At 46.8% G+C, this 576,716-nt stretch overlaps 1 protein-coding gene and 2 long non-coding RNA genes across 5 annotated transcripts; 1 reads left to right on the top strand and 2 right to left on the bottom strand.

The window, feature by feature from the left end:
• Positions 1 to 120,237: 120,237 nt before the first annotated feature.
• BCL6 (BCL6 transcription repressor) lies at positions 120,238 to 375,349 on the bottom strand. 3 transcript variants are annotated; one of them, XM_069212801.1, is made up of 12 exons: positions 375,192 to 375,349; positions 374,870 to 375,059; positions 191,059 to 191,089; positions 135,284 to 135,322; positions 134,804 to 134,969; positions 133,729 to 133,950; positions 132,330 to 133,304; positions 129,135 to 129,316; positions 125,375 to 125,542; positions 124,198 to 124,328; positions 123,014 to 123,151; positions 120,238 to 122,116 (listed from the first exon to the last, which is right to left on the bottom strand). In XM_069212801.1, exons 5-12 carry the CDS (start codon positions 134,965 to 134,967, stop codon positions 121,973 to 121,975), a joined length of 2,124 nt encoding a protein of 707 aa, XP_069068902.1. In that variant the 5' UTR covers positions 134,968 to 134,969; positions 135,284 to 135,322; positions 191,059 to 191,089; positions 374,870 to 375,059; positions 375,192 to 375,349; the 3' UTR covers positions 120,238 to 121,972. The 3 variants fall into 3 exon arrangements, with proteins under 3 accessions (XP_069068902.1, XP_069068901.1, XP_069068903.1); XM_069212800.1 differs by lacking the exons at positions 191,059 to 191,089; positions 374,870 to 375,059; positions 375,192 to 375,349 and adding an exon at positions 152,095 to 152,141; XM_069212802.1 differs by lacking the exons at positions 125,375 to 125,542; positions 191,059 to 191,089; positions 374,870 to 375,059; positions 375,192 to 375,349 and adding an exon at positions 152,095 to 152,141.
• LOC138265234 (uncharacterized) lies at positions 144,477 to 193,475 on the top strand. The gene is made up of 2 exons (XR_011199318.1): positions 144,477 to 144,574; positions 192,150 to 193,475. It is a non-coding gene; the product is annotated as an uncharacterized lncRNA (long non-coding RNA).
• Positions 375,350 to 479,781: 104,432 nt separating the features above from the next.
• On the bottom strand, positions 479,782 to 492,441 carry LOC138266534 (uncharacterized). The gene is made up of 3 exons (XR_011199534.1): positions 492,024 to 492,441; positions 490,864 to 491,109; positions 479,782 to 480,762 (listed from the first exon to the last, which is right to left on the bottom strand). It is a non-coding gene; the product is annotated as an uncharacterized lncRNA (long non-coding RNA).
• Between the last annotated feature and the right edge of the window lie 84,275 nt (positions 492,442 to 576,716).

The raw sequence follows: 576,716 nt of genomic DNA, 5'->3' as shown, positions 1-576,716 counted from the left end.
CTCATATTCTATTACTATGGCTTTGTGTTAAAACCATTGAGATAATTTGTCTTTTTGCGTTGATTAAACTCAGATATATCCAGCGTTCTAATCAGCCTTTATTGTTTCTCTATATGTATCAGTTGTGTTTGAGAATTATTTTCTTGACCTTAGCATTGTCAATATAGGGAAATAAATTATGAACTTCTTAATAAACTGTTGTGGTTATTGAGGTTGAACTGATTTCCATATGTTATAAGTGATGTTTATGACGTATTTTAAATTACATTTTTCAAAACACATTCGGTTTGGTTAATCAACCTAGTGTGTGAAATCCACTGTTCAAATTTAAACATAGCTAGGATTTTTCCGCGTTAACAGAAGCATACCAACAATCCCAGGACAGGATGGGCCAGATCATTACCATGTTGGGGAAAACCAAAGGCTGCTGAGGGAATACCACCAGGAGGTCATGCAGCAGTGGCAGACTCACAATGCCACCATGGCCTCCATCGCAGGGGGTGATCAGGGACATCAACACAAACCTGAGTGCTTCCTTCACCCACCAGCAGGCCCCTTACACTAGGCACATCACATCTCAGCCTTCCACATCTGCCGCAGCTGGAATGGAGGACCTGCCAGGGGAACCCCAGGCCTCTGGCACCCCTATCTCTGTAGTGAAACTTCACTGATTTCTCGCCCTTGTGTGACACTGAGACACCTGTTGACTGTTCAATGTCATGACTCCATTTCCCCATGGCCCTTGGACACTGGACCTGTGCTACCTACAGCTGTGCCACCTACTCTGATGATTCCAACTACCACGACCCCACTGATCACCTGTTTGTCACTGTATGCACCATATATTTTATTTTCAAATTTCCCCTGTATGCCCAATAAACACTATTGATCACAGCAACAACATATGTGTCTTTATTTGAACAAATTCAAATGTTTTGTATGGAAAATGTTATGTGGGTATGGCCCCCCTAAACCAACAGGCAGTGTAATGGACAGCAGAGACAGGCATCCACTGCAGGAGACACAGTACAATAGATATTTCCCAGGGCAGATGTAAGAGAGACACTGGTCCAGGCACACACTAGAGTAAAGTCACTCATCCAACGTGCAAAAGAGACCATGACAGAGAGTTACATCAGGACATAAGGCATGGTGCCACACAAAACACATATGCAGTACATAGTTGTCCAGCTCAGTGTAGATTGCCACCAACGCAGGGCACAACAGATAACATTTTCACATCCCCAGTCACAGGAAATACATCGAAATACAGTGTAGCTGCCATCTATCACGTGCAAACCTCTATTCTGTAAACAGTTACCAAAGGCTAATGAGCATGAATGCCTCAAGCCATAGGCAGCAGAGGCATTGATATACATAACACAGTTAGTAGGTGGAATAACATGAGGACAGGAGAATGCAGGACTCTTAGCTCAACATAGGTCTGTCCATAGGAGATGTGAATCTAGCGACCTGAAGTGAGTACACATGTAAGACAACATACATGTAAACTCTGTACCTCACAGTCAAGCACTCACCTCGCCAACACACACATAGGGAAAGGAATACATTACAACACCACGGATGAAACTAATCACTAGGACCATTGTCACCAATCAATGTAGACATACATGACTTGCAAATACAGTCAGCATACCTGTATGTTATAAGAAGTACTGATTCATGAGCTCAGTCTTAGAGTCAACTGCACCATCCTCATCTGCCTCCTGAACACTCTCTATGTCTGCCTCACCAGCCACTGGTCCAGCTGCCTCCTCATCATCAGCAAGCAATGGTATCTGACGTCTCAGGGCACGATTGTGGAGCATGCAGCAGGGACTATGATCTGGCATACCATTTGGGGCGGGTAGAGGAGGGCACCTCCAGAGATGTTCAGGCACCTGTACCAGGCTTTCAGAAGGCTGAGTGTCCTAATATTATACGCCTCGTGCTGCCGTGGGCCTCATTGAAATGGAGTTCCCCTTCTGTGGCAGGGTACCTTACTTGTGTCAACAGCCAGGGAAGGTTAGGATAGCCAGAGGCGCCTGTGTGCATAAAGGTAGGAACTCTTACAATACAGGTGCAGCCACAGGAAAGAATGTGAAAGCAGGGGCCATGACAGAGACACACATCCAAATACATACATACCAATGAGCCAAGCCCTCTCAGTGTGAAGCTGTGCCATCATGGGTGGGACATTGCTGTTCCTCAGAATGTTGAGTCATGCACAGATCCAGGAAATGTGACTGTCACCTGTACAATGTACTGGTCTGCAAGGCACACCATCAGAACATTGATCGAGTAGTAGTTCCTCCTGTTTCTATACATCTGCTCATTGGCACTGGGAGGGACCAAGACTATATGGGCGCCATCTATGGCCCCTATCACATGAGGGATGTGTCCCATATCATAGAAGTCTGCCTTCAGATAGGCCAAATCTGCACATTGGGGTAACCTGATGTAGCTGTCCAGGTCTTTCAATAAAGCACACAGTACATCTTTCAACACAAGACTGAACATGGGCTGTGACATCCTTGCTGGTAAACCCACTGTAGTGTGAAAGGGCCCAGTGGCAAGTAAGTGTAGTATTGACAGGACTTGTAGTGTGGGAGGGATGGCATAGGGATTATGTATGGCAGGCAATAGATCAGACTCCAGCTGGGCACATAGATCCATAACGATCTGATGATTCAGATGATAGGTCTGGATGACATGCCTGTCCTCCATGGTTGCAAGGTAAACTAGTGATCAGTACACTGGTGCATGTCTCAATCTCCTCATGGCAGGATATCTAGGATAGAGAGTAGAAAATGTACTAAGTGATAAGTACTTCACATATGTAAGCAGAACATGTCACCATCACACACACCTAATACTGTACACATGCGTTGCACTGCTAACACATACCATTATGGGCATGCAGAAGTGTCACTGTTACATGCATGTCACACGTATTAGCTAAACTATGATAACACAACGTAGACCTACTCTGCAGTTTGGACATAAATGTATATGACGCACTTATTTAGGGACAGCAAGGCATGATATGTGTATAAAATGTCAGTTGCCTGGCCTGCTGCACAGGACAGTTGGAAGTGGACTAAGTCCGCTGGAGTATGTCGTCATGGCAGTAGGCGGTCGCAAGTGCTGTGCAACTTCTCATTGGTTAACATTGCTGTCTATGGGGGATTGGCACCAATGGCGATCACCACCAGCATTGACGGTGCTGTTCATGGCAGCTGTGACCACCATTTTCTGCAGTCTTGCTCACTTGACTTCTGACACTCTTGCAATCAAGACCTCTATGATGTGAGCTTCTGCGAACTGTCTCTAGGAGCCATCATGAAACGTCCTGCAGGTGATAGGGCCCCAGCCTTCACACCAGAAGAGCTGGTGAAGCTTGTGGACTGGGTCCTACCACTGTATGGACAGCTGTATGGGGCACCAGAGGAACAGGTTAGCCCAATGCCATAGTCATGTGTGATAGGGGTATGTGTGATTGTGTAAGGGGAAAGTGTACAGGGAAGGGGGTGCATGCATGCACTGAGAATGGAGTTGGAGCATGTGAGCTGTGAGGAAGGGCATGTGTGGGCACTTGGTGAGTCAGATGTGTATTGTCCAATGTTGTTGGAATGCGGCATGTGCACCTGACTTTCTCCTTGTGCCTGTGTCATTCATACAGGTGAACCCGATCAGAAGAAAGGGATCTGGCATGCCATCACCAAGCTAGTGCGGACCCTGGGGGTCCACAGCCACAGCGCACCAATAGGAGAAAGAGGTGGGAGGACCTGAGACACTGGGCCTAGAAGACCGCGGAGGTCCAGCTAGGGATGTTCTCCCAATGAGGGAGAGGTACCCGTCAGACCCTGACCCCTCCAATGGTCTGCATTTTGGCAGTGGCCTACCATGAGGTGGATGGGCATTTGAGGGCAGCACAGCAGCCACAAGGTGGTGAGTACTGACTGTATCCTGGCACTTGGCTGGGCTTAACAGGGATTAGGTGCCTCACTGCAGGCACAGTGGCATTGTTGTAATGACATCCTGTGTTTCCTCTATTAGAAATGTCTATTATGCACCCTGGCTGAGTATAAATAGTAGATGTGTTAGCATGATTTACTGTCAGTGGATGTACAGCTCCCATTCCTAGGCCTCTCCATGTCTGGAATGTGGAGATGGTCAAATGACATAGCCATATGTGTGAGACCATCCTGCCTATGCAATGGATGTGAGTATTAGTATCACACTAAGCATTGAGTATGACCAGCTCCATCCATCTGCATGTGTGGCTCTGAGGTGTCAGTCCACTCCCATCTGTGTAGCATACCTGTATATGCTACAGTGTGACTTCGTTTTATAACAGGGACTAAATACATCATGTACTGGTAATGGGACAGACTAAATGTGGGCCTGTCATTACAGTTCTACAACAGATATGGCCTTCATGGGACTGGTTTATGGATTTGATAGCTGTATTGCCAAATATAGGTGATCTGCTGACTGTAGGGTATGAGAAGTTTGGCAAACAGGGATACTGATAAATGTACAATTGATGATGTCTGGCTGCAGACATCATGCATTCCTAGGTGCAATACTTGTGGGGATGTAACCGTTAAACCAATGAGATGGTACTAGAGGTGGTAAGTGCCTTAGCCAGATCATGTATATGTCACCATGTAATGTATATAGGATGTATGACAATGCCCTAGCTATTGATACGCTACATGAAATGTTAATGCCTGCATCATGTCCTAATGGTAAGTTGGGGGCACATCTGATGGGCTGGGGCTTTTCTGCTTGCCTTGGCCAAGCTGAAGTGGCAGATTAGGAGAGATTGGCCTATTGCATGACACATGGCATGGAGATGTGATTTTAATATTGCATTTAGTCTCCCCTGGCTGGCTCATGTAGCAGTGGGATGTGTAAGTGGTGTACAGGAAGTGGTGTTGGTCCTTGTGTGCCTAGTGCATCATGATATTTACTGTCTGAGGTGTGTTTTGTCTGGTCTCTGTGACAGGTATTGTCATTTCTGGAATGATGTGTGATGGTGGAGTTGCCATGTTGTGCAGTCTAACAGGTGTAACTGCATGTGTTGTGGCATTGTAAGTGGACCATGATGTAATATGTGTGTTCCTGAAGTACATCTGGTGTGACACTGCACTTAGTGATTGAGTATGGAAGTGTTATATGTGATATATGGACCTTTGTAGATGCAACTAGCAGTATGATCAGTTGTGATGTATGTGCTTAGTGTCTGCTGATCTTGCTCTATGGTGGGCCAGACTTTTCAAATAGCTACACCACATACTCCAATTTTACACATCTGATATCAAATGTTTGGGTGTCAGACTTGTAGTGGTCAAATCAGTGTTGACTTCTATATTGGCATCACTGTACAGAGTGTTTGGTCTGGCATGTAATGTGACAGGCATGTGCTGTGTGGTCTGTGAGTAGAGTTGTCTTCAATGTAATGGATATGTTACAAAGGGCACGGTCTGATCAGGTGCTGTAACTGTAGTGGCCAGAAGTGTTTTGTTCAATCAGCTGGACATCCAATGGGTGAAAGGGGTATGGAGAGGTATGATGTGTATTCAGGCATACAAATTATACTGCATCCAGGGCATTCTGTGCCAGTAGAAATGTCTTTGTTAGTCATCATGTGGATGATTCCATTTGTGCTGTCCAACTTAGATATTGATGTAGGTGTGAGGGTTGGCATACAGGTGTAGTGTGGGAAGTAGGGACATGTTGTGACATGATGTAGCTAATGTGTATTGGCACCTGCGATGGCCTAGCCAGGATAAGTATTGTAACAGATGTGCTTGTTAACCAGTGTGTATGAGAGCTATATGTTAACCCATTTTTGTCCTATCGCTTTCTCTCTCTTGTGCTCTCTCTCTCTCTTGCCCTGACTCTATTTGTGTGCATCAGCATCGTAAGGAGAAGGGGCACAAGCGAGTGCGGAAGCAGCAGCCCACGGGTCCCAGGAAGCTGCAACCACTGAGAGCGAGGGACCCAGTGGGATGGAGGGCAAGGGGAGTGCCACGGGGGAGACCAGATCTACCACCTCCTCTTCAGAATCCTCCTCCAGTGGACACTCCCTGGTGGTGGCAGCCCTACCTGGGACCACCCCAGTACCATCATTGTCTGCCACCCCCCTTACTAGAACCGCCCTCCTTGGAGCTCCCCACCCAATTGTCCGTGCCTGCTCACCCAGGAGGGTGGGCATCTCCTTCGCCTCAGGCACCTCTGCCCCAGTCAGCCCTGCTGCCCTCAGTCGGAAGGCTATTGACCTGAGGTCCATCTCTGTGGGTAAATGAGCCATTGTGAATGCCATCCAGGGACTTGCAGGTCAAGGCCAACAGAGCAATGCATTCCAACAGGGCATTCACAGTGTTCTGGCTGTCCTCTAGGCATTCTTTCAGTCTCTGGGCTCCACACTGATGGCATCCAGTCTCCCTTTGTCTACTGTCCTCCCTCCACCTACCTCTTCCCAATCCCAAACCCCTCTCCCCAAACCCAGCCAAAGCACACAAACACACAGGCATGCATCCACCTCAACAGACAAGGGTACCACAGACAAACACAAGCACCACAAGACCCACCACCGACATGCACACAAACAACACCCACCTGCAGACACCCCAGCATCCACTACCTACACTGACTCCCCCACCACCCTCTCCTTCACAGACACTACACCAGACACACCTGCAGCCACCACACCATCATTCATGGATCCAGCCACAACACCTGACATACCCACAGTCACCACAATATCAGACCCACTGACATCCACCCCAGTCATCACATCTGCACCCACTATGACCACCAACACCTCCACCTGCAGCACATCGACCATACCTGCAGACACCACCCCAACAGACAGTCACCCATCGCGCATGGTATCTCCCTGCACCTCCTCCCAAGACACCTAAACACCTGCACTCACCCACCCAACAAACACCCAGCACCCACAAGCATTCCACGCACTCACTTGCACCCAAGACATCCACACCAACACATCTTACAACCACTCCCCTCCCTCCACTCCCAAACCTTTTTGCCATGACCGCTCCCGTGTGTCTAAGAAACATTTCCTCTCAGAATTATCCTTGTTCCCTACTCCTCTTCCACCCCCTGATACCCTCAAGCGTTCTTCGTCCCTCCACAAGTCCAGCCCTTCCACCTCCAAGTCCTCCACTGCCCCCCGCTAGTGCCCATGCCACTCCCCTTGCCAAGAAGTTTACATCAGATTTTTCAATTTTACACCACAAATGATGCGGTCAAAGAGGAATTCTCTTCCCCCTCCATGATATTCACAAGCTAACTTGATTTTCAGCCAATGGCAGATGCAGAAATGAGAATGACAATCCGATGGTAAGCCGCACCTGGATCACCATTTGTTGACCGCTCTTACGGTCAGAAAAACAGAATGCAAAAAATCAGGACCCCAGCTCTTCGATATGGCAAAATTACAGGACTCCAAGACCGAGGAGTCGGTCACCTTACAAATCAAAAACAGGTTCCAACTCTTGGCAGACACAGAAGATCAGTCTGAGCCAGATGCAGACACAGTCAACAAGAAATGGGAACTGATCTCTTCAAAATATGTGAATAGAGGTGAACAGAGTCTCTGCCATTGTTACACCTCTCCGACAGCCGGACAGAGTAACGGCCTTCGGAGGTTGATTTCTATATCTACCAACAGAATATAGATGGCTATAATTACAGGTCAGTCTTAACTGATCTGCACAACCAGGAAACCTGTGGCGGTAAGGGCCAGTGAAAACTGCAAAATGTCCCCCTCTCCACGAGAAACAACTCCCATGATGAGCGGAGCATTGTTGTTTTATTTTTTTAAACAAACATTCATGTTTGACAGAGCCGTAAGGTAAAGTAACAATACATTAGAAGGAGCGGCCTTAACGGTATTTCCTGTCAATGCTTGAAAGGTCCGCCAGCACAATGAACATTTAAACATGTGTCGTTGGGATCCCCTCCAGGGCGATGGAGTAATTTACTCTGTCACCCTGGTGGAGGCCAGGCCGACCGCCAGATTTTAAATCAGGCCTAACACATTAGAACAGGTGCTACACTGAAAAAGCAAACAAAACCACTAATTTCTGTAAACAATACAATTTGGGTAAAGAAGTTGATAATCAATGATCCGATGTACTTTGCCATGTAAATAGTACCTAATGCATTGCAATGCAAGCACACCACAGAAGGTGCGATGATACCCCAAAAAGCCAATAGAATGAGGTGAGGAAATATACTCCACTGAGCAGATCCAAAGCCCACTCTTTGCATATTTTAATGTAGTGGTAACAATAAGTCTGCACACAGCTATGTTTTTAAGTCAGGCCTAAATTTGGTCTCACAGCAGACAATGTTAAATAAATTACCATTGTAGGCAACTTTTGTTATTACATGTTTACACTGCCCGCACATGTGGGAGCAGGAGATGCTGAAAAGACAAGGCTTTCCCTGCAGGCAGTGGGGCTGGCTGGAGGGACCATCACTGGCAGGGGGCCCTCAAGCTCCAGCGAGGCCCTTGGCACAGTACCCGGGCCTGAGAGCTCCTGAATAAATCCAGAGTGGGCCCCTCCATGTACTTTGCAGGGGGAGGAGGGCTCAAGTTTTATTACACCACTGGGGGCCATCACAATGTCCCTGCTTTATTTCTTTGTTCCCATGAAAGAAAAGATTTCCAGGTATCTCTAGTAACCACACATCATCCAGTGACTGGTCTGAGAACATGTGGTGTGACAACTTCAGGAGTGGAGAAGGTGAAAGGGTCGTGAAGGGGGCTCAACTGCTTCACCTGGCAGGTCACTCTAATGTTGGTCATCTGAAGTCTCCCTGCCAGGCACCCAACACTCTACATCCACACAGTCATGGCTTTTCTGATAGCACAAAGTGCCTGCATAGATGTAGAAATAAGAGCAACATCCTAGATCCTGGGCAAAGCCCCTTCACGTGAGGAGAGGGATGATTGTTGAGCTTTTGTGTTTTTGCTTTTTCAGTGTTTTCCAATGTTCTCAGAAAGTGCAACAAATTGATTTAGAGTAAAAAAAATGTTGCTCCATTCAAACTCCTGGTGATGGTGTTTCTCCTGTGCTTAGCAAAAAATTTGCTTTATTACCTTCCTTCCCTTTTCATTGATATTGTCAATTATTCCTCCTCCTTTCTTGCCCTTTCACTCCCTTTTTTTAACCTTTCATTAAATTGCTCTTTCAAGTCACTTTCTTCATTTCACCTCACTGCCTCTTTGATTTTTCACTACTGCGGAAATCCTTCTTTTCATGCAAACCTATTTCAAACATGTGCACGGATGGAGATATGTCTCCACCTCATTAAGATTTGATTTTAGACAAATAGCAAAGATTGGCTGAAAGAAGATTTTGTACTGAGAGCATGAATTGTTGAATTGTATACTCTTGAGTATTCAGTGCTCTCTCTTGATGCACACCAGCATAATACTGCACTCTTCTTTGTCTTGAGACCAGTTGTGGCTCACCATGCAGTAAAGGGGCGGGGGTGCGGTGCGTGGCGGGACACACAAAACAAATGGGCCAACATTAATTTTATTTTTATTTTTTTAAACTGACCTTACTGCGAGCCGCAGAGATGCTCTGCTGCCTCCACTTGCAGGCACAGGCTCCCAGCCTTCCCTGCAGCCAATCATAACGCTGCTCTCATGCTGCAGGCAGCTGGAAGCAGCGTTAAGATTGGCTGGAGTGCCCTGGCTTGGCATTCTGAGGCAGACCAGAGCCTCTGCCCTCTGTCTCCAACCGAGCAACAGAGAGCTGGGTTGAAGAGTGCCTCAGTGTCCATGTGTGTTTGGCCGGCACGAGACGGCCGGCCTAACACACATGTGCACTGAGGGGAGTGCTGTGCACTCCCCCTCCATCCCTGTCACTCCCCATGGCCCCGCCCCTTTAACAATAAAACAATAATAAACATTGTTTATTATCATTTTATTGTTAAAGGTTTGTAGCTGCAGCTGCTCCTACTGGGGGGGCGGGGGGGGGCATGCTCCCACGCCATAGCGGAGGAGCCACTTCTGCTTGAGGCACCATTAAGAACTGGACTAACAAATGTATTGCAACTTTCTGCTCTCCCTAGCCATAGTGGAGATGCCTCCTCAGGAATTATTATGAATAAGCAACTGAGATAATTAAGAAACATCATAACTTGCAGGATGCTTTGATTTAGTTGCCTGTGCAGTTCTTACTGTGGATGAAGTTTATATTCCCATGTTGAGCTGTGTCTGTGGAATTTTGCATTTACTTGAAGTTTATTTGAAATCCAGTACAGGAACATCTTAGCATTCATTTTCATCAATCGTGGGCATTGTTTATTTGAAGGCAGTGTCGAAGTGTGTTCCTGTTGAGAGATGCGCAAGACACTTTGCCCTAGACTTACGACAAAGTGGCGCAGCGTGGTGCTGCGCCAAAAATTGCAGCGCCACGCTGCACTACTTTTGAACCACAGGGATGCGCCGTATTTACAGAGCCAGCACTGAATTAAGATGCCTGAGCCAACGCAGGTATCCTTGCACCATAATGCAAGGGTGCCTGCATTGAGGGGATAGATTGTTTATGCGTAGGAAGGTATCCCTTCCTGCGCATAAACAATCTACAATGTCGATTTGGCACTTCTACGTGCACTGCAAAATGCAGCACACATAGAAGTACCAAAGGGTCATTTTGGATTGATTGTTTATGTGCAGGAAGGGACACCTTCCTGCACATAAACAACCATTCATGGTCTTTTGCTCTGTCTATGGTGGTGCAGAATGCAGCACACATAGAAAGAGCAAAAGGTTAGGAGGAATACAAGTATTTCTCCCCATTGTGTCATGCTAACGCCACCCATAGGGTAGCGTTAGTTTTTTTACGCTGCCTCAGATTTATGCCTTCTTGTTAATCTGGGGCAGCGTCAAAAGCAATGGGTGTTGCGGTGGAACACCTATAGCAACACCCATTGCACACCCCTCTAGCACATAAAACTGTGTCAGCGAGGCCATATATGCAAGGTGGCGTAACGCCACAAAAAGTAGCTTAACGCCTCCTTGTAAATATGGTGCAGTGAAAAGTGCCACCGGAGCATCGCTGAAAGTGACGCTCGGGTGTGCTAGGGTCTTGTAAAACTGGCCCTGTACGTTTGTGTTCTATGCAGCATGCACTGTTCTATTTCATTTTCCATGCTCAGGGAAATAACAAGGACCAATCAATGTTTCCATTAAGTGCAGCCACAGGTGAGTACAAATGATGTTGCTAAGTGTTAAACCTCGTTTCAGCGCACACGTTTCAAGTTTTGTTTTGACATGGAGGAAGCAGGAATTAAAGGTGAACTTGTTGATCCTGTAGCTGTGTTGTGAAAGAGTCCTACTTTATTGCTCAGGCTCAGAACTAGTCTGGATGCCTGTTCATCTTGAAATTGCACAGTCTGAAGCAAATGCTAGGTAAAACAGAGCAGCAATTGCCTCGTCACGTTACTGAACTGTACTGTTTACAGCTCGTACTCTCATAGGATATTGGAGTTAAAGTATGTACTAAAAGCAGCAAAGTCAAAACATGAACCTGTTGCACATAAATAAATAAATCCAAGATTTGGAAAGCACAGCAAATCACCCATGAGGGTCTCAAGGCACTGGATTGTAAGCACAGGGAGATTAAGTGATTTGCCCAGAATCACAAGATGTTGAGCCAAGGCCAAGGCTCAAACCTGGTTCCCACCAACTCCGAAGACAGGTGTTCAGGCCGTTAGGCCACATCCTCCACCCACATTGGCAGTGAAGATGTGATGCTCCTGTATGAGGGGATGTGGCTCATTATAGGCAGGCTTTTCAGACCACCATGAAGTAAATCTAGAGTGTCGGGTGCACTGTTTTATGGCATAATATTGATCCTGGAGGCAACCTATGCACAGTGATTTTATTGTTGCAGTCTTTGGTACCAGAGCTTTGAGAATGCAAAAACCTGTGGCACTCTTAGTAAAAAGACATGATGCCATTTGAGTTGACACCACATGGGGTGAGACAGACTCCCAAAATAATAAGTATGTCCTAGGGGTCCAGAGACCTTGAGAATGGCACATGGGCACATCAAATGGCTTACATTAGCTTGAGCGGGTCATAACGGGAAAAGAGAAACGAGCTTAGAGATAGTGGCTGCACTTACACTGTTCGACACATGAAGGAGCCAAACTGGTAAAGGTGTAGCAAAATCTGGTGTTTTCTAGTTTCTACTGAAAAGCAAATATTCCCTTTGGTGTCGTTTTATTGACTATTCTCGGTTTTAAATGAAAACCCGAAGTCCCATGCATGATCTTCGGATAGCAACCCATGCCTTGGTGGTCATGTGCTGAGGATGGCTCCAAGCCGTCCTCGCGATCACCAAAGCTGGAAGCTCTGGCACTCCCCACACACTGTCCCCTGCAACATGCCACTACCAGGGATGGCAGAGGGAGTTCTTTGGCTGCCAGCCCTGACCCATCCCCAGGCGATCTGATGAGATCAGCTCACACAGCACATGTAAACATCATCAAAACATACCAGGGCAGTGCAGTGCCTTGCGTAGGTATGAACTTCTAGCTGTGACATTTTCAGACAGGAGAGACGACCACATGCTCACAACCATTCATGAAGAAAGTACTTCACCTGTGACTGTTTGGGGTCATGTTGGGGAAGTGCACAAACCTGTGTGCATTTTAGACTACAGTAAGCACATGGGTGGTGTAGATGGAGTAGATTAGAGGTTAGAGCCTTATGCTGCTGTTATTAGTCAGACATTTGTTATGAGAAGTTGGCGGTCCATTTGTCTTATTTAGCAAACTTCAATGCTTTTGTTTTATTTAAGGATTGATTAAAAGATAACTTTCGTTCAGTTCCAGCAATCTGTAATAGGCAGCCTTGTTGTAGTTGAGCAGGTAAGTGTTCCCTGAGTTGGGGTGGTGGAGGATGTGCCTAGATTGAAAGATCACCACTTTCCTGATTACATTCCTCCCACACCCCAAAAAAAACTTTATCTGTCGGAGATGAAGAGTCTGTGTCTGAAGAGCTGTGCAGAATCGTATGTACTGCCCCGACTGTCCTTCTGTCCCTGGGCTATGTGTGGCACATGTTTTAAATTGTACCACAAGCAGCTGAAATATTTGGAGCAACTGTGTGTGCAAAAGTAAATTGACTGGTCTGTATTGTTTTATATGTTTTTGTTCAGTTTCACAGCTAGAAGTAGTTATTATATTTAGTTTGACATGTTTTGTTTGTAGTCATGGGTGTTTTTTCATTTTCTTCAAATTGGCTTCTGTTTTGTTTTGTAAAAAAAAAATTATGGTGGTGTGTGTGGACTGGCACTTGGCTGGCAGTGTGCATGAACAGGCACTTGGCTGGTGGTGTGCGAGGACTGGTGTTTTGGTGGCATTGTGAGTGGACTGGTGCTTGGCTGGCGGTGTGCGAGGACTGGTGCTTGGCTGGCGGTGTGCGAGGACTGGTGCTTGGCTGGGTGGTGTGTGTGGACTGGCGCTTGGCTGGCAGTGTGCATGAACAGGCACTTGGCTGGCGGTGTGCAAGGACTGGTGCTTGGCTGGCGTTGTGCGTGGACTGGTGCTTGGCTGGCGGTGTGCGAGGACTGGTGCTTGGCTGGGTGGCGTGCGTGGACTGGTGCTTGGCTGGCAGTGTGCATGAACAGGCACTTGGCTAGCAGTGTGCAAGGACTGGTGCTTGGCTGGCGTTGTGCGTGGACTGGTGCTTGGCTTATAGTGTGTGTGAGCAGGCATTTGGCTGGCGATGTGTGTGCAGTGACTAGCAGCTGGTCACTATATACATATTTCTGGCCAAACACCAGCTCACACACTCTGCCAGCAGAAAGGCGGTGTGATGGCTGTGTCAGTGCTGTGGGCATATGAAAGTGATGTGTCCTTGAATGGCACTGTTTGTTGATGTGAGTGTTGTGATGTGATGGGACTCCAGAAGGCGGCATGAAAGATTTCTTGTGTGCTACACATGAAAGGTGTGTGAATGGCCTGTAAAGTAGTTGGTGCCTTGTCGTGGATTTACAGCTCACGAGCTGTAAGTCAATGGTTCAGTTTTTTAAACTTTATCTGCTTATTTCATTTTTCTGAAATTTCTTGGTAATAAAATTTACATTTTGAACCTTTCACTCACCCCATGCCAAAAACAACCAGTATGTGAGTGTACTTGAGGAATAGATGGCTGTGCATTAATATTTGTCTTTTCTATCTTTCTCTGAAAGGGTGTACATTGTCTCTAGGGAAAATCGACCACCTCTGGATATTTTCATAAACTAGGCACCAGGGGACTGAAGGGTGGCTCGTGTGGATGTCTCAAAGTATTGGAAACTGTGAGGTTCCACAAACTTCCTTCCACTGAGCATTCCCCTAAGTCTTCTGATAAAAATGGTACCTCATCCATGTGGGTTGGCCTAGTACCCGCAAAAGAGCTGGGTCCGAGACGCAATGTGGCAACATCAACAAAAGAGGAAGCTGCAGGTTTTGGGCCTGGGTTGGTGGCCACCCAGGAAAACCTAACAAACCAAAGCATTTCTGAAAACTAAACACTCCAGGGAGTATAGGGCGGTGTGCCTCTTGTAGATCTCATAATGTTTTCTTACCCACAATGCCCAGAAAACCTCAAAATTTAACTAAATTCATTCATTTTCCTTCATTTCCATGCCATATTCTTCCAGAATCAGTAGGAATCTATGAAATTCCTACCACCCAGCATTGCTCTATTTGTTTGGATAAAAATGCTGTGCCACTTGTGTGGCTGGGCCTAGTGCCTGTGACAGGAACAAATCCAACCGAGGATAATAGGAGTCCCCAAGCAAGGGCTCCCATTGTCCTTGGTTTGATCTGTTCCTGTAACAGGCCTTAGGCCCAGCAACACAAGTGGCACAGCATTTGTATCGACACAAGTGTGGAAATGCTGGTGAGTAAGAATGGTCTGGATTCCTGGGGATTCTGGAAATTTCCATCACAGAAATGGAAGAGAAATATGCAATTTCAGGGAAAGTGTGAGGTTTACAGCACATTGTGGGTAAAATAAAAACCTCATGGCATCCACGCGTCCATCCTGGATTCCCCTATGAGTCTAGTTTTCACAAGTGCACAGATTTGCTAGGTTTCCCAGGGTGCTGGCTGAGCTAGGGCCCAAAACCTAGGCCTCGGAGGAGTTTGTGGAGTGACGCTATGCAGAACTTCGTAGAGCACTTATAAAACTCTGTCACACTATGTGTATTCAGCACGCAGGAGGAGTATCCCCATCATGCCTGTTCACATGGAGTTTTATGTCAAACCCAACGCAAAGTACATACTTGCGTTCATATTCGCGCATGAATGGCACCAGGTTTGCATGAGTGCGGCCATCTTGTTTTCTTACTCTGTTCATGGTGCTGGACCTGTTTTTTAAAAATAAAATTGAATCCCTTTCTCATCTTTTCAATCTTCTGCCCTCCTAATTAATATATCCCTCATTTTTATTTATTTACTCAGTGTGTGTTTTTGTGTCTGTGTATTTTTATGTTTTTTGTGTGTTTTATGTGACTTTTCGTATTTTTGTTTATTTTCCACTTTACTTCCTTATTCTTCCTTTCTTCCTTCTCCTGTTTCGTTTCTTCACCCCACCCAGAGACAGGCAGAGCAGGGTGGCAAACAGGGGAGAGGTGATGCCAGAGCCCCCCGAACGGCCATCTGCAGCCGCCTACCCTGTGGACGGCAGTGCCACCAAGGTGTGCAGCTCTGGGCTATTTTTTGTGAGGTGTAGGAGGCAGCGCTGTTTTTTTTACACGCAGCACCACCTCCCATTCATGCTGCCAGCAGGTGGCAGGCCTGGCAGCGGGTACCTCCTGTTCGCAGGTGTGTGCAGAGCACCAGGCAGGTCCAGCACACCACCCAGCAGCTGACGCATTGCTGGGTGGATGACCTTGACCGGGAGCAAGACCTGCTCGACCTGCTAGGCGTCGAGAATCTGGGGCTCGGTGAGTATTACCTATATTATCTCTTCAACTTTGTGTTCTACAATGCTAACGTTTTTCCAAATAGCATAATGCTTACCATCAGAGGTAAGTGGTGTTTAGTTTACATTAAGAATATCATGATCCAGTTTGAGATAGGCAGGTGGTAGGCACTACCTCATTGTACTTGCTGACGCTCTCTGTAGCTGATTATTTAAGAAACTATTACAATGCACACTCCTCTGTCCTGTCGCCATAGAGAATTGGTGATATCAGTGAGTTAGCATTCTTTGTGACTTTCTTTATGTAGCTTGTACAGTCCCAAGCAATTTCCCACTATGTAGTGCTATTATGCATCTATGCATTACAAAAAAGGGAGGCTGAGTTGGTCCATCAAAGGGGTTGAGAAATGACAAAAGAATCAAAGATCACTCATTGCAATGTATTATTTCCAAATGTAGTTTTGGTTAAAGAAATTTTAAATAGGGATTTCTAGAGTATAGCCAACTCAACAATAGTCGATACTTGTACCATAGGTGATCTGATTTAGATAAGTACAATGTAACTGCATTTGTCAGTTATAATAATTTTGTGGAGATTAACTCTACCACTAATCTATTTTTGTATCTTCTTTATTTCTTACATCAGCGCCCAGGGCAAGAAGAAGGGCAGAGGCGGGTCCAGCAGGAGCTGAGGAGGTGCCGACCAGCAGTGCCAATTCTGAGGGCTCTGCGTGTCCTAGTAAGTCCTAAAATGCATTATTATTATTTCCCTAACTTTTACCTCTGGCCACTATAATACTATTTTAATTGTGCCTTGTTTATCTTTTTATACTGTCTCCTTTATTTCCAACTACTCTATCCAAATGTTTTTAATTCATGTTAGCCTTACATTTTTTGTTTTCCTTATTTAAAGTTTTTTTTATTTTGGTAGCTGACTTTTTCCGGTCTGCACTAGCCTACATATTTCTACTTCTTTGTTGTTAATCTTTCCTCCTCCCCTATATCTCCTCTGGTACTGTAAGACTAAGAACAGATTTTTGGTACTCTCCTGTCCACTGTGATGTTTGCTGCCCAAGTAAGCTAGTATCATTAATAATATTCACCATGTTTGTTGAGACGCTTTCTTTACTTGCTCCGCCAAGACATGGAACACTCTACCCATCCACCTGCAACAGACCTACTTACCTTCAGGAGACATCTCAAGACATGGCTGTTCGAGCAGTAGCAGCCGCCTCACATCAGCGTCTTAAGACCCTCACGGGTGAGTAGTGCGCTTTATAAATTCTCTGATTGATTGATATAATGTTTTTATGTTTTTTTCTGGTCACACGGACCACCAGTGCCGCTGGCTCAAGTGCCACCGCAGGAGGAATGTTAGTTGGAGGGGGAGATGGGGCGACATGAGCGGGTGGTGGTAAGCCACATTGCTTGCTTATTGACAATTACTATTATACTCACTAGTTACAAGGACGTCGTCATGACTCGTGATCTCAAAATCCCCACTTCACCAGCTACAGTGGGGGTTGGGTTATGGTCTCTTCTATCTGCAACTCAGCCAAAGCTCACATAATGTACACTAAAAATGATGGCTTTATGGAAACGGGGAAGAGCAGAAGGTTAAAAGAAAGGATGGGTGAAATGAGTGAAAGGAAAGGATCTGTGGAGGAGTAAAGTGATGAATAGGTGAGTGTTGGTTAAACAAATGGATGGGTGAAAGGATGATTGAAAGAGAGGGTAGATACTGAATGGATGGATAATGGATTGGAAATTTTGGTGAAAGACTGGATGAGAGAAAGTAAAGCTTAAATCATGGTGGCTATAGGTGAATATACTTAGGAAGAATGAAAGAATGATTGAATAATTGCTGAGATGACTAAACAAGGGAGCTCTTCTGGAGAGGGGCATGCTGCTCACCTACTTTGCTTACTTTGTTTTATGGTTATCAAAGCTATGGTTCAAAGTGGGGGGTATTTTAATTTGTGTTCTAATCCCTTGACCCACTGTATTTGTTAAGCGAGGCAGATCTGTATCCCACCCATCATCATTCATCAACCCCCTCCCTGCCCATGGCATATCACCACCTATGACCAAAGAAGTTCATTATGGTTCAAGTTGTGACTGCAGAGTTGGCTGTGCAATGAGCGTCTGCTTCAGTCAATGTAAACGTTTTCAATGCAATGCAAACTGAACACACAAGGTATGTTACCCATCGCCCACTCAGTCCCCTCTTACTACTTCTCACTTTTATTCTTTCCTACATTCTTCTGTCACAGCCTAAAAAATCAAATTGAAAAATCCCTTCTTGCATGTGTCACTTTTTTATGGCCATGTGAAGTGATTCGAAAATATATTTGATGGTTTCTGATAACAGATTTATTTTATGCCTGTTCAGATTTTTACCTTTAGGCTTTCATCTGTTACAGAGACTGAATAAGCCAAAGCGTAGGCACATGATGAATTGGTGATCAGTAACAGCCTTCTATTCTATACCAAAAGCTCTATCTACCCACATAATCTCTCTACCTAACCCTGCAGTAGAGTAAATTAAGTGTCCTTTCCTAACTGCCCAGTGAATACATTTCTTGGAAATAATTTGTGGTGGTAGATGAGGCCAGTGAGTAAAGTGGGACTAAGTGCCTGATTTGATTTCAAGTTTGGCGTAAGTGATACTCCATGACGAAAGTGCCAAATACGATCTATATGCCCTGTAGTGCAGTGCGTTATTTCCCCACCTTCTACCTACGGCAGACAGGATAATAATATCCACATTTTATACGTGATGTGGGTGACGTAGTATCTTATTCGTTATTCCTCTGCCCCTTTGGAGTCAGGGTAGAAAGTGAAAGGCATTTGGAGAACAGCAGGGCTATTGGAATTAAAGATAGATAATTGTCAACTACAGCTGCCCCTACTGCACACAGTGGCAAAATACCAGAAGCTTTCTCCAGCATGCCTCCATTAATTTAGCAGCACAACTTGTACTCCATAGTGCATAATGCCTTACTCATAAATGAGAGAAATATTGTTTTTTCTACTCAAAGTGTCTGTTTAGTTAAGAAATGCCTTTAAAATCTTTTTTTTAAAATCAAATCACAGATTTAATTCTTTGCTGCCAGACAATCAGTACTTTTTATGTGAGGCATGTATAGGTAAAAAATCAAATTGATCCTGTGACTCTCCTAATCATAACCACAAATTCCAATGGCTCTAGGTGGCCAGCAATGTACTACTAGTGTGCCACCTAGTACTTAATTTTAAACAAGTGTTTGCACAGAGCATTGTTTACAATTTGTCTTTTTTTCTTTTTGTTTTTCTCAATATAGCGACTCCTGCTGGTCCACCAGCACCACCCAACAGGCAGGAGTTAGCTGCCCGTCCCTGGTGGCATAGGCAGGAGACCATCCAGGCAGAATACCAGTGGCTGGTGGTCCTGGCGGATAAAGAGGCTGAAATACAAGCTGCCTCAGACCCAGGCCCTTGTTCAGCAAGCTGGACCCAGCCTCCCGGCTGTTCCATCACTGATGCCGCTGCTAGCTGACAGGAACTGCTACCACCCACTCCCGAGCTGACACACAGAGGACATTGCTGCAGCCTACCCTGCTGGACCGCCTGGAGACGTGGGTGGAGAGCCGGCCGGAGAGGATCGAGTGGAGCCTGGACCAGATCCAGACAGAAATCAAAAGACTTTTGTTGTGGACTTTTGACTGTTTGGGATGGGGACATTTGTTTGGGGAGGGTCTGGGCCTGTTATGAGTGGAAAAGGTGGGTGTTCTATTTGTAAAAATAAAAGGGGATGATTTATTTTACTTGATTTATGCCTCAAGCATTTATTTCGGTGTTTTAGTTTGCACTGCTGTCCTTTAGTGTAGCCTGTTTTTTAAATCAGCTAAATGTGTATGTAGGTTACTTATGATATTGCTCTACTGCCCTCTGCAACTATAATGACCACTTGGGGATGATTTTGATTGCCTAGTTTGCCTACAAAAACCTAGATACACTTAAATATCATCTTCTTCTGTATAAGTTAATTACTAACTAAACAGTTCCCTTAAATCCATAGTTCTTCTCTTACCTGAACAGGCGAAGCGAGGGCCAACAATACCTCATTCTGCTTACTGTAGGGTTTTCCCCAAGGTGGCATCTTATCTTAAGGTGGTAGTAGTAGTAGCAGGCTAGGCACAAGGGGCCTCTCCCACCAATGCGAACAACAGCTGCAGGATTAATCAAAGGGCTATCCATCACTGTCAAACAGATTGAAAGAAAACAGAGAGTTAGTGGGTCGTATATTATATCATAGCTTTAGGAAGTCTGAGACCAGACTACCACAATGACAGAATTTGATGCACAACAAAGAAGACCTGATATGATAATAAAAACTAGCAATACCAACTTCTTCTGAGCAATGGGAAGCTAGTATTTAAAAAATAAACTTAAGGAAATAAATCCTCGAGTCAGGAGAAGTGGGCTCAGAGTCAGGAGTGGTTGGACCAGGTCAAGAGTTCACACAACCCAAGGCCTTAATGATGATGTTGATGGTGCCAGTGTGGAATATTGTTCAGGTCATAGAAGGTCATGCAGTGAGGTGGTGTCACTATCACATCCACCCCAGCAAGTGTGTGATCCATTTAGGGTGTAAAATGAAGTCACACCTCAATAACCCATACAGCCCAGGGGAAGAGGGTTAGTGGCTCAATGAATGGAGGGAACAGGTATTTTGGAAAAGGTGTGACAAAGACAAACACTACACAAAAGAAACCACAACAATAATAACAATCAGGGCGCTGAGCAGCACACCATCATCAATCTACTGTGGAAGGAAACGAAAAGGGATAACTATGACAGAGTTCACTTAAATGCATTGCAAACAGTCCTTCTGCCCCAGACAGACCCAAGATAATGTATCTCTAAATGTCATGTCTTATAGGTTTGCAAATTTCCAATTATGGAGGATTGAAGTTAACCCACCTGGTTCTAAAAATTATGATTGTTAAAAGGACAATGATCCTGTATTTCCAAATTGAGGGGCGCATCTCCATTCTTCTTGGAATGTCCGTAACTCTTGGGTGCCTGGCTGAACCTGTCTGGTAGGTAAGCTGGAGTGTTGAGCTATCACCAAATGTTGTTTGTGCATGAGAGGGCTGGGAGAAGGCCAGCGTATTGAAAAACAGAAACTGTATTATTGAGTAAACGGGACAGCAAATGGAAGCGAGGTACTATTCATGAGGAGGCAGGAGTTTACCAAGAAGACTCAGAGGCAGAGCAAGAGCATAATGAGGATTTTTACATTTGAGCCAGCAATGCAGCAAACACACACTGAGGAGCATTTCCCACATCAATGCCCTCTCTCCAGTCTACAGAGCTGAGTGAGTACTATGCCTCAGAGTCTTCTCCATCAGCATAGTTTCTCTTTGAAGTCAATAACTTTCTCCTTCTATCTGTTAAGGTAGCCCATCCCTGAGTCCTTCCATCCTCCTCCTCCTTCTCCCTATTCAGAGTAACTCCGTCCCAGTCCCAAACTGAGCGAGGTAGACCTGAGTAGTGCACTGCTGTTGAAGAACAACAGAATAGGAGTATTTTGTGTTGATTTTTGTTCAGTAACTAAAGTGAATGGTCTGTGAGGAACCAGAAAAAAGGAGTAGACCCTGCAAGTAAATTAAGTTTGAAAGATTAGTCACTTCCAGGAAGAAAAATGATCACCCATCGACGACCAAACTTTGCAAAAGATCCAAATCAATGTAACAAATTTTTTGACCTCCCTCCTTCACTGTCAGCCACCACATACATCATCAATCATCACTCACAATCACTCAATATATCACCACTCATTGGTGCAATAGTTATTTGTTACATCCTCCAATCCGAGCATGGTGGTTGATACAAAATATAATTTCCTGTTTCATGGTATCAACACATTGTGATTTGGTATTGCTACTGGCAGTCTTTTAATCAAAGATCTTCTGGGGCAACCCAGCTGGATGATCTGAAAATAAAAAAAAAGGATAGGCAATGGCATGTGAGGGAGTCAGGAATTGTCTCAAATGTCCTGAAGGGAATGTGAGGGATTTTTCACTACATGCAAGTCCAACTCCAATCCGGCCATATATGTGATTAATATAAATAGTGGGGCAGCATAAATTTGATGCAACAATGTTCCACTAGCTATTTTTTTCAAAGAAATAAAGAAAGAACAATTTTCAAACAGAAATCATTAAAAGGATCCACAGTGGTACTGGCATACTCAGTCCGAGAAGTAGAGTTCATCCTCAAACTCAGGTGGCTCACCCAGAAGCTGGTCAGCAAACACACTTGATTCTGACCAGTCATCCTCTTCCTCCTCCTCTGGTGTTTCGGAAACAATGTAATCAGATGGCATAAAATGCTGGTTACATTTTATCATGGTTAATCTTTCCACATTTTGAGGTGAGAGACAGGTCCTTCTCACTGTAAAAATTGTGCCAGCTGAACTGAACACATGTTCAGTAGACACACTAGCTACAGGACAAGCCACATACTTTTTTGCCAGCCTGCTGAGCTCTGGCCTTAGGCGCATCTTCCCATACCAATACACCAATGGGTTTTGATCCACGTAAACATCTTTCAGGTCATCCAGATATTCCTGGAACACCCTCTGAAGTGTCATTGGTGCTGCCACTTGCTCAACCTTTTTTGCCTTCACGTCTGTACTGGACTGAAGACCTGCCACTTGAAACCAAGCCAATGCAGAGGTTGGGTCTGATTCTTCTGATGCTGTTGTTGTCAGTGTTATTGTTGCTGGTGTTGGCTGCTGTGAGACAGCACTACCCTCTCTGGAAGTTGAAGGCAGCACCCCAGAACTGCGGAGTGGGACTCTAAGTATACCCATTCTTCTTCCAGTTCTCCGGCATGCTCAACTATCAACCTCCTGTATTTTGAAATATCCCCTTCAGAAAAAGGAATGAAAATGGGAGGAAATATTTTTGTAGCGTGGATCAAGTAGGGTGGAACAGATGTACTCTTTGGACTTGATAATGTTATTTTTCAGGCATTTGCAACATATAATAGGTTGAGCTCCAACGTGTTGGCATCTCTTGTATCAGGGCTTTAACTGGTGCTCTGTTAGCAAGCTAAATAATCCACAACTGCTTCCGGGCTTTAAAAGATTGGCTGAAATGAGTGCAGATTCATCTGCAGGTGGTCAGTATGTTGCTGACTATGTCTTCTTTTTTTAGAAAGTCTTGCGCAACCAGTTTGATGTAGTGTGCCAAACACAGGACCCTGAAATAGCCACCTTCTGCTAGCTATGGCCTTGACAATGTTACTGCCATTGTCATTGGCAACAAATCCAATTCGGAGACCTCTGGGATGCAGCCATTCAGATACCATGCTATTAAATGTGTCCAAGATGTTTGTAGCTGTATGTGATTTCTCCAGACGAGCATGGCTACTGTTGCATGTCACCGAATGCATTCAAAAATTTCTTCAGGGCCAAGACCTGTAGATAGCTGTTGCTTTACACCAACATAAGAGATCCAATGTGCCGTGATGCACATGTAATCAGTTGCCTGACAACTGGTCCACATATCTGTCATCAGGTGGACAGTATGGACAACACTTTGCTGCAAAGTTTGTCCAACCAGTTGCAGTAGCTGCAGCACTGGAACAGCAACTGTGGAAAAATAGGTCTGACTTGAAACCTTCGGGCAGATGGCTGCCACAAACTCTATGAATCACACTTCTTTTACAAAAGAAAAAGGGAGGAGGTCCATTGCTAACATTTTTGCCAGCTTCCCATTGTACAAATGCGCATTTGAGTGTTTACGGTCCTAGGGCCCCTCCTGCCTAAACATGCCTGTAATTGTAGCCTGGATTTTCTTCTTTTCTGTGGCCACTGACACAGGCGACTTCTGAGAAATAGGTAATGGTAGACTCAATGTGCATTGTGGTGCAGTCACTGTATGCTGTGGCGTCTCCATCTGACTGTGAGTCTTCCTGTGCCATTGTGAGGTTGCTGAGGCAGGTGATTCTGGCACACTGCTGGGGACAGGGCTGCCTTGTGTGAGGATGTCACCCTCTTCTTCCTCACCTTCCACCACGATTTGACCTGTTGTAGCTGACGTGTCCCGGCTCTCCTCGCCTTCACCACCGCAACCACATTCGGCAATTTTTTTATTTGCTCCTCCCACTGGATTATGTGATGTTTTTTCACATGTGTCGTCTGGTCTCTAGTACCATAATGTGAACCAGGCTTACCTCGACAAACACTCACGTGGCAAATGGAGCATATTGCAATGTTCTCCTCCTGTTTGCTAACTCTAAAGAAATCCCAAACTGGGGAGAAACTTTTCTTACTGAGCCACTGACAATGCCTGAAGAAGAACTGGAGGTAACTGGGTGTGTTGATTGCTTCTCTGCAGTGCATACTTCTAATGCGGTAGGGGTTGGTGCAGGTCTCTGCTGGGATCTTACAAATATGGGAGCTGGCGGTGCTGGCTGTGCCACATAACTCGGAGCAGGCTGGATAGTAATGTCGGACTCCTCTGTGCCAGATTCCACAATGACTGGCTCTTCATCATCATCCTCCTCACCATCATCCCCTTCCATGATTCTAAGGCTTTCTGGAACTTTTATTTTCCCTTGAAGATCCTGGCGTCCCCCGGACTCAGCGTCCACTCCTAGTCTCTATCATGAACCTCAGAAGTGGTGACTGGAGAATATGGTGGAGTAGTACCCTTGCTTTTCCTTGGTGGAGATCAGGGAGGCACTGATTCTAAAAGAGGTGGTCCTTGCTCTGCAGGAAACTTGATTTCCTGTTCTGCTCCAACTTCAGAAAGATCTACTATTGCTGGTTATGGCTGCTGTTCAGTTTGCTCTGTTTCCTGAAATGATCAGGTACTACTTTGCAAAAGGGACAAACTCAATTTAACGTTACTGCTTGTTGGCGTCACCATGATTGCAGTAGCAGCCTCACTGAAAGACATGCTCTTAGGCTTCGGTTGAGTTGGTACTGTTGATGCTGCAGTGCTGCTCCCAGGTTCCTCCCTGAAGGCCAGTGTAGCAGGCACACGTCTTCTAAAAAGGTTGCATTCGGCACACCATTGGTGGAAACTTGCTTCTTCTCACTGACCACTTTCCTGGGAGCAACTTTCTTTGTGGCCATCTTAAAGCTCTCAGTTGGCAATGGCACTATGATGCACAAGCGTCAGAGTTTGAAGGACTGAAGTATGTGTAAGGCCGCCTTCTGTTTGGCAGTGCTATGGGTGATGTGATATCTCTTCTCTTATGCACCTAAAAGCAACCAAGCAAGAAAAACATGTAGTTAGTGAAACGTGGCATTATTGCAGGTTGAAATAGTAGAGACAAATGCAATATTAATGTAGTTGGTTACTTATGTAATAAATATCAATTTAATCAAACATTGTAAAGGCAAACCACACCAACACACCACACAATTTAATTTCAAATCAGGCAGCACAACATGCAGATATAGCTCTTTGCTTTATCTCCATCTGTTTTAAAGGAGACACCTGTGGTAGTCAGAGAGAGATGCATGGGTAAGTGGAATAATCCTTTAAAAAATCTATGGCGGCAAGGAAGTCCAGTGGAAATGGAATAATCGTTACAAAATGAATTATGCTGCTGATTTGTCTGCAGTGCACCACAGCCAGGGTGTCCAAGAGGAAACTGAATTATTATACACCTAAAGAATCTGAATGCTGTAGCATGTGTGGGCCTTTGGTGGATGGAAGGATGGATGGATGGAGGACTGGATGTGGCTGGCTGAATGGATGGATGGATGGATCAAGGCAAAATGGAGAATTAAATAAAATGAAATAAAATGTTTCAAAAAATTTAAAAAATTAAATAAAGACAAAAAATGTAACACATTTTAAAAAAAAAAGTAAAATGTAAAATAAAAAACTGAAATAAAAATAATAAAATAGGAAATTGAAATATAAAATTAAAATATAAATTTAAAATAAACAAATGATCGATAATTAACAATGTTTATATGCAACCCTATGGCAACGGCACACTGGCTGCATGCACAAAATGGCTACCACCCACATGGTATAACAACAACAAGGAGCAAGGGCACACAGCAAACAGAGAACACATGCATGCCTATGGCAAAGACACTCTGGCTGGATGCAGAAAATAGCTGCAAGTGTCAGCCACATGGTAAAACAACAATGAGGAGCAAGGAGGCATGGCAAACAAAGAACACATGCAAGCCTATAGCTAAGGCACACTGGCTGGATGCACAAAAAGGCTGTAAATTCCAAACATTGTGGTAAAACACCAGCCACATGGTCAAACGACAACAACAAGGAACAAGGAGGAATGGGGAACAAAGAAGAACCCTTGCAAGCCTATAGCAAAGACTCACTGGCTGGATGCACAAAATAGCTGCTAGTGCCAGTCACATTGTAAAACAACAGCAAGGAGGCATGGCAAAAAAAACACATGCAAACCAATGCAAAGGAACTCTAGCTGGATGGACCAAATGGCCACCAGCCACATGGTCAAACAACAACGACAAGGAGCAAGAAGATATGGGGAACAAAGAAGAACCCATGCACGCCTATGGCAAAGGCACACTGGCTGGGTGCACAAATGGCTGCAAGTGCCGGCCATATGGTAAGGAAACAACAAGGAGCAAGGAGGAATGGGGAACAAAGAAAGAACACATGCAAGACTATGGCAAAGGGACACATTGGCTGGATGCACAAAATGGTGTCAACCACATGGTCAAACAACAACAACAAGGAGCAAGGAGGCATGTGGAACAAAGAAGAACCCATGCAAGCCTATGGAAAAGACACACTGGCTGGATGCACAAAATGGCTGCAAGTTCCAGCCATATGGTAAAACAACAACAAGGAGCAAGGAGGCATGGGGAACAAAGAAAGAATACATGCAAGCCTATGGCAAGGAGACACTGGCTGGATGGACAAAATGGCCACCATCCACATTGTCAAACAACAAGCAGCAAGGAGGTATGGCAAACAAAGAACACATGCAAGCCTAAATACTGGCTGGATGCACAAAATGGCTGCAAGTGCCAGCCACATGGTCAAACAATAACAAGGAGCTAAGAAGCATGGCAAACAAAGAACACATGCAAGTCTATGGCAAGGGGACACTGGCGGCTGGATGCACAAAATGGCAGCCAACAACATGGTAATACAACAACAAGGAGCATGGGGGCATGGCAAACAAAGAACACATTCAAGTCTGTGGCAAAGGGACATTAGGTGGATGCAAAAAATGGCCGCCAACCACATGGTCAAACAATAACTGCAAACAAGGAGGCATGAAGAACAAAGACTCGCAAGCCTCTGGATATAGACTACACAAAATGGCCCCTGGCCACACGGCATGGAGAACAAAGACAAATGGTAGACAATTACAAACTCACACACACATATACACTGGCCATATAGAGGTTTAGTGGTAACACTGAAGAAAACACTAACATTAATTCAGGAATGCAAAACACGAAAATTAACTGAGCTATAAAGATTTCACAACAAAAAGTACACATCCTCCTATGCCATCAAATATTACCCCACAACATATAAACTTCTTGCAAAATGAATGAAATGCAAACAATAGCCAACATTTGTAATTTATTCCAATGCCATCCCTGCTCTAAATTAAGTTAATAAAACATATACCACTAAAACGTTTATTTGATACACTGATGACTACTAGTACTGGGCCTACTGGCTAGATGGCCTTTGGAAATCTAGTCACATAGAAAAATAATGAGCAAATGTTATACACATGTTGAAAATGTACTGAGCTGGGTAACAATTTTCCTTCTCAAAAGGTGAAAAATCAATGAAATGCAAAATAACTAACTAACCCATACTTAAACTTCAGGACACCCTCCACTATAAATTTTTGTAATCAAATTAAAGTACAAAGAATTCCTGAGCATGCCCAAGCAAACAAACAACACCCTTATTTAATAGTTTTGAAATTTAGTTGTGTGATTTCACAAAAACAAAGTCCTTAAAGCTATATGCAGGAGGAAAAGAGAGTGATCTTTCTCCTTAAAAGTGGAACATGACCAGGAGGTTGACAAAGCATTGGGAGGAGCCTGCTGGACAGGAACAGGAAGTTGGAGTCTCTGGGGCACTTCCTTGCTGTTTGAAAAAAAAGAAACAAAGGCTTCTCACACAAAAAAAACAACTTGAAGGGTCCATTGAAGAAGGAAATCCACTCAAAACCCTCTTTTTGACTAGATTTAGATGTATCAGAAGTAGAAATCTACTCCTGGTACAATAGCGCTCACAAGCGGGACTGTGTTGGCAGCCGGAAGCAGCTCGGTAAACCCAAAGTCTTGAGCACACAGCCAGAAGCAGCGCAAGTGAACGCAAAGTCTTTTATTCCATTGACTTTTGTTTTTAAAAGTATTTACTACTTTTGGTATGATTTTCACATTTAAAAAAATATTATTTTCATAATACATTTTGAAATGCTATTTATGATGGTTGAATCCATTAGACATATTGTGTTATATATGTTTAAAATCAAATAATATTTATATACTGTGCTTATTTCTGTATCATATATTACTATCATGTGTTTAATTAAAAAGATTATTTTTATCTGTTTAATAAATGAATTGTAATTTATACTTTAATATTGAGTTGCACAATTTATTCACTGATAATCTTTTAAAGTTGTATTCATTTACAAAACAATATCCTAACATAATATATATTTCTTTATATATGTTAATACTGCCATTTTTCAAGACAGCATAATTTTTATTTTAAATTATAATATTGTCAATTACAATATTTAAATATACTTACCATTATTATGTTGATATTTGAGACTTCAATATTTTGGTAGTCATTTCTTTTTACTTTACCTACATATGTATTCAATTTTGATATTTTTGTGGTCAATATTTTGGCCACAATATATTTATTACAATATTTTTGTAGTCAATATTTTGTCATGCAAATAACCTGACATTGACCTACAAAAAGTTGTGACAGGCTTGGGCCATAGTTAGAAGCAGCAGAGGACTTATTTAACTGATTGTTGCTAACAGTGTAAAATAAGTTTGATGCATCCCAGGTAACAATTAGGATAAGCCCTGGAGTAGGAACAAACGCATGCTGCAACAAGATGGGCAATGAAAGACACTGCATAAGAAGCGAGCAATGGACAACAGGTTGTTTGCAATCCAAGGCTGGACTTGCCCTCCCTGGTATTAGGTGTTTTCCCGGGAGGCTGGAAGGGTGAGGAGCTTCTTTTGTTATTGGGGCAGTTTTGTAGCAGTGCAGCGGTTTTAAAAGCACTGCAGAGTTCCTTGTATATCCAACAGTTTTCAGGCAACAATAAAAGTGCCAAAATAGTTCTGGTGATTAATGTAACTTCTGGAGAGAGATTGGAGTTTTGTCTAGTAGCAGTTTTGACTCATCTAAGGTAACATAGAGGGTTAATGTGCCAGCTGAAAAGAACATGTTCTATGCAGATCACACAACAGTATTTTATGTGCATAGCTCAGTGAGATACAGCATTTGTCGATGAGCTATGAACTGACATCCTACAGCTACATGTAAACTGCATGGTACAGGTTAGAAAATTATGTTTTTCCCCTAATCTTTGATTATCATAATTGTGCTAAAAAGGGTTTGTTTGGGTAGAAATAAATTGATATTAGTAATGTCTACTGTGTTACGTTCTGAATCCTGGGTTTATACTTCCCCAAACCCAGCACTCTTAAAAAATTCTTATGACAAGTGAATCCTAAACCTTATAGCTCCCTTTGTCTAATGTAGCATTTGCTATACACTGATCTACACACATATGTTTCTATGGGGGAGATTTACAAACATTTTGCATTTTGTTAGAGTCACAAAAGTGATGCTACCCAACACAAAATGTTTTTTTTTTTACTAATTTACTTTCCAGCTTAAAACTTGTTTTGCGCTGCCAAGTACCTTAAAAGTAACACAAAGAACTGCTTTACATTACTTAGCACTGAGCGGGTTTTACATGGGTGGAATTTTGGTGTTCCCATCTAAGCACCCATGCCTTTTGACGCAAAACAATATCTGCAAACCGTAGTAGATAGGGTTTTGTGCTGAAAGTTAACGCCATTTGAAAGCAGGCGTTAATAGGAGAAATGTTTTCATTTCTCCTTTCTTTTCCGTCTTTGCAAGCGTGCTGCAGTGTGCAGCAGACACACAATGTAGGCAAAGTTTCAAAGTGTGCCTAAGCATAGCATTCTGTCCAGGAACGGTACACTCACAGTACAAAACCTATGCTAGACTCACTCACACACCTTTCCACTATGGCGCAAAGGTGTGTGTGTGGCGCACGCAGCTGAATTCAGCGCAAAGGAGAGGGGAGGAGAGCGCTATATCTCTGCAGATGTGGCGCTATCCTGCTCCCTGCCTGTCATGCAACGCAGCGCAGCTCTTTTGCCTGCTGCGTTCCGTGCCTTCTCTGTAATTCTGGATATTGACTCTGTATGTGTGTGTGATGCACAGTGCTCCAACACCTCACGCAGGCAAGAGAGGGGCAATAAAACAAATTAAATGTATGTGAGAAGGGGTGGTGGAGAGTTGAGAGGCACTGCTAGATGGTGATGGTGAGGGAATCATTGAAGTACCCCAATAAAGATGCTATGCCTTGGCGTTCTGTAAGGGCATCCTTTACCGCAGTGGTCCAAACTTGTGGCCCGAGGACCCCTTGGGGTCCACGAAGGCCCCTCAAGGGGTCTGCGACTGCTTAGAAGACTTAATCATTTTAACAGATTAGGTCCCCAGCTTTCAGTAATGACTTAGTGGGGGTCCCCGGATTCCAATAATGATTCCGTGGGGGTCCCCCGGTTCCAGTAATGGTAAAGTGGGGGTCCCCAGAAGTCAAAAGGTTGGGAACCACTGCTTTACTGTGCTTTAAAAACGAATACAATTGAATATATAATGAAAAATGTGTTGTAGAATGCACCGTTTTTGTCATTTTTTCCCAAATTGTCTTGTGGGGAGGGAAACACCCCAAGCCCCATTGCAGTGGTCAGGCTCCCGGCTATGCCCCCTATGGGGGCTGGTCTGGCACAATTTGCCAGGGCTGCCTTGGGTTCCCAGTCCGGCCCTGTTGCAATCAGTTTGTGCTGCCTTGTAGGTGAGACTTAAGACCTCGACTCTTCCAAGGCTGCGGTGATTGTTCCGCGACCGATGAGCGCGGTCGGATGACGCAATCCTGGGCAATCCTGGGCAGAATCCCACAACACATGTAAGAACTTCAGCAGTGAAACCGACCTCTTTTATGCTCCTCTCAACACTTTGACATTGGGAAAAGCATTGTTTACACAGAAACTAGGACTTTACTCTGCTTAGAAAGCGTGACACACACGTGGACATGTCCTACATAAGCAAACAAGAAACCTGGCAATGTCACAACTAAAAAGAATATGCAGCGCTGACTGTCACTTGCAAACTACAAACAAACGAACTGATAAAAGATTTCCACCTGCATTATTATTAAAAAATCATTTAGCATTAGTTTTCATTTCGTAACAAGTTCTGGAATCTGAGCTGGGAAAATTTATGAATGTCGCTTTTGCCTCAGGTTATGAACGCATTCTCCCGCCGGGTGGCGCCATTGCTCCACCAAGATCTCGTCGAAAAATGCTGGTGAATGAGACACTCCTGGGATCCAGCCTGATTCCGTCAGAGCTGCAGCGGTTCCTATTTTAGATGCGGTTTCCATGGCACCCGCGATGTGAAAGTACATAGTACATCTCCTTTCCATCTCATGTTCTCTCCAGTCTGCCACTTGCTGAATTACGCGGTATTGTTTTTGCTTTAGAGGGGGAAGCCCTGCTCAGTCTTTCAATACACCGAAAGCGCAAGCGATACTGATGCATTAATTTAAGAAGTATGCAAGTGAAGCGTCTTCTGTGAATGTTGTGTGTGTGTGTATATATATGTGTATGTGTATGTATATATATATATATATATATATATATATATATATATATATATATACCACCCCGGGACATAGCCGGAACTGGCCCTGGGGGGTGGTGGTCCCCAGGGCCATCAGAGGCTCCTCGAGGGGGGCCACGCAGCCTCCCTCCAATGTAGGCATAGCCCTAGGGGGTGGTGGTCCCCGGGGCTAATGGGAATCTGAAACGGCCCCCTTCACTTTTTTTTCTCTTTGTCCCGAGGGGCAGGGGGGAGGGTTTGTGTTCCCCAAGGTGTGGAGCCATGTATCCATTTAAAAAAAAGTCCTGGTGGGTGGTGGTCCCTAGGGCAGCAGGAAGGGCCGCTGGTCCCCCTGCGCATGATATAATAGAAGCCCCAGGGGGTGGTGGTCCCCGGGGTCATCAGAGGCTCCTTGAAGGGGGCCATAGGGCCCCCCTCCAACTTAGGCATAGCCTCTGGAGGTGGCTCTCCCCAGGGCCAATGGGAATCCGCAACAGACCCCCTTCACTTTTTTTTCACTTTGCCCCAGGAGGTGGTGGTCCCCGGGGAGCAGTGGGGCCACGGGTCCTCCTGCATCCATTTTAAACAAATCTCTGTGAGGGCTGGTCCCTAGGGCGCACACAGCCTTGGTCCCCACATATGTAAAAATTGAAGCCTGGGGAGTTGGCAGTCCTCAGGGCAGCGGGTGGGGTCCATGGGTTCCCCTGCATAAAAAGAAATTTGAAAGGTCTGGGAGGTGGTGGTCCCAGAAGCTGTAGGGGGGGGCAGGGAGCCCCACCCCACACAAACCATTTAATGCCCCTGGGAAATGGCCCACCAACGGGCCTATAAAAACAAGCACAGGAGCGAACTTGCGTCAAAAAAAGTATTTAAAAAATGCTTTTTAGCTATGGGTGGGTCTTTCCCCCCCCCCCCCCCCCCTCACCAGTTTTAAGGGGTCAGGGTATCTCTACCCTCGACCCTTATGTTTTATTTTTACTTTTTTTCTGGGACTTGGCTCAGTCGAGTCCCAGGATGGCTGCCAACACTTCCTGGTTTGAAGTGTTGGCAGCCAATTAGAGCTGTGCACTTCCCTGCACAAGCTTGTCTAAGATCGCGAATACTTCACGGGCAGAGATATTCAAATTTGAATTTCCCTACATTTCTGAAAAACTACTGAATGGATTTACACTAATGAACAAAAAGCACAATCTGCACACCCACTTTCTGCCAAATTTGGTGTAATTCCGTCCAGTTTTCTCAGTCCCTGCTTGATGGATCACCCCAAAACTTTTCATGAGCACCGAGGATCACCAGGACACTTTTTTGGAATTTTTTTGGGAAGATTCGTCAAACGGTGCCAAAGATATAGGCAAGTCAACAAACGCTTTTTCTTTGAAAACAAGGTCCTAACTATAACTACCTACTGGCGACCCAAAGACAAAATAATAAAATAAATTCATTGAATTGAATTGGACTGAGGTGCTGTCTGTGCCGCCGTGTTGCTGATCTGGAGGCGAGGCTGAGAGGAGAGCGGGCTGTTTTGAATAGATAGATAGATAGATAGATAGATAGATAGATAGATAGATAGATAGATAGATAGATAGATAGATAGATAGATAGATAGAAAAATCTAGACATAGATATATAATGATAGATAGATATAGATATCTATATATGTATTTAAAAGACGTGGGATTTAGATTGGACAATCAAGTAGGAAGTGGATTCAAGTTTAAGAGCAAATTCTATCCCCAGCTGGAAATCGTATTGATTTGTTTTAAGAATTAGTGGTTGAACAACTTAATAATCTTAGGAAGGAATGGCACAATGGGGAAGGAAAGAGTAATTTCTCAGACAAGGATTGGAAAGACATTCTCAAATTAAGGAACAATCCCTCCCTCATTATCAAACCCTCAAATAAAGAAGGTAATATTGTGTTGATGGACCTGAGCTCATATCATTTGGAAGCAAGGAGACAGTTGAAGAATATCACACATTATAGTTGTCTTACTAGAAATCCTATGAAGCAAATTGAAGAGGAATATCATACAAAATTAAAATCTTGGTTAGATCATGGATTATCAGATTGGAAGGAGTACCAATATTTAAAAGTAGAACATGTGACTATGTTGACTATCTAATTTCTCCCCAAAATCCACAAGAATAAGAAATTCCATCCTGGAAGACCAGTTGTAAGCTCCATAGGGTCTTTGTTAGAGAACACATTGAGGTATTTAGATCTGTTTTTACATATCTAAAAGATAATCTGTCTTCATATTTAAAAGACTCTACGGTGTACCTGCAAGAATTGGATGGCATACCCTGGAAACACGATTATATCATGGTAACGCTCGATGTGACAATATTGTATACATCTATAGATCACAATCAGGGGATGGGAGCTTGTTAATACTTCTTGAAAATAGACCCGTAGAGCTGTTTGAACACACACAGATGTTAATGGAACGCTTAGATACTGCCTCACACACAATGTATTTCTCTTCGATAAAAAATATTATTTGTAGGAACAGGGAACAGCGATTGCTACCTCCTTCGCCCCCACCTATGCAAACTTGTTTGTGGGGTGGTAGTAGAAGGAGAATCGGGGGCTTGCAATATGGGCACGATTTATAGATGACCTCTTTATACTCTGGGAAGGTGATGAAGTAGAATTGTGTTACTTTATTGAAAAGTTGAATCAAATTAAGAACAACTTGCAATTCACAATCTCATGTAGTAGAACACATTGTGAATTCTTGGACACTGAAATGTTGGTTCTCAACAATCAGTTGGTGACCAAGATATATAGGAAACCAACCGTTACCAATACATTGTTACATGTTAATAGTGGGCAGCCTAGTGCTTTGAAGTGGAATATTCCTTATAGTCAACTGTTGAGAGCTAAGACAGTGTGCTCTACAAGTGATGAATATAACAAACAATCATTAGATATGATAAATAGATTTTTAGAGTGAGGGTACCCTAGGAATGTACTTAATGATGCAAAACGAAGAGTGGATATGAAATCAAGAGAGCAGTTATTATATCCACAGGAAGATAATTCAGGTGAACATAATGGTAAATTGGAAAAAACTGTTCCTTGAGTATGATCTAGGACAGTATAGTGTTAAGAGAATATTGCATAAGAACTGGCATGTGTTGAATAAACATGAGCATCCAAAAACAATAGTGCAAGCTGGACCGCTGATCACTTTTAAGAAGGCTAAATCATTGGGGGATATTTTAACGTCAACCTTCTTTGATACGAATATGAGGGGTAAAAACTGGTTAATCAATAAAACATTTGGTTTTTACAGATGCCTCTCTTGTAAAGCCTGCCAGTATGGCCTAAATTGTAAAAGGTATCATGCTTTTGAGTGACGGAATGTGCTAATTCAGGAGAAAATGACATGCAGTACACATCATGTGATCTAAGCTTTAAAGTGTGGATGTAATAAATTATATGTAGGGAGCTCTACTAAAACGTTAAATACCAGGATTCTCCTATGTATGAGAGCCATTGTGAATGGTGACAAGATCTATCCTTTGGCAGCTCATTTTGTTGCACCTGACTCAGGACACACATAGCACACACTTTTTAGATACGATTGATGTGAATGATGAATATTTTTAATTGAAATACCTTGAGTACATAACATATTGCTCCTTGGAATATTTATATATTGACCCATAATTTTTAGAACATGGAATTGTGATTGAATATCTCGATCAGTTTGAAACATATAAATATTGGATGAGACATATGATATAAATGTTTCCTGATGATATTGATCAGGAAATGTGTTTATCTATTGGATTGAGATACCTTAGAAATGATAGAAGAAAATCTCACGGAGAAGAACTATTTTAACTCATATTCTTTTTAATGATTGTTTCATATGGTGTCAGCAGGTAACTATATGTGGATTTCATTTTTTGCACATTAGCACTTTTTTCCGCTCTTGGCATAACATGATCTTACATACATTGACATATGGATACTGCAGTTTAAATCTCTAAAGATAATATTGTGGATTTGTACTTGGAGTCCCGTACAGTAAAGCATGATGTTTAGGACGTTAGAGTATGGCACATGGACACTTTATTTTGGGTTCTTAGAGACATCAGTGTGGATTCGTATTTGTAGTCCCATATAGTAAAGCATGATGTCAAGGATACCACATTATTGATAGCTCTGAATAAATGATGGACACTAATTGACCCCAAATATAAAGATTTTTTATCTAGGGCCTGCACGGGTAATATTTATAGAGTGATGTATGGTGCTTAGGATATTATATTATTAATTGCTATGAAGAACAGACAAACATGTATAAAGTGAATAAATTAGTCCATCATTCAGTACCTTCATGAATAGTTAGGCACATGAGCACTATAATTTTAATTTTAATACTCATAAATGTGTGGAACATCTTTGTTTATTATTCGCAGATTTACTCTATTTGTAGTTTTTAGATGATTATTGGAATTTGAACTAATGCTCTAAGGCTCTGCACCAAGTGTTAATTGTGATATTTCGTTAAACTATATTAATTAAATGAGTAAAAGGAGAGAAAATAATGAAAAAAAATGAAGAAATGAAATGTTGAATACGTTTGTATCGTCGCTTGGAGTACAAATGGCAGACACGTTGTTACAAAATGCATATCTGAAGTTACAGCTGTAGTGTTTTTGTTCCACTTAAAGGAAGAAAGGACTTTATAAAGCTTTTTGTGAAACCTAGTAGGATGTTTTGTGAGACCCAGTTGAAGGCGTAAGCCAAAACGTGTAGGCCACTTTTTTCTTTAAAATATGTTTTGCACTCTTTTGAAACAATATGGTGACACCCAAAAAAAAATTAAAAAAAATAATTAATCAAATTGAATTGGACTGATGTGCTGTCTGTGCCTAGATACATAGATAGATAGATATAGATATAAGTATATAGATATATGTATATATACATATAGATATATGTATATAGATATATGTGAATATATATATATATATATATGTTAAAAAAAAAATATATATATATATATATATATTCCCTTAAACAACTAAAGGTTACAGTGACATTATAGTTAGGTGTAACGGTGGGCTGTGAGCTCCGTTCCGCTTGTGAAGCTACAAGAGTGTTTGGCACCACTCCTTTCTCCGCTTGGAGCATGATGTTTGTCCAAAAACTCTGCTAGCCCTGCAGTGGAGCGGAGCAGTCCCCGCCAGATGTGTGTGGCCGGAGAGAGTGCCTTAGATCCCATGGATCCCAGTGGCAGGCAAGGCTAGGCACTTTGTGAAAATACCAGGCTGCTGGTGGTGAGCTGGTTTGCTGTTGACTAGTGGTGATCAAGAAAGGGCAGTCTGAGGCTGTGTGTAAGTGCGGAGGAAGTGATTGCAAGGCTGGTGCAAGACACGGGGTGTGCTTGGCCCTCTGTTGCAAGTTTGTCAAAGAGAGCAGCCGGTTCAAGGAAGTGTTACTTGCGTCCAATCCTGTAAGCTCTAAGCAGGGTAGGGCGGCCCGGTCCAGTGATTTCACCTTATAAAGCTGCTTCCTCATCTGTCTCTTCGTCCACTAAAAGAGCTGTGCAGCCATTTCAGAGGAAGAGAAAGTCCTAGGACTTTTGTCAGTAGTGCACCTAGCATCAACCTCTCCCCAAGTTTGTTTTGTCTTACAGGTTCAGGCCTAGGTTCAGAACTTCCATTTAATTCAGCAGTAAATCTATCTAGTGATTATATTTGTTTTTTCTAGAACTCTTCAGTGTCTTCAGAGAATATTCTCTTCTAATCTGCAACTGTTGGAGAAAAATACTGATAGCACCGATCAAGAATGTTGGACATTTTGACAATAATTTTTAAAGAACGTCCAGTGAAATGTGAGGAGGGTGTTGTTTCTGTTGGGATGCAGTCTGGTCCTGTTAAAGTGACTAGTAAGTCTGATGTAGCCCTGCTAGTTGGTTGTCCAACATCAAATGTATCTATCCCTGTGAATGAGATTAAATCTGGGTTGTGGAAGTAGAATTTGTCATTGTTAGAGTTTCTTTTTTATGGATAAAAGCTCTCTCTCAAGTGCCTCTGTAACAGTGACCCCAGCGGCCCATAACCCCTATATACACACACACTAGTACTCCGGAAGCTTTCCAATATTTTGATGAAGGGCAACTGGGAAAGAGGTAACCCATAAACAATTGGAGCCCATCATATTCCCTGGGAGAAATAAAGAAAAGAGCTGGAAAAAGGATACAAACTAATTTGGACAATTTATTAAATGAGGAGTTAGAAAAATCTAATTCCCGGATGTGTTGTCACTGTTAACTGTTCCCGGGGATGGAGGGCAGGGCACCTCGGAGTCAAAGGGTGTACAATTAGTAGCTCTTTCTGGGAAAAAGGGTGATTTTAATATCGCAAAAGGAGTTATTTAAGCTAAGGTTGTGGAGCTTGTGGCAGATAGGGACGTAACTCTGGCTAAGGAGGTAGACATTGAATGTGGGGAGCCTATGGTCCAGGAATTTAATGTTTGTTTACAAAGGGATAAGAAAAAACCTTAGAAGGGAAATAGGGTCTCCTCAAGTGGCTATGAAGCCTTCTTTTTTTAGGTCCAGTGCTCCACAAAATTTTAGATAAGGTGGATAATAGTCATCAAAATTATCAAGTCCCTCAGAATATTAGTAATAACAATATAGAAGAAATTATATCCTTGGGTTTTATTGCTTTGAGGATGACCCTTATTATTTAAATCATTTGTTTCTCTTAACTCTTCGGGCCAAGGTTCATCCACTTAAAATGGTAAGGAGTAGTGATCTAGAGCTGGTGGAGTTGTTAGACTTTGCAATGGAGAAGAAAACAAGGGTTCTTTTTATGTCACCTGCAATTGCAAATTTGATTTTGATGAACGGTGAATTTTTTTGTAGCAAGAAATTGATATAATTCGCTCTCCTCCCCAGATGGAGGGTTTGTTGTGGAGGGAGGAGAATTGTGTATCAGTGCATTGCCCTGTTGAGGATTGTACAGCGTCAAAAGAAGAATGGCTATCAATGCTAAATTGACTGTAATTTCTTGTAAGGCTGGTAGTAGAGTGATCGAAGGCAATAATCAGAAACCAGGCCCATGACCTAATAGTTAACATGTATCACAATGGGCTTGCCTTGCTCGTTGAAAACCCTAGCACCGAAGTTATTAAAGAATGGTGTTTAGTAGTGCAATGTTCAGTAGTAGAATTTACGGTAATGAGGAGGTGCTGCTCAGTGTTGCAAACGGGAAAGTCTTATGGTGTAATAAAAACAAACAACAACTTACTGACAAACTAGGTAAAATCACTGAGAATTTGTCCACCTCAATTGAGTTACTTATTCATGTTTTTGGGGAGGATATGGGGAAATTAGTGAGTAGAGTACTAACCCTGGAAGGTTCCCACAGGAAAGAATGTCTAAAGCAGTCTAATAATTTTAATAAAAGTTTGCCTTCTATAAGCTTCATAATCATTTACAAAGAAAACACATTTTCTGCAGTTCCAATGAAAGAAAGAAATGGATTGCATGTTTAAAAAGAAGAAGAGTGAGATGGTTAAAAATTCAAAAGAGGAGTAGCTATGATAATACTTGGATCAAGCTAACGGAGGCAATAAATAGTAAAAACTCAAAAGTGTTTTGGAAAATTATAGGGGAAAGCACTGGTTCTCTGGTTGAGCCAAAGATAAACACCATCACCACCACGGAATGGCAGGAATATATCACTTCACTTTATGCAATGAATCCCCAGTCCTCAGATATTTGTTTCAAACAGCTTCAAGATGGGGGGTGACCAATGCAATTATTCCCTTTTTGCCCCCCTCACGACAGGAAGTCCTACATTTTCTTAAGGTATCCAGAAACACGGGGGCAAAGGGACCAGATCAATTGTCTATTACTATTATAAAGTTAGACATGGACCTGTGGGCTGCCTATTTGTCTGCTCTTTTTCGGTATTTTTCACCAGGAGGGTCCCAGGTTTTTGGAAGGGTAGTATTATATTGCCTTTACATAAGACGGGCTCTACAAACTCTCTATGTAACTATAGGCAGATTACTCTATTAGATGCCACAGGAAAGATTTTTGCAAGATGTATATTAAACAACCTATTAGAATGGGTGGATTACAAAAATATTATTCCATTTCTACAGGTTGGATTTCGAGCTGGTCACTCGACCCTTTATAATATTATGTTGATTTATATGCTGTTGGAAAAATATGTGAAATGGAGGAAGATGCTTGTCTACGCGGCCTTTATAGATTTGTCTACGGCTTTTGACCGCGTAGACAGGCAAATTCTTTGGAAGAAGTTGGATGCCATGGGTATTCCAGGGGGCTTCTTAAAACATATTATCTCCCTTTATACAGATACTTGGTACCATGTGATATTAGGTGGTAGGCGGGCATGACACTGAACATTTCGACTAGAAACAGGCTTAAGCAGGGCTGCTTTTTTCTCTATATATTGCAGATTACCCCTGTTGTTGAGCAAGTCTGGTGGGGATGCTCCAAAATGAGGTGGCTACTCCTTGGGGACTCTGATATATGCAGATTATATCGTTTTATTAGATCTGACATCTAATAGCCTTCAGAAGCGTCTTGATGGTTTATCTTTTTAGTCTGAAACCCAGTTCTTGAAGGTTAAAATGAATAAGACCAAAGTCATAAGATTTACTGTAAAAGGTTGTCCGAAAGGTAGAGGGCATAGATGGTCCTTTAATAACACTCATTTGGAGTTAGTAAATTCATACCCCTATCTGGGTAGAACTAACGCAAATTTGGGAGATAAGGACCATATCGGCCATATTTCAAATAAGACTTATGCCCATGGAATTGCATTAAAACCACTTTATGGGGCAACTAGCTACAGGTGTTTTAAGCATCTCTTAATGGTATACAAAATGAAGGTCACCCCTATTCTTGTTTATACTGTAGAAACTATTAAAGTTAATTGTTGGCACTTAATGCATTAGGTTGAAGGTAAAATTCTCTGCACTATTTGCACTTTAAATGCTATGGTCTCAGTGGAAGTGCTAAGACTAGACTTAGGCTTGGCGAGTATAAATATAAGAGGCTTAGCCACTATTTTGAGATGATACCATTGTATCTTACATGCTGAAGATAATATCCTGAGTGGTTTCATAGCTGCGGAATCTCTATTTGATAAGCACATACTGGTCCACTTTTATTTAATTGTTCAATATGCACTACAACACTTTTCATTGTCTAAATTATACATCCAGGATACGAGTTATGTTCATCTTCATTCCTTTTTAAAGAGCTACATGAAGAATTCTTTCTTCAATGAAGAATGATATGAATGTATGTAATGTTAAGTCTCACTTTATCAATGTGGTTCATTCCTGTCAACAGGATAGTCCACAGGTACATTTAACCTGTAATTTGGAGCATAGGTTGCGAAGATGTGTATTGCTTTCAAGGATGAAATGTCTGCAGGTAAATATTTTAATTGATGCCTGGCAGGGAGTACCCAGGGATCTAAGAATATGTAATTGGTGTCAAACAGGTGTACAGATGATTGAGCATGTTATTTGTATCCGTCCTGCCTTAAGGCTTTTACAACAGAGATATTTAAAACTGTTATTTAAAAGGTATGGAGTGAGAACCGTAAATGCTGCTATTGAACTGATTAATTGTCCGGTGAATGAATTAATGTGTGGAAAACTTTTGAAATGTTTTAGTTCTTTTTTAAATGTGTATTGAATTGATTTTATATACTGCAGATCTCATAGTGGGATCTATATCTTTAATAAAAACTTGACTAGACTAGTCACACTATAAATCATTAGTAGGTGGTGGTATACACATTTTATGAATTTTTGTGAGTTCTTGGGTGATTTTAACATGTGAAAAATGCTGACCTTCTTGTGGGGTTTAAAGAACCATGTTTGAGAGAAAGCTGTTCGCTCTCGTAATGTTCTCATAGAGGTTATGGAAGGTGCAACAGAAGCTAAAACGAGAGCACGTTTTCAAAATGTCACAATATTTCCTCAGCCATTTGAGAACAAACTCTGATATTCTCACTAAAACATGTACTTCCAACACCGTCATCCTGCCAGTTGATTGTCCCAGTGTTCTGCTTCAAGTTCCTATAGTGTTCTAATTTACAACTAGAGCTGTAATATTCTGTATTTTTGATGATTGCAGTCAATGGAGAGGCAGAGGCTTGTATAGATATTCACCAGATTTTAGCAAAACCTCAAAAGGGAATTGGCCACCTTGCCAGTCCAAATACCGTATCAAAATCAGCACTTCATGTGATCGATTGGATTGGTGTGGTAGATTAATGCCCTGACTAGGACACCCAGAATTAAAAATATTAGACATCAGTCCTTGTCTCTGGAGGGCGTGACCCCATGATTGGCCCAATCTGGGCTTTGGTTAGATTATTGCACTACCTCTGGGTCTATCCTTGTTGAGTTATCTTTTCTTCCAGCATCACATTCCTGTAAAACACAGAAACCACCAAGAGCAGTGTAGGCTAACGATGATCACACCAGTGTAACTCAAATTCCTGTGATATCTGGTTTGATCTTCTAAAGTAACTTTGGACGACCCCAGCCTTCCCTACTCTCTAGGCTGTTTTAGTTTTGGTCTTGTAATGCCCTGATGAGGGGACGGCGCATTTTGGTTTCATACCATACAGTTGACACAGTGTGGAAGGCTCGGCGGTACAAAAGGACTCTGACTCGTCTTATGGATTAGTCCACAAAGGGGTTTTTATTGAATTTGGTATAGTAAACTAAATTGTTCGTATAGTGCACACCTACAAGTGTCCTTTTTATTGGAATTGCTTCCGTAGGGTTTTTCTGTTTTAATGTTCCGTTATGTTTCTTCTTTTCCTAGGTTGTGGTGGTCTCCTGGTCACGTCTCTCTTCTCTCTCTCGCAGGGTCTCGGAAAACAAGAAGACATGAACAGGACAACTGGTAAGTGGCGTTGTGTGGGGTTTTCCCAGTTAGGTTAGTAAGGGAGAGGGAGGGTGAAGGAAAAATATTGGGGCCGGTGTGTTAGGTTGTGCAGGTATAGGGCTGTATCCTTGTGAGGCTTGTGGCAGGGAGATTTAAAGTTAAGTGTTTCACCCAGCTTTTTGGTGCTCAGCCCAACCTGTCCCCTTTTCCTGTTCTGTCCCCGGTGCCTCTTTTCTCTCCCACCCCTCCCTTTGTACCCTTGTTTGTACTATTCTCCGTATCCCGCTGTCCCTTCAACAGGGACCGTACCTTGTAGAGCCACGACTCTCCTGGGTCGTGGCGGGGCTTGTCTCCTTCTCTGTTTTTATTTCTGCCTCAGTTTTCCGTCCGGGTTGCCTCCTCCTCGTCTCCTTCGGTTTTGGCGTTTCCCTCTCGTGGCGTCCGATCTTCGCTCCTTCCTCTTGCGGGCTCAGCCCTCTTCTCCACGGAGTCCGTCCTTTGTTCTTCATCGGCGACCCGGAAATCCGGTGCCAATGCTTCGTCCCGCCTCCACGCGTCTCCATGGAGACGTGTAAAGGGATCGGACGAGGCGCGCGAACTGCGCCATTCCGAAGAGTTCGTAGACGAGGGAGATGACACCCGTCTACACTCCCCATCCCAGGATCGGTACTGGTAGAGGACCGTAGAGTCCCGACAGCTTGAGAGAAAATCAGCGGGCATTGTCGGGTTCCGGGAATGTGGCGGACCTGAAAGGTAAAAGGCTGGAGCTCAAAAAACTAGCGTAAAATTCTGGAATTAGTGTCCTTATGGGAGGCCAACCACGTCAAAGGGGCATGATCAGTGTAGAGGACAAAAGGTCTGCCCAAGAGATAATACTGCAAACATTCAATGGCCCATTTTATGGCCAGGCATTCCTTTTCGATAGTAGGGTAGTGAACTTCTCTCGGGAGGAGTTTGCGACTAATGTACACGATAGGGTGGTCATGACCCATATCGTCGGGCGGGGCTAAGACAGCCCCAAGACCGACGTTGGAAGTGACGGTGTAGAGTTGGAAGGGTTTGGAAAAATCTGGACACCGTAAAACTGGTTCTGTCGTAAGGGAATCTTTGAGTAATTGGAACCCCCGAATTTGAGAGGTTGAAAAAGGAGGAAGGGTGGCGGGGTACTGTTTCTTCAGAAGGTTGGTGAGGGGGGCTGTAATGGTGGAATATTGTGGAATGAATCTACGATAATACCCTACCAACCCTAAAAAAGAACGGAGTTCTTTCTTGGTTCTGGGAATAGGTATCTGTTTGATAGCCTCAACCTTATCTTTTTGTGGACGTAGGACCCCCTTACCAATAATGTATCCGAGATAAGCAATTTGAGTTTGTCCTAGTACACATTTCTTGGGATTGGCCGTAAGGCCGGCCCTCGCTAACGTATAAAACACTTTTTCTAGGTGTTGTAGGTGTTCTGGCCATGAATCGCTAAAGATGACAATGTCGTCGAGGTATGCGGCCGTGAACGCTTGGAACGGTCGTAAGAGCCGGTCCATTAAGCGCTGAAATGTAGCAGGTGCTCCGTGAAGTCCAAAGGGAAGAACAGTTAAATGATACAGACCGAACTGAGTTGCAAAAGCTGTCTTCTCTTTGTCATCCGGGGCCAAGAGGATCTGCCAATAGCCTTTCGTTAGGTCAATGGTAGACATAAAGCGGGCTTCCCCTATTTTTTCTAGTACCTCGTCTACCCGGGGAATAGGATACGTGTCGAATAGAGATATATCGTTTAGCTTCCTGAAGTCAATGCAAAACCGGATGGACCCATCCGGTTTTGGAACAAGAACGACTGGGGAACACCAAGGGCTGGTGGAGGGTTCAATTACTTTTAAAGATAAAATTTTTGTTATTTCTTCTTCGATAATGTGTTTCCTTGCCTCGGGAATCCGGTAGGGTCGTAAGCGTATGGTCTGGCCCTCCGGTGTTCTAATATGGTGTTGAACCAGAGATGTCCGGCCGAGAGTCTCTGAGAAAAACTCGGAGTGCTGTTGTATCAACGCAGTTAATTGTCTTTTTTCTGTCTTGGACAGAGAGTCATTGATACAGGGACTTGTGTTTTGTTCTGTGTTTGTCGTGGGATACAGGTTAAGACCTAACCCAGTGGTTGGGGTCACTAGGCACCCAATAGCCGGGAGGTTAGTGGTATTCTCAGGTTTTTCCCATTTTTAAAAAAGATTAATATGATAGATTTGGGTCTGTTTTGGATGGTCATTGATTTCAATAAGATAGGTGACGGGCGAAACTGCTTTTATTACCCAGTAAGGACCTTGCCATTTAGCCAGTAGTTTATGTTCAGACGTGGGTCGCATTATTAGCACTTGGTCATTGGGTTGGAGAACCCGTAGTTTGGTGCCCTGATCATAATACGTCTTTTGTGTTTCTTGAGCTTTTTCTAAATGTTGTCGCACATCTTCCCAAACTATTTGTAGCTGTGCTTTTAACTTGTGGATATATTCCAGTAGAGGTTTTTATTCGTTATCCTCTTCCTCCCACATTTCTGCTGCCATGTCAAGTAAGTTACGGGGTTGTCTCCCAAATACCAGTTCGAAAGGACTATGTCCAGTGGAGGACTGTTCATGCGTCCGGATAGCATAAAGGACCAGGGGTAGTTTCTGGTCCCAGTCTTTTCCCGAGTCATCTACTATTTTCCGTAGTAGTGTTTTAATGGTGCGGTTATATCGTTCCACTAAACCATCTGTTTGTGGGTGGTATACTGCAGTTTTTATCTGGGAAATCCCTAGTGTTTTGCATATCTGTTTCATAAGACCTGATACAAAGGGAGTGCCTTGATCCGTGAGGATTTCTTGAGGGAAACCTACACGGGAATTTTTTTTTATCATGGCTTGGGCAACTGCTTTTGTGGTGGTGCTGGTAAGAGGGATCACCTCAGGGTATCTGCTAGCGTAGTCTACTAGGACGAGTATATGTGTATGACCCTTAGAAGACTGTAAAAGAGGACCGACCAGATCCATCCCCACGCTTCTAAAGGGAGTGTCTATAATAGGTAGAGGTTGCAAAGGGGCTCTCCTTAATGCTCCTGGTTCAACCAACTGACATCTAGGACATTGTGTACAATACTTTCGGATGTGTCCATAGACTCCGGGCCAATAAAAACGTCTCAATAAGTATTCTTCGGTTTTCTCTTGGCCATAATGACCACCACCTGGTTGGTTATGAGCTAGGAACAAAACCTGAGGCCGGTAGGCCTCTGGTACCACTAGTTGTTTCTTCTCCCTGTTTACCGTCATAGTGACTCTATATAATAGGTTTTTATGGACTACGAAGTGTGGACCTACCTCCCCGGTAGAGTCACTTTTGGCATTCCTCCAAGCATGCACGAGGGTGGGGTCCTCTCGCTGGCTAATTCTAAAAGAGACTAGGTGTAAGGAAATGCCTCCTTGGCATGGTTGCCCCCTGACTTTTTGCCTTTGCTGATGCTATGTTTACAATTGAAAGTGTGCTGAGGCCTGCTAACCAGGCCCCAGCACCAGTGTTCTTTCCCTAACCTGTACTTTTGTATCCACAATTGGCAGACCCTGGCATCCAGATAAGTCCCTTGTAACTGGTACTTCTAGTACCAAGGGCCCTGATGCCAAGGAAGGTCTCTAAGGGTTGCAGCATGTCTTATGCCACCCTGGAGACCTCTCACTCAGCACAGACACCCTGCTTGCCAGCTTGTGTGTGCTAGTGAGGACAAAACGAGTAAGTCGACATGGCACTCCCCTCAGGGTGCCATGCCAGCCTCTCACTGCCTATGCAGTATAGGTAAGACACCCCTCTAGCAGGCCTTACAGCCCTAAGGCAGGGTGCACTATACCATGGGTGAGGGTACCAGTGCATGAGCATGGTACCCCTACAGTGTCTAAACAAAACCTTAGACATTGTAAGTGCAGGGTAGCCATAAGAGTATATGGTCTGGGAGTCTGTCAAACACGAACTCCACAGCACCATAATGGCTACACTGAAAACTGGGAAGTTTGGTATCAAACTTCTCAGCACAATAAATGCACACTGATGCCAGTGTACATGTTATTGAAAAATACACCACAGAGGGCACCTTAGAGGTGCCCCCTGAAACTTAACCGACTATCTGTGTAGGCTGACTAGTTTTAGCAGCCTGCCACAAACCGAGACATGTTGCTGGCCCCATGGGGAGAGTGCCTTTGTCACTCTGAGGCCAGTAACAAAGCCTGCACTGGGTGGAGATGCTAACACCTCTCCCAGGCAGGAATTGTCACACCTGGCGGTGAGCCTCAAAGGCTCACCTCCTTTGTGCCAACCCAGCAGGACACTCCAGCTAGTGGAGTTGCCCGCCCCCTCCGGCCAGGCCCCACTTTTGGCGGCAAGGCCGGAGAAAATAATGAGAAAAACAAGGAGGAGTCACTGGCCAGTCAGGACAGCCCCTAAGGTGTCCTGAGCTGAAGTGACTCTAACTTTTAGAAATCCTCCATCTTGCAGATGGAGGATTCCCCCAATAGGGTTAGGATTGTGACCCCCTCCCCTTGGGAGGAGGCACAAAGAGGGTGTACCCACCCTCAGGGCTAGTAGCCATTGGCTACTAACCCCCCAGACCTAAACACGCCCTTAAATTTAGTATTTAAGGGCTACCCTGAACCCTAGAAAATTAGATTCCTGCAACTACAAGAAGAAGGACGGCCTAGCTGAAAACCCCTGCAGAGGAAGACCAGAAGACGACTACTGCCTTGGCTCCAGAAACTCACCGGCCTGTCTCCTGCCTTCCAAAGATCCTGCTCCAGCGACGCCTTCCAAAGGGACCAGCGACCTCGACATCCTCTGAGGACTGCCCCTGCTTCGAAAAGACAAGAAACTCCCGAGGACAGCGGACCTGCTCCAAGAAAGGCTGCAACTTTGTTTCCAGCAGCTTTAAAGAACCCTGCAAGCTCCCCGCAAAAGGCGTGAGACTTGCAACACTGCACCCGGCGACCCCGACTCGGCTGGTGGCGATCCAACACCTCAGGAGGGACCCCAGGACTACTCTAAGACTGTGAGTACAAAAACCTGTCCCCCCTGAGCCCCCACAGCGCCGCCTGCAGAGGGAATCCCGAGGCTTCCCCTGACCGCGACTCTTTGAATCCTAAGTCCCGACACCTGGGAGAGACCCTGCACCCGCAGCCCCCAGGACCCGAAGGACCGGACTTTCACTGGAGGAGTGACCCCCAGGAGTCCCTCTCCCTTGACCAAGTGGAGGTTTCCCCGAGGAACCCCCCCCTTGCCTGCCTGCAGCGCTGAAGAGATCCCTAGATCTCCCATTGACTTCCATTACAAACCCGACGCTTGTTTCTACACTGCACCCGGCCGCCCCCGCGCTGCTGAGGGTGAAATTCCTCTGTGGGCTTGTGTCCCCCCCGGTGCCCTACAAAACCCCCCTGGTCTGCCCTCCGAAGACGCGGGTACTTACCTGCAAGCAGACCGGAACCGGGGCACCCCCTTCTCTCCATTCTAGCCTATGTGTTTTGGGCACCACTTTGAACTCTGCACCTGACCGGCCCTGAGCTGCTGGTGTGGTGACTTTGGGGTTGCTCTGAACCTCCAACGGTGGGCTACCTTGGACCAAGAACTGAACCCTGTAAGTGTCTTACTTACCTGGTAAAACTAACAAATACTTACCTCCCCTAGGAACTGTGAAAATTGCACTAAGTGTCCACTTTTAAAACAGCTATTTGTGAATAACTTGAAAAGTATACATGCAATTTTTATGATTTGAAGTTCCTAAAGTACTTACCTGCAATACCTTTCGAATGAGCTATTACATGTAGAATTTGAACCTGTGGTTCTTAAAATAAACTAAGAAAATATATTTTTCTATATAAAAACCTATTGGCTGGATTTGTCTCTGAGTGTGTGTACCTCATTTATTGTCTATGTGTATGTACAACAAATGCTTAACACTACTCCTTGGATAAGCCTACTGCTCGACCACACTACCACAAAATAGAGCATTAGTATTATCTATTTTTACCACTATTTTACCTCTAAGGGGAACCCTTGGACTCTGTGCATGCTATTCCTTACTTTGAAATAGCACATACAGAGCCAACTTCCTACACTAGGGCACTGTCAATGCTGGCTACCGTCTTTTCTGGGAACCACTTTGTCTTGTCTATGGCATATTTTCGTTTTTCTTCTCTTTTTTTCTTCCGGGTTAGTTTCCTCCGTTCTGGGGAACCTTCAATGTGAGTGGTAGCAAATGGGGCATCCAACCACCAATCAGTGGTAGGCTTGGACTTTCTCGTTTGATCTAAGAGTTCAGTGAATCTAGAATAATCAGTGCCAATAACGCATTCTTCTATTAAGTTGTCCATTAAGCCTATGGGAAGGAAATCATGGTATTTTCCCCATTCTATTTTTACCAGCTCCAGGGGGTAGTTGGCCCTGTCTCCATGGATACAACATATTGTAACCCACTGACTCGGAGTCGGTCTTACGGTTTTTACTACATCTCTGCGTATCACCGACTGGCTACATCCCGAGTCAATCAAGGCCTCTACTGGGTGTCCATTTATCCTTATGGTTTGTTTGAACGTGTTATCCCCCTTCCCAATACACAACACCCAACCCTGGGTGACTCCTATTTCCATAGGTTCAACCCCGTCATGTTTTTTTGGACATCCTCTTGCGATGTGGCCCCATTCGCCACAACTGAAGCATTGTGGTTGTTGCATGGGGCTATGCTCTCCACTTCGGGAGGGACCAGGTTCCTCGAGGGTTCGTCGGGGTGTATACTTGAGGGGCCCTTATGGGTCTGGGAGCTAGGGTCTTAACATCCACAGACCGGTGGTAGGCACAGGCCAGGTCGACTGCCAGTTCGGTATCTATCTTAGGGTGCTGTCTTATCCAATTTCGGGTACTCCCGGGAAGGGAGTCTAGGTATTGTTCCAAGATAATGGCTTTAATGACGTCTTCGCGGTTGGTCCCTAATGGCCCCAACCACTTCAGACCTAAGTCCTTGACCCGGAAATAAAATGTACGGGGATCTTCGTTCTGTCCCCATTTTACTTTTCAGAACTTCATTCGATAGTACTCAGTGTCGTGACCCACTCTCTCTAGAATACTTTTCTTAATGTCCGTATAGGGGGTAGTGCCCCCGGGGTTCACAGCCTGATAGGCGGTTTGGAGGATACCTGTCAAGAGGGGGGCAATATATTGACCCCATCAGTCTTCAGGCCATTCTGCTGAAGAGGCCACCCTTTCAAAGTTTGTAAAGAACGAGTCAGGGTCTTCACCTTCCTGATATTTTTGTAGCACCGAGCTGGGAACGTTAGGGTGGACCTTGCTGGCTGCAATGGTGTCTGTCAATTTCTGAAGTGCGGTCTCGTGCACCAGCTGGTTATTAGCCATTATGGTAGCTTGGCTTTTCAGAGCTGCTTGGAGGGCCTCTCGATCTTCCTTGGCCTCCCTTTGATGTGCCTACCATACCAATTGTAGGTGGCGTTGGCCCTCGGCCAATTGTTTTATCATATCCTCCAATGTGGGTTTCTCTCTGTAGGAAAGTACCATCTTGCCTGGCATGTTACCCCCATTTTTCACTGTATATATGTTGTTTTAGTTGTATGTGTCACTGGGACCCTGCTAGTCAGGGCCCCAGTGCTCATAAGTGTGCCTGAATGTGTTACCTGTGTTATGACTAACTGTCTCACTGAGACTCTGCTAACCAGAACCTCAGTGGTTATGCTCTCTCATTACTTTCAAATTGTCACTAACAGGCTAGTGACCAATTTTACCAATTTACATTGGCTTACTGGAACACCCTTATAATTCCCTAGTATATGGTACTGAGGTACCCAGGGTATTGGGGTTCAAGGAGATCTCTATGGGCTGCAGCATTTCTTTTGCCACCCATAGGGAGCTCTGACAATTCTTACACAGGCCTGCCACTGCAGCCTGAGTGAAATAACGTCCACGTTATTTCACAGCCATTTTACACTGCACTTAAGTAACTTATAAGTCACCTATATGTCTAACCTTTACCTAGTAAAGGTTGGGTGCTAAGTTACTTAGTGTGAGGGCACCCTGGCACTAGCCAAGGTGCCCTCACATTGTTCAGGTCTTATTCCCCGGAGTTTGTGGGTGCGGGGACACCATTACACGCGTGCACTACATATAGGTCACTACCTATATGTAACTTCACAATGGTAACTCCGAATATGGCCATGTAATATGTCTATGATCATGGAATTGCCCCCTCTATACCATCCTGGCATAGTTGGCACAATCCCATGATCCCAGTGGTCTGTAGCACAGACCCTGGTACTGCCAAACTGCCTTTCCCGGGGTTTCACTGCAGCTGCTGCTGCTGCCAACCCCTCAGACAGGCATCTGCCCTCCTGGGGTCCAGCCAGGCCTGGCCCAGGATGGCAGAACAAAGGACTTCCTCTGAGAGAGGGTGTTACACCCTCTCCCTTTGGAAAATGGTGTGAAGGCAGGGGAGGAGTAGCCTCCCCCAGCCTCTGGAAATGCTTTCATGGGCACATTTGGTGCCCATTTCTGCATAAGCCAGTCTACACTGGTTCAGGGACCCCTTAGCCCTGCTCTGGCGCGAAACTGGACAAAGGAAAGGGGAGTGACCACTCCCCTGACCTGTACCCCCCCTGGGAGGTGCCCAGAGCTCCTCCAGTGTGCTCCAGACCTGTGCCATCTTGGAAACAGAGGTGCTGCTGGCACACTGGACTGCTCTGAGTTACCAGTGCCACCAGGTGACGTCAGAGACTCCTTGTGATAGGCTCCTTCAGGTGTTGCTAGCCTATCCTCTCCCCTAGGTAGCCAAACCCTCTTTTCTGGCTATGTCTCTTGGGATTCCTTAGATAACGAATGCAAGAGCTCATCCGAGTTCCTCTGCATCTCTCTCTTCACCTTCTGCCAAGGAATCGACTGCTGACCGCGCTGGAAGCCTGCAAAACTGCAACATAGTAGCAAAGACGACTACTGCAACTCTGTAACGCTGATCCTGCCGCCTTCTCGACTGTTTTCCTGGTGGTGCATGCTGTGGGGGTAGTCTGCCTCCTCTCTGCACTAGAAGCTCCGAAGAAATCTCCCGTGGGTCGACGGAATCTTCCCCCTGCAACCGCAGGCACCAAAAAGCTGCATTACCGGTCCCTTGGGTCTCCTCTCAGCACGATGAGCGAGGTCCCTCGAATCCAGCAACTCTGTCCAAGTGACTCCCACAGTCCAGTGACTCTTCAGTCCAAGTTTGGTGGAGGTAAGTCCTTGCCTCACCTCGCTAGACTGCATTGCTGGGAACTGCGACTTTTGCAGCTACTCCGGCCCCTGTGCACTTCCGGCGGAAATCCTTTGTGCACAGCCAAGCCTGGGTCCACGGCACTCTAACCTGCATTGCACGACTTTCTAAGTTGGTCTCCGGCGACGTGGGACTCCTTTGTGTAACTTCGGGTGAGCACCGTTTCATGCATCCTCGTAGTGCCTGTTTCTGGCACTTCTCCGGGTGCTACCTGCTGCTAAGAGGGCTCCTTGTCTTGCTCGACGTCCCCTCTACCTTCTGGTCCAATTTGCGACCTCCTGGGCTACAGCAGCATCCAAAAACACTAACCGCACGATTTGCAGCTAGCAAGGCTTGTTGGCGTTTGTTCGGCGGGAAAACACTTCTGCACGACTCTCCACGGCAAGAGGGATCCGTCCACCAAAGGGGAAGTCTCTAGCCCTTTTCGTTCCTGCAGAAACCTCAGCTTCTTCTGTCCAGTAGAAGCTTCTTTGCACCCACAGCTGGCATTTCCTGGGCATATGCCCATCTCCGACTTGCTTGTGACTTTTGGACTTGGTCCCCTTGCTCCACAGGTACCCTAGATTGGAAATCCATCGTTGTTGCATTGTTGGTTTGTGTCTTTCCTGCATTATTCCTCTAACACGACTTCTTTGTCCTTAGGGGAACTGTAGTGCACTTTGCACTCACTTTTCAGGGTTTATTTTTCTAACTCTCACTATTTTCTAATAGTCCCAGTGACCCTCTACAAGGTCACATAGGTTTGGGGTCCATTCGTGGTTCGCATTCCACTTTTGGAGTATATGGTTTGTGTTGCCCCTATCCCTATGTGTCCCCATTGCATCCTATTGTAACTATACATTGTTTGCACAGTTTTCTAAGACTATACTGCATATTTCTGGTATTGTGTATATATATCTTGTGTATATTTCCTATCCTCTCACTGAGGGTACACTCTGAGATACTTTGGCATATTGTCATAAAAATAAAGTACCTTTATTTTTAGTATAACTGTGTAATGTGTTTTCTTATGATATTGTGCATATGACACTAAGTGGTACTGTAGTAGCTTCACACGTCTCCTAGTTCAGCCTAAGCTGCTCTGCTAAGCTACCATTATCTATCAGCCTAAGCTGCTAGACACCCTATACACTAATAAGGGATAACTGGGCCTGGTGCAAGGTGCAAGTACCCCTTGGTACTCACTACAAGCCAGTCCAGCCTCCTACATTGGTTGTGCAGCGGTGGGATAAGTGCTTTGAGACTACTTACCACTCTTGTCATTGTACTTTTCATAAGAGAAAAATATACAAAACAAGTTCAGTGTATATACACACAACCAAAAAGTTTTGCATTTCCTCTTTTCACTCTTTTCTAAGTGCTGAAAAGTACTTCTAACTTTCTAAAAAGTTCTAAAAAGTGTAAAAAGTTTTTTTCTCTGTCTTTCTAAAAGCTCTGACAAACTTTTTTTCTCTTTTTCTATCACTTTAACTCTCTCTAAAAATGTCTGGCACAGGCCAAAATGTTGATCTGTCCAAACTTGCATATGACCACCTTAGCTGGAAAGGAGCAAGGAGTCTCTGTGTAGAGAGAGGTTTGAGTGTAGGGAAGAATCCTTTCTTGGAATTGTTACTTAACATGCTTAGAGAACAGGATAAGGCTAGAAGTGCCCCATCTGTTGAAAAAGTAGCTAATGGTTCCAATCTGATCCAGGGACTCCCCCAGGAAAAGATTCAGGAAAGAAACTTCCTAGCCTGCCCATTACTAGACAGTCTAGCTTAGTTGGTAATGATGAAGAGCCACACCATACAAATAGTGTTGTCTCACATCATAGCAAAAGCATTTATTCTCACCACAGTGGTACTGATGTTTCTGTTAGCCAAGCTGTTAGGGTGCCCTCTGTAAGGGACAGGTCTCCTTCTGTCCATTCTCACCATACTTCTGTTTCAAGGAATGTCCCTCCCACCCACCCTGATGACAGATTGTTAGAAAGGGAGCTCAAGAGATTGAGAGTGGAACAAACCAGACTGAAGCTCAAGAAGCAACAGCTGGACTTGGATAGACAGACTTTAGAAGTAGAGAAGGAGAGACAGAAACTGGGTTTAGAAACCCATGGTGGCACCAGCAGTATTCCCCATAGTCATCCTGCAAAAGAGCATGATTCCAGGAATCTGCACAAGATAGTTCCCCCTTATAAGGAGGGGGATGACATTAACAAGTGGTTTGCTGCACTTGAGAGGGCCTGTGCTGTACAGGATGTCCCTCAAAGGCAGTAGGCTGCTATCCTATGGCTATCATTTAGTGGAAAAGGTAGGGATAGGCTCCTTACTGTAAAGGAAAATGAAGCTAATGATTACAAAGTTCTTAAGAATGCACTCCTGGATGGTTATGGCTTAACCACTGAACAATACAGGATAAAGTTCAGAGAGACCAAAAAGGAGTCTTCACAAGACTGGGTTGATTTCATTGACCATTCAGTGAAGGCCTTGGAGGGGTGGTTACATGGCAGTAAAGTTACTGATTATGACAGCCTGTATAACTTGATCCTGAGAGAGCATATTCTTAATAATTGTGTGTCTGATTTGTTGCACCAGTACTTGGTGGACTCTGATCTGACCTCTCCCCAAGAATTGGGAAAGAAGGCAGACAAATGGGTCAGAACAAGGGTGAACAGAAAAGTTCATACAGGGGGTGACAAAGATGGTAACAAGAAGAAGGATGGTAAGTCTTCTGACAAGGGTGGGGACAAATCTAAAAATGAGTCTTCATCAGGCCCACAAAAACACTCTGGTGGGGGTGGTGGGACCAAATCCTCTTCTAATCAAAACAAGGAAAAGAAACCATGGTGCTATTTATGTAAAATAAAAGGCCATTGGACAACAGATCCCAGTTGTCCAAAGAAAAGCACCAAGCCTCCTACCACTACAACCCCTACTGCTATACCTAGTGTCCCTACTAATAGCAGTGGTGGTGGGAGCAAACCTACTAATAGCCAATCCAAGGGAGTAGCTGGGCTCACTATTGGTAACTTAGTTGGGGTTGGTCTTGTTAGGGAGACCACAGAGGCTATATTAGTCTCTGAGGGGGCTATTGATTTAGCCACCTTAGTTGCTTGTCCCCTTAATATGGATAAGTACAAGCAGCTACCCCTAATAAATGGTGTTGAGGTTCAGGCCTACAGGGACACTGGAGCCAGTGTGACTATGGTCATAGAGAAACTGGTCCACCCTGAACAACACCTACTTGGTCACCAGTACCAAGTAACCGATGCTCACAACAACACACTTAGCCACCCCATGGCTGTTGTAAATCTCAACTGGGGGGGGGTTACTGGTCCAAAGAAAGTTGTGGTAGCTTCAGATTTACCTGTAGACTGTCTATTAGGGAATGATTTGGAGACATCAGCTTGGTCAGATGTGGAGTTGGAGGCCCATGCAGCAATGCTGGGCATCCCAGGGCATATTTTTGCTTTGACAAGGGCTCAGGCCAAAAAGCAAAAAGGACAGGGAAGCTTGGATCCTGGAACAATGGACCAAGTGCTCCCTAAAGCTAGGGCTAGTAGAAGCAAACCACTTCCTACTATCCCTCCCTCTACAGTGGATTCAACTTCTGAGGAAGAAGAATTCCCTCCCTGTGCAGAACCTACATCAGAGGAGCTTCAAGCAGACACTGCTGAACTTTTGGGTGAAGGGGGGCCTGCCAGGGAGGAGCTGAGTGTGGCCCAGCAAACCTGTCCCACATTAGAGGGTCTAAGACAGCAAGCTGTCAAACAGACTAATGGGGATGTCAGTGACTCTCACAGAGTTTACTGGGAGGACAACCTCTTGTACACTGAGGCAAGGGATCCTAAACCTGGAACTGCCAGGAGATTAGTGATTCCTCAGGAGTACAGAAAGTTCCTCCTAACTCTTGCACACGACATTCCCCTAGCTGGACATCTGGGGCAAATGAAAACTTGGGACAGGCTTGTTCCCCTGTTCATTGGCCTAGGATGTCTGAGGACACAAAGGAATTTTGTAAGTCCTGTGAAACCTGTCAAGCCAGTGGCAAGACAGGTGGCACTCCAAAGGCACCCCTTATTCCACTGCCTGTGGTTGGGGTTCCCTTTGAAAGGGTAGGGGTTGACATAGTTGGCCCCCTGGACCCTCCTACTGCTTCAGGCAATAGGTTTATCTTGGTGGTAGTGGACCATGCCACAAGATATCCTGAAGCTATTCCTTTAAGGACCACTACAGCACCTGCAGTGGCAAAGGCCCTCCTGGGAATATTTTCTAGGGTGGGCTTCCCAAAGGAAGTAGTATCAGACAGGGGAAGCAATTTCATGTCTGCATACTTAAAGGCCATGTGGAAGGAGTGTGGTGTAACTTACAAGTTCACTACACCCTATCATCCACAAACAAATGGACTGGTGGAGAGATTTAATAAAACTCACAAAGGCATGATTATGGGTCTCCCTGAAAAACTCCGCAGGAGATGGGATATCCTTTTACCATGCCTCCTTTTTGCCTACAGGGAGGTACCCCAAAAAGGAGTGGGCTTCAGCCCCTTTGAACTTCTTTTTGGACACCCTGTTAGGGGTCCACTAACACTTGTCAAGGAGGGTTGGGAACAACCTTTAAAAGCTCCAAAACAAGATATTGTGGATTATGTACTTGGCCTCAGATCAAGGATGGCTGAGTATATGAAAAAGGCCAGTAAAAACCTTCAGGCCAGCCAAGAGCTCCAGAAGCAATGGCATGTTCAGAAGGCTGTTTTGGTTCAGTACCAACCAGGGCAGAAAGTGTGGGTCTTGGAGTCTGTGGCCCCAAGAGCACTCCAAGATAAATGGAGTGGACCCCACATAATTGTTGAAAAGAAGGGTGAAGTCACCTACTTAGTTGACTTAGGCACTGCCAGGAGTCCCCTTAGGGTGCTCCATGTCAATCGCCTGAAACCCTACTATGACAGGGCTGATCTCACCCTGCTCATGGCAACTGATGAGGGACAGGAAGAAGACAGTGATCCTCTACCTGATCTCTTCTCTTCCACAGAACAAGATGCTCTTGTGGAAGGTGTAGTTTTGGCTGATTGTCTTACTGCTGAGCAGAAAGACCATTGCATAAATCTCCTAGATCAATTCTCTGAACTCTTCTCTACTGTGCCAGGTACCACTTCTTGGTGTGAGCACACTATAGATACTGGAGACAGTTTACCTGTCAAAAGTAAGATCTATAGGCAGCCTGACCATGTCAGGGACTGCATAAAGCAAGAGGTGCAGAAAATGTTAGAACTAGGAGTGGTTGAGCACTCTGAAAGTCCATGGGCTTCTCCTGTGGTACTTGTACCAAAACCACATTCCAAAGATGGAAAGAAAGAAATGCGGTTTTGTGTAGACTATAGAGGTCTCAACCTTGTAACCAAAACTGATGCTCACCCTATACCCAGGGCAGATGAGCTCATAGATACACTGGCATCTGCCAAGTATCTAAGCACTTTTGATTTGACTGCAGGGTATTGGCAGATCAAATTATCAGAAGATGCTAAACCTAAAACTGCATTTTCAACCATTGGAGGACATTACCAGTTCACAATAATGCCTTTTGGATTGAAGAATGCACCTGCCACTTTTCAGAGGTTGGTGAACACAGTCCTGCAAGGGCTGGAAGCTTTCAGTGCAGCATATTTGGACGATATAGCTGTCTTTAGCTCCAGCTGGGATGATCACCTGGTCCACCTATGGAAAGTTTTAGAGGCCCTGCAAAAGGCAGGCCTCACTATCAAGGCTTCAAAGTGCCAGATAGGGCAGGGGAAGGTGGTTTATCTGGGACACCTTGTTGGTGGGGAACAGATTGCACCACTTCAGGGGAAAATCCAAACTATTATAGATTGGGTTCCCCCTACTACTCAGACTCAGGTGAGAGCCTTCCTAGTCCTCACTGGGTATTACAGGAGGTTCATTAAGAACTATGGCTCCATTGCAGCCCCTCTTAATGACCTCACATCCAAAAAGATGCCTAAAAAGGTATTGTGGACAGCTAGCTGTCAGAAAGCTTTTGAGGAGCTGAAGCAGGCCATGTGCTCTGCACCTGTCCTGAAAAGCCCTTGTTACTCTAAAAAATTCTATGTCCAAACTGATGCATCTGAAGTAGGAGTAGGGGCAGTCCTATCACAACTTTATTCTGAGGGCCAGGATCAACCTGTTGCTTTTATTAGTAGGAGGTTGACCCCTAGAGAAAAGCGTTGGTCTGCCATTGAGAGGGAGGCCTTTGCTGTGGTCTGGGCACTGAAGAAGTTGAGGCCATACTTGTTTGGCACTCACTTCATTGTTCAGACAGACCACAAACCTCTACTTTGGCTAAAACAAATAAAAGGTGAAAATCCAAAATTGTTGAGGTGGTCCATATCCCTACAGGGAATGGACTATACAGTGGAACATAGACCTGGGAGTAGCCACTCCAATGCAGATGGACTCTCCAGATATTTCCACTTAGACAATGAAGACTCATCAGGTCATGGCTAGTCTTATTGTCCTTCGTTTGGGGGGGGGGGGGTTGTGTAGGAAAGTACCATCTTGCCTGGCATGTTACCCCCATTTTTCACTGTATATATGTTGTTTTAGTAGTATGTGTCACTGGGACCCTGCTAGTCAGGGCCCCAGTGCTCATAAGTGTGCCTGAATGTGTTATCTGTGTTATGACTAACTGTCTCACTGAGACTCTGCTAACCAGAACCTCAGTGGTTATGCTCTCTCATTACTTTCAAATTGTCACTAACAGGCTAGTGACCAATTTTACCAATTTACATTGGCTTACTGGAACACCCTTATAATTCCCTAGTATATGGTACTGAGGTACCCAGGATATTGGGGTTCAAGGAGATCCCTATGGGCTGCAGCATTTCTTTTGCCACCCATAGGGAGCTCTGACAATTCTTACACAGGCCTGCCACTGCAGCCTGAGTGAAATAACGTCCACGTTATTTCACAGCCATTTTACACTGCACTTACGTAACTTATAAGTCACCTATATGTCTAACCTTTACCTAGTAAAGGTTGGGTGCTAAGTTACTTAGTGTGAGGGCACCCTGGCACTAGCCAAGGTGCCCCCACATTGTTCAGGGCTTATTCCCCGGACTTTGTGAGTGCGGGGACACCATTACACGCGTGCACTACATATAGGTCACTACCTATATGTAACTTCACAATGGTAACTCCGAATATGGCCATGTAATATGTCTATGATCATGGAATTGCCCCCTCTATACCATCCTGGCATAGTTGGCACAATCCCATGATCCCAGTGGTCTGTAGCACAGACCCTGGTACTGCCAAACTGCCTTTCCCAGGGTTTCACTGCAGCTGCTACTGCTGCCAACCCCTCAGACAGGCATCTGCCCTCCTGGGGTCCAGCCAGGCCTGGCCCAGGATGGCAGAACAAAGGACTTCCTCTGAGAGAGGGTGTTACACCCTCTCCCTTTGGAAAATGGTGTGAAGGCAGGGGAGGAGTAGCCTCCCCCAGCCTCTGGAAATGCTTTCATGGGCACATTTGTTGCCCATTTCTGCATAAGCCAGTCTACACCGGTTCAGGGACCCCTTAGCCCTGCTCTGGCGTGAAACTGGACAAAGGAAAGGGGAGTGACCACTCCCCTGACCTGTACCTCCCCTGGGAGGTGCCCAGAGCTCCTCCAGTGTGCTCCAGACCTCTGCCATCTTGGAAACAGAGGTGCTGCTGGCACCCTGGACTGCTCTGAGTGGCCAGTGCCACCAGGTGACGTCAGAGACTCCTTGTGATAGGCTCCTTCAGGTGTTGCTAGCCTATCCTCTCTCCTAGGTAGCCAAACCCTCTTTTCTGGCTATTTAGGGTCTCTGTCTCTTGGGATTCCTTAGATAACGAATGCAAGAGCTCATCCGAGTTCCTCTGCATCTCTCTCTTCACCTTCTGCCAAGGAATCGACTGCTGACCGCGCTGGAAGCCTGCAAAACTGCAACATAGTAGCAAAGACGACTACTGCAACTCTGTAACGCTGATCCTGCCGCCTTCTCGACTGTTTTCCTGGTGGTGCATGCTGTGGAGGTAGTCTGCCTCCTCTCTGCACTAGAAGCTCCGAAGAAATCTCCTGTGGGTCGACGGAATCTTCCCCCTGCAATCGCAGGCACCAAAAAGCTGCATTACCGGTCCCTTGGGTCTCCTCTCAGCACGACGAGCGAGGTCCCTCGAATCCAGCAACTCTGTCCAATTGACTCCCACAGTCCAGTGACTCTTCAGTCCAAGTTTGGTGGAGGTAAGTCCTTGCCTCACCTCGCTAGACTGCATTGCTGGGAACCGTGACTTTTGCAGCTACTCCGGCCCCTGTGCACTTCCGGCGGAAATCCTTTGTGCACAGCCAAGCCTGGGTCCACGGCACTCTAACCTGCATTGCACGTCTTTCTAAGTTGGTCTCCGGCGACGTGGGACTCCTTTGTGTAACTTCGGGTGAGCACCGTTTCACGCATCCTCGTAGTGCCTGTTTCTGGCACTTCTCCGGGTGCTACCTGCTGCTAAGAGGGCTCCTTGTCTTGCTCGACGTCCCTTCTACCTCCTGGTCCAATTTGCGACCTCCTGGTCCCTCCTGGGCCACAGCAGCATCCAAAAACGCTAACCGCACGATTTGCAGCTAGCAAGGCTTGTTGGCGTTCATTCAGCGGGAAAACACTTCTGCACGACTCTCTGCGGCGAGAGGGATCCGTCCACCAAAGGGGAAGTCTCTAGCCCTTTTCGTTCCTGCAGAAACCTCAGCTTCTTCTGTCCAGTAGAAGCTTCTTTGCACCCACAGCTGGCATTTCCTGGGCATATGCCCATCTCCAACTTGCTTGTGACTTTTGGACTTGGTCCCCTTGTTCCACAGGTACCCTAGATTGGAAATCCATCGTTGTTGCATTGTTGGTTTGTGTCTTTCCTGCATTATTCCTCTAACACGACTTCTTTGTCCTTAGGGGAACTGTAGTGCACTTTGCACTCACTTTTCAGGGTCTTGGGGAGGGATATTTTTCTAACTCTCACTATTTTCTAATAGTCCCAGCGACCCTCTACAAGGTCACATAGGTTTGGGGTCCATTCGTGGTTCGCATTCCACTTTTGGAGTATATGGTTTGTGTTGCCCCTATCCCTATGTGTCCCCATTGCATCCTATTGTAACTATACATTGTTTGCACTGTTTTCTAAGACTATACTGCATATTTCTGGTATTGTGTATATATATCTTGTGTATATTTCCTATCCTCTCACTGAGGGTACACTCTGAGATACTTTGGCATATTGTCATAAAAATAAAGTACCTTTATTTTTAGTATAACTGTGTAATGTGTTTTCTTATGATATTGTGCATATGACACTAAGTGGTACTGTAGTAGCTTCACACGTCTCCTAGTTCAGCCTAAGCTGCTCTGCTAAGCTACCATTATCTATCAGCCTAAGCTGCTAGACACCCTATACACTAATAAGGGATAACTGGGCCTGGTGCAAGGTGCAAGTACCCCTTGGTACTCACTACAAGCCAGTCCAGCCTCCTACACTCTCCCATGGTATCGAATCTTCTGTACCGCCTGGGGACCTTAATCCCACTTCTGACACCACTGTGGAAGGCTCGGCGGTACAAAAGGACTCTGACTCGTCCTATGGATTAGTCCACGAAGGGGTTTTTATTGAATTTGGTATAGTAAACTAAATTGTTCGTATAGTGCACACCTACAAGTGTCCTTTTTATTGGAATTGCTTCCATAGGGTTTTTCTGTTTTAATGTTCCGTTATGTTTCTTCTTTTCCTAGGTTGTGGTGGTCTCCTGGTCACGTCTCTCTTCTCTCTCTCGCAGGGTCTCGGAAAACAAGAAGACATGAACAGGACAACTGGTAAGTGGCGTTGTGTGGGGTTTTCCCGTTAGGTTAGTAAGGGAGAGGGAGGGTGAAGGAAAAATATTGGGGCCGGTGTGTTAGGTTGTGCAGGTATAGGGCTGTATCCTTGTGAGGCTTGTGGCAGGGAGATTTAAAGTTAAGTGTTTCACCCAGCTTTTTGGTGCTCAGCCTGACCTGTCCCCTTTTCCTGTTCCGTCCCCGGTGCCTCTTTTCTCTCCCACCCCTCCCTTTGTACCCTTGTTTGTACTATTCTCCGTATCCCGCTGTCCCTTCAACAGGGACCGTACCTTGTAGAGCCACGACCCTCCTGGGTCGTGGCGGGGCTTGTCTCCTTCTCTGTTTTTATTTCTGGCTCCGTTTTCCGTCAGGGTTGCCTCCTCCTCGTCTCCTTCAGTTTCGGTGTTTCCCTCTTGTGGCGTCCGCTCCTCGCTCCTTCCTCTTGCGGGCTCAGCCCTCTTCTCCGCGGAGTCCGTCCTTTGTTCTTCATCGGCGACCCGGAAATCCGGTGCCGATGCTTCGTCCCGCCTCCACGCGTCTCCATGGAGATGTGTAAAGGGATCGGACGAGGCGTGCGAACGGCGCCATTCCGAAGAGTCCGTAGACGAAGGAGATGACACCCGTCTACACAGAGTTAGTTAGATTATTGTCAATATCCTGTAGACTTGACTTCATCTCAATAAGAATGCCCTTAATATCCTGGTCAGGCCCCTCATGTGCTGCTCCAGGGTCATGATCTGGATCTACCATTCACTTTACTTAGTGACCCTTCGTCACCATGTTGAGCTTTAATTTTTTTGGGGTCAGATTAACCTTTGGCGCCATCACAGGGTTCTAGAGGAGTCATCTGGAGGGTCCGTCAAGGTAGAGGAACTGCCAAACGGGGACCAGCCCTCACCTGACCGATCAATCAAGAGGGATCAAGTTTATGCCTTATTGAAGGCATCCACCTTCACGTGCCAACCTAGGACAAGTGTCAGACTTCCTATTACAACACCCAGGTCACAGTTGGAATACAAGGAAAGTTGAGTTGTTGTCTTGCCTGCATAGGGGACTGAGATGACATGTGTGCATAATTAATTCAGGCCTCACCTCTCCTATGGGGCAACAGTTGTCCTTGTCATAATTTAGGATGTAAATATGTTGATTGCACTGCAGCCTGTATCCGCCAGCCATCAGAAGGCACACCAGCACAGGAGAGGGGGCTGCAAGAGTTGTCCATTGTCAGCTCGCTGGGTATACAAGCAGCACCCAGAGCAGGACACATTCGTCAGGAAGGCCATGCGACTCTGCCTTCCAACATTGCAGACAAGCCAGGGGCAGTCAGGTCTCTGAGGAAATGTGCAGAATCTTGATACACCACTTCTCTTTTCATCTACACTTCCACCTCATGAGCGCAGTGTCCATGAGTGCCGGGGTCCAGTCTGTATGGCGCTGAAAGTGTTTTAGAGGAGCACAGAGTGCCTCAGTTATTCCGCCAGCTGCTGATCATACCCCTCCTAAGTAGTGTGGTTTAGTTGTGGGTGGTTAGGATTGTTGTGGTTCTAGCTTGCTTTGATGCCTGTGAAGATTTCAAGTCTTGATGAGGTGGTGATTAACAGATCCAGAAACTACTATTCACATCCTGTGGAGCTAAGAGTGGGAGGTACTCGGTGCTGCTGGCTTCCGAATACCAAGGTGATGTCCCAGGGGTTACTGTCTTCTCTCTGCAAAACTGGAGGTGAGATAAACCTGGAGACAGCTCTGAGCTGATGACCCCTGAGAGCTCAACAGGTGGGTATCTGGGATGATAATCTCTAGAGCCTAGTAGGTGGGTTGTAACCAAGAATGACAACCCCTAAAGCCCAAAAACAGCTAACCTCTCCCCATGGATCCATATGAAGCTTGTAACCAGGACCGATAACCCATAGTGTCCAGTTGGTGGACTGTACCCACATGTAAATTTACCAACGTATGTTTGGAATCTAGGAGAACAACCTTAAATATTTATTTTTCATTTTAAAATATACCACCATTATTCAGCATTTCCAGTATTTGTATTTTTATAATGCAGCCAATTTAACCTAAAACAGTCACACTAAAAGGGAATTTAAACTGAAACAGCAAAGTGTTCCATTGCAAGTCATGCACAGCTTCAACCAGGAGGACACCACGCCTTCCAATTACAGGTTTTACTGGGAGCATGCATGCTCTGGTATAATTTTCTGCACACTTTTCTTCCATCTGAAAGCAGAAGGGAAATGTTTGTGGAAATGGTCATGGAACTGCCAAAAACATGTAAAACTGAACCAGGTAAATCCAGGTGCTATAGGTTTCCCTGAATTTCGAACATAAAACCTCAAAATTACTGGTAAGTGGAGCAGACAAACTAGCTGGAATCATCATCAACGTCATCAGAAAGACTTTGGGCCTGATTTACATATAGGCAGACGGGTTACTCCGCAACAACGGTGAGAGATATAATGGGATTTCTGTCAGGATATCTGTCACTGTTGTGACGGAGTAACTCATCCGCCAATATCTAACTCAGGCCCTTTATTCGGCCAGAGGCCATAAAAGACAAATACATTCATCATTTTATGGAAAAACATTATAAATAAAACATAAGCAAAGATAAAAAAAACAGCTGTAGTCAACATTGTAAAATGACAGGTGCACAGCACAACACTGCCATCAACATATCACGTTCTGTATAAGCCAGGTTAGCTGTACTTACTGCACAGTGTGTATAAATCTCAGTCATTAATAGTATGCATAACAAAACCAGGTTTGGAGTATGGGAGAATATAAAATAGAGAAGTACATCTAGCCATCAAACATGCACATTACTCTGTAGGCTGAGTTTGCTGTGCTTAATTACACATTGTATGTAGCTCACTACAGCCAGGCACACACTCAAAGATGGGAGGGACTTAAAGTAGAACATATATGTCTTATAGTGTCTAACATTAATATCCTTTAAAAGTGGCAATAAAATGGATTTCCTAAAACTAGAGTAAAATTTGCAGAATAGCATTAGAAGCAGAGTGGGTTGTGCAGAACAGGCGTCACAAGGGCACACATCAAGAGGTGTTGGGTGCCTAACTGGGTCTGGAAAGGCCATCATAAGGTGAAAGGTGCTTAATCTCAACCTGGTCACCAGAACCCACTTGTAATTATTGTTTACCCATATAAGGTCCGGTTCCATCACAGGTCGGGAATGTAGAGGACTGTGCAAGCATACTGCACATTTTACCTTCTCAGTCCTGGTCCAGCCCCAGAAGTGATGTTTTAGGGTTTGTCTAAATGGCAACGAGAGGGCCTCTGGGCTAATATAAAAACTCTGAGTGCCCAGACTACTACTCATGTTCTTTATGTACATTCACCAGGGGATACTGGAAGTTTTATCCAACTTCATACAATCCCTGATCACTTTGCGGCTAAAGTCGGGCTCTGGCTTGCTCCAGATAGATAGCCACAGAAGTAGAGGTTGTATTCTAATGAGATTGTAACATAATCAAGGCCAAGTTCTGCATGACATATATGGGTTGCTGTACTCTGAGGGACACCCAGCAATCTGTTCAAACACCCATTTCTAACTCTCAGAATGGCCAAAAAATCTTTAATCCCCCAAACACAAGGGTCATAGGTTGCAACTGTTAGACATTTGGCTCTGTATACTAATACAAACTCCTTAATAGGCTTTGAACCTAAGTTTTCCATAAACTTAAAGTTAATGAAACTGGGCTGCAGTCTCAACACCGAGCTGATTCCATGTACTGCGATCATCAAAGAGTGTGCCCAAATTGGGAGAGGTTGGGACCGGTACAATTTTGGTTGAGTTGATAAAAAAAGACTTTTCCCTATTTGATCTTGGCCTTTAAATCATGATGTGAGTTTTGGAGTGATTCACTGATAGTAGCAATCCTTTCATAAAATTCACAAAATTCTCTAGAAGCTTCTGTAATCAAAGTTTAGTCCTGGAAATTAAAACCGCATCATCCACATAAAGAAGTACAGGAACAGCACAAGAACCTATGCCCCGCGCAACCATGTTAAATTAACCAGATGATGTTCTAAACCATTGATATAGCGAGTAAATAAAAGGCAAACCCCTGCCGGACACCACGAGAAAGCAAAAAACCTTTGGTCGTTCTCCCATAGGGCCATACCTCACACTAGCTGAAACGCCGCTGTAAAGTTCTCTTAGAAAGTTCACAGTATTGGCCTCTACTCCCAAGTCTGTCAGATGCTCCAAAGTTTGATATGATTTACATGATCAAAAGCAAACTTTAGGTCCATGAAGTCTAAATAAACATGTTCTGACTTAGCCATGATGTATTTATCAATTATTAACTGTTGACTTAGACATTGTTCTATGGTGCCTAGTCCCACCCTAAATCCCTATTGAAAGTCGGACACAATGTTGTTTTCCTGGTTCCAGGGCTCTAATCAATCCAAAAGACCTCTACCCATAATCTTTGATGTTGAATTAATCAATAACATTTTGGACTGCTTCTATCTCGTTTCTGAAATGTGGGCACAATGCAGTAACGGCTCAAGGCGCGTGGTGGGGGCGGAGCACAGGGGTGAAGATTTTTTTTTAAAAACTTACCTGAATGCCCGCTGTCGCCGCCTCACGCTCCTCTTGCCTTTGCCACAGGCCACAGGCACGTACTCCCAGCCTGCTCTGCGGCCAATCTGAACGCTGCTGTCATGCTGCCGCCAGCATGACAGCAGTGTTCGGATTGGTCGGAGCGCCCAGCCAGGGCGCTCCTAGGCAGACTGGAAGAGTCTCCCTACTCTCTCCGACCCGGCACTGCATGGCCGGGTTGGACAGAGTTTAGTGCGCATGTATGTTTTGCCGGCCTGAGATGGCCGGCCAAACATACATGTGCAGTGAGGGGGAGTGCTGAGCACTCCCCTTTGAGCTCGTCATGGCCCGTGGCCCTGCCCCTTCTACACTACAACGATAATAAACATAGTTTATTATTGTTGTAGTGTAGACGTTTAGCACCTTCTGGCAGGGAGGAGATGCTTCTCCGCCCAAACAGAGGAGCCGCCCCTGGCACAATGACAGAGTGCAACTAAGACTCTGGTGGGCCAATCTTTTTTTTATTTTTTTTTGCAAATGTGTTTATTTGCATTTTATACATGCAAAACAGGCAATGCAGAAGATCCCACCAAGGCAGAACAACAGTCAACAACAACAGTATGGCAGATGTTGTCAATACACTATCTCACAATTCTGTTTGCAAGTGAGAAAGAGAACCATTAAACCTCCAGCAATCTATGCAGAAAGTAGGGTTGAGGGGGTCGGGCAGAGAAGAGAGCAAGGAACCATCAACAATCTTAGGAATCAAGGCGCTCATAGGGGGGAAGGTGAAATTATCTTTAAATATATCAGCGGATACCCTGTCAGGGCCTGGTGCTTTACCTATAGAACATATATTAATGGCCGCTATAACTTCACTCAGCTCAATCGTCACTCCTGTATCGGAAGCCACTGAGTATCCTCCCATGGAACCACCAAGACAGATTAGTTAGTTACGATATTAATAGACTTCGTTAAAATGCTCAACCCATCTGTCAGGGCTAATGACGGAGGCAATCTCTGCTTTCAGGTGGTCGTTAAAAAAGGGGGCTATTTATCAATTTCCAAACTTGCAGAGAGCCCTTCAGATTGCTGGCAACTATCAGGAAGTCAAGCCTCGGAACTAATCTCACTCTTTCTAGTTTTTAATGCTGACTATAAACCCTACGACACAACCGGACATCTTGTGGGACCATTCTAATAGATTTTAGTAAGGCTGCATATGCTTTAGAGCAGTTAGAATCAACCCAAACAACCGGTTTCTGCAGACGATTCGCAACCTGAAGGGCTAGCATCCCCCAATAGAGGCACACAGAGAATCAAAGCATGCTATAATATCAGAAGGTGCCCCCATCAATATTTAACCATCTAAACATTGCCTCCCTTTTATTCTGCACAAAACTGTTGAAAAGCTTTGATTGATCAATTCTTCAATTTCTTTAAAACACCTTTGTTTCCTGAGCAGCAAAAGGCAAAGGCAGCTCACAGTTGTTCAAAGGCTGTGTATAGCCTGGAAGGGAACCAGCAAGTTAGTTATGATCACTGAACACGTTTTCTTGGACTTCGTACCCTGCAAGAAATCCTAGGGTATCATCCGTGAACAAAATAAAGTCAACAATGCTGTGGCAACCCCCGCCTCTATAAGTTGGCTTTAAAACAGGGAGTAAAGTGCATCAACGCTTAACTGTAGATGTCGCTTGGCCACGCGAGGCCACGTCAGTTCGAAAATACCAGCGAATATTAAAATCACCCAACCATGAAATGGAGAAACATACCAGAGAATGTGTAGAAAAACCCACCACCTCACTACTCATTGTATTAATGTTGGTATAATTATTAGTATCAAAACAATTGGTATAATAATTGATAAACAAAGGCTTCTTTTAGCAGTATTCCACCCATAGAATTGAAAATTACTGAAACTCAGGTTCACCAGTGGCGGCTGGCTCGTATTTACAATGGGGCACGGGGGGGATACAATAAGAATACATTTTTTCAAAAATGCACCTACCTAACGACGATCTTCCCTCCTCTCGCCAACTCTCCCAGCTCGGACGCGTGACGGGCACGTGACCCAGGAAACTGCACAAGCCAATCCTGACGCTGGTTTCATGCTGGAACCAGGATGAAACCACTGTCAGAATTGGTGGGAGCGGCCTCTCTCAGTTCTCACCAGAGCACTGGAGGTCTGTGCTTTCTCTAACTCAGCTGTCTTAAGACAGCTGGGTTAGGGACATTTAAAGTGCACGTCAGGCTGGCCGTTGCAAGACGGCCGGTCAAAGGGACATGCGCACTTTAAACAAGTGCACAGCTCTCTGCTGCCACGCGCCAGCAATTGCCCTGCCCTGTCCTGACACTCGGTGCTGAAAAATAAAATGGTTTGTTACCATTTTATTTTCCTGTTCTGGGGGCATTTGTTTGGCGGGGCTACGCTCCTCCGCCCATCTAACGGGGATGCCCATGAGGTCAACTCCAGTAATGCAGTATCTATCAGGGCTAATAACCCCCCCATGGCCCTGCCAGAAGACCTTGGAATTGCTGGTGTAAAATGGCACAAGTAGACTTGTATATGGCACAGGTTGACTGACCATGTCTCTTGGAGTGCGATCATGTTGTAACTACGAATAACATCTTACCAACGAGGATCACTTGGTTTGGAGCCCAAACCAGACACATTCCATGATGGGATTTTTCCTCTTGACTTTTGTTTAGAGGCCACACTGTTACCTAGAATGGTGCAACTGTATCCAGAAGAGTTTTTCGTGACATATATCCGTGTAAGTACCTGTATGGCTGTTCGCGATGTCACAGAGGCCTATCACAGCAGGGACGGTGCTGTTTATTGCTGGTCAGTGCACAAGATCAAACTGGGCAAATGCAGCATATCTATTATAAAGTGAAAGATGGTCGGTTAAGGTAGCAGCTTGAGCCCTAGAGTCGACCTGTGAAACATAAAAGTATTTTGATCTATAAAAGAACCCCAAAGAAACAGATACTACCCCAGGATGATCCTCCGTCCTGTTAAAAAGTTTGGAAAGAATGGTTCTGACAAGGGCCTCAGACCTAAAATTCACAATGACACAATCACCACTAGCCAATTTAGGGCTATTACAAATCCATGCAACTCTTTCTACCATACTGACATTTCTATGTAGAGTAGAACTGTCATTCAATAGTAATTTAAACCACTGAGTGACCTTGTTAAGTAGTTGGTCATACTTCTCTACTTTGCTGGGGGCCATGATGGGACACCTTTTAAAACAATACAGTAGTGTATGGTGTGGCAGCTAATAGAAGGTCCAGAACTCGGTGTTTTTTCATTTTGGGATTATTCTGTGACGAGAGAGGGCTAGACCCTATTTTGGAAGCACCATTGGTGCAGAGCCCACCCCTTTCTTTTCTTACCTGGGGGAGAAAGACACAGAGGGTTTAAGCTCTTCTTGGTGTCCAGAAAGTCCTCCTCTTCAATTGTAGCTGCATGTCTGAGATACAAGGATTAGCCCTTTTGTTCCACACATCTGATCCAACGCGACATGTTTCAGCCTACAGCAATATACGGGCTGAATTATGGACTATGGCAACACTTCAATTAGAAGCCCCAGATTTCCCTTTATTAGTCCCTGTAATGTTATTTATCTGCACTGTAACGGCATCAAATTCATGTTCAATAGCCCCCATAGCAATGAATAGAAATTTGGCAATCGAATTAGAGGAGGGACCTTCCCTACCGGCAGGTTGCAAAGTCTCCCTTTTCCCATAATTCCTGTGGTGATAAGCACAGTTAGTTACCTGAACAAAAACGGTGGTAAGGACCAAGAGGCATGGCTGAGACCAACCTCTTCCGGACTCTAATGGGTGCAGGCGTGCCCGGTCTTGGGTGGTCTTGGATCCGGCAGACGCCTGGGCGCATCCCATGCATTGGGTAGAAACAAGCTTTTTAAAGGACCCCGACTGGAGCTGGACCGCTCTCCACCTTCTCAGCTTTGGGGCTTCTGGGGCTTGCAGCCCTACCTGCTCCGGTGTCTCCGTCCCCACCCGGGATCTATATTTATATTTATAGCTCAAAGTCTCTTCACCTCCAATTACTGTCTGACTTGCAATGGGGACCAAAGAGGGGAAAATAGCTTGTAATCTAACACTATAGTAAGAATGAAAACCAACACTGGCATTTTAAGAATTCCCTAATCCTCCCTGTGCCCTCATGCCCAACAATGAGTCAGGCTGCTCATTTCTGAGGTAAGGGAGAGAGTGAATGTTCTGGGGAAAGGGGAGGCAGGCAGGAAATTTAAGAATCCACAGAGAATACTCATAGTGAAGAACTAGGATTACAGGTGAGTAATGATCTCTTCTGCATCATTTGATTCTGCCAAAATAAAAAACTTAAACTCAACCTGGGAGGAGGGGAACAAAAAATGTATTGTGATCGCTCTGAAAAAGCAGGTTGCTCAAGGAAGCCTAATCCATCAAGGAATCTGTCAAGTGATTAGAATATAAACAGTAATATTTTGCAAAACGTTGACTGACCTCCAAGTGGCAGTCCTGCAAATGTTTGATTTGAACATTATTCTAAAGAGGAACAGTGGGGGTCTACCATCTGGTGGAATGGGCTTCAAATGTACGTGGCAGTATCCTATTTGCTCTTTGGTAGCGAGTTGTGATACAAGAATATATTCATATAACAATGCTCTGTTTAGAGGAAGCGAGCTGCTCTGTGACTTACAAAACCCAATTTAAATTTACAGAGATCTTTAATTTTATGACAATATTAGGGCCTCCTAACATCTAAAGCAACAACAGATTTTTCTGCTAGGCTTGAAGGATTTAGGAGGAATGTATGTAGTGAAACTGTCTGGGTATTGTGGCTTTCCGAAATTGCCTTAGGTGGTAGAAAAGGAGTATAGTCATAGGGCCCGATTCGCAAAGGTAAACTTACACTTAGGTCTATGTTTACTACTTTTTGGTGTTTACAAAGGTAAATTACTACTTTTAACTTTACTGCTAGCAATTTGACTAGTAGTAACTTTACTAGTAGTAACTTTTCTAATATTAAAGTTACTAGTAGTAGCTTACCTTTGTGAGTACCAAAAAGCAGTAAAGTTAGACTTAAGTAGTAAACTTAGACTAAGTTCTAAGTTTACTACTTTTTGGTATTCACAATGGTAAGTTACTACTATTACCTTTACTAATAGTAACTTTACTACACATAACTTTACTACTGGTAACTTTACTACTAGTATTTTTAGTCACAGTAACTTTACTACTAGTAACTTTACTACTGGCAACTTTAGTAGCAGTAAGGTTCCTAGTAATAACTTACCTTTGTGAATATCGAAAAGTAGCAAACTTGGATTTGTGAATCGGTCATTTAGCCTTTATTGTGGTGGAAGGAAGAGTAAGGGTCAGTGTTGTAGAGTTTAAAGCACACGCCCCCTTTGCAGAACTACTAGTCACTAGGAACATACCTTATGACACTGCAGGTGTCCTCTGTGGATATATTAAAGAAGAGGCCATCAGTTTGGAGAAAGCAGTATGCTACTCCCAGGAAGGGATGGTTTTGAGCAGGGCGCTGGGTACCTGAATGAACAATCTCAGAAACTGGTACATAAGTCAATACCCGTTCCCTAACATGTCTGGAAGATCTCTGTCATTAGGTATTCACTAAGGTATTTCCATCCGTTGCCTGTCAAGCTTCTAGTATTATTTACAATAGCACCTGTAGGGTTTACAATTGCTAGACTTCAAGGAACAGAACTTAAGCATATTATTGATGTTTCCTCGGTCTTAGCTCCAAGACCTAAACAATCTGGCTTAAAAGATAAACTGGTTTGTGTGAGAAATCTGTGGCTTACTCTTAGTAGCATGGCTCAAGCAGCAAGGCTTGCTTAAAAAAAATGCATGTGAAACAGGTGCTACATCAACCGCAAACAAGAATACAGATATGGAAATAATTAGCTTAGTTGAAAAGATAAGGTTTGTAAAAGTAAAATGCCACCAGGCCTAGGTGGAGTTCACTGAGTTATGCTACACGGAACTCCGCGAAATGCTGAAAAAACTCTGCCACGCTATGCGGAGTTCCACGCGTAGTGGAGTTTAGGTAAGTCGCGCTGTTCACACTGATTTTCAGATCCAGGATTTTCTCCAGCGCTGCAAAATCAGAACAAACTGCATCATGCGGAGTGCCAGATGGCGCTAACCTCTTTCTGCTGCTCGAGTAGATTTTCTGCTCGAGCATCAGCTTCCTCAACGCAAGCGGCAGCTTTCTCAATGCGGGGGGGGGCACAACCTGCTATAACCACCCACATTCAGAAACCTTGCTTGCACTCACCAAAATAGCAATTTCTCTCACACTCACTCACCAACTCAACGTTGGAGAGCCACGTGAGAGAAAAAACTCTGCTCTGTGTCACTTTGTGAAGATTTTTTGAATTCTGTGCTCCGGGCAGAGTGCAGAGTGGGCAAAACTTTGCAAACTCCGACAGCGAAGCAGAATTCTTTGCCCACCCCTAAATACCACACAAAATAAGAGAACCTGGTCATTGATTTTTTTTACTAGCGTACTTTTTAACAAGACATTCCTTATAACTTCATTGGGAATGTCCTAGTTAAAAAGGTAAATTGGTAAAAAAAAAATCCTCAAATATTCAGGACTGTTTCTTCATGGATGAGCCTGTGGTTTACAAAGGTAGAGAGCTTCCCACAACTTCATTTCATATCCACAGTAAAATGTCAGGGTCCAAGTGGTCCTCAGGATTTCTCTGCAGCAGCAACTACTTCCATGTCCACAGGACATTTGGAACTCCCTAGCCACAGAAGCAGATTTTCCCAAAAAAAACAAGCAAGAAAATTCTTCAGTTTTACATGGTTCACTAGTTTTCTTTTAGTGAGGCAGCAGCTTCGGCTGCGACAGGATCATGTGTACTTTGCAGCCACAGGAAAGAAGTTGAACAGGTCAAGGAGGCTGCACTAGCAAGAACTATGCCCCTTCACTCATGGGGATCAGCAATAGCTTGGTACTCATGCAGGCCACTGGAACCAAGCCATATAGGAATTATTCTGTACAAAACAGCAGGGAACTCTTTTCTTCATGTGTCGCAGACAGAGGCCGCCTTGGAAAGGCAAGTGGAAGATTATAAAGATTAAGGGCCTGATTTAGAGTTTGGTGGACGGTTTACTCGAGCACAAATGTGACGGATATTCTGTCTGCCGTATGACATATCCCATCGGCTATAATGGAATCGTAATTCAGCAGATGGGATATCTGTCACGTTTGTGATTGAGTAACACCCTCTGCCAAACTCTAAATCGGGCTCTTAGACTTTTCAGCTTTAGGTGAAGCCCCCTCATTAAAGGTGCCGAAAAATCTTTGGCTTGCCTTCCAAAATTTGCAGTAATATGACTAATAAACTCCAAAATAGTGGCAAGTTTGTTCCATTAAACACACAAAAGATGATAGGACGAATGCTTGCAAATAGTCTAATGCCCTGGCATTTGCTCCAACCCATCATTGTTTGCCCACTGTGACACTCTAGACCAGAGTCTGCCTTATGTAAATCACTTCTGACCATGCTCTCATGGGAATGTCCATCTCAAGCTGCCAGATGAGGCCCTCTCTAGAAGTGACCCCAAAACAGAACCAGATCTGTTTCAGCCTTATTAGGCCTTGCAAGGAAAGTGTAGCTTGAACATCGAGAAAGGAATCCACATCTGGGAATACACCTGGCCACATAGGGCATCATAGGTGATGGAAGCAATGCTTGCAAATAGTTTAAACAACTGGCAATGATTCCGAGTAGTATTCCAACACATTGTTTTTCACCCCCTGAGCTATTCTAGACAGAGGTGTGCCTTATACAAATCATGGCCCATTCCACACTGGCAGACAAGGATCTTTTAAGAATAGACCTGGTGAAATGCCAGAAAGGTTTATGAAGTGTTAGGCCTCATCAGAGAGGGATAGGTTAGATCCTGCAGCATAGTGAGAAAGAGACCCAGAACTGGGCATATGCTTGGCCCCACATGTCATTAAATCTAACACAAAAATGGCGAGCCCAGCTTGTATACTGTGGCTGAAGCATAGAATCCAGCCTATACCTCACGGACAAGATCTAACATGGCTGAAAGCAGACAAGAGTTGCTTGTGTTCTCTTCAGACGTGGCCGGGTCATGGCAGGGAGGAGGAGTGGTGGGCACTGTAAAGTGCCCATGTAGGTTTGGCTATCCGTCTTAGGACAGCCAAAGTGACATTCACACTTACATTTCTCTAACACAGGTGTGTTGCACAGGCGGGTGGAGCATGGGCACCGCCTCTCTGTGCCTGTGAGTGTCAGACCAGCCCGCTTAGGCCAACCCTGGCTCTGCTCTCATGTTTGGCATAGCATGAAAGCAGCGTCTGGATACGGAGCCAGTGCTTTGTGCCCCAGTGACTGCCAGTAGGAGAGGAGCACTGAGGCGGCTGGCAGTGGGATCCGGAGAGGCAAGGAAGTTTCTTTTTTGGTTATTATTCCACTAACACCACCCGCGCCCGACCACTTTAGATTGGCGGCAGCCGCCACTGATATTTTTCCTTATGTTACATGGTCATATCAACACTTATCCCACAAAGCATTTCCTGGTTTCTTGCTCAATCATATGAAAAATATAGTATGGTTGTATGAGACTAACAGCAGAATCTGTATTGCAAAATTAAACACACCAAAATGCAATAGTAATATGTTGCAAAAACATATTATAATCAATTTAATCTCAATCAGTTTTTAAAACAAATTCAGAACCAGTTGTACCATGCAGAGAGATTCTTTTTCCAACAAAGAAATATGATCAGAAAATCAAAATCTTGCCATAAATCTCTCACTTCTACTGATCACTGTTTTAGAATAACAGCTCATTAGAAGGAAGAGCCATCTCTTATCTTCGTCATTTAAATTGCCGCTGTAAAAGTGTCCCTTTGCCTGCCTTTCACCATGGCCCGCAGCTTTGCCAGCAGGCTTTGTGAGGTCACAACTCAACTGTAACAATTAGAGTTAGACAGCTACGTCATTTCATTATTGCAGTTGAAGAAAGACATCAATCAATCAATCAGGATTTATAAAGTGCAGCAAATCACCCGTGAAGGTCTCAAGGCACATCAGACCTCAGCTGTAATAATGGAATTAGAGACAGGATTTTATCCTGGGTATCCAGGCTCCCAAGTATTGTTGCGTTGCGTGGTGACTTGCATACATGGCATCACTGGAGCTGCACGCAGCTGTTGCAACCATCGAGAGATCAGGGAAGAGGAATGGCCATCAAAAAAAAAAACGTGTGGTGATTCCACAAATGGAGTCCACCAGAAGGAATCAGCTGGTTCACTGAGCCCGTCCCATCCTTTGGCTCTGACCCAAGGCAAACGGCTATGGCGGTGCAACAATGCACTGGTAGATGCATTTTTGCGTGTCAAGCCCTGATGCAGGAGCACTTTACCTTGTGCACATTTTGGGGCACAATAAGCACTATCTGATGAATTGTAATTTGAAGCTGAGGCTGTTCAACAAATCAATACCTTTAAATAATGTGAAGCATATTAGGATCCATAATGAAGATAGAATATGGTTATACATTTCAAGACATAAAGGTTAACAGTTTACAGAAAGCAAAATCATCAATTTAGTATGAATCAATGTATGAATACATAAATTAGTATAATGTTCAAATCAATTTATGCCATATAAGTGAATGGACGAATTAGCATAGTCACCTCAAAAAGGAAAATTAAGCCTCAGTTCTTCCATAAAGAGAGTACCCTGCTCCTACTCAGCTCTGCCCCAAGCTGCATCAATAAATGGACAAAGAATAATGTATTCCGCACTAGCTTAAACCACACAGTTCTAACATTTGCTGCATCTGCATGCAGTTCTCATGAATAGAACCAATCAGTTTAAAGTGAAATAACACAATTGTCGGCCCATTAGCCTCTCTGGACTTTCCACAGTACTGCTTTTCTCGGCATCCTTCAAGCTTACATTATCTGCAGCAAAATGAGCCCAGCCTGTACTCTTCAAGTGTTTTCCTGACTACAAAACCACTTATAACATTCCATGATTATCACAGTATAAGAAAACATTTCACATGAGAAAGAAAGCAAAAGAGCATTGCATTGGATAATTGGAATTTCAGCTTCTCTACAAATTAAATGACCATGTGCCATCAGACAAGATGGCAGACTCCAGGAACCATTTTTAAAATGCAGGCCTACATTAGCTACAGTCGGTCTAAACAAGAATAAAATAGTTAATTATCCCTGCTTCTTGCCATAATCCTTTGTTGTTGTGTTGTCAGCTTCCACCAGAGTGGAGGTGGAGGACATTTCCAAGAGAAAGAACTTGAATGCCAGATCGACCTAGTAAAATGCCAGAACATTGAAGCGGTGTTTCTGTCACACTTGTGACTATTTCCATAGCCCATAGGTCACCCATGCAGACTCCAAAAGCATCCAGGGATACACTTCTCCCACTGCAATGTCTGGGATTACAGAGCTCACTCAATGAAGATCAGCCCTTTCCAGTCTACTGCCTGATGTTGAAACCACTGGTCCTTCGAGTATTCTTAACAAGGCCACCTGTATCATTTACAATAGGCCTGGGAGGAACTCACATTTTAACTCTGTGGAATTTCACGAGTTACAGAAAAACTGTGAGATTCTGCGGAATTTTACGAATGGAAGGAAATAGGTACACAGGGCTGCTTGCGCTGTGATTTAGCACCGGGAGCTCATTACGCAATAAAAATCAGCATGAATGGCACCACGCAGCACACCAGAGGGCATAGCTTCTCGAGCTGATATTGCTGCGTTTCAGTAAATTTTCCCCTTACACTTCAGCTTTCTGACTGCAAACTGTTGCAAATGCCCGCGTTGGAGAAATCTCGCCGGGTGCCCTACTAGCGACTGAATACCATGCTAGGGGAAGCCAAATCTCTGCTACGCAGCAGTTGGTGGAATTTGGCTGGAATTGTGTGTTACAATTCTTTCATCTCCGTCGTGGGACAGGAATGCATCGCCCACTCCAAGTTTACAACTATGAACCTGCATTAAGCTATAGAGCCCAGGAAGACAAGACTTCTCTGACCTTCGGATGAGAAACTGTTTTCATATGTTGATGCTGGGTGTGAACAAAGACAGTCAATTCTCCTAAGGAAGGACTCTTGTGTATTTCATGTTCTTAACCACTGCATGAATTGAACTTGCTCAATGGTTGATTTGGCTAAACTAATGTGAAAACAATTACAGGTTGTCAGTAAATCTTTTACACCACTTTGATTTTGGAGGTGCCTTGAGATGCGTATCTACTATGTGACCGCAGGTAGGTGTCCATTTAAGAAATGTCTCGACCACTTCTAAGCATTTAGGGATGTGTCAGGTCACCAATTGTAGAATGAATTGGAGGGCTCTGAATTGAAACTGTCCTTTCACCCATTGATCTCAGACGGTAGCGTAGATGAAGGATGATTTGATCAAGAGCAGAATTGTGAACAATTTCATATTAAACCAGTTGGTTGCTGTTTGCTGTTTTGAGATGCAGAACTGATTGAAACTGAAATTTCTATTGAAGACCTTTTTTAATGATAAATTGTTTTAACAAATGCTTTGTACTGTACTTGTGCCATGTCTAATCTCTGGACATACCAAGAGACACTATCAGCTAGTTTGAACATACTCCATTGAGGACTGAGGTACCATTTCAGGAATCTGAACTCACAGCCTACAAATTACCACTAATAGCAGTAGAAAACATTTTATCCATGGAGCCGTTCTGGTAGACTAAGAAATAATATAAATACATGTTTTCCTCTCTTGATTGCCTTGTTCTGTAAAGGAGATTGTAGTTTTACCAGACGATTCAGGAATGAAGGCCTCAGCATCCTAGGTGGTATGTTGTAAAAAGCCATGGAATCTGATCCCCTATCCATTCTATTCAATATGTAGCAGCAGTGTGACTTCTTTCATTTTTACCACATTGGGACATGATAGGTAGCTCCCTACCAATAGGGCTCCGGGTAGCCTCGGTGGCGAATTACTGTTTTAGGGAGGTGCTTTTCCTGCAACAGAATGCAACTGCATTTTGTTCCATTTAAATGAAGTTTGGTCCTGAAAACCTTTTTGTCTGCTGTTCATTGGAGAACTACAATTGTCTTCTCAGTGCAGAGTTTTACCCTGTGTTTGTCCCTCCTATAAACCTTAAAATCAGCCTTAAAATGGGCTTTCACCAAGCTCACTGACTTCAAAACCTCCATTTCAGTTTTCATTCTTTGGATCTCGTCATTTGTATGAATGTTCAAGAAGCCTAAAAGAAGGAAGGGACAAGATTTCATGTTGTACTTAAGTATTCGGAGATGTTGAGTAGCCAAGATGACCTACTCAAATATGGCTGTAATAAAATTAGGAGCGAAATACGTGCAGAAGACCATGTGACCAGCATGAAGGATTTCAGACAGCATCTCTGCACATATTTCCTCCTATTACAAGTTCAAACCTGCAGAATGTGGTTATTACTTTTTGAACTCTGCCCAATTTACTGGGTGCAATTCCCACTTCTGTGGAGTTTAACACAAACATTTACCACCTATTTCAAGCAGCTAATACATGTTTGAGGGGGCCGGAGTAGGCAGTGAATTGGGGAGGGAGATGGAGAAGGTGAGAAAGGGAATGGGAGGATGCTGACCACTGTCATTCTCTTAGTGCTTCACATGAAGATCTTTCCTACCTCTTGGTTGAGCTCAGCAAGGTTAGCTTAATTCTGTGATTTATTCCCACAGATTATGGTAATGACTTGTATAATTTTGTGTCTAGATTATTTTGCAAACATTTGGCAACTCAATATGCTGGTCCCTCCGTGGAATGACCAATTTTCAGTCTGTTTGAGAAGTCTTAAAACATTACACTGGCTTCCTGCTGATAAAAATGCACTATTTAAAGCCAAGTGTACTGCTCATAAATCTCTGTGGGGGGCTTTCTCACACAGCAGGTTGGTTCAGATCATCCCTCAGGTTGACTTCTTGATTCCTTGATGCTTACTTTCAGTATCCCAAATTTGAAAGGCTAATTGTGGTGAATGTACCTTCTCGGATTTGCTTCTTTGGAATTCTCACCCTGTTTCCATCCAAACTTGTGAATCTTTCAGTGCCCTATGAAAAATCTAAAATCATGGCTGTGGAAGCTTTTTAGTAGTCCCTGGGCAATGAGGAGTTATTCTGCTCATTTTTTTATAACAATTAGCGGCCTTTACGGCTTGGAGATGGTCTCACTTACTATTGAACCCAAACTGAGCACCAAGTACACGCCTTTAACAACTGATCCTCAGGACAGCAAAACCAAGAATCCGTGGCTTACATAGTGAGGTGGTGTCAATAAATGTTTGTCCGGCCAACAATTTTTCTTAAAATATAAATATAAATTTACTTTCAATATACAGCTGAATATTGTCAAGGGAGCAATAAATGCACAGTAGAACTGATATTTGCTTTGGCTGATTGCCTTGGTGCGGCGTCATGTGGATTCAGTTAGTGCAGATTTGGATAAGGACAAATTCCTACCTATGGGAATGGTAAATCCTATGCACTCACTGTCAACCCATACTCCAAATTAGAGTATGTCATGGTTGTGGTTACAGCCTAAATTGTTCCAAAGAGAATTAGCTTTACCTCTCCCAGCAAAGTTAGACTCTTGGGGTCAGATTTACAACCCCCTCGTAACTCCTTGCATCACATTAGAGTCATTTTTTATGCTAATGTGGCGTTAAGCAGGCATTTTTGCCGCACCATAGTTGCGTCAGGCATAATGTATGCAAGGTGGGCATTACAGCATTTGGAGGGCTGCAAAAATGGCACAGTGAAATCTACAAGATTTCACTGTGCCATTGTTGGCATCATTTTTAATGCCTGCTCAGTGAAAGCGTTAAAATTATGCACCCATAGTAACCTGTGGGCCTCCCTGCAGTTTGCTGTGCTAGCGTCAACATTTTTTTTACACTAGTGTAGCAAAGCACCACAATAGCGTAAAAAATTCTGACACTATTGGCCTTACGACTGCCATGGTGCGCCGTATTGTAAATACAATGCACCCATAGTGTTGTTAGGTGGGGCTGGGGTGACACAAGAAAACTGGCTTACCAGTGCTGATGCGTCGGTTTCTTGTATATATGCCCCTCGGTCTTTACCTTGGGTAGTCTTTGGAATAGGGACCCACCGCGGCGGGCCATTCCAGAGGTTGCACCATTCCTCAAGGCATGTGGTCATATACAGCACACTAGGAGAGACCACTCTGACTCGTTAAGAAGGCATTTTTGCTGTGCCGTATTTGCGTCAGGCATAATGTATCCAAGGGAGGTTTTCCGACGCACCCGACACACCACAACATTGCCGCCGGCTCGATTACGAGCCGGAGTCAATGTTGTGGTGAGTTTTCCGCTGGGCCAGCGGGCGGAAACTCTGTTTTCGTCTGCTGTCCCAGCTGAAAACTCATAATATGGCAGGCAAAAGACCTCCATTACTGGTGGTCTTTTGCCTGCTGCGGCTTCGGCAGTCTTACGAAAGGACTGCCGAAGTCGTAATGAGGCTCTATGTATCTGGGCCATCTTGGGTGTGGTTCCATACTTAAACTGCCCCCCCCATGGGCAAATGAGTTGGTTTGCCTTGAGGAAAATAACTGTGAGTACTCATCCAGAACTTCCACTCCTGTGATTGATTGATGTCTCAGCATCCAAATTTCTTCAAAGTTACCTGCTTTACCATCCAGCTTTCTTCGCTACGTGATCTCCAAAGAATACAGGAAGAGAAAATATTAGTAATTCACAGCAGCAAAAACAAACAAAAACAGAATGTATTTGATACACCCCTGTTATCATACAGAGAAACTTTCTTAGAACAAAGGTAATTTTCTGAAAACTGCAAGGCAGTGAAATGTTCTGTAGTGACAATTGCAAGATAGAGGTACATATCTGATTTTTGAATATGTAGGTCTAAATGCAGTGAAACACCTGTACTGTCAGGACCTCTGGGCGAGAGCATGTCCTGACAAAAGGGGAAAAAGCTCTCTCCAACCCGCATGTTAGGTAGTCCTGTAAAATAAAACGTTTCGGGGAAGCATAAAAGCATAATGTGTTTAATGAAAAAAATAGCCAGTATGAAAGTAAAACAGTGCACCACAATTGATGTTTAAGTGGACCAGTGAGAGTAGCAGTAACAATCAGACAGTCATAAGCCTCCTCCTCCTTCCCTTGGAAGTAGCCATCAGAGAAGCGGGGTTCAGAGTGGAGCAATAGGCAAGTGACATGAGAAGAGGACAACAATGAAATTTCATATCGAGTCAATGTGGCTGCAAAAAAGTGTTGAGACCTTATGGTACAGAGGAGGCAACAAGAGCATAGTGGAGTATTGCAACACTTAAGGGGGGACTCAATACAATATTTTTGAGGCCTCTGCAAAATTTCTGGCTGCAGCCACAGAGCACAGGCATGGTGGAAGCCCAGCCGCGGATGGGTCCAAAGCTGCAGAATAATAGGCTACCGGCTTTCCCCTGATCCCCATAATTCTGGACAAGAACCCCAGGAGTAAACCTACAGTGGTCATGACAGTACAAGATGAGCAGAATTGGGAACTCCTAAGGCAAGCACAGAAGTCTTCATTCTTGTGATGTTTTCTCTCTTTGACTTTTCTTAGATTCTGTCTCTTCAAACATTTGTCATTCTCTCGCAATTCTACCAATCACGTTCTCCTCCAATCCTATGATGCCTTCCTCTCCTTTCACAAACTCTCCCTCTGTCTTCCATTCAACTTAAAATTAATTCTTTATCCTGCCTGTGTTTTTGGCGCTGCCATGTTTTGCGCTATACTTCCTTCGCACTTCTCCTCAGCACTTCCGCAACAAACGTTCCTAAATATTTTGTTCTCTATCTATTGTTTCAGCTCCTTTGTCAGCTTTCTTCTGGTTAATGTAATTCCCAACTGCTCCTCTGTGCCCTTAGTTAAATCAATATTTATAACGATTTTGTTTTGTTTATTGACAGATCTCACTTTTCAAGTATCTCCTTTCTCAATGTAATGCACAATTACTATTGTATTGTTGCAACGCAAAGTGCCATCATACAAGTTTCCCGTTGCCAGTGCATTATTGGTACAGCTATACTTGATCTCTTCATCCTCGTTCGTCCCCTTATCTTCTCTTTACTATTTGCCCCCGCTGAAGCACCTTCTTGGCAATGTTACTCTGATCTGTTTTTGTATTGTTATAATGTAAATCACTCATCTACTATTCAGTGCTCAACCTTTACATAAAACTGTTGAATAAATAAAAATAAATACATATTAAAAAAGAAGCACAACCCTTTATGCACAAAGAAATAAAGTGCCCCATCTTCTTCAGTTCCTAACATGTGAGCAGGCTGTCTTCTTCACACTGAAGAGAAATTGTTTGTGCCACTGATCTGCACAAACCCACAAATTTCAGGTGACGGTGCCACATTGCTGGACTCTATACAGCGGGAGGTGGCAAATCATGGAACATAACTGTTGTACCAAAATAAAGTAGGCTCTCTTGAACATAAGAGAGCTTTCTTTATTTAACAAGGTAAACATGGTCATGCAGCTCACTTCTACTGCTGGCTGAAACAAAATGCCAGGAATGCAGGGAAGCCAGATTCACTCAGATTCGCTCGGATACCCTGGGCAGGAGCCATATATAAACCTAATCTTTCTAGAAAACAGCGCAAAAAGTCCTGGTCTGAACCTGGAGTTGTTAACTTAAATTATTGGTGGGCCAAAGCCCCACATGCCCTTGTAACCTGGCACCTCTGGAGGAAGGGTGTCTGAGACTGAATCTGCAAATAGCTTCTGAAATCTACCTAGACTGCTTGTGACCAAGGTAAACAAAAACAAGAGCTTACAAAAAAAAAAGCTTGACACTTTTTCCTAAGAGTTTATTAGTATGAAGACTAACCTTCCCTCATCTCCCCAACCAATCTTTTGGAAATAAACACCCTGGACTCGAGGGATACAAATGTGACCATCTGAACCTCTCTTGAAAGAAACCTTTGAATAGGAGACTTTGATCCACAAAGTGTCTGGCAAGAGACATCAAAATGCCATAAAAAGCATCCAAACAAGTGTTTTAAATGCACAGGCGCTGTCAGCTAGTGAGTACCCACCCCTCTTTAATGTGAAAGAGAGAGCACCTCTCAGAACGGGTGCAATACTTTTAATGGAGAGTACCAGCACTTTTCAGTAGCTAACAAGTACTTTGGATTATGAGTTGCTGAATTTGTCCATTTCCATTTAAAACACTGATTCAAACACTATAAATATGAGAATCCCAATAGGATATAATTTATCTGAAAAACAGATAACACTTGCATGCCACTGCCACCTATTATGAAGCATGAGACCCATGTAAGGTGGGAGACTACCGATTTTTAAAGCAAAAATGGCTTTATTTTGTCTATTTCCCATCTGAGATAGCATCTATTTCGTTAGTAGTCAAGGGGTAAGGCAAGCAGGTGTCTCAGATTTGCCAGACCAGTCCAGTTTTTTCACCTGCTGTCCTGACAGATTTCAGCAAATTTGTCTCATGTCCCAGTCTACTGAAAAAAAGGAAGAGGCACTTTTTTATGTGTTCCAAAGCCTTTCCGGTATTATAATTAATTTTAAATAAATTTCCTGATATTCGGGACAAAGGTCAGATCATTAAATGAATGTCCAGGTTTTTGCAACAAAGGTCATATCATCTAGGGTAGCATAAGTTAAAGGTATGCTCTCCTTTAACAGAGGCCTACAAAGTATGAAATAATTAAAGTAATGTATCTGTTACTGTCAGGAAGCACAGTTCCCTGTCTGCTCCCAGCAGAGACATGGAGTGGGGAGCAGAGGGACACAGGATGGGGGTGCAGGGCGGGAGGTAATGCCATAGCTAATTTTATATATGTAGCCTTGTACCTGTGTGTGTGTTTGTGTATATATATATATATATATATATATATATATATATATGTATATATATATATATATATACACACACACACAGGCCCACATTCAGAAAACTACATAAAAAAAACTGGACAGACCAGATATAAAAGTGAGAGTAAAGTCTTTAGTCTTCCTTTTAGGTCTGACCTGTCCCGGTATTTGCTCCTCAAAGTCTGATCACCCCACTGTAAGTGCACTTTTCCAACAAAGAGGCCCCACAAACTCCAGCACCCGCACTGCTCATTTTTGTTCACTAGTAAAACCAGGGTTCAAAACTACACTTTGTTAAATTATTTCGTGACAGTTACTTCAGCAGTTTACTAACTGTGCAGGTGAAAGCGAGAAAGGACGCCTCCTCGGGGGTAGTAAGCGCTATACAAGTGCATTTACAATTGAAGCAGCAAAGTGGCCGTGGCGTTCGAGCCCTCCCGGGGCACGAGACCCGCTCTGCGCGCGCCTCGGAGGTGCGCATGCGCGTTTCCTCGTCTGCGGTGGTGGGTCATAAAGGCCTTGCTCAAACCCGTGGCGGGAGCGGCGCGTGGGTCCTCCCGCGGCGCAGCATTAACGGTTTTCGACCACGTGAACTGAAAAAGAGGCGGGGACGCGGTGTCTATCGAATCTGCGCGCGCTTTTGCGGCGGGCTGCGCATGCGCTGTTGTTGAAGGCTCTCGTTAGAGGCGCGAGGAGGGCACGTGCCCAGCAGTTTCCCGCCTTCGGGTCTCGTCAGCGAGACAAGTAGCCGTCGATTTCAAATAACGGGAACCGGACGTCGCCTCGGAGACCCCTGACTGACTGCGGCGCGGCCCTCGGCCACGCAGCGGCACACCTCTGACGGTATGTAATCTACGGCTCTCTCAGAGCTAGCTCATTGTAACATTATTTCTTCTTTAGTCGCCCTTCGTAGTCACCTAGAAATGCTCAAGAGGGAGGTCTAAAAACACATTTGAAGTATTTGCTTGTGAGCATTTACTCCTAAGTTTACATTTCAGGGTGTAGGTTCCGAATTTTGATATTTCCTTTGGTTTTGCTTCGACGGTTTGACGGCAAAATATTGTCGATGGAGGAAATAGTCACCAGGTTTCAACCCCGCTCTTCAGCCAGTGCCACCATCAAATTTTGTATTCTGATCCTTAAACGCATGGACCTTGATATTGAAAATTGGATGGTGAAAAGCTGTATTGTTACAGCGAGCAGCTGCTGAGGTTATAGCCTCCGTGTTTTCTGTATCCCCAGTTGTGAGATTTTTATGTTACCAGAATGCCTCTTGTGATGTTTTTCGGGGCTGATTTGTGATTATTTGAGGGGCACACTCTTGTAAGCAGAAAAGTCATGCAATGTTAATATCTGCAGAACTATTTTTGGTGTGGTTGCAGGGATATGTGTTTTTGTGCATATAACGAAAATATCAACACTACTGCCACTATGCGTTGACAAATGATTATTCATGTCAGAGATGTGCAACTGTTATTGAAGCTGAACAGACTATCTCAGATTTGAGCATAGTCATATTTCTGGCATTTATCTGAAAGTGTGTCAGCTCCATTTCCCATTTATCTATTGCTATTAATGCTTCCCTTGTTTCAAGTTTGATGATGTTAGCGTACAAAAAAGAGACAGTTTTCCCATTTCTGCACTTTGAGGCCGCATCTGCAGTCTCTCTAGAACTAGATGGTAGAGGTATAGATCATGATCTGCAAGCAGAAAAGTCATGCAATGGTGATATTTGCAGAACTATTTTTGGTTTGGTTGCAGGGAAATGTATTTTTATATAGATAACGAAAATATCAACACTACTACGACTATGCATTGAAAAATGAATATTGATATCAGACCTGTGCTAGTGAACTACTCAATTTGAGATCTTGAACATGTCCTGTGTCGGGCCCCATCCTGCTATTTCCTTCGTTTACCCCCATTGCTGTGGACCAAGGGAAAAGCACATCCTGATTATTTTTTACCACACCTGTAATGCAGAGATCTCACCTTCCTTAAAGATAGGTGTTTAGTAATGTTTTTTAATTTTTATACTGAATATAGCATAAACGCAGCATCAATAGACATCAGAGAACATGTTTTGGATGTCTCCACAAAAAATCTTATGTATTATTACAGAATAGCTTGATCCCTCTCAACCAAGATGTACGTAAACATTCAATTTAGTGCAACATTACATCAATACAGCCAGTTTATACATTGCAGTCTAACATCCAGGTTCACATGTTGTGTCTGCAGCTTGAGACCTATCCTTGATGCTCAGAAAGTAGGCCCAGATGGGATCCCAGAAAGCCAGAAATATCACAGCAGGATGAAATATTGTAGTATACTTTTCAATGGTTTAATTACACCGTATAAAGTTGATTATCTATATCTTACGATATGGAATTACACTTATCCAGTGCATTGTAATATGTCTCATTGCAAGTACCAATGCTATTGAAGAGAACTTAACTTATGGTTCATACAAGCACATCTGTGTACTCCAGTAAGGCTGTTTTGTGAGATATCTCTACTGGACTATTAATAGCATGTAGAACTAGATGATAGTGTAGACCAGGATCTGAGATCCTGTTGTTCTCAAATGGGGTGTAAGAATGTCCCATTTAATATGTGCTTGTTTGCTTTTCTATATCAACTTCAGCAGTTGTCTATGCTGCTTGGAATACTATTGTCGAGTTACTGGTAGATATACATTGTCAAATCATTGGCAGATTATTTAACAGATACTGAAATTTAGCGAGTTTGAGCTTTTTAATTAGTCAGACTCTGCCCCCCCCCCCAGAGAGATGGGCAGTGAAATCCATCTATCTACCAAGTATCTGTCTTGTCCAGTGCAATGCCTGAATTCTACTGGATCATCACTGGTACTTTTCTGAAGATATATATTCCTACGTATTTTATTGTCTCCAATTGTCATCAAAGTGGTTATTGTCATTGAAGTTCCATAGTGTTGTCACCTATTGGAAATACCTCTGATTTATCCCAGTTAATTTGTAAACATGAAAAGCCACAAAGCTACAGTACTTCAAGATCAATGTGGTTTATATTCACTTGAGGCTTATGTACATAAAATATGATATAATCCGCATAGAGTGCTATCAAAAGTGATCTACCCCTCACGAATAATCACTATGGGAATTAAATGCTCATAAAAAACATGCCAACAATTTAATGGCGATAGTGAAAAAGGAGTGAGGGCAAATGCCATCCATGGTGTGTGCCTCTTGTAGTATTGAAGGGGGTGGAAATAGATTTCTTTACTTTTAAAACATGTTATGGGACACGTATACTGAAGACTATTCATGTTAATACAGTATTTGCGCAAGCCACTACATTGGGTCTTTGTGGGATCTCTGCACCCTCTCTCAGCTGCCTGGCTCCCACTCTTCCTTGCCCTGGATTTTCTTTTCCAAGTGTGCCTGCCAGTGGTCCCCAGGGCGAAGGATCGCTTGTAATTGCTTACAGACTAGACACCCAGCTCTGACAGGGCGCCGCAATCCTTAGAGACAGTGCCCACTTCTGATCCAAACTGGGATCCCACTTGCAGCTCCATCAGTGCACCTCAGTTCATACACTCCAAACCCTCAGCTGTGCCAGAACCCCATGCACGCTGACTGCCAGAGCACCTCAGTTCTTACAGTCAGAACACACTGCTGTTCCATTACTGGGACCTCGGATGCAGCTCCATCAGTGCACCTCAGTTCACACGCTCCAAGTTCCTCAGCTGTGTCTGTGCCAGAACCCCACAGTCTGTCTACCAGAAAACCTCAGTTCTTACAGTCAGTGCACTCTGATGTTCCAGTACTGGGAACTCTGGCAGAGCTCGGGACCCCGCTCACATAGAGTTCAGGGGTGTGGAATTTATTCAAATAGCTACTTGTCCATGGGACAGATTGCTTCTTGAATCTACTTGTCCGGGAAAAAAGCTACTTGTCCCTTTGGTGCCATGTAGTGCGGCGACAAATTACGACAGCAATCTCATTACGTAAGAGCTCTTATAATAGCCTCTCTGATTATTTCAGGGCTACTACTATAGTAGGACTTGAATACTTGCAATTTCAATCCCTACTATAACATTTCCCTTATTTTACCACCTTTCTGCAGATCTACATACTAGGGCTGGAGGAAAAAGTAAGCAATAGTTCCAGGGCTGGAATGGCTTTGAGTCTGCAAACCTACTAACTTCCATGTTGTAAGGATTTTCACAAGCTCTTCTCTAATCTCTTCCCATAAGGAGAAAGGTTGAAAATTTACTTCTGGCAAGGGCAGAAGTAGAAGTTCTTCCAAGGTTTGGAAAAAAGTGGTTGGAGGGAAAGTAAACTTGTTAACGCTCAATACATTTTCACACGAGCAAATCTACACATGCATATTTTCTTTTCTGTAAGAATGTGGTCCCTAATTAGGTCTGGCGTTAACAAAGACATTTTCTTTTTTTAAACTGCTATTTCTTTCTCTATCTATTGGCTGGCTTTACTGTGAGTGATCGCATTCTGCTCGTCCATAAGGAGCAGATTGGCACACAAAGTAGTTGTGTTCAGTGCCGGGAACCACTATGGCTATCAGTGGTGTAACAAAACTGGAGGCCACCCCCCTGCAAAGAACATGGAGGGCCCTTCCCTCCAGACTCACTCAGGGCAGGTGCTGTGCTGAGGAGGCCACCTATGAGGGGGGCTGCAGGGCCTTTGTTACGTAACGGGTGGCAATGTGTGCGTTTTGAGACCAAAAACTTTTTTTTTTGCCAGTGTTTGTCATACTGGTGAGGGCCTGGTAGCTCCCACAACAATAAGGTGTTACAAAAGCCATGTCAAAACAAGACACATATTGATGAAACCAAAAGACTCACAAAAAAAATGACAGATCGGTTGGCTTTGCCAGTGCTTGTTTATTTTCATCCTTCCCATAATCTTGTTGAAAATGGTAACACTGATTTTTCATTAGGATTTTCTTTGTAAATACTAGCATACATCAGTACATTTTACTAGATGATGCTTCAAAGAAACAACACCTAAAATTTCATAGAAGAAAAACATTTTTTTTCCTACTTGCATTTGTTTCTGAACATTTTATTTTGAAAGCAAAGAATCATCACTCTTGCTCATAAGCTGCAAACATTTGCATCTAATCATAGAGCATTATGGGAGCATTATCCTTAGCCTCATATTAAACTTTAGAAACATGCATGTACACTTTTTTTTTATTTTTTACTGGAACAACTGTCAGTAGTGCACTGTGATCTTAAAACATGTAGTTACAGCGTTCACCCTAATAGTGAAGGATTTTAATTAATGAACCATAAATAAAAGTTCGAACAGCAGTAACCTATAAACACACATATTAACTTAACTGCAGTCCCTTTTCTGTAGACTAACAACCAAAGGGTTTTTGCTGTAGGGGGTTGGGCTTAATTGTCCCAAGGATACAATAAAAATGAATACTTGTTGCCCTTGACCCCCAAACAATATGTCAGCAGCTCAGTTCTAACATTCAGTCCCACTACCAAGCCAATACTGGACCAAATAGAACAAAACACAGCTCAGCCACTGCATCTCAAGTCTAACATCCAACACCACAGTTGATGGGAACCACCACAGCTCTGTCAGAATCCATCAATTCTAACATGCAGTGCATGTTTCTTCTCAGTACTAAGGCTCACACATATGTACCCTCCCTTCTGTGGTATAGAGGCAAAGCCACTCCCATGCTGTGCTTCACCAGGGCATCTCCAGGCTAACACTGGCATGCTAATAACATAGCTCTATTAACATGCCTCACTTCTGACTTCGTGTGCCTGTTACTATTCCAGTACTGCAGCCCATATACAACTCTGTCAGTGCAGCCCAAACCTACGGTGCACCATTATTCCAATACCAGGAATTACACGGCGCTCCTTTTCTCATTTCTCACCGCTGCCTTTCTGTCATTCCAGGACTGGGCCGGGACACAACTCTGTCTATACCCCCCAATCCTGATCTGAAGCACCCCAATTTCGCTGTATTGGGGTCCAATAATAACACTTGTCAGTGCCCCCTGATGTTCCACACTGACTTTTGTTTGAGGATGTGGGGGAGCCAATTAAGTCTATTCTTAGTGCCATATTTATTTGGGAGGGTCTGTTTCACCTATCTCACTCCGTTCTTTCCTTTACTCTCAATGCTTTCTTTCTCCCGTACTTTTCTCTCTCCAACTCTTAAAATCCACACATTAACAGTTTCACTCTTTCTTTCAACTGTTTATTTCTAGTCATCTCCCTTTTTTTATTTCCCTCTTCCTACCCCATCTTTCAAACTTGCAAAAACGTGATTATTTCTTTCCTTGTTTTGTTCATCTCTTTTTTCTTCATCAGGCGTTTCTTTCACTAATGTTTCTCTTCCCTTTTATTTTATTCGTCTTTTTTATTTGCTCTTTCCTTTGACTCTTTATGCGTCCTTTCACTTTTTTAGCTCTCTCTTCCTTCCTTTCTTTGGTGTTTTTCTTATCTTCATCATTCATTTCACGTTTTACTATAAATCCATATTTTTCCCATCTGTCTGTGGAAGCTATAAGTTACTTGTTGGGACCTAAAATGTCCAAGTGGTTTTCCGATTCTGTGGGAAATGTGTCAGTACATAAATGCCCTGGTTCTTTCACTGCGTGTTTTTATCACCATGTCTCTTTTTTTCCCCAATGTTAATTTTCCTCTTTTTTCACACTTCTGTTGGAAAATGGGCCTTTTTGGAAGGTTATCCCCAAACTTTTCGCCTTCTTCCTCCATTTTTTTCTGATCTGTTTTTTGCTGGCTTATTGTTTCTGTACACTTTACCACTGCTGATCACTGCTGATCACTGCTAAAGTGCATGTGCTCCCTATGTAATTGGTATTGGTGATTGATTTACCCATGATTGGAATATTTGATTTACTCATAAGTCCCTAGTAAAGTGCACTATTTGTGCCCAGGGCCTGTAAATCAAATGCTTCTAGTGGGCCTGCAGCCCTGATTGTGCCACCAACGAGTAGCCCTGTGAAGATGTCTCAGACCTGCCACTGCAGCGTCTGTGTGTGCAATTTTAAACTGCCAATTCAATCTGGCAAGTGTAGCTACTTGCCAGGTCCAAACCATTCCTTTCTGATGGATACAACTACCTGTGGATTCCTCACCTAATGAATACTCCCATTGCGCCAGCATTCAACGGAAATCTTCCTCCTAGCTTCTGCACGTCAACGAGGACGTCACATTTGCCCACACGACGCCGCCTGACGTCATACAGGCAATAAGAGGTCCTCGTCTGCACGTCAGTTCCCTTTTTTCTGTGCCATTCGAAACGGTTATCTTCGAGGGAGCTACTGTTGCTGTTCGACAGTTACAGTGTGTTTTTTGGCTGTGTTTTTTTCTCTGAGGTTACTATGTCTCAGAGGAAGTCAGGTTTTAAGCCCTGTCGTGAGTGTGGGGGCAAAATGTCGGTAACGGACCCACATTCTGACTGTTTGTGGTGTCTAAGTTCCGATCATGATGTTGGCAGGTGTGATTCATGTCAGCATATGAATCCGAAGGCCCTGAAGGAGCGTGAGGCCAAGCTTTTTATGGCGAAGTCGAAGAGAAAGGAGAAGAGACACCATCGAAAATCCTCGTCACCGAAGTCTCATCGGCGTCATCGGGACTCCCGGCGCCAGTCGAGTAAAGAGAGGTCTCAGTCGAGGTCGCCATCGACTCGGCGTCGGAAGACTTGGGAGGTCAGTCCCACAGTCACTCCCCATCCGTCGACGCCGTTGCCTTCTCCAGCCTCACCGACTTCGCCCGGGTCTTCGGGCCAACCGCCTTCAGTATTTGAGGTTTCACAGCCTCAAATGTTCTCTCCGACGTTGCAGACGGCGAGGCCGGCGTCGGTGTCGCCTTCGATCCAGGCACCCCAGTATCCGGCTTTTCCGGCCCCTGGAGCCGATAATACTGCATTTTTAAATGCAATGTTTTCCATCTTTCAGCAGATGGCTCCAGGTGGCGCACCGGCTGGGCCTTCGGGTCCTTTGGCTTTTAACATGGGTGCTCCGGCTCCGCTGCGACCAGCACCGTTTATGCCCTTTCTCCCCCTGGGGAACGTGGGCTCGGCGCCAGTGTCGGCTCCGGTGGCTCCAGAGACTTCGGCTCCGGGAGTTTCGACTCCAGCGGCTTCGGTGTTTCGGCCAGTGACGCCGTCTAGGCCTTCTGCGACTCCGAAGCACTCTTCTCTCCATCCGACTCCTGGTTCGGCGCCGGAGCTGCCTGTGGTGCCTGTTGACCCGACGTCGGACGGATCCGGAGATCGGCGTCGTTCTTCGACATCTGCTGACGCCATGTCGACGCCGAGGATTGAGGAGAGGCTGCACTCGAGGAGACGTGCTCTCCGTCTCCTGGAAGAACAGGAGTATCAGCGGAACCTGGAGGAAGGAGAGATTGAGGACTCTGGTGAGGGTCTTCATGGGCTGGACACAGCTAGTGGCCTTGATACCTCCCCTGAGTGGGACTTGTCATCTCCGGGGGAGTATACGGAAGATGCGGCCACTTTTCATGCTGTTATAAGGAAGGCAGCTAACTTCTTGGAACTGCCTTTGCCGGTGACTGAGGCGAAGCAGAATCTGCTGACAGAGGTGTTGCATCCGGCCTCTACATCAGCAGAACCTCTTTTGCCATTCAAGGAGGTGCTGCTGGAACCTGTGTTGGAGGTCTGGAAGAAGCCGGTGTCTTCTTCGGCTGTCAATAGGTCTGTGGCCAGGAGGTTTCGGGCTGCACCGGCTGACCCTGGCTTTCTTACCAGACACCCAACGGCTGAAAGCTTAGTGGTCCAGGCTTCCTGCTCGGCAAGGTCTGCGCCTGGGTCTTTTCCATCTGTGCAATCGGATAGAGACTCCAAGAAGATGGACATGCAATCCAAAAAGGTGTTCTCGTCATGTAGCATGGCATTAAAGTCCACCAATGCTACGTGTATTTTAGGGAGGTACATTTATGCTCTGATGGACGAAATTACATCTACGCATACAGAGGTTCCTCAAGGGCTGTTGAATCTCGTGTCGGACGCTCAAGCTGCTGCAACCCAGGTTATCCAATCTGGGTTGGACACAACTGACTCTGTGGCTAGAGCGATGGGCACGGCTGTAGTTACGAGAAGGCAGGCTTGGCTTCGTAACTCAGGGTTTTCATCAGATGTACAGTCGACCCTGCTGGACCTCCCCTTTGATGGGGACCAGCTCTTTGGTGCCAAGGCAGATTTGGCCTTGGAGAGGTTTAAGGAGAGCAGGGCCACGGCCAAGTCGTTAGGATTGCAAGCCACTTCTTCTGCCTCCTCCAGATTTTTAAGGAGGTTTCGAGGATTTGGTCGTGGCTCATCCTCCTCCTCCTTTCGGGGGAAATTCCAGCAGCCTACCTCTTCTCTCTCCTATAGATCTTTTAGAGGGAGGGGTAGGGTCTGTACCAGGGGAGCCTCTCAGCAGCACTCTGCCTCTTCCTCTTCCTCTGGGGGGGTGCAGCAGGGGAATGAAGAACCGGGAAAGGCAGGCTCACCTCTCCCAGCGGTGGAGGGGACACCCTAGGCCTTCAGGGTCTCTTACCAGCAAAGAACACAACAGGCGGAGTCACGACTGATGAGGAAGAGAAAAGTTTTATTAGTAAAACAGATAATAGCTCGAGCTGAGCACAGTGTCCCAGGACAGTCTGAATGACTTTCCTACGGAGGCTGGCTGCTTCATTCTGCAGCGTACAATCTTATATAGTTAAGCTGCCCCCCTTCAGCCAGGAAGCCACCCCTCCATATCTGGCGAACACAAAAGCTTCAAACAGTTCTCCTTTTAACCCGAGAGCATCCTGCTGACGTACATACATTTGATTAGTCTTTCCTGCTTGTACTCCCACTGTCTCGGGAGTATCCTGCTAATACACGGCAAAGTGACAGTTCATTTGTCAAATGTCAGTCTTATCACAGTTGGTTTGATAATTTACGAGGATATCCCTTGCAGGAGGCCCCTGGAATGCGGTGGGAAGAGGTACAGTTCTGTTCGTGCACAATGATAAGAAGGATACAGCTGTGGCTCGGTATCCTGAAAGTCAGCTTGGTTAGATAAGTGGAGAGGCCCAGAGAAGGAAATGGTTTTAGACAAAAACTGAGTTCACAGGGAAGTCAACTTACACAGTTTAAATGAAGAGTCAGCTTTGTCGAGCACATGGCAATATTAATGGAATACGCAGAAATAAAGTCTGAGGCAAATACATCTCGGATTATTATTTAACAATCCCTCCTTTTGCCATTGCGAGGCAAATTTCTGTTCAGTTCACTTCTATCTTTAGAAGCTCATCAATTTGTTGTTGAAGCATTAGTCGCTCAGTATGCTCTTTGATATTGGTGGGTTTGGGTGTTAACATCGAAGCACAGACCCCACACAATGCAGGACCACATTGTACGCATAGACAGCATGTGAAGAATGTGGCAGCTATGATAGCCAGGAATATCAAAACCTTCCAACCCCAGGAGACCAACACCTGCCACAGACCTGAAGTCCAAGACCAAGGCGTACCGTTGTCCTCATGTATAACCGATGCTATTTTATGTAATCTTGAAATGGCTGCAAATACTGAGGGTGAATTATCTGGTATGTAAACGCAGCAGCTGGCCCCTATGATGCGACAAGCTCCACCCCTATCTGCTAGTATGACGTCAAGCACCATTCTGTTCTGAAGAGCTACCATCCTGGTAGCTTGGAGTTCTGCGGTGTTATTGGCAAGTGCTCCAGCTGTTTCATTTATCGTAGCCTCCAAGACTCGCGTTAGTCGTCGTATTTGCAGACTGTTCACCGAGGGCCCCCAAAAGGGTAGCAGTCCTTTTGTTATATCCATGAACAGCTGTGCGGAAGTGTCTGTTTGGTCTACAGTATCTCTTCTTTGTCGATGATACGTAGGTGGCTTGTTGAACGTTGGTGGGAGAAGGAAGGCAATATAGCAAATGCCGCTCCAACCAGGTGGCAGCCAGGTATAGGCCTTACTCCCACATACAAAGTATAGTCCTGTAGGTGCATTGAGGTAAGGGGTGGAGGTGTTGTACGTGATGGTCGCATTACAGACACTGACTCCGACAGGTATGCGTCCTTGTCCGCAGATACAGAGTGGGGCCTGCCGAGGTCTGATAGATATTGTTTTTGGTTTCATGGAGACCGGACCAAATGTATATTCCATGAGTGGATAGCGGGGCAAGGTCATGATCCTACGCATTGTTGGAGAATCCGTACAATTGCACGCGATGTGTATCTTGGCTTGAAACTGAAGGATAAAGTCTTCAAAGAGTGTGTTGTTCGTTATGATACCGGGTCGTCTCACAGGCCTAGAACCGGGTAGGGGGGTCTGTATTGAAACATTGGACATTAAGGAACAAGTGTAGGCAGCCGTTACAGGAAAGACTGGAAACTGAAATGCATGAGCAGCCGTGTGAGGAAAATGACCACAAACCCAACAGTCTGTCAAGTTTGTAACAAGTTGATGTTGATGTAGCATCTGGATGAACGTATTATTGTCATATTCTTGTCTCCTGGCATGTATCTCAGGTGGTAGAGATACATGTGCATGCATGGGCGCAGACGTTGGTGTAGGAGGCTGTCTTTTCTCTGTAGCAGTGTGGATGGTCCAGCCAATGCACGCTAATATGACAAGAAGCACTACAATTATCGCCAGACACGTTGTACGTGGACCAAACAATTTTTTAAAATGTTTAATTTTTCTCAGTTTCTGTCTCTGTACGCTCTTCTCGTAATCTGAATACATAGTCCTTTTCCTTTCTCAAGTCTGCTCTTCTCACTGGCAGTGATCAATATCAAATTTAGTTATTCAGTACCTGCGTGCCACCCAGCCTCCCCTAGGTGCTGCCCGTGACTGGTGGTTGCTCCACCGGTGGGTGATTCCAGCAGTCCTATTGACACTCTCTGGTCCGCCACACCGGACAAAATCACGGCCCTGCAGCGAATGTTTGGCTGGATGCAACAGGTAAACGATGAATCATCTATTCAATGTTGGTGACGTTTGCGGAGGTCATATCTCGCAGAACCAGGCTCAGTCTGATCCGGAAACAAGGGAACAACTGGAACACCTTCAGGTGTCGCTCCCCGAAGGACCGAATCACTCTCCTCCTGGGTGGCTGTCCACTCTATCTGCGCGTCACTGAAAGGAACAAAAGTGGGTACTTTCTCGCATTCGTCGTCACCTTGACCCTCTTTCACCCACTGATCGTATGGTAAGGGCAAAGGTACCCTTTTGCAGTGTGAAGCGTGGATCCAATTCTTTGCTCCCTCGACTTTCACAGCAGTCCTGGTAGCAAGGAGTACTTGGCGGGGGCCTTTCCACCGGGGCTCGAGACTCTTTTTGCGCTGGAAATTCTTGGTGAGGACCCAGTCACCAGGCTCGATACAGTGGCCTGGAGTAAGAGGTAATGGTGGCAGAATATCCTTCACCTGCTGATGAATGAGACGTAAAGAGTTAGTGAGTTCATTGAGGTAATCCATCAATACAGGGTATGGTAAATCTGAGTATTTCTTTGGCCTTGGAACTCCCCACACATTAGCCGGTCTCCCCATGACCACTTCATATGGCGAGAGACCTGACTTGGAATGTGGTGTAGCCCGAAGTGACAACAGGGCCAGGGGGAGAGCATCAGGCCACGATATGCCTTTGTCAGCACATATTTTGGACAACTTCAATTTGAGTGAACCATTATATTTCTCAACTAGTCCTGCAGCTTGTGGATGGTTGGCAGCATGGAATTTCTGTCTAATTCCCAATCCTTCACACACCTTTTTCATCACCTGACCTGTAAAATGGCTGCCATTGTCTGACCATGCAATTCGAGGCATTCCAAACCGGGGAAATAACTCTTTCAAGAGTACCTTAGCAGTTGTGAGGGCTGTGTTGTCCCTTGTAGGATAGGCTTCTACCCATTTGCTAAACATGCAGACGACCACCAATACATACTTCAAATTGTTACATCTTTCCATTTCGATGTAATCCATCTGTATAGCTTCAAATGGATAATCAGGGGGCGCGAAATGGCCGGGAGGTACTTTAATGCCCTTGCCAGGATTGTGTTGCATGCAAATCATACAGTGTTTAACCAACTTCTCAGCTGCCTTTGGAATATTTTTGTTGTACCAGACAGGGGCAAGAAGTTTGCATATCCCTGCTGGACTAATGTGTGCTGGACCATGAGCCATTGTCACTACAGGAAGGACATACCCATCAGGAAGCATCCATCTCTGGGCTTCTGACAAGTCTGTCCAACACCCTGTTTCTTCATTAAACCTCGCGTGTGTCTCCTTCCATGATGCCAATTCAACTTCCGTCGCTTCTGCCTGTATGCTTTTCACACTCTCTACCGTGTCCTCAAACATCCCGTTATCTGGGACCCATCTGGCTGGTCCCGCTACATACATCTTGTTTTTCGTCTGACGTGCTGTTTCCTTCGCTACCTGATCTGCAAAGGCGTTCCCTTTCCCTACGTGATCAGTGATCTTTCTGTGTGCGCTGCATTTCACAATGGCCATGGTCCGTGGCAGGGCTAGAACGGAGAGCAGTCTGTGTATTAACCGACCCATGTTGTATGTGGGTGCCGTGTGATGTGAGAAAGCCTCTTTCCGCCCACAATCTGCCAAAATTGTGTGCCACTCCAAACGCGTATTGACTGTCAGTGTAGATATTGACATCTAAATCTGTGCTTATTTCACAGGCTCTAATCAGTGCCACTAACTCAGCCGCTTGTGCTGAATTATGTGGTATCCGACGTGCTTCAACTACTGCCGTTAGTGTTGTGATAGCATATGCAGCTGATGTGGTGCCATCAGGTAATTTGAGACATGAACCATCAATGTACAAGGTGCCTTGGGGGTTACTTAGAGGCGTGTCTTGCAGATCTACCCTTCCTTTCGTTTCCTCCTCTGTCCTGATAATGCAGTCATGTATATCAGTATGTGTATCTTCAGAGCTTTCAGTCAGGGGTAATAACGTTGCGGGATTCAAGGTAGTGCATCTTTTGATGTTGATGTGACTGGCAAGAAGTGTTAACTCATAACTGGTCAGGCGGGCATTTGTAAGGTGTTGTGTCTTAGTTTTGTTAAGTAGGGCATCAACGGCATGTGGGACCAACAATAATAATGAAGTATCCATAACTATTCCAGCTGATTGGCGCACTGCTACTGCGGCTGCAGCTACAGCCCGTAGGCAGCTTGGAAGAGCCCTGGCAACAGGATCCAGAAGGGCTGAAAAATAAGCACATGGTCGCTGTTTGCCACCATGTTCTTGTGTCAGGACTGAGAGAGAGCAACCGTTATGTTCATTTACAAACAATGTAAAGGGCTTATGATAGTCAGGCGTGCCTAACACAGGGGCTGAACAGAGAGCGTCCTTCAAATCTTCAAAGCTGGACTGGCATTCAGTATTCCAGACAACGGTGTCCGGGCAGTCTTTGTGGGTGAGTGCTAAGAAAGGCTTGATAAGGAGAGAAAAATTAGGTATCCATTGGCGGCAAAAAGATGTGATGCCAATGAATCCCCTGACCTCCCTCTGTGTTGTGGGGACAGGTATATTGCGTATGGCTTGTACCCGGGCCGGGGTAAGTGTACGTCCCTCCTTCGACAGCAGGTGACCAAGATAGGTAACCTGCTGTTGACAATACTGTAATTTAGTGAGGGATACTTTGTGATGGTGTTGGGATAGATGAGTGAGAAGTGCAACTGTGTCTTTTTTGCTATTTTCTTGGGAGTCAGAAGCAATAAGGAGATCATCAACATATTGTACCAGGGCGGAACCAGCGGGGAATTGAAAGGAATCCAACTGTCCCTTGAGCACCTGGCTAAAAACACTGGGTGATTCCGTGTACCCCTGAGGTGCGCGACAGAACCGGAAAATGCGACCGCCCAGGGAGAATCCAAAAATGTGTCTGCTGTCCGGGTGAATGGGTATGCTAAAGAATGCATTCTTGAGATCAATTACAGAGAACCAGGTAGCAGTGGAGGGTATCATTGTTAGGAGGGTGGTAATGTCGGGTACAACAGGGAATTGAGGCTCCACTACTTTATTAACTGCTCGAAGGTCAAGCACAAAGCGTAGGCCGGGCTGATGGGAAGAATCAGCGGACTTTTTGAGTACTGGGAGTATGGGGCTGTTACATGTATTACCTCTGGTCTCTTCAACAACCCCTTTATCAATCAGCTGCAATATAATGTCCTTGAGGGCCTGTTCAGTGTGATGTGGTAACTTGTACTGTGGCAGACGGGGAAGTAGTGCATGCTCTTTTAACTTGATGGAGAAAGGGGGGATATCAAGGCAGCCCACATCTTCATTGTTTGAAGCCCAAAGTGTAGCGGGGAGCATCTCTAGCTCAGGCGGGAGTGGTAACGCTATGAACTGGGTGGGTGTCACGTGAGGACCCATGGTGACGTACACGCCATCAGGGGAACAATATATAGTGGCGTGTAATCTTTTCAGTAAATCGAGACCTAGCAAATTTTCACTACAACCAGAGGTAAGTATTAGAGGAGAATCAACAGTGTAGGGACCAATTGTGAGTTCCAGTGGCTTGGATACGGGGTTAATCACTGGGACGCCTGAGAATCCTACAGACACGTTAGTATTGCTGGACAAAGGGACCCCAGGGACCGCATCCTTCATAACAGAACTCTTAGTGGCTCCAGTGTCAATAAAAAAATTCTTAGAAGTACCATCTAGTTGTACTTCTACATGTGGGCCATTCTGTTTAACTGGGATTGGGACGGGTCCTATCCTCCCTTGTCCTAAGCTGTCCTAGCAGGAATAGAAGCCCTGACCTTCTTCCGGATCATAATTATCATTATAATACTGGCGTTGGGCAGAACTATTGTCAAAGTAATTTTCAGCGGCTGCTATATTTTGCTGTTGATGGGCTCTATTAGGTCCCTGCTGTGGGGGACCTCCCCGTCCTCTACCTCGGGGTGCTCCACGGGGCGCTCCTCTACCTCTTGTCTGGGGCGCAAACCCGTTTTTATTTGGGCAATCATTTTTCCAATGACCTTCCTCTTTACAATAGGCACACTGATTGTAGCTCAGGGAATAGCGGGGCTGATAACTGTTGGGACCATTATTTTGGTACTGAGGTCCATGGGGAATTGACCTATTCTGGGGGTACGCCTGCTGTACTAGAATTTTAGTTTTTAACTCTTTTGTTTGTTTGTCTTTTCTGTCCTTCTCTTCATGAACCCTATTCTCGTAATATTGGGCCATATTAAGTATCTCAATGGGAGTGCTTGTCGACCAGGTACTCTCAGTCAACCGAATTTTTGAGGCCACCTCAGGTGATATGCAATTTACAAATTTATCTACAAACAGCCGCATACCACCTTCGGTAGAGGTGTCTTGTCCACTAAAGTCAGTGTATGCCCTTTCAAACCGAGAGAAAAAGTCAGCAATGTGTTCGTCTTTCTTTTGTTTACATGTATCTATTCTATCCCAGTCTACTAATCGCGGGGGCAAGGACTTCTGTATAAGCGTAAGAAGTCTGTCAGGGAGAGCTACTATTAGGGCTCCCGGCTTGTCACCAGGCTTCCTGTCTTTGTCCTCGTGGTCCAGTTGATCCCAGGTACCGCCTAGCTCAACAGGATAGTCTTTCTGTATGATAGTCTTCCAGATATCCTGTGGTACAAGGGTACCAAACAACATTTTAATGTCCATGAGAGTCAATATTTGTGGACTTATTATTTGGGAAAATTCTTTATAGAAGCCGGCAGGATTCTTGCGTGGGTCAGGCAAGTGGGCTTTTAGCGCTAGGACCTCTGTTCTATCCCATTGCTGGTACACAAATTGTTGTTTCCAGTGAGCGGGCACTACCGCGGCACCCTCTCCTGTGGCTGGAACGTAGCTGGGTGGGACTTCCCTTAAGGGGTGCTGTGTTGTGTGAGTGGAAGGAATACGTGAAGGACTGGCTGAACCTGTTTCTTTATCCCTCTTGTGGTGATAGTTCTTCCTATAACTTAACAGCTGCCGGAGGTAGTCCTTAAGGTCCTTTCCCTGATGATAGCCTGTGGCTACCTCCTGTTTTATTCTGAGTACCTGCAAGGGGGGGTTGCTATCTAAATTTTCGTCCCATTTTTCCATTCGTATCTCACACATACGTTGTATCATGTCTGCCTGTTGTACTGCTTGGAACTGAGCAAAATTCTGCCAAATAGTCTCCAGGCTTGGCTGTGTTAAGATATATTTATGCAACATTGTGTTAATTTTCCTTTCTTCTGTCAGTTTATTGCGTCGTGGACGTCCTGGGGGAGGTGATATTGTGAGGCCATCATCGTCTGAGCTCTCGTCTTTTATTTGTAGCAAGGGGGCTGAAGTGCTTGGGGGGTCTGACCTGGGGGTCACTGGAGCTGATGCTGGGGGTCTCTGGTGTTCAGATTGTGGTGGTTGGGCAAATGTTACTGCATTCACTGGTGAACCTAATGGCTGGGGCATCTGAGCAATTGGGGGTAAAGCTGGATATATTGTCGGGGTATAAACAGGGGGGCAGTCTAGGACATCTTGCATGAGAGGATCCTTTTCGGAGTCTCTTTTCTTTTTTTCAGGTGTTTGTTGAACCACATATATCCTGTCTGTATCTAACTGGTGTCTTCTATCTATCTGGGCCCATCCCTGATCTGCATTCTGCCGGTCATATTCTTGGGCTTTCTCAGCATCTGATTTTGCATTATGTCTCTTAGCATCCTTTGCTGCTTTAATTCGTTTTTGTCTACCCTCTTTCTGCCATAACCTGAGTGAATCAAACATACCAGGCCTACTTTTGGTTGCAAATAATCTTTCTTCTAAAAAATCAATTTTCAGTTCATCAAAAGTCCCATGCAGTGGCCACTGTAATTCAGCACTATGCCTAGTCTTTTTACGCCATATGTCAGTCCATATTATACTTCCCACCCCGTGTTTTACATACATTTCATGGCAAGGAGTTCCAATTGGAGGAGCCGGACAAGACTCCTCCAAGCGGGAGTCCGCTTGACAACAAAAACAGCACCATCTCCTTAATTTACTGAATGCCGGCATTATTTTAAACAGACAGTTGTAACTTAGTATCAGTGGATGGAAAACAGAAACAACGGAAGCAAATATGCAATCTATATATTATGACAGTTAATTATTTTACAAAACATCCACTGACTTCGGTCTTTGCAAAGATCGAATAACACCTACCAGACAGACACAGAAAAGACAGGGGTTAACCCTGTCCTTACCTTACTCTTGTCTTCCTCCTCAGTCAGGACTCTGAACTCAGGGCCAGCTATGTCAGGAACTCCAGTCAGGGCAGGGCCGCCGGCGCCCGTTGAGACAAAGAGGGGGGAGCACCGCTGGAGTACCGCAGGTCCACGAGGAAAAAGATACTTCCCAAATCAGTTGTGGGGCGCCCCCTTTGGTAGTCCTGCAGTGAACCTCCTCCTCCTTCCGAGCAGACGGCGGGTGCCACTGATGGAGTCCCTGTTCGGGCGCCAACTGAAGAACCGGGAAAGGCAGGCTCACCTCTCCCAGCGGTGGAGGGGACACCCTAGGCCTTCAGGGTCTCTTACCAGCAAAGAACACAACAGGCGGAGTCACGACTGATGAGGAAGAGAAAAGTTTTATTAGTAAAACAGATAATAGCTCGAGCTGAGCACAGTGTCCCAGGACAGTCTGAATGACTTTCCTACGGAGGCTGGCTGCTTCATTCTGCAGCGTACAATCTTATATAGTTAAGCTGCCCCCCTTCAGCCAGGAAGCCACCCCTCCATATCTGGCGAACACAAAAGCTTCAAACAGTTCTCCTTTTAACCCGAGAGCATCCTGCTGACGTACATACATTTGATTAGTCTTTCCTGCTTGTACTCCCACTGTCTCGGGAGTATCCTGCTAATACACGGCAAAGTGACAGTTCATTTGTCAAATGTCAGTCTTATCACAGTTGGTTTGATAATTTACGAGGATATCCCTTGCAGGAGGCCCCTGGAATGCGGTGGGAAGAGGTACAGTTCTGTTCGTGCACAATGATAAGAAGGATACAGCTGTGGCTCGGTATCCTGAAAGTCAGCTTGGTTAGATAAGTGGAGAGGCCCAGAGAAGGAAATGGTTTTAGACAAAAACTGAGTTCACAGGGAAGTCAACTTACACAGTTTAAATGAAGAGTCAGCTTTGTCGAGCACATGGCAATATTAATGGAATACGCAGAAATAAAGTCTGAGGCAAATACATCTCGGATTATTATTTAACAGGAAGCAGCCTTAGGCTTCCACCAATTCCCACTCACTCCTCTCCTGTAGGGGGAAGGTTACTGTATTTTCTTCACAAGTGGGAGGTCATCACATCAGACGCCTGGGTTACCAGCATTGTGAGAAAAGGCTACACCCTTCCCTTTTGGGAGTTTCTGCCCCCCATCACGCCCCGCCCATCTTATTGTTCAGAAGAACACCTCCTGTTGTTAGAACAGGAGGTTCCAGTCCTCCTTTTAAAGGGCGCGGTGGAGTTGGTTCCAGAGCAGGAAAAGGGTCAAGGTTGTTATTCAAGGTACTTCCTGATTCCCAAGAAGGATGGTCGGTTGAGACCAATCCTGGACCTGAGGATTTTGAATTGGTTCCTCAAACAGGAAAAGTTCAAGATGCTGACCCTAGCTCAGGTGCTTTTGGCGTTGAACAAGGGAGATTGGATGGTGTCTGTCGACTTGCAGGATGCTTATTTTCATATCCCGATACTCAAGTCGCACAGGAAGTATCTCCGGTTTGTGGTAGGGTTGCAGCACTATCAGTTTGCGGTCCTCCCGTTTGGTCTTACTTCAGCACCTTGAGTCTTCACGAAGGTGATGTTGGTGGTTGCGGCAGAGCTCAGGAGGGGGATAGCGGTATTCCCTTACCTGGACGACTGGTTGATCAAAGCCAAGTCCCCGGAGCTTGTGTTGCATCATCTGCAGTCGACCGCCCAGTTGTTGTTCGACTTGGGCTTTTCGGTGAACGTGCCCAAATCTCACCTAGAGCCCTCTCAGCGCCTTCTGTTCATAGGGGCAGTACTGGATACAACATTGAATTAAGCCTTTCCTCCGCCTCAGCGGATGCAAGACATTCAGGCTTTGGTTCCAATGTTTCAAAGTGGAGCGGTCATTCCAGTCCTCAAGGTCCTACGTCTGCTCGGTCTGTTTGCCTCCTGCATACTGTTGGTTACGCATGCTCGCTGGCACATGAGGGCTCTTCAGTGGTGCCTCCGAAGGCAGTGGTCTCAACACAAAGGAGATCTCGAAGGTTCTGTCAAGGTCTCCAGAGATGCTGCCACGGATTTGAAGTGGTGGATTGCGGACGACAATCTTTCCCAGGGAAGGCCGTTCACGCAGCCTCCACCAGTGACCACGGTCTTAACGGATGCTTCCACTCTAGGGTGGGGAGCTCATCTGGGGGATCTGGAGATCAAAGGACTTTGGTCTCCAGAGGAACAGATGTTTCATATCAATCTGTTAGAGTTACGGGCTGTACGTCTGGCTCTCAAGGCCTTCCTCCCTTCCCTTCGTGGTCAGTCGGTACAGGTCTTGACGGACAATACTACCGCGATGTGGTATATAAACAAACAGGGAGGAGTGGGGTTGTACCTTCTCAGCAGAGAAGCTCTTCGACTATGGTCCTGGGCAAAGGACCATCAGATTTGCTTGGTAGCAAATCATCTGGCCGGAGTCTTGAATGTACGTGCGGACAATCTCAGTCGCCATTTCTCGGCCGACCACGAGTGGCGTCTCCATCCAGATCAAGTCCGTTTAATCTTCCAGATGTGGGGGTTTCCTCGGATAGATCTGTTTGCCACCCGGGAGAACTCGCACTGCCCGTTATTCTGCAGCCTCCAGTATCCGGTGCAAGGAGCGTTGGGGGACGTGTTTCAGAGGACCTGGTGCGACCAGTTGCTTTACACGTTTCCCCCCATACCCTTGATTCCTCGAGTGTTGAGGAAAATTCGCCAAGACCGGGCCCAGGTAATCTTAATTGCTCCGGATTGGCCAAGGAGGGTGTGGTATTCCGACCTTCTCCAACTCTCACTGTGCCCTCCGCTCCGTCTCCCTCTCAGGGCAGACCTCCTGTCGCAGGGGCAGGTTTTACACCCCAACCTCCAGAGTCTGCACCTTCATGCCTGGAGATTGAGCAGGGCAACCTGAGTTCCTTTTCTCTCCCGACTGATGTAGTGGATGTTATCTTAGCGGCCAGGCGACACTCCACTAAATCTATCTACGCTAATAGGTGGTCTAAATTTGTGGTATGGTGTGGAGAGAGACAGATTGATCCCTTACGTGCTCATTTGTCAGACGTTTTATCTTTTGCTTTGTCTTCAGCACAGAGGGGTTGTGCAGTGGCTACTGTTAAGGGTTACTTGTCTGCTTTGTCAGCCTTCATTTGTCTTCCAGACCAGCCTTCGTTATTTAAATCTCCTATAGTACTTAGATTCTTGAAGGGCCTTATGAATAAATTTCCTCCAAATCCTTTCGTTATGCCTCAATGGGATTTGTCCTTGGTCCTAACTTTCCTTATGGGGTCCCCTTTTGAGCCTATGCATTCTTGCCCCTTAAGATTGTTAGTTCTTAAAACAGTTTTCCTGGTTGCTATAACTTCTGCAAGGAGAGTGAGTGAGTTGCAGGCTTTATCGGTAAAAACCCCCTTATACAACTTTTTATGGGATAAGGTGGTGTTGAGGACCAAGGCTGCTTTCCTTCCGAAGGTTGTTTCACCCTTTCATTTGTCCCAGACAATTACTCTGTCCACGTTTTATCCTCCGCCTCATCCTTCAAAGGAAGAAGAGAGACTACACCGCTTGGACCCAAAGAGGGTGCTAAGCTTTTACATAGACAGGACAAAGGATTTCAGGCTGGAGGATCAGCTTTTCATCGGTTACGTGGGAAAGAGGAGAGGAAAGGCAGTCCACAAGAGAACACTCTCCAGGTGGGTTGTTCTTTGTATTAAATGTGTTACTCTTTAGCAAAGAAGGATCCTCCTGATGGTATTAGAGCTCATTCCACCAGAGCTAAGTCGGCCACTTCGGCCTTGGCCAGAGGTGTTCCTGTGGTCGACATCTGCAAGGGCCGCAACTTGGTCGTCCCTTCACACTTTTGCGAAACATTACTGTTTGGACCTCTGAGGTCAGAAGGGACGGCCATTTTGCACGGTCAGTACTGCAGGATTTCTTGGTTTGACCTTTCAGGCACCCACCACCGAGTGTGGGACTGCTTTGGGACTCTATTCATTAGGTGAGGAATCCACAGTAGTTGTATCCATCAGAAGAACGAGTTACTTACCTTCGGTAACGACTTTTCTGCTGGATACATTAGCTACCTGTGGATTCCTCACAGTCCCACCCGCCTCCCCGTTGCCTGTTTGATCTAACCAAGTAATTCTTGAGTGTGCTCCTCTTGGTTTTGAGGATTGGTATAGGTTATGTATATATGTGTATATATATATTTTTATTTATAGTTTATATATTTATTTACTTGTTTAAATAAAAAAAAATAGTAGACCGACTTCTCACAATGATGTGTTGTTTGCAATGTCATTAAATATTGCTATTGTTCTTTCATCTCAATTGATTATTATTCTCAGGCACGTAAAAAATGTTGGTACTGACTGTCGGCGAGGACCTCTTATTGCCTGTATGACGTCAGACGGCGTCGCGTGGGGCAAATGTGACGTCCTCGTCGACGTGCAGAAGCTAGGAAGAAGATTTCCGTTGAATGCTGGCGCAATGGGAGTATTCATTAGGTGAGGAATCCACAAGTAGCTAATGTATCCACCAGAAAAGTTGTTACTGAAGGTAAGTAACTCGTTCTTTAGTACATGTAAAGCACCCCTAAGGTAGGCCCTAGGTAGCCCCATGGGCAAGTGCAGTGTATGTTAATGGTAGGACATGTACTGATTGTGTTTTACATGTTCCGGATATTAAAAAAACAAATTTTGCAATATTTCACTATCGCAAGGCCGATCTCTCACTTAAGTTAACATGGGGACTGCGTTTAAATATCTACTAAGTGCAGTTTCCCCATTGGGGGGCGGACAGAGATTTAGAGTTTGGAGTCTCTAAACTCACATTTTAAAAATACACCTTTTGGTAAAATTGTTTTTTAGATTGAGTTTGAAAATGGGTCTTGTAGGAAGTGGTCATTTTCTTGCTTAACCATTCTGTGCCTCTGCCTGCTTGTGTATTCCACATCTGGGTCAGACTGACAGTTGGGCTGTTGGGAATCTCCACTAGACAGTGACACAAAGGGGGCTGGAGTGTAGCCTGCATATCCTGATGGGCCACCTGGGCTAGAGTGGAAGGAAGAGTGGTTACTTATATCTGAAAGGGTGTGCCTGCCCTCACACAATGCAGTTTCCGTCCCACTGGTGTGTGTCTGGGGCAATGCAGGATCTGGTCAACAACAGACTTTCCTTTGAAGTTTGCCTACTTCAAAGGCAGAACTGGTATAAGTAGTGGACCCCAAAACCCCAGACTCCTAGAGCACTTCTGATCAAGAGGAACCTCTTCCAAGGAGGAGGAGTACTGCCCCCTTTGCTGTGTGTGCTTTACTGGGTTGGATTGCAGTTGCTGCTTCTGCCTTAAAGAAGGCAAAGACTGGACTTTGCTGTGTATCTTGCTTGTGAAGTCACTCCAATGTCTTGGAGTAGAGCTTGCCTTCTGTTGGCACTCCCAGTGATAAAGAAGTCAGCTTCATCTGCCTACAGCACTGGGAACTGTGGGTTTTATGCTGCAACAGAAGAAATGCCACAGCGACGCTGTCAACAATGCCGCTGCCTGCACTGTGACCGGATGTCGCCACATGGAGCCGTGCCCCACATCGTATCGCAACCCTGGTCTCACTGACACCATCACCAAGTCTCTGCTTGCACCATGACCTGTAGGCCCCACACTCTGCATCGTCTTGTTCACACCACAGCCTTGGCATCCCAGAGATGCTGCTCCATTCTGACACTGGCACCACTGACTGCACCGTGGCTTGTGGACACCACTCGGGAGATACCCGAAGCACCATCCCATCCTGCACGACAGATGGCATCAACTCCAGTGTCAGACGCCCCTGTCTGCACCACGACCTGTGGAAGCCGCACCAACGCTTTGTGCCTTCCGACGACATTGTTTCATCAATGATGACAGCCTGCACTGTGACCTGGTGACACCACACGTCACATCGTCCCGCTTCGCACTGCAGCCCTGACGCCATCTACACCAGCGCTCCTGACTTAGGACACCAGCCCAGAGCTCGATCTGCAACACGTGCGACTTTAAGGGCCCGAAGACACTCCTCCTCCCTCCTCCCTCCTCCCTCCTCCCTCCTCCCTCCTCCCTCCTCCCTCCTCCCTCCTCCCTCCTCCCTCCTCCCTCCTCCCTCCTCCCTCCTCCCTCCTCCCTCCTCCCTCCTCCCTCCTCCCTCCTCCCTCCTCCCTCCTCCCTCCTCCCTCCTCCCTCCTCCCTCCTCCCTCCTCCCTCCTCCCTCCTCCCTCCTCCCTCCTCTCTCCTCTCTCCTCTCTCCTCTCTCCTCTCTCCTCTCTCCTCTCTCCTCTCTCCTCTCTCCTCTCTCCTCTCTCCTCTCTCCTCTCTCCTCTCTCCTCTCTCCTCTCTCCTCTCTCCTCTCTCCTCTCTCCTCTCTCCTCTCTCCTCTCTCCTCTCTCCTCTCTCCTCCCTCCTCCCTCCTCCCTCCTCTCTCCTCCCTCCTCCCTCCTCCCTCCTCCTCCTCCTCCTCCTCCTCCTCCTCCTCCTCCTCCTCCTCCTCCTCCTCCTCCTCCTCCTCCTCCTCCTCCTCCTCCTCCTCCTCCTCACCCTGGATCTCATCAGGAGGATCACGATGCCCTGCATTTCCACTGTAATCTTTGCCGGTCTTCCCCACACCGTAGCTGGTCAGCGCCGCCACAGCCAGCCTGAACTGTTGGATTTGTTGTTCACAACACCGTGATAGCCCCATAAGGAGCTATTGACTTCAAGGAACTGTATCTTTAAGTTAATACTTGAAAAATTCATATCTTTATTATTGAATTTTGTATTTTTCTCACGTTGGTCTTGTTTTACACAGAGAAATATTGGCTATTTGTTCTATAAAAAAAAATGGCGTGGTGTCCCTTTATAGTGTTTTCACTGTATTACTGTGAGAAATGTGCAAATGCTTTACACATTGCTTCAGATAGAAACCAGACTGCTTGAGCCAAGCTACCAAGGCAGAGAGAGGGGGGGAGGGGGGGGGGAGGGGGGGGGGAGGAGAGGGGGAGAGGGGGGGAGGGGGGGGGGGAAGCAGGGGTTATCTGAGCATCTCCCTTCTCGAGTTAGGATCTCTACTTAGACAGGGTGCAAACCGACTGCCAACTAGTGACCCCATTTTGAACAACTTTTCATTATTTTTTCCTTTTTATCTTTCGTTCGCTAGCTTCCTTCCCTTTGTCTCACACATTTGCTCTATTGCTTCTTTTAGTTGTGTTTCCATTTACTCATTCTTTCCCTTCTTTCATTCCTTTGCGACCCCCTCTCTTTCTTCCTTTTGTCTGTTATATTCCTTTTGCTTCTGTTTTTCCTGCCCCATCTGCTTTCTCTCCGGAGGCATAGTTATCAATGGAGCAACTGGTGCATTGGCACAGAGGCCCAGAGAGCTACGAACCTCACTCAATTAATTACTGCTCTATTTTCTTACTAAAATTCCAGTCAATCATTTTCCTTTCTTACTCCAGGGCCCATGATGCCGTTACTATGCCACTTGGCCTCTCTATCTTTACTCTGGACTCACTCTTTCCTTTCACCTTCCACTCCATCCCAAATGATATTTTTTTGTTATGGTGTTCTGAGCATTACACTAATGCCAGAAGTTTATTTCTGTTAAAGGTTTATATGATAGTTTGTTTTAAGATAGAGGAAGAAGGTAAATGGATGTGCTTTAATTAAATGTTGGGCCTCTTGAAATATATGGCAGGAAAATACAAAATTACAAGGCAGGGTTGACCAATTTGTGGCAAGAAAGTCTAGTTATGAATTTACAATGCCAATAGCTCTAACTTAAGAAAATGCAAGACCTATCGTATTGCAAATGCTTGTTTTTTTCCAGTGTCTTCAGACAACCCGCTGATGGAGGGAAGAAGCAAAGGTATGCTGACTGACATTTACTGTTGCTCACATCACACACGCACACAGGCACCCACTAGCAACATTGTCACTATATCTGCCACCTATGTCAGCTAGTGTTTTAGATGGACATTTTAGCCAGTAGCAGAGATGGCATCTCGTTAGATGACTGCTGCTGAAACTAACTCGGCTTATGGCAGACAGCTCTGAGGCATGATCAGAGACTGAGACAGCAGATACTAAGGCAACATCTGAGGGACAGGACAATGGAGCAGAATCTGAGTGCTTTTTTTCCTTTTTCTTCTCTCCCCCCCCCCCCCTCGGCCGAGTCCCATCAGATGACTTTTCTAGTTTTTCTGAGGGAGATGATTAGGACAGTCGTGTTATCCCTTCACAAGCAGTCTGTGCAGCGGGTTAGCCCAAACCAAAGAGTAGGTGTGTGTGTGTGTGTGTGGCTGCAAGCAGAGAGTGCTGTCTTAGCAGTCCCCCAATTTAGTTCAGCCCCACATTCTACCTTTTACTGGTGACGCTGGATGTAAAGTAGATACAGGCAACGTTTTGCCAATTGACTACAATCGATCTTTTTGGATGTGGACTTCCTTCTGCTAATTGTGCAACAAATGTGTTCTCTGAAAAATTTCTGAGGGAGCATGGAGGCACTCTAGGGACCTGGTCCAGGGCAGGCCAGTGGACTCCCACTTAGCTGGTGGAATTGAAGGTAATTTTACGCCTTTCGCTCAAAATGGGGTTAGTGCAGAAACCCACCTTGAAGTCCTGCTGGACGACTGGCATGGTTTTGGTAACCCCCCTTATTCTGATGGATACAACTACCTGTGGATTCCTCACCTCATGAATACTCCCATGGCGCCAGCATTCGACGGAAATCTTCTTACTAGTCTCTGCACGTCGACGAGGACGTCACTCTAGCCCACGCGACGCCGTCTGACGTCATACAGGCAATAAGAGGTCCTCGACGACGTGCGGACGTCAGTTCCCTTTTTTCCGTGCATTCGAAACGGTTATCTTCGAGGGAGCAACTGTTACTCTTGCGGTTACAGTGTATATCTTGCTGCGTAGTCTTTCGCTGTGGAAATAATGTCGCAGAGAAAGTCTGGATTTAAGCCTTGTCGTGAGTGTGGAGGCAAGATGTCGGTGACGGATCCTCATTCCGATTGCCTTTGGTGTTTGAGCTCCGACCACGACGTCTCGACTTGTGATTCATGTCAGCACATGAATCCAAAGGCCCTCAAGGAACGTGAGGCGAAGCTGTTTATGGCAAGTCAAAGGAGATACATCACAAGAAGTCTTCTTCCCCAAGACATCGGCGTCATCGAGACTCCCGGCGCCGTAGAGAATCTCTGCGTCATTCAAAGGAGACTCGTTCCAGGTCTCCGGATCGGCGCCGAAGGACATGGGAGGTCAGTCCCACGGTTACGCCGCATCCTTCGACGCCGTTGCCCTCTCCGGCGTCTCCAACTTCACCTGGACAGGCGTCGGTGATTGAGGTATTGGAGCCTCAAGTGTTTTCTCCGGCGCAGACGCCGAGGCCGGCGTCGGGGTCGCCTCCGAGACAGGCACCCCAGTATCCGGCTTTTCCCACCCCTGGAGCCGATAGTTCCGCATTCTTGAATGCGATGTATGCCATCTTCCAACAGATGGCTCCAGGGGGTGCTCCGGCTGGGCCTTTGGCCTTTTCTTTGGGTGATCCTGCGCCTCTTCGGCCGGCACCCTTTATGCCCTTTCTCCCGTTTGGGAACGTGGGCTCGGCGCCAGTGGCCGCTCCGGTGGCTTCAGAAGGATTGGCCCCGGGGATTTCCATCCCGTCGACGTCGGGATTTCGGCCTGTGACTCCGGTGGGTCCATCTGCTTCAGCTGCTCTTCCGTCGGCGCCGAAGTTACCTGTGGCGCCGGATGCGGCGTCGGTGGCTTCTGAAGATCGGCGCCGATCTTCGACTTCGGCGGAGGCATTGTCGACTCCGCGTATTGAGCAACGACTTCATTCAAGGAGACGTGCTCTCCGGGTATTAGAAGAGCAGGAGTACCAACGAGCCCTAGAGGAAGGAGAGCTAGAGGACTCGGGTGATGGGCTGCGTGGACTGGAGTCGGCCAGTGGGCTGGACACTTCCCCTGAGTGGGACCTTTCGTCCCCGGGGGAATATACTGAGGAGGCTGCTTCCTTTCATGCAGTGGTACGGAAGGCAGCTAGTTTTTTGGACCTGCCTTTGCCGGTGGTGGAGGCAAAACAAAACCTTTTGACAGAGGTGTTACATCCGGCCTCAGCCGCGGCGGAGCCTCTGTTACCATTTAATGACGCTCTGCTGGATCCGGTGTTAGAGGTGTGGAAGAGGCCGGCATCTTCCCCAGCAATTCACAGAGCCGTGGCCAGGAGGTATCGGACGGCTCCAACTGACCCTGGTTTCCTATCTAGACACCCTACGCCGGAGAGCTTGGTGGTGCAGGCCTCCTGTTCGTCCAAGTCAGCGCCTGGTTCTTTTCCGACGGTGCCTGGGGACAGAGATTCAAAGAAGCTAGAGGCGCAGTCGAAGAAGATTTTTTCGTCCTGCAGTCTGGCGTTAAAAGCCACCAATGCAACCTGTATCCTGGGGAGGTATATTCATGCTCTGATGGATGACATTTCCTCTTCGTTTACAGAGCTTCCCCAGGGTCTTTTGGATCTTGTCTCAAATGCCCAGGCTGCTGCGACCCAAATTATCCAGACGGGACTGGATACCACCGACTCGGTAGCCAGGGCAATGGGCACAACTGTGGTGGCAAGGAGACAGGCCTGGCTCCGTAACTCGGGCTTTTCGGCAGATGTACAGTCCACATTGTTGGATCTCCCGTTTGATGGGGACAAACTGTTTGGAGCTAAGGCTGATTCGGCCTTGGAACGTTTTAAGGAAAGCAGGGTCACGGCTAAGTCGTTAGGGCTCCAAGCTCCTTCTTCCACGGCCTCTTCCAGATTCTTCAGGAGGTTTCGTGGATTTGGGCGTGGCTCTTCCTCCTCTTCCTTTCGGGGGAGATATCAGCAACCTGCTTCTTCCCATCCCTATAGATCTTTCAGGGGGAGAGGTAGGGTCCGCACCAGAGGAGCCTCTCAGCAGCACTCTGCCTCTTCCTCATCCTCTGGCGGGGTGCAGCAGGGGAAGCAGCCTTAGGCTTCCACCATTTCCCACTCACTCCTCTCCTGTAGGGGGAAGATTACAGCATTTTCTCACCAAATGGAAGACTGTTACATCGGACACTTGGGTTCTCAGTGTTTTGGGAAAAGGCTACACCCTTCCCTTTCGGGAGTTCCCGCCCCTCATCCCGCCCGCCCTTCGTATTGTTCAGAAGAACACCTCCTGTTGCTAGAAGAGGAGGTGCACGTCCTCCTTTCAAAGGGCGCGGTGGAGTTGGTCCCGGAGCAGGAAGGGGTCGAGGAGTTTACTCAAGGTATTTCCTGATTCCCAAGAAGGATGGTCGTTTGAGACCAATTCTGGACCTGAGGATCTTGAATTGGTTCCTCAAGCAGGAAAAGTTCAAGATGCTGACCCTAGCACAGGTGCTTTTGGCGTTGAACATGGAAGACTGGATGGTGTCTGTCGACTTGCAGGATGCTTACTTTCATATCCCGATACTCAAGTCACACAGGAAGTATCTCCGGTTTGTGGTGGGATCGCAACACTACCAGTTTGCGGTCCTTCCGTTTGGTCTTACTTCAGCACCTCGAGTCTTCACGAAGGTGATGTCGGTGGTTGCGGCAGAACTCAGAAGGAAGGGGATAGCAGTATTCCCTTACTTGGACGACTGGTTGATCAAAGCCAAGTCCCCGGAGCTTGTGTCGCATCATCTGCAGTCAACCACCCAGTTGTTGTTCGACCTGGGTTTTTCGGTGAACGAGCCCAAATCTCACCTAGAGCCCTCTCAGCGCCTCCTGTTCATAGGGGCAGTACTGGATACAACATTGGGTCGGGCCTTTCCTCCGCCTCAGCGGATTCAAGATATTCAGGATTTGGTTCCAATGTTTCGAAATGGAGCGGTAGTTCCAGTCCTCAAGGTCCTTTGTCTGCTCGGTCTTTTTGCCTCCTGCATTCTGTTGGTCACGCATGCTCGCTGGCACATGAGGGCTCTTCAGTGGTGCCTCCGAAGGCAGTGGTCTCAACACAAAGGAGATCTCGAAGGTTCTGTCAAGGTCTCCAGAGATGCTGCCACGGATTTGAAGTGGTGGATTGCAAGCAACAATCTTTCACAAGGAAAGCCGTTCCAGCAGTCGCCACCAGTGGCCACAGTCATAACGGATGCTTCCACTCTAGGGTGGGGAGCTCATCTGGGGGATCTGGAGATCAAAGGTCTTTGGTCTCCAGAGGAACAGATGTTTCACATCAATCTGTTAGAGTTACGGGCTGTACGTCTGGCTCTCAAGGCCTTCCTCCCTTCCCTTCGTGGTCAGTCGGTACAGGTCCTAACGGACAATACTACCACGATGTGGTACATAAACAAGCAGGGAGGAGTGGGGTCGTACCTTCTCTGCAGAGAAGCTCTTCGACTATGGTCCTGGGCAAAGGACCATCGGATTTGCTTGATAGCAAACCATCTGGCCGGAGTTTTGAACGTGCGTGCGGACAGTCTCAGTCGCCACTTCTCGGCAGACCACGAGTGGCGTCTCCATCCAGATCAAGTCCGTTTAATCTTCCAGAGGTGGGGGTTTCCTCGGGTAGATCTGTTCGCCACTCGAGAGAACGCGCATTGTCCGTTGTTCTGCAGCCTTCAGTATCCGATGCAGGGAGCGTTGGGGGACGCGTTTCAAATAACCTGGTGCGGCCAGTTGCTTTACGCGTTTCCTCCCATACCCTTGATTCCTCGAGTATTGAGGAAGATTCGCCAAGACCGGGCTCTAGTAATCTTAATAGCTCCGGATTGGCCAAGGAGGGTGTGGTACTCCGACCTTCTCCAACTCTCAATGTGCCCGCCGCTCCGTCTCCCTTTCAGGGCAGACCTCCTCTCGCAGTCGCAGGGGCAGGTTCTACACCCCAACCTCCAGAGTCTGCACCTACATGCCTGGAGATTGAACGGGGCAACCTGAGTTCCTTCTCTCTCCCGCCTGAGGTAGTGGATGTTATATTAGCGGCCAGGCGACACTCCACTAAATCTATCTACGCTAATAGGTGGTCTAAATTTGTTGCGTGGTGTGGAGAGAGGCAGATTGATCCTTTGCATGCTCATCTATCGGACGTTTTGTCTTTTGCTCTATCTCTGGCGCAGAAAGGTTGTGCAGTGGCTACCATTAAGGGTTATTTATCGGCCTTGTCAGCCTTCATATGTCTTCCAGACCAACCATCTTTATTTAAATCCCCTATTGTTATCAGATTCTTGAAAGGTCTTCTAAATCCACATCCTCCAAAGCCATTCGTTATGCCGCAATGGGATTTGTCCTTGGTCCTGACTTTCCTTATGGGGTCCCCTTTTGAACCTATGCATTCTTGCCCCTTGAGGTATTTGGTTTTAAAAACAGTCTTCCTGATAGCTATAACATCAGCAAGGAGAGTGAGTGAGTTGCAGGCCTTATCAGTAAAGCCCCCTTATACAACTTTTTATGGGGATAAGGTGGTGTTGAGGACCAAGGCTGCTTTCCTCCCGAAGGTTGTTTCACCCTTCCATTTGGCTCAGGCAATTACTTTGTCCACGTTCTATCCTCCGCCTCATCCTGCCAAAGAGGAAGAAAGACTGCACCGTCTGGATCCAAAGAGAGCGTTGAGCTTCTTTATTGATAGAACAAAGGATTTCAGGCTGGAGGATCAGCTGTTTATTGGATACGTGGGCAAGAGGAGAGGAAAGGCAGTCCACAAGAGAACACTATCCAGGTGGGTTGTTCTTTGCATTAAAATATGTTACTCTTTGGCAAAGAAGGATCCTCCTGAGGGCATTAGAGCTCATTCCACCAGAGCCAAGTCGGCCACTTCGGCCTTGGCCAGGGGTGTTCCTGTGGTCGACATCTGCAAGGCCGCAACTTGGTCGTCCCTTCACACTTTTGCAAAACATTACTGTTTGGATTCTGAGGTTAGAAGGGACGGCCATTTTGCACGGTCAGTGCTGCAGGATTTCTTGGTTTGACCATTTAGGCACCCACCGCCGGGTGTGGTACTGCTTTGGGACTCTATTCATGAGGTGAGGAATCCACAGGTAGTTGTATCCATCAGAAGAACGAGTTACTTACCTTCGGTAGCGACTTTTCTGGTGGATACATTAGCTACCTGTGGATTCCTCACGGTCCCACCCGCCTCCCCGTTGCCTTTCTGGTCTTACCAAGTAATCCTTGAGTGCACTCCTCTTGGTCTTTGAGGGTGCAATAGATGTGTATATAATATATATGTATATATCTTTGTGTATATACTTGGTGTGTGTATATATTTTAAAAGAGAAAGTTTTATATATATTTATATAAAAAGATTTATAGCTATTCATACAATGTTGTGTATTTTTACAATATAATGGGATGTTGCCTTGCTCTTGCATTGCCTGGTTGTTCTCATGCACGTAAAAAATGATTGGTACTGACGTCCGCACGTCGTCGAGGACCTCTTATTGCCTGTATGACGTCAGACGGCGTCGCGTGGGCTAGAGTGACGTCGACGTGCAGAGACTAGTAAGAAGATTTCCGTCGAATGCTGGCGCCATGGGAGTATTCATGAGGTGAGGAATCCACAGGTAGCTAATGTATCCACCAGAAAAGTCGCTACCGAAGGTAAGTAACTCGTTCGTCAGGAGCACAACTGGGTGATCTGGAGATCAAAGTAGTATAGTCTCCAGAGGATCAGTTGTGGCACATCAATATATTGGAACTGCAGGTGATACGTCTGGCTCACAAGGCCTTCCACCCTTCGATTTAGTCAGTGCAGGTCTTGATAGATATTACTACAACAATCTGGTATATCAACAAAAAGGGAGGTGTGGGTCATATCATCTTTGCAAAGGAGATCTACACCTTGTATCCTGGGCTCAGGACCATTGTGTTTGCATTGTTGCTAATCACTTGGCCGGAGTTCTGAACATACGTGCAGACAGTCTGTCAGCATTCTTCAGCTGAGCATGAGGGGCATCTCCATATCTTCTGGCTATGGGAGATCCCTCAGATAGAACTGTGTGCCACTCACAAGAATGCACACTGCCTGTTCTGCAGCCTTCACTATCCACTGCAGGGAGCTTAGGTGGACGCATTTCAATTAGACTAGCGCTCCAATCTGGTTTACACATTTCTCTCCCCTTCCCCTTTCCCTCCATCCCCCCAACATGGAGGATGTTATATTGCTGGCCAGGCAACACTCCACCACGTCAGTGTATACTGGCAGACTGGCTAAATTTGTAAAGTGGTGCGAAGAAAATTCTATTGATCCCTTAAAAACCAGTTTGTCTGATATTTACGTTTTGCACTTTCCCTGGCAGGGCAAGGTTGTGCAGTTGCTATAGTTAAGGGATATTTCTCTGCCCTTTTGGCTTTCCTTTGTTTACCCGACCAGCCTTTACTGTTCAAGTCCCCTATAATGCTAAGGTTTATTAGGGACTTACTAATAAGTATTCTTTCACTCCCTTTGTCATGCCTCAGTGGGATCTTAATTTGGTACTAATTTACCTTATGGCTACTCCATTTGAACCCTAACACAGTTGCCCTTTGAGACTCTTTACATTTAAAACAGTCTTTATGATTGCTATAACATCAGCTAGACAGGTTAGAGAATTGTAGGCATTAAACGTGAAACCCCATTTCAAAATTTTTAATGGGGTTAAGTTGGTGTTGCGAACCAGGGCTGCCTTCTTACCAAAAGTGGTTACTTCCTTCCACTTGGGCTGGTCTGTTATCTTGCCTACTTTCTATCCTCCTCCCCATCCATCTAAAGAGGAAGAACAGATTCATCACTTGGATCCTAAAGGGCTGTGAGCTTTTATATGGACAGGAAACATGATCTCCAGCTGGACGATCACGTGTTTGACTACATAGGCAAAATGAAAGGCTGAACATTAGGACTTTGCCCAGCTGGATCATCCTGTGCATAAAGATCTGCTACGCCATGGCTAACAAGGAGCCACCTGAAGGTATCAGAGCTGGTTCCACTAGAGCCAAGTCTTCTTCTTCCGCTTTGGCTAGAGGTGTTTCAATAGTGAACATTTGTAAGGCTGCAATTTGGCCTCCTTTCACACTTTTGCGAAGCAGATTGCTTAAGGTGGGACAGTCACTTTGCTTCTAACACAAAATCTTGCATGACAGAACAAGCAAACAGGCACCCATCTCAGATGGCAGGACTGGTTGGGTTCTCTATACAAAAAGGTGTGGAATCAACCTGTAGATGTATGCATCAGACGAAAATGTTACTTACCTACAGTAACACTTTCTGGTGGATACACTATCTACCTGTGGATTCCTCACTAACCCACCAGCTTCTCCATTGCTTGTCTCCATATGCCAAAAGAAATGTGTATATAGTTTGCAATTTTCTACTTCATATACATGTGTGTGTATGTGATCTGCAACATATTGTTGTACTGATGTTGTTCACCAGCTTGCCTCAAAGGCATGAAAAAAAGTGGGTGGAAACAGACATCAGCATGCCAACGAGGGCTTCTTATGGCTCCGATTAAGTCAGGTGGAGCAGTGGCATTATGACATCCTCATCGACATGGACAGCTATGAAGAGCTTTCAGTGGAATGCTGGTGCATTCGGGATATTCAGAAGGTGAAGATTCCACCTGTAGATACTGTATCCATCAGAAAAAACGTTACAGAAGGCAACTGACTTGTGATTCCATATCTAGATGGACACGGGTGGGGTACGTTCACAAGGTGATCATCATGTTAGACTACCCACTGAAACAAAATTTCTGAAGGCAGCTTATTCTTCTCAGCCCTTCCAGCGGCTCCTCATCAATAGTCATAAGCACTCACTAGTGCCACCAGCACACAGGGACCCCCAGAGCACTTCTTATAAATATATATCTTTACTTCGAAACATACATAGTACTCAATATAAGTATGTCTGCAGTTGACAGAGGGTGCAAAAAAAAAACACAACTTAATACAATTCTTGCTATTAATGTAAAGCTGACCGTGGGAAGCCTTCCACAAATCTTCATTTAATAGGAAAGGAATGATTTATTGTTAACCAATAGGTTGCATTCAAAGAGTAAGCATAAAACGGGCACCGTACCTTTAAGAACTCACAGTACCCTCTGTATCCCAACATGCCCCACAGGCAGCAAATTAATTTATTATTCCCACTCCTTCTGTTAGGATCCCTCAGTAGTGAGTTCTCCTTTGTAGGCTAATCAGAAACATTTTCCCAATTGTTTTAAACCATGGATTCTTGCCAGTATCTGCTATACGGACAGTCTTATCTGACAAACAATTGCCAATTATCCAGATCCTCTTATATCTGATAAACAGATTGTCTGGATTAGCGTTAAGCGCTATGAAGAGGTATTAAGGCTGGTGGCTCTCTTTCTGGTAAAGAACAGGATACTGAAGTGATATAAAGTGAGGAGATATTAGATATGCTTATCTTCAAATCACACTCACAAGCGTGCGCACACATCCGTCCATCACTCGAGCGGTCTATTCTACCAAGCCACACCAAATCTAAATGTTAAGAATTAAAAAGCAGGTTTGGTTTCCATAATTTTATTCTTGCACAGCTATAGTTTACAATGCATTAATGCAGTTCAGACACAGCCCAAACCCTGTCTCCCGAGAATTCATTACACAAGCAGGACGTAGTAGGTTAAAAAAACACCCAAAAAAAGCTTTCTGAAAGAGCATTTACTTGGTGATGAGTGTATGCCCTTGCTAGGCAGAGCGGGGCTCCTAGTCCGTACATTTCTGAACTTCAACAAAGAAGGCACCGTGAGGACTCATTTTACATATGTACAAACTAGAACAAAATTACACGTTTGCTTCTGCAGTTGTTTGACGTTTTAATACACACTGTAAATTGTAAACCTCCACTTGCAAAAAAATACAAATACATTGATGCCTTTAGACAAAATATTTTCTGACTTACAGATGCAATACTTTAAAATATTTCGTAAGTGCTCTATCACAAATCAAGATTGCATTCTGCCAGCAGATGCAATCTAGCCTTTAATGTACTTTATATATTTATTGTTCATAATATGCATATTTATATATCTATTTATATATCTATATATATATATATATTTACAGCTCTGCCATATATTCCTTTGCTGTACCTTTGGTTAAAAAAAATAAAACCCTCTCATAACAGTTATCTGTGCCTTTCTAAGAGTGCAGTTTGCATACCAATCATACACCCCCCCCATAAAGTGTATATTTTAAGAATAATTGCCTGTTGTGGAGTGCATGGGTGTTTTGTGCTGAGCAAACAATTGCACAGCAAGTTTCCACCCCAAACCTCTCAGTACCATTTCCTACATTGCATGTTAGTAATTGCTAGGGGGTGGGGGGACACAGCAGTAAAGTGCTATTTGCTGTACTCGTACCTATGAGGTTCTGTTGAAATTCACAAAGAACCTTGGGCCAGATGTAGCAAAGGTTTTTACCCATTCTGTGTCTATGGGAAAAAGTGTTCGTACATATGGCCCCTTAAGTGAATAAGTTGGAAAATGCCCCGCATACTCCACAAATTGTTTTTGAACAAACACGAAGCAGATTTAGTTGGCTCTTCTGGAAAGTTTCCAGAGGGCAATCTCTTTGGAAATCCAATGGTGGGCACAATGACAAGTTAAATTAGACTACCAACGTCCTTACTCTCTAAGGAGGCTCAGGAGCTGGCACATTCTCAGGGTTGGCCCAAACTGCAGTTAGCAGAGGGAGGCTGGTTCACTTTCCAATCAATCCAGAACGGAGAAAACAGATCTTAACGAGGTGTCCATGTCCTCTGCCCCATCACCTGCTTTGGGAAAACAGATCAGACATGAAAAAAAATAAAAAATAAATAGTACTCAGCAGGGAAGCTTGAGTTCCTGTATGTTCGTTTGGCAAAAGGAAGCCGTTGTACCTTTAATACCAAGAGGGTCAGATTAGGCAGAGACCATTCTGGACACCTGACCAGTCCTCCAAAATTTCAAGGTTTCCCCTTCTAGAAATAAAATCCAAGGCTGATGTAAATTGATGACAGGACATTTCAGGTTCTTCAAAAATATGAAGAATGTGCAGTTTAGTTCCAAATCGCATGGACACTCCACGTTGACATGTAGAGGAACTTATGTACAACCAATCAACTGACTCAGTTTCACGTCCAGAAGAAGGAAATCCCATCTTTGCTACCAGGTCAGCATGAGGCACTCCATCGTCATCACTATGTGACGAGATTTAAGATGTGCGTTTGTCCTTCTTGGAATGCTGCTCTGCAGCAGCCATTCAGCAGACCCTGGGCAAGTCTGGTGGCTGCTCGCTAGGAGACACTCTGTACTGGACCTTTGTGTTGGTGATGGCACCGTGTTTCTGCCGAAGGTGAAGTCTTAGTTGACTTTTGTGGCGGAAATGCAAATTACACTTTTCACACTGAAAATAAGAAAATAAGACATTGATTTTAGAGTCTACATTATACATGGACTGCTGCAAGAGCACTTTGTACATTTGTCTCAGATTGAACAGCAATAGGTTGCATACAGCACAAAATTCAGAATCTGATCTGCCACTGCTTCCTCATATGATCCCCATCAAGAAAGCAAGGCAACAGTGAATATATCAACGCAATATGGGGATTCATTCCCAGATAAGGATTCACGTAGCTTGAGGTTTCAATCTTAAGGAGGATTGAAAGAGTTTAAAAGTGACTATCGTGCTTAAATAGGTAGCTCTGAGTTTAGGTAGGAAGATATATGTGAAATAGCATTTCAAGTAGAACGAGTTAAGTAAGAAGTGCTATCCAGTGGTTTATTTGCAGTCTCTGAAATATACCTACATTCTGACCCAATGTTCCCCACCTTATAAAATTGCATGGTGCTGGGCCGTTTTTTTTCGATCCAGTAGTTTTAAGTGCAAAAATTGTGAGCACTTGGAACAAGCAGAACACTGGTATTAAGTAATGCAAAGAAAAGAAAGAAAAATATTAGACACATCTGGGAATGCCAAGTCTGATACCCAGATAATTAACTTGGTGCAACCTGTTTCGGGAGGCTTCTGCCTTAAACTTTAATCTATAAAGCGCTCCATTTTTAAAAGCTGGAATCCAGACTTGGGGCCTCATTTAGAGTTTGGCGAAGGGGTTAGTCAGTCACAACAGTGACTGATATCCCATCCACTATAGTATATATCCAGTTATTTCCTAGGGGCTTTATATTATTTCGGCGGACAGGATATCTGTCACCATTTTAACAGAGTAATGGTCTACTGAAATCTAAACCAGGCCATTGATTGGCACTGGCCTACAAAGATAGGGCAGGCTTGAGGACTTACATGATATGGTTTCTCCCCCGTGTGGATCCGCAGGTGACTTTTCAGCGTTTGTAGGTGCCTAAAGCGGGTGCCACAGATTTCGCAAGGATACGGTTTTTCACCGGTGTGGATCAGTACATGCGCCCGGAGATGAGCAACCTGTGAGAAGAATAAGATGATGCACATGAAAAACAATTTAGAAACCTGCACATGCATTTTTTATTTCTATTCAGTTGTACATAGTTAGCCTACTAGATTTAACTTAGCTTGCACAGATTTGAAATAAATAAACAGCTTTAAGAGGTATGGACAATATATGTTGTGTTACGCCTAGATATCCAAGTTTGCCTGTTTTTTGCGCAGCCTTTGTAATTTAACCTATTTGGCAGGATTTGATTATTTAAGATCAAATGCGCACTCCTTTACAGCATAAACAACGCGAGTGCGAGGTGGAGTAATCCGAGGTGGCAAACCGGTCTGTGCACGCTAACTGCTTTGCGTCCTTTGGGTTTGTTTTGCACTGTGACTGACCTACTAGTCAGTTTCAGGGTATAGAGCCCATCTGCAGAGTTGCTTAAAGTCTCCTGCCGCATTAAAATCCCTGAAGCAGGTGTGTTTGTGACTAACGGCAGTTGCTTTCAAAAGAAGCTGTCCCCTCGCCTTGTGCCTGCTCTGAAGGCAGTTGGACACAATTCACCAAACCCTTTTCAGACCCCAGTAACAGATCAATTTGTTTGCAGGCGCAGGTCAGCAAAACACTCCACATGAATCGCCCTTCAGAACCATTTTGCAACTCAGAATGGGTCACAAAATCTACTTTGCAAATCGGAAACATATTTTACATATCAGACTATTTTGTGGTCATAATAGGTTTATGCATTTTGCCTTTGGTATTCTATACATTTGCGGATGGTTCGATTAGGATGGCCAGGCAACATTCTGAATAGGTGTACGTTTCAAGCCAGCCCAACTAAACAAGCTCTTCCGATGCCCTGGCCTTCAGAAACAAATTGCCAGTATTCTTACAAGAAAGTCCACTTTTAACCACGCTTTTAACTAATGAGCTGCCCTGTCAAAGGGCAAAGTAACTAATGTGTAAAAAGGTCAAAAGACTGGAATAAATAACTTTCCCCACCTTGTTTATGTAAGCAGACTAACAATTGTTGCTGGAAAGTAAATTGATCTCATGGAATTTGGCAACAAACCTGCACAAATCGTGCTCCACAGGTTTCGCACTTGTACGGCTTCTCACCAGAATGAATCCTCGTGTGGGTTTTCAGGTTCGCCGGTCGGTTGAACTGGGCTCCACAGATATTGCAACGATAAGGTTTCTCACCTTTGGTAAGAGAATAAAAATAAAAAAAAGTCTTATGATGCAGTAGGCGGGTAGTACTGTTACATTTCAAAAATCACAGACCAGCAAAGAGAAGTCAGTTAATACGAACTCCTACACAAGACCTACGCACTAAAGTCCTATGCGCATCCTGACTGTTGGCAACAGAGAATGCAAGGGCAAGCACAGAGGATACCCTATTGGCACTTCAGTCACAACGTAAAACGCACAAAGTCCAATTTGGTCATTTTAAAGGCGCAAGGAGCCCACCATAAATCAATTAAAATGATCCAAAGACTTGAATTTTCTCCCCTTAACAAGGTAATCTAAATGAGTTTATTTTAGCATTAAAAAAAAAATGGGGATTCATTTTTTTGCCGTTCCCATCAGACACTTCATGATTGTAGGACCAAGGTGATGTACATCAAATGTTTATTTCAGTGTTACAGCAAGGTACTTGAATTGCTTGTCTGAGTCATTATTGATACAAATATTAAGAAAGCAGCTCATGCTACTAACAGCCACAATGAAGGTTTACAAATCCAGTGCTGAGAAAAACAATGGCAGAGTAAACCCAAATGTACATAATGTATTTATTCACACTGCTGACAGAGGGGATGGATTTTCCTACTCCTTCAACGTTACTGGGAAGTGCAAGGGGACTATTTGTTTAAGAATATTATATTCCCATCTGAACTTGTTATTTTACAACATCGCCCTGAAGGAGTATATTCATTTTTCTGGTTGTCTCTCTTTTCCATAAGAAGTTGTATTAGTCAATCTCCCCTGATGAACATTATACCAAAGAAATTGAAATCTGCACACTGGACTTGAGGTACTGGATCTCTGCAAAAATGCATGTTTTGAAGACCTTGATGTTCCTCCTTCACCATTACCCAAGCAGAAGGAGCGGACACCAGCCCAAACTGGAGCCAGGATCCATTCAGGCACAGAGTATGCCACAGGGATACTGCAACGTGCCACTAGCAGTGCATTCTACACACCCGTTCAGATGCAGGGGTCTATGAAAGGAACCCTCAGTAACATACCTGTATGAACCGTTTTGTGGCTGGCTAGGTTTCCCTTGTAGCGGAATGAGGCCTGGCAACGGTCACACTTGTAGGGTTTGTCACTGTGCATCTGCAGGTTATGTCGCTTCAGAGAGCCTTCCTCCGAGAACCTGGAGTCGCATTCATTGCAGAAGAAGGTACCATTCTCTGCAGGGAACAAGTGCGAGAAACAACTCAGCATACCATTTTTACTAATAGATGTTCAGAAAACGAAGCTATTTATAGCATGTGTATCTGCACCACATGAGTATGTCCCCAAGAATGAAATTCAAGGGCAGTAAAATCAGTACCCTATTAGATTCTGAAAGCAGAAATCTGCACAACTAGATTATTAAGGTAATTGACTCCACATCAAGCCAGTGCAAATATAAGGAAATTAAGACTGAATGTAATTTACTGTTTGGCGTAAGACCTACACATGCTTGCTCACCAAGGACTATCAGCCCACGTTACTGCATGTTGCCTACATTGCTGGAGCTCAAATTCGCATTGCTATTAAGGACTAAATATAATGGACTATGTCTGCTAAGTTTAAACCTACTTGACAGTGAATGTCCACTTGTAGCTTTAAGTTCTGTAGATCAGAGGCATTGAGCCAACAAGCCTCAATTTCAGTGACAACCACCCCGGAATTCTGAATGTTTAACTGGAATTCTATTCTGGCCACTTTGACTAGAAAGGAAACTGTCGTACATCAGGCCTGATCTTAAGTGCAAGAAATGTCATTTTGGTACGAGAATCTGCTAGCCCTTATGACAGGGCAGACTTAAGAGTAGTATATGCACATTGGGCATCCTCTCCCTGTCAGTCACATTCAGCACGTCCACAACACTGCCAAAGAGCTTGTTTTGGTTTGGGGAGCCTGACGGACCATTTCAAGAATCCGTAAGGATGTAATAATTGAGGTTTGCATGGACAACCCAAAGTATGAGTTTCCCCTCAGCCTGGATTCAGGGTACTAAACCTGTGTAAGGTATTTGGAACAATGTTTATATTCAGTTCGATCATTCCTCAGCTCATTGTGAAAGGTTGGTATGAATATTGCTGGATGTACAAAAAAAAAAAAAACAACAGTGACTATGACAGAAACTTACCACAACCCTAGTCCCCCATGGTCCAAAATGATAACATTTGGAATGTATGACAGCACTAAAATATCTCCCGTCCCGTCGCAAACAGATGGGAACTAGAAATGAACCTGGTTGTCCTTTAGATCACTGTATTAATTGGCATGGTAGAACATCATGAATAATGTTTTCTTGAAAATATTACCAGACAATCATACGGATGCTAACAATACTTTTTTGGGGGTTGGGGGGTGTATTCTTTTCATTTTGCATATTGTGATTAATAAAATCCAACAGTCTCCGTGAGACTAGCTCAGTCAAAATAACTTTATTCAGCAACTTGCCCCAAAAGTACCCAAAATACATATCACCTTGTTAAAACTATAACAATCATATCTCATCCATTAAAACCCCAAAAGACATATGTTCACTTGTCTGGTTCTGAACTACTACTCATAATGCCAAGGACTTCTGTTTCTTTTAAAATGCAATACAAAATTATGTTTTTTAAAATGCATAAAATGACCTTATTGATAGTTACATAACTGTCATCTGCCGAGACCTACTTAGCAGCAAACTCGGCTGTGAAAGAAATCACAGCTTGTTGGACAAATGATTGGTTCAACAAAACGGGACAAAAAAAAAAAACTTTAAAAAAAAAAACACAACCACAGCCTAGGTGACTTATATAAAGTGAAAAAAAACAAAGTGCAAGCTAGATTGGGGTGTTTGCCCCGGACATGGGGGCAAAGAAAAACCATGTGCCTGTAACAGGAGCTTAACCTTAATCTGATCAAATAAAATCTGTGTTCAGGCTTTGTAATCCATAACAGATCTGGTTCCATCCCTTCACTGGTGCCAATTTAGATGTCACGTGTAACCGTTGGCATGTCCAGAAGTCGAGATTCCGCCCTATGGGAATCATACCTCTGTTTTAATTCTAGTCTCGAGTCAGCAGTAAATCGGTTCTAGGTTGTCAATGGTAACCACACCAAAATGAGAGATTAGCTCTCATTTTTCAAGGCTAAGATTTGAAAAAAGTCACAATTTAGAGGCAACACATCCTTATCACTGGTGTTTCTGGACCAATCAATGCAATCTTTCGAAACAGAAGCAATATGCAGGGCCACTGGAATTATGGGATTCTGTAAAAATGTTGTCTTCCGCATATTTATGTATTTGTTGTACTTGCTGCATAATCCATCAACTGCATATTTCTACAAAAAATGTTTACAGTTCAAACGGATCAAAGGTATTAAGTACTCTGCCATGCCATGAAATACTGCTGCACAATATGCCTTGTTACACTGCATAATTTGCCTTTTGCTGCATAAATTAGTCAGACGTACTAAATAATATCGTCCTCTCCTACCATATAATTAGTGGCCCCAAATATGGACATGATTTAGCTATTGGCGGACATGTTGTTCTGTCAAACGGTGACTGATATCCCATCTGCCAAAATCTAAATCTCATTATTTCCTATGGGATTTAGATTTCAGCATCCGGGTTATCCATCATCATTGTAACGGAGTGACCCCTCTGCCAATATCTGAATCAGCCCCTATGTCATGTAATGACTCGGCAAGTTTCGAAATGTTTGTCTTGCAGGGAACTGCATTAGAAGTCAGAGAACTACTCCCTGCCATACTGATTGTATGGGGGGTGTGGGCCTCAATAAAATAGGGAACGGATAGGACATGGTGTTTACAGCATGCCCTACCTGTTTGCAGTTACCGTGTGGCCCTTTTTCATGCGAAAAAGACCTCGGGTGCAGTAAACGTGCATTGGCAAAGCAAATAGTTCTCCCCTAAGTGAGAGCTATTGGCTTTTTCTATGTGTTTTATCCGTGTTGTACATCGGTGTGGCTCCTGTGCATCATGGTTAAACAAAACTTTTAGAAAAGGCGATATTACGTGGTCAGTGCTGGCAGCATCATATAACTTTGTATATTCGCTTTTAGCTATATACACTGCTGAACAACATCCAAAGAAAATATTGACAAAGCCTGTAGCTCTTGAGTAGGTGACAACTATTTGCTTTACCAATGCTTGTATTCTACTCTTCCTTCGGGTACGGTATTGAAGCCCTTTACTTCATAATAACATTTATAGGCTGTGTTACTATGGTGTCCATCAGTGGCCATTGTAGAAAAGGGTACCAATTTCTTATATATATATATATAATCTTTTTTTGTATATTTTTCTCCGAAAGTCTACCTACTTCGTGTAGAACTACTAACAAACACATGAAATGAGAACAATTCTGGGCTTATTTAATCTCCCATGCCTAAAACAAATATTGTGAAATTGACCGCAACCGGAGTATTTAAAAAAAAAAAAAAAAAAAAAAAAAAAAATACACACAAGGAATTGTGCTGGCATCCGAGACTGGCAGATAAACGTGCAAAGGTGGCATTACTAATACAACATGTGGTGTCCTCAATATGGCACCTCAAAGCTTATACATAAAGCATACTACATGACTTGCATATTGTACACCCGTAAATAAATTCAACTGCTTTTTCTTCACCTATGCCTTCATCCAACTTACTATACCACTGGACAGTCCAGATTCGACAACTATATATAATAAATAAAAAAATAAAAACACCACACACTGCATGGATCCGGCAAGTATTCTTACTCAGAGAATAATAGTCTTGTACGTACCACAACTGGAGTCAGAGTATTCAGACTGTGTTTCGGTCATCTCCTCGCCGAAGGTGGACCCTGGAGTATGGGGGCAGGTCTCAGAGTGTGGCGGAGACTGAGATTCACAGGAGGTGTATTTTGGGGTGTGTACGTATAGAGGTGATCTGCCTTCAGAGCTTTGAGGGGACACAGCTGGGGACCTTGAGAGGACAATTCATTTAAGTGCATTAGTGAAACGTTTGACAGACATTTGACCATTTAAAAACATTTCAAATTGAAAAATGGACGCATTGTTGCATTCGGTTTTAAGAAAACCTCGCAAGAGGAAGATGCTAAATATTGGAGTCTCCTAAACAACTAACAGCGCAGATTTCCATGCAATAATTACATGGTTTCTTCACAAATAAAGACAGAAAACCTTTCTGCGATAATAGACAGAAACCACTCCCATAAGAATGTGTACAAGTACACAGTATGAAACACTAACCCCTCAACATAGTGTTAATTCTTCAGCTGCAAGAAGCACATCTTTGCGCAGCCACTCCCTTACTGCCTATATGCTTTTAGTAAAGATAGATAACAGACAACTTTGGCAGAAAAGCATTTCCAGCAAGCAAGGCTGGGAGTCCCAGTCAATCTCCGGAGCAATGATTAATAGTAGAATTTGGCGAGGACGGCCACGGGGTCTTCTGCAAACAATATCGAGCACTTGGTCACTAAGAATAGGGACTTGTGCTGTCAACGGTCACCACTGTATTTCAGCAAAATGTTCAGAACCTACTGTAGCGAAATAATCAGGTCCATGCACCTCATTAACTTATTAAATCTTAGATCTAACACAAGAATAAGTGTCCATCAAACTGTTGTCGTATTTTCTAGATTAGGATTGGTGGGGTATGTGATAACTAGATAAGTAGTCCCCTTACACCGAGAGGAAAAAAAAAAAGTTACAAAGAAGATTGGAGAAAAGTCTCACCCTTTAAGAGACTCTGTACAGGCCACCTCTAATCGCTTCCTTAGTGAACTGCTATATCCTCTACCCATTTACTGCACCTGTGCCCCAACCAAACAATAAAACATTCATCTTTTCACGTAGTCCAAATATAATGCCTTTACCTGATTATATATGGAAACATTTTTAATCTTTTAACGAGTAATCTTAAGCACGTGTGTACTCCTAAAACAATTTTGTTTTTATATTTATTTATATCACGATTCTGATTTACTTCATATATTATAAAGAGAGTGGGAGCTCTAAGGAGTTGTCTTCAACTCGGTGATGCCTCACTAAATCGGAAACATTTTTTTTGCTTTTTCAATATTGGTCATCCATTTGCATTTGTTACAATGCTGTGGGCTCATTAGGTCCTTACTGCTCGCAGTAAGCGGATTTGGGTCCATGGATTAGGAGTGCCTGGTGGTGACTGCTGAGCTAGATCTTTCTGATTCGCTTTGATGCTGGGTGGTGTTTTTACAGGACACTGTTTCTATGGTTAGATAGTTGAATTACTAGTGTTTGAATGCAGAAACGAAAGCTACCTACAGGGAGTGCAGAATTATTAGGCAAATGAGTATTTTGACCACATCATCCTCTTTATGCATGTTGTCTTACTCCAAGCTGTATAGGCTCGAAAGCCTACTACCAATTAAGCATATTAGGTGATGTGCATCTCTGTAATGAGAAGGGGTGTGGTCTAATGACATCAACACCCTATATCAGGTGTGCATAATTATTAGGCAACTTACTTTCCTTTGGCAAAATGGGTCAAAAGAAGGACTTGACAGGCTCAGAAAAGTAAAAAATAGTGAGATATCTTGCAGAGGAATGCAGCACTCTTAAAATTGCAAAGCTTCTGAAGCGTGATCATCGAACAATCAAGCGTTTCATTCAAAATAGTCAACAGGGTCGCAAGAAGCGTGTGGAAAAACCAAGGCGCAAAATAACTGCCCATGAACTGAGAAAAGTCAAGCGTGCAGCTGCCACGATGCCACTTGCCACCAGTTTGGCCATATTTCAGAGCTGCAACATCACTGGAGTGCCCAAAAGCACAAGGTGTGCAATACTCAGAGACATGGCCAAGGTAAGAAAGGCTGAAAGACGACCACCACTGAACAAGACACACAAGCTGAAACGTCAAGACTGGGCCAAGAAATATCTCAAGACTGATTTTTCTAAGGTTTTATGGACTGATGAAATGAGAGTGAGTCTTGATGGGACAGATGGATGGGCCCGTGGCTGGATTGGTAAAGGGCAGAGAGCTCCAGTCCGACTCAGACGCCAGCAAGGTGGAGGTGGAGTACTGGTTTGGGCTGGTATCATCAAAGATGAGCTTGTGGGGCCTTTTCGGGTTGAGGATGGAGTCAAGCTCAACACCCAGTCCTACTGCCAGTTCCTGGAAGACACCTTCTTCAAGCAGTGGTACAGGAAGAAGTCTGCATCCTTCAAGAAAAACATGATTTTCATGCAGGACAATGCTCCATCACACGCGTCCAAGTACTCCACAGCGTGGCTGGCAAGAAAGGGTATAAAAGAAGGAAATCTAATTGACATGGCCTCCTTGTTCACCTGATCTGAACCCCATTGAGAACCTGTGGTCCATCATCAAATGTGAGATTTACAAGGAGGGAAAACAGTACACCTCTCTGAACAGTGTCTGGGAGGCTGTGGTTGCTGCTGCACGCAATGTTGATGGTGAACAGATCAAAACACTGACAGAATCCATGGATGGCAGGCTTTTGAGTGTCCTTGCAAAGAAAGGTGGCTATATTGGTCACTGATTTGTTTTTGAATGTCAGAAATGTACATTTGTGAATGTTGAGATGTTATATTGGTTTCACAGGTAATAATAAATAATTGAAATGGGTATATATTTGTTTTTTGTTAAGTTGCCTAATAATTATGCACAGTAATAGTCACCTGCACACACAGATATCCCCCTAACATAGCTAAAACTAAAAACAAACTAAAAACTACTTCCAAAAATATTCAGCTTTGATATTAATGAGTTTTTTGGGTTCATTGAGAACATGGTTGTTGTTCAATAATAAAATGAATCCTCAAAAATACAACTTGCCTAATAATTCTGCACTCCCTGTATGCTCTTTCATTCAAACCTTTTCAATAAAGGTGTAGTGCAAAGTTATATAGCAAATCTGGTTGATAATGTTGATATGCTGCAGCATGAAACTCTGCAACTTAATTGTCGTCTTTACCTGTTACTGGTGTTGAACTGGCTGGCTTGAGGTATTGAGTCTTCACCAATATTCATCTTTTCTGATGTTGTGGTATCCAGATGTTCAGGCTCACTGGATGGTTGGCAAGCAGGCGTGGAACTGTACGACTGAGGGGAAAGATTGTCGGCTTCATTCTGGTTGGTGTCTTTGTCTTTTGTACTCTGATTGAGAGAGTTGAGGACAATATACTTATATTTTTTCCAGTTGCATGCTTTAGGATCAGTGGGACTTTTGGACACTGGTGAGTTGGTGCCTTGACCGATGCATGCATTTTTGCTACTGCTAGACTCGGTTGGTGAATTTGGTTGGCAATCGGATTTTTGAGGACTTTGAGGGCTAACCAGGCCCTTGCGATTTGCAGGTAAATTGGATGGTTTAAAATGAAGACTTATTTCATCCTCTGAAGAAGTCCTCTCCTCCTCATTTGCAGCCTTGTTACAAACAAAGTAAGGATTGCTCCTGACTGAAGAAACCGCAGACTTGGGACCTGAAGCCACACTGTAGTGCAAGTCCCTTCTTATGTCTTCTTTTGCAGGTTCCTTTGGTGAGTAGCTGGCGTTCTGGCACATGTTGCCAGAGCCATCTGCGACTGCCCTACTATAATCAGTTACGAGTGTCCGGGAGCTGGTACAAGGCAAAACACTTTCCTTTGGAAAACCTCTGCCTCTAGCAACTTCTGATGAAGCCATTCTCCCATCTCTGACATCGTCTTCCGGAAAGAGGAAACCATGTACTGGGATGTGACTGTACAAAGGGTACGAGGAGGGCGAACCGGGCATACCATTGTACAGGCCTGGGACAAAAGGTCTTCCGTCACAGACACCATTGTTCCGAAGTGCTCCACTGTTTTCAGTCAGATCTCGATTCCTATAGGGCATTACATCTTGCGGCAACATCAATCTTCCAGCCATAGTGTCTTCTCGGAGCGGCTTCACTGAAGGTACCATCTCTTCACTGAAAGATACCAACATTAGACAACAAAATTAAGTGTGATTTATTAGACAATGGCGAAAGTTTCTTGCAGTAAAAGCTACTAAAATGAGTTTTATAAGTGTGCAGTCAACCAAGCCTACTTCATTAGGCCATGCAGACAAGATTGTAAATGCTGCTCTGTTATGTCAGACTGCAAAGAGGTTACCTGGATGCTGACTCGGAGGCATGCCGTTACACTAAATGAGGACTGTGAATAGAGCCACTGTTGGAATGGCTAGGCCTGGTCTTAATTATTTGCCATCATGTGTTCCATGCTAGTGCCATTCAGTTAGCTACACAATGCTTTTATGGTGGATGACTGAAATAAACCTATCAGCCTTTCAGGCATGTTCTCGATTACACCAAGCCTTCATGAGACTTCCACCAACTGCATGCATGATCTTACCTTGACTTAATGAACTTCCGGCAGGTATCCGCCACATGTTCCATCTGCAGGTAGAGTGCAGTGCCCATGACCGCCAAGATGCTACTGTCCCGCAGGTTGAGGCGCGAGGAGTACATGAATTCCAGCAGGACCCGGAACCCCTCTGGACTGATCTCTGGATCCAAGTTGATTATGTTCAGGTTGCATTTAGTCTGGTCGGTAAAGATAGTGTAGAACAGGCCGCTGTAGGAAAAAGAGGGTACACATTACATGTTTAGACTGCATTCTGTCAGATATCCGAAAACACAACTGCCATCAACAGCGGTAATTAATGTAGATCTAAGGAGTTTGGCGTAGCAAACTATTTCGAAAAGGTGTCTCTACTTCTTGCCCCCACTGTCAAAGCCCTGGATCGAACTTGACCTTCACATTGAGGATCAAAGCAGTTTCCAGTGTGCTGCCATGTAGTGAGTATTTCATTGCCCTGGACCCCTTAAAAAAAAAAAAAAAAAAAAAAAAAAAAAAAACCACACACCATAAACAGCGTTTGAAACACTGGAGCTAAAGAAAATCACCATTACGTAAAGTGTTGTTGGACAATGCAAAACAGCTATGGTTTAAATGGTTTGTCTTAAGTGTTGTGCACTCTGCAAATGAGGGTCAGAACGTTTGGTATCTTAATATAGAGCAAAAATAAAAAAATAAAAAGAAACCATTGGTGGCAATTGCGTTACCCTGGAAAGGATTTACAGAACAAGTCTAAACTTTGCTGTTGTAGTCACCAGAAAATGTGGCTTATTTGTACTCTAGCTCTTAACTCCGTTAAGTACACACACACACACACACGTGAGGGTTTTAATAGTAAAGTGAACTTTAATTCTAGTTCCACTACAATGAAGAACGCTATCTAAAACAATGTGAGCAGGCAAAGCTTCATGTGCGCTCTCGACAGGTAGAAGCTGTGGTGCTTACCAAAGACAGAATTGCTTCACTACCTTCCATACAAAGGAACCAAGGAGGAGACCGTGAACTGCCACAGTCCGTTGTTAACAGCAGTCTTTAAGTGACACCACATAGGTTAAACTGGATCACTTACCTGCAGGCCATAAGGACAGTCTTGTGGGCACGAAAATGCTCTCGGTTAACCACAATGATGACATCTGTGAGAATGTCCCTGCTTCGAAGTCGGTTAAGATTCAGAAGGACATCGCTGGCATGGCGAGTAAACTGAATGCAGCTATCCGAAGGTGACGCCATCATTACTGGGAGGGGGAGAAAAAAAATAAAAAAATTAAAAGATTGAGTTTTAAGTCCATGGCATCGGGCGACAACAGCGGGTATGTAAGCATTTAGTTGTTTTCTATTTAGTGGCGGTGAAAAATGTACAAAGTTGTGGGATCACTGATGCTAGCTATCCACAACTGATGCAATAATTCTGTCAGGGTGGTACGCCAAAGGTATATATAGGCATACTTCTAGTTGCAAAGTACCTTAGGTAACAACAAACTTCCAAGAGGAACGATGGGCACACAATCATTTTTAATTTGTCCACATTAAGATTTTGAAATTGACTTACATGGCAGCGCTTTTCACAATCTCCAGATCACTTCAAAACCTGAAATACCCAAGTAAAAGTTTTATTAGCAGGGATAAATAACATACCGCAAGAAAATAATCATACTTTATCAAAATATGTTTCAAGAGTGTGGAATTACGATGGAATGACGCCGAGGATATATTGTTTGGGGTCAGGGACAACAAGTGTTCATGATTATTTTGTCCAATGGAAAAGTATCCCCAACTTCCTCCAGCACAAACATCTGGGCTGCTACAAATGCCATAATATTGACCAGTGAAAGAACTGTAAACAACTGGGGACAAGAGTCCCTCATACCAATATTGAGAAACAAAGTAAGAGCATTCGGACATAAAATGTAAATATGCCAATTATTCCCACACAGTGGAAAGTATGTTTCAAATACCCATTCAAACGTAGCTAGTTAGAATTCTTCAATTAGGATGTTATATAAATGGAGGAATTCTTCCTGCACATCTATAAACTGACAAGGAAACCTGGCTTGTGCCTCACTACGTTGCTAGTCAGCCTGCTTGCTTGCTTGGTGAACACTATCGGTTTTCATTGAATGCGTTCAACACATGAACTCGCCTAGTTCTTGGCTAAATCTTTGTTTTTTTCCCATCCCCCCCCCATTTATAATTTTTCCTTGGAAGACCGAGTTTTCCAGAACGCATATTTGTTAATTCTTGTTCCAGTAGTCAGTGTGGAGCAAGGAATGAATAAAGACTGTACCAAGATAAGGCCTGATACTAAGAGACCACCTCATCTGCATTTTAAACACCTGCTCCTCAGGTGCTCCCTTGCAGTCTGACCTCCACTTCGCTCGTAGAATAGCAAGGGAGCCTTCTATAACATCCTTCTGTTTTATTTCAAACAGAGATCCGATGGCAACAAAGAGTTTAATTATCAAAGGCAGAGTACATTTAGTGTCCTAAACCCTTAGTTTTCAAGGCACTAGTGATAAGTCCTGCTTTTCTTTCTAATGTCAAAGAAAACGCAGTATTACCATGATGTTTACCTTGCTATCTGACCTGCTTGTCAAAGCAAAGAGGTCTTACTTTCATGTGCTAATGTGTGCTGTTCTCATGCATCGGTTGGTGAAAAATCAGACCTATTGGCTTTGCTAATACTTGGGTGAAGTCTCAGTTTTTTGCCCTCTCACTCCTATTGGCTAAAGACTCCATGTATAGTAAGCAACCTTCATGGTAAAACGCCATCTTCCTGTTCCCAAACCACAGCCCCAAATGTCCACTTGAACTGCACGCCCACTGAACATGGTTTCTTCATCCGTTGTGGATCCCCGTAACAAAAAATCTTAAAATTCAGAATGCTTGCGTGTGGTGCCTAAATGGTTGCATTATATATGTCCAGAGTTAGTGGATTCCTTTCTACCCAGTTTATGAATGTTTCATTTTAAAGTCTAAACGCTTCATGCGATTATATTTTTAGTTATAATAATGTAACGAAACTTAGACAGAGACTTGCATGTGTGTACAAGCCAGGAGTGCTGGACGCTGGCCGGTTTCGGGTCCCGACACGAGTGGCTTTGGCAGAACAAGATCAAATGCTATGTTTAACCTGGCGTGGAGTGCCCACTGACCTATTTGAAAAGACCAATAGAGTGAAGAGTGCCGTGTATGGAGCCATGGCACGCCTGCGACAACTTTCTTCCTAGAAGTCATCTTCCGTGGCACCGGAACCTCTGTTAGAAATCTGCTCCAAACACCGGTTACTTTCTGCCTAGGTGAGCACTGCGCCTTTTTTTTTTTTTTTTTTTTTTTTTTTTTTTTTAAACACGCCAGCCTGGCCACGTCTCATCTATTGCTGCATAAGTTGGATAAACAGCAGAACACCTTTGTTAAATCAACCTATCTTTTCCGTGCAATAAGAGAAGGCAGTGTGGAAGAATACATGTTAACCCCAATCCAGCCAGTCAGAGTGGCATTAAGTGTGCCAGGTTAACATGTCCTGGAACTCATGCTGCTGGTGTGTTTAAATCTCCCTGCAACAGAGGAGCAACCAGGAAGCGCAGTGTTGTGAGGAGTCCGAGTTCACTCATTGGACTGGACACCAAGAACCGCAAAAGAAGCTCTCGCGCCCCTCGGGACTTTCTTCTGGAGCCCTAGAAACTCTGTAAGGTAGTTCAGAACATGACATCCTCGACCGTTGCAGCAGTGCCTGCCCAGTCCTTAAACTTCCACCCGGGACCATCAGTGCCCTAAAGGGGCTCCCGGACTGTCCCAAGCACATCCGAGGAGTACCTGGGAAGGCACCGCTGACTGAACATTTTGTAAAGCATTAATGATGATCAGAACATAATATCGCTGCTCCGAGAAGAGAAAATGCTAATGTGAAAGGAAACGAGGTTGATCGGTTCCTCGCAGTGGCGTCTTGTGCCGCTATCCCCCTCCCTTCCCCTGATAAACCAGGCCTAGTTAACAGCATCACACAGACAATGTGCACCTCAAGCTGGTCATGTGGTACTCCCTCCAACGTGTCTTACAGGGGCCCGTGGCCCCCCTTCCTGCTGCCTTCATAAAACATCTCACTGCCTGCATCCTACCGTTCATTATTGGACTTGCAAGGCCACGACCCAGCTTGGATAGCCATATCAGAACTAAACGAGACTGCGCAGGACACGCAGCTAAAGGAACCTAGCGAGCCATTTAAATCTGCCACCCGGCAAGGGTGTTTGTTTCGTTGGCGCTTTTAGCAAGCCTGCCTCATAAGCGTTGTTTGCAAATCGTAATACTTTCTATATTTCAGCGCATGAGAATAGATTTCATGCGATTGAAAGGGTGGCTCCTCCCTCTTACTTCGCTTTATTCTTCCTCGTTACATTATCATCCTTTTCAAAACTCTGTTTATAGCACTTTACGAGCAACATCCAAAGCAATAATCCAGGATTTCGATGCGAAGGGTGAAATACGTGCACACAGGGCTGGGGGGTCATGTAAAGCAAGCAAATAAACGAGTGATAAATATTCTAATAATAAATAAAAGTATTCCTTTGCTTTATTTGTCTGTAACGAGATACTTGAAACACTAAAATACATGCAGATTAAGGTTCAAACGTTCGGAATTTCGTGGAGTCAAATAAATTAAATCAGTGACATGCACAAGTGTTGGGGAATTGTGTCTAGTTGCTCGTGTACATCTACATGTCCTACTGGGGAAAGAGTTAGCAAGGTTGGCCTCAGATGGCAGTAGCAAGTGTGGACGCCCCACTTCCCAACAGTATGTCACCAAGTATTGGGCCTGTACTATTGGCCAGCAGGACAGGGGGAGCACAGTGTTTATAGGATGTTTACAAACCGATAATCAGAAGGCACGAGTGGATGATGCTAGACAAAACCCGACACCCATCAAAACATAACTCTGGGTGTGTCCTCACTGTTAACTGGTTACAAGCTGGCACCGCACATCTGATGATGGAATTCAAAAGAATGGGAGGTCGGTGGTGGGTGAACAGGAGCCTGCGCAGGGCTTCTTTGTCAAAGTTTCCTTATTTCATGTCAGCTTCAAATAAGATTGACCAGAGAAGAGACAGCGGGATGAGCATTAGGAATTGGTGTCAGCAGTGCAAACAAGTTATGCCCATTGGCTGCCAACCTAGTTTAAAACTGCTTCTCCGGGCAGAGAGGGCAAACAGCCACAGAGGCAAGTGGTTTCCCTTTGCTTGAACTGTTTGGCATTTGTCACAATAACATGATTCTGTGATACATGGTGCCCTGCACGCTACTAATTCACCATCTTTTTGAAGAAAGGTCTAGGCTACGGGTCGCATGTCGTCTACTTTCCTCTGCAGCTGACCCTGCTGTCTGCACGGATGAGACAGTATTTATGAATTGCTACAAATACAGGTTAGCTCTGCAATGCTAAGAAGAGACTTCTTGAGCCAAAATGAAGAGCAAGAGAATTTGGAAGGGGGCTAAGGAAGGATGAAGCACCACGTTTCCAAACTTTTCCTGAACTTCTCATGAGTCTGTAGGCGTAGACAAAGCAGGAACAGGTGGGGTGAGAGATGCTGCCCTAGCTCTGCAGGCCTTTAGGAAGACCAGTTCTCATGTTCCCCAAACAGTAGTGGCTAAAAATGAGCGGTACCAGATCAGAGCTCGCTGAAAAACCCCCGTTTACTCCGAAGAGGTATGATAGATATTGGCTAAAGCTGCAGAGAGATCTAAGGGGAGCAGAGCAGCCAATCCACTTTAGTCCAAAATCAATCTGAGATCTTCAGTCATGGCTTAATGCAGATTCTGTACAGTAGTCTGCTCTATAGTCCGACTCAGAGAAGACAACTTATTTAAAAATAAAATTAAAAAAAAAAAAGTGGAGAATTGTCTTAACCACTCCCTCTGATTTTGGCTGCAATTGGGATTCCGCAGTTCCACGGGCTGCTGAGCACCAAGCTGCCCTCCTTGGGGGAATATTTATTACCTAGGGCGTTTACTCTGCAGGGTTTGATGGTCTTTTTTTGCCCTGCTGATGAAGGGTTATGGACTCTTCCTGACTGCCTCTTTCGCACTCAAGATGAGAGAACTTCTGCCGCACCAAAGAGCCTTACTTATTCGACTGCTCAAATGAACTCATATTTCCCTTTAATTATCCCCCACTAATACTTTTTTTGGTTCCACTACTTGGCGAAAAGCACTGCCTTGTCCGAGGTAGTAAGCGCTATATAAATGCATTTAAAATTATAGTTACTTCAGTCATTCTACCCTTCATCTCGGCCAGTGGCTGTCCTCTTTCTAGTATTGTTAGCCCGCTCAAGTCTACAACAGTGATGTCATGTTTTGTTGGCTTCCCTGTTAGCCCAGTCACTGCGGGGCTCAGTTGCCTTCACTTCTTGCTGGGTGTGCCATACCATTCCAGTTCTTGAAAGATCCAGCCATCTGTGTCCCACTTGTGCACTCTTGCCACGTATGAATATAAACCAGCTGTCGTCTTGCCACACATGTCGATTGCCGAAATAAAGAATGTATTTGTGAGGGTGTCGTACTGTCTCACCCCTTGCCCCTTAACCATGCCGTTCCTCACATGTTTTGCATGCATGGGCTCCTGCCAGCCCACTCACTTCCAGGCTTCATTCTGTGAACATACTGTGCAGTGCTGCTCTTGTGACTGCACCAGTGCTGAAGGACTGCGTGGCAAACTGGGCTGCTGTAGAACCTGCTCTCCGCACCACTTTGCACACGACTCCCATAAACAAATTTGAATTGAAATGTGGCATTTTTGTGTGGGAGAGTGAGTATCCCTTTTGTGGTCTGATAGACATGCACGCCCTCAAGGAGGTATACCATAGGCACTGTGCATGCTCAAGCAGTCAAGGTGGGTTAAATTGCCTTTTGCCTCCTGCTCCAACTTAATTGTAGATCCATACTTATCATCCATGTGTGTGTCTGATGCCTCCAGCACAAATACCCCTCAGTTAACTGGGGTCGTTAGCTAAGTCAAAGGCACCCCCCACCCCACCCCCCCACCCAAAAGGATGTTGTGGTAAAAGCCACCTGAATAAGCTATCTTAAAGCTGTATGAAATTTTAATTCGGTGGCTTAGAACATGGCTGTTAACCAGTCAAATTCCACAGTTTGCCTGTTGATCTTTGGTATTTCTAGACCAGGGGTGTGGAATTTATTAAAATATCTACTTGTCCAGGGGACAGGTTGCTTCTCAAATCTACTTGTCCTGTAAAAAGATCTACTTGTCCCTTTGGTGCCATGTAGTGTGGCAACAAATTATGGCAGCAACCTCATTATGTAAGAGCTCTAATAGCCTCTCTGATTATGCCAGGGCTACTACCATAGTAGGGCTTGAATACTTGCAGTTTCAATCCCTACTGTAGCAATTTCCTTATTTTGCCACCTTTCTGCAGATCTGCATACTGAGGCTGGAGGAAGCAGTAAGCAATAGTTCCAGGGCTGGAATGCCTTTGAGTCTGCATGTTTTAAAGATTTTCACCAGCTTCTCTCTAATATTTTCCCATAATAAGAAAGGTTGGACATTTACTCCTGACAATGGCAGAATTAGAACTTCTTCCAGGGTTGGGAAGAAAGTGGCTGGAGGGAAAATGAACTTGCAAATGCTCAATAGATTTTCACATGAGCAAATCTACACATCGTATTTACCCATGCTAAAATACAGTTCACAAATATTTTATAGGGGTACGACATATACCATGGGTGCACTTTTGTGACTTTCTTTAAGAATTCAGGGCCACATGTAGGTAGGTTCAGATTTGCAACCCGCAAATTGCGAGTCAGAGCGACTCGCAATTTGCAAGTCGCAAATCCGAATGTAGGATGTGTCCCTGGCACCATCTGTGATTCACAAGGGCTTCGCAAATGCCCACCTCATGAATAATCATGAGGTGGGTCGCAATTTGCGACCCCTTGCGAATGGCAGCCCTCACAGGGATGGTGGCCTGCTGGAGACAGCAGACCACCATGTCCGACTGCTTTTCAATAAAGCAGTTTTTTTTTGTAATGCAGCCAGTTTTCCTTAAAGGAAAACTAGATGCATTACAAGAACGAAAAATGAAACGTTTTCATTTCTTTTTTTCCGAGCAGGCAGTGGTCTGCAGGACCACTGCCTACTCTGAAAAAATGTTTACAGTGACATTCATAATGGGGAAGGGGTCCCATGGGACCCCTTCCCTTTTGCGAAAGTGTTAGCACCCATTTGAAATGGGTGCAAACTGCGATTGGTTTGCGCCCGCGTTTGGGGTCACAAAACAATCCTAACCAGGTTACCGAATCGCAAAACTGGGTTTGTGCATCGCAATGTGCTTTTTGCACGTCGCAAACAGCAAAATTCTCTGTTTGCGACATGCAAAAAGCTACCTACATGTGGGTCTTGGTCCCTAATTAAGTCTGGTGTTAACAAAGACATTTTGTTTTTATTAAACTTCTAATTCTCTCTTTCGGCTGGCTTTACTGTAAGTGATCGCATTCTGCTCTTCCACAAGGAGCATATTGGCACACAAAGTAGTTTTGTTCAGTGTCAGGAACTACAGTGGCAATCCGTGATGTAACGAAACTGGAGGGTGCCCCTTTCCAAAGAACATGGAGGAGCCCCCTCTCCAGACTCACTCAGGGCAGGTGCTGTGCTGAAGGGGCCCCCTGGAGGGCGGCTGCGGGGCCTTTGTTATGCCACTGGTGGCAACGTGTGCTTTTAGAGTTCAAAAACATTTTGTTTTTTTTGGGCCAGTGTTTATTACAATGTTGAGGGCCTGGTAGCTCCCACAACAATAAAGTGTTACAAAAGCCATGTCAAAACAAGACACGCATTGATGAAACTAAAAGACTTCTAGAAATAGGTCAGATCAGTTGGCTTTGTCAGTGTTTGTTTATTTTCATGCTTCCCATAATCGTGTTGAAAATGGTTACACTGATTTTCAATTAGAAATATTTTTGGGAAATACTAGCATGCGCCAACACATTTTACTAAATGACACTTCATTTGCATCTAATCAGAGAGCATTCTGGGAGCATTATACTTAGCCTCATAGCCTAAACATTTTAAACATGTGTATACACGTTTTTTTTTGTACTGGAACCAACGTCAGTAGTGAAGTGTGGCCTTGAAACGTTTATTTAGAGCACTCACCCTAATAATGAAGGCTTTCAAATAATGAACCATAAATACAAGTTCGAACAGCATTATCTTTTGGAAACACATTACCTCAACTGCAGAGAGTTCCACACCCTATAAACAGGCAGCCAAAGGGTTTGTGCTGCAGAGGGTTGGGCCTACTTGTCCCAAGGACAAAGTAAACATAAAAACTTGTTGCCCTTGACCCCAAACAAGATGTCCCGGGCAATAGGACTTCCACATCCCTGCTAGACGCACCCACCCTTTCATTAATGCCCTCAGGTAGTCATTTTTGGTAGGATCAAATCACAAGCTTGATTTTTGTGAAGTGTACCAGGGCTGTCAGTTTGTACTTGCGCCTATGTCCTTCACATGAGGTGAAGCACTCCATCACTTCCTGCCACCTGTGAACTCCATAACACCAGTTATCCTGCATAGAGGTTGCCAAGTATTTTGAGATATGTATAATTGGAGGGAGGGGGAGTTAAGTGAGTAATATGCCAGCTTGTCCAGATTTGCTCTCATAGGTCCCAGAGTTGTAAGTATTAGAGTAGTTGTCATCTGAGGCCCACAAATTATGCCAGCAGCCTGAACTTACGAGTTACTGGTGCAGATGTGCCAGACTGATTTGTGTCAGACCACAGCTACAGTCGAACCAGACTTATAAAGTGCATTGCCTAGAGGCATAACGTTGTGTCACACTTTATCAAGTGAAACACTGTATAGCTGTCTTCCCATAGAGTTAGTTGTATGTTCCTTAACTTAGAAAAACAGAATTGAAGTGGCAACAGTGCAAGCCAGTTTGAGAAAGGCAGTGCTTAATTTGAACCGGTGGTTTCTAGCACTCAGCACCTTATTGTCAACACCAACACTTCTGTTTGCCACATGATGGCGCAATTTGTCTAATGTAGAGATGAACACAACCACAGTTATTTACTAATGGGATATACATTCAAAATTACTAATACCTCCTGCACAGTCATTCTTATTGCTTTGGGGGCTGGAGTAGTCTGAATGGTCACCTGTGGGATGGTTAGAAGCTGTGTTGGTACCGTCATCGGTAAGGCAAGCTGTAGTGGCTCCTGTAGTGGTTTTTGTGGCTATGCCATTCCAGCTTATGCACATTTACGTGTCTTATTTTCGGGCTGTGTCTTCTATTCCAAGGCACAAGTTCGGAGATTCTTCTACAGCGCCAGTGTATGCAGAATCATAAAGCCGTTGTCAGGGCTGAAGCGCACTGCACATGTACCTGGAAGTATGCGCCTCATTTCAGCACTACGTAAGCCCACGTATTCGATGGTGCCTGCTTGCTTTCTTGTTGTGGGAAGTTAGAAGGGCAAAGCGCTTTCTGAACTCGCTCTTTAAAACAGTCTTATTTAATCGTGTTTTGTAAAGGCAGACCTTTAAAAGCAATTTAAAGTCCTGGGTGGACAGCAACGGAGCAGCACCTTCATGTTATTCCCGCGGAGCGGGATTTGAAAACCCCCATAAAGCTGCATTCAGCTGTCCGTGTATCCCCGGAGGAGGCGGTACATTAGTTCTAACGTGCCACCAAGGGCTTTGCAAGGAGCCTGGCAGGGCGTGCACTCTGCAGTGTGGCAGCAGGGGCGTGGAGCTGGCCTCAGATGCACTCACACTCCCTCTGCCTTTCTTCCGGATTTGCTGCAGGACAGAAGTTTTCCGCTTTGTCACCCCTCGGTGAGTATTCACTCCCACCCCTTTTTCATGTTTTGCTTTCATGGCGAACTAAGTATGCGTCTTATCAGGGGTTTGTATGTTGAGCTGTGAGAAGAGAGAATTATAGAGGTTAATGCCAGTTATAACTAAATCTGTTTGATGAACACCCAGGGGTGTGAGGGAGACGAGGAGAGCGGCGGCCTGCAGAGGGCGCGCCAAGACAGCAGTGCACCAGGGCTGCGCCATTATGCATAGCTCTGGCTGTGCAGTGGGTCGTACACCGGTCCCAGGTGCTCCAGTCCTCGAGTGACCTCTTAGCCTCTTAGTGCCTTGGACTCTCGCTTGGGCACCGGACTTAGTTTAGCAACCCCCACTCCCCAGAAGCTGATGTACCCATTGGCAAATCCGCTGCCGCAGAGAAAAAACAAGTCAAAGCACTTCCGATTTCGAGAACCTCCAAGGGTGAGAGGTCGAGTAATGCCCGGGGGAACCGCACCAGCAAAAAACACTCGATGTTTCGGATCTCAAGTAGGGTACGGAGACGAAAATACTGTTAGTTTGCACGCTTTTGTAGCGTGGAAGTAAGGGTGCTCATTACGGGGTCGTGCGTGTTCGCAGCCTAGATGTCCGCTGAGAGAATGGGGCTCTTCGTCTGAATATGTTTAAAAGGCGCCGCATCCTGGATGTGGGCACGGGGCGTGTATGAAGTGCTGCTCGTTGTACTTAACTGCTGAATGGATAGTCCAGCCCCCGTCCATTAACTGGCGTTCCTGACAAACGTAACATGGACTTTAAACACTGCCATGAGCACAGACAAAAAGTGAGGGAAAAGTAGGTAAAGGGACTCTTCTGCTTGCTTATGGGCCGTCTAACTAAGGGTGTGCTTAGACGTCGAGGGACTGATCAGATGTGGGGCCAGCGGACCTGGATGCTGCATCAAGTTACGCACGTGGCCAAGTGATGTGATCCAGGCTAGGTCACAGTGTCCCGGGTTCTTTTTATCTGCCAGATTTCATAGCGCTTAGAAACAGTCATGCTCGCGCGATTAAAGACTAACCTCAGTTAAACTCAAAGCAGTTCCACCAAAGAACGTAAAATAATGGAGGCAGACGAGAACAGAGCCTGAAGCCTAAGGCGATTAATCCAAAATTGACAGGTCTTTCAATAAGAGAACTATGTCAGTATCACGCAAAGGAGCATCCCTTTTGATATATACCACATATGCATACAGCGTGAGGTGACGCTTAAACCGGTTTGCACATAGACCTTAGTGCGGGAGCGAATGGCAGATTGCCGCGTACAGGTGATCTTGTGAACCCCGAAAGACCCCACCCCTAGGCATGTTCTTTCCCTTAGATTGACATCAAACTATAAACTGACGTTGCACATCCTGTGCTTGGCTTCATTTGGGCTCTCCTGGACAGCCAACTGTGCTGACGTTGTTACAGTATGGGACATCTTTCTTTGCATGAAGGTTCGATTTTAATCGTGCGCTTTAAATTCAGCCTAGCATTTGCCCTTTTAAACTAACTTATCGAAGTGGGTGGGGTTAATCGTGGACTCGACCTCTTAAAACCCAGTGTTCTTCTGCCTCCCCTGTAACTCCAGGGTTGTGCCTCGGGTCATTTGAAACCAGTCACAGGGTTTGGATCTAGAGCGCAGTTATCTAGTGGCCACGTCTGAAGCCTGATTTCGGATTTCAGGCTCTTTCAAACCCCAGTTGCCCGGCCGACCGACTGATTGTAAAAAGGTGTGCTATACTGACAGCCCCCTTTTAACTCTCCCTTCTAGCCTTGCACATTTACACACAACCCTTCAAGCTTGAGACGCTAGGTCCTGCCCCCTGCCCCCTTTGGGAATCCAGGTGCAGGCCTCAGTCCTAGAATACAGCGCGTCGGACACACGACCCTTGTCCAGCGCCAGCCTCCGGGCCAGTTCCATTTTGAAGCACTGTTTATTCACCAGCCATTAGGTTTAACAGATACGCAAGGTAAGTGGTGAAATCCTTCTGGAAATCCCTTCTGTGCAGTCTGAAACGGTGATATGAGATCATGTGGCAGGCGGAACATGTGCAGGGGCCCTAAATCAGCGTGACAGGCGCTGTCACCCGAGGCCGCAGAGTTATTTAAATACCCAGTATGGGGCAGCAGCGCTGCCTTCTACTCTGCAGGGGAATGTCTGACCTCCTTGCTAGTGCGCTAAAGCCGGTATGCTTCAAAACAAGGCAGTTTGCAAGTCTTGATCAGCACTTGGAAGTCCTCGGGGTTTATTTTAGAAGCCTGTAGTTTATGTGCATAATACAACCGTATTTGAACGCGCAAATAAACTACTCTAGCCTGAAACCGGTCTTGTCCATTTGATAAACCACCGACATCTTTCAGTCGAGATCCGCGAGTCAGATGACGGTGTAATCGGATTTTTGCGGGTTCATCATCCTGCCAAGGTTGGTAACACTTGGTGTGGATTTAGGTCGATGTGACTGGTCTTACGGGAGGCCAGGAGGGCTACAGGAGTGGCTGCTCTACTTATGCCTTTCCAAGAACCCACAGGGGTCGGGAGGTGGAGACATGCCGGATCCTGCAGGGCAGAGCCAGTCCTGCAGCAGGAACGGGAAATTGTGAATGGGCCCGAAGGAGACAAGACGAATGTGGCCGCTGGGTGGCGCCCTAGGGCTACGGGAAAAACGCCGTCCGCTTCACTGCACGTTGATGCTGCAGAAAGGTTGTTGTTGCCAATGACAGCCTGCGTGTTTTTTTGTTTTTTTTGTAACATTCACAAAAACAGCCTTGAACGACGTCACTTCCCAGCAAGGCACGATGTTTTGCTGCATTTTTCTGACTGCGGCGGCGCTGAATGCTGCACCAGCAGCGGGAAATTTGTAACAATAGTCGGACACCGTTCCGCCTTTATTGGAAAATGTTTAATATACACTTAATAGGATTTGTAAAACAATTTACTTGCGATTGATTGGCAAAGTCAGTTCAGGATTTCCACCTAGTCTGCCACCTCACTGGGCTCTTTTGGGCGGACTTTACTCAACTCGACATGGTAATTTACGGACTTTGAATTGCCCGACTTTAACCCTGGTTCCATCGCCTCAGAAGGATGAAAGGCGTAGCCAGCTAGGTTTCTAGGGGATGAAGCAGACAACCCCCGTAGTGGGCTCATGTTCCTGTGGACACGTGAAATGCCTGGGTGGTTTTGCGGTAGGCCAGGGGGAGGCCACCCTCAGCAGTGGGTGCCAGTGACGCAGAAGACGTGTGACAGGTCCATTTAGTTAATGAGTAGCAGCTGAGGTTTGTACCGCCGAGGCACTGCGATAGGGGAGCTACAAATCTTCGGGGGTGCGAGCGTGCTTTCTACGGTTTGCAGTATACGGCCTGCTCAGCAGAACCCGGGGGCTTTACAATTTAACAGCGCTACAGGAAACCTGAGCCTTGCAGCACTACAGTTTACACCGAGACAAAAAATAAAGTGCGAGGGTTTAGCCGCATCTAGGGGGCGGCAGTAGGGGCCATGTAAAGAGCGGCCTGGGCATGGCGAGAGAGAAGTGCCCAGGATTCTGCGGGGCTCTGCTCCCCGCACTCCTGGCCCCATCCATCCACTGGCCCGCCCTAGCTTGGCTCACACTCACGGACATTTCTCACATACTTGTGTCTCCCCCCCCACGGCTCTTCTGATACCAGTAGGGGGCGCTGTCGCCCAGCCAGAAACCTCGCATGTTTGTTGTTCCATCTTCTTGGGAAGTACTTGCGCTATCAGCCAACTCTGCGACTGGCAGCGTTTTCCACTCAGGGAGGGGGGGCGCAGAGTAGAGGCGCACCTTGGCCAAGGAGGGACAGCGACCTCAACTTCGATGCGTAAGCGGGACCAGTCTGTTCGGTAACCCGGGATGTGGCCGCATTAGGAAGGCACGCGGACCTCACCTTCAAAGTTTACATGTAAAGAGTTTAAGTTTCTAGTGAATTATTAGACCCGCCGCCCCTTACTTGCAGCCAGACGCAGGAAAACACGTTAACACAAATGTAACATTTGAACATTTCTCCGGTCTGCAGTGACGGGTGAACACCCTCCCTTCGGTGTGGAGATGTGTTATTTAAATGAAACACGTTTCACCCTGTTTCCTTTGGGCATTCCCTCTGAGTCCCCCCCCCGCCTCCCCCAAGAATAGCATGTGGCCGGAGTCCATGGAAGCCGCATCTTACGAGCCCCTGTAACAGGGCCAAGCCTTCGAGCTCGTAAATACCGAGAGGGAGGGGCACTTTGGAGACCACGGAGACCCCCGAAAACCACCCGCATTGATTCTGTACGGGCCCCAGTGGACCGGCTGCTCGGCCGCCCCTTCTCCTGATGGTCAGGTGTCTGATGCTGGGCTAGTGTTCGCGTACTCGGGAATGGTCAACAAACACTCCCCAAAGCCAGACTGCGGGTCCCGCCCCAGCCCTGCACACTACCTCGCCTCATTTATCCCCGTCAGGGACGGTGGTCACAACTGCTTACAGAATATACACGTTTATAGCAGACAGCGATCAAGTACTGGAAGCACTCGAACATCATCCTCATGTATGGGAGAGATTGTGTTTGTATATCCGACCGACATGCCAAGGGTTCGGAGGGAGGAAGAGTACTCCTTAATCTTGGGGCATGTTTCCGAATTAAAGAGTTGTGCCTGGCCCATTGCCGGCAGCCTATAAACACAGCAGAGACTGAGCCCCCTCCCCCCACCTCCTGCGCCATGTCTGTCTGCTGTGAAAGACTTCCGTCTGCTGATTTTACAGGCGCGCTCCCCTCCTGCCAATCAAAGTGACCATGAAACCCCGTACATTTCTGCGGGAAGGTACCCCACCCCCGGAATTTCACTTCTTCGTGTAATTAACGCATGGCTAGGCTTCTTTTCAGTACCCAACTACAATGGTTTTTATTAATCATGCAGATAAAAGGAAGCTTGGTTCAAATGTTAACATGATTACGAAAACACCAATACAAGTTCGAAATAAAAACAGAGACGTAATGTTCACAAACAGGTAACTCACGTCAAACATTTTAGTGCATCAGAAATCACATACTTTGCATTGTATTTACTAGTTATGTTAATTTCCTCGCCAGACGCGAAGAGGCGACATGCCCCCGGCCAAGGGCATTGGAGATGCAGCGGGGAGCAGGGTCGCCAAGGTGGAAACCCAGAGCACACGTACAGACAGGGGGGAGCGGGGATAGAGGTCACAGCCGAATCAGAAGGGTGCCCAGAGGTGGCCACTGCAACCTGGCACAGTCCAGGAAACAACCAATGCCGAGTCTGGTTAGCACAGACAACACGTGAACTGTTCCCCGATGCCCGGGTACCTGCGTTCAATCCGCATCCCAAACGCTAAAAAAACACTGCACTGATCTATCGTTATGCAGAAGAGATAAGCAGGACCTACAGTCTGCCAGGCTGCCCGGGCAGGGTGAGCCCCGCAAAGGGACTCTGGTGGCAGGCTCGCGCTGCGCCTTGCCTTGCTCCTGTCTAGGATCCTGAAAGCAGGGATCTCCCCGCCCTCCCCCCCCCCCGGGCGCTGCTGGACAGAGGCGCAGGCCCCGGTGACAGCTCTGGCCCAAGAGTAGCAAGCAAGCCCCGAGCCGCCCCAACAAAACGTACACACGCCAGTGGGTCTGCTTACAAGAGCCGTGCCAGGCGAGCACAGGCTGGCACTACACACGGGACACCCGAGGCACAGCCCGGCACCACACACGGGACACCCGACGGTCAGGGTCACCGGAGGCACAGATAGGCGCTTCACACGGGCGCCTACTCCACGGAGAACCGCCAGCAACCTCCCCATGTTGTACGAGCAGAGAGCGCCGGATTCAAGCACCCGCAGACCGAAAACACCAGACTGAACACCCCCCCAGCGTGCGGCACCCGACGGCGAGAGCATAGCCTTCACCCGGTGACACCAACCACCCCGGGCATTAACTCCCTGCCTTAGTGCCGGATCAAGGAAAGACCCAGAAGCAACCCCTTGACAGCAGCAGCAAGAGCTCTCCTCCACACAGCAGTAACAGCCTCCCTCCAGCGGTAACCACTGGCAGAGATTCAGGCACCATACACCGACACCAAGACGCCAGACTCCCCAGCAGTAAAGTGCAAAGCGGCGTGAGCCGCAGAAGGAGCAGCAAAGCACGGCTTTGAAACAAGACAGACTGCATCAAGCCCCAGACATCAGTAGGAAAGCACAACTTTCATAGACAGGGAAGAAGTGACCGCCGACAGAGCACAGACAGTAACCGGTAACAAGTGACAGAACCCCGGCGCCGAGTGACAAGCCAACTGCTGTCAGATCACATGCACCGGGCATGGACAAGTCACCCGTGTCACAACACATGCACCGGGCATAGACTCAGCCTTAACCAAGGCAGCAACAAATCCCCATGTCACATATGCATCAGACACAGAGCGAACCCCGGCAGCGACAAATCGGTCATTTCACATCACATGCACCGGGCAGAGACTGAACACTAACCCAGGCAGCAACAAACTCCCCATGTCACACACATGAACCAGACACAGACAGAGCCCGGGCGCCGGCAGCAACAGGTCACCCATGGCAGTCACAGCTCATGCAAACCCACAAGCCAGAGACCGAGCGCAGCAGCCCCATGTCAGATCATACGCTGTCCTGGGAGCAAATACGCCGGCACCGGTAATAAGAAACAGAATTCCCGGCGTGGACTTAGTCCTAAGGCAGCGACAAACCACCTCCTGTCAGATCACATGCACCAGGCACAGACCGATCACTAACGCAGGCAGCGAGAAATCCTCTCCTGTCTGATGACATGCACCAGGCATAGACAGAGCCCTAACGCAGGGAGCGGGAAATCCCCTCCTGCGGGATGACATGCTCTAGGCATAGACAGAGCCCTAACAAGGGCAGCGAGAAATCCCCTCCTTCGGGATGACATGCCCTAGGCATAGGCAGAGCCGTACCACGGGCAGCGACAAACCACCTCCTGTCGGATGACATGCACCAGGCATAGGCCGAGCCGTAACAGGCATCGAGCAATCCCCCCTCCCCCATGTCGGAACACATGCACCGGGCACAGGCAGAGCCCTAACACAGGCAGCCTGTCAGATGGCATATACCGAGCGTGGGTGAGAACCCCCTGTGTGCACGGAGCCCTGACATGGCCCCGCGGCAGCTCGAACGCTTCCAGAATCATGGAAAACATTCAGACACAGGCGGGCAGGAGGACACCTCCCCCGTCCGATGCTCTGGTACACGCAGGCACCAGGCGGGGAGGGCACAGGCAGGAGCAGAGAGGAGCAGGCACTGACCCAGGGTACGGGGTGTTCATCAACCGGGAACCCCCGCTAGAACCCGAGCAGCCACCCCTCTCTGCCCGACTGCCTGACACAGCCCCCGCCCGACCCGGCATGCCAGCCCCAGACAGCCCGGGCCGGCAGCAGGAACAAACCACCGGACTTCGCGCCAAAACATCGCAATCAGGGCCTTTGTTAAAAAAAAAAGCGTGCAGATGGTATAAAAGGCTGGAAGAGTCACCTGCTCGGCTTTCCTAGAATCCCGCATCACCACTTCTAAGAACCCCAGTTCTAAGAATCCCCTCCGACAAATTCTCGGAATTTGAGCTCCGGACCCTACCACCGTGAGCGGGCGGGGGAGGCACGTCTGTCAGCGCCCGGGACCCCGCCGCTTCCCCGGGCCCCGCCGACCCCCTCACACCTACGGCCCCGGTGGGCGCCGACGACCCCTGTATGGCAGTCCGTTAAATACCATCAAACGTTTTTATATTTACTATAAAATCTGGTATTATTGGGGCCATGTTTCGGCAGTCTCCCCCGCGCAGTTGGTACTGCCCGGCTCCGCAGGTCACGTGGGAGGGCGGATTGTGACGTGGGTCCTTCGCTTGGAACGCCAGCCCAGAAATTCTGAGAACTCATTAGTTATGCGGTGACGTTGTCGGCTGCGGGGGACGGGGCGGGGTCTTCTTCGGGCTCTTGACGCACAGGCTGTGCTGACCAATGGGGACGGAAGGAAGAGCTTGCGCAGGAAGAATAGAGCCAGCGCATGGTGGGGGAGCTTTGCCCGCTATGGGGAGACAGCAGCCTGGGAGGGGATGCTTAGCACATGTGGGAATGTGTTTACCTCACGGGCTTCTATTGCAGCAGAGGCAATATCGGGCGAGAGGAACCTAAAATAAAGTTATTTGCTTAAACAATCAACAGTTTCCCACCCGGATCAGAGCTACTGGCATACAGGATAGAACCCGACCTGAAGAGCTGAGTCAGTGCACCAGGACATATGAGGAGCAGAGGCCTCAAATAGATCATTAAAGTGTGACACTAGTGTAACAAAACTTGAGGGGACCCCACTGCAGAATGCAAATGGGGGGCCCATTCTCCGGATCCAGTCAGGCCAAGGGCCTACCATCTGTGCGGAGTGCCAGAAGGGGGCACCGCTGGAGCTCAGCTCCCCCCTTGTACCTCGGGTATTGTGTGGGCTACTGTTACACCACTGAACAGGGCACATATATGGGGTTCAGAGCCCTTCCACATAGGTGCAGGAATTGTGTGTGTGTGTGGGGGGAACTGTGGGGTGGTGTTGCAACACCCCACTAAATAACCACGCTGGAGTTCAGAAAATGGGTGAACACTAATGATGTCTTTACATTTTCTTTCTACCTTGTCATATTTGCAATGGTTCAAAGACAGGGGTCAAACATTACAGTATGTATTCTGACAAATTGCTAGTTATACTTGTAAAAGGGATATTGATGTTTACTTTCCTTTCTCTGGCTGCAAAGTGGGTGGAGTTTGTAAAGTGAGCTATGCAACAATTGTGCTGGGGTGCAGAGGAGTAGAAGGGAAGGCAACAGGGTGCCATTTATCCTAGGTACAACATTTAAATGCCTTTAAACAAACCACAGCTATTTCAAAATGTATCAGCAGCAAGTGAAGTACAAATGAGGCACATTTTTTATTTTGAAGAGTGATGGGAATAAAGATTTCAATACTACCAAAACAAATCGAGACACCTTACTTACTGATGCTGAAATATTTTCTGGAACACATTTTTCTTACATTATCACTAATGCCCTGTATAGTGTGATCAGTAAAATCAAAAGTCTGTGCAAATTTAATGGGTATTTCAATGACAAATGTGCCGTCAATGACAATGGCCAACCACACCATGCTTTAGTAATATTTTTACAGCAGTGCTCTTCAAGATGCACCACTGGGCACATTCTACACCATTACCATTCTACTGATGAATGGGCGTGGCTCATTTGCTACACTTAATCCTTAAGTGAGGCTTTGACGCTTCACTATCACTGTGACTTTGTGAGCTTGATTGCCACACCCTGTCGCATAGGTTCTCATTATCTTAATGTGACTACTGGATTCGGGCTGCAGAATCAGTTGTGTTGCGGGGGGCTTAGTCTGATCCCATACCAGGTGACACCTGTCGGCCTAATCTGGGTTTTGTCCCGGCTAACTAGTAGTGCCTTATCTCTACCCAAGAGCAGGGATGATTGGGCAACAGGGAGCATGACACAAATGACTGCTCAGGGAAATCGTGGTCACTCAGATCTCATCCATTTCTCGCAATTACATTAGTCTCATATATGCAAGGACAATCAAATGCAGAGTATAGTTCAATAAGGTTTATTTAAGTAACTGCGTCCTAGATAATAAAGCATGTATTGCAATAACAAGGATGATGAAGCATGACATGATTACAATTTTGACAAGGAGAGTAAAACACAAATATAACGCTAACATATTGTCACTACAGTTTTTTAGAATAGGTCCTACCTAGACTATGTTAGAGCACAGCATGTTAAGCTCTAATTCTGCCCTCCAGGTTTCTCTGGTAAGACATCATCCCTCATACCTGGGCAAGAGGCCAGTAGTCTACATAAGCAGCTGCAACAAAGCTCTCAGCAATCAGCATACAGTCGTGGTCATCTGGCTGGAATCTCCCTCTAATATACATCGGTCAAAGTAGTGTTTTTATAGTAAAACAGCTGATGTTCCAAGAAAGGATCCCTACATAAGAGAGTGTATGTTTATGTAAACATTAGAGACAAAGTGTACCACTTTGCCGGCAACCTATCTTACTGCAGCCTTGAAAAAAGCACAGAGTGAAAGAAATGCCTTGTGTAAGAACAAAGTGCTGGCCTAGGCGAAGAACAGCTAGCTAGACATGTGGAAGACAGTATTGAATTGGAACGACAAAGCTTGCACATGAAAGACCAGGACACAAGCATGGGGTTCAAAGCCTGGACTTGCGGTACTGAACCTGCTCATATGTTAGACAGAGCATACACATGTGGAACATGATGCATAGTAGCAAACACACAACAAAGGCAGCAGAAGCTGTGGATGGTGACACATGAGGAACAGAGTCCTCAGATGGAACGACAGAGCTTGTACATGCGAAACTAGGACATATGCATGGGGTTCAGAGCCTGAACATGGGCTACAGAACTGCTCAGATGAAGACAGAGCCTGCACATGGGGAATATGATGCATAGGAGCAAAAACAGAACCAAGAGAGCAGAGCCTCTGCATGGTGACACATGAGGAGCAGAGTCCTTAGATGGAAACATAGAGCTCGCACATGAAAGACCAGGACATGTGGATGGGGCTCAGAGCCTGCAAATGGGAACATGATGCATAGGAGCAAAACACACAACCAAGGGAGCAGAAGCTTTGCATGGTGACACATGGGGAGCAGAGTCCTTAGATGGAACTACAGAGCTTGCACATGAGAGTCCAGGACATGTGCATGGGGTTCAGAGCCTGCACATGGGAAACATGATGCATAGGAGCAAAACACACAACCTAGAAAATAGACTCTGTACATTTTGACACATAGGAGAGCAGAGCCCTCAAATTGAAGAACGAGGTGGGAGACAATAGACCAGGCCAAGTGCATGGGGTTCAGATCCCAGACATGAGGTATAGAGTTTGCTCATATGAAAACAGAGCCTGCTCATGTGGAACATGACTTGTGGGAGAAATAGACCCAGTCTAGGGAGCAGAGGTCGTGCAATGTGACAAATGGGTGGAGCAAAGCCCTCAAATGCAACAAAGAGCAGGGACACATGACATCAGGATATGTGAAGGGTGTTAAGAGCCTGGACATGGGGTACATAACAGCTCATACAAACACAGCATCTGCATGCACATAGAAGCAGTATCTGTGAATGATGGCATATGAGGCATAGGGCCTGCGTATGGAAGACCCAAGCTCCACACATGCCTGTACGCGGGGGAGCAGAGCCTACATATGGGATGCATGTGTCACATAGGGAGCAATACAGCCATATTACAATTCCATTTTATCCTATGGAAATCATAATACAGCAGAGTAACCGCTCATTTGTGACCTGTTCGCCAGAATCTAAATCAGGCCTTGAGTCTGCAAATTGTATATCAGAGTCTGCTTCTGGGTGTTCCCGTCTGCTGATAGCGACTAAAGCCCACAAGAAGGTGTGTAGAGATCCGGGCAGTAAAACATGCATACAATGAGAGAAAAATCCATGTAGGTGCCATAGACCATGAATGGGAGAGTAGAGGCAGAACACAGGAGTCACATGTTTCATTTAGGAAGCAGACCCAAGCACCCAGAGAAAAGACCCTGCATGTTGGGAAGCAGAGCCTACACGTTGGGAAGCAGAGCCTACACATTGGGAGCAGAGCCTGCACACAGGGAACGTACACAGAGCCTGCATACGGAGAGCAGAGACGTCACCTACGGAGCACAGCCTCACAGCGGGAATAAAGTCTTCACCTAGGGAACGGAACCTGCACATTTGGAATGCAGCCAGCACCTAAGGAACAGGGCATGCACATTGGGAGCAGAGCCTGCCCAAAGGAGCCTGCACATTGCGATCAGAAGCTTCACCTAAGGAACAGAGCCTGCACATCGGGAGCAGAGTCTGCACCTGGGAACAAAGCCTGCACATCGGGAGCAGAGTCTGCACCTGGGAACAGAGCCTGCACATCGGGAGCAGAGGCTGCACATTGAGAGCAGAGCTTGCACTTAAGGAGCAGAGTCGGCACCTAGGAAACAAAAGCTGCACATTGACAGCAGAACCTGCACCTAGGGAACAAAGGTTGCACATTGACAGCAGAGCCTGCACCTGGGGAACAAAGACTGCACATTAGGAGCAGAGCCTGCACCTGAGGAACAGAGCCTGCACATAGGGGACACAGCCTGCACTCTGGAGCAGAGCCAGCACATGGGCAGTAGAGCCTGTACACGTAGGGAGCAGAGCCAGTAGATGGGAGAGCGCCATTGGGGAGCAGAGGAAGCACATGAGAGAGCACCATTGGGAAGCAGAGGCAGCACATTGGAAGCAGAGCATCTACACCGAGGGAGCAGAGCCTGTTCACATGGGGAGTAGAGCCTGTACATGTAGGGAGCAGAGCCTGCACATAGGGAACATAGGCTGTACACTTGGGGAGTAGAGCGTGCACAGAGGAGGCAGTGCCTGTACTAATAGGGAGCAGAGGCCGCACATGGGGAGCAGAGCCTGTACACGTGGGAAGCAGAGCCTCCACAGTGGGTGCAGAGCTCGCGCAGGGGTGGCAGAGACTGCACTCTGGGTGCAGAACAACCACATGGGAGAGCATCATTGGGGAGCAGAAGCAGAACATGAGGAGCAGAGGCTGGGCACATACGGAACAGAGCCTGCACATTGGGAGCAGGGTCAGAACATGGGACAGCACCACTGGGGAACAGAGGCAGCACATGGAGAGCGGAGCGTGTACATGTGGGGAGCAGAGCCTGTACATGTGGGTGCAGAGCTTGAGCAGGAGTGGCAGAGCCTGCACTCGGGGTGCAGAACCACCACATAGGAGAGCATCATTGGGAAGCAGAAACAGAACATGAGGAGCAGAGGCTGGGCACATATAGAACAGAGCCTGTACATTGGGAGCAAAGTCAGCACATGGGACAGCACCACTGGGGAGCAGAGGCAGCACATGGGGAGCGGAGCCTGTACATGTGGGGAGCAGAGCCTGTACACGTGGGTGCAGAGCTTGAGCAGGAGTGGCAGAGCCTGCACTCGGGGTGCAGAACTACCACATAGGAGAGCATCATTGGGAGCAGAAACAGAACATGAGGAGCAGAGGCTGGGCACATATGGAACAGAGCCTGTACATTGGGAGCAGAGTCAGCACATGGGACAGCACCACTGGGGAGCAGAGGCAGCACATGGGGAGCGGAGCCTGTACACATGGGGAGCAGAGCCTGTACACGTGGGAAGCAAAGCCTGCACAGTGGGTGCAGAGCTCGCTCAGGGGTAGCAGAGACAACTGATAGAGCACAACCTGGCCACCTAATCTCATGTTCATCTGGGAAGGAACTTTTCAAAGAGGTCTTAGAACCTGTAAATAGGAAGCAGTTCATCGAGAAGTGGGAACAAAGATATTAAAAGTGGGGACATTTGCTGCAAATGGAGAACAGAGGCGGCAGGTAAAAAGCAAGTGCACTGCTCTTGGATTGTTGATGCACTGACATTACAAACTGACTGTGTGTCCCGCTCACTACTTGTCTTTCACAACATGTGGTGCCATTTCATCATTGCATCTCTTGTGTACACTGTGTCCATGGAAGCTTCTCTGAAGCCCCGTGGCGCCTTCTCCGCAGGAATGCAAAGCTCACTGAAATAAACTTGTGTGCAGCCAGTTAATGAAGATCAGTTTTATATAGCGCTGTTTGTGAGCGCTGTTTGTAAGGTGGTCGTACTCTACAACTAAATAAACTGAGTGACAGTGTAATATCTCGGGCTAGGAATGGGCAGCACATCCTGAGAGCCGACAGAGGGGGCCTAGCCCGGGCCACTGGAATGATGCGACTGTGCGGCTGCAGCGTTGTTTGCCTAATTATGGATCCGTCGCATTTGTCACAAAATCCATCTTTTGCTCCATATCCGGCAGATTAAAAAAAAATATATTCTTTCTTGCTCAAATAGATCAAAAGATACTAAAAACATCTTGCAATGCGTGGAAGTATCCTGGCAAAAGTTGACTGATCACCTTTCGGTTGCTTATTGCTATGTTTGGCTGTAAAACCGCTGCTAATGAGGTGCAACCAATGCTCAGACGGTGTTTACAAGTGTAAATATAAAACAGAAAAGTAATACCGTCAGAAAATATGCTGCATTACGTAGCATACGTGCCCTTTTCTTGTCGCATAGTATAGTCAAGCCTGCAGCATAATTTGGTCCTCTCCGGCTGCATAATTGCAGCGGCCCCGGGTATACCGGGCCAATTGAAGGGGTAAGGATGATGGCAGACCAAGAGGGTCTGATCCCCACTCCGAGAGCAGAGCGCGAACCTCTCCCACGACACCCCCGTCTACCCAGGGCAGGAGCCGGGAACAGGGAGGCAGGAGCGGACCCCACACAGCCGGCACACTGGCAATCCCTGGCATTATTTTGTATTTTTTGCTCGCCTAAAAGCGACTCCAGAGGCCACTTTTGTCCACTTTGGAAGCACTTGGTGTCCTAGAGGGAGTGCCGGGATGGGGGAGGGGCGATTCCCAGAAGCACTTTCCCTTTGTGTTCACACGCGTCTACCCCGCTCCCTCCTCCCTCCCCTGACTTCCAGGAATCGGCATCCATGTACCGGGGTGCTCCAGTGTTCCCGAGCCTGAATCCATGCGCCCGTGTTTGTGATCGGGGGACCGGAGCGCCACCCGCCTGCCGCTCTGCCCCCGGGAAGGGTACTTCGTGCTCCCCTTTCTACAGGATCGCCCATGGCTTGTTTTCGTTCCTGGAAGGAGTCCTCCCGGCACCCACCATCACCCCCACAGGCGCATCCACACAGGACTGGTGCCCGGATTCCGGCGCTGGCAAACTGGCCAGCCCGTGACTCCTCGCAACTGGAACCCGGCGCTGCCGGGAAAGGACTGAAGGCATGGGACTCTGGCCGGCGTGTCTCGTTTACATTGTATTTCATTTATTTTGTTGAAGGATTAGAGAGGCATGAGCTAAGGCCTTCCCAATGGGTCGTCGGGTCATATAATTTATAATTGAGGGATTACGACTATGAAGGTAATGTTTCAGCGGAATATGTTGTTGTCTGTCTGTCAGGCTATGATAAATGACCGGGCCCAAAAGTGATCCGGGCTCCAATAGTGAGCCCCGAGTCGGACGAGTGGGGCTGAACTCCATGCAGGAGACGCTGATCTAACCAGTTCGTCTCGCAATCGTGACATTCACGCGTGATGAGTGTGTGTGATGCAAAGCGTGGGATTCGGATCTAATGGACGTGCCAGTGCTCCAGTGTGTGAGACTTGGGTCATATGAGTGCCTCACGGTCATGGCTGCAATGTGCATGGCTTGTGTCTTACGAGAGTGTCACTGTCAGTGCTCCATTGCATGAGACGTATATCGTGTGTGGCACTGTCAGTGCTGCGATGAGCGAGACTCGATCCGATATATGTGTCTGTGTTCCAGTGTGTGAGACTCTCAACTGACGAGCGTGTCTGTGCTACAAGGTGTGAGACTCCCATCTGATGAGCGTGTCTGTGTTACAAGGTGTGAGACTCCCATCTGATGAGCGTGTCTGTGCTACAAGGTGTGAGACTCCCATCTGATGAGCGTGTCTGTGCTACAAGGTGTGAGACTCCCATCTGATGAGCGTGTCTGTGTTACAAGAGGTGAGACTCGGAGCTGATGGATGTGCCAGTGCTCTAATGTGTGAGACTCCCATCTGATGAGCGTGTCTGTGTTACAAGGTGTGAGACTCCCATCTGATGAGCGTGTCTGTGTAACAAGGTGTGAGCCTCGCATCTTATGAGAGTGCATCTGTGTTACAAGGCGGGAGCCTGTCTCTGCTCTGGTGTGTGAAAGTCGCAGGTGAAGTGCGAGGCTGCCCTTCAGGTTGTGGGTTTCACACTCAATCTGACGTGACGGTGCCTAGGATAAGACCGTGGTCCCAGGTGTGAGACGCTGCCTGGTGAGAGAGCCTGTGCTTCCTGGTCGAGACTGCCCTAAACTGTCCGAGTAACTTCCAAGTTTCCGGAGTGCAAGCTGTGTGGTCACACACAGCGCAGCGCCTCTTTGTGTACACGGTATAGGTGTACACCCTGTGAGTTCACATCCATTCCTAGTGAGTGTCGGAGCCCCCCTCAGTAAGTGGCCCCTGGGGTGTTGTCTTGCACCCCTCCATGGACGCTCGTGTTGTGTGTTACTACACCAGTGCATTTGTGATGCCTCATCCCTGCGTGCACATTGTCACTTGAATGCCCCGCCGCGGAGGGATACTCATCGCAGGGGGCAAGGGCATGGTCTGTCTGTGGGATATGTCCTAGAAAGCATGGCACACGGTCCCCGTGCTGATATTGTGCCAGGCGCCGTGCCAGTCTAGTGTGCCCCCCATCCTGTCCGTGTTACTGACGCACAAGGGGGCTCGCGAAGGGGTTCATGTTATCAGTGCGTGTGTGACAGTCTCGTGGCTCAGGAACTATGGGCGGGGGTGGGGGGGGGGGGTTAGAAGGATGGCGGTGGTTGGGGGGAAGGGTTGGGGGCGGTGTAGAGAGAACACATCGTCCCCCACAAGACGCATTGCAGCGAAGATGGAGGACGCTGTCCTGAAAGGACCCCTCTGCTCAAGAGAGGGAGGGGCGGGGGTGAGGCAGACAGGCTCTTGTCTCGCTGTCTGGACACTTTGTTAGAGCTGCTGTCAGTGACGGTGTGGGCCAGGCTCATGTTCTTTATGAGAGATAACGAGCCGGTGCCTCCTCGTTTGAGGCTTATGGATATCGTCATAATTGTATTTTTGTATTTATTTCATCTTATTTCAAGAGAGTCTGTTCTTCGTCGGTGCTTTGCTAACCGTACATTTTTAGGATGTTGCAGTTTTCGGTATTATTTGGTGGGATATCTTATGCTTTTGGCCGAAAAAAACATGAACGAAAAGATGATGTGAAACAAAAGTGCAAAGGAGTTGTGTGGTGTGAAGACAGGATATTACAGTGTATAGTGTAAAGTAGTGATGGCACAGTGCAAGTATGCTCTCTAGTGTGAGACTGTTGTGAAGCAAGTACACTCTAGTGCTAAGAAAGTGTGAAGGTGTGAAGGAAGCACACTCTAGTGCTAAGAAAGTGTGAAGCAATCACAGCCTAGTTCTGAAAAACTGTGAAGGTGAGAAGCAAGCACACTTCAGTGATAAGAAAGTTGAAGGTGTGAAACAAGTACACTGGTGGTAAGAAAGCATGAAGGCATGAAGCAAGCACACAATAATGCTAACAAAACGTGAAAGTGTAAAGCAAGCACACACTAGTGGTGAGGAAGTGTGAAGGTAGCACATTCTAGTGCTAATAAAGTGTGAAGGTGTGAAGAAAGCACACTGTTCTGCTAAGAAAGTGTGAAGGAAGCACACTGTTCTGCTATCAAAGTGTGACGGTGTGAAGCAAGCACACTCTAGTGCTAAGAAAGTGTGAAGGTGCGAAGGAAGCACACTGTTCTGCTAACAAAGTGTGAAGGTAGCACACTATAGCACTAAGAAAACGTGAAGTGCGAATCAAGCACACTAGTGCTAAGAAAGTGTGAAGGTGTGAAGCAAGCCCACTATTGCTAACAAAGTGTGAAGGTGTAAAGCACAGATGCTGGTGTGAAATTACAGTATGGAGAAGGGATGAAGTAGTGCAAAGATGCTTTCAACTATGAGAATGGTTTGAAGCAAACACACTCTAGTGCTAAGAAAGTGTGATGGTTTGAAGCAAGTACACTCTAGTGCTAACAAAGTGTGATGGTGTGAAGCAAGGATGCTGGTGTGAGATTACCGTATGAAGTAGTGGTGACACAATGCAAAGATGCTCTCAAGTGAGAGACTGGTTGAAACAAGCACACTATAGTGCTGAGAACATGTGAAGATGTGAAGGAATCACACTATAGTGCTGAGAACATGTGAAGGTGTGAAGGGAGCACACTCTAGTGCTGAGAACGTGTGAAGGTGTGAAGCAAGCACACTCTAGTGCTAGGAAAGTGTGAAAGTGTGAAGCAAGCACAAGCTAGTTTTAAGAAGGTGTGAATGTGTGAAACAAGCACACTCTAGTGCTAAGAAAGTGTGAAGGTGTGAAGCAAGCACACTCTAGTGCTAAGAAGGTGTTTGAAGGTGTGCAGTGAGCACACTTTAGTGATAGGAAAGTGTGAAGGCATGAAGCAAACACACTTTAGTGCTAGGAAGGTGTAAAGGTGTGAAGCAAGCACACTCTAGTACTAGCAAAGTGTGAAGATGTGAAGGAAGCACACTCTAGTGTTAAGAAAACGTGAAGGTGTGAAGTAAGGATGCTGGTGTGGGATTACACTATTAAGAAGTGGTGGCACAGTGCAAAGATACTCTTCAGTGTAAGACTGGTATGAAGGAAGCACACTCTAGTGCTTCAAAAGTGTGAAGGTGTGAAACAATCACACTTTACTGCTAAGAAGGGGTAAAGGTGTGAAGCAAGCACACTCTAGTACTAGGAAAGTATGAAGGTGTGAAGCAAGGACGCTGGTGTGGGTTTACAGTATCAAAAAGAGTTGGCACAGTGCAAAGATAATCTCCAGTGTGAGACAGTGTGAAGCAAGCACACTAGTGCTAAAACAGTGTGAAGCAAGCACACTAGTACTAAGACAGTGTGAAGGTGTGAAGCAAGGGTGCTGGTGTGAGATTACAGTATGAAGTAGTGATGGCACAGTGCAAGGATGATCTCAAGTGGAAGACTGGTGTGAAATAAGCACACTTTAGTGGTATGAACGTGTGAATGTGTGAAGCAAGCACACTCTAGTGTTAAGAAGCTCTGATGGTGTGACGCAGGCACACTCTAGTGCTAAGAAACTGTGATGGTGTGAAGCAAGCACACTCTAGTGCTAAGAAGGTGTGAAGGTGTGAAGCAAGGCTGCTGGTTTGGATTACGGTACCATGAAGTGTCAGTACAGTGCAAAGATACTGTCCCGTGTGAGACTGGTGTGAAGGAAGAAAACTCCAGTGCTAGGAAAGTGTGAAAGTATGAAGCAGGATACTGGTGAGGGGTTGCAGTATCAAGTGACGTCACAGTGCAAAGATGCTCTCAAGTGTACGACTGGTGTGATGCAAGCACACTCCAGTTGTATGAAAGTGTGAAGCAGGATGCTGATGTGAGGTTACAGCATCTAGAAGTGATACCATAGTGCAATGATACTCTCCAGTGTGAGATTGGTGTGAAGCAAGCACACTCTAGTGGTAAAAAGTGTGACTGTGTGAGCGAGGATGCTGGTGTGGGATTGTGGTAGTAAACATTGTCCCACAGTGCAAAAATGGTGTGACGCAAGGTACTGTTGTGCAAGATGGTGTGGTGCAAGTACATTGCAGTACAATAATGGTGCACATCAAGGCTAACACTGTGCAAGAATTATATGGAGCAAGGGTGTGTGGTACGTACATTGTATTTTGCAAAGCTGGAGTGTATGGGTAGTGTAAAGCAAGGGTTGTGCAGTGCAAGGAAGGTATAATGCAACGATGGTGGAGTGTAAGGATGTGCTGAATTAAAGATATTGTAATACGAAGATGGTGTTTTGCAAATACGGTTAAATGCAAGGATTGTGTGAACCAAATGCCATGTATTGTAAGAGTGGTTTCAACCAAAGCTACTTTAGTGCAAGGTAGTTTAATGCCATGATGACTTAGTGCAAGGGTGTTAGGCATGGGCACGGTCGTGCAAGGGTGATGTGAAACCAGGGCCATTTTTAGCCAGTATGGTGTGAAGCCAAGGGTGCTGCAGAGCAGGAATGGCATGAATCAAGGGTAAGGTAATAGAAGGATGGTGTCATAAAAATATGCAGCAGTGCCAGGCTACTATACTGCAAGGATGGCACGAAGGAAAGACATTGTAGGAGAAGGAAATTATGAAATAGTGATACAAGGGTACTGAAAATGCAAGTCATGTACACTGTTAAAAAATATGGTGCATTGCAATTATGGTATCAGGAAAGGTATAATACAAAATAGTGCAGGGAAACCAGCTCACTATAGTGCAGGGATGTGAAAACAAGAGGTTTCTAGAAAGAGATAGCTGAAATCAATCTCAAGCTGATGTGCAGCGGTGATGTGAGGCAAGGTAATGTGCTGAAAGGATAATTAAAAACAAGGGAACTGTTGTGAAAATATTGTGCTTTTCACAGGTATTGTAGTGCAAGGATAATGTGCAGCCAGGATTCTGGAGCGCAGGGGTGTTGTGAAGAACGGATATTGTAGGGCATTGGTGTTATAACGGAAAAATGTGTAGTGCAAAGGAGTGTAATTTAGGGGCACTGCAGTGTAACGATTGTACGAAATTAGGGCACTGGAGTGCAAAAGGGATGCCAAGCATGGAGCAGTAGAACAGAGATTGTGTAAAACTAAGATACTGTAGCACTATGGGGTTGTGACGCAAGTGTACCAGGCAAAGATGGTGCAGTGCAAGGGCACTATAGTACTGTGCAGTGCACAAATGGTGTGAATCAAGGGCACTGTAGTGTAAGCACAGTTCACGCCAAAGACTGTGGACGGTGTGACGCAGTATTACAGTAGTGCAAGGATGGTATAATACATAAATGGTGCAGTGCAAGGGCACTATAGTACTGTGCAGTGCAAGGATGGCGTAACAACAAGTGCACTATAGTTTAAATATTGTCCACTCAAAAGACTGTGGACGGTGTGATGCAGTGTTACAGTAGTGCAAGGATGGTATAATACATAGATGGTGTAGTGCAAGGGCACTATAGCACTGTGCAGTGCAAGGAAAGTGTGAATCAAGGGCACTATAGTGTAAGCACAGTCCACACCAAAGACTGTGAACAGTGTGGTGCAGTGTTACAGTGGTGTAGTGCAAGGATGGTATAATGCATAGACGGTGCAGTGCAAGGGAACTATAGCACTGTGCAGTGCAAGGACAGGGTGAATCAAGGGGACTATAGTGTAAGCACAGTTCACGCCAAAGACTGTGAACAGTGTGACGCAGTGTTACAGTGGTGTAGTGCAAGAATGGTATAATGCATAGACGGTGCAGTGCAACGGCACTATAGCACTGTGCAGTGCAAGGACAGGGTGAATCAAGGGCACTACAGTGTAACCACAGTTCACGCCAAAGACTGTGAACAGTGTGACGCAGTGTTTCAGTGGTGTAGTGCAAGGATGGTATAATGCATAGACGGTGCAGTGCAAGGGCACTATAGCACTGTGCAGTGCAAGGACAGGGTGAATCAAGGGCAGTATAGCGTAAGTATTGCCCAGTCCAAAGCCTGTGAACGGTGTGACGCAGTGTTACAGTAGTGCAAGGATGGTATAATGCATAGATGGTGCAGTGCATGGGCACTATAGCACTGTGCAGTGCAAGAACAGGGTGAATGAAGGGCACTATAGTGTAAGCACAGTTCACGCCAAAGACTGTGGATGGTGTGACGCAGTGTTACAGTAGTGCAAGGATGTCATAATACATAGATGGTGCAGTGCAAGGGCACTATAGTACTGTGCAGTGTAAGGATGGCGTTAAACAAGTGCACTATAGTTTAAATATTGTCCAATCAAAACACTGTGGATGGTGTGATGCAGTGTTACAGTAGTGCAAGGATGGTATAATACATAGATGATGCAGTGAAAGGGCAGTATAGCAGTGTGCAGTGCAAGGATAGTGTGAATCAAGGGCAGTATGGTGTAAGCACAGTTCACGCCAAAGACTGTGGACGGTGTGCCGCAGTGTTACAGTATTGTGGAAGTACAGTATAATACATAGATGGTGCAGTGTAAAGACTCTATAGCACTGTGCAGTGCAATGAAAATGTGAATCAAGGGCACTGTAGTGTAAGTATTGCCCAATCCAAAACCTGTGGACGGTGTGATGCAGTGTTACAGTAGTGCAAGGATGGTATAATACCTAGATGGTGCAGTGCAAGGGCACTACAGCACTGTGCAGTGCAAGGATAGTGTGAATCAAGGGCACTGTAGTGTAAGTATTGCCCAATCCAAAGCCTGTGGACGGTGTGACGCAGTGTTACAGTAGTGCAAGGACGGTATAATACCTAGATGGTGCAGTGCAAGAATGGTGCGAAACAAGGTCCATATAGTGCAAGAATGGTGCGAAACAAGGTCCATATAGTGCAAGAATGGTGTACATTAAAGGTAATATAGTGCAAGGACGGCATAAACAAGTATTTAGTACCGACGCGGTGTAATACAGTGCAACCAACGGTGTAGTTTACGGGCAGTTCAACGCAGGATGGTGCAGCAATAGGGACGCTAACGGTTGTTGCAGTGCATTCCCGATGCAGTGCAGTGATGCTGAGGGGCGTGGCTGGTGCTTGCCTAGGTGGTGCAGTTTGTCGCTGGTGATCGGAACTGATGGTAGAGCTCTCACCCCGGGGTTGGTACAGGGATCACGTACAGTACACGGATGGTACAGTCAGTGGTGTAGCGTGGGTTGTCAGCACCCGGGGCAAGGCAAGTAATTTGCGCCCCCTAACCCGTGGATTTTAGCACTCGCGAGTGCGAGCACACCCCCCCCAGATGTTGCGCACAGTGCGGCCGGCCCCGCCTGCACCCCCACGCTACGCCACTGGGTACAGTGAAGTCGTAGGTGTAGTGCACAGATGTAGCGTAAGCCTGAAGGCAGGCAGACTTGCAAGTGGGTCGGGAACAGGCAAGTTTTGTTCAGTTGACAAAACAGTCGTCATATTTTCTATTTAAAATAAAATAACCCCCACCCCGCAGTCTGAAGGCGAGTTGGGACTCCTTTACCAGGAAAGGAGAGGTAGCTCAGGAAGAAACGCGCCGCCTTTTCTCTTGGATACCTGCTACCGGAAATAAAGGCAGACTCTGTGGGAACCAATGTAGGCTTTAATTAATAGAATCTTTAATTTGTGTTTTTATAGGAAACATAATTTTTTAAGGCACTGTAGACGTTTAAATACAATCTTTTTGCTCGTGTTGTAACAGCCTGCATGCAACCTAATTTATATTGTGTGTAATATATGTTTTAAACTATTCACTTACTGAGGCACCGACCAGGATTCAAATCAGTGACCCTCCGGTACACTCAGATTTAACTCAAGTGATCGACAACCAAACTGTCCTTCCATCACAAGCCACTCCCCCACCTAACTGTAGGCTGCATTGATTTGTCGTCAAGGGGTAACAGTACCTTCCAGACCTGTGTTTGACAGCTTTAAAAAGCTCCTACCACTGCATAGTCTGCTCTCAGCAATAAAATGCGTGAAAATTCGTGTATCTCTACTACAGAAGTGATGTTCAATTATTAACACGTGCGTTCTATATTGCTATGAACTTAGATGCCCAACATTATACTTATCTGACCAGCGACACTGTGCAAACCACAAACCGAGTGATCTTTCGCCACTCTCGTTAGCCAGAGGCACGACCCCCATTTTTGTACAATCGGATTGGAACCTGTCACCAGCTGGTTACATGCAGATCCTTATGAGACCTGCATTAACCCATGGAGATATCGTACTAGACTTTTATCCTATAGGTGACAGGTCTGTTCTGTAGGTACACTAACCCTCTGAGGTGTCTGCTGGTACATGGACCATCTGAGAAGTCTCCCTGACATGGGAACCAGCCGCCTGCAATTTAGAAATAATCTGTATCTGGTATCTTAACTCACTGGTCCCCCTTCATAGATGTGCGCCTGCAGATGAGAGCAAACTGTGCAGTTGGTGTCTTATTCAACAGAGTTACTTTATCAGGCGAGATTAGCTCGCCCTTGGCAGTGCAGACACTTTCGGGAGTTTTCCGTCTCTCTTCTCTCAAAGCTACGGTCATATTTACCACAGATGTATAAATTGCTCGAGATTCCTTGTTTTTGAAAAGTCAGGAATGCTTGGACTTTGTCTACGTAAATAAGATTGTTCAAGGATTGTTTTATGATTACTTTATATAATTCCTTATCATTCATTCTTGTTGCTGCTGTCTGGAATAGCGCCTTCCAGGCTTCTCAGTAATTCCAGCACTCGAATAAAATGTCTATCCACTACATGTGTCATATAAAACGCTTTTCTGTTTTACTGACGCTTACAGGTAGACACAGAGATTTATTCGCAGTCTATAATTATTTTTAAATATTGAACACAGTGTTAAATATGTATTTTTACGTAATCGCAATGCTAGCTGTGCAGGTTGGCATGTGGGGGAGCGAAAGAAGGCAATGTTTTTTTTGTTTTTTTTTTATCTAAAAAGCTTAAAGAGGTTCTGACGTCCACCTGTGTTTGTATGACAATATAAAGGTTGTCTTGAGGACTATTTTAATGATGTTTCGGACAGCTGCTTATAGTGCTATAACCAATCAAATATCCCAGCATGAGACTGCAGGTATTGTTAAATAAATATGGAAAGAAACATGTTTCAGCTTCTTTTTTTCTCCAAAACACAAAGTATAAAAATATCAACACAGATGAAATGAGTAAAACACAGTTTGTTAAATAGAGAAATAAATAGAGAAGGACATCCTGAAAAATAAGGAACAATGTTTATATTGATAGTTTACCGTAGAAGGAAGTTTCCAACACTTTTTATTCTTGTTATATTCGTAGCAGATTGACTTAGTTTTGTTTAGTCAAGTTTGTGTGAATCAGGCTGCTTTTGTTTTAGTAATGATCCGTCTTTTGTTCTGCATGAACAGTTGTGTATGTCTGAATATCACGATATATATATGTGTAGTTAATTAGGGTTAATAGTTCTAACTTCACATGTACAAACCCTCTCCAATCAAGATAGATATATAGATGGATGATAGATAGATAGATAGATAGATAGATAGATAGATAGATAGATAGATAGATAGATAGATAGATAAATAGACAGACATTGGAAATACTTGATTCTCAGCGCGAGGGTTATGTTTTTACTGCTGGGCGATAATAAATCCATTGCATTCTGACTCCCTAAGAGCTTTGACTCCCTCGGGAGACCACAGAGAAGTTTTAGGCTATTGTGTCAGCACAGCACGCAGCCTACCCTTGGGCCTTACTAGGGAGGACTTGTGATCTCGCCATGTAATGATGCCCTGGCATTTAGAGTTTTTTTCCATGTTTTTTAATTATAATGAAATAAAGCTTCACATATATAACGCCCCCCACCCCAAAAAGGAAAAATATCAGGTGAAAAAACAGACATATTCTACATTTCTCAATATCAGTCCCACAAAGTCAAAACACTCCCATACAACTTAACGAAACATATAGAACATATAAATAATATAAAACATAGACCTTGTGATCACTCATAACCGTACATAATATATAACCACGATATGTCAAATATACATACATATGCAAAATGTAGCCTACAGTGTGGGAAGTTGAGAAGTTTTTGTCTGACAGCTTTTACAAATTCTATGGAAACATTAACAAGTTTATCAAGTTTCAAAATATACTCCTCTCCCCTTTGTGTCAAAATTGTTACTTTTACAAACGTTTCTACCACAAAAGGTATATTTGCTTACAAAAAAAACGTTGTATGTGTTTACTATTGTGCACAGAAAACTAGGCAAAAGGTTAACTTGCACTGCGATGTTTTGCATACATGTTCCATACTTGCTGGGTTTGATTAGAGTGAACATTATCTTGGAATTTGATGTAAATATTCGCACGGGGCAATGGCGATCTTAAACCTGCAAACTTTGCAAATTTAGAAAAATCCGATATTTTACAAACATTCATTTACAAATAACTGCACACCCCTACTTAAAAGAGGACGTATCATGACCATAGAACAACAAATATATACTTACTTGCTTCATACATAATAACGTGTAGCATCGCTAAATCATACAACATAGAAAATGCAAAGGGCAGATTTCTGCTATTTTCGAAAATTAGAAACATCTTGTGCTCCCAGATGTAATGGGACAGGTTCCTCTATCCAAAATATCTCGATTTACTGACCTGTGGGAAATTATCATTTTCATTTGTGAAACTGGCTAAAGTGCAAACCTTTCACAATCCACCCCTCTTCATTGACACTTTCCTGCCTTAAAAGGTCTAAAGGGATCAATTTTTCGGAAAATCTATTTTTGCAGAAGAGTTTAAAAAAAAAAAAATACTTTCTTGCCCCACACACGTTATTCGGTAAATAACTACCTGCAATGCTTTTTAACAACCTCTTTTCAAAGTTGATCAAGCTCATTTGTGACAGATTTTTTTTTTTTAAATCCTCATAAAGTTGTCTCAGGCAGAGTTTTACAACTCGCCATACGGTATTAACCCCAGTGAAGAGTGATATCTGCCTGCTGTGATTGTGGGGTTCAGCGGAACCTCCATTAGAAGGGTTTATTTGTCTGGCTGTCTGTGCAGGACAGAAACCTGTGGCCCTGTTCTCCCCAAGGGATGAGCTCAGGAACTGATTAATGTCTTTTTAGAAAGGCCTGTGGGAGCATTGTAATATCTTTTCCTGAGTTCTTTTCATACATGTATATTTCTCTTGCAGAAGCCCTCTTGCACCACTACAAGCTCGGGCTTGCTTGAGAATCACGAGGTCGGAGGTCACGTGGTGCAAAGCGACAGAAAGCGTTTATTTACCTTACATTGAAAAGGCCCACTGGCATGATGCAAACCTTGGTAAATCTAGGTAGGCCTTATTGTCCAGGGGTGTCGCCCTGGTCTGTTTCCTTTTTACAGAGCATTTTCACACATCCTGTCCTGCAGGGAGACCTCCAGGTTAGGGGCAAAAAACAAGAGTTGGAGGACTTTGCACTAGTTTGCTGCATGCCCAGTTTCAATGCAGAAAACCGATACCGATCTAGAGCAGTGGTTCTCAACTTTTTGACTTCTAGGGACTCCCACTTTTTCATAACTGGAACCCAGGGACCCCCACCGAATCATTATTGGACCACCCTCAATGAGTCATTACTGGAAGCTGTGGACTTCGACCTAAACATTGTTGATGATTTGAACTGCAAAACAATACACACACAATACAGAAACAAGCATTCACCTAACACATACAGGAATCATAATATATTATTTCATTTCCAATCTGCATAATGACGCATAATTTACCTATTTCCCACATAATTTATGAACACTGCCACGTAATTTAATGCTTCCCTGTCGAATAATTTCAATGGCCCTGTCTATACCGCGCTACACAGAATGACCACTGTTTAGACACTACCCTGTGCATGTGCAGAGTGACATGACTGCGGTGCTGTTACCAACACAGAGCGATAGACCCACCCTCCGCCCCATCAATGTTTAACTCTGCCGAGGAGCAAAGTCTGCTCGTTGAACCCAATGTGCCGGAAAGCAAATACAACTTTACTTCCATTGGGTTAAAAAAGCAGAGCAGCCTCGGAGTCTCGCCTATGAGTGATTGTTGTAAGCCTCTGGGACGGACAGGCCTGTCTGTTCTCAGTGGGCACGGGTGTACATCATATGTGTGTGTCTGTCCCTAATCTCCATACGTGTTCGTCTTCCCCTTGTGAAGTCCCATGTGCTGAAAGCCCTGTCCCTGACCCCTGTGTCTGTCTGATCTCAGATTCTGTCTGCGCTTCGCCCTCTGTAACTGAGGGGCCTCTCACTGACCCATTGTGTCTCTGCTCTCAGTTTCTGTCTGTGCATCAACCCCTCTGAATGAGGGGCATCTCACTGGCTGAAAGCCCTGTGCCTGACACCTTGTATCTGTCTGCTCCTATCTCTGTGGGTAGCATCAGCCTCACGTGCTGCTGGTTCTATTGCAGCCCCCCTCCTCTCGGAAGCTCTAGGGGTGAGTCCCATGTGGTGAAGGGCGTCCCACGCCTCGTGTGTCTGTCTGCTCTTAATATCTAGCTGTACATCAGCCATGGGCACTGAGGGTCCTGTCCCAGGCTCTTGGTGTCTATCTAATGGGTTTCTGATTTCATGTCAGGTCTTTGTGCTGAGGTCCGGTGCTAATGTATGTCTGCTCTCAGTCTCTGGTTCTGTCCCAGGCTCCATTTGTCAATCTGCTCTCAATTCTATAGGTGTGCATCATCCCCATGCACTGAGGTTCCTGTCAAACGTCCTTGTGTTAGGCTGATGTCAATCTCTACAGGTGTACACCAGCCTCGTATACTGAGGTTTCTGTCCAAGGCCACTAGTCAACCTCCTAGGGTGTACATTACCCATGCAGTGCGGTTTCTGCCCCAGGCCCGTCTCCTCTCAATCTTCATGGATGTGCATCTACCCCATGTACCGGGAGTCTGTTCTCAAGCTCTGGGGTATGTCAACTTTAACCTGCGGCCTGGGCCTGTGCTGTACTATAGGACGTTATGTTGCTGCCTGGTACTTCAGTGCCTCAAGACCAAGGTAGTATCTTCGAGGCTATGGGCACAAGGCAGTAAGGTTAGATGTTTTTTAAGTCTCGCTTGCGACAGTTCATGAGCTGCCGCTTGCGACTAACTCTGGCTTCTTAAAAAAATAAATAATCTAAAAGTGAGCTTTTAGCCCACCCATTACTAACCACCGTTCATCGTCAATCTTATTTTCTTCCTTTCTATTTGTGAGCTTTTGTATGTCAGCTTCACATTGTTTCTGTGTGTTACTTTTCTTCCCTGGATCACGCACCAAGTGCTGATTGATTTTTTGATTGATGTTCTTTTGCGTTGCCTGTTGTCGGATTGTCGTACTTTTGGTTTTACATACAAAGCAACTTGAAACCATCAGAGTTGAAGCTTGCACTTCCCAATGTTTTCAATAGCCGAGCTAGTGATAACAAGGCTTTGTGGCTCTTGACCAATTTTTGACACAAACATTTTGTCCGCCTGCACTTTTATTGACGAATATGCTGTAAACACACTCCCTTCTTTTAAGACTGTTGTCCTACAGAATGTGATTTTCTGAATTAACGTTTGTGCTGTGTCACATTGACTTATTTGTCGGTTACTTAAAAAATAAATATTTTAGAGGACTCTTTATTCATCATCAAACATGCAGAAATTTCCAAAGATTTATGTTTCATCTTTACTTCTACCCACCCCCAAACATTAAAATCATCCTTACTTCTATTTGCTTGTACCCACCCTAAATCACCCTCACTTTCCTTTACCTCTACCAACCCCCAAACCATAAAATCACTTACCTTCCTTTACTTTTACCCACCAAGCCCTAAAATCAGCTTCACCTTTCTCTTACCGCCCCACCCTAAACCCTATAATCAACAACCCTCTAACTCTACCCACCCAAATCTCAAAACCTCCCTTAACCGCCTTTACCTCTACCCTCCTTCAGACCTTCAAATCACCCTTACCTGCTTTTACCTATACCCATCCAGTACTTCAGCACACTTAACTACAGGTATTATCATGTTCCGGTAAGTGACATCGGCGCTTTTCATAAAAAATCTCTGGCAAAGAGCCCCCTCATGGGGCCCGTCAGGCATTGCAGCACCGGCCTGAGGAGGAGCAGGGCCGATGATGAAGCATGTAACCAATTGGTGAGTGAATGCTCTTGCTTTTTAACAATTAAGGGCCTAGGTGACTGGCAGTCCTCCTCTAATTGGGTGTGAGCTAATGTAAAAACTTTGAAACAGTGTACCCTGTAGCTCTGACTTATCATGACTGGAGAAATTGTACACTGGAACTGGCCAACAGGATAAACTTCAGCTTGGAGATAAGATAAACAAGTGAGTATTTTTCTTCAAATGCCCTTTATGTATTTGTGAGTTTTCAGTCTTTACAGCCACGCCATGAACCTCACTGCTTTTGACAGCGTCAGGCACGTTTATTATCAATTATTTTTGTTATTATTGCTTAACTTGTGTTTTGCCCAGCGCCCTCAGCTTTGACTCACTTTTCCTGCCACCATTTAAAAAAAGATTGATGCACAAATGTGTATTTTAATTTCTTATTGTTTACGTTTGCTGGCAAGGTGACATTGTCATTTGTTCCTGGAAATATTTTTTTGTGAAGCCAGAGAATAGTGACACACTAAGAAAATGGGTCACTGCCCCCACTTGGTCAGCGCAGGCTGCATCATAGTGCTTTTATACAACATGGCTAAAAGACAATAGGCCTCGAATGGGCGAGACCTATTGGCTTTGGCAATGCTTGTTTGCATAAGCACAGGCATGACTGAGGGCGAAGGCCGGCGTTGTGATGTTAGTACACAATGCTCTGGGCAGCAGGGCAAGGGGGAACAGCCATGCAAAACTGCAATCAAAGTTTTTATGGCGAGGGTAGCCACATTACTAGTGGTAGTTACAAAGCCTTGTTGCTCTGATGGCCCTTAGGCACTCATGCGGGCACAGTGGGGGCAGGCGATTGCATGACACAGATGGCAGCATTGTCACTGTGCCCACACCATAATAATGCTGGCATGAGATGTTAATGCGTTTCAGTTTCCTATAAACATTTAGTAACCTGCCACTGGTCCCTCTCAGTAGAGTAGCAGAAAGTAATGCTTACTGCACTCAAGTGCACAGAGCAGCACAGCAAAGCCACAAAATGAACAAAGGTGGATAAAACTTATCAGGCACCCAAACCAGTATATGGATAAATGAACACCCTAGCAGGATGACACCAGCAGCAATGGCTTGCGTCACAAACATCCATGCATCGACCTCTAAAGGCAGACCCAAAACTATTGCCCCTCTGAAGTATAATCCATCACTAAACTACACACTGCTGTATTCTGAGCTCACCTGCCCCCATGCAAGGAAACTGTGCAGTGGTGATCTTTTTAGTGGCAGTTACTGGTAGTGTTTGAGAGGACTCTGCTGAAGGTCTGTATAAAGCACTATGGGCCATATGTATGAACACATTTTCCCATAGACACGGAATGGGTAAAACCCTTTGATACATCTGGCCCTATGTTCTTTTTTACACTACTCTTGTTGGTCACCGGAAAGTTCACATGTTGTTTACATGTGGGAGATTCGCTGGGTGGGTTTTCACCAATTTTAGGTCTTGATAACTCAGCTGGTTCATTCCCCGCTGTAGATATTTGTCCACCCTATTGTCAAAGCTTAGCACTTAGGGCTTGCTGGTTTCTCAAACGTTCACCCCTCTGAAGTCCCTAAAGGGATGCCTGGTGACTTGTAGACTGTTGACCTTTGAATTAGATGATGTTGTATGGAATATGGCTCAAGGTGTGTGAAACATTCAGTTGAGCGTAGGTACTTGGTTATCTAGACAGAAATTTTGGCATGTTTCTGAGGGGTAGATAAGTTCCATCCTTATGTATGGGGGAGACAATTTATGATTAAGTCTGATAATAAACCACTAGTGGATATTTGGTCTGGCAACAAAATAAGAAAGACCACTGAAAGATCAGCTTGACTAGCCGCCAAGATCTTGGAATATCATTTCAAGATTAAGGATATTCCGTAGTGATTTGGATAATGACACAGTTGACATTGAAGAGTTTTTCATTGCCAGCTGGGAGGGGAATACTGTCACTTTTGAGAGCATAGATCAATGGAAGTGTGAAATGATCCACAGTGACAACATTCCCAGTGATGAAAGGATGGCCATAAGAAAGGACCCTTGGCCCCTCTCTTCAGTCTTACTGGAAGGTGGTTGATGAACTGTCTGAGGGGGATGGCTTCTTCTTTTGTGGTGAGAAACTGATTCCTCCAACCACATTTAGGCGTAAAATTATAGAGGAAGCTCACAGGTGCTGCCTTGAGTGCACAGAAAAAAAGGAAGAATATTGGTGGCCTGGAATGGATTCTGGTGTATAAAAATGCCATGAAAACTGTGGATCTTGCAAGTGACAAACATTTGAGGACATAGTTGCCTTGGAGTCTCCTGTAGTTGCACCCGGTAGAGCTTGGCAAAAAGTTAGCTAGATTTTTTAGGACCTTTTCATATTTTGCCACCACAGTACAGATATATGCTGGCCCTGATAGACCATTTATCTCATTGGGTTGAAGTTACATTTCATTGACACCACTTGCTGCTGCTGTACAGCGTTTTCTATGTGATCTTTTTGTTAAATAGGGTATGTCTGACAGGTAATGTTGTTAGTTAATCTCACAAGTATTCTGTGATTTTATGGTTCATTCTGGAGTGATACCTAAAAGTAATGGCTTAGTTGAACGTTTTAAAAAGGTATTAGTAAAATGGATCCAAAGTGCTTATTGATGTAAGCAGGATGTGTTTGAAACTGTTAGGTTCATGTTATTGTCCTATCGAACTGCCTCTCAAGTAGGAACAGTGAAGTCACCTTTTTAACATCACTTCATCTCAAGCAGTCTAGACACGGTTTGAATGTTGGAGACTGGGCTGGAAAAAAAGAAACCCCCCCACTTTAGGAAAAGATTCATGAGCATATATGTTTTATGGATATAAGAAGTAACCCTGTCATGGTTTAAGGGGGGCAGCGGTGGCATGTTTGATGATTGACCAAAGGTGAAGATAATGTTTTCTCTGTCAATTTCCCAGATGCTAAGCTGGGTTGGCAGCCCGAAATAATTCTGGCAACTATTTTTTTTAGGGTCTGGTCCTAGAGGGTCACTGCATCGCACCAGAAGGATAAAAAGTGTCCTCGCAAATGGTCTGATAGAGAACTCAAGCTTCCAAAGCATTATGAAGAAACCCTCTAAAATGTGTCTACATCTGTTCTATTGTATGTTGTTAACACTTATGTCATTTTAAAAACGGCTGCTGAGTTTGGCAACATCAGATTGGCTGAAGCACTAAGCGACATTTCCTTCATGTGGAGTACTTCATAAATCCCCATTTCTAATGGTAGTAAATTCAATAATAACATATATTCACTCTTGATTCTAACCTTTTTCCATTGTTCAGCAGAGAAACCTGTAGTTAGAATGGATTATTACAATAAAAGTATCAGGCTCTTGTGATCCTAGTTGAGGGGTTTACTACCCCCCTCCTCTGAGTCTTTTTTTGTAAAGTACATGAAGGACTTGAAGAAACATTGCCCCATCCAAGGGAGAATGTGGAGGAGGTGGAGCTAAGAAAATGAGCCTAAACTTGATCAAAAATTAAAAATTCCTTCACCATCAACTTTCACAACGGCGACATCGCCTTTGATAATGTCCTCTTCTCCGTTGTCATCAACAACCATTGTATCCTGCAGGATTACAACAAGACCTCAGTCGACTAAAGAAAGTAAGATACTACCGTCAACGACCGATACAACTACAGTGACGTCCTTGCCGTCGTTGATACTACCGTCGACGAGGGTTGCCAAAAGATCATCTTCACTGACGACGCTACCAGCGATGACCTCATCGTCCACAAACCCACTGTCAACGACCTCATCGTCGACGAAGCCACCGTCAACGACACTACCGTTGATGACGCCACCATCGACGAATCCTCGTATCTAAACAGGGTCCCTGAGCTAGATACAGAGAGTAACACACAGGGAAGCAATACTATGAGTATAACGTAGTTTACTCTCCATTAATCAATTACTGATTATTGCTCCTCGAGAGATCATCGTGCTGGTCATATGTCCTGGATCCTGCTGATACTGTTAGCAAGTTGTTCCCTACAAGTTTGGTATCCTTGTGGGTTTCCCCTGTGGATTACGTTTTTTAAACCATGTGAACTTGTAGAGTGAGAAAGCATAGCTTCATTTAGCTATATCCATGTGTTAGTCCTTCATTTTGGACTACAAATTTGAAGTTGGAGAGTGTTTAATCCAGCCTGTAAGGGATATCTAAGTTCTTTCATATCTAAGGCAGATTACAAGATGTACGTATGCCAATTATACTGAATCATAAAGTCCTGATGAAGGTGTATTTATATTTTTCTTCACTCGCCGAAACGCGCGTCGGCTTGTAAATTGGCATGTCTTGAACATTGGCATGAAGTGTTTGAAATTGGCAAATTTGAAGCCCTGACCAGGATTGGCTACCATCAAATTATAACCTAGAATTGGCTGTTATTATGTTGAATTTTATACAATCCAAACTACAACGCATAATTGTAGCATCAAAGCAGTAACTTTATTGTGCTGTTTAAATATCCTCTCATGTATGAGGCGGTTGTAAATTTGTATGTATACTATTTCGTGATTTTGTTGGTTCTGTGTTTTTTGTTTATTTTTGCGTATCTACTGGTATGTTATTTATGTTTTCATATATGTATGTTTCATTTAGGTTAGGGGGTTGTATTATATTTTTCTGATGGATACAACTACCTGTGGATTCCTCACCTCATGAATACTCCCATGGCGCCAGCATTCAACGGAAATCTTCTTACTAGTCTCTGCACGTCGACGAGGACGTCACTCTAGCCCACGCGACGCCGTCTGACGTCATACAGGCAATAAGAGGTCCTCGACGACGTGCGGACGTCAGTTCCCTTTTTTCCGTGCATTCGAAACGGTTATCTTCGAGGGAGCAACTGTTACTCTTGCGGTTACAGTGTATATCTTGCTGCGTAGTCTTTCGCTGTGGAAATAATGTCGCAGAGAAAGTCTGGATTTAAGCCTTGTCGTGAGTGTGGAGGCAAGATGTCAGTGACGGATCCTCATTCCGATTGCCTTTGGTGTTTGAGCTCCGACCACGACGTCTCGACTTGTGATTCATGTCAGCACGTGAATCCAAAGGCCCTCAAGGAACGTGAGGCGAAGCTGTTTATGGCAAGTCAAAGGAGATACATCACAAGAAGTCTTCTTCCCCAAGACATCGGCGTCATCGAGACTCCCGGCGCCGTAGAGAATCTCGGCGTCATTCAAAGGAGACTCGTTCCAGGTCTCCGGATCGGCGCCGAAGGACATGGGAGGTCTTTTTGCCTCCTGCATTCTGTTGGTCACGCATGCTCGCTGGCACATGAGGGCTCTTCAGTGGTGCCTCCGAAGGCAGTGGTCTCAACACAGAGGGGATCTAGAGGGTACTGTCAAGATCTCCAGAGATGCTGCTGTGGATTTGAAGTGGTGGATTGCAAGCAACAATCTTTCACAAGGAAAGCCGTTCCAGCAGTCGCCACCAGTGGCCACAGTCATAACGGATGCTTCCACTCTAGGGTGGGGAGCTCATCTGGGGGATCTGGAGATCAAAGGTCTTTGGTCTCCAGAGGAACAGATGTTTCATATCAATCTGTTAGAGTTACGGGCTGTACGTCTGGCTCTCAAGGCCTTCCTCCCTTCCCTTCGTGGTCAGTCGGTACAGGTCCTAACGGACAATACTACCACGATGTGGTACATAAACAAGCAGGGAGGAGTGGGGTCGTACCATCTCTGCAGAGAAGCTCTTCGACTATGGTCCTGGGCAAAGGACCATCGGATTTGCTTGATAGCAAACCATCTGGCCGGAGTTTTGAACGTGCGTGCGGACAGTCTCAGTCGCCACTTCTCGGCAGACCACGAGTGGCGTCTCCATCCAGATCAAGTCCGTTTAATCTTCCAGAGGTGGGGGTTTCCTCGGGTAGATCTGTTCGCCACTCGAGAGAACGCGCATTGTCCGTTGTTCTGCAGCCTTCAGTATCCGATGCAGGGAGCGTTGGGGGACGCGTTTCAAATAACCTGGTGCGGCCAGTTGCTTTACGCGTTTCCTCCCATACCCTTGATTCCTCGAGTATTGAGGAAGATTCGCCAAGACCGGGCTCTAGTAATCTTAATAGCTCCGGATTGGCCAAGGAGGGTGTGGTACTCTGACCTTCTCCAACTCTCAATGTGCCCGCCGCTCCGTCTCCCTTTCAGGGCAGACCTCCTCTCGCAGTCGCAGGGGCAGGTTCTACACCCCAACCTCCAGAGTCTGCACCTACATGCCTGGAGATTGAACGGGGCAACCTGAGTTCCTTCTCTCTCCCGCCTGAGGTAGTGGATGTTATATTAGCGGCCAGGCGACACTCCACTAAATCTATCTACGCTAATAGGTGGTCTAAATTTGTTGCGTGGTGTGGAGAGAGGCAGATTGATCCTTTGCATGCTCATCTATCGGACGTTTTGTCTTTTGCTCTATCTCTGGCGCAGAAAGGTTGTGCAGTGGCTACCATTAAGGGTTATTTATCGGCCTTGTCAGCCTTCATATGTCTTCCAGACCAACCATCTTTATTTAAATCCCCTATTGTTATCAGATTCTTGAAAGGTCTTCTAAATCAATATCCTCCAAAGCCATTCGTTATGCCGCAATGGGATTTGTCCTTGGTCCTGACTTTCCTTATGGGGTCCCCTTTTGAACCTATGCATTCTTGCCCCTTGAGGTATTTGGTTTTAAAAACAGTCTTCCTGATAGCTATAACATCAGCAAGGAGAGTGAGTGAGTTGCAGGCCTTATCAGTAAAGCCCCCTTATACAACTTTTTATGGGGATAAGGTGGTGTTGAGGACCAAGGCTGCTTTCCTCCCGAAGGTTGTTTCACCCTTCCATTTGGCTCAGGCAATTACTTTGTCCACGTTCTATCCTCCGCCTCATCCTTCCAAAGAGGAAGAAAGACTGCACCGTCTGGATCCAAAGAGAGCGTTGAGCTTCTTTATTGATGGAACAAAGGATTTCAGGCTGGAGGATCAGCTGTTTATTGGATACGTGGGCAAGAGGAGAGGAAAGGCAGTCCACAAGAGAACACTATCCAGGTGGGTTGTTCTTTGCATTAAAATATGTTACTCGTTGGCAAAGAAGGATCCTCCTGAGGGCAGTAGAGCTCATTCCACCAGAGCTAAGTCGGCCACTTCGGCCTTGGCTAGGGGTGTTCCTGTGGTCGACATCTGCAAGGCCGCAACTTGGTCGTCCCTTCACACTTTTGCAAAACATTACTGTTTGGATTCTGAGGTTAGAAGGGACGGCCATTTTGCACGGTCAGTGCTGCAGGATTTCTTGGTTTGACCATTTAGGCACCCACCGCCGGGCGTGGTACTGCTTTGGGACTCTATTCATGAGGTGAGGAATCCACAGGTAGTTGTATCCATCAGAAGAACGAGTTACTTACTTTCGGTAACGACTTTTCTGGTGGATACATTAGCTACCTGTGGATTCCTCACGGTCCCACCCGCCTCCCCGTTGCCTTTCTGGTCTTACCAAGTAATCCTTGAGTGCGCTCCTCTTGGTCTTTGAGGGTGCAATAGATGTGTATATAATATATTTATATATATGTATACAGGGAGTGCAGAATTATTAGGCAAGTTGTATTTTTGAGGATTAATTTTATTATTGAACAACAACCATGTTCTCAATGAACCCAAAAAACTCATTAATATCAAAGCTGAAATTTTTGGAAGTAGTTTTTAGTTTGTTTTTAGTTTTAGCTATGTTAGGGGGATATCTGTGTGTGCAGGTGACTATTACTGTGCATAATTATTAGGCAACTTAACAAAAAAATATATATACCCATTTCAATTATTTATTATTACCAGTGAAACCAATATAACATCTCAACATTCACAAATATACATTTCTGACATTCAAAAACAAAACAAAAACAAATCAGTGACCAATATAGCCACCTTTCTTTGCAAGGACACTCAAAAGCCTGCCATCCATGGATTCTGTCAGTGTTTTGATCTGTTCACCATCAACATTGCGTGCAGCAGCAACCACAGCCTCCCAGACACTGTTCAGAGAGGTGTACTGTTTTCCCTCCTTGTAAATCTCACATTTGATGATGGAACACAGGTTCTCAATGGGGTTCAGATCAGGTGAACAAGGAGGCCATGTCATTAGATTTCCTTCTTTTATACCCTTCAGGGGTGTGGAATTTATTAAAATATCTACTTGTCCAGGGGACAGGTTGCTTCTCAAATCTACTTGCCTTGTAAAAAGATCTACTTGTCCCTTTGGTACCATGTAGTGTGGCAACAAATTATGGCAGCAATTAATAGCCTCTCTGATTATGCCAGGGCTACTACCATAGTAGGGCTTGAATACTTGGAGTTTCAATCCCTACTGTAGCAATTTCCTTATTTTGCCACCTTTCTGCAGATCTGCATACTGGGGCTGGAGGAAGCAGTAAGCAATAGTTCCAGGGCTGGAATGCCTTTGAGTCTGCAAACCTACTAACCTGCATGTTATAAAGATTTTTACCAGCTTCTCTCTAATATTTTCCCATAATAAGAAAGGTTGGACATTTACTCCTGACAATGGCAGAATTAGAACTTCTTCCAGGGTTGGGAAGAAAGTGGCTGGAGGGAAAATGAACTTGCAAATGCTCAATAGATTTTCACATGAGCAAATCTACACATCGTATTTACCCACGCTAAAATACAGTTCACAAATATTTTATAGGGGTACGACATATACCATGGGTGCACTTTTGTGACTTTCTTTAAGAATTTGGGGCCACAAGTAGGTAGGTTCAGATTTGTGACCTGCAAATTGCGAGTCGCAAATCCGAATGTAGGATGGTGTCCTTGACACCATCTGTGATTCGCAAGGGCTTCGCAAATGCCCACATCATGAATAATCATGAGGTGGGTCGCAATTTGCGACCCCCTCACGAATGGTGGCCTGCTGGAGACAGCAGACCACCATGTCTGTGACTGCTTTTCAATAAAGCCGTTTTTTTTTGTAATGCAGCCCGTTTTCCTTAAAGGAAAACGAGATGCATAACAAGAACGAAAAATGAAACGTTTTCGTTTCATTTTTTCAGAGAAAGTAGTGGTCCACAGGACCACTGCTTGCTCTGAAAAAATGTTTACAGTGACATTCACAATGGGAAAGGGGTCCCATGGGGATCCCTTCCCTTTTGCGAAAGTGTTAGCACCCATTTGAAATGGGTGCAAACTGCGATTGGTTTGCGCCCGCGTTCGCGGTCACAAAACAATCCTACATTGCACTGCGAGTTGCAATTAGGAAGGGAACACCCCTTACTAATTGCGAGTCGCAAACCCGTTTTGTGATTCGGTAACCAGGTTACTGAATCGCAAAACTGGGTTTGTGCATCGCAGTGTGCTTTTTGCACGTCGCAAACAGCGAAAGTCGCTGTTTGCGACATGCAAAAAGCTACCTACATGTGGGTCTTGGTCCCTAATTAGGTCTGGTGTTAACAAAGACATTTTGTTTTTATTAAACTTCTATTTCTCTCTCTTTCGGCTGGCTTTACTGTGAGTGATCGCATTCTGCTCTTCCACAAGGAGCATATTGCCACACAAAGTAGTTTTGTTCAGTGTCAGGAACTACAGTGGCAATCAGTGACGTAACGAAACTGGAGGGTGCCCCTTTGCAAAGAACATGGAGGAGCCCCCTCTCCAGACTCACTCAGGGCAGGTGCTGTGCTGACGGGCCCCCTGGAGGGCGGCTGCGGGGCCTTTGTTATGCCGCTGGTGGCAACGTGTGCTTTAAGAGTTCAAAAACTTTTTGGGGGGGTTTTGCCAATGTTTGTTACAATGTTGAGGGCCTGGTAGCTCCCACAACAATAAAGTGTTACAAAAGCCATGTCAAAACAAGACACGCATTGATGAAACTAAAAGACTTATAAAAATATGTCAGATTAGTTGGCTTTGTCAGTGTTTGTTTATTTTCATGCTTCCCATAATCGTGTTGAAAATGGTTACACTGATTTTCCATTAGAAATATTTTTGGGAAATACTAGCATGCATCAACACATTTTACTAAATGACACTTCATTTGCATATAATCAGAGAGCATTCTGGGAGCATTATACTTAGCCTCTTAGCCTAAACTTTTCAAACATGTGTGTACACGTTTGTTTTTTTTGTACTGGAACCAACGTCAGTAGTGAAGTGTGACCTTAAAACATTTATTTACAGCACGCACCCTAATAATGAAGACTTTCAAATAATGAACCATAAATACAAGTTCGAACAGCATTATCTTTTGGAAACACATTACCTCAACTGCAGAGAGTTCAACTCTCTGTAAACAGACAGCCAAAGGGTTTGTGCTGCAGGGGGTTGGGCCTACTTGTCCCAAGGACAAAGTAAACATAAAAACTTGTTGCCCTTGACCCCAAACAAGATGTCCCGGGCGTTGGGCGATAGGAATTCCACATCCCTGCCCTTTCTTGCCAGCCACGCTGTGGAGTACTTGGACGCGTGTGATGGAGCATTGTCCTGCATGAAAATCATGTTTTTCTTGAAGGATGCAGACTTCTTCCTGTACCACTGCTTGAAGAAGGTGTCTTCCAGGAACTGGCAGTAGGACTGGGAGTTGAGCTTGACTCCATCCTCAACCCGAAAAGGCCCCACAAGCTCATCTTTGATGATACCAGCCCAAACCAGTACTCCACCTCCACCTTGCTGGCGTCTGAGTCGGACTGGAGCTCTCTGCCCTTTACCAATCCAGCCACGGGCCCATCCATCTGGCCCATCAAGACTCACTCTCATTTCATCAGTCCATAAAACCTTAGAAAAATCAGTCTTGAGATATTTCTTGGCCCAGTCTTGACGTTTCAGCTTGTGTGTCTTGTTCAGTGGTGGTCATCTTTCAGCCTTTCTTACCTTGGCCATGTCTCTGAGTATTGCACACCTTGTGCTTTTGGGCACTCCAGTGATGTTGCAGCTCTGAAATATGGCCAAACTGGTGGCAAGTGGCATCGTGGCAGCTGCACGCTTGACTTTTCTCAGTTCATGGGCAGTTATTTTGCGCCTTGGTTTTTCCACACGCTTCTTGCGACCCTGTTGACTATTTTGAATGAAACGCTTGATTGTTCGATGATCACGCTTCAGAAGCTTTGCAATTTTAAGAGTGCTGCATCCCTCTGCAAGATATCTCACTATTTTTGACTTTTCTGAGCCTGTCCAGTCCTTCTTTTGACCCATTTTGCCAAAGGAAAGGAAGTTGCCTAATAATTATGCACACCTGATATAGGGTGTTGATGTCATTAGACCACACCCCTTCTCATTACAGAGATGCACATCACCTAATATGCTTAATTGGTAGTAGGCTTTCGAGCCTATACAGCTTGGAGTAAGACAACATGCATAAAGAGGATGATGTGGTCAAAATACTCATTTGCCTAATAATTCTGCACTCCCTGTATATGTATATATCTTTGTGTACATACTTGGTGTGTGTATATATTTTAAAAGAGAAAGTTTTATATATATATATATTTATATAAAAAGATTTACAGTTATTCATACAATGTTGTGTATTTTTACAATATAATGGGATGTTGCCTTGCTCTTTCATTGCATTGCCTGGTTGTTCTCATGCACATAAAAAATGATTGGTACTGACGTCCGCACGTCGTCGAGGACCTCTTATTGCCTGTATGACGTCAGACGGCGTCGCGTGGGCTAGAGTGACGTCCTCGTCGACGTGCAGAGACTAGTAAGAAGATTTCCGTTGAATGCTGGCGCCATGGGAGTATTCATGAGGTGAGGAATCCACAGGTAGCTAATGTATCCACCAGAAAAGTCGTTACGAAGGTAAGTAACTCGTTCTTTTGGTTGATTCTATGTTGATTATATTATGTGCGAACTGAATGTTTAATTAGCTATAATAAATATCTAAATTGAAATATATTGTATGTTGTATATTTGAATTTAAGATTTCCATTCCTATGTTTGCTATGTTAATGGAGAGTAAACTACGTTATACTCATAGTATTGCCACCATCGACGAAGCCATCGTCGATGAAGCCACTGTCTACGACACCATCGTTGACTATACTATTGTCATCACCATCAACGATGGTGATGACACCATCCAACTACAACATTGCCTTCAACAACCTTGATGCCTGTAACTGGCCTGTCCCATGCAGACCGACTATTACGTCTGGAGCACACCTCCCCAAGTAAAGTCAAGGCATTTCCACTGCATCATTTATTTGACGATGAGTCAGAGGATTAAGGACCTTTTGTAGTAGAGCACAGCCCATCCGAATTGCAAGTTAAGTACCAGGATGATGACCAATACTAGCTTTCCAATGTTTACGTCGCTGAGAACGTACAACAGACCTACCAGTCTAGCACCCCAATACAGGATCAAACAGTCCAGATGCCACAGGGCTTGATTTTTAACTTGCAAGCAACGCTGCAGGATTACTATAAACGCTTTCCTGAACCTGCACAATCTGCACCGCCATCGCAGCTTCAAACACCGGCAAGATTACCTCTACAAATGCTGCCTACTCACCCTTCTTCACTATCCTTTTCAGGGATTCTGCTGTCTACACTGCCATGGATCCACCGTCAGACAATCAACATACATCACCGGACAAACAGGAAGAAGAAGGAGAAATAAGGGGTCAAGCCTCCACAGCTATAGAATAGGACAACTGCACATTTAGTCACCATCGCCACTACAGCCGCCTCCTGTTGACTCTCCACCAGATGACATTGGTGGTTTTTCATAGTACAATAGAGCGTGCAGCGAAAAGGTTTCAGTTACCTCTAACCTCTAAACAAACAGACTATTTTTGTATGATTTTAAGGAACCCAGAGAGAAGTCAGTGAAAGCAATACCCATAGTAGATTTAATCTGGCAAGAGGGTATTCGTACTATGAAGAATCTAGCCACCCATTTCAGCAGTCATGCCAAGACTGGATAAAAAATATAAAGTTCCAGACAATGCACCAGCTTGTTTATTAGGACACCCAAAGCCAGACTCTGTGATAAGTCAAACTGCCCAGAGGCGCTCCAAAAACCCAGCAGCACCCATTACAACACCACCTTTGAGATGGGCTCCGACTCAATTCTATTGGAAAACGATTCTCGAGTATGGCAGGGCTGACAGTTCGTGCAGCTAATTCTCTTGCGATTCTGGCAAGGTTCGATAGGCAAATGTGGTCGGATATGTCGCAATACATAGATCTCCTTCCAGAGGAGTCTAGAGAAGAAGCCAGAAAAATTATTCTTGATGGTCAGAAGGCGCCTGCAGAAGTCATAGACTGTGATTGACAGCCCGCAACAGGTTTTCGGCAGCTAGTAGGAGCAGCTGTGCTCAGAAGACAAGCCTGGCTAAAGGCCACATTGTTTAGGCCTCAAGTACAGAGTAAAATTTTGGACATGCCTTATGATGGTGAATCACTATTCGGAAAACACACAGACGATGCACTACAGGCTGTTAAGACTGATACTGACACTGCCAGATCAATGGGTGCGTTGCAGTAGAAAAGGCAACCCTTTCGAGGAGCCAGAGGCAGGAGTACTTTTACCTTTCGGGAAGGTTTTCAACCTTATAGACAGCAATATCAACCCTACCAAGGACAGTAACGTTCTCAATACACTCAGCAGTATAGACAACTGCCTACAAGCAGCCAGCTAGGGGAAAACAACCCACCATAGGTCGAGACTCATCAAGGAAGCAATGACCTAATACCAGCACAGGCCACCCTACATTCACAGTTACTACACAAATTAGGAGGTCACGTCTCTCAATTTTTCTACCAATGGGCTACTATAACAACGGACAAATGGGTCCTAGATGTCATAATTTGAGGGCACACCCTTGAATTTATCAACAAACCGCCAAATCGTCCTCCCAAGGGTCTACCTCCTCTATGTCAAAAGCCGCTACTGAAGGAAATTTCCCTCATGATATCAAAAGGAGCAATAGAAAGAGTACCATCTATTCAAAAGGGAATGTGGTTTTATTCCCGTTTCTTTCTCATCAAGAAAAAAACAGGAAATTGACGTCCGATATTAGACCTTCGCAAGCTAAACAAATATCTCAAAAAACAATCCTTTCCGATGGTCACCTTACAGGACATTCTACAACTTCTAAACCACTGTGACTATATGACATCTATAGACTTCAAAGATGTGTATTTCCACATACCCATTCATCCAAATCATCCAAAATACCTACGATTCCAGGTAGCCGGCTCTCATGTTCAGTTTAAAGTGCTCCCCTTCGATTTAAAATCAGCCCCTCGAATATTTACAAAGATGCTAGCCCCAGTAGCAGCACGTCTGAGGCAAAAAGGAGTTCAAGTATAAGGATTGGTTGATCAAAGCTCCTTCACTGCAAACAAACCCAGACCACACAAACATGTGTCTTGAGATGTTTGAAACCTTGGGTCTCACAGCAAATCTTCAGAAGTCCTCTCTCACTCCAAACACAAAAATAGCCTTCCGAGGTGCAGTTATCAACACCAACACAGACAAAGCAAAGGCATCTTTGGACAGACAGATAAGAATACAATTAGCTTGCAATCTAATCAAAAGAAGGTCCATTTCAGTTTGGATATACAAATCGTTCCTAGGAATGCTATCTTCTTGCATTCCTTTAATTCTGAACTGCAGACTTCACATGAGGCCAGTGCGAGAGGAACTAGGCAAGCAGTGGAAACAATCTCAGGGCTTCTACGACGCCACCATACAAATAACCCAGGTAAAGATATCCTCCAGGCAGTGGTAGACGCAGAAAGAGAATTTGGCAGAGGGACTTACTTTTCTGTCCCCAGTAATGGACCAATCTCGACAAGAAAATGCACATCAACTATCTCAAACTCAAAGCCATAGCTATTGTGCTCTGTTTGTTCCTTCTGAGAATTGAAAAATCATCCACGCTCATCAGAATGGACAGCACCACATGCCTGCACTACCTAAACAAGCGGGAAGGGGAACAAGATCAGAAGCCTTGTCGCATCAAACACAGGAAATCTGGAACTGGGTGATACAGAACAAAATATCTCTGAGAGCGGTACATTTTCCAGGAGCATCAAATGTGCTGGCAGACACTCTGAGCAGATCGACTTCAACCTGCTATGAATGGGAATTAGACCAGCAAACATTGCAGAACATATTCATCCGATGGGGCATGCCAAAACTAGACCTCTTCCCCACCAGGAACAACAGGAAATGCCAATTATATGCAAGTTGGCATCACCAAAAAGGATCATGGGGAAATGCATTTTCGATAAGATGATTGAAAATATTTGCCTACGCTTTTCCCCCAATTCCTCTAATCCCATGGATACTTCACAAAATGAAGAGAGAACCATGCAGGATCATCCCCATAGCTCCCAAATGGCCTAGTCAGTTCTGGCACACAGAACTTCTGCTGCTATCCGAAAAGCTGCACGTACAGTTACTGCCCAGTGAGGCAATGCTAACAATGAACAAAGGCCAGATCCTGCATCCAAATCCGAAGCATCTACATTTAGCGGCTTGGCTCCTGAACACCATGAATTTAAAGACCTAGACATTCCACCTGATTGTAGAGAGATTCTAGCCAAGGCTAGAGCAGAGTCTACCAATAAATCATATCAGCTAAAATGGATACGTTTTTGTATTGTAGTAGGGTGAAACCTCACTTTAAGAGAGCTATATCTATTTCAACAGCTCTATTTGCTGGTGTGTCTAGCCAGCAGATCTGCAGAGCAGTGACATGGTCTAACAGACACACCTTCATGCAACATTATTGTTTGGAAGAGGCTGATAACTCGGATGCAGCAGTGGGGCAAGCAGTTTTACGCCATCTATTTCAATGAGGTGAGCCATAATATATTTATCTACCCACTATCCTGCTTTGTGAATGCATATGAATTGAAATTATGGACTGCTGACTGTTCTGATTCAAGCATGTGAATCTATGAAATATTCAGTACTGGAGAAGAAAATGAGTTACTTACCTGTAACTGTAGTTCTCTAGTATTGTAATATTTCATAGATTCACTTACGGCCCACCATCTTCCCCATAGAGGCTCACCTTTTATTATCAGGCCTTCATCACTAACTCACCTTTGTGCGTAAAAATCTGAGGAACTGGAGCCTCTATGGTGAGGGTTCAAGAGGGTGCTGTCGCCTGATTGGTCAATGTATAGCTTTGGTCCTTTTTTTTAGAAAGGACATAGATAGGCTGTTAAATTGAGCTTTGCTTTCCTTTTAAAGCCTATTATTATAATGTACGCTACTTATTATGATACCCGGACTCCCACTTCGCCAGCGGGGAAAGATTCAAGCATGTGAATCTATGGAAGATTACAATATTGGAGAACTATAGTTTTAGGTAAGTAACTAATTTTCTTCATTACCAAACAAAGCTGAACCCAGCTTTCCATCCTTGAAAGCCTTAGAAAATGGAATACTATTACATTATGTAATAGTAACACCGGTAGTTCAGGATTGCTTTATGATGTGCTATCTAAAAACATTATTGTTAATGTAAATATCCCAAACGTCCTTGAACCGGTGCCAGCGCAGAATGATGTGTCTAAGACATATTCACAAAAGCAATCTCTTGGTCACCGCACAATAGATTTATGATCCCAATATTGAGGAGAATTACTGTGTCCAGAAGTGAAACATCAAAGCCAACTAAAACAGTTTACTCTCTTGTTTATGAAACATTAATTAAATCTTTCACATTACGGTGAGTAAAACAAGTCTTTTAAAAAGCCGTACAAATGCAACTGTGAACAGACATAAATAACCCATTATATTAAAGTAATACATGCTGGAAAAGAGAAAGTGAAATTTCACAAATGAAATGCTACAAAAAGAATGGGACGCATACTTTGTATTTTAGTTCAAGATAAAATCAGCAGCATGAGGATGACTGACCAGAAGAAATATCTAACATCCAGTAAATACAATATTCCAAATAAAATTAAATGTGGAACAAAAGCGTAATCTGAACTAGCATACTTGGAATGCTGCACAAAAATGAAATGTGCATAAACTGTACACTATAACAATATTGTATTAGACTCAAACATTTAAAATAAAATAAAAACAATATGAGTGTCACTTACTTGCATAAAAATCGATTTCTAATTCGGTATTCTAAAACAAAATATAAATAAAAAGTGTCAAAACATGGAATGAGATTTTATGCTTTACTAGGATAACATGGATTAAAAATACCCTAAAAACAAATTCCATCTACGATCTACAAAACACTGGCAATTTATAAACATGACTTCTATTTACAGTAATCATGGAAATAAAACAGAATAAGAGATATGAAATATTATTAAAACCATTTGACTTGTAACATATTATGGCTCTATAACGATCTCAAAATAAAATTGAGCCTCTTCAAACATAAAAGGCCTGATTTTCACTAAAGAATGATTTGAGACAAATGGTTGTCATTTCTAAAACTAACTTAGGAAACGGAAGAAACAATTGCATACATTTTTATATAACTAATCAAGTTGAAGTAAAATTAGTGTCACGTAAACTTTAATTTAAATTAAATCGATCTCTGGTAAGTATAATGCCCTACCTATCATAAACATATGGTCATAAAATAAACATTAGCAACGTCTACATGTAAATACAATCTGGTGGCATGATAGTACGAATGGCAGTGTGCAATCCATTTAAACGGTACAGTGGAACAAAACCAAACCTCGGCGTAAAACGAATGGATGTGGAATTTAAAAACACACATTGAATCGCGTGTACAGTCCTGGATTCATAAAGGTTCTACTACATACATTTAAACACGATGCCTACTTTTGGAATAAAAACATTTGCCAAGAAGAAAATCACCATAACTTTTATACAATGAAACGAGAAACCTTGGGACAGTGGGAGAAATTTTAAGTTAAAAAGTGCTTAAGTTTGAATGAAATGGAAATGCCCACTTTATGTTGGGGGAGGGGTGTGAAATCGCTTTAAATAAATTGGAAATTCACAATATTTGAAAATATTTTTTAATAATTTGTGACATATGCAAGGAACCCTCAGGCACATGATATCCATTAGACTAGCAGAGACTCTCACAGGCTCTTCATTTCGTCCTGTTTCTTTCCTTCATCTTTCATACAGATCTTACCGGTTGGCAAAGTTATTTGGGGCGAACTAAAATAAACATTTCCCATTTTATATCTCATAGGAATGATTTCTTTTGACTTCAGTAAGAAATGCCTAAAAGATTTACCCCATATTTGGCATGAAGATGCAGCACTGGTTGGAGCCAAGGCTTACACACTGAGGAAATGTGGCTTGTCAGCCACCCCCAGTGAGTTCTGCAGCCATGACCACTGCCTGTGTCCACACTCCTGCCGTTCAAAAGTGACTTCTTGATTCGGCCATGTCCAGAAAGTACCCTTACAGAACCAAGAATATTCACCGAAAATAGCCTCTTCAAGGAAGATCTGTTATTTCGCCCAGAAGAGAAAAGTCTTTGTCGTTAAAAACATTGAGATTATCATCAGAATGTCTTGTTATTTCTTGTTATGTTTATGACGCAAGCCTGAAGACCAGTTACATTTCCCTGTTAAGATGAGTACTGAACCATGACTCCTTCAGTGCAGTGCTCATAACTTCACACATGAACTCAGATGTTTTAAGAATTACATTGATGACATCACAGATGAGAAGACATGTCAGATCCACACTGACCCCAGATGATGGAACAGTGACCTGCCTTGCTGGAGCCCTGCACCTTGTGGCATGTAATGGAGGTCACAACCCCTTTATTGGTGACCAGCCTGTCCTAGCAGCAGGTGGAGTTTTGTAGGGGGGGCATTTCTAACGTTTTTAATAGCAAGCGTCTCTAATTTTTTTAGTGACTAAAGACACACATCTTAGTAAGACGTACAGGTAAAGAAATAGTTAAGCTGTTAGGATAAACAGACTGAAGGATAGTCAAATATATGGAATATACAGATAGAGATAACGTGTCTGATTAATATTTTTAGGGCGCACATTTGAAGTAAGATAACAGGTCTGAAGAAGGAATTTGTTCACGTTTGTTTGTTGTACTTTCAATATCGTTGGTTTGTGAAGCTCATTTATCTCCTAGGTAGTTATTTCCCTGTATTAGTTGCCTTCACAGAACACACGCCATATGAATGAATTCACATAAACACTGCAGTTCCATTTAGTTGGTTTAGATGATTCTGCTTCTGTTGTGTCTCAAGATCCGAATGACTTGAATATGAACTGTGTTTTGCAAAAGGACATTCACAATGAGTGCTTTCAGTTGCTTTCTCTGGAAAAAGGTTTCCAACTGTACCAACAATGAATTCATTGCATCATACCTGCAGCCAAAGTCCACTCATCTTGTCCAAAGGCCATTGCCCTACCAGTCCTAGTCCTGGAATAGCGCAGTTTCTTCTTTGCTTTCTGTTTTCTTTGTTTCTACTTTTTGTTGTTGCATTATATAAGTGCTACAAATATGAAACTGTAATAAAGCAAAAACAATTGACTAATAAAACCTTGTACTATAAATAGTTTTTTTTCTCACAAACTCCCTTTACTTTGTCAGAGAAACATAAATCCTTACCAGATATGTACACATCCAAATTCATATAAAGGGAGTGGAGCTTGGAATTGCCTCAGTAAAGGTAGCTGGCCCTTGATCAACTCCTTATGTGGCCTTTTTTGAAATCTGTAAACATCTAACTTACGTTGCGTAATCATTTAAGAAAACTGTTTCTGTTAAAGTACATTATAGAGGTAATGCCGGATGTACTAGAGAACCGACTGCCACTTTTCCAGTTCCCACCCAGGCATGATGCAATGATAACGCTGATGTTAGCCGTAGTCCAAGGCATCCCCTACAGACATAAATTGACTCGTGGAGAAGTTGTGGACTGTACTCAACCCCAGGAATGCAGCTGCTCTGACCAGACTTACCAGCGGAGGTGCTACTGCTGACACTTTTGTATACTTGTTTCTAAACAATCTCTGCAGTTATTCTTATAGCAGTACAATCTCACAGTCAAGCACTGCCAATATTGCAGAGCATATGAGCAGCACTTTCCCATTCCCTGAAATTGTTCAATTCCATAAGAAACAGTGACCATAGTGACCCTCCACAAGAAAAGATGCAGTTAAGCAGAGAGATCGAGACAAGTCAAGATTCCCTCTTTAGGTCTAGGAAACTGCAAGTTTGATTCACATATACAGCCCATTTATGTATACTGTTTGTAGGAAGTTGCCTCTGTATATACTATTTCAAAGTAAGAAATGGTGTGCACAGAGTCCAAGGGTTCCCCTTAGAGGTAAGATAGTGGCAAAAGTAGATAATTCTAATGCTCTCTTTTGTGGTAGTGTGGTCGAGCAGTAGGTTTATCAGAGGGTAGTGTTAAGCATTTGTTGTACACACACAGACAATAAACGGGGAACACAAACTCAAAAACTTACTCCAGGCCAATAGGTTTTTATATTGAAAAATATATTTTCTTAGTTTATTTTGAGAACCACAGATTCAAGATTTACAGTTAATACATTAAATGTGAGGTACTTCACTTAGATACTTTAGGAACTTCGAATGAAAACAATATCATGTACAGTCTTTGTAAAAATGGCAATAAGCTATTTTCAAAGTGGACACTGCAAAAATCAACAGTTCCTGGGGGAGGTAAGTAAAGGTTAGGTTAGGAGGTAAGTAAAACACTTACAAGTCTCAGTTCTGGGGCCTAGGCAGCCCACTGTTGGGGGTTCAAGGCAACCCCAAAGTTACCACGCCAGCAGCTCAGGGCCGCTCATGTGCATAGGTCAAAGAGGTGCCCAAAACACTTATGCGCCTATGGAGAACAGGGGTGCTCCGGTTCCAGTCTGCCAGCAGGTAAGTACCTGCGTCCTCGGGGGCAGACCAGGGGGGTTTGTAGAGCACTGAGGGTGACACAAATAGGCATACAAAACACACCCTCAGCAGCACAGGGGCAGCCGGGTGCAGTGTGCCAAGCAGGCGTCGGGTTTAGCATAGGTTTCAATGGAGGGACCCGGGGGTCACTCTAGCGGTGCAGGCATGCACGGGGGGCTTCTCGGGACAGCCACCACCTGAGCAAGGCTGAGGGTCGCCTGGGTGTCACTCCTGCGTCGAAGTTCAGTTCCTTCAGGTCCTGGGGCTGCGGGTGCAGTGTTGGTTCCAGGCGTCGGGTCCCTTGTTACAGGCAGTCGCGATCAGGGGGAGCCTCTGGATTCTGTCTGCAGGCATCGCTGTGGTGGCTCAGGGGGGGGGGGGTCGTCTCTGGTTACTCACGGGCTCGCAATCGCCTGGGAGTCCTCCCTGAGGTGTTGGTTTTCTGCAGGTCGAGCCGGGGGCGTCGGGTGCAAAGTGTAGAGTCTCATGCTTCCAGTGGGAAACGTGAAGTCTTTGGAAGTTGCTTCTTTGATGCAAGAAGTAGCTGGTTTTGAACGGGGCCGCTGTTCACAGGATTTTCTTGGTCCTGTAGTCCAGGGCAGTCCTCTGAGGCTTCAGAGGTCGCCGGTCCCTGTCGGATGTGTCGCTGGAGCAGGTTTTCGAAGTTGGAGACAGGCCGGTATGGCTGGGGCCAAATCAGTTGTCGTCTTCCTCCTTCTTTGCAGGCTTGTAGGTCAGCAGTCCTTCTTCTTTCTTCAGGTTGCAGGAATCTGATTTCCTGGGATCTGGGGAGCCCCTAAATACTGAATTTAGGGGTGTGTTTAGGCCTGGGAGGGCAGTAGCCAATGGCTACTGTCCTTGAGGGTGGCTACACCCTCTTTGTGCCTCCTCCCTGTGGGAAGGGGGGCACATCCCTAATCCTATTGGGGGAATCCTCCAAACTCAAGATGGAGGATTTCTCAAGGCAGGGGTCACCTCAGCTCAGGACACCTTGGGGGCTGTCCTGACTGGTGGGTGACTCCTCCTTGTTTTTCTCATTATCTCCTCCAGCCTTGCCGCCAAAAGTGGGGCCAGTGGCCGGAGGGAAGGGCATCTCCACTAGCTGGGATGCCCTGGGGTGCTGTAACAAAGGGGGTGAGCCTTTGAGGCTCACCGCCAGGTGTTACAGTTCCTGCAGGGGGAGGTGAGAAGCCCCTCCACCCAGTACAGGCTTTGTTCCTGGCCACAGAGTGACAAAGGCACTCTCCCCATGTGGCCAGCAACATGTCTGGTGTGTGGCAGGCTGGCAGAACTGGCCAGCCAACACTAGAAGTCGGGTATGTATTCAGGGGGCATCTCTAAGATGCCCTCTGGGTGTATGTTACAATAAATTGCACACTGGCATCAGTGTGCATTTATTGTGCTGAGAAGTTTGATACCAAACTTCCCAGTTTTCAGTGTAGCCATTATGGAAATGTAGAGTTCATGTTTGACAAATTCCCAGACCATATACTCTTATGGCTACCCTGCACTTACAATGGCTAAGGTTTTGCTTAGACACTGTAGGGGCATAGTGCTCATGCACATATGCCCTCACCTGTGGTATAGTGCATTGTGCCTTAGGGCTTTAAGGCCTGCTAGAGGGGTGACTTACCTATGCCACAGGCAGTGTGAGGATGGCATGGCACTCTGAGGGGAGTGCCATGTCGTCTTAGTCATTTTCTCCCCACCAGCACACACAAGCTGTGAGGCAGTGTGCATGTGCTGAGTGAGGGGTCCCCAGGGTGGCATAAGACATGCTGGAGCCCTTAGAGACCTTCCCTGGCATCAGGGCACTTGGTACCAGAGGTACCAGTTACAAGGGACTTACCTGAGTGCCAGGGTTGTGCCAATTGTGGAGAGAAAGGTACAGTTTAGGGAAAGAACACTGGTGCTGGGGCCTGGTTAGCAGGGTCCCAGCACACTTTCAAATCATAACTTGGCATCAGTAAAGGCAAAATGTTAGGGGGTAACCATGCCAAGGAGGCATTTCCTTACACTGTTCATCTGTTGTACACACAGCTCATGCAATAAGGATATTTAACTTGGGCCCTTCTTCTCAATCAACAGGAGCGGTCCACTTAGTGCTCAAGGCGTTCCTCACTCTTATAAAGTTAGTAGATAGTAGAGGTTTGAGGTGTTTATGCACTTGACCGATCTGTATTTCATTCTGCCTCCGAATCTAAAGGTAAAAAATATATCTACTCCCACTTTAGCAACTGCTCAATGTAGTGTTTTAGGATTATGAGTACTAGGACCCAGCGGCCAGGGACGGACTCAATGAAGGGATTATGCAATAATTCTGGGAGGTGTTAATGTGTGGCATTAACGGTTATGGGATATTAAGAAGTCAGTTGAATGTTGTGCGCTGATGAATAAAGATGTTGACTACAAGCTCTATGTGTGGCATGTCCTTGTGCGTGCTCCAGGGCTGGGGAGGACGCAACACTCACCTGTGGTACTTGTTTACTAGAGTACCATCTGCTTCAACACCGCATTGGTCATCAATATAAGTTTTGGGCCTCACCCAAGTAGTTGAGAGCATGTTTCTTGCACTGTTAAGGTTCAAACAACTAAAGATTCTAATTGTGATCCCTTGATGTTAATGGCCTCATCTGAGACATTCGAAGGAAAAACGTCTTGTTGTATTTAGGGTCTAAAAAACCTCATGTCATCTTAATGCAAGAGGCCCACAGCTCCCTAAAAGAGGCAGATGAGTGCAGACTTGACTAGGTTGGAACAGCAATAGCAGTGCTGGGTCCTTAAATCTCATCAGAATCTCGAGGACTATCAACACTACCATACAAGAAGGAGGAGGAGCCATTCTCCTGAATATATGTATATAAGTTGCCAGAAAAAACTACGGGAAAGCCGGTGTGATCCACAAGGCAACTGTATGTTTGCTAATTTGACCTATAAAGTACATACCTATGAGGTTTACTGTGTGTTTCCTCCAAATATTGACAAAAAGGACTTGGCAGACAAGTTACTTTGTCACAATTGTGACAGATATCCCATCTGCTGAAATATAAATCCCATACTATCTTATGGGATTTATTTAATTGGATGGGATATCCGTCACCTTTATAATGGAATAACTCATCCGGCAAGATCTCAATCAGGCCCTTCATTGTCAAATTAAATTGAGTATTGACATAAATATATGATAAGAAGCCGGTGGTGGTAGGAGATTGGAGTCTCTCAATTTTGGACTGCTCTGGCCACCCGAACACCCAAAATGATGATAATAGAGGCCTTTTAGGTGGCCTGTTATCAGACCATTCTGTAATCAATCTATGGGGGCTCCTACATCTGGACTACACTTTTTTTCATGTGCCCTCTTGGAATTGAGACAAGAATTGATTATCCCAGGATATTCTGGACATTTATGAAATGGGCTATAGGAGTGCAGTGTGCTTTAGACCTCGCCCCAAATTATTTTTTGGTGTAGATCTGCAACTACAGTTCTCAGAAACAGGAATTGAAGCTTGGATACCCTAAGATGCAAGTTCCCAGACACAGGTCTTGAAGGATGGATAGCTCTAGATGCAAATTCCCAGAGACACTGCTTGAAGGATGGATATCCTAAGATGCAAGTTTCCAGAGAAAGGACTTGAAGGACGGATGCCCTACAGCTGCAGATTCCCAGAGATAGGCCTTGAAGGATGGATTCCCTAAGTTGCAAGTTTCCAGAGACAGGACTTGTAGGATGGATACCTAAACTACTTGGTTATTTAAAGTATTGTCTGGAATTGAATAAGAATTAAATGTTTTCCTCCCACGTCTGTGGGGGCTACTGGAAAATCCCACCTTAATGAAAGGGACTCGGCCTTGGCACATAAAACTGCTAAGCAGCAAAAATGAAAACTGGAATTGGATATCAGCAACCTCAATGGGGCATATCAATTTACACCTATAACTGCTGTAAAAGCACTACATCGTAATTGGGAACTTAGTGAAAAAGCCATTCGGCTTCAGGCCTTTCAACTGAAAACAGCAAGCAGCAAGATCAAACATACCAACACTATATGACAGATACAATGCCTTGACCAGCTGCTTCATTTGCATCTTTCAACTCATCACCATATACATCCAACACTCAACTGGATAATACTATTGAACAATAATGTCTGGATAGACTTAAAATTCTTTGCTTAAGCTTGGAATGTTGGGAGGAGTTGGGCAGAGAAATATATAAGGAAGAAGTGGTCAAAGCCATTGAGAAGATGCAACGAGAAAGGCACTGAAGGAAGAGAGATTCCCAGCAGAATTCTACAAACTGACAATGCACTCTTCAGTTCCCCTGCAAGGGAAGATGTTCTGAGAAACCTTGACAACAGAATGGGTACCCGCTGATTTTAACAGAGCCTCCTTTTCATTGCCAGGAATGGATCCATTTCATTGTGGAAACTATAGGTCCATATTGCTGGTTAACAACAATATCAGAATCCTGGATAAGATTCTGGCGGCCAGACCAAACAAGGTTATACCCTCATTAATCCATTAAAAAAAATCATAATCACACTTTAACACACTTTATTCGGCTCACTAGACAAGATGAAGGCAAATAGGGGTCCCTCTCCCTCAGTGCTGTAAAGGCATTTGCTCAAGTGGAGTGTGGCTACTGGTTTTGGATACTTGCTAGGATGGGCATAGGCCACACTTTTCTAACCAGGGCTTAATGGCTGTACCCAATCCTTCATCCATTGTAAATTGTAAGGGCTTCTTGATCTGATATCAATTGAGGGACTAGACAGGGTTACCCCTTGTCTCACGTACTATTTTTGGTGGCCCTGGAATCCTCAACTATCACTATTTATTGCTCGAAAGACATTATAGTGATTGACATCTCTGCGGCCGTCTGAAGCACATGTTATATGCTGACGATATATTTTTGATGCCAGCCTCACTAGGACTTCTGTGACAGCACTTATGAATATTATCCTTCTCAGACTACAAAATTAGCAGGACTTAATGTGAAGCCTTACCCATGACACCCTTCATGAATGGTTATTCACTGCACGGAATGCCAATTTGGTCGATACAACTTAAATGCACTATACGGGTGTCCTGTTGAGTTGCAACCTACAAGCTCAGAAATTGGTTAGAAATAACATGGCGGTTTTAACAAAGCAAATGCAGAAGGAGTTTGTGACTCTGAGAAGACTTCAGCTCTCTATGGAAGTGCATACAAACAACTGAGATGGTGGACACTCCGTGCTTCAACTATGTTCTCAGCGTGTTGCTGTTCCTGGAACCCACTGCAGAATTTTATTACATTGACCATCAGATTAGGGCTTATATTTGGCTAGGAAACACACGGAGGTTGACTGGGTATAAACTGCATGCAGCAACAACAGAAGAAGGTGTTCGCCAAGCTGCCTTTGAATTATTCCATATGGGTAAAGACCTATCACAATTGACCTTCCACTTTGAAGCAGATCTGGAAACTGCTGGAGAGGTTGCCGTAAATCTGGAAATTGCTGAAGGGATTGTCATAGAGAACCATTTACAAGATGTGCTTAAAGGGCCTTCAGTCATTTACTGGAAATACATCTCTGCAAAAGCCAGAGATAACCCCATCCTGTCACTGCCCCTCAAAATGTAGGTGTGCAGACATAAATGTACAGGCACCCCTCTGGAAAAATGATGATGAGATCCAGCTAGCCAATGTGGTACTTATCTGGCCATGATCAGAGCAGAAATACATACTCTGTCTTGGGCATGTCCTTTTGGATGTGGTCTTTAAACCCTTGTCATATTTGTGAATAGAATTCCAACTAGAACCTACTCAATCCTACGCAGTCCTGTCTTCTCTACTACTCAAAAACGGTCTCATTAGTAGATCGGTCATGTCCCTGCTGTAGGTAAAAATATCTTTCATGGCTGTCTGGAAAAATAAGGAGCTTACAAAGAAAATGGTTTTTAGCCTATATGAAATGCTGATAGCATGAAACTTGTACCAACACCACGGGGATGAACATATTTAAACAAATCTACATATTGGCTACTCCTGACAGACCATTATCATTTTTTCCCACGAAGAAGCCCCAATACTTTGAGACAAAACGCATTGACTGTGTCCATATCCTTATAAGAATAGTCGTCTTTAGTATATTTATTCTGGGACATTATTATTTTTGGAAATGTGCATAACTCAGTTTCTGGGCGTCTTGTGGGATATTAGGCTCCTATCTCATACTCTTGAAGAATTCTAATACTAGTATATGAGTGATTTTCCCTCCAGTATACTACTCTAAACTCTCTTTGGAATTTTCTCAACAATAGATGGCAACCACAGCGACAGAAACTCTTCATTGAGACTGAGTGGTGCAGCCTAATACATGACCAGGACAAAGGCCACTGAAAGGAACACTTGAAATTTAGCTACTTCAGTATTCTACGGGACTGGCATTGGTCTCCATATAAACTCTATAGAGCAAAATATGTCCCCCCTCACGGAAAGTGTTGGAGATGTGACCGACCTGGAGGTGATATGGTACACATTATGTGATAGTGCCCATCATTGCACTCATTGCTACCCTATTTGGAGTCACCTGCAAATTGTAAGTGACTTGCGCTTTGAACCGTTGCTGGAACTGGCACTCTTTCACGTTACTCGGACATTGCTAGCATCTTTAACTATAAAAAGATATTGCGTTTTGGCTCTGGCTGTTGGTAAAATATGTGTAATAAAATACTGGAAGATAGCCCGGCCGCAGCTGTGGTGGAGTGGTCAGAAGCCATGACAGAGCTTGTTGCTCATGAGCATGTCCTCTGTAAACTGAATGACCAACTGCAAACGTTTGAAGAGATCTGTACGTTGAATAAACAGTTATTAACTGTATGACTTATATGGGTGATTCCCCAGGTAAGATAATTTCAGGCTGTGAAAGCTGAGGTTCTCAATAACCTGAGATGTGGTACTGCTGCTAACATGAGTTCTTTTGCTGCTAGTGAACGGTTTGTTGAGTTAGGAGTTTTTTGTGAAGGTTCAATTTTTCCTGAATTTAGATTGCATAACCCAGTGAATGTTATCTGTATCACTTTATCGTAGTGCTTCATGGAATGCCGGTCATTAGGGCACTGGTATGCTGAGAGCTCCATTGAAGATTGTAAAGTAGCTCTGGGCTTATAATGGCTGCTATAAGCCCAGAGCTCCAACATTCCAATACTTCTCTTCATGTTTCTCCCTTTTTATTTCAGAACATTCTACCCTTAGTGGCTATAATGTTCTAATAGCCTTACAGCCCTTCTGCTGCGGGCCATACTTTCTGATAAAGGTCCTCTTCCTCTTTGGAGGCTTTCACCTGTGACTCGGGCCTAGAGCTCGGGTTCAGTGCCTCTAGCAACCAGTGTAGCCCTTGGCAGCAGGCTATAAGGCTACAGTACAGAAAATATAATGAACAAATCCTAATAAAATTCATATACGGGAGCACTAAACCTGAGACTAGCATGTTCTCAAACTACCTTAGAAATGCTTACATGCAGAAATGTCAGCGACTAATATGATAGGGTCCACTTGGTCGTTTCATTTTATGTTTAAGGCCCTACCGAGTCTCCACCTCTGATATACTCATACATAAACACTCGCTTGCACCTTACTACCTCTCCCCCAACAGTCTTGCTGCAAGACTGTCCCTCACATTTACCAGTATCCTGAACGAGAAAACACGTGCCACCCCAGAAAGTGTCCTGTGGTTCCTCTGTCTTCGAAAGTGTTCTCCTTTTCTGAATATGTGCCTCGGATATATTTAAATACCTCTTTTCCTCTCTACCATATCTTGCTCCTCTCCCTGCTCTTCTCTGTGCTTCTGAAGCATTTCAAAATCTTTCTGATACTCTTTACTGCCCGGTGAACTGTATTTAAATACCTTAGGCATATAAGTAATTAAGCCCTCTCCCTCTCCTCTTCTGATTCGTGCCCTAAGGCATTTAAACATCTCTCATGCTATCCTCTTCCCAATGGATTCTATTTATATTCCTGGGGTATATGTCTTAGCTCTAGCCCCCTTTCCTTTATTGTGCCTCGGAGGCATTTAAACATCTCTCATGCTATTCTCTTCCCAATGGATTCTATTTATATTCCTGGGGTATATGTCTCCGCTCTAGCTCCCTTTCCTTTATTGTGCCTCGGAGGCATTTAAACATCTCTCATTTTACCCTCTTCCCAATGGATTCTATTTATATACGTAAGGTGTATGTCTCAGCTGTAGCTCCCCCCTCCTTTATTTGTGTACAGAGGCATTTAAGCACTCCTCTAACACACCTCCAACCAGCGTACTATATTTTTGTTCCTGAAATAAATGTCTCAGCCCTATGTCTTCTCTTCCAAACTTGTACTCCTGGTGTATTTATATATCTACCCCATACACCCTAATTTTTTTCTCTATTGTTATGATACCCTTCTGATGTTTAAATGCTTTCTCATGGTTCCCACTTTGTACAGTAGTTATTCAGCGGTATTTAAACTGGTCTAAACGTCTATGATATCTCTGCCCTTCATTGTAATTAAACGCGGAAGGCATTTCAACATTTATTCTATTCCTTTCTGCTTTATATATTTACTCTTGGATATTTAAATGTTTTTCTCATATTTCCTGCTACACCATCTTCTGTATTAATTCTACCCTGGTATTTAAAACCCTTTATAATGTCTCTTTCACTCGTCAGGAGTATGTAGGTGAGCCCAGGATTCCGTTCCTACATCCCCTGATGCTTGTGGCATTTAACTATGTCTATAAAACCTCTTCCTCATCTGTTTTTGTACCTTTGGGATGTTTCACCTTAGGTGTCTCCTTCTTCCTAGTGTACTGTTCTTGTTCCCGCGGGATATGTTCATGCCTCAGCCATGACACCCCCTTTCTGTGTTTATGCTCATGATGTATTTAAATGTCTCTTTCATCACCTTTTTACCTCTTCTATATGTATACCTTCGTGGCATATAAATGTCTCTTTTGCACCTCTCTCTCTGACTCCTGTAGTGTTCATATTGTTATTTTTCTTTCTATAATGTGTTCATACCACATCTACTACCAGAAATACTTTAGTAGGCACATAATATCTCCACTAATCCCTACTGTGTTCATATCCCGCCAATATTTAAATGCCTCTAGGCTCTCATTCCCTCCTCCACTCTATTTATATCGGTTAAGTATTCGGATGTATATTATCTCTTGCCTCTCTTCGGTACTATGTTTATATCACTTAGATATTTAAATAGATCCAGACATCTCAGCTCCCTCATGTACGTTGTACTGTGTATCTATGAGGCTGTGGTGTTTAAATGTTACAATCATATCTCCCCTCGCACCTTTACTGTATTATTATCCTGAGGCATTTAAATGTCTAATATAGCTCCTTTTTCTACTCCACATCTGCCTATGGGTTATTTTGATATTACCCGAATATATGCCCATTTATTCCTGGAGTGTATTTATTCATTTGAGATATTTCAGTGTCAATATTCACTCCCCTCACCCTCCTGTTTTGCATTTATAGAGTTGTGATAATTAGATGTCGCTAAAGTCCCTCCACTCTCATTACTGTACTACATTTTTGAGAGATAATAGTCACTGGAACCCCACACCTATCCCTCCTGCAAAGGTAATAAACTGGAGACATGTATGTCTCACAATAATTCCTTAATCTGTTTTATTATATTTATAGTTTGGGGGAGTGTCACTATATTCCCTATTCTTCATGTAGAGTATAGTTGAAAGATTTTGAAACCCCATCTTAATCTCATACCTATAGTTCATTTATAAATTGCCAATATTTTCAGTATCAGTGCAAGCCCTTTTTTGCCTCCTCTATTGTAGATATGAAGACAAACTAATTAATTGCCACTATAATGCCTTACCTCTCTCTTCTGTTCTCTTTGGCATTTTAATAATATCCCCTCTTCCTCTTGTAGTGTGTTTATAAACTGTAGATACCTAATAATCCTTTAAATCCCTCACCTGCCAACCCGTAATCCATTTGTAAAGTGGAGAGATGCAACTGTTGCTGTATTCCCTCCCCTCCGCAGCTGTCCGGAACATACAATCTGCAGTATATCTTTCCCACCACACATCTTATTACTTACTCTTCTCTCTCAGACAAGAAATTCCCATCATACTTTCCCTCAAAGTCACCTCCACTATGAAGAACACCCTCAGCACTTTACTTACCATCTCTCCTTGCACATGATCCCCGCCATGACCCAGCCTTCCTCTGCTACTCTGTCTGGGTTCTCTTCTGCTCCCCCCTGGAATCTAACCCCGTTCTTAAATTTGGAAACATAATCATAGGATTCTTTCAGTACACAACTCATTGCACCTTTTGCTCTTTTTGCCAAGATGTCCACCCTTTTGATACAATCACTCCCTCTTACCTGGAAGTTGCCTCCTATCTGTTGTACTACCCTTACTGAAAAAACACAGGGGTGACTCTTTTGTGTCGTTCATCCATCCGAAACCACACAAAGGCAGTACATTTGGCAGGAAAATCATATGTAAAGCCTATCGGCCTTTAGGGGGATTAATATTACACCTTGTTAGTGCATGTAGAGAGGTATTTGCTAACATGTAATTTCACAGATTGCTAAAGTAAGCAATGATTTTGGACTTGATCGCTTCCCCTGACAAACACTGGGGGTAGATAATGCTAGACCCTCTTGGGAGACAAGGTGGGAGGTGGCTGACTGGTGTATTTGTCCTCCAGGCCCTTTTAACAATGATTAAATCTAAAACATCTATAAACATTAACATATAGACATACATGGAGGGTCTTTGAGCCTGCCTTCTGCCCGTTTGAGTCAGGTTCACACTCACCATCTAACCATTACAGTATTCTGTATGTGGTAATCTCTGCTAAGTAAGTCAAGCTTCATTGTAAACAGATCAAACCTATGGCATCTGACATAGCTTTTGTTAATGAAGCAGTCAGGCCTATACCCTTTATCATTAGCTTGTCACTATAATTTACTCAGGCCTCATATATTGAGCAAACGCTTTTCTGAAAGGTAGCTAACTAAACTGCATGGGACAATGAGTTCGGCCGTTCTGCCACTGGATCTAATGCCCTGTGAGTAAAAGCATTTTGCTTGATTCCATGTGCACATCAGCCTGAAAATTAGTGCACTTCAGTATCTGGGTTGATAGCTAGTCGTTTAGTTTTCCATCTTTGCCTTTGACTGGTCCCCCTTTATTTTTTTCTTCTCTTTCTTAAGAGCATCCTGCATCTTGCCAGATACTCCTATTGGGCCCATTGCCACTCATGTCATCTTCTGCGTGCTGCATCTGCTACAGGCACTATTTCTAAATTGGTCAGTCATATTTGAACAGCTTTGTCCATAGTGTACCATTGTTGTAGCATTCCAAGATTGGAGTTCAAGAAGCATAATGTTGGGCACCTTGAACTAGGACTAAGTGATACACTATAAACGTTAGCATTTGAAGATGGCTTCCCAGTGTGATGTATACTGAGTAGCAATTTTGGAACGAGATTGTGTTTAGTGTAACTTTGTTTTCCCACTGCAGGGTGGCTATCAGCTTGCTCATAAATATGGCAGGTTTATTGAAAATGTAAAACAACAAAGTACCATAGCAAGATGGGTGCTAAGTTTTATTTTCTTTCAAGCCCATGCATGCTAATTTTAGATGGTGGCATGATTTCATTTTTCTACTTTTATTCTTTTACTATACCTTTTATGTGTTTGTTTAGTTCGTGTGCCTTGCTATTTCAGATTGATAATTGGGTGAATAAACAAATGAGTCAGTGGGAAGATGATTGAGTGCAAGGATAAGTGACAGAGTAACTATATGTTGACTTATTGAGTCCATAAACTGATGAGCAATTCAAGAGGCACTTTCAGTTATAAGCCAGACCTATTGGCATTGCCACTTCTTGGTATTAAATTGCTCCTATGGTTTGGTGTGGCAGCACCTATACATATATGTGTCCATCCTGTTTAAAAGGAGGAGGAGTCCCGCTCTTTTTGAAGGTTCTGCAGGTTATTCAAACAATGCCCCTGGGTATAGCCTCAAACCTCATTTGTACCAATCCAATGATCGCTTTAATGCAAATTGAGAAGTTACAATGCACATGTTGTCCACACAATGTATGCACTGTTATCTGATTGCTGCTGTGTATCGATATCATAACACTAATATGGCAGATGGAATGAATTAGCTGAGTGGCGCAATGTGTCTGCTTTAGAATCAATACAGCATCTCAATTAAAGTGATTATAATTTATTTTAGTCACTATACTAATGCTAATGCCTAACCCTAATCAAGTTTTAATGCCTAATTTTGTCTGGTTTGAATCACCGTGGAACTGACTCAGTTTTTCATCTTTCTGATGTTGCTAAAAGTAGAATTATTCAGCTGAATAACACAACAACCATGCACATTTATGTTAAATTATCTATAATTATCTCTATCAAAGCTAAGTAGAAACAGAATATGCCAGACATATGTATTTTTCTCCTCTTTAATGTTGGGTCTACAACTAGCTTCAAAAACTAAATACTCTATAGAAATCATAGCCTATTTGTTAAAGTTGAATTTCTTTCTCCAAAATCTCAGGTAGTGAAAATCTAAAATTGCGGTTTATGTTTTGGTTTTCCAGTAAGTTCCAAAAACATCCAAGGGCAAATCCCCAAGTGGTGGAGATGACTCAATAATAGACAAAAAAAATACCGAACCGAGAAACTTTGGAGCTAAGCATATTTTTTAGGGTCGAGCCTGCGTAGCATGCGCTTGCACATGTGTATCGCTTGCGAAACGCTGTAGTTAGAAAAGTGCTTGGAGCCCCACCCATATCACGTCAGTGTCTTTCATTGGTTTGTGGGCTTGCCTTTTAAAATCTGCTTGATTTCATTTTTAGTAGGCATGCACACATCATGCCTTTTCCGGTGGTTGGCCCTCCTCGAGCGCAGCGACCAAGTACTGAAAACATGTAAGGCTCGCTGTTTTCTGTCCGGTTTGTGGACTACTTTTTCTCATTTTTCGCAGCGCGATCTCACTTGTATAGGAGCGCCATCACGCTAGTTTTTTTTCCATTTAATGAGGCAAGAAAAGTCCGGTTGGGAGTTTACAACTGATAATAGCTTTACGTCGGAGAAATGCGAGACCCGTTGCATTGCAAATGCTTGTTTAAATATGGATTGAGCTAATTTAGTATAAGATTAATTGCAAATGTAATCATTTGGATGAGTAATATATGTTTACTAAGTCAGTGGTTCAATTTAATAGTAAATTGTGAACACACACGTTACATTCCTCTATTACTTCTCCTGTAATAACTTCTACTACAGTTATTTTGACACCATTACTTCTGCTATGCCATTCTCCTCTCCTCTCCTGCATTACGCACTATAGTCTTTACCTCAAAGATTTCTCGTCTTGCAACCAAGATGTATCATTAATATTACAATTACTATAAAATCTTCTCATTTTGACTTTTACCCCGTCAATAAAGCCTAAGCATAACAACATTCGTTAAAGATTTTTTTTTTAATGTTAGCATTCATTTTGTATTATTTACAAGATTCTTCACTAATTAAAATAAAACAAATAATTAACCTTAATGCAACTCTTTTTAATTTCATCCCTCACGTATCCTAACTAGTAATGTATAATAATTCAATACTATTGTGCCTAGTAGTATCTTTTATCAATGCAAAATATGTTTTATGAATTACATTCTTCAAAATTACAATAATTTAGAACACCTAAGAGACCCTTATTTACCCCCAACCTAAATGTTTACCCTAACATTTACCGTAAACAATGTTGAGTTTTCATTTATTTCAATTAACTTAATTCAATTTCATTTTCAGAAAGGTAATCTTTTCCCCGACACTAAGCATGGTTCAATAATTATGGCCCTCTTACAACCGTGGTGGTAAAGGCTGCCTACTGCCGTGCTGACGGGCGCCAACATACTGTGACTGTGGCGGTATTCCGCTACGGGTATTATGAACCACAATGATAAATCCGCCACAATTCAGACACCCCCACAAGTCTGCCAGACCAAAGGTCAGTGATAAACTGGCGATAGCCAAACCCACACCGTTACGCCAACAGGAATACGCCCACGGTATCACGACCCACGAATCACCACGGCGGTCTTTCAAACACGGTAAACCATTGGCGGTACATACCGCTGTGGTCAAAATACACACATATTTACAAAACACCACCACATTGGACAATTCAAACTACACACACCTGACACACATACACACACCACACCCACACACTCACACCGCTATAAAACACACACCCACATTACCCACAACCCTTTCAATGAAAAAAAGATTGCCAACACAGAGAGACACAAGTCAGGAGCACCCACTCAATCAGAGCCACAGAACACCATTACCCGTACATCAGACACGCACCTCACAACATACACCCCAACACATCACCCCACACACATCCTCACACATATCACACACACCACATCCATGGCACCCCAAAGACACCCCAGGTTTTCTGAGGAGGAGCTAAGGGTCATGGTGGAGAAAATCATCCGGGTAGAGCCACAGCTATTCGGATAACAGGTGCAGCAGATGTCCATTGCAAGTAAGATGGAGCTATGGCGGAGAATCGTGGACAGGGTCAATGCCGTGGGACAACACCCAAGAACCAGGGATGACATCAGGAGGAGGTGGAACGACCTATGGGAGAAGGTGCGTTCCGTGGTTGCAAGACACCAGGTAGCAGTACAGAGGACTGGCGGTGGGCCCCCACCTCCCCCCACACAACTAACAACATGGGAGGAGCAAGTCTTGGCAATAATGCATCCCGAGAGCCTCGCAGGAGTCGCAGGAGGACTGGACTGTGGTAAGCCAAATCTTTACTACTTGCACTCCCCCTACCTGCATGCCATCACAAACTTCTACCCCTACCCTCACCCCCATCACTCTACCACCTCACACATACTCCACTATTACAACCCACCCATCCCAATACCAAGCCCTGCATGCAACACCAAAGCATGGACCCCCAACACAGACCTGCATGGACACCCATCACCACAGCATGCCCAGTAGAGAGACTCACCCAGCCCACAAAATCACCACTCACATAAGGCCAAGCTGACACGGAAATCACAACCATACAGGGAAACACACCCATGCACAAGATGGCACACGCAGATACATTAACACTGCATTTGCATCCCCACAGGACCCATACTCAACGTCTTCGGAGAAGAGGTGCCAGCTACATCCAAACCACCCCCGAAGAGGCCCACAGTGACGACAGCAGCTCTGCACGCCTGGATCAAGATGACCAAACTGGCCCATCAGGGACCTCTGGACAGTCAGGTACCCAGCCACAGTCCCAACCTACCACAGGGCCTCCCCCCTCAGGAAACACCAGCACAGCACCCACTCAGCGGGCCCATGCCACTGTCCCCAGGACATGTCAAGCAGCAGGGTGTCCGCCACTACAGGGACACCATGCAACCCCACAAACCCAGGACGATTAGGGACCTGGGGTCAGTGGCAGTGGGCACACGGTTCAGGGGACAGAGGCACAGGACAACAGGGAAGCTGGGAGGACTGCTGTGCGACAGGGGGAGGACAGGCCCAGGGAACCCACTTTCCACAAGGCACTCTCCAACATCCTAGGAGCATACCATCATTCCCAGGAGACTTTCGGCCAGATACTGGCCAAGTTGCAGGAGACCCAGCGGCTGCAGGAGGGACAGTACCTGGGGATCAGGGATGACATAACTAACATCTACACCATCCTGGCCACCATTGCAGGGGTGCTAGCTGACATGGCCAAGACCATGAGGGAGGCAGTGGCACCACAACAGGCGCCTGACACTAGCCAAACCGATGAACAACCTTCCACCTCCGCCAGCGCTAGTGGACAGGAGGACTCGCCACAGGACCAACAGGCTACCAGCACCCCACCCCCTGCAGAAGGAGAACCACCCCACAAACGGTCCCTGCGATCCAGGCAGAAGCCAGAGAACATTGCCAAGACCCCCGCCAGGAAATAAGACTCTCCTGATTGTCACCTTTCTGTCCCACTCTGTCACCCTGTCCACCATGAACTGCCATTACTACCCTTCCTATGCCCCATTGAACAATGCACCTGTGATACCAAGAGACTGGACTCTACTCTGGACTTTCCTCCACCATCAGCCCAGCCCATTGCACATCCCCCTCTACTTATGAGCACCTAAATAAACACCCTTGGAACAAATACTAATCTGGAGTCTGTCAAATGATTCACAAATGTATTAGTACAACATAATCAAAGCATTGCAACTCAAATGTACAGTGGAATATACTTTGGAATGACCTTTAGTGGGCAGCAGTACACATTGCAGGAGCCACAGTGAGGCACAGAGATCTGAACATAGAGATGCCAAAGGGTACGGTAAGTGGTCAAAGACATAGGGAAATCAGGCTGCCATGTACAATGTCCAACAGAAAACTGAAATGTAAAGTGAACCTACAGTGTCTTACCTGTGTGTCACTGGAAGTACTGCTGACTTATAATGACTCTGTTGTAAACATCTTCTTCCTCTGCCTCCTCTTCCTCACTGTCCACAGGCTCCACTGCTGCCACAAGACCATCTCCAGGCACACCCTCCTGCAGAAAAGGCACCTGGCGTCTCAAGGCCAGATTGTGCAACATGCACCATGCAACAATGATCTGGCACACCTTCTTTGGTGAGTAGTACAGGGAGCCACCTGTCAGATGGAGGCACCGGAATCTGGCCTTCAGGAGGCCAAAGGTCCTTTCAATAATCCTCCTTGTACGCCCATGTGCCTCATTGTAACGTTCCTCTGCCCTTGGCCTGGCATTCCTTACTGGGGTCAGTAGCCATGAGAGGTTGGGGTAACCAGAGTCACCTGCAAATATCAAGGGACAAGTGTTAGACACACACCAACCCTTAGGGACAACCCCATAACCAGACACCAACTTAAACTGGGTGGGGACCTTTGGCTCACCTATTAGCCACACCCGGTGCCTCTGGAGTTGGCCCATTACATATGGGATGCTGCTATTCCTCAAGATAAAGGCGTCATGCGCTGAGCCAGGATATTTGGCATTCACATGGGAGATGTACTGGTCCGCCAAACACACCATCTGCACATTCATAGAGTGATAGCTTTTTCTATTCCTGAAAACTTGTTCATTTCTCCAGGGGTGGGGGGACAAATGCCACATGTGTACCATCAATGGCACCAATGATGTTGGGGATATGACCCAGGGCATAAAAGTCAGCTTTCACTGTGGCCAAGTCCTCCACCTGGGGGAACACGATGTAGCTGCGCATCTGTTTCAGCAGGGCGGACAACACTCTGGTCAACCTGTACCTGTGGGCTGGTGGATAGCTGACATGAGGTCTGGCTCCAATTGGGCACACAGTTCTTGGATTGTTGCCCGATCAAGTCTGTATGTAATAAGAATGTGTTGTCCTCCATTGTCGCAAGGTCCACCAGGGGTCTGTACACCGGGGGATGCCGCCATCTCATATTCGGCCTTAGCGGTTGAAGCCTATGGAAGAGAACGGTGAGCAGAGGGTCATGTTCCCACATCTATTGCACTAATGATGATTTGTTTACTTTACAGAAACAAAATTTGAACCCGACTGTCAGTTGTCGTGCCAATGTCTGCTGTGACGCAGTTAGGTGCCATGCCCTGTGCCCCCCTGAAATGGCAGACGCCTGACCTGTGAGGAGGGACGAGTGGAAATGAGGTAATTGCGCTGGCGTTGTGCGCCGTCGCGGTAGGCGGTCGATGATCGCGTCACAACTTCGCATTGGTTATCATTGGGCCCTATGGGTTCCAGGAGCCAATGGCAATGTACGCTGGCGGTGACGGTACGCACCGCAGCAGACGTGACCGCCATTTTCTATCTATCCACTCACTTGCTACCTGACCTTCAACAGGAGAGGGCCTACACTGCAAGTGCTGCTGTGACCTGTGTCTGGAAGTGACAATGGCTCATGTGTCTGGGGAAAGGGCCCCTGCCTTCACTGTGGAGGAGTTGGAGAAACTGGTGGATGGGGTCCTACCCCAGTACGTGTTACTCTAAGGTCCTCCAGACAAACAGGTGAGTACCCTGTGAGCATGATGCGTGGGCCATGAATGTATGGACTGCTGTGTACCACATGTGGGAGTGGGCAAAGGCGTCCTGGCCAGAGTGCAGCATGTAAGGTGGACAATATATGTGCATCAGGGGATGGGAGGGTGGTGGGCCATGAGTCTGAACGTCCGGACGGTTGACTAATTCCCTTATCTGCTGTCTTTTCCCTGCAGGTCAGCGCCCACCAGAAGAAGGGTATTTGTCGTGCCATTGCCAAGGAGGTGCGGACCCTGGGGGTCTTTGAGAGCCGGAGCACCCACTGCCGCAAGAGGTGGGAGAACCTGCACCGCTGGGCAAAGAAGATGGCAGAGGCCCAGCTGGGGCTGGCTCCCCAACGAGGTAGGGGTTCCCGTCGCACCATGACACCCCTGATGTTCCACATCCTGGCGGTGGCCTATCTGGAGTTGGATGAGTGCTTGTAGGCATCACAGCAGCCACAAGGGGGTGAGTACAGAATCTGACTCCTGACTTTGCGTGCGTAAATAGGTACCTGGATGGGGGATGTGGGCTATGGGTACCCCTAGGCCAGGGTGAAAATGGGAGGGTAGGTCCCTTGTTGGGCAGGCTCTGCAGCACTCCTACCCCGATAGTGTTAGTGGGCATCTACTACTGGGCAGGGTCCTGAGGGTTTCTTGTGTGCAGCTGATGGCGTTATGCATTGTACCCCATGGGCTGGTGACTATCTTATTAACTGGTGGGCATGGCATAGTGCATAGGGCTGCTCCCTGTGTGTTGTGTCCACCAATGGTAGTGGTGTTGCTCGCATTGACCAAGTGTATCCTCTTCCTCCCCCCCCCCACATTTTGTTTTGTCACCCTGTCCTTGTGTGAATTTGCATCATCTGGCTGAGGAGCAGAGGCACTGGTGACGGAGTGAGCTGCATCCCACATGGGCCTGGAGGCTGAATCCACAGTGGGTGAGGGCACCAGTGGGACGAAGGGCGACGGGGACAGGAGGGGACACCACAGACAGCGACTCCTCCTCCGATGGAAGCTCCCTAGCAGTGGTGGACACCTCTGTGCCCACCCCAACAACAGGTACAGCCGTGACCCCCCCTACCAGCACAGCCCTCCCAGCAGCCCCTCAGCGTGTTTCCCATGCCCACTCACCCAGGAGGGTGGGCATATCCTTCGCCCCAGGCACCTCAGGCCCTGCCCCAGTCAGCCCTGATGCCCTCAGTGATGAGGCTATTGACCTCCTGAGATCCCTCTTTGTTGGGCAGTCAACCATACTGTATGCCATCCACGGTGTAGCAGGGCATTTGCAACAAACAAATCCATACCTGGAGGGCATTCACTCTGGCGTGGCGGCCCAACAGAGAGCATTTCAGGCTCTGGCCTCTGCACTGCTTGCAGCCATTGTCCCTGTGTCTAGCCTCCCCCTCCAACTTCCTCTACCCAGTCCCAATCCCCTCAACCCCAGCCTATCCCAAGCACACCTTCAGACCAGCATTCACTCAAATCAACACACAGAAGTGGTTCAGGCAAACACAAGCACCACACATCATCCCACAGGCACTCACACAAGCACCATACCCATGCAGACACACCAACATCTACTGCCTCCACTCTGTCCCCCTCCTCCTCGTAGTCCACCTCTCTTCCAGTATTGTTTCCACTTACACCTGCATGCACTACATCCTCATCCACTACCTCCATCACCAGCATGCCCATCACCCCTCACTGGCAGTCCCCACCCCCACATCCATTCATACGTCCCCTGTGTCCTCTACCAGTGTGTCTGTGACCCCTCCTCCCAAAGTACACAAACGCAGGCACCCACCCACCCAACAGCCATCCACCTCACAACAGCATCCAGCCCATGCACCTTCACCCAAACTCAGCAGACAGACACCTCCTACCACCACTCCCTCTTCCTCCACTCCCAAACCCTCTCCCTCTTCTCGACCCAGTGTGTCTAAAAAGCTTTTCCTGGCAAAGATTGACCTGTTCCCTACCCCTCCCCCCGTCCTTCCCCTCGGGCCAGGGTGTCAAGAACACAGGCCAGCACCTCAGCCACCAAGTCAGCGTCCGTTGTGGTACCTCCAACTCCCAGAGGCTCAAAGGGGGCACCTGTCAGGCCAGCCAGTGTGCCACCAACCCCTGCAAAGGACCAAACCATTCCACCACCTGCCAAGGTGAAGAAGGGGACGACATGCAGCAAGGGCAAGGAGCACGAACCACCCAGCAAGGCCTCCTCCAAACCTCTCCCTGGCAGAGCCAAGGTCACAACAGCATCTGCCAAGGTAAGGAAGGGGCAGAAAACCCAAGGCAAGGCACTTCAGCCGCCAGAGGCTGCAGGTGAAGGCCTGGTGCCCACCAGCAGAACTGCCAGCCCCGCCACCTGCACCGCAGGCAGCACCGCCAGCAGCCCCGCCGCAGGCACAGCCGCAAGCCCAGCCATCTGCAACGCCACTGCCACCACTACTGTCAGCAGCAGCATCCCCAGTGGGCAGCTGTCCGAGGCTGCAGGCAAAGGGCTGGGGCCTACCTCCACCACTGGCAGCACCGGCAACTGCACCACAGCCAGCACCGCCAGCAGCCCCGCCGCAAGCATAGCCACCTGCACCGCCACCTACGCCACTGACAGTAGGACCACTACCAGCACCAGCAGCCCCAGTGGGCGGCCGTCCAAGGCTGCAGGAGAAGAGTTGCAGCCTCCCACCACCACTGGCAGCACCCCCACAACACAACACCACCAGTTTGCAGCCTTAGGCGCCGCAGCATGGAGTCTAACCCTGCCTCCATGGACTATCATGCAACCTGGTCCCTGTAAATCTTGTGCCTCAGACGCCCAGGTGAGGGAATGTGAACTGCCACAACCCAAGTGCTGCATCACTCAGCACACTGCCCCTTCTAGAACCAGTGGAGAAAGTCATCCACTCACCCTATCCTTGGCAGGATGAAGCAGACTGGGCACACGGCCCCCTCCAGAACCAGTGGAGAAAGGCATCCACTCACCCTATCCTTGGCAGGATGAAGCAGACTGGGCACAAGGCCCCCTCCAGAATCAGTGGAAGAAGGCATCCACTTGAGAGACTGTGGCTTTGCACTCCCCAGGACCAAACAGTGGGCAAACCACCCACCTGAGAGACTGGCTTTGCACTCCCCAGAACCAAGCAGTGGGCAAACCACCCACTTAAGAGACTGTGGCCTTGCACTCCCCAGGACCAAGCAGTGGGCAGACCACACACTTGAGAGACTGTGGCTTTGCACTCCCCATGACCAAGCAGTAGGCAAACCACCCACCTGAGAGACTGTGGCTTTGCACTCCCCAGGACCAAGCAGTGGGCAAACCACCCACTTGAGAGACTGTGGCTTTACACTCCCCAGGACCAAGCAGTGGGCAAACCACCCACTTGAGAGACTGTGGCCTTGCACTCCACAGGACATCGCTGTGGGTATGGAGCCCCCTCGAGGAGCAGTGGTGTTATTCCATCTTCCGGCTGAGGTGCCCCCCCTTTCCTGTCCCCCTGAGGTGCCTGTGTGTTTTCGACCTGATGCCCCTGCAGTGTTCTCTCCTTATTGAGGCAGGAGTCAAGTGTGGGCTTGGCCCATGATTTTTGTCCCAGTGGCATGGGCGAAAAGTGGCAAAAAAGAGCAGAAAAAGCAGTAATAGAAGGGACACATCACAATATGGATCAAATCAAATCAAATCAAATCATTAACATTTATAAAGCGCGCTACTCACCCGTGCGGGTCTCAAGGAGCTAGGGGGAAGGGGTTACTGCTGCTCGAAGAGCCAGGACTTGAGGAGTCTCCGGAATACGGAATGGTCCTGGGTGGTCCTGAGGATGGTGGGGAGGGTGTTCCAAGTCTTGGCTGCCAGGTAGGAGAAGGACCTCCCACCCGCCGTGGAGCGGCGGATGCGAGGGACGGCGGCGAGGGCGAGGCTGGTGGAGCGGAGAAGACGGGTGGGAGCGTAGAAGCTGAGGCGGCGGTTGAGGTATTCTGGTCCCTTGTTGTGGAGGGCTTAGTGTGCGTGGGTGAGGAGTCGGAAGGTGATCCTTTTGCTGACGGGAAGCCAGTGCAGGTGTCTCAGGTGGGCGGAGATGTGGCTGTTGCGGGGTATGTCGAGGATGAGACGGGCGGAGGCGTTTTGAATTCGTTGCAGACGTTTCTGGAGTTTTGCGGTGGTCCCAGCATAAAGGGTGTTGCCGTAGTCCAGGCGGCTCGTGACGAGGGCGTGGGTCACGGTCTTTCTGGTGTCGGTGGGGATCCAGCGGAAGATCTTCCGGAGCATGCGGAGGGTGAGGAAGCAGGAGGAGGACACAGCGTTGACTTGTTTGGTCATGGTGAGAAGTGGGTCCAAGATGAAGCCGAGGTTGCGTGCGTGGTCTGATGGGGTCGGTGCGGTGCCAAGGGCCGTGGGCCACCAGGAGTCGTCCCAGGTGGTCGGGGTGTTACCGAGGATGAGGACTTCCGTTTTGTCTGAGTTCAGTTTCAGACGGCTGAGTCTCATCCAATCTGTGACGTCCTTCATTCCATCTTGCAGGTTGGTCTTTGCGCTGGTGGGGTCCTTGGTGAGGGAGAGTATCAGTTGAGTGTTGTCGGTGTAGGAGGGGATGATGATGCTGTGCTTGCGTACGAATGTGGCAAGGGGGCTCATGTAGACATTGAAGAGTGTCGGGCTGAGCGAGGAGCCTTGTGGGACGCCGCAGATGATCTCGGTGGGGTCTGAGCGAAAAGGTGGGAGGTAGACTCTCTGCGAGCGGTTGGAGAGGAAGGAGGCGATCCAGTCCAGGGCCTGGCCTTGGTTCCCGGTGGAGCGGAGGCGGGTTATTAGGGTGCAGTGACAGACGGTGTCGAAGGCAGCCGAGAGGTCGAGGAGGATGAGGGCGACTGTTTCACCGTTGTCCATCAGGGTTCTGATGTCGTCTGTGACTGAGATGAGGTTTCAGTGCTGTGGTTGGCTCGGAATCCGGATTGAGAGGGGTCGAGAAGGTTGTTGTCTTCAAGGAAGTTGGTAAGCTGCTTGTTGACGGTCTTCTCTATGACTTTGGCAGGGAAGGGGAGGAGCGAGATGGGGCGGAAGTTCTTCAGGTCGCTTGGGTCAGCCGTAGGTTTTTTCAGTAGGGCGTTGACTTCAGCGTGTTTCCAGCTTTCGGGGAAGGTAGCCAACGAAAACGAGGAGTTGATGATGGTCTGGAGGTGCGGGGCGATGATGTCGTCGGCTTTATTGAAGATGAAGTGTGGGCAGGGGTCGGAGGGGGCACCTGAGTGGATTGAGTTCATGGTGGTTTTGGTCTCTTCTGTGTTGATGTGGGTCCAGGCGTTGAGGGTGATGGCTGGGGGTGTGGGTTCAGTGTTGGTTGGCTGGGTCTGGTGTCCGAAGCTGTCGTGTAGGTCGGTAATCTTACGATGGAAGAAGGTGGCGAGGGAGTTGCACAGGTCTTGTGAGGGCGTGATGGCGTTGGCGTTGGGGTTGGAGAACTCTTTTACGATGCTGAAGAGTTCTCTGCTGTTGTGGCTGTTTTTGTCCAGTCTGCCTGTGAAGAAATTCCTTTTGGCTGCGCGGATCAGGTGGTGGTGTTCGCGGGTAGCGTTCTTGAGGGCAGTCATGTTGTCTGCGGTGTGGTCCTTATGCCAGGCTTTCTCGAGGGCGCGACAGGTTTTCTTTGATTCCTTAAGGGTGTCAGAGAACCAGAGAGGTTTTTTGGTGTTGGACTGTCTTGGAAGGCGTCTGAGGGGAGCGAGGTTGTCTGCGCAGTTGGTGATCCAGTTCGTGAGGCTGAGGGCTGCGTTGTTGGGGTCGGCGGCGAAGGTGGGTTGGTTGTCGATGAGCGTGGAGAAAAGCTGTTCCTCTGGGATTTTGTTCCACTGTCGACGAGGGATGGGTTGAGTGCGGAGGTGGCGAGTCTCGCATCGAAAGGTGAAGTGGACACAACTGTGGTCGGTCCAGTGTAGAGCGGAGGCGTGGCTGAAGGAAATGTGTTTGCTGGCGGAGAAGATAGGGTTGAGCGTGTGTCCGGCGATGTGGGTGGAGGTGTTCCCCAGTTGCTTGAGGCCGAGGTTGTCGAGCAGGGCGGTGGTGTTGGGGTCATTGTTCTGTTCCAGGTGGAAGTTGAGGTCGCCGAGGAGGATGTAGTCTGGCGAGGCGAGGGCGTGCGGGGAGATGAAGTCGGTGATGGAGTCGCTGAAGATGGCGCGCGGTCCGGGGGGACGGTAGATGAGGGATCCTCTGAGGGTGGTCCTGGGGTCTGTGTGGATCTGGAAGTGCAGGTGCTCGGCGGCGAGGGGGGTGTCTTCGGTGGAGGTGGTGACGCTGATGGAGTCTTTGAAGACAATGGCGATTCCTCCTCCTACTTGGTTGGTGCGGTCTTTCCTGGAAATCTTGTAGCCTTCGGGGATGGCTATTGCGATGTCGGGGGCCGAAGAGGCGTTCATCCAGGTTTCAGTGATGAAGGCGACGTCTGGTGCGGTGGAGTCCAGGAGGTCCCAGAGTTCAACGGCGTGCTTGTGGACGGATCGAGCATTGATCAGGATGCATTTGAGGTGGTTGATGGCGCGTGGGCTGGTGGTCGTGGTTGTTTCATGGGGGAAGGTAAGTTTGCAGGTGTGATATGCGAAGGGTCCGTGGGTACGTTTCGGGTTAGCTTGGAAGCAGGTGCTGGAGCGCCCTGGGTTGAGGGCGTGGAGGGTGATGGGGTCGTAGCGGTGCAGCGGGGTTTGGGAGTGCTGAGGGCCAGGGGTCGTGGCGCTGGGCGCGGGCCAGGTGCGGGCCAGGTGCGGACAGGCGCAGACGGGCTTGCCTTTGGTGCGCCTTCGGCGCGCCAGCGGCGCGGTCGCGCAGCGGCCGCCCTAAGAGGGAGGAGGGGGGGAGGGGTCAGCTGGATGGGAGGGACGGGAGTGGGGCGACGAATGGGAGCTGGGGGGGTGGGGGCGTGCAGGAGGTGGCGGCGGGAAAGCGGAGGGAGGGGGGACAGGTAGAGGGGAGAAGAGATGGGGGAGGGGGGGTTAAGGGTGGTGGGGGTGAGTTTAGGAAGAAAGTTAGGAGGAAAGTTAGGAAGATAGGGGAGGGGGGGTTATAGAGGTGGAGGTGGGTGAGGGTGAGAGATAGAAGATAGGGGGTTACAGAGATGGAGGTGAGTGAGGGTGAGAGATAGAGTGAAAAGGATAGGAAGATAGTGGGGGTTACAGAGCAGGCGGCGAGTGAGGGGGAAAGATAGAGAGATAGGAAGATAGGGGGGGTTACAGAGGAGGTCGCGAGTGAGTGGGAAAGATAGAGAGATAGGAAGATAGGGGGGGGTTACAGAGGGGGTGGCGAGTGAGGGAGGTCAGAGAGACGAGACAGGAGCAGGAGGGCAGGCGTGGGAAGAACCAAGAAGCAGGTAAAAGAAGAAGAGGAGCAGAAGAGGGAAGAGCAGAAGACAGAAGATCACAGAAGAAGGTAAAGAAGAAGAGGAGCCGAAGATCAGAAGACAGAAGAACACAGAAGAAGGTAAAGAGGAAGAGGAGCGGAAGAGCAGAAGAGAGAAGAACACAGAAGAAGGTAAAGAAGAAGAGGAGCGGGAGAGCAGAGGAGAGAAGAACACAGCAGAAGGTAAAGAAGAAGAGCAGCGGGAGAGCAGAGGAGAGAAGAACACAGAAGAAGGTAAAGAAGAAGAGCAGCGGGAGAGCAGAGGAGAGAAGAACACAGAAGAAGGTAAAGAAGAAGAGCAGCGACGAGCAGCAGAGGGAAGAGCCAAGAAGAGGGACAGAGAAGAAGAAAGCACACGCAGGTCGCGGTGCAAAGGAGAGAGAGAGAAGAACACAGATGAAGACAGAAGACGGGGAGCAGGAAAGAAAGAAGAGTACAGATGAAGACTAACAGAAGGAGAGCACAGAGGGAGAACAGAGATGAAGAAAAGAAGCAGGAGAGGAGGTGAGTAGCGCAGGGCAGGGCGAGGGGCTGGGCGGTGGAGGGGGGGTACTTACTGTGAGTTTGCTGGGCTTGCTAGGAGGTCTCAGGAGCCTGGGCTGGTGGAGCTGCAGCGGCAGGGGGAGCGACCTACCCTTGACAAGGTCCTTCCCACCATATTATGACATAGCAAACCGACACGATTTCTGAGGCGGTGCCAACGCCATCAAAATCGTGGCAGAAACAGAACACAGAAAACAAAAGACCCACCATCAGAGTCATTGAGAATATTTTTGCCGCAATGGAACCGGAACTTCGAGTCTTCCCGATGCACTTCCACGCCGACGAAGATGACTACGGTGAGTACAGCCACCTAGCACAAAAGGGAGGGAGGGAGGAATAGGAGATTGACACACACACACGCACAACACACACCATTCATGCACACACCATACACACAACCAACTGCAGAGCAAAACCGATGTCACAGGACCCACGTCTAATTAAAACAAGGACCACATTGAGGTTTAACTGATACTGTAATATGATGCCAACAGCCACCGTACTGTCCATGCGATAACAAAAACAGGCATCAATATCTAGAAAGGGCCAATGGCCAGTTCGAAGTACAAAAGGCCCACATGGCCACAGGGCACAGTCCAAGCCTCAACTTGATTCCTGACATTATCCGGACTCCACAGTGGAAGGGCATCATGTTGGAAATGGGCAGGCACCTCAGGGGGAAGAGGGGTGGGGGAACCTCAGCTGAAGTGGGTAACATGCCCACTGGTTCTGAGGGGGCTCCTTGCCCACTGTCCCTGGAGTGGAGTCTTAGGCCACAATCTCCGAAGTGGGTATCATGCCCACTGGTTCTGGAGGGGGCTCCATGCCCACTGTCCCTGGAGGGGAGTCTTGGGCCACAGACTCTGGAGTGAGTATCATGCCCACTGGTTCTGGATGGTGCTTCTTGCCCAATTGTCTCTGGTGAGTGGCCTACATGCCTTCTGCTGGAGGTGATGGATCCTTGCCCACTGCTGGTGGAGGTGTTACCCTGGCTGCCTCTGCTGGAGGTGAAGGCTCCTGAGACCTCATAGCAAGCCCAGCGAACTCACAGTAAGAACCCCCCCCCCTCCACCGCCCAGCCCCTCATATCTGTTCTCCCTCTGTGCTCTTCTTCTGTTAGTCTTCATCTGTACTCTTCTTTCTTTCCTGCTCCCCGTCTTCTGTCTTCATCTGTGTTCTTCTCTCTCTTTCCTTTGCACCGCGACCTGCGTGTGCTTTCTTCTTCTCTGTCCCTCTTCTTGGCTCTTCCCTCTGCTGCTCGTCGCTGCTCTTCTTCTTTAACTTCTTCTGTGTTCTTCTCTCCTCTGCTCTCCCGCTGCTCTTCTTCTTTACCTTCTTCTGTGTTCTTCTCTCCTCTGCTCTCCTTGCCTACTGCTGGTGGATGTGTTACACTGACTGACTCTGCTGGAGGTGAGGGCTCCTTGCCCACTGCTGGTGGAGGGGGCCTCTTGCCTCTCTTTGGTGGTGGAGTGGGATCCTTCCCTTTCTTGGGTGGTGGAGTGGGATCTTTCCCATTCTTGGGTGGTGGGGTGGGAACCTTCCCCTTCTTGCCTCCACGACTAGGAGGTGCCACCACTGTCACCGTCTCAATTCCCTTAGTTTTCACCACCCTAGTCCTCCCTCTCTGAGGCAGAGGTGTGCTGACAGTAGGAGTGGCAGCTGTCACACTCTGGGGCCCCTTTGTGCCAGCAGCTGAGGATTTGATAGGAGCAGTGGCAGACTGTTTGGCTGAGGAGCTGTGCTGGATCGTTGGGACCCTGTTCTAACAAGCAGGACAGGGGGTTGAGGGGGAGGGAAGAGGTCAGGATGGGCAAGGAAAAGCTTCTTAGAACGTTGGGGTGAGATGTGGGAGGAGGGATGGGAGTGGAGGTTGATGGAGTGGTTGTCTGAGGTATACGTCTGCTGGGCGTGGCTGCAGGTGCATGGGCAGTGTGCGTGTGTGAGGTGGATGGCTGTTGGGAGTCTGAGTGTGAGCGTTTGTGTCTCCTAGGAGGGGGTGCAGACAGGGTGGGAGAGGACAAAGGGAACATGTGAATGGATGTTGTGGAGGTGACTGCAAGTGAGGTGTGTGTGCTACTTGATGTGGTGATGGTGGTGGTGGCTGTTGATGAGGTGCATGCAGGTGTGAGTCCGGATGTGACTGTGAGGAAGGAGGAGGAGGAGGAGGGGGAAACGGTGGAGGCAGTGGATGTTGTTGTGTGTGCAACTGTCTGTTGTTTGTGTGAGAGCTTGTGGCCTGAAGTGTGCTGTCTGTGTTTGACTGTGCTACTCTTGTCTGATGTTTTGTGTGCATGCATGTCTGGATGTGTGCATGGGATGGGTTGGGGTTGAGGAGACTGGGACTGGGAAGTGGTAGTTGGAGGGGGAAAGAAAAAAGGAGGGACTGGGAGATTGACTGGTCCAGTACATGTTCTCCCAATATACAATATGAAAGTTAATAGGTGCACTGTTCCGGAAGACGAGGGGGATATTAAACCCCTCTCATAGGCACACACTCTCAGAAGCAATAGCCCTCATGCATCATCATCGGGCTCTGCTCCACGTCAGACTGGCACTGCAATGTCTGACGGGTTCCTACATGGGACCATCAAGCCATTAAGAGTTTTTTATATAACAGCTGGAGAGATAAAAAATTTAAATTGGCTCAGGTGCCTCCTCAATGTAAGAGGATATTTAATAAATAAGCGAGGACCCGGTCAAGGTTAAAAACACAGTAAAAGTGAAAGGGAAATAATGATCCCACACTTCATATACTCAACAGGTAAAGCACAATGACTTCAACCTTTACAAAAAGTCAGCATGTTTTGCGCCTAAAACTTGTCCAACAGAACCTCACGGCACTTCATCAGGACTAGAACGATAATTTTTCTCCAGAACATCACATATATGAATGCAATTCTGTTCAATCAAAAAAAGGGGTAAGGAGAGCAAAAGTAATTTTTACTCACTACAGTTCTGTGTGTACTAGTACAAAACTACCGGTAACCTGTAAAAACAAAAACACAAAACGCATATGTGTGCCAGGTTCCAGACACAGGTCACAGCAGCACACACAGTGGAGGTGCTGTCCTGTGGAAAGTCAGGAATCAAGTGAAGTTTTAGACAGAAAATGGTGGTGACGTTCGCGGTGGTGTACACTGTCACTGGCGCAAGTGATCCCCATTGGCCACTGTACTCGATAGGGCCCCATTTTAGCCAATGAGGAATAGCACAGTGGTACAAGACCACCTTCCGCGATGACGCCTAATGCCGGCGGAGTTACCTCACTTCCACCTGTCCCTACATACAGGACAGACGGGCGCCATTTTATGGTGGTGGACAGCATTCAAAAAATTAAGAACTGCGTCATTGCTGTAAATTGCACATACATTGCCATTCACACTGTCCCATCACATAAATGATCTATGTACACTGAGGTGGTGGTTCCATGGTTCAATTTGTGACACCCTACTAACTCTTGTGTTCCTTAGATACCTACCACTGTGGAGGGATAGGATGAGGAGACAAGACCCTCTGTATAGACCCCTTGTGGACTTCTCTACACTGGAGGACAGGCACATAATACTCACCTATAGACTGGATAGGGCCACGCTCACAGCACTGTGTGCACAATTGGAGCCTGATCTGATATCAGCTATCCATCCTCCCACTGGGATCCCCCCTCTTGTGCAAGTTCTATCAGTGCTCCATTTCCTGGCAACTGGTTCATTCCAAGTGACAGTGGGCCTAGCAGCAGGAATGTCACAGCCAATGTTCTCAATCATGCTGGCAAGGGTTTTGTCTGCCTTGCTCATACACATGTGTAACTACATTGCTTTCCCCCTGGTGGAAGATTTGGCCACTGTGAAGGTAGGATTCTATGCAATGGGACATATACCAAATATTATTGTGCCGATTGATGGAACACATATTGTGTTTGTCCCCCGGCACAATGAACAGGTGTTCAGGAATCAGAAGAATTTCCACTCACTCAGTGTGCAAATGGTGTGCCTGGCAGACCAGTACATCTCCCACACCACTCCCAAATATCTTGGGTCGGTGCATGACGCCTTCGTCCTGAGGAATAGCAGCATCCCAAATATGATGGTCAACTACAGAGGCAGAGGGTGTGGCTAATAGGTGAGCCAGAGTCCCCACCCAATGTATGTCAGTGTATGCCTTCAGGAGTCATCACCCATAACATTGTGTAAGGCTAATGTTTATCCCTCGATACTTGCAGGTGACTCTGGCTACTCAAACCTATCGTGGCTCCTCACCCCTGTGAGGAATGCCAGGACAAGGGCTGAGAATCATTATAATGATGCACAGGGGTGAACCAGGCGGATCATAGAACGTACCTTCGGCCTCGTGAAGGCCAGGTTCAGGTGCCTCCATCTGACAGGTGGATCTCTGTGCTACTCCCCTGAGAAGGTATGCCAGATAGTAGTAGCATGCTGCATGTTGCTCAACCTGGCCCTCAAACAACATGTGCCTTATCTGCAGGTGGAGGAGATTGGAAATGCCCCTGTGGCAGCAGTAGACCCTGAGGACAGTGAGGATGAGGAGGCAGAGGATGAGGATGTGGACAACAGAACATCAGTTGTACGTCAGTACTTTCATTGACACACAGGTGAGACAGTGGAACTGACCATTCCTCTGATTATTTATGTTTTCAGTTTGGCTGTAGCAGGATGGCATTCACTTCCTTTGCATCTCAACGGACAGTCACCTATGCCTTCTCATTTTGTAGACTTTGGTGTTATAACAACTGTGTACTGATGTGATGTCTACAGACAGCTCCAGGTCATTATTTGTATTGTATCGCAGTGTTCAGGTAATTTGCAAAATATGTGACTGTTTCCATATTTGCACATTTTCATCACATAATACAATATCACTCAAGTTGTGTTCAAGGGTGTTTATTGTAGTGAAATGTATAGACGGAAAAGTGCAATGGAATGGGGTCATGGTAGAGGTAAGTCCAGGGTATTGGTCCAGTCTGTTTGTTGCACAGGTTCAGTGTCCAAGGGGCCATAGGAAGAGGGAGCAAAGGCAGTTCAAAGTGGACAAGGTGACGTGGTGGGACACAAGGGGTACATTCAGGAGGGGCTAATTTCCTGGCGGTGGTCTTGGCTAGTGTCTCTGGCTTCTGTCTGGGTCGCAGGGAACATTTGCAGGGTGTTTCACCTTGTGCAGGGGGAGGGGTGCTGGTGGCGTGCAGGTCTTGTGGCAGGGCCTCCTGTCCACTAGCTGCAGCAGATGTGGTGGGCTGTTCAGTTTACTGGCTAGTGGAATGGGCCCATAGATGTGCTGTCCATTCCCTCATGATGTTGGCCATATCAACCAGCACCCCTGCTATGGAGACCATGGTGGTGCTGAGGGCCTGCAAATCTTCCCCGATCTCCTGATGGTGTACCTCCTGCAGCCGCTTTTTGTCCTGCATGTTGTTAAGGAACTGGCCCAATTTGTCCTGGGATTGTTGGTAAGCCCCCAGGACATTAGTGAGTGCCTCCTGGAGAGTCGGTTCCCTGGGTCTGTCCTCCCCCTGGCCTACAGCTGTCCTCCATGTGTCCCCGTCCCCGTGTGTCTGTGTCCCCTTGTTGCATAGCAATTTTAGTTATTGCTCCATGCATGTTATTTTAGCATACTAGGCCTGCCTTTGTGCACTTTAACCTAGATATATTTTATTCAGCTTTGTTTATTATTTTTCCAATAGCCACTTTTGCGGTCTTGTTTTATTTTCTCTCTATCTAGCTGTTCCTGCTTAGGCTAGCACTATTTTCTTAAACAAGACATTCTTGTTCACTCTGTACTTCCTTCAAGGCTGCAGTAAGATAGGTTGCCGGTGAACGTGGTAAACGTTTTGTCTCTGACATTCATAGAAAAACACACATCCTTACGTAGGGACACTTTCTTAGAACATCAGCTATTTTATTATATAAACACTTCCCTGTCCCTTACATGTTAGAGGGAGACTCCAGCAAGAGAACCACGACTATATGCTGATTACTGAACGCTTTGCTACAGCTGCTTATGCAGACTTCAGGCCTTTACTCAGGTATGGGGGATGATGTCTTCCCAGGGGAACCTGAAGGGCAGAATTAGAGCTTAACATGCTGTGCTCTATCATAGCCTAAGTAGGAATTAGTCTATTGATTCTAGTGACAATATGGTAGCGTTATTGTTATGCTTTACTCTCCTTGTCACAATTTTAATCTTGTCATGCTGTATCATCCTGGTTATTGCAGTACATGCTTTGCTATCTAAGATGCAGTTGCTTCATTAAAACCTTATTGAAACATGTACTGCCTCTGTTTGTCATTGTGTACGTGAGACTAATGTAACCAAGAGAAACATATGAGACCTGAGTGACCATGGTTTCCCTGAGAAATCAGTTATGTCATGCGCTCAGCTGCCCAATCATCCCTTCTCTTGGGTAGAGATGAGGCACTGCTAGTTAGCTGGAGCAAACCCGGATTAGGGCAACAGGTGTCACCTGTAGTGGGTAAGCCTCAGTCTCCCACACCACAGACGATTCTGCTGCTCAAAATCCAGTAGTCTCATTATTATAATGAGAGCCTACGTGATATGGCGTTGCCAACGTTTGGTCAGGCTCCTATTTTCGGGTCCTCCTGAGTATCTCTGTCTCACTAAATACAAAGACACCTCTGTACTATATACGGAGACGTCCATGGGATTGAGGATTTCCTCCTCAGCTAAGTAGGGCACACCTATCTGATGCTGGAAGTTGTTCAAGTTTGATCTCTAAAAGGAAAATCTCCATTTGGTGTGCTTATCTCTGAACAAATTTACCATTTAATTTGGCAAATCCGCAACAGGTAGCAATTGCAGTCAATATGAAACAACCCCTGACTGCACATTTATTGGCACATGGCCTAAAGGCCCAGGAGGGTCCAGTCACATTTGTGGTGGACGCACATGCAGCTAATAGAACAGAACTCTTCTATTCTTGTGTCACATTTCCAGCAGTTGATGGGAACACAAATACATTAAATCACTACACACCTGCAAACGTACCTGGACAATACAAAGCATGTGCATATTTAGAGGTACCCTTATCTCATCAAAAACATAATATTTGGCTTGATGGCACCCTACCCCACACGATTTTACCTGTTACGTTAGGTCCTCTAAGTAATGATGGTCCTACCTGGCCTTTATTGGCAACTTATATACCTCACCCGGCTGTAGCAAACCTAACGGTAGCTGAAGTCCGTCACTTATATATTGATCTGACGGCAATATACTGACGATTAATACAGTTTGTAATGCAAACATTAAATACAAACTCAGTACGTGCTGCTCCAGTGCAACTACATGCAATGACGCCGGGTATTAATCCTGCAACTGTATATTTAATCATGGGTAAAGTACCCGCAAAACACTGGAAGCAGTATTTCCGCATACGAGACCTCAGGAGAAACACAGAATATTAACAATGTGCTTGCCATTTGGGATGGGTCCCACAATAGATAACTATAATACATGGGGCACGGTATTTGCCACACTCTATACTACCACACACTGTACACCAACACTTGCCAATTTACCAGAAGTGTTGAAATAAATTCAAGATGAATACGGGGCTGCCCCAGCCCTGGACTTGGGGATGCAGTTAATGGGCAACTTTGGCACAGTATCCTCAATTATTTTAAGAAACCTTACAGGGGAAGCGGTCGCATTACCGTGAGCTGCCAAAGATTATCGTGGCGACCTACTCTAGTATTGGCCGAGATCGGTGGTCATTACAACCTTGGCGGATTGTGTTAAAGCGGCGGTAAGACCGCTAACAGGCCGGCGGTAAAAAAATTGCAATTACGACTGTGGCGGAAACCGCCAACAAAGACAGCCACTTTAACACTCCGACCGCCATGGCGGTACAAACAAACAGCGCGGCGGTCACCGCCAACAGACAGGCGGGAGACAATGTACCGCCCACACTATTATGACAGGCCAATCTGCCACCTCTTCCGGGGCGGATTCACCGCAGATAAAAACACGGCGGAAACAGGAATCCCGAAGGAAAAACGCTCACCTCTACATACCCCACAAGGAACAAGGACACCATGGAACTCCAAATTCTACCTGCTATAGTCTTCCTGCTCCTCTACCAGGAGCATGAACGCTGGCGACGAAGACCACGGAGAGTACTGCACCTACGACACAGGGGAGGGGGGAGGCAAAAAGCAGGGACACACACACTCAACACCCCCACCCACTACAACACACACACTAATACATGTTGATACATTACAGTTACAACCCCCAAGCCCCCTGGAAGAATGCAAAGACAAAAGGAAATGATTGTAACGATTGTAATCTATTAAAATCCAGTACTCCAAAATATATATACACCATAAACAAATATATACACCAATAATACAAGTCCAGGTATTGCACCATTTATAGTCCGTGGACCACTGAGCCCAAAATGCATGGGCAAGGCCCACACTCGATACCCGATCAAAACAGAGAGAACACTGCAGAGGCATCAGATAGAAATACAACAGGCACCTCAGGGGGAAGGGAAGGGGGGGCACCTCAGCCGGATGAGTGTACGATGCCAGATCCACGAGTGGGCTCAATGCCCACTGATCAATCCTGGGGAGTGCAAAGCCACAGTCTCTCAAGTCTCTACAGTGGGTGGGTTGCCCACTGTTCAATCCTGGGGAGTGCAACGCCACAGTCTCTCAAGCCTCTACAGTGGGTGTGTTGACCACTGTTCAATCCTGGGGAGTGCAAAGCCACAGTCTCTCAAGTCTCTACAGTGGGTGGTTTGCCCACTGTTCAATCCTGGGGAGTGCAAAGCCACAGTCTCTCAAGTCTCTACAGTGGGTGGTTTGCCCACTGTCCAATCCTGGGGAGTGCAAAGCCACAGTCTCTCAAGTCTCTACAGTGGGTGGGTTGCTCACTATTCAGTCCTGGGGAGTGCAAAGCCACAGTCTCTCAAGTCTCTACAGTGGGTGGGTTGCTCACTATTCAGTCCTGGGGAGTGCAAAGCCACAGTCTCTCAAGTCTCTACAGTGGGTGGGCTGCCCACTTTTCAATCCTGGGGAGTGCAAAGCCACAGTCTCTCAAGTCTCTACAGTGGGTGGGTTGCCCACTGCCATATCCTGGGGAGTGCAAAGCCACAGTCTCTCAAGTGGATAACAGTCTCCACTGGTTTTGGAGGGGGACTGGTGCCCAGAGTGCTTCATCCTGCCAAGGACTGAGGTAGTGGATGGATGTCTCCACTGGTTCTGGAGGGGGACTGGTGCCGAGAGTGCTTCATCCTGTGAAGGACAGAGGTAGTGGATGGATCTCTCCACTGGTTCTGGAGGGGGACTGGTGCCCAGAGTGCTTCATCCTGTGAAGGACAGAGGTAGTGGATGGATGTCTCCACTGGTTCTGGAGGGGGACTGGTGCCCAGAGTGCATCACTCACCCCGTGACGGACCCAGTTGCATCAGTGCCCCTGCCGCTCATGGGCTAGCGGCGCTTGTGCGGTCCTTTATGGCCCAGCGGTGCTTGTGCTGGCGGTGCCCTGTTCAGCGGTGCTTGAGTTGGCGGTCCTTCATGGCCCAGTGGTGTTTGTGCTGGTGGTCCTTCATGGCCCAGCGGTGCTTGTGCTGGCGGTGCCCTGTTCAGCGGTGCTTGTGCTGGCGGTGCCCTGTTCAGCGGTGCTTGAGTTGGCGGTCCTTCATGGCCCAGCGGTGCTTGTGATGGCAGTCCTTCATGGCCCCGCGGGGCTTGTGTTGGCAGTGCCCTGTTCAGCAGTGCTTGTGCTGGCGGTGCCCTGTTCAGTGGTGCTTGAGTTGGCGGTCCTTCATGGCCCAGCGGTGCATGTGCTGGCGGTCCTTCATGGCCCAGCGGTGCTTGAGTTGGCTGTCCTTCATGGCCCAGCGGTGCTTGTGCTGGCGGTCCTTCATGGCCCAGCGGGGCTTGTGCTGGCAGTGCCCTGTTCAGCGGTGCTTGAGTTGGCGGTCTTTCATGGCCCAGCAGGGCTTGTGCTGGAGGTCCTTCATGGCCCAGTGGTGCTTGAGTTGGCGGTCCTTCATGGCCCAGCGGTGCTTGTGCTGGCGGTCCTTCCCGGATCAGCTGGGCTGGGGCTGGCGGTGGCCTCCTGGGCAGCTGGGCTGGGGCTGGGGCTGGCGGTGCCCTCCTGGGCAGCTGGGCTGGGGCTGGCAGTGGCCTCCTGGGCAGCTGGGCTGGGGCTGGCAGTGGCCTCCTGGACAGCTGGGCTGGGGCTGGCGGTGGCCTCCTGGGCAGCTGGGCTGGGGCTGGTGGTGGCCTCCTGGGCAGCTGGGGTGGGGCTAACCGTGGCCTCCTGGGCAGCTGGGCTGGGGCTGGTGGTGCCCTCCTGGGCAGCTGGGCTGGGGCTGGCAGTGGCCTCCTGGGCAACTGGGCTGGGGCTGGCGGTGGCCTCCTGAACAGCGAGGATGATGGCTGTCCTCTCCGCCGTGCAGCTCTTCCCAGACTTGCCGGGTTTCTTATGGCCCTTCCCCACCTTGGGAGGTGTCACAGCTGACTCCACACTCCCACCGGGACCCCTGGGAGCGGCTTTGGTGGCTGGAGTCTTCCCCTTCTCCCGCCGGGCACTGGCCAACTTCTGATGCTTCACAGGTGGGGGACTGGCTGTGCTGTGACTCCGTGCCACACTGGCTGTCCTGGTGACCGGTACACTCCAAATACCGGTGACTACAGGCACCACTGGTCCCAGAGATGTTGTGGCTGAGGTGCTACTTTGGGACCTATGAAATGGATGGGGTGGGGGAGGTGTGGGAAAGAGGTCAAGGGTGGACAGGAAAAGTTTCTTGGACACACTAGGATGGGTAGCTGGAGGGGGTTTGGGAGTGGAGGAAGAGGTGGTGGTAGTAGGAGGTGTGCGTTTGGTGACTTTGGGTGCAGGTGCATGCTCTGGAGGCTGTCGTGAGGTGGATGGCTGTTGGGTGGGTGTGTGGCTGCGTTTGTGTACCTTGGGAGGGGGCATCACAGACACACTGGGAGAGGACACAGGGGACGTGTGAATGGTAGTGGGGGTGGTGACTGGACGTGAGCGGGGTGTGCTGGTGAGGGAGGTAGTGGCTGTAGAGGTAGTGCATGCAGGTGTGAGTGTAGACAAGACTGGGAGGGAGGAGGGAGATGACAAGGAGGCGGACACAGTGGAGGCAGTGGATGTTGGTGTGTCTGCATGTGTGTGTTGCTTGCGTGAGTGCCTGTGGGATGTGTGGTGCTTATGTTTGCCTGAGCTTCCCTTGTGTGGTGAGGTGTGTGCAGGCTGGTCTGATGGTGTGCTTGGGATAGGCAGAGGTTCAGGGGATTGGGTCTGGGTGGAGGAAGTTGGAGGGGGGAGGTAGAGACGGGGATAATGGCTGCCATCAGTGCTGAGGCCAGAGTTTGAAAAGCTCGGTGAAGGGCCGCCTGACCAGAATGAATGCCCTCCAGGAATGCATTAGTTTGTTGCAACTGCCTTTCTACACCCTGGATGGCATTCAAAATGGTAGACTGCCCAACAGTGAGGGACCTGAGGAGGTCAATGTCCTCCTCACTGAGGGCAGCAGGGGTGACAGGGGCAGGGGCTGACGTGCCTGGGGAGAAGGTGATGCCCTCCCTCCTGGATGAGCGGGCACGGGGCGAAGGCAGAGGGGCTGCTGGGAGGGCGGTGCTGGTAGGGGGGGTGGCGGCTGTACCTGTAGATGCGGGGGGCACAGATGTTGCCGCCACCACAAGGGAGCTCCCATCAGAGGACGTGTCCGTGTCGCTGGTGTCATCTCCTGTCCCCGCCGTGAAACTCCCCTCGCCCTCCGCCCCACTGGTGAATTCTGAGTCCGTAGTCTCGCCCTCCAGGGCCATGTGGGATGCAGCTCCCTCGTGCTCCGGTGCCAGTGCTCCTCCGCCTGATGATGCTAATGCACACAAGAACAGGGAGAACACAAAAAGGGGGGGGGACAGAAGAAAGACATGTTGAGTGCATGGATTACCGCTACCGTTGGCGGACAAGACAGACACAGAAGCCCCCTGCACTACGTCGCGCTCTTTGGCTCCACTGTTCAATTACTGGGAAATGGCCTACAAGCCTATGGACGACATCTGCACACAGAGATGACACAGGGGCATGAATAGCTGTACTTGGCACTCTACAGAGGTGGGCTGGGGTGCCACATGGCCTGCCTTACGGAGGGTCCTTGCCTACAGAACTCGCCCTGGCCTAGGGAAACCCACAGCCCTCCTTCCCACCCAGACAACTCCACTGCACGCAAAGTCAGCAGAATGAGAGTGTACTCACCCCCTTGTTTCTGCTGTGATGCCCTCAAGCGCCCATCCAACTCCGGGTAGGCCACCGCCAGGATCCGGAACATCAGGGGGGTCATGGTGAGACGGGCCCCCCTCCCACATTTGGAGGCCATCCCCAGCTGAGCCTCCGCCGTCTTCTTGCTCCAGCGGCAAATGTCCTCCCATCTTTTCCGGCAGTGGGTGCTCCGTCTGTGGTAGACCCCCAAAGTCCAGATGTCCTTGGCGATGGCACGCCATATATCTTTCTTCTGGTGGGCGCTGACCTACATGAAATGTACAGGGGAAGAAGAGAAGTCATTACCAACTGTACCGTCAAAGTGATTGGCCCCCATCCCTACCCTTGCCATGTGGCACATGCATTCACCGTCTTTCATGCACTCAGCACTCTGCCCCCTTCCTTCTTACATCCAGCCCTCTCCACACAGGCATAGCCCATACAACATGCTCCCTGTGTACTTACCTGTTTGTCTGGAGGACCGTAGAGTAGCGTGTACTGGGGGAGGACTCCATCCACGAGCTTCTCTAACTCCTCCGATGTGAAGGCAGGGGCCCTTTCCCCAGACGCACAAGCCATTGGTGGTCTTTCTGACCCTGGCGGTCTTTGACCGCCAGGGCGGAGGACCGCGGGAGCACCGCCGACAGGCCGGCGGTGCTCCAATGGGGATTCCGACCGCGGCGGTAAAGCCGCGGTCGGACCGGCACCACTGGCGGGGTCCCGCCAGTGTACCGCCGCCCCATTGAATCCTCCGCGGCGGCGCAGCTTGCTGCACCGCCGCGGGGATTCCGACCCCCCCTACCGCCATCCAGATCCCGGCGGTCGGACCGCCGAGATCCGGATGGCGGTAGGGGGGGTCGCGGGGCCCCTGGGGGCCCCTGCAGTGCCCATGCCACTGGCATGGGCATTGCAGGGGCCCCCGTAAGAGGGCCCCTACATGTATTTCACTGTCTGCTGCGCAGACAGTGAAATACGCGACGGGTGCAACTGCACCCGTCGCACAGCTTCCACTCCGCCGGCTCGATTCCGAGCCGGCTTCATCGTGGAAGCCTCTTTCCCGCTGGGCTGGCTGGCGGTCTGAAGGCGACCGCCCGCCAGCCCAGCGGGAAAGTCAGAATTACCGCCGCGGTCTTTCGACCGCGGAACGGTAACCTGACGGCGGGACTTTGGCGGGCGGCCTCCGCCGCCCGCCAAGGTCAGAATGAGGGCCATTGTCTCTTCCAGACCGAGGTCACAGCAGCACTTGCAGTGTAGGTCCTCTCCTGTTGAAGATCAGGTATCGAGTGATTGAACAGATAGAAAATGGCGGTCACGTCCACAGCGGTCACGTCCGCCGCGGTGCGTACCATCACCGCCGGCGTACTTCGTCATTGGCTCCTGGGACACATAGGGTCCAATGTTAACCAATGCAGCATTGCGCCGCAGTCTCCGACCACCTACCTCGACGGTGTACAACGCCAGCGCAGTTACCTCACATCCCGTTGTCCCACTTTAGAGGGTAGGCAGCCGCCATTTCAGGGGCCCACATGGCCTCGTTTTCAACTGCGTCACACATACCTAGGCCTAGTCTCAACACACATACAGGCCACCTTTTGTGTATGATTGGTGTTCTGTGTAAACTGTGGGTACATACCTCTGAGTTGTTTGACTCTGTGCTCGCTGTTGTCCTTCACAGGCACCGTATGCTGGGACATGTGAGGAGATGGCGGCATCCTCCGGTGTACTGACCGTTGGTGGACCTGTCGACAATGGAGGAGCGACATTTGATAATCACCTACAGGTTTGACCGTGCCACAATCCAGGAACTGTGTACCCAGTTGGAGCCAGACCTGATGTCAGCAATCCGCCATCCCACAGGAATCCCCCCTCAAGTGCAGGTGCTGTCAGTGCTCCATTTCCTTGCAAGTGGGTCTTTTCAAACAACTGTGGCCATGTCATCAGGGATGTCCCAGCCTATGTTTTCCAACGTATTGTTCAGAGTGTTGTCTGCCCTTCTGAAACACATGCAGAGATACATCGTTTTCCTTCAGGTGGAGGATTTGCCTACAGTGAAAGGTGATTTCTGATGGATACAACTACCTGTGGATTCCTCACCTGATGAATACTCCCATGGCGCCAGCATTTGACGGAAATCTTCTTACTAGTCTCTGCACGTCGACGAGGACGTCACTCTAGCCCACGCGACGCCGTCTGACGTCATACAGGCAATAAGAAGTCCTCGCCGACGTGCCGATGACAGTTCCCTTTTTTCCGTGCATTCGAAACGGTTATCTTCAAGGGAGTTACTGTTACCTTCGTGGTTACAGTGTATTGTCTGCTGCGTAGTCTTCTCTGCGGTAACAATGTCTCAGAGGAAGTCGGGTTTCAAGCCCTGTCGAGAGTGTGGGGGCAAGATGTCAGTTACAGATCCTCACTCCGACTGTCTATGGTGTTTGAGCTCCGACCACGACGTCTCGACTTGCGATTCATGTCAACACATGAATCCGAAGGCCCTCAAAGAGCGCGAGGCCAAGTTATTCATGGCAAAGTCAAAGAAGAAGGAGAAACATCATAAGAAGTCTTCTTCGCCAAGGTCTCACCGGCGTCATCGAGACTCCCGGCGCCGTAGAGACTCACGACGTCACTCCAGCAAGGAGTCTCGTTCGAGGTCACCTTCGGCTCGGCGTCGGAGGACTTGGGAGGTCAGCCCCACGGTCACGCCGCATCCATCGACGCCGTTGCCCTCTCCGGCGTCACCGACTTCACCTGGTCAGGCGTCAGTGATTGAGGTGGTGCAGCCTCTTGTGTTTTCTCCGGCGTCGCAGACGTCGAGGCCGGCGTCGGGGTCGCCCTCGATCCAGGCACCCCAGTATCCGGCTTTTCCCACTCCTGGAGCCGATAGTACCGCGTTTCTTAATGCGATGTATACCATCTTTCAGCAGATGGCTCCAGGAGCTGCTCCGGCTGGTCCTTCGGGGCCCTTGGCCTTTTCGTTGGGTGATCCTGCGCCTCTTCGGCCGGCACCCTTTATGCCCTTTCTCCCTTTTGGGAATGTGGGCTCGGCGCCGGTGCCGGCGTCGGTGGCCGCTCCGGTGGCTTCGGATGTTTCGGCCCCGGAGGTTGCCCCTCCGTCGAAGTCAGGATTTTGCCCTGTGACTCCGGTTGGTCCATCGGCTCCAAGACCTCGTCCTCCGGCTCCTGCCTCGGCGCCGAAGCTGCCTGTGGCGCCGGACGCGGCGTCAGATGCTTCTGGAGATCGGCGCCGTTCTTCGACGACGGCGGAGGCCATGTCGACTCCGCGTATCGAGGAGAGACTTCATTCGAGGAGGCGTGCTCTCCGTCTTTTAGAAGAGCAAGAGTACCAGCGAGTCCTAGAGGAGGGAGAGATTGAGGACTCTGGAGACGGACTGCATGGTCTGGATACAGCCAGTGGGCTGGACACTTCCCCTGAGTGGGACCTTTCATCTCCAGGGGAATATACGGAGGAGGCTGCTTCCTTTCATGCTGTGGTGAGGAAGGCAGCGAGCTTTTTGGACCTGCCTTTGCCGGTGGCAGAGGCAAAGCAGAATTTGCTGACAGAGGTATTGCATCCGGCCTCTGCTGCAGCTGAGCCTCTCTTGCCATTTAATGAGGCTTTGCTGGATCCGGTGTTGGAGGTGTGGAAGAAGCCGGTGTCTTCCTCGGCCGTTCATAGGGCTGTGGCCAGGAGGTATCGAGCTGCACCATCTGACCCTGGCTTTCTCTCTAGACACCCTACGCCGGAGAGCTTGGTGGTGCAAGCCTCCTGTTCCTCAAAGTCAGCGCCTGGTTCCTTCCCGACGGTGCCTGGAGACAGAGACTCCAAAAAACTGGATGCGCAGTCCAAGAAAATATTTTCGTCATGCAGTTTGGCGTTGAAGGCCACCAACGCCACGTGCATTCTGGGGAGGTACATCCATGCGCTGATGGATGATATTTCGTCTTCATTCACGGAGCTTCCCCAGGGTCTTTTGGATGTGGTCTCGGACGCCCAGGCTGCCGCGACCCAGATTATCCAGTCTGGGCTGGACACGACCGACTCGGTGGCCAGGGCGATGGGCACGACTGTGGTGGCAAGAAGACAGGCCTGGCTCCGAAACTCAGGGTTCTCTGCGGATGTGCAGTCGACCCTACTGGACCTCCCGTTTGATGGGGACAGACTGTTTGGAGCCAAGGCAGATTCAGCCTTGGAACGATTTAAGGAGAGCAGAGCCACAGCCAAATCGTTAGGACTGCAAGCTCCTTCTTCCTCTGCCTCTTCTAGAATTTTCAGGAGGTTTCGGGGATTTGGGCGTGGCTCTTATTCCTCTTCCTTTCGGGGGAGGTTCCAGCAACCCGCCTCTTCCCTCCCCTATAGGTCATTTAGAGGGAGGGGGAGGGGTGGGGTCCGTACCAGAGGAGCCTCTCAACAGCACTCTGCCTCTTCCTCGTCCTCTGGAGGGGTGCAGCAGGGGAAGCAGCCTTAGGCTTCCACCGTTTCCCACTCACTCCTCTCCTGTAGGGGGAAGATTACAGCGTTTTCTCCACAAGTGGAAGTCTATCACAACGGACACTTGGGTTCTCGGCATTGTGGGAAAAGGCTACGCCCTTCCCTTTCGGGAGTTCCCGCCCCTCATCCCGCCCCGCCCATCTTATTGTTCAGAAGAACACCTCCTGTTGCTAGAACAGGAGGTTCAAGTCCTCCTTTCAAAGGGCGCGGTAGAGTTGGTCCCAGAGCAGGAAAAGGGTCGAGGTTGTTACTCAAGATACTTCCTGATTCCCAAAAAGGATGGTCAGTTGAGACCAATCCTGGATCTGAGGATCTTGAATTGGTTCCTCAAACAGGAAAAGTTCAAGATGCTGACCCTAGCACAGGTGCTTTTGGCGTTGAACAAGGAAGATTGGATGGTGTCTGTCGACTTGCAGGATGCTTACTTTCATATCCCGATACTCAAGTCGCACAGGAAGTATCTCCGGTTTGTGGTAGGGTCGCAGCACTATCAGTTTGCGGTCCTCCCGTTTGGTCTTACTTCAGCACCTCGAGTCTTCACAAAGGTGATGTCAGTGGTTGCGGCGGAGCTCAGAAGGAAGGGGATAGCAGTATTCCCTTACTTGGACGACTGGTTGATCAAAGCCAAGTCCCCGGAGCTTGTGTCGCATCATCTGCAGTCAACAACCCAGTTGTTGTTCGACCTGGGCTTTTCGGTGAACGTGCCCAAATCTCACCTGGAGCCCTCTCAGCGCCTCCTGTTCATAGGGGCAGTACTGGATACAACATTGAGTCGAGCCTTTCCTCCGCCTCAGCGGATTCAAGATATTCAGGAATTGGTTCCAATGTTTCGAAATGGAGCGGTAGTTCCAGTCCTCAAGGTCCTTCGTCTGCTCGGTCTGTTCGCCTCCTGCATTCTGTTGGTCACGCATGCTCGCTGGCACATGAGGGCTCCTCAGTGGTGCCTCCGAAGGCAGTGGTCTCAACACAAGGGAGATTTAGAAGGTACTGTCAAGATCTCCAGAGATGCTGCTGTGGAATTGAAGTGGTGGATTGCGGGCAACAATCTTTCACAGGGGAAGCCGTTCGCGCAGTCGCCACCAGTGGCCACGGTAATAACGGATGCCTCCACCCTAGGATGGGGAGCTCATCTGGGGGATCTGGAGATCAAAGGGCTTTGGTCTCCAGAGGAACAGGTGTTTCATATCAATCTGTTGGAGTTACGGGCTGTACGTTTGGCTCTCAAGGCCTTCCTCCCATCCCTTCGTGGTCAGTCGGTACAGGTCCTGACGGACAATACTACCACGATGTGGTACATAAACAAACAGGGAGGAGTAGGGTCGTACCTTCTCTGCAGAGAAGCTCTTCGGCTATGGTCCTGGGCAAAGGACCATCAGATTTGCTTGGTGGCAAATCATCTGGCCGGGGTCTTGAATGTACGTGCGGACAGTCTCAGTCGCCAATTCTCGGCAGACCACGAGTGGCGTCTCCATCCAGATCAAGTCTGTTTAATCTTACAGATGTGGGGGTTTCCTCGGATAGATCTGTTTGCCACTCGGGAGAACGCGCATTGCCCGTTATTCTGCAGCCTCCAGTATCCGATGCAGGGAGCGTTGGGGGACGCGTTTCAGATAACCTGGTGCGACCAGTTGCTTTACGCGTTTCCCCCCATACCCTTGATTCCTCGAGTGTTGAGGAAAATTCGCCAAGACCGGGCCCAAGTCATCTTAATAGCTCCGGATTGGCCAAGGAGGGTATGGTACTCCGACCTTTTCCAACTCTCACTGTGCCCTCCGCTCCGTCTCCCTCTCAGGGCAGACCTCCTCTCGCAGTCGCAGGGGCAGGTTTTACACCCCAACCTCCAGAGTCTGCACCTACATGCTTGGAGATTGAACGGGGCAACCTGAGTTCCTTCTCTCTCCCGCCTGATGTAGTGGATGTTATCTTAGCGGCCAGGCGACACTCCACTAAATCTATCTACGCTAATAGGTGGTCTAAATTTGTTATGTGGTGTGGAGAGAGACAGATTGATCCCTTACATGCTCATCTGTCACATGTTTTGTCTTTTGCACTGTCTCTAGCGCAGAAAGGTTGTGCAGTAGCTACCATTAAGGGTTATTTGTCGGCCTTGTCAGCCTTCATTTGTCTTCCAGACCAACCATCGTTATTTAAATCCCCTATTGTTCTCAGATTCTTGAAAGGTCTTCTGAATCAATATCCTCCAAAACCATTCGTTATGCCTCAATGGGATTTGTCCTTGGTCCTGACTTTCCTTATGGGGTCCCCTTTTGAGCCTATGCATTCTTGCCCCTTAAGGTATTTGGTTATTAAAACAGTATTCCTGGTAGCTATAACATCTGCAAGGAGAGTGAGTGAGTTGCAGGCCTTATCGGTTAAACCCCCTTATATAACGTTTTATGGGGATAAGGTGGTGTTGAGGACCAAGGCTGCTTTCCTTCCGAAGGTTGTTTCACCCTTCCATTTGGCTCAGACAATCACTTTGTCCACGTTTTATCCTCCGCCTCATCCTTCAAAGGAGGAAGAAAGACTACATCGCCTGGACCCAAAAAGGGCGTTGAGCTTCTATATCGACAGAATGAAGGATATCAGGCTGGAGGATCAGCTGTTTGTCGGATACGTGGGCAAGAGGAGAGGAAAGGCAGTCCACAAGAGAACACTCTCCAGGTGGGTTGTTCTTTGCATTAAAATCTGTTACTCTTTGGCAAAGAAGGATCCGCCTGAGGGCATTAGAGCTCACTCCACCAGAGCTAAGTCGGCCTCTTCGGCCTTGGCCAGGGGTGTTCCTGTGGTTGACATCTGCAAGGCCGCAACTTGGTCGTCCCTTCACACTTTTGTGAAACATTACTGTTTGGACTCTGAGGTCAGAAGGGACGGTCATTTTGCACGGTCAGTGCTGCAGGATTTCTTGGTTTGACCATTTAGGCACCCACCGCCGGGCGTGGTACTGCTTTGGGACTCTATTCATCAGGTGAGGAATCCACAGGTAGTTGTATCCATCAGAAGAACGAGTTACTTACCTTCGGTAGCGACTTTTCTGGTGGATACATTAGCTACCTGTGGATTCCTCACGGTCCCACCCGCCTCCCCGTTGCCTTTTTGGTCTCTCCAAGCAATCCTTGAGTGTGCTCCTTTTGGTATTCAAAGTTGCAATACATTTTGCATGTATGATATTTGTATATATGTGTATATTTATGTATAAATCTATATATATATTGGGTATATACATGTTTCGTATGTATAAATATATTTATTTGTTTAAAAAAAAAAAAAAAAAAAAAAAAGGTTATATTAAATCTACAGCTATTTTATTGCAATGTTGTGTGATTTACAATATTAAGAGATGTTGCTTTGCTCTTTCATTGCATTGGGTTATTATTATTATTCTCATGCACGTAAAAAATTTTGGTACTGTCATCGGCACGTCGGCGAGGACTTCTTATTGCCTGTATGACGTCAGACGGCGTCGCGTGGGCTAGAGTGACGTCCTCGTCGACGTGCAGAGACTAGTAAGAAGATTTCCGTCAAATGCTGGCGCCATGGGAGTATTCATCAGGTGAGGAATCCACAGGTAGCTAATGTATCCACCAGAAAAGTCGCTACCGAAGGTAAGTAACTCGTTCTTCTATGCCCTGGGACATATCCCCAACATCATAGGTGCCACTCATGGGACCCATGTGGCTTTGTTTCCCCCCCCCCCCCCCCACAGGAGTGAACAGGTGTACAGAAACCAGAAGAGTTATCATTCTATGAATGTACAGATGGTATGTTTGGCGACCAGTACATCTCCCATGTGAATGCCATGTTCCCTGGCTCAGTGCATGACGCCTACATCCTGCGGAATAGCAGCATCCCTTATGTGATGGGTCAACTCCAGAGGCACCGTGTGTGGCTATTAGGTGAGCACCTGGAAGCAAGACAGTGGGAATGGTTGTCTGGGTATATCCCTACAGGTTAGTGTGTGTCTAACAGTTGTCCCTCGCCATTTGCAGGTGACTCTGGTTACCCCAACCTGTCATGGCTACTGCCCCCAGTGAGGAATCCCAGGACCAGGCAGAGGAACGCTACAATGAGGCCCATAGGCGAACTAGGAGGGTGATCGAGTGGACCTTCGGCCAACTGAAGGCCAGGTTCAGGTGCCTCCACATGACAGGTGGATCCCTACTCTACTCACCAAAGAAGGTGTGCCAGATCATCGTGGCTTGCTGTATGCTTCACAACTTGGCTTTGCAACGACAGGTGCCTTTTCTGCAGGAGGATGGTCCAGATGGTGGTGTTGTGGCAGCTGTGGAGCCTCTGGACAGTGATGAGGATGAAGCAGAGGAAGAAGACATGCAGAACAGGGACTCAGTGATCCAGCAATATTTCCAGTGAAACACATGTAAGAATACAATCCTGCCTACTACATGTACTTTTACGCTACTACCTCTCTCCTGTCTGTCGTTTTCACCCAGTGTATGGTTACTGAGTTGTCACTTTCCCTTACGGTTTCAAAGATGTGGGTCCCACTGTGTGACATCTGCTTAAATTCCTCATGGACTAGAGCTGTGTGACATAGGTATGTTGACATTACTATTTCAAAAACATTTTATCACTGTAATTGCAAATACACTATTTCGAAATCACAGACAGACTCCAGATCATTTTGTGCTTTAGGTGTGTTTATTTAAATGCAAAATATTGGAGGGGGAAGTTAAATGGTGAGGGGTGATGGCGGAGGAGTGTCCATGGCAGAGTCCAGTCTATTAGTCTCACAGGTGCATTGCCCATATGGGCATAGGAAGTGGAGCTGGGGGAGTTTAATTATGGACAGGGTGACAAAGTGGGACAGTAGGATGACAATCAGGGTGGCCTGATTTCTTGGCGGGGGTCTTGGCATCGTTCTCTGTCTTTTTCCTGGATCTCAGGGACCGGTGGTTCTCCGTCTGCAGGGGGTGGGGTGCTGGTGTGGTGGTCCTGTCAGTGGCGGGGCGTCCTGTCCACTAGCGCCGGCGGAGGTGGTGGGCAGTTCATCGTCCATGCTAGTGTCAGGGGCCCCCTGTAGTGCCACAGTGTCCCTCCTGGTGTTGGGTACTTCCTTCAGCACCGCTACAATGGTGCCCAGGGTGGAGCTGATGGTTCTGAGTTCCTCCCTGAAGCCCATATACTGTTCCTCCTGCATGCGCTGGGTCTCCTGAAATTTGGCTAGTACCGTTGCCATCGTCTCCTGGGAGTGGTGTTATGCTCCCATGATGCTCCCATGATGGAGGAGAGGGCCTCGTGGAGAGTGGGTTCCCTTGGCCTGTCCGCCCCCTGTCGCACAGCAGGCCTCCCAGTCCCCCTGTGTTCCTGGGCCTCCGTCCCCTGGACCCTGTGCCCACTGCCACTGCCCCCATGTCCCTGTTGTTGTTGGGGTGGTGGGTTATCCTGGGTTCCCTGTAGTGGTGGACACACAGCTGATTGACGTGTCCTGGGGACGGAGGTATGGGCCCGCTGGGTGGGTGCTGTGCTGGTGTTTCCAGAGGGGGGAAGGTCTGTGGTGGCTTGTGCTTGTTTGAGGGGAACCGACTGTCCAGAGGTCCCCAATGGTCCGGGCTAGTCATCTAGATCCAGTTGGACAGAGCTGCTGTCATCACTGTGGGCCTCTTCTCTGGGTGGAGTGGACATGTCTGGACCCTCCTGTCTGGTGACGTTGGGTAGGGGTCCTGCAGGGGAGGAAAGGCATGATTATTGCATCTGTGTGTGCCATGGTGTGCAATGGGTGGGTACCCTGTACCCCAGTGCTTCCATTCTTGTGTGGGACCTTCTGTGATAATGGTTTAGGGGGGTTTATGGCTATGTGCAGTGGGCATGCTTTGGTGATGGGTGTCCATGCTTTGGTGTTGCATGCAGGGCTTGGTGTTGGGATGGGTGGTTTGTGATATTGGGACATTTGTGAGGAGTTGGAGTGATGGGGGTGAGGGCGAGGGTGGGGGTATGTGATAGCATGCAGGTAGGGTGGGGGATGTAATAGTAAAGCTTTGACTTACCAGAGTCCATTCCTCCACCTACTCCTGCGAGGCCCTCAGGATGCAGAATCGACAAGACCTGCTCCTCCCATGTTGTTAGTTGTGGGGGAGGAGGTGGGGGTCCGCCGCCAGTCCGCTGAACCGCCAGGTGGTGTCTTGAGACCACGGAACACACCTTCCCCCGTAGGTCGTTCCACCTTTTCCTGATGTCCTCCCGATTTCTTGGGTGCTGTCCCAGTGCATTGACCCTATCCACTATTCTTCGCCATAGCTCCATCTTCCTTGCAATTGAGGTGTGCTGCACCTGTGCTCCGAATAGCTGTGGCTCTACCCGTACGATTTCCTCCACCATGACCCTGAGCTTCTCCTCCGAGAACCTGGGGTGTCTTTGACGTGCCATGGGGTGGTGTAGGTGATGTGTGGGGTGGAGTGTGTGTTGATAAGTGTGGTGATATGTAGTGGTGTGTTGTGTGAGGTGCGTGGAAGTTGTGTGGGTGATGGTGTTATGTGCCTGTGGATGCTGTTGTACTTGCTGGTGTTGTCTCTCTCTGGCCTTCTTTCTGAATGTTTTGTCGTGGGGGTTTGTGGGTGATGTGGGTGTGTGTCTTATATTGTAATGGGTGTGTGGGAGTGGTGTGTGTATGTGTCTCAGGTGTGTGTATTTTGAATCGTCCAATGTGGGGATGGGATAAAAAATAAAAAAACTCTGATACACACCAATCTCGTTCCTTTCAGGACTCATCAGAAAAACACAGTGAGACATGTGGGCGGTCAGAGCGAAGGACAGAGTACATGAAACTGAGACAGGAATCACAACGCTCAACAGAAGTTTCTGTTATAAAGGAGAGAAACTTCCCAAACAAAAACCCCAATTAAAAAGGAAAAAAGTGGCAGCAGTTGCTGTTCGACATGCCACTCAAGAAGAGGCTCTATTGAAGAACAGAAAGTGGGCACTGCTAGACAGCGTGGCAGAGGTCACAATAGTTCGCCGGAGTCTTCTAGAGCATCTGGAGATGAAAGCAACTGATGACTTTCTACAAGTAGAAACTGCAGAAATGCATGTCTCCACGCCTGATAGGGTGTACAAAGTAACGTTACAGTTAGAGGGAGACATGGAACGCACAGTAGACGCAATCTTTTGGGATCACGTAGTAAACATATATGATATTTTGTTTGCCGAACAAGAGTGGCCACCTGAATTTGTCCTTACCTGCCCATATGGTGAAGATGTTATCAAACCTTCTTTCTCACCGCTTATTCCCGAAGAGCTCGCAGAATCCTACGCCATTGATTGGGCATTGGCGCAGGCACCCACGTTATATGGCACCCATGTAGAATGGGACAAAGATTTCCCCTACCATGTAATTCCTATTAAAAACCAATGCCAACCTCAACCCCAAAATCGAATAAAACATGATGCTAAAGCACCTGTGAGAGAAATTCTCACACAACTGGAGTACCAGGGCGTAATTGAATCCTGTGTCTCACCTATGAATAATTGTTTATTCCCAGTAGCTAAATCGGACCATTCATTCAGAATAGTCTTAGGCTACAGACACGTAAACAGTCATACACGCCCATATGCTATACAAAACAACAACATAGTGCACAAGAAATACAAAGCAACACTGGACATTTCCAATTGTTTCTTCTGCCAAAATATAGTGCCTCAGAGTAGACTAGAAAAAATTCTGTAGTTTACTCCACGGATACAAGAACAGTCCTGGACTGTTCGCTGCTCGTGTGACTTCAATCTTGCACGACATTGACACTGAAGCGACGGATGATGAATTGCTACAACATTTGAGACGGGTAGCCCTCATTGTTGTGGGATTTGCTGAGTTTGGCTACACAATCAATTTAAAAAAAAAAAAAATAGCCTTCCCCAGCATCCTTTTTCTGGGATATGAGCTATCGAGTGAAGGAAAGAGCCTAGTGCCACAATTTAAAAAATGTGCACAATTACAGCCTCCAAATACCATTAAAAAACTCCAATCTCCTAAATTTTGGCAGAACTTACATTCCTGATTATGCATCACGCATAAAACCTTTATATGACTTAATACGTCCAGACTTTTCAAGTACATTTTGGACAGTCAAACACACATGCATTCTCAGAGACCCTCAGACAGACATGCTTGCAGCACAACATTTACACACAATGGACAACAATACACATCTGCTCATCAGAGTAATTGCTGGTGCCATCTGTTTCACCTATGTAACTTTCAATGAGGGTAAGACTGTCCCGATTGCATACAAATCACATTTGTACTCAGCAGCAGAACAATGCTTTGCTCCCACTGAGAAAATTCTCACTGCTGTACAGATGACTGTCATTAAAGAAAGACCTCTAGCCAAGGGAAAACGCATTATTGTTGTCTCTCCATTTCCAGCCCTTGAGGCTGTCACCAAAGCCAGTGTTTCAAACGCTGAAGCATTACATCCACGTTGGATACAATGGTCCACATCTTTGACAACCACTGATGTAGCCCACATTTCTGATGGATACAACTACCTATGGATTCCTCACCTAATGAATTCTCCCCAATGCGCAGCATTCAACGGAAATTTTCTTTCCAGCTCTGCACGTCGGCGAGTACGTCACAATTGCCCAACTCCACGCGACTCCGTCTGACCCCATTGTGGCAATAAGAGGTCCTCGCCGGCGTGCTGATGTCAGTTCCCTTTTTACCGTGCCTTCGATAACGGTTATTTCTAGCAGCTCTTGTGTCGATCGCTGTTGAAGGGATACTTTGTGTTTATTTGATAATGTCTGTTCCGAAGAAGTCTGGATTCAAGCCTTGCAGAGAATACGGAGGTCGTATGTCAGTCACTGACCCGCATAATGACTGCCTCTGGTGTCTGAGTTCAGACCACGACGTACAGGAGTGTGGGTCGTGTCAGAAGATGAATCCAAAAGCTCTCAAGCAGCGTGAGGCCAAGTTATTTTTAGCGAAGGCTAAAAAGGAGAAGGAAAGGAGTCGGCATAGATCTTCGTCGGGGAAGTTGGCGAAGAGTCATAAGCGGCATCATCATGATTCCTGGCGACTTGCAGGATGCTTATTTCCATATTTCCATTCTCAAGTCACACAAGAAGTATCTCCGGTTTGTGGTGGGGACGCAACATTACCAGTTTGCTGTCCTGCCTTTTGGTCTTACTTCAGCACCTCAAGTCTTCACGAAGGTGATGGCGGTGGTTGCAGCAAGTCTCAGGAGGAAGGGAATTGTGGTAGTCCCTTACCTGGACGATTGGTTGATCAAAGCCAAGTCTCCAGAGCTCGTGCTGCATCACCTGCAGATGACAACCCAGTTGTTGTTCGATCTGGGCTTTTCTATAAACGTACCCAAGTCTCACCTAGAGCCCTCTCAGCGCCTCCTGTTCATAGAGGCAGTACTGGATACAACATTGGATCGGGCCTTTCCTCCGCCACAGCGGATTCAGGACATTCAGGCATTGATTCCAATGTTTCAAAGTGGAGCGGTTGTTCCAGTCCTCACGGTCCTTTGTCTGCTTGGTCTGTTTGCTTCATGTATTCTGTTGGTCACTCATGCACGCTCTTCAGTGGTGTCTCCGCAGGCACATGAGGCCTCTTCAGTGTTGTCTCCGCAGGCAGTGGTTTCAGCACAAAGGGGATGTCGAGGAGTCGATAAAGATCTCCAGAGACACTGCAGCGGATCTACAGTGGTGGGCTGTGGACAGCCACCTTTCCGAAGGAAGGACGTTTTCAGTCCCACCACCAGTGGCCAGAGTTATAACAGATGATTCTACTCTAGGGTGGGGAGCTCATCTGGGGGACCTGGAGATAAAAAGGCCATTGGTCTTCAGTGGAGCAGATGTTTCATATCAATCTGCTGGAATTGCGGGCGATACGTTTGGCTCTCAAGGCCTTCCTCCCTTCCCTTCGCGGCCAGTCGGTCCAAATCCTGACGGACAACACCACCGCGATGTGGTATGTCAACAAGCAGGGAGGAGTAGGGTCGTACCTTCTCTGCAGAGCCGCTCTGCGGCTGTGGTCCTGGTTTTAAGACCATCGGATTTGCGTAGTAGCGAATCATCTATCCGGAGTTCTAAACGTATGTGCAGACAGTCTCAGTCGGCACTTCTCAGCCGATCACGAGTGGCGTCTCCATCCGGACCTGGTCCTTTACATCTTCCAAATGTGAGGGTTTCCTCAGGTAGATCTGTTTGCCACTCGGGAGAACGCGCACTGCCCGTCGTTCTGCAGCCTCCAGTATCCTGTGCAAGGAGAGTTGGGGACGCCTTTCAGATGTCATGGAAAGGTCAGTTGCTTTACGCATTTCCCCCCATACCCTTGATTCCTTGGGTTCTGAGGAAGATTTGCCAAGACTGGGCCCAAGTCATTTTAATAGCTCCGGATTGGCCGAGAAGGGTGTGGTACACAGACCTTCTCCAACTTTCACTGTGCCCACCGCTCTGTCTCCCTCACAGGGCAGACCTCCTCTCGTAGTCGCAGGGACAGGTTCTACACCCTCGCCTCCAGAGCCTGCACCTTCATGCCTGGAGATTGAAAGGGGCAACCTGAGTTCCTTTTCTCTGGTGGACATTATTTTATCGGCCAGGCGACACTCCACCAAATCTATCTATGCTGGCAAATGGGCAAAATTTGTTGCTTGGTGTGGAGATAAGCAAATTAGCCCTTTAAAAGCTCATTTGTCGGACATATTGTTGTTTGCATTGTCTTTGGCACAGCAGGGTTGTGCAGTTGCTTCTGTCAAAGGCTATCTATCGCCTCTTTCAGCTTTTTTATGCTTACCTGATATACCCTCCTTATTCAAATCCCCTTTAATATTACGTTTTTTTAGGGGCTTACTAATAGATTTCCTCCCACTCCGTTTCTTATGCCCCAGTGCGATTTAAATTTAGCTTTAACTTTTTTAATGGGTTCACCCTTTGACCCTTTACATTCTTGTCCATTAATACTATTAGTCTTGAAGACTGTTTTTCTAATGGCCATCTGTTAGGCGTGTGAGTGAGCTTCAAGCTCTCTGTGTTTCATATCCCTTTTACGACCTTTCATGCGGACAAGGTGGTGCTGAGGACCAGGGTAGCTTTCCTCCCCAAAGTAGTCACTCCTTTTCATTTGGGGCAATCTATCACACTCTCGTCCTTTTATCCTCCTCCACATCCATTTAAGGAGGCGGAGAGACTACACTGGCTGGACCAAGGAGAGCCTTGAGTTTTTACATAGACAGAAAGAGAGAGTTCCGCTTGGACGACCAACTCTTTGTCGGATACGTGGGGAAGAGGAAGGGCAAGGTAACGCCTTTTCTGGTGGATACACTAGCTACCTGTGGAGTCCCACCTCCCCGTTATCTGTCTGTCTCCTTGGGTGTATATATATGTATATTTGTATATTTCTGTATGTATATGGGTATGTATATATGTATATATTTATATACATATATATATATATATGTACATATATATATATATGTGTGCATTTTTAAATGTGTATTCTTATAAGCATATATATTGATATTATTTGTTGTTTATTTTTTAATAAAATTTGTATAATGGTTTTCATTGATGCAATTGTAGTGAATGAGTGATGTCAGTTATCACCTAGTAGCCTCAAAGGCACGTAAATAAATGGTGTAAACTGAAGTCAGCACGCCTCTTATTTCCACAATGACGTCAGACGGAGTCACGTGGAGTCGGACAATTGTGACGTCCTCGCCGACGTGCAGAGCTGGAAAGAAAATTTCCGTTGCATGCTGCACATTGAGGAGAATTCATTTGGTGAGGGATCCACAGGTAGCTAGTGTATCCACCAGAAAAGCGGTTACCGAAGGTAAGTAACTTGTTCTTTTTACCTAAAACTACAAACTCAGAATTTCTGCAGTATGAACTAGAATACCTAGTTCTAGCAAACACACTGCTTATTGATCAGTATCAAAGAGTCATGTATACCGATGGCTCAGTGCAACCTGCAATAAGCACATGGCAACAATACTCTGCTGCTTGCGCAGTCGTAAGTGGCTACATGGAGGATAATAGATTTTGTCCCCAACATACATGCACGCAAACCCTATGGGATTGCACAGCACAATTAGCAGAGCTGAAGACTCTAGTGATGGCACTAGAACATACGGATCCTGCACAGTTAACACTGATTGTTTGTGATTCGAACTACTATGTCCAGACCTTCAATGAATACCTGCATTACAGGCGCCAGAATGGGTTCAGAGATTCTAAAGGCAACACCATTAAAAATAGACTTCTGTGGGGGAAAGTAGCGGATCTGAAGAAAACACTACCAAATGTCCATGTTGTACACACACTTGGACACCAGCGCATTGGAATACACGTCACTGGGCATACACTGGCTGATGAAGCCGCAAAGTCAGCAGTAGCTATGGCCACTGTTGCTGCAGTAACCCGTCTAGGTGTGAAACCGGATGATGACATATGGGCCGTGAAAGCTACAGCTGAAGGTACACCCTATCCAAAAGCAATTCCTGCTAAATATTCCTACCAAAAGTGAGGCTGCCTAAACACTGAGGTTAAGATACCAGGAGTAGGGGTTAGAGAAATTCCCAACAAAGACATAAGACCAGAGTTGATTAAAGCAGCGCATGAAGGGGCAGCATCTGCCCATGCTGGTGTGGCGGCTACAATATCCTTGTTACAAGCCCATTTTTGGTGGCCAGGTCTGTATAAAGAGGCCAAGCAGTATGTTCTTTGTTGTGACATCTGCCAACAAATTTAAGTTTCCACTGCTAATCACCCACCTGCAGACACCCCTCCTTATTTCAAACAAACCATTACAATGTGTGTACTTGGACCATTGTGGTCCCCTAACTCCAGATAGTGCATACAAATACATCTTAGTCACTGTTGACTCCTGCTCCAGATTTCTATGGGTGTGGCCACAATGCTCGGCTGACGCTCGGACTGGTATTAAAGATTTGCGAGGCTTTATCGGTACATATGCAGTTGTGGCTTTCCATTTGGACCAGGGCCCTGATTTCACCTCAAGGGTATTCAGGGACTCCATGGCTTCGTTGGGGGTCCAACTCCAATGCTCGTCTCCATTTCCTCCCAAGGGAAATAGTGTCGTGGAGCGATTAAACCGTGATGTAAAGCAGTCCTTAACAACCAGAGTCTTAGGTACAGGTCGTAGTTGGCTTAATCACTTGTATGGAGTCCAGAGAGCACTTAACAATCTGCCTAGAAGGTACCTCGGGGTCGTACTTCATATGAGTGCCTGTTTGGAACTCGAATGTATGTTCCAGCTCTTAATGGTCCTGGTGTGGAGGCGGCAGAAACACCCTTTGACATAAATGAACATTCCACTGTCTTAAAGGAATTGCAACAGTTCTGTGACGACAACGCTTCCACCATTGCTGCCTCCAGAGGAATTAAGGATGTACCTGTAACGTCTAAAGGCTGGATTCCTAAACTTGGGGATCTAGTACGTGAAATGTTTGCTGTGAAAAAGGAGTTTGGTCCTTCCTATCGTGCACCGGTCCCAGTCTTGGGAATAAATGCTACCAGAACTGTTACTCTACCGCCGTTTGCTGGTGCCAAAGAAAACCGCTTTGTATCTATTGACAATGTCAAGTTACAGCATGTGGCCGATCCTGCACAGCTGTCCAAAAGGAACAGCTAGTAGTTCCCGAATCCCTCTCACTACTGATCAAGACGTTCCTCTACAAGTTGTAAGCAGCAACACCGAAACCCCTTCGAGGTTGGGGAGGGTGGAAAATGATCTTGCATTGGTTCCACTGACATCAAACAATACAGAAATAACTGATCAATTTGACACAACTTCAACACAGACGAATGGCGTCCTTTATTCTAAACCACCACAGGAAACACCCACTCCACCTACAAACACGGCTCCAGCTTTTGCACGAACTGCTTCTGGATACTTTGCCGACATGAACGACAACGTTTCGGACTCATTCGCCTCTTTGACACCTGAACTGTCAAAAACACGTAAGCTGATAAATTGGCTTAAAACAACGTACTTTATTCTTCCATAGAAATATCTGTGGCTTTCCTTGACTGTACTGGCTTTCCTGCTTTGGGTTGGGTTTGTTATAACATTCTTTTTACTAATACATGGTCATTTTGTTCCTGAAAAATCGACCGTTGAACTGGTGGATGAGGTCCCAAAACCACATTTCTCTTCTCACAAGGTCCGTAGAGACTTGTCTTTTGTGAACATTTCCGCTGTACCAATTCCTGATGGGATTGTTTGGGATAAGGTAACATTTGATATATATGGCCCCACAGAGGTCATTTAAATACCATATGTGTTTAAACTTTCAATGAACAATATAATAATACCCGGAGTTGTTTCTGATGATTGGGATATGAAAACAGTTGATTCTATGATGACTCAATTGCAGTATTACACTGTAGTTGAAAACTAAGATGTTTATCAATCTAAAGAGAAATATGGTGATATGTTTTGCTATAAATACTATGGGCACCATTACATCCACAGAGCAAGTACCCCAAAGACTGTTTTTAACTACACACAATGGGAACATTGTCCGACTCCGCCGCAAGAGAGTTCTAAAACATACTCTGAAAAGTTTACATATTTTTCTGGGCACGATGTTAAAAATGCTGAGTCATATTATTTTAAATTGCCACCGATAGAAAATGTACACATTCTATTGACAAATACGAAATGTATTTGGATTCCTTTGTTTCCCGGTTGACTATAGAAGGCTATGAATATTGGCTGAAGTCGATTGGCTTAAAAAGTGTGTGGTAAACCAGATATTGGCATATATGGGAAGGAAGCTTTGTTTGGGGCATGCCTGATACCTGTTCAAATTATATTTTTAAATGAAACTGTACAACAAACAAGTTGCTTAGGCTTAGCAAAGATTAAGGAATTGAACACGCCTAGTATTCCTGCACCTGTAACATTTCATAAATGGCAAAAATATATCAATGCAACTGTAGATCAGCATGATGATTGGGTCCAGAATGGCATGTTTAATGCTTCACTGTCACAACCTGGCGGGTGGTTATTGTGGCCAATAGATACCAATGGTGTCATAAATGTTTTATAAACTCCACGGGGGGGTTTAGGACTAGTAGGCCGGACTCTCGCTATATATCATCCAAACATGTGGGTTTAGTAACAACATACAGTGTAGGGAAATTACGCCAGCAATGGTTGAAAAGTTCCTCACTAGATGCGGTTAGAGAACCACCTCAGTCTCCTGTCTAATAACATCGACTTACAGGATTTCCTGTTAGGCCCTAGAAAACAACGCAGAAAGCGCTTCTTATGTAAAGTATATAATGAGATTTGGAAGCTTTCCCAACAAGAAGCTGCTGCCTGGTTAAGGCAAATAGACCAAGAAAATGTACAGAAGGCATTAGCTGTTGAAGATAATGGAATTAATACCCTGTCCGACCGGATATACACTTTAAATAACATTGTCTCTTCTGTTATAGACATTATTGAAACAGATATGTCTTCCTTACACCATGGACAGAGTCAACTAAGGTCCATTATGCAGTTGGGTTGGACACTTCAAACATTGAAGGCAGGTCGCGTTCCCTGGCAACACGTTAGCGCAAGGGACATATTTTCTACATTAAATTTTACGTGACAACAACAACTAATGGCTAACAAAGAAATGACTTATGTCATGCTAAACATCGAAAAATTTGAAAAGTTGCCTTTTACTGTGGATGTAATACCATCTGCTTAGTCGTTAATACACGGGGTCATTAATCTGCCTATTTCCACATTACAATTCACGTCCTGTTTAAAACACATTCCGGTAGGCAGATATGAAAGGCTGGGAGATAGTTACATCCATGAGGTGTGGGAGCTACCCTTCTCGTACAAATGTCTCAGTGGAATGAAAAAAGTATTTCTTAGCGGGAGTGAATGTGAGACTTCTGTCAGCCATTCAATGGTTTGTAAACAGCTGTCCTTGTATGGGGCAAGTAACGCGTCTGCAGCGAACTTGGCTTGTTATCTGAAGGGAGTTACAATCCCCTTGAGTAGACCTACGTTCCAGGTGCTTTCAAATGGCAGCTATATTCTCCTCAATGGTGAAGACTGTTGTGTGATGCGAGCCGGAATATTTTATGTTGTTTCGGTCTTTAAGATTGTTATAGGCTGTGGGAACATACTTTTTCCTCCCACTAGATTAAAAGAGGTAGCTGACATCTGGCCCTATTTTCCTACTTCTAATGTGAATTTTGACAAGCTGAGCAGACTCAAAGCTTTAATGTTCCAAAAACATGTGGCCCTCACATCTGCACGCGAGACCTACGCACTACAGGTGGCAAGGTCGTCAGCAGAGATACAGCCCCTTTTAAGTACCAACGTTCCGAGACACTTTGGTGAACTCGTGGGATGAATTTTTAATGCGTCCAGTACTACTGGAATCGCAAATTTCTTTGAGGTTGTTGGTTCTGGTTTCGTTCACACCTTCTCCTCCATATTCGGTTTAATACCATCAGCCATCAACTCAATATTTTCCAGTATTTTCAGATTTCCAATAACTTTGGCTATAATAGTTGGCATTTTGCTGTTGCTACTTTTCATGCGCTATAACTGTCCTGCCGCAACAAGGAGGATTAAAAGCGCTCCCACTAGCGCAGCTGTGGCATGAATGCATGATGTAGTACTTTGGAGCAACACTCCTGGAGGAATTGGAGTGTGACTGGTCTCTGTTATTCAGACCGGTTTTGCATTGTGTGCAGCCCGTGTTTCGTGCCTCTGGTGCTCGTTCGAACATGCACTGAAAGTTTGCCTTTCTACGCAGCGTTTACTTTCATTGGACGTTGATCTGTTGATGTTCTCGCTAAGGGTTCATTACCGGACATGCGCGTTGAGGATGCGTCTCCTATGGGAAGCTGCTTATGAGTTGCCCTTCCTAGAGGATGCGGCTCTGAACTCATTACTGGGCACATCACAGAACGCTGCTGCCTTCGCTGAGGCTCAGGCTATGGAACACGACTGCTCCTTGGTCCTTCTTGGCAATGCCTTTCCAACTTTAGCACCTGCCAAAGTGGAAGATTTCATGTCGTCCATTGTTCCTGATCCAATTAGCAATATTCAAATTGACTTTGACTCTTGATTCGGCCCCTTTTTATGCCATGTTACCATTTAAATTGTTCATTTATAAATGCTCATATGTCCTTTTAACTTGTCATTATTGACATTTTTTCATATATATCTTAGGTTGAGTCTTAGTAGCTTTTATATACATAGTTAGGCTTTGAACCACCTTCAACCGACAAGGGGAGGGTGTTGTATAGCCATTTTAGTTATAGCTCCATGGACCTTATTTTAGCATACTAGGCCTGCCGTTGTGCACTTAAACCAAGATATATTTTATTCAACTTTGTTTATTATTTTTATAGTAGCCACTTTTGTGGTCTTGTTTTATTTTCTCTCTATGTAGCTGTTCCTGCTTAGGCTAGCACTATGTTCTCAAACAAGAAATTCTTGTTCACTTTGGACTTTTTTTAAAGGCTGCAGTAAGGTAGGTTGCCGGTGAACATGGTAAAAGTTTTGTCTCACATTCATAGAAAAACACACATCCTTACGTAGGGACACTTTCGTAGAACATCAGCTGTTTTATTATATAAACACTTCCCTGTGCCTTACACGTTAGAGGGAGATTCCAGCTAGAGAACCACGAATGTATGCTGATTGGTGAATGCTTTGCTACAGCTGCTTATGCAGACTTCAGCCCTTTGCTCAGGTATGGGGGATGATGTCTTCCCAGGGGAACCTGAAGGACAGAATTAGAGGTTAACATGCTGTGCTCTATCGTAGTCTAGGTAGGAATTAGTCTATTGACTCTAGTGACAAAATGACCAAGAGTTATTTCTGATGGATTTAACTACCTGTGGATTCCTCACCTTATGAATTCTCCCAAAACACCAGCATTCAATGGAAAAATTTCTTCCCAGCTCTCCAGGTCAACAAGGACGTCACAATTGCACGGCTCCGCGCGCGACTCCATCTGACGTCACCTTCGCAATAAGATGTCCTCGCCAGCATACTGACGTCAGTTCCATTTTTTCCGTGCCTTCGAGGCTAACGGTTTTCTCTTAGCTCTCGAGAGGTTACAGTTTTGAAGGTGTCTTATTGTACTCTGTTACAATGTATCCTCCTAAAAAGTCAGGGTTTACACCTTGTTGGGAGTGCAGGGGTCACATGTATGTCACGGACCCTCATGACGACTGCTTATGGTGTCTCAGTTTGCACCACGATGTGGGGGAGTGTGTGTCCTGCCAAAGGATGAACCCGAAGGCGTCAAAGGAAAGAAAGGGTAAACTCTTTTTAGCTAAGGCAAAGAAGGAACACAGAAGACATCGAAGGTCTAAGACTAGAGACTCGTCTTCCCATAAGTCTCATAAGAAGAGGCACCGACAAAACTCTCTGCGTCGTTCTTCTAAAGGTCGGTCTCAATCCCGGTCTCGGTCTCCATCCAGATGGCGTCGTACGATGTGGGAGGTTAGTCCCACTTTAACTCCCTAGCCTCTAAGTCCTCAGGCTTCGTCGGCGACATCGCTCATTGAGGTGGTTGAGTCACCAGTGGGTCCTCAGCTTTCACCAGGGGGCTCAAGAGTGGGTGCCACAGGTTCTGGATCTGGCCCATTCATCTCATGAAGATCCAAGGTTTCCTGCTTTCCCGACTCTGGGAGCGGATCCGGCATCATTTCTGAATGCCATGCTCACTATCTTTAATAAGGTGTGGCCCCTGCTGGTGAACCGACTGGTCCCACGGGTCCTTTGGCATTCTCTTTGGGCTCTCCGGCTCCATACAAGTCGGCACCGTTCATGCCTTTTTGTCAGGCTAAGGATGCCATATTGGCTCCAATGGCATCGCCTCTTAGGCCTCCGGCTCCGATGACATCGCCTCATAGGCCTCCGGTACCGATGACATCACCGCTTGGACAGACGACGCTGATGGTAGCGCCTCATATGCAGATGGTGCTGATGGATTCAGCTCTGGTGCCGGATGGATCCCGGTCGGGACAGAGTGCATCTCCTTCTTCTCCTGGTCCGCATCCATCGCTTCTGAAGCCAGCGTCATTGACGTTGGCAAACTCCATGTCGACGCCTAGATTGGAGGCCAGGTTGAGGTCGTGGAGGAGAGCGCTGAGGCTCTAGGAAGAGCAAGAGTCCCAGAGAAAATTGTTGGAGGAAGGAGAGGTTGCTGAGCCCTTGGGAGAGTGTCAGGGCCTAGACTCAGCTAATGGGCTGGACACTTCCCCTGAGTGGGATCTTTCATTTCCAGGGGAGTTTACTGAAGAGGTGGCTTCCTTCCTCTCTGTTATCAGGAAGGGTGCAGAATTTTTTGACCTTCCATTGCCAGCTGCTGAGGTAAAACTAACATTTTGACTGAAGTATTACATCTTTCTTCTACTTCAGCAGATCCCTTGCTCCCTTTAAATGATGCTCTTACAGGGTCTATCTTAGAGATCTGGAGAAAGCCTGTTACATCACCAGCTGTGTCCAGAACTGTTGCAAGAAGGTACAGGGTTGCTCCGGGTGATCTGGGATTTTTGTCACAGCATCCAACTCAAGAGAGCTTGGTAGTCCAGTCTTTTTGTTCGGCTCACACTGCTACAGGCTTCTTTCCTGGTACTCCATCAGACAGGGAGTCCAAGAGGATGGAGCAGACGGCTAAGAAGACTTTTTCATCCTGCAGTGTGGCTCTGAAGTTGGTTAATGCTACCTGTGTGTTGTGTAGATATGTACACGCCTTGATGGACACGGCTAGAGCTGTAGTGCCTAACTTACCGCAGGATATGCAGGGACAGTTCCAGGAACTCCTGTAGGACACCCAAGCTGCGGCCAAGCAGATCATCTAGTTTGGTCTGGATACTACAGACTCAGTGGCCAGGGCGATGGGCACTTCAGTTGCCACTAGGAGACATGCGTGGCTGAGGTCTTCTAGATTTTCATCAGATGTCCAGACAACTTTATTAGATCTTCCTTTCGATGGAGAAAAGTTGTTTGGGGCCAAAGCAGACTCTGCCTTAGAGCGCTTTAAAGATAGTAGAGCTACAGCAAAGTCTTTGGGACTGAAGGCTTCCACATCTACTCCTTTTAGTTCTTTTCAGAGGTTTAGGGGGTTTGGCCGTGAAGCCGCTTTTCGTGGGAGGCCTCAATCCACGACTCAACAGTCTGCCAACCTTCCATATAGGTCCTTTAGAGGACAGGGAGGGTTAGGACATGAGGAGCCACCCAGCAGCACCCTGCCTCATCCTCTTCCTCTGGGGGAGCACAACAAGGGAAGCAGCCCTAGCTTTCCATCCATTTTAAGTCATGCGTCTCCTGTAGGGGGAAGGGTATTTCATTTTCTCCACGAGTGGGAGTTAGTCACATCAGACTCCTGGGTACTTAATATTGTGGGGAAACGGTATGCCCTTCCCTTTCAGGAGTTTCCCCTTCCCATCCCTCCCCGTCCTTTGTTTTGTTCAGAGGTTCATCTCCTGTTACTTCAGCTGGAGGTTCAGGTCCTTTTATCAAAAGGCACAGCGGAATTGGTTCCACAGCAGGAAAGGGTTCAGGGATGCTTTCGAGATATTTCCTGATTCACAAGAAGGATGGTTGAATGAGACCTAGCCTGGATTTGAGGATTTTGAATTGGTTCCTCAAACAGGAAAAATTCAAGATGTTGACTCTAGCGCAGGTGCTTTTGGCGTTGAACAAAGAGGATTGGATGGTGTTGGTAGACTTGCAGGATGCCTACTTTCACATCCCCATTCTCTAGTCACACAGGAAGTATCTCCGGCTTGAGTTGGGGTTGCAACACTACCAGTTTGCGGTCCTTCCTTTTGGTCTTACTTCCGCACCTTGAGTCTTTACGAAGGTGGTGGCGGTGGTTGCAGCGCATCTCAGAAGGAAGGGAATATCGGTATTCCCTTACTTGGATGACTGGCTGATCAAAGCCAAATCTCCGAGGTTGTGCTGCATCATCTCCAAATGACAACGCAGTTGTTGTTCAGTCTGGGTTTTACGGTAAACGTACCCAAGTCTCACCAGGAGCCCTCTCAACGCCTCCTGTATATAGGGGCAGTCCTGGATACAACATTGAATCTGGCCTATCCTCCGCCTCAGCGGATCCAGCACATTCAGGCTTTGATTCCAATGTTTCAAAAAGGAGCAGTTGTTCCAGTTCTCATGGTCCTACGTCTGATCGGTCTGTTTGCTTCTTGCATTCTGTTGGTCACTCATGCACCTTGGCACATGAGGGCTCTCCAATGGTGCCTTCGCAGGCAGTGGTTTCAACACAAAGGGGATCTAGAAGAGTCGATAACAATCTCCAGAGACTCTGCAGTGGATCTACGATGGTGGGCTGTGGACGGCAATCTTTCCCAAGAAAGGCCGTTTGCTCTACCACCTCCAGTGGCCACTTTCAAAATGGATGCGTCCACTCTATGGTGGGGTGCTCATCTGGGGGACATGGAGATCAGAGGTATTTGGTCTCTAGTGGAACAGACTTTTCATATCAATCTGTTGGAATTGCGGGTGATACGTCTGGCTCTCAAGGCCTTTCTCCCCTCCCTTTGCAGTCAGTCAGTTCAAGTCTTGACGGACAACACTACCGCAATGTGGTACATCAACAACCAGGGAGGAGTAGGGTCGTACCTTCTCTGCAGAGAGGCTCTTTGGCACTGGTCCTGAGCACAGTACCATCGGATTTGCATAGTAGCAAACCACCTGGCCGGAGTTCTCAATGTACGTGTGGGCAGTCTCAGTCCGCATTTTTCGGCTAACCACGAGTGGCGTCTCCATCCGGATCTGGTTCTTCACATCTTCAGGGTGTGGGGTTCTCCACGGATAGACCTATTTGCCACTCAAGACAACGCTCACTGTCCGTCATTCTGCAGCCACCAGTACCCAGTGCACTAAGCTTTGGGGGACGCGTTTCAGATGTCCTGGTGTGGCCAGTTAATTTACGCGTTTCCCCACCATACCCTTGATTCCTCGGGCTCTGAGGAAGATTTGCCAAGATCGGGCTCAAGTCATTTTAATAGCTCCGGATTGGCTGAGAAGGGTCTTCTCCAAATCTCACTGTGCCCTCTCAGGGTAGATCTCCTCTCGTAGTCTCAGGGGCAGGTTTTACACCCCCACCTCCAGAGCCTGCACCTACATGCCTGTATATTGAACAGGGCTATCTGAATCCTTTTTCTCTCCCGCCAGAAGTGGTGGATGTTATTTTATCGGCCAGGTGACACTCCCCTAAGACTGTTTATGCTGGCAGATGGGCGAAATTTGTGGCTTGGTGTGGAGAGAAACAAATTGAGCCCTTGAAAGCCCATTTGTCTGATGTTTTGTTGTTTGCTTTTATTTTAGCACAGAAGTGTTGTGCAGTTGCGACTGTCAAAGGCTATTTGTCAGAGCTGTCACCCTTTCTTTGCCTTCCGGATCAACCTTCCTTGTTCACATCACCTATAGTTGTTATGTTCTTGAAAGGACTAGCTAATAAATTTCCTTCCACTCCGTTTCTCATGTCTCAGTGGGATTTAAATCTGGTTTTGACTTTTATAATGGGTTCACTGTTTGAACCTATGCATTCTTGTTCTTTAAGGTTGTTGGTCTTAAAGACAGTTTTCCTTGTTGCTATTACGTCTGCTAGGCATGTGAGTGAGCTTCATGCTGTAAGTGTCAAACCTCCTTTTACTTCAGTCTATGCTGACAAAGTGGTGCTGAGAACCAGGGCAGCTTTCCTTCCTTCCATATGGCTATATCTATGTATATATGTGCTATCGTGAGGTAGGTTTTCACCTGTTCGCCTCAGCGGCACGTAAAAAAGGGTGAAACTGATGTCAATACGCCAGCGAGAACCTCTTATTGCCACAGTGACATCAGACGGAGTTGCGTGCAGAGCTATGCAATTGTGAGGTCCTCGTCGATGTGGAGAGCTGCGAAGAAAATTTTCTGTGGAATGCTGCTGCATTGGGAGAATCCATAAGGTGAGGAATCCACAGGTAGCTAGTGTATCCACCAGAAAAAGCGTTACCGAAGGTAAGTAACTTGCTCTTTCATGTTTTACTCTCCTTGTCACAATTTTTAACTAAAGTTAACAGAAAAGTGAGAAAGCATATATTTCTGTTTGAAGCAAACTGGCGTTTCTTTCCTTGTAGACAAAGCAGTGTGTTAATTTGGGAGGTGCCTGGCTCCTGGAAACGCCATGTTGGAAGGGCTATTGCCCTTTTATTTTTATTATATGTTTTAACTTTCTCACTTTTTTGTTAACTTTCACTTTCATTTTCAGTATTCTAACACAAGGGAGTCTGTGCTAGGAGTTGGAGGCCGCTAGTCTACAGTTAGTGATATTTGTTTTACCCCTCTGTTTTTAGGTGACACACTGAGTCAAATTTGGTGCTTAGCCACACTCCTGGCCATACCCCTTGATGTCAGCCTTCATAAGGGAACAAGAATGCGTTGATGCAGCATCTGCTTCTGATTGGGCAAAATCAGCCTTTCTTTCTCACTAGACACATTGGGCCTGATTATAAGGCTGGCGGTATTCAGGCCGTAATTTCTATGTTTTTAAACGTTCTATTTACTAACTTTAATGGCCCTGTAATCTTTGTTTTTTCAGTGAATGTATATTTTTTTTTTCTATGTTTTTTTAACGTGTAGTAATTTTCATTACTATACGTAGATCCAACCACTGCCGTGCACGGCCTTCGGCCGCAGAGACTGGCCATGGGGCCCCTATAAGCACCCAACCTTGCACTGTGCACGGCCTTTGCCCGGGGGTTGTTCACAAGGTCTGGCCTGCAGCCAGTCCCTGTGGCCAACCCCCCCTAACCACCCAACCCTACTCTGCACATGGCCCTTTGGCCATGTGCGGCGGGAGTTGGCCACAGCCTACCTCCCTGGTTGTGAGAATATATGTAAGAGGGTGTATCTGGGGGTGAGAGTGGCCGTGAGAGTCTCTGTCTGCGTGTGAGATTGCATGCATTAGTGACTTAGTGGGTGCGTCCGTGTCTGCGCAGGACTGTGAGTGGGTGCATGAGAGTGTCAGTGGTCTGTGAGTGGCTGTGTTAGAGTCTTGGTCTGTGAGTGTGTGCATGAGTTTCTGAGTGGGTCTGTGAATGGGTGCCTGAGGCTGTGGGTGGGTGCACGAGGGTCTGAGTGTGTGGGTGCACGAGGGTCTGAGTGGGTCTGTGAGTGGGTGTGTGAGTGAGTGGGTCTATGAGTGAGTGCATAATGGTCTGAGTGGGTGTGTGAGTGGGAAAAAGAGATTGAAAGAGAGACAGAGAGAGAGAGAATGAGAGTGAGAGAGATAGAGAGTTTTTAAACGTTTATGGAGGACATACTTAGAATTGTATATTTCTGCACAAATTTAAAATAAAAATGTATTAGTCAATTAAAAGGAGTAAGATCACCTTTAGGTATGGGCTTTATTCATTTACAGTTGAAAAGGGAAATGACTACGGATACACCTGGTGTCAAACCCTCAACGTGAAGGTCAGTGACCTTCACCATTAGGCTAATTATATATATATATTTCTGATGGATGCAACTACCTGTGGATTCCTCACCTTAAGAATTCTCCCAGTGCGACAGCATTCAACTGACATTTTCTTCCTAGCTCCTCACGTCAATGAGGACGCCACAATTGCGTGGCTCCGCATGCGACTCCGTCTGACGTCATTGTGGCAATAAGAAGTCCTCACCGGTGTGCTGACATCAGTACTTTTTTTTCCACGCCTTCAACGCTAATGTTTTTTCTTGGCTCTCGAACAGTTACTGTTTGAAATGCGTTCTTGTTGCCTAGTTTCAATGTCTCTGCTGAAGAAATCGGGGTTTAAACCTTGTCATGAGTGAGGGGGTCGCATGTCTGTCACAGATCCTCATGAGGACAGCATGTGGTGCCTAAGCTCGGACTACGACGTGGAGAGGTGTGTGTCCTGCCAGCAGATGAACCTGAAGGCCTTGAAGGAGAGAGAAGCTAAGCTCTTCTTTGCAAAAGCTAAGAAGGAGCATAAGGGTCAATGAAGATCTAAGGCGTTGTACTCTTCTTCACATAAGTCCTCGAGGTCTCATAAGAAGTGGCGCTGGGACAATTCTCGACGCCTTTCTTCCAGGGATTGGTCTTGGTCCCCTCTGAGATGGCGCCGTACGGCGAGGGAGGTCAGTCCAGCGGTTACTCCTCGGTCTCAGAGTCCACAGGCTTCTCCTGCGCTGTTGTTGAAAGAGGTCTTTGAGTCCCCGGCGAGTCCTCCGGATCACTTTTCTCCTGTGTCAACTCAGGAGCCGGTGGCACAAGTTTCAGATTCGGCTCAAGCGCCTCAGGACGAGCAGAGGTTTCCTGCCTTCCCAACTCGGGGAGCAGATCCAGCAGCGTTTAGTAATGTTATGTTTAGCATTTTCAATAGAGCTATGGCCCCTGCTGGTCTCACGGATCCATTAGCTTTCGCACTGGGTTCGCCTGCGCCTTACAAACAGGCCCCTTCTGATGGATACAACTACCTGTGGATTCCTCACCTCATGAATACTCCCATGGCGCCAGCATTCTACGGAAATCTTCTTACTAGTCTCTGCACGTCGACGAGGACGTCACTGTCTCGCACGCGACGCCGTCTGACGTCATACAGGCAATAAGAGGTCCTCGACGACGTGCGGACGTCAGTTCCCTTTTTTCCGTGCATTCGAAACGGTTATCTTCGAGGGAGCAACTGTTACTCTTGCGGTTACAGTGTATATCTTGCTGCGTACTCTTTCTCTGTGGAAATAATGTCGCAGAGAAAGTCTGGATTTAAGCCTTGTCGTGAGTGTGGAGGCAAGATGTCGGTGACGGATCCTCATTCCGATTGCCTTTGGTGTTTGAGCTCCGACCACGACGTCTCGACTTGTGATTCGTGTCAGCACATGAATCCGAAGGCCATTAAAGAACGCGAGGCGAAGCTGTTTATGGCCAAGTCAAAGGAGAAGCATCACAAGAAAAAGTCTTCTCCAAGACATCGGCGTCATCGAGACTCCCGGCGCCGTAGAGAATCTCGGCGTCATTCAAGGGAGGCTCGTTCCAGGTCTCCGGATCGGCGCCGGAGGACATGGGAGGTCAGCCCCACGGTGACGCCGCATCCTTCGACGCCGTTGCTCTCTCCGACGTCTCCAACTTCGCCTGGACAGGCGTCGGTGATTGAGGTATTGGAGCCTCAGGTGTTTTCTCCGGCGCAGACGCCGAGGCCGGCGTCGGGGTCGCCTCCGAGTCAGGCACCCCAGTATCCGGCTTTTCCCACCCCTGGAGCCGATAGTTCCGCATTCTTGAATGCGATGTATGCCATCTTCCAACAGATGGCTCCAGGGGGTGCTCCGGCTGGGCCTTTGGCCTTTTCTTTGGGTGATCCTGCGCCTCTTCGGCCGGCACCCTTTATGCCCTTTCTCCCGTTTGGGAACGTGGGCTCGGCGCCAGTGTCGGCGCCGGTGGCCGCTCCGATGGCTTCGGAGGGATTGGCCCCAGGGATTTCCATCCCGTCGACGTCGAGATTTCGGCCTGTGACTCCGGTGGGTCCATCCGTTTCATCTGCTCTTCAGTCGGCGCCGAAGTTACCTGTGGCGCCGGATGCGGCGTCGGTGGCTTCGGAAGATCGGCGCCGATCTCCGACTTCGGCGGAGGTGTTGTCGACTCCGCGGATTGAGCAACGACTGCATTCAAGGAGGCGTGCTCTCCGGGTACTAGAGGAGCAGGAGTACCAACGAGCCCTAGAGGAAGGAGAACTAGAGGACTCGGGTGATGGGCTGCGTGGACTGGAGTCGGCCAGTGGGCTGGACACTTCCCCTGAGTGGGACCTTTCGTCCCCGGGGGAATATACCGAGGAAGCTGCTTCCTTTCATACAGTGGTACGGAAGGCAGCTAGTTTTTTGGACCTGCCTTTGCCGGTGGTGGAGGCGAAACAAAACCTTTTGACAGAGGTGTTGCATCCGGCCTCAGCCGCGGCGGAGCCTCTATTACCTTTTAATGACGCTCTGCTGGATCCGGTTTTAAAGGTGTGGAAGAAGCCGGCATCTTCCCCAGCAGTTCACAGAGCCGTGGCCAGGAGGTATCGGACGGCTCCAACTGATCCTGGTTTCCTATCTAGGCACCCTACGCCGGAGAGCTTGGTTGTGCAGGCCTCCTGTTCGTCCAAATCAGCGCCTGGTTCTTTCCCGACGGTGCCTGGGGACAGAGACTCAAAAAAGCTAGAGGCGCAGTCGAAGAAGATTTTTTCGTCCTGCAGTCTGGCGTTAAAAGCCACTAATGCGACCTGTATCCTGGGGAGGTATATTCATGCTCTGATGGATGACATCTCCTCTTCGTTTACAGAGCTTCCCCAGGGTCTTTTGGATCTTGTCTCTGATGCCCAGGCTGCTGCGACCCAAATTATCCAGACGGGACTGGATACCACCGACTCGGTAGCCAGAGCAATGGGCACAACTGTGGTGGAAAGGAGACAGGCCTGGCTACGTAACTCGGGCTTTTCGGCAGATGTACAGTCCACATTGTTGGATCTCCCGTTTGATGGGGACAAACTGTTTGGGGCTAAGGCTGATTCGGCCTTGGAACGTTTTAAGGAGAGCAGGGCCACGGCTAAGTCGTTGGGACTCCAAGCTCCTTCTTCCACGGCCTCTTCCAGATTCTTCAGGAGGTTTCGTGGATTTGGGCGTGGCTCTTCCTCCTCTTCCTTTCGGGGAAGATATCAGCAACCTGCCTCTTCCCACCCCTATAGATCTTTTAGGGGGAGGGGTAGGGTCCGCACCAGGGGAGCCTCTCAGCAGCACTCTGCCTCTTCCTCATCCTCTGGCGGGGTGCAGCAGGGGAAGCAGCCTTAGGCTTCCACCATTTCCCACTCACTCCTCTCCTGTAGGGGGAAGATTACAGCATTTTCTCACCAAATGGGAGACTGTTACGTCGGACACTTGGGTTCTCAGTGTTGTGGGAAAAGGCTACACCCTTCCCTTTCGGGAGTTTCCGCCCCTCATCCCGCCCCGCCCTTCGTATTGTTCACAAGAACACCTCCTGTTGCTAGAACAGGAGGTGGAAGTCCTCCTTTTAAAGGGCGCGGTGGAGTTGGTCCCGGAGCAGGAAAGGGGTCAAGGAGTTTACTCAAGGTATTTCCTGATTCCCAAGAAGGATGGTCGTTTGAGACCAATTCTGGACCTGAGGATCTTGAATTGGTTCCTCAAGCAGGAAAAGTTCAAGATGCTGACCCTAGCACAGGTGCTTTTGGCGTTGAACATGGAAGACTGGATGGTGTCTGTCGACTTGCAGGATGCTTACTTTCATATCCCGATACTCAAGTCACACAGGAAGTATCTCCGGTTTGTGGTGGGATCGCAACACTACCAGTTTGCGGTCCTTCCGTTTGGTCTTACTTCAGCACCTCAAGTCTTCACGAAGGTGATGTCGGTGGTTGCGGCAGAGCTCAGAAGGAAGGGGATAGCAGTATTCCCTTACTTGGACGATTGGTTGATCAAAGCCAAGTCCCCGGAGCTTGTGTTGCGTCATCTGCAGTCAACAACCCAGTTGTTGTTCGACCTGGGCTTTTCGGTGAACGAGCCCAAATCTCACCTGGAGCCCTCTCAGCGCCTCCTGTTCATAGGGGCAGTACTGGATACGACATTGGGTCGGGCCTTTCCTCCGCCTCAGCGGATTCAAGATATTCAGGATTTGGTTCCAATGTTTCGAAACGGAGCGGTAGTTCCAGTCCTCAAGGTCCTTCGTCTGCTCGGTCTTTTTGCCTCCGTCATTCTGTTGGTCACGCATGCTCGCTGGCACATGAGGGCTCTTCAGTGGTGCCTCCGAAGGCAGTGGTCTCAACACAGAGGGGATCTAGAGGGTACTGTCAAGATCTCCAGAGATGCTGCTGTGGATTTGAAGTGGTGGATTGCAAGCAACAATCTTTCACAAGGAAAACCGTTCCAGCAGTCGCCACCAGTGGCCACAGTCATAACGGATGCTTCCACTCTAGGGTGGGGAGCTCATCTGGGGGATCTGGAGATCAAAGGTCTTTGGTCTCCAAAGGAACAGATTTTTCACATCAATCTGTTAGAGTTACGGGCTGTACGTCTGGCTCTCAAGGCCTTCCTCCCTTCCCTTCGTGGTCAGTCGGTACAGGTCCTAACGGACAATACTACCACGATGTGGTACATAAACAAGCAGGGAGGAGTGGGGTCGTACCTTCTCTGCAGAGAAGCTCTTCGACTATGGTCCTGGGCAAAGGACCATCGGATTTGCTTGATAGCAAACCATCTGGCCGGAGTCTTGAACGTGCGTGCGGACAGTCTCAGTCGCCACTTCTCGGCAGACCACGAGTGGCGTCTCCATCCAGATCAAGTCCGTTTAATCTTCCAGAAGTGGGGGTTTCCTCGGGTAGATCTGTTCGCCACTCGAGAGAACGCGCATTGTCCGTTGTTCTGCAGCCTTCAGTATCCGATGCAGGAAGCATTGGGGGACGCGTTTCAAATGACCTGGTGCGGCCAGTTGCTTTACGCGTTTCCTCCCATACCCTTGATTCCTCGAGTATTGAGGAAGATTCGCCAAGACCGGGCTCTAGTAATCGTAATAGCTCCGGATTGGCCAAGGAGGGTGTGGTACTCCGACCTTCTCCAACTCTCAACGTGCCCGCCGCTCCGTCTCCCTTTCAGGGCAGACCTCCTCTCGCAGTCGCAGGGGCAGGTTCTACACCCCAACCTCCAGAGTCTGCACCTACATGCCTGGAGATTGAACGGGGCAACCTGAGTTCCTTCTCTCTCCCGCCTGAGGTAGTGGATGTTATATTAGCGGCCAGGCGACACTCCACTAAATCTATCTACGCTAATAGGTGGTCTAAATTTGTTGCGTGGTGTGGAGAGAGGCAGATTGATCCTTTACAAGCTCATCTATCGGACGTTTTGTCTTTTGCTCTATCTCTGGCGCAGAAAGGTTGTGCAGTGGCTACCATTAAAGGTTATTTATCGGCCTTGTCAGCCTTCATATGTCTTCCAGACCAACCATCTTTATTTAAATCCCCTATTGTTATCAGATTCTTGAAAGGTCTTCTAAATCAATATCCTCCAAAGCCATTCGTTATGCCGCAATGGGATTTGTCCTTAGTCCTGACTTTCCTTATGGGGTCCCCTTTTGAACCTATGCATTCTTGCCCCTTAAGGTATTTGTTTTTAAAAACAGTCTTCCTGATAGCTATAACATCAGCAAGGAGAGTGAGTGAGTTGCAGGCCTTATCAGTAAAACCCCCTTATACAACTTTTTATGGGGATAAGGTGGTGTTGAGGACCAAGGCTGCTTTCCTCCCGAAGGTTGTTTCACCCTTCCATTTGGCTCAGGCAATTACTTTGTCCACGTTCTATCCTCCGCCTCATCCTTCCAAAGAGGAAGAAAGACTGCACCGTCTGGATCCAAAGAGAGCGTTGAGCTTCTTTATCAATAGAACAAAGGATTTCAGGCTGGAGGATCAGCTGTTTATTGGATACGTGGGCAAGAGGAGAGGAAAGGCAGCCCACAAGAGAACACTATCCAGGTGGGTTGTTCTTTGCATTAAAATATGTTACTCTTTGGCAAAGAAGGATCCTCCTGAGGGCATTAGAGCTCATTCCACCAGAGCTAAGTCGGCCACTTCGGCCTTAGCCAGAGGTGTTCCTGTGGTCGACATCTGCAAGGCCGCAACTTGGTCGTCCCTTCACACTTTTGCAAAACATTACTGTTTAGATTCTGAGGTTAGAAGGGACGGCCATTTTGCACGGTCAGTGCTGCAGGATTTCTTGGTTTGACCATTTAGGCACCCACCGCCGGGCGTGGTACTGCTTTGGGACTCTATTCATGAGGTGAGGAATCCACAGGTAGTTGTATCCATCAGAAGAACGAGTTACTTACCTTCGGTAACGACTTTTCTGGTGGATACATTAGCTACCTGTGGATTCCTCACGGTCCCACCCGCCTCCCCGTTGCCTTTATGGTCTTGCCAAGTAATCCTTGAGTGCGCTCCTCTTGATCTTTGAGGGTGCAATAGATGTATATATATAATATATTTATATATATATATGGGTATATGTGTATATATTTTTATGTATATACTTGGTGTGTGTATATATTTTTAAAAGAAAGAGTTTTATATATATATATATATATATATATGTACATAAAAAAGATTTACAGTTATTCATACAATGTGGTGTATTTTTACAATATAATGGATGTTGCTTTGTTCTTTCATTGCATTGCCTGGTTGTTCTCATGCACGTAAAAAATGATTGGTACTGACGTCCGCACGTCGTCGAGGACCTCTTATTGCCTGTATGACGTCAGACGGCGTCGCGTGCGAGACAGTGACGTCCTCGTCGACGTGCAGAGACTAGTAAGAAGATTTCCGTAGAATGCTGGCGCCATGGGAGTATTCATGAGGTGAGGAATCCACAGGTAGCTAATGTATCCACCAGAAAAGTCGTTACCGAAGGTAAGTAACTCGTTCGTCTGTACCTTTCTAACCAGCTGAAGGCGCTGGTTCGGCGGAGTCGATGCCAGTGCTGGATGGATCCCGATCGGGACGCAGTGTATCCCCACCCTCTCCTACGCCTGAGCATTTATCTGCTTTGAAACCGGCACCATCAGCGTTGGCTAATTTTCTGTTGATGCCACGGTTAAAGGCCAGACTGAGGTCAAGGAGGAGGGCCTTGAGGCTCTTGGAAGAGCAGGAGTATCGGCAACAGCTGTTGGAGGAAGGGGAGATTCCTGAGCCTATGGGTGAATTTCAGGGTCTGGACTCTGCAACTGGCCTAGATATATCCCCTGAGTAGGATCTTTCATCCCCTGGCGAATTCACAGAGGAGGCAGCATCTTATCACAGTGTGATAAGAAAGGCTACTGAATTCTTGGAAATTCCTTTACCAGCATCGGAGGTGAAGACGAACATCTTGACTGAGGTGTTGCATCCTTCCTCTACGTCTGCAGAGTCCCTACTCCCTTTTAATGATGCCCTTACTGAGCCCATTTTAGACATTTGGAGGAAACCTGTCACGGCTCAGGCGGTTTCCAGGACTGTGACTAGGAGGTACAGAGTTTCTCCAGGGGATCCACAGTTTTTGTCTCGGCATCCAACATCTGAGAGCTTGGTAGTGCAAGCATCTTGTTCTGCCGGATCTGCACCTGGTTCGTTCCCTGCTACTCCATCAGATAGAGAGTCTAAGCGGATGGAGCAAACAGCAAAGAAGGGTTTCTCATCGCGCAGTATGGCCTTCAAGTCGGTCAATGCTACCTGTGTGCTGGGGAGGTATATTCATGCCCTGATGGACACGGCAAGAGCTGTGGTGCCAAGCTTGCCTCAGGATGTGCAGGGGCAGTTTGATGAGCTCATGTTGGACACTCAAGCGGTAGCCAAGCAGGTTATCCAGTCTGGTTTGGATACGGATGATTCAGTTGCCAGAGCAATGGGTACTTCGGTGGCGACCAGGAGGCATGCGCGGTTTAGGTCTCCTGGCTTTTCCACAGATGTTCAGTCAACTTAGTTGGACCTTCCATTTGATAGCGAGAAGTTGTTTGGATCCAAGTCGGTCTCTGCTTTGGAGTGTTTTAAAGACAGCAGGGCTACTACAAAGTTCTTGGGACTCCAGGTTTCACCATCCACAACCTTTAGATCTTTTCAGGAGGTTCAGGGGGTTTGGCCGTGGGTCCTCTTTTCATGGAAGGCCACAGTCCAGCATGCAGCAGCCTGCCAACCCTCTCTATAGGTCTCATGGAGGGCGGTAGGAGAGTTAGAACACAATGAGCCACTGAGAAGCCTCCCATCTCATCTTCTTCCTCTGGGGGAACCCAACAAGGAAAGCAGCCCTAGTTTTCTCTCCATCTGGAATCATACTTCTCCCCTAGGGGGAAGGCTATTTCATTTTCTCCACGAGTGGGAGTTAGTCACATCGGACTCTTGGGTGCTGAATATTGTGGGGAAAGGTTATGCCCTTCCTTTTAGGGAGTTTCTCCCGCCTATCCCTCCCCGTCATTCGTTTTGCACGGAAGATCAACTCCTGTTACTTCAGCAGGAGGTGCAAGTCCTTTTGTTAAAGGGTGCAGTGGAGTTGCTTCCAGAGCAGGAAAAGGGTCAGGGATGCTATTCAAGATATTTCCTGATTCCCAAGAAGGATGATCGATTGAGGCCTATCCTGGACCTGAGGATTTTGAATTGGTTCCTCAAACAGGAGAAATTCAAAATGCTGACTCTAGCACAGGTGCTTCTGGCATTGAACAAGGAAGACTGGATGGTGTCTGTCGACTTGCAGGATGCTTATTTTCATATGCCCATTCTGAAGTCGTACAGGAAGTATCTCCGGTTTGTGGTAGGGTCGCAACACTACCAGTTTGCGGTCCTTCCTTTTGGTCTTACTTACGCACCTCAAGTCTTCACAAAGGTGATGGCGGTGGTTGCAGCAGACCTCAGAAGGAAGGGAGTATCTGTATTCCCTTACCTGGATGATTGGCTCATAAAAGCCAGGTCCCCAGAGCTTGTGCTGCATCACTTGCAAATGACAACACAGTTGTTGTTCAACGAGGGATTTACGATATACGTGCCCAAGTCTCACCTGGAGCCCTCTCAGCGCCTCCTGTTGATAGGGCCGGTACTGGATACAACATTGAATCGGGCATACCCTCCGCCTCAGCAGATTCAGGACTTTCAGGTGTTGATTCCAATGTTTCAAAGGGGAGCTACTGTTCCGGTCCTCAAGGTCCTACATCTGCTTGGTCTGTTCGCTTCTTGCATTCTGTTAGTCACTCATGCACGTTGGCACATGAGGGCTCTCCATTAGTGCCTCTGCAAGCAGTGGTTTTAACACAAAGGGGATCTTGAGGAGTTCATAACTGTAAGGAAATGCCTCCTTGGCATGGTTACCCCCTGACTTTTTGCCTTTGCTGATGCCAAGTTATGATTTGAAAGTGTGCTGAGGCCTGCTAACCTGGCCCCAGCACCAGTGTTCTTTCCCTAAAACTGTACATTTGTCTCCACAATTGGCACACCCTGGCATCCAGATAAGTCCCTTGTAACTGGTACCCCTGGTACCAAGGGCCCTGATGCCAGGGAAGGTCTCTAAGGGCTGCAGCTTGTCTTATGCCACCCTGGGGACCCCTCACTCAGCACAGACACACTGCTTGCCAGCTTGTGGTTGCTGGTGGGGAGAAAATGACTAAGTCGACATGGCACTCCCCTCAGGGTGCCATGCCAACCTCACACTGCCCATGGCATAGATAAGTCACCCCTCTAGCAGGCCTTACAGCCCTAGGGCAGGGTGCACTATACCATAGGTGAAGGCATAGGTGCATGAGCACTATGCCCCTACAGTGTCTAAGCAAAACCTTAGACATTGTAAGTGCAGGTAGCCATAAGAGTATATGGTCTGGGAGTCTGTCAAACACGAACTCCACAACACCATAATGGCTACATTGAAAACTGTGAAGTTTGGTATCAAACTTCTCAGCACAATAAATGCACACTGATGCCAGTGTGCATTTTATTGTGAAATACACCCCAGAGGGCATCTTAGAGATGCCCCCAGAAAACGTACCCGGCTTCCAGTGTGGGCTGACTGGTTTTACCAGCCTGCCACACACCAGACATGTTGCTGGCCACATGGGGAGAGTGCTTTTCTCACTCTGTGGCCAGGAACAAAGCCTGTACTGGGTGGAGGTGCTTCTCACCTCCCCCTGCAGGAACTGTAACACCTGGCGGTGAGCCTCAAAGGCTCACCCCCTTTGTTACAGCACCACAGGGCATCCCAGCTAGTGGAGATGCCCGCCCCCTCCGGCCATGGCCCCACTTTTGGCGGCAAGGCCGGAGGAGATAATGAGAAAAACAAGGAGGAGTCACTGGCCAGTCAGGACAACCCCTAAGGTGTCCTGAGCTGAGGTGACTCTGACTTTTAGAAATCCTCCATCTTGCAGATGGAGGATTCCCCCAATAGGATTAGGGATGTGCCCCCTCCCCTCCGGGAGGAGGCACAAAGAGGGTGTAGCCACCCTCAGGGCTAGTAGCCATTGGCTACTAACCTCCCAGACCTAAACACCCCCCTAAATTGAGTATTTAGGGGCCCCCAGAACCTAGGAAAATAGATTCCTGCAACCTGAAGATGAAGAAGGACTGCTGACCTAAAATCCCTGCAGAGAAGACGGAGACACCAACGGCTTTGGCCCCAGCCCTACCGGCCTGTCTCCCCACTTCAAGAAAAACTGCAACAGCGAGGCGTCCCCCAGGGTCCAGTGACCTCTGAAGCCTCAGAGGACTAACCTGCGTCTAAAAGGACCAAGAACTCCCGAGGGCAGCGGCTCTGTTCCAAAGAAGCTACAACTTTGCAACAAAGAAACAACTTTAAAAGGACTCCACGTTTCCCGCCGGAAGCGTGAGACTTTCCACTTTGCACCCGACGCCCCCGGCTCGACCTGTGGAGAAACAACACTCCAGGGAGGACTCCCCGGTGACTGTGAGCCCGTGAGTAGCCAGAGTTGACAACCCCTGAGCCCCCACAGCGACGCTTGGAGAGGGGATCCAGAGGCTCCCACTGACCGCGACTGCCTGCTTCAAAGAACCCGACGCCTGGTAAAGACACTGCACCCGCAGCCCCCAGGACCTGAAGGATCCGACCTCCAGTGCAGAAGCAACCCCCAGGTGGCCCTCTCCCTTGCCCAGGTGGTGGCTACCCCGAGGAGTCCCCCTCCTTGCCTGATTGCTTCGCTGAAGAGACCCCTGGGTCTCACATTGAAACCTATTGCGAACCCAACGTCTGTTTGCACACTGCACTCGGCCGCCCCCGTGCCACTGAGGGTGTACTTTCTGTGCTGATTGTGTCCCCCCGGTGCCCTACAAAACCCCCATGGTATGCCCTCCGAAGTCACGGGTACTTACCTGCTGGCAGACTGGAACCGGGGCACCCCCTTCTCCATTGAAGCCTATGTGTTTTGGGCACCACTTTGACCTCTGCACCTGATCGGCCCTGAGCTGCTGGTGTGGGAACTTTGGCGTTGCCCTGAACCCCCAACGGTGGGCTACCTTGGACCCAACTTTGAACCCTGTAGGTGGTTTACTTACCTGCAAAACTAACAAATACTTACCTCCCCCAGGAACTGTTGACATTTGCAATGTGTCTAATTTTAAAATAGCTTATTGCCACAAAACTGTACATGCTATTTTGCTGATTCAAAGTTCCTATGATACCTGAGTGAAATACCTTTCATTTAAAATATTGATTGTAAATCTTGAAACTGTGGTTCTTAAAATAAACTAAGAAAATATATCTTTCTATACAAAAACCTATTGGCCTGGAATTGTCTTTGAGTGTGTGTTCCTCATTTATTGCCTGTGTGTATACAACAAATGCTTAACACTACCCTCTGGTAAGCCTACTGCTTGACCACACTACCACAAAATAGAGCATTAGAATTATCTCTTTTTGCCACTATCTTACCTCTAAGGGGAACCCTTGGACTCTGTGCATGCTATTTCTTACTTTGAAATAGTACATACAGAGCCAACTTCCTACAATAACGATCTCCAGAGACGCTGCAGTGGATCTACGATGGTGGGCTGTAGATGGCAACCTTTCCCAAGGAAGGCCGTTTTGCCTCCCACCGCCAGTGGCCACAGTCATAAGGGATGCTTCCACTCTAGGGTGGCGAGCTCATCTGGGGAACCTGGAGATCAAAGGCCTTTGGTCTCCAGTAGCACAGATGTTTTACAGCAATCTGTTAGAACTGCGGGCAATACGTCTGGCTCTCAAGGCCTTCCTCCCGTCCATTTGTGGTCAGTCATTGCAAGTCTTGATAGAGAACACTACCACGCCGGGTACATCAACAAGCAGGAGGGAGTAGGGTTGTATCTTCTCTGCAGAGATGCTCTGCGGCTCTGGTCCTGGGCGCAGAACCATTGGATTTGCATAATTGAAAAGCATCTGGCCAGGGTACTCAATGTACGTGCGGACAGTCTCAGTCCGCATTTCTCAGCCGATCACGAGTGGCATCTCCATCCGGACCTGGTTCTTCGCATCTTCCAGATGTGGGGATTTCCACAGATAGACCTGTTTGCAACTCAGGAGAACGCACACTGCCCGTCGTTGTGCAGCCTCCAGTATACGGTGCAGGGAGTGTTGGGGGACGCGTTTCAGATATCATGGTGCGACCAGTTGCTTTACGCATTTCCCCCCTTTCCCTTGATTCCTCGAGTTCGCAAAGATCGAGTCCAAGTCATTTTACTAGCCCTGGATTGGCCAAGAAGGGTGTGGTACACAGACCTTCTCCAACTCTCACTTAGCCCTCCGCTCCTTCTCCCTATCAGGGCAGACCTCCTCTTGCAGTTGCAGGTTCTACACCCCCACCTCCAGAGTCTGAAACTACATGCTGAAGATTGAACGGGGCAATCTGAGTTCCTTTTCTCTCCCTCCAGAAGTGGTGGATGTTATCTTATTGGCGAGGTGACACTCCAACAAGACTGTCTATGCTAACAGATGAGCAACATTTGTTGCTTGGGGTGGAGTGAGACAAATTGATCCTTAAAGGCCCATTTGTCTGATGTTTTGCTTTTTGCTCTTTCCTGGCACAGAAGGGATGTGCAGCTGCGTCTGTGAAAGGTTATTTATCAGCACTGTCGGCCTTTGTGTGCCTTCCTGATCAGCATTTATTATTTAAGTCCCCTATCAGATTCTTGAAAGGTTTGATTAACAAGTTTCCTCCCACTCCGTTTATCATGCCTCAGTGGGATTTGAATTTGGTTCTTACTTTCTTGACGGGTTCACCTTTTGAGCCTATGCATTCTTGCCCATTGAGGCTTTTAGTTTTAAAGACAGTTTTCTTAACGGCTATCATGTCAGCTAGGCGTGCAAGTGAGCTTCAGGCTCTTTGTGTGAAACTTCCTTTTAGAACCTTTTATACTGACAAGGTGGTGCTGAGAAAACAGGGTGTCTTTCCTTCCTAAAGCGGTCACTCCCTTTCATATTGGTCAGTCTATAACACTCTCATCCTTTACCCTCCCCCTCATCCATCAAAGGAGGAGGAAAGACTTTATCGCTTGGATCCAAAAAGGGCTCTGAGTTTCTACATTGAGAGGACAAGAGACTTTCGAGTTGATGATCAACTCTTCGTTGGATATGTGGGCAAGATGTGGGGCAAGGCCATCCACAAGAGAACCCTTTCCAGGTGGGTCATTCTTTGTATAAAGATTTGTTATTCACTGGCAAAGAAGGTTCCCCCTGAAGGTATTAGGGCCCATTCCACCAGGGCTAGGTCTGCTACTTCGGCCTTGGCTAGAGGTGTCCCAGTTGCTGAAATTTGTAAGGCTGCAACTTGGGTTTCCCTCCATACTTTTGCAAAGCATTATTGCTTAGACTAGGAAGTTAGAAGGGACAGCCATTTTGCATGTTCTGTTTTGCAGGATTTCTTGGTTTGACCAGTCAGACACCCACCTCCAAGTGCAGGACTGCTTTGGGATTCTATTCATAAGGGGTGGAATTCACAGGTAGTTGTATCCATCAGAAGAACAAGTTACTTACCCTCGGTAACGCTTTTTCTGGTGGATACATTAGCTACATGTGGATTCCTCATAGTTTCACCATCCTCCCCGTTGCCTGTTTGGTCATACCAAGACTTATTTTATTATATATGTATATACGTTTTTGGTGTTTTTACATAAACAAATATTGTGGTTTACATTTGTATTTGGATTGGTATATATTGCTGTTGTGAAGTCGGTATTCACCTTTCTGATGGATACAACTACCTGTGGATTCCTCACCTAATGAATACTCCCATGGCGTCAGCATTTGACGGAAATCTTCTTCCTAGTCTCTGCACGTCGACGAGGACGTCACCCCAGCCCACACGACGCCGTCTGACGTCATACAGGCAATAAGAGGTCCTCGCCGACGTGCCGACGTCAGTTCCCTTTTTTCCGTGCATTCGAAACGGTTATCTTCGAGGGAGCTACTGTTGCTTTCGAAGTTACAGTGTGTTTTTCTGCTGTGAGATTTTTATCTGAGAGTTACTATGTCTCAGAGGAAGTCTGGTTTCAAGCCTTGTCGGAAGTGTGGGGGCAAGATGTCTGTTACGGACCCGCACTCGGACTGTTTATGGTGCTTAAGCTCCGACCACGACGTCGCAACATGTGATTCATGCCAACACATGAATCCCAAGGCCCTGAAAGAGCGAGAGGCTAAACTCTTCATGGCGAAGTCAAAGAGGAAGGAGAAAAAGCATCATAGGAAGTCCTCCTCGCCGAAGACTCATCGGCGCCATTGAGATTCCCGGCGCCGTAGGGATTCACGGCGCCATTCCAGCCAGAGGTCTCGATCGAGGTCGCCTTCGGCTCGGCGTCGTAAGACTTGGGAGGTCAGTCCCACAGTCACTCCACATCCATCGACGCCGTTGCCTTCTCCGGCTTCGCCGACTTCGCCTGGGCAGACATCTTCAGTGATTGAAGTGCCGCAGCCTCAGGTGTTCTCTCCGGCGTCACAGACGTCGAGGCTGGCGTCGCGGTCACCTTCGATCCAGGCACCCCAGTATCCGGCTTTTCCTGCCCCTGGAGCCGATAATACCGCATTTTTGAATGCGATGTATACCATCTTTCAGCAGATGGCTCCAAGAGGTGCTCCAACTGGTCCTTCGGGGCCGTTGGCTTTCACCTTGGGTGCTCCGGCGCTGCTACGGCCAGCACCCTTCATGCCCTTTCCCCCTTTAGGGAATGTGGGTTCGGCGCCAGTGTCGACTCCGGTGTCTGCTCCGGTGGCCCCAGAGGTTTCGGCTCCGGAGGTTTCCATCCAGTCGACTTCAGAGTTTCGGCCAGTGACTCCGACAGAACCATCGGAGGCTCCGAGACGCGCCTCTCTGCATCCGGCTCCTACCTTGGCGTCGAAGCTGCCTGTGGCGCCTGACATGGCGTCGGATGGATCCGGCGTTCGGCACCGTTCCTCGACTTCGGCAGACGCCATGTCGACGCCGCGTATTGAGGAGAGGTTACATTCTAGGAGACGTGCTCTCCGTCTCTTGGAGGAACAGGAATATCAACGGGTCCTGGAAGAAGGAGAGAAAGAGGATTCTGGCGAAGGTCTTCATGGACTGGATACAGCCAGTGGGCTGGATACTTCCCCTGAGTGGGACTTTTCATCTCCAGGGGAGTATACGGAGGAGGCCGCTACCTTTCACGCGGTGGTGAGGAAGGCGGCTAACTTTCTTGAATTGCCTTTGCCGGTAGCGGAGGCGAAGCAGAATTTGTTGACTGAGATCCTGCATCCGGCCTCTACTGCAGCGGAGCCTCTTTTACCATTCAATGAGGCTTTGCTTGACCCGGTGTTGGAGGTGTGGAAGAAGCCGGTATCTTCCCCAGCTGTTCATAGGGCTGTGGCCAGGAGGTATCGGGCTGCACCATCTGACCCTGGCTTTCTGTCCAGACACCCTACGCCGGAGAGCTTGGTGGTCCAGGCCTCCTGTTCTTCTAGATCTGCGCCTGGATCTTTTCCGACGGTGCCGGGGGATAGAGACTCTAAGAAGTTGGACTCTCAGTCCAAGAAAATATTCTCTTCCTGCAGCATGGCGTTGAAGTCCACCAACGCGTCATGTATCTTGGGGAGGTACATCTATGCTCTGATGGACGAAATAACATCTTCCCATACGGAGCTTCCCCAAGGGCTTTTGAATATCGTCTCCGATGCCCAGGCTGCTGCAACCCAGGTTATCCAATCTGGGTTGGATACGACTGACTCAGTGGCTAGGGCGATGGGCATGACTGTGGTTGCGAGGAGACAGGCTTGGCTTCGCAACTCAGGGTTCTCTGCGGACGTGCAGTCAACCCTGTTGGACCTCCCGTTTGATGGGGACAAACTGTTTGGGGCCAAGGCGGATTCGGCCCTGGAGAGGTTCAAAGAAAGCAGGGCCACAGCCAAATCATTAGGACTACAAGCCCCTTCTTCTACCTCCTCCAGATTTTTTAGGAGGTTTCGTGGATTTGGACGTGGCTCTTCCTCCTCTTCCTTTCGGGGAAAATTCCAGCAACCCGCCTCTTCTTACCCCTATAGATCATTCAGAGGGAGAGGTAGGGCCCGTTCCAGAGGAGCCTCTCAGCAGCACTCTGCCTCTTCCTCGTCCTCTGGAGGGGTGCAGCAGGGAAAGCAGCCTTAGGCTTCCACCATTTCCCACTCACTCCTCTCCTGTAGGCGGAAGATTACGGCATTTTCTCCACAAGTGGGAGACTATTACAACGGACACTTGGGTTATCTGTATTGTGGAGAAAGGCTACACCCTTCCCTTTCGGGAGTTTCCGCCCCCCCTCCTGCCCCACCTGTCTTATTGTTCAGAAGAACACCTCCTGTTGCTAGAACAGGAGGTTCAAGTCCTCCTTTCAAAGGGCGCAGTGGAGTTGGTTCCAGAGCAGGAAAGGGGTCAAGGTTGTTACTCAAGGTACTTCCTGATTCCCAAGAAAGATGGTCGGTTGAGACCGATCCTGGATCTAAGGATCTTGAATTGGTTCCTCAATCAGGAAAAGTTCAAGATGCTGACCCTAGCACAGGTGCTTTTGGTGTTGAACAAAGAAGATTGGATGGTGTCTGTCGACTTGCAGGATGCTTATTTTCATATCCCGATACTCAAGTCGCACAGGAAGTATCTCCGGTTTGTGGAAGGGTCGCAGCACTATCAGTTTGCGGTCCTCCCGTTTGGTCTTACTTCAGCACCTCGAGTCTTCACGAAGGTGATGTCAGTGGTTGCGGCAGAGCTCAGAAGGAAGGGGATAGCAGTATTCCCTTACTTGGATGACTGGTTGATCAAAGCCAAGTCCCCAGAGCTTGTGTCGCATCATCTGCAGTCAACAACCCAGTTGTTGTTCGACCTGGGCTTTTCGGTGAACGTGCCCAAATCTCACCTGGAGCCCTCTCAGCGCCTCCTGTTCATAGGGGCAGTACTGGATACAACATTGAATCGAGCCTTTCCTCCGCCTCAGCGGGTTCAAGATATTCAGGAATTGGTTCCAATGTTTCGAAATGGAGAGGTAGTTCCAGTCCTCAAGGTCCTTCGTCTGCTCGGTCTGTTGGCCTCCTGCATACTGTTGGTCACGCATGCTCGCTGGCACATGAGGGCTCTTCAGTGGTGCCTCCGAAGGCAGTGGTCTCAACACAAGGGAGATCTAGAAGGTGCGGTCAAGATCTCCAGAGATGCTGCTGTGGACTTGAAGTGGTGGATTGCGAGCAACAATCTTTCACAAGGAAAGCCGTTCGCGCAGTCGCCACCAGTGGCCACGGTCATAACGGATGCTTCCACTCTAGGGTGGGGAGCTCATCTGGGGGATCTGGAGATCAAAGGACTTTGGTCTCCAGAGGAACAGATGTTTCATATCAATCTGTTAGAGTTACGGGCTGTACGTCTGGCTCTCAAGGCCTTCCTCCCATCCCTTCGTGGTCAGTCGGTACAGGTCCTGACGGACAATACTACCACGATGTGGTACATAAACAAACAGGGAGGAGTAGGGTCGTACCTTCTCTGCAGAGAAGCTCTTCGACTATGGTCCTGGGCAAAGGACCATCAGATTTGCTTGGTAGCAAATCATTTGGCCGGGGTCTTGAATGTACGTGCGGACAGTCTCAGTCGCCAATTCTCGGCTGACCACGAGTGGCGTCTCCATCCAGATCAAGTCCGTTTAATCTTCCAGATGTGGGGGTTTCCTCGGATAGATCTGTTTGCCACTTGGGAGAACGCGCATTGTCCGTTATTCTGCAGCCTCCAGTATCCGGTGCAGGGAGCATTGGGGGACGTGTTTCTGATAACCTGGTGCGACCAGTTTCTTTACGTGTTTCCCCCCATACCCTTGATTCCTCGAGTGTTGAGGAAGATTCGCCAAGACCGGGCCCAAGTCATCTTAATAGCTCCAGATTGGCCAAGGAGGGAGTGGTACTCCGACCTTCTCCAACTCTCGCTGTGCCCTCCGCTCCGTCTCCCTCTCAGGGCAGACCTCCTCTTGCAGTCGCAGGGGCAGGTTTTACACCCCAACCTCCAGAGTCTACACCTACATGCCTGGAGATTGAACGGGGCAACCTGAGTTCCTTCTCTCTCCCGCCTGATGTAGTGGATGTTATATTAGCGGCCAGGCGACACTCCACTAAATCTATCTACACTAATAGGTGGTCTAAATTTGTTATGTGGTGTGGAGAGAGACAGATTGATCCCTTACATGCTCATCTATCAGATGTTTTGTCGTTTGCTCTGTCTCTAGCGCAGAAAGGTTGTGCAGTGGCTACTATTAAAGGTTATTTGTCTGCCCTGTCAGCCTTCATTTGTCTTCCAGATCAACCATCGTTATTTAAATCCCCTATTGTTCTCAGATTTTTGAAAGGTCTTTTTAATAAATATCCTCCAAAACCATTTGTTATGCCTCAATGGGATTTGTCCTTGGTCCTTACTTTCCTTATGGGGTCCCCTTTTGAGCCTATGCACTCTTGCCCCTTAAGGTATTTGGTTATTAAAACAGTCTTCCTGGTGGCTATAACATTTGCAAGGAGAGTGAGTGAGTTGCAAGCCTTATCGGTAAAACCCTCTTATACAACTTTTTATGGGGATAAGGTGGTGTTGAGGAGCAAGGCTGCTTTCCTCCCGAAGGTTGTTTCACCCTTCCATTTGGCCCAGACAATTACTTTGTCCACGTTCTATCCTCCGCCTCATCCTTCAAAGGAGGAAGAGAGACTACATCGATTGGACCCAAAGAGGGCGTTAAGCTTCTACATGGATAGAACAAAGGACTTCAGGCTGGAGGATCAGCTGTTCATCGGATACGTGGGCAAGAGGAGAGGAAAGGCAGTCCACAAGAGAACACTCTCCAGGTGGTTTGTTCTTTGCATTAAAATCTGTTACTCTTTGGCAAAGAAGGATCCTCCTGATGGCATTAGAGCTCATTCCACCAGAGCTAAGTCGGCCACTACGGCCTTGGCCAGGGGTGTTCCTGTGGTCGACATCTGCAAGGCCGCAACTTGGTCGTACCTTCACACTTTTGCGAAACATTATTGTTTGGACTCTGAGGTCAGAAGGGACGGCCATTTTGCACGGTCAGTGCTGCAGGATTTCTTGGTTTGACCATTTCGGCACCCACCACCGTGAGTGGTACTGCTTTGGGACTCTATTCATTAGGTGAGGAATCCACAGGTAGTTGTATCCATCAGAAGAACGAGTTACTTACCTTCGCTAACGACTTTTCTGGTGGATACATTAGCTTCCTGTGGATTCCTCACGGTCCCACCCGCCTCCCCGTTGCCTTTCTGGTCTTACCAAGTAATCCTTGAGTGCGCTCCTCTTGGTCTTCAAGGTTGCAATAGATGTTGTATATATGGATACTTGTATATATTTATATGTTTATATATATGTATATATCTTTGTTTATATACATGATTTGCATATATTTGTTGGTTTTGAAAAAAAAAAAAAAAAAAAAAGTTATATTAAATCTACAGCCATTTTATTGCGATGTTGTGTATTTTACAATGTTAGGGGATGTTGCCTTGCTTTTTCATTGCATTGGGTCATTCATTGCATTGGGTTATTGTTCTCATGCACGTAAAAAAATGTTGGTACTGACGTCGGCACGTCGGCGAGGACCTCTTATTGCCTGTATGACGTCAGACGGCGTGGCGTGGGCTGGGGTGACGTCCTCGTCGACGTGCAGAGACTAGGAAGAAGATTTCTGTTGAATGCTGACGCCATGGGAGTATTCATTAGGCGAGGAATCCACAGGTAGCTAATGTATCCACCAGAAAAGTCGTTACCGAAGGTAAGTAACTCGTTCTTCTGCCTCGAAGGCACGTAAAAAATGGTGAAACTGACATCAGCACGTCGGCGAGGACTTCTTATTGCCACGATGACATCAGACAGAGTTGCGTACGGAGCCGTGCAATTGTGACATCCTCATCGACGTGAAGAGGTAGGAAGAAAATTTCCGTCTAATGCTGGCGCAGTGGGAGAATTCATAAGGTGAGGAACCCACAGGTAGCTACTGTATCCACCAGAAAAAGCATTACCGAAGATAAGTAACTTGTTCTTTTTAACCATTTTTTTGCCCTCTATGGGCTATCTGGGGCTGCGGTGGGAGCCTCAAGGCTTCCCCCGTGGTTCCACCTGATGGTTTTTCTTTTCATTGTTTGCCATTTTTGGGCTATCTGGGACCGGGGAGGGAGGCCTCAAAGCCTCCCCCGTGGTCCCAGCCAGCTCTCGCCTCCAGTGAGCTCCGGCTTTGCTCCAGGAAGCAAGGAGCTGCTTTTAATAGCAGCTTCCTGCTTGCTGGAGCAATGTTTTCATCTGTCATCCCTGCATGCATATATGTAATATATATTACTTAGTGGCGGTTGCCACTAGGTAGTTATAGTTACGACCATGTTTCCATAGAAAAATCATTTGTTGACTTGCCCATATCTTTGGCACTGTTTGACAAATCTTCCCAAAATTTTCCAAAAGAAGTTCCCTGGTGATTCTTGTTGCGCACAGAAAGTTTTGGGGTGATCTGTCAAGTGGGGGGCCGAGAAAAAGGGGGGGTCAAAAAAGTTGTGTTCCCCATGTTCATTCTCATCGGACCTTGAGACACAACTACAGCCTGAACCACTGGACGGAATTACACCAAATTTGGCATAAATCTAGCTTTTGGTAAGCAGATTGCGATTTCTCTTATTTGGTGTAAATCCGTTCAGTAGTTTTTGAGATATTAAAGGGAAAACAAATGTGGATATCTCTGGATGCAACTACTTGAAGATTAAGAGCTCATGCACGGCAAATGCATATATTTGATTGGCTGCCAACATGTCAAACCAGGAAGTGTTCGCAGCCATCAAGGGACTCAGCTTGAGCCGAGTCCCACAAAAAAGCGAAAAAAAAGACAAGGGGCCAGGGAAGGGACACCCTTACTCCTTAGCTGTGGTGTTGGGGCCCCAGAGTCCCCTCTACCCACCCCTCAGGGCAAAAAAGCATTTTAAAAATATTTTTAATGTGAAATTGTGATGACGTCACAAATTTGTTGGCAAAATAAAAAAACAAGTGCGGGATCCCGCTCTTGTTTTTTATTAAGCCCCCGGGTGGGCCAGGTCCCGGGGGCATTGTTTTTTTATATGGGGGCCCTCCTGGCCTCCTACATCCCAGGGAACACCACCTCCCCAAGGCTATCCTGAACCACTGGATGGAATTACAACAAATTTAGCAGAAATATAGCTTTCGGTATGCAGATTACGCTTTTGCTTATTTGATGTAAATACATTCAGTAGTTTACGAGAAATTAAAGAAAATCCAAATTTGTATATCTCTGGCTGCGAATAAATTACAAATATTCGCCAATTTTTGCAAATACAGATGCAAATAGAAGTTCTGTAACTGGCTGACTTCAAGCTGAACATAAAGTTGTGGCCGCTATATTATGTTACGGGAGAGGGTCCCTAGGGCTGAAAAACACAATGAAAAGAGAATAAGGGGTCCTGGTGGAGGTACCCTGACCCCAGGATTGTGATATAGGGATGTTTGAGGTTCAAATTATGGGATTAAAATGATTTTTCTTTACCATGCGCGATATTCGCGATTAATCAAGATTAATCCAGATTAATCACAAAGAAGCAAAAAATAAAATGAAAAAATCACACTCATTTATATACTAATTCATTCATTCAAGCATGCGCTGAGACTCATGCGTCCACTCACTCACCCACTGAGACACTGATGCACCCACTCAGACCCACTCATGGACTCCCACACCCACTTTCAGACCCACTCAGACCCTCATGCACCCACTCACAAACCTACTCAGACACTGACGCACCCACTCACAGACCCACTCAGACATTGACGTACCCCCTAGCAGATCAACTCGGACCCTCACACACCCAGTCAGAGACCCACACATGCACCCACTGACAAATCATCTCAGACCCTCATGCTCCCACTCACAGCCCCACTCAGACACTGACGCACCCTCTCACAGACCCACTCAGACACTGATGCATCAACTCACAGACCTACTCAGACCCTCACGTTCTCACTCATAGACCCACTCAGACACTGACACACCCACTCAGATCCTCATGCACCCACTCACAGAACCACTGAGACCCTCACACACACCTGTGGCCAACCCCCACCACATACAGCCAAAGGCCATGTGCGGCACTGGTTTGACTGGTTATCATGGGTTGACCGCTGGCTGTCACCAGTAGGTAGTTATAGTTAAAACCTAGTATCCATAGGAAGAACATTTTTTGTTTTGCCAATAACTTTGGCATCACTTGAGAAATCTTCACGAAATTTTCAAAACTAATACGACAGTTGGTTCAGCTGTGGTGTTGAAAGTTTTGGGGTGATACTGCAAGTAGGAGCTAAGATAATTGGGGGGGGGGTTCCAAAATGCATTTTCCCCATTCAGTTTCCCATAGGAATTTTGAACACGACTACAGCCCGAGCCACTAGCTCTTGGTCCATAGGGTTTGCTTTTTATAATTGCGTGTAAATCCATTCAGCAGTTTCTGAGATATTAGAGTTTAAGAAATAGAGTTATATACAGACGTGGATCCGGACTTGAATCCACGCAACCTGACAGAAAAGTTGTTTCTGATGGATACAACTACCTGTGGATTCCTCACCTAATGAATACTCCCATGGCGCCAGCATTCAACGGAAATCTTCTTCCTAGCTTCTGCACGTCGACGAGGACGTCACTCTAGCCCCCGCGACGCCGTCTGACGTCATACAGGCAATAAGAGGTCCTCGCCGACGTGCCGACGTCAGTTCCCTTTTTTGCGTGCATTCGAAATGGTTATCTTCGAGGGAGCTACTGTTACTTTCGTAGCTACAGTGTATTTTCTGCTGCGAAGTTCTTCTCAGCGGTAATAATGTCTCAGAGGAAGTCGGGTTTCAAGCCCTGTCGAGAGTGTGGGGGCAAGATGTCCGTTACAGATCCTCACTCCGACTGTCTATGGTGTTTGAGCTCCGACCACGACGTCGTGACTTGCGATTCATGTCAGCACATGAACCCGAAGGCCCTCAAAGAACGTGAGGCTAAACTATTCATGGCGAAGTCGAAGAGAAAGGAAAAACATCATAAAAAGTCTTCTTCGCCAAGGTCTCATCGGCGTCATCGAGACTCCCGGCGCCGTAAAGATTCACGGCGTCATTCCAGCAAGGAGTCTCGTTCGAGGTCGCCTTCGGCTCGGCGTTGGAGAACTTGGGAGGTCAGTCCCACGGTCACGCCGCATCCATCGACGCCGTTGCCCTCTCCGGCGTCACCGACTTCGCCTGGACAGGCGTCTGTGATTGAGGTGATGCAGCCTCTGGTGTTGTCTCCGGCGTCGCAGACGTCGAGGCCGGCGTCGGGGTCGCCGTCGATCCAGGCACCCCAGTATCCGGTTTTTCCCACCTCTGGAGCCGATAGTACCGCATTCCTGAATGTGATGTTTACCATCTTTCAACAGATGGCTCCAGGGGGTGCTCCGGCTGGTCCTTCGGGCCTTTGGCCTTTTCATTCGGTGATCCTGCGCCTCTACGGCCGGCACCCTTTATGCCCTTTCTCCCTTTTGGGAATGTGGGCTCGGCGCCGGTGTCGGCGCCGGTGGCCGCTCCGGTGGCTTCAGAGGGATTGGCCCCGGAGGTTTCCATACCGTCGACGTCAGGATTTCGTCCTGTGACTCCGGTGGGTCCATCGGCTCCAAGATCTCTTCGCCCTGCTCCTTTAATGGCGCCGAAGCTGCCTGTGGCGCCGGACGCGGCGTCGGATACTGCTGGGGATCGGCGCCGATCTTCGACTTCGGCGGAGGCCATGTCGACTCCGCGTATCGAGCAGAGACTACATTTGAGGAGGCGTGCTCTCCGTCTTTTGGAAGAGCAGGAGTACCAACAAGTCCTGGAGGAAGGAGAGGTTGAGGACTCTGGTGATGGATTGCATGGTCTGGATACGGCCAGTGGGCTGGATACTTCCCCTGAGGGGGACCTTTCATCTCCAGGGGAGTATACGGAGGAGGCTGCTTCCTTTCACGCTGTGGTACGGAAGGCAGCTAACTTTCTGGACCTGCCTTTGCCGGTGGCAGAGGCGAAGCAGAATTTATTGACGGAGGTATTGCATCCGGCCTCTGCTGCAGCGGAGCCTCTCTTGCCGTTTAATGAGGCTTTGCTTGATCCGGTATTAGAGGTGTGGAAGAAGCCAGTATCTTCCTCGGCGGTTCATAGGGCTGTGGCCAGGAGATATCGAGCTGCACCATCTGACACTGGCTTTCTTTCTAGACACCCTACGCCGGAGAGCTTGGTGGTGCAAGCCTCCTGTTCATCGAAGTCAGCGCCTGGATCTTTCCCGACAGTACCTGGAGACAGGGACTCCAAAAAGCTGGATGCACAATCCAAGAAAATATTTTCATCTTGCAGTTTGGCGTTGAAGGCCACCAACGCAACTTGCATTCTGGGGAGATACATCCATGCTCTTATGGACGATATTTCATCTTCATTTATGGAGCTTCCCCAGGGACTCTTGGATGTTGTCTCGGACGCCCAGGCTGCCGCAACCCAGATTATCCAGTCTGGGCTGGACACGACCAACTCGGTGGCTAGGGTGATGGGCACGGCTGTGGTGGCAAGGAGACAGGCCTGGCTCCGTAATTCAGGGTTTTCTGCGGACGTGCAGTCGACCCTATTGGACCTCCCGTTTGATGGGGACAAACTGTTTGGAGCCAAGGCAGATTCGGCCTTGGAACGATTTAAAGAGAGCAGGGCCACAGCTAAATCGTTAGGGCTGCAAGCTCCTTCTTCCTCTGCCTCTTCCAGGTTTTTCAGGAGGTTTCGTGGATTTGGGCGTGGCTCTTCCTCCTCTTCCTTTCGGGGGAGATTCCAGCAACCCGCCTCTTCCCACCCCTATAGATCATTTAGAGGGAGAGGTAGGGCCCGCACCAGAGGAGCCTCTCAACAGCACTCTGCCTCTTCCTCGTCCTCTGGAGGGGTGCAGCAGGGAAAGCAGCCTTAGGCTTCCACCATTTCCCACTCACTCCTCTCCTGTAGGGGGAAGGTTACAGCATTTTCTCCACAAGTGGGAGACTATTACAACGGACACTTGGGTTATCAGTGTTGTGGGAAAAGGCTACACCCTTCCCTTTCGGGAGTTTCCGCCCCCCATCCCGCCCCGCCCATCTTATTGTTCAGAAGAACACCTCCTGTTGCTAGAACAGGAGGTTCAGGTCCTCCTTTCAAAGGGCGCAGTGGAGTTGGTCCCAGAGCAGGAAAGGGGTCGAGGTTGTTACTCAAGGTACTTCCTGATTCCCAAGAAGGATGGTCGGTTGAGACCGATCCTGGATCTGAGGATCTTGAATTGGTTCCTCAAACAGGAAAAGTTCAAGATGCTGACCCTAGCACAGGTGCTTTTGGTGTTGAACAAAGAAGATTGGATGGTGTCTGTCGACTTGCAGGACGCTTATTTTCATATCCCGATACTCAAGTCGCACAGGAAGTATCTCCGGTTTGTGGTAGGGTCGCAGCACTATCAGTTTGCGGTCCTCCCATTTGGTCTTACTTCAGCACCGCGAGTTTTCACGAAGGTGATGTCGGTGGTTGCGGCAGAGCTCAGAAGGAAGGGGATAGCAGTATTCCCTTACTTGGACGACTGGTTGATCAAAGCCAAGTCTCGGAGCTTGTGTTGCATCATCTGCAGTCAACAACCCAGTTGTTGTTCGACCTTGGCTTTTCGGTGAACGTGCCCAAATCTCACCTGGAGCCCTCTCAGCGCCTCCTGTTCATAGGGGCAGTACTGGATACAACATTGAATCGAGCCTTTCCTCCGCCTCAGCGGATTCAAGACATTCAGGCGTTGGGTCCAATGTTTCAAGGTGGAGCGGTCATTCCAGTCCTCAAGGTCCTTCGTCTGCTCGGTCTGTTTGCCTCCTGCATACTGTTGGTCACGCATGCTCGCTGGCACATGAGGGCTCTTCAGTGGTGCCTCCGAAGGCAGTGGTCTCAACACAAAGGAGATCTCGAAGGTGTGGTCAAGATCTCCAGAGATGCTGCTGTGGACTTGAAGTGGTGGATTGCGAGCAACAATCTTTCACAAGGAAAGCCGTTCGCGCAGTCGCCACCAGTGGCCACGGTCATAACGGATGCTTCCACTCTAGGGTGGGGAGCTCATCTGGGGGATCTGGAGATCAAAGGACTTTGGTCTCCAGAGGAACAGATGTTTCATATCAATCTGTTAGAGTTACGGGCTGTACGTCTGGCTCTCAAGGCCTTCCTCCCTTCCCTTCGTGGTCAGTCGGTACAGGTCCTGACAGACAATACTACCACGATGCGGTACATAAACAAACAGGGAGGAGTAGGGTCGTACCTTCTCTGCAGAGAAGCTCTTCGACTATGGTCCTGGGCAAAGGACCATCAGATTTGCTTGGTAGCAAATCATCTGGCCGGGGTCTTGAATGTACGTGCGGACAGTCTCAGTCGCCAATTCTCGGCCGACCACGAGTGGCGTCTCCATCCAGATCAAGTCTGTTTAATCTTCCAGATGTGGGGGTTTCCTTGGATAGATCTGTTTGCCACTCTGGAGAACGCGCATTGTCCGTTATTCTGCAGCCTCCAGTATCCGGTGCAGGGAGCATTGGGGGACGCGTTTCTGATAACCTGGTGCGACCAGTTGCTTTACGCGTTTCCCCCCATACCCTTGATTCCTCGAGTGTTGAGGAAGATTCGCCAAGACCGGGCCCAAGTCATCTTAATAGCTCCGGATTGGCCAAGGAGGGTGTGGTACTCCGACCTTCTCCAACTCTCGCTGTGCCCTCCGCTCCGTCTCCCTCTCAGGGCAGACCTCCTCTTGCAGTCGCAGGGGCAGGTTTTACACCCCAACCTCCAGAGTCTACACCTACATGCCTGGAGATTGAACGGGGCAACCTGAGTTCCTTCTCTCTCCCGCCTGATGTAGTGGATGTTATATTAGCGGCCAGGCGACACTCCACTAAATCTATCTACGCTAATAGGTGGTCTAAATTTGTTATGTGGTGTGGAAAGAGACAGATTGATCCCTTACATGCTCATCTGTCGGACGTTTTGTCTTTTGCTCTGTCTCTAGCGCAGAAAGGTTGTGCAGTGGCTACCATTAAGGGTTATTTGTCGGCTTTGTCAGCCTTCATTTGTCTTCCAGACCAACCATCGTTATTTAAATCCCCTATTGTTCTCAGATTCTTGAAAGGTCTTCTAAATAAATATCCTCCAAAACCATTCGTTATGCCTCAATGGGATTTGTCCTTGGTCCTTAGTTTCCTTATGGGGTCCCCTTTTGAGCCTATGCATTCTTGCCCCTTAAGGTATTTAGTTATTAAAACAGTCTTCCTGGTGGCTATAACATCTGCAAGGAGAGTGAGTGAGTTGCAAGCCTTATCGGTAAAACCCTCTTATACAACTTTTTATGGGGATAAGGTGGTGTCGAGGACCAAGGCTGCTTTCCTCCCGAAGGTTGTTTCACCTTTCCATTTGGCCCAGACAATTACTTTGTCCACGTTCTATCCTCCGCCTCATCCTTCTAAGGAGGAAGAGAGACTAAATCGCTTGGACCCAAAGAGGGCGTTAAGCTTCTTCATTGATAGAACGAAGGATTTCAGGCTGGAGGATCAGCTGTTCATCGGATACGTGGGCACGAAGAGAGGAAAGGCAGTCCACAAGAGAACACTCTCCAGGTGGGTTGTTCTTTGCATTAAAATCTGTTACTCTTTGGCAAAGAAGGATCCTCCTGATGGCATTAGAGCTCATTCCACCAGAGCTAAGTCGGCCACTTCCGCCTTGGCCAGGGGTGTTCCTGTGGTCGACATCTGCAAGGCCGCAACTTGGTCGTCCCTTCACACTTTTGCGAAACATTACTGTCTGGACTCTGAGGTCAGAAGGGACGGCCATTTTGCACGGTCAGTGCTGCAGGATTTCTTGGTTTGACCATTTCGGCACCCACCACCGGGCGTGGTACTGCTTTGGGACTCTATTAATTAGGTGAGGAATCCACAGGTAGTTGTATCCATCAGAAGAACGAGTTACTTACCTTTGGTAACGACTTTTCTGGTGGATACATTAGCTACCTGTGGATTCCTCACGGTCCCACCCGCCTCCCCGTTGCCTTTCTGGTCTTACCAAGTAATCCTTGAGTGCGCTCCTCTTGGTCTTCAAGGCTGCAATAGATTTTGTATATATGGATACTTGTGTATATATATATATATATCTTTTTGTATATACATGATTTGCATATATTTGTTTGTTTGATTTAAAAAAAAAAATTAAAAAAAAAAGGAGAGTTATATTAAATCTACAGCCATTTTATTGCAATGTTGTGTGATTTACAATGTTATGGGATGTTGCCTTGCTCTTTCATTGCATTGGGTTATTATTCTCATGCACGTAAAAAAATGTTGGTACTGACGTCGGCACGTCGGCGAGGACCTCTTATTGCCTGTATGATGTCAGACGGCGTCGCGTGGGCTAGAGTGACGTCCTCGTCGACGTGCAGAAGCTAGGAAGAAGATTTCCGTCGAATGCTGGCGCCATGGGAGTATTCATTAGGTGAGGAATCCACAGGTAGCTAATGTATCCACCAGAAAAGTCGTTACCGAAGGTAAGTAACTCGTTCTTCTCGCATTGGCTGGGGTGGAAAAGAAGAGTGCAAAAACACTTATGGGATGATTATACAGGTATCCTGACCCCATAGGCCACATACAAGGTTTCCCTCGCGGGCAAATTATTGCCCTTTTTTTTCGTACTATCCGTGGATCCATGCGTGAATCTGCAGAGCCAGAGAAAATGCTTTAAAAAAAAAATATCCACTGCATCCAACCTCATGCTTGGGTATGGGTGCATGCAGGAGGGTTGGCCGTTGGGCGTGGTCATAGGCCATGCCCTGTGGCCACCCCGCCACGCAATGCCTTTGGCAATGTGCAGCGCTAGTTGACGTGTGCATGCTAAAAAAAAACATGGAAATTCACCAGAGAGTTCTGGCCAGAAGTCGGCCACCACCCAGCCCCCCTCTTCCGCAGCACCCAAGCACTCCTAGTATGGTTCTGAAAGACCATGTCCGTCCAGTTGGAGGGAGGATTCAATTTCATCTCCCTCACTGGCGGTCCATAAAATTGGACAAATGGGTCTTGCAGATCATACGGAAGGGCTGTTCCCTCCCCTTCCAGTCTTTCCCTCCCTCTATCCCTCCAGTAAAAGAACAGCTGATGGACGATCCTGATGGTCCTGATGTCAGAAGTAGGCAGTGGTTGTTATTCCCTCTACTTTCTGATTCCCAAAAAGAACAAGGGCCTTCGTCCTATCCAGGATTTAAGGATCGTCAATCTCCTCCTCAAGAAGGAGAAATTCAAGATGCTCACTCTTGCTCAGGTCTTGTCTGCCCTAGACCAAGGACACTGGATGGTAGCATTTGACTTGCAGGATGCGTATTTTCACATCCCCATTCTGCCCGCCCACAGACGTTACTTGCGGTTCAAGGTGGGCCACAAGCACTTTCAGTTTACCGTGCTCCCCTCCGGGCTCACCAGTGCCCCTCGTGTGTTCACTAAAATGTAGGCGGTGGTGGCAGGTCATCTGCGCAGTCTAGGGATTTCAGTCTTCCCCCTACCTCGACGACTGGCTGTTGAAGTCTCCGATGCCCCATGGTCCCATCACCCACTTTCAGACTACGGCGGACCTCCTGCATTCACTGGGGTTCACTATAAACTTGCCAAAGTCACGCCTGACTTCCTCTCAGAAGCTCCCTTTCATCAGAGCTGTTCTGGACACAGTGCAGTTTCAGGCCTATTCTTCCGAGCAGCGAGTCCAGTATATTCAGGTTATCATACCAATGTTTCAGCCTCTATCCTGGATTTCAGTGAGACAGACTCTGAGGCTTTTGGGCCTCATGGCTTCCTGCATTCTATTAGTCAAACATGCCAGATGGCATACGAGGGCTCTGCGGTGGGACCTGAAGTTCCAATGGGCACAGCATCAGGGAAATCTTACTGACATGGTTCAGATCTCAGAGGGAACTGAAAGGGAAACTGCAAGGGTTCTGCAGTGGTGGCTAGTGAACTGCGATTGGGTCAAAGGCAGACTCCTCTCCCTTCCGCAACCAGATATTACAGTAGTGACAGATGTGTCACTTTGGTGATGGGGCGGCCTTCTGGGAGAGGTGGAGATCAGGGGCCTCAGGTCTCCGGCGGAATCTGGGCTCCATATCAACTTATTGGAGGTCTGGGCCATCTGGCTAGCATTAAAGGCATTTCTTCCTGATGTGAAAGGGAGGATAGTGCAGGTGATCACGGACAACACTACCACTATGTAATACTGCAACAAGCAGGGTGACGTGGGGTCGTGGACCTTTTTTCAAGAGGCTCTACATCTCTGGACGTGGCTGGAACACCAGGGCATACCCCTGGTGGTTCAACACCTGACAGGTTCCCTGAATGCCAGAGCGGACAAACTCAGCCGGCGATGCTTAGCGGATCACGAATGGTGTCTCCATTTAAAGGTTGCGCAAGGTCTCTTTCAGCAGTGGGGAGAGCCTTGGTTAGATCTGTTTGCCTTCGAAGAGAACGTGCAATGTCAGCAGTATTGCGCGTTGGAGTTTCCAAGGTGGCTATCGCTAGCCAACGCTTTTCTTCGCAAGTGGAGTTCAGGCCTCCTGTACGCCATACCACTTCTGCCTAGAGTTCTCAAGAAAGTCAAGAACGACCAGGCCCAAGTAATCCTAGTGGCTCCAGATTGGGCACGAAGAGTTTGGTATCCAGAGCTTCTCAAAATGAGCATCAGTCCTCCCATAGTTTGCCTCTTCAGGGGGATCTTCTGTCGCAGCAGCAGGGGAAGGTTCTCCACCCGAACCTGTCATCTCTGCGGCTTCATGTGTGGAGATTGAGCAGCGGTAGTTGATGGTTTATGACCTGCCGCTCAAAATCCAGTAGTTTCATTAGGATAATGAGAGCCTACGCGACAGGTGATGCTACTTATTAATACATTGATGGCATTAGAAAATTAAGAAGAGATCTCAAACCAGTAGGCAGGCAAAACACACTGACTGGTTTGTGAACACACAGTCATAAATCTGTCCCTAATTAGTTTTGGAATCAGGGTTAATTAATTTTGAGTTCAAGATTAATAATGAAAAGTAAATTAAGTTAATGCATGTAATTAATTCAGTTAAAAACCTGGACTTTGTGGGGAAGTATCCCAAGGTATGTCAATTACATATACATAAGAAAATAAATAAAAACAGTATTTCTATGTTATGGTTAGTTTAATAGATTAATTGAAAAGTAATGGAATACATTGAAATGTAAGGTTAAGGTTTTTAATTTAAATTAATTGAAAACTACTCTGTGTTGATTGTCAGCCTGGGTGGCCAGAAGCCTGTGATCAGGAGCGCCTAGACCACAGGGGAGCACCTAGACCACAGGGGAAAGAAAGTGGAGATGCAGAGCGTCCTGCTGGGTGACAGAATTTGAATCCTCACACCTGCAATTCCTACCTTAGTGGTAGCCTTTTCTAGGTACTCGCTCAGTCTACTATCGGCCAAGCAAACGGAAGGCAGAGAAAGAGCAATTGCAAAATTTGGCCTACTCAACCTGAAGGGCAGACAGCGGGTGAGGGGGCAAGGTTGGGAGGGATGTCAGCCGGGCTGCCGAGCCGGGCTGCTGATAGTACTGAGGGCCCACTGAGCTATTTACTAGTAGTGAAGACACCCATGAAAAGAGGCCTTGGGGACCGCTGCCATACCAGGATTGTCAGCTTCTTTGTTTCGGCAGCAGTGCACTCACAGCCCTAAATGCCAGCAAAAAAGTTGCTATAAATTGAGCACTGAGAATTTATAAATACAAATACACTAAAGAGACACTAACTTTAAGTTACTCTTTATTACAAGCAACACAGTTACTAAATGGGCTATGACTGAATTTGACATTAACAGGGCACTTCGAACACCAAAAGACTATGCACTCAATGCCCAGGAATGATCAAGGAAACAGAAGGTAGGGATACTCTCAGGCTAATAATTGCAGGGTTTTTCTGAAACACTACAGCACAGTTGGAAAGGCATAGAATAGCTTTTGGTATTTCTCGGCATTCCCAAATAGCACTCAAAAAGTTAAGATTTACAGAGTCATGGCCAGTAAAACAACAACATCACTAGGGCGGTCATTATGAACATTGGTGGTCCGGACCGCCATGCCGGCGGAGACGAAAATTACCACCACTGGCGTGGATGTGCAGACCGCCATATAATGTTCATGGCGTGACCACCACAGGTTGAACTCCGCCGCCGCCAGGCAGCCTGACGATGGCGGAGTTCCTTATCCAACAGGGCAGCGCTGCAAGCAGCGTTGTCCGGGGGATAAAGAACCTGTGTCCACCAGCCTTTCCCTGGCGGTGTCCCCCGCCAGGAAAAGGCTGGCAGAATGGGGGCCCTGGAGCCCTCCTGGGGTCCCCTGCACTGCCGATGTACTTGGCATGGGCAGTGCAGGTGCCCCCATGCACAGCCCTGTCGCACATGTCTCTGCCCGATTTACGGGCAGCGATATGCGCAACGGGTGCTGCTGCACCCGCCACACAGCAACATTGATGATGGCTCCTTGTGGAGCCATCGGCAATGTCCAGGCCCAGCAGAATGTTCTTTATTGGGCCGTCGGGTCCTCAATGAGCTGGCGGTCTATATTTAGACCACCAGCATGAACACGGCGGGAAATCCCGCCGTATTCCTAATGAGGGCCTAGGTGCCATGGCAAAAGACTCACCCTTGTAAATGATCCTGAAAGAACATACCAAATCTAAAGTGCTGGAATCAGTTATCAAAGAGAACACAATGAGAACTTAGTCTGAACTGTCCTCGGTGTTATCTGAAATAGTGACTTTCAAGACCCATCAGAGGAATGAATAGCTAAGGTTGAACACAGGTTATCTATTGGGCTAGACTGGGAACAAGACCACTGGCAAATGAAAGCAAAACATAAGGATCTGGAAGACAGAAATAGGTGGAACATAATTTGTTTCTCAGGAATACCAGAACAGATAGAAAAAGGCAACATGGTGACTTTCTAATGAAGCTTCTTACCCAAATTAAAAGGCTTAATATGTAACTCGCCACTTGAATATCTTCGAGCCCACAGAATATGGACAGAACGCATGGGCTTGCAGAATGCCCTAAGGCAAAGACTAACCTTATTTCTTTGCTACCTTGAGGGGTAGGTAGATAATCCAGGAATCAAAACACAAAGTGGTGTTTGTGTTTTGAGATATCAAAATGTACTCTTTTGAAGTTGCTTCAAAAAAGGAAATGTTTCTTGGTATTGAGATCAAGACTCAGAAAGATAGATATTCTCTTTGGTTTATTGAACCCAGCTACCATGCTGATAATGCAAGACGCCTGCACAATGGAGTTCATAGACCCTCAACTCCAATTTAGAAAGATATCTAGATGGCCAGGTCCAATCAGACATAAATACAACTCATCTGTGACTGGAATTCAAGTCAGTTTAACAACTGAATGGCAAAATGGACATAGACTCACTAACTAAAGAGAGAAACTGTATAGAGAAAGGTATACAAAAAGTGGCCTTAGGGGGATTGCATCAGCACAGATAACACCAGGTCAATCTAAGAGATAAATCTATTTCCCTGCTAAATCCTGGACAAGGAGAGGTTTTTAAACTGAACTCTGATGGTTTATACAGCCTGCTGCAACATTGCTGTATGTGCCACCAGGTGTGCTGTTCTTCTCAACTATTGGCAGGAAACTATGCATATTAGGCTGTGGGGTGTTGGGAATATCAGTAAACTTCCTTAAGGGATCACATCATTGTCTCAGAATGTTTTTGTTGATGTTCCATAGCTAAGCTCTGTGTGTTGCATCCTAGATTCCTCACAACTGTAACAGGGATGAAAGTGTACGCACCTAAGGGTAATCCATGTGCTGCAGCCTTAAACACTCCCCTCTAGCTCCTCACCAATAGACCCAACTCCATCTCCACTGGATCACCCTCATCAGAGCATAGGGTCCAGGCTATAGTGCCTCTACCGGCCCATTTACGTGGATCCCCAGTAGTTCACTCAACCGAAGTCAATTTAGAAAGTGGAAGAGACCTTCCTCAACTTAGTGTCCCAAACAAATGAAATAGTTACCTATCTTTCTAGCAGAATATGATTCTAGTAGCGGCAGGTATACAAAGAGGTCTTCATGCCTCCAATCACATCATTGAAGTAGGTCGCTGCAAGGGATTAATGATCGTATCTCTAAGCATCAATGGGCTCACACACCATATTAAAAGGAAAAAGACTGTCAGAAATATCTTTAATTACTCCTACCAGATTTAGATCTATTGCAGGACACTCACCTAACACTCTCGGAGACTGAAAAAAACTGGGAGAGGGTTGGTGGAGTAGGTATACTTCTACGACTTTTCTTCATACAATAACTTTGACACTTAAACTAAAGTATGTAGGAAAGGAGACATAGGGGGTCATTCTGACCCTGGCGGTCATGGACCGCCAGGGCCAATGACCGCGGGAGCACCGCCAACAGGCTGGCGGTGCTCCCATGGGCATTCTGACCGCGGCGGTACAGCCGCAGTCAGAAACGGGAAACCGGCGGTGTCCCGCCGGTTTCCCGCTGCCCAAAGGAATCCTCCATGGCGGCGCTGCAGGCAGCGCCACCATGGGGATTCCGACCCCCTTACCGCCAGCCTGGCTCTGGCGGTTTTGACCGCCAGAACCTGGCTGGTGGTAACGGGTGTCGTGGGGCCCCCTAACAGGGGCCCCACCAAGATTTTCAGTGTCTGCCAAGCAGACACTGAAAATCGCGACGGGTGCAACTGCACCCGTCGCACCCCTTCCACTCCGCCGGCTCCATTCGGAGCCGGCATCCTCATGGAAGGGGGTTTCCCGCTGGGCTGGCGGGCGGCCTTCTGGCAGTCGCCCGCCAGCCCAGCGGGAAACTCAGAATGACCGCCGCGGTCTTTCGACTGCGGTACGGTCTTCTGGCGGTTCCCGCCAGGCGGGCGGCTTCCGCCGCCCGCGGAGGTCAGAATGACCCCCATAGTCATCTCAATTCATAAAGTGCTCTGAATTTGTTTGGTATAGCCATGGACGGACCCTAATGGTTACTTTGAGCCTCATTACAAGTGTGGCAGTTCGTGGACTGCCACACTCACGGTGACTGTTGGACCTCTGCACCGCAGGCGGTACGACTGCCACATTACGACCCTGGTGGGCGGACCCGACTGATGACCCCCCCTCCATGCCAGGAGCATAATTCCCAATGTGACGGCAGTCGGGGTTGTTCTCAGTCAAGGCAGCACTGAACTCAGTGCCGCCTGACTGATTACAACCCCACTTACCACCGGCCATTCCATGGCATTTGTGCCGCCACAGAAAGGCTGGCAGTAAGGGTGTGCTGGGGACCACAGGGGGCCCCTACACTGCCCATGGCATGGGCCATGCTGGGGGTCCCCTGTCCAGCACCCTCAGAATGCGCACTGTCTGGTGCTGGGGTGTTACAGTATTGGCCTCGGCTTCTTTAAGGGAGCGAAGGCCAATATCATAGGACTGTTCTCGCCAGGCAGCCTGGCAGGAACGCATATTAAAATGTTCCTGCCGGTCCGCCAGGCGGGAACATTGTAATACACTCGGGAGGACGTTACCACCATGGTAGTGGCATCCTCCCCACAAGTTTGGCTGTCCTGCGGTGGGACTGCCAAACTCATAACTAGGCCCCTTATCGTTATATAATTTTATGTCCATCAATAAACATTTAAAGTAAGTTAGATTTAAGCTCCAATGGGAGATAAAAGTGTCTTTTTCAAACAAATAACAAAGTTGCTTTTTTTCCAGGTCATAGAGTAAGACGTTACTAGGTGGTAACTAGAATGTGGTATGTGACCCTCACTCAGCAAATCACAATACTATGCGATCCCTGATTTGGTGCAAGAGTTCTTACTTACAGACCCATGATGCCTGCAGCAACTTGGAAATAATAATTATACATTTGCTTCCTTTGTCGACAGTACCCTTACCCAAATCAAGTTGATTTATTATCAAAATCATATTTTGCTATAAGTACATATCCTTAACTATGTTCTACTTTGAATTAATGTAAACTAATGTAGATAAAAACCCTTGCAATACATTTAGATTTTGTTTTTTTTTAATTATCAAATTTTATTTCAGTACAAGTTAAGGAATGAAGAGGGAAGAAGATGGAGATTTAACTAAAGTCACTGCGTAGGGGAGGACTCATTGTGTCTTCAAAGTGTGGCAGCGGGCATTCCTTGGCCTTAGAGAGATTAAATCACATGAAAGATTTATATATTGTCTCTGCATTGTGCACTCTCAAGTCCTCAGGATTATTACTTGAGCTGTCAAGGGTGCAGTGGGCCATTATGATGATTAAGGGATATATTTATATGAAGATGAGATTATGAAATTAAACTTGTCATAAATAATAAAATAACTTTTTTAAGGAAAGCATTACATATTTAATATACATTTATTTCCAAATAATAACGAATGTTGAAAGAATAGGCTAAGGTTTCACAATTAATGTAATTGTAATATAGTAAAATATAGAGAAAGGTTAGGTTACAAAAAGCAAACTCTCCAATGTTGGATCTTTTATAGATTAACATGCTTGAATAATCCCTGTTCTCGATGCACGAGTCTCACAGTATAACGATACGCAGTACAAAAGCTAACCTAAGCTTTCCTAGCTTGGAAATGTCACTTTACTAGCTTATCCACACCATTAGAAAAGAACCAAACTTAAGCCAATTATAGCACAGGAAGATTATCACCTTTCCCCTCAAGGGTCACCCCCCAAAGCTCAGATCTCTTACTGCACTTTATGTGAAAGGAGTCTTCATGAGTGTTGCTCATTTTTTTCGTCAGGAAAAAAAAGCTTTTCTTCACCATTTTGACATTCAGTGGCCTACAACAGTAAGCTGTCTCTCCTCTAGATGAATCTTCTGGACAGAAATCATGGAAGACAATTCTAGGAAGAGCCTTTTTGAACCCTGTGAGAAGCTAAGGCTATTTTCTGAAAATACCCTAAAAAAGTGTCTTTATTGTCTACACGCTTCCCACCAAAACTAAAGGAGTGTCTTTATATCCAACCCATCCTTCATTAAAAAATGTAGGGTTTATGAAATGATAGATAAACTTATATTTATATAGTTAATACAGGGAACCACTGTATGTAATACAACCATATATTAGTTTGCACCAGAAGAAGCATGCAGTATGGTATGCTGCAAACTTCAAAAAAACGTAGCTACATGTTTGAAAAACATGTGAAGGGTCCTTATTTGACATATGGATGTAGACGTTTTTCTACCATAGTTATTGTGAGCTTTTTTGTGTTTGCAAGCATCACAAGGTTGCAAAGTTTAAATGGTAAGAAAACTATCCACCAGGAAAATTCCTCACAAAAACATCTTAAAAGAGTTATGCCTGCATGTGAATATGTCAGAAATGGATACAAATTTCAGCATTACAAATTGTGTAAAATTTGCAAACATTGTACACTTTCTTTGCCGAAAATTACATTCTCCTGCTTTTTGTGGTTGCTATTTTTTTATTGATGCTTGTTTTCTCACTTCTTTTAGTCAGATGTCCTCACTTAATTTGCTTCCACGTTTTCGATTTTTAAGAATTTCATTTCTACTGGTGTGCAAATGAGGGTCTAATAAAAAGTGCAGTGTGTGTGGATGTAGCAGAGTTTGCCATATTTAGAACATCTTGCACACGATAGGGTTAAGGAATAAGTCAGGTTGGGCTTTTAGCTTGAAATGTTAGACAAAAGTAGGACATTTTTAGTGTAATATATAATGCTACAGGAGCCCTTCTAGTAAACACACAACAAAATTAGCCGAAAATATTAGTTAGGCATCTTCAGAGTTCACTTTGTAGTACACACTTCATACGTTTTCAACTACAAATCCTGTGTTGAATGGTAGGATTTGTAGATCATGGCATTTGTTCTGTTTGAGGTTTTAACCTTAATGTTGCATCAGTTGAAGTTTACAAATGTGGACATGTCTAAAGTGACGCCTCAATCCTACACCTGAGCTCTGTGAGTCACATTCAAGTTTAGGCAACAACGAGTAGTAGCGGGCGAGTTAGCTCCTATCCGACGAAGGACGCCGCCATGACTACTGGGTGTGGCGCCTAAGTTGGATTGTGAGTCTCTTCAGCGGTGCCTTGGCACAGGACCATACTTCTGGTAAAGAGCAATTTGCCACAGGGCAGGGCTCAGTCGTCCACATCGAGATGGAATTAAGACAGATCTGAGAGAGTGCCGGGAACTAACCACTTGAATTCTATCCCAGACCCCACCCCCTCAGAGGAGAATCACTTCATCTTATACTTTTCAGGTTAATAATGACTTGATTTTGTGTAGACTTTCTTCAGCTGCAAGGGGCTGGTTCTCAAAGATGTTTTAGTGAGTGTGTGTTACTCTCAGGTTAGGTGTGTCCTACTCTGAAGTTCTCAGGAACTTCATGAAAAAAAAGCTTTCAGAGCCAGGCTCTGTGGATTAGTGAGAAGATCTGGGAGTGTGTTTCGCTTCTGCCTGTCTACATCAACAAGTGCTACATGGCTGTGGATAAGTGTGGTACAATAGTTAGAGCAGCAGACCTCTGATACAGAGATCTGGCCTGGGACCTGGGTTCAATTCCCACCTTGGTGGGTCTTGGGCTCAGTTCCCTTGGACCAGATAATTCTCGCCTCAGTGCCTCATCTAATTAATGGGTCCCACTCTGTAACTGGGCACGCTTGCTTAATCTCCACAACGTCCCTGACAGCGCTTGGATACCTGGGGTTGCCCAGGAGTGGGTGTCTCACAGTGAAAATCCAGGAGGGGTTGTACAGTGCCTTGAGACTCTAACGGGTGAGTAGTGTGCTATACAAGTGCGAAGTTTATGTTTACAATATAAGATAGAGAGTGCGCATTCTCAGCTTGAAAAAAGGATGATGCAACTCAAACGGCAAAATATTCAAATTAGAAATAGGTTGTGATGTAATTAAGTTGCACATGGGAGTCATTGAGTTGAATGATACATTATGAGGCATGGGGTACAGAATACTTTTACCAATAGTTATTTTTTCCTGATCCAATCTAAAAACAAAATGGTCAGTTACAGATTGCAAGACACATATGCTAAAAAGGATAAGGATGCCTTTTTAAATGGGTCAAATAACATCATTAGTATTATTATTATTAGTAGTAGCAGTCATAGTAGTAAGAGTAGTACTAGGAGTAGTACTAGGAGTAAAATAGTTTATAGTAGTAGCATTATATTATTATTATTAGTAGTAGTAGTATTCATGTTATTAGTAGTATTACATGATTGTTATTATTTTTATTATTGTTGTTATTAGTAGTAGTAGTGATAGTAGGAGTAGGAGTAGTAATAGTGGCAGTAATAGAAGTAGTACCATTACAATATTATTATTATTATTAGTAGCAGTAGTAATATTATTATTAGTAGTAGCAGTAGTAATAGTAGTAGTGGTAGGGGTAATAGGAGTAGTCCCATTACAATAGTATTATTATGATTATTATTATTATTCATAGTAGTATCATTAGTGGTAGGGGTAATAGGAGTAGTAACATACCATTACAATGGTATTATTATTATTATTCATAGTAGTAGAAGTAGTGGTAGGGGTAATAGGAGTAGTAACATACCATTACAATATTATTATTATGATTATTATTCATAGAAGTTGTAGTAGTAGTAATGGTAGGGGTAACAGGAGTAGTAACATATCCATTACAATGTTATGATGATTATTACTATTATTATTAGTATTATTATTGTTTTTGTTAATATTAGTATTATTATTATTCGTAGTAGTAGCAGTAGTAGTAGTAATAGTAGTGACAGTAGTAATAGTAGCACCATTACAGTATTATTATTATTATTATTAGTATTATTATTATTGTTATTATTATTATTAATACATTCACAAACCAACAAATGGAAATCTCCACCTCTACTAGCTTATTGATGGGGAGAGCGTCACAAATGTAAGTTTACTGCTTAGTACTATGTGTGGGAGGACGCAGGAGAGTGCATGGAAAATGGGAAATGCTTACTACTAAATGTGGGAGGTTTCGGGGGCAGGGTAAATGGGGAATTATGGATGGACATAAAACGATCCACAAAACAGTAAGCGCATTGATTAAAAAATTGAAGATCTAAAATTACTACAAACAAAAAGCGCCTAAAACATTAGCAAATGTACTCTAGTAAGTCCAACGCCACATATGGCCAACCTCTATTACTGCAACACCTCCAATACACAATAATGGAGACAAAGACTTAAAATAGAACTATGTAGCAAATAATATTCACTTACATTAATTTATCCCAATTTTTTCAAGATATGTATACATTTAATGTCAATAAACGTATATAAATAAAAACATTTTATGACAAAATATTTTAATACATTTTATATTTAAAAATAAATCTAACTTTAATTTTTAAAGACTAAGGGGCCTGTTACAAGTTTGGCAGTCCCAACGTGGGACCGCCAAACTCACAGGGAGGACTCCACTGCCATTGCGGTGACATTCCCCATGCCATATTATAATGTTTTCATCAGTCTGACGGGTCTGACCGGGGGGGGGGGACGACATTGAAAAACAGCTTTCCCGCCGGTAACAGTACAACAAGGGAACGAGGTAGCACTCAGCTCCCTTGAAGGAACAGAGTGCTATCTCGTAGCACAGAGGAGGCCGACCAACACCATCGTAATGCACACTACCTGCAAAGCAGGCAGTGCGCATTCCAACCTCCACCAGCGTTTTCATGATGGAGAAATGACCAGAAAAGGCTGGCGGAGAACAAGGTTGTAATCAACCAGGCATCTCTGAGTTGAGCGCTGCCCTGGCTGATTACCACCAAGACCACCGTCAGCCCGTCAGTAACAATGCTCCCAGCGGAGACAGCAGCCCCCTTGCAGATCTGGCCACCAGGGTCGTAATTGGGTGGTCAGACCACCTGGAGTGGGACGGTCTGACCGTCACCGAGAGTGTGGCAGTCCTTGGAACACCTCACTCATAATGAGGCCCTTAATACATTAAATAAATTTAATTGTGTAAGGTTTTGAACTTTTAATATATAATAAGTAAATATAAATATTTTACTTTATGTGTCATTTAAATAAATCTTTAAAACATTAGTTGTGTTTCAATTTAATAAAATTCACCAATTTAATATATTTAAATTATCGTCGTTTGATTAAATATTTAGTTGTGAATACCCCTAATACACTTTTGTTACATATGTAGTCTTACTACACATGTACATCAAACAGACGTCACTTAACTTTTAAAATAATGGCTGTGGCTGCAAGTAAACAAACCAATTAGATTGAGTCCACCTCATAACCCGAGGCTGAACTTTTCAATACATTTATTGGCCCGACTTTGTACATTTTCTATATATCTTGTTCTTTTTATTCTGAGCCAAAAAGTTTTCTTTTGATTGGAAAATGTAAAGTCAGTGGTTTGGCAAGCAGTTTAAAGTTTCAGCCAGAAACAACTAGAATCATACATTTCTTACATATCTGGATTTGCATGATGAATTCTTGTCATTTGAAATTAGCAAATTGCACCAGTTCTGACCACAGCTGCAAACTGGCTGCAGCAGGTTGAATACAGAATGTTAGTTACTGAGAATATGAAAACAATGCTCTATCCTAAGATTACATCTTCTCTGGAAGCAATGTTTGGACATAAAGTAGTATTTTTGGCTCTGCTTTGCTACTACCCCAAAAGCAGCAGCTGAGCTCTAACTACTAAGTCACTTCCTCATTGCCTGAGATACCAAGAAAGATGTTTTGCTGCCTTGTTATGTTACCGTACTGGTATTTTCATGCAGTGCTTACCATTTTATGCAGGTGCAGTTTTCTGTGAAGATAGCTTGGTGCACCAAGACACTTTGCTGTGGGTGAGTGTGGGTGAGCTTGTGAATTACCTCTTATGGGGAGTTGTGAAGGAGGGAGGGGATGTTACTTGTGTGGATCTCAGGTGTGTAGTGGGCTGTCTCTGCTTGGTGAATCTTTGTGGGGTTTGAGTCATGAGGCCCTCCACTAAACCCCTATCACCTGCCATGTGCCTGACACGAGTTGGGCCTTGGGCCTTTTGTAGTCGGCAGAGATGTACATGACTTATTGTATGGATGGAAGGGACTTCTTATATAGTTGTACTGAAGCTGGTGTTCTGTTCTAGTCCATGACATTGAATTCCTAAAGGTTGGTCTGTGATCATCACTCAGATCAAGCTAAAGCCCTGACGCACAGTGAGCATGTGGTTTACCTCTGGACATGCCTCTTCTAATTTAAATAGGTCAGGACAAAGTACTAAATGGAAGTATTGACCATGTGGATATCATGTTGACCCTGCCTCAACAGGAGCAGATCTCTCTAAACTACTTAGACATGCCCCCACCCACCCTTCACGTTATAAGCAACTGAAAGGTCTTTTCTGACACTTTGGGTATCTGTAGGGAGGTAAAACGTCAGCCACTATACACAGCAAAATGGTAGTCCTGTCTGAAGACACTTTCACACAAACGGTGCACATGCCAGTCACCGAGAAAATTATTGAATACTTGAGGGAAGCTTCTAATCACTTGGGAGACAAAGGTTTACTATGTCATCACTTTTAATTCAGTTGTGACCTTCAAGAGGGATCCATTGCAAAGGAGCACACTAGCATTAACCTCTTAGCTGCTGGGCCTTTTCCCCCCCAGTGCTGAGCCCTTTTTTGGCTATTTGGGGTAGTTCGCGCTTAGGCCTTCATAACTTTTTGTCCACATAAGGTATCCACGCCAAATTTGCGTCCTTTTTTCCCAACATCCTAGGGATTCTAGTGGTACCCAGAGTTTGTGGTTTCCCCTGGAGGAGACCAAGAAAATAGCCAAAATACAGTGAAAATTTCGTTTTTTCAAAAAAAATGGGAAAAAGGGCTGCCGAAGAAGGCTTGTGGTTTTTTCCCTGAAAATGCCATCAACAAAGGGTTTCTGGTGCTGAAATTACTATCTTCCCACCTTTCAGGAACGGACAGACTTAAATCAGAAAACCACATTTTTCAACACAAATTTGGCATTTTACTGGGACATACCCCATTTTTACTATTTTTGGTGCTTTCAGCTTCCTTCCAGTTAGTGACAGGAATGGGTGTGAAACCAATGCTGGATCCCGGAAAGCTAAACATTTCTGAAAACTAGACAAAATTCTGAATTCAGCAAGGGGTCATTTTTGTAGATCCTACAAGGTTTTCCTACAGAAAATAACAGCTGAAATAAACAAATATTGAAATTGCGCTGAAAACAACAGCCATTTTTCTTTATGTTTTACTCTGTAACTTTTTCCTGCGATGTCAGATTTCTGAAAGCAATATACCGTTTTGTCTGCTGGACTCTTCTGGTTGCGGGGATATAAAGAACTTGTAGGTTCATCAAGAACCCTAGGTACCCAGAGCCAATAAATGAGCTGCACCCTGCAGTTGGTTTTCATTCTATACTGGGTATACAGCAATTCATTTGCTGAAATATGAAGAGTGAAAAATAGGTATCAAGAAAACCTTTGCATTTCCATAATGGGCTCAAGATAAGGTTTTGAGGAGCAGTGGTTATTTGCACATCTCTGAATTCCGGGGTGCCCATACTAGCATGTGAATTGCAGGGCATTTCTCAAAGAGACGTCTTTTTTACACACTCTCTTATATTTGGAAGGAAAAAATGTAGAGAAAGATAAGGGGCAATAGCACTTGTTTTGCTATTCTATGTTCCCCCAAGTCTCCCGATAAAAATGATACCTCACTTGTGTGGGTAGGCCTAGCGCCCGCGACAGGAAATGCCCCAAAACACAACGTGGACACATCCCATTTTTTTGACAGAAAACAGAGCTGTTTTTTGCAAAGTGCCTAGCTGTGGATTTTGGCCTCTACCTCAGCCAGTACCTAGGGAAACCTACCAACCCTATGCATTTTTGAAAACTAGAGACCTAGGGGAATCCAAGGTGGGGTGACTTGTGGGGCTCTGACCAGGTTCTGTTACCCAGAATCCTGTGCAAACCTCAAAACGTGGCTAAAAAAAACACATTTTCCTCTCATTTCGGTGACAGAAAGTTCTGGAATCTGAGAGGAGTCACAAATTTCCTTCCACCCAGCATTCCCCCCTAGTCTCCCGATAAAAATGATACCTCACTTGTGTGGGTAGGCCTAGCGCCCGCGTCAGGAAATGCCCCAAAACACAACGTGGACACATCACATTTTTTGACAAAATACAGAGCTGTTTTTTGCAAAGTGCCTACCTGTAGATTTTGGCCTCTAGCTCAGCCGGCACATAGGGAAACCTACCAAACCTGTGCATTTTTTAAAACTAGAGACCTAGGGGAATCCAAGATGGGGTGACTTGTGGGGCTCTGACCAGGTTCTGTTACCCAGAATCCTTTGCAAACCTCAAAAAGTGGCTAAAAAAAACAAGTTTTCCTCACATTTCGGTGACAGAAAGTTCTGGAATCTGAGAGGAGCCACAAATTTCCTTCCACCCAGCGTTCCCCCAAGTCTCCCGATAGAAATGATACCTCACTTGTGTGGGTAGGCCTAGTGACCGCGACAGGAAATGCCCCAAAACACAACATGGACACATCCCATTTTTTGACAGAAAACACAGCTGTTTTTTTCCAAGTGCCTACCTGTAGATTTTGGCCTCTAGCTCAGCCGGCACATAGGGAAACCTACCAAACCTGTGCATTTTTGAAAACTAGAGACCTAGGGGAATCCAAGATGGGGTGACTTGTGGGGCTCTGACCAGGTTCTGTTACCCAGAATCCTTTGCAAACCTCAAAAAGTGGCTAAAAAAACAAGTTTTCCTCACATTTCGGTGACAGAAAGTTCTGGAATCTGAGAGGAGCCACAAATTTCCTTCCACCCAGCGTTCCCCCAAGTCTCCCGATAAAAATGATACCTCACTTGTGTGGGTAGGCCTAGTGACCGCGACAGGAAATGCCCCAAAACACAACATGGACACATCCCATTTTTTGACAGAAAACACAGCTGTTTTTTTCCAAGTGCCTACCTGTAAATTTTGGCCTCTAGCTCAGCCGGCACATAGGGAAACCTACCAAACCTGTGCATTTTTGAAAACCAGAGACCTAGGGGAATCCAAGATGGGGTGACTTGTGGGGCTCTGACCAGGTTCTGTTACCCAGAATCCTTTGCAAACCTCAAAAAGTGGCTAAAAAAACAAGTTTTCCTCACATTTCGGTGACAGAAAGTTCTGGAATCTGAGAGGAGCCACAAATTTCCTTCCACCCAGCGTTCCCCCAAGTATCTCGATACAAATGATACCTCACTTGTGTGGGTAGGCCTAGTGCCCGCGACAGGAAATGCCCCAAAACACAACGTGGACACATCACATTTTTTCATAGAAAACAGTGCCTACCTGTGGATTTTGGCCTCTAGCTCAGCCGGCACCTGGGGAAACCTAGCAAACCAGCGCATTTTTGAAAACTAGAAACCCAGGGGAATCTAAGATGAGGTGACTTGTGGGGCTCTGACCAGGTTCTGTTACCCAGAATCCTTTGCAAACCTCAAAATGTGGCTAAAATAACAAGTTTTCCTCACATTTCGGTGACAGAAAGTTCTGGAATCTGAGAGGAGCCACAAATTTCCTTCCACGCAGCGTTCCCCCAAGTCTCCCGATAAATATGATACCTCACTTGTGTGGGTAGGCCTGGTGCCCGCGACAGGAATAGATCACACAACGGTCAATGTTGGTCCTTACGTGAGGCAGCTGTTGACCCTGGGGTGATCCATTCCTGACGCAGGCACTAGGTGTAGGCACTAAAGTGGGGTAGTGTTTTTATCAGGACAGGTGAGGAGTCACTGAGTGGTAGGAATTTTGTGGATCCCAGCATATTCCTGTAGTTTGTGTGACAGAAATGCGAGAAAAATAGAGTTTTTATTCCACATTTCAGCTTTGCAGGGTATTCTGGGTAAGAAAACTTTGGGGAATTCACACAAGTCACACCTCTGTGGACTCCCCTGAATGTCTAGTTTCCAGAAATGTTTGGGTTTAGTGTGTTTCTCTATATGGCCGCCGAATCCAGGACCAAAAACACAGGTGCCTGCCTTACAAAACCAGTTTGTTTTGCCATAGATAATTTTGATGTCTCCACAATACGATTTGGGTGGTGGAATTTGGGGCTGAACTAAATTGGGGAGCTCCCAAGAGAGCACTCTCTCTCTCTCTGCTTGCCGCCACATTCACCTGCTCTCTGGGTTGGGCTAACCCACTATTACCCATTTGCACAAACAGCTTGCGAAGGGACAGCATGACTGTCCTCATCACCTCCCTCATAATGTACTGGAAGAGGAGTTATCGAATGGGACTCCTCCGACTGAAAAATCACTCCCAGAGTCTGCGCCATTGTCCTATCCCTCAGATGCTGTCTCAGTATCTGATGCCTCAGTCTCTGATCCTATGTCAGAGCGGTCCTCTACAGTATAACCTGAGTGCAGGCAGCAGGCAGCAGTCATCCATCAAGATGTCATCTCTGCTATTGGCTAAACTGTTGCTCTAAAACACTAGCCTACGTAGACAGTCACAAAATCGATGGTGTGTGTGAGATACGTGCAACAGTAGAGGCCACCTTACCTGCGCTTCTTCCCTCAATCAGCACGTTCTTTCAAGACACTCAAAAAACACCTTGTCACATACCATTCGTCACAGTCTTTAGCACCTCCTGCGCCCAGTCCAACAATCATTATTGGTGCTCCCACTCCCTCCTCCTCGGATTCCCTCATTACCACCCAGCAAAAGTGCCCTTCATCTCTCCATAGCCGCCCTCCACCCCGCACATACATTTCATTGGTATTATAGCGCAGGTAATGGCTGACTTTACTAATATACTCAGCTATTTACATAAAATACAGATTTGCTCTTTGCAGTAGGCATATAAACCTTCTGCGCTTCTTTATGGCACTAAAACTGCCACTAGACAAGTCTGACCCTTTTCCCCCCAGGGAAACCACACACATATTGACAAAAGTGATATATATATGACAGCCAATCACCTGAAACTCAACTCAAGCAAAACCGAAATAATCCTCTTTGGCCCACACAAAAACACCTGGGACCCCTCATGGTGGCCCACCATGCTAGGCCCTGCACCCACCCCGCCAACCACGCACGCAACCTCGGCATCATCCTAGACTCCTCCCTCTCGATGACCCAACAAATCAACGCTCTCACCTCCTCATGCTTCAACACACTCCGTATACTAAAAAAAACATTCAAGTGGATCCCCACAGAGACCAGAGAAACTGTCACTCACGCACTCATCAGCAGCAGACTTGATTACGGAAACGCCCTCTACGCCGGCACCACTCTAACACTCAAGCGCAAACTACACGCATCCAGAACTCAGCAGCACGACTGACTCATCCTCGACCTCCCCGGACACGAACACATCTCTCCACACCTCAAATCCCTCAACTGGCTCCCCATTGACAAAAGGATCACCTTCAAGATCCTCATCCTCGCACACAAATCACTCCACAACACAGGCCCTGCCTACCTCAACGAGAGTCACCTTCCACACCCCCACACGAAACCTCCGCTCAGCTGACCTCTCTCTCGCCTCTGTCCCCCGCATCAAACACACCACCACCGGGGGCAGATCCTTCTCTTCCAGGGGATCCTCATCAATAGTCATAAACATTGAATATTCCCACCCTTGTGCGGGGACCCCGGAGCATATATAAAATACACACATATAAAGTATGAAATATGCACAAAAAATATATATATAGCATTTTTAGTAGACATATCTTTCATACTAAACTCATATATACATGTGTAAAACAGCAATGCTGGCTATTATCATAAACAGGCTAAAATGCTTTATTTCTATGAAGTTTTTTTTTTTTTTTAATCATTATAAAATTACAATAGAGAATAAATATCTACCCAAGCCCCCAAAACTGGGCTTAGGGAAATAAGCAGTAGTAATCACTAGAGAAAAAGAGAAAAAATTACATTGAAAAACAATGGAGCATTCTTAGCCAATAGGCTGCATGCAGGTTAACACAGGAGAACCATAAAAACGTTGGCACCGTGCCTTTAAGACCCTGAGCACCTCCAGTATCCCACCATGCCTCAGGGGTGAAGGAGAGGTGACAGTTGGTTCACAGTTAGGTCAGTTCTTTTTTCCGGCTTCTTCTGAGAGGATCCTGGAGCATTGAGCTCTCAGTTGTTCTCAGAAAAATACTTTAAAACAGCGTTTTTTCCTGTTTTACTCGACATCTAACATCATTGTCTGAGTTTGGCAGTTTTTTCCTGACAGGAAAATGCCTTCCCTTTTTGTCAAATGCCCTTCTTGTGGGAAGAAGAAGGCCCAGTCAGATCCACACACTCTTTGTATTGTGTGCCTGCCTCGGAGTCACTGCCCTGACACTTGCAAACACTGCAAGAACATGTCCAAGAGGACTCTGAAGGACAGAGAAAAGATCAGGCTTCATGGGCTTCACGAGAGGCAGAAAACATCATCCTCTTCGCTTCCCAGGCAGCCAACAAGCCACTCTCAGGAGAGAATGGCTAGGTCGACGTCAGCAGGTAGGAAAGTACCTGTTTGTTTCCCATCGACGTCGTCGCTGCCACCATCTCACCGCCATAGATCGCCGTCGACGGCGACCCGCCCGACGTCAAAGGATACGGCGTCGAGGGAACATGGCCATCGCAGGGGCATATCTCCGTCGACGGCAGCCCGCCGATCGACGTCGAGCCATCACCGGCGTGCCCGTTCGCCACCGAAGGCCTCACGCCCCCGACGTCAAGAGACACGATGTCGAAATCGCCACGGCGGCAAGAGCGTCATCCGTCGTCGGCCGCCCACCGCTCGACGGCGAGGCACACGACGGCGAGCAGGACGAGGTCCAGAGATCGCCGTTCGACGTCAAGGCACTCAACGTCGAGGCACTCAACGTCGAGGCACTCAACGTCGAGGCAAGAACAACCGGTGGCGCGCCCTTCGACGTCAGCACAAACGTCGCCGTCGACACAGGTTTTACCTGTCTCGCAGGGAGTAGAACATCGCCTTCCGCCAGCAGATAAGGCCGTTCCATCTCCAGTGGTCTCCATACGGAGCGATTCATCTAATTCGAGAGCGGCATCATCGGGGCATGTTTCACCCATCAATTTGTCACCAACATGGTTGGAGAGCCTTAATAGACCAGCGGCCTAACCGGATTCGCAGTATTCACGAATGTACTCTCCTACTGCCTCTCTCCCGAGAACACCATCACCGACAGCACGGGCAGGACGGGCTCGTTCTGCTTCTCGTCAACAGACCACGAGGCCTGGGCGCTCTGTTACAGCGTCTCGCAGCAGGTCACGTTCCCAGCGACGATCTAGGTCACGATCATGACACAGAAGATCGCCCTCTTGGTCGTCGTCAGGGTCATCCGTCGGACGTTACTCCCCCACCTTAACAGATTCTCCACCAGCTAGAGTCTCACCGGTGGATGACATCACTACTTTTAATGAGGTACTTTTCAGGGGAGCACAGAAGTTAAATATAGAGGTTCCAGAACCTCCTCGTCAGTCATTTTTGAAACTCTGCAACATAGAGCAGTTTCGAAAAGGCTACTGCCGCTAGTGCCTGGTCTGTTGCAGCCAACCATGGACACTTTTTTAGCACCAGCCACCCTCAAATCTGCTCCGGCTAGGATTTTGAAAAAATATAAAGCGCCTGAACAGGATCCTTTATTCCTAAGAACGGATCCGCCACCGGACTCAGTAATATTGGCCGCAGCCCGAAAAACTCACTTGGTGGCATCATCCTCCACGGTCCCACCGGACAAAGAGAGCAGGCATCTAGACTCTCTGGGGAGAAAAATGTGCGGCACGGCGGCATCTATAATGAAAGTCTCCAGCGCGTCTGCACTCCTGGGCAGGTATGACCGTTCTCTGTGGGACTCTCTCAACAGGTTCACAGAAAAGTTACCTAGAGAAGACAGACAGGACTTCCAAGAGATCCTGCAAGAGGGATGTCTGGTATCCAACCAAGTCATCAGCGCAGCGGCAGATGGGGCAGACTTAGCTGCACATGGGTACGCACATGGAATCTGTGCAAGAAGGTCTTCCTGGCTGAGACTGACTGGTTTAAAACAGGAAGCACAACAGCGCATCCTAAATCTTCCATTTAACGTGAACTCGCTGTTTGGTACCCATACGGATGAAGAAATGGCACGCATGAAAACCGAAGTGGACACCATGAGGGCAGTAGGCCTGGAAAGGAAGAAGGACTTCAGGCGGAGGTATAGGCCTTATGACAGGCGCCCTTTCCAGCAGAGGGTTCAAACCCCTCACTGGTCCCAGAGGCCACAGCAAAGGCAGGGACGCCCTCTTTTTCAGGCTCGTAAGGCCACAAGGGAACGAGGGTCAAGTAGACCTCAACAGTCCACACCAAAAGCGCCGGCCAAGCAATGAGATCTCGCTTCCCTCGACACTGTGCACCACTCCGGTGGGGGGAAGTATCACAGATTTTCTTCACGAGTGGCACTCTATCACAAAAGACAAATGGGTGCTCAACATTGTCGAAAATGGCTACTCTCTTCTTTTCAAACAACCTCCACGCACTTGCCACCAGCCAAATGCAATCCATCTCATCTCAGCCTACTGCGCAAAGAGGCTCTCACCCTCTTACGAAAGAAGGCAATAGAAAAGGTTCCACTTGCGCATAGAGGAAAGGGGGTTTACTCCCGTTATTTTCTGGTGGCGAAAAAAGGCCGAGAGGGCGTTTTCAGACCGATTCTGGACTTACGACTTCTGAACAAGTACATAAGAAAACAGAAGTTCAGGATGCTGGCTCTTCACCAGATTTTCCCTCAGCTACATTAGGGAGACTGGATGTGCTACATCGACCTGCAGGATGCATATTTTCACATCCCGATAGCTCCCAAGCATCGGAAATTCTTGCGCTTCCAGATAGCCTCACAGCACTATCAGTTCAGAGTGCTACCATTCGGCCTGAAATCTGCCCCCACGTCTTCTCGAAATGTGTGGCAGTGGTAGCGGCACATCTTCGAAAACAAAAAATCTTCATCTACCCATACCTAGACGACTGGCTACTGAAAGCTTCCTCTCCGGACCAGGCGAGAAACCATCGGGACATCGTGCTCAAGGTTTTCGAGTCTCTAGGTCTTCAAGTCATCTACCAAAAGTCCACCTTGATTCCAACACAGAACCTCCACTACCTGGGAGCTATACTAAACACAGAGCTCCAAAGAGTGTATCCTTCGGAGGAACGACTATTATCAATAAAGAGGAAGTGTCAAGACCTGTTAAAATCCGACACACCTACGGCCCGTCAGGTGACATCTCTGCTGGGCTCCATGGCATCATGCATTTTCATTGTCCCAAATGCCAGGCTGCACATGAGGCCCCTCCAAGAGGCGTTGGAGAACAACTGGAGCCAAAGGACAGGTCGCTGGGAGGACAGAGTGCGGCTACCGATAGCAGCACGTCAGTCATTGCAATGGTGGATGCACAGACCTCACCTGTCAGTAGGTGCTCCGTTTCACCGGGTAATTCCATCCGACACTCTGGTAACGGATGCGTCTCTTCAGGGATGGGGGGCTTATCTAGGTCCCCTTCAAGCTCAGGGCCTGTGGTCCGACAACGAAAAGAAGTACCACATCAATCTGCTGGAGCTCAGAGCGGTCCATCTGGCTCTCAAGTCTTTTGCTCCATCAATTCAGGGGAAATCTCTCCTAATACAAACGGACAATACAACCACAATGTATTATTTGAACAGACAGGGGGGAACGAGATCCCTACCCCTATCTCGGGAGTCCCAAACAATCTGGCATTGGCTCCTGTCCAGAGGAATGTCACTTACAGCGGTTCACCTACCAGGTCAACAAAACGTGGAAGCAGATTTCCTGAGCAGACACCTAGAGGACGCCCACGATTGGGTCCTACACGGCGAAGTCGTCGAAGACATCTTCGCTCAATGGGGTCGGCCTCAATTGGATCTCTTCGCAGACGAAGTAAACAAGAAATGCCCAGACTTCGCATCCAGGTTCTACCGTCCGGGATCTCGAGGGAATGCCCTGTTGATCGGGTGGTCAGGGATATTTTCTCTACGCTTTTCCACTGATTCCCCTCATACCGGTAGTGATCAACAAACTTTACAGATCCAGCACCAGAAGGATTCTCATAGCGCCGCAATGGCCCCGTCCATTCTGGTTCACAGATCTCCTCAACCTATCGGAACAACCTCACAGGAGGCTGCCGTGCAGACCGGATCTTCTGAGCAGGATGGAGGGCAGGGTTCTGCATCCCAACCTACCCTCTCTGAGCTTGACAGCATGGCTCCTGAATTCCTGCAGTATGGGCACCTAGGGCTCTCGCAGGAGTGCATGAACATCTTGAAAGAGTCCAGACGACCTTCCACGCGGCGTTCTTACGCGTTTAAGTGGAAGAGGTTCTACATATGGTGCTGTCAACAAGGTCAGAATCCCATACGGGTTCAGGAGGATGTCATATTGTCTTACTTACTCCATCTGGCAAAGTCCGGTCTGCAGGTATCATCTATTAAGGTACATTTGTCTGCCATTACAGCCTATCGTAAGTCACCTTCTCAGGAATCCTTCTTTACGAAACCAGTAGTCAAGGATTTCTTAAAAGGTTTGAAAAAAGTTTTTCCGCCCATTCGGAGACCCTCTCCTCCATGGGAACTGAACATAGTATTGTCAAAACTTATGGGCCCTCCTTTCAAACCTATACACAAAGCCTCTTTGCAGCACCTTACGTGGAAGACGGCTTATTTGGTAGCCATTACTTACGCGAGGAGGGTCAGTGAAATTCAGGTTTTGTCTTCCAAAGAACCGTACACAGTTTTTCACGACAATAGAGTGGTTCTGTGAACTCACCCATCATTCCTACCGAAGGTGGTGTCAGAATTCAATCAGACTATCTCTCTACTGACTTTCTTCCCCAATCCGGAGACTCCGGCGGAGAAAGCGTTGCACTCCCTAGATTTGAAAAGAGTGCTGAAATTTTATTTGGATAAAACAAAATTGATTAGACATTCCAACCACTTGTTTGTAAATTATGGTCATTTGAGGACAGGAGAGGCAGCATCTAAACGAACAATATCAAGATGGATAGTTTCTTGTATTGTTAATGCCTACCAGTTGGCTAACAAACAACTACTAGCTAGACCTAAATCGCATTCCACAAGGGGAAAAGCGGCAACTGCTGCCCTCCTTAAAAATGTTCCAATATCTGAGATTTGTAAGGCTGCTACATGGAAGTCTGTACATACATTTACTAGACATTACTGTTTGGACTCAGGTGCAAGAGCAGATGCCCAAGTGGGGCAGGCCTCTCTGAGAAATTTGTTTGCATGATACATATCTATTCCTGCACTTCTATTAGACAGTCCGCAGAGCTTAGGGATGGCTTGCTAATCTATTCAATGTTTATGACTATTGATGAGGATCCCCTGGAAGAGAAGGATAAGTTACTTACCTGTAAATCCTAGTTCTCTTCCAGGGGTATCCTCATCAAAGTCATAAACAACCCACCCTCCTCCCCGGACGCACGTCTCCTAGAAGTGCAGGACAGACTATCTTTCGAATCGGTTACACAGATTGTCACCATAAAAAAGTACTGACCTAACTGTGAACCAACTGTCACCTCTCCTTCACCCCTGAGGCATGGTGGGATACTGGAGGTGCTCAGGGTCTTAAAGGCACGGTGCCAAAGTTTTTATGGTTCTCCTGTGTTAACCTGCATGCAGCCTATTGGCTAAGAATGCTCCATTGTTTTTCAATGTAGTTTTTTCTCTTTTTCTATAGTGATTACTACTGCTTATTTCCCTAAGCCCAGTTTTGGGGGCTTGGGTAGATATCTATTGTAATTTTATAATGATAAAAAAAAAAAAAAACTTAATAGAAATAAAGCATTTTAGCCTGTTTATGATTATAGCCTGCATTGCTGTTTTACACATGTATATATGAGTTTAGTATGAAAGATATGTCTACTAAAAATGCTATATATATATTTTTTGTGCATATTTCATACTTTATATGTGTGTATTTTATATATGCTCCGGGGTCCCCGCACAAGGGCGGGAATATTCAATGTTTATGACTTTGATGAGGATACCCCTGGAAGAGAACTAGGATTTACAGGTAAGTAACTTATCCTTCTCCTACCTTGCACCTAAAACCTGGAACGCCCTCCCAACCCACCTTTGCAAGACCCAAAACCTACTTCTTTTCAGGAAGGGCCTCAAAACCTGGCTTTTCGAACAGTGAACCTCCCAGCCCTTTTCCCTCCCCCTGTCCACCCTGCAGCGCCTTGAGACCCTCACGGGGGAGTAGCGCGCTTTATAAATCTCTTTGATTGATTGATATATGCAGATCTATCTATATACATATATCTATCTACATAGATATATCTATAGATATATCCATGTACATAGATATGTCTACATAGATATATCTATATATATAGATCTATATATAGATCTATTTTTTTTAGTTGTTGTATGGTTTCCTTGGGGGCCAAAATGGCCCCCAGGGAAACCCTACAACATCTAAAAAAAATATTGCCCCCACAGGGGTCGCCCTGCCCACGGACGACCCCCTGTTTTTTTATTTGTTATTTTATTTTTATTTTTGGGAGAAAAAAAAAATCCCCAGGGGGGGCGCGATCGCGCCCCCCCCTCTCCTCTCCCAGGGGCACCTACCGTTTTTTTTTAAAAAAAATATGCCCCCGGGGGGGGGGGGGGGGTGCCCCGTTTTTCGAGGGGGCCGACCCCCCCAAGTGAAATCCCTGGCATCTAGTGGTGTTTCCTGGCCCCCGATCACAGCACAGCTGCGATCGGGGGCCAGGAAACACTTTCAGAAGGCCTCGTAAGAAAGGGGAGACTCTCCCCTTTCTTACGAGGCCTTCCCGAACGTGGGGAAGGCCGTTTTCCCCATCGAAGCAGGAAGCGGCCGCAAGACTGCTTCCTGCTTCGACGGGGAAAACAACTTTGCAACGTCAGCGCGCCGCGACGTCACAAAGGGGTGGGTGGGGGGCGGGGGGAGATACGGAAGCTTCCGTGTCTCCCGGGGAAAGAAAAAAAATAAAAATAAATCCTCGGGTGCGACGCACCCGAGGATTTATTAATACCCTCCCTGGTGTCGGCCACTGGTCGTGACCCGCACCAGGGAGGTAGTGCGGGCGTCGGCCAGTGACCGTCGCCAGCATTGAAGGGGTTAACTGGTAGACCACACCCTCCAAGCCTGTGGTAGCATGCATCCAGAAATGTTTCTGTCTGGTTGGCTGTCCTCAGATAGGTGAAGCTAGTACTCCTAGGCTCAGGCACAGAGAAACCCTGCCTGGGAATACCTCTTCCCCACCAGATGCAAATACCAATGACGGAAAATGCAATGAAAATGCTTGAGGTTATGTTTCTCCACAGGTGGAGACCATGAGTAAGCTTTTGATATTTGTCGATTATCTGAATCCTTACAAAAGAGCATCAATCAAATCTAAGTTTGCACAGCCCTTCACTGAATGGAAGCTCAGCAAAGAAAGCTTGGTGTAGTACTCCATGCATACAATGGCAGACAACTCTTATTTTGTAGTCTTTGGGAGCAGAGAACTGCTGATTTGAAAGCACTTTTAAACAGTGCCGTTTTATAGGCATTGTCAAAAATACACTAAATACATCAAAATATAAACTACCTGAATGTGTGTCAATGATGAAATGGATGTTGATTTCACTGCAACAGTGAGAGAGATTGGTCCAAGTCCGAACCCACCTCTCTTGCATTAGATGAGCATACTAACTAATAACAGTGTGGCTGACATTCATGCTTGAGTCTAGGCTTGTAAACCATTGGCCTAAACCTCTAGGTGACATCACATGGTTTTAATTCCCTTGTTCAACAAGAGGAGAAGGCCAGCCATCGGTAAGTTCCCCCAAAGGAGTGGCCTCTCGTAACAGGATAGCAAGTATCCCTTGATGCCTTGCAGCCTCTAAGTTGAAATGTGGGTCCTTAGCTGCTGTAAATAAGGTATCCATTTCTGTACCCACCTCTCTCCCATTCAGACCACTAAAACTGCAAGTAAATTCTTGAGATACATTTCATTAACCTCTGATTGAGTGAGGAAACCACAGTGCAACATCCCATGAAAGGTATGTTTGCCATAGATCTGAACTTCAAACGATGTTCATAAAAGTATCGATAGGTATGAACCTGATTCTCAACATAGGTCCATGAAAATATGGTTAGCCTTCTAATGATGTCCAGGGGGCGCTGTTAGGCATAGGCATGACCCTGACATTATATGCACTGTAAAATTGCCAGGCTTAGGACTGATCCTCTTAGAGTGCTTTGTTTGCCATGCATTCTAAGAATGTAAAATGAAGCATTGCTGACAATAGCCCCATTTTTCTAAAGTTGTTCATTGCAGTTCCTCCTAAGTACTGCTCCTTGTAAATTCACAAAAGACAGATTTTATGCTCATTAATACAAGAATTAAAAATAAACTTGACAATAAAATCTTAAACGTTTTCTCATATACAAACTTCCGACCATGCATTTCCTCAACTATGAAATGGATTTGTTTAGAATGTATAACATGTTACCATTACAACTCTACATCATTAAATTGGCTCATCCAGAAAAGTGTTTCCTACCAGCCCTTAAAAAAACAATAGCTCCTGATTCTTGATCAATTGCAAAAACTTTGGTCATCTTCCTATTGGAGTATAACAACGGGTTTCCTGCAGGGGTCCCTCTATCCTATTTCTCTCCTATGAAGGTGGTAAGCCATGCCACAGCCCGTCTATTCTACCTCAAAACAAAATTCAACCACATATTTCGAATTCTAAGGGAGTTTCATTGGATACCAGTTCAGACCAAAATACCTTTCAGACACAGCTGTCAGACTCACAAAGGTCTTTACCAATGCTTCCATCCTTAATTAGCATCATTCCACACCTCTTAACTGGTGCTCAGTGTACTTTGTGAAGAAAGGAATCACAGTCACGACAACCAACAGACAGCTTCTCATTTTTTGGCTTAAAACAGTCCTTTTTTGGAATGGGAACCAGTAAATTGAGATCTTTTCCCATAATTCTCAGGATGCAACCAATTTGCTCCCCATCCGAAACTAGTTAACCACCTATCTGTTCCAGATCTACTTTAAAGGACTTACCATCTTGATCTTCCTTCCTGTTGAAAAAAATCATAGGCCAGATCTCTAAGGAAGCCAATGGAACAATTTGTGGCTATGGTACAGACCTCCAAGGCTGTCCTGGATCTATTGGTAACCATGTGCCTAATATGCTTCAAAAAAATTTATTTGAAGATCTAACCATTCAAATAATTTAATCAAATCATTGTTAGCCATGTCCTTGGCCCCTAATGAAGAGCATTTTTTTCATTGTAATATTTTATTTGTTAGAATTTAGAGTTACAAAACATATATCAAAGAGCTGTAAGTACCTACATTGTAAAAAAATGTATATAGATAATACACTAAATTCCAATCTTAGAATAAAAGGTAAACATAGATAAAAAAAATGATCATTAAATTAATAAAATACTGTACTAAATAAACTATGAAGAATATCTTATAATATTTACGATTAAAAATTATACATGAATAATACATATTTTATTAAAATGTAAACTAGACGTTAATAACATGTAGATTGGATTAAATTAAGTTTGTTTTGGCAGATGTATTTACTAGAGTAGCTATGTTAGTTGGCAGAGGAAGAGTGCCACCTGCATTCTCAAGCCTCCCCTTGGGTCTATGGAAACCCAAAAGAGGCAGAGAACAGTAGGTGAGACCACCAGTGACCATTCTACTGCTTGGCTTAGCTCTCTGGAGACTTTGGTGAAATAGGGAAACAGAGGCGGAGCAAGTGCTCCAGTATATGAGCTAGCAAAAGTGGGCAACAACTTTTGTTTCCCACTGTTGTAACATCTTTACAGTGAATAAACTAATTCAAAATCTGTTTTTCATGATAATAGCTTTTTATCAAAGCCATGTATAGCAAATGATTTCCATAGCTTGTAATATTGCCAGTAAAAAATAATACCAGAGAAGATGTTATCATTCGTGGTGGCTTAAAAATATAATTTTGAGAAATAAGAATTGTATTAGTAGTAGATATAATTGATAAATAATTAATGAAAGGAAACCTTGGACGTTCGCCTTTGGTTTTGCCATGCATTAAGAATACATGGATGCCATTATCTTTGTGATGAAGAAGGCAAGACCTAAAACACAATTAAGCAGAATTCGTCCAATAAAATGTTATTTTATAAATGCTTTGGAAGCAAATTAGAAATCATTAGAATTAGAAATATTTGAAGCTAATTTTGTGCTAGATTTATTCCCAAAAAGTGTAACATATTGATATGAATACATCATTGGCACTAAGGGGGGTATTACAACTTTGGAGGAGGTGTTAATCCGTCCCAAATGTGACGGATATACCACCAGCCGTATTACGAGTTCCATAGGATATAATGGACTTGTAATACGGCTGGTGGTATATCCGTCACTTTACCGTCACTTTTGGGATAGATTAACACCTCCTCCAAAGTTGTAATCTCCCCCTAAATCAGCACTTTTACACTGACAAGACCAGAATGCAGAATGGTAAGGTTTATTAAAAAAAAAAATGTGTAGTTTAAAAATGCAGACTATTGTCCATAAAAACAAATGTTTGAGCTGATGGCAAATTTAAACATTTTCATCTCTTTTTTGACCAAGAATTCAGCCCCTAGATTTGTAAATCAGAGATCCATAAACTTTCAATTATTGTCAGGGGGCCAGATCCTCGGGGCCTGCGCACGTTCCCAACATGTCCACCACAAGACAGCTCCAAAACTCTGATAGAAATATCACAGAGCCTAAGAGAGTCCAAGTGGGGAAAATGGGATTAGGATGGGAACAGCTGGCAAGGAGACCTGTAGGAAGCAAAAGGTTAAACAACACAATATCAGAATATAATCACATTGACTTTAACTAGACTATAGTTCTAAGCATTGTCTTACTGTAACCATGGCTAATCTAAGAAGTGACTTTAACTAGACCTCAAGAAGTCTGGGTACCTGGAACAAATCAAGAATGATAAATGCAATGTTTCCTATGAGCTTTTTATAAAATGTCACAAAATGTCTAGAAATACAAGAACCTTCTAGAATACTGTGTCAGAACAAACACTGCATTTTTAACATGAGAACAAGACAATCTGAAACATTCCCTGGAAAACCATTGGAATTGTACTAGGGACTTAATATGCACAAAGAACGTCACATTTTGAATTTATCATCTTCACAGGAAATCCATAGGCTCAGGATAAATGTGTGCACTTCAACAAACATTACACATCAAAGTTTTTACTTGCCATGAAATGATTGCGCTAACTGTTGCCGACCTGAACACCAAGTTTTACATGCAGGAAATGAATTGCGCACACTGCTGATTCTAACAAGAATATGTAAATGCCAAGAAATGATCGCACAAGCCTTTGCCGATCTGAACACCAAGTTTTACATGCGGGAAATGAATCGCACATACTGTCGATTCTAACAAGAATATGTAAATGCCATGAAATGATCGCGCAAGCCTTTGCCGATCTGAAAACCAAATTTTACATGCGGGAAATGAATCGCGCACACTGCCGATTCTAACAAGAATATGCAAATGCCACGAAATGATCGCGCAAGCCTTTGCCGATCTGAACACCAAGCTTTACATGCGGGAAATGAATCGCGCACACTGCCGATTCTAACAAGAATATGCAAATGCCACGAAATGATCGCGCAAGCCTTTGCCGATCTGAACCCCAAGATTTACATGCGGTAAATGAGTCGCGCACACTGCCGATTCTAACAAGAATATGCAAATGCCATGAAATGATCGCGCACGCCTTAGCCGATCTGAACACCAAGATTTACATGCGGTGAATGAATCACGCACACTGCCGATTCTAACAAGAATATGCAAATGCCACAAAATGATCGCGCAAGCCTTTGCCGATCTGAACACCAAGCTTTACATGCGGGAAATGAATCGCGCACACTGCCGATTCTAACAAGAATATGCAAATGCCACGAAATGATCGCGCAAACCTTTGCCGATCTGAACCCCAAGATTTACATGCGGTAAATGAGTCGCGCACACTGCCGATTCTAACAAGAATATGCAAATGCCATGAAATGATCGCGCACGCCTTTGCCGATCTGAACACCAAGATTTACATGCGATAAATGAGTCACACACACTGCCGATTCTAACAAGAATATGCAAATGCCATGAAATGATCGCGCAAACTGTTGCCGATCTGAACACCAAGATTTACATCAGAGCAATGATTTGCGTACTCTGAAACTTTCACGAGTAGGCCCAAAACTCAAGAGTCTTTTAGAGCGGGGTCGGGGGCCCAGCCCGACCTCCGTCTTACCACCCCGCTCAAGGATCACCAAGATAATGCGGGCAGGCCTGGAACGTCAAGGTAGGCCTCCGGAACAGGAGCTCAGGAAATTGCTGCTGCTCTGCACCGGGACCTCTGAATAGTGAGCATGTGGAGCTGGGCTGGCTCTCTTATATAGAGTCTGGCCCAGCCCACAAGCGACACCCAGTCCTGCTGCAGAGAAAGCTTCTAGAAGGTCCTAGAAAGGGACCACACCCTAACACACTCAGTCAGTCTGCAGCAATACCTTACAAATGAACGATTATTGCAAACATCATTAGTAGTGTTTTTCAAGGTTAAAGTCTGCAATGCAAAAGGTTAACATACTGCATATAAACACAATGCATGAATTATGCTCTTGCATAAAGGCTGGGTTTTTGCATTTTTGTCACCCGTAGAGCGCACACTGTCCTGATGATGACAATTATTGGTTTAATTTTTGAGAAGTGAAGAAGACGTACCTTTTTCTGAATAAATGCTTCCTTGATGTAGTATCCCCTCCAATCAGGTTAGTAAGATTATGAGGGAAAGTTTCATTATTACCAATGATATTAAATATGTGAAACTAGAGTGATTTAGAAGTAAATTAATTTGTTCAAAAATCTAAAGACAAATTAAATTGCAAACAGCCAGTAACTAAAAAAAAAGCAAAATGGTTGAGATACCCTCAATATAGCTTTGTGCTACCAATCCTTCCAGGTGAATAATATGTCATTAGTTTTAATGGCATTTTATCCTAAGTTGAAGAAGTACAGATGTGGAATTTAATATTAAGTTTAGTGTATAAAAAGCATTATAATTATTGTCACTGTGATTTTAGAAACGTATCTTCTTTACTTGCTAATTAAATCATGAACTATTTCTTTATTCGTAAAATTACCTTAAAAGTATTTTTCACATGCCATTGAACTGGCCGAGTGAATAGCTGTGTAAATATGCATTAAATATCAGAGTTGGCATATGTAAAAACAGAACTGGTAATATGAAAATCAGGGAGTCTCACACCACATTCTTACATTTGAAATGATTCATGGGTAACCATGGGCATTTGTAGTCCCAAACAAGTGTTGATAACATAGATTCCAATTTTTTAATTTTTTTTTTTTTTTTGCGTTTTAATATAAGCATGGAAAGTGTAAGATAATTGATATGGCATTTCAGAACAAATAAATGGGAGACTTTTAAGTTCACTATTGTATTTTTAAGAGTGAAAATACATCGTTGTTAATATAATACTGTTTTAAATATTTTAAATTGTTTGAGCTCCACTGGAAATTTAAAGTAGGAAACACACATTTTTTGCATAAATTGTTAAGTGGTAAGATGTTGGTTTTATTTGCATTCAGTTTGGTTCCATAAAAATTGAAATGTGTTAGTTTTTCATCAAGAGTAGGATTGGTAGAAGATTTACGCTTTAACATACAAAGTAAAATCGCATCAGCATAGGCATTAAACCTTTAAAACTGACCAAGGAAGCTTTCTTAACAATCACACTGGTGATTTCAGGATGCCTTTAAAGGCACTGTTAGCCTCCAGGCAAAATTCTAAAGCTGACAGTGGAAGAACTGACAGCCATAGGCCTAATTTTTAAGCATGTTCATAGAAGCCCTGATTGCTATGGCCTTGTCTCATGGATATTTATGGAACTGTGTTGACCATTAGCCTGATATCTACCAATATACTGGAAGCATTGTTGAAGAATGGCCTCACCTCTAAGGATTTTGGTAAAAGTATTGTACCTACATGTCATCTAAGGATCTACATAGAACCATTTCTGATGGTTACAACTGTAGGAAAGTACCATCTTGCCTGGCATGTTACCCCCATATTTCACTGTATATATGTTGTTTTAGTTGTATGTGTCACTGGGACCCTGCCAGCCAGGGCCCCAGTGCTCACAAGTGTGCCCTGTATGTGTTACCTGTGTCATGACTAACTGTCTCACTGAGGCTCTGCTAATCAGAACCTCAGTGGTTATGCTCTCTCATTTCTTTCCAAATTGTCACGAACAGGCTAGTGACCAATTTTACCAATTTACATTGGCATACTGGAACACCCTTATAATTCCCTAGTATATGGTACTGAGGTACCCAGGGTATTGGGGTTCCAGGAGATCCCTATGGGCTGCAGCATTTCTTTTGCCACCCATAGGGAGCTCTGACAATTCTTACACAGGCCTGCCACTGCAGCCTGAGTGAAATAACATCCACGTTATTTCACAGCCATTTTACACTGCACTTAAGTAACTTATAAGTCACCTATATGTCTAACCTTTACCTGGTAAAGGTTGGGTGCTAAGTTACTTAGTGTGTGGGCACCCTGGCACTAGCCAAGGTGCCCCCACATTGTTCAGGGCAAATTCCCCGGACTTTGTGAGTACGGGGACAGCATTACACGCGTGCACTATACATAGGTCACTACCTATGTATAGCTTCACAATGGTAACTCCAAATATGGCCATGTAACATGTCTAAGATCATGGAATTGCTCCCCAATTCCATCCTGGTATTGGGGAGACAATCCCATGATTCCCCAGGTCTCTAGCACAGACCCGGGTACTGCCAAACTACCTTTCCCAGGGTTTCACTGCAGCTGCTGCCAACCCCTCAGACAGGTTTCTGCCCTCCTGGGGTCCAGCCAGGCTTGGCCCAGGAAGGCAGAACAAAGGACTTCTTCAGAGAGAGGGTGTTACACCCTCTCCCTTTGGAATAAGGTGTCAGGGCCGGGGAGGAGTAGCCTCCCCCAGCCTCTGGAAATGCTTTGATGGGCACAGATGGTGCCCATATCTGCATAAGCCAGTCTACACCGGTTCAGGGATCCCCCAGCCCTGCTCTGGCGCGAAACTGGACAAAGGAAAGGGGAGTGACCACTCCCCTGACCTGCACCTCCCCTTGGAGGTGCCCAGAGCTCCTCCAGTGTGCTCCAGACCTCTGCCATCTTGGAAACACAGGTGCTGCTGGCACACTGGACTGCTCTGAGTGGCCAGGGCCAGCAGGTGACTTCAGAGACTCCTTCTGATAGGCTCCTTCAGGTGTTGCTAGCCTATCCTCTCTCCTAAGTAGCAAAACCTCCTTTTCTGGCTATTTAGGGTCTCTGCTTTGGGGAATTCTTTAGATAACGAATGCAAGAGCTCATCAGAATTCCTCTGCATCTCTCTCTTCACCTTCTGCCAAGGAATCGACTGCTGACCGCGCTGGAAGCCTGCAAAACTGCAACAAAGTAGCAAAGACGACTACTGCAACCTAGTAACGCTGATCCTGCCGCCTTCTCAACTGTTTTCCTGGTGGTGCATGCTGTGGGGGTAGTCTGCCTCCTCTCTGCACTAGAAGCTCCGAAGAAATCTCCCGTGGGTCGACGGAATCTTCCCCCTGCAACCGCAGGCACCAAAGAACTGCATCACCGGTCCTCTGGGTCTCCTCTCAGCATGACGAGCGAGGTCCCTTGAACTCAGCAACTCTGTCCAAGTGACTCCCACAGTCCAGTGACTCTTCAGTCCAAGTTTGGTGGAGTTAAGTCCTTGCCTCCCCACGCTAGACTGCATTGCTGGGAACCGCATGTTTTGCAGCTACTCCGGCTCCTGTGCACTCTTCCAGGATTTCCTTTGTGCACAGCCAAGCCTGGGTCCCCGGCACTCTAACTTGCAGTGCACGACCTCCTGAGTTGTCCTCCGGCGTCGTGGACCTTCCTTTGTGACTTCGGGTGAGCTCCGGTTCACTCCACTTCGTAGTGCCTGTTCCGGCACTTCTGCGGGTGCTGCTTGCTTCTGAGAGAGCTCCTTGTCTTGCTGGGCGCCCCCTCTGTCCCCTCACGCAATTGGCGACATCCTGGTCCCTCCTGGGCCACAGCAGCATCCAAAAACCCTAACCGTGACCTTTGCAGCTAGCAAGGCTTGTTGGCGGTCTTTTTGCACGGAAACACTTCTGCACGACTCTTCACGACGTGGCACATCCATCCTCCAAAGGGGAAGTTTCTAGCCCTTGTCGTTCTTGCAGAATCCACAGCTTCTACCATCCGGTGGCAGCTTCTTTGCACCCACAGCTGGCATTTCCTGGGCATCTGCCCACTCCCGACTTGATTGTGACTCTTGGACTTGGTCCCCTTGTTCCACAGGTACTCTCGTCAGGAAATCCATTGTTGTTGCATTGCTGGTGTTGTTGTTTCTGGCAGAATTCCCCTATCACGACTTCTGTGATCTTTGGGGAACTTAGGTGCACTTTGCACCCACTTTTCAGGGTCTTGGGGTGGGCTATTTTTCTAACCCTCACTGTTTTCTTACAGTCCCAGCGACCCTCTACAAGGTCACATAGGTTTGGGGTCCATTCGTGGTTCGCATTCCACTTCTAGAGTATATGGTTTGTGTTGCCCCTATCCCTATGTGCCCCCATTGCATTCTATTGTGACTATACATTGTTTGCACTGTTTTCTATTGCTATTACTGCATATTTTGGTATTGTGTACATATATCTTGTGTATATTTGCTATCCTCATACTGAGGGTACTCACTGAGATACTTTGGCATATTGTCATAAAAATAAAGTACCTTTATTTTTAGTATATCTGTGTATTGTGTTTTCTTATGATATTGTGCATATGACACTAGTGGTACTGTAGGAGCGTCACTCGTCTCCTAGTTCAGCCTAAGCTGCTCTGCTAAGCTACCTTTTCTGTCAGCCTAAGCTGCTAGACACCCCTCTACACTAATAAGGGATAACTGGACCTGGTGCAAGGTGTAAGTACCCCTTGGTATCCACTACAAGCCAGGCCAGCCTCCTACATTGGTTGTGCAGCAGTGGGATAAGTACTTTGCAACTACTTACCACTTTTGTCATTGTACTTTTCATAAGAGAAAAATATACAAAACAAGTTCAGTGTATGTACACCTAACCAAAAAGTTTTGCTTTTCTTCTCTCACTTCTTTTACTAAGTGCTGAAAAGTACCTCTAAACTTTCAAAAAGTTCTTATAAAGTTTAAAAAGTTTTTTTCTGTTCTTTAAAAAGTTCTGAAACTTTTTCTTTCTTTTTCTGTCCCTTAACCCTTTTCTATCATGTCTGGTACAGGCCAAACTCTTGATCTGTCCAGCATAGCTTATGACAACCTTAGCTGGAAGGAAGCAAGGAGTCTCTGCATAGATAGAGGTTTAGGGGTAGGGAGGAATTCCTCAAGACAGCTGTTGGTTAATATGCTTGTTGAACAAGATAAGACCTTAGTTGGCACTTCTGGTGAGAAATTGGCTGATGGTTCCCAATCTGATCCTGGGGCACCCCTAGCAAAAGATTTGGGAGGGAATCTTTCCAACCTGCCCCTTAGCAGGCCACCTAGCATAGCTGGTACTGATGTGAATTCACATCACAGTAATAGTGTTGCTTCTCATCACAGTAGAAGTGTTACTTCTGTAGGCCAGAATGTTAGAGTGCCATCTGTTAGGGCCAGGTCTCCCTCTGTTCATTCTCACCATTCTTCTGTTTCAAGGCATGCCCCACCCACCCACCCTGATGACAGAGTGTTAGAAAGGGAGCTCAATAGATTGAGAGTGGAAGAATCCAGGCTGAAGCTCAAAAAGCAACAGCTGGATTTAGATAGGCAAACCTTAGATTTAGAAAAAGAAAGACAGAGGTTGGGGTTAGGACCCCATGGTGGCAGCAGCAGTATTCCAAATAGTCATCCTGCAAAAGATCATGATTCTAGGAATCTGCACATGATAGTTCCCCCTTACAAGGAGGGGGATGACATTAACAAGTGGTTTGCTGCACTTGAGAGGGCCTGTGTTGTACAGGAGGTCCCTCAAAGGCAGTGGGCTGCTATCCTATGGCTATCTTTCAGTGGAAAGGGTAGGGATAGGCTCCTTACTGTAAAGGAAAGTGATGCCAATAATTTTACAGTTCTTAAGAATGCACTCCTAGATTGTTATGGCTTAACCACTGAACAGTACAGGATGAAGTTCAGAGAAACCAAAAAGGAGTCTTCACAAGACTGGGTAGACTTTGTTGACCATTCAGTGAAGGCCTTGGAGGGGTGGTTACATGGCAGTAAAGTTTCTGACTATGAAAGCCTGTATAACTTAATCCTGAGAGAGCATATACTTAATAATTGTGTGTCTGATTTGTTACACCAGTACCTGGTAGACTCTGATCTGACCTCTCCCCAAGAACTGGGAAAGAAGGCAGACAAATGGGTCAGAACAAGGGTGAACAGAAAAGTTCATACAGGGGTTGACAAGGATGGCAAGAAGAAGGATGGTAAGTCTTCTGACAAGGGTGGGGACAAATCTAAAAATGAGTCTTCATCCGGCCCACAAAAACACTCTGGTGGGGGTGGTGGGCCCAAATCCTCTTCAAATCAAAACAAAGAAAAGAAACCATGGTGCTATTTATGTAAAATAAAAGGCCATTGGACAACAGATCCCAGTTGTCCAAAGAAAAGCACCAAGCCTCCTACCACTACAACCCCTGCTGCTACACCTAGTGCCCCTAGTAATAGCAGTGGTGGTGGGAGAAAACCTACTTATAGCCAATCCAAGGGAGTAGCTGGGCTCACTTTTGGTAATTTAGTTGGGGTTGGTCTTTTTAGGGAGACCACAGAGGCTGTGTTAGTCTTTGAGGGGGGCATTGATTTGGCCACCTTGGTTGCTTGTCCCCTTAATATGGATAAGTACAAGCAACTTCCCCTAATAAATGGTGTTGAGGTTCAGGCCTACAGGGACACAGGTGCCAGTGTTACCATGGTATTAGAGAAACTGGTCCACCCTGAACAACACCTACTTGGTCACCAGTACCAAGTAACCGATGCTCATAACAACACTCTTAGCCACCCCATGGCTGTTGTGAATCTCAACTGGGGGGGGCTGGGGGGGTTACTGGTCCAAAGAAAGTTGTGGTTGCCTCAGATTTACCTGTAGACTGTCTACTAGGAAATTATTTAGAGACATCAGCTTGGTCAGATGTGGAGTTGGAGGCTCATGCAGCAATGCTGGGCATTCCAGGGCATATTTTTGCTTTAACCAGGGCTCAGGCCAAAAAGCAAAAAGGACAGGGTGACTTGGATCCTGGAAGAATGGACCAAGTGCTCCCTAAAGCTAGGGTTAGTAAAGGTAAAACACTACCTACTATCCCTCCCTCTACAGTGAATTCAACTTCTGAGGAAGAAGAATTTCCACCCTGTGCAGAACCTACACCAGAGGAGCTGGAAGCAGACACTGCTGAGCTTTTGGGTGAAGGGGGGCCTGCCAGGGAGGAGCTGAGTGTGGCACAGCATACCTGTCCCACACTAGAGGGTCTAAGGCAGCAAGCTGTCAAACAAGCAAATGGGGATGTCAGTGACTCTCACAGAGTTTAATGGGAGGATAACCTTTTGTACACTGAAGCAAGGGATCCAAAACCTGGAACTGCCAGGAGATTGGTGATTCCTCAGGAGTACAGAAAGTTCCTCCTAACTCTAGCCCACAACATTCCCTTAGCTGGACATTTGGGGTAAATGAAAACTTGGGACAGGCTTGTCCCCTTGTTTCATTGGCCTAGAATGTCAGAGGACACAAAGGAATTTTGTAAGTCCTGTGAAACCTGTCAAGCCAGTGGCAAGACAGGTGGCACTCCAAAGGCACCCCTTATTCCACTGCCTGTGGTTGGGGTTCCCTTTGAAAGGGTAGGGGTTGACATAGTTGGCCCCCTTGACCCTCCTACTGCTTCAAGCAATAGGTTTATCTTGGTGGTAGTGGACCATGCCACCAGATATCCTGAAGCAATTCCTCTAAGGACCACTACAGCTCCTGCAGTGACAAAGGCCCTCCTGGGAATCTTTTCCAGGGTGGGCTTCCCAAAAGAGGTGGTATCAGACAGGGGAAGCAATTTCATGTCTGCTTACTTAAAGGCCATGTGGAAGGAATGTGGTGTGACATACAAGTTCACCACACCCTATCATCCACAAACAAATGGACTGGTGGAGAGATTTAACAAAACTCTCAAAGGTATGATAATGGGACTCCCTGAAAAACTCCCCAGGAGATGGGATATCCTGTTACCTTGCCTCCTTTTTGCTTACAGGGAGGTACCCCAAAAAGGAGTGGGCTTCAGCCCCTTTGAACTCCTATTTGGACACCCTGTAAGAGGTCCTCTAACACTTGTGAAGGAGGGTTGGGAACAACCTTTAAAAGCTCCAAAGCAAGACATAGTGGACTATGTACTTGGCCTAAGATAGAGGATGGCTGAGTACATGAAAAAGGCCAGTAAAAACCTTCAGGCCAGCCAAGAGCTCCAAAAGCAATGGCATGACCAGAAGGCTGTTTTGGTTCAGTACCAACCAGGGCAGAAAGTGTGGGTCTTGAGCCTGTGGCCCCAAGAGCACTCCAAGGCAAATGGAGTGGACCCCACATTATTGTTGAGAAAAAGGGTGAAGTCACCTACTTAGTTGACTTAGGCACTGCCAGGAGTCCCCTTAGGGTGCTCCATGTCAATCGCCTGAAACCCTACTATGACAGGGCTGATTTCATCCTGCTCATGGCAACAGATGAGGGACAGGAAGAAGAGAGTGACCCTCTCCCTGATCTCTTCTCTTCCACAGAACAAGATGCTCTAGTGGAAGGTGTAGTTTTGGCAGATTGTCTTACTGCTGAGCAGAAAGACCACTGCATAAATCTCCTGGGTCAGTTTTCTGAACTCTTCTCTACTGTGCCAGGCACCACTTCTTGGTGTGAGCACACTATAGATACTGGAGACAGCTTGCCTGTCAAAAATAAGATCTATAGGCAGCCTGAACATGTCAGAGACTGCATAAAGCAAGAAGTGCAGAAAATGCTTGAACTGGGAGTGGTTGAGCACTCTGAAAGTCCATGGGCCTCTCCTGTGGTACTTGTACCAAAACCTCATTCCAAGGATGGAAAGAAGGAAATGTGGTTTTGTGTAGACTATAGAGGTCTCAACCGGGTAACCAAAACTGATGCTCACCCTATACCCAGGGCAGATGAGCTAATAGATACACTGGCATCTGCCAAGTATCTAAGCACCTTTGATTTGACTGCAGGGTATTGGCAGATCAAGTTATCAGAGGATGCAAAAGCAAAAACTGCATTTTCAACCATTGGAGGCCATTACCAATTCACAGTAATGCCTTTTGGATTGAAAAATGCACCTGCCACTTTTCAAAGGTTGGTGAACACAGTCCTGCAAGGGCTGGAAGCTTTTAGTGCAGCATTTCTGATGGATACAACTACCTGTGGATTCCTCACCTAATGAATACTCCCATGGCGCCAGCATTCAACGGAAATCTTCTTCCTAGTCTCTGCACGTCGACGAGGACGTCACTCTAGCCCACGCGACGCCGTCTGACGTCATACAGGCAATAAGAGGTCCTCGACGACGTGCCAACGTCAGTTCCCTTTTTTCCGTGCATTCAAAACGGTTATCTTCGAGGGAGCTACTGTTACTTTAGTGGTTACAGTGTGTTTTCTGCTGCGTAGTTCTTCTCTGCGGTAACAATGTCTCAGAGAAAGTCGGGTTTCAAGCCCTGTCGAGAGTGTGGGGGCAAGATGTCCGTTACAGATCCTCACTCCGACTGTCTCTGGTGCTTGAGCTCCGATCACGACGTTGTGACTTGCGATTCATGTCAGCACATGAATCCGAAGGCCCTCAAGGAACGTGAGGCTAAATTATTCCTGGCGAAGTCGAAGAGAAAGGAAAAACATCACAAGAAGTCTTCCTCGCCAAGGTCTCATCGGCGTCATCGAGACTCCCGGCGCCGTAGAGATTCACGGCGTCATTCAAGTAAGGAGACTCGTTCGAGGTCGCCTTCGGCTCGACGTCGGAGGACTTGGGAGGTCAGTCCCACGGTCACGCCGCATCCATCGACGCCGTTGCCCTCTCCGGCGTCACCGACTTCGCCTGGACAAGCGTCTGTGGTTGAGTTGATGCAGCCTCTTGTGATGTCTCCGGCGTCGCGGACGTCGAGGCCGGCGTCGGGGTCGCCTTCGATCCGGGCACCCCAGGCACCCCAGTATCCGGCTTTTCCAGCCCCTGGAGCCGATAGTACCGCATTTCTGAATGCGATGTATACCATCTTTCAGCAGATGGCTCTAGGAGGTGCTCCGGCTGGTCCTTCGGGGCCTTTGGCCTTTTCATTGCGTGATCCTGCGCCTCTTCGGCCGGCACCCGCCGGTGGCCGCTCCGGTGGCTTCAGAGGGATTGGCTCCGGATGTTTCCATCCCGTCGACGTCGGGATTTCGTCCTGTGACTCCGGTGGGTCCCTCGGCTCCAAGATCCCTTTGTCCTGTTCCTTCATCGGCGCCGAAGCTGTCCGCGGCGCCGGATGCGGCGTTGGATGCTTCTGGAGATCGGCGCCGATCTTCGACTTCGGCAGAGGCCATGTCGACTCCGCGCATTGAGCAGAGACTACATTCAAGGAGGCGTGCTCTCCGTCTGTTGGAAGAGCAGGAGTGCCAGCGAGTCCTGGAGGAAGGAGAGGTTGAGGACTCGGGTGATGGACTGCATGGTCTGGATACGGCCAGTGGGCTGGATACTTCCCCTGAGTGGGACCTTTCATCTCCAGGGGAGTATACGGAGGAGGCTGCTACCTTTCACGCGGTGGTGAGGAAGGCGGCTAATTTTCTGGACCTGCCTTTGCCGGTGGCAGAGGCGAAGCAGAATTTATTGACGGAGGTGCTGCATCCGGCCTCTGCTGCAGCGGAGCCTCTCTTGCCGTTTAATGAGGCTTTGCTTGATCCGCTGTTGGAGGTGTGGAAGAAGCCTGTATCTTCCTCGGCGGTTCATAGGGCTGTGGCCAGGAGATATCGGACTGCACCATCTGACCCTGGCTTTCTTTCAAGACACCCTACGCCGGAGAGCTTGGTGGTACAAGCCTCCTGTTCATCAAAATCAGCGCCTGGATCCTTCCCGACGGTGCCAGGAGACAGGGACTCCAAAAAACTGGATGTGCAATCCAAGAAAATATTTTCTTCTTGCAGTTTGGCGTTGAAGGCCACCAACGCAACTTGCATTCTGGGGAGATATGTCCATGCTCTTATGGATGATATTTCATCTTCTTTTACGGAGCTTCCCCAGGGACTCTTGGATGTTGTCTCAGACGCCCAGGCTGCCGCAACCCAGATTATCCAGTCTGGACTGGACACGACCGACTCGGTGGCTAGGGCGATGGGCACGGCTGTGGTGTCAAGGAGACAGGCCTGGCTCCGTAATTCAGGGTTTTCTGCGGATGTACAGTCGACCCTATTAGACCTCCCGTTTGATGGGGACAAACTGTTTGGAGCAAAGGCAGATTCGGCCTTGGAGCGATTTAAAGAGAGCAGGGCCACAGCCAAATCGTTAGGGCTGCAAGCTCCTTCTTCCTCTGCCTCTTCCAGGTTTTTCAGGAGGTTTCGTGGATTTGGGCGTGGCTCTTCCTCCTCTTCCTTTCGGGGAAGATTCCAGCAAGCCGCCTCTTCTCACCCCTATAGATCATTTAGAGGGAGAGGTAGGGCCCGCACCAGAGGAGCCTCTCAACAGCACTCTGCCTCTTCCTCGTCCTCTGGAGGGGTGCAGCAGGGAAAGCAGCCTTAGGCTTCCACCATTTCCCACTCACTCCTCTCCTGTAGGGGGAAGATTACGGCATTTTCTCCACAAGTGGGAGACTATTACAACGGACACTTGGGTTATAAGTATTGTGGAGAAAGGCTACACCCTTCCCTTTCGGGAGTTTCCGCCCCCCCTCCCGCCCGCCCATCTTATTGTTCAGAAGAACACCTCCTGTTGCTAGAACAGGAGGTTCAAGTCCTCCTTTCAAAGGGCGCGGTGGAGTTGGTCCCAGAGCAGGAAAGGGGTCAAGGTTGTTACTCAAGGTACTTCCTGATTCCCAAGAAAGATGGTCGGTTGAGACCGATCCTGGATCTGAGGATCTTGAATTGGTTCCTCAATCAGGAAAAGTTCAAGATGCTGACCCTAGCACAGGTGCTTTTGGCGTTGAACAAAGAAGATTGGATGGTGTCTGTTGACTTGCAGGATGCTTATTTTCATATCCCGATACTCAAGTCGCACAGGAAGTATCTCCGGTTTGTGGTAGGGTCGCAGCACTATCAGTTTGCGGTCCTCCCGTTTGGTCTTACTTCAGCACCTCGAGTCTTCACGAAGGTGATGTCAGTGGTTGCGGCAGAGCTCAGAAGGAAGGGGATAGCAGTATTCCCTTACTTTGACGACTGGTTGATCAAAGCCAAGTCCCCGGAGCTTGTGTCGTATCATCTGCAGTCAACAACCCAGTTGTTGTTCGACCTGGGCTTTTCGGTGAACGTGCCCAAATCTCACCTGGAGCCCTCTCAGCGCCTCCTGTTCATAGGGGCAGTGCTGGATACAACATTGAATCGAGCCTTTCCTCCGCCTCAGCAGGTTCAAGATATTCAGGAATTGGTTCCAATGTTTCGAAATGGAGCGGTAGTTCCAGTCCTCAAGGTCCTTCGTCTGCTCGGCCTGTTTGCCTCCTGCATACTGTTGGTTATGCATGCTCGCTGGCACATGAGGGCTCTTCAGTGGTGCCTCCGAAGGCAGTGGTCTCAACACAAGGGAGATCTAGAAGGTGCGATCAACATCTCCAGAGATGCTGCTGTGGACTTGAAGTGGTGGATTGCGTGCAACAATCTTTCGCAAGGAAAGCCGTTCGCGCAGTCGCCACCAGTGGCCACGGTCGTAACGGATGCTTCCACTCTAGGGTGGGGAGCTCATCTGGGGGATCTGGAGATCAAAGGACTTTGGTCTCCAGAGGAACAGAGGTTTCATATCAATCTGTTAGAGTTACGGGCTGTACGTCTGGCTCTCAAGGCCTTCCTCCCTTCCCTTCGTGGTCAGTCGGTACAGGTCCTGACGGACAATACTACCACGATGTGGTACATAAACAAACAGGGAGGAGTAGGGTCGTACCTTCTCTGCAGAGATGCTCTTCGACTATGGTCCTGGGCAAAGGACCATCAGATTTGCTTGGTAGCAAATCATCTGGCCGGGGTCTTGAATGTACGTGCGGACAGTCTCAGTCGCCAATTCTCGGCCGACCACGAGTGGCGTCTCCATCCAGATCAAGTCCGTTTAATCTTCCGGTTGTGGGGGTTTCCTCGGATAGATCTGTTTGCCACTCGGGAGAACGCGCATTGTCCGTTATTCTGCAGCCTCCAGTATCCGGTGCAGGGAGCATTGGGGGACGCGTTTCTGATAACCTGGTGCGACCAGTTGCTTTACGCGTTTCCCCCCATACCCTTGATTCCTCGAGTGTTGAGGAAGATTCGCCAAGACCGGGCCCAAGTCATCTTAATAGCTCCGGATTGGCCAAGGAGGGTGTGGTACTCCGACCTTCTCCAACTCTCGCTGTGCCCTCCGCTCCGTCTCCCTCTCAGGGCAGACCTCCTCTTGCAGTCGCAGGGGCAGGTTTTACACCCCAACCTCCAGAGTCTACACCTACATGCCTGGAGATTGAACGGGGCAACCTGAGTTCCTTCTCTCTCCCGCCTGATGTAGTGGATGTTATATTAGCGGCCAGGCGACACTCCACTAAATCTATCTACGCTAATAGGTGGTCTAAATTTGTTATCTGGTGTGGAGAGAGACAGATTGATCCCTTACATGCTCATCTGTCAGATGTTTTGTCTTTTGCTCTGTCTCTAGCGCAGAAAGGTTGTGCAGTGGCTACCATTAAAGGTAATTTGTCTGCCCTGTCAGCCTTCATTTGTCTTCCAGATCAACCATCGTTATTTAAATCCCCTATTGTTCTCAGATTCTTGAAAGGTCTTCTAAATAAATATCCTCCAAAACCATTCGTTATGCCTCAATGGGATTTGTCCTTGGTCCTCACTTTCCTTATGGGGTCCCCTTTTGAGCCTATGCATTCTTGCCCCTTAAGGTATTTGGTTATTAAAACAGTCTTCCTGGTGGCTATAACATCTGCAAGGAGAGTGAGTGAGTTGCAGGCCTTATCGGTAAAACCCCCTTATACAAACTTTTATGGGGATAAGGTGGTGTTGAGGACCAAGGCTGCTTTCCTCCCGAAGGTTGTTTCACCCTTCCATTTGGCCCAGACAATTACTTTGTCCACGTTCTATCCTCTGCCTCATCCTTCAAAGGAGGAAGAGAGACTACATCGATTGGACCCAAAGAGGGCGCTAAGCTTTTACATAGACAGGACAAAGGATTTCAGGCTGGCGGATCAGCTGTTCATCGGAAACGTGGGCAAGAGGAGAGGAAAGGCAGTCCACAAGAGAACACTCTCCAGGTGGGTTGTTCTTTGCATTAAAATCTGTTACTCTTTGGCAAAGAAGGATCCTCCTGATGGCATTAGAGCTCATTCCACCAGAGCTAAGTCGGCCACTACGGCCTTGGCCAGAGGTGTTCCTGTGGTCGACATCTGCAAGGCCGCAACTTGGTCGTCCCTTCACACTTTTGCGAAACATTACTGTTTGGACTCTGAGGTCAGAAGGGACGGCCATTTTGCACGGTCAGTGCTGCAGGATTTCTTGGTTTGACCATTTCGGCACCCTCCACCGGGAGTGGTACTGCTTTGGGACTCTATTCATTAGGTGAGGAATCCACAGGTAGTTGTATCCATCAGAAGAACGAGTTACTTACCTTCGGTAGCGACTTTTCTGGTGGATACATTAGCTACCTGTGGATTCCTCACGGTCCCACCCGCCTCCCCGTTGCCTTTCTGGTCTTACCAAGTAATCCTTGAGTGCGCTCCTCTTGGTCTTCAAGGTTGCAATAGATGTTGTATATATGGATACTTGTATATATTTATATGTATATATATATGTATATATCTTTGTGTATATACATGATTTGCATATATTTGTTGGTTTAAAAAAAAAAAAAAAAAAAAAAAGGAGAGTTGTATTAAATTTACAGCCATTTTATTGCAATGTTGTGTATTTTACAATGTTATGGGATGTTGCCTTGCTCTTTCATTGCATTGGGTTGTTGTTCTCATGCACGTAAAAAATGTTGGTACTGACGTCGGCACGTCGCGAGGACCTCTTATTGCCTGTATGACGTCAGACGGCGTCGCGTGGGCTAGAGTGACGTCCTCGTCGACGTGCAGAGACTAGGAAGAAGATTTCCGTCGAATGCTGGCGCCATGGGAGTATTCATTAGGTGAGGAGTCCACAGGTAGCTAATGTATCCACCAGAAAAGTCGCTACCGAAGGTAAGTAACTCGTTCATCTAGATGATATAGCTGTCTTTAGCTCCAGCTGGGATGATCACCTGGTCCACCTATGGAAAGTTTTGGAGGCCCTGCAGAAGGCAGGCCTCACTATCAAGGCTTCAAAGTGCCAGATAGGGCAGGGCAAAGTGGTTTATCTGGGACACCTAGTAGGTGGAGAACAGATTGCACCACTTCAGGGGAAAATCCAAACTATTATAGATTGGGTTCCCCCTACAACTCAGACCCAGGCGAGAGCCTTCTTAGGCCTCACTGGGTATTACAGGAGGTTCATAAAGAACTATGGCTCCATTGCAGCCCCTCTTAATGACCTCACATCTAAGAGAATGCCTAAAAAGGTATTGTGGACAGCTAGCTGTCAGAAAGCTTTTGAGGAGCTGAAGCAGGCCACGTGCTCTGCACCTGTCCTGAAAAGCCCCTGTTACTCCCAAAAATTCATTGTCCAAACTGATGCATCTGAATTAGGGGTAGGGGCAGTCTTATCACAACTTAATTCTGAGGGCCAGGATCAACCTGTTGCTTTTATCAGCAGGAGGTTGACCCCTAGAGAAAAGCGTTGGTCTGCCATAGAGAGGGAGGCCTTTGCTGTGGTCTGGGCACTGAAGAAGTTGAGGCCATACCTTTCTGATGGATACAACTACCTGTGGATTCCTCACCTCATGAATACTCCCATGGCGCCAGCATTCTACGGAAATCTTCTTACTAGTCTCTGCACGTCGACGAGGACCTCACTGTCTCGCACGCGACGCCGTCTGACGTCATACAGGCAATAAGAGGTCCTCGACGACGTGCGGACGTCAGTTCCCTTTTTTCCGTGCATTCGAAACGGTTATCTTCGAGGGAGCAACTGTTACTCTTGCGGTTACAGTGTATATCTTGCTGCGTACTCTTTCTCTGTGGAAATAATGTCGCAGAGAAAGTCTGGATTTAAGCCTTGTCGTGAGTGTGGAGGCAAGATGTCGGTGACGGATCCTCATTCCGATTGCCTTTGGTGTTTGAGCTCCGACCACGACGTCTCGACTTGTGATTCATGTCAGCACATGAATCCGAAGGCCATTAAAGAACGCGAGGCGAAGCTGTTTATGGCCAAGTCAAAGGAGAAGCATCACAAGAAAAAGTCTTCTCCAAGACATCGGCGTCATCGAGACTCCCGGCGCCGTAGAGAATCTCGGCGTCATTCAAGGGAGGCTCGTTCCAGGTCTCCGGATCGGCGCCGGAGGACATGGGAGGTCAGCCCCACGGTGACGCCGCATCCTTCGACGCCGTTGCTCTCTCCGACGTCTCCAACTTCGCCTGGACAGGCGTCGGTGATTGAGGTATTGGAGCCTCAGGTGTTTTCTCCGGCGCAGACGCCGAGGCCGGCGTCGGGGTCGCCTCCGAGTCAGGCACCCCAGTATCCGGCTTTTCCCACCCCTGGAGCCGATAGTTCCGCATTCTTGAATGCGATGTATGCCATCTTCCAACAGATGGCTCCAGGGGGTGCTCCGGCTGGGCCTTTGGCCTTTTCTTTGGGTGATCCTGCGCCTCTTCGGCCGGCACCCTTTATGCCCTTTCTCCCGTTTGGGAACGTGGGCTCGGTGCCAGTGTCGGCGCCGGTGGCCGCTCCGATGGCTTCGGAGGGATTGGCCCCAGGGATTTCCATCCCGTCGACGTCGAGATTTCGGCCTGTGACTCCGGTGGGTCCATCCGTTTCATCTGCTCTTCAGTCGGCGCCGAAGTTACCTGTGGCGCCGGATGCGGCGTCGGTGGCTTCGGAAGATCGGCGCCGATCTCCGACTTCGGCGGAGGTGTTGTCGACTCCGCGGATTGAGCAACGACTGCATTCAAGGAGGCGTGCTCTCCGGGTACTAGAGGAGCAGGAGTACCAACGAGCCCTAGAGGAAGGAGAACTAGAGGACTCGGGTGATGGGCTGCGTGGACTGGAGTCGGCCAGTGGGCTGGACACTTCCCCTGAGTGGGACCTTTCGTCCCCGGGGGAATATACCGAGGAAGCTGCTTCCTTTCATACAGTGGTACGGAAGGCAGCTAGTTTTTTGGACCTGCCTTTGCCGGTGGTGGAGGCGAAACAAAACCTTTTGACAGAGGTGTTGCATCCGGCCTCAGCCGCGGCGGAGCCTCTATTACCTTTTAATGACGCTCTGCTGGATCCGGTTTTAGAGGTGTGGAAGAAGCCGGCATCTTCCCCAGCAGTTCACAGAGCCGTGGCCAGGAGGTATCGGACGGCTCCAACTGATCCTGGTTTCCTATCTAGGCACCCTACGCCGGAGAGCTTGGTTGTGCAGGCCTCCTGTTCGTCCAAATCAGCGCCTGGTTCTTTCCCGATGGTGCCTGGGGACAGAGACTCAAAAAAGCTAGAGGCGCAGTCGAAGAAGATTTTTTCGTCCTGCAGTCTGGCGTTAAAAGCCACTAATGCGACCTGTATCCTGGGGAGGTATATTCATGCTCTGATGGATGACATCTCCTCTTCGTTTACAGAGCTTCCCCAGGGTCTTTTGGATCTTGTCTCTGATGCCCAGGCTGCTGCGACCCAAATTATCCAGACGGGACTGGATACCACCGACTCGGTAGCCAGAGCAATGGGCACAACTGTGGTGGAAAGGAGACAGGCCTGGCTACGTAACTCGGGCTTTTCGGCAGATGTACAGTCCACATTGTTGGATCTCCCGTTTGATGGGGACAAACTGTTTGGGACTAAGGCTGATTCGGCCTTGGAACGTTTTAAGGAGAGCAGGGCCACGGCTAAGTCGTTGGGACTCCAAGCTCCTTCTTCCACGGCCTCTTCCAGATTCTTCAGGAGGTTTCGTGGATTTGGGCGTGGCTCTTCCTCCTCTTCCTTTCGGGGAAGATATCAGCAACCTGCCTCTTCCCACCCCTATAGATCTTTTAGGGGGAGGGGTAGGGTCCGCACCAGGGGAGCCTCTCAGCAGCACTCTGCCTCTTCCTCATCCTCTGGCGGGGTGCAGCAGGGGAAGCAGCCTTAGGCTTCCACCATTTCCCACTCACTCCTCTCCTGTAGGGGGAAGATTACAGCATTTTCTCACCAAATGGGAGACTGTTACGTCGGACACTTGGGTTCTCAGTGTTGTGGGAAAAGGCTACACCCTTCCCTTTCGGGAGTTTCCGCCCCTCATCCCGCCCCGCCCTTCGTATTGTTCACAAGAACACCTCCTGTTGCTAGAACAGGAGGTGGAAGTCCTCCTTTTAAAGGGCGCGGTGGAGTTGGTCCCGGAGCAGGAAAGGGGTCAAGGAGTTTACTCAAGGTATTTCCTGATTCCCAAGAAGGATGGTCGTTTGAGACCAATTCTGGACCTGAGGATCTTGAATTGGTTCCTCAAGCAGGAAAAGTTCAAGATGCTGACCCTAGCACAGGTGCTTTTGGCGTTGAACATGGAAGACTGGATGATGTCTGTCGACTTGCAGGATGCTTACTTTCATATCCCGATACTCAAGTCACACAGGAAGTATCTCCGGTTTGTGGTGGGATCGCAACACTACCAGTTTGCGGTCCTTCCGTTTGGTCTTACTTCAGCACCTCGAGTCTTCACGAAGGTGATGTCGGTGGTTGCGGCAGAGCTCAGAAGGAAGGGGATAGCAGTATTCCCTTACTTGGACGATTGGTTGATCAAATCCAAGTCCCCGGAGCTTGTGTTGCGTCATCTGCAGTCAACAACCCAGTTGTTGTTCGACCTGGGCTTTTCGGTGAACGAGCCCAAATCTCACCTGGAGCCCTCTCAGCGCCTCCTGTTCATAGGGGCAGTACTGGATATGACATTGGGTCGGGCCTTTCCTCCGCCTCAGCGGATTCAAGATATTCAGGATTTGGTTCCAATGTTTCGAAACGGAGCGGTAGTTCCAGTCCTCAAGGTCCTTCGTCTGCTCGGTCTTTTTGCCTCCTGCATTCTGTTGGTCACGCATGCTCGCTGGCACATGAGGGCTCTTCAGTGGTGCCTCCGAAGGCAGTGGTCTCAACACAGAGGGGATCTAGAGGGTACTGTCAAGATCTCCAGAGATGCTGCTGTGGATTTGAAGTGGTGGATTGCAAGCAACAATCTTTCACAAGGAAAACCGTTCCAGCAGTCGCCACCAGTGGCCACAGTCATAACGGATGCTTCCACTCTAGGGTGGGGAGCTCATCTGGGGGATCTGGAGATCAAAGGTCTTTGGTCTCCAGAGGAACAGATTTTTCACATCAATCTGTTAGAGTTACGGGCTGTACGTCTGGCTCTCAAGGCCTTCCTCCCTTCCCTTCGTGGTCAGTCGGTACAGGTCCTAACGGACAATACTACCACAATGTGGTACATAAACAAGCAGGGAGGAGTGGGGTCGTACCTTCTCTGCAGAGAAGCTCTTCGACTATGGTCCTGGGCAAAGGACCATCGGATTTGCTTGATAGCAAACCATCTGGCCGGAGTCTTGAACGTGCGTGCGGACAGTCTCAGTCGCCACTTCTCGGCAGACCACGAGTGGCGTCTCCATCCAGATCAAGTCCGTTTAATCTTCCAGAAGTGGGGGTTTCCTCGGGTAGATCTGTTCGCCACTCGAGAGAACGCGCATTGTCCGTTGTTCTGCAGCCTTCAGTATCCGATGCAGGAAGCATTGGGGGACGCGTTTCAAATGACCTGGTGCGGCCAGTTGCTTTACGCGTTTCCTCCCATACCCTTGATTCCTCGAGTATTGAGGAAGATTCGCCAAGACCGGGCTCTAGTAATCGTAATAGCTCCGGATTGGCCAAGGAGGGTGTGGTACTCCGACCTTCTCCAACTCTCAACGTGCCCGCCGCTCCGTCTCCCTTTCAGGGCAGACCTCCTCTCACAGTCGCAGGGGCAGGTTCTACACCCCAACCTCCAGAGTCTGCACCTACATGCCTGGAGATTGAACGGGGCAACCTGAGTTCCTTCTCTCTCCCGCCTGAGGTAGTGGATGTTATATTAGCGGCCAGGCGACACTCCACTAAATCTATCTACGCTAATAGGTGGTCTAAATTTGTTGCGTGGTGTGGAGAGAGGCAGATTGATCCTTTACAAGCTCATCTATCGGACGTTTTGTCTTTTGCTCTATCTCTGGCGCAGAAAGGTTGTGCAGTGGCTACCATTAAAGGTTATTTATCGGCCTTGTCAGCCTTCATATGTCTTCCAGACCAACCATCTTTATTTAAATCCCCTATTGTTATCAGATTCTTGAAAGGTCTTCTAAATCAATATCCTCCAAAGCCATTCGTTATGCCGCAATGGGATTTGTCCTTAGTCCTGACTTTCCTTATGGGGTCCCCTTTTGAACCTATGCATTCTTGCCCCTTAAGGTATTTGTTTTTAAAAACAGTCTTCCTGATAGCTATAACATCAGCAAGGAGAGTGAGTGAGTTGCAGGCCTTATCAGTAAAACCCCCTTATACAACTTTTTATGGGGATAAGGTGGTGTTGAGGACCAAGGCTGCTTTCCTCCCGAAGGTTGTTTCACCCTTCCATTTGGCTCAGGCAATTACTTTGTCCACGTTCTATCCTCCGCCTCATCCTTCCAAAGAGGAAGAAAGACTGCACCGTCTGGATCCAAAGAGAGCGTTGAGCTTCTTTATCAATAGAACAAAGGATTTCAGGCTGGAGGATCAGCTGTTTATTGGATACGTGGGCAAGAGGAGAGGAAAGGCAGTCCACAAGAGAACACTATCCAGGTGGGTTGTTCTTTGCATTAAAATATGTTACTCTTTGGCAAAGAAGGATCCTCCTGAGGGCATTAGAGCTCATTCCACCAGAGCTAAGTCGGCCACTTCGGCCTTAGCCAGAGGTGTTCCTGTGGTCGACATCTGCAAGGCCGCAACTTGGTCGTCCCTTCACACTTTTGCAAAACATTACTGTTTAGATTCTGAGGTTAGAAGGGACGGCCATTTTGCACGGTCAGTGCTGCAGGATTTCTTGGTTTGACCATTTAGGCACCCACCGCCGGGCGTGGTACTGCTTTGGGACTCTATTCATGAGGTGAGGAATCCACAGGTAGTTGTATCCATCAGAAGAACGAGTTACTTACCTTCGGTAACGACTTTTCTGGTGGATACATTAGCTACCTGTGGATTCCTCACGGTCCCACCCGCCTCCCCGTTGCCTTTATGGTCTTGCCAAGTAATCCTTGAGTGCGCTCCTCTTGATCTTTGAGGGTGCAATAGATGTATATATATAATATATTTATATATATATATGGGTATATGTGTATATATTTTTATGTATATACTTGGTGTGTGTATATATTTTTAAAAGAAAGAGTTTTATATATATATATATATATATATATATATATGTACATAAAAAAGATTTACAGTTATTCATACAATGTGGTGTATTTTTACAATATAATGGATGTTGCTTTGTTCTTTCATTGCATTGCCTGGTTGTTCTCATGCACGTAAAAAATGATTGGTACTGACGTCCGCACGTCGTCGAGGACCTCTTATTGCCTGTATGACGTCAGACGGCGTCGCGTGCGAGACAGTGACGTCCTCGTCGACGTGCAGAGACTAGTAAGAAGATTTCCGTAGAATGCTGGCGCCATGGGAGTATTCATGAGGTGAGGAATCCACAGGTAGCTAATGTATCCACCAGAAAAGTCGTTACCGAAGGTAAGTAACTCGTTCGTTTGGCACTCACTTCATTGTTCAGACGGACCACAAACCTCTACTTTGGCTAAAACAAATGAAAGGTGAAAACCCTAAATTGTTGAGGTGGTCCATATCCCTACAGGGAATGGATTATACAGTGGAACATAGACCTGGGAGTACCCACTCCAATGCAGATGGACTCTCCAGATATTTCCACTTAGACAATGAAGACTCATCAGGTCATGGCTAGTCTTATTGTCCTTCGTTTGGGGGGGGGTTGTGTAGGAAAGTACCATCTTGCATGGCATGTTACCCCCATATTTCACTGTATATATGTTGTTTTAGTTGTATGTGTCACTGGGACCCTGCCAGCCAGGGCCCCAGTGCTCATAAGTGTGCCCTGTATGTGTTACCTGTGTCATGACTAACTGTCTCACTGAGGCTCTGCTAATCAGAACCTCAGTGGTTATGCTCTCTCATTTCTTTCCAAGTTGTCACTAACAGGCTAGTGACCAATTTTACCAATTTACATTGGCATACTGGAACACCCTTATAATTCCCTAGTATATGGTACTGAGGTACCCAGGGTATTGGGGTTCCAGGAGATCCCTATGGGCTGCAGCATTTCTTTTGCCACCCATAGGGAGCTCTGACAATTCTTACACAGGCCTGCCACTGCAGCCTGAGTGAAATAACGTTCACGTTATTTCACAGCCATTTTACACTGCACTTAAGTAACTTATAAGTCACCTATATGTCTAACCTTTACCTGGTAAAGGTTGGGTGCTAAGTTACTTAGTGTGTGGGCACCCTGGCACTAGCCAAGGTGCCCCCAAATTGTTCAGGGCAAATTCCCCAGACTTTGTGAGTACGGGGACACCATTACACGTGTGCACTATACATAGGTCACTACCTATGTATAGCTTCACAATGGTAACTCTGAATATGGCCATGTAACATGTCTAAGATCATGGAATTGCCCCCCCAATGCCATCCTGGTATTGGGGAGACAATCCCATGATTCCCCAGGTCTCTAGCACAGACCCGGGTAGTGCCAAACTACCTTTCCCGGGGTTTCACTGCAGCTGCTGCTGCTGCCAACCCCTGAGACAGGTTTCTGCCCTCCTGGGGTCCAGCCAGGCTTGGCCCAGGAAGGCAGAACAAAGGACTTCCTCAGAGAGAGGGTGTTACACCCTCTCTCTTTGGAATAAGGTGTCAGGGCTGGGGAGGAGTAGCCTCCCCCAGCCTCTGGAAATGCTTTGATGGGCACAGATGGTGCCCATCTCTGCATAAGCCAGTCTACACCGGTTCAGGGATCCCCCAGCACTGCTCTGGCGCGAAACTGGACAAAGGAAAGGGGAGTGACCACTCCCCTGACCTGCACCTCCCCTGGGAGGTGCCCAGAGCTCCTCCAGTGTGCTCCAGACCTCTGCCATCTTGGAAACAGAGGTGCTGCTGGCACACTGGACTGCTCTGAGTGGCCAGGTCCAGCAGGTTACGTCAGAGACTCCTTCTGATAGGCTCCTTCAGGTGTTGCTAGCCTATCCTCTCTCCTAAGTAGCCAAACCTCCTTTCTGGCTATTTAGGGTCTCTGTTTTGGGGAATTCTTTAGATAACGAATGCAAGAGCTCATCAGAGTTCCTCTGCATCTCTCTCTTCACCTTCTGCCAAGGAATCGACTGCTGACTGCGCTGGAAGCCTGCAAAACTGCAACAAAGTAGCGAAGATGACTACTGCGACCTTGTAACGCTGATCCTGCTGCCTTCTCGACTGTTTTCCTGGTGGTGCATGCTGTGGGGGTAGTCTGCCTCCTCTCTGCACTAGAAGCTCCGAAGAAATCTCCCGTGGGTCGACGGAATCTTCCCCCTGCAACCGCAGGCACCAAAGAACTGCATCACTGATCCTCTGGGTCTCCTCTCAGCACGACGAGCGAGGCCCCTTGAACTCAGCAACTCTGTCCAAGTGACTCCCACAGTCCAGTGACTCTTCAGTCCAAGTTTGGTGGAGGTAAGTCCTTGCCTCCCCACGCTAGACTGCATTGCTGGGAACCGCGTGTTTTGCAGCTACTCCGGCTCCTGTGCACTCTTCCAGGATTTCCTTTGTGCACAGCCAATCCTGGGTCCCCGGCACTCTAACCTGCAGTGCACGACCTCCTTAGTTGTCCTCTGGCATCGTGGGACCTTCCTTTGTGACTTCGGGTGAGCTCCGGTTCACTCCACTTCGTAGTGCCTGTTCCAGCACTTCTGCGGGTGTTGCTTGCTTCTGAGAGGGCTCACTGTCTTGCTGGGCGCCCCCGCTGTCCCCTCACGCAATTGGCGACATCCTGGTCCCTCCTGGGCCACAGCAGCATCCAAAAACCCTAGCCGCGACCTTTGCAGCTAGCAAGGCTTGTTGGCGGTCTTTTTGCACGAAAACACTTCTGCACGACTCTTCACGATGTGGGACATCCATCCTCCAAAGGGGAAGTTTCTAGCCCTTGTCGTTCTTGCAGAATCCACAGCTTCTACCATCCAGTGGCAGCTTCTTTGCACCCACAGCTGGCATTTCCTGGGCATCTGCCCACTCCCGACTTGATTGTGACTCTTGGACTTGGTCCCCTTGTTCCACAGGTACTCTTGTCAGGAAATCCATAGTTGTTGCATTGCTGGTGTTGTTATTTCTGGCAGAATTCCCCTATCACGACTTCTGTGCTCTTTGGGGAACTTAGGTGCACTTTGCACCCACTTTTCAGGGTCTTGGGGTGGGCTATTTTTCTAACCCTCACTGTTTTCTTACAGTCCCAGCGACCCTCTACAAGGTCACATAGGTTTGGGGCCCATTCGTGGTTCGCATTCCACTTCTAGAGTATATGGTTTGTGTTGCCCCTATCCCTATGTGCCCCCATTGCATTCTATTGTGACTATACATTGTTTGCACTGTTTTCTATTGCTATTACTGCATATTTTGGTATTGTGTACATATATCTTGTGTATATTTGCTATCCTCATACTGAGGGTACTCACTGAGATACTTTGGCATATTGTCATAAAAATAAAGTGCCTTTATTTTTAGTATATCTGTGTATTGTGTTTTCTTATGATATTGTGCATATGACACTAGTGGTACTGTAGGAGCTTCACTCGTCTCCTAGTTCAGCCTAAGCTGCTCTGCTAAGCTACCTTTTCTATCAGCCTAAGCTGCTAGACACCCCTCTACACTAATAAGGGATAACTGGACCTGGTGCAAGGTGTAAGTACCCCTTGGTACCCACTACAAGCCAGGCCAGCCTCCTACAACAACTACCTGTGGATTCCTCACCTTATGAATTCTCCAAGTGCGCCACCATTAAACAGAAACTTTCTTCCCAGCTATTCATGTCGACGAGGATGTCACAATTGCACGGCTCCGCACAAAACTCCATCTGATGTCATTGTGGCAATAAGAAGTCCTCGCCAGCGTGCTGACGTCAGTTCCCTTTTTTCCGTGCCTTAGATGCTAATGGTTTTCTCCTAGCTCTCAAGAAGCTACTGTTTCGAAGGTGTCTTATTGTACCTGTGAATATCTCTCATCCTAAGAAGTCAGGGTTTAAACCTTGTTGTGAACGCGAGGTCGTATGTCTGTCACGGACCCTCATGATGACTGTTTATAGTGTCTTAGTTCAGACCACGGCGTAGAAGAGTGCGTATCCTGCCAAAGGATGAATCCAAAGGTGCTGAAAGAAAGAGAGGATAAGCTATTTTTAGCTAAAGTGAAGAAAGGACATAGAAGTCACCGAAGGCCCAAGACAAGGGACTTGTCATCCCATAAGTCGACGAGGTCACACAAGAAGCGGCGCCGGCACTGCTCTCGGCATCGTTCTTCTAGAGATCGGTCTTGATCTCGGTCTCCATCTAGACTGCGTCGTACGGCATGGGAGGTTAGTCCTACTTTAACTCCTCAGACTCAAAGTCCTCAGGCTTCTCCGGCGCCATCACTCATCGAGGTGGTCGAGTCCCCGGCGAGTCCTCCATCTCACTTTTTGCCTGGGGTTCAGGAGTCGGTGGCACAGGTTCCGGACCTGACCTAAGCACCGCATGAAGACAAAGATTTCCTGCCTTCCCAACTCTGGGAGCAGATCCGGCGGCTTTTCTGAGTGCCATGTTCAGTATATTTAATAAGTCTATGGCCCCTTCTGGTGCACCGGCTGGTCCCAGGGTCCTTTGGCATTCTCCTTGGGCTCACCGGCTCCATATAAGTCGACTCCGTTTGTACCATTCTATCAGGCTTAGGGTGCCGGTTCAGCGAAGAAGACAGTGTCTCATAGGCTGACAGCGCCGATGACGTCGCCTCATATGCCGATGGCGCCGATGGAGTCAACTCCGGTGCCGGATGAGTCCCGTTTGGGGCGGAGTGCATCTCCTTCTTCTCCCTTACCGTGCCCAGCTTTTTTGAAGCCGGCGTCGTCGACGTTGGCTAAATTTGTCGAGGCCGAGGTTGGAGGCCAGGTTGAGGTCGAGGACAAGAGTGTTGAGGCTTGTGGACAGTCTCCAACCATTACTATCCCATCTCAGGATTTTAGCATTCCAACCGACATCGGGCACTGAACAGAGACTAAACCAGTTCCACCCTCAGTTCCCACTATCCCACACCTTTAGTGTTTATATAGATTTCGTCTGGGAGGTGGTGTGGGCGAGTTACACTCCATTGCTCTCCTTTTGTGTATTTGAGGCTTGTGGAAGACCAAGAGTACCAGAGACAACTACTGGAGGAAGGAGAGATTGCTGAGCCCTTGTGAGAGTTTCAGGGCTTGGACTCAGCTAGTAGGCTGGACACCTCCCCTGAGTGATATCTTTCATCCCCAGGGGAATTTACGGAAGAGACAGCTTCCTATCACTCTGTCATTAGGAAGGCTGCAGATTTTTTGGAGCTTCCATTGCCAGCTGCTGAAGTTAAATCAAACATTTTGACTGAAGTTTTACATCCTTCCTCTACTCCAGCGAAGCCCCTGCTCTCTTTCAATGATGCTCTTATGGAGCCTATTTCAGAGGTTTGGAGAAAGCATTTTACATTGCCAGCTGTGACCAGAACTGTAACAAGGAAGTACAGGGTTGCTTCTGCTGATCCAGGATTTTTGTCCCAGCATCCGACTCCTGAGAGCTTGGTGGTCCAGGCTTCTTGTTTAGGCTCATTCTGCACCTGGTTCCTTTCCTGTTACTCCATGTACAGGGACAGGGAGTCCAAGAGGATGGAGCAAGCGGCTAAGAAGACTTTCTCATCTTGCAGTATTACCCTGAAATCGGTCAATGCTACCTGTGTGTTGGGTAGATATGTGCAAGCCCTTATGGACACAGCTAGAGCTGTAGTGCCTAACTTGCCGCAGGATATGCAGGGGCAGTTCGACGAGCTCCTGTTAGACACCCAAGCTGCGGCCAAACAGATCTTCTAGTCTGGATACTGCAGACCCAGTGGCCAGGGCAATGGGTACTTCAATGGCTACCAGGAGACATGCGTGGCTAAGGTCTTCTGAGTTTTCAACAGATGTCAGACAACTTTATTGGACCTCCCTTTTGACGGTGAAAAGTTGTTTAGGGCCAAAGCGGACTCTGCCTTAGAGCGCTTCAAAGATAGCCGGGCCACGGCGAAGTCTTTGGAACTGTAAGCTTCTACATCTACGCCCTTCAGATTCTTTCGGAGGTTTGGGGGGTTTGACTGTGGAGCTGCTTATCGTGGAAGACCTCAATCCACAACTCAACAGCCCACAAACATACAATATAGATCCTTTAGAGGGTGAGGGAGGGTTAGGACACGAGGAGCCACACAGCAGCACCCTGCCTCATCCTCTTCCTCTGGGGGAGCACAACAAGGAAAGCAGCCCTTGTTTTCCATCCCTTTTAAGTCATGCTTCTTCCGTAGGGGGAAGGTTGTTTCAATTCCTCCACGAGTGGGAGTTAGTCACATCAGACTCCTGGGTACTAAATATTGTGGGGAGAGGGTATGTCCTTCCTTTTCGGGAGTTTACCCCACCAATCCCTCCTCGTCCTTTGTTTTGTTCAGAAGATCATCTCCTGTTGTTGCAGCAGGAGGTTCAAGTCCTTTTATCAAAAGGCGCAGTGGAGTTGGTTCCAGAGCAGGAAAGGGGTCAGGGTTGCTATTCAAGATATTTCCTGATTCCCAAGAAGGATGGTCGGTTGAGGCCTATCCTGGATCTTAGGATTTTGAATTGGTTCCTCAAGCAGGAGAAATTCAAAATGCTGACTTTAACACAGGTGCTTCTGGCATTGAACAAAGAGGATTGGATGGTGTCTGTTGACTTGCAGGATGCTTATTTTCATATCCCCATTCTCAAGTCACGCAGGAAGTATCTCCTGTTTGTGGTGGGGTCGCAACACAACCAGTTCGCAATCTTTCCTTTTGGTCTTACTTCTGCACCTTAAGTCTTCACGAAGGTGATGGCGGTGGTTGCAGCAAATCTCAGAAGGAAGGGAATATCTGTATTTCCTTACCTGGATGATTGGCTGATCAATGCTAAGTCCCCAGAGCTTGTGCTGCATCACCTCCAAATGACAAGGCAGTTGTTGTTCAGCCTGGGCTTTATGGTAAATGTGCCCAAGTCTCACCTGGAGTACTCTCAGTGCCTCCTGTTCATAGGGGCAGTACTGGATACAACATTGAATCGGGCCTATCCTCCCCCTCAGCGGATTCAGGACATTCAGGCATTGAGTCCAATGTTTCAAAATGGAGCAGTTGTTCCAGTCCTCAAGGTCCTACGTCTGCTCGGTCTGTTTGCTTCTTGCATTCTGTTGGTCACTCATGCCAGTTAGCACTTGAGGGCTCCCCAGTGGTGCCTCCGCAAGCAGTGGTCTCAACACAAAGGGGATCTCGAGCAGTCAATAACGATCCCCAGAGATGGTGCAACAGATCTACGATGGTGGACTGTGGACGACAACCTATCCCAAGGAAGACCATTTTCTCTACCACCACCGGTGGCCATGTTCATAACGTATGCTTCCACTCAAGGGTGTGGAGCTCATCTGGGGGACTTGGAGATTAAAGGTCTTTGGTTTCCAGTGGAACAGATGTTTCACATCAATCTGTTAGGGTTGTGGGCGATACGTCTGGCTCTCAAGGCCTTCCTCCCATCCCTTCTCGGCCAGTCAGTTCAGGTCGTGATGGACAACACTGCCGCGATGTGGTACATCAACAAGCAGGGAGGAGTAGGGTCGTACCTTCTCTGCAGAGAGGCTCTATTGCTCTGGTCCTAGGCTCAGGACCATCGGATTTGCTTGGGAGCAAACCATCTGGCTGGGGTTCTCAATGTTCGTGCGGACAGTCTCAGTCAGCAATTCTCGGCTGATCACGAGTGGCGTCTCATTCCAGACTTGGTCCTTCACATCTTGCGATTGTAGGGTTTTCCACAGATAGACCTGTTTGCCCCTCGGGAGAATGCGCACTGCCCATCTTTCTGCAGCCTCCACTATCCGGTGCAAGGAGCTTTGGGGGAAGCGTTTCAGATGTCTTGGTGCGACCAGTTACTTTACGCGTTTCCCCCCCCTACCCTTGATTCCTTGGGTTCTGAAGATCGGGCTCAAGTCATTTTAATAGCTCCGGATTGGCCAAGAAGGATGTGCTACACAGACCTTCACCAACTCTCACTGTGCCCTCTGCTCCATCTCCATCACAGGGCAGACCTCCTCTCGCAGTCGAAGGGGCAGGATCTACACCCCCACCTCCAGAGCCTGTATCTACATGCCTGGAGATTGAACGGGGAAATCTGAGTTACTTTTCTCTCCTGCCAGAAGTAGTGGATGTTATCTCATCGGCAAGGCGACACTCCACCAAGACTGTTTATGCCGGCACATGGGCAAAATTTGTTGCTTGGTGTGAAGAGAGACAAATTGATCCCTTGAAAGCCCATTTGTCTGATGTTCTGATGTTTGCCTTTACTTTAGCACAGAAGGGTTGTGCAGTTGCGACAGTCAAGGGCTATTTATTGGCGCTGTCGGTCTTTCTGTGCCTTCCTGATCAACCTTTCTTGTTTAAATCACCTATAGTTGTTCGTTTCTTGGGAGGCCTCACTAATAAGTTTCCTCCCACTCCCTTTCTCATGCCTCAGTGGGATTCAAATTTAATTTTAACTGTTTCAATGGGTTCACCATTTGATCCTATGCATTCTTGTTCATTAAGGTTGTTGGTCTTAAAGACAGCTTTCCTCGTTGCTGTCACGTCTGCTAGGGATGTCAGTGAGCTTCAGGCTCTTAGGCCCTCACGATGACATTGGCAGTAAATCCCACTTACCGCCATGCCGACTGCCACCAACATAATGCCGCAGCAGCGGATAACCGGCAACCATATTATGACACACACATACCAATCCGTCACTATACAGCCACACACACAAGTCAGGCAGCCCAAACGTCAGTGATAAACTGGCAGTACCAAAACCCACACCGTTACGCCAACAGAACAATGCCCATCACATTATGACCCACAAATCACCGGGGAAGACATTTAATGGCGGTAAACCATTGGCGGTACATACCGCCTCGCTCAAAATACACATACAAAACTATACCACATTGGTCAATTCAAAACACACACACCTGACACCCATACACACACCACACCCACACACCCATACCACTATAAAACACACACCCACAGTACCCACAACCCTTTATGAGTACAAAGCATTGCCACCAGAGAGATACAGCAAGAGCACCCACATAACCAGAGCCACATAACACAATCACCTATACACCATTCATGCACCTTACATCACACACCCCAACACATCGCCCTACACACCACTCACACTACACCCATGGCACCACAGCGACACCCCAGGTTCTCAGAGGAGGAGCTAAGGGTCATGGTGGAGGAAATCATCCTGATAGAGCCACAGCTATTTGGATCACAGGTGCAGCAGATATCCTTTGCTAGGAAGATGGAGCTATGGCAGATAATCGTGGACAGGGTCAACGGCGTGGGACAGCACCCGAGAACAAGGGATGACATCATGAAGAGGTGGAACGACCTACGGGGGAAGGTGCGTTCCGTGGCAGTAAGACACTAGCTCACAGTACAGAGGACTGGAGGTGAACCCCCACCTCCTCCCCACAACATACAACATGGGAGGAGCAAGTCTTGGAAATCATGCATCCTGAGGGCCTGACAGGAGTAGGAGGAGGACTGGACTCTGGTAAGTCAAATCTCTATTACTATCCCCTCCCCACCTGCATGGCATCACAAACCCCCACCCTTACCCTCTCTCCCATCACTCCACCACCTCCCACATACCCCACCATCACAACCCACTTATCCCAATACCAAGCCCTGCATGCAACACCAATGCATGGACACCCATCACAGACCTGCATGGACACCTATCACCACTGCATGCACACTGGAGAGAATCACCTAGCTCCCCAAATAACAACTCACTCAATGCAAAGCTGCCAGGGCAATAACAACAATAGAGGGCAACACACCCATGCACAGTATGTTACACGCAGAAACAATAACACTTCAATTACATCCCCACAGGTATCACAGTCAATGTCACCGGAGAAGAGGTGCCAGCAACATCCAGTTCCCCCACAGAAGAGGCCCACAGTGATGACAGCAGCTCTGGTTGCCTGGATCTGGATGACCAACCTGGCCCATCAGGGACCTCCGGACAGTTGGTTACCCAGGCAGGGTCTCACACCACCCCAGAGCCTCCCCCCTCAGGAAACACCACCACAGCACCTACCCAGCGGGCCCATACCTCCTTCTCCAGGACACGTCAATCAGCAGTGTGTGCACCACTACAGGGACCCCAGGCCACCCCACAAAGACAGGACGATCAGGGATCTGGGGTCAGTGGGCACACAGTTCAGGGGACAGAGGCACAGGACAACAGAGAAGCTGGGAGGACTGCAAGAGGAGGAGGACAGGTCCAGGGAACCGAGTCTCCAGGAGGCACTCACCTAATTCCTGGGAGCATACCAACTTTCCCAGGATACGCTGGGCCAGATACTGGACAAGTTGCAGGAGAACATGCGTCTGCAGGAGGGACAGTACCTGGGGATCAGGGAGGACTTGAAGGACATCAACACCACCCTGGTCTCCATTGCAGGGGTGCTGGCTAACATGGCCAACACTATGAGGCAGGCAGTGGCACACTAGCAGGACCCTGACACTAGCCAAACCGATGAACAACCCTCCACCTCCACTGCCGTTAGTGGACAGGAGGCCCCGACACAGGACCAACAGGCCACCAGCACCCCTCCCCCTGCAGAAGGAGAACCACCCCGCAAACGTTCCCTGCAATCCAGGCAGAAGCAGAGACTATTGCCAAGACCCCCGCCAGGAAATAAGATTCGCCTGATTGTCACCCTTGTGTCCCACTCTGTCACCCTGTCCACCTTGAACTGCCATTGATCCCCTTTCTATGCACCCTTGGACAATGCACCTGTGATACACATAGACTGTGCTCTATCCTGGACTTTCCTCCACCATCACCCCAGCCCATTGCACTCCCCCCTCTACTTCTTAGCACTTAAATAAACACCCTTTGAAAAAATACAAGTACTGAGTATTTCAAATTACTTAGGTATGTATTCGTTTATCAAGGTTTAAACGTTGCAATTCAACTGTACAGTAATGTATACATAGGAAAGACCTGTTGTTGGCTGCAGTGAACACATCAGGAGCGGTAGTGGGGCACCAATATCTGCAAATAAAGATTTCAAAGTGTACAGTGAGTGGCCATAGAAGTGGGAAAAACAGCCTGCCAGTGACAATCTCAAACACAAAACTGTCAATTGAATGTGAAGTTACACAGTCTTACCTGTGGGTCATTGGAAGTATTGGTGAATAATTGCATTTCTGTTGTCCTCATCCTCATCCTCTGCCTCCTCATCTTCATTGTCCACAGGGTCCACTGCTGCCACACTGCCATCTCCAGCCTCCTCCTCCTGCAGAAAAGGCACTTGGCGACGCAAAGCAAGGTTGTACAACATACAGAATGCCACAATGATCTGGCAGACCTTCTTGGGTGAGTAGCACAGGGATTCACCTGTTAGATGGAGGCAAAGAAACCTGGCCTCCAGGAGGCCAAAGGTCCTCTCTATAATTCTTCTTGTTCGCCCATGTGCCTCATTGTAACATTCCTCTGCCCTTGCCCTGGGATTCCTCACAGGGGTCAGTAGCCATGAGAGGTTGGGGTAACCAGAGTCACCTGCAAATATCGAGGGACAACTGTTAGCCACACACTAACCCTTAGGGCCCACACCATACCCATACACCAAGATTCACTGGGTGGAACCAGGGCTCACCTATTAGCCACACTCTGTGCCTCTAGAGTTGAGCCTTCACATTTGGGATGCACTATTCCTCAGGATAAAGGCCTCATGCACAGACCCAGGATACTTTGCATTGATGTGGGAGATGTACTGGAACGCCAGGCACACCATCTGCACATTCATGGAGTGAAAGCTCTTTTGATTTCTTAACACCTGTTCATTTTACTGGGGGGGGACAAATGCAATATGTGTTCAATAGCCCCAATAATGTTGGGGATATGTCCCATTGCATAGAAATCAGTTTTCACTGTGGCCATATCTCCACCTGGGGAAAAACGATGTAGCTGCACATCTGTTTAATCAGGGCAGACAACACTCTGGTCAGCACTATTGAAAACATTGGCTGAGACATTCCTGCTGCCAAGCCCACTGTCCCTTGGAAGGAGCCAGTGGCCAGGAAATGGAGCACTGATAGCACTTGCAAAAGAGGGGGGATCCCGGTGGGGTGACGGATAGCAGAGATTAGGTCAGGCTCCAATTGAGCACACAGCTCTGTGATTGTGGCTCTGTCAAGTCTATAGGTGAGGATAATGTGCCTGTCCTCCATTGTTGCCAAGTCCACCAGGAGTCTGTACACGGGGGGATGTCTCCATCTCATATTCATCCGCAGCGGTTGCAAACTATGAGGTAAAATAGCGAGCAGCTGCTCATTATCTCTTAATTCCAACCTCTGCAGTACAATGCATGTTGTGATTGTAACAGTATTTTGTTGGCGATGTCCAAATGGTGCATTAGTGTACTGTGACGCAGTTAGGATCCATGGCCTCCCCCCTTCCTGAAATGGCATCTGCCTGTACTGTATGGAGAGACAGGTGGAAACATTGGGCCCTATGGGGTACAGTGGCCAATGGTGATGTACGCCGGCAGTGACGGTACGCACCGCCGCGGACGTGACCGCCATTTTCTAGCTGTGCACTCACTTGTTACCTGACCTTCAACAGGAGAGGACCTACACTGCATGTGCTGCTGTGACCTGTTTCTGGAACTGACCATGGCTTGTGTGAGTGGGATGGGGTCCTACCCCAGTACCGAATGCTGTATGGGCCTCTAGACCAGCAGGTGAGTACACAGTGAGTACGATGCATGGTGCGTGAATGCATGGAGTGCTGTGTGTGAAGGCCTCATGTAGGGGATAAGTGGTGGATGTTTCCTGGGCAGCGTGCAGCATGTATGGTCGGCCATGTCTGTGCTAATGGGGATGGGAAGGGGCATGGTGGGCCATGAGTGTAACAGGCAGGACGGTCGGACTAATACCTTTCCCTGTGTCTATTTCCCCGCAGGTCAGCGTCCATCAAAAGAAAGGTATATGGTGTGCCATTGCCAAGGACGTGTGAACCCTTGGGGTCTACGGCAGGCGGAGCACCCACTGTCGGAAACGGTGGGAGGACCTGAGACACTGGGCACGGAAAACCACGGAGGCCCAGCTGGGGATGGCCTCCCAACGAGGAAGGGGTGCCCGTCGAACCCTGACCCCCCCTAATGGCCATCATATTGGCGGTGGCCTATCCGGAGCTAGATGGGCGCTTGGGGACATCACAGCAGCCACAAGGGGGTGAGTACAGTGCCTCAATATACAACTTCCACCTGGTGGGATGGTATCCGGGTGGGGGCCCTGTGGGTGCCCCTAGGCCAGGCCTGGCATTGCAGGGTAGGTCCCATGTTGGGCAGGGTTCTGATGTAAAAGTACTCCAACCAAGCTAGTAGGCATCCACTACTGGGCAGGGGTCTGTGGGTCTCAGGTATGCTGCAGTTGGTGTTAGGTGTCCCTATCCATGGCCTGGTGACTAGCATTGTGAATGGTAGTGCATTGCCTAGTGCGTAGGGCTGTTCCCTCTGTGTGAGTGTGTTGTGTACGCCAACGGTGGTGTTGGTGCCACCACTGACCAAGAGTATCCTTTGTGTCTCCCCCCTTTTTGTTTTGTCACCCTGTCCTTATGTGCATTAGCATCATCTGGCGGAGGAGCAGAGGCACCAGCGACGGAGGGAGCTGCATCCCACAGGACCCAGGAGGCCGAATCCACCGAAGGTGAGGGCACCAGTGGGACAGAGGGCGAGGGGAGCACCACGGCGGAGACAGGAGGGAACAGTTTGGTACCCAGATACCTCCTCCGATGGGAGCTCCCTGGTGATGGTGGACACTCCTGTGCACACCCCAGGTACAGCCGCCACCCCTGTACCAGCACCACCCTCCGAGCAGCCCCTCTGCGAGTTTCCCGTGCCTGCTCACCCAGGAGGGTGGACATCTCCTTCGCCCCAGGCCCCTCAGGCCCTGCCCCAGTTAGCCCTGCTGCCCTGAGTGAGGAGGTTATTGACCTCTTGTGATCCATCTCTGTTGGGCAGTCAACCATTGTGAATGCTATCCAGGGGCAGACAGCCCAAATGCAACAGACAAATGCATTCCTGGAGGGCATTCACACTGGCTTGGCGGCCCAACATAGATCAATCCAGGCTCTGGCTTTCTCTCTGATAGCAGCCATTGTCCCTGTTTCCAGCCTCCCCCCTCCAACCTCCGCTTCCCAATCCCATTCCCCTCAACCCCGACCTATTCCAAGCACACAGTCAGACCAGCATGCACCCAGGACAACACACAAGAGTGGACATGGCAAACCCATGGGCACTCACACAAACACCATCCAGAAGCAGACATACCAACATCCACTGCCTCCACTGTGGCCCCCTCCACCTCGTCCTCCACCTCCCTCCCAGTTTCATCTCCACTCACACCTACATACACTACATCCTCATCCACTACCCCCATCACCAGCACACCAAACAGCACACGCCCCTCACTGGCACTCACTACCCCCATCTCAATGCACATGTCCCCTGTGTCCTCTTCCACTGTCTGTGCCCCCTCCTACCAAAGTACACAAACGCAAGCACTCAGACACCCAACAGCCATCCACCTCACAACAGCATCCAGCCCATGCACTGCACCCAAACACAGCAGACAGACACCTCCTACCACCACTCCCTCTTCCTCCACTCCCAAACCATCTCCCCCCCCAATGTCCCTAAGAAGCTTTTCCTCTCCACCATTGACCTCTTCCCTACCCCCCCGTCCCTCACATCAGGCCAGGGAGGTCAAAACCCAGGCAAGCACCTTAGCCACCCAGTCCACAGGCACAGTAGCGTCCCCAACTACTCCAGGTGGGAAAGGATCCCGGCCACCAGCCAGGCAGACGGACAGGGTGCCAGCCCCAAGTGCGTCGAGGAAGAGCAAGGCGTCAGTCCCAGCTGCAGGACGGAAGGGCAAGTAGACAGCACCAGCTGCAGGACAGAAGGGCAAGGGGCCTGCAACAGCAGGCAGTAGAGACAAGAGGCCTGGTGCAGGGACTCAGTCGGTGCCCCCACCACCAACCATGGTGGTGCAGCCGTCCGAGGCTGCAGGGGAAGGGCTGGAGCCTACCCCCACCACTGCCAGCACCGCCACCTGCACTGCCACCAGCACCACTGCCAGCAGCCCCAGTAAGCAGCCATCCGAAGCTGCAGGGGAAGGGCTGGAGCCTACCCCCTCCACTGCCAGCACCTCCACCTGCACCGTTACCAGCACCACTGCCAGCAGCAGCAGCCCCAATGAGCAGCCGTCCGAGGCTGCAGGGGAAGGGCTGGAGCCTCCCCCGCCACTGCCAGCTCCACCAGCAGCACCACCACTAGCACCACTGAGCAGCCATCACCGCCGGCAGACAGTGTGTAGTCCTGCCTCCATTGGTTGTTGTGCGGCCTGGCCCCAGCAAATCCTGTGGGTCTGACACCCAGCTGAGAGACTGTGACCTTGCACTCCCCAAGATCTGCATCACAGGGCACATTGCCCCCTCCAGAACCAGTGGAAGAAGCCATCCACTCACCCCATCCTCCCTAGGATGAAGCTCATAGGACACAATGCCCCCTCCAGAACAGGTGGAAGAAGCTATCCACTCACCCCATCCTCCACAGGATGAAGCTCACTGGGCACAATGCCCCCTCCAGAACCAGTGGAGAAGCCATCCACTCACCCCATCCTCCCCAGGATGAAGCTCACTGGGCACAATGCCCACTCCAGAACCAGTGGGGAAGTCACCCACTTTAGAGACTGTGGCCTTGCACTCCCAAGGACCAAGCACAGGGCATGTTGCCCCCTCCAAAGCCAGTGGGCAAGTCACCCCCTATAGAGACTGTGGCCTTGCACTCCCCAGGACAGAGTAATGGGCATGTTGCCCCCTCCAGAGCCAGTGGGCAAGTCACCCACTTGAGAGACTGTGGCCTTGCACTCCCCAGGACAAAGCACAGAGCGTGTTGCCCTCCTCCAGAACCAGTGGCGTTGTACCATCTTCCAGCTGAGGTTCCCCCCCATTCCCCATTCCCCCTGAGGTGCCTGGCTGTTTTCGACCTGATGCCCCTGCAGTGTTCTCTCCGTGTTGTTGCAGGAGTGAGGTGGGGCCTTGGACTATGTGATGTGGCCCTGTGGCCCACGGACATTGAGGACTGGGCAGTGTCCCTACATTTGTAAATATGTAAATACTTGTTGATTTGGATGCACGTTTTTATAATATTTTATCTTATTACGCTCACTTTAATCAAATCATTTTGTCCTTGCATTATTCCCGAGGGTTACGGGGTGAATATGTAATGTTACTGCATCTGCTTGTGTGTATGGTATTGGGGGTGGGGGTAGGGGTGGGGGTGTTGCTTGTTGCGTGTGTGTGTGTCACTCTCTTTTTCCTCCCCCCCTCCCCTGTGTGCTAGGTGGCAGTACTCACTGTGGTTGTCTTTGCCAGTGTTGGTGTTCGTAGTGGAGCAGAAGAAAGGAGAGCATGGGAAACACATGCAACTCGGGTCCCATGGCGGCGTGGTTCTTCCTTGAGTGTCCAGAGGTGAGTCGTTTCCCTTCTCTGCAGTGTTTCCGCCAGGCTTTTGATGTCGTTGGTACCGCCCCGGAAAAGGTGGCTGATTGGTGTGTCATAATACAGTGGGCGGAACATTGTCCTCCGCCTGGCTGTAGGCAGTTACCGCCGTGGTGCCTGTTGATTTCGCCCTGGCAGTCGGTGTGTTAAAGTGGCTGTCTGAACGTTTTGCGCTGTGGTCATAATTTCATATTTATTAACGCCGGCCTGTTGCCGGTATTACCGCCACTTTATCACCAACCGCCAGGGTTATAATGAGGGCCTTAGTGTCAAAACTCCCTTTATGTAATTTTATGCTGACAAGGTGGTGTTGAGAACCAGGGTGGCTTTCCTTTCTACGGTTGTCACTCCCTTCCATATGGGGCAGTCTATTACTCTTTCATCCTTCTATCCTCCTCCTCACCCTTCAAAAGAGGAAGACAGACTTCATCGCTTAGACCCCAGAAGAGCTCTCAGTTTTTATGTTGAAAGAACAAAAGACTTTTGTTTGGATGACCAACTCTTCGTTGAATATGTGGGCAAGATAAAAGGCAAATCTGTCCATAAAAGATCCATATTCAGGTGGGTCATTCTTTGCATAAAGATCTGTTATTCATTGGCAAAGAAGGTTCCTCCTGAGGGTATTAGAACTCATTCCACCAGGGCTAAGTCTGCCTCTTCGGCATTGGCTAGAGGTGTTCCAGTATTGGATATTTGCAAGGCAGCAACTTGGGCTTCCCTCCACACTTTCGCGAAGCATTATTGCTTGGATTCGGAAGTTAGGAGGGAGGGCCATTTTTTACGTTCTGTGTTGCAGGATTTCTCAGTGTGACCGGCCAGGCACCCACCTCCGAGTCCTATACTGCTTTGGGACTCTATTCATAAGGTGAGGAATCCACAGTTAGTTGTATCCATCAGAAGAACAAGTTACTTACCTTTGGTAACGCTTTTTCTGGTGGATACAGTAGCTACCTGTGGATTCCTCACGGTGCCACCTGCCTCCCTGTTGCCTGTCTGGTCATACCAAGACTTCTTTATTATGAATGTATATATGTTTTTTGATAATTTTTTATATGAATAAAAATTGTGTTTATATTGTATTTGAATCAATATGTATATAAGTGTGCTTTTGTGAGGTCGGTTTTCACCTGTTTGCCTCAAAGGCACATAAAAAAGGGTGAAACTGACGTCAGTGCGCCGGCGAGGACTTCTTATTGCCACGATGACGTCAGACAGAGTTGCGTGCGAAGGCGTGCAGTTGTGACGTCCTCGTCGACGTGAAGAGCTGGGAAGAAAGTTTCCGTTGAATGCTGGCGCATTGGGAGGATGGCGAGGAATCCACAGGTAGATACTGTATCCACCTGAAAAAGCGCTACCAAAGGTAAGTTACTTGTTCTTTTATACTTTGAGCCTGATTTGAGTTTGGCGGACGGCTTCCCAGTCGAAGTTAATAAGAGTTTCCCGCTAGGTCAGCAGCCGGAAACCTAGGTTTCTACCTGCTGGCCTAGAGGGAAACAGGATACAGCATTGTCTCCGGCTCATAAACGAGCCAGCGGCAATGCTGTAGCCTTCAGGGAGCACCAGCACTCTTGCAATGTTCTCTTCTCTGCAAAGCAGACAGTGAACATTGCAAGGGTGCTGGCCAGGGGGAGGGCGCTACACCCATTCTCCACCAGCATTTTCATGGCGGTCATACCGCCATGAAACGTCTGGCGGAGAAGGATGTTGCAATCCCTGGCGGATTATGACCGCCACAACTGGTGGAGCTGGCAGTCCCCTGGCGGACAGACCACCAGGATTGTAATGTGGCAGTCGAACTGCCGCATTGGCGGCAGTGCGACCACCATCCGCGATTCTGGTGGTCTAGGGACTGCCATACTCGTAATGACCACCTTTGTGTTAACATTAATTATATTCATAGAAACACGGTCACATGGTTAGTCACTGCCCTGAGAATGATGGTTGTTCATAGACACAATGCTAGCAATGGATCTGACCTAGCTCTAAGGACTAGTGTTCCATGTGTTACTTGGGCCTAACCAGAAAGGATGGCTGTCCACTCATTTCTAACCTTGGGCTTATTCTATGTCTAAGGACTTCTATGGAAGCATTGTTGATCCTGGCCAACTATTATTAATGCCCATAAATTAACTGTTAGTCGTGAACCTAACTTCAAAGGAAGCTCATTGAATCATTGTTAGGAACTGGCAAAGCCTCACTCAATGGATGTCCCAGGAATCGTATCCATGGATCTACCCGTTCTGGATCCTCATAGTAGGATTGTCAAGTGAATGGCCTGGTCATTAAGGACATCGGGGAAGAATATTATGCTGTGTGTCTAACCTCGAAAGAGCTGACAATGAAAATGTTCTCATCTAAGGGATATATACCTAAAAAAAAGTACTCTGAAGCAGCGTGCTTTAAAAATATTTAATTAATTTCAAATACAGCTTTAACAATAGGGATACTTATGCACATTCAAAAGGTGTTTTACTTGGTGGCTAAGAGATGCCTTACCTTGTAGGGTGTACCTAAGACCCAGAGATCCAGTTCTGCAGTAACACTTACAGTACACTGTCCTCCGCGCAATGCCTGTTCTTTAAATTTATTATTAGATTCCATGTGCAATGCTCTATGCTTTGTGTTTGCCATCGTGGACTAAGGTAGTGAATTACAGAATTGTAAAGCTTTTCTCTCAGTAGAATTTCTTACTCCCGACTGAGTCCAAACTCTAAATCAGGGCCTTAGTTGTCACTTTTTGATTTATTTAAGGAAGCAGTACATGCTTTCACAGATCCATTCACAAAAAACATGTTTTATTATTAGTATGCTTGCCTTCACTTATGGAAACACAAGGGTAAATCACGCCGAGATCTGAATTATGACAAAGATACTCCAAAACAAAAACAAAAAACTTTCCTTAATAGAACTCTAAATTCAGAAGTAACTCATATGCGAGACTAGAGTAAGACCCAGCAACTCACAGAAAATATCTTTCTGAAACAGGGATGGAAATGTATGAGTTATTTCCATCCAAGACCAGAGTAAGAAAGAACTATTTAGGACGTGCTTTGTCAATCAGGCCCTCTGTCACTAACCCGTAATAGGATGGATTTGGTTTTCAGAGTGGCAGAGTCAACAATAACCGCAAGTAAAGATCACATCTTTAGTTCTCAAGCACTATTCCCACAGCACACTCAGAATTGATTTCCTGCATTTGTTTGCTGCCGTTAACTATTGACTCGATACGAAAACCAAACCAATTCCCATAAATAATTGTAATGGGAAACCCCAGAGAAAATCAATACGGCGGCTCTTTAAATTGCTTTAACCGCACAAGTGAGGCATACAGTGGTCTGTAAACATGTCCTGGCAGCTGGTGCCCTCTTTTACCTGTAGGTCTGCCTCTTATAAAGGGTGGTAAACAAACATACCTGCACGGTGCCTGTAGAGGACAGACAGGGGCGTCGGGACATAGACACCTCATTGTCAAGGAGGGGTCGGAGGTCTCGCGTTAATGTGCCTTTGATTACAGCACAGGCAAGTGAAGCAATTTTTAGGACGATTTTGTTCTGAAAATTAAGGCAAAGTGGTTACCTTCAGGTGTGCTCCTGGACAGTGGACTCAACCCTGGCCCTAATTCACAAAGCTTTTAAAAAAAAACATTTTCCTCCACTAGGGTGTGTCCTACCCAGGACCCTAAGAACACCCAGGTAGTTTATCTACAGCAGTCGTAGGTAGATTTGTAGGTGCCCCCTTCTCCTTGCTTACCGGATTTGGAAACTATAATTCTTTTTCCTGCTTAGGAAAAGTAATCTGCCTTCCCCCAATGACTTTTGTGGACGATCCTTTCCCAATATTACCATTGAAAGACAGGTACTAAGGGGCATATTTATGGTTTTGTGGTGCAGGGCAGCAAGTTACCGCTGCCCTCCAGTCACAGAGAAAGGGCAGGAATGTGTTGTATCTATGGCATACAGCGCATTCCTGTCCTTTCCTCCTGTGCTGGTGCACAATGTGATGTCTAGCGCCAATGTAGCCACCCTTGCACCACGGTGCAAGGGTGCCTACATTGTATGCAGGTTTGTTTTTGCACAGGAAGGGGAACTTTCTTGCACAAAATAGTCCTCAGTGGCATTTTCTTCTTTATATCTGTAATGAAGAGATAAAGAAAGAGGATAAATAGTGATATTTCTCTTTTGTGCACCTTCCCTGGGGAGTTGAAGGTTTTGGGCATCCCCATGTTTTCAAGGTCTTGTAAATCTGTGGATGTGTGAAAATCCATGGGTGTGGCGTGAGAACACCCACCACAATGCCCATGAAACACCTTCCTTGTGCAGAGTCACACAACGCAGCGATTTGCACTCCCTTGCATTACTCCATATTTATGAGGCCATTCGAAGCCATGCAAAGTGGTTTGGCGTGGCCTCGTTAATAATGAGTTAGTGGTTTGAGCACTGTTGCATCACAAAAAGTGACACAATGGCAGCGCAAGAGCCTCATAAATCTGGCCCTAAATCTCTACAAATATGCAAATTTGTAGGTTTCCTCACATTTTACACACACACCTACCCTGACTTCCCCCTTTTCTGACCCTCACCCTAAACTTCTGACTGTGAAAATCTCCGATGTTGGCAAATTTACTGTAGACGTAAGTGCACTTTACAAACCAATAATTCTACTTATTTTCATTCTAAGAATTAGACTGGGGATTGAAATTCAGTGATGCCTTTCAAGGTGCCTGAATTGCACTAAAATTCTCTGACGCGTTTGGTACTTCGGCTGTATTTTTAATTTGCAGACAAACCACTGTTATTGATGATTGATTCATGGTCAGCCAAGAATGACCACAGCACTATGTTGTGCCCGATTGCTGAGTTTATCCGGTTTTGGGGTCCTTCTTTGTTCTTATTTTTGCAAAATGTATTTTATGGTTTTGGCAAATCAGTTTAGGTAGACGTGGGTGTGACTGTTGACTTTTTTCAACAGCGCTCTAGGAAAGTGGTGTATCTCTGGAGGGGAGTATATGACCTTTGATTCAGACTCGCTCTCCCCGCAGTGAGTCTAAATAAAACACCTGAAGCTCGTTTTATAAAGCAATCTGCACAGACAAATTCAAATTATACATGCAAATTAATTGATCTAATGCACTGATCAACATGTGCAATTCACTAAAGGTGTTTTTGCAATTGTAAATATATTCACTGACACGTACTATTATCCCCAGTATGGTGTAACATTACGGAGGAGTAAATTGGTCCCCTGAGGGAGGAGTGGAGTTTACAAGGTGAGATTTCTGAGGAAACTTTGCATGCAACCACAATCTCTTCGATTTCTGGGTATTCACCAATTGTACTCTCCCCATTCCTGCCTTATAAACAGGTGTATGTTTTACTCCTGTTGATTGAAGAAGTAGATACCTTTTCAGAGTGGAAACAGGCAGGTAGCACCCCCAGCATCAGTGCTTTTTCCACAGAAAAAAATATTTTCCTTGTTTCGAAAAAAATAAAGTGTAATTACTTTAATGCATAGCAATTTCCATGTGCATAATTGTACACTAGATCTGATGATGTCTGTAACAATAGCTTTACTTGAACACAAATGAGACTTTACAGAATATTGCCAGTGCTCTTGGAAACCTTTGTCAATCAATCAGTTGGTATTTGTAGAGCGCAGCTTATCACCCCAGGGGGTATTCAGGCGCTGTGGGGTGCTGTTCGGTGCTGGCGGTCTCTCGTTATCGAAAAGCCATATCTTGAGCTTCTTCCTGTAATTGGGAAAGGACTTAGTGGTTCACAGGTGAAGAGGGAGGTCGGTCCAGGTCTTTATGGCAAGGTAAGAGAGAAGGAGCGGCCTCTGCTGAGGCAAAGGCAGACTCGTAGGATGTGTGCGAGAGCAAGAGAGACTGACCTGAGTTCTCTGGTGGGTTTGTGGAAGGCCAGACGGTGGTTTGTGTGTTTGGGTCAGATGTTGTGCAGGGCCTTGAAGGCAAGGGTCAGGGACTTGAATCTGCATATCCTCTGCCTGGGCAGCCAGTGTAGGCTTCTGAGGTGTGGAGTGATGCTGGTGCATCAAGGGGGATCTGGAATGAGTCTTGCTGCGTAGTTCTGTATAGTTTGGAGGCAGTTGAGGATTTGGGTGGTGACTCCCATGTAGAGTGTGTTTCTGCAGTCCAGTCTGCTGGAAATTAAGGCCTGGGGCACAGTTCTTATGGCTTTTATGGGGATCCATCTGAAAATCTTTCACATCATATGGAGGATGAGGAAGCAGGTGGCGGAAAATGTGCTTATCTGCGGTTTGAAGGTGAGTCCATTGTCAATGATGATGCCGAGGTTTTCGTCATGGTCTGTAGGGGTCGGGGCTTGCCTGAGGGCGACTGGCCATCAGGTGTCATCCAGGAGGATGCATTGTTTCAGAAGATGATTTCTTCTGTCTTGTCTGTATTCAGTTTTAGGCAGTTAGATCTCATCCACTGTGCCACGGTGGTCATGGCTTTGCTGAAATTGGCCTTGGAGGTGGTGTGGTTTTCGGATGGTGAAAGGATGGGTTGTCTGTCATCGGCGTAGAGATGATGTTGAGTCTGTGGCTGCGTACTATGCCTGCCAATGGAGTCATGTAGGTGTTGAAGAGGGTGGGGCTGAGAGAGGATTCCTGGGGAACGTAGCAGACTATGGATTTGGGTTCCGAGGTATAGGGAGGCAGGCCGACTCTTCGGGTGCGGCCTGTGAGGAAGGTGAGGATCCATTTGAGGGTGTTGCTCTGAATTCCGATGTGGTCGAGTCTGGTGATGAGGGTGTGGTGGGAGCTGGTGTTGAAAGCTGCTGAGAGGTCGAGGAGGATTAGGGCTGCTTTCTCTCCACGGTCAAGGAGGACTCTGATGTTGTCAGTTGCAGTCATCAGGGCGGTCTTGGTGCTGTGGTTGGCATGGAAAACTGCTTGGGAGGTGTCTAGTAGATTATGTTCCTCTAGGTGTTCTGTCAGTTGATGGCTCTTTCTAGTACTTTGGTGGGGAAGGGTAGCAGCAAGATTGGGTGGCAGTTCTTGAGCTCACTTGGGTCGGTGGTCATTTTTTCAGGAGTGGTTTTACCTCTGCGTGCATCCATGTGTTGGGAATGGTGGCCATCATGGTAGAGGTGTTGGGGATGGGGGTGAAGGCACTACTGATCACACTCTGTCCCAAGTTGAAAATGTAGGGTGGGCCAGGGTCGTTGGATGATCCAGAGTGGGTTGCGCTCATGATTTCGGCTGTTTCCTGAGTTGTTAGCGTCTTCCAGTCGGTGATAAGATGGCTGTGGGTTGCGGCTCTCGGGGTTAGAAAGTGGTCACGGCTGGTGGTTTGGGCGGCAAAGTTGCTTTAGATGTTGGCTATCTTGTCATGGAAGTAGTTTGCCAAAGAATCACAGAGGGACTGGGAGGGTTGGATTGTGTTCTCCGTGGTTGCAGGGCAGGAGAACACGCTCACTATACTGAAAAGCTCGTTGGCATGGTTGGCTCTTCTCGATGCGGTTGGTCAGGGTGACGTTTTTTTGCTTCTCTGATGTGGTGGTGATAATTATTGAGTGCAGAAATTTGAAATTGTGTGCTAAATAATAAGTGTTTTCCTTCTAGTATAGATTTTGGAAAATCCTTGATTATTTCCCCTTTGTTTATTTACATGGAAGTTTTTTAAATTTCAAACAACGCATTAAGGAACTGTGACAATGCTTACATTCATAATCTAAGGAGAAAAAGTCAGGTTTACTGAGTCGCATTTTTCACAATACAGGAGCATAGAGGTTTACAGTGACCATGTGTTATTGTGTGGTTTAATCATTTGGAAATAGATGTGTATTGGGACCTCAGTGGCCAAGCTGCCTCTTTAAACCTTGTGGTCCTTGCCGGCCTACTCTCAACATGGCGGATGCTGATGAGCTAGCAGTTCTCTGGTGGCTGGGACACCAACAAGATGTTTCAAAAGAAAAAGCATTCTGAAACTCTACCATCAGAAACTTAAATCATTAGGGTTGTTCCAATGGAATACTCCATCACAAAAGTGGAAGATGTCCTGTCCTCTGCATTACAAGTGCATTGTAGCCCAAGGCAGTGATTATCAACCTTTTGACTTTTGTGGACCCCATTTTATTATTACTGGAACATGGGGACCACCAATGACTCATTATTGGAAACTGGGGACCCCCCACTGAGTCATTGCTGGAAGCTGTGGATCCTGGCCTACACATTGTCAATGATTTGAACCATACAACAGTGCACAAAAAATACAGAAGCAAGCATTCATCAAACAAAAACACAAACGTGTTTTACTTAATTTGCAAACAAATATAAATTAAAAAATATAAAAATGTAAACAGTTTGGAGCTTTTTAAAATCCAATTGAAGCCACACATCGTCCATACTATATTCTTTTTGATGCACCTGCACTGCTCCCATGAATCAATCTGAGGATAGAAATTTAATTTTTAGCCTCCAATTTCAAATTTTTTGACCTTTACAGTATGTCTTAATATTTTCAATTGTACATTTAGCTACTTTATTTAAATACACACTCTCTTAATCTGTGAATATTGTTTAATTTTCTAAGCAGTCGCGGACCCTCTGAGGAGGCTTTGTGGACCCCCAGGTGTTCCCCCATAGGCTGGGAACCACTGGCCTGTGGCACTAGTAATGTAGCCACAGGGTGAGGCCCTAGCTATAGGAGACCTGACTGACTATTTATTTGCTCTTAGGATAACCTAACTTGCTGAATGTGAGGTGTTCATGGCTTCGAGGATAAACATCTTGGCATCGCAAAAGTTGGGACTCCAAAATGGGTACCTCTCCAAACTATATCTAACTGTTTTGGAGGCCTAACCAAGACTCCTAAAGGCAGGGTTAATATGGTTAAATTTCTTTGCCCAGGGCTTACACCTCCTGCGGCTTATGGGAAGGGCCTTGTTCTACAATGTTTCTGTATTCTGTGTGGGGCAGAGCTTTTGTGTCTATTAATTGTTAAAAGTAATTTGATAGAAAGGACAATCATTTTTTTTTATTTAGAGGGTGTAGTAGGGAAAGTAAATGTCTTCAACTTTTGAGTACAGTAGAAAAGTATGCAATTAGAAGCCGTTTGGGGTGTTTTCACCCTAGACCCCCTCTACTACCTCTGATAACTTTGACTCTGAAAGTATGGCTGTTGGTGGTTCCGACACACAAGACCTTGCTTTAGCAGACGGAAGATGTGTCACTTCATGGACAAGAGTGACCCCTACAGTTGTCACTTTGGGTGATACGGGTGGTTTAGGATTCAGACTTAGCTTTCAGATAGCCTGATGCTATAACGATTGTTAGACCTGACATGCCTTAGGGTGGTCACCCCTAACTTTTGGCCTGCCTCCCTCCACTTTTTTGGACCCTGTTTTGCTGGCTTTTTAGACTCTGCGCACTTTACCACTGCTAACCAGTGCTAACCAGTGCTAAAGTGCATATGCTCTCTCCCTTTACAAACACTTAACTTTGGATCATACCTGATTGGACTATTTAATTTACTTATAAGTCCCTAGTAATGTGCACTATATGTGCCTAGGGCCTGTAGATTAAATGCTACTAGTGGGCCTGCAGCACTGGCTGTGCCACCCACTTAAGTAGCCCCCTTAACCTTGTCTCTGGCTTGCCACTGCAAGGCCTGTGTGTGCAGTTTCACTGCCACTTCGACTTGGCATTTTAAAAGTACTTGCCAAGCCTAGAACTCCCCTTTTTCTACATATAAGTCACCCCTAATGTGTGTCCTAGGTAACCCCTAGAGCAGGGTGCTGTGTGGGTAAAAGGCAGGACATGTACCTGTGTAGTTATATGTCCTGGTAGTGTAAAACTCCTAAATTCGTTTTTACACTACTGTGAGGCCTGCTCCCTTCATAGGCTAACATTGGGGCTGCCCTCATACATTGTTGAAGTGACAGCTGCTGATCTGAAAGGTCATATTTAATATGGCCAGAATGGTAATACAAAATCCTGCTGACTGGTGAAGTCTGATTTAATATTACTATTCCAGAAATTCCACTTTTAGAAAGTGAGCATTTCTTTGCACTTAAATATTTCTGTGCCTTACAATCAACGTCTGGCTGGGCTTGGTTGACAGCTCCTTGTGCATTCACTCAGACACACCCCAAACACAGGGTACTCAGCCTCACTTGCATACATCTGCATTTTGAATGGGTCTTCCTGGGCTGGGAGGGTGGAGGGCCTGCTCTCACACAAAGGACTGCCACACCCCCTACTGGGACCCTGGCAGACAGAATTGAACTGAAAGGGGACCTGGTGCACTTCTTAGCCACTCTTTGAAGTCTCCCCCACTTCAAAGGCAAATTTGGGTATAAAACAGGGCCTCTGCCCTACCTCATCAGACACTTGCTGGAGAAGAAACCTGAACCAGAAACTACATCCTGCCAAGAAGAACTGCCTGGCTGCTCAAAGGACTCACCTGTCTGCTTTCTACAAAGGACTGCTGCCTTGCTGTTGGCCTGCTGCCTTGCTGAACTCTTGTCTGGCTGTGAAAGTGCTCTCCAAAGGCTTGGATAGAGCTTGCCTCCTGTTCCCTGAAGTCTCAGGACCAAAAAGACTTCTCTTTTTCACTTGGACGCTCCGTGCGCCGAAATTTACAACGCACAGCTTGTTCCGCAGTGAGAAAAACGCCGCACACCGACGCTGATCGACGCAACGCCTTCGGGACGACCGGAACTTCGACGCACGGCCTCGCAAGGACAACGCAGCCCGACCTCCAGAGGAGAAATCGACGCAACGCCTGCAGTGAGAGCGAAAGTTCGACGCGCAGCCCCGCAGAACGACGCGCAGCCGGAAAACAAGCAGGAGAATCCACGCACAGACCCGTGACATCTGGTAATCCCCGCGATCCACAGAAAGAGACTGTCTGCACACCGGAAAACGACGCACGACTTCCCCGCGTGAAAAATAACGACGCAAGTCCGTGTGTGCTGGGGAGAAATCAATGCACACACCATGTTTCCACGTATCTCTTCTTCTGTGGCCCTCTGAGGAGATTTTCCACTCCAAACCAGGTACTTTGTGTTTGAAAGAGACGTTGTTTGCTTTTTAAAGACTTAAGACACTTTATATCACTTTTCAGTGATATCTCTACAAATTCACATTGCAACTTTATTCGTTTTGACCTACAATTATCCTGATAAATATTATATATTTTTCTAAACACTGTGTGGTGTATTTTTGTGGTGCTATATGGTGGTATTGTATGATTTATTGCACAAATACTTTACACATTGCCTTCTAAGTTAAGCCTGACTGCTCGTGCCAAGCTACCAGAGGGTGGGCACAGGCTGATTTTGGATTGTGTGTGACTTACCCTGACTAGAGTGAGGGTTCTTGCTTGGACAGAGGGTAACCTGACTGCCAACCAAAAAACCCATTTCTAACAACGATTTTCAAATCTATGGGTGATGGCAAGTCCCCAAGTGTGCACCCAAGACAAAACTTGTGGAAAAAACTACGGTTCAACCAAGGTCAATCATGGTTGCCCATCTAGAAACCCAGATAACCTAGGTTTGGCAAGAAACATCAAAAAGCATAAGGACAACTTCCACCTCAGCTTATTCTGTCCAAGACATCCAGGAACAATGCCTTCAATAGGAACTCTTCAGTCCTCTTACAGAGGCTGAATGTGCAAATGTTCTTTGTGTCACTTGTGCATTGAAGGCTTAAAAGACAAGGCCTCTAACATCAAGGGGTTGTCGACTGTGAACCTGCGTGTAATCAGTGAGTGACAGAGAAGCTTAAAAAGATCTTAGAAACCAGGCAACAGACTTCAAATTCCAAACTAAGTGACCCTGATGGAACAATCCAAAACTAGCTAGTGACCAGATTAGTCTCATAGCCCGGAAATATAAACACCCTGTACATCAAGGAGCATGTACCCATATCCCAAAACATTAACCCTCCCAGTACCCTTCTTAAAGGCAGAAAAACAGACAGAGAGATGTTGGTATCAAGCATGAATTATCATCTCTCCGATACCCTCGATAACTTAGGTGATGACAATGAAGCAGGGTCCCCAGTTTGGGAGAAGGTAGGTAAACTCAGACCCACATTGAGCTGTCCAACTCCATCACAGAGTGGTTTGTTGAGTGTTCATTACTGGTGGTTATAGTCCTGAGAGAGCGTGGAGGTGTGTTAGTGACTGTTAGACACAATGGCAACCCCTACAACTAAGGGCACAGGAGCAAACCCTACAGCCACAAGTACAAGTGCAGACCCTAAGCCATAAGCCCCAGTGCACACCTTATTCCAGCAGCACATGGGTAGACCCTACACCAATGGACACCAGTACAAACCCTACAGCCTTGAGCTCAAGTGCAAACCCTATAGCCATGGAGACCAGTGCACCACCTACAGCCATGAGCACAAGGGCAGACCCTCCAGCCATGGACACCAGTGTGCCCTATAGCCATGAGTACAAGGACAGATCCTACAGCTGTGGACACCAGTGCCCCCTACAGCCATGAGCCAAGGGAAGACCCTACAGCCGTGGACACCAGTGCCCCCTACAGCCATGAGCACAAGGGCAGACCTTTCAGCCATGGACACCAGTGTGCCCTATAGCCATGAGCACAAGGACAGACCCTACAGCCGTGGACACCAGTGCCCCCTACAGCCATGACCCAAGGGCAGACCCTACAGCCGTGGACATCAGTGCACCCTGCAGCCAAGGGCAGACCCTCCAGCCGTGGACATCGGAGCACCCTGCAGCCATGGACACTAGTGCACCCTGTAGCCATGAGCACAAGGGCAAGAAGTAGTGAGCAGCTGGGGAGGATTAGTGAGCAGCTCTACATTAGGGGTGGTATACAGTGCTCCAACTTATTCTGGTCTCGAAGTTCTCAATGAGAAAAGCGTCGCAAAATGACAAAACTCCTTGCAACACATGAGTCCTTCCTTCTGACACTCAATGATCCTCTTTTTAAATTGTTAAATGTACAAGTTTGTTCGAGGGTTGGATGCAGTGGGTTTGGCCTCCTGACGAGGGAACCCGTAGGTGGTCAATAAATAAATAATGGGTGTAGCCAGAAGGAGCCGCTGGAGGTGGGGGTGGTAATACATATCAAACACATACATGTCCTTCCAGTCGACCACAAATCCAATATAAGTTCACACTTTTGCATCTAACAATTATTTGCTGTATCATGCTAATATCTGTTTAAAAATCTATATTTGTTATCGTTTGGATGGCAATATTATGTTAAACCTTCCAATAACCAAGTCAAAAAAACCTAACCGCAGAAAACCACATTCAGAATCAAAGCTGTTTAAAAGACATTATGCACGTGTCCACAACACATGCCGAGTATCGAATAAATGCAAAGATACTTCAGGGTAGCCTCCACTACTACAATAAGAATACAGCCGCCCCGAGGAAGGTATAGTAGTTATAATTATTTCCAAAACCCCGGTTTCTCCTTTGTTCGTGTTTGCATTTATTGTAATTTGCACTCAAGCTCACGGTCAAGACTTTTCAAGCTCATGTGAGGCTGAGGGGTCCCCCCAGGACACACACCAGTGACGGGTGCACATGCGTTCCTGCAGATGACTAACAGCCATGCAGCCATGCAGTTTAGCCTTCGTGATTTTACATTTATTTGCGCAGAGCGAATTAATGCTTGTATTGAAGGCATGAGACATTGTACACGTGTAGCTCTTACTTTATTCATGCATGCATGCATTTGCATTGCTTTTTGTTGAAAACAGAGACTAGTTCTACAATTTCGATCCCAGTCTTGGCTTGCAGAGACTTGAGCTCCATGTCTTGATCTATTGCACAATATGTGTTAAATCGGAATAGAACAAAATTAGCATCTTACCGTTGACAAGCTTCTTCAAATTTCCCAACATTGAGGGTGAATCTTCTGTATTCTTCCTCTTCATCATGCCTGGTCACCTGCTAAATGCACGGTTGCTTGACCACCATGCTTCATCACCAAAGTCATCCGCGTCAGGCACCAGGAGTACACGGGCAGTGTCTTTCAAGTCCCAAAATGCTTGGATTATTCTCTGCAAAGAAGCCAATTGCAAGTAGAATCTTGAAACTTTACCCAAGCAGCCCTTGGATATCAGAATATATATATTTAAATTAATTTGAAAAGTACGAAGGAAAATGCTCTTTCGATACTATTGTTAACTTACGGCACAAGGTAGCTTCCGGAACCGATTGCCAACTAAGGGAGCCAATCAGATGGTAGACGCCCATGGCCAAGTAGGTTTGAAAGAATCGCTGTTGATGCATTTGTGACATGGCCACTCCTTCCTTGGACTGAGTCCTGTTGAATCATTGTTGAACCGTGTTGGTTTCTCTCAGCAGACCTGGGCTCTCACTGCGAGCTGCACCCGCCATTCCACTGCCCTGAGACATGATTGTTAGCGGGCAGGGCGGCACCGTGCCCACAGCACTGCCGTCATCCATGCCATGGAACTCATCCAATGCCTACAGTTGATCTGCTCTATTTTTTTCTTTCCTACTCCTGGCCAGAAAGCAGCCTTTGTGTACAAGCCCAGCTGGTACATGACCTGAGGAGACAGCACTCGATGACTGGAGGTTGCATCACTGGCTCCTTTGGGGAATGCCACCTAACGTCACACTTCTCTCCTAGCGCCCTGTTCCTAAAAAGCTTAGTTATTCCATCAGTTGTTGACCATCCGGAGGATGTGCTCTTGTTCCTTATGAATTCAGACGGTAATGAATTAGTGTATTTTATTGTTTTCTCATTTGTACAGTGATTTCCTACCCCATTGAAAAGCTGGGGTCTTATTACAAAAGTGTAAGTTACTACGAAAGGGTAAATTACTACAAAAGTGCAATTTGTGAATACCAAAAAGTAGTAAACTCTTTCAAAAGAAGAAGTTAATACAAAAGTGCTGTTTGTGAATATCAACAAGTAGTAAACTCTTTCAAAAGAAGATGTTACTACAAAAGTGCTGTTTGTGAATACCAACAAGTAGTAAACTTACTCAAAACTGTGAGTTACTGCAAACATGCAGTTTGCGAATATCCCGTAGTAGTAAGTGCTGTAGTCCTGTTACGCTTACTACAATGTGCAGTTTATCACGTGCACATATGTTCCTCGGAGTATCCCAGCGATTCTAAACATGACGAGGTCTGTGATAAAGCCTTTTTGACTTTTAAGTTTTACTTTTCAATTTCGGCCTAAGTTTAGATGTATCCTTTTAAGTGGCACAGGGTTTGTAGCCCTGGGTTTCAATGTGTTGACTTCGCCTCGCCCACGCTCTCGCCCGTCCTCAGGGTTCGCCTCTTCCTGCCTTGAAGCTTTATCAGCCTTTTATCGCCGTGTTATCTGCCCCTCTCTCACTTCTGTGAGCGTGGAGCGATGAACTTGGCTCAACACTGGGGCTTAAAGCGAGGCAGTGCAGTGCCTTTTGACCTTGGAGTCCTGAGCTGCCGGATCGAAGTATTGGTTTCATGGGTGTCCAAGTGCTGTCTACTCCAAGCCCGAAGAGGGCCAAGTATGACTTTGTTTTCAGTGATACAGGCACCCACTGGCAAGGGCACAGGTGAGCAAATGTGCTTATCTGACAGAGGACCGAGCATGTGCCAGCCCAGCGCTTGGCACATGTGAGACCATGCACTTAGCTCACAGAGAAGTGTACAGATGCCAGAAACCCCTAGGCAAGGAGGTGAAACAATGTACTTACCTAAGGGAACAGAGACAGGAAGCCAACCCACTGGCGGGCACAGGTATCAGTATACTTATCTCAGAAAGGAGTAAGCAGATGCCAATCCAGCGTTGGGCACAGATGTGAATCCATATACTAATCTCACAGTGGCGCAGGGCACAGGTGTGAGACAATGCACTTATCTCACAGAGGAGTGAGCATCTGCCAACCCAGCCCTGGGAACAGGTCAGAGGCATATGATTTATCCCAAAGGATCAGGTGCTGGGCACAGGTGTGAGGCATCTCATTTATCTCACTGGGGTTCAGTGTACCCCAAACCACAGTTGGCACAGGTGAGAGGCATCTGCTTGATCTCAGGGGGTGTTTTTGGATGCTAAAACAGCAGTGCACGTGGTAGTCATGAACCAGCAAATAAATGTCCTTGCAAACACCAGTGCTGTGTGCCCGCCAGGGTAACTCCAGTTGAATGTCCAAGAGAAACTGGTGATGAATCTAGCATCTTCACAAGAAAGTGCCAGCAGGGAGGAGGTGCCAGCCACCGTTGCCCCAGAATGGTCTTTGGAGTAGAAAAACTCTGGGATCAGTGACAAAATATCAGAAGCACAAGTATCGTGTAGGCAGAATATGGTGTCCAAAATATCAAGGACACGAATATCGAGAAAGTAGGTACCAATAGGTAAGTATAGATCATCATCGTATTTGCATAGTAGCAAACCATCTGGCCACAGTTCCCAACTATATGCGGACAGTCTCAGTCTGCACTTCTCGACTGATCATAAGTGGCGTCTCCATCTGGACGTAGTTCTTCATGTCTTCCGGATGTGGGTAATTACTCAGACCTGTATGCCACTCAATAGGAACGCACACTGCCCGTCGTTCTGCAGCCTCCAGTATCCGGTGCAAAGGGTATTGGGGGATGCGTTTCAGCTCTCTTAATGTGACCAACTGCTTTATGCATTTCCTCCCATACCCTTGGTTCCTCGAGTTCTGAGGAAGGTTCGCCAAGATCAGGCTCAAGTCATTTTAATAGCCCCGGGTTGGCTAAGAAGGGTGTGGTACACAGACCTTCTTCAACTCTTACTGTGCCTTCCACTCCGTCTCCCTCACAGGGTAGACCTCCTTTCGCAGTCACAAGGGCAGGTTCTACATCCTCACCTCCAGAGCCTGCAGCTACATGCCTGGAGGTTGAACGGGGCAATCTGAGTTCCTTTTCTCTCCATCCAGAAGTGGTGATGTTATCTTATTGGCCGGGCGACACTCCACCAAGACTGTCTATGCCGGCAGAGGTGCAAAATTTGTTACTTGGTGTGGAGAGAGACAAATTGATTCCTTAAAGGCATCTTTATCTGATATTTTGCTTCTTGCCCTTTCCTTGCCACAGAAGGGTTGTGCAGTTGCAACAGTAAATGGTTATTTGTCAGCGCTGTTGGCTTTTCTTTGCCTTCCTGATCAGCCTTCCTTTTTTAAGTCCCCTATAGTTCTTAGGTTCCTTAAAGGCTTAACTAACAAGTTTCCTCCCACTCCATTTGTAATGCCTCAGTGGCATTTGAATTTAGTTCTGACATTTTTTAACTGGTTCACCGTTTGAGCCTATGCATTCTTGCCTGTTGAGACTTTTAGTTTTAAAAACAGTTTTCCTAACAGCTATTACATCAGTAAGACATGTAAGTGAGCTTCAGGCTCTTAGGGGGTCATTCTGACCCTGGCGGTCACCGACCGCCAGGGCCAACGACCGCGGAAGCACCGCCAACAGGCTGGCGGTGCTTCCTGGGCCATTCTGACCGCGGCGGTAAAGCCACGGTCAGAAAAGGGGAACCGCCGGTTTCCCGCCGGTTTACCCCTGGCCCAGGGAATCCTCCATTCCGACCCCTTCCCGAACAGGATGGTGGGAACGGGTGTCGTGGGGCGCCTGGGGGCCCCTGCACTGCCCATGCCACTGGCATGGGCAGTGCAGGGGCCCCCTAACAGGGCCCCACAAAGATTTTCAGTGTCTGCTTTGCAGACACTGAAAATCGCGCCGGGTGCCACTGCACCCGTCGCACCCCAGCAACTCCGCCGGCTCCATTCAGAGCCGGCTTCATCGTTGCTGGGTCTTTCCCGCTGGGCCGGCGGGCGGCCTTTTGGCGGTCGCCCGCCGGCCGAGCGGGAAAGCCAGAATGACCGCCGCGGTCTTTTGACCGCGGTGCGGTCATTCGGCGGTTCCCGCCAGGCGGGCGCGGTTGGAATGACCGCCTTAGTGTGAAACCTCCTTTTACAACCTTTCATGCTGACAAGGTGGTGCTGAGAACCAGGGTGGCTTTCCTACCTAAAGTAGTCACTCTTTTTCATCTGGGATAATCTACACTCTTGTCCTTTTACCCTCCTCCCCATCCATTAAAGGAGGAGGAAAGACTGCACCGCATGGATCCAAGAAGGGCTCTGGGTTTCTACATTTAGAGATTGAGAGACTTTAGAATTGATGATCAACTCTTCATTGGATATGTGGGCAAAATGAAGGGCAAAGCTGTCCACATGAGAACCCTTTCAAAGTGGGTCATTCTTTGCATAAATATTAGTTATTTGCCAGCAAAGAAGGTTCTTCCTGAATGTATTAGGGCCCGTTCCACCAGGGCTAAGCATGCACTTCGGCTTTGGCTAGAGGTGCACCAGTTGTGGATATTTGTAAGGCAGCAACTTGGGCTTCTCTCCACACTTTTGCAAAGCATTATTGCTTAGACTCAGAAGTTAGGAGGGAAGGCAATTTTGCCCAAGTTGTTTTGCAAGACTTCTTGGTTTGACCAGTCAGGCACCCCCCTCCGAGTGTGGGACTGCTTTGGGACTCTATTCATAAGATGAGAAATCCACAAGAGTAGTTGTATCCGTCAGAAAAATAAGTTACTTACCTTTGGTAATGCTTTTCACTTGTTTCTGGTGGATACAGTAGCTACCTGTGGATTCCTCACAGTCCCTCCCCGTTGCCTGTCTGGTCATACCAAGATTTTGTTTATCATAGAATGTATATATTTTTGTTTTTATATAAACAGATATTGTGATTTTTATATACTGTATATTTGTGTGCATATGTATGTATATATATATATATATGTATATATTTGTTGGCACATGTTGTGATTGTGAGGTCTGTATTCACCTGTTTGCCTCGAAGGCACGTAAAGAATGGCGAAACTTACGTCAGCACGCCAACAAGGACTTCTTATGGCTCCAATGATGTCAGACGGAGCCACGTGTAGAGCCATGCAATTGTGACATCCTCGTCGATGTGAGGAGCTAGAAAGAAAATTTCTGTTGAATGCTGGAGCATTGGGAGAATTCATAAGGTGAGGAATCCACAGGTAGCTACTGTATCCACCAGAAAAAGCATTACTGAAGGTAAGTAACTTGTTCGTATAGTTCTATAAAGTAAAACTTTACTTGCCCATAGACAATGACCTTCATGATATTCTTGTCCTTGGTATTCTGTCCCACGATATTTGTGTTTCCAAAATTTTGGCCAAACACTGCTAAGAGATATTAAACAAGAGTCATGTAACACCACGTACGAGTGAAGTGAGCTACATTGAGTCACTAGAACATGCATGTCCCAGGGCATGTAGAGGATGACCATTCGTAAACCATGCAATCCTAGGGTGTACACCCCCAAGTGTGCAAAGAAGAGGGCACACCGTGTCTGCAACACACAACCAGACAGATATAGTAAGACCTAGTCAGAGTCATGTCTCCCATCAAAGTCTCACAATCACAAGTCATTGTGAGCTTGTCCGGAAGGTCCTTTTAATAATGTGGTGTGTTACATTTAGGGTCTGATTTAGAGCTTTGCAGAGGGGAATTCTCTTTCACAAATGTGACTGACATCCCGTCTGTCATATAATGATTCCATAATATCCTATGGAGATCATAATAAAGAGGACGAGCTATCCGTCACATTTGTGATAGAGTATTTCAGCCACTGAGGTCTAATTCAGACCCTTAATGTACACAATTGTCCTTACATTACATCAACTGAGGCATTACAAGGGACACCTGAGAAGCACAGGTGCCACATTACATGGTCATGTAAGATGTCACATCATGCTATGAGTATATCAATTAATGTACGTCATGAATCTTAATGCTTATATCAAGCACATCAATGTGTTATCTTGCTTGTAACTGGAAGCATGTCATACAGTGGCACACAGGATCAAATGCCAATGTCTTGAGAACAACACATGGTTAAGACACCTGCCTTCTTGCTTCTGGATAATATCAGAACAGCCTTTGAACCACAAGACAGACCCTAAAAGAAGCCTTTTCTATTAATGGAAGAAAGACGGCCTGCTGAGTAGTCACCCCATCAGACTGTCAGCCAAGGGCCAACATCTACTGGAATTTGACACCAATCTTTGGTCTGCGTGAGAAGTGTTGTCAGTGCACACATTGACTTGGAAGACATCAAAAACATATCAAGCATTCACAGTCCTTGGCTGAGCAGGCTGCGCAAGACAGCTGCTTCATGACCAGGCTGGAGGGCACATTAGTGGATGTGAAAGAGGCATGCCTGTATAAAGGTTGATATTCTGAAACCTGGACAAAACATGTTTGGGAGATTTGTGCAGACGCCTTTAAGTCCACAGCATCAATCATGTGTTCAGGTACCAGGCTCAGCTTACACACTGAGCAGGTGCATCAACAGGCTGCAATGTGAGATGCACATTAGTTCTCGTGCATTAGTCACTTGGTGTCAGATCTCATGGAAACATCACCATGTATTTGCAGGTGACTGGGGAGTGAACAATTGGGGTCTTGCCAATCCTCATGTTCATTAGGGTTCTAGCCAAAAATAGTGCAACACTCGCCAGCAGTCACCAAAATCAGCCAAGGTGGGTATGCCATGGGAAGCAGTCCACCTGACCAAGGACACAATGCTTGCACAATGCATTACCGTGTCACCCTGTAGGACAAGCAGGAAAGAAACATGCAGGAACATTAATTATTCAGATGTCGCTTGTAGCATTTATTTGCATCTTTGATGGGTCGCACATGCATACGGCTATCCGGGCAGGATGTGTGTTAATCTAATTGCTAATGGATGATCAATGGTGACTCCCTCTCCATTGCCATGGTTGCAGTGACAAAGGTGGTGATGCACAACCGCACAATGGTTTTTGTGACCTCTCGTCCTGTTATGTATCAATCCTCTGGTCACTGTTACAGGTATATTGCACGAACATGTTATTATCCACATGGCTTCCATCACAATCTACGTCCTCAGCAGGGAGCATACTATCTGGTTGTGTAGTATACAGCACAACAGCATGTGACATATCAATAAACTGCTTTCAAACAGTTGCATGTATTTGACCCTGGACTTTGATAGTGTAAAACATCTCTGGAGTACAACACTCTGGGTGATATGTTATCTGGTTCTTGAGATCTGATAGAGACTTCTAGTTGTAGATTTGTTACCTTTGAATTTCCCCAGGCGTCAATTTGGAACTGGAGATTTTTCTTTGAACAGTACCTTTGCGTGCCGTCAGGTGGCGTTGGTTGACTCCGTGGGCGTTGATGGGGTTGTGTTCGCCGTCATGACTTTGCGGTCGTATATAGGTGCCACCCCGGCCCGCTGACGTCAGTTCTATTCTTTCCTCGCCAGCCTACGCGGAGATCTGGAGAAAGCTACCTCAGTCACTTTTTGACTACAATGACACTTTTGTCGAATTATTTTTTGCAAGGTTGTGGATGCATCGTGGGATGTCCCGCAAGACCGGTTTTAAGCCCTGCGACTCCTGTCACCGAATGATGTTGGTGACGGATCCGCATCTCGTGTGTCTTTGGTGCCTGGAGCTCGATCATGACCCGAAGTCGTGCTCCGAGTGTCAGGCCATGAACCCCGAAAGCTTTGAGGGAGCACTCCCTAAAGCTCATGGCGGCCCAACACTCAACTCTGCGGCGCTCACGGTCTCGTTCGAGAGGAAGGTTTTGAGACAGGCCGCGGAGTCACCACCATTCTTCGTCCTCAAAGTCATCGGGCCATTCTGGTCATAAGAAAAAGAAGTTGAAGAAAGACAATCGTTCTTCGACTTCACCCCGTTGCTCCAATGATGTGAAGCGGGAAGAGCATAGACACTCTAGGCCTCCGTCCTCGAGCCCTCATCTGGGTCGGTCCCGCGCATACTCGACTTCCCAGGTGCCGTACCCACCTCTGCCCAGCTCAAAGAGTTTTATGAGGCAATGTGCCTCATTTTTGGGCAGACCGACCCACCTTCTGCGCCCTCGGGCCCAGGTGAGTTAGTGGGTGGCCCTCTCCGGTTCGAAGTTGTCAGCTTCGGCCACAGCTCCGGAGTTCTCCTCCGAATCCAATCGCAGATCCGTGCCGATGTCATTAGTGCCACAGCGAGCTTCCCCAGCTTCGAGTCAGACGTTGACCCTTCTGACGTCGGTTGGGCCCACAATCGACATCCATCCCATTCTCATACCCGACGACTTGGAGATGGAACGATGTCGCTCGACGCCGATTCCGTTCTGTGGGCTTTCCTGGGACCAGGGTTGATCCAGACCCTTACGCCTATGGGTATGGATACGGGGAGAGTTTGGAGGGGACGCTGGACCCTTTAGAATACCAGCTTGACCCCCAACTGGACTGGGTGCAGTATTTGGGTGATGCCAGTGGTCTAGACACCTCCCCTGACACTGGTATGCTCTCTACTCCTACCGTGGCTACGGAAGTGGGTGCCTCATATTCCATGGTGGTGAGAAGGGTGGCTGATGTCTTGGACCTTGAGATATCTTCTGTGGAGGTTAGGCCTAATATTCTAACCGACGTGCTTCAACCGGGGTCTTCCACATCAGAACCCCTTCTTCCCTTTAATACACTGACGGACGTCCTTTTGGGTACCTGGTCCAGACCCAGCACAGGGGCTCCTGTTAATAGAACGATTGCCCGCCGCCATGGGCCTTCGCTGAGAGACCCCAAATTCCTCACCCAACACCCCGCCACCTGAGAGCCTTGTCATCCAGGCTTCCTCTTCATCTGGCGCATTCCCTGTCGCATCCCCGGATAGGGAATCAAAAAGACTTGACAACTTGGGCAATAAGTTGTTTTCTTCCAACAGTGTAGCGCTGCGGTCCGTGAACACTGCATGACCTTTGGGCCGCCATTCCCATACTCTCTGGGATATGGTCGCGTAAGTGCTACCTAGAGTTCTGGAGGAGGCCCGGACTGTCCTATCCCAAGCCGCAACAGATGGGAGGGACGCGGCTAAGTTCATGATTCGTTGTGGACTGGATACGACTGACTCTCTGGGCAGATCGGTTGCATCAACAGTGGCATTGAGACGCCACACCTGGCTGAGAAAATCCGTCTTCTCAGGGAATGTCTAGCAATCCTTGATAGACATGCCCTTTGATGGCATACGTCTCTTTGGAGACAAGGCGGACTCAGCGCTCGAGTACTTCAAGGATTCCCGAGCTACGGCCCTGTCCCTTGGCCTCGCACCAGCTCCTAGACCCCAGCAGTCTACCTTTCGCCCCTTTCGTGGCCGGCCGCGGAGTCACCACCACTCTTTGTCCTCAAAGTCATCGGGCCATTCCGGTCATAAGAAAAATAAGTTGAAGAAAGACAATCGTTCTTCGACTTCACCCCGTTGCTCGGATGATGTGAAGCGGGAAGAGCATAGATGCTCTAGGCCTCCGCCCTCGAGCCTTCATCTGGGTCGGTCCCGCGCTTACCCGACTTCCCAGGTGCCGGACCCACCTCTGCCCAGCTCAAAGAGTTTTATGAAGCAATGTGCCTCATTTTTGGGCAGACCAACCCACCTTCTGCGCCCTCGGGCACAGGTGAGTTAGTTGGTGGCCCTCTTGGGTTCGAAGTTGTCAGCTTCGGCCACAGCTCCGGAGGGCTCCTCCGGATCCAATCGCAGATCCGTGCCGATTGTCATTAGTGCCACAGCGAGCTTCCCCAGCTTTGAGTCAGACGTTGACGCTTCTGACGTCGGTTGGGCCCACAATCGACATCCATCCCATTCTCATACCCGACGACTTGGAGATGGAACAATGTCGCTCGACGCCGATTCCGTTCTGTGGGCTCTCCTGGGACCAGGGTTGATCCAGACCCTTACGCCTATGGGTATGGATACGGGGAGAGTTTGGAGGGGATGCTGGACCCTTTAGAATACCAGCTTGACCCCCAACTGGACTGGGTGCAGTATTTGGGTGATGCCAGTGGTCTAGACACCTCCCCTGACACTGGTATGCTCTCTACTCCTACCGTGGCTACGGAAGTGGGTGCCTCATATTCCATGGTGGTGAGAAGGGTAGCTGATGTCTTGGACCTTGAGCTACCTTCTGTGGAGGTTAGGTCTAATATCCTAACCAACATGCTTCAGCCGGGGTCTTCCACATCAGAACCCCTTCTTCGATTTAATACACTGACGGACATCCTTTTGGGTACCTGGTCCAGACCCAGCACAGGGGCTCCTGTGAATAGAACGATTGCCCGCGGCCATCGCCTTTGCTGAGAGACCCAAAATTCCTCACCCAACACCCCACACCTGAGAGCCTTGTCATCCAGGCTTCCTCTTCATCTGGCGCATTCCCTGTCGCATCCCCGGATAGGGAATCGAAAAGACTTGACAACTTGGGCAATAAGTTGTTTTCTTCCAACAGTCTAGTGCTGCGGTCCGTGAACACCGCATGACCTTTGGGCCGCCATTCCCATACTCCCTGGGATATGGTCGCGCAAGTGCTACCTAGAGTTCTGGAGGAGGCCCGGACTCTCCTTTCCCAAGCCGTAACAGATGGGAGGGACACAGCTAAGTTCATGATTCATTGTGGACTGGATACGACTGACTCTCTGGGCAGATCGGTTGCATCAACAGTGGCATTGAGACGCCACGCCTGGCTGAGAACATCTGTCTTCTCAGGGAATGTCTAGCAATCCTTGATGGACATGCCCTTTGTTGGCATACGTCTCTTTGGAGACAAGGCGGACTCAGCGCTCGAGCGCTTCAAGGTTTCCCGAGCTACGGCCCTGTCCCTTGGCCTCGCACCCGCTCCTAGACCCCAGCAGTCTACCTTTCGCCCCTTTCGTGGCCGGCCGCGGAGTCACCACCACTCTTCGTCCTCAAAGTCATCGGGCCATTCCGGTCATAAGAAAAAGAAGTTGAAGAAAGACAATCGTTCTTCGACTTCACCCCGGTGCTCGGATGATGTGAAGCGGGAAGAGCATAGACGCTCTAGGCCTCCGTCCTCGAGCTTTCATCTGGGTCGGTCCCGCGCTTACCTGACTTCCCATGTGCCGGACCCACCTCTGCCCAGCTCAAAGAGTTTTATGAGGCAATGTGCCTCATTTTTGGGCAGACCGACCCACCTTCTGCGCCCTTGGGCCCAGGTGAGTTAGTGGGTGGCCCTCTCGGGTTCGAAGTTGTCAGCTTCGGCCACAGCTCCGGAGGGCTCCTCCGGATCCAATTGCAGATCCGTGCCGATGTCATTAGTGCCACAGCGAGCTTCCCCAGCTTTGAGTCAGACGTTAACGCTTCTGACGTCAGTTGGGTCCACAATCGACATCCATCCCATTCTCATACCCGACGACTTGGAGATTGAACGATGTCGCTCGACCCGATTCCGTTCTGTGGGCTCTCCTGGGACCAGGGTTGATCCAGACCCTTATGCCTATGGGTATGGATACGGGGAGAGTTTGGAGGGGATGCTGGACCCTTTAGAATACCAGCTTGACCCCCAACTGGACTGGGTGCAGTATTTGGGTGATGCCAGTGGTCTAGACACCTCCCCTGACACTGGTATGCTCTCTACTCCTACCGTGGCTACGGAAGTGGGTGCCTCATATTCCATGGTGGTGAGAAGGGTATCTGATGTCTTGGACCTTGAGCTACCTTCTGTGGAGGTTAGGCCTAATATCCTAACCGACGTGCTTCAGCCGGGGTCTTCCACATCAGAACCCCTTCTTCCCTTTAATACACTGACGAACGTCCTTTTGGTTACATGGTCCAGACCCAGCACAGGGGCTCCTGTGAATAGAACGATTGCCCGCCGCCATCGGCCTTCGCTGAGAGACCCAAAATTCTTCACCCAACACCCCACACCTGAGAGCCTTGTCATCCAGGCTTCCTCTTCATCTGGTGCATTCCCTGTCGTATCCCCGCATAGGGAATCAAAAAGACTTGACAACTTGGGCAATAAGTTGTTTTCTTCCAACAGTCTAGCGCTGCGGTCCGTGAACACTGCATGACCTTTGGGCCGCCATTCCCATACTCTCTGGGATATGGTCGCGCAAGTGCTACCTAGAGTTCTGGAGGAGGCCCGGACTCTCCTTTCCCAAGCCGTAACAGATGGGAGGGACACAGCTAAGTTCATGATTCGTTGTGGACTGGATACAACTGACTCTCTGGGAAGATCGGTTGCATCGACAGTGGCATTGAGACGCCATGCCTGGCTGAGAGCATCTGTCTTCTCAGGGAATGTCTAGCAATCCTTGATGGACATGCCCTTTGATGGCATACGTCTCTTTGGAGACAAGGCGGACTCAGCGCTCTAGCGCTTCAAGGATTCCTGAGCTACGGCCCTGTCCCTTGGCCTCGCACCCACTCCTAGACCCCAGCAGTCTACCTTTCGCCCCTTTCGTGGCTACAGAAGGGGCACCAAACTGCATCCTTTCCCCCCTCGCCATCGACCCATGCATGCTGTACAGCCCCTGCACGGCAACAGACGCGGGATCCCACGCCCCAAGGAATCAGGGAGCCATTGTGTCACCCAGTCCTCCCCAGCCCCCGCTTCAGCCTCCAAACCTTCCTAGTCCGGGGGTACACCAGGAACCAGTTGGCAGCAGGATTCGCCATCACCTGCCTCAATGGCAACCCATTACCTCGGACAGGTGGGTTCTCCAGATTGTAGAAGGGGCTACTCCCTCCCCTTCGAGACCCCTCCCCCCCATGCCACCTTCATACAATTGCATATCAGAGGATCATATGGCGCTTCTCCGTGAGGAAGTCCAAGCCCTTTTGGCCAAAGGTGCTATAGAGAGGGTTCTGTTGCCAGAAGTAGGTTGTGGTTGCTATTCATGCTACTTTCTGGTGCCGAAAAAGGACAAAGGTCTCCATCCTATATTAGATCTTCGGTCCCTCAACCTCTTCCTCAAGAAGGACAAGTTCAAAATATTTACATTGGCTCAGGTCCTATCTACCCTGGATCCCGGAGACTGGATGGTAGCGTTGAACTTGCAGGAGGCATACTTCTCACATTCTGTCTTGTCGGCCCACTGGCGTTACCTACAATTCGTGGTAGGTCACAAGCACTTTCAGTTTACTGTGCCCCCTTTTGGCCTTACCAGTGCCCCTCTGGTGTTCACGAAAGTGATGGTAGTGGTGACAACTCATCTGCACAAGTTAGGGGTCACAGTCTTCCCCTACCTCGACGACTGGCTGTTGAAGTGAACTCGCCCCAGATAGTCGTCTCCCACCTCCAGACTACAGCAAACCTTTTGCATTCACTGGGGCTCACTATCAACGTGCAAAGTCACACCTGACTCCTTCTCAGATGCTCCCTTGCATTGGAGCTGTTCTGGATACAGTGCAGTTTCGGGCATATCCTCCCGAAAAGCGAGTCCAGGATATGATACTGAAGTTTCAGCCTCCATCCTGGATTTCGGTGAGAATGACTCTGAGGCTGCTGGACCTCTTGGCCTCCTGCATCCTGCTAGTTCAAAGGCCAGATGGTATATATGGGCTCTACTGTGGGACTTGAAGTTCCAGTGGGTGCAGCATCAGGGGAATCTCTCTGACAAGGTCGCGATCTCGGAAGGAACTGCAAGAGACCTGCAGTGGTGTTTAACAAATCAGGATTGGGTCAAAGGCAGATCCCTCTCCTTTCCCCAATGAGATCTTACAGTTGTGACAGATGCGTCACTCCTGGGATGGGGTGGCCACATGGGAGAGGTGGAGATCAGAGGCCTCTGATCTCTGGCGGACACCGGGCTCCACATCAATCATCTGGAGCTCCGAGCGATTCGGCTAGCATTAAACACATTCCTTCCCTCTCGTAAAGGGAAAGCAGTGCGTGTGTTCACAGACAACACCACCGCAATGTGGTACTGCAACAAACAAGGCGGAGTGGTGTCGTGGACCCTTTGTGAAGAGGCTCTTCACCTCTGGACGTGGCTGGAGCATCAGGGCATTTCCTTGGTGGTTCAACACCTGGCGGGCTCCTTGAATGCCAGAGCAGACAATGCGTGGTCGATCACAAATGGCGTCTCCATCCAGAGATGGCGCAAGATCTTTTCCTTCAGTGGGGAAAACCTTGTTTAGACTTGTTCGCCTCTGGAGAGAACGCACAATGTCAGGTCTTTTGCACATCGGAGTTTTCAAGGCGGCACTTGCTCGGTGAAGCTTTTCGGCATGAGTGGAATTCAGGCCTCCTGTAGGCCTATCCGCCCATACCACTTCTGCCCAGAGTTATGAAGAAGATCAGGCAAGACCGGGCCCAAGTTATACTGGTGGCTCCGGACTGGGCATGAAGAGTCTGGTATCCCGAGCTGTTGAGCATGGCCAAAACTCCTTTAATCAGACTGCCTCTACGGGAGGATCTTCTGTCGTAGCAGCAGGAGAGGGTCCTCCATCCGAAACTGTCCACCCTCCTCCTCCTTGCGTGGAGATTGAGCGGCAGCAGTTTTTTGAACTGCCACCTGAAGTCTGTAACGTTATCTTGGCAGCCAGGCGTCCCTCAACCTAAACCGTATACGCCTGTCGTTGGAAGAAATTTGTGGCATGGTGCATCAACAAATATGTCGATCCTCTATCTGCTCCTCTTTCTCATGTCCTCCTCTTTATTCTTGCCCAGCTCCACTCTGGGCACTCTTAAGGGATATCTCTCTGCTATCTCTGCCTTTCTTGAGGTTACCAGATCAGCTTTCTTTATTTAAATCTCCTAGTGTTGGGAGGTTTCTTAAAGGCCTCACACATCTCTTTCCTCCTATCCCATTCATCATGCCCCAATGGGATCTAAAACTGGTATTAATATGCCTTATGTGTGCCCCGTTTTGCTTCACAACTGCCCTTTACGGCTCTTAACCATTAAGACAGTCTTTTTAGTTGCCATTACCTCTGCCTGCAGAGTAAGAAAGCTCCAGGCTCTTTCATCTAAGCCACCTTTCCTGGCAATACATCCTGACAAAGCGGTACTTCGCACAAGGGCTTCTTTCCTACCTAAAGTAGTGACACCCTTCCATGTTGGACAGTCCATCACCTTGCCTACCTTTTATGCACCCTCACATCCCTCTCATGAAGAGGAGAGACTCCACCATCTGGACCCAGAAAGAGCGTTGCTGTTCTACCTTGATCGTACCAAAGACTTCCAGGTGGACGGTCAACTCTTTGTGGGATATGTGGGTGCGAAGAAGGGAAAGGCGGTGCAGAAGAGGACCATATCTCGATGGATGCTCTTATGTATCAAAAGGTGCTACGCTCTGGCTAAGAAGCAACCTCCTGAAGGTTTGCGTGCTCACTTCAAAAGAGTTACTGCTGCTACCACAGCGCTAGCACGGGGCGTTCCAGTCCTGGACATCTGTCAGGCAGTGACGTGGGCATCTCTGCACACTTTTACCGAACACTACTGCATGGACAGTCAGGTCCGCAGGGACGACTACTTTGGTGTGATCTTGGTTCACAGCCCTCCATCGGGGATGGTATTGCTCGGGTATCTATTCAAAGGTAAGGAATCTGCAACTAGAAGTCTCTATCAGATGTACAAGTTACTTACCTTCAGTAACGGTATATCTGGTACAGACATATTCTAGTTGCAGATTCTTTACCGATCTGCCCATCCTCCCTGCACCACAAACTGATTTCCAGGAACAGTAACTTCCCCTTAAGGGCCCTAGTTTTGGCACACCACTCTCAGTGTTCTTCATGGCTCCACGCTACTGGCGTGGAAAGTCGTGAAAAGAAACTGACGTCAGCACACCGGGGTGGCGCCTGTATACGACTGAGACATCATCACGGTGAACACAACGCCAACGACGCCCGCAGAGTCAACCGACGCCACCTGACGGCGCGCAGAGGTACTGCTCAATGAAAAATCTCCAGATCCAGACTGACACCTGGGAAAATTCAAATATATGGAATCTGCAACTAGAAAATGTCCCTACCATATATATCGTACCTAAGGTAAGTAACTTGTACTTCGAGTCTTACAATTTGTATACAGTGTCCTCAGCAAGAGTCCCCTTGGTCACCCATGCTGTGCACAAGACGTAACTCAACTGCTCTATTTGCCTTGCCTACGTGTCTTTTTGACATGTGCCTTGCCCAGTGGCCTTTGACCTGATTGTCCGATCTGTGCTGTGCCTGTAATGCCTATATACGTATAGCTGTATGCATAGGTTCTGATGTTAGACTATCGAGCACAAAAATCTGATGCAACCAAAATACCATAAACACAAAAGGCGAGGGGAGATGATTACAATAAGTCTAATCACTGACAATCGCTCAGGGCAGCATTCCCACCCATGGTTTAATTGCCCACCATGCCCCTTCACATTAGACCTAGCTATAAGCAAATCAGTCTTGACCCTGCTCCAATTGGAACAGTCAGCCAAAACTACCAAGCCAGATCCTGTCTGAACCAGAACACAAGCAAGCCAAGATTGATTTTGCACTGATTGGGGCTCTGCAGTTGGATGTAGATTGGTTCCAGTGCACAGTGAGAATGGACCCTCATCTAGGCATACCCCTGGCTACTTAGGGCATTAGCTCAAACACACAATTCCAACCCATCATTCTTTTGCATACCATGCCCCCTCAGCTTAGATCCCAGTGAATTCAAATTAGTCTAGACTCTGCTCCAATAGAAACAGTCTAGCCCGCACTGCCAAACTAGGTCCTCTCTGAACCAGAGCACAAGTAACCAAAGACCAGTGCACACTGTCTCACTGGAATCAAGCTATACCTGGCTGATCAGCACTAATAAGTACAGAACCGGCCATGAGTTGCTTGTGTTCTGGTTCAGGGAGGACCTGAACTGGCAGTTCAAGCTGTACTGTTCCCATTGGAGGAGGGTCTAGACTGATTAACATTATGGGTGGATGGTGAACTCTGCTGCGCTTGCGGAGTTTGCAAAGTTTTTCCCACTCCGCACACCACTTAGAGTACGGAATTCCGAAAAACTCTGCTTAGCAGTGCAGAGGTTTTTCCTTGCTCAGGCTCATCAATGTTAAGTTTGAGGTTGAGGAAAATCTTACTCAAGACTACCTCTCAGCAAGATTTCTCAACGGGGGTGGTCGTGGATGATCACTACCGCTCACGATGAGAAACCTTCTGTTCAAGTTGAGGAAACTGCTGTTTGAATAGAAATCCTACTCGAGCGGCAGAAAAGAAGCAGAGGCCTTTGTGCTATGCGTGGTGCCATTCGTGCTGATTTTCAGGGGTGGAACAAACCCCGGTACTAAAAATCATTGTGAACGGCACAACGTAACTCACTCTGCAGCTTCGTTGAACTCCTTATAGCACAGAGGAGTTTTTTGGTCACTTTGCAGAGTTCTGAGTACTCTGCCGAGGCCGAATTTGCATATGACTGGTTCAAAAATGAGGTGGCATATTGGGCAAAGTACCAATGAACTGGGATGAGGCCCAAATGATTACCAGTGGCTGAGATTAATTCAGCCTTCCATCCAGCACTTTTTTTATGTCCTGCACTGGATGGCATGCATAACTATCACAAGAATATTTAAAATTAAGAATCTTTACTCAATCCAGTGTCAAAGAGAAAGTTCAAAGAGCTTTTAAAGAGAAACTCAGAAGCATTTAATGAAGAATGCCCCGGTGAGGCTTTTTGAATGTGACAAAAAGTATGATATTGACTTTACTTTTCACACGTAAAATAATCCCTCATTTCTTGCACGCTCTTAGAAATGGGGTTTCTAGTTGGCTAGGATATGCACCTAAGCCAGACAGAGCCCACCTCTCTTGTCAAAGATAACCTGTACTCACCTTGTTAGTAGCTTGGCACAGACCAATCAGGCTTATCCTCAGTGGACATGTGTAAAGCGTTTGTGCAACACACTCACACCAGCGACACAATAAATACACCACAAAAGAGACTTCACACAGGATTATATATAACAAGCATTTGCAATGCAATGGATCTTGCGTTTGCTCAAGTTAGAGCTATTAGCGTTGTAAATTCCTAACTGGACTTTTCTTGCTAAATAAATTGAAAATGAAAAGTAAAACAGTTGACATAAGTGAGCCGATTCAAAGCACCACAGCCACCATGAGCATGAGCACAAAGGAGAGGCACAAAGGAAAAAAGAAGTTAGCTCGCACTCAAAAGTATTGGCAAACGTGCAATTATCCATGTAACAGGGTCGATGGGCAAGGCGGTAACAAAACTGCCCTAAGGAGGGACAATTGTAAAGCATTTACCAATGATAACAAAGGATTTTTGAAAGGTAAGCCCACGAACGAGTGATAGTGGTGGGCATGTGGCGGGGGTGGTTAAAAGCCCACAGATAGATTACAACAGGACAGAGCACTTGTGCGCTCGACCTCAAAAAGGGCTTATTGTAAATACGTATAATTAGACTGAATACATCATAGATCATATACCCTGTGCATATTGTGAAATCCCAGTAGGAAGACTCAGTATTGTCATAGTGCGAAGCCCAAACAGTTCCAAGCGGTCAGTAAGTGCCTTGGTCATAGGAGGCATTAGGTCATATCAGTTAGGTACAGACATCACCACAAAACAACATAGACCATAAGTAGTGTCCAAAATATGGATCAATGACAATATTCATAACCAGACCTTGAATTAGCACTCAGTAGCCTCGTTATACGAAAATCCAGATTTCACGCAATACAATCTTAGGCCATAAAACACAATAGTGAAGTTAGGACAGAAACCATATGAATCATCGGGTATCCTACATACTGTGCATATTATCCAGTGTCCATGAAAATACTCATTTTTCTAACCAATGCAGGGTAAAAACAACACATACCACTCCCTTAGTGCATGTCATGCAAATCAGGTTATGAAGGCATCACATTGGTTACCATATAGCACTAAAACCTCATTGGGTGCAGCATACCTGCACTCTTGTTAGATGTGTATGGTCAATTCTAGTGGGGTTCCTGTAGGAATAACCTCAGTAGAAAGCCAAAGTATTGACATGCTTATCAGGAGAAAGGTGGTACTTTAATGCTGTTCCTATGCGCTGACCCCTCTTCCCACCCAGGGCTCTCCTAAAGTTACCCCACAAAGCCAGGAACTCACAAGTGCCCCTAAGGTAGGTCTTACTGGGAGGAGATGCACGCTGTGGGTAGATTGAGGGGAACCTCACTGGGCCCCCCGTGTATGAAGCCATGGATGGCAGAGGACCACGTTCACTTGCCAAGTCAATGCAGCAGTAAACTGCGCATGCAGGCACTGAAGTAGTAGGCCTGAGACAAGATTGAAAGGCTACTTCTGTAAGTGGCGCAATCTGCACTGCAGGCCCACTAGTAGCATTACATTTACAGGCCCTGGGTATATGGGATACCATTTTACAAGGGACGTACAGGAAAATGAAATAGATGTAATCCAATTATACCACGTTTTAGGGGAGAGAACACATGCACTTTAGCACTGATTAGCAGTGGTAAATTTCCCAGAGTTCCAAAGCGAACAGAAGGATGATCAGAAAAATAGGAGCAGAACGGCAAAATGTTTGGAGATAACCCTGCAGAAAGGGCAATTTCCAATCCACACAAACACTACTTTGATTGCGGAATGATAGACCAACCTGCCTATACAGTGAAAGTGATCGAGACATTCCCCTATGGGATAGACTAAGATGTGACTAACAGTGTCTCCAGCTAATGCCCGAGAGAGGCTGATTCAAATAACCCACTGATTAAAGGGGACTGACTCAAACCCGCTATATGTCTACTGTACAATGTAGGTATTGCAGACAGCTGAGCTATCAACTTGGACCATAAAAACCTGTCCTGCAAACTCCATGCACACAAGTATGATTGTGGAGCCATGAAAATGTAAATTGGGCTTATCTAATTTTGGAGGATCCCTGGAACGCGTGACATCTTCGTAAGTCTTGAGCATGCTGTTATACCTGTGAGGACATGTATGGTTGAAAATGAAGTTATGGGTGGGAAACTTTTTTCGTTCCACAAGTGATTGACTGACCCCCACAGGACTGTGTACCCCTTTTTTATTTTTTGACACTTTCGGGAAGGAAAGACCCTCACAAAGCAGTATTCCAGGTTATTTAATATGAACTTCTGTTGGAGAGTCCAGACCTCAGCAGAGCAGGAAAATCTTTGGTTTACAAAAAAAACATAAAGAACATTATATTTTCTCCCCATATGCAAGTTGCATTCTATGTCATCTCTCTCCAGATTGTGTTACACGTATATGGTGACCTGGACAAAGAAAATAAATAAGTACAGCAGAGAGGTTGTAGGAGAGGAGCGCTGAAGCCAGATGCTGCTAAATAAGTAGATTTTTTGCTAAACCTTGGTTTCAAACTGGCTGTATGAATTCCTCAACGTCACTAAATACATCACTGGGTTAATCCATTGTTATTTTGCACGCCATGTCACTCCAATTTGGACCAAGCCATATGCAAATCAGTCTTGACCCTGCTCCCCATGGAAACAGTCCAGCTCAAACTGTCAGGCCAGGTCCTCTCTGGATGGGAAACAAGCATTCTGGGACCTGTTTCAAAGTATCACTCGTCATCAGCCAGGCTAGCTTGAGTCCAATTGTGCAGTGAGCAAAGGACCCACATCTGGGTGTAGCTTAGCCACTGTAGGGCACACATGGCAACATCACAAAATAAAATGATGGACACATTGTTGAAACCTTTCAAACACTCACCCCTAGTCACAGATCTGGGTTTAATCCATTGTTATTTTGCTCACCACATCTCCCCAGTTTTGACCCAGCCATATGCAAATCAGTCTTCACCCTGCTCCCCATGGGAACAGACCAACCTGAACTGTCAGTCCAGGTCCTCCCTGGAAGGGAAACAAGCATCCAGGGATCGGTTTTGAGATATTACCCCTCATCAGCCAGGCTAGCTTTAATCCAGTGGTGCTGCGAACAAGGGACCCACATCTCGGCATTCCCTAGCCACATAGGTCACATATATCTTCACAAAATAAAATGGTGGATGGAGTGTTAAAACTTTTCAGATATTCACCCCCAGTCACAGATCTTGGTTTAACCCATTGTTATTTTGCTTGCCACGTCCCCCAGTTTGGACCCAGCCATATGCAAATCAGTCTTGACTCTGCTCCCAATGACAACAGTCGAGCCCGAACTACCCAGCCAAGTCCTCCCTGGACCAGAAACAAGTTTCCTGGGACCGGTTTCGGGATATCCCCTCTTATCAGCCAGGCTAGCTTGAATCCAGTGGTGCAGCAAGCAAGGGACCCACATCTAGGCATACTCTGGTGATGTAGGGCGCACAGAGCAACATCACAAAATAAAATGATGGACGGAGTGTTGAAACTTTTGAAGCAGTTACCCCCAGTCACAGATTGAGGGTACTGCTGCCTTCTGCCACTCAAATAGATTTTCTATTCAAGAGGCAGCTTTCGCAGTGTGATTGGTCGCAACCTGCGGCAACCGCGCACATTGATAAATATCACCAGGAAGCATTCTAGTGCCAGAACATCACACTAGAGAACGCAAATTCTAGGTGATGCTTGGCAACATTGGTGAATTGCGCACAAGAAAAAACACCACCACTCAGCTGAGTGGGCAAAACTCTGTAAACTCTCCAGGTGGAGTGGAGTTTTTCCCACAGCTCTTGTTACTACCATAAATCACTTCTCACTCTTAACTAGCAGCCATCTTTTTGCGATTTTATTGTTCATAATCTGCTGTTTATATTATGTGTCATGACATATTTCGACAAGTCCTTACATTTCTGACAATGCACTTTCCTAGTCTTGACAGCTTTGTACACAGTTTTTACTCAGTGCCCTGGTTCACTTTCAGGTCCACAGCCCTCTCTCTGCAGCAGGCTCCTCACTACACTCAGACTGGGACACAGTGGGTTAGGTGCTACACAAGTGCTTTCCTTTAGTGAATGAATTGTGAACCCCCCAAGTTTGACTAACTTCGTGGCACTCTAATGGTAAAACAGGGAAAGGACACTTAACCACAGTAGTGGGGCTGAGGATAAGGTGACCTAAACCCCCTGGAAATTCCCCTGAGGTATAAACGTGTATACTGAAACTAGGATACCAACCTTTAAACCTTTGTATGTTTCTCTTCTTAACTAATCTCAAATAAAATACTTATTTCAGATGTTTGTTCGTTCTATGCCTGATTGGTTAAACATAAAGTTCACAGTGCTGAGAAATAAATAATTTTCCACAACATTTCCTCTGGGAGTAAAACATTCCTTTGTTTGTTAAAAAGTAACCAGGCAACTGGAACTTTACTGACCAAAGGACTCTGATGCGCACAAAACGTATTTACAAATCTTGTTCCCACTGCGTCATGAAGCATTGTAAAGTGAGCATTTGTTACTTTGGTGTTTCTTTCAACAAAATAACATCTTGTTTATTATCACGCTGTTCTTTTTAGTTTGTCATCCATCCTGTTTAAGTACTTACCTTTTCTCTGCCGGCCATTTGTAGGTAAATATGCTGTCATTGATACACATGCTGCACTCCAGCAGCGGTTCCTCTGCTATGGCAGAGGAGAGTCTCCCCCTGCCAGCAGCAGAAACAATTTAAAAAATAAAATGATAATAAACAATGTTTATCATTATTTTTTTTTTTTTAAGGGGGCGGGCCATGGGGGGTGACAGGGACTATGCACTCCCCTCAGTATGCATGTGTGTTTGGCCACTGTCTCAGACCGGCCAAACACATCTGCGCAGTGAGCTCTCTCAACCCAGCACTGTGTTACTGGCTTGGAGACAGCAGGCCCAGGCTCCCAGTCTTCTCCCAGTCTGCCTGGGAGTGCAAAGCCGGGGAGCTCCGGCCAATCACAACACTGCTTTCATGCTGCCAGCAGCATGAGAGCAGTGTTAGGCTTGGACGCAGGGCAGGCTGGGAGCCTGTGGCAGCAAGTGGAGCCAAAAGAGCGGAACAGTGACAGGGAGTCAAGTACGTTTTTTAAACTGTTTTCCTTTGTTTTGTCCCCTCCTCCCTGCCACATGCTGCACCATCCGCCCCTTTACCGCGTGTGAGCCACAACTGCTGCACTCACCACACACCAATGTCATGCTCACCTGACAACCCTGCAGTGCTATTTCAGGGAAATGTTGGTCAATGGATGGACAGCTCGTCAGGAGAGGTGCTATTTGTTAGAGGTTTTGCCCACTCCACGTTCCGCTTGAGCACGGAGTTCCAGAAAAACTCTATTAACTGCTGCATAGTGGAATTTGTTGTCATGCGCAGCTCGTAAACATTAAGTTGGTGAGCACGAATGAGAATTTGCATCCCCTAGCATGAGTTTTGGGCACTAGAACGTGTCCTGGCGAGATTTCTCAACATGGGCAGTCGTGAAAGTTCGAGTTGATAAAGCTGCCGCTCAAATAGAAAATCTACTCAAGTGGCAGAAAGAAGCAGCACCCTCTGGCATGCTGCATGGTGCCGTTCATGCTCATTTTACAGTGTAGAAGAGACTTCAGGCGCTAAAAATCTGAGTAAGCGGTGCAGTGTGTCAAATTCTGTCCTCTCACAGAACTCGATGGCATCTCGCAGAGTTTTTCTGTAACTCTGGGGATGAGTTCCGACCAGGCCTATTATTTGTCTCAGCGTCACCTTTCATCTGAGAAACAGGTTGGTTGCCTTAAACGCACCTTGGGATATCAGCAACTTGGGACATCTCTCAGGATAAGCCTGAAAGTCTTTGAATTCCTTTCAAACTGTAAGTTACCTCAGGGGCTATCTGTAGGAAGGAATATAGTGCTGTAATATTTGTGGCTTTTAACTTTTGTCCTCTCTCTCCTTCCTAAATCTACTAAATGTCTGCCTTTCCCTCTCATCTGTAAGGCAAGCAAGGACACAAACGAGTAAAGCAACCCTCAAACATCCAAGACCTTTTTTGGTAACTCACCCAGTGCGGCAATAAAGGCTGAACACTAACTAAGTCTGACACTTCACTGTATCCCAGCGAAAGGTACTCCCTTGCAAACATTAGACCTGATACCTTTTCAGTGGTAACATCTCACAATTCTGTGATGGGTCCCCTCTTCTTTTCTTCACAGTCTCCTTCACCTAGGGTGCATTTTCTTTCTTGTTGGCAATGCTCAAGTCTTGTCCTTCCAGTCCCCTGTACAATCTCTTCAATTTGATGTGACTAGCAGCCTCCCTGCCCTGTTTACCAGATGCTAGAGGCAGGATTCTAGGTTCTGCCTAAAATCATCTACTGACTGTCAGCCACTGAACCCTTCCCTTCATCTTCCTTCATCTCATGTCCGTGTCAAGCAACAGGTTCTCTTCCAGGGGATCCTCATCAATAGTCATAAACATTGAATATTCCCGCCCTTGTGCGGGGACCCCGGAGCATATATAAAATACACACATATAAAGTATGAAATATGCACAAAAAATATATATAGCATTTTTAGTAGACAAATTTTCATACTAAACTCATATATACATGTGTAAAACAGCAATGCAGACTGTAATCATAAACAGGCAAAAATGCTTTATTTCTATGGAGTTTTTTTTGTTTTGTTTTTTTATTCTTCTCAAAATTACAATAAGAGAAAAAATATCTACCAAAACCCCACCACTGGGCCTAGGGAAATCAGCAATAGTAATCATCAGAGAGAAAAGAGAAAAAACGACATTGAAAAAACACTAGAGCATTCTTAGCCAATAGGCTGCATGCAGGTTAACACAGGAGAACCATAAAAACTTTGGCACCGTGCCTTTAAGACCCTGAGCACCTCCAGTATCACACCATGCCTCAGGGGTGAAGGAGAGGTGACAGTTGGTTCACAGTTAGGTCAGTTCTTTTTTCCGACTTCTTCTGAGAGGATCCTGGAGCATTGAGCTCTCCGTTTTTCTGAGTTTTTTCTCAGAAAAATACTTCAGAACAGCGTTTTTTTTCCACCTTTACTCGACATCTAACATCATTGTCTGAGTATGGAAATCTTTTCCTGACTGAAAAATGCCTTCACTTTTTGTGAAATGCCCTTCCTGTGGGAAGAAGAAGGCCCAGTCAGGTCCACACACTCTCTGCATTGTGTGCTTGCCTCAGAGTCACTGCCCTGACACTTGCAAACACTGCAAGAACATGTCAAAGAGGACTCTGAAGGACAGGGAGAAGATCAGGCTTCATGGGCTTCACGAAAGGCAGAAAACATCATCCTCTTCGCTTCCCAGGCAGCCAACAAGCCATTCTCAGGAGAGACAGGCTAGATCGACGTCAGCAGGTAGGAAGATACCTGTTTGTTCCCCATCGACGTCGTCGCTGCCACCATCTCACCGTCATAGATCGCCGTCGACGGCGACCCGACCGACGTCGAAGGACACGGCGTCGAGAGAACAATGCCACCGCAGGGGCATATCTCTGTCGACGGCAACCCACCGATCGACGTCGAGCCATCACCGGCGTGCCCACTTGCCGCCAAAGGCCTCGCACCCCTTGACGTCAAGGAAGACGACGTCGAAATCGCCTCAGCGGCGAGAACAAGGACATCCACCATTGGAGGTCCACCGCTCGACGGCGAGGCACACGACGGTGAGCAGGTCGCGATCCAGGGATCGCCGGTCAATGTCGAGGCACTCAAAGTCAAGACAGGAACAACCGGCGGTGCTCCCTTCGATGTCATTACAGCTGTCAACGTCGACGTAGGTTTTACCTGTCTTGCAGGGAGCAGAGCATCGTCTTCCGCCAGCGGATAAGACCACTCCATCTCCGGTGGTCTCCATAAGAAGTGGTTCATCTCGGTCGAGAGCTGCATCGTCGGAGCATTTCTCGCCCATCAATTTGTCACTGAGGTGGTTGGAGAGCCTTAATAGACCAACGGCCTCCCCGGACTTGCAGTATTCGAGGATGTACTCTCCTACTGCCTCTCTCCCGAGAACACCATCACTGACGGCGCGGACAGGACAGTTTTGTTCTGCTTCTCACCAGTCGACCACAAGGCCTGGGCGCTCTGCTACAGCATCTCGCAGCAGGTCACGCTCCCAGAGACGATCTAGGTCACGGTCAAGACACAGAAGGTCGCCCTCTTGGTCATCGTCAGGGTGATCCGTCAGACAATACTCCCCCACCTTAACGGATTCTCCACCAGCTAGGGTTTCACCGGTGGACGACATCACTACCTTTAATGAGGTGCTTATCAGGGGAGCACAGAAGCTAAACATAGAGGTTCCAGAACCGTCAACCTCCTCATCTGTCATTTTTGAGACTCTGCAGCATAGAGCGGTTTCGAAAAAGCTGCTGCCTGGTCTGTTGCAACCAACCATGGACACCTTTTTAGCGCCAGCCACCCTCAAATCAGCTCCTGCTAGGATCTTGAAAAAATATAAAGTGCCTGAACAAGATCCTTTATTTCTCAGGACGGATCCGCCGCCGGACTCAGTCATATTGGCCGCAGCCCGAAAAACTCACTCAGTAGCATCATCCTCCACGGTTCCACCGGACAAGGAGAGCAGACATCTAGACTCTCTGGGGAGGAAAATGTGCGGCACGGAGGCTTCTATGATGAAGGTCTCCAGCGCTTCTGCACTCCTAGGCAGATATGACCGTTCACTGTGGGACTCTCTGAACATGTTCGCAGACAAATTACCTAGGGAGGACAGGCAGGACTTCCAGGAGATCCTTCAAGAGGGATGTCTGGTCTCCAACCAGGTCATCAGCGCAGCGGCGGATGGGGCAGACTTAGCTGCACATGGATACGCACATGGGGTTTGTGCAAGAAGGTCTTCCGGGTTGAGACTGACTGGATTAAAACAGGAAGCACAATAGCATATCCTAAATCTTCCGTTCAATGGGAACTCGCTGTTTGGTACCCATACGGACGAAGAGATGGCGCGCATAAAGACGGAAGTGGACACCATGAGGGCAGTAGGCCTAGAGAGAAAAAAGGAATTCAGGCGAAGGTATAGGCCTTATGACAGGCGCCCTTTCCAGCAGAGGGTTCAAACCCCTCATTGGTCCCAGAGGCCACAGCAGAGGCAAGGACGCCCGCTTTTTCAGTCTCGTAAGGCCACGAAGGAACGAGTATCAAGTAGACCACAGCAGTCCACACCTAAAGCGCCAGCCAAACAATGAGAACTCGCTTCCCTTAACACTGTGCACCACTCCGGTGGGGGGAAGTATTACAGACTTTATTCACGAGTGCCGTGGCATAAAAAAAGACAAATGGGTGCTCAACATTGTCGAGAATGGGTACTCTCTTCTTTTCCGGCAACCTCCACCGCACTTGCCACCAACCAAATGCAATCCGTCTCACGTCAGCCTATTGCGCAAGGAGGCTCACGCCCTTTTACGAAAGAAAGCAATAGAAAAATTTCCACTCGCGCACAGAGGGAAGGGAGTTTACTCCCGTTATTTTCTGGTAGCGAAAAAAGGCCGAGAGGGTGTTTTCAGACCGATTCTGGACTTACGACTACTGAACAAGTACATAAAAAAGCAAAAGTTCAGGATGCTGGCCCTTCACCAGATTTTCCCTCAGCTACATCAGGGGGACTGGATGTGCTCCATCGACCTGCAAGATGCATACTTTCACATCCCGATAGTTCCCAAGCATCGGAAATTCCTGCGCTTCCAGATAGCCTCACAGCACTATCAGTTCAAGGTGCTACCATTCGGCCTAAAATCTGCCCCCGCGTTTTCTCGAAATGCGTGGCAGTGGTAGCGGCACATCTACGAAAACAAAAAATCTTCATTTACCCATACCTAGATGACTGGCTACTGAAAGCATCCTCTCCAGAACAGGTGAGAAGCCATCGGGACATTGTGCTCAAGGTTTTCAGGTCTCTAGGTCTTCAAGTCAACTACCAAAAGTCCACCTTGATTCCAACGCAGAACCTCCACTACCTGGGAGCAATACTAGACACAAAGCTCGAAAGAGTGTATCCTTCGGAAGAACTACTATTATCAATAAAGGAAAAGTGTCAAGACCTGTTGAAATCCGACGCACCTACGGCCCGTCAGGTGACATCTCTACTGGGCTCCATGACATCATGCATATTCATTGTCCCGAATGACAGGCTACATATGAGGCCCCACCAAGAGGCGTTGGAAAACAACTGGAACCAAAGGACAGGCCGCTGGGAAGACAGAGTGCGGCTGCCGATAGCAGCACGACAGTCATTACAATGGTGGATGCACAGACCTCACCTGTCCGTAGGAGCTCCGTTTCACCAGGTAATTCCATCTGACACTCTGGTAACGGATGCGTCTCTTCAGGGATGGGGGGCTCATCTAGGTCCCCTTCAAGCTCAGGGCCTGTGGTCCGACAACGAAAGAGAGTACCACATCAATCTGCTGGAACTCAGAGCGGTCCATCTGGCTCTCAAGTCTTTTGCTCCATCGATTCAGGGGAAATCTCTCCTAATACAAACGGACAATACGACCACAATGTATTATTTGAACAGACAAGGGGGAACAAGATCCCTACCCCTATCTCGGGAGTCTCAAACAATCTGGCATTGGCTCCTGGCAAGAGGAATGTCGCTTACAGCAGTTCACCTACCAGGTCAACAAAACGTGGAAGCAGATTTCCTGAGCAGACACCTCGAGGACGCCCACGATTGGGTCCTGCACGACAAAGTCGTCGAAGACATCTTCGCTCAATGGGGTCGGCCTCAATTGGATCTCTTCGCAGACGAGGTAAACAGGAAATGCCCAGACTTCGCATCCAGGTTCTACCGTCCTGGATCTCGAGGGAATGCCCTGTTGATCAACTGGTCAGGGATATTTCTCAACGCTTTTCCACCGATCCCCCTCATACCGGCGGTGATCAACAAACTTTATAGATCCAGCACCAGAATGATTCTCATAGCTACGCAATGGCCCCGTCAGTTCTGGTACACAGATCTCCTCAACCTATCGGAACAACCTCACAGGAGGCTGCCGTGCAGACCGGATCTTCTTTGCAGGATGGAGGGCAGGGTACTTCACCCCAACCTACCCTCTCTGAGCTTGACAGCATGGCTCCTGAATTCCTGCAGTATGGGCACCTAGGGCTCTCCAGGAGTGCATGAACATCTTGAAGGAGTCCAGACGACCTTCCACGCGGTGTTCTTACGCGTTCAAGTGGAAGAGGTTCTACATATGGTGCTGTCAGCAAGGTCAGAATCCCATACGGGCTCAGGAGGAGGTCATACTGTCTTACTTACTCCATTTGACAAAATCCGGTCTGCAGGTATCATCTATTAAGGTACATTTATCTGCCATTACAGCCTATCGTAAGTCACCTTCTCAGGAATCCTTCTTTACGAAACCAGTAGTCAAGGATTTCTTAGAAGGTTTGAAAAAAGTTTTTCCACCCATTCGGAAACCCTCCCCTCCATGGGAGCTGAACATAGTACTATCAAAACTTATGGGCCCTCCTTTCGAACCTATACACAAAGCCTCTTTGCAACACCTTACGTGGAAGACGGCTTTTTTGGTAGCCATTACTTCCGCAAAGAGGGTCAGTGAGATTCAGGCTTTGTCCTCCAAAGAGCCGTACACAGTCTTTCACGACAATAGAGTGGTTCTGCGAACTCACCCATCATTCCTTCCGAAGATGGTGTCAGAATTTCACATCAATCAGACTATTTCTCTACCAACTTTTTTCCCCAATCCGGAGACTCCGGCGGAGAAAGCTTTGCACTCCCTAGATCTGAAAAGAGTGCTAAAATGTTATTTGGATAAAACCAAACTGATTATACATTCCAACCACTTGTTTATAAATTATGGTCATTTAAAAACAGGGGAGGCAGCATCAAAACGAACCATATCAAGATGGATAGTTTCTTGCATTGTTAATGCATACCAGTTGGCTAACAAACAACTACTTGCTAGACCTATAGCGCATTCCACAAGAGGAAAGGCGGCTACTGCTGCCCTCCTTAATAATGTTCCAATCTCTGAAATTTGTAAGGCTGCTACACGGAAGTCTGTACATACATTTACTAGACATTACTGTTTGGACTCAGATGCAAGAGCAGACGCCCAAGTTGGGCAAGCTTCTCTGAGAAATTTGTTTGCATGATGCATATCTATTCCTGCACTTCTACTGGACAGTCCGCAGAGTCAAGGGATGGGCTTGCTAATCTATTCAATGTTTATGACTACTGATGAGGATCCCCTGGAAGAGAAGGATAAGTTACTTACTTGTAAATCCTAGTTCTCTTCCTGGGGTATCCTCATCAAAGTCATAAACAACCCACCCTCCTCTCCGGACGCACGTCTCCTAGAAGTGCAGGATACACTATCTTTCGAATCGGCTACACAGCTTGTCACCGTAAAAAAGTACTGACCTAACTGTGAACCAACTGTCACCTCTCCTTCACCCCTGAGGCATGGTGGGATACTGGAGGTGGTCAGGGTCTTAAAGGCACAGTGCCAAAGTTTTTATGGTTCTCCTGTGTTAACCTGCATGCAGCCTATTGGCTAAGAATGCTCTAGTGTTTTTTCAATGTAGTTTTTTCTCTTTTCTCTCTGATGATTACTACTGCTGATTTCCCTAGGCCCAGTGGTGGGGTTTTGGTAGATATTTTTTCTCTTATTTTAATTTTGAGAAGAATTTAAAAAAAAAAAAAAAAAAAAAATCCATAGAAATAAAGCATTTTTGCCTGTTTATGATTATAGTCTGCATTGCTGTTTTACACATGTATATATGAGTTTAGTATGAAAATTTGTCTACTAAAAATGCTATATATATTTTTTGTGCATATTTCATACTTTATATGTGTGTATTTTATATATGCTCCGAGGTCCCCGCACAAGGGCGGGAATATTCAATGTTTATGACTTTGATGAGGATACCCCTGGAAGAGAACTAGGATTTACAGGTAAGTAACTTATCCTTCTCTCACGTATTACCATCTGCTGAACATTTACACCTACTGGCCTCCACCCCCATCTTCCATGCTCGCACAACCACAGTAGAGACTCTTGAGTGCTCAGTGAGCTGAACTGAAGCAATCATTTTTCCCTTGGTTCTTCTTCTGTCAAATCCTTGAATAAACATTGAGTAGCCCCTTAATCACCCGGAAGGCTCACCTCTCCTGCAGACATTCAGGGCATCTTAAGGATTTTGGGGCCACTGCTCAGAACAGCTTTGAATTTATGATCAAAATTCAGCTCTGTCATGCCCTCTTTGGCCAGGTCACTGTCAGCGAACAAGCACACTCATCCAAATTCTAAATGTGCTTACATCTAATATTCATAGATAGTGACTTTCTTTTAATATTGTAACACAGGAGCAGCTGACTAATATTGCTGCAAATAATCTCCCTGACATCCTTCAGTTTCTCATATCTGAAGTTCCCTGTTTTGAACTAAAAGAAACCTTTTTATGGATGCTGCATGGAACATAAACACAGCATTGCTCTGCAAAATTTCTGTAACAGACTCTCACACATCACCCACATTAAAAATAAATGAAAGAAAAATGGTATTGTTGTTTAAGAATCAATTGAGTTCATCAGAGCAAGATTCTCTGCAGAACAGAGCTGGCTCCATGGGGGCGTCTGAACGGCTGGGGGCCCTAGGCCAGGGCCCACTTTACCCATGCCTTAAAACATCTCTCCAGACATTACGCATGGCTGGGGTACCCTAGAATTCTACTATTCAGCCCTGTCCCTGCCTACACTGCCCGAGAAGGTCCTTATGGACCCCCGCTACACCACGAGTTGCCACCTTTGACCACAGACACAACATTGCACCATCACGCCTACAAGCGTGCATCTCTTCCTTAGTCAGGATGCCTGTTTCCTCTTTCACTGGGACATCTTTTGTCTGGGAATCAGACCTGCAATGTAGGAGAATTTTCGTACAGATTTGACAAAAATTCACTTTACTAGAATCTTTTTGACCGAATGTTAAAGGTTGTTGTATTATAATGGAAGCCTCTGTAAATAACAGTTTAGAAAAATAAATCAGAGAAAAGCTTGCTGCTCTAAAAGTATGGAATCGTGTGATTTGTAAGTCCCATCATGTCACTAGCATCCTTCTTACTCCGATTTTCAATCTTTTGTGCGGAGGAAGAGTGCCACATTTATCCAGTTGCTTTCTGGTGGAATGTTCTCTTTTTTTGCCATGACAGCTTCAGCTTTTTCATACTTCACTTATTTAGTTTATAGTTTGACTTTTCCACCTTGCCACCATCTGTCTCTCCTGTACTCCTGTGAATTTACTAGTGTGACTCCCTGTGCAGTCACTTGAGGTGCTAGCACTGATTCATGTACCAGCGATTCTAGGGGATGGCAATGTCTAAGTAACAGTAGTCTATATAATACACATATCTACATAATCTACATAATAGGTGACTTTCAACCAGCCACCATAGATCAATACTTAGTCAAAAATCACATTTCTCCAAACCCCTTATCAGTATCAGTCTAGCGCTTGGAAGCAACACAAAGATCTTATGCTAGATCGGCCACCAGCCAGAGCGCAAACTAGATGTCCCTCAAAGAGGATATCTATCAACTGGATCTCATTCTGTGGCTCTTGCAGAGTATATTTCTGAACTCTTCCTGGACAGTATAACCTACAAATCATCACTGCTGCATCCTGCCTCGTTCATCTTCCATTTTCACCACTTACTGGTTGCTGGTTACTTTCTACCACTCTGTGTGATTTAACCTTTGCACAACTTTTCTGTTGGAGACGGTCAGTGCATAAGAAATGTGAAAACCTAAATTCTGGTGTGACTCTGGACAGATTTAGATAATTTTCTATGGGATATATATTTTGGCAGGCAGGATATTTGTCATTGTTGTGGGGGAGTGACCATTCTGCCAAACTCTAAATCGGGTCCAAAGTATTGCACATGAAATGTGATGTTTATATACATTGATTGCAAATGCTTATAAGGCACAAGCAATGGCTTTAGTGTAGCACTCGAAGGACTGCATGTGTTAAATGGATTTGTGGTTTCAAAGTCTTGATTTGCAAAATCAGAAGCTTTGCAATAGCTAAAATCACAGGTGCTAAATGCCAAAATCCCATTCCTGCATTCACAGTCATGCAGTAGGAATGCAAACAGGATCCTCCTCCATAATATTAATTGGACAGGATACGGCAAATCCTACTGAGTAGTAATTGTGCATTTCATCTGATTTGGGCTTCGGTCATTGTACAAAATGAAGGAAGGGTCGTAAATTAGGGCAAGATATACATAGGTTTGGACATACAAATTCAATAATTGCACATTTTTGTGATTAAAAATTAGGAAATCACAAACACCCATTTACTAATGTGTCTTTGCCACATTTTGCGATTCCCAATAGGTCACAAATAGACATGCCTCATTAATATTCATGAGGAAAGTCTCACTTTACGGCCCATTGGGAATCAAACTTACAGTAATGGTGCCTTCTGGGGTCAGCAGACCACCATGTCTGTGATTGCTTTTTCAATAAAGCATTGTTTTTCTTCTTGAAATGCAGCCTGACTTCCTTAAAGGCTTCTTTTAAATTTTTAAGAGTAGAGAGTGGTCCTTGGGACCACTGCCTGGTCTTAAAAAAAAAAATCACCAAAATTCACAAAGAGAAAGGCGCCCCTTGGGACCCCTTACCATTCGTGAATGAATTACCCCAATGTTAAGTTTGTGATAAAATGCAAATGTTTTGTCACCACATTTCAGTCGCAAAGCATTCCTACATACCAGTGCAATCCAGTATGAGGAAGGGACGCCATAAACATGCCCCTTCCCAATACTAAGTTGCTAACTATTTGCGATTCGGTACTAAGGTAGCAAATCGCAAATAGGGCCATGGTACATACAAAAATGCTTTTTAGTGGTTGCAAATGGCCCAATTGTGCAAATCAGAACAATTGTGACAACTAAAAAGTTTTATACATCTGGCCCTTCATCATTGCATTTGCACAGCGACTGCAGTGCGACCACCCATTGTTATACTGTGCTTTAAATCAAGAATATTAAATAAAAACAAGCATTTGACAAACCTAAGTTAAAAGAATATTATTGAAAAATTCCAGCAAACTGAAGTGCCTTATCACTTAAAAGCTAGTAGCCTCCGCCTGGGGGTAGGAATGATTACAATCCGTTGAACGCTACTACCCCAATCTGGTATAGTTGGCATACCCCTGCAAGTGCTTCTGCTTAAAAGAACCTACTCTGGATGAAGGCCATCAAGAGCTGCCGGTGCAAGGGTGGACAGCGTTAGCATGGAGGTTTTGTCCACTCTAACAATGTCTCCATCTCTTTGTCCATACGTGTGCCATGCCAAGTCCACATTACAAGACTGGATATCCAGTAGCACAGACCACTAAATAGTCAGCCTTGTTGAATAGAGTCCTTTCAGGCCTCCATACCAAAGTGGGATCAGGTGTTATCAGACCAGATGACACCCCTGATGGGTGGTCCCAGGCAACACAAAATGCATGATCATGACTTTAGGTGAGAGTAATTTGAAAGCCTCTTTAGGATGTTAATAAAAAACCTGTAGAACGGGACAGAGGGATGATGGGTAACTGACAGCCCACCAACAAAAATAACCTCAGACGAAGACAGAAAAAGAAGGTGAAGTTCCGTAGGTAAGACATCTTTGAGTATCCTCTGATCCCTTGTTTCATCCCTAGATGGAAGTCCTGCAATTGGAGCTACCTGCAGACTGCTTTGTACATGGGTGCTTGCGGAAAACTGCCTGTTCTGTATAGTGCCTGCAAGCTCAACCATCTTTGCCTATTCAATATCCAGGAAGCTCTCTCTATGTTAACTGTTCCTGGCCATGACTATTCTTTTTTGGGATCCTACACACACAACAGGGAAAGTAACCTACAGAAGATGGACCTCTAACAAAGTATATGTTAAGTAAAACTCACTTCTGATGGATACAACTACCTGTGGATTCCTCACCTTATGAATTTGATCCTTGCGCCAACATCCGACGGAAAGTCTTCTTCCTAGCTGTCTACGTCGACGAGGACGTCATAATGGCACGGCTCCACGTGACTCCGTCTGACGTCAACGTGCCAATAAGAGGTCCTCGGCAGCATACTGAAGTTAGTTTTTCCTTTTTCCGTGCTTCGACGTCAACGGTTTTTTCTTCCTGGCCCGTTGGTAACTGTAGCGATCTCTTGAAGTTACAATGTCGCCTCCAAAGAAGTCCAGTTTTAAGCCGTGTAGGGAATGCGGGGGTCGGATGTCAGTGACCGACCCCCATTCGGACTGTATTTGGTGTTTAAGCTCCGAACATGATGTGGAAGGTTGTTCTTCGTGCCAGAGCATGAATCCGAAAGCTCTGAAGGAACGCGAAGCGAAACTCTTCTTGGCCAAGGCAAAGAAGAAGGAACACAAGAAGGTTTCTTCCCATGCTTCTCCCAAAAAACATAAGAAGCGGCGTCATCGTGACTCTCGGCGCCGTCATGACTCTCGGCGCCGTTCGGAGCGGAGCCGATCAAGGAGTCGTTCGAGGTCGAGATCTCGGTCGTCACGGCGCCAGAGGACGTGGAAGATGAGTCCTACGGTCACGCCTCAGCCGGAGAGTCCGGGGTTGTCACCGGTGCCTTCAGTCTATGAGGTCACTCAAGGTAGTCCTCGCTTCTCGCCGGCGCCGAGAGATCCTGATGTTCCCCAGACATTTACACAGCAATACCCCGCTTTCCCGACTCCAGGGACGGATCCGGCCGCATTTTTTAATGCGATGTATGCTGTTTTTCAATCCATGGCCCCTGCTGGTGCACCGGCGGGTCCCACGGGGCCATTGGCATTCAATTTGGGCTCGCCGGCGTCGTAGAGGGCTGCTCCATTCATGCCCTTCTGCCCTACAGAGCCTGGTGGTCTGGCGCCGGGGGTTTCCCCTGGCAGGAGTCCTTCGCCTGGGTCCGTGGATCCGTCGGCTTCTCATCCGACTCCTTCTCCGCGCCATCCGGCGTCATTGATGGCCTCATCCAGACCGGTTGCATCTCCTTCTGTTCATTCGGCGTCGAGGAGGTCATCTGCCGACTTCAGGCCGGCGCCGGTTGAATCTGGGAGCCTTCCTGAACCGGTTTGGGGTCTGAGATCATCGGCGTCGATGGAGTCCTTGTCGACGCCGGCTCTGGAGACGCATTTAAGATCTTGAAGGAAGGCGTTGAGGCTTCTGGAGGAAGAGGAGTACAGAAGGCTTGAGGAAGGTGAGATAGAGCCTTCTGATGATTTCCAGGGGCTTGCCACAGCAAGTGGTTTGGATACTTCCTCGGAGTGGGACATTGCTTCTCCTGGGGAGTTTACTGAGGAGGGCGCCTCCTTCCATGCTGTGGTGAGAAAGGCAGCTGACTACCTGGATTTGCCTTTGTCCACGGCAGAAGTTAAGACTAACCTGCTCACAGAGGTTCTTCATCCATCTTCCTCCAGTGCTGACCCTTTGTTGCCTTTTAATGAGGCTTTGACTGAGCCTATTATAGACCTATGGAAAAAGCCGGTGACATCTCCTGCTGTGAACAGGGCAGTGGCGAGAAGGCATAGAAGTGCCCCAGGAGATCCAGTTTTTCTATCTCGTCACCCGACTCCGGAGAGTTTGGTGGTTCAGGCATCATGTTCTGCAAAGTCTGCCCCCAGTACATTCCCTGGTGTTCCGACAGACAGAGAATCCAAGAGGATGGAGGAATCCTCGAAGAAAATTTTCTCCTCTTGCAGCATGGCCCTAAAAGCTACCAATTCCACCTGTGTGCTAGGCAGATACATCCATGCCCTAATGGACTCGGCTAAGGAGATGGCAAAGGATCTGCCACAGGAAGGGCAAAAATCTTTTGGGTCACTTTTCTTAGACGCGCAAGCTGCTGCGCAGCAGATTATTCATACTGGCTTGGATACCACGGATTCTATTGCCAGGGCCATGGGAACATCGGTGGCTTCGAGAAGGCATGCCTGGCTAAGATCTTCGGGTTTTTCGTCAGATGTACAATCTACTTTAATGGACCTTCCATTTGATGGAGAAAAGCTGTTTGGGGACAAGGCAGACTCTGCCCTTGAACGGTTTAAGGACTGTCGGGCTCCAGCTAAGTCCCTGGGTTTGCAGACCCCTTCTGCTACATTGTACAGACCTTTTCGTAGGTTTCGAGGGTTTGCTAGAGGTTCTGCCTTTCGTAGGTCTCAATCTTATGCCCAACAACCTGCCAACCCGCCCTATCGTGCCTTCAGAGGGCGAGGTAGGGGTAGGGCTAGAGGTCCAGCCCAGCAGCTCTCTTCTTCTTCATCCTCCTCTGGTGGACAACAGCAGAAGCAGCCCTAGTTTTCCCCACTTTATCAGCCATACTTCTCCTGTAGGGGGAAGATTGAGTCTTTTTCTACAGCAATGGAGGTCAATTACAACAGACTTGTGGGTGCTAGGAATTGTGGAAAAGGGCTATGCTCTCCCCTTTCAGGAGTTTCCTCCTCCCTTCCCTCCCCGTCCCTCCTTTTGTTCAGAAGACCATCTTCTGTTGTTGCAACAGGAGGTTGTAACCATGTTGGCAAAGGGCGCTATAGAGTTGGTACCATTGCAGGAAAGGGGTCAGGGTTGTTATTCAAGATATTTCCTGATTCCCAAAGTGGACGGTCGTCTAAGGCCGATCCTAGACTTGAGGATTTTGAATTTGTTCCTCAAGCAGGAAAAATTCTAAATGCTGACCCTAGCGCAGGTGCTATTGGCGTTGAACGAAGGAGACTGGATGGTGTCTGTCGACTTGCAGGACGCGTACTTTCATGTTCCCATAATCAAGTTGCACAGGGAGTATCTCCGTTTTGTGGTCGGATCGCAACATTACCAGTTTGCGGTCCTTCCGTTTGGTCTTACTTCAGCACCCCGGGTCTTCACAAAGGTGATGGCAGTTGTTGCAGCACATCTCAGAAAGAGGGAGGCAGCGGTTTTTCCCTACCTGGCCGATTGGTTGATCAAAGCCAAGTCTCCAGAGATTGTGTTGTCTCATCTGCGAATGACAACGCAGTTGTTGTTCGAACTGGGCTTTTCGGTGAATGTACCCAAATCTCACCTGGAGCCCTCTGAACGCCTCCTGTTCATAGGGGCAGTATTGGACACGACAAGGTTTCGGGCCAACCCCCCGCCTCAGCGGGTACGAGACATTCTGGCGCTGATTCCTTTGTTTCAAAGTGGAGCGGCAGTTCCAGTCCTCAAAGTCTTACGCCTGCTAGGTCTGTTTTCTTCTTGCATTCTGTTGGTCACTCATGCTCGCTGGCATATGAGGGCTCTTCAGTGGTGCTTCTGCAGACAGTGGTTCCAGCACAAGGGGGATCTCAGGGATTCAATAAAGATCTCCAGGGACGCTGTAGCGGATCTCCTGTGGTGGGCAGAGGACGGCAACCTTTCCCAAGGAAAACCGTTTTCACTGCCCCCTCCAGTGGCCACAGTGATATCGGATGCTTCCACTCTAGGGTGGGGAGCTCATCTGGGGGACCTGGAGGTCAAGGGTCGTTGGTCTCCAGCAGAACAGATGTTGCATATCAATCTGTTGGAATTGCGGGCTGTACGTTTGGCGCTCAAGGCCTTTCTCCCTTCCCTTCGCGGTCAGTCAGTTCAGATCCTGACGGACAACACTACCGCAATGTGGTATATAAACAAGCAGGGAGGAGTGGGGTCGTATCTGCTTTGCCGAGAAGCCCTACGACTCGGGTCCTGGGCTCAGGACCATCAGATTTGCTTGATGGCAAATCATTTGGCCGGAGTGTTGAATGTACGTGCGGACGTTCTCAGCCGTCACTTCTCATTAGATCACGAGTGGCATCTCCATCCGGATCTAGTCCTCCACATCTTCGAGATGTGGTGTACTCCTCAGGTGGATTTATTTGCCACTCGGGAGAAAGCGCATTGCCCGTTATTCGGCAGCCTCCAGTTTCCGATGCAAGGGGCGTTGGGGGATGCGTTTCAGATGTCCTGGAGCGGCCAGTTCCTTTACGCGTTTCCCCTCATACCCTTGATCCCTCGGGTTTTGAGGAAGGTTCGTCAGGACCGGGCCCAAATCATATTGGTGGTGCCGGATTGGCTGAGAAGGGTATGGTATACAGACCTACCTCAACTCTCTCAGTGCCCTCCACTCCGTCTCCCGCTCAGGGCAGATCTCCCCTCTCAATCACAGGGGCAGGTTTTACACCCCCACCTCCAGAGCCTGCACCTTCATGCCTGGAGATTGAACGGGGCAACCTGAGTTCTTTTTCTCTCCCACCGGATGTAGTGGATGTTATACTATCCTCCAGGCGACACTCCACTAAGTCTATTTATGCCGGAAGGTGGGCAAAATTTGTGTTGTGGTGTGGAGAGAACCAAAAAGATCCTTTAAAGGCCCATCTTTCAGATGTACTTTTGTTTGTTCTCAGTTTGGCGAAGAAAGGCTGTGCTATAGCTACAATTAAGGGTTATTTGGCAGCTCTGTCGGCGTTTCTTTGCCTTCCGGATCAGCCGTCTTTATTCAAGTCTCCCATTGTACATAGGTTCCTTAAGGGTTTGGTGATTAGCTTTCCTCCTACTCCTTTTCACATGCCTCAGTGGGACTTAAATCTTGTTTTAACATTCTTAATGGGTTCGCCTTTCGAGCCCATGCATTCATGTCCATTGAGATATTTGGCCTTCAAGACTGTTTTCTTGATCGCAATTACTTCTGCCAGGAGGATTGGAGAGCTTCAGGCACTTTCCGCTAAGCCCCCTTTCACTATGTTTTTCCCTGATAAAGTGGTTCTAAAAACCAGGGCTGCTTTTCTGCCGAAAGTTGTCACCCCTTTTCATATAGGGCAGAATATTACTCTTCCTGCTTTTTACCCTCCTCCCCACCCGTCTAAAGAAGAAGAGAGACTCCATAGGTTGGACCCTAAGAGGGCCTTGAGTTTTTATCTTGAAAGAACTAAAGACTTTTGTTTGGATGAGCAACTGTTTGTTGGATATGCTGGTCAGCAAAAAGGCAGAGCTGTACAGAAAAGGACACTATCCAGGTGGGTCATCTTGTGTATCAAGATCTGTTACTCTTTGGCAAAAAAGGTCCTCCTGAAGGTATCAGGGCCCACTCTACTAGAGCTAAATCTGCATCCTCGGCTCTGGCGAGGGGAGTTCCACTGATAGAGATATGTAAAGCGGCAACTTGGGCGTCTCTCCATACTTTCGTAAAACATTACTGTTTAGACTCTGAGATGAGGAGGGACGGCCATTTTGCTCGCTCGGTATTGCAGGATTTCTTAGTGTAATCAGGCGGGCACCCACCACCGAGTGCGGTACTGCTTGGGACTCTATGCATAAGGTGAGGAATCCACAGGTAGTTGTATCCATCAGAAGAACAACTTACTTACCTTCGGTAACGCTTTTTCTGGTGGATACACTGACTACCTGTGGATTCCTCACGGTCCCTCCCGCCTCCCCGTTGCCTGCCTGGTTACACAGTCATCTTGCAGCCTTTGGTTTAATGTTTATTCTTATATTTATATATATATATATATTTTTGTATGTATATAGATGTGTATATATTTATACCTATATAGTGATATCACACTATATATATTTTTATATATTCATGTATTTAAGCTCTCAATAAGAATGGGTGAGTTAAATAGACAAGGTTTTTGTGTGCGTATATCTTTCTATATTAATTATCAATTTTCATGGTCGGTTTACTCCTGTTTGCTTTAAGAGCATGAAAAAAAGGAGGTGAAACTGACGTCAGTACGCCGACGAGGACCTCTTATTGGCACGTTGACGTCAGACGGAGTCACGCGGAGCCGTGCCATTATGACGTCCTTGTCGACGTAGACAGCTAGTAAGAAGACTTTCCGTCGGATGCTGGCGCAAGGATCGAATTCATAAGGAGAGGAATCCACAGGTAGTCAGTGTATCCACCAGAAAAAGCGTTACCGAAGGTAAGTAACTTGTTCCTTAGGCTGAACATGACAGAAATATTATCTGTTGTCATGGTGGATGAAAATCCATTGTGTTGATAGTAATCTGCCATGGTGTTAATTTCCCCCTGAAAAGCCTTTCTGTGCTGTGGAAAAATCAATGTAGGGGTAGACGTTTGAGGCATAAATCCTTGATGCCAAAGGCAGGCAGTGGAATTTCCTTCAACATATGTCGGCACTATAAATGCCCAAGCAACCGAGGGTGAATATGGTGAGCAGAAGCATGACAGGACTCCCTGGCATGCTGTGCTGATATTCCCTGTGTTTTTGGGGACACTTTGAGTACCTCCTGGTTACAGACCACCATCACCATTTGCAGGTCATCATTTTTGATGGTGATACTGGCACACATGATAATCAAGTGGTCACTGTGGAGTGGGCACCTTCTCCATCCGTGTTTCTCATGGTCATGCCAACCTCTGTTACTGGTCCATCAGTAGAGCCGCAGAAGGTTCTGCAGTACAATTGGTGTGTTAATGTTACCACACATGCTCTAGTCATGAGCTTGATGTCCTCTTCTGTGTGGCATTAGGTTTGGGATAAACCATAAGTTATAAACTCAGTTTTTCACCTCACACCCCTCTCATAGCAATGAGTGGTCATTTTGTTCCTATAATGAAAAACATGTACATCCTTTCCTATTGTATACATGGAAGTGTTGTATTCTTTACTGATGAATACCTGCTGTCTGAATGCTAATAGGAACTTTAAAGCAAGCATTTGCTCATACAATCAATTTGGCACAGGGAGGAGGTAACCCTGCAGTCTATGAACCATTACAACCCACAGCCAGCTAGCATCACAACAGCTTCATTCCCACAAGCAAAACCCATGCCATCCTTGGAAAGTTGGCACTGGAGGCAAGCTCAGAGAAAGACTGTGAGTGAAGAAAAGTAGAAGAGACCAGCTTGCCACCGATGCTGCGACTATGCCCTGCGCTGGACTCATGCAATGGTATCTGCAGCTCTAGCTGCTCTCCCTTGCACCAGCTAGCTAGTATCTACCTTCAACAGCACTTCTGCAAGAAGGATCACTGTACCTCATGCATCACCAAGCACGCCACCACTAAGCTCCAGGAGAGCTTGTGCCCACTCACTCCCACCTCTACCACAAGAACTAATGCAGTCAAACAGTGAAGGAGAGAGAAGACCCTCAAGGGTGAAGGAGCAGCACAGGTGGACTGCGGAGGACATGCGCAGCTGCAGCCTGCCAGCTTACCCGACTGCCATCACGCCCTCACTTCTGCTGCTTCTGCAAGTGGTGAGCAGTGGAGCAATGACAATTATCCATACTTCCAGGCACAGCAGCATTGCTGTGCTGCCTGTGCCGCTGTGTTCCACTGTTGGTTCTTGGGGGCAAGAAATTCAGTTATGCTGATGGGCAATATGGCCGTGTGGGTCGTGTGTGAGTGTCCAGGCCAGTGGTGTTTTGGCGCTCTTCATGAGCAGGATGTGGAAGAGGTGGGCAGTTTGGTGGCATGTGAGGGTGCTCTTAAGGATCTGGCCAGGGCCGGACTGGGAAAGTAAAGCAGCCATGGCAAAAATGCCCAAACCAGCCTCATTCCCTTCCAGATTCAGATTAGAACAGAAAATAGATATGGGCACCAAATTTAAAGTGGTCCCTACTAATGAATCAAGTAGCTTAAACATTCGCCCACATAGCAGAGAGTGAATGCATTTGTGCTTGCTGCAGGCAATGTTTGTGGCAATGTCAGAAAATTCAGCTGTAAAAAGTGGCCCCCAGGCTATGCAACAGTCCCAGAAAGAGGCATATAAGTGGCCCCACACTGACCTGTCAGATCAACCCAGCAGGCGCTGCCTCATTGCCTTTGTAGGCCAGTTCAACACCTCTCCCTTCCTCTCCTCACACAGTCTCTCCCTTCATCTTTCCTGTCTCTCTTGCCCCTCTCTTTCTATCTTCATGTGGTAGCTGTGAAAGTGACAGAGGCGATGAAAAGGTGGTTCCCTTCATCGGCCTCCGAGGGCTCCGGCCCACCGGGGAAATGCCTGGTGGAATAAAAGGCCTGTCCGGCCCTGAGCCCGGACCTAGGCTGGCTATGCCCGAGGAAGCTTCTCCGCCTGAGCGCCTGTATCCCTCTTCTACCCTGACAAGGCCCTGGGGGAGGGATCCATGTTATTCCTTTGTTCACCCCATGCTACAAATGCCCCCGAAGAGATTCCTTTTTACCTCATGCGATTAGGGGTACTATCTACCCAGTATTCCAACCCGCATGGCCAGGATTTTAATGCAAGGCTATTTACTAAAATGAAATCTGGTAAATGTTTCTCCTGGAAGCGTAATCTCATAGCAACTAATAAAAAATCAAAACACATCAAAATAATGTTATGTCTTCTTTTTCGAGAATGGTTTTACAGCAAATTTAGTACAAATTGCTGTATTAAAAAAGGATTCAGATGGCCTCGCGCAGTTTGCTCTTTGAGCATCCACCCCTGCCCCTCCAGGTCTCCAAGCATGCTAAAATGACCCGTAATTTTCTCTGAGAAAGGTGTCAATCCCACATGAAATACAGGGCAACGTGTTCCCCATCCGCAGCATAGCAGCTGCACTTTGTTTTCCAAAGAGGCGTACCACCGTCGTGCTTTCTTTGCACATATACCTAAAGGGACATGGGGGCAACTTTCTGTAATCCCAGCAAAGCTCTATCATGGCTGGTGTGATCTAAGGCATCCTTGTCATTCGGCTTTCTGGAACAATCTAATCCGACTTCTTATTTTCGGTTCACATGCTCGGACTTTGTGGCATCCGTTTGCAGAAGCATTGTGACCTTTGCATTGGGCAATGAGCTATAGCTTGGTCTCAAGTCCTGCGCTTTACCTTGTTGAAACATGCGGATGTCAAGACAGGCAGACGACTGTAAACTTGCTGTCTGTGACAGTGCAGGGGCCCCATCACCACAGCACCTGGCCCGAGGAGCCCGGAAGGGGTCCCCTCCAAGTCCTTCGCAGGGGGTCCCCTCCAGTTTGGTTACACCACTGATCTCTGTTAGTGACATCAGAGGTTTTCAAATTGACTATGGAGCGCTGCTGGAAGCTGCGACAGATGATGGACTCTGCAAAGGACCCTGCGGAGGCCGCTGGGGAGCAGGTGTTCCCAGGGTGACGATCCTAAAGGATGGCCGAACTGAAGTCCTTAGCTCAGTGAAGGGCCTTCTACACATACCTGACTTGATTTGAAAATTCCTTTCATGCTGTATATGGGCAGACGACGAAGGCCTCCGGACATTTATCGGGTTTTAGTTTGATCGCATAGAGACTTTACACTTCATTTCACACACAATTAGGGCCGGTGGGGGCTCACCAGCAGGCACCATAGGGATAGGATGATTCCTTTCTGTGGAAACAGGTGTAGGATGTGGGGGAGGAGGGTTGCGAGTCTGATGTTGGGAAGGGGGAATTACAGAGGTTTGTCTTTTATGATTACATGTACACTTCTAAACCCTAATCGAATTACAGAGAAAATGTACAGAAAGTGACAAAGATATTAAAATCTGTTTTTGCATTTCGATCCCTTTTTCATTCAACTACGTTTCTATGTATTTTTCTCTCATAAAAGGTCTCATGATTCAACGTGTTAAAATACAAACTCCCCTCAAAAGGCGATCCTTGTTACTGTTTGATTGCTCGCCAAGACCAAACACGCACATTTGTGCCAGAGTGAAATGCAATCATGGTCTAATCAGGGAAGCCCATTACTTTAATTCAGTGAATCTCTTGGCGCATGGGATCTGTGTTCAATTCTCACTCACAAGATCACTCTTCCCTCACCCGCTCCCGGTTTTTCCTTCCTAATCCTGTTGAAAATTGCTTTTGACAAGCTGCAAAGAGATTCGACTTGATCCACTTACTGCATATATGTTTTTGAGCTCTGGACTATGTTGCAGACAAAAATATTTAAGGGAAATTATATTGGCTAAAAATAACAACACAACTTAATAGACACCGTTCAATGCCAATAACCAGTGCCAATATGTACCAGATGCAGTTTCTCCACAGAAGTCCAAAATAGCTAAAAAAATCGAACTGAAACCAGTATGAACCAACTGTAACTGGAGAAATTGAATTTCTAGGATTGATAATGGAGTAACAGTTTTGCAGTAGGATGAGTGTGGTGACAAATTAGACACTGGGCTCTGCACAAACCTTTGTTGAAAATGAGTGACAGGCAGTGGGTGATGTGTGAGAGACTATTGCATATAGTTTGCAGAGAAAAGTTGTGGTCATGTGGTCACATCCCATCCAACATCCATAAAAAGGTTTATTTTAGATCACAATATGATCTCAAATATGAGAAATAGACGGGTGTAACAGAGATTATTTGCAACAATATTAGTGAGCTGAAGCTGTGTTTCAATATCGATAACTCCCACCACTATCCCTGAATATTAGATGCAAACGCATTTAGGGCCATATGAACAAACACATTTTCCCATTGACACAGAATGGGAAAAACCCTTTGCTACATCTGGCCCTTAGAGTTTGAAGTGTGTGTCTGTGTACTGTCACTGACCTGGCCAAAGGGGCATGAAAGAGCTCAAATTGCATCATAAATTCAAACCTGTTCTGAACAAGGCCCCCCCAAATAGTTTTGGCCCAGGGCCCCAAAATCCCCAGGATGTCCCTGGATATTGGTGGTTGTTGCTGGAGGAGAGGGGATCAGGTGTAGGCCTAACACCACATCACCACACCCTGAGAATACGCTACAGCCAGGCCTCCTGGTGTTTGAAGCTGGCATGTTTTGGGCGCAGTCAGAAGGTTCTCTGCTTGCTGAACATTTATGTTATTATTATTCTATAATCTTGTAAAGCGCACAACTACCCAAAAAGCGTTTCTTGGCACTGGGCAGAGGTAGGATATTCCAGATCTCTCAGCTTTAGACAGCTAGGTCTTCAAGTTTTATGAAACTCCAAGTAGTGAAGTGCATTTTCTCAAGGGCTCACGAGGGCCCAGAAATGTGAAGGAACGACCTGTCATGTGGGCCAAAGGAAGAGAACTTAAAGAGCTTTTTTGAAGTAAGTTTCATTGCTCATTCTGTTATTCCAATATTAAGTTTGTAATTTTAATTCAATGATGCTTTATTAACCTGACTCGTGGGTTTAAAAGTATTGTCAAAGTTTTGCAAACTGCTACGTGCTTTTCAAGGGTTGCACAGGAGTCTCTCGGGGTGGTGCAGGCCCTCAGACATTCTGCCGACATGTCTGGTTCTTATCTAAGGAGGTCCCAGAGTTTCTGCTCATTGTCCAGTTTTGAGAAGTCAGGTCAGTGGTTCTGCTGGACATTTACCCACACCAATAGCTGTCTCCTGTTTCCTCTCATGCTCTTTCTCTCACTGTCGCTTGCCTTCTCTCTGTCTGATGCACGTTCTTTCATTTCCTCTCTCTTCCCTATATTTCTTGTTCCCTATCTCTCTCTCTTGCACTTTCTCTCACTCTGGGCCAGATGTACTAAAATGCAATTTTGCATTTCTTAAATAGCGACTTCATAGAAATCGCCATTTAAGAAATGCAAAATGCTTCGTACAGAGATACAGATTTCCTAATAACTTTGTTGGATTCGGTATCAGGAAATTGCAATTAAGCAATCCCATTGCATTTGTGTCAATGTGCCAGTTTTGCATTTCCCAAATAGTGATTTCCTAGTAGGAAGTCGCTATTTGGGAAATGAAAAAACAAGGATGGCAATGGCATAAGGCCCCCCTTAGTGCACCCCAAAAATAGTTGTGCACATGTTGAGCACACATATGCCCAAGGGTCATGTGTGCGCTCTATTACAATTTAAAAAAAGTAGTTTGGGGTTCTTTTTTTAAAGTGCACATGGTTACCACAGACTTCAAGTCAATGGTAATTGCATTTCCTAAATGCAAAAATCGTATTTAGGAAAGGCTTTGTACATCAAAATAGGAATTGCAAATAGGTAATCCCTATTTGCAATTTCCTAAAGACCTCTGTACATAAAAAAAACACTGTTTTGCATTTCTTGATGGCCCGAAATACCTATCGGATCTTTAAGAAATGCAAAAGGGCTTTGTACATATGACTTACTGTCTACGTCTCTTTCATCCTATAGGTATCTTTCTATTTCCCTTAACCAGCATCTCTCGTTTTCTCGCCACATCCACATCCCCACTCCCGACTCCATTCCTCTCTCACACCCCTCTTCTCAGTGCAGGAATTTCACACAACAATATTATTATGGGGATCTTCCCAAATCTGCTTTGCAGACATTTTGTGTGGTTCTAACCTAAGGAATGAGTTCTGCAGTATTTGCCAGATCTGGCCGTCTTTGAGACATTCTTAGCCACATGCACCACTCCCATATCATTGGATTGACAAACGTTCAGTAAAGCATTGATTGGGGACTTGTTTTCCTGGCATTGCTTGTGGACAAGAGTTTTTCAGGGGTACTATGTACTTATTCCTTCTTTTGTCTTTCTCTCTTTCTAGATATGCACGTCTCCTCTACTGGTTTATATTTTCTATATCTCCAGTTTTTCTCCTTTTCCCTTTCTCGATCTAAATCTTTCCCCACTTCGTCTTTTCCTTTCTGTCTATTTTTAACATACATACAAAATATCACTCCTTATTTCTCTGTCTCTCTCTGTTTCCCTCTCTCCCCACTTCTTTCTCTAGAAATCTTCTCTTCACGTGTCCAGAGCTTTTATAAGTCCATTGCCCAAGTATTATATGTTCATTAGCGTTTGCATGGAGCACAGATATAAATTAGATTTTTGTCTCCTGAAAATGTCTAATTCCAAGTGGTTCTTTAATTTGTTTAGCTTCAAATGTGTAGCTTTCACTATATTTTGTGAACATAAGATATACATCTAGTTGGTTTATTTTGCTTCCTATTTAAATTGAATTGAATTTAGAAATACATTTAAAAGTACTCTAACCCTAGTGACCATTCTGGAGTTAGGAATTATGCTGGATTACAGTAGGAATTATACTGGTACAGTGCCAAATATAACTTGATGTAGCACTGCTGGGGATGTCTTAGCATGTTAGGTGATGGTGATTTGCATACTACTGGGAAACAAGAAAGGTTTATGCTCATTTAAGCTTACCAAAACACCTCTGGGGTTTTTTCTAATAACAACTTCGAGTAGCCCCAATACTTGGCTGAGCAGTAATGGTGACTGGTAAGGGGCAGCCTTATTTTGCTCCTTTGTTATCAGTAATACTTTCCAAGAGGAAGCCATTGGACTTAATGTGACTTGACACCTTTGAGCATGTGTTACACAGTAAATCTATATCATGTCATTTCATTTAATTTCAATGCATTTAGATTGCCACAGTACATTTTATCAAAAGCTTTTTACATATCGAACTCACCAAAAGATGGTGCCCATGCATATCCAAGGTAATATGTACAATATCCACCTAGTTCTGTTATTACACCACTCATCCTATCAACAGAGATTCTACTGCGCATGTTGACACCAAGGCTTAACATGGGGACTGGACTATATTTATAACAATCAAATGGATCTTTGCAACAGGGTTATTTGAGACAATTTATTTTGTCAGTCTTGCAGATGAATTTACCAAGGCATCCTTAACAAGGTTGAGAAATCTCCGGTGATTTCCAAAATGCAAAATCTTTATAGTTGTCAAATCAGGGGTGTGGAATTCTTATAGCCCAATGCCCAGGACATATTGTTTAGGGTTTGGGACAACAAAGTTTCATATTTATTTTGTCCTTGAGACAAGTAGGCCCAAACCCTGCAGTATAAAGCCTTTGGCTGCTAGTTTACAGGGAAGGAGAACTGTCTGCAGTTGAGGTAATATTTGTGCTTCTGTTGGATACAACTACCTGTGGATTCCTCACCTTATGAATTCTCCCAGTGTGCCAGCATTCAACAGAAACTTTCTTCCCAGCTCTTTACGTAGATGAGGACGTCACAATTGCACGGCTCTGCACGCGACTCCGTCTGACGTCATTGTGACATGGCGTGCTGACGTCAGTTCCCTTTTTTCCGTGCCTTTGACGCTAACGGTTTTCTCCTAGCTCTCGAGAAGCTACTGTTTCAAAGGTGTCTTATTGTACCTGTTACAATGTCTCCTCCTAAGAAGTCAGGGTTTAAACTTTGTTGTGAGTGCGGGGGTCATATGTCTGTAACGGATCCTCACGATGATTGTTTATGGTGTCTCAGTTCGGACCACGACGCAGAAGAGTGCGTGTCCTGCCAAAGGATGAATCCGAAGGCGCTGAAGGAAAGAGAGGCTAAGCTCTTTTTGGCTAAGGCAAAGAAAGGACACAAAAGTTACTGACGGTCCAAGACTAGAGACTTGTCATCCCATAAGTCGTCGAGGTCACATAAGAAGTGGCGCCAGCACGACTCTCAACGTCGTTCTTCTAGAGGTCGGTCTCGATCTCGGTCTCCATCTAGACCACGTCGTATGGCGTGGGAGGTTATTCCTACTGTAACTCCCCACCCTTAAAGTCCTCAGGCTTCTCTGGCGCCATCGCTCATTGAGGTGGTTGAGTCCCCAGTGAGTCCTCACTTTTCGCCTAGGGTTCAGGAGTCGGTGTTACAAGTTCTGGATCTGACCCAAGCGCTGCATGAAGATCAAAGGTTTCTTGCCTTCCCGACTCCGGGAGCGGATCCGGTGGCATTTCTGAATGCCATGTTCAGTATCTTAAATAAGGCTATGGCCCCTGCTGGTGCACCAGCTGGTCCCACAGGTCCTTTGACATTCTCCTTGGGCTCTCCGGCTCCATACAAGTCGACTCAATTTGTGCTTTTTATCAGGCTGAGGGTGCCAGTTCGGCCACAATGACATAGCCTCATAGGCCGACGGTGCCAATGACATCGCCTCATAGGACGATGGCACTGATGACAGCTCCTCATATGCTGATGGCGCCGATGGAGTCAACTCCAGTGACGGGTGGGTCGTGGTCAGGATGGAGTGCATCTCCTTCTTCTCCCTTTCCGCTCCCATCTGTTTGACACCGAGATTGGAGGCCAGTTTAAAATCCCGGAGGAGAGCGCTGAGGCTCTTGAAAGAGCAAGAGTACCAGAGACAGCTATTGGTGGAAGGAGAGATTGCTGAGCCCTTGGGAGAATTTCAGGGCCTAGACTCAGCTAGTGGGCTGGACACTTCCCCTGAGTGGGATCTTTCATCTCCGGGGGAATTTAGGGAAGAGGCGTCTTCCTTCCATTCTGTTATTAAGAAGGCTGCAGAATTTTTGGAGCTTCCATTGCCAGCTGCTGAGGTTAAAACAAACATTTTGACTGAAGTATTACATCCTTCCTCTACTTTAACTGAGCCCTTGCTCCCTTTCAATGATGCTCTTACGCAGCCTATTTTAGAAGTCTGGAGAAAGCCTGTTACATCGCCAGCTGTGTCCAGAACTGTTGCAAGCCGGTGCAGGGTGGCTTCTGGGGATCCAGGATTTTTGTCACACCATCCGACTCATGAGAGCTTGGTGGTCCAGGCTTCTTTTTCGGCTCGTTCTACACCAGGGCCTTTCCTGTTACTCCATCGGACAGGGAGTCCAAGAGGATGGAGCAAGCGGCTAAGAAGACTTTCTCATCTTGCAGTATTGCCTTGAAATTGGTCAATGCTACCTGTGTGTTGGGTAGATATGTGCACGCCCTGATGGACACGGCTAGAGCTATAGTGCCTTACTTGCCACAAGATATGCAGGGGCAGTTCGATGAGTTCCTGTTGGACACCCAAGTTGCGGCCAAGCAGATCATCCAGTCTCGTCTGGATACTACAGACTCAGTGGCCAGGGTGATGGGTACTTTAGACGCCACCAGGAGAGATGTGTGGCTAAGGTCTAAAAGGTTTTTTAACAGATGTCCAGACAACTTTATTGGACCTCCCTTTTGACAGAGAAAAGTTTTTTGGGGCCAAAGCGGACTCTGCCTTAGAGCGCTTCAAAGATAGTAACGCCACGGCAAAGTCTTTGGGACTGCAAGCTACCACATTTACTCCTTTCAGGTCCTTTCGGAGGTTTGGCCGTGGAGCCGCTTATCGTGGAAGATCTCAATCTACGACTCAACAGTCTGCCAACCTTCCATATAGGTCCTTTAGATGGCGGGGGAGGGTTAGGACAAAATTTAGGACAAGAGGAGCCACCCAGCAGCACCCTGCCTCATCCTCTTCCTCTGGGGGAGCACAACAAGAAAAGTAGCCCTAGTTTTTCATCCATTTTAAGTCATGCATCTCCCGTAGGGGGAAGGTGTCTCCATGAGTGGGAGTTAGTCACATCGGACTCCTGGGCACTAAATATTGTGGGGAAAGGGTATGCCCTTCCCTTTCGGGAGTTTCCTCCTCCCATCCCTCCTCTTCCTTTGTTTTGTTCAGAGGATCATCTCCTGTTGTTGCAGCAGGAGGTTCAAGTCATTTTATCAAAAGGTGCAGTGGAGTTGGTTCCAGAGTAGGAAAGGGGTCAGGGTTGCTATTCAAGATATTTCCTGATTCCCAAGAAGGATGGTCGATTGAGGCATATCCTGGACCTGAGGATTTTTAATTGGTTCCTCAAGCAGGAGAAATTCAAAATGCTGAGTCTAGCACAGGTGCTTCTGATGGATACAACTACCTGTGGATTGCTCACCTAATGAATTCTCCCCAATGCCCAGCATTCTACAGAAATTTTCTTTCCAGCTCTGCACGTCGGCGAGGACGTCACAATTGCTCGACTCCACACGACTCCGTCTGATGTCATCGTGGCAATAAGAGGTCCTCACCGTCGTGCTGACGTCAGTTCCCTTTTTTCCGTTCCTTCGATAACGGTTATTTCTACCAGCTCTTGTGTCAATCGCTTTTGAAGGGATACTTTGTGTTTATCTGTCTGTCCCAAAGAAGTCCAGATTCAAGCCTTGCAGAGAATGCGGAGGTCGTATGTCAGTCACTGACCCGAATAATGACTGCCTCTGGTGTCTGAGTTCAGACCATGACGTACAGGAGTGTGGGTTGTGTCAGAGGACGAATCCAAAAGCTCTCAAGCAGCGGGAGGCCAATTTATTTTTAGCGAAGGCTAAAAAGGAGAAGGAAAGGAGGCGGCATAGATCTTCGTCGGGGAAGTTGGCGAAGAGTCATAAGCGGCTTCATCATGATTCCCGGCGTCGTTCCAAAAAAAGCCGTTCGAGGTCGAGGTCTCCTTCTACTCGACGCCATAAGTTGTGGGAGGTCAGCCCGAGGGTGACTTCCCAACCTCTGACTCCACAGACTTCACTGGCGCCGTCGGTCTTCGAAGTGACAGAGCCTCGGAGTCCACGCTTTTCTCTGGGGCAGTCTGATGTCCAAGATCCGGTGCTGGCTCCACGAGGGTATCCTGCCTTCCCTACTCCGGGATCGGATACGGCGGCATTCCTTAATGCCATGTTTGCCATATTTCAGAATATGACACCAGGAGGTGGTGCGCCGGCTGGCTCCACTGGTCCCTTGGCATTTTTCTCTGGGCGCTCCAGCTTCTTACAGACCGACGCCATTTATGCCATTCTCCGACAGAGGGCACTAGTCGGGTGCCGGCTGTGCATGTGCCGTCGACGTCGGTGGAAGGACCTTCAACACTGATGTATGTCCCGATGGTGGCGGGAGTGTCGATGGAGTCACCTCGGAGTCGGACGGCGTCGGTTGGGAAAGATCTGCTATCCACGCCACCAATAGATCCAATGCCGGTGTTGGATGGTTCCGGAGATCAGATTATGTCACCAACTCCACACCGATCTTCGACTCTGGTCAACTCTTTATCGACTCCAAGGCTGGAGGACAGATTGCATTCCCGAAGTAAGGCCCTAAGGCTACTGGAGGAAAAAGATCACCGGAAACAGCTCCTGGGGGAAGGGGATATTGTGGAACCCCTAGGTGGCTTTCAGGGGTTAGACTCTGCCATTGGGCTTGACACTTCCCCGGAATGGGACTTAGCCTCACCAGGGGAGTTTACCGAGGAGGCAGCCTCGTTTCATTCGGTTTTAAGGAAGACTGCAGATTTCTTGGATCTTCCACTTCCTTCAGCTGAGGTCAAGACCAATATTTTGATAGAGGTGTTACATCCAGCCTCAGTTGTTGCAGAGCCGTTGCTGCCTTTTAATGAGGCTCTCAGGGACCCAATTTTGGATGTGTGGAGAAAGCCTGTTTCTTTGCCGGCAGTTAATAAATCTGTTGCCCGGAGGTATAGAGCAGCTCCAGGGGACCCAGGATTTCTTGCTAAACATCCATCTCCGGAGAGTCTTGTAGTGCAAGCGTCATGCTCATCGAGGTCTGCTCCTGGCTCTTTCCCTGGTGTGCCTTCTGACAGAGAGTCCAAAAGAATGGAGCAGTCGGCAAAGAAGGTGTTTTCATCATGCAGCATAGCTCTCAAGTCGACAAACACAACCTGCATCCTGGGTAGATACATTTATGCTCTTATGGACGCGGCTAAGGCTGTGCTGCCTGAATGCCCCAGGACTTGCAGGGACTTCTCTTGGATGCCCAGGATGCAGCAACGCAGGTCATACAATCAGGACTGGATACTACAGACTTGGTTGCAAGACCCATGGGTACCTCTGTCGCCACCAGGTTATGATCGTCTGGGTCCTCTACAGATGTTCAAGCTACTTTGTTAGACCTGCCCTTTGACAGTGAAAAGCTTTTTGGCGCTAAAGCTGATTCTGCGCTGGAGCTGTAGGGCAACGGCGAAGTCCTTGGGCCTGCAAACTGCTTCGACCCCATTTAGGTCGTTTAGATGATTTAGAGGATTTGGACGAGGGGCGTCCTTTCGTGGAAGATCTCAGCAAGCAGGCCAGCAGCCATCAAGTCTGCCTTTCAGACCTTTTAGAGGGCGGGGTAGAGTCTGCACTAGAGGGGGCACCCAACAGCAGCACCCCGCCTCTTCCTCTTCCTCAGGGGGGACACAGCAGGGGAAGCAACCTTAGTCCTCTCACCATTGCATCCCATGTCTGTCCTGTAGGGGGAAGATTATCTGTTTTTCATCGCATGTGGGAGTCGATCACATCAGACTCTTGTGTCATCAGTATTGTGAGGAACGACTATGCCCTTCCCTTTCGGGAGACTCCTCCTCCTTCCCTCCCTGTCTTTCTTTTTGTTCAGAAGACCATCTTCTGTTGTTGGAACAGGAGGTTCTATCCCTATTATCAAAAGGTGCAGTGGAGTTGGTTCCAGAGCAGGAAAGGGGTCAGGGATGTTATTCAACATATTTCCTGATCCCCAAGATGGTCGGTTGAGAACTATCCTGGACCTGAGGATTTTGAATTGGTTCCTCTAATAGGAGAAATTCAAAATGCTGACTCTAGCACAGGTTCTTTTGGCGCTGAACAAGGAGGATTGGATTGTGTCTGTCGACTTGCAGGATGCTTATTTCCATATTCCCATTCTCAAGTCACACAGGAAGTATCTCTGGTTTGTGGTGGGGTCGCAACACTACCAGTTTGCTGTCCTGCCTTTTGGTCTTACTTCAGCACCTCAAGTCTTCATGAAGGTAATGGCGGTGGTTGCAGCAAGTCTCAGGAGGAAGGGAATTGCGGTATTCCCTTACCTGGACGATGGGTTGATCAAAGCCAAGTCTCCAGAGCTTGTGCTGCATCACCTGCAGATGACAACCCAGTTGTTGTTCGATCTGGGCTTTTCGATAAATGTACCCAAGTCTCACCTAGAACCCTCTCAGCGCCTCCTGTTCATAGGGGCAGTACTGGATACGACATTGGATCGGGCCTTTCCTCCGCCACAGTGGATTCAGGACATTCAGGCGTTGATTCCAATGTTTCAAAGTGGAGCAGTTGTTCCAGTCCTCAAGGTCCTTCGTCTGCTCGGTCTGTTCGATTCATGCATTCTGTTGGTCACTCATGCACACTGGCACATGAGGGCTCTTCAGTGGTGTCTCCGCAGGCAGTGGTTTCAGCACAAAGGGGATCTCGAGGGGTTGATAAAGATCTCCAGAGACACTGCAGCAGATCTACAATGGTGGGCTGTGGACAGCAACCTTTCCCAAGGAAGGCCGTTTTCACTCCCACCACCAATGGCCACAGTTATAACGGATGCTTCCACTCTAAGGTGGGGAGATCATCTGGGGGACCTGGAGATCAAAGGTCATTGGTCTCCAGTGGAGCAGATGTTTCATATCAATCTGCTGGAAATGCGGCGATACGTTTGGCTCTCAAACGTATGTCAACAGGCAGGGAGGAATAGGGTCTTACCTTCTCTGCAGAGAAGCTCTGCAGCTCTGGTCCTGGGCTCAGGATAATTGGATTTGCGTAGTAGCGAATCATCTGGCCGGGGATCTAAACGTACGTGCGGACAGTCTCAGTCGGCACTTCTCAGCCGACCACGAGTGGCGTCTCCATCCGGACCTGGCCTTTACATCTTCCGAATGTGGGGGTTTCCTCAGGTAGATCTGTTTGCCACTCGGGAGAACGCACACTGCCCGTTGTTCTGCAGCCTCCAGTATCCGGTGCAAGGAGTGTTGGGGGACGCGTTTCAGATGTCCTAGAAAGGTCTGTTGCTTTACGCGTTTCCCCCCATACCCTTGATTCTTCGGGTTCTGAGGAAGATTCGCCAAGACCGTGCCCAGGAGTCATTTTAATAGCTCCGGATTGGCTGAGAAGGGTGTGGTACACAGACCTTCTCCAACTTTCACTGTGCCCACCGCTCCGTCTCCCTCACAGGGCAGACCTCCTCTTGCAGTCGCAGGGGCAGGTTCTACACCCTCACCTCCAGAGCCTGCACCTTCATGCCTGGAGATGGGCAACCTGAGTTCTTTTTCTCTCCCGCCGGAAGTGGTGGACGTTATTTTATCGGCCAGGCGACACTACACCAAATCTATCTATGCGGGTAGATGGGCAAAATTTGTTGCTTGGTGTGGAGAGAAGCAAATTAGCCCTTTAAAAGCTCATTTGTCGGACATATTGTTGTTTATATTGTCTTTGGCAGACGCTACTGTCAAAGGCTATCTACCGGCTCTTTCAGCCTTTGTATGCTTCCCTGATAAACCCTCCTTATTCAAATCCCCTTTAGTATTAAGGTTTTTGAAGGGGCTTACTAACAGGTTTCCTCCCACTCCGTTTCTTATGCCCCAGTGGGATTTAAATTTAGTTTTAACTTTTTTAATGGGTTAACCCTTTGAACCTTTACATTCTTGTCCATTAAGGCTATTAGTCTTGAAGACTGTTTTTCTAACAGCCATCACGTCTGCTAGGCGTGTGAGTGAGCTTCAAGCTCTCTGTGTTCATCCCCCTTTTACGACCTTTCATGCAGACAAGGTGGTGCTGAGGACCAGGGCGGCTTTCCTCCTCAAAGTAGTCACTCCTTTTCATTTGGGGCCGTCTATCACACTCTCGTCCTTTTATCTTCCTCCACATCCATCTAAGGAGGAGGAGAGACTACATCGGCTGGACCCAAGAAGAGCCTTGAGTTTTTACATAGACAGAACGAGAGAGTTCTGCTTGGACGACCAACTCTTTGTCAGATACGTGGGGAAGAGGAAGGGCAAGGCCGTCCACAAACGATCACTATCCAGGTGGGTCATTCTTTGCATTAAGATATTCTATTCATTTGCAAAGAAGGTTCCTCCTGTTGGAATTAGAGCCCATTCCACCAGGGCTAAGTCGGCCACTTCAGGCTTGGCTAGAGGTGTTCCGGTGGCTGACATTTGTAAGGCCGCGACCTGGGCTTCCCTCCATACTTTCGTGAAGCATTATTGCTTGGACTCAGAAGTTAGGAGGGACGGCCATTTTGCTCAGTCTGTGCTGCAGTATTTCTTGGTGTGATCAGTCAGACACCCACGTCCGATGCGGTACTGCTTTCGGACTCTATTCATTGGGTGAGGAATCCACAGGTAGTTGTATCCATCAGAAAAACAAGTTACTTACGTTCAGTAATGCCTTTTCTGGTGGATACACTAGCTACCTGTGGATTCCTCACGGGCCCACCCGCCTCCTCGTTGTCTGTCTGTTCAGACCAAGATCTCCTTGGGTGTATATATATATATATATGTATATTTGTATATTTCTGTATGTATATGGATATGTATATATGAATATATATATATACATATACATATATATATATATATATGTGTGCATTTTTAAATGTGTATTCTTATAGGCATATATATATATTGATATTATTTGTTGTTTATTTTTGAATAAAATTTGTATAAAGGTTTTCATTGATGCAATTGTACTGAATGAGTGATGTCGGTTATCACCTATTAGCCTCAAAGGCACGTAAAAAATGGTGTAAACTGAAGTCAGCACGACAGCGAGGACTTCTTATTGCACGATGACGTCAGACGGAGTCACGTGGAGTCAGGCAATTGTGACATCCTCACTGACGTGCAGAGCTGGAAAGAAAATTTCCGTCAAATGCTGAGCATTGGGAAGAATTCATTAGGTGAGGAATCCACAGGTAGCTAGTGTATCCACCAGAAAAGGCGTTACCGAAGGTAAGTAACTTGTTCTTCTGGCATTGAACAAGGAAGACTGGATGGTGGCTGTTGACTTGCAGAATGAGATTGAATCTGGCCTATCCTCCGTCTCAACGGATCCAGGACATTCAGGCATTGAGTCCGTTGTTTCAAAATGGAGCGGTTGTTCCAGCCCTCAAGGTCCTACGTCTGCTCGGTCTGTTCGTGTCTTGCATTCTGTTGGTCACTCATGCACATTGGTACATGAGGGCTCTTCAATGGTGCCTCCGCAAGCAGTGGTTTAAACACAAAGGGGATCTCGAAGAGTCGATAATGATCTCCAGAGATGCTGCAAAGGATCTAAGATGGTGGGCTGTGTACGGCAACCTTTCTCAAGGAAGGCCGTTTTGTCTACCACCTCCAGTGGCCACGGTCATATTGGATGCTTCTACTTTAGGGTGGGGGGCTCATCTGGGGGACCTGGAGATCAAAGGTTGTTGGTCTCCATTGAAACAGATGTTTCACATCAATCTGTTAGAATTGCAGGTGATTGCTCTGGCTCTCAAGGCATTCCTCCCTTCCCTTCGCGGTCAGTCAGTTCAAGCCTTGACGGACAACACTACCGTGATGTAGTACGTCAACAAGCAGAGAGGTGTAGGGTCGTACCTTCTCTGCAGAGAGGCTCTGCGGCTCTGGTCCTGGGTGCAGGACCATCGGATTTGCATAGTAGTAAACCATCTGGCCAGGGTTCTCAATGTACTTGCAGACAGTCTCAGTCAGCATTTCTCGGCGGATCACGAGTGGCGTCTCCATCTGGATCTGTTCCTTCACATCTTCCGTTTGTGGGGTTTTCTACAGATAAACCTGTTAGCCACTTAGCAGAATGCGCACTGCCTGTCTTTCTGCAGCCTCCAGTATCCGGTGCAAGGAGTGTTGGGGGGATGCGTTTCAGATGTCTTGGTGCGACTAGTTACTTTACGCGTTTCCCCCCATACCTTTGATTCCTCGAGTTCTGAGGAAGATTTGCCAAGATCAGGCTCAAGTCATTTTAATAGCTCCGGATTGGACGAGAAGGTTGTGGTACACAGACCTTCTCCAACTCGCACTGTGCTCTCCGCTCCCTATCCCTCTCAGGGCAGACCTCCTCTCGCACTTGCAGGGGCAGTTTCTACACCCCCACCTCCAGGGCCTGCACCTACATGCCTGGAGATTGAACAGGGCAATCTGAGTTCTTTTTCTCTCCCGTCAGAAGTGGTGGATGTTATCTTATCGGCCAGGCGACACTCCACCAAGAATGTTAATGCCAGCAGATGGGTGAAATGTATGACTTGGTGTGGAGAGAGGCAAATTGATCCCTTGAAAGCCCATTTGTCTGATGTAATGATGGTTGCTTTTAATCTAACTCAGAAGGGTTGTGCAGTTGCCACTGTCAAGGGCTATTTATCGGCACTGTCGGCCTTTCTGTGCCTTCTTGATCAACCTTCCTTGGTCAAATCGCCTATAGTTGTTAGGTTCTTGAAAGGCCTAACCAATGGGTTTCCTCCCACTCCGTTTCTCATGCCTCAGTGGGATTTAAATTTGGTTTTTACTTTTTAATGTGTTCACCATTTGAAACTATGCATTCTTGTTCTTTAAGATTGTTGGTCTTAAAGACAGTTTTCCTTGTTGCTACCACGTCTGCTAGGCATGTGAGTGAGCTTCAGGCTTTTAGTGTCAAACCTCCCTTTTCATCATTCTGTGCTGACAATGTGGTGTTGAGAACCAGGGCACATTCCTTCCTAAGGTTGTCACTCCCTTCCATATGGGGCAGTCTCTTTCATCCTTCTATCCTCCTCTTCACCCTTCAAAAGAGGAAGAAAGACTTGATCACTTAGACCCAAGAAGGGCTTTCAGTTTCTATGTTGAAAGAACAAAGGACTTTCTTTTGGATGACCAACTCTTCGTTGGATATGTGGGCAAGATGAAAGGCAGAGCTGTCCATAAAAGAACCAAGTCCAGGTGGGTCATTCTTTGCATTAAGATCTGTTATTCATGGGCAAAGAAGGTTCCTCCTGAAGGTATTAGAGCTCATTCCACCAGGGCTAAGTCTGCTACTTCAGCATTGGCTAGAGGTGTTCCTTTAGGGGATATTTGCATGGCATCAACTTGGGCTTCCCTCCATACTTTCGCGAATCATTATTGCTTGGATTCGGAAGTTAGGAGGGACGGCTATTTTGCATGTTCTGTGCTGCAGGATTTCTTGGTGTGACTGGTCAGGCACCCGCCTCCGAATGCGGTACTTCTTTGGGACTCTATTCATCAGGGGAGGAATCCACAGGTAGTTGTATCCATCAGAAGAACAAGTTACTTACCTTCGGTAATGCTTTTTCTGGTGGATACAGTAGTTACCTGTGGATTCCTCCCAGTCCCACCCGCCTCCCCGTTCCCTGTCTGGTCATACCAAGACTTCTTTATTATAAAGTATATAGATTTTGATTATTTTTTAAATGAATAAATGTTGTAGTTGTATTATATCTGATTTGCAATATGTATATATATATATAAATATATTATTGAACAAGAAATGAACATCGCACTCCAGGAAGTCCATTTGTCAGCTTTTTTATTGAAAGAGTATGTGCTCCCACCACCCGACGCATTTTGACCAACAAAGGTCTTGATCACAGGTAGCCATTGTCTCTCTCTCCCACACTTTATATAGTCCTCTATTTATATCAATGATATGGCATTCTGGGACATGTAGTTTCTCAGTGTTGTTTTTTTTACATTTATTTTCTCTTTTTCAACATTTCTTAGTACTTATAAAAAATGTTGTATATCATTTTTTAAACACTCAACATGTTGTCTACCATTCCATATACCCCTTACACACCATATTTATTACCGCTTTATTTTCAATTTTATTTTTGTTTTATTCCTAAACTCCTCCTTCGTTTGTATATGATCCTTTCACACCATATTTATTACCACTTTATTTTTGTTTTTGTTCTATTCCCAAACTACTGCTTCATTTTGCCACCTAATTAGGTGCCCAATTCTTAAATTCACAAAAATACACCCATGGTATGTGTCTTTGCATTAGTGCAGAATTGTGGCTTTCATGAGTTCACAAGAATTCACAGAAGTAGACCAGGAATTCGTACTCCAAGAAAATATTTGTGAACTGTATTTTAGCACAAGCAAATATACATGTGTAGATTTGCTCAAACAAAAGTATTTTGAGCGTCTATGATTTCACTTTCTTTCCAACTACTTTTTCTCAACCCTGGAAGAACTTATACTTCTGCCCTTGTCAGGAGTAAATTTCCAACCTTACTCAGTATGGGAAAAGCTTAGAGAAGAGCTAGCGAATATCCTTAAAACATGGAAGTTAGTAGGTGTGTACAGGCTTAAAGGCATTCCAGCCTGGGACTGTTGCTTACTGCTTCCTCCAGCTCCGGCATATCGTTCTGCGGCAAGAAGGGTAAATAAGGAAATTGCTAGTATGGAAGCTGTAGTATAGTATCAGCCCTGGCATAATTAGAGAGCGTTTTATCAGAGCTCTTATATAATGAGATTGGTGTCATAATATGTCACTGCACTACATGGCATCAAAGGGACAAGTAGATTTTTTTTACAGGGCAAGTAGATTTAGGAAGCAGCCTGTCCCAAGGACAAGTAGATATTTTATTAAATTCCACAACCCTGCAAATCCTAAGGTAAATGCATTGAGTAACTCTTCACTTTCCGCTTTCACTTCTGGTGCTGCCAAAAAATGTAAAAGTTCTCCAAAAGCCTAATTCTGGACTCCTTTTGTGGGGTAGTTTTTATAGTAAAGTTTCAACGTAGGAATCATTTCCGAACTGTCACTGTCACTCTCATTTAATGTCTAATTGCTTGAATAATCTCGATCGAATACAGTTAGTTCATCTGAAAAGGGTTTGCCATTTCTTTCACATCCTTCCCTAAACAGTTGCTGAATCCTCATTCAATATAATTCTTCTTTTTTCAGTAAAGTTTTGTTGAATTCATAGTTTGCATTTATTTTAATTTCTAATATCAGGCCTGGGTGCTGTAGATGCCGGTATCTTACCCTTAACCAGGTCTAGCAAGGTGTTGTTTTGGGATAGAAATACATATACCTTTCTTTTTCTTTGATACTTCTGAAATAAAAACAACATCAAAACTGCTCTCATACTTCTCCAAATTAATCCCAAGACTTTAACATCTCCTATATTGCTTTCCAAAAAACAGCAATCTGGTTGTTAAACTTAGGGCCTGATTTAGATCTTGGCAGAGAGGTTACACCATCAGAAATGTAAGAGATATCCTGTCAGCCGTATTACTATCCCACTATATCCTATGTAGATAATAATACGGCAGACGGGGTGCCCTTTACAATTGTGACAGAGTATTCCACGTTCCGAGATCTAAATCAGGCCCTTATTCTTTAAATCTGGTCTTGTTAAACATAAAAACATCTAACTTCCAAGCTAAATGATGTTTTCTCTTCCATCTGAGAACTAAGGAGAGCAATACAGGAGCAAGCTAAGATACACAAACAGTCTGTTTGAGATGACAATGCATTTTTAGATACATTGCCATTTGTTCACTGTAAATCGATATGTGAGTATGAATCTTGAATCGAAGAGTAAAATTTCAATCCAATCCCACAAATCTTTAGTAGATCTACTTTTGTGAACTGAGACACGAGGTTGTCCCACTTTCCACTTGTAGTCTCTGCTTCCTAAACTCTTATCTACGTGACCTTGACTAATGTTAAAGTCGCCTCACACATTCAGATTTCCACTCAGTGAGGACGACAGTTCACACCCCAGATTGGTTAGAACATCACAAGAAATAATGTAGTGTAGAAACACAATCACTGAAAAGAATTTCAGTAACATAAGGGTCTCGAGACCCTCACAGGTGATTTGCCACACTTTATAAATCCTGATTGATTGATAAGTTTAACCCAGTAGTTCAGTTAGTCTGATAAGATGTATTTTACTCATTACATAATCACGAAGAATTACTTGTGAGCAGCAGAAGACTCAAGTCAGTACTAATAAATATGCATACAGTGTTAGGCACCAGGAAGACCGTACTCACTGCACAACTTTAACTACTAGAAGAGTAGGAAATAAAAATCCAGGGCCTTGGCAGAGCGGAGTACTCTGTCACCAAAGTGACAAATATCCCCTCCATCTTATTACAATCCCATTATTTCCTATGGAAATTGTGATACGGCAGACAGGATATCCGTTATGTTTGTGACAGAGTATTCCCTCTGCCAAGATGTAAATCAGGCTCTTAGTTGGGAGTGGGTTAGGTGTGAATTACTCATCCCCTCAACCATCGCCTGGCTGCAGTACCCGTGCTATCAAAGTACTGTCCATGTTTTTAGATGACCCAAAGCACCTCAGTCCTGACCTGCACCTCCTTTGTTGATCTAGTACTGGGACAACACAGATCTAAGACCACATAAGTTAGCGCAGGCTTAAGTCACCCCTTACTGTTTTCATACTCAGGCCCATGGGCAGAATATCTAATGCAGCTTACTGAACTGCTCTTCCAAAGCTTGGTATCTAGTTGGGGCATATTAATGGCAGGTTTTATCTGTGTCACTGCTGGATGCTGAACTCGTTCTCCACTATTGTCTCTATTAAGAATACTATAGTACAACTCGCTTTTACGTCTAGTATGTGCTTTTACCAAGAAATCCACTGAGGCCACCACAGGGTAAATACTATTGCTTTATACACTCCAAACAAAATAAAATAAATAATACATACATAAATAAAAAGATAGATAAATAAAAAAATAGATAAATACATGAATACATTAATTAACTGACTAATTAATTAATACTCAAACAAACAGTAACCTACCACACAATCTCCTACAATTCCACCCTGGAGATCCACGCAGAGCTATGTTAGCTTACCACAGTCCTCACCCGCGACACACGTGATTCTCCAGCACTGAGAACACAGCTTTACAAATGAACATTAATCTTTGAGTTTAGCCTTCACTGCTATTTCTGCCACTACTGGGGCTCAGACAGCTCTACCAATGGATATCCCCCTGACCTGCAGCACTTCCTGATGCTCCAGTACTGATACCCTGTGCAGAGCTGTATTGATGCACGTCTACCCTGGCCGGCAGGCCCCAGTACCCTGGCATTACTGACTGGGAAACATTGTGCCCCTTATGTGTTTAGAAAAGTGAAGTTAGCAGGGCAAATGGGTTTAAACATTCTGAAACTCTCACTGTATTTTGGGCAGAACATTCTAACCAAGCCAGAGTAGCCCTGGTCCAAACTCTCTCACTTTTAATGGCAAATTGTAGTCTATAGTGTTTGACTTAAATATCTGTTTTATGTAGGTTTTTGTGATTATAACCTGGTGTTACCTATTCTGCAGTTCTGGGCAGCTGTCTGATGGTACAGACCAAACTAATGGTAAACAGATATCCCTCACTGTTCTGGGATGTCGTTTGTGATACAGCACAAGCTATTGTTACTGTAAGTCTCTCTGTCCTGGGCAGTTTATTTGTGTTACAGCCCAGGCTAATGTAAAATAGCAATCCTTCTCTGATCTGACCAGTTTTTTGGTGCAGCCCAGGCTAATGGATCACTCTCTCTTTACAGAGCAGTGTACTTGTGATACTGCCCAGGCTAATGGACCGCTCTGTCTGTACTGGGCAGTTTACTTGTGGTACTGCCCAGGTTAATTTTACACTTTCTCTGTACTGGGTAGTCTAGTTGTAGTACAGCCTGCGTTAATGGTATGGTCATTCTGTTCTGAGCAGTTTACTTGTGGTACAGCCCAGGCTCATTATAAATAGTGTCCCTCCCATCCTAAGTAGTTTTCATTTGGTACGGTCCTGGCTAATTGTATACTCTCTCTGTTCTAGGTTTCTTTCTTGTTCACAGACCTGGACAATTACTTTGTCACTCTGGACAGTTGCATGTGTTTGTGGTCCAGGCTAGACCAATGTATCCGGCTGAAATGAGGACATCCCTGGACCTCAAATGTTAACTTTTATTGCTCTTATCTTTCCCCGCCAAAACCACCAGCTTCAGTGGAACCTCATCCATTGGCTATCCAGCTTCGAGAGGACTTCTTGGCTTGGCTTAAGGATTTTGATTTCAGAGACCAATGGCCTGATTTAGAGTTTGACAGACATGTTACTACGTCACAAATGTGGCGGATAGCATTCCGCCTAATTACAATTGCATTATATACTAATGAACTTGTAATTAGGCTGATTGGATCTCCGCCACATTTATGCCGGAGTAACATCTTAGCCAAACTCAGACTCAGGTCCTTAGTCCTAAATTAAAATCATCAACTGGAACAAATCTGGTTGGCGTTTCCAACCTGCACTCCATCACAGTCAGCTTGACATCATGCTTACATGTCCCAGTGACCCACAAACAGTACTGATTGGTGCTTTACTTTTTTTTACACTACTTGCCTTACATTTTTAAAAATTCATATCTCAGGTTCCCCTAGTTAGATTTTTGTTGAAATTCTGTGTCATTGTGATTATTCCATTTACCTCTACCATGATAAATTGGAGTGGGGTTCTTACTGTGTTGTATGTTTGTACTTTTAAATGCTTTATACATTGTCTCTAAAATAAGCCTGTCTGCTTTGTGCCATATCTACTTAATTTGAGTTCAGGTTTAAATTAATGAAACATTTGCCTGGACCTGACTGGCCAATGACTTCATTACTTGTAGTAGACTATCAGCTACACTAGTTTATTATTCACTTTCTTTGAATAACTGATTCATTAATTCCTTGCCATTTTTATACTTACTTGTGAGAAGACTTTATTCATATGGTAATAATGACCTAGTTTGTCCTTGTAATCTTTACAACCCGTTGCCCACCCTACAAACAATGACAAAATCTGGTTTGTTGAATCTATCTCCGCCTAGGTCATTTCATCCAGGTCCTGGGGAATATAATCTAAATTGGGCAGAATGGAAAAAGTATTTTTCAAATTAAAAGTATGCATTAGTGGGCAAAGGGAATATTGCTTGGGACAAGAATTACCCTGAGAAAACAATCAAATTTAAAATAGAGAAAGAGGTGCTGGAGATATGGATGTATTTGTGAATGAGCTTGCTGAGTTATGCAAACACACCTCTACAACTTTGTGCATAGCATAACTTTGTGAGGCTTACTCCCCTCCAGAGAACACAGGAAAACTGAGAGACAACTGATGACCCTGCTGTTAAAAAACTGGTGTGGAACTGTAGGTGTGGAACGTTGCACGATGAGTTGATTCATAACCAGGTGGTCATGTACACTAGGAATAAAGGAATCCAAGAAAAACTGTGGATTGAGGGTGCCTTTACTTAAAGGTATTAATGCACTTGCAAAGGAAACGTAAGTTTCTGAATGTTGTTCTAAAGCTACACTCTGAGTAACAAGGATTAACTAAAGCAGTAGATTCCTGAAGAGCACATGGCTCTGATTTAGATCCTGTGGGACGAGTTACTTTGTCAATGGTGACGGATATTTTGTCTGCCTAAATATAAATCTCTTTATACCCTATGGGATTTATATTTTGATGAGGGATATCTGTCACCATTGTGACTGAGTAACTCGTCCACCCAGATCTAATTCAGGCCCTAAATCTCTGAAGGCAGGAAAGGCGAGAGCAGAAGGAATACAATTTGCCACCTTTACAACCCAAAATGTTTACTCAGATATGCAGTACACATCACTGACTGTGATTGGTAATGCCTGATGTCTTGAATGTGGGATCACTGGGCTCGTTGGGTGTTGCTGCAGGAAGAAGAGTAAGAACAACCTGGTGGGATCTGGGGCAGAAATGATTCAGAATCTTCTGAAAGTGAAGAAGAGATTGTACCTAAGGCATAATTAGTCAAGAAAAGAAATGTTGTGTCCTTAACATAAAAAGCAATGAGAGTAACAAATTGTTGTGCAGGGTAACTTTTGAGGAATTGCCAGCAACAATGGGTGCTGATTCTAGTTCCCCATACACAATTATTGCACTAATCTAGAAGGAGGACTTAGGTGGTCATTACAACCCTGCGGACAAAAAAAGGGAATTATGACCGTGGTGGAAACCGCCAACATAGACAGCCACTTTAACACTCCGACCGCCACGCCGGTACAGACAAGCAGAGCGGCGGTCACCGCCAACAGACAGGCGGAAGACAATGTACCGCCCACAGTATCACAACCCGCCAATCCGCCACCTTTTTCCGGGGCGGATTCACCGTGGATAAAATCACGGCGGAAACAGCTTTTGCAATGGGAAAACGCTCATCTTAACACACCCCACGAGGAAGGAGGCCACCATGGAGCCCGAACTACAAATACTCCCTGCGCTTGTCTTTCTGCTCCTCTACGATCACCATCTACGTAAGCGCCGAAGACAACGGTGAGTACTGCACCTATGACATAGGGGAGGCAAAAGTCAGGGGGACACACACGCAACACCCCCACCCCCACCCCGACCCTCACCCACTACAACACACACACCAATGCATGTCCAAACAGCACAGGAACAAGTCCCCCCCCCCCCGGAAGAATGCAAAGACAAAAGGAAATCAGTTCAAACATTGTAATGTATCAAAATACAGTAAGCTAATATATACAGATATATATACACATTCCAGAATTGATATATTACGATTAGTAGTGCAGGTATGCACATATCAATGTCCGTGCACCACTGGGCCCAAAATGCATGGGCGAGGCCCACACTAGATACCTGTCCACAAACGGAGAGAACACTGCAGGGGCATCAGATAGAAATACAACAGGCACCTCAGGGGGAAGGGAAGGGGGGGCTCCTCAGCCGGATTACAGCACCACGCCAGATCCACGACGGGGCTCCATGCCCATTGATGTATCCTGGGGAGTGCAAAAGCCACAGTCTCTCAAGTCTCTACAGTGGATGGGTTGCCCACTGTACCATCCTGGGGAGTGCAAAGCCACAGTCTCTCAAGTCTCTACAGTGGGTGGGTTGCCCACTGCATGATCCTGGGGAGTGCAAAGCCACAGTCTCTCAAGTCTCTACAGTGGGTGGGTTGCCCACTGCATGATCCTGGGGAGTGCAAAGCCACAGTCTCTCAAGTCTCTACAGTGGGTGGGTTGCCCACTGTACCATCCTGGGGAGTGCAAAGCCACAGTCTCCCAAGTCTCTACAGTGGGTGGGTTGCCCACTGTTCCATCCTGGGGAGTGCAAAGCCACAGTCTCTCAAGTGGATAACAGTCTCCACTGGTTCTGGAGGGGGACTGGTGCCCAGACTGCATCAGGCTCCCCGTGACGGTTCCTGTTCTGTCACTGTCCCAGCTGCACATGGGCTAACGATGCTTGATTTGGCGGTCTTTTCCCTGTTAAGCGGTGCTTTGCCATGTCGGTCTGTGCCCTGTTCAGCAGTGCTTGACTTTGCAGTTTCTGACCTGTTCAGCGGTGCTTTGCCCTGTCAGCAGTCTTCAACATGGCGCTTTTTCCCTGTTCAGCGGTGCTTTGCCATGGCGGTCTGTGCCCTGTTCAGCGGTGCTTGACTTTGCAGTTTCTGACCTGTTCAGTGGTGCCTTGCCATGTTCAGCGGTCTTCACCATGGCGGCCTTTTCCCTGTTCAGCGGGGCTTTGCCCTGTTCAGCGGTCTTCACCATGGCGGTCTCTGACCTGTTCAGCGGTGCTTGCCTTTGCTGTCTGACCTGTGCATTGGTGTGTGGCATGACGGTCCCTCATTGCCCAGCGGGGCTGTGGCTGCTGGGGCCCTCCAGGGCACTGATGCTGGCGGTGGTCCCGGACCAGTGACTACAGTGCTGCCCTCCAGGGCACTGACTCTGGCGGTGGTCTCCGGACCAGTGACGATTGTGCTGCCCTCCTGGGCAATGACTCTGCTGGTGGTCTCCGGACCAGTGACGATTGTGCTGCCCTCCTGGGCACTGACTCTGGCAGTGGTCTCCTGACCAGTGACGATTGTGCTGCCCTCCTGGGCACTGACTCTGGCAGTGGTCTCCGGACCAGTGACGATTGTGCTGCCCTCCTGGGCACTGACTTTGGCGGTGGTCTCCGGACCAGTGACGATTGTGCTGCCCTCCTGGGCACTGACTCTGGCGGTGGTCTCTGGACCAGTGACGATTGTGCTGCCCTCCTGGGCAACCGGTGGTCTCCTGACCAGTGACGATTGTGCTGCCCTCTTGGGCACTGACTCTGGCGGTGGTCTCCGGACCAGTGACGACAGTGCTGGCGGTGGCGTTCCGCCTGCCGGGGAGGATGGTGCCCTTCTCCGCCGTGCTGCTCTTCCCAGACTGTGCAGACTTCTTCTGGCCCTTCACCACCTTTGGAGGAGTCACAGCTGACTCGCCACTCCCCCTGGGACCCTTGTGAGCAGTTTTGCCGCCAGGAGTCTTCACCCTGTCCCATCGGCCACTTTCCAACTTAAGGTGCTTTACAGGGGGTGGAATGGCAGTGCTTTGGCTCCGTGTCACACTGGCTGCCCTGGTGGCCGGTGCACTCCACACACCTTTAACACGCACCACTGGTACTGAATTTTTTTTGGCTGAGGTGCTACTACGGGACCTATGAATTGGAGAGGTGGTGGTGGTGGCAAAGAGGTCAACGTTGCTGAGGAAGAGTTGCTGACGAAGACGGGGATGGGTAGCTGGAGTGGGTCTGGGAGTGGAGGAAGAGGAGGTGGTTGTAGGAGGTGTAACTTTAGGTGATTTGGGTGCAGGTGCAGGTACTGGAGGCTGTCGTGAGGTGGATGGATGTTGGGTGTGTGGGTGCCCGCGTTTGTGTACTTTGGGAGGGGGCGTCCCAGACACACTGGGAGTGGACACAGGGGACGTGTAAATGGTAGTGAGGGTGGTGAGTGCAGGTGAGCGGGGTGTGGTGCTGTGTGTTCTGGTGCGAGTCCTAGTGCCTGTAGATGTAGTGCATGCAGGTGAGAGTGTAGACGACACTAGGAGGGAGGAGGGAGAGGACGACGAGGGGGACACAGTGGAGGCAGTGGATGTTGTTGTGTCTGTATGTGGGTGATGCTTGTTTGAGTGCCTGTGGGTTGTGTGGTGCTTATGTTTGCCTGAGCTACTTTTGCGTGTTGAGGTGTATGCCATCTTGTCTGATGGTGTGCTTGGGATAGGCTGGGGTACAGGGGACTGGGTCTGGGTGGAGGGAGTTGGAGGAGGGAGGCTAGACACAGGGACAATGGCTGCCATCAGTGCTGAGGCCAGAGATTGCAGGGTTCGATGAAGGGCTGCCTGACCAGAATGAATGCCCTCCAGGAATGCATTACCGTGTTGCAACTCCCTTTCTACAATGGTAGACTGCCCAACAGTGAGTGACCTGAGGAGGTCAATGGCCTCCTCACTGAGGGCAGCAGGGGTGACTGGGGCAGGGGCTGAGGTGCCTGGGGCGAAGGTGATGCCCACCCTCCTGGGTGAGAGGGCACGGGGCGAAGGCTGAGGGGCTGCTGGGAGGGCGGTGCTGGTAGGGGAGGTGGCGGCTGTTCCTGTAGAAGTGGGGGGCACAGATGGTGCAGCCACCACAAGGGAGCTCCCATCGGCGGACGAGTCCGTGTCGCTGTTTGGTGATCCGGTGACCGACGTGAAGCTCCCCAACGCCCTCCGTCCCACCGGTGTATTCAGAGTCTGTGGTGTGGCCCTCCATGGCCATGTGGGATGCAGCTCCCTCGTGCTCCGGTGCCACTGTACCTCCGCCTAATGATGCTGATGCACACAAGAACAGGGAGAGCAAAAAAAGGGGGGGGACGACAGAAGAAAGACAGGTTGAGTGCATGGTTTACCGCTACCGTTGGCGGACAATACAGACACAGCAGCCCCCTGCACTACGCCGTGCTCTTGGCCTCTACAGATGCAATTCCTGGGATCTTCCCTACAGGGCTATGGTGGTCATCTGCACACATAGATGACACAGGGGCATGCATACCTGTACTTGGCACCCTACAGAGGTGGGGTGGAGTGCCACATGGCCTGCATTACGGAGGGGCCTAGCCTACGGAACTCGCCCTGGCCTAGGGAAACCCACAGCCCTCCTCCCCCACCCAGACCCCTCCACTGCGTGCAAAGTCCGCAGAATGAGAGTGTACTCACCCCCTTATGTCTGCTGTGATGCCCTCAAGCGCCCATCCAACTCAGGGTAGGCCACCGTCAGGATCCGGAACATCAGGGGGGTCATGGTTCGACGGGCACCCCTCCCACGTTGGGAGGCCATCCCCAGCTGAGCCACCGCCGTCTTCTTGCTCCAGCGGCGAATGTCCTCCCATCTTTTCCGGCAGTGGGTGCCACGTCTCTGGTGGACCCCCAGGGTCCGGACGTCCTTGGTGATGGCATGCCAAATGTCCTTCTTCTGGTGGGCGCTGACCTACATGACATGTACAGGGGAAGAAGAGAAATCATTAACAACAGCACCATCGAAGTTGGTGGCCCCCAACCCTACCCTTGCCATGTGGCACATGCATTCACAGTCCTTCATGTTCCCTGACCTCTGCCCCCTTCCTACTGACATCTAGCCCTCGCCACCCAGGCATAGCCCATACAACGTGCTCCCTGTGTACTTACCTGTTGGTCTGGAGGACCGCAGAGTAGCGTGTACTTGGGGAGGACCCCGTCCATGAGCTTCTCCAACTCCTGAGCAGTGAAGGCATGGGCCCTTTCCCCAGACGCAGCAGCCATTGTCTCTTCCAGACCAAGGTCACAGCAGCACTTGCAGTGTAGGTCCTCTCCTGTCGAAGATCAGGTATCGAGTGATTGAACAGATAGAAAATGGCGGTCACGTCCGCGGCGGTGACGTCCGTGGCGGTGCGTCTCATCACCGCCGGTGCACTTCATCATTGGCTCCTGGGACCCATAGGGTCCAATGTTAACCAATGCAGCATTGCGCCGCGGTCTACGACCGCCTAACGCGACGGTGTACAATGCCAGCGCAGATACCTCACATCCCATTGTCCCACTTTAGAGGTCAGGCAGCCGCCATTTCAGGGGCCCACATGGCTTCATTTACTACTGCGTCACACATACCTAGGCCTACACTCAACACACATACAGGAAGAGTTTTGTATTTGGTGTTGTGTTCTGTGTAGCTGTGGGTACATACCTGAGAATTTGTTGACTCTGTGGTCGCTGTTGTCCTTCCTAGGCACTGTCAGCTGGGACATGTGACGAGATGGCGGAATCCTCCGGTATACCGACCGCTGGTGGACCTGTTGACAATGGAGGAGCGACATTTAATCATCACCTACAGGTTTGACTGTGCCACAATCCAGGAACTGTGTACCCAGTTGGAGCCAGACCTGATCTTACCAATCCGCCATCCCACAGGAATCCCCCCTCAAGTGCAGGTGCTATCAGTGCTCCATTTCCTTGCAAGTGGGTCTTTTCAGACAACAGTGGCCATGGCATCAGGGATGTCCCAGCCTATGTTTTCCAACGTGTTGTCCAGAGTGTTGTCTGCCCTGTTGAAACACGTGAGGAGCTACATCGTTTTCCCTCAGGTGGAGGATTTAGCTACAGTGAAAGGTGACTTCTATGCCCTTGGACATATCCCCAACATCATAGGTGCTATTGATGGGAACCATGTAGCTCTGGTCCCCCCGCAGGAGTGAACAGGTGTACAGGAACCGGAAGAGTTATCATTCCATGAATGTACAGATGGTATGTTTGGCAGACCAGTGCATCTCCCAGGTAAATGCTATGTTCCCTGGCTCAGTGCATGACGCCTACATCCTGCGGAATAGCAGTATCCCGTATGTGATGGGTCAACTCCAGAGGCACCGTGTGTGGCTATTAGGGGATTCTGGTTACCCCAACCTGTCATGGCTATTGACCCCAGTGAGGAATCCCAGGACCAGGGCAGAGGAGCGCTACAAGGAGGCTCATGGGCGGACTAGGAGGGTGATTGAACGCACCTTCGGCCTCCTGAAGGCCAGGTTCAGGTGCCTCCATATGACAGGTGGTTCCCTATTCTACTCACCAAACAAGGTGTGCCAGATCATCATCACCTGCTCGATGCTTCACAATCTTGCTTTGCAACGCCAGGTGCCTTTTCTGCAGGAGGATGGTCCAGATGGCGGTGTTTTGGCAGCTGTGGAGCCTGTGGACAGTGATGAGGAGGAAGCTGAGGAAGAAGACATAGACAACAGGGAGTCAGTCATACAGCAATATTTCCAGTGACACACAGGTGAGAAAAAATTTTTTTACTATTACATTCACTTTCACACTTCTACCTCTATCCTGTCTGTCATTTAGTAACAGTATTTGGTAACTGAGTTGTACCTTTCCATTACGGTTTCACTGGTGTGGTTACCAACGTTTGTCATCTCCTTGCATCCTTCATGGACTTGTGATGTGTGACATAGGTATGTTGGCATTACAATAGAAAACGCATTTTGACACTGTCATTGATAATACAAATTTACCAAATCACAGACTGACTCCAGATTGTTTTGTGCTTCAAGGGTGTTTATTTAAGTGCTCAAAAATGGAGGGGGGTTGTAAAATGGTGATGGAGGATGGTGGAGGAATGTCCATGGCAGAGTCCAGTCTATTCGTCTCACAGGTGCTTTGCCCATATGGGCAAAGGAAGTGGAGCTGGGGCAGTTCCAATCTGGACAGGGTAACAAAGTGGGACAGTGGGAGGACAATCTGGTGGTCTCATTTCCTGGCGGGGTCTTGCCATCTTGCTCTGTCCTGTTCCTGGATCTCAGGGACCGCTTGCGGGTGGTTCACCGTCTGCAGGGGGTGGGGTGATGGTGTGGTGGTCCTGTGGCGGGGCGTCCTGTCCACTAGCGCCGGCGGAGGTGGTGAGCAGTTCATCGTCCATGCTAGTGTCAGGGGCCCCTTGGAGTGCCACGGTGTCCCTCATGGTCTTTTGTATGTCCCTCAGCACCCCTACGATGGTGCCCAGGGCGGAGCTGATAGTTCTGAGCTCCTCCCTGAACCCAAAATACTGCTCCTCCTGCAGGCGCTGGGTCTCCTGAAACTTGGCCAGGACCGTCGCCATCGTCTCCTGGGAGTGGTGGTATGCTCCCATGATGGAGGAGAGGGCCTCGTGGAGAGTGGGTTCCCTTGGCCTGTCCGCCCCCTGTCGCACAGCAGCCCTCCCAGTTCCCCTGTGTTCCTGTGCCTCCGTCCCCTGGACCGTGGCCCACTACCACTGCCCCCAGGTCCCTGTTGTTGTTGGGGTGGTGGGTTATCCTGGGTTCCCTGGAGTGGTGGACACACCGCTGATTGACGTGTCCTGGGTACGGAGGTATGGGCCCGCTGGGTGGGTGCTGTGCTGGTGTTACCAGAGGGTGGAAGGTCAGTGTTGGGCTGTGCCTGCGCAAGGGGAACCGACTGTCCCGAGGCCCACGATGGTCCGGGCTGGTCATCTGGATCCAGTTGACCAGAGCTGCTGTCGTCACTGTATGCCTCTTCTGTGGGTGGAGTGAAGATGTCTGGACCCTCCTGTGTGGTGACGTTCCGTAGTGGTCCTGCAGGGGTATAAGAGCATGATTATTGCATGTGTGTGTGTCATGGTGTGCAATGGGTGGGTGTGCGTGTACCCCAGTGCAAGCATTCCTGTGTAGGGGTTTGTGAGATGATGGTTAGGGGGTTGTTATGGGTATGTGCAGTGAGCATGCTTTAGTGAGGGGTGACCATGCTTAGTTGTGTCATGCAGGGCTTGGTGTTGGGATGGGTGGTTTGTGTTATTAGTACATTAGGGAGGAGTTGGAGTGATAGGAGAGGGGGTGAGGGTGGGGTGTGTGATAGCATGCAGGTAGGGTGGGGGATATGATAGTTAAGATTTGACTTACCAGTGTCCATTCCTCCACCGACTCCTCCGAGGCCCTCTGGATGCATGATGGTCAAGACTTGCTCCTCCCATGTTGTTAGTTGTGGGGGAGGAGGTGGGGGTCCGCCGCAAGTCCGCTGTACCGCGATGTTGTGCCTGGAGACCACAGAACGCACCTTCCCCCATATGTCGTTCCACCTCTTCCTGATGTCCTCCCGATTTCTTGGATGCTGTCCCACAGCGTTGACCCTGTCCACGATTCTGGCTATGGAGGTGTGCTGCACCTGTGAGCCAAATAGCTGTGGCTCTACCCGGAGGATTTCCTCCACCATGACCCTGAGCTCCTCCTCGGAAAACCTGGGGTGTCTTTGGCGTGACATGGGGTGGTGTGAGTGATGTGTGGGGTGGTGTATGTGTTGATGTGTGTGGTGATGTGTAGTGGTGTGTGGGGTTTTGTGCGTGGAATGTTGTATGGGTGATGGTGTTGTGATCCAGATGACCAGCCCGCACCCCACTACCGCCGCACCGCCGCTGGGGCAAAGTCACCGGGGACCAACTGACCAGCACCCTCGCCAAGAACCCGCCGTCCAACCCCACCGACCCGGACTCCGCCGCCATCAACCTCCAACTGTGGATCCTCAACTGCGCCAACACCCTTGCACCACTCAAGAGGCCCACCGTCAACCAAGAAAAGAAAAAAGCAGCCTGGTTCACAGACAAACTCATCACCTCCAAATGCACCTGCCAGAAACTTAAGAAAAAATGGCTCCTCGAGCGCACACCCGTCAGCCTGGCAACCCACAAGGAAGCCACCCGCAAGCACCACCAACTTATCCAACTCGCCAAACGCTCCCACTTCAAAGAACGCCTAAACAACAACGCACACGACAGCAAGGAGCTCTTCTGCATTGTGAAGGAGCTCTCCAACCCCAGCGCTAACGTCAACGATGTCCCACCATCCCAGAAACTCTGCGACGCACTCTCCGCCTTCTTTTACCAGAAAATCGCCACCATCCATGACAGCCTCAACACCACACCTCCGCCAGACCCCACCCCCGACAACTCCTCCTACGCCGTCCACCTCACCACCTGGACCCACGTAGATGACGCCGAAACTCAAAAGACCATGAACTCCATCCACTCAGGATCCCCCTCAGACCCCTGCCCACACCACGTTTACAACAAAGCCGACTCCACCATCGCCCCCCAACTTCGAAAGATCATCAACCTATCCTTCGATACTGCGACTTTCCCGGACAGCTGGAAGCACGCCGATATCCAAGCCCTCCTCAAGAAACCCAAGGCCGACCCCAACGACCTCAAAAACTTCCGCCCGATCTCCCTCCTCCCCTTCCCAGCGAAGGTCATCGAGAAGATCGTCAACACCCAGCTCACCCACTACCTCGAGGACAACTCCATCCTGGACCCCACCCAGTCCGGCTTCAGGCGCAACCACAGCATCGAGACTGCGCTCCTCGCCGCCACAGATGACATCAGACAGCAAATGGACAACGGCGAAACTGCAGCCCTCATCCTCCTGGACCTCTCCGCTGCCTTCGATACGGTCTGCCACCGCACCCTACTAACACGTCTCCACGAAGCCGGAATACAAGACAAAGCCCTCAACTGGATCTCCTCATTCCTCTCCGGCAGAACCCAGAGAGTCTGACTCTCACCCTTCAGCTCCGAAGCCACCAACCTCACCTGCGGCGTCCCCCAAGGCTCCTCGCTAAGCCCGACGCTGTTCAACGTCTACATGGCACCCCTCGCACAACTGGCCCGTCAGCACAACCTCAGCATTCTCTCCTACGCCGACGACACCCAACTCATCCTCTCCCTCACCAATGACCCACTCACCGCCAAAGCCAACCTCCATGAGGGATTAAAATCCATCGCCGAGTGGATGAGAAACAGCCGCCTGAAATTAAACTCCGACAAGACGGAAGTCCTCATCCTCGGATGCAACCCCTCGGCCTGGGATGACTCCTGGTGGCCCACCGCGCTGGGATCCCCCCCTACTCCAGCCAACCATGCACGCAACCTCGGCTTCATCCTCGACTCCGTCCTCACCATGTCCAAACAGGTCAACGCAGTCTCCTCCTCCTGCTTTAACACCCTCCGCATGCTCTGCAGAATCTACAAATGGATCCCGACGGTAACCAGAAAAACAGTGACCCAGGCCCTCGTCAGTAGCAGACTTGACTACAGCAACGCACTCTACACAGGCATCCCAGCAAAAGACATCCAACGACTCCAACGCATCCAGAACGCCTCCGCCCGCTTGATCCTCGACGTACCCCGCCGATGCCACATCTCCCACCACCTGAAGGACCTCCACTGGCTCCCCGTGGACAAGAGGATCACCTTTAAACTCCTCACCCACGCGCACAAAGCACTACACAACGCCGGACCCCCCTACCTGAACAACAGACTCAACTTCTACGTCCAATCCTGCCAACTCCGCTCTGCCAACCTCTCCCTCGCCATCGCTCTCCGATTCCAACGCAAGACCTCCGGCAGCAGATCCTTCTCCTACCTCGCCGCCAAGACCTGGAACTCCCTCCCGACCCCCTGCGCCAGACCCAGGACCTCCTCACCTTCAGGAGACTCCTCAAGACCTGGCTCTTCGACCAATAGCAGCTACCCCCTCCCTCCCCTCAGCGCCTTGAAACCCTAACGGGTACGTAGCGCGCTTTAGAAATTTAATGATTGATTGATTGATTGATTGTGTGGTGGGGTTCTCAATTGCTGTGCTCACTGTCTCTCGGCTTCCTCAAAATTTCTGGTTGTAGGGGTTTGTGGGTGATGTGGGTGTGTGTTTTATATTGTGTTGGGTGTGTGGGAGTGGTGTTTGTATGTGTATCAGGTGTGTGTATTTTGAATTGTCCAATGTGGCTGTGTTTTGGAGATGTGTGTGTATTTTGAGCGCGGCGGTGTGTACCACCAATGTAATACCGCCGTTGAAAGACTGCCGCATGGATTCGTGGGTCGTGATAGCATGGGCGTGTTTCTGTTGGAGTGACGTTGGAGGAATTGTTTTCGCCAGTTTATCACTGACCTTTGGTGGGGGGGACTTGTGTGGGTGTCTGAATTTCGGCGGATTCCGAGATGTGGGTCATAATAGCTGTGGCGGAATTCCGTGGCGTGTATTGGTGGTCTTCTGCACGGCGGTAAGCGGCTTTTACCGCCAATGTTGTAATGACCCCCCCTTGAGTAGAAAATTGGTCCAGGCCATGAACCTTTAGACATCAGTACTTAAAGTTATACGTGGGAGTATGGGGATCTGCTAGGTTACAGGATGTTGGTTTTTAAGTTCAAAACTAGGATAGTCACCTGCAAACTCTATTTTGTCATAAACAATCCCTCAGTTCTTGGGAACCAGAGGTCGCTTCAAGTTGTGCTGGAGCCTAATATAGAGCAGTTCAAGTCGGCTTCTAAAAGCAAAGATACCAACACGTGGGCTTTGAATGAGTTTCCAAAATATTTGGAAGGTAAAGTGGCACATTGTAGGATCCTTCACATTAAACCAGATTGGCATTTAATGTCACACGTAAAGCCACATGGCTAGAAATATTATTTGTATTGTCATCGAAGACGTTAAACTGGAAATTAGAAAGTTACAATGGTCTTATAGAATTGAGTCTCAAAGTGAAGGCATCAAAGTCGATTTCCACATCGGTCGTGGGATGATGGGCCAATGGAAAAATCTGACTCTGTCAATGTCAGATGCCTTAATGAAAATACAGTTGTGGATCAGTTCCATTACCAAGGATTCATGAAATACTTTCTTTTGTCAGGAATGCCAGGTGTTTTTCCACCTTAGATTTGTCCGATCACATTGCACCTGGACCGACAGTATTTGGCTACTTTTGTTACACCACTTGTCTACTTCTAGTTCAGTCGTCGGCCTTCTGGAAAGGCTTCAGCCCACTGTGTTTCTGAGGCTTATGACAAATGCGCTTAGTGATATACCAGGCGTGGTCTGTTTCCAAGATGGCATCCTTATTATTGGCTTTAATAGAAAGGAGCATGATTGTGTGCAGGAAGTATAGGAGAAGAAAGGTTCACTAGCTGAATAAATGCAGGTTTGCTGAGTAACATGTCACCTATTTGGGACATGAAATCAGTAAGGCATGTATCGGTACAGGTGATAAGTTATGGGAAGCTGCTTAAGGAAGCTCCATCTCCCCAGTCCAAAGATGGCATTGGGGCATTTTTGTTTGGCACGGCGGAGCTGTATTCTAAATTTGAGAAAACATTTTCTGAGAAAACACACCATATGAGATTGTTGTTATAAGCGGTGTCAGGTGTCCTATATAGTGATTAAAGTTGCCAGTTGTAATACGCCAAAGTTGCAGGAACTTGAGGCCATTACTGTAGTGATGATGTCCACAATAATCACTTTTGAAGATTATTTTTCTTAGCTTTATTTTAGTACAGACCTGAGAGGTATAAATATCTCCATCTGCTCTCGGTCCCAGCTTCCCGTGCCTTCCCCTCACGGAACGAATTGTGATACACAAACCCCACATTCCACCACTACACATCCGCCCCCTTTAGTAACAAAAGGCAAAATCCCATATTGATTGCAAAGAAGACTAGATGAATGAGAAATAGAAAAAATTGCTTACGAGAACCCTGAAGAGCACGTGTCTCTGATTTCTTCTTAGAGACTCCCCAGTGTCTGGGCCGGCTGAAGCGCTGGGGACGTCCGGTGCACCAATCTTTTTCGGCGCCCCACCCCAGCACCGCCTTCTCCTTGGATTGCCTCACTTCCGCCATCCAACAGTGGATGTTCGCCCAATAGCCCCTCTCTCAAATGCATTTAATTTGTTTTATAGCGCTATTCATCCTGGTGTAGGGTGTCAGAGCACTTTATATCACACATCAGCAATACAGAGACAGTCAATCGCATGCGTGTAAATCAGTCTATAGGTAATGTTACATAACACAATGAAGATTACCAGGTGTTGGAATCACGTAATCCGTAACAGTAGGCAGTATATTTTAAGAATGTTCGTCTGAAAAAAAAGTACAAACTCCGGATTTAAAAGATAACACAGTGGTTCCATTTGGCTTTACAAATCAGAATGTATTTCAACCCTAACCAACTTTTTTTTAGCAACAGTAGGGTGATGACAGACAGGGAAAAAAACATAACGTTGTTACCTAATCCATGCAGTTTGCAAGCAGCTGGGTCATTGTGCTCTATAAGGATTATAATTTATGAACAGCACAAAAACAGTAACCCACTGAGCTACCCACATAAATACAGTTCTGTTATTTGCATGGCACACCTTCTTTGCAGCAGGCCTATTAACCCTCTGCGCTGCTGTATGATAAGTGGATACTGCCACTAAACGAAACTGTCATCTCTCCAGCAGGAATATTAATCATCAGTGTTATCTGGACATTTTTATTGTTGCCTGAAACCTGTTGGACACACAAGGAAAAGCATCAGTTTAAAAACATCTTCTGCAAAATTAATTCCTATGGTAGCGCCACAATGAATTGAGGCCCCTGAACTCAGCACCAGGTGAAGCTGCATCAGTCGTGTTGCCCTAAAGCTGGCTCCGGCCAATGTACCAATCCTTCAACTGCATAGTCAGTGTTCACCATTTTTCAGCTGTGCACGTGACGTAGAAACTTCATCCAGCAAGGTTTTGGAACACTCAAGTATGTCCACAACGCCAAAGGGCCATTCACTGCTTCACACGCGTGTAACCGACTCATCTCCTACCTCCCTGGCACTTTGACTAGACTCCTTGGGACACAGCTACCGGTACCGGCACATGTTTAGGTGTAAGTTAATTGCCAGAATCCAGAAGTGCACAAATAATTATGTTATTATCCCCAATGGCTGCAAAGATAGTTGTTGTACAGGTTAATCCCCTGAGGACCTGTGGAGTGCAGTAAAATGCCCTTCCTATGTTATGCTGACATTACATTCCCTTTATCAATGGCTAGAATTTAATTCAAGGGATACTCTGTCCATGCTTTCTCTTTAGTTTAAGGTTCATTGCCTAGCTGGCCAAAACACTTGCGCAGAACCAGTAGTAAAACTTTGATTATTTATGTTTGGGCTCAATGTGGAATTGTTTAGTGGAATTGTTCAGTGTCTAAACTTCATCAGAAAAAGTTTAACTAGTACACCGTCCTTACATCACTATAAACAAATGGTCAATATTAAATATAAGAAAAGGAAAGAACACTTATAACACATTCCAGTATTGATGATAGAGGAGACAAAACACTGGATAATGTTTCAAAATAAGTCCAGTATTCAAGTAAACATTCACGAGGCCAGGAGTTACGATTCATACATAAAGGCCAGTTCTGATGGATTGAGTAAACAGATGGTTACAGGTGGTTTGTGCGCTTCTTGGGAGGTGAGATATGAGTTAAGTGAGGATTGGCAATTTCTCTTGAGGGATGTTTAGGTGATGTCTCCTACAGAATTTAGAGAAGGGATTATGCATTTATGTCATAGAGAGCATTTTGTCATTTCGCACACTAAACATAGAATGAAAGCATTGTACTGGTGGCCAAGTGATGATTTGGTGATGGAAAGGATTGTGCTCTCATGTATCACTTGCAAGAGAGCTGATAAGTCTCAGAAAAGTTTGAAGCCTCCTTTTGGGTCTACGTTGGGAAGATGTTGCTATTGATGTCAAGGACCTGTTGCATGCAAGGATGTTTAGGTAACACATTATTTTTCATGTAGACCTGTTTTCTAAATGAATTGAGATGAAGCTGGTTAGTGAAGTGGATACTGGACGTGTTATTGAATTCTTACACAAAGTATTTTTGAAGGAGTAGTTGCCAGCATCCATTTTGACAGACATTGGATCCAATTTAAATCTGCAGAAACTACAGATTATTTGAATTTTTCAAGTATTAAGAATAGCTTTGCCCCATTTTACCTTCTCAGTGGTAATGACGTTCTGGAAAAAGTGAACCAGGTTATCAAAGGGACTTTACAGGTTGCAAATAGGAGCAAAATCTATTGGGGGTTTGAAGATAATAGGATGCTACGGTCTTATAGAGCCATTGCCCTTGAGTCTCTTTGACAAGCCATTTTGTCACCATAAAGGCACATGTACCTAATTCTAGAAGTAACCCTGATTGGATAGGAAAAAGCAAATTGGGTGTTGCAATCTATAAGAGGTAAGAAATCAGATCAAGGCGTCACAGATCAATAACAAACTGTAGTATGACGTGAAACATTTGGTTAGGGATGAGAAATTGTGTATTGGGCAATGGGGGCTTGTGAAAGATGGAAGAGCGTGTTCCTAGAGAAAGAGTGTGTTTAGTAGCTCAAAAAAGGTTACGAGGGTGATGGGAAACATTGTCCGGCTGGGGAAGTCAGTATCTGGCATAGGAATCACATTGTGATAGTGAGAGTAGGTGCTGTGAGTGTCATAGGCCAACCAAGATAAAGAGGAATTATTGGTGGTTTGCAGATGAGGATGTGAATCTTGTGCAGAAAAGAGATTGGTGTATAGCTGTTGCAGCATGTGTATGGTGGCATTCAACCAATACTTGTAGTTAGCTCTTCTCTATCTGTAGAGGACCCATCCTCAGAGGACAGGCATGTGATTGGTTTGGATGGTGGTGGGAAGGAGCTGGCTGAGTCATGTGGCTCTGGTGTGAGGATGGTGTGCGTGTACAGGATTTGCAGTCTGATGAAAATAATAAGCTGAGCAAGGTTAGTAGAAAGAATAGAGGGCCAAAGAACCTTGATATTTATGACTGTACTTAAAGTCGTGCCTTTCTGCTCAACTAGTCTTTTAAGAATCTTCTTTGTTCAGTTGTATCTATTTCTTTCTCTTTTGTTACGTTTAATTTTATTTGTGGTTAAGGAAGAAGAATGTGTTGTGGGCTTGAATTCTGTTTTCAATATCTTTTTTCGAATGTTACAGAGGGTTGAGGTCTGTGTGTTATGTTCAGGGAGTTCTGGGGTTGTTTTAGTTGAAGGACATGGTTAGAAATAGTGCAGAAGTCAGAAGTGGAGCTGTCCTCTGACCAGGGCTGTATTCAGTGCTTAATTTGTGCTTGTTGTTTCCGGTGCTGATCACCGGCACTTATATGTGAGGGCCGGGGCTTATTCTTATGCCTCAAGCATTTGCTGCGAGCAAAAGGCACATACGGGAAAGACGGAAGAAGGAAAAACTGAAAAGCGTCATAAAGGGCGAAAGTAGAAAGTTGCAGGATGAGCTGAAGGGGCAGGGTGGCCGTAAATGGATTGAAGAGGCACGAGGTGGCTTCAGGATTACGCTGTCTCAGCATTCAGTGCTGGTAGATTTAATTACAGCAGCCTCATGTTTAAGAGAAGGGCTTTGAGCACCGGCACCTCTTTATTTACAAATTAAGCACTGGCTGTATTAGTAATAAAGGAACTTGTTTCTTTGCTATTGAGTCCAGCTTTGCCTACTACAGAGTCTTACAGGGCCACTCTTATAAATGCCTACTCCATTCTGTGCCTAAAACTGTCAGTCTACCCTGCCCTGCTGTTTTGGGCTACTGAATGATCCTGGCTTTAAAAGGGGAAGGAAGGGAGAGAAAGTGGCAGGCAGATCTACCTGCCTCCTCTGTGCTCCGAATGCAGTTTGCAAGAACACTGCACGGATGACTTGCATCCTGCCCCCAAACACCCTTCAGTTTATCAGAACCTGGCAATAGGTTCTATCACTTAATAAAAAGGCTGGCTTGTGGAGGCGACCCGGACTCCCTTGAGCATTGAACCCTTTGACTACCATTGTAGACTTGGAACTCCTGTGCCTAACACTTCCTCCTTGCCTCGCTTGTGGATCCAAATGTTCTTGAAATCCACCTCGCCAATGTTACTTGCTTATTACTCGGAACCCTTCCCATGCAGCAATCAGGAACAGCTGCCTCGGGCTGTAAAATTTAAGGCACTTTATATCCACCTTTGTTAAGGGGTGATTGGTTATTTTGAAGGTCTCCTCCCCTTCCGACCAGTTGACTGACTGGTTATTTATAACATCTTCTCCCCTTTCTGGCCAATCGGGCATGTGACTGTTGACATTTTTCACATTACCCTTTTCCCGTCATGCTCCCCTTTGGTGAACATTTCTCCCACCCTTCTCCCTGTGTTTGGGCCTTCTGCTGGGTTCTGACCCGTGTAGACCCTCTTCGCATGCCAGGCCTCTGCATTTAAAATGGTGAATTCTTTCGTCTTGCAATTCGGAAGCACTTGTGCCACCATTTCTGTCGTCTCCAACAAATGTCAAGCTGTGAAATAAAAATAGGGCTGACACTCCAGGATGGCGTTTCCTAGTAGGAGGGGTGAATGATAAAGTGTCTCGTTGGTTGCTGGGTCATCATTATGATATTACGCCATAAACCTTGGGTGATGTTCACATGGCATTTGATTTAGTTATCTGAATAGCCAGTACTTGGTAATCCATCACACTTTACAGTGTTGTACAGTAATAGCAGCAGAAACATAACATATAAGGGAGCTGAAACACATTCACTTAAACAAGTCAAAGCTTTAAAACGCCACAAGCCTATGTAAACACTATCCTTCCTTTGACTTGACAGTTGCCTACCCACGCTTTGAGATGTTCAGTTTTCTATCCACTACTTTTGACTTGGCATTTCACTTCACTATGTCTTTGGAGGTTGCCTACCCACGCTCTGTAATTTTGCAGTTCTCTATCCTCTACCTTCACTGGGACAGTTCAAGGTACAGTCCCTATGACTTTGAAGTTTTCTATTCACAGTCTTCATCGTGGCAGGCTTACATCACTACTTTGGACATGGCACTTGATTTCCCTATAACCTGGTGGTTGCCTATCCGCTCTCTTCGCTTTGGCGGTTCACAGTCACCTCCTGGCGACTTGGCTATTTTCTGGTAACATCTTCCGACTTGGCGGTCCTCCATCCTCTCCGTGCATCTTGGCGGATCAGTAGCCACTCCCTGTGACTTGGCGGCTGCCTATCCACTCCGCTGAAACTGACACGCTGCTCTCAGGTGCCGCCTGGTCTCAAGTTGTTTTGTTGAGAATATAAATAAAGAATGTGTGGAAGGAGTTGCCAGAACAGATCAAGTAAACACGCCATGAGGACACCTGGGGCCACCCCACGTGGGAGACCTTGCAGCCTCAGCAGGCCCAGTTGAAACCCATGGCCACCAAGCCAGCTGGGTGGTAGACACCGAGGTAACTTTTGGTTACCCAGCTACTTTGTATTACCAACTCAGCTAGCCTTCCCAGGGAACGTATTTGCATTCTTTTCAGTGTTGTAAGAAGCAGAAATAATCCTCTCCCAGCCTGGTCGAATGCAGGCTCCAGAACATACCGTACATTCAAGGCGGAGCCCGACAAAATCCGTCTGCATAATAGCTTTTACACCTGGAGCCGAGGACCGGTTTATTACCTCGATAAACAAAAGTTTGAATTCAAGTACAAACTCTGCCCCAGGCAGTCCTGACAGCTCACCTTCTGTTTGTGAGCCGAGCAGGGCGTACAAAGAGGGTGAGGCAAATTTTCCATGGTTTAAAAGGTCAATTTGTTTGGGCCGGGGACTGTGATTGGCCTGTCGCCTGTAACCAATGAGGTGGATTCGGGCACCCAAAGAGAGAGAAGGCAGGCGTAGGTTAAAACATCCTGATGCAAGGGCATAGGACGAGGGCAAATGATGGGGTTATACATGCATGATAAAGAAACTAGATATACTGATAGGGCCATGTCTCTGGAAGGTGAATACGGTTGGGACGGGGTGACCAAAACACATTTATTCAATCAATCTTAGTCTATTGTCAGCGCAGAAGTGTAATAAAATGAACTCTAAGATATCAAACTGACATCACTGGATAAAATAGCAGAGAAAAAGAGCACAAATGTTGCATTCATCCTTTGTGCCCATATTAGGCAAGATATTACAGTACACCACCAGTTCAAACCAAATCACTGGAGGAAAAGAGCGTGATATCACAATGTGTTATAATGTAATGTAAGTGTAGAATTTATACACATCAGTAGAGGCATGGGACGGGTATCCTCAGGCCACCATTTTTATTAGACAGCATCTAACAACCTCCTTTCACTTTAAGCCTCACCCTTGCTGTTTACATCCAGGACCTCTCCCAGGACTCGGACAGAAACAGCTGCCTGGTCCTGGGACAATTGCGGCCACTTTATATCCACCTTTGACAAGGGTTGATTGGTTGTTTTGAAGTTCTCCTCCCCTTCTGACCAATCTACTGACTGATTGTTTGTACATCTCCTCCCCTTCTGACCAATTGGCTGACTGTTTGTTTACAACATCGCCTCCCCTTTCTGACCAATCGAGCATGCATGGCCTCCGCATTTAACATGGTGAATTCCTGCCTTTTTCAAGTAGGAAACATACATTTTCTAGAAGGTTCGCTGAAAGAGGCAAAAAACACGATTTGCAGTTTTTTGGTACACCTTATCGTACAAAAAACAGAAAAAAAAAAAAAGTTACAATAAGATGTTTTCTTGGCCAGTGGGAGATCCCAATCTCAGCAAAGGGTAAAGGATGTCGTTTAGATCCTAGGGTTGTCATCATATCCTCTGAGACATTGAATGCTCTGCTTATACCGACCATGAACAAAACTGCACAGCATGTTTTTAGTATTTGAGAAATACAAAGTTTTTGCAATACAAAATATGCATCATCAAAGCCAACAGACCGCTTCTTGTGGCTTCCAATGTAGACCTATACCTTTGCCATTTTTTTCGCTGATGCTGTTCAGCATAGACAAAAAGAAGTGTTTTTGTTGATGTTATGTAGTATGAGTAAAAAAAAAGAGTAATGACTTGTAAATGTGCATGCATCATCCTGCAAATGCCTGTATACGTCTTTAAACTTTGGTGGCCAAGCACGATAATGAATGTGTATGCATGAATCACCATGCATGCCCCTGGAAATGGCATGAGTCGGCTGCCAATTTCTGTAAGTTTTTATTTATCTTTCCTGGATAGTGGAGACCAATTTTGGAGTGTCAAATAAAATAATAATAATTTGAACCTGTGAAAGTCTATTTTGTAAAATGAATGGCCAGGCATCAAAATTGTAGCTGCTGGGTCCTCCTCTGAAAAAAACTAAAAATAATTTTTAAAAAATCACAATGGAAAGGGGCAAAGGAGCAACAGAAAAACAGGTGGGAGGTAAATTAACACAGTAGGCGAGGCAGGAAAGAACGGGGACAGAGCAACAATGAAGGAAATTTAAGAAATGTAAAAAAGCTAAAAAAAAGATGGGCGTGAGGAGTTGGAGGAAGCAATGAGCGAGTGGACCAGGGCACAAAGCAGAGCATGTGTGGATGTATTTGAGAGAGGAACACAAGAGGAACACAAGAGGGAGACCAAGAAAGCACATGCACTGTATGGATTGCAGAAAGAAAAAGAAAACAGTAATTTCCTGAATGTGAGCAGCTGAAGGATGCAGTTCATTTAATCTAATGGATGGGAACACAGCTAATCCCATGGCAGGACCGAACACAAGAAGAGGAAGACAATCCAGGGAATATGAAGCAAGCAAATGAGATTAGCAAGAAAGCCTAGCAGTCGTAGTCAGTGGGATGAACCAAAACACACTGAAAGTTCACAGTAGGTCTTTGTTATAAGACAGCTAAAGGCTCCCTGTACGGAAGACCTAAAAACAAAGGCTCTCTTGTGCAGGTTTTTATATCCTGGTGTGTGGAGATCATGGATAACTATTCTTCCCTATGTCACCATACCTCTCTTGGCTGTCTAGAAAGGAAAAATCTGGGCCTGATTTTATTTTAGGGTTTGGCGGAGAGGGTTACTCTGCCATAAATGCGACAGATATCCCGTCCACTGTATTATGATTCCATTAAAGCCTTTGGAAATAGTAATACGACAGTCTGGATATCCGGCACATTTGTGTAACCCATCCGCCAATCTCGAGATCAGTCCCGCTATGTTGAAAGGCCCATCCTGTGGGCCTTCCAGGCTGTGTCCCAATAGATTCTGTGACAAATGGAAAAAAATTCCAACATTGGTGCTCGCTCACTGGAAACACCTGTAAATAAGATGGGGGAAAAGTGAGGTTAGCCAACGAGACATTCACTGATTTACGGTGACCGTCCAATTCTGGCAAACTCTAAATGACCACAAAAGTCTAGCCAGTACTTGAGGTTACCCATTATCCAGAAACATGCCTGAGGTACAGCTGAACTTACCCTAAAAATAATAGGTTCTCAGTAGGGAGGACTCCAAACTAGTACAGATTAGCTGAACACATCTTAAAAACAAGTATGCTTCAATATTCTGGTATTCTGTGAGCACAATAAAATAGCATTTTCCCCGATGTATCTAAAGCGTAAGTGAACAATTACAACTTTTTCTACGTAAGTTAGAGAACACCAGTCAACAAGTGAATCTCCCTAAGATGTTCTTTGAAAACTCCTACACATGATGAAGTCACAGTCTTAATCAGTAGAGGAGAGGTCTCATGGAGCTATTTCCTCTATCAGCAAAATACTTAACGAAGGCCTCAGGTCGTTCCTCAGAGTACGAAGACCCACATGCAGCAATTTTCACAAGGCGTTATTTTCAGCGACTTGTAGTGTTTACCAAACAACCTGGTTCCAAAGCACTGCCCTGTAAGGTGCATCTTGCACTGATTTTGCACTGGTGGTGGCATTGGCCCAAGTGTAAGCAAATTCAGGCTGCCGACCCCTGGTGTGTTAGTAAAAAACAGCCAGTAACAAGGGCGCAAGATGCTCTTTAGACACCTAGGCCACGAACACCTCTATTTGCTGCATTGGTGATGGCGACACTCCTCCTATAGACACAGAGCAGTGATGGATTGTGAAATGGACTTGTGAAGCACACTTCTGGCCGAAGGTGGCATCGCGCTGAAACTGGACTGTCCTGAACCTGTTGAAAAATCTCACGGTGTCCCAGTGAACCTTTAGAGGAAATCTAAGAAAAGAGCTACCACTATTGACCTGTGGAATGAATATTCTTCAGGTCCCGTATCTCAGTAGATGTTGATACCCATCCAGTTGTATGTCAAAAAACCTAACCTAACATTGTCCTACAGTTTTTGGCTACCCACAGAGCATTGGGGATGCCAATTTCACCTCTTAATTCAACAATAACTGCATGTTATGCTCGCTCACTGCTTGCTTTCACGCTTGTCACTTTCTTTTAGAGAGTGATGTGTGTGAGTTTAAATTGGGAAAATGTGGAACTAAAACTCACCACAAAGAAGTGCATATACCTGGCACAAATCTCACCAAACACCCAAAACAAATCATTTTTACAGCCTAGTTGAAAGTTTTTAGGATTGTACAAAGTTGGGAAGGCAGCTGCCTCACACACCTGGATTAATATATGTTCAACTACTTCACAAACCTGTAAGATTCTGTTGTTTAAAAAATAATTCTAGCTAAAAAGGAGCACCTTGCTGGCACTGAAACTTTCCAGCCACGCCTCTTTTTTGCTGGAATGTTCTGTTTGTGCTTGGGACTTATGGCATCTGGAAATATAAATGTGGTGGCTGTGACTCAGGTGAGAGCCGGGGAGACAGATCCTTGCAGCCTGTTTTCTTTTCCATGTTGGCCCGGACATCCGTTTGAAGATATAAGCAAACGTAGATTATGCACGCCTCGGGCAAATCTGGGACGCCTCATAGTAGTATCTTCTTTTAATTGCAATTATATAGTTTTTACTGCCACGACAAGGTACAGAACCCTTGATTTGTGGTTAATCCACTGATAATTGGCAATTCCTTTATAGCCTATGGAACTTGTAATACTTCGGACGGGATATCCATCACGTTTGTGACGGAGTAACCCCTCCACCAAACTCTAAATGAGGCCCTAAGTATGGTTAGGTTACAGGAATATAGTTTCAAAAAAAGGGAAAAGTTGTAATCTATGAAATGAGATGTGGGCAGTTTGCAGAAATACTATAAAAAAAAAAATCACGCAGTGAGGCAAATTAAAGTTGTCTGTGCTCAGAAAGAAGAAGCATGCATTGGCAGGAGGGTAAGGAGAGGGTCATTCAATAGAAAAAAGGGAGAGAAAAACAATCCTTATTTTTATGTTGAGTGCAGTTTGTCATGAAGGGGTTACATGCAGTGGGGATAAGCTTTCGTAGATGGCATGCAATCTGTGGATGTAAAGCTATAGAACATTTTGACATTATTTACATGTACAATAGTGTGTTGCAGTACAGCATTTGTATAGTGCTTATCACCACTACGGGATGCTGAGGTGATTACCAAGCTACACTATATGGGTGTGTGGATGAAAATGTGTTGAATGCTTTGAGCGCATGTGGGAAGTTTTTCCATGTCTTGTGTCATGACCACTGAGGTGCGGCTATCATGTGTCATGATCACTGAGGCACGGCTGTTGTGATATGGGGCACTATGCTTGGTGGTATGATGGAGTAGGAAGTGAGAAATAGAAGTGCATTTCTCTAGTTTGTGGGTTTCTGGCACCACTAATTAGCTCTGCAAGTCTCTTTATTGTGTTGGTATTTTTTCTTCATGATGTCAGTCCCATTTCTGGGGCTGGTTGTGGAAGGAGGTCGTCCACTCTGTGATTTTATGGACTGAGGGGAGGTAACGTGTGGAAAATGAGTCGAAGGGAATAAAAAGTCTGCCTAGATAGACTGCATTTATTTCTACTCTGTATGATTGCTGTTATGATAAGTCAAATAAGGAGATTTGCCAAGATGCACTCTTATAAACATCCTCTTGTCGTAATAGGATGTTGGTGTTCAGTGACTATTTGGGATACCCAAGGTGCACTATGTTGACTAGAAGTGTGCTGGAGACTTCGCCTGTCTTTATTTCCGCATACCTATCTGGTTAGTATTGAATGGTTAGTTATGTGGGCTTGTATATCCTGCAAATGTCCCCACCAGTTGCTTCACGAAGATTTCAGTGATATTACATTTTACATCACCTGTCCCATCAAAGATGAGGGATCAGGTATTGACTAGGTCTATGGTATCATCTGGTGAGGCTGATTACATCAGATTGGGACCGGAAGTCCATCAGTGCTATTGTGCTCGGTCTTGTGGTGGGAGGCTGAGTGGGTTGATCCTGGTGGTGTCTGAATAGGAAGTTGATGTCCTGGGGTGATTGTCTTCGCCCAGTGGATGGAAGTTGTACCTGTGGTGGCGATCTTCCTCGTTATCTATTTGGGGGATCTCACAGACCCCACTTTGTGGGCTGCAGCCAGGGATGATTATACCCAGGGGCTTAGGTTTGGGGCAGGGGGTGTTTGGGGTATTACACCCCACACCCGCATAAATGTATTTTCTGGTAAAACGTTGGGTACAGGTGCTTTCAGTCAGGTATGCTGAGGTGTATGTTGGATTTCAGCAAGAATGTTTTCATAAATACAGACAACCTCATACACACTCTCCCTCTCTGTTTTAAAAGTCTTCAAAAGAGTTGGTTATTCTACAAAATACCATGTTTTCTCTCTCTGTACCCCTTCAAAACCGTATTTCTCTCCCTTTCCACTTGCCCCATTGCCACGTTCATGTGCCATGCTTGTCCTATATTGTATTTTAACATTATATGACCCCCCCAGTATTACTGACCAAGCTACGCCCCTGATGATCCAGCTAGAGTCCAGTACCTGCAATTCTCAGCCTGTGGTTCTACAAGGTGAATTGTGTGCAGGTGTGCTTACCCTCTACAGACCGATAGCAGTTACTTTATTAATTCAAAATATGCACTATCTGCTCCCACCTGAAGCAACAGCTTTATGCAATTTTCAGTCTTTGTTTTGGGCCGTTGCATCATCTGTCATCAATGAAAAATGTGACGTGCATCTTCAATCTTTCTCTGTCACGTGGAAGTAATCCACTTAAAAAAGAGGGCAGAACTGCATCATCGCCTTATTGGAAAAAAGAGACATGCGGTGCAGTACATTTAAAATGAGAATCAAAATTCTTCAGGCATGGACGGGCTTTACTGTCCCTTTCTAAGACATTGAACCTGGAGAGAAAGAGAGAACGTGTGTGTGTCTGTGTGTGTGCCAGCAATATGTGCCTATAGAATACTAGTGCTAACGCGTCCTTCTATGGTAATTTATACACATTAGGACTCGTTTTAGGCCGATGAATCTTTGGACCCAGTGGTGAGACACCGTAAGACGAGATAACTGATCAATATGTCAATCAATATATCGATAATGTCATCAACATATATCACCACAAAATATTTCAGTTTAGACATTGGTTAAAATTATCAGCGCAACCATGACCTTTCAGTCATGAATAACCACACCTTATTGAAGTTTAGTGAATTTTATTCCCTATTGATTACAATCTAATAACCGATATATTAATCTCAAAACCAAGAAGCAAAAGAGCATAGTCACAATGCGGCAACTATGATAAGGTTTTCAACAATGCAATGATCACAAACATAAGATAGTAATATGAAGGTAAACAAATCAAAATGCATAGAACCTCATACATGTCTTAGTTCAGCATAGCACCACGTCAGTCACGTCAGTTACGTCAGTCAAGGTGAATACCTCATCTAACCACTAATTAGCATCGGCATGTTGGGCTTCATGCAAAATAATTTAGAACATCAATTTGGAAAACATCTAACTAAGGTCTCTAATCAAAAATACACAGCAGAAAGAAAAGGCAAATAAATGAATTTCAATAGCAGCAGCATAATTACCCTCCTCAGGATAGGTCAGCATACAGGATCAGTCTTCGTCTTCAGGACATCAGTTAGATCGCTGTCAGTCTATCTAGTATAAGGGCAGGGGACACTTCCCTCATAAGGAAGAAAGTGTAATGGGGCAGTCTATGGGTGAGGATGGTTTTGTCTAAGTCTCGAGTCACCAAATAGAGTGACAGAGTTTCTGGATGCAATCAATATCATTCCCTACCTAATGCCCCCGAGTCTCCTGTGTCATGGGTTTTTATCCCTTTTTTCATAATACATTCCCCCAAAATTCTATTGGATAGTCACTACACCCCACTATCTGTAACCTATCAAATTATACATTAAGTAATGCATTTGTCATTTTACGATAAATTATAACGTTTTGATTGGTCTTCATAATTGACGCTTTTCGTAGGTGGCACATCCGGGGTTACTTCATTTTCTGGCACATTCTTTGGGTCAAAAGTTCTCTTTTCCGTGGTTCAATGTCCTTGAAAGTGTCCATATTTTGTTGCAAAGCATATGATTTTATACTAAAGCAGCTAGCATGCGGATGAGAAAAACTAGCAATGTTACATAAAACGGAGAAAAGAACAATTGCTGGGTCATGGCCTTTTGCGAGTCAGCACACTGAAGAAACAGAAAAGTATGCTTTAATATGAGAGTTACACAGCTAGTTTTCGACTCACGCTAACTTAAGGCTTATGAATTCTAATAAATGCAATCTTCGTAGATGCTAACGTATTCAATTAATCATAACAATTCTCCATGTTTAAAATACGTTTCAATGAATAATATTATTAATGCAGCATTGTTAAATATAAGCATTTCACATCTAGATATATAATATTTAAACTACACTCTCTCAGTCCCTCCTCTGATGACGCTCGTCATCACACAATTTTCTTTTTAGTCTAATTTTTCACCTTGCGCATAATACGCATTTCAACATCTTGCCCTTTATGTGAGCTTTCCCATATTTCATTGAACATTTTCTCTCTTTCACTTTCTTCATTTCGTCTGGCTCTTTTAGTCCAATTTCTTTTTACTTTGTCATTGATTTTACATGCCCCCCATAATCCTAATAAACAAACCAAAACAATTAATAGACCCATCATAATTTTTGCAAGTACCCCATTCCAAATGTTGGTAAACCAGCTTCCCACTCGGGCAATTCCTTTTCCAAATTTCTCCCAAACACCAAGTTCTTTCAGATCCTTCAAGTCTGTACTATCTCTAGTAAGGTTAGTAAGCATGCTTCTAATTTTCTTACTGTTATCTGGTATGAATGAGCAACAATGACGCTCATTAAGCATTTTGCAGACACCTCCACTCTTTTCTAAAAGAATGTCTAAAGCAAGCCGATTGTGAAGAGTCATAGCTCTTTCTGCAGCAAGTTCAGTATCCATCAGGAGTATGGCTCCTGTAAAGTTTGTCAACATGTTATCCACTATAGTAGACAATTTTTGAATTTTCATAGAATTCAAGAAAACCCCTACTGATGGGATTATAGCTCCAAATATATCACCAATGACAGCCGCCACTGATTCTCGTTTTTGTCTAGAATGTTGTAATTCAGACGTTTTAGGTATTTGCTTTAAGTCATCAATCTGGTATATCTTTGGGAATACTATTCCCAAATAACATGTCCCATACCATCCCTTAGGGAGACGGTAATAAGCATTCAGTCCACAGATATAATAGATTCCAGGGATTGCTGGATCTTGTCCATTCAACATAAAGGTCCATTTACTCTGAAACAGAAATACATGTCTGCATTCACTCGTACCCACAAACAAATTGTCTTGATCAGATTTTGGTCTATATATACAGAGCCTTCCTACGTGTAATGCGTCTATAGCTAATTTGCCTTGCGTTTTGATTGCAGTGTAAGCATAATCATTTGCATAAGTGCGCTTCTCTAATCCTTTTTCTAATCTTTCTTTCAGTGCTTTGCGTCTATCATCTGTGTGATCTAAAAAGCTTTTCTCTACAGGGGACAATAAGCAAGTCAAATTGATGCAATGTGCATAAGCAGTTCCAAATGTAAGTGTTGGCTCAAAGAATCCTCTAACTATTTTTATATCATGCTCTTTAGCTTATTTATTTAGGAATTCAATCACAGGCACAAAAGAAAACACAACATCCAAGTTTGAATAAAAATATTGCACATGCTCTTGATTATAGATTCTTGTTAATAGCAAACTGCAACTAATTCCATGAGTAAGAGGGAGGCTATGATAATTAACTCCCTCCTGCACAGATGAAGGAATTTTAGTACATACATAACAATCTTTCGCATCCATAGTTTCCACATATTCGTTTAGTAAGCGATAGAAGACATTAGTAGAAAGTTCCCCTTTTGCATTAGTTCCCTCATGCATGTGTCTTGCATCCTGCTCAAATCTCTCCCATGGTGATAGTTTAGTAGTGGTAGTTTCATGTTTCGAAGTTGCATTAATAGTTTCTTTCTCTCTCCATGGCATTCCCACAATCACTCCCACAATCATTACTGCACACACAACACCTATTATAAGACCTAACCAACCACACACCTTACTTCCCTTGCTACTATTTCTATTGTAAGCCATGTTTGTATAGAATCAGAATAGCAGATCAACAATCAACTTGAGGAAAAACTCTTTGCGTATATTACAGCGTCTTCACTCACTTCAGGACCCTTTTCGTCAATTCAGGTTAGCAGCTTGTCGTAATCAGGTTTCTTTAAAAGTCAAGTCTGGTTTTAGTGTCACTTCCAGTAGTTTTCCAGAGTCTCTTTCTCTTTTCAGCTTTCACGAATTTCAATTTTAGCTGAGTTTCCCTTTGAATATCTTCAGGTACCGTAGTATTGGCCTGGTACTTCTCGATCAAAACAGAATGCTAAGAATTCTTGTTGCCATTCAGAGGTTGTAGCATATGCCCATTCAGGACCTGTATATCTTCTGTTCGCTATTCTTTTTCTTTTTAACCTTCGTTCACCTTGTTGTTTTCCTTCACTCAGATCATCAGCTTGTGAAGTATCACTTTCTTCTATTATTGTGTCATTCGATACCTCTCTTATTTCAAGATGTGACTTGTCTGGCCAATTATCGCCTCTATGTGTCTTGGTTCGATGTTTTCCTTCAGGACGTTGGACAGCACCCTCCTCTTGTGATATGGTGTTTCCTCTTGACGGACCTGCAACTGGTTCAGGGGACTCTGACACGTTTCGATTTGTATCTTTCGATTTGTATCTACAAATTCTCCTTCTCTTTCGTCTTCTGGTTCTATGTTGGGTTCGGATTCTAACCCGTACTCGTCTACTTCTGGGAGAACTTCTCCTTGGCTTAGTTCTCCTGCTGCCTCGACTGAGATAGGCACTCTGTCACCTCTCTCGAACTCATTGACAGTTTGAGGGACAAGGCTGTTCTCAGTGGGCTCTCCAGTAGTCTCAGTTCCTTCTCGACTGATCTCTCACTCTGAGACTTCTCTTCCTGAAGATGCTGTACCGGAAACTTCAAGTTCCTCTTCAACAGGACACGTTACCTTTTTCGTGTGACTTGCGTGTATCCAGTTGGGAACCCCGGCACACTTCACAGCAGTGGTGGTCGTCAATATTACTTGATACAGTCCTTTCCAACGTGGCTCAAGACACGATTTTCTCACGTGCTTCTTGACAACCACCCAATCTCCAGCTTGCAGAGAGTGACCTGGTTCGCCAATTGGTGGCAATGTGTTAGCTTCCACCTGGTGAGAAAAAGAGCAAATCACGTCAGCCAAACCTTTGCAGTAATCCAACACCATATCATCTGTAATATTCACTAGTGCATTTGCAGGTACCGCTGGTAATCTCATTGCTCGGCCCATGAGGATTTCATGGGGGGACAGTCCCGTTTTCTTATCTGGGGTATTTCTCATAGACATCAGTACTAGAGGTAAGGCATCTGGCCATTTCATGTTTGTAGCTGCACACATTTTTGCTATTCTTGATTTTAAAGTACCATTCATCTGTTCGACTAGTCCTGATGCTTCAGGGCGATAGCTACAATGCAGCTTTTGTTCAATGTTGAGTGCGGCACACAGAAGTTTAATCACCTCATTGTCGAAGTGTCTCCCCCTATCTGATTCTATAGAAACCGGGAACCCGAATCTTGGTATCAGCTCCCTGAGTAGTAGTTTTGCAACTGTAAGAGTGTCATTCCTACGTGTTGGATATGCCTCAATCCAATGACTGAAAACACACACAATCACTAACACGTACTTCAATCCTCCACAAACAGGCATTTCGATAAAATCCATTTGCATTTTGTTGAATGGACCTCCAGCTCTCCCAATGTGGCTCAAAGTTACCACAGTTCCTTTTCCAGCATTCATCTGTTGACAGATGACGCACCTGTGGCAAGTGATTTCTGCGGCATGTCTGAATTTTGGATTGAACCAATCAATCTTAAAGGACCTGATCATGGCATCTCTTCCCAGATGTGCCTGGCCATGATAGAGCCGGGCAAACAGTGATAAAAGACTATTTGGCAGAACCAATTTTCCCTCTTCTGAAACCCATAGATCATCTGCTCATTGTACACATTTCATTCTCTGCCAGGAACGTTTTTCTTCTTTGCTAGCACGACGTTGTAATGTTTTCAGTTCGTCTAAGGTATCAACCACTCGTAATGCTAGACTTAAACTTGTGTTGTTTTCAGTTTGTGGTAACAATTCCCATTGCTCTTTAAACGATATACAGTTCAATGCACAAAATCTTGCGACTTGATCTGCATAGCTGTTTCCCATAGACACAAAATCTTGTGATCTGGTGTGAGCACTGCACTTCACCACAGCAACTTCGAGAGGTAACTGAATCGCATGTAACAAATCTCTTATTTGTTCACCGTTTTTCACAGGAGAACCAGAGGAGGTCATAAAACCCCTCTGTGACCAGAGTTGGCCAAAATCGTGCACAATTCCAAATCCATATCTGCTGTCAGTATAGATAGTGACTTTCAAATTTACAGCTGCGTGGCATGCCTTAGTAAGAGCTATTAATTCTGCCACTTGTGCAGAAAACACTTTCTCGAGCCAGGAGGCTTCGACAATGCCAGTTATGGTACATACTGCGTAACCGGCTCTCAATCTCCAACCCTAACGCCAATGTCAACGACGTCCCTCCCTCCCAGAAACTCTGCGACAATCTCTCCACCTTCTTCCACCAGAAAATCGCAGCCATCCACGACAGCTTCAACACCGCACCTCCGCCAGACCCCACCCCCGACGACTCCTCCCACGCCTGCCGCCTCACCACCTGGACCCAAGTAGACGACGCCGAAACCCTAACAACCATGAATTCCATCCACTCAGGCTCTCCCACGGACCCGTGCCCACATCACGTATTCAACAAAGCCGACGCCACCATCGCCCCCAAACTCCGCAAGATCATCAACCTCTCCTTCAACACCGCCACCTTCCCGGACAGCTGGAAGCACGCAGAAATCCAACCCCTCCTCAAGAAACCCAAGGCTGACCCCAACGATCTCAAAAACTTCCGACCGATCTCTCTCCTCCCTTTTCCAGCGAAAGTCATCGAGAAGATCGTCAACGCACAGCTCGCCCACTTCCTAGAAGACAACTCCATCCTAGACCCCTCTCAATCTGGATTCAGACGAAACCACAGCACTGAGACCGCACTCCTCGCCGCCACAGATGACATCAGACAACAAATGGACAACGGCGAAACCTCAGCCCTCATCCTCCTCGACCTATCAGCCGCTTTCGACACAGTCTGCCACCGCACCCTGCTAACCCGTCTCCACGAAGCCGGCATCCAAGACAAAGCCCTCAACTGGATCTCATCCTTCCTCTCCGACAGAACCCACAGAGTCCGACTCTCACCCTTCCGCTCCAAAGCCACCAACCTCATCTGCGGCGTCCCCCAAGGCTCCTCTCTTAGCCCAACGTTGTTCAACGTCTACATGGCCCCCCTCGCACAACTGGCCCGTCAACACAACCTCAGCATCATCTCCTACGCCGACGACACCCAGACCTCTCCCTGACCAAAGATCCGCTCACCGCCAAAACCAACCTCCACGAGGGACTAAAATCCATCGCCGAGTGGATGAGCAACAGCCGCCTGAAGCTCAACTCCGACAAGACGGAAGTCCTCATCCTCGGACGCACCCCCTCGGCCTGGAACGACTCCTGGTGGCCCACCGCCCTCGGACCCCCACCCACCCCAGCCAGCCACGCACGAAACCTCGGCTTCGTCCTCGACTCTGCTCTCACCATGTCCAAACAGATCAACGCCGTCTCCTCTTCTTGTTTCAACACCCTCCGCATGCTCCGCAGGATCTTCAAGTGGATTCCAACAGGAACCAGGAAGACGGTGACTCAAGCCCTCGTCAGTAGCAGACTTGACTACGGCAACGCACTCTACACAGGCATCCCAACGAAAGACATCAAACGACTCCAACGCATCCAGAACGCATCCGCCCGCCTGATCCTCGACATACCCCGCCGATGTCACATCTCCCCCCACCTGAAGGACCTCCACTGGCTCCCCATGGAAAAAAGGATTACCTTCAAACTCCTCACCCATGCACACAAGGCACTACACAACACCGGACCCACCTACCTGAACACCAGACTCAACTTCTACGTCCCCACACGTCAACTCCGCTCGGCCAACCTCGCCCTCGCCATCGTCCCCCGAATCCAGCGCAAGACCTCTGGCGGCAGATCCTTCTCCTTCCTCGCCGCCAAGACCTGGAACTCTCTCCCCACCTCACTACGCCAGACCCAGGACCTCCTCACCTTCAGGAGACTCCTCAAGACATGGCTCTTCGAACGCTAGCAGCAACCCTCCTCCCTCCCCAGCGCCTCAAAACCATGTCGGGTACATAGCGCGCTTTATAAATTCACTGATTGATTGATTGATTGAATGTTCCTGCTGAATCTCTTAAACAGGACCCATCAACAAACATAATGCAATCGTTTTCTTTTAACTGGGTATCCTGTATGTCTGGGCGAGGTTTGGTACAGAGTTCAGTCACCTCAAGACAATCATGTTCAAATTCTTCCCCATCTTTGATTTCAGTATTTTCATTGGGAAGTAAGGTTGCCGGGTTCAGCACAGTGCATCTTTTTAGTGTGACATTTGGTGACCCTAGTATAATCGTCTCATATCTAGTGAGACGTGCATTTGTCATGTGTTGTGTCTTAGTTCGTGTCAACAGAATTTCAACTGAATGTGGAACCATTACTGTCAGAGGGTACCCCATGACTATGCCTTCACATTGTGAAAGGCTTTGACCAACTGCTGCAACTGCAAGCAAACAACCCAGTAAGGCTGCTGCGACAGGGTCCAAGGTAGCTGAAAAATATGCTACAGGGCGATTTGCATCTCCGTGGACCTGTGTTAAAACAGACAAAGAACAAGCATCACGTTCATGACAAAACAACAGAAAAGGTTTCTCATAGTCAGGCATTCCCAATGCTGGTGCCCTACACATGCATTCTTTTAATTCCACAAATGATTCACGCTCCTCTTTTGTCAAAGTTATTGTGTAGGGCTCATCCTTGACTTCTTTTCCTGTCAATTTTATTAAAGGCTTTGAGATGATTGAGAAGTTGGGTATCCACTGACGACAGTAGCCCACCATTCCCAAAAACATCCTGCCATCTCTTTTTGTTGTTGGGGGATTCATCTGCAAAACAGCTGTTATTCTTTCCTTTGATATTCTTCGAGACCCTTTCTCAATCAAATGTCCCAAGTATTTCACTTCTTTATGACAGTATTGTAACTTTCTGGGTGACACCTTGTGTCCATTCTTTCCCAAATGATTCAATAATGCAATGGTATCATATTTACAGCTGTCTCTGGTTTTGGATGCAATTAGCAAATCATCAATGTACTGCACAAGAGTCGAATTAAAAGGCAGCACAAGAGGTTCCAAATCCTTTTTCAATATCTGATTGAAGATGGATGGTGACTCTGAGAACCCTTGAGGAATTCTGCACCAACTGTACACCTTGTCCAAAAATTTGAAACTGAACAAAAATTGGCTGTCCTCATGAAGAGGTATCGAAAAGAATGCTTGTGATAGGTCTACCACAGTAAACCATTCAGCATCACAAGGAACCTGGAACATTATTACCGCTGGGTTAGGTACCACACGGCAACATTTTATCACAATTTCATTTATTTTTCTCAAATCTTGCACAATTCGAACTTTTCCACAGGGCTTCTTTAAACCCATTATGGGAGAGTTACATGGACTGCTCAAGACTTCTTTCAGGACTCCCTGTCTGAGAAAATCTGCAATTATTTGTGACACCTCAATGAGGACGTCTTGGGTCATGTGGTATTGTGACACTTGTGGGAACACTGCATTCGGCTTTATCTGAACCTTGACTGGTTCTACTCCTTTTATCAATCCTACTTCTTTCCCAGTCAAATCCCACACTTTCTCTGTCACGGTCCCTTGTAATTCAATAGGTAGGTCGATCAAAGTATGCATTGGGAATAAAGTAATCAAAGGGTAGTCTTCATTTGTCTCTCCTCCTTCCTCTATGAATTGACTCTAATCTCCCTCATCGTCACTATTTGTCTGCACTTCTATTCCATCGTTGGAATAGGTAATTGAACATTTTGTCTTACACAGTAAGTCCCTTCCTAATAAGGATACTGGACTTGAATCGCATACAACAAATCTATGCAGCCCTTGAAAGTTGCCAATTTCAACTTGCACCGGATCAGTAATCGGATTAGTCAGGTACTGATTTGCCACACCAACCACTCGTATAGTACGCCCTGAGAGAGGTAATCTCGGGACTTCTGCACTTCGAACTGTAGAGCGTGTAGCTCCTGTGTCGACCAAAAATGAAACCTTATAGCCCATTACTTTTCCCTCTACATATGGGCCTCTCTGATCCACCTCTAGAGATGCTGCAAGCCTGCACTCTTCACTGTCTGAGCTATCATCTGACCAATCCTCATTCATGCCATTTTCACCTCGTAGTGGGAATTGTTGCACAGTATTATTTTGATTGGTTACCTGGCCTGTGACCTGCTGAGGAAGCATCACCTGTTGCTGTCCCATCGGAGCTATTGGTAATTGCATTTGCTGTCTAGGCACCATAGAAATCTGCTGCTGTACTGGTTGCATTTGTACTGACTGAAAACGCAGCATTTGCATTTGCTGCATGGGCTGTACCCCTTGCATTTGTACCAAATTATTCTGAAAATTCGGGTTTTGATGTCTCACTTTTGGACCTCGTGAATTTTGTAATGTACCAACATTAATGCTCTGCTGAACTGCACCATCCTGCACCATATTCGGACACTCCCGTTTCCAATGCCCCACGCCCCCGCACGCGTGACATGGTGACATCTTTTTCACTCCTTGACCGTCATTTTGAATACCAACATTATTCATGTCCGAACCACGGTTCACAAACCCTCGACCTCGGCCTCTCAGCTGTGCCTGAAACACACCATTCATTTGCGGTTGTTGTTGTATCATCTGCTGAACTCCATTCCCCTGTATTCCTGCCTGTGCAGCCCTTATCTGCATCACCATCACTTTCTCTTTCAACTTTTTCTGCTTCAGCTCAATCTCATCACTACAGTATTTTGCATACTGCAACACCTCATCAATCGGTTTAGCTTGCCAACAAATCAAATGATTCTTAATCATTTGGCTAACCTCTGGTCTCAACCCTTCAACGAACCTAAACACAAGGTGATTCATGTCCTTCGGTTCGATAGTCTCAGTACCACTGTAATGTTTGAACGCTTTCAATAATCTCTCCTAATAAGCATGTATCGACTCCTTAACCTCTTGAGAGGTCCGGTCGATTTTCTGCCAATCGGTCACCTTCGGCGACACCTTTTGTTTCAAGAACTCAATTACTTTATGATAATATTTCATCACCTCTTCTGAAGGTGCTCCAGTCACCTTAATTCTTGCCGGCTCTTTCGTTGGCCAATCTACCCCTCTCTTGCACTCGAGCCACAAATCAGGCGGAACAATGATCTCAAATAAAGTATTCAAATCTTCCCAGAGACACTTTGCAAGTTTCACGAACCTGTCCGTCTGTTGATACCACTCAATCGGCTTCTCTCTTAAACTAGGATAATCGTTCGTAAAAGATAAAATATCTCCTCTAGACCACGGCACATGTACTAAAACACCACCAGCTGTCTCTCTCATAGGTAAAAATTTTACCGATCCCAGGTCAGGTGACGTCCTAACTTCATTGGACCCTGGACTATCTCCCTTTCCCTTATCTCTTTTCTTTGCCCATCGGCCTTCCCATTTCTCCAATGCACCCCAAATTTGTGCACTTTGCAGCAGTTCTCTCAGATGTGCCTTCATGCCTGCAGATCTCATGTGTTCAAAATCTTTGGAGTCAAAATCTAATCTGTAACTTCTTTTCAGATGCTTAGTGTTTCCAATATCAATATTATATTTATCTGCCAAATTCGCTAATCTCTGATGTACTTTGCCTACCTCTTTGGTAATCTTGGGGCATAAGTACCTCAGTTCTGCCTCAGTGTATGATTCCAACCTATTTACTCCCATTGTTCCTTCCACTAACTCAGCAGCTTCTGCCCCTAGTCGTACAAAATTCAAGTATTCATCTTGTTTTTCTTTCTCAGGTTCAATGGTAGTCATTGCAGTCTTTTGTGAGGTACAAGTTTTCTCTAACCACTCATTTAACTACTGTACTGTAAAACCCTGCAGTGAAATATTTCCTGCATGTATCATTGGGGTGTGTGAGGTATTTGTACTCATAGTTTGGGGAGTTAAAACTCCCAACCCTGCTTGACGCATCGCTTCGAGAGGTGCCCCTACTGGACTAAGGTCCATTAAGGGTCTTGGTGGCTCATTTACTTGTTCTCCAGGGGCCATTATCTGGGGTGTTCTCATAGGCCCTCCTCTTATCGCTTCCTGAGTCATCACTCCCTGATCACACATCCCTGTTTTACCTTGTGCATACAATGGTACGGGGGACCAACAGTAATTGGTAACGATATAGCGGCAGGTGCCTGACCTGGACCCAGACTTCTTGGGGCCTCAACACCATAGGTCTGCTCAAGTGTACCCGGTACAGGTACTAACGGTGGTCCCGCTACAGGGTTATACCCTGGTATCAACTGCAGTGGTTGAGACATTAGCTTCGGAGTCGATTCAATCTGTATTAACTTTGGCTTTGTGTATATTGGGTCTGGCGGCACTATCAAGTTTGTAGTAGTCTCAAGCACTGGAACATCAGGATAGATTCTCTTTATCTGCGGTGGAGGCTGCAACTGTATCGGCAAGTCTGGTGCAGTGGTTACACTGACACCATTCTGTATCGAAGCTGTATCGCTAGTCTGTACCGTATCAGTAACTCCCTTTTCCTGCGTCTGGTTCCCAGGATCCAAGCTAGTACTTGGAGTATTGTCACTCACCGCATATGGTGGCGGACGATCATGTAACAATCTATCCATAAATTCCTCATCATCTGAATCATCTTCCTCTTCCCAGGACCTTTTATTTTCTTTAGTTTTGCCTGAATCTTTGTCGGTTTTACAGGAGGCTTTCTTTCCCTGTGTCTCTTCTCCCTGGGTTATTGCTGGGAATAACTTCAACCCATCTACGATTCCCCGTCTCCACATTTTACTTTCATTGTCCCACCTAGCCTCTGCATATGATTTTTCTGCCCTTTTCAGCCTTCTCTGAAACCTTTCTTGTCTATGTTTAAGGGCCATTAAGTCCCAAATCGCCAAAGCCTCGTATTGTGCCGGTCTCGGAGGTGGCTTCTGTGTACTTAACATCCACCTCAGATTTTCTAGTACCTTTGGATTAAACGTCCCATGCTCTGGAAACGCTAAACACCCTTCTTTTTCTGTTAATTTGCGCCACTGTTTCATCCATAAACAAGGTGCGACACCTTTCTCTTCCATGACCGTGTAAGCCGGAGTACCCTCAGGTGGTGTGGGTTCTCCATCGGTTGCAACAATATATACATCTCCCTTTAGAGCACTTTTAAATGCTTTGACAAAATTCATTTTTACGATTCTTTTATTTTATATTTGATCAGAAATGGCTTAGTTCCCAGGACACTCTTCACCCGCCCTTTCTCAACCTATTGCCTCTCACGGACGGCAGCCAATCCGTGCGCGACCCCTCTCGACATCTGACCTATCTCAGCGCGGCACCACTGACGTCACACTCACACACACAGCAGCTGACAAAGTCTTGCGGCTTGTCCGCTCCCCACTGATCCTTACAACTCACACAAACTAATGCAAATATTGCGAGCACCTTAAAATGACAACACAAATCTGTCGGTTTACTACAGGAAGGGTAACACATTCGCTTCAGAACTTTACAGAGATTTCACTTGAAGCCTCGGCCGCTACTCTCTCCTTCTCAGTTCCCGCATACGCAAGCAGAATTCGACCCGCAAATTCTACTCTCGACTTGTCAATGACTCCTTCTAGTGCACTTTAGAATTTGTCAAATCTCCATCGAAGGTTTCATACATGCATTATAACTCAAACTCGACTTGTCAACCACGCCCGATTGACCTACTAAACCGCACAGATTACAACATGAACCACATTTATCATCATACTCCGGAGTCTTAGACCTCAACAGGTCCGTACACGACAACCAACCACGTGGATAATTTTGAGCAACAAGCGCTACATTCACATGAAGTACGCCAACTTCCCTACTCTCATACTGTGGAGTACGCCCACTCCTGCTAAACAACACTTAATTTGGCCAAAATACACACAAATTTTTCACAACCACCTGCAAGATGCATAAGCTTAAGCAAGCGCAAAGACCCTAAACATTCATACTATGGCGCCGAGAACATTCCCAACTCATTTAGGCAGGCTCCGAGATCACGGGAAAGCCATGGCGAACTTAGCAACCCATCATATCTCCAAATTGCATTATTACAGAAAAACAAATTAAACAATGAAACTCCGTCCTAGGGCCCCCAAGGGCCAAACCGTCGCTCTGCTACCAGAACTGCTAACGTGTCCTTCTATGTTAATTTATACACATTAGGACTCGTTTTAGGCCAGTGAATCTTTGGACCCAGTGGTGAGACACCGTAAGACGAGGTAACTGATCAATATGTCAATCAATATATCGATATTGTCATCAACATATATCACCACAAAATATTTCAGTTTAGACATTGGTTAAAACTATCGGTGCAACCATGACCTTTCAGTCTTGAATAACCACACCTTATTGAAGTTTTGTGAATTTTATTCCCTATTGATTACAATCTAATAACCGATATATTAATCTCAAAACCAAGAAGCAAAAGAGCATAGTCACAATGCGGCAACTATGATAAGGTTTTCAACAATGCAATGATCACAAACATAAGATAGTAATATGAAGGTAAACAAATCAAAATGCATAGAACCTCATATATGTCTTAGTTCAGCATAGCACCACGTCAGTTACGTCAGTCAAGGTGAATACCTCATCTAACCACTAATTAGCATCGGCATGTTGGGCTTCATGCAAAATAATTTAGAACATCAATTTGGAAAACATCTAACTAAGGTCTCTAATCAAAAATATACAGCAGTTGGTACCTAGAAAGAAAAGGCAAATAAATGAATTTCAATAGCAGCAGCATAATTACCCTCCTCAGGATAGGTCAGCATACAGGATCAGTCTTCGTCTTCAGGACATCAGTTAGATCGCCGTCAGTCTATCTAGTCTAAGGGCAGGGGACACTTCCCTCATAAGGAAGAAAGTGTAATGGGGCAGTCTATGGGTGAGGATAGTTTTGTCTAAGTCTTGAGTCACCAAATAGAGTGACAGAGTTTCTGGATGCAATCGATATCATTCCCTACCTAATGCCCCTGAGTCTCCTGTGTCATGGGTTTTTATCCCTTTTTTCATAATACATTCCCCCAAAATTCTATTGGATAGTCACTACACCCCACTATCTGTAACCTATCAAATTATACATTAAGTAATGCATTTGTCATTTTACGATAAATTATAACGTTTTGATTGGTCTTCATAATTGAAGCTTTTCGTAGGTGGCACATCCGGGGTTACTTCATTTTCTGGCACATTCTTCGGGTCAAAAGTTCTCTTTTCCGTGGTTCAATGTCCTTGAAAGTGTCCATATTTTGTTGCAAAGCGTATGATTTTATACTAAAGCAGCTAGCATAAAACGGAGAAAAGAACAATTGCTGGGTCATGGCCTTTTGCGAGTCAGCACACTGAAGAAACAGAAAAATATGCTTTAATATGAGAGTTACACAGCTAGTTTTCGACTCACGCTAACTTAAGGCTTATGAATTCTAATAAATGCAATCTTCGTAGATGCTAACGTATTCAATTAATCGTAATAATTCTCCACGTTTAAAATACGTTTCAATGAATAATATTATTAATGCAGCATTGTTAAATATAAGCATTTCACATCTAGATATATAATATTTAAACTACGCTCTCTCACTAGCATTCAATGATTTAATCTAATTAGACCATATAGTATTCCATTCAGAGGCGTGCCAAGCGAGTGATGCCCCTTTACTGAAACCCAGTCCAGTTTAAAATTTCAGAATGTTTAAATTGCAGGTCAATAGATTTTCTGCCAGCCCAGTGTGTTAGGTGAAGTCTCGGCTCAGATACTTTGATATGCACATATTACATATGTTTCATTTGTTGTTTATTTTACAACACACAGCAATATCTGACACAGAACTGAAATTCAAGCAGATTTACTGGGTGACTTGGCGTTTGCTGGGACGCCCTAGTTCTTGCTGACGACTGGAATGTCATAAACTCTTCCAACCTACGCCAGTGTATTTAAAATGTCATCCACGCAGTTTTTTTATGTTTTAAAAAAAAAAAATTATACATGTGTGAAATCACTCCTGTGCGCTCTAAAGCCTAAGTTGGCATTCAATGATGGCACGTGGTGTGGGAAAACACATTGAAAATGCAAGCGTGATTGGTAGCCCGAATCAGTGAGCCAGCTATCGTTGCTACCTCTGTGAAAGAAGCAAGCCTTTTCAAGTTCCCCCACAAAGACACTGTGCAAAAAGATGATTCGGCAGTGCATTTAAAACACCTTTTCCACAGATGCTAGCCAAACAGCTGTAGCTCTTAGAAGCAGGTTGACAGAGAAATATTTCAGAAGTACGTGGACACTCTTGTGTGTTCATGTGCCAGCTTTAGGGGTTAGCATGTAATCTGCGAGCTACAGATTTGAAGTCCAGTCGGTCACCTGAGCCTTTTTATGTTCATAAAGCAAGTGCCCACGAGTTGGGTGGTAGTGCCCTTTACCACTTTATCACTTTCACACGTGCAACTGAGTATAAGTGTCTGATTTAGGATTGGCTCTGCCACTTCACTAACTGGGTTTAAAGGTGATGTTGTGGTGGGACATCATTTGACTTCCCTGTGGGCTGGTCCACCCAAAAACAGAAGGGGTTCACAGCTGCCAAGTGTCCTGGGCTCTGACCCAGTCCAGATTTTCCCCTTTGACTTCCAGGACTTCTAAACCTGGTTTTATAACGGGCCAAACAAGGCTTCAACACCCAGATTTTTTTAAAACAAATCTCGGACTGGAGAAGCTAGTCAAGCATGGGTCATGGCTGGATGTTACTTTTGTAAATGGCTGATGATTTGCACCCAGCGAGAACAATCGGATGGCAGTCAATTCTAGAATGAATATATGAGAGCATAATGGAAATTTGCTAGGGCTGGGAGTCATTGGTTTTCTTAAGTCACACCCACCACTTCCTTGAGTGCACACGGAGAAGGAAAATAAAATCCATTATTTGTAAAGGGGCAAATCACCCATGAGGGTCTCAAGGTGTTGAATTGTAGGCACGGGTAGATAAAGTGATGTGCCCAGGATCACACAATGTTGAGCCACTTCTGAGACTTAAACCTGGTTCCCCCTGCTTAGAAGTTGGCAGAACAAGCCATTACGCCACATCCTCTTCCCTACACAACTCTCTTCTCCGTGAATTATAGTGGTGTACTTTTTGCAAAAATGGGTGTAGAGCTGTGGCCAATCTGTTTCTTTGCTTTGCTCATGTCCACTGCTGTGGTCTGCTCAAGCTAAGACATGAGCATCACAATCCATTGCTTTGGTCTGCTCAGGCTAAAACATGAGGCTAACAATCTATTGCTTTGATCCATTCAGGCTTTGACAGAAGGCTCACAGTCCATTGTTTTTGTCTACTTAGGCTAAGACACGACGCTGACTGTCCATTATTTTTGTCTAACAAGTTCTAAGACATGAGATTCACGGTCCATTGCTTTGGTCTGCCTAGGCTAGGACATGAGGTTCACAGGCCATTGCTTTGGTGTGCATAGGCTAGGACATGAGGTTCACAGGCCATTGCTTTTGTGTGCATAGGCTAGGACATGAGGTTCACAGGCCATTGCTTTGGTGTGCATAGGCTAAGACATGAGAATCACAGTCCATTGCTTTTGTCCGCCTAGGCTAAGGCATGAGGTTTACTGTCCACTGCTTTGGTATGCCTACTCTAAGACAGGAGGCTCACAGTCCATTGCTTTTTTGTGTATAGGCTAAGAGAGGAGGCTCACAGTCCACTGCTGTGGTCTGCTCAGGCTAAGACAGGAGGCTCACAGTCACTTGCTTTGGTCTGCCTAGACTAAGACAGGGGGCTCACAGGCCATTGCTTTGGTCTGCCTAGACTAAGACAGGGGGCTCAAAGGCCAATGCGTTGGTCTGCCTAGACTAAGACAGGGGGCTCAAAGGCCAATGCGTTGGTCTGCCTAGACTAAGACAGGAGGCTCACAGGCCATTGCTTTGGTCTGCCTAGACTAAGACAGGGGGCTCAAAGGCCAATGCGTTGGTCTGCCTAGACTAAGACAGGGGGCTCACAGCCCGTTGCTTTGGTCTGCCTAGACTAAGACAGGGGGCTCACAGCCCATTGCTTTGGACTGCCTAGACTAAGACAGGGGGCTCACAGTCCAATGCTTTGGTATGCCCCTAGACTAAGACAGTGGACTCACAGCCTATTGCTTTGGTCTGCCTAGACTAAGACAGGGGGCTCACAGCCCGTTGCTTTGGTCTGCCTAGACTAAGACAGGGGGCTCACAGCCCGTTGCGTTTGTCTGCCTAGACTAAGACAGGAGGTTCACAGGCCATTGCTTTGGTCTGCCTAGACTAAGACAGGGGGCTCACAGTCCATTGCTTTGGTATGCCCCTAGACTAAGACAGTGGACTCACAGCCTATTGCTTTGGACTGCCTAGACGAAGACTGGGGGCTCACAGCCCGTTGCTTTGGTCTGCCTAGACCAACGGTACTCAAAGTACGGCCCGCGGGCCGCCAGCGGCCCCACGGACCTAGCTTGGTGGGAGCATGCTCCTCTATGTTTACATACGGCGGCCATTGTTTATGCCGTTGCCCTGACGATCCTGGAAGCCAAAGCCCCATAAAAGTCAGCGCTTGCAGCTAACTTTTATGGGGCTTTGGTCGTCTGCTTCCTGTCACCGGCTCCACGTCTGCTGCCCGCCTGCCTGCTGTTCCACATTTGTGGCATCTTTACAGTGCTTTGAGTCAGGTAAGGCTCTTTGGTTATTTATTTATTTGTTTTTAATGTAGTGTGTGTTACTGGGGTAGGCGTGAGAGCAGATTGCGCTGTGTATGTGCGATGTGTGTGTGTGTTACTGGGGTAGGCGTGGGAGCAGATTGCGCTGTGTGTGTGCGCTGTGTGTGTGTGTTACTGGGGTAGGGGTGAGAGGAGATGGCGCTGTGTGCAGATGGCGCAGTGTGTGTTACTGGGGTATGGGTGAGAGCAGATGGCGCTGTATGCAGATGGCGCTGTGTGTGTTACTGGGGTAGGGGTGAGAGCAGATGGCGCTGTGTGTGTTACTGGGGTAGGGGTGAGAGCAGATGGCGCTGTATGTGTGCGCGCTGTGTGTGTTACTGGGGTAGGGGCATTGTTTTGAAAAAGGGGGTGGGGTGGTTGTTCCCCCTCTAAGCCCCGCCCCCTCTAAGCCCCGCCCCCCGCTGTCACTTCAGTGCGGCCCTCGGCCGCAAACCATACTGCAATTTTGGCCCCCGAGAAAAAGTTTGTGAGTACCCATGGCCTAGACTAAGACAGGGGGCTCACAGTCCATTGCTTTGGTCTGCCTAGACTAAGACAGGGGGCTCACAGCCCGTTGTTTTGGTCTGCCTAGACTAAGACAGGGGGCTCAAAGGCCAATGCGTTGGTCTGCCTAGACTAAGACAGGAGGCTCACAGGCCATTGCTTTGGTCTGCCTAGACTAAGACAGGGGGCTCAAAGGCCAATGCGTTGGTCTGCCTAGACTAAGACAGGGGGCTCACAGCCCGTTGCTTTGGTCTGCCTAGACTAAGACAGGGGGCTCACAGGCCGTTGCTTTGGTCTGCCTAGACTAAGACAGGGGGCTCACAGGCCGTTGCTTTGGTCTGCCTAGACTAAGACAGGGGGCTCACAGTCCATTGCTTTGGTATGCCCCTAGACTAAGACAGTGGACTCACAGCCCATTGCTTTGGTCTGCCTAGACTAAGACAGGGGGCTCACAGCCCGTTGCTTTGGTCTGCCTAGACTAAGACAGGGGGCTCAAAGGCCAATGCGTTGGTCTGCCTGGACTAAGACAGGAGGCTCACAGGCCATTGCTTTGGTCTGCCTAGACTAAGACAGGGGGCTCACAGCCCGTTGCTTTGGTCTGCCTAGACTAAGACAGTGGGCTCACAGCCCGTTGCTTTGGTCTGCCTAGACTAAGACAGGAGGTTCACAGGACGTTGCTTTGGTCTGCCTGGACTAAGACAGTGGACTCACAGGCCATTGCTTTGGTCTGCCTAGACTAAGACAGGGGGCTCAAAGGCCAATGCGTTGGTCTGCCTAGACTAAGACAGGGGGCTCACAGGCCATTGCTTTGGTCTGCCTAGACTAAGACAGGAGGTTCACAGGCCGTTGCTTTGGTCTGCCTGGACTAAGACAGTGGACTCACAGGCCATTGCTTTGGTATGCCCCTAGACTAAGACGGGGTTCACAACCCATTGCTTTGGTCTGCCTAGACTAAGACAGGGGGCTCACAGTCCATTGCTTTGGTCTGCCTAGACTAAGACAGGGGGCTCACAATCCATTGTTTTAGTTTGCTCAGGCTAAGATATGAGGCTCATCAGTGCACGCTTTGGCCTATTTAAGCTGAGCTTAGGAAACGGTGAACCGTGAACGAGATGCAAAGCTGGGTTATCAACTAAGTAACATGTCCATAGTTTGTAAAGATTTAGAGGACTTTAGAGTTGTGTAGGAAAATAACTCTAATGTGCTCAAAATTCTGTACGTTTGCCAGTTTGGAATTATGTTGCAAACATGCGAGGTGCCTGAAGCGTTCAGTCACGTTTAATGTGACTGAGCTCTGTTATCAAGGGAATGGCGTGGGCCATACAGAATAAAAACATGCACGGGGAGGGCTGAGTGGAAAGGTTGCAGTCTTTGTGACGGGCGAAAAGCTGGACCTACCTAAACTTTCAAGGGGGAAACAAACTTATCCCAGAGCAGGGAGAGTACATGAGGCATGCGGGTGAGTACTCACAAGAGTAAATGGTAGTGATGCTAGTGTCCTCCTAGGTGCAGCGATTGCGATAGGGCTGGCCTGCTTGCACACGCATTGCCACAGTTAAATACTTCTGCATTGAGGCCTGACCCCATGGCACACATGCACATTTAGAGCCTGTTAGCTGTTACACGCCATCAGATCCTAGATAATACATGATTGAGGACATCAATCCTGACGTCATCGCCAAAAGGGGGCACAGCCTTGTGAGCACAACGTTTTGACGCTGGATTCAGTTTTCTAAGTCAGGTGACGGTCGCTCCCTTGTATGCCATCGTTTCCCTTCCTTTCAATTCCCCGTGGTCCAGAGATCACAGCTTACATCGGAAGAGACCGTTCTTCGAAGCAAGGTACCCTGTGAAATGTAATTCACTTCAATGAGCGCCTCTCCGCCTCCGCTGCATCCTCGTGCATGCAGAAAATCCCAAGTAGCATCATCGGAGGCGCCTCGCTCCCTCACAGGAGCAGTCTGCGGGCAGACCTGGGTGAGGGACAGGCCGTCCAAAGGAGCAGCCTGCGGGCACCTGAGGACACGAGAAGGCGGTCAGGGAAAGAGGGCAAAGCTTCAAAGCAAGGTGTCAGGTGATTGGATGGGAGAGGGGATGGGGGCCGAGAGTGGAGAGATACAGAGAGAGAGAGAAAGAAAGAGAGAGCGGGTAAGGGCGGGAGAAGGAAAGAGACACAGACAGAGAGAAAGAGAGAGAAAGAGAGAGAGGATGGGTCGAGAGAGGGATAGAGACACAGAGAGTAAAGAGAGTGATAGAGAGATAGACAGATGGGTAGGGAGAGGATGGGGCGAGACAGGGAAAGATACACAGAGTAAAGAGAGCGAGAGAGATAGAGACGGGTAGAGAGAGGATGGGGCGAGACAGGGATAGATACAGAGAGTGGAGAGAGAGAGAGACGGGTAGCGAGAGGGATAGAGAGACAGAGAGTAGAGAGAGAGAGAGACAGAGACAGACGGGTAGAGAGAGAGAATGGGGCGAGAGAGGGATAGAGACGCAGAGAGTGGAGAGAGAGATACAGAGCTAGAGAGACGGGTAGAGAGAGGATGGAGCGAGACAGGGATATAGATACAGAGAGCGGAGAGAGAGAGACAGAGCTATAGAGAGAGGATGGGGCGAGACAGGGATATAGATACAGAGAGTGGAGAGAGAGAGGCAGAGCTATAAAGAGAGGATGGGGCGAGACAGGGATATAGATACAAGGAGAGGAGAGAGAGACAGAGCTAGAGAGAGAGGATGGGGCGAGAGAGGGATAGAGACACAGAGAGTGGAGAGAGAGAGAGAGCTAGAGAGAGAGAGGATGTGTCGAGAGAGGGCTAGAGACACCGAGAGTGGAGAGAGAGAGGCAGACAGGGGTAAAGAGAGCGAGAGTGGGGCGAGAGAGGGATAGAGACACAGAGTGGAGAGAGAGAGAGAGACAGACGGGTAGATAGAGGATGGGGCGAGACAGGGATAGAGACACAGAGAGTGGAGAAAGAGAGAGCGAGAGAGAGAGAGAGACCGACGGGTAGAGAGAGGGATAGAGACACGGAGAGTAAAGAGAGAGAGAGAGAGACAGACGGGTAGGGAGAGGATGGGGCGAGACAGGGGTAGAGACACAGAGAGTGGGGAGAGAGAGACAGAGCTAAAGAGAGAGGATGGGTCGAGAGAGGGATAGAGACACAGAGAGTGGAGAGAGAGAGAGAGAGAGAGAGAGAGAGAGACGGGTAGAGAGAGGGATAGAGACACAGAGAGTAAAGAGAGAGAGAGAGAGAGAGAGAGAGAAACGGGTAGGGAGAGGATGGGGCGAGACAGGGGTAGAGACACAGAGAGTGGAGAGATAGAGACAGAGCTAGAGAGAGAGGATGGGTCGAGAGAGGGATAGAGACACAGAGAGTGGAGAGAGAGAGGGTGAGAGAGAGAGACGGGTAGAGAGAGGGATAGAGACACAGAGAGTAAAGAGAGAGAGAGAGAGAGGGGGGGTAGGGAGAGGGTGGGGCGAGACAGGGGTAGAGACACAGAGAGTGGAGAGAGAGAGACAGAGCTAGAGAGAGAGGATGGGTCGAGAGAGGGATAGAGACACAGAGAGTGGAGAGAGAGAGGCAGACAGGGGTAAAGAGAGCGAGAGTGGGGCGAGAGAGGGATAGAGACACAGAGAGTGGAGAGAGAGAGAGAGACAGACGGGTAGAGAGAGGATGGGGCGAGACAGGGATAGAGACACAGAGAGTGGAGAAAGAGAGAGAGAGAGAGAGACCGACGGGTAGAGAGAGGGATAGAGACACGGAGAGTAAAGAGAGAGAGAGAGAGAGAGAGACAGACGGGTAGGGAGAGGATGGGGCGAGACAGGGGTAGAGACACAGAGAGTGGAGAGAGAGACAGAGCTAAAGAGAGAGGATGGGTCGAGAGAGGGATAGAGACACAGAGAGTGGAGAGAGAGAGAGAGACGGGTAGAGAGAGGGATAGAGACACAGAGAGTAAAGAGAGAGAGAGAGAGAGAGAGAGAGAGAGAGAGAGAGAGAGACACGGGTAGGGAGAGGATGGGGCGAGACGGGTAGAGACACAGAGACTGGAGAGAGAGAGACAGAGTTAAAGAGAGAGGATGGGTCGAGAGAGGGATAGAGACACAGAGAGTAGAGAGAGAGAGGGTGAGAGAGAGAGACGGGTAGAGAGAGGGATAGAGACACAGAGAGTAAAGAGAGAGAGAGAGAGAGAGAGGGGGTAGGGAGAGGGTGGGGTGAGACAGGGGTAGAGACACAGAGAGTGGAGAGAGAGAGACAGAGCTAGAGAGAGAGGATGGGTCGAGAGAGGGATAGAGACACAGAGAGTGGAGAGAGAGAGAGAGAGAGAGACGGGTAGAAGGAGGGATAGAGACACTGAGACTAAAGAGAGAGAGAGAGAGAGAGAGGGGTAGGGAGAGGATGGGTCGAGCGAGGGATAGAGGCACAGAGAGTAAAGAGAGAGAGAGAGAGAGAGAAAGAGAGAGAGAGAAACGGGTAGGGAGAGGATGGGGTGAGACAGGGGTAGAGACACAGAGAGTGGAGAGATAGAGACAGAGCTAGAGAGAGAGGATGGGTCGAGAGAGGGATAGAGACACAGAGAGTGGAGAGAGAGAGAGAGAGACGGGTAGAGGGAGGGATAGAGACACAGAGACTAAAGAGAGAGAGAGAGAGTGAGAGAGAGAGAGGGGTAGGGAGAGGATGGGTCGAGCGAGGGATAGAGGCACAGAGTGGAGAGAGACAGAGCTAGAGAGAGAGGATGGGGCGAGAGAGGGATAGAGACAGAGTAGAGAGAGAGAGGCAGACAGGGGTAGAGAGAGAGAGTGGGGCGAGAGAGGGATAGAGACACAGAGTGGAGAGAGAGAGAGACACAGAGAGAGAGAGACGGGTAGAGAGAGTGATAGAGAGACAGAGAGTAGAGAGAGAGAGAGACAGAGACAGACGGGTAGAGAGAGAGAATGGGGCGAGAGAGGGATAGAGACGCAGAGAGTGGAGCGAGAGTGAGAGAGAGAGACGGGTGGAGGGAGGGATAGAGACACAGAGAGTAGAGAGAGGCAGAGACAGACGGATAGAGAGAGAGAATGGGGCGAGAGAGGGATAGAGACAGAGAGTGGGGAGAGAGAGACAGAGCTATAGAGAGAGGAGGGGGCGAGAGAGATAGAGACAGAGAGAAGAGAGAGAGAGGCCGACAGGGGTAGAGAGAGAGAGTGGGGCAATAGAGGTATAGAGACACAGAGTGGAGAGAGAGAGAGCGAGAGAGACGGGTAGAGAGAGGATGGGGCGAGACAGGGATATAGATACAGAGAGTGGAGAGATAGAGACAGATCTATAGAGAAAGGATGGGGCGAGAGAGGGATAGAGACACAGAGAGCGGAGAGAGAGAGTGAGAGAGAGAGGATGGGTTGAGAGAGGGATAGAGACACAGACAGTAGAGAGAGAGAGAGGCAGACAGGGGTAGAGAGAGAGTGGGGCGAGAGAGGGATATAGAGAGACAATGGGAGAAAGAGGGAGGATTCGGGGCGACAGCGAGTGGAGAGACAGATACAGAGAGATGGTTGGAGGCCACAGAGGGATACAGAGATAGAGAGTGGAGAGATACAGAGAGGGTTGGTGCACCAGAAGGATAGAGAGAGAGAACGAGAGTTAAAGAGGGGAGGTGGGGGCGATCGAGGGATAGAGAGACAGAGAGTGGAGTGATACAGCGAAAGGGCTGGGTTGGTGCGAGAGAAGGATAGAGAGAGAGAGAGAGAAAGAGAAAGAGAAAGAGAAGGGTGGAGGGAACAGAGGGATAGAGAGACAGCAAATGTAGAGAGAAACACAGAGAAAGAGAGGGGCATTGGAATAGAGAGACACCGAGCGGAGAGTGTATTGGGCGGCCTAAGCGGGGGCTACAGGTGCGCTGAGCACAGGGCGCCCTGGCTTACCGCCCCTGATGACAGCATGCAGCGGACTTTGCCCAGTAATGGTGCAGACACGGGAGGTTGCATCACATGGTTCCTGGACTCGCTTGTGTTGCACTGCACACGTGACAGTGGGGTCATGCCACTGAAACATTAAACGGGGCTGCAGGCGTTTACCCCTTCACACCGCTCGCGCACTAGTTGCATCACTCCTGCAACAATGCATTCCTCCCACATTTCAAATTGAACACAAAACACAATACAGGCCTGGCTTTAAACCTTGTATATTCTAGTTCTCTGGCTTCATATCTCGTCCAGGTGATCTCTCAGTTGAGAGAAAGGGGCAGGATTTCCCCTCAAACCATACCTTGTACGCTCAGCTTGTCTCTTCAGGGTGGGTGGAAGCACAGGCGGCCAGGCCTCATCATGCCCTTACTGTGGTGATCCCCGGGGTCTTCAGTCATCCTCAGCTGCGGCAGTGAAAATCAAAGCATTGCTCTTTCCCTGCCATATCTCTCATTCTATGTCTGCATTCCTCTGGCTAGACAGTGGAAGATTCTGCTGAGTGAGAGAAATATGGGGGACTCAAGAGAGGAGGGAGATAGAGAGAACACTGTAGTGGCAAGAGGGAGACAGGAGGGATAGAGAAGAGATAGAGAGAAAGGTTATGCAGGGAAGGACGTATGGTCCAGACAGAAAGGTCAGTTGCGGCATGCAGGAGGGAAAAGGGGCGGGGCGTGTAGCGGGGGTGGGGGAGAGGCGACATAAAAATAAATATATATATATATATATACATAATAATTCTTTTTAAACGTACCTTTGTTGCCGCGCTACCCCGGTCCTTCACTGCAGGAACAGGCTCCCAGCCTTCCCTGCTTCCATTCCTAATGCAGCATGAAGGCAGCATAAGGATTGGAGGGTGCTCCAAGGCAGAGTGAGATTCTCCCACCCGGTAATGTTAGCGCATGTGACCTTATCTGTTTAGTTATTGACACCATCAACTCTGTACACCAATTGAATATCACCAAATAAACAATACAGTTCAATAGAGTCAGTAACTTTACGCACCATGACCCATTTGGCCACGAATAACCTCACCTTTTCGTATCAGTTAAAATGTTTATTTCCCTATATTAAACAAACTAGGGTTACCTAACATAGTCTCAAAACCACATGATAAAGATACAGAAACAACAGCGGTTGACCAAAACGTCTAAAGAATCTTAATTTTTTCAAAGCAGTAATCACCAGGCTTTCAATAGCAACAGTACAGAGCAATAGCAACAGTAATTGTGCAATGCTAATAACATACTTTTGATCAGCAATTGAATGTTGTCAGTTTGTTTGTCAAAGGCAGATGAATAGAGAAAAACACCTCACTAATTCCACATTAGCATGTTGGGCTTCAAGCAGAAGTTTTAGTACCATAAAATTTGCGAAACCTCTAGCTAAGGCTCTCTCAAAAGCAGCAGTTGGTACATGGAAAACAAAAGAGAAAACAGCAATACATCATCTACACAAATATACCTGCCCTTAAGGATCACCAAGCAGATTTATCTTCATCAAGGGGTCTTCAGCATCAGGGCCTAAGGATTTGGGAAAGGGGGAGGCAGTTCAGAATTTGGGGCTCTAAGTTCTCTGAACCATCAAGTTAAGTATCTAAGGCAGGCAGCAAAGCGCTTTTAGCCTTTAAGCATCAAGCGCAAAAGTAAGCACCAGCATCATTGCATGGAGCATAAGAAATGAATAAAAAAATAATAAAGAACCAGGATGCCAGTATACAGGCTGGCAAATGTCAAAGTGACAGAAAGTCAAAGTGATGAGATGAATCTCGGAATAATGGCTGAGAACTCCATGTGCAGTGCGGTTAAGTTAAAGTCGCCCACGTTGTCATTGGTCAGAGGCATCTTGCGATGAAAGATTGTCCAATTACAAATTTAATACATATCAGAGAGATATTTGAGAAACATTCATATGTCAATGATTGGTTCTTCACCGTTTGCGTGCAGTCAGTCGATACAATGAGAATCAACTTTTGAGTCCTTCCGTTGACATCAGAGGTTTGCAGTTCATGTCCATGAGAACACCTTTTTCCCATGTGCTTCGAGTCAACAGTTACAATACTGTAGATACAATTCAGGTTACGTGTATTTCCTCGAGAGAAGTATCACTCTGTTAGTGCAAGTTTGGACAAGTTTAAGATTCAAACAATAAAGCAGTTATACAGCGGTCATGAGATCATTCTACTAACGTTGCATTACGCAGTATTTGGCAGACATTCAGCTCTAGCTGCAGCCTTGCTAAACTTGAGGGCTTTTACTTAGCACAAGTGAAATCCATAATGTTTAACTGTAAGTATGACAGAGTAGTGCATTTTTCAGAAATATATAGACTCTTAATACATGTTACTAATCTATTTATGAATAACTTCATATATAATGGTGGCCAATCAAGTAGGCACATTTTCCTGTTACACGTTAATTTTCACGTTAATACATTATATACGTTAAATCAAATCTTGAAATACATGCAATAATTATCAATGTTAATTTCAGCGCTTACAGTAACTCTGTGCCAGGTTGGAGAGAGCCTAGTGCACATGTATGTTTGACCGGCCCGAGACGGCTGACCAAACATAAATGAGCACTGAGGGGAGTGCTGTGCAGAGGGATGATTAAAATGGAAGAAGAGAGGGTGAGTTACAATATTGAGTGAGAGAGATGGCAGAGGAAGAAAGCTGAAGTAATCACAGAGAAAAAGGGAAAGAGGTGGAGAAAGAGGGACCTAGCAAGGAATAGTGTGGGGACAGAAGTGAGACAGAGGGAACAGCAGTAGAAAGAGAGAACAGGGAGGTTGACAGATAAGTGAGCCATGGCAGCTGCCACTCAATGGGGGTGGCGGGGCCGGGTGGAGGGGCTGGTGGATGGGGGAAATGGGATAAAACAAAAAAGCTTACCTGTGGGGGAGATGCATTTATCTCCCCTCCGTACTCTTTCTGTTCACAGGCTCCCAGCCAATCACAATGTTGCTGTCATCAGCAGCGTCGTGATTGAGCTGAGCAGCCTGCTTCGCCGCGCAGACTAGGAATGGAGGCCTGGGCATGTTCTCCACTCTGCTGTGCTATATAGCTGGGTAGAGAACATGCAAAGTGCGCATTTCTTTTTGGCCGCCCCGAAATGGCCGGCCGAACAGACACGCGCACTTTGTGTGCACATAGCCCTCCTGCTGCCACCTCCCTCCAGCTTAGCCCCGCCCCTTCTCCCAGGAAAAATAAAATGATAAAAACATAATGTTATTATAATTTTATTTTTCCTTTCCCCACAATCCAGTGGGGCAACGCTCCTCTGCCTTAGCGGAGGAGCCCTTCTGAGAGTGAGGTAGCAAATGAATGGTTGGATGAAGTACCAGATTAGGTAGCGAGTAGGGGAGGCTGGGTAAGAAAGATTGGATACACAGAGATGTGAGATAGAGGGTAAAATGAGATCGAGAGCGGTAACAAAGATCGAGGACCGATACTAAAGAAGAGACGTGAAATATAGAGAGATTCGAGAGACATAGATGGGAGGTGAAGAAAGAGAAGAGATTAACAGTTGAAACCGAGGAGAGACACAGGGTGGTGAGATGGCAATAGAGCAGTGAGATGCAGAGAGAGTAGTGAGGTACAGAAAGAATTGATGTACACAGGGATATTGAGGTAATAGTGTAAACACAGATACAAAGTGGTAGGAACAAGTGAAGTTGTGAGAAAGAAGTAGAGAGTGATGGGTTAAGAGTTGTTTTAAGAGAGAAGTGAGCACAACATAAGTGAGGTAGTGAGCGCTGAGATTGGGTGAGAGGTGTTGGTACATAGAGATGCAAAGACAGAGAGAGAAGTGAGGTAGAAGAGGCTGAAGGTGTCATGAGAAAGTCATAACACAGAAAGACTTGTTTTTATTAATTGAAATACATGGGATTGCAAGTTTAAGGTTTTGTGGGACAGGCCAGATATGCACATCCAGTTTCATGCTTGCCAAGGTGTCAAATTAACAAAAATATTCTTTTTTTATTGTACTCCATGAATACTCTATTAGGTGCATACTGGAAAGTGGGATCCCTGGTCAATTGACCACATTGCCTGTGCCTTAAAACAGCTCTGTATCTTCTGCATGTGGGTGTACCGAGCCAAAGCAGGTCAGATAGTCTGGGTAAAAGGAGCAGTTTCAGCTCTAGAACTGACAGACTGATCTGCTGCAAAATGCCTTAATGAGTCCTGGAACCATGCCAAATTTACATTTCTTCCCAGTTCTTATAACCAGGCCCACTGGAATTATGCAGCAGAAAAGGACCTAATTGTGCAGCATGGTTGGGTAAATTATGCAGCAGGAAAAGGCAAATTATGCAGCATAATGCGGCACATTTTGTAATAGTGTAACGTCTGGAAAAGCACCCCCCAACATGGGGGAGCGGGGCCCGTTAGGGGTCAGGGAAGCGGGGGCCGGACCCTCCGCACTAGTTGCGTGCGGGCTGGCCAGTTGCTTCCGCCTGCACGCCTCGCGAGGTGTGTAGGCGGAAGTAACGCCTGGGGGAGGCACGTTGGGCCAACGTTGTGGCCATTCCGGTTTGGGCCGCCGCGCGCCAGTGGGGGGCTTATAAGCGCCCCCCCCCCCAGAAGGCTCGGCCACTCCAGATCGGATGTACACTCCAGATTGGGGGTAGGGACCCCAGATCACTGGGGTGGTCACGGGGCTCATGCCCTGGGCCGCCCCATTACACCCCTTGGCTGATTGGTGTTTGGAGGGGGAGCGGAACCCTGAGCATGTGGGCAAGGAACAGAGGAAGCAGGGGTACCGCCCCCCCTAAGGGATACAGGTGACGTCCAGTTCCTGTGTGGTCCAAAGGAGGTTCAGGACAGGAAGGGATCCTGTCAAAATGATTTATGGTTACAGATGTAAATTGTACGAATTCATTTGATATTATTTTTTGGATTTGCAGTGAAAGTTTATTAGAGTGATTTATATAAAAATGATTAATGTTTTGATTTTAACGAAAGTAAATAAAATAAATACTTCTTCCAATGAAATGATTGTCGGGCTGTGTATGACCTGTGTTGGGACAAAGGCCTGCTGGCAGCTTCCGAGTCCTAATTATTTCAGCAACTTTAAACTCAGTAATGCTCTCTGGGCATTGTTTGCACCTTATTAATACCCGTTTAAAACCCAAATATGGAAATAAGCAACAGAAAGGTAACCAGTCCATTCTAATGCCCAGTAGCATATGTCCTTCACATATTTAGTAACTTTTGAACCGTTTGAGCTAGAAACTATTTTTTTGTTTGTTGAAATCTGCAGATTATACATCAGATTATGGATTATGTGGGCAATTCAGCCAAATCTATAATTATTCCTTGTTTATGGCCGCTACTCATCCCTCAGCTTCTCCTCTCTTGGTGGGTTCTGTTTGGCAGATGTTGTGAGATGTCAATGGCCCAGGCAGAGAAAACTTGAGGTCAAGCCGTGCCTCTGCCCTTCTGGCACACTTTGTTCTTTTGAGCAGACCACTGCACCTTGTGTGGTATCCTTAAAAACATTCAACTTGTAGTCAGTGTACTTTTCAGAATTTTATTTCCTCTTTATGTTTTTACTGGACTCTGGCTTCATCAACATATTTTCCATGAGTAAAAGAGAATATAAAGAACAAGGACTGGAAACGCATGTTGATCTGGAATCATGTGCGTAAGTATTCTCCATTTTCCACTCACTTCCCATGTCCCTCCCACCTTTACTAGTAAAAGGTAGACCTTTTTGTGTGGAGATATGACTTGTGGTGGAGATCCTCACATAGAAAAGTTAGAAGAGGGGAGGTCCACACTTAAGGTTGTGAATTGCATTACGTAATACACAAGTTGTGATACTACTACTAAACATACTGCAAAATGCAGTTTGTGAATCAGACCATCCCTGTCATAAAATGACTGAAACTAGGCATCAAAAGAGGATGATGGTAGTAGAAAAGAAGATAGAAGGGTCAAGAGACAGAATGCTGTGCACAACTTGATAAATCGCAGGAGGCCATGTTACCTTGCATACCCAGATCAGGGAAACTGAACAGAAAATGCAACTACTTTTATCTAGTTTTTAGGAAAGTTATGCTCCCTCTTTGGACTCTGAAGATCCTCCTACTCCCTATGCTGTCCTCTGTATGACCCAAGGTTCCCTCCCCACCACTTGGCACCTTAGAGCTGCTTTCTTCTGTTGTATCATCCCAGCTCCTCCCAAAGAAATTCAGCTCTTGCTGGAACCTCAACGTCATCACCAGAGCTTGCCCCCTTACTGCTTTTTCAACCCTAGGACCCTGGCCTACTATCTTCACCAGGACTCTGGGCAGAGCCCCAGGGACCATGCACTACTCCCCCTCCAGGGTATGGCCCTCATGACCTGGCAGTTCCCTTTGCATGGGCGTTTGAAGGAGTGATATTGAAATGGATCAACGGATTGCTAGATATATAGACAGATGGATGGACAGATGGGTCGAGCGATGGATCAATGGATGGTGGATGGATACACAAGGTGATGGGTGCATGGATGGATGAAGTGATAAAAGGATGAATTGACAGACTGATAGATAACTGACAGGCTGAGAGATATAGGGATGGATAATGGGCACACGGAGCACTAGACAGAAAGATGTATTGATGAATATATGAAGGATTATAGACAGTCTTGTGGCAAAGGGAAGGATGGATTGATGAGTGGTCGAGAAACAGAGAGATGGATGGGTAGATGCATGGATGAATGCATGAAGGAAGGACTAACTCAGTAATAGACGGATGGATCAAAAGATAAATAGATGGATGGATGGGTGATAGCCAGGAAAAGAAGGCTAACTAGTGGACAGACTCCGAGATGGATGGATGATGGATGGGTGGATGGATGAATGGATGGCAGAGTCGATGGATGGCAGAAGAAAGGTGGACTGACACAGTATATGGATCACCAGATGACTAGATGTATAGATGAAGAACAGACAGATTGATAAAGGGAAAGATTGATCAGTAGATGTGATGGCGAAGGTGTTGTGATAAATGGATGGAGGGACTGAATGACAAACAGACTGAGTGGTGGACGGATGGCAGAAGAAAGGTGGACTGACCCAGTGATAGAACGATGGATGAACAGATGAACATATGAATGGATGATGGTCGAATAGAGCAATGGAATTGGATCAATAGATGGATAGATGATGGACAGTCTGAGTGATAAAGGGAAAGATCGATGGATGTGATGGATGACGGTGATATGATAAAGGGATGGATAGATTGAATGACAGAAAGACTGAGTGACGAGTGGATGGATGAATGGGTAGATAAATGATGGACTGTCTGAGTGACAGAGGGATGGGTCCATGGGCTGATAGACTCCCATGTGAAGTACTGAACAAATGCAAGCACATTACCATAGACTCTAAGCACTATCTTGGCACCCAGGCAGAAGGTAGACAAGGAGCAGGGTGACGTCTGCCTTTAAGACTTTGAAGCTGGGAGCTCTTGTGAGAGGTGGGTCTCTAAGCCTGCGGTTAGAAATCCGTTAATTACTTCGTTGCATCATATCCCGGCCCCTTGGCACAGCTCATTTAAAGACCTGCAACTCCCTGCATGACATTTTTATGTTTTCTCTAAATGAATGAGCGATGCCTAATGATCTTGTTGCCTCAGCCAGATTCGGGAGCGGGTGCGCTGATAACTTTAGGCCCCACCTTTCCTTCCTGGCACCATAAGTCCCCTCGTATACATGTGCGACTTTATCACGTATTTTCTGTATCACAAAGCAGCCTTGTTTGTTATGTGTAGTCTTGGGTGATGACCGTGTCCTCTTTACAGCGGTTCCAGCTCGTGGGCAGCTTCGGGATTTTTGGGGCCCTGGGCTAAACGTACTTTGGGGTCCCTGTTCGGAACAGCTTTCAATGTGTGATCCAATTTGAACTCTTTCATGCCGTCTTTGGCCAGGACGCTCACAATGCACAGAAACACGGTCCACACGTAAAATGTGTTTACATGTATTAATCAGAGATAGCGACGTGTGTTTTCAGTATTGTTAAACACAACAGCAACTCACTGATATTACTGCAAATAATCTCTGTGACACCCCCCATTTCTTATATGTGAGGTCCTGTTTTGATCTAAACGGATTTTATATGGTTGTTGCATGAAACATAAACACAACACTTCTCTGCAAAATATCTGTAATAGACTCACACATCATCCACATTACAAATAAATCAAAGGGAAACGGATTTGAAACAATTTGTATTAGAATGCTTCAAGGCCATTAGGGTAAGACTGTGCAGAACAGAGCTTGTTCTATTTGAGGGGGGGGGGACGCTAAATACTGAGCTCACTTTGCCCATGAATTAAAACGTCTCTGTTGGAGCTCGCAGCTCTGGTGGGCTCTGTCCTCTGATGGAGGCTGTTACTCATGGAAGAGTGCGAGACCAGCCAGAGACGGTCTCTGGCCAGAGTCTGACCCCAGGCCATCTGAAGGGCATGCAGACCACACATGGTCTCCCGCCCTACTGCCTGACACTAAAATAAATGTGTGCCCCCACCCCCCAACTCCAGTTGACAATCGCTGGTAAAAATGTGGCCCACGTTTGTAAACCGAGCAACTTTAGACTTTATAAGACATGCAGTGTGGGTGGTCTCTGAGGGGTGAAATGCTGAGATCTGTTTGCAGAAGGCAACGTGTGTGGTAATATCATGGAAATATCCCGTTCAACAGATAAAAACATCTGCACTTCTATGCCGTTTTTGGTTTTGGGGAGTGGGTGGGGGGTCAGGGGGTTTTAGGTTTTAGGGTGGGGTTGGGGGGGTGGGGCGTTTTTGGTTTTGGGGAGTGGGTGGGGGCTCAGGGGGTTTTAGGTTTTAGGGTGGGGTGGGGGGGGGGGCGTTTTTGGTTTTGGGGAGTGGGTGGGGGGTGAGGGGGTTTTAGGTTTTGGGGTGGGGTTGGAGGGGTGGGGCGTTTTTGGTTTTGGGGAGTGGGTGGGGGTGAGGGGGTTTTAGGTTTTGGGGTGGGGTTGGGGGGGTGGGGCGTTTTTGGTTTTGGGGAGTGGGTGGGGGGTCAGAGGGTTTTAGGTTTTGGGGTGGGGTTGGGGGGGTGGGGTGAGGGATGTAGGGTGAATGGTGCCTATTGCTAATGATTTTATCAGGAATGCCTTTACAACGAAATATCGTTATTAAGGCATTCGTGGTAAAATCATTAGTAGTAGCAATGAGGTCGGTGTTCCGACCTCGTTGTTAAGGCAGTAGTTGTTTTTGAAGTCGTTGTTTCGTCGTACAGTCATTTAAAAAAGCAAGATGTACCATATAAAAATGAAAAATGAATTTAAAATTAGAGGCTAAAATTTAGTTGTTTTCCTTAGTTAGACCGAGGGAGCAGCAAAAGTGCAGCAAACAGAAGCTGGTATGGAGGATTGGTGGTGAAAGTACGTGTTTGTGCTGACAAATATAGAGTGTGTATTAGGAGCAAAAAAGATAAAGGCCCTCATTATGAACTTGGCGGCAAGCACCGCCGACCGCCGACCGCCGTGCTGATGGCCATCAAAACACCACCAGTGGCAGTGGATGGCATATTGCCGTTTAATGATGCCAAAAATGGAAATCACCAAAGAATTGTCAACCTCCACTCACTGCCAGGGCCAACGATAGCAGAAATGCAGGACACATCACCCCGCCATGCAGTTAAACCTCCCACCCACCAAATAATGATGCACAAATCAGCACGGCACCCAGTGAAAGTAGAACGGCCATTGGCGGTAAGCAATGGGAACCGCCAACAACAAATGCACACATTGGCCGATTTGAAAAGCACACACTTGACACACATCCACACCACTATAAAACACACATATACACACCCCACAATCCTCTTGTACGCCAGTAGTACGACACATATTGACACCCCAACATGCATACACTGAACAAACCATCACAAAAGTCACACACACAAAATCACCACTAAAACACTGCACACTGCACACTCACCTTCACAAACCACACTCCCAACCACACAACAGCACCGTCACCAACTCACCTACCACCCACAACACACAACATGGCACCCCCTAAGCACTCCCACTTCACTGACAGGGAGCTAAGGTCCAGGGTGGATGAGATACTCAGGGTCGAGCCACAGCTGTTCGGAGCACAGGTGCAGCAGACGCCCTTGGCCAGGAAGATGGAGCTATGGCAGAGGATCGTCAACAAGGTCAGTGCAGTGGGAACCCATTCATGCACAAGGAATGACATCAGGAAGAGATGGAATGACCTGCGGGGGAAGGTGCATTCCTTGGCACCACGACACAACATGGCAGTACAGAAGACTGGCGGTGGTTCCCCACCTCCTCCCCCCGAATACACCGACTGGGTGGAGAAGGACTTGGCTATCCTGCACCCGGAGGGCCTCACTGGACTCCCTGGAGGACTGGACTTGGGTAAGTCAACGGCAATACCCTGACAGTCACCACACCTCTAATGCATGTATTACCCCATCCCTCTCACTACCACCATGCACCCATCCCCTAACCAGCCCACAACACCCAGACAGTCCTACACGAACACGAAAGGACTCTACATGCTACTACATGGGAATGTAACCACCAATTATTGCTGAGCACTGCTGCAAGGGACAAGAAAGTGCAGGACACCCACATCTCTATTCTCTCACACACAGGTACCACCACCCATGCCCCCCAGACGGAGACATCAAGGAGTGCGAGTCCTCTATCTGAAGACGAAGGTCCCTCTCAGGAGAGTGCAGAGGGATGTCTGGACACAGAGCAAATCCCTGGCCCATCCCCCAGTCCTGGACAGTCACCTTCCAGATGCTGCAGCCAGGACACTACTGACACCCCTACCACTCAACCACCACCATCTGCGCTGGACCAACGCCCCCACACCAGTGTCTCCAGGCCACGGACTGGCTGCCCACATGTACGAGACCTGAGTCTCCACCCACCACCAGGCAGGATGATGAAGGTCCCAGCGCAAGTGGGACTGCCAGACCTGTACAGGGGACACAGATACAGGGGGCTAGGGCCAGTGGGAGGGTATCAGTGGCACAGGGGGGTGGCCCAAGGAGGGATGCTGCTGCCCAGGTCATTGCTGAGGTTCTGGGAGCATATCACCATTCACAGGACAGGATGAGACAAATCCTGGCCACGTCGGAGCAGAATCAGAGGCTGCAGGTAGCTCACCACCAGGAGGCCATGGAGCAATGGAAACAGCTCAATGCCACCATGGCCTCCATTGCATGGGTGCTGCAGCACCAGACCAATATCCAGCCTGAGTCCTCCACCCACCTACAGACCCCTTACGCTAGCCAGGACACTGCCCTGCCATCAACATCTGCAGCAGCTATTGGAGTAGTGGCAGTGCCAGAGGACTCACAGGACACCAGCACCCCTTCCCCTGCAGCCCAGGTACCCCCTCGCAAACGTGGCCGCAGACCCAGACATCCCTATGACGCACCAGCCAAGGGCAAACCCACTGCCAGGAATTGACTCTGCCCTGAACTGTCTCCCTTGTGGGCCACTGAGCTACATTGTTGACATTCCACTGCCATTTCACCATCTTCCAATGGCCCCATGGACTTTTCTCCTGTGCTACCAACAGCTGTGGAAATGTACCTGAGTATATTGTTTACCATGTGCCCACTCCCTTCCACTGTCCCTTCACTCATTTATGTTTTATCTTCAAATATATACACTTTCTGATGGATACAACTACCTGTGGATTCCTCACCTCATGAATACTCCCATGGCGCCAGCCAGCATTCGACGGAAATCTTCTTACTAGTCTCTGCACGTCGACGAGGACGTCACTGTCTCGCACGCGACGCCGTCTGACGTCATACAGGCAATAAGAGGTCCTCGACGACGTGCAGACGTCAGTTCCCTTTTTTCCGTGCATTCGAAACGGTTATCTTCGAGGGAGCAACTGTTACTCTTGCGGTTACAGTGTATATCTTGCTGCGTACTCTTTCTCTGTGGAAATAATGTCGCAGAGAAAGTCTGGATTTAAGCCTTGTCATGAGTGTGGAGGCAAGATGTCGGTGACGGATCCTCATTCCGATTGCCTTTGGTGTTTGAGCTCCGACCACGACGTCTCGACTTGTGATTCATGTCAGCACATGAATCCGAAGGCCCTTAAAGAACGCGAGGCGAAGCTGTTTATGGCCAAGTCAAAGGAGAAGCATCACAAGAAAAAGTCTTCTCCAAGACATCGGCGTCATCGAGACTCCCGGCGCCGTAGAGAATCTCGGCGTCATTCAAGGGAGGCTCGTTCCAGGTCTCCAGATCGGCGCCGGAGGACATGGGAGGTCAGCCCCACGGTGACGCCGCATCCTTCGACGCCGTTGCTCTCTCCGGCGTCTCCAACTTCGCCTGGACAGGCGTCGGTGATTGAGGTATTGGAGCCTCAAGTGTTTTCTCCGGCGCAGACGCCGAGGCCGGCGTCGGGGTCGCCTCCGAGTCAGGCACCCCAGTATCCGGCTTTTCCCACCCCTGGAGCCGATAGTTCCGCATTCTTGAATGCGATGTATGCCATCTTCCAACAGATGGCTCCAGGGGGTGCTCCGGCTGGGCCTTTGGCCTTTTCTTTGGGTGATCCTGCGCCTCTTCGGCCGGCACCCTTTATGCCCTTTCTCCCGTTTGGGAACGTGGGCTCGGCGCCAGTGTCGGCGCCGGTGGCCGCTCCGGTGGCTTCGGAGGGATTGGCCCCAGGGATTTCCATCCCGTCGACGTCGAGATTTCGGCCTGTGACTCCGGTGGGTCCATCCGTTTCAACTGCTCTTCAGTCAGCGCCGAAGTTTCCTGTGGCGCCGGATGCGGCGTCGGTGGCTTCGGAAGATCGGCGCCGATCTCCGACTTCGGCGGAGGTATTGTCGACTCCGCGGATTGAGCAACGACTGCATTCAAGGAGGCGTGCTCTCCGGGTACTAGAGGAGAAGGAGTACCAACGAGCCCTAGAGGAAGGAGAGCTAGAGGACTCGGGTGATGGGCTGCGTGGACTGAAGTCGGCCAGTGGGCTGGACACTTCCCCTGAGTGGGACCTTTCGTCCCCGGGGGAATATACCGAGGAAGCTGCTTCCTTTCATACAGTGGTACGGAAGGCAGCTAGTTTTTTGGACCTGCCTTTGCCGGTGGTGGAGGCGAAACAAAACCTTTTGACAGAGGTGTTGCATCCGGCCTCAGCCGCGGCGGAGCCTCTATTACCTTTTAATGACGCTCTGCTGGATCCGGTTTTAGAGGTGTGGAAGAAGCCGGCATCTTCCCCAGCAGTTCACAGAGCCGTGGCCAGGAGGTATCGGACGGCTCCAACTGATCCTGGTTTCCTATCTAGGCACCCTACGCCGGAGAGCTTGGTTGTGCAGGCCTCCTGTTCGTCCAAGTCAGCGCCTGGTTCTTTTCCGACGGTGCCAGGGGACAGAGATTCAAAAAAGCTGGAGGCGCAGTCGAAGAAGATTTTTTCGGCCTGCAGTCTGGCTTTAAAAGCCACCAATGCAACCTGTATCCTGGGGAGGTATATTCATGCTCTGATGGATGACATCTCCTCTTCGTTTACAGAGCTTCCCCAGGGTCTTTTGGATCTTGTCTCTGATGTCCAGGCTGCTGCGACCCAAATTATCCAGACGGGACTGGATACCACCGACTCGGTAGCCAGAGCAATGGGCACAACTGTGGTGGAAAGGAGACAGGCCTGGCTCCGTAACTCGGGCTTTTCGGCAGATGTACAGTCCACATTGTTGGATCTCCCGTTTGATGGGGACAAACTGTTTGGGGCTAAGGCTGATTCGGCCTTGGAACGGTTTAAGGAGAGCAGGGCCACGGCTAAGTCGCTGGGACTCCAAGCTCCTTCTTCCACGGCCTCTTCCAGATTCTTCAGGAGGTTTAGTGGATTTGGGCGTGGCTCTTCCTCCTCTTCCTTTCGGGGAAGATATCAGCAACCTGCCTCTTCCCATCCCTATAGATCTTTTAGGGGGAGGGGTAGGGTCCGCACCAGGGGAGCTTCTCAGCAGCATTCTGCCTCTTCCTCATCCTCTGGCGGGGTGCAGCAGGGGAAGCAGCCTTAGGCTTCCACCATTTCCCACTCACTCCTCTCCTGTAGGGGGAAGATTACAGCATTTTCTCACCAAATGGGAGACTGTTACGTCGGACACTTGGGTTCTCAGTGTTGTGGGAAAAGGCTACACCCTTCCCTTTCGGGAGTTTCCGCCCCTCATCCCGCCCCGCCCTTCGTATTGTTCACAAGAACACCTCCTGTTGCTAGAACAGGAGGTAGAAGTCCTCCTTTTAAAGGGCGCGGTGGAGTTGGTCCCGGAGCAGGAAAGGGGTCAAGGAGTTTACTCAAGGTATTTCCTGATTCCCAAGAAGGATGGTCGTTTGAGACCAATTCTGGACCTGAGGATCTTGAATTGGTTCCTCAAGCAGGAAAAGTTCAAGATGCTGACCCTAGCACAGGTGCTTTTGGCGTTGAACATGGAAGACTGGATGGTGTCTGTCGACTTGCAGGATGCTTACTTTCATATCCCGATACTCAAGTCACACAGGAAGTATCTCCGGTTTGTGGTGGGATCGCAACACTACCAGTTTGCGGTCCTTCCGTTTGGTCTTACTTCAGCACCTCGAGTCTTCACGAAGGTGATGTCGGTGGTTGCGGCAGAGCTCAGAAGGAAGGGGATAGCAGTATTCCCTTACTTGGACGATTGGTTAATCAAAGCCAAGTCCCCGGAGCTTGTGTTGCGTCATCTGCAGTCAACAACCCAGTTGTTGTTCGACCTGGGCTTTTCGGTGAACGAGCCCAAATCTCACCTAGAGCCCTCTCAGCGCCTCCTGTTCATAGGGGCAGTACTGGATACAACATTGGGTCGGGCCTTTCCTCCGCCTCAGCGGATTCAAGATATTCAGGATTTGGTTCCAATGTTTCGAAATGGAGCGGTAGTTCCAGTCCTCAAGGTCCTTCGTCTGCTCGGTCTTTTTGCCTCCTGCATTCTGTTGGTCACGCATGCTCGCTGGCACATGAGGGCTCTTCAGTGGTGCCTCCGAAGGCAGTGGTCTCAACACAGAGGGGATCTAGAGGGTACTGTCAAGATCTCCAGAGATGCTGCTGTGGATTTGAAGTGGTGGATTGCAAGCAACAATCTTTCACAAGGAAAGCCGTTCCAGCAGTCGCCACCAGTGGCCACAGTCATAACGGATGCTTCCACTCTAGGGTGGGGAGCTCATCTGGGGGATCTGGAGATCAAAGGTCTTTGGTCTCCAGAGGAACAGATTTTTCACATCAATCTGTTAGAGTTACGGGCTGTACGTCTGGCTCTCAAGGCCTTCCTCCCTTCCCTTCGTGGTCAGTCGGTACAGGTCCTAACGGACAATACTACCACGATGTGGTACATAAACAAGCAGGGAGGAGTGGGGTCGTACCTTCTCTGCAGAGAAGCTCTTCGACTATGGTCCTGGGCAAAGGACCATCGGATTTGCTTGATAGCAAACCATCTGGCCGGAGTTTTGAACCTGCGTGCGGACAGTCTCAGTCGCCACTTCTCGGCAGACCACGAGTGGCGTCTCCATCCAGATCAAGTCAGTTTAATCTTCCAGAAGTGGGGGTTTCCTCGGGTAGATCTGTTCGCCACTCGAGAGAACGCGCATTGTCCGTTGTTCTGCAGCCTTCAGTATCCGATGCAGGAAGCGTTGGGGGTCGTGTTTCAAATGACCTGGTGCGGCCAGTTGCTTTACGCATTTCCTCCCATACCCTTGATTCCTCGAGTATTGAGGAAGATTCGCCAAGACCGGGCTCTAGTAATCTTAATAGCTCCGGATTGGCCAAGGAGGGTGTGGTACTCCGACCTTCTCCAACTCTCAACGTGCCCGCCGCTCCGTCTCCCTTTCAGGGCAGACCTCCTCTCACAGTCGCAGGGGCAGGTTCTACACCCCAACCTCCAGAGTCTGCACCTACATGCCTGGAGATTGAACGGGGCAACCTGAGTTCCTTCTCTCTCCCGCCTGAGGTAGTGGATGTTATATTAGCGGCCAGGCGACACTCCACTAAATCTATCTACGCTAATAGGTGGTCTAAATTTGTTGCGTGGTGTGGAGAGAGGCAGATTGATCCCTTACATGCTCATCTATCGGACGTTTTGTCTTTTGCTCTATCTCTGGCGCAAAAAGGTTGTGCAGTGGCTACCATTAAAGGTTATTTATCGGCCTTGTCAGCCTTCATATGTCTTCCAGACCAACCATCTTTATTTAAATCCCCTATTGTTATCAGATTCTTGAAAGGTCTTCTAAATCAATATCCTCCAAAGCCATTCGTTATGCCGCAATGGGATTTGTCCTTAGTCCTGACTTTCCTTATGGGGTCCCCTTTTGAACCTATGCATTCTTGCCCCTTGAGGTATTTGGTTTTAAAAACAGTCTTCCTGATAGCTATAACATCAGCAAGGAGAGTGAGTGAGTTGCAGGCCTTATCAGTAAAACCCCTTTATACAACTTTTTATGGGGATAAGGTGGTGTTGAGGACCAAGGCTGCTTTCCTCCCGAAGGTTGTTTCACCCTTCCATTTGGCTCAGGCAATTACTTTGTCCACGTTCTATCCTCCGCCTCATCCTTCCAAAGAGGAAGAAAGACTGCACCGTCTGGACCCAAAGAGAGCGTTGAGCTTCTTTATCGATAGAACAAGGGATTTCAGGCTGGAGGATCAGCTGTTTATTGGATACGTGGGCAAGAGGAGAGGAAAGGCAGTCCACAAGAGAACACTATCCAGGTGGGTTGTTCTTTGCATTAAAATATGTTACTCTTTGGCAAAGAAGGATCCTCCTGAGGGCATTAGAGCTCATTCCACCAGAGCTAAGTCGGCCACTTCGGCCTTAGCCAGAGGTGTTCCTGTGGTCGACATCTGCAAGGCCGCAACTTGGTCGTCCCTTCACACTTTTGCAAAACATTACTGTTTAGATTCTGAGGTTAGAAGGGACGGCCATTTTGCACGGTCAGTGCTGCAGGATTTCTTGGTTTGACCATTTAGGCACCCACCGCCGGGCGTGGTACTGCTTTGGGACTCTATTCATGAGGTGAGGAATCCACAGGTAGTTGTATCCATCAGAAGAACGAGTTACTTACCTTCGGTAACGACTTTTCTGGTGGATACATTAGCTACCTGTGGATTCCTCACGGTCCCACCCGCCTTCCCGTTGCCTTTATGGTCTTGCCAAGTAATCCTTGAGTGCGCTCCTCTTGGTCTTTGAGGGTGCAATAGATGTATATATAATATATTTATATATATATATGTGTATATGTGTATATATCTTTATGTATATACTTGGTGTGTGTATATATTTTAAAAGAGAGAGTTTTATATATATATATATATATATATATATGTACATAAAAAGATTTACAGTTATTCATACAATGTGGTGTATTTTACAATATAATGGATGTTGCCTTGCTCTTTCATTGCATTGCCTGGTTGTTCTCATGCACGTAAAAAATGATTGGTACTGACGTCTGCACGTCGTCGAGGACCTCTTATTGCCTGTATGACGTCAGACGGCGTCGCGTGCGAGACAGTGACGTCCTCGTCGACGTGCAGAGACTAGTAAGAAGATTTCCGTCGAATGCTGGCTGGCGCCATGGGAGTATTCATGAGGTGAGGAATCCACAGGTAGCTAATGTATCCACCAGAAAAGTCGTTACCGAAGGTAAGTAACTCGTTCTGTACACACAAACAATCTGTTAATGTGTTATGTATTTGCCAGTTTCCATCATAATGCCACTTTAATTGCAGGAGTGGGTCTAACAGACTGATGATGTGATGTTCCTCCATGGTGGCCAGATCTACCATGGGTCTGTAAACAGATGGGGCCCTCTCCTGCCACATGGGTCTGTAACTTTGAGGGAAGAAAAGAGGAACATTGAGTTGGGACATACATTTCCATATCAAGGTCCCTCTATTCATGTTGTACATGCAACACAATTTTCCCTCACACAATCACAAATAATGTGTTAATCTTGTCAGGGCAATGTGTGGGGAGGTGTGTATATTTTATTCCATCTCAGTGTAGGCACAATTCTCAACATGATTCCATGAGAAGGACCAGTGATTCCATGAGAAGGACCAGTAATTATAACAGTACTTGATGAAGAGGAGATGGAATGGAGCCATGGACTAGCACCCCGGCCACATAATGAAGGTGTGGTGGATGCAAAATGGCAGCCCCCTGCCCTACAGGTAGTGTAGTGTAGTGACCTCATTCCGCTGGCGTTGGTCGGCATGGCGGTAGGCAGTGTTCACTGCCATGCACCTGATCATTGGATAACATTGTTGTCAATGGGGAAGCAGAGCCAATCATAATCACTACAGTCAGTGATGGTGCACACCGCTACTGTATATACCGCCATGTTGGCATGCCCTTGCCACTTGACTCCTGCACCTCGAGTAGGGAAGAACTCCACTGCGTGTGCTGCTGTGTCCTAACTCTGGTCCTTGAGATGGCATGTGCTACAGGGGAACGGGCCCCGGCCTTCATCACGGAGGAGCTGGAGAAGCTGGTGGATGGGGTCCTACCCCTGTATGCAAAGCTGTATGGGCGATCAGGGGAACAGGTAAGTTACTATTTGTCCTCCTTGAAACTATGTATAGAATTCAGTGACATGAATTGTGCCTTGATTTTTCACAAAATCATTAATAGTAGTAATACTTGAACAAGACGAGGATGTTGCTGAAGCATCAGACTACATTGCCCTCTCTTTGATAAATCAAGACTGTAAGAGATACTCAGAAATTCTAGCAAGCAGGCTAACACAACCGCTGAACAGTATTTTACACATGGATAAGTCTGAATTTATGAAAGGTGGATTCTTAGTAAATAACACCAGGCTTATTTTGTGATGCTGCGAGTACCTGCAGCATCCCACTTGCGGACCGCGGTCAGATCGGCGGTCCGAGTCCTGGACGGCCGTTTCTACCGTGGCCCGCATATTGAGCCGCATTTCAGGCCGCTGCCTATTTTTCGGTCCACAGCGCGACCGGTACATCTTTCTTTGGCCGCTGCTTCGCGCTGCGCCCGCTTTTTGCCTTTAAAATCTCTCTTACTTATTCTTTCTGCCTTTTTTCTTTTTTCTTGTTTTCTCTTTCTTTATGGTTTTCCTCTTAGCCATCTTTTCTTCTTCCCAGGAGTCTGTGTTTCCTTCCCTGCATGCTTTGCTTCCTCTTCTACACCATGGCTATTTTTCCATTCACTCAAATGTGGCTTTTCCCAATTCAAGATGGTGTCTTTGAAACTTCCTGTGTGTCACTTCCTGTTTGCAAACACTTCCGTTCTGGTGGTGCTCCTCACTCCTGTATCTGGTGATTTTTTGGACTTCTCCTGTTTTTTCTTGGCTGCAGTTTTTGCTGTTTCCAATTCATATTACGCTTCTCTTTTTTCTTTTCTCTTTTTCTGGAGTTCTTTGCTTCTGAGGTTTTTCCCAGGATTGGGTTTTTTCCTCTGGGACTACTTCTAGAGGTCACTGCCTGCCTGGTGTTACTCTATCAGCAGCACAGTGGCTATTGGAAAGGGTCGCCCTTTCCTTGGTCAGTCCGGAGCCAACAAGAGACCAGGTGGTGCCTCGAGATTGACAGACAATTCCGGTAAGAAGCATTCAGATCGTGACAGATTGCAGCACCAAAAGATTCCGCATTGCCCTGGAACCATAGACATCCTACCTGATGATGTCATGGAAACTGCACACACAGTCTATGCTTCATACTATATAACAACAGACACAGAAATTACAACAACTGCGTACCGAGAACACAGCTCTGAGGCAAGTATTGGTGTCACTGTCCAGTGATATACCTGCTATTTCTGTCTCCATGCCTCGTTATTCCGGCGATCCAAACAAGTTAAAGGAATTTCAGGACTCCTCAACGTATACTTTGCGTTTCTCCAGGATACGTTTACCCAGGATAACACCAAGGTTGGTTATCTGATAAACTCTTTGTCTGGCGCAGCCCTAGCTTGGGCAACTCCTTTGGTAGCTGCCAATGATCCGATAATATCCAGTTATTCAGACTTTCTGCAAGCCTTTAAACAGATGTTTGAACGACCTGGATTGGAAGCTGCTGCAGAAGAGGCGTTATATGTGCTACAACAAGGGAATCAGGATGTTCTGACTTACATAACATGATTTAAACAACTAGCGGCTGAAAGCATGTGGGCTGAACGCACCTTTGTGACAGTTTTCGTAGAGGGTTACGAGACTAAATAAAAGATGAACTGGTGCATTCTACTCCAGTAGAATCATTGAAGGCACTGATGGACCTGGCCCTTAATATTGAGTACCGTTTACGGGAACGTATATTAGAGAAACGAAGATCCAGGGTCCAGTTTCCAACAGTGGTTATTCACCCGTCTACACGTCGTCCTGAAGAAAACCGAGCAGAATACTCCTCTACTTGCCCGCGGCCCATTATCAGAAGCACAACGAGAGAACCGACAACGTAAAGGCTTATGTCTTTCTTGTGGCAGTGCAGGCCATTTAATTCAAATGTGTCCTATCCGTCCCATCAGACCTTTGGGAAACGCCAACTCCTGCCCCCTGTGACGAGGAAGGGGACAGGAGGTATTGAAATTCCTTCAATCTGCTACACCAGAGAAGTAAAACTCCGCTCTTTTTATAGTCTCAGATATTCTTCAGTGCCCGAACCGGGAAGAACAAGTCTTTGCGTTATTAGCTTGTGGAGCCAGTGGTATGTTTTTAGATGAGAAATGGGCTAATGAAAAAGGAATACCTTGTGTTCATAAAGAAATCCCAGAACACGTCCAAACTGTAGATGGTTCTCCTCTAACTTCTGGAACAGTGGTTGATGCCACGCCCAACCTTTGCCTGCAATTCGGAAGACATAAGGAACACGTGGCCTTCGACCTGATATCTTCCCCAAACCATACTATGATTTTGGGTATTCCTTGGCTGGCAAGACACAATCCATATATAAACTTGGAGACACAGACTATATCACATTCCTCTCACTTTTGTCAGTTGCATTGTTATGCTATTGACTCCTATTGGTCCCCAAAGGGTCCATGTTTCCGCCAACGAAGCAAGCAGTACTATTAATGTGATTCAAGGTGTACCCAGATGCTATCAGGGGTACTCTGACGTATTCCAGAAACCTCAAAGACCCATTTTTCCTCCTCATAGGGACTATGACTACTCTGTTCCTTTGATACCTGGGCAAGTGGTCCCATTTGGAAGAATGTATTCCTTATCAGAACTGGAAAAGAAGGTACTCAAGAAATGCATAGAGGAAAACCTACAAAGTGGATTGATTTCTTCCTCTTCATCCCCTGCTGGGGCTCCTCTTTCCTTTGTACCTAAGAAGACTAAAGATATCCGCCCCTTAGAGAGTTAAATCAGATTACCATCAAGGATAGGTATCCCTTACCCCTTATTAAGGATGTTCTGGAAGCAGTCCAAGGAGCTACAATATTCACTAAGCTAGACCTAAGGGGTGCCTATCATCTCTTATGAATTAAGGTGACGAATGGAAGACTGCCTTTCGTACCCTGTTGGGCCACTTTGAATATCGTGTAATGCCTTTTGGTCTTACCAATGCACCTTCTATATTCCAAAGATTTATGGATTCAGTTTTCTCTGATCTTTTGAACCAGAGTGCTGTAGTCTATTTAGATGACGGTGAGGTGGGCTCAGTGGTACAGAGGACTCGGACTCGGATTTTTAGGGCCCTATAAGGGAGTAGGCACCATTTATTTATTATATTAAGCGGATTGTATTAATAATGACTGTACTTCTTCCCAATTTTCTCTTTGGAGATTTTCTGGTGAAAGTTTGGGTGATTTTTATGAGTCTTTAATGTTCTTTTCTTTTTCCTTTTAGGTGGCGTTCTCCAGACAGCTTCTTCTTGGTTCCCGTGGACTCTCGGAAAAACAAGAGGATATGTCCAGGTAAGTAGGACGGTAATTTGCTATCTCTATGATCTGTTAGTAAAGGGGGGGGGATGTGAGGGAAGGAGCTACAGGAGGTAGTGTGTTAACTGAGGTTATGTAACAAAAAAAGGGGGGAACGGGCTATTAAAGTGGCTATTTTAGGCTGGTGATAGGGTGGGAAGGTGATCCGTGGTTCCCCGGTCCCCGGCACCCAAACAACCTGCCCTGTTCCCTTTATGCCCTCCTTGGTCTTCTTTCTTCCTTCCACCGCCCCCTTACCCCTCTACTGTCGGTGCCCCTTGAATATGGCCCGTACCTTGTTCAGCCACCACCCTCCTGGATCGTGGCAGGGCTTCTCTCCTCCTCGCGGGTTTTCCTCTGCTCCACCGCTTGGGCTGGGCTTCCGCGCCTCGTCACTCGTTTCGGTCGTCTTCTCTCCCTGTGCTGTTGGTTCCTCCGTGTCTTCCTCTTCACCGGCGGCCCTCCCACCGCGTTCGGCGTCTCCCTTTATTTTGGCGTCCTCGCGTCCCTCAGGTGCGGCAACCCGGAAGTCCGGTGCCGATAGGGTGCTCCGCCCCCACGCGTCTCCTTGGCGACGCTGGACAGGGACGGAGGAGGTGCGCGGTCGGCGCCATGTTCGAGCGTCGGTAGGCGAGGTGGACGACACCCGCCTATACACCCCATCCCATGAACGGGACTGGTATAGGACTGTAGAATCTGGGCAGCGGGAGAGAAAGTCAGCGGGGCACTGGCTGGACCCAGGGATGTGACGGACCTGAAAGGTAAAGGGCTGGAGTTCAAGGAACCAGCGCAACACCCGGGAATTAGTATCCTTATAGGAGGCTAACCAAGTCAAAGGGGCATGATCGGTATAGAGGACGAAAGGCCGACCCAAGAGATAATACTGTAAACACTCAATCGCCCATTTTATGGCAAGGCATTCCTTCTCAATAGTGGGGTAGTGAGTTTCCCTAGATAACAACTTACGACTAATATAGACGATGGGATGGTCATGCACCTGATCTTCGGGTTGTGCTAGGACTGCTCCTAGGCCGACGTTGGAAGCGTCGGTAAAAAGGTGGAAGGGCCTAGAAAAATCAGGACATCTCAGTACTGGTTCGGTTGAGAGGGCTTCCTTAAGTAATTGAAAGCCTTGAAGTTGAGAAGGAGAAAAAGAAGGAAGGGTGGCAGGGTATTGCTTCTTTAGCAAGTCTGTGAGGGGGGCAGTAATGGTAGAATATTGCGGAATGAATCTACGATAGTACCCCACCAACCCCAGGAAAGAACGAAGTTCCTTTTTGGTTCTGGGGAAGGGTATCCGTCTGATGGCATCTACTTTATCTTTCTGAGGACGCAAAACTCCCATACCAATGACATACCCGAGATATGCTATTTGGGTTTGCCCTAGGACACACTTTGTAGGATTGGCGGTGAGGCCTGCTCTTGCTAGGGTGGAGAACACTTTTTCTAGGTGTTGGAGATGTTCTGTCCAGGATGTACTAAAAATGACAATATCGTCAAGATAGGCTGCAGTGAACTCTTCGAAAGGCTGTAGGAGTCGGTCCATCAAGCGTTGGAATGTAGCAGGTGCACCGTGAAGCCCAAAGGGAAGGATGGTGAAATGATATAAACCAGAAGGGGTTGCGAACGCTGTCTTTTCTTTGTCTTGTGGGGCTAAGGGAATCTGCCAATATCCTTTCGTTAGATCAATAGTGGACATAAAACGTGCATGTCCTATCTTTTCTAGGACCTTGTCTACCCGAGGAATAGGATATGTATCGAAGAACGATATCTCATTGAGCTTTCTGAAGTCGATACAAAACCGGACAGAGCCATCCGGTTTCGGAACCAAGACGACAGGGGAACACCACGGGCTTGTGGAAGGTTCAATGACGTTTAAAGATAACATCTTTGTTATCTCTCCCTCTATAAGAATCTTTCTCGCTTCGGGAATTCGGTAGGGCCGTAGGCGTACGGTTTGGCCCTCGGGTGTCCGAATATGATGTTGGACTAGAGACGTTCGCCCGGGAAGTTCGGAAAAGAATTCGGAATGGTTTTGTATTAACTCGAGTAATTGACGTTTCTCAGTGTCAGGTAAGGAATCATTGACACAAGGGTTTTTTTGTTTTTCTGGTTGGAGAGTGGGACATAGGTCTAGCCCTAATGAGTTGGTCGGTGTTACTAGGTATCCCGTAGCAGGAAGTTCACTATTGTTGCAAAAACAACAAGTGATGGACGGAATGCTGAACATTGTCAAACATTCACCCCCAGTCACAGATCTGGGTTTAATCCATCTTTTTTTGCTGCCCATGCCATACCAGTTTGGACCCAGCCATATGCAAATCAGTCTTGACCCTGTGCCCCATGGGAACAGTCCAGCCCGAACTGCTAGGCCAGGTCTTCCCTGGACTGGAAACAAGCATCCTGGGACCGGTTTCGGGGTTTCACCCCTCATCAGCCAGGCTAGCTTGAATCCAGTGGCATGGGAAGCACGGGACCCACGTCTGGGCATACCCTTCCCACTTAGGGCGACAAATGCAAAAACAACAAGTGATGGACGGAATGCTGAACATTGTCAAACATTCACCCCCAGTCACAGATCTGGGTTTAATCCATCGTTTTTTTGCTGCCCATGCCATTCCAGTTTGGACCCAGCCATATGCAAATCAGTCTTGACCCTGTTCCTCATGGGAACAGTCCATCCCGAACTGCTAGGCCAAGTCTTCCCTGGACTGGAAACAAGCAGTTCGGTCTGGACTGTTCCCATGAGGAACAGGGTCAAGACTGATTTGCATATGGCTGGGTCCAAACTGGGGTGGCATGGTGAGCAAAAGAACGATGGATTAAACTCAGATCTATGACTGGGGGTGAGTGTTTGACAATGTTCAGCATTCCGTCCATCACTTGTTGTTTTTGCTTTGTCGCCCTAAGTGGGAAGGGTATGCCCAGACGTGGGTCCCGTGCTTCCCATGCCACTGGATTCAAGCTAGCTTGGCTGATGAGGGGTGAAACCCCGAAACCGGTCCCAGGATGCTTGTTTCCGGTCCAGTGAGGACCTGGCTTGGCAGTTCGGTCTGGACTGTTCCCATGAGGAACAGGGTCAAGACTGATTTGCATATGGCTGGGTCCAAACTGGGGTGGCATGGTGAGCAAAAGAACGATGGATTAAACCCAGATCTATGACTGGGGGTGAGTGTTTGACAATGTTCAGCATTCCGTCCATCACTTGATGTTTTTACTCAGTTCACTATTGTTCCCAGGATTCTCCCATTTCTTTAATAAATTAATGTGATAGATTTGAGTCCGTTTAGGGTGATCGTTTAGTTCAATCAAGTAAGTACAAGGGGTGACTGCTTTTATTACTCGATAGGGCCCCTGCCATTTTGCCAGTAACTTATGTTCAGAGGTAGGTCGCATGATTAATACCTGATCGTTGGGTTGAAGAACCCGCAGTTTGGTGCCCTGATCATAATAGATTTTTTGAGATTCTTGGGCTTTTTCCAAATGGTGTCGTACATCCTCCCAGACTGTCTGGAGGTGTGTCTTTAAATTGTGGATATAATCTAGGAGGGGTCTTTCTTCATTGTTCTCTTCCTCCAACAACTCTGCCGCCATGTCTAGTAAATTGCGGGGCTGTCTCCCGAATACTAGTTCAAACGGATTATGCCCAGTAGAGGACTGCTCATGTGTCCTTATTGCATAAAGCACTAGGGGTAGTTTCTGATCCCAGTCTTTTCCAGAATCGCTTACTATTTTCCGCAAGAGTGTTTTAATGGTGCGGTTATACCGCTCCACTAAACCATCTGTTTGCGGATGATATACCGCTGTCTTTATTTGGGTAATTCCTAGGGTTTTACATATCTGTTTCATGAGCCCAGATATGAATGGTGTCCCTTGATCGGTAAGAATTTCTTCTGGGAAACCAACCCGTGAAATAAATGTTATCATGGCTTGTGCAACGGCTTTGGTAGTGGTACTGTTGAGAGGGATCGCCTCAGGATAACTGCTGGCATAATCAACCAGAACGAGGATATGGGTATGGCCCTTAGTAGATGGTAAGAGAGGTCCGACCAAGTCCATGCCTACTCTTTTGAAGGGAGTATCGATAATTGGTAGGGGATGTAACGGAGTTCTCCTAGTGGCTCCTGGTTCCACTAGTTGGCATTTTGGGCATTGGGTACAGTACCTTCGGATATGTGCATAGACTCCCGGCCAGTAAAAACGTCTCAATAAGTATTCATCTGTTTTCTCTCGGTGTCAGGATACTTCAATTCGATTTCCTCAGAAGCAGAAGATAACTCCTCAGTCCCGACCCGAGCTACTCACAACGAATATTAATCCTTCGTGCTGAGTACCCCGGAGGGGGAAAGGGGAATGGGATGGTAGAGAGACTGCCACAGAGATGATGAACGCCAGTACTCAGTCTGCCTCTTCACATCTAAGATTGGATACAGCACCTGCAAGAGTCACAGTCGCAATTACTAGGGACATACAACATCAGTTTTTCACTTTCTACTCTCAACACTTAATTCTCTTTAATTCTATTATTTCTTCACTCACCCTGAGTTCTCTGTGGCCTTGCTTCTCTCTATAAATGATAGCTCTTCTTAAAAAAATGCTTATTACTGATTCTGGAAGAACTTCTCAACCTTTGTTAGAGATTGGTTTTATGTTGCTATATATATATATATATATATGGTTGGTGATAATGCGTTCTTCAAATCAGCTGATGTTATTTAATTTCTCCTGTCTTATTGTGACTTCTGTCAATACTTGTATTTGTAAATGCTTGTTTATTAAAGTTCGTTTCTCCTTTCTTACTTCGACATTTGTTGATAACTTGTATTTGTAAATGCTTGTTTATTACAGTTAGTTTCTCCTTCCTTACTTCGACATCTGTCGATAACTTGTAGTTGTAAATGCTTGTTTATTTAAGTTCGTTTCTCTTTTAAACTCTATTTTGATTTATTACCATTGAATTTGTAAATGCTGTTAACAGTTCGTTTCTCCTTTAAACTTGGCCTTTGTTTATAACCTTGACATTTGTAGATACTTGCTCTTTTAAAGTTAGTTTTTTCTTTGACTTTAATATCTTAAACAAGAACCTTGTAAACATAAGGTTAATTCATACATTAACTCTGTAGCCTTGCCGACTTCCACGGGAACGGTCTACTATCAAACTCTTCGAATAAACCTTGACAATATTTATCAGTTTTCTGTAATATAATCTTCAAATGTAATTTTACCTCACAGGAGTTTCTGTTCTGAAGCGCGCTCTCTCTCCACACAGCTGATTCCTGTCAGACCTCAGTTGAAGTGCAATGCTTCCAGCTGGAGAGCTCGTAACCTAGCAACCAACCGATTGCAAGACTAGAACTGTAACTAACCTTCAGGACTCACAGCGGCCATCTTGGATCTTCTCTTCTTGATTCTTCCTTTGAAATAAGCGCAAGGTTACTCTGTAAACCTTCTTCCAGTTTGGGCTTTGCTGTCTCCACTGAGGATATCTCTTTGCTTTTCTCATGCACTTCTTTGATTTGACTTGGCAAGTTTGTGTGGTCATGACAGTACTCCCCCTCAAGGAACAGTTCTCCAATTTAGGTTTGCTTGGGTAGGTTCTATGAAAGTTTCTCACTAATCTTGAAGCATGTACATACTCGTGCGGCTCCCAGGATCGTTCCTCTGGACCATAACCTTTCCAATCAATTAGATAATAAAGCTGGCCATTACGGATTTTGGAATCTAAGATTTGATTGACCTCATACTCTTCTGCAGAGCTAATCTGGATAGGAATTGGAGGGGAGTTTTGACGTAAATTTGGAGGAATGTTCTTTAACAAGGAGACATGGAAAACAGGATGTATCTTTAGATGAGCTGGCAACTGCAATTTAACTGCCACTGGATTGATCATCTTGTCAACTTTGAATGGGCCTATAAATCGTGGCTGAAATTTGCAATTTCCTTTGAGACGTAAATGACGAGTGGATAACCAAACTTTGTCTCCTTTCGAATAAATGGGGCTCTCTCTTCTTTTTCTATCAGCCTGAGTCTTATATGAGTCTTTTGCTTGAATGATGTTTTTTCTAGCCCTAACTAACGTGGTCTGCAAATCCCTCACCATCTCTTCTACTGCAGGCACTGAATCATCTTCTTTACCCAACATTACATTAGGATGTCTACCATTGTTTAGATAAAAGGGGGTGAACCCAGTGGTGGAATGAACAGCATTATTGTAAGCAAATTCAGCTGCCCACATCAACTCGGGCGATTCCTTCTCTTTATCGAATAAATTGAGTCTTAAATACTGTTCTAACTCTTGATTCACTCTCTTTGTTTGCCCATCGGTTTCAGGATGGTAACTGGTAGAGTAACGAGAATCAATTCCTAATCTTTTACTAAAGGCCTTCCAAAAGCGAGAAACAAATTGGGACCCCCTGTCTGAAACTAGAATTTTTGGGATACCATTGGCGCGTACTATGTGTTGTGTAAACAACTGTGCAACCTGTGGGGCTCGAGGGATTTCTTTCAAAGGAATGAAATGCGCCATTTTAGTGAAAGTGTCTACAAAAACTAGGATAGTGTTAAAACCTTGGCTACTAGGGAGGTCCACTATAAGATCCATAGTAACAGTATGCCAGGCATGGGATGCAGTGGGCAAAGGTCTTAACAGACCTTGTGAAGCTGTTCTATTTGATTTCCCTCTTTGACATTTGTCACAAGTTGACACATATTGTCTTATCTGAGTTTTCATTTTTGGCCACCAAAATTCTTGTTGTATTAGATTTTGAGTCTTTTGAATTCCTTTGTGTCCAGCCAATTGATAGTCATGATAAGCCTGAAGAATTTTTTCTTGCAGCTCCAGTCGGAACATACAGTGCACCTTTAAAGTATGGCAAACCTTTTTTGATTTCTCTTCCTTGGCCTTCTTTGGACCACTTCAGCATTCCTTTGAATGTTAAGTTTTCTTGAATTTCTTTGGTTAAATTTTCATACAATATGGCAGATATGAACTTCTCTTGTGGAATAATCAATTCTTTTTCTGGAGGCTCTTTAACTGCACCGGTATCAATTCGAGATAGAGCATCTGCCTTCCCATTTACTTTTCCTGGTCTGAAAGTGATAACAAAATCAAAGTCTGCAAAATATAGGTGATGAGCTGATTTTAAAAACTGTAAATTTCGGTGGTCCGTGTAAACGGTCACTTTATGCTTAGCTCCCAAAATGTAATGCCTCCACTCACGAAAAGTTTCTTTGACTGCCAATAGCTCCTTATCCGCAATTGAATAATTTATCTCTGGTGGTGTTAATTTTCGAGAGAAATAGGCCACTGGATGTAATTCACCTGTATCTTTATGACGCTGGGAAAGGATACCTCCTATGGCAACATCTGAAGCATCTGCCTCCACATAATATGGCTCATCTGGATTGGGGTGGAGCAAGATTGAAGCTGAGACGAAGGAATTCTTCAAAAAATTAAAAGCATTTTCAGCTTCTTTTGTCCACTCAAACTTCACTCCTTTCTTCAACATTCGAGTAATGGGTGTAACTGTTTGAGAAAAATTGGATATGAATCTTCGATAAAAATTAGCGAACCCCAAGAAACTCTGGATCTCTTTGACATTGCAAGGAGAAGGCCAATGTTGCACTGTCTTTATCTTGGCAGGATCCATACTAACTCCTTCTGGTGACAAAATGAATCCTAAGAACTCAACTCGTTCCACATGAAATGCACACTTCTCCAATTTTACATAGAGATGGTTTTCTTGCAACCTTGTGAGGATGGATCGAACATGGGAAATGTGCTCCTGTAGATTGTCGGAAAAGATTAAAATGTCATCTATATAAACCACGGCAATCCGGTCGAGGAATTCTCGTAATATATCATTAACGAAATGCTGGAAGGCAGCGGGAGCATTGCATAACCCATAAGGCATCACTTGATATTCAAATAATCCGTATCGAGTCCGAAAAGCGGTTTTCCATTCATCCCCTGAAGCCACTCGAATCAAATGATATGCTCCTCGCAGGTCCAATTTGGTGTAGATTCTAGCATTCTTTACTTGATCTAATAAAACTGACACTAAAGGCAATGGGTATCGATTCTTGATGGTAACCTGATTGAGGGCTCGATAATCAATGGAAGTTCGAAGACTCCCATCCTTCTTTGGTATGAAAAATAGTGGGGATGACACTGGAGATTCAGAAGGACGATAAAACCATTAGCAAGATATTGATCCAAATACTCCTTTAAATGTTGATTCTCTGCTTTGGTCAATGCGTATATTCTGCTACATGGCAATATCGCACCTGGCTCCAGTTCAATTTTGCAGTCGTAGGGTCGATGTGGTGGCAATTTCTCAGCCTCCTTTTCATCAAAAACGGCGACTAAATCCTCATATTCTTTTGGGATTTCTGCTGTCTTTAGTGCACAGATCATTGAAGAGTGTGATGATAAACAGGCCGCTTGGGACTTGGTGGACACTTCCACTCCATCATGAAAGCAATTCTCTTTGCAGTAAGAGGAATTCATCTTGATCGTTCTTTTGCTCCAATCAATTTGTGGATTATGTTCTGTAAGCCAGGGCAGACCCAAAATGAGTTGAAATTGTGGAGCATCTATCAAATTAAAGATTATCTGCTCCTGATGTCCACCAAAACCTTGCATCTGAATTGGTTCGGTCTCATGGGAAATGGGTCCTGAAGAAAGATTGGTTCCATCCACAGCTCTTACTACTTCCAAAGTAGATTTCTTGATAAATCGAATACCCATTTTACGAGCGTATTTGATATCACAGAAGTTGCCCGTAGCTCCAGAGTCTATCATAACTGAGATCCCTTGAATTTCCTTCTCAAGGGTCTTAACTGATACTGTTTGTACCAAATGTGGCACTGCGGTTTGTAAGGTATTCGCCACTCGTTGATCTAAAGGAGTTGTCTTGGGTTCTGCTTTCATCAGGGCAACTCCCTCTACTGATGAAGCTGGCCTTTTCCCGACTGAAGAGCTTTGGGTTTCTTGTGACAGTTTTTAACAAAATGCCCAGATGCACCGCAATATAAACATAGTTGATTCACTCTTCTTTTCGCTTTTTCTTCCTTAGATAAAGGACCTCGGATGGAACCAATTTGCATTGGTTCTTCTATCGTTACCCCTTCTCCGGCTCTCGTATGATCATTTCTTACACGATCAATTCTCAGGGGAAATGGTCGATACTCTCTTCTCTTTTCTGCTCTTCGTTCAGTTAACCGGTGGTCAATCTGTAACACAAGATCAATTAACTCCGAAATTTCGGTGGGTCTATTTGGAACTTGTGCTAAGGCATCTTTCAATTCATCTCTCAGTCCACGATAAAATATGGCGGCTCTTTTTAACTCCGGCCAGGCAGTCTCTACAATGAGTTTATTGAAATGAGCCAGAGAGGCTACTAGATCTTTATTACCTTGCCTGATTTCCAGTAGTTCATTGTCAGTGGCTTGAGCTGCAGTTCGCCGATCAAATATTCTTAAGAACTATTCCTTGAAATTTTGGAAATTATATAAAACAGGATCATTTCTGGAAATTATTGGCATGGACCATGCAGCCGCATCTCCAGTCAGATAAGACAATATAAATGCCACTTTGGACTGGTCTTCGGAAAAAATGACTGGTCTACATAAAAAATGCAATGAGCATTGGGTCAGAAAAATCTGCGCCTTGTTTGGATCCCTACCGAAGCGCTCGGGTTGAGCCAAAGGAATAATAGGGGAAACCGCATGAATTACTTGAGTGGATATACCTGCAGACTGTGAAGGGCTGGGGATTTGTGAAAACACAGATTCATTTGATTTAGTGGTGTTCCCTAACTCATTTATTCGCTGTTTTATTTGGACTGTTTCTTCTACGGTGTTATTTAATTGTTTCTGTAACCCTTCCAAATCGGTGGCTAATGCTTTTATATCAATTCCTTCTGCCATTCTGCTCAGGAGGAAATCTTTTTTTTCCCTAAAATTAGGGTGATGGCACTTCAATCTGTCAGGATACTTCAATTCGATTTCCTCAGCAGCAGAAGATAACTCCTCAGTCCCGACCCGAGCTACTCACAACGAATATTAATCCTTCGTGCTGAGTACCCCGGAGGGGGAAAGGGGAATGGGATGGTAGAGAGACTGCCACAGAGATGATGAACGCCAGTACTCAGCCTGCCTCTTCCCATCTAAGATTGGATACAGCACCTGCAAGAGTCACAGTCGCAATTACTAGGGACATACAACATCAGTTTTTCACTTTCTACTCTCAACACTTAATTCTCTTTAATTCTATTATTTCTTCACTCACCCTGAGTTCTCTGTAGCCTTGCTTCTCTCTATAAATGATAGCTCTTCTTAAAAAAATGCTTATTACTGATTCTGGAAGAACTTCTCAACCTTTGTTAGAGATTGGTTTTATGTTGCTATATATATATATATATAGTTGGTGATAATGCGTTCTTCAAATCAGCTGATGTTATTTAATTTCTCCTGTCTTATTGTGACTTCTGTCAATACTTGTATTTGTAAATGCTTGTTTATTAAAGTTCGTTTCTCCTTTCTTACTTCGACATTTGTTGATAACTTGTATTTGTAAATGCTTGTTTATTACAGTTAGTTTCTCCTTCCTTATTTCGACATCTGTCGATAACTTGTAGTTGTAAATGCTTGTTTATTTAAGTTCGTTTCTCTTTTAAACTCTATTTTGATTTATTACCATTGAATTTGTAAATGCTGTTAACAGTTCGTTTCTCCTTTAAACTTGGCCTTTGTTTATAACCTTGACATTTGTAGATACTTGCTCTTTTAAAGTTAGTTTTTTCTTTGACTTTAATATCTTAAACAAGAACCTTGTAAACATAAGGTTAATTCATACATTAACTCTGTAGCCTTGCCGACTTCCACGGGAACGGTCTACTATCAAACTCTTCGAATAAACCTTGACAATATTTATCAGTTTTCTGTAATATAATCTTCAAATGTAATTTTACCTCACAGGAGTTTCTGTTCTGAAGCGCGCTCTCTCTCCACACAGCTGATTCCTGTCAGACCTCAGTTGAAGTGCAATGCTTCCAGCTGGAGAGCTCGTAACCTAGCAACCAACCGATTGCAAGACTAGAACTGTAACTAACCTTCAGGACTCACAGCGGCCATCTTGGATCTTCTCTTCTTGATTCTTCCTTTGAAATAAGCGCAAGGTTACTCTGTAAACCTTCTTCCAGTTTGGGCTTTGCTGTCTCCACTGAGGATATCTCTTTGCTTTTCTCATGCACTTCTTTGATTTGACTTGGCAAGTTTGTGTGGTCATGACAGTACTCCCCCTCAAGGAACAGTTCTCCAATTTAGGTTTGCTTGGGTAGGTTCTATGAAAGTTTCTCACTAATCTTGAAGCATGTACATACTCGTGCGGCTCCCAGGATCGTTCCTCTGGACCATAACCTTTCCAATCAATTAGATAATAAAGCTGGCCATTACGGATTTTGGAATCTAAGATTTGATTGACCTCATACTCTTCTGCAGAGCTAATCTGGATAGGAATTGGAGGGGAGTTTTGACGTAAATTTGGAGGAATGTTCTTTAACAAGGAGACATGGAAAACAGGATGTATCTTTAGATGAGCTGGCAACTGCAATTTAACTGCCACTGGATTGATCATCTTGTCAACTTTGAATGGGCCTATAAATCGTGGCTGAAATTTGCAATTTCCTTTGAGACGTAAATGACGAGTGGATAACCAAACTTTGTCTCCTTTCAAATAAATGGGGCTCTCTCTTCTTTTTCTATCAGCCTGAGTCTTATATGAGTCTTTTGCTTGAATGATGTTTTTTCTAGCCCTAACTAACGTGGTCTGCAAATCCCTCACCATCTCTTCTACTGCAGGCACTGAATCATCTTCTTTACCCAACATTACATTAGGATGTCTACCATTGTTTAGATAAAAGGGGGTGAACCCAGTGGTGGAATGAACAGCATTATTGTAAGCAAATTCAGCTGCCCACATCAACTCGGGCGATTCCTTCTCTTTATCGAATAAATTGAGTCTTAAATACTGTTCTAACTCTTGATTCACTCTCTTTGTTTGCCCATCGGTTTCAGGATGGTAACTGGTAGAGTAACGAGAATCAATTCCTAATCTTTTACTAAAGGCCTTCCAAAAGCGAGAAACAAATTGGGACCCCCTGTCTGAAACTAGAATTTTTGGGATACCATTGGCGCGTACTATGTGTTGTGTAAACAACTGTGCAACCTGTGGGGCTCGAGGGATTTCTTTCAAAGGAATGAAATGCGCCATTTTAGTGAAAGTGTCTACAAAAACTAGGATAGTGTTAAAACCTTGGCTACTAGGGAGGTCCACTATAAGATCCATAGTAACAGTATGCCAGGCATGGGATGCAGTGGGCAAAGGTCTTAACAGACCTTGTGAAGCTGTTCTATTTGATTTCCCTCTTTGACATTTGTCACAAGTTGACACATATTGTCTTATCTGAGTTTTCATTTTTGGCCACCAAAATTCTTGTTGTATTAGATTTTGAGTCTTTTGAATTCCTTTGTGTCCAGCCAATTGATAGTCATGATAAGCCTGAAGAATTTTTTCTTGCAGCTCCACAGTCGGAACATACAGTGCACCTTTAAAGTATGGCAAACCTTTTTTGATTTCTCTTCCTTGGCCTTCTTTGGACCACTTCAGCATTCCTTTGAATGTTAAGTTTTCTTGAATTTCTTTGGTTAAATTTTCATACAATATGGCAGATATGAACTTCTCTTGTGGAATAATCAATTCTTTTTCTGGAGGCTCTTTAACTGCACCGGTATCAATTCGAGATAGAGCATCTGCCTTCCCATTTACTTTTCCTGGTCTGAAAGTGATAACAAAATCAAAGTTTGCAAAATATAGGTGATGAGCTGATTTTAAAAACTGTAAATTTCGGTGGTCCGTGTAAACGGTCACTTTATGCTTAGCTCCCAAAATGTAATGCCTCCACTCACGAAAAGTTTCTTTGACTGCCAATAGCTCCTTATCCGCAATTGAATAATTTATCTCTGGTGGTGTTAATTTTCGAGAGAAATAGGCCACTGGATGTAATTCACCTGTATCTTTATGACGCTGGGAAAGGATACCTCCTATGGCAACATCTGAAGCATCTGCCTCCACATAATATGGCTCATCTGGATTGGGGTGGAGCAAGATTGAAGCTGAGACGAAGGAATTCTTCAAAAAATTAAAAGCATTTTCAGCTTCTTTTGTCCACTCAAACTTCACTCCTTTCTTCAACATTCGAGTAATGGGTGTAACTGTTTGAGAAAAATTGGATATGAATCTTCGATAAAAATTAGCGAACCCCAAGAAACTCTGGATCTCTTTGACATTGCAAGGAGAAGGCCAATGTTGCACTGTCTTTATCTTGGCAGGATCCATACTAACTCCTTCTGGTGACAAAATGAATCCTAAGAACTCAACTCGTTCCACATGAAATGCACACTTCTCCAATTTTACATAGAGATGGTTTTCTTGCAACCTTGTGAGGATGGATCGAACATGGGAAATGTGCTCCTGTAGATTGTCGGAAAAGATTAAAATGTCATCTATATAAACCACGGCAATCCGGTCGAGGAATTCTCGTAATATATCATTAACGAAATGCTGGAAGGCAGCGGGAGCATTGCATAACCCATAAGGCATCTCTTGATATTCAAATAATCCGTATCGAGTCCGAAAAGCGGTTTTCCATTCATCCCCTGAAGCCACTCGAATCAAATGATATGCTCCTCGCAGGTCCAATTTGGTGTAGATTCTAGCATTCTTTACTTGATCTAATAAAACTGACACTAAAGGCAATGGGTATCGATTCTTGATGGTAACCTGATTGAGGGCTCGATAATCAATGCAAGTTCGAAGACTCCCATCCTTCTTTGGTATGAAAAATAGTGGGGATGACACTGGAGATTCAGAAGGACGATAAAACCATTAGCAAGATATTGATCCAAATACTCCTTTAAATGTTGATTCTCTGCTTTGGTCAATGCGTATATTCTGCTACATGGCAATATCGCACCTGGCTCCAGTTCAATTTTGCAGTCGTAGGGTCGATGTGGTGGCAATTTCTCAGCCTCCTTTTCATCAAAAACGGCGACTAAATCCTCATATTCTTTTGGGATTTCTGCTGTCTTTAGTGCACAGATCATTGAAGAGTGTGATGATAAACAGGCCGCTTGGGACTTGGTGGACACTTCCACTCCATCATGAAAGCAATTCTCTTTGCAGTAAGAGGAATTCATCTTGATCGTTCTTTTGCTCCAATCAATTTGTGGATTATGTTCTGTAAGCCAGGGCAGACCCAAAATGAGTTGAAATTGTGGAGCATCTATCAAATTAAAGATTATCTGCTCCTGATGTCCACCAAAACCTTGCATCTGAATTGGTTCGGTCTCATGGGAAATGGGTCCTGAAGAAAGATTGGTTCCATCCACAGCTCTTACTACTTCCAAAGTAGATTTCTTGATAAATCGAATACCCATTTTACGAGCGTATTTGATATCACAGAAGTTGCCCGTAGCTCCAGAGTCTATCATAACTGAGATCCCTAGAATTTCCTTCTCAAGGGTCTTAACTGATACTGTTTGTACCAAATGTGGCACTGCGGTTTGTAAGGTATTCGCCACTCGTTGATCTAAAGGAGTTGTCTTGGGTTCTGCTTTCATCAGGGCAACTCCCTCTACTGATGAAGCTGGCCTTTTCCCGACTGAAGAGCTTTGGGTTTCTTGTGACAGTTTTTAACAAAATGCCCAGATGCACCGCAATATAAACATAGTTGATTCACTCTTCTTTTCGCTTTTTCTTCCTTAGATAAAGGACCTCGGATGGAACCAATTTGCATTGGTTCTTCTATCGTTACCCCTTCTCCGGCTCTCGTATGATCATTTCTTACACGATCAATTCTCAGGGGAAATGGTCGATACTCTCTTCTCTTTTCTGCTCTTCGTTCAGTTAACCGGTGGTCAATCTGTAACACAAGATCAATTAACTCCGAAATTTCGGTGGGTCTATTTGGAACTTGTGCTAAGGCATCTTTCAATTCATCTCTCAGTCCACGATAAAATATGGCGGCTCTTTTTAACTCCGACCAGGCAGTCTCTACAATGAGTTTATTGAAATGAGCCAGAGAGGCTACTAGATCTTTATTACCTTGCCTGATTTCCAGTAGTTCATTGTCAGTGGCTTGAGCTGCAGTTCGCCGATCAAATATTCTTAAGAACTATTCCTTGAAATTTTGGAAATTATATAAAACAGGATCATTTCTGGAAATTATTGGCATGGACCATGCAGCCGCATCTCCTGTCAGATAAGACAATATAAATGCCACTTTGGACTGGTCTTCTGAAAAAATGACTGGTCTACATAAAAAATGCAATGAGCATTGGGTCAGAAAAATCTGCGCCTTGTTTGGATCCCTACCGAAGCGCTCGGGTTGAGCCAAAGGAATAATAGGGGAAACCGCATGAATTACTTGAGTGGATATACCTGCAGACTGTGAAGGGCTAGGGATTTGTGAAAACACAGATTCATTTGATTTAGCGGTGTTCCCTAACTCATTTATTCGCTGTTTTATTTGGACTGTTTCTTCTACGGTGTTATTTAATTGTTTCTGTAACCCTTCCAAATCGGTGGCTAATGCTTTTATATCAATTCCTTCTGCCATTCTGCTCAGGAGGAAATCTGTTTTTTCCCTAAAATTAGGGTGATGGCACTTCAATCTGTCAGGATACTTCAATTCGACTTCCTCAGAAGCAGAAGATAACTCCTCAGTCCCGACCCGAGCTACTCACAACGAATATTAATCCTTCGTGCTGAGTACCCCGGAGGGGGAAAGGGGAATGGGATGGTAGAGAGACTGCCACAGAGATGATGAACGCCAGTACTCAGCCTGCCTCTTCACATCTAAGATTGGATACAGCACCTGCAAGAGTCACAGTCGCAATTACTAGGGACATACAACATCAGTTTTTCACTTTCTACTCTCAACACTTAATTCTCTTTAATTCTATTATTTCTTCACTCACCCTGAGTTCTCTGTAGCCTTGCTTCTCTCTATAAATGATAGCTCTTCTTAAAAAAATGCTTATTACTGATTCTGGAAGAACTTCTCAACCTTTGTTAGAGATTGGTTTTATGTTGCTATATATATATATATATATAGTTGGTGATAATGCGTTCTTCAAATCAGCTGATGTTATTTAATTTCTCCTGTCTTATTGTGACTTCTGTCAATACTTGTATTTGTAAATGCTTGTTTATTAAAGTTCGTTTCTCCTTTCTTACTTCGACATTTGTTGATAACTTGTATTTGTAAATGCTTGTTTATTACAGTTAGTTTCTCCTTCCTTATTTCGACATCTGTCGATAACTTGTAGTTGTAAATGCTTGTTTATTTAAGTTCGTTTCTCTTTTAAACTCTATTTTGATTTATTACCATTGAATTTGTAAATGCTTATTTGTTAACAGTTCTTTTCTCCTTTAAACTTGGCCTTTGTTTATAACCTTGACATTTGTAAATACTTGCTCTTTTAAAGTTAGTTTTTTCTTTGACTTTAATATCTTAAACAAGAACCTTGTAAACATAAGGTTAATTCATACATTAACTCTGTAGCCTTGCCAACTTCCACGGGAACGGTCTACTATCAAACTCTTCGAATAAACCTTGACAATATTTATCCGTTTTCTGTAATATAATCTTCAAATGTAATTTTACCTCACAGGAGTTTCTGTTCTGAAGCGCGCTCTCTCTCCACACAGCTGATTCCTGTCAGACCTCAGTTGAAGTGCAAGGCTTCCAGCTGGAGAGCTCGTAACCTAGCAACCAACCGATTGCAAGACTAGAACTGTAACTAACCTTCAGGACTCACAGCGGCCATCTTGGATCTTCTTTTCTTGATTCTTCCTTTGAAATAAGCTCAAGATTACTTTGCAAACCTTCTTCCAGTTTGGGCTTTGCTGTCTCCACTGAGGATATCTCTTTGCTTTTCTCATGCACTTCTTTGATTTGACTTGGCAAGTTTGTGTGGTCATGACACTTGGCCACAATGACCTCCTCCTGGCTGGTTATGAGCTAGGAACAATACCTGAGTCCGGTAAGGCTCAGGGACTACTAGTTGTTTCTTCTCGTCATTTACCGTCGTGGAAAATCTATATAGTAGGTCCTTATGTACTATGAAGTGTGGACCTACCTCTCCGGTAGAGTCATTTTTGGCACTTCTCCAGGCGTGCTCGAGGGTGGGATCCTCGCGTTGGCTTACTCTAAACGACACTGGGGCGCTGGTTATGTTGGCCACTATTTTTTCTGGTTTCTCCCGTCTTTGATTAACAGCATATTTTTGTTTTTCTGCTCTTTTCGGGTTAGTTTTTTCCTTTCGGGGGGGCTATAAATGGGAGTATTCCTAAATGGAGCGTCTACCCACCAACCATCGATAGGGTTGGATTTCCGTGTTTGGTCTAAGATGTCATGAAATCGCAGGTAATCAGTCCCAATGACGCAGTCTTCTATTAATTTATCCATGAGTCCCATGGGGAGGAAGTCATGATAGGTATCCCACTCCACTTCTACCAACTCAAGGGGATACTGAGCCTGGTCCCCATGGATACAACATATTGTCACCCACTGATCTGCAGTGGACTTTACAGACTTGACTACATCTCGACGTATCACTGATTGACTACACCCGGAGTCAATCAAGGCCGTGATCAATTGTCCATTTATTCGCAGGGGGTGTTTAAATGACTTATCTCCTTTCCCTATGCACAGTACTCTCCCTCGAGTAACCCCTATCTCCATTGGTTCCACTCCCTCATGTTTCTTTGGACACCCTCGGGCTATGTGGCCCCACTCCCCACAACTGAAACACTGGGGTTGTTGCATGGGGTTTCGATCTGTACTCCAGGAGGATCCTGGCTCTTCAAGGGTTCGTCTGGTTGTATATTGAGGAGGAGTTATGGGCATTTTGCTCAGGGGTCTGGAAGTTTGGCTTTTAACGTCCACCGACCGGTGATAGGCACAAGCCAAGTCGACGGCTAGTTCGGTGTCGATTTTAGGGTGCTGTCTTATCCACTTCCGGGTGCTCCCAAGAAGGGAATCCAGATATTGCTCTAAAATGATGGCCTCAATGACGTCTTCGCGGTTAGTCCCTAAGGGCCCCAACCATTTCAGTCCTAGGTCCTTCACCCGGTAGTAAAATGTACGTGGATCTTCATTCTGACCCCATTTAACTTTGCAGAACTTCATCCTATAATATTCAGTATCATGCCCCACTCTCTCAAGAATACTCTTCTTAATATCAGAATATGGGGTGGTGCCACCGGGATTTGCAGCCTGATAGGCGGATTGGAGGGTGTCTGTTAAGAGGGGAGCGATGTATTGGCCCCATCGGTTTTCAGGCCATTGAGCTGATGAGGCTACTCTTTCAAAGTTCGTAAAAAAGGAGTCGGGATCCTCGCCCTCTTGATATTTTTGTAGTACCGAGCTAGGCACATTCGGGTGTACTTTGCTGGCAGCAATTGTATCGGTCAATTTTTGAAGGGCGGTTTCATGAACCAGTTGATTATTGGCCATGATAGTGGCCTGACTTTTCAAGGCGGCTTGGAGGTCCTCTCTGTCTTCTCTGGCCTCCCTTTGTTCTGCCTCCCACACTAATTGGAGATGGCGTTGACCCTCCGCCAATTGTTTTATCATGTCCTCGAGTGTAGGCTTCTCCTCCTTGCTTACAACACCTCTGTACGGCCCAGGAGGGGGGGGGGAAATGAAACTAATATCCCACTTCTGACACCACTGTGAGGTGGGCTCAGTGGTCCAGAGGACTCGGACTCTGATTTTTAGATCCCTATAAGGGTGTAGGCACCATTTATTTATTAAATTAAGCTGATTGTATTAATAATGACTGTACTTCTTCCCAATTTTCTCTTTGGAGATTTTCTGGTGAAAGTTTGGGTGATTTTTATGAGTCTTTAATGTTCTTTTCTTTTTCCTTTTAGGTTTCGTTCTCCAGACAGCTTCTTCTTGGTTCCCGTGGACTCTCGTAAAAACAAGAGGATATGTCCAGGTAAGTAGGACGGTAATTTGCTATCTCTATGATCTGTTAGTAAAGGGGGGGGGGGGTGTGAGGGAAGGAGCTACAGGAGGTAGTGTGTTAACTGAGGTTATGTAAAAAAAAAGGGGGGAACGGGCTATTAAAGTGGCTATTTTAGGCTGGTGATAGGGTGGGAAGGTGATCCGTGGTTCCCCGGTCCCCGGCACCCAAACAACCTGCCCTGTTCCCTTTATGCCCTCCTTGGTCTTCTTTCTTCCTTCCACCGCCCCCTTATCCCTCTACTGTCGGTGCCCCTTGAATATGGCCCGTACCTTGTTCAGCCACGACCCTCCTGGGTCGTGGCAGGGCTTCTCTCCTCCTCACGGGTTTTCCTCTGCTCCACCGCTTGGGCTGGGCTTCCGCTCCTCGTCACTCGTTTCGGTCGTCTTCTCTCCCTGTGCTGTTGGTTCCTCTGTGTCTTCCTCTTCACCGGCGTCCCTCCCACTGCGTTCGGCGTCTCCCTTTATTTTGGCGTCCTCGCGTCCCTCAGGTGCGGCAACCCGGAAGTCCGGTGCCGATAGGGTGCTCCGCCCCCAGGCGTCTCCTTGGCGACGCTGGACGGGGACGGAGGAGGTGCTCGGTCGGCGCCATGTTCGAGCGTCGGTAGGCGAGGTGGACGACACCCGCCTACAATGACATTCTGATATTCTCGCAGTCCCGAACAACACACAAAACACGTTCTTCAAGTTTTGGAAAGACTCAGACAAAAATAATTTGTACTGTAAACCGGAGAAGTGTGAGTTTAACAAGAACGAAGTTCAATATCTAGGTTTTCGTATCAATCCAGTTGGAATCGTCATGGACCCAGAAAAGTTACAAGCTGTATTAGACTGGCCTTCTCCTACATCTGTCAAAGAAACACAGTCCTTCTTAGGGTTGTCCAATTTCTATAGGTAATTTATAAAGGACTTTGCCCAACAATAAGGATGTATAACCCAGACCATCAAACAAGAAGGCCTTAAGAAGGAGTTCACTTGGACAGAAGAAGCAGAAAGGGCTTTTCAGACTCTAAAGCATGCCTTTACCCAAGCCCCGATACTCCGTCATGCTGACACTACTAAGAAATTTATTGTGGTCACGGACGCTTCCAACTGAGCCATTGGAGCCGTGCTACTTCAAAAACAAGAGGATGATAACCTTGAACATCCAATCTTTTACCTATCCCATGTGTTATCTGATGCAGAACAAAGCTATTCTGTATTGGAAAGAGAATTACTGGCATTAAAGGCCGTCTGCAAGGAATGGAGGCATTTCCTAATGAGTTCTCAGGAGACCTTTGAAGTACGAACTGATCATCGCAAATTACAATGCCTCCACAGTTTTCAATGCCGGAATAGTTGTCAAGCTAGGTGGGCTTTCTTTTTTAGTTAACACGATTTCATTGCTACTTACATTCACGGATCCAAAAATATTGTGCAGATGCTTTATCCCGCCGATATCCGGAGAGCAATATTTCTATTTCTTGACACATCATTGAGCCATGTCGCATTGTGGGACTAGTTTAATCTTTTCTTGACCGGGTGAAGACCGAGTGTCAGAAGTTATCCATGGAAGAATGAAACACTTTAAGTCCCCACTTACAAAAGCATCAGGAATATGACTTTAATAAAAACACCATATTTTTGCCTACCAAGAAGGTCCAGGCAGAAGCTTTGCAAATGTGTCATGACTCTCCTATTGCTGGACATCGCAGAATTAAGAACACACAGGAGCTACTCCTTCACTCTTTTTGGTGGCCCATGTTAAAGTCTGATGCCGAAACATATGTAAGATCTTGCCCAATGTGTGCTCAAACTAAACACCTTGGACTTAGCCAGCAGGTCTATTGATGCCCTTACCAGTACCATCTGTTTCATGGCATACGGTAACCACAGATTTTATATGTTCTTTGATATCTTCTGCAGGTTATCAGGTTATCAGGTCATAATGGTTACAGTGGTCTCCTTTACTAAGATGGCTCATTTTTCAGCCCTCCAGAAATTACCCACAGCTAAAAAATTAGTCACGTCTTTATACAAGATATCTTTCGATTACATGGTCTTCCTCAAGTAATTATTTCTGATCGGGAACCTCAATATGTATCCCTTTTTTGGAGAGAGTTTTGTAAATTTTTACATATTGATGTGGCCCTATCTTCCAGTTTCCATCTACAGACCAATGGTCAAACAGAACGCCTTAACCAAGGACTCCAACAATATGTGCGCTGTTTTTGTAATGCGACTCAGAATAATTGGTCTTCTTACCTGCCATTGGCTGAGTTTTCTTATAACAATACAGTCCATAGTGCAACTAAGTCTACATCTTTCTTTTGCACTTATGGTTTTCACCCTACTGCTTTTCCTAATGTCGCTCCTAAGGACTCCCCTGTTCCTGCAGTTAACTCATTTTTTTGTCATCTCCATCAGGTCCAGATCCTGATGCGTGCCAATCTCTTGGCCACAAAACAATATATGAAGAAGGTAGCTGATGCTCGGCGTAATGCTGCTCCATATTTTCAGCCTGGGGATAAGGTCTGGCTTTCCTCTAAATTTCTGCCTTATTGCTTATCCCAGAACAAGTTCAAACCTCGTTACTATGGGCCTTTTCGAGTTTTGCATGTGATTAATCCAGTCTCTGTTCGACTTTGCCTGCCATTGACTTGGAAAGTGCATCCTGTCTTTCATGTATCCCAACTCAAGCCTTTTGTTCCAGATCCCTACCAGAGAACTGCGCTTGGTCCTCCTACTCTTTTGGTTGATGGTCAGCCTGAGTATGAAGTACAGCAGATATGCGATTCACGCATTTTTCGGAATCCCCTCCAGTTTTTGATTTGCTGGAAGGGTTATCCCATTAGTGACTGTTCATGAGAGGATGCCTCCTCTGTCCATGCTGCCCGCTTGGTCCGCACTTTTTTTCAACATTTTCCGGACAAGCCTGGGGCTTTGGGGAGGGAACCTACTGTGACGCCGCGAGGACCTGCGGCGCCCCACTTGCAGACTGCAGTCAGATCGACGGTCCGAGTCCTGGACTGCCGTTTCTGCTGTGGGCCGCGCTTTGAGCTGCGTTTCGGGCCATTGCCTATTTTTCGGTCCACATCGCGACCAGTAAATCTTTCTTTTGGCGCTGCTTTGCGCTGCGCCCATTTTTTACCCTTATAGTCTCTCTTACCTATTCTTTCTGCCTTTTTTCTTTTTTCTTGTTTCCTCTTTCTTTATGGTTTTCATCTTAGCCATCTTTTCTTCCTCCCAGGAGTCTGTGCTACCTTCCCTGCATGCTTTGCTTCCTCTTTTACACCATGGCTATTTTTCCATTCAGTCAAATGTGGCTTTTCCCAATTCAAGATGGTGTCTTTGGAACTTCCTGCGTGTCACTTCCTGTTTGCCAGTATATAAGCACAGTTGGTCTTCTATTCCTTGCGTTGCAAACACTTCCATTCTGGTTCTCCTCGCTCCTGTATCTGGTGATTTTTTTACTTCTCCTGTTTTTTCTTGGCTGCAGTTTTTTCTGTTTCCAGTTCATATTACGCTTCTTTTTCCTTTCCTCTTTTTCAGGAGTTCCTTGCTTCTGAGGTTTTTCCCAGGATTATTTTTTTCCTTTGGGACTCCTTCTGGAGGTCACTGTCTGCCTGGTGTTACTCTATTAGCACTGTGGCTACTGGAAAGGGTTGCCCTTACCTTGGTCATTCCAGAACCAGGAAGAGACCAGGTGGTGCCTCGAGGTTGACAGACAATCAATTAATTCGATCATTCAGATCGTGACATATTTGTGGTGTTTCAGAATCCATTACTTCCCTTTATTCTTCTTCTGATGTCCTTCCACTTTATGCCAAGAAAGCATTGACAAAGGTAACTGGCAATTTTTATTTCAAGAGAAAATAGTTTTTCAGTTTGGCTCTAATTTTATAAAAATGGCTACAGGTCTCTACATACACTAATCTGCCACACTTTTAATAAATTATACTTCTTCATCATGTTAAAAATTATTTAGATGAAAAAGACTGGTTGCCTGTTACCCTTCTAGTCACTGACCCTTGCTTTGTTTAATTAAAAATTCAAAAAATAATGAAGACATCTGTATTGAAGATATAGGTCCTGATTTATGGTTTAGCTGATGGTGCTCTGTCCTAGGCTGGCGAGGATATTACCTCCACCACCATTGTGGACCAACATCTGCCAGATTTAGAGATGGCTCCCGGCCCAACGGTCATCTATGTACACTGAAATGAACCTAGGTCACTGTTCCTTTCAAAATACACACAAAAGGTTAGGTGAGCTTCTGCTGTCGATTTATTTTGAGAAACAGAGTCCCAAAACAGGCAATTATTTATTAAAAATAAAAAAACTAGAGACGCCAAAATCATGATAATTTGTTTCCCAGAATGTGGGGGTTATTATTGTTTTTTTCTAACCCTTAAAAACAGGTTTTTCCTAGCTGCAAAAGCCCAAAAAAGGCATTACCGGTTCACCATAAATAGGGCGGTAGTGTAATGTCCTTTTCCCGATGGCCCTTACTCTGACAGGCAATGAAAGGAAGCTATCCATCGAGTTATAAAGAGGGGTTCGTCTACAGAAAATATATGGTCAAAATATCTCTAAGTAGGGTGTGCACACAAAGGGTTTGGAGAACGGGGTACTCGGTTACATTTGTGCTAGAGAACCTTTTGACCCAAGGGTAGGTCGCTCCCCCTGCCGCTGCAGCTCCTCCAAGTTCCCGAGTTCCTGTGTTCCTGAGACCCACCTAACTGTAAGTACCCCCCTCCTCCCAGCCCCTCGCCCTGCCCCGCGCCACTCACCTTCTCTCCTGCTCCTGCTTCTTTTCCTCCTCTCTGTCTCTTCCTCCTCGCCCCCCCTCTGCAATCTTCTTCTGTGTTCTTCTGTTCTTCTCTTCTGTTCTTCTGTTCTTCCCTTCTGTTCTTCTGTGTTCTTCCGGTCTTCTGTGTTCTTCTTCTCTGTTCTTCTCGGTGCTTCTGTGTTCTTCTTCTCGGTTCTTCTGTGTTCTTCTCTGTTCTTCTCTGTTCTTCTCTGTTCTTCTGCTCTTCCGATCTTCTGTGCTTCTGTCTTCTGTTCTTCTGTCTTCTGTTCTCCTGTCTTCGGCTCTTCTACCTCCTCCGTCTTCTTCCCCCGAGCCTGCCCTCCTGCTCCTTCCTCATCCCCCTCCCTCACTCGCCTCCCCCTCTCTCACCCCTAGCTAACCCGTTCGCTATCTACCTCCCTCACTCCTCCTATCTTCCTATCTCTCTAGCTCCCTATCTCACTATCTAACTCCCCCACTCTCCACCTCCTCCTACCTACCTATCTGTCTATCTATCTATTTCCCTATCTATCGACTTCTCTATCTATTTTCTCTATCTATTTCTCTATCTCTCCCCCCCTCCCGCCACCCCCTCTACTACCTATCTCCCTATCCTCTCACTCTACCTCTCTCCCTCACCCACCTCTACAACCCCCCCTCCCCTATCTTCACAACCCTACTCCTATCTCTCTCCCTAACCTCCAAACCTCCTAACACTCACCCTCCTCCACCCTAAACCCCCTCCCCCAGCTCCTCTCACTCTACCTGTCCCCCCCCTCCCTCGCGCTTTCCCGCCGCGACCTCCTGCACGCCCCCGCCCCCCAGCTCCCATTCACCCCCAGCTGACCCCTCCCCCCCCCTCCTACCTCTTATGGCGGCCGCTGCGCGACTGCGCAGCAGGCGCGCGCAGCGGGCACGCCGCTGGCGCGCAGGAGGCGCGCCAGAGGCAAGCCCGTCTGCGCCCGTCCGCGCCTGGCCCGCGCCCAGCGCCACGACCCCTGGTCCCCAGCTCCCCCAAGCCCCGCTGATCTGCTACGACCCCACCACCCTCCACGCCCTCAACCCAGGGCGCTCCAAAACCTGCCTCCTAGCTCACCCCAAACGCACCCATGGACCCTTCGCCTGCAACTCCTGCAAACGCATCTTCCACCACGCAACTACCACGACCACAAGCCCACGCGCCATCAACCACCTCAAGTGCATCCTGATCAACGCTCGTTCCGTCCACAAGCACGCCGTTGAACTTTGGGACCTCCTGGACTCCACAGCCCCGGACGTCGCCTTCATCACGGAGACATGGATGAACGCCTCCTCTGCTCCAGACATCGCTACCCGCCATCCCCGAAGGCTACAAGATCTCCAGAAAAGACCGCACCAACCAAGTAGGAGGAGGTGTCGCCATCATCTTCAAAGACTCCATCAGCGTCACCACCTCCACCGAAGACCCCCCCCTCGCCGCTGAACACCTGCATTTTCAGATTCGCAGCGACCCAAGGACCACCCTCAGAGGATCCCTCGTCTACCGTCCTCCCGGACCTCGCGCCTCTTTCAGCGACGCCATCGCCGACTTCATCTCCCCGCACGCCCTCGCCTCACCGGACTACATCCTCCTAGGCGACCTCAACTTCCATCTGGAACAAAACAACGACCCCAACACCACCACCCTGCTCGACAACCTCGCCAACCTCGGCCTCAAACAACTGGTGAACACCGCCACCCACATCGCCGGACACACGCTCGACCCTATCTTCTCCGCCAGCAAACACGTCTTCTTCAGCCACACCTCTGCCCTACACTGGACCGACCACAGCTGCGTCCACTTCACATTCCGACGCGAGACCTCCCACCTCCGCACTCAACCCATCCCTCATCGACAGTGGAACAAGATCCCTGAAGAGCAACTCTTCTCCGCTCTCGCCGCCAACCAACCCACCCTCACCACCGACCCCAACGACGCAGCTCTCAACCTCACAAACTGGATCTCCAACTGCGCTGACAACCTTGCTCCCCTCAAACGCACGCATCGACAGACCAACACCAAAAAACCTCTCTGGTTCTCTGACACCCTCAAAGAATCAAAGAAAACTTGTCGTGCCCTTGAGAAGGCCTGGCGCAAGGACCACACCGCTGACAACATGACCGCCCTCAAGAACGCTACACGCGAACACCACCACCTGATCCGCACTGCCAAAAGGAACTTTTTCACCGACAGACTAGACAAAAACAGCCACAACAGCAGAGAACTCTTCAGCATCGTCAAAGAGTTCTCCAACCCCAGCGCCAGCGCCAACGCCGTCACGCCCTCACAGGATTTGTGCGAATCCCTCGCCACTTTCTTCCATCGCAAGATCAGCGACCTCCACGACAGCTTCGGACACCAGACCCAACCATACACCACTGAACCCGCTTCCCCGGACATCACCCTCAACAAATGGACCCACATCAACACGGAAGAAACCAAATCCATCATGAACTCTATCCACTCCGACGCCCCTTCGGACCCCTGCCCGCACTTCATCTTTAACAAAGCCGACGACATCATCGCCCCGCACCTCCAGACCGTCATCAACTCTTCTTTTTCTTCTGCTACCTTCCCCGAATGCTGGAAGCACGCTGAAGTCAACGCCCTACTAAAGAAACCTACGGCTGACCCAAGCGACCTGAAAAACTTCCGCCCCATCTCTCTTCTACCTTTCCCAGCCAAGGTAATAGAAAAGACCGTCAACAAACAGCTGACCACCTTCCTGGAAGACAACAACCTGCTCGACCCTTCACAAACCGGATTCCGAACCAACCACAGCACGGAAACCGCCCTCATCTCAGTCACAGACGACATCAGAACCCTGATGGACAACGGTGAAACAGTCGCCCTCATTCTCCTCGACCTCTCGGCTGCCTTTGACACCGTCTGTCACCGCACCCTAATCACCCGCCTACGCTCCACCGGGATCCAAGGCCAAGCCCTGGACTGGATCGCCTCCTTCCTCGCTAACCGCTCCCAAAGAGTTTACCTCCCTCCGTTTCGCTCAGAACCCACCAAGATCATCTGCGGCGTACCTCAAGGCTCATCGCTCAGCCCGACACTCTTCAATGTCTACATGAGCCCCCTCGCCGACATCGTACGCAAGCACGACATCATCATCACCTCCTACGCCGACGACACCCAACTTGTACTCTCCCTCACCAAGGACCCCGCCAGCGCCAAGACCAACCTACAAGAGGGTATGAAGGACGTCGCAGATTGGATGAGGCTCAGCCGCCTAAAGCTGAACTCTGAAAAAACGGAAGTCCGCATCCTCGGCAACACCCCGTCCGCCTGGGACGACTCCTGGTGGCCCACGGCCCTCGGCACCGCACCGACCCCCGCAGACCACGCCCGCAACCTCGGCTTCATCTTGGACCCTCTTCTCACCATGACCAAGCAAGTCAACGCCGTGTCCTCCGCCTGCTTCCTCACTCTCCGCATGCTCCGTAAGATCTTCCGCTGGATCCCCGCCGACACCAGAAAAACCGTGACCCACGCCCTCGTCACGAGCCGCCTGGACTACGGCAACACCCTCTACGCCGGGACCACAGCCAAACTCCAAAACCGCCTGCAACGCATCCAAAACGCCTCGGCCCGCCTCATCCTCGACGTGCCCCGCAACAGCCACATCTCCGCACACCTGAGACACCTGCATTGGCTCCCAGTCAGCAAAAGGATCACCTTCCGTCTTCTCACCCACGCACACAAAGCCCTCCACAACAAGGGACCGGAATACCTCAACAGACGCCTCAGCTTCTACGTCCCCACCCGCCCCCTCCGCTCCGCTGGCCTCGCACTTGCTGCCGTCCCTCGCACCCGCCACGGCGGGTGGGAGATCTTTCTCCTTCCTGGCGGCCAAGACCTGGAACTCCCTCCCCACCAGCCTCAGGACCACCCAGGACCACTCCGCTTTCTGGAGACTCCTAAAGACTTGGCTGTTCGAGCAGCGATAACCCCCCCTTTCCCCCCTAGCGCCTTGAGACCCGCACGGGTGAGTAGCGCGCTTTATAAATGTTAATGATTTGATTTGATTTCACCAAATTAAACATCAGGCACTTTGTTCATAAAATGTTGTTGACATTACTTTATGTATTAGCAATGCTGACCTTGCTATTCCAGTTATTTAAGATTGATAAATAAGTATGTCAAGGTTTCTGGTTATGACCTTAACATCACAACACCTGCTTACACAAGATATGCTTAATAATGCTAATATAATACAGTGGAATGAGAAAATCGAATATCTTCGATTTTTATTTGCGAACTCCACTAAGAAAACTATCATCCTCAGTTGTAATTAAAAGAGGAAGCTGATAAATAGCATTGTTGCACCTAAGCTGATGTGGGGAATTTTGATCTATCAAAATCATTTTTGTCCCAAATATTACATATTTTGTCTGTGCTTCACTTACCTATCCCATTAGCACTTTAGAGGAATCTGGATGGGGTAAACTTTAAATCCATATGAAATGACAGAATATGCAAATTAGGAATCATACAGTTTTGCAAAACCCATGAAACATTCATAATTAAACATACAGCTATTGTTACAGAGAACTTTAAATTATTTTTGTAATGAAGGAAATGGAAATGTAGAGAGATCTTTGGAGAGGCTTCTGGTTTTGAATCTGCTTATTAAGAGGATTGTTTTGGTATATAAATTTGACCCACATGAGAGCTGGGAGTACCAGACACTAACGTCACACACAGGAAAAGATGGATTGTTGTTGTATGATAGACAAGATATGGGGGTATATTTAAATGACATGAAAGCGTGGAGTAGTACAAGAATGCAACACAAACAGGTAATGTGAACTAACAAGTGGAGACGGTTTATGTAAATATGATATGCATGTGGATTCTTATTTTATTAAGACTATGTAATTACATAGGGCCAGATGTATGAAGAAGTTTTACCAGAGATGGGACATTTGTGACAGATAAAAGGCATCTGGCCATGTACGATCCCTATTTTTCAAGTCGGTAACCTTTTACCAACTCGTAGAATAGGGATTAGGTGTCACTATTAGGAATGGGTGTGCCAAGGGGCCCCCCTCCCTAATAGCAAATCAAAGGGCCATATACGATTGTTTTGCGACCAGGAATACGATCACAAAACAATCGCAGTTACCACCATCTTCAAGTGGTGGTAACCCATAAACAAGTGGGAAGGGGTCCCCAAAGGACCCCTTCACCTTTGCGCATGGGATGCAAACATTTTTTAAGAGTAGACAGTTGTCCTACAGACCACTGCCTACTCTTAAAAAAAGAAAAGAACATTTAAAAAACTTTTCAGTTTTCTTTTTATTAATGCAGCCTGTTTTCCTTTAAGGAAAACGGACTACACTACCAACAAAATACAACCTTATTTAAAAAGCAATCATAGACATGGTTGTCTGCTGACCCCAGCAGGCGACCATTCCTACTATTATGGCCATTCCCAAGTGGGTCGCAATTTGCGACCTGCCTCTTGAATATTAAAGAGGAAGGTCTCTCATGACCCATTTGTGACTCACAAACAATGTTAAACACAATGTAATACTCAGAAGTTTGCGGTTTCCTAATAGCAATTCGCAAAAATTTGCTATTAGAAAATCACAAACCTCCTGGTACATACAGCTGGCCTTTAGTTTCTCCAGTTTTTGAGAAACGTTTGGCCTGAAGAAGTAGTTTTGTGAGTGTGACATGCATTGGAAATGTTGAACATAAGAGAATCTATCTTTTTTGATTTGATGGATAAAGTGTGTTTCACTCAAGAACAAGTTGAAGAAGCAACTTATTAAAATTCATGGTGACAATGAATTAATGAAAACAAAGTGGGCATCTACAAATTATGAACATTTCTTCTTGTTAGGTTTAATGCTTCTATGTAGAGCCATGAAGGATTGTTCTAAATTTTGAGAAATATCTTTTAAACATGTGGGCCAAACAGCAAAGGAGTGGTAAAGAGGTAAGGATAAAAAACGTATCTATAATCCTAGTTCTCTTCCATGTGAATCCTCATCAAAGGCATAAGCACAGAATATTCCTGCCCTCGTGGGGGGACCCTGGAGCACATAACACATATACATATATATAGACATATATCAGCAATGTATATGTAGTACATACAATTGTTTCCATAATATTTTTTTAACAACACATACATGAAAAAAAATATACATGGAGCCTATATTGAAAGGGTAAAAACATGTCTAATTTTGTTAAGTTTTTCTTTATTAAAATTGACAAGAACTCCAGTATTTCTGCAAATCAGAAAAAAAGAAGACAAAAAGAACCATACTGTGCTTTATTGAATAGAAAACTGTAATGAAAAACAAAGACATTTTTAGCCAATAGGCTGCATTCAGATTAACGTGGTAAATCAAATAAATTGCCTTTAAGGCCTTAGGCACTTCCAGTATCCCGCCATGCCTCAGGAGTCAGAGGAAGGTGACACTTAGGTCAGTACTTTTTTACGGTGATGTGAAGAACAAAATCTTCACTAAGTATGAGTTGCTGTATGTGAGGTTCATCCGGGGAGCTGGGAGGTTTGCTAATGACTTTGATGAGGATTCCCCTGGAGAAGAACTAGGATTACAGGTAAGTAGCTCATCCTTCTCTTCCAGGGGATCCTCATCAATAGTCATAAGCACTGAATAGAATAACAAGCCCATCACATACCGCCGCAGATGAAACTAGTGTAAGCTACAGCAGTTGAACTCTTCATTTAAAAAGGTTTTGTAATGAGGCCTGTCTCACTTGGGTGTCTGCTCTAGTATCTGAATCAAGACAGTAGTGTCTTGTGAAAGTATGTACTGATCTCTACATTGCAGCTTTGCGTATTTCGAAGATGGGTAAATTTTTCAGAAGAGCTATTGTTGCTGCTTTGCCCCTGGTAGAATGGGCTTTAGGCCTGTCAGTTAATTGCTTATTAGTCAACTGGTAGGTAGACACAATGCAGGAGACTTTCCATCTAGAGATAGTCTTCTGGGAAGCAGCCATGCCTGTTTGCATTGGACCATAGTTCACAAATAAATGATCAGATTGTTTAATTTTTTTCGTTTCATCCAAATAGAACTTTAAAACTCTTTTTAAATCTAAAGAGTGTAAAGCTCTTTTTGTTGGTGTGGATGGTTTGGGGAAAAACGTAGAGAGCAATATAGTCTGGTTAATGTGGGTATCAGATACTACTTTAGGAAGGAAACTAGGATGGGTTCTCATTGCTACACTGTTATCATGGAACACTGTGTAAGGCTCTTTTGCACAGAGAGCCTGAATTTAGCTTACTCTGTGTGCTGAGGTAATAGCAATAGCTGTTTCCATATAAGATGTTGTAGAGAGGACTTATGTATGGGCTCAAAGGGTGGGCCCATAAGTTTCGAAAGTACTAAATTCAGCTCACAGGGGGCAGAGGATGATCGAACAGGAGGGAAACTTCTCATAAGCCCTCTAAAAAATCTTTGACAACAGGCATTCGAAAAAATGAAGTTTGAGAAGGTGACTTTTGATAAGCAGTTATAGCTGCAAGATGTACCTTTATTGATGAAAACCACAAACCTGATTTTGCTAGATGGAGGAGGTAAGGTAAAATGACATTCTCCTGCCCCAGAATTTGATGAATATTATTCTGGATAGAACTCATATAAAATCTTTTCCATTTAAAAGAATATGAACACCTCGTTGATGGTGTTTTCGACTCCTTGAGAATTTTCATGCATTCCTGTGAAAGGCCTGGATGACCATATTGCATGAATTCAGGAGCCATGCTGTCAAGCTCAGTGAGGGAAGGTTGGATGGAATATCTTCCACCTGAGCTTGTGGAGGAGATCCGGTCTGCACAGCAATCTCATCTGAGTAGGTCCGTGTACCACCACTGACGAGGCAATTCCGTGGCTATCAGGATCATCCTGGCCCTGACGCCGTAGAACTTATTGATGACCTTTGGTATTAGAGGAATGGGAGGAAACGTATACAGAAAACTTTCTGACCAGTCGATAAAAAGGGCATCCCCCTTTATCCCTGGTCTGTATAACCTGAATGGGAAGTTTGGGCATTTTATGTTTGCTTCATCTGCCAATAAATCTATTTGCGGTTGCCCCATTCCTGAAAAATAGCTGGAACAATGTTGTTGTTTAAAACCCAGTCCTGATCTTGTGTTCAGTGATCCAGGTAGGTGAACTGCCGTTATTGTCAAGTTTCTGGCTAGTAGCCACTTCCAGATGGCTTGCTCTTCCAGTGATAAAGGTCGTGATCAGGTCCCTCCTGGCTTGTTCAGGTAATGCATTGTGGTGGTTTTGTCCATTTGAACAAGCAGAGAGTTTGTTTGTATAGATGGATAGATAGAAGTATTTCAGTGCCAGATCAGCTGCTCTGAGTTCCAGCATGCTCATGTGAAAAAGTTGTTTCTTGTCCCACCACAAGCCCTGAACTTGCAACGGCCCCATGTGAGCCCCCAACCCTGATGGGAAGCAACTGTGATAAGAGTTTGTTTAGGAAGTGCCTGATGAAAATGAACTCCTGTCCATATGTGCTGGTTCTACATCCACCATTGGAGTAATCGTTCGACTTCCCTTGTGATAACTATCTTGTTGTCCCATTGGTTGGAATATTGAGACCACTGATCTTTCAGAGCTTGTTGTAGATGTCTCATGTGTAGCCTGTCATTGGGAACAATGAAGATGCAGGAGGCCATTGATCCCAGTAGTGATGCCACATGTCTAGCTGATGGTCGAGAAGTGCAGAAGAGAGTATGACATTTCATGTTGATTGAGTATAACCTTTCCTCTGAAGGATACACATTTGTGTGATTTGTACCCAGAGCTGCTCCCAGATAATGAATACTTTGAGTTGGTATTTGTGTAGATTTCTTGATGCTGACCTGTAGACCCAGTGCTTGCAGAGTTTGGAGGCAAATCTGATAATGCTGTGGTGCTAGTACTGGGGAGGCACTCTTGATCAGCCAGTCGTCTAGATATGGATAGATGAAGATTTGCTTCTTCCTCAGATTTGCAGCAACCACCGCCATGCACTTTGAAAAAGTTTGAGGGACTCATTTTAGGCTAAAACGTAAAACCTTGTACAGGTAGTGTTTGGATGCTGACCTGAAGCGTACAAACTTCAGATGTTTTCTTTCAATTGGAATGTGGAAGTAGGCATCCTGAAGATCTATGTAGCACATCCAGTCCTTCTGATAGAGTTGGGGAAAATTTGATGAAGGGCAAGCCTCTTCAATATTTTTTTGCATATGAATTTGTTCATTAATCCTAGGTCCAAGATAGGTCTGTATTCTTGAATATGCCTTTTTTGGACAAGGAAGCAGCATGAATTAACTCCTGTTCCCCATTACGATAGTGGAACTTCTTTGATTGCTTCTTTTGGAAGCAACATGTCTACTTCCTTTCGCAATAAGACTTGCAGATGGTGGAATGTTGCTTTGGTGGTATCTCTGGAGGAGATTTGAACCTGAGTGAGAAACCATTTTGAACAATGTTCAAAACCCATATTCATTGCTTTGTCTGTCCCTTGAACGAGGAAGCGGACAGTTGGGAAGCACTCCTTTCTCTTCCTGGATGTCCAGGATAGTGATGCAACCGGCTATGTTGTTGCTGTTGCGTTCATCAGCGAGGGGTTTGAACCCTCTGTTGAACCTTGCGTAAGTCATAAAGCCTGTATCTAGGTCCAAAGTATTTTTGCTTCTCAAGTCCCACTGCCTTGAGAGTGTCTGCCTCTGCTTTCATTCTGGCCATTTCTTCATTGGAATGTGTGCCAAAGAGGGACGATCCAGTGAAGGGAAGGTTTAGTTTTCTTTGCTGTGATTCAGGCTTTCGCCCTGTAAGTCTTAGCCATGAAAAGCGCCTTGTAGTGATGCCTTGAGAATATTAAAATGTGGAGAGATCAGAGGAATCTGCTGCCTGAAAATCTTATCTGTCTTCCTTTGTCAGTTTTTGTGTCGATCTGGAGAGTGACTCTCACGATGACCTATCATACCTGCCAAGCAATGCAGTTGCACTGGCGACCTTCATATATGATGTAGAGGTGTTACAATGCTTACTGTCTTTATCCAGTGGTGCTGTTGAGGATGAGGCAGTAGCATAGTTCTTTTTTTACAGCTGCTACAATCACAGAATCTGTGACAGGATGTGATCTGAGGAACTGGGGGTCTTGATCAGGTGTCTTATATTCTTTCTGGAGCCTTGATGGCAAAGCTCGAACAGATGCTGGCGTGAGAAAAGTCTGCATGGCAGGTTCAAGAAGGCCGGGGACTAGAGGAAGTAGTGGTCTGGAAGAAGACCTGTGATGGAGCTTTTCAAAAATCATAGATGATATGGACACAGGTGTTGCAATGTCTATGTTTAATTTTGTCGCTCCTCTGATCAGCACATCATTGAATGTAACCAGGTCATCCACAGGAGAGACTCTAGCTGGATGGGAGTCAGACAGAGGTGGTGAATAGTCCCTTATGGAGGAACGAGACATTGAAGACCAAGAAGGTGATCTATGCCTTCGTCCAGACCTGGAGCATTAGTAGTGTTGTGATCTGGAATGTGACTAGATGGTGAACTTTGAGACTGTGGTTCTTGGTGATCTCTGCCTGTGTGGACTCCTAGATCTGCGTGGAGTCCTAGGGAAAGGCGATAGTGTGTGTGCAGGTGTATTTCTGGATGTGAATAGGTCCGTAAATAGTCTGAACCTGGAGTTAAATGTTGTCGAGGGAGCTGTGGGGATCCTATTGGGGACTTATGTGCCACTGTCTCCTCATATATATGGATATGATCTCTGGGGAAAGAGAATCTTGGATGCAATGTCGATCTCGGTCTTTCCTGCTGGCATCGTCACTGACCTGACGTCGATAGTGTATGATGTTGAGTGTCTCTCGATGTCGATACTGGACCCTCCGAAGGCGATGTCAATGTCGAACGGTGGGGAATGGTTCTCAAAGTCAAATCTTGTGCCGTCGAACACTCATGTGGTGTCGGATTAGTCGACGGTGAACCTGCCTCCGATGATCTAACTTGCCTCAACGTCGATTGACCATGCCTCGACGTCAGTTGACCATGCCCCGATGGTGACTTTTCCGACATTGGTTGTTGACGGTGGTCGGACTGGCACTCTTGACGTCGTTCTCGACGGAGAAAAGATAGGGATTTCTGTTTGTCCTACCTGTTGATTGTGGCAAGGAGTATCATTTTTCACTTGACTTCCTTGATGTTTCAGAGAGGAGGGCTTTGTTAAGGAGGTTTTTGACCCCCACTCCAAGGCCACTTGAAGTTCTTACTTTTCCTCCTTCTGTCTTTGAGCGCATGAATCTGCTCTTCTCTCTGTCTTTGAGAGTCCTTTTTGAAAGGGTTGTACAGTGATAACATGTCTCAGGATTATGAGAAGCTGGTAAACAAGAAATGCTGACAGAATGTGGGTCAGAAATTGCCATCTTCCTCCAACAGGAGGGACATTTGTTAAAAAGAGATGGCATTTTGACTGATACAAAATATATTTTTCAGTCAGAAAAATGTTTAAAAGTACAAAATGTACTTAAAAATGTCGAACTAAGTAAAAAAAAATTGAATTATTCTGAGGAATGTTACTTTTTAGTCAAAAAGACTTAGGAGCAAGTGTTGTGGGATCCTTTCTGAAGGAGCCAGGTGGGATACTGGAGATCCCTGAGGCCTTAAAGGCATGGTGCCAATTCATTTGATTTACCATGTTATTCTGAATGCAGCCTATTGGCCAAAAATGTCTTTGTTTTTATTACAGTTGACTCTTCAATAAAACATAGTATGGTTCTCTATGTCTCCTTTTTTCTGATTTGCAGAAATACTAGAGTTCTTGTGATATTTAATAAAGAAAAACTTAACGAAAATTAGATATGTTTTTTACCCTTTTATTATAGGCTGCATATATGTTTTGTTATTACAAAAATAAATATTATGGAATCAATTTTATGTACTACGTATACATTGCTGACATATATTTAAATATATGTATATGTGTTATGTGCTTCGCAGTCCCCGCACAAGGGCGGGAATATTCAGTGCTTATGACTATTAATGGGGATCTCCTGGAAGAGAACTCCGTAGTGAAGCCTGCTACAGAATTCAACTGGTGTGTAATACCAATACCATGCTTGTTATGAATTATTTTCTAACAAAAAAGACATAGGTCCTCATTACAACCCTGGCGGTTGGTGTTAAAGCGGCGGTAAGACCGCCAACAGGCCGGCGGTAAAAAAAATGGAAACCGCCAACATAGACAGCCACTTTAACACTCCGACCGCCACAGCGGTAGAAACAAACAGCATGGCGGTCACCACCAACAGACAGACGGAAGACAATGTACCGCCCACACTATTATGAGAGGCCAATCCGCCACCTTTTACGGGGCGGAACCAACGCGAACAAAAACACGGCGGAAACAGGACTTGGAAGGGAAAACACTCACCTCTACACATTCCACGAGGAACCAGGACGCCATGGAGCCAGAACTCCAAATACTCTCTGCAATAGTATTCCTGCTCCTCTACCAGGAGCACAAACGACGGCGGCGGCGACGACCACGGTGAGTACTGCACCTACAACACAGGGGAGGGGGAGGGAAAAGAGAGTGACACACACACACAACACGCAAAATCCCCACCCTCACCCACAACAAGGTACACACAATACATGCTGCAACATTACATTTACCCCCCCCCCCCCAAACCCCCCTGGAAGAACGCAATGACAAAAGGAAATGAGTTGAACGATTGTAATCATGAAAAATCCAAATCTTTAAATACAGTATAAACAATTATGTACACCAACTATAGAAGTCCGGATAGTGCACCATTCATAGTCCGTGGACCACTGGGCCCAAAATGCATGGGCGAGGCCCACACTCAATACCAGACTCCAAACAGATAAAACACTGCTGGGGCATCGGATCGAATAGAAACAGGCACCTCAGGGGGAAGGGAAGGGGGGCATCACAGCCGGATGAGTTCACGACGCCAGCTCCACGAGGGGGCTCCATGCCCATTGATGTATCCTGGGGAGTGCAAAGCCACAGTCTCTCAAGTCTCTAAAGTGGGTGGTTTGTCCACTGCTTTATCCTGGGGAATGCAACGCCACAGTCTCTCAAGTCTCTCCAGTGGGTGGTTTGCCCGCTGCTTCATCCTGGGGAGTGCAAAGCCACAGTCTCTCAAGTCTCTCCAGTGGGTGGGTTGCCCACTGCTTTACCCTGAGGAGGTCAAAGCCACAGTCTCTTGAGTCTCTCCAGTGGGTGGTTTGCCCACTGCTTTATCCTGGGGATTGCAAAGCCACAGTCTCTCAAGTCTCTCCAGTGGGTGGGTTGCCCACTGCTTTACCCTGAGGAGGTCAAAGCCACAGTCTCTCGAGTCTCTCCAGTGGGTGGTTTGCCCACTGCTTTATCCTGGGGAGTGCAAAACCACAGTCTCTCAAGTGGATGTCTTTCTCCACTGGTTCTGGAGGGGGCTTGGTGCCCAGAGTGCCTCATCCTGCCAAGGACTGAGGTAGTGGATGTCTTTCTCCACTGGTTCTGGAGGGGGCTTGGTGCGCAGAGTGCTTCATCCTGCCAAGGACTGAGGTAGTGGATGTCTTTCTCCACTGGTTCTGGAGAGGGCTTTGTGCCCAGAGTGCTTCATCCTGCCAAGGACTGAGGTAGTGGATGTGACACTCCACTGACGGTGGTGCAACATGCAAACTGCCCAGGCTCCTGGAACTGACCACCAGCCTCGGACGGCTAACCACTGGGGATGGCAGCCATGCCTGCAGTGGTGCCACTGGCTCAGGATGTCACGGGCCGCCGGCAGTGCTGGCGGTGGTGTCATTAGCAGCGTGCTGGCGGCGGACTCTGGGGCATCGGTGCTGGCGGCGGGCTCTGTGGTATCGGTGCTGGCAGTGGGCTCTGTGGCATCGGTGCTGGCGGCGGCCTCTGTAGAATCGGTGCTGGTGGCGGCCTCTGTGGCGGCGGTGCAGGTGGCGGGCTCAGTGCCTATGGTGCTGGTGGCGGGCTCAGTGACTGCGGTGCTGGTGGCGGTCTTGTCCGCTGTGCAGGTTGGCGTCGACTTGGACCTGTCCTTGATCTTCTGGCCCTTCCCCACCTTGGATAGTGGCGCAGCTGTCTTGCCACTATCCACTTTTATTTTGCCTGAGCCCTTGTTGGCAGGTGTTTTCGCCTTCTCCCTCTGGGATGTGGGCACCTTTTTGGCTTTTGGAGGTGACGGAATGTCCTTGCCCTCGCTCTGTGGAAAACTGGCAGCCCTGTTGCTTGCTGCACTCCAAAAGCCCCCAATTGCTGGCACCACTGTGCCCGGTGATGTGGTGGCTGAGGTGCTGGGTTGGGGCCTGGAAAGGCGGGCCCTAGGGGACGGACGGGGGGGGGAGGTGTAGGGAAGAGGTCAACATTAGGTAGGAAAAGCTTTTTAGACAAACTGGGACGGGTAGATGGAGGGGGTTTGGGAGTGGAGGAAGAGGTAGTGGATTTAGGAGGTGTACGTTTGCTGACTTTGGGTGAAGGTGCATGGGCTGGAGGCTGTTGTGAGGTGGATGGCTGTTGGGTGGGTGTGTGGCTGCGTTTGTGTACTTTGGGAGGAGGGCTCACAGACACACTGGTAGAGGACACAGGGGATGTGTGAATGGTAGTGGGGGTGGTGAGTGCACATGAGCGGTGTGTGGTGATGGGCGTGCTGGTGATGGAGGTAGTGGCTGATGATGTTGTGCATGCAGGTGTGAGTGGAGACGAGACAGGGAGGGAGGAGGGAGACGTGGAGGAGGGGGACACAGTGGAGGCAGTGGATGTTGGTATGTGTGCATGGGTACGATGCTTGTGTGAGTGCCTGTGGGATGTGTGGTGCTTATGTTTGCCAGAGCCACCCTTGTGTGCTGAGGTGTGTGCATACTGGTCTGATGGTGTGCTTGGGATAGGCTGAGGTACAGGGGATTGGGTCTGGGTGGAGGAGGTTGGAGGGGGGGAGGCTGGACACAGGGACAATGGCTGCCATCAGTGCTGAGGCCAGAGCCTGAAATGCTCTCTGTTGGGCTGCCTGGCCAGAATGAATGACCTCCAGGTATGCATTTGTTTGCTGCAACTGCCTCTCTACACCCTGGATGGTATTCAAAATGGTAGACTGCCCAACAGTGAGGGATCTCAGGAGGTCAATAGCCTCCTCATTGAGGGCTGCAGGGCTGACTGGGGCAGGGCCTGAGGTGCCTGGGGTGAAGGAGATGCACACCATTCTGGGTGGGCGGCCACGGGACACACGCTGAGGGGCTGCTGGGAGGGCGGTGCTGGTAGGGGGGTGGCGGTTGTACTTGTTGATGCGGGGGGCACAGAGGGGCCCGCCACCGCAAGGGAGCTCCCATCAGAGGAGGAGTCGCTTTTGTTGATGTCACCTCCTGTCCCCGCCTTGGGGCTCCCCTCGCCCTCCGTCCCTCTGGTGGCTTCAGACTCCATTGTCTCACCCTACAGGGCCATGTGGGATGCAGCTCCCTCCTGCTCCGGTGGCACTGCTCCTCCGCCTGATGATGCTAATGCACACAAGAACACGGAGACCACAAAAAGTGGGGGGGGGGGAGGAGACAGAAGAAAGACATGTTCAGTGCATGCAATACCGCTACAGTTGGCGGACACTACAGACACAGCAGCCCTCTGCACTACACCATGCACTTAGAGTTCCCTAATTAATCACAGGGACATGGGGTACAAGGCCTAAGCACGATTGCTGCACACATGGAAGTCACAGGAGCCTGACTAGGTGTAGTTGGCTTTTACCACTGGTGGGGTTGGGGTGCCACATAGCCTGCCTCACGAAGGGACCTTGCCTACAAAACTCGCCCTGGCCTAGGGGAACCCACAAATCAACCTCCCCCACCCAGACACCTCGTAATGCGCCCAGAGTCAGCTGAATGAGACTGTACTCACCCCCTTGTGGCTGCTGTGATGCCCTCAAGCGCCCATCCAACTCTGGATACGCCACCGATAGGATCCGGAACATCAGGGGGGTCATGGTGCGATGGGCACCCCTCCCACATTGGGAGGCCATCCCCAGCTGGGCCTCTGCCATCTTCTTGCTCCAGCGGCGAATGTCCTCCCATCTTTTCCGGCAGTGGGTGCTCCGTCTGTGGTGGGGCGCTGACCTAGAGGAATAGGTCAGGGGAAAAGGATAATCTTTAACCGTCCGGACTGTCACAGCCATTGTCCCATGTTCCCACCCTTGCCCTGATGCACATACACTCACTATTCGCTCATGCAGGCCTCAGTCCCCCCCCTATCTTCCATCCACACCACTCCAAACAGGCATTGTCCATACAGCATGCTCACAGTGTACTCACCTGTTTGTCTGGAGGACCGTAGAGTAGTGTGTACTGGGGCAGGACCCCATCCTCTAACTTCTCCAACTCCTCCGAAGTGAAATGTCTGGAGGACCGTAGAGTAGTGTGTACTGGGGGAGGCCCCCATCCACTAACTTCTCCAACTCCTCCGAAATGAAGGCAGGGGCCCTTTCCCCAGACACATGAGCCATCGTCGCTTCCAGACTGAGGTCACAGCAGCACTTGCAGTGTAGGTCCTCTCCTGTCGAAGGTCAGGTATCAAGTGAGTGAACAGTCATAAAATGGCGGTCACGTCTGCGGCGGTGCGTACCATCACCGCCGGCGTACATCGTCATTGGCTCCTCAGACCCATAGGGTCCAATGTTAACCAATGCAGGATTGTGCTGCGGTCTTCGACCGCCTACCGCAACGGTGTGGAATGCCAGCGCAGTTACCTCATTTCCCCTTGTCCCACATTACAGGTCAGGCAGCCGCCATTTCAGGGGGCCACATGGCATTAATTTTAAATGCATCACACCTATCTAGGCCTTGCATACACACAGTGACAGGCACATTGCAGATTGACAAATGTGTGCAATAAATATTTTTTATTATACCTCAGTGTTGGCTGACTCTCTGCTCGCTGTTCTCATCCATAGGGCACGTCCGCTGGGGCAGGTGAGGAGATGGTGGCATCCTCCAGCGTACAGACCGCTGGTGGACCTGTCGACAATGGAAGACAGACACATCATTATCACTTACAGACTTGATCGTGCCACAGTCCAGGAACTGTGTGCCCAGTTGGAGCCAGACCTGATGTCAGCTATCCGCTATCCCACAGGAATACCCCCTCTAGTGCAGGTCCTGTCAGTACTCCAATTCCTGGCAAGTGGGTCTTTTCAAACAACATTGGCCATTGCATCAGGAATGTCCCAGCCAATGTTCTCAAGCGTGTTGTCCAGAGTGTCTGCCCTGTTGAAACACATGCGCAGCTACATCGTTTTCCCTCAGGTGGAGGATTTGCCTACAGTGAAAGCTGACTTCTATGCCCTGGGACATATCCCCAGCAACATAGGTGCCACATTGATGGGACACATGTGGCCTTGGTACCCCCCCCCCCCCGCAGGAGTGAACAGGTGTACAGAAACCAGAAGAGCTACCATTCAATGAATGTGCAGATGGTGTGTTTGGCAGACCAGTACATCTCCCATGTGAACACCACATTTCCAGGCTCATTGCATGACGCTTACATTTTGAGGAATAGCAGCATCCCTTATGTGATGGGGCAACTCCAGAGGCACCGTGTGTGGCTAATAGGTGAGGACAAGGACCCTATACCGTGTGAATGATTGTCTGGGTCTGGGGTTGTCCTTAAGGGTTAGTGTGTGTCTAACAGTTGTCCCTCGACGTTTGCAGGTGACTCTGGGTACCCCAACCTGTCATGGCTACTGACCCCAGTGAGAAATCCCAGGACAAGGGCAGAGGACCGCTACATTGAGGCACATGGGCGAACTGGGAGGATTATAGAAAGAACCTTCGGCCTCCTGAAGGCCAGGTTCCGGTGCCTCCATATGACAGGTGGATCTCTACTACTCACTGAAGAAGGTGTGCCAGATCATCGTGGCCTGCTGTATGCTACACACACCCTTTCTTTGCGACGACAGGTGCCTTTTCTGCAGGTGGATGGTCCAGAAGGAGGTCTTTTGGCAGCTGTGGAGCCTGTGGACAGTGAAGAAAAGGAGGCAGAAGAAGAGGATATCGACAACAGAAACAACGTTATCCAGCAATACTTTTAGTGAGACACAGGTAAGAAGACATCACTGCCTCACACATCTGATACAGTTGTTAGACCTATTATATGTCTGTCACTTTCACCCAGTGTATGGACCCTGACTTGTCACTTTGCCTTTCCATTTCACAGATGTGGGTCCCACTGTGTGACCTCTGCTATATTACCTCATGGACTAGAGCTGTGTGACGTAGGTATGTTGACAATACAATCAACATTTCTATTTTCCTTAGTTCTAGCAAATACACATTTGTGAAAGCACATACTGACTCCAGATTGTTTTGTGATTCAAGGGTGTTTATTTAAGTGCAAATTAGTAGAGGGGGTTGTAAAATGGTCAGGGGTGAGGGTGGAGGAATGTCCATGGCAGAGTCCAGTCTATTTGTTTCACAGGTGCATTGTCCAAAGGGGCATAGGAAGTGGAGTTAGGGCAGGTTAAGGATGGACAGGGTGACGAAGTGGGACAGAAGGATGACATTCAGGGTGGTCTCATTTCTTGGCGGGGTCTTGGCATTGTTCTCTGTCTTGTGCCTGGATCTCAGAGACCATTTGCGGGGTGGTTCTCCATCTGCAGGGGATGGGGTGCTGGTGTCGTGGTCCTGTGGCGGTGCCTCCTGTCCACTAGCGCCGGCAAAGGTGGTGGGCTGTTCATCATCCAGGCTAGTGTCTGGGTCCCCTTGTTGTTTCTTACAGTGTCCCTCCTGGTGTTGACAAGGTCCTTCAGCATCCCTACAGTGGTGACCAGGGTGGTGTTGTTGGACTTGAGTTCCTCCCTGATCCCCAAATACTGTTCCTCCTGCAGCCGCTGGGTCTCCTGAAACTTGGCCAGTACCGTTGCCATCATCTCCTGGGAATGATTGTACGCTCCCATGATGTTGGAGAGGGCTTCCTGGATAGTGGGTTCCCTGGGCCTGTCCTCCCCCTGTCGCACAGCACTCCTCCCAGTTCCCCTGTTTTCCTGTTCCTCTGTCCCCTGAACCGTGTGTCCACTGCCACTGCTCCCAGGTCCCTGAGATTCTTGGGTTTGTGGGTTTGCCTGGGTTCCCTGTAGTGGTGGACACACTGCTGCTCGACGTGTCCTGGGGACAGAGGTATGGCCCCGCTGGGTGGGTGCTGTGCTGGTGTTTCCTGTGGGGGGAAGCTCTGTGGTGCATGTGCCAGTGTGTGGGGAACCGACTGTTCTGAGGTCCCAGATGGGCCGGGCTGGTCATCTAGATCCAGTTGGACAGAGCTGCTGTCATCACTGTGAGCCTCTTCTGTTGGGGGAGAGGACATGTCTGGAACCTCCTGTCCGGTGACATTGGGTAGTAGGGGTGTAAAGGCATGATTATTGCATCTGTCTGTGCCATCATGTGCAATGGGTAGGTGACTCTGTACCCTAGTGCTTACATTCTTGTCTAGGACCTTGTGTAATATTTGGTTTGGGGCTCTGTTTGGGTATCTGTAGTGGACATGCTTTGGTGATGGGTGTCCATGCTTTGGTGTTGCATGCAGGGCTTGGTATTGGGATGTGTGGGTTGTGATAGTGGGGCAAATGTGAGGTGTTGGAGTGATGGGGGGGAGGGTGAGGGTGGGGTATGTGATAGCATGCAGGTAGGGTGGGGGATGTAATAGTTAAGATTTGACTTACCAGAGTCCATTCCTCCTGCTACTCCTGCGAGGCCCTCAGGATGCAGTATAGCCAAAACCTGCTCCTCCCATGTTGTCAGTTGTGGGGGAGGAGGTGGGGGTCCTCCGCCAGTCCTCTGAACTGCAATCTGGGGTCTTGAGACCACGGAATACACCTTCCCCCGTAGGTCGTTCCACCTCTTCCTGATGTCATCCCGTGTTCTTGGGTGCTGTCCCACTGCGTTGACCCTGTCTACGATTCTGCGCCATAGCTCAATCTTCCTAGTTATGGAGGTGTGCTGCACCTGTGATCCGAATAGCTGTGGCTCTACCTGGACGATTTCCTCCACCATGACCCTGAGCTCCTCCTCAGAGAACCCTGGTTGTCTTTGCCGTGCCATGGTGTAGTGTAGGTGATGTGTGAGGTGGTGTGTGTTGAGATGTGTGAGGGGATGTGTTTGTGTGTGTTGTCTGAGGTGCGTGGATGTTGTGTGAGTGATGGTGTTGTGTGCCTGTGGGTGCTAGTGTTGTTTCTGGTGATGTCTCTCTCGGGCCTTCTTTCTCGATTTTTTTTGCAGGGGTTTGTGGGTGATGTGGGTGTGTGTTTTATATTGGATTGGGTGTGTGGGAGTGGTGTGTGTATCAGGTGTGTGTATTTCGAATTGTCCAATGTGGTTGTGTTTTGTATATGTGTGTGTATTTTGAGCGTGGCAGTGTGTACCGCCAATGATATACCGTGGTTGAAAGACCGCCGCGTGGATTCATGGGTCGTGATAGTGTGGGCGTATTCCTGTTGGCGTGACAGTGTCGGTTTTGTTATCGCCAGTTTATCACTGACCTTTGGTGTGGCGGACTTGTGTGGGTGTCTGGATTTTGGCGGATTCCGCCCTGTGGGTCGTAATAGCTGTAACGGAATTCCACCGCCGCAGCGGTGTGTTGGCGGTCTTCTGCACGGCGGTAAGCGGGATTTACCGCCAATGTTGTAATGAGGGCCATAATAATTAATAGAAACACAAACCTCTCTTGCAATACAAAATCAGCTTTTATTGCTTTATTTACACAGGGTAAGCTTCATGCTACTTCAAGTAGCTACAATCGGAGTTTGGCTAAATGTTGAGGTTTAGTTAGTTCACAGTAGAGGATTTTGGACCAGACCTAAGATTCTGGTGCTTAAAGTTGTACAATTTTAACTATCTGCCCAGTCTTTGTAGCTGCTTGTTTAACAATGTTTTATATCTTACATCACAATGGTCTAAAAGACATAAAAGTATTTACTGTGTGTGAGTAGGTAAACGCTCACTGATTAACCTTTTTTTCATCTAAATATGTTACAGAAAATGCAAAGCAAGTGCAGAGCTATTAAATAGTTGATGTCATTCAGTGATATGTCATTGATACTGGTTGTAGGAGGCTGGCCTGGCTTGTAGTGGGTACCAAGGGGTGCTTACACTCTGTACCAGGTCCAGTTATCCCTTATTAGTGTAGAAGAGGTGTTTCTAGCAGCTTAGGCTGATAGAAGGTAGCTATAGCAGAGCAGCTTAGGCTGAACTAGGAGACATGCAAAGCTCCTACTATACCACTGGTGTTATATGCACAATATCAAAAGAAAACACAGTACACAGATATACTAAAAATAAAGGTACTTTATTTTTATGACAATATGCCAAAAGTATCTCAGTGAGTACCCTCAGTATGAGGATGCCAAATATACACAAGATATATGTACACAATACCAAAAATATGCAGTAATAGCAAAAGGAAGTAATGCAAACAATGTATAGTTACAGTGAATTGCAATAGGAGCACATAGATATAGGGGCAACACAAACCATATACTCCAAAAGTGGAATGCGAACCACGAATGGACCCCAAACCTATGTGAGCTTGTAGAGGGTCGCTGGGACTGTAAGAAAACTGTGAGGGTTAGAAAAATAGCCCACCCCAAGACCCTGAAAAGTAGGTGTAAAGTGCACCTATATTCCCCAGAGAGCACAGAAGTCGTGATAGGGGAATTCTGCAAGGAAGACCAACACCAGCAATACAGCCAAAGTGGATTTCTGGACGAGAGTACCTGTGGAACAAGGGGACCAAGTCCAAGAGTCGCGACAAAGTCGAGAGTGGGCAGGTGCCCAGGAAATGCCAGCTGAGGGTGCAAAGAAGCTGCCACCGGATGGTAGAAGCTGTGGATTCTGCAAGAACGAAGAGGGCTAGAAACTTCCCCTTTGGAGGATGGATGTCGCACGTCGTGAAGAAGCTTGCAGAGGTGTTCCCAAGCAGAAAGACCTTAAACAAGCCTTGCTAGCTGCAAGGGTCGCGGTTAGGGTTTTTGAATGCTGCTGTGGCCCAGGAGGGACCAGGATGTCGCCACTTGGATGAGGAGACAGAGGGGGCGCCCACCAAGACAGGGAGCCCTCACAGAAGCAGGCAGCACCCGCAGAAGTACCGGAACAGGCACTTGGAAGAGGAGTGAACCGGAGGTCACCTGAAGACACAAAAGGGATTCCCACGACGCCCGAGGACAACTCAGGAAGTTGTGCACTGTAGGTTAGAGTGTCGGGGACCCAGGCTTGGCTGTGCACAAAGGAAATCCTGGAAGAGTGCCCAGGAGCCGGAGCAGCTGCAAATCACGCGGTACCCAGCAATGCAGTCTAGAGTGGGGAGGCAAGGACTTACCTCCACCAAACTTGGACTGAAGAGTCACTGGACTGTGGGAGTCACTTGGACAGAGTTGCTGAGTTCCAGGGACCACGTTCGTCGTGCTGAGAGGGTACCCAGGGGACCGGTGATGCAGTCTTTTGTTGCCTGCGGTTGCAGGGGGAGCATTCCGTCGTCCCACGGGAGATTTCTTCAGAGCTCCTGGTGCAAGAAGGAGGCAGGCTACCCCCAGAGCATGCACCACCAGGAAACAGGGGAGAAAGCGGCAGGATCAGCGATACAAGGTTGCAGTAGTCGTCTTTGCTACTTTGTTGCCGTTTTGCAGGCGTCCTGAGCAGTCAGCGGTCGATCCTTTGGCAAAAGGTGAAGAGAGAGATGCAGAGGAACTCTGATGAGCTCTTGCTATCGTTATCTAAAGAATTCCCCAAAGCAGAGACCCTAAATAGCCAGAAAAGGAGGTTTGGCTACCTAGGAAGGAGGATAGGCTAGCAACACAGGTAAGAGCCTATCAGAAGGAGCCTCTGACGTCACCTGCTGGCACTGGCCACTCAGAGCAGTCCAGTGTGCCAGCAGCACCTCTGTTTCCAAGATGGCAGAGGTCTGGAGCACTCTGGAGGAGCTCTGGGCACCTCCCCTGGGAGGTGCAGGTCAAGGGAATGGTCACTCCCCTTCCCTTTGTCCAGTTTCGTGCCAGAGCAGGGCTGGGGGATCCCTGAACCAGTGTAGACTGACTTATGCAGAGATGGGCACCATTTGTGCCCATCAAAGCTTTTCCAGAGGCTGGGGGAGGCTACTCCTCCCCAGCCCTGACACCTTTTTCCAAAGGGAGAGGGTGTAACACCCTCTCTCCGAGGAAGTCCTTTGTTCTGCCTTCCTGGGCCAAGCCTGGTTGGACCCCAGGAGGGCAGAAACCTGTCTGAGGGGTTGGCAGCAGCAGCAGCTGCAGTGAAACCCCGGGAAAGGTAGTTTGGCAGTACCCGGGTCTGTGCTAGAGACTCGGGGATCATGGAATTGTCTCCCCAATGCCAGAACGGCATTGGGGTGACAATTCCATGATCTTAGACATGTTACATGGCCATGTTCGGAGTTACCATTGTGACGCTATACATAGGTAGTGACCTATGTGTAGTGCACGCGTGTAATGGTGTCCCCGCACTCTCAAAGTCCGGGGAATTTGCCCTGAACGATGTGGGGGCACCTTGGCTAGTGCCAGGGTGCCCACACACTAAGTAACTTAGCACCCAACCTTCACCAGGTGAAGGTTAGACATATAGGTGACTTATAAGTTACTTAAGTGCAGTGGTAAATGGCTGTGAAATAACGTGGACGTTATTTCACTCAGGCTGCAGTGGCAGGCCTGTGTAAGAATTGTTAGAACTCCCTATGGGTGGCAAAAGAAATGCTGCAGCCCATAGGGATCTCCTGGAACCCCAATACCCTGGGTACCTCAGTACCATATACTAGGGAATTATAAGGGTGTTCCAGTATGCCAATGTGAATTGGTGAAATTGGTCACTAGCCTGTTAGTGACAATTTAGAAAGCAGAGAGAGCATAACCACTGAGGTTCTGGTTAGCAGAGCCTCCGTGAGACAGTTAGTCATCACACAGGGAACACATACAGGGCACACTTATGAGCACTGGGGTCCTGGCTAGCAGGGTCCCAATGACACATAACAAACACACTGACAACATAGGGTTTTAACTATGAGCAATGGGCCCTGGCTAGCAGGATCCCAGTTAGACAGTGAAAACACCCTGACATATACTCACAAACAGGCCAAAAGTGGGGGTAACAAGGCTAGAAAGAGGCTACTTTCTCACACAACCCCCCCCCCCCCCCCAAATGAAGGACAATAAGGCTAACCTTGGCCAGTTGAGACTTTATTGTCTAAGTTTTGATAGGTAGAGAGTACTCTGCAATAGACTGGTTACTCCCTTTATCATCCACTATATGGTTACTTCCCTGTGGGGATGTAAACCACCCTGTTTGAAGTTTTTTAGCTAAGCAACACTGTGAAGATATATTTTCAGAGTTTCTATCAGTAAGTTTTAGTTTAGAAGAGTGGGAATTGTCCACTGGACCTATTTCTAGTGATGAGAATGCCAGACAGGGATGCTGTCTCATTAAAGCCATAGCTGGGTAAAAACGTTGTCCATATGGCTGGAAGAGCGAACAGGGATGCTGTTTCTCTTGATTTGGAGCAGGGCAGGGATGCTGTCCTATGAGCTCCACACTAGGGCAGGGTTGCTGTCCTAAGTGTTGTGAGGCAGTGCAGGGTTTCTGCACTAAAGTTTCTCTGCGTGGGTTGGAGGGATGCTCCATGTTAACTAAAATGGTGCTCTTTTTCTCACCAATATTAGTTATCCCACAGAGAGGTACTTCCACCTCAGGGAGTACAGCTTTGCCAGCTGACGATTCCCTTGGAACAGGTGCCACCCCAGGAGAGGTTTCTCCCACCACAGGAATGGTATCCTGAATGGCAGGGTGGTTAGGGGATACTGTGATACCCTTTTTACCTGTTGTTGGAGAGGGATCCTGAGTTTTCAGGCCTTTTTCTCTCCTTTGCTTTTTCATTTCAGTAGAAATGAGAGGGAACAATTCCTCTGGGATGCCCACCATGGCTGCATGGGCATAAAACTCTACCTCAGCCCAACCTGAGGTCTCTAGGTCATTACCTAAGAGGCAGTCTACAGGTAAGCTAGGTGACACTATCACGTGCTTAGGGCCAGTAACTCCACCCCAACTAAGCTGAACTATAGCTAAGGGAAGAAACTTAGTGGAGTTATGGACGTCAATAATCTTGTACTGTTGTCCAATGATGTGTTGTTCAGGAGGCACTAGGTTTTCAGTCAGCAAAGTGATACTGGCACCTGTGTCCCTGTAGGCCTGGGCCTCAACACCATTTATTGAAACTGTCTCCCTGTACCTATCCATTGTAAGGGGACAAGCAGCCAGTGTGGCAAGGCCAATGCCACTAGGTGTGACAGAAACTGTCTTGGGACTGACTACCCCAGTTTCTATGATGGACCCATAAGTGAACCCAACTACACCCTTAGCTTGACTGTTGCCAGCAGTCTCACCACTATTACCACTACTGCTAGGGGCACTAGAGCTTGATGTATTAGTGGTGCTAGGCTCAGGGGGTCTATCTGGACAGGACTTATCCCCTTGCCTATGGCCTTTATTTTTACACACAAAGCACCAAGGCTTTTTAATGTGTGTATGTTGAGAAGAAGAAGAGGAAGAATTTGATTTATCCCCACCCCCTGAAGAGTGTTTAGGATTTGAAGAAGGATCTTTGGTTTTACCCTTATCCCCATGCTTATCCTGAGATTTCTCACCATCTTTCTTCTTGCCATCTTTGTCACTCCCTGTATGAACTTTTCTGTTCACTCTTTTTCTGACCCATTTGTCTGCCTTTTTTCCCAATTCTTGGGGAGAGGTCAGATCTGAGTCCACTAGATATTGGTGTAACAAATCAGACACACAGTTATTCAGAATATGCTCTCTCAGGATCAGATTATACAGGCTTTCATAGTCAGAAACTTTACTGCCATGTAACCACCCCTCCAAGGCCTTCACTGAATAGTCAACAAAGTCTACCCAGTCTTGTGAGGACTCTTTTGTGGTTTCTCTGAGCTTAATCCTGTATTGTTCAGTGGTTAAGCCAAATCCATCCAAGAGTGCATTCTTCAAAACTGTAAAATTATTGGCATCACTTTCCTTCACAGTAAGGAGCCTATCCCTACCCTTTCCACTGAACAATAGCCATAAGACAGCAGCCTTTGAGGGACCCCCTGTACAACACTGGCCCTCTCAAGTGCAGCAAACCACTTGTTAATGTCATCCCCCTCCTTGTAAGGGGGAACTATCTTATGAAGATTCCTAGAATCATGCTCTTTCACAGGATTACTATCTGGAATACTGCTGCTGTCACCATGGGGTCCTAACCCCAACCTCTGTCTCTCTTTTTCTAAGTCTAAAGATTCCCTGTCTAGAGCCAGCTGTTGCTGTTTAAGCTTCAGCCTGGACTCGTCCACTCTCAATCCATTGAGTTCCCTTTATAACAGTCTGTCATCAGGGTGGTGGGTTGGGACTGCTTTGAGACAGAAGAATGATGTGAATGAACAGAGGGAGACCTGTCCCTAACAGTTGGCACCCTAACAACCTGGCCTGCAGGAATAACATCATCCCTACTATGATGTGAGGTCACATTACTACCAGCTATGCTAGTTGTTCTGCTAAGGGGCAGGTTGGGGAGTTCACCTTCTAACACTCTTACTGGGGGCTCCCCTGAGTCAGAGTGTGAACTATCTCCTAACTTCTCAATTGAAGTGCCAGCTAAGGCCTTATCATTTTCAATAAGCATGTTAGACAACAATTCTCTGGAGGGATTATTTCCCACCCCTAAACCTCTATCAATGCAGAGACTCCTTAAACCCTTCCAGTTAAGGTGGTCATAAACTGTGCTGACCAAGTTAGTAGAAGTTTCTACATCAGACATGATAGAAAAAGGTTTAGGGACAGATAAAAGAGAGATAAAGTTTCAGGACTTTTTAAGGAAACAGAAAAAAAAACTTTTTCAACTTTTTAGAAACTTTTTGGAAAGTTTAGGAGTACTTTTCAGCACGTAGCAGATAGTGTAAGAGAAGAAAAGCAAAACTTTTTGGTTAGGTGTACATACACTGAACTTATTTTGTATATTATTCTCCTATGAAAAGTACACAATGACAAAGTGGTAAGTAGTTACAAGTACTTATCCCACCGCTGCACAACCAATGTAGGAGGCTGGCCTGGCTTGTAGTGGGTACCAAGGGGTGCTTACACTCTGTACCAGGTCCAATTATCCCTTATAAGTGTAGAAGAGGTGTTTCTAGCAGCTAAGGCTGATAGAAGGTAGCTATAGCAGAGCAGCTTAGGCTGAACTAGGAGACATGCAAAGCTCCTACTATACCACTGGTGTCATATGCACAATATCATAAGAAAACACAATACACAGATATACTAAAAATAAAGGTACTTAATTTTTATGACAATATGCCAAAAGTATCTCAGGGAGTACCCTCAGTATGAGGGTGCCAAATATACACAATATATATGTACACAATACCAAAAATATGCAGTAATAGCAAAAGGAAGTAATGCAAGCAATGTATAGTTACAGTGAATTGTAATAGGAGCACATAGGTATAGGGGCAACACAAACCATATACTCCAAAAGTGGAATGCAAACCACGAATGGACCCCAAACCTATGTGAGCTTGTAGAGGGTCGCTGGGGCTGTAAGAAAACAGTGAGGGTTAGAAAAATAGCCCACCCCAAGACCCTGAAAAGTAGGTGTAAAGTTCACCTATATTCCCCAGAGAGCACAGAAGTCGTGATAGGGGAATTCTGCAAGGAAGACCAACACCAGCAATGCAACCAAAGTGGATTTCTGGACGAGAGTACCTGTGGAACAAGGGGACCAAGTCCGAGAGTCGCGACAAAGTCGAGAGTGGGCAGGTGCTCTTACTCTATTGCTAAGTGCTGAAAAGTACCTCTAAACTTTCTAAAACGTTTCTAAAAAGTTGAAAAAGTTTGTTTTCTATTTCCTTAAAAAGTTCTGGAACTTTTTCTTTCTTTTTCTGTCCCTTAAACCCTTTTCTATCATGTCTGGAACAGGTCCTACTCTTGATCTGGCCAGCACAGCTTATGATCTCCTTAGCTAGAAAGGTTTGAGGAGTCTCTGCATTGAAAGAGGTTTAGGGGTAGGGAAGAATCCCTCTAGAGAATTGTTGAATAACACGCTCATTAAGAATGATAAAGCCTTAGCTGGCACATCTGTTGAGAAGTTAGGAGATGGTTCACATTCTGACTCTGGGGCACCCCCAATAAGAATGTTAGATGGTATCCTTCCCAACCTGGCTCTTGGAAGACCTCCTAGCATAACTGGTACTAATGTGAGCTCTCATCACAGTAGGGATGTCATTCCTTTAGGCCAGGTTGTTAGGGTGCCAACTGTTAGGGACAGGTCTCCTTCTGTTCATTCACATCATTCTTCTGTGTCAAAGCATGCCCAACCCACCCACCCTGATGACAGAATGTTAGAAAGGGAGCTCAATAGATTGAGAGTGGAAGAGTTCAGGCTGAAGCTTAAACAGCAACGGCTGGCTCTAGACAGGGAATCTTTAGACTTAGAAAAAGAAAGACAGAAGTTGGGGTTAGGACCACCTGGTGGCAGCAGCAGTATTACAGATAGTAATCCTGTAAAAAAGCATGATTCTAGGAATCTGCATAAGATAGTTCCCCCTTACAAGGAGGGGGATGACATTAACAAGTGGTTTGCTGCACTTGAGAGGGCTTGTGTTGTACAAGGGGTCCCTCAAAGGCAGTGGGCTGCTATCCTATGGCTATCTTTCAGTGGAAAGGGTAGGGATAGGCTCCTTACTGTGAAGGAAAGTGATGCCAATAATTTTACAGTTTTAAAGAATGCACTCTTGGATGGTTATGGCTTAACCACTGAACAATACAGGATTAAGTTCAGAGAAACCAAAAAAGAGTCTTCACAAGACTGGGTAGACTTTGTTGACCATTCAGTGAAGGCCTTGGAGGGGTGGTTACATGGCAGTAAAGCTTCTGACTATGAAAGCCTGTGTAATCTGATCCTGAGAGAGCATATTCTGAATAACTGTGTGTCTGATTTGTTACACCAATATCTAGTGGTCTCAGATCTGACCACTCCCCAAGAATTGGGAAAGAAGGCAGACAAATGGGTCAGAACAAGAGTGAACAGAAGAGTTCATACAGGGGGTGACAAGGATGGCAAGAAGAAGGATGGTAGGTCTTCAGACAAGGGTGTGGACAAATCTAAAAATGAGTCTTCATCAGGCCCACATAAACACTCTGGTGGGGGTGGTGGTTCCAAATCCTCTTCTAATCAAGTAAAGAAACCATGGTGCTATTTATGTAAAGTAAAAGGCCTTGGACAACTGATGCCAGTTGTCCAAAGAAAAGCACCAAGCCTCCCACTACCACAATCCCTACTGCTACACCTAGTGCCCCTACTAATAGCAGTGGTGGTGGGAGCAAACCTACTAATAGCCAATCCAAGGGAGTAGCTGGGCTCACGTTTGGTAATTTAGTTGGGGTTGGTCTTGTTAGGGAGACCACAGAGGCTGTGTTAGTCTCTGAAGGTGCCATTGATTTGGCCACCTTGGTTGCTTGTCCCCTTAATATGGATAAGTACAAGCAACTTCCCCTAATAAATGGTGTTGAGGTTAAGGCCTACAGGGACACAGGTGCCAGTGTTACCGTGGTAATAGAGAAACTGGTACACCCTGAACAACACCTACTTGGTCACCAGTATCAAGTGACTGATGCTCATAACAACACTCTTAGCCACCCCATGGCTGTTGTAAATCTCAACTGGGGGGGGTTACTGGTCCAAAGAAAGTTGTGATTGCCTCAGATTTACCTGTAGACTGTCTACTAGGGAACGATTTAGAGACATCAGCTTGGGCAGAAGTGGAGTTGGAGGCTCATGCAGCATTGCTGGGCATTCCTGGGCATATTTTTGCTTTAACCAGGGCTCAGGCCAAAAAGCAAAAAGGACAGGGTGACATGGATCCTGGAACAATGGACCAAGTGCTCCCTAAAGCTAGGGTTAGTAAAGGTAAATCCCAACCTACTACCCCTCCCTCTACAGATAATTCTACTTCTGAGGAAGAAGAATTTCCCCCCTGTGCAGAACCTTCACCAGAGATGCTGGAAGCAGACACTGCTGAGCTTTTGGGTGGAGGGGGGCCTGCCAGGGAGGAGCTGAGTGTGGCACAGCAGACCTGTCCCACATTAGAGGGTCTAAGACAGCAAGCTGTCAAACAGCAAAATGGGGATGTCAGTGACTCACATAGAGTTTAGTGGGAGGACAACCTCTTGTATACTGAAGCAAGGAATCCAAAACCTGGGGCAGCCAGGTGATTCCCCTGCAATACAGAGAGTTCCTCCTAACTCTAGCCCACGACATTCCCTTGGCTGGACATCTAGGTCAAATTAAAACATGGGAAAGGCTTGTCCCCCTGTTTCATTGGCCTAGGATGTCAGAGGACACAAAATATTTTTGTAAGCCCTGTGTCACCTGTCAAGCCAGTGGCAAGACTGGTGGCACCCCAAAGGATCCCCTTATTCCACTGCCTGTGGTTGGGGTTCCCTTTGAAAGGGTAGGGGTTGACATAGTTGGCCCCTTTGACCCTCCTACTGCTTCAGGCAATAGGTTTATCCTGGTGGTAGTGGACCATGCCACAAGATATCCTGAAGCAATTCCTCTAAGGACCGCTACAGCTCCTGCAGTGGCAAAGGCCCTCCTGGGAATCTTTTTCAGGGTGGGTTTCCCAAAAGAGGTGGTACCAGACAGGGGTAGATACTTTATGTCTGCATACATGAAGGCCATGTGGAAGGAATGTGGTGTAACATACAAATTCACCACACCCTATCATCCACAAACAAATGGACTGGTAGAGAGGTTTAATATAACTCTCAAAGGAATGATAATGGGACTCCCTGAAAAACTCAGGAGGAGATGGGATGTCCTGTTACCTTGCCTCCTTTTTGCTTACAGGGAGGTACCCCAGGAAGGAGTGGGCTTCAGCCCCTTTGAACTCCTATTTGGACACCCTGTAAGAGGTCCTCTAACACTTGTAAAGGAGGGTTGGGAACAACCTTTAAAAGCTCCTAAGCAAGACATAGTGGACTATGTACTCGGCCTAAGATCCAGAATGGCAGAGTACATGAAAAAGGCCAGTAAAAACCTTCAGGCCAGCCAAGAGCTCCAAAGTCAATGGCATGACCAGAAGGCTGTTCTGATTCAGTACCAACCAGGACAGAAGGTGTGGGTCTTGGAGCCTGCGGCCCCAAGGGCACTCCAACACAAATGGAGTGGACCCCACATTATTGTTGAAAAGAAGGGAGAAGTCACCTACTTGGTTGACTTGGGCACTGCCAGGAGTCCCCTTAGGGTGTTCCATGTCAATCGCCTGAAACCCTACTATGACAGGGCTGATCTCACCCTGCTCATGGCAACAGATGAAGGACAGGAAGAAGAGAGTGACCCTCTCCCTGATCTCTTCTCTTCCAGAGAACAGGATGCTCTAGTGGAAGGTGTAGTTTTGGCAGATTGTCTTACTGCTGAGCAGAAAGACCACTGCATAAATCTCTTGGGTCAGTTTTCTGAACTCTTTTCTACTGTGCCAGGCACCACTTCTTGGTGTGAGCACACTATAGATACTGGAGACAGCATGCCTGTCAAAAGTAAGATCTATAGGCAGCCTGACCATGTCAGAGACTGCATAAAGCAAGAGGTTCAGAAAATGCTTGAACTGGGAGTGGTTGAGCACTCTGAAAGTCCATGGGCCTCTCCTGTGGTACTTGTACCAAAGCCTCATTCCAAAGATGGGAAAAGGGAAATTAGGTTTTGTGTAGACTACAGAGGTCTCAACCAGGTAACTAAAACTGACGCTCACCCTATACCCAGGGCAGAGGAGCTAATAGATACACTGGCATCTGCCAAGTATCTAAGCACCTTTGATTTGACTGCAGGGTATTGACAGATCAAGTTATCAGAGGATGCAAAAGCAAAAACTGCATTTTCGACTATTGGAGGGCACTACCAATTCACAGTAATGCCCTTTTGTTTGAAAAATGCACCTGCCACTTTTCAGAGGTTGGTGAATACAGTCCTGCAAGGGTTGGAGGCTTTTAGTGCAGCATATCTAGATGATATAGCTGTCTTTAGGTCCACCTGGGATGATCACCTGGTCCACCCGTGGAAAGTTTTGGGGGCCCAGCAAAAGGCAGGCCTCACTACCAAGGCTTCAAAGTGCCAGATAGGGCAGGGAAAAGTGGTTTATCTGGGACACCTGGTAGGTGGAGAACAAATTACACCACTTCAGGGGAAAATCCAAACTATCATAGATTGGGTTCCCCCTACAACTCAGACCCAGGTGAGAGCCTTCTTAGGCCTCACTGGGTACTACAGGAGGTTCATAAAGAACTATGGCTCCATTGCAGCCCCTCTTAATGACCTCACTTCTAAGAAAATGCCTAAAAAGGTATTGTGGACAGCTAGCTGTCAGAAAGCTTTTGAGGAGCTGAAACAGGCCATGTACTCTGCACCTGTCCTAAAAAGCCCATGTTACTCCAAAGAATTCATTGTCCAAACTGATGCATCTGAATTAGGGGTAGGGGCAGTCTTATCACAACTCAATTCTGAGGGCCAGGATCAACCTGTTGCTTTTATCAGCAGGAGGTTGACCCCTAGAGAAAAGCTTCGGTCTGCCATAGAGAGGGAGGCTTTTGCTGTGGTTTGGGCACTGAAGAAGTTGAGGCCATACCTGTTTGGCACTCACTTCATTGCTCAAACAGACCACAAACCTCTACTTTGGCTAAAACAAATGAAAGGTGAAAACTCTAAATTGTTGAGGTGGTCCATATCTCTACAGGGGATGGACTATACAGTGGAACATAGACCTGGGAGTACCCACTCCAATGCAGATGGACTCTCCAGATATTTCCACTTAGACAATGAAGACTCATCAGGTCATGGCTAGTCTTATTGTCCTTCGTTTGGGGGGGGGGGTTGTGTAGGAAAGTACCATCTTGCCACGGCACGTTACCCCCATATTTCACTGTATATATGTTGTTTTAGTGTATGTGTCACTGGGACCCAGCCAGCCAGGGCCCCAGTGCTCATAAGTGTGCCCTGTATGTGTTCCCTGTGTGATGACTAACTGTCTCACTGAGGCTCTGTAAACCAGAACCTCAGTGGTTATGCTCTCTATTTACTTTCTAAATTGTCACTAACAGGCTAGTGACCAATTTCACCAATTCACATTGGCATACTGGAACACCCTTATAATTCCCTAGTATATGGTACTGAGGTACCGAGGGTATTGGGGTTCCAGGAGATCCCTATGGGCTGCAGCATTTCTTTTGCCACCCACAGGGAGCTCTGACAATTCTTACACAGGCCTGCCACTTCAGCCTGAGTGAAATAACGTCCACGTTATTTCACAGCCATTTACCACTGCACTTAAGTAACTTATAAGTCACCTATATGTCCAACCTTTACCTGGTAAAGGTTTCGTGCTAAGTTACTTAGTGTGTGGGCACCCTGGCACTAGCCAAGGTGCCCCCACATTGTTCAGGGCAAATTCCCCGGACTTTGTGAGTGCGGGGACACCATTACACGCGTGCACTGTACATAGGTCACTACCTATGTACAGCGTCACAATGGTAACTCCGAACATGGCCATGTAACATGTCTAAGATCATGGAATTGTCACCCCAATGCCAATCTGGCATTGGGGAGACAATTCCATGATCCCCCGAGTCTCTAGCACAGACCCGGGTACTGCCAAACTACCTTTCCCGGGGTTTAACTGCAGCTGCTGCTGTCAACCCCTCAGACAGGTTTCTGCCCTCCTGGGGTCCAGCCAGCACCCGCAGAAGTACCGGAACAGGCACTTGGAAGAGGAGTGAACCGGAGCTCACCCGAAGACACAAAAGGGCGTCCCACGACGCCGGAGGACATCTCAGGAAGTTGTGCACTGCAGGTTAGAGTGTCGGGGATCCAGGCTTGGCTGTGCACGAAGGAAATCCTGGAAGAGTGCACAGGAGCCGGAGCAGCTGCAAATCATGCAGTATCCAGCAATGCAGTCTAGCGTGGGGAGGCAAGGACTTACCTCCACCAAACTTGGACTGAAGAGTCACTGGACTGTGGGAGTCACTTGGACAGAGTTGCTGAGTTCCAGGGACTACGCTCGTCGTGCTGAGAGGGGACCCAGTGGACCGGTGATGCAGTCTTTTGTTACCTGCGGTTGCAGGGGGAGGATTCCGTCATCCCACGGGAGATTTCTTCAGAGCTCCTGGTGCAAGAAGGAGGCAGGCTACCCCCAGAGCATGCACCACCAGGAAACAGGCAAGAAAGCGGCAGGATCACCGATACAAGGTTGCAGTAGTCGTCTTTGCTACTTTGTTGCGGTTTTGCAGGCGTCCTGAGCAGTCAGCGGTCGATCCTTTGGCAGAAGGTGAAGAGAAAGATGCAGAGGAACTCTGATGAGCTCTTGCATTCGTTATCTAAAGAATTCCCCAAAGCAGAGACCCTAAATAGCCAGAAAAGGAGGTTTGGCTACCTAGGAAGGAGGATAGGCTAGCAACACAGGTAAGAGCCTATCAGAAAGAGTCTCTGACGTCACCTGCTGGCACTGGCCACTCAGAGCAGTCCAGTGTGCTAGCAGCACCTCTGTTTCCAAGATGGCAGGTCTCCAGGTCTGGAGAACACTGGAGGAGCTCTGGGCACCTCCCCTGGGAGGTGCAGGTCAGGGGAGTGGTCACTCCCCTTTCCTTTGTCCAGTTTCGTGCCAGAGCAGGGCTGGGGGATCCCTGAACCGGTGTAGACTGGCTTATGCAGAGATGGGCACCATTTGTGCCCATCAAAGCATTTCCAGAGGCTGGGGGAGGCTACTCCTCCCCAGCCGTGACACCTTTTTCCAAAGGGAGAGGGTGTAACACCCTCTCTCTGAGGAAGTCCTTTGTTCTGCCTTCCTGGGCCAAGCCTGGTTGGACCCCAGGAGGGCAGAAACCTGTCTGAGGGGTTGGCAGCAGCAGCAGCTGCAGTGAAACCCCGGGAAAGGTAGTTTGGCAGTACCCGGGTCTGTGCTAGAGACTCGGGGGATCATGGAATTGTCTCCCCAATGCCAGAATGGCATTGGGGTGACAATTCCATGATCTTAGACATGTTACATGACCATGTTCGGAGTTACCATTGTGACGCTATACATAGGTAGTGACCTATGTATAGTGTACGCGTGAAATGATGTCCCCGCACTCACAAAGTCCGGGGAATTTGCCCTGAACGATGTGGGGGCACCTTGGCTAGTGCCAGGGTGCCCACACACTAAGTAACTTAGCACCCAACCTTCACCAGGTGAAGGTTAGACATATAGGTGAATTATAAGTTACTTAAGTGCAGTGGTAAATGGCTGTGAAATAACGTGGACGTTATTTCACTCAGGCTGCAGTGGCAGGCCTGTGTAAGAATTGTCAGAGCTCCCTATGGGTGGCAAAAGAAATGCTGCAGCCCATAGGGATCTCCTGGAACCCCAATACCCTGGGTACCTCAGTACCGTATACTAGGGAATTATAAGGCTGTTCCAGTATGCCAATGTGAATTGGTGAAATTGGTCACTAGCCTGTTAGCGACAATTTAGAAAGCAGAGAGAGCATAACCACTGAGGTTCTGGTTAGCAGAGCCTCAGTGAGACAGTTAGTCATCACACAGGGAACACATACAGGGCACACTTATGAGCACTGGGGTCCTGGCTAGCAGGGTCCCAGTGACACATAACAAACACACTGACAACATAGGGTTTTCACTATGAGCACTGGGCCCTGGCTAGCAGGATCCCAGTGAGACAGTGAAAACACCCTGACATATACTCACAAACAGGCCAAAAGTGGGGGTAACAAGGCTAGAAAGAGGCTACTTTCTCACACTGGTTCATAATCATGGCAAGCATCACTGCAGGAGCAAACCCAGCTGATTCCAATGCAGCTACTTTCATCCATCCCTCAGTGCAGAGTGTCTTTGCCTTTTCAAACACTAGAGGGTTATGCCACCCATTGGGTGGTACGCAAATGTAGCCTGCCACATAATGAATAGCTTTGCGCTGCCAATGGGTGACATGTCTCATGGGCATTTTACGCCATGCGGTGCACTGGTAGAAGTTGGGGAATGATCAGTTATCATTGACTTTGATATTGAAAAATCAAATCCTCAACCATTAAACATATTAGGTCTGGTTTTAGTCAAGATCTTTTGATTTTACTAAAATTGTACGCTTGTTGTACTTAGTGATAGGGGCTGTCACCCAGACCTCTTTATCCATTGTTCTCTTGTGTCATTCAACTTTTGCTTTCGCCCAATAAAATGTGCAACAGGTAAGCCCTCTTCAGGCATGGGCTAACTTTACTGTGATGGACAACATTCTGCCTTTTCACAGGAAGCACGGTCACGCACAAGTAGGTCCCTTAAGTGCCAGGGACTACTGTGCCAATGTGTGTTTTTGAGATTAAAAATAATTTTGCTTTTAGCTACATTTTTTGTAGATTGATAAGAGCCTGGCAGCTTGCCGAAAAATAACATTTTGCATTAACCATGGTAAAGCAAGCATTGGCAAAGCCAAACTTCAGTTTTTTTTTAATAGTGGTGATGATCGTTTGTCTCTCACAATTAAAGTTGCAGGTGGTATTTTATGTTATATAACCCACAGAAATGACCTCTACAAATGAATTTCCGTGGAACGTTTTGTGGAATGGGGGCTTCAAAGTGAGATTCAGTTGTGGTGGTGGAGACGTTGTCGGCTACTGGCCTTATCTTTGGAAAATTTTCTCTGCGTCACCTGACAGTCTTGCAACAACCAAATTCCCAAATTGCCTGCACTAGTTGATATGAATGGAGTCAGAGGACAGTAAACTGCACAAGCAAACAAGAACTTCTCAGTAAACATCTGCTGTTAATTATGAATGTAGGAGACAGCGGCAGCCGCCGCATATGTCAAGAGGAGGTGGGGGAGGGGCAACAGGGACTATGGGGGAAACAGCATTAAAAAAAAGAAAAGAAAACCCAGTTTCCTTCATGCTGCCATCTCCCACCACCTCCAGCCACCTCGCTCCTCTTGTGGTGTCCCAGCATTCCCTGAGACACCAGCAAAGGCTCCCAAGTAATCGTGGCACTGCTTACATGCTAAACCTAGCATGAAAGCAGCATCAGGATTGGTCTTAGAGGCTCAGACTGCCGCTCAGTCACAAGCCTGGGGTCTGTGCTGTTTCTCCAACCTGGCTGTGCAACCTAAGTGCGCATGTGTGTTAGATCAGTCTCAGACGGCCAGCCAAACACCCTTGCGCATTTAGTGCACTCTCCCCTCCTCCCCCCTCCCCCCTCCCACCTCCTGTGGCTCAGCCCCAGTCCTCCCTGTACACTCTGCTGGCTGAGCCAGCAGAGGAAAAATTATGAAAAATAAAACGATAGCAAGCTATCATTTTATTTTTCATCTGCTGGCTCAACAGGGGGGCGAAGCCCCTCCGCCACTGTGGAGGAGCTGCCCCTGGGAGGAGACACAGATGCACGCCATACATGGGAAATGGGAAATTTGTAACTTATTGAGCGTGTGGCAAGTAGAACAATTTAAGGCATTCCAAGAACATTGGGGAGGAGGTTGGTGGGACACCCTGCAGATTACGCAGCCCTACATTGGGAGAGATAGTTTAGTTTAGTTTATACATTTTTATAGAGCGCATAGCTACCCTAGGGCATCCCAGCGCTAAAGGTACAGAGAAGTCCAGGAAACATGAAAAGACACAACTAATGACTAAAAAGAATGGTTTTCAATTTCTTCCTAAAAAAAGATTCAGAAGGTTCATGACGAAGCTCAGAAGGTAAGGCATTCCAGAGATGGGCAGCCTTGGTGGTGAAGGAGTTTCCTACCCATGATCTTTGAACGCGGGGTATAGATAGTCAGGTACCCCTGAGTGACACACTGACCATCAGTTAGTGTGTGCCATTCTACATTGGCATGTCACACACATGTAAAATGTGCAGTATATTCTCCTAAGGACATGCAAGCTCTACACCAAACATAAGTCATTGCTTTAATCCAATGCAGTGTGAACAAAATCAGGTAAATACTAGGGGTGGGAGAAAAATTCCTCTCTATTGCTGGAGTTTGCAGAGTTTTGCCCACTCTGCACTCCGCTTGGATGCAAAGTTCCAGAAAAGATCCACTAACCGCTGTGTGGCAGAGTTTTTTCTCATGCAAGTGAGAATTTGCGTCTTCTAGCGCTATTTTTGGACAGTAGAAAGCCTCCCTTTCGAGATGTCTCAATGCAGGCAGCAGTTCATCACTGTGCTCAGTAAGTAAGCTGCTGTTTGAGCAAAAAAACAACTCGAGCAGCAGAAAGAAGCAGTGCTCTGAGTCGCACTGTGTGGTGCTGTTTGCGCTGATTTTACAGTGCAGAGCAAGCTCTCTGCGCTCAAATTGGTGCGAGTCGCGCAACGTGCCTGCCCGCTTGAAAAAAACTCCATGGAATCGAATGGAGTTTTTATGTAAAATCCATGAAATTTCATCGACTGAAACTCTGCGAGCTCTGCTCAGGCTTATAAAACACTTTCCATCTACTCTTTCTACACAATGTGTCTTGTGTGCAGTCCTCTACAGTTAATCTGCTAAAAAGCCTGATTCCTCCAGTATGTAAAATTCGGTCTGTGTGTTTAGCTAAGTTAAATGAGGCACAAATCAAGGTGACATTTTGACTGTTTTGTTAAACAAGAACATAATTTAAAATTCAGTATGTGTGCCAACTGTTTGCAGAGGAGCTGCGCGTGGTAAAGCGATAAAAACTGCATACACGCCTTCTTAGCACTTGGCAAGAGGTCAGGATGCTCGTTGGCTGTTGGTGTTGTTGCCTCTGACACCCAAGGTCACATGACAAGTGACTAACACAAATCACACAAGAATGATCCAAGGTTTGTAATAGTCACCTGGAAGCTCAGTTCTACGAATATAGTGTAAAAATGTGCATTACTCGTAATAGAGAGAAAACTCTGTTTCGACTGCTAAAAATGCTTCCATAGTTTGTTAAAACAGATACCTAGGAGCATATTTATGGGATTAGTGGCGCAGTGCAGCACAACATGTAACCTTGCTACACTGCGTCACTGGGAATAGGGCGAGAATGTGCAGTATTTAAGGCATGCAGCGCTTTCCTGATTTTTCCCCCATGGCTGCACAGAATGGGCTGCCTAGCACCAATGCAGACACCCTTGCGGCATGTTGCAAGGTTGCTGGGTTGCATGCAGGACTCTTTCTGATGGATACAACTACCTGTGGATTCCTCACCTAATGAATTCTCCCAATGCGCCAGCATTCAAATGAAATTTTCTTCCCAGCTCTGCACGTTGACGAGAATGTCACAATTGCTCGACTCCCACGCGACGCCGTCTGACGTCATTGAGGCAATAACAGGTCCTTGCCGTCGTGCTGACGTCAGTTTCCTTTTTTCTGTGCCTTCGAGTAACGGTTTTCCTTCAGGCTCTAGGGAGCAACTGTTGCTTTGATTGATACTTTGTTAAAACATGTCTCCTCCACGGAAATCCTGTTTTAAACCGTGTAGGGAATGCGGGGGCCGTATGTCGGTTACAGATCCGCACAATGATTGCTTGTGGTGTTTCAGTTCCGAGCATGATGTGGAGGAGTGCAGTTCATATCAGCGAATGAACCCTAAGGTCCTGAAAGAGCGTGAAGCAAATCTGTTCTTGGCGAAGTCCAAGAAAAAGGAAAATAGACGGCATCGGAGATCGTCATCGAAATCTTCGAGGAGCCATAGGAAGCAACGCCGTCATGACTCCCGGCGCAGACAAGAGTCACGACGTCGGTCAGAGCAGGGCCAGTCTCGATCCAAGTCTCCTTGAGCTCGGCATCGAAAGTCCTAGGAGGTCAGCCCGACAGTGACGCCTCAGCCACAGAGTCCTGCGGATTCACCGGCGTGTCGGTGTAAGAAGTTGAGCCTCGCCAGAGCCCTTACGTCTCGCCGGCTTTTTCAGAGGCAGACCCTTCTCCGGTACCACAGGAGTACACGGAGCCGGCACCGGTGCCTCAAGTGTATCCAGCGCCGCCGCCGCAGTATCCTGAGTTCCCGGCTCCAGGGGTGGATCCGGCAGCGTTCTTGAACGTTTAATATCTTCACCTCCATGGTTCCTGTCGGTCCCTCAGGCTCCTTGGCATTTGATTTGGGCATTCCGGCTCCATGCAGACCGCCGCCTTTCATGCCTTTTTGTCCGATTGGAGGTGCAGGTCCGGCGCCAATGTCATCGCCGAGATACCTGCGACGCCGGTGGGACCTGCGACTCCGGTGGCACTGTCTGCTTCCCGACGGCTTCAGTCAACGCCGGTAAAGAGGGCCCGCCTGTCTACGATGCCGACGG

This window comes from Pleurodeles waltl, chromosome 11 (genome assembly GCF_031143425.1).
Source record: "Pleurodeles waltl isolate 20211129_DDA chromosome 11, aPleWal1.hap1.20221129, whole genome shotgun sequence".
Taxonomy (NCBI): Eukaryota; Metazoa; Chordata; class Amphibia; order Caudata; family Salamandridae; genus Pleurodeles; species Pleurodeles waltl.
Note: the sequence above shows the minus strand (reverse complement) of the source record. Positions and strands in the feature narration are given on the sequence as shown.

Coding starts and splice junctions, on each gene's coding strand:
- BCL6 (XM_069212801.1), bottom strand. CDS start 134,967: ATGATGGCGTCACCTTCGGATAGCTGCATTCAGTTTACTCGCCATGCC. Junction 125,543..129,134: donor ATACTCTGACTCCAGTTGTG/GTACGTACAAGA, acceptor TGTTCCCTGCAG/AGAATGGTACCTTCTTCTGC. Junction 123,152..124,197: donor GTGGAGCACGATTTGTGCAG/GTTTGTTGCCAA, acceptor TTCTTCTCACAG/GTTGCTCATCTCCGGGCGCA.